This window comes from Semicossyphus pulcher, unplaced genomic scaffold, assembly GCF_022749685.1.
Source record: "Semicossyphus pulcher isolate SPU_LCO1_2020_fin unplaced genomic scaffold, fSemPul1.0.p SCAF_19, whole genome shotgun sequence".
Classification (NCBI taxonomy): Eukaryota; Metazoa; Chordata; class Actinopteri; order Labriformes; family Labridae; genus Semicossyphus; species Semicossyphus pulcher.
In genome coordinates this window covers 5,482,241-6,022,674 of record NW_027211692.1, presented here as the reverse complement: position 1 = coordinate 6,022,674, position 540,434 = coordinate 5,482,241, and the positions used below count along the sequence as shown (strand labels likewise).

The window sequence follows — 540,434 nt, the reverse complement described above, 5'->3', positions numbered from 1 at the left end:
GTGGTTAACATTTCAGCTTCATGTGTAACTACAGCTTCAGTCCTTTCAATCAGGACAAATATCATTTGTATGAGTGTAGTCCTCCGTGACCTTTTCAGATCGTATTATGATAGCGAACACAGTGAGAAGGTCAACCAGTGTCTGCTATGTACCGGGGAGGACGGCACAGTGTGGCTGCTCTGATGTAGACATTACAGGAAGGGTAGACGAACGAGTTGATGAAGAAAGGCCCGTTAACAAAGAACATAAAAGTGACAGCGTACAGCAGCATCAGTTTGTTATCTAAAACTGCACTTTTGACCTATACACCCTCATTTAAGTTGTTATCTAAAAGATGTCAGTTTCGTTCTCTTTAGCGGCACCTATGGCAGTAAATGGTAATTGTGGGAGCACTCTTCCCAAATATCCAGACAGTGTTGCACGTGTGACGTCCACGGTTGGCTCCGGTTGTAACTCTTGATTTTCCTCGCTTTCGTTTGTAGACTGTTTGCTTCATCTGAGCGTCGAATTTGTTTATTTTTCTTTGCATTTTCACTTATTTTTGAAGTTGTATCTGTAGTCATCCATCTTTTCTTTGTTTGTTCAGCCATTGTAGATTACTGTTTCCTCGCAACACTTGCAGAGATCCGCCTGCCCTCCCTGGCAGACCAACCACTGCTGGCTGATGGAACACTTACTGGGCGCCGCTTTCATCAGTGGGCCATAGGCTCAATCACCATTGTGTTACCTCATTCGGCGACAGATAGTGACTGAACAGACATTTATTTAAATGAGAATCTTCGAGATTATCGCTTTAAACTGTTGTGAATGTCTACTGTTTTGATTTATATCTTGAATCCATGCAAAAAAAACAATCATATGAATAAGTCATTAGTCTTATTCATGACCTAATCTTTTCATTATATATATACATATATATATATAAGGGTAATGAGAAATAAAAATGTTATATTTCTGAAGTAAAAATAATAGTACCTAATTCTTGCGTATCCTGCTGAAGTCACACATTTGAATTCCCATGGTTCAGTGTCAGGGCCGCACAGGTAAAATGTTCTCATTGACAGTTTGTTTTCCTGCTTGTTTGGAAGAGATAACTTTGAATAACTCATTAACAGGCTAAAAACTTGCTGTGACTCACCATCTAAGCTCCGAAACCAGACTTTCAGCTTCTTTGGCCCCATAAAAATACCTTTATGTTCGCCTGCAGCAGCTCTATCAAGCTGAAAGCTCTGACTCACCACTTAATTCTGGTCAGGTAAGGCTGAACTCGAAACAACCCCAGCTTTGACCTTATTAATTAATTTCTTTGGGATTTTCTATTGATTGCAACACACTGGCTGAATATGCTGCTGCTGTATATTTGGGGAAATAGAATAGAAATATGTAAAGAAGAGCCTGAGGCTGATGATACGAATTTGAATTTGCCTGTTTACTCCAAAAACCAAAATGTACAACAGCCATATGAGTTTGAAATAAAAAGAGGAGCACTGACATTGTTTCTCAACTGTTGCTAAGCGTTTAAAGTCCAACTTTTCAGGATCATTTCAGCCTAAACTACACATAAAGTATTTCCTGTATAAATCTACTAAGATAATCTGTAACTTATGATTGACAGTAACAATGTTTCTATATCTGAAGCTCTACTTTGCTCATTCCTGCTCAGCTAAGAAAAGCAATGACAGAGCTACTAAAAATGAACCATAGATGAAAACCTTTCTACTATCCTGTCATCTGTTGGCCGGTAGTTAGTTAACAGTTTCCGTGACACATTTTCATGACCTCAGGGGTGTGTCACATTCACAACACCTGCAATTTCCTTTCGTGACAGCGTGAGTCACTTTTTGTGTCACCATTCGCAGGGTGTGAATGTAAAACTCTATGTGTGAATGCTCCACAATAACACCCAGGTGAAAAATGCTATATTCGTGCAGCCTTTAATTAATGAACTTGCAATAAAAGCACATTAGGAAGCTGACATACATGACAAAAGGGATTAAGTGTGCTGTGATGGCTGCACGGTCAAAGGTGTTACGCGAGTATATTATCCCGCTATTAATTTTATTTTGTGCACTTCTGCCTGAGCCTCAGATTGCTTTTTACACTAAACTAACCGTTCCGCCTGTGTGTAGAATAATTTGGAGATAAATTGCATCATTTTGGTAAAATGTCAACCTCATAAAAAAAGAGTATTTTCCTAATGATAACGCCGGGGAAGCCTTTGTGGTGGCGTGTCCCGTGCTTGAAAATGTGATGATGTGATATTTGCACATTGACTCTTCACCTATTGTGTAGGTGTTATCATGACATTTAATGTCTCCAGAAACAATCAAAGTTCAGGCCCAGATAACAGAACAGCACTTGAGGTTTTTTGGCCCATTTGCTTACCTACCATTTAATTTTGTAATTAACATACATGAATCTTAAGCTCATCTTAATTGAATTGCGTTGATTTTAATTAAGAGCTATTTTAAAACTGTAATGGGATGCACCCCATTCACTCTTTGTCTGATAAATGCAGGGGGCAGGGCAGAGGAGCATGCCTCTCCTTTAATGAAAATCGAGAGATTGTTCATTTATAATGTCTGAAGTGTGCTACACACTCTAAAAAAAGAAACTCATTAAACAGACAGTGTGTTTCTGTGATGTGTTGCACTGCAGGTGATGTTTGACATGTAATGGCTTAAAGGAACTAGATAAAAACCAATAAACATGCCTTTGTCCTCCCAGGATTTGCCCTGATCCCTCTCGCTCATATCATTTTGCTTCACTTGACACTCCCTCTATCATGATTGATAGAAATTATACAGGTCTAGCAGACAGACAACAATTCCACTGCACATTTCTAGAAAAGGTAATAAGAGGAAAGGTGCTTTTGTCACACAGATTTAAATCAGAGTAACGGACCATTAGTGTTCTCGCGCAAACCTCTGCTCCAGGAGGTGAAGACAATATCAAAGGTCGACAGTTTCCCTTCAAAGAATAGTCCAGATACATATGAAATGACTATTTAATGAGCCACATATCTCTCAGTGATACCCATGCTGTGCAGGCTATATTAGATGCACTGTAATGCATTGGCGCTGTGGTGCTTCGCTGTAGAGGCTTTGGCAATGTGCAAGCGTGGAACACACTGTGTAATATCATCTCAATGTCATCCCAGAGATTATCGTGAAATAGCTTTGGAGTTTCTGATGAAACTGAAAGCGTGAACTAATAATAGCATGAAGAAAATAATGCTTAATCAACTCAGCCGATGAAAATGAATGATCAAGGGAACAGGCTCTGAGTGCTGGTTTAAATGGGAAAAAAACATCCACCCTCAGATACTCTTAGGTTGTTTGATATCAGCAGTTTGCGTAGTCCGGTGTATTATTAAAATGATGCATTGTTGATGAAGTGAAGTGTTTTTAGTGAACCCGTTTCCCTCAACATGTCTGGTCCACTACGGCTTCAGCTGGCAATTTATGTTTCTTGCAGAACTTAAAACAACCTCTGCAGTGAACTTGTTACATCCAATCAAACATGTTTGCATGGGCTCACAGTATAAATAAAGCTAGCCAGTGTGTGATTGCAGCCACACCCCCACTCAAAATACAGGGACTTGTGGCAGCATTGCACTCTGATCTGCTGATACTGTAAGTGGAGAAATTGGAATCTTGTTTGAGGTGCACAATGTTTAAAACAGAGCCTCTTATGCTTCCTTATTATGAGTCTGTGGCATCAAAACCTTCTGTTTGCATTTATGTTTATGTCTTTTTAATCAAAACAAAAGGAAGTGTTACACTTCACATATTCAGCACCACCAAAATGAAGTGTTAAAGCATAATTGGCAATAGTTGTGTTTAGAATAGCGTTACAGTTCTGTAAGGTTTCCATTATTATTATTATTTAGATGCTGGGCTTCCTCTGGTCAGAGGTGCCCTTGTATTCTGAACAGCAGCGAGACAGTGGGAGGAATCGTGGTCTGCTGATCTTCCCATGCCCTGCTGCTTCCCTGCTGCAGCGACTGAAAGATGCTTTGGCATGATGATGATGATGTCTTCGCCGTGGTTACTGACTGGTTGGAAAACAAATATGTTATTTTCCCCCACAAGACCAGCTCTAATCCATCCCTATTTGCTAAGAAAAAATGTTTGTTTTTAAAGCCAGGAATAAAAGCTGCAGGCAAACAATTGGGCATTTTGGAAGGTTGGGACACCCAATGACTCGACTGTGCATCTATTTTATCTCACTCGTTTTATTTCAGAGGATTAACCTGCTGGTGAACTTTTAACAAAATCCATTTTAGGTGTTTCCAAGCTGTGGAATACTGCACATCGAGCGAATGCTTGTTTACTTACTTTAAGTTTACCGTAAGAAATGGAAGTAGACCGTAGATTTACACATTGTGGATACCTTTATGAAGCAGATGTGATACTAAAGCTCCCCAAAAGAAGAACTTGGAAAATATGCATAACATCATAAACGTGTCTTTATAGCAAGTGTATCTTACCAAAAAGTCTACTACTACAACTTGCTTTGTTTTTGTCTGAGCTGTAGCTGTAAAAGCAGTGGCCTGTTTTACATACACATATATATATATATGTATATGAAGAGCAAAAAGATAACTCAAAGACTAGCACCGTACATTATTTAAAAGACACAGTTTCCTGCCCTAATTTGAACTGTAGCATGACATTTTCTTCATGTGCATTAGTCCTAGTTGTAAATTAATCACACACAGCACACATAGTCCACATATTCTACTTCAGCTCAGCCCAAATGTGTGTAATCCCGCACGAATCATGTTCCTGCTGTGTGTCCCAATTAGCATAATTGCAGGGCGCAGCCTGGTGCGATGTAGCCACGTCACCCGGGCTTTATTGTTGGCTAAGAAATTTCAATTCACCCTTCTGTAAGATCTAGTACCTCTAAGAAATCATCTATTTCTTACTTTCTCTTTCACAAACATTCCAAAACAAAAGTTGTCTTTAATTCAACATATTGTTCTCGTATGGTTGTGACTTCCAAAAGGATAACGGCAAACAAAACTTGGCTCACCAACACACCAGAGAGTACGATGTTTGCACAGTCTGAGCGAGAGAGTGTGCGCGTGTGTGTCCATCTGTCATAACTTGTTCACAGCAGTTCTTTTGCTTATTGATTTTCTCAACGTATCTCTTGAGTTTCATGTTCTGTCTCTTTTCAACTCCCTCGCCACTGATCGAACTGATGTCCCTCCTGACCTCTCCTCGGCTGCTCTTTTTAGACACTAACACGCCGCGCTGTTTGTTTTGTGTTTGTACGGGCCGAATGATCTCAGATCTGGAACATTAAGAAACACCACATATGCCAGCTGTATTTTACGCTGAAACTTTTCATCTCAAAATGTAACATGTAAGATCATATTCTGCTTTTTTATCAATGCACTGGGTGGCTCATACTTCACAGACTACACCTGCTTTAGTAAACAAATGCACCTGAAGCAGACACTTTCTTACGTAACTGATTTATAGTCTGCTCTTAAATTTCCCGCTCTAAGTAAATGATTCACTGGCATTCTCCCTAAACAATGTGATGAGTCTAATTACAACTCAATTATCTGAATTATCAATGTAGAAAATGTGACAATCTTATGTAAGCTTTAAACACCCCTCTCAGAGCTTGGCATTTCTGTCACGATCACACGCTTCGTAATTAAATGGGTTTTGTCTGCTCATGGATCATTGCTTTCAGCTGATTAAGGAATGATAGGAAAGACTACATAAATCAAAGACAACCAACCCAACTAATTAGCTATCCTAACCATTACATCCACTAACAACCGCTGGAGGTGGTTTCTCTTACATAATCAACTTCATCATTAAACTGTGTCACTGCAGCTTGTAATGGATCGCATCTGATAGCAATCCAGCAAAGCATCATGGAAGAAAGGGGGCACATTTTATCATCATATCCTCTGTAATGCCATATTTGAATGGGATACTGATACAGGAAGCTTATCGGCGCTGCTTCAGGTGAAAACAAACATACAGCTATTTTTTAGGCACGTGTTCTCAAGGGCAAACACGGGGCCGGTTCATTTCAATTACCGAGTCCTGTGAAACACTTGGCTGGCTCGATTCTAATTTGTCTTTATATCAATTAATAAACCTTGACAGCAACATTACATCAAGGTACAAACTAAAAGTATGAAGGACATGCCGTTGCTTACTGGTTAAATTCTACTTTAACATTATGTGAATGCAAAACAACTCCACCCCCACCCCCTGTGTGAGCTGCACTCAGGACACAAAGCCCAGGAGATAATCCACTAACCTCAAAAAATCTGTAGCATTTGTCTGCACTGAGTAAAGATTGTGCCCTCAAAAGGTTCACCTTCAGACTGCGGCTATTATGCTCTCCTGATATGGGCCTGATGCTAATCAGTGTGGATTGTATTTTATGCCTTAAGGCAGGAAAATGTGCTGATGAGAGCTCCACAATAAATGAACCTTATCACCTAATGGCATCTCGGCCCACCCTTTGACTTACTGAAAAAGCCCTTGCTAAATGTCACGGTCAGGCAGAATGCACATGTGAGATAATTAGAGAAATGAATGATCCACAGATGGATCGGTCACTCATCATTATAGCAAACTCACGGGTCTCCAGACGCAGATTTCAAACCAGACGCAGATTTCAAACACCGGATTATTTTTAAGCACAGAACGTATTTTGGTTGACTCAAGAAATGTAAAACTAATGGCACTGACTTCAACAGAGGGGACACCTGAGAAGGCCATCTATGTTAACAATCATTTATCCTGCATATGTCTTACACCTGGAGCTCTAAATCCACTGCTTAGATCACACAGCAGAGCCCTCAAGGCAATAAAAGCCGGCAGTTTTTTACCTGCAGCAGTTTGGCCGTGTTGTGTGAGGTAACTTCAAAATATGACCACATTTGTTTTTATTCAAACAATAAAAATGTAACTGAACTGTTTTGTTTTTTTACATGCTAACAAGGCAAAGTAGTCGCATTGTGCTAATATTAAAGAGCTTGTGGTGACATTAATTAACACGGTGAAGTGTTTAATGTTGTTGTTTTCATTCTTGTGACGTTATGCAGATGCAGAGTAGCACTCAGTCTTTATGAATGCGTTTAACATGTAAAACTTTCTCTTAATAATCACTGATTATGAAGGTGATAAGTGGGTAATTTGGTAAACTGGAAATATAGGGTTTGACAGTAATTGCCTTCTAATTAACCCTCCAGGGAGAGCACAAATCTTGACATGTAAAATGAAGCACTTCCTGGCCCTATATGCATCCCGTAATGGAGTTCATCTCTACCTTGTGAGGTTGAGATTATCACTCCAACCAAAGTGAGTGTATGTGTTTTTAGGATGGAAACGCCCCGTAGAGCAGGGCTAAGTAGGCAATCGCTCATTCTGAGTAACGGCAGAGGTGAAATGTAAGTAAACTCCGTGAATGTGCATGGCCACCCAAGTGCCAGATGCTGGGAGCTGGTGCCAACATGGCATGTGAGTGACTCATTAAATCAGAAGAGAGGAATCCATTGGCCTTTCTCTGATGGGTCTGTCGCTCATTCAAACCAGCAGTGCTTCTGCCAGAGACTTTCTTCGATCAGGGAAAGCAGCCAGCTGGGACAGTTCCCGATTCATTATAGGCATGAAAAAAGAGAAAGAAGGAACTTTTAAAAATAGCATTGAGAATAGGACCATGGGGAGGCAGCTATGGTATTAGAGAAAGGAAAACAGTTTCCTGTAAGCAGCAGATTATGAAAACATTAAGCAACAATTACCGTAATGAGAGTTATTGAAGCGGCAAGGTAGCAGACAAGCTGTGTGCATCTGGTTGCTGCATCTGGCTGCAGGAGAAGAGCATCCAAAGGGGCAGGCAGGAAGGCATTCATTTGTTATAGCCATTCCTTCCCCGTGGATGGAGAAATGGCATGTCAGTAATTGTCATGTACTGAAAATGATCTCACAGACTGCGTGTTGATGCATGCACTGCTATGGATACCAAGTGCTCTGTCAGAAATGTTCAAGATGTCATTTGAGGTAAATTGAAGGAATGGCTTTCAGCGGGCAAGTCGTGTCCCTCCCTCCGTGTTAAGAGATGAGCACAAAATAGATATTATCCACTGCTGATAGGACTCGAGTCTTCATCTTTTGTTTTGGTGAAAACGGCCACAGAAAGCAGCCAAACTCTGCTCTGCGCTAAACCAGATACACGCAGATAACCAAATAAACAAAAATCTAATACTAAAACTAATGCAATCTAACTTTAATTGGCTCATGCTGCTTCAAAACCCTTTTGATTGGGATGATGTCATCTTCAACAATTAGACAGCTTATGCTTAACAATATAACAATGTATTTGAGTAACTGGCTGACTGACTTGCATGCTGCCTGGAAATAAAATAAGATAAAACAAGCTCTTTCTGTTCTGACCATGCCTCCTGTAAATTTGATTATCTGAGTGTAATGTCCTCATTCCCACCAGAGGACACTACAGCCTAGGCACGGCTCTCGTCATGCCTTGCCGATATCTCTAAATGGATGAAAGAACACCACCTTCAGCTCAACCTATCCAAGACTGAGCTCCTTGTCATCCCAGCCAGTCCCTCTATGCAACCACAGATCAACATCCAGCTTGGACAAACTGAGCTCACACCCACTAAGTCTGCCCAGAACCTGGGCGTCATAACTGAGGTTCAAGTGGACTCACTTGCTCGGTCATGTCGATTTGCCCTGTGCAACATCAGGACGATCAGACCCTACCTTTAAGAGCATGCAGCCCAACTGCTGGTACAGGCTCTCGTGATATCACGCATTGACTACTGCAACTCCCTGGCGGGCCTTCCTGCATGCACATTCAAACCTCTGCAGATGATCCAGAACTCAGCAGCGCGCGACTGGTCTTCAATCAAACCAAAACGGCACATGTCACTCCACTGTTCATATCCCTTCACTGGCTCCCAGTCGCCGCTCGCATCAAATTCAAAACCCTGTTGCTTGCTTACAAAAAAGCAACAAAAAACGGCTCCTGCCTACCTGAACGCCCTCATCCAGGTCTACAACACTCCGTCACACCCACAACACTCTGCCAATGATAGGCGCCTGGTACTCCTATCACAACAGGGCCCTAAGTCGCTAACTAGACTCTTCTCCTCGGTGGTCTCCAGGTGGTGGAACGAGCTACCAAACTCCATTTGGTCCCTTTACAGCTTTAAGAAAAAAAACACCTTTGCACTTAATGATATTGATGCTGTTGATGATGATGACATTGAGAATGTTGTTGATGTTGATTAGGATATTCATGATGATGATGATGACTGTACTGACCTTGTTGATGCTGCTGCTGATTATTAAAAAAACAAACAAACAAAGAAACGCCCTGTGTACTTCCTGTCCAATCACACTTGAAGCTGTTTGTTGGCACTTCCTGACTTCGTTCCCTCCTGTATCGATCGTTGCTTGTGTTGTATTAAATCTCAGACGTCGCTTTGGACAAAAGCGTCTGCTAAATGAAATTGTAATATTGTAATGTGGATCACTGCTATTCTCAGTAAACATAGACACCATCCTCATGGTCACAGCATGTTTTTGCCCCTAATTCCATCTTCACCATTGAGTACCTCGCGCTCCATTCAATTTAGCTCAGATTGTATTTTTCTGTAAATATATCCTGTCCCGATGCCGTATTGTGTGCTCGATTGTACCCTTTCAGTTGCAGATTTCCACATGCAGGTGAGAGTCAAATACACATTTCTTTTTTTGCAAGCGACAAATAAACTATAAAGTGTTTTCTTCTCGCTCATCATCCTCTCCTCTTGGTACAATGAATTGAATGTTGAATATGATGATCACAATAAACTGACATTTTGTGTTTTATTCATTTTGTGTTGCATTCTTCCCACTTACAGGTTTTGTCACTGGCAATTTAGCGTACAATATTGAATCCTGCTCTCACTGCACCCAGCGGCCCATTTAATCAGGGAGTGGGATTAAGGCTGAGCAGCCCAGCCCCAGCCGAGACGTACAGTAACGTGACTCTCTACTAGGGACTCAAGATGGATGGGCTGGGCTATAGCCGGGATGGAACGCCTCCATTGGGCCGTTTGGCCTGGTGGAGCCCATCAATCAGGGCGGCACCAGAGGTCTAGGCTGAGGCTGTGTAATGATGCGAACAGCATGTGGCCAAGCCATCCCTGGCTGCTCAGGTGTAAGGGTCTGCCCTGTCCACCGGTCCTCTCAGCTCCTTCACCACTATCATCCATCATGTGCCGGCCGGATTCATGGCATGCAACAGATTTCAGAAGGTTACATTTGATAAGATAACTTCGGATCAAACTCCCTGCAAACAGTAAATGGAGTTCAGAATTAAATATGTTCTGATGATAGTTCGGTCAGCTGTCCTTATTGACAGCTGATGACATGTGGTAGGGGTAAAAAATTAACTTATCCCCAACATAACCCCCTGGTACCCTTTACAGTTGCTTGTTCTGCTAAAATAATCCATAGGCTTTGATTACTTAGTCCTTGACAAGCATTGTGTTTACATTTCTATTGTTGCAAATGTAATGCAGTACACAGGTGAAGACCAGACAAATCACTTTCCCTAAAAGCAATCGTAGAGGAAGTTGCCATTAGCCATTTTTATGTGCCCCATACTTACGACAGTTTGGACGCTTCAATCTTTCAATAAGTTCATTAAAGGACATATTTTATTGCACATTATGTGCTTTATACCCCTCACACAAACATATTATGCTCCTGGATGAAGGTGGCCTTATGAGTCCCATAAAGCAGGCCTCATGAATATGATTGTAAAAGCTGCTGCTCAGTATGGACTCAGTGTGAGGGGAAGGTCATTTGGTAGAAAGCATACACGGCAAAAATGTATGCTTATAAAGATGTCTTTGGTGGAGTTTCCAAGCTGCTGAAATACATCTGCTGCAGCCTAATGGACTTCTTTCCCCCACTGGAGGCGATAGCCGGGTTGGATTTCAGCATGTTATGGGACTGAATTAAAGCAAACTCATTCTTTGGTCAAGGATTTGTTTCATGCTGTCCTGAGGTAGGCAACACTCTTCCCCCGACGGCCCTGAAATTCCATTATAAGAGCAATACTGAAATTATTTTTGGTTTCATTGCCATCATAAATTGAGTGTGCATGTGAACCCACATGTAAGTGTCAAGTAGCGAGTGTCATGCATCCACCTCGTGTCTCCTGCTTGTTCGTTCAGCTGCTTGCAAGATCTTTTGGTATTTTTTATCTTCATGGATCTGGTAATGAAGGATGTTGAATCAACTAAGCATTTTCCAATTTTCTTAATGTAAAACGATTTGAAAGGCAGCTAAATGTATAGCTGAAATGTGCGTTTTGTTCTTGTGATGATAACTAGGTTATGGAGGCCTAGCAATTTCTGATTAAAACCTCAAATTGGATTTGAAACTGGGATTTGAGGTGAAGAGAAGGGCTTTTCCCAATGCGTTTCTTTCTCCTGAATTACAGGAAATCATTAAGAAGTATGCTGTTAAAAGGTTTATTAATTTGATATTGATTGTTTCATTTACATGAAGAGGGATTTCACACTCTTCTAAAATTGAATGAGTAATATCCTCTCAAATCCGTGTAAGCCTATAAACCCCAGAGAAAGAATATTTCCTGATAGAGTTGCAGCACCTCCACTGCCTATTTTTTCTTTGTCACATCTTGTTAATCTCATCCATATTTGGCCATCTAATCAGTGAGACCTTTCCGAGTGAACTTCATAATTAAAGAATGTGTTATTATTCCGACTTTAATTACATAACCACGTAACTTTGTTTTAATTAAAAAAACCATCCCCCAATGGGAGCTTAGTTTGACTTGCTTTTTTGTGCAAGCTATTTCTTAGCTTGCACAAGCCTTAATATTCTAAAGTTCACCCACCCAGATTTCAGGAAGTACTCCATGACCTTGAAAAGTAGTGAATGGCAATAATGGTCTTGTCTCTATACCCATCACGGCATGCAAATTGCAAAATTGTATGCTCCATTACTGCTTGTAGTTGGTTCCAGTCTCCTTACAGCATTTCACATTTCCTGTACAATGTAAAGGTGTAAAAAGAGCTCATGGCCTCTGTAATCCGGGGGTTAATAGCAGCCTTTTATAAAGGGTGGTGAGGGTGAACGTCCTTTTTGCAAAGAGAGGGTCAACGTCCAGAAATTATTAAGATGTGTTTCCAAGACATAATGGGGTTCCAGCACATTACGTACACCTCTCTATGTCATTAGGTTTTGTCAGGCATAAAAACACTCATTTTACTAATATGGACAAACCATTCTTCATTGGCATGGTAATGATTAGGGAACTGTGTGCAGTCCAATCAAGTCATCACCGTGTCACGGCTGACCAGACTCATTTGCTACACCACCATAGATGGCACTGTTGCACTGCTGACAGGCTGACTGACAGCACACTGATATGCCAGTCATGGAGCACAGATTGTGGTGTCACTCCAGATCTGTGCATTTGCTGAAAAGCTGGGGCTCCAGATTAGCAGTGAAACAATCAATATTGTAAAGCTATCAAATAAATAAAGCTCTCTGCTCATTTAATGCTTTGTACACAAAACCAAATGTATCTAATTTTGTTTCATTAAGTTGCTTAAAAAATATCTAAGTTTTGATATGACCTAATAAGAAGGCACACTATTTTTTTGTGATGTGTCTGGCCAATGTGGGAAAAGAAAATATATCTAAATTTCAAATGAGAAAGCATTTTATCTTCATTTTCAGTGACGCTTCAGGTGCTTATTTGCAGTGAATTATACATAGAAATATGAGGTGTCATTCACCTTGACAAGCCTATTTTCTGCCCTGTCATTCCATCTGTGCGAGTTATATGCATGTATTTATTATAGTTTGCAGCATGTGTTGATTGTCAATTCAATCCCCTTTCCTAGGATTTCAATTGTTGCATGTACCAATTACTGGGGTTTTGAATAAAAGGTAAATCAAGAAATGTAATTAAAAACATTAGCCGGCTCTGTCATGAGTGTGTCTGTCTGAGTTCCCATTAATACCAGATAAAGCATATCAATGATGTCTTATAGTGAAATCAACATTTTTCCATGGTATTTTATAAACCTAATAGGCTGAAGATTACGGGTACTTGTAAAATGTATCAAGGCAGTAATTTCCGTTAAATGAAGGCCTTCAGTTTTGACCTTGATGTGTTCGGTAACCGATTATTCCAAAATGGTTTTGAGCCATCACAGGTACATACTCTGTGTCCTCTTGTGGGTGTAAGGCTGCATTACTTTACTGTGGGGATAAGAATCAGAGCTCAGTTTTTGAAATGATATAAAAGAACTTCAGCAAGCCACGAACAGCCTACACATGGCATGCCACACCGGCCTTCACCAGGCTGTGGGTCTGTCTGGTGGCTCTCCAATTTAACAAAGTGATGTTTTAATGAGCCTAGCTCCAAGGGACAGAAATACTATTCCCATTTGAGTGCCTTGTGGGGGGAAAAAAGAACCAGAACACCTGGTACTGAATAAATGCACAGTAATGGCATACCAGCATACTATAGCCTGCTGACAGAAAAAACATCTTATTATCACCAACAGTTTGTTCCAGCTAAATGTAGCAGTTATTGTATTTCACAATTACATGCAAAAATTGCAACATTGGCTTTTCAGTCAGTAAACAAAATAAGAATTGCACATTAAATTCGGATGTAATTAAATTCTAAATTATGCAATCCAAACATCGAGCTACATTCCCTCACAGTTTGGGTGTTAAGGATTACCTCCTTACCCCAGCCGTAACAAGCATGTCAAGCAGGCGACTTTGCTCCAGTGCTTTGACTCCTCTTAGGGTATCTCTCCTCTCAGATGTGCACGATCACACAGGAGTGTGATGTGTTCAGAGATCAAGGACACTTATAGTTATACGCTGTGAGACTGGCCTCATTAAGGCCAAAAAGTTCTAGTTTGGAGACTTTATCCCTGCCACAAAGGGTCTATGATTCCCTTCCATTCCCTGGATCATATTTGTCAGGCGGAAACACCACCTTGTAAGCAGTGTGGGGTGTTTATGATTGAGACAATGACCCAAGGTACCATCATAGAATACATATCAAACAATCGCCAGTGAAGAGACAGTCATCTTTTGGTCAATAGTATTTTCAAAGGTAGGTTTATCTGTGATAACTTTTGGCTTACTGTAGACGTTTAATATTTGCCTTCAAACTTTACATGTAATGCAACTAGTAAGGCTAAAGTATTTTTAGCAGTCTATACAGCATAGTGAATAAAAGTCACATTCATCACTGGGCTACCCTAGAAAACAACATAACTGTCATGTAGAAAACAACATAATGTACATGGAAATAAGAGTGAGATTTTAATCTTATAGCCTATTCCTAAAATATCATTAACAACTCATTACTGAACTGAATTGTCTTCAAGTTCAGTTAGACGTCACATTGTTTTTACTGTCTTAATGCTTTCATGTAGAATGAATTGCAAATTTCTCCCATAGCCAGTCCGTAAAGATAAAGATAATTGTTCATCAATAAAAAATTTAAAAAGTAAATAGGCCTCGGTTCACAGCCAGGAGTTTGACACAGCAAATACAATAGATTAAATCTTTTATTTATGCAAATATGAATCAATTGTAAAGGGGAATGTTGTTTTTCCCCCACAAGTAGCCAAGGCCTAATTAAAATATTCTTTATTTCTATTTCTTCGATTTCTGAATCAAAAGGGCTGGGCATCTCCTGCTCATATCATAAGACTCAAGTACAATACATGTTATTCAATTCCATAATAATAATAAGATTAGTCGGCCAAAATGAAAACGTACTTGATAATTAATAAAAAAAAAAAAAATCTTCACGCAAAAGTTTACGGAGCTACGTCACTTCCGGATACCATTGTGTTCTAATTAAAAGGAAAGCGTCGCAATTTAGTAAACGGGTAAACAATCATATTCATGGTTCAGTGCATTTAATCCATGTTGCTGACAGAATATTTGAAGATCCCGGATGTACCTCCAAAACAGCGGTAAGTGTTGTCAAAGTGTTACATCCATGTTTTTTGAAGATAGTTGGGAGTCTTTCTGGTGGTAACAGATGCGTGTTGGTACAGTTTAAGCTAACGTAAAGTCTGCTGTCTGTGACTGCACATGATAATGCACGCGCGGCAAACAGTGGGTAGCTTAACTGTTACGTGGACCTTGTTACACGGAGAATTATAACGTTAACTGAGCTTTTATTTCATTGCTAACTTCCTGAAACAACAAATTAATTTGTTCCACTGTAGTCTTGGTCATACTTGATAATTCAGTGTATTATGTGGCAGTGCAATTTTCAACCTTTTCAGTTGTTGCTTTAATCATTCAGCTCTTATTATCGAAATGTAGCTTTGTTATGTGGCTTTCAAATACTTTTCTTTGTGGGAAATCAGTTTATACAATTGAGCTTAATGGCATACTAACAAAGTAATTGGCCTTTATCCTAATGTTTGTTTTCTGGTCGTGACTTCATGATTAATTTCTAGTTCTGGACGCTGCCAGCTGAAAGAGGATGAGCCAGGTGAATAATATAATATTTTATGGTGAGCTCTGGTATGCAAATGCATATGCTATCCCCTATAGCTCCTTATAGGAGATACCTATCCCTAACAGCTGTTTCCCTCATCTTATAGGCTACTCTGCTTTCCTGGCATAGCCTACGTGTTTACATAGCTTTGTGAATTAATTTGAAAATCATAGCTGTGTGTAATTGAATAATCAATATCTGCTCTGTTGTTAAATTCTATTAATTATATTTGTCAGACTATAATTGTCTTTAATTGGAACTAATAGATATATTTTAAATGCAATGTCAATTTTAGATTAGATTTGGATCAGCTATGATCATGTTAATCACAATGCTTATCCTTTTATTGCAGCCTGTTTACACCTATCAATCTTCTTCCCAAAATGGGGTTCCAAGTAACTTAACTTTGCTTCAAGTTACAGCAGCAGACAAGACCAGATCCAAATATATTTTCATCCAGTATCTTTTGATATTACAGATGATATTACCATTTCAGATTCCTTTATGTTTGCAATTTTAACATCACGTGGCTTCCTGGACTGGAGCAAAATGTTGCCAGTTGACTTGTGAAGTGTAATATGTGTTGTTATACAACTTCTTTAGGATTAAGCAATTGTTTAACATAAAAGAAACAACTTTACCAAGGAATAGAATCATATTTCTAAATCTTTGCAATCGAGCAAACATAAGACTGACAAAATTAAGAAACCCTGACTGGGTGTTTTCTACTCTTATTGGGACGCTCTTACCTATCACATTAATATGATACAATGACACATCACAAGATGACCCTTGTAATTTCAATACGTCACAGAATCAATCAAATGTTTCCTTTTTGTAAATTTGGGGAGATCTCAACTGTCTGTCTCTAAACTGGAAACGGAAGCTAATCAAATAAAGTGGGATTGAGCATATCAATCATCGGGTCCCTTTGAAGGTCCACGTTGACCGGCAGAGCACTTGTCATCATCCATTTTCAGCCAATGCACTTGATAAATAAACAGGCGGGCAGAGTGTTTGGCACCCATTTTGTATTTACATAAATCTAATTTCAGGTGAAATAGTCAAAGCTCACCTTTACCTTAGGACAGTCTTCAGTACTTATGTTGAGACTTGAACAACAAGCCAGGCAGGTTGGCAGGTTTGATTTGACTGCTTGCATAGGCCGTTGCATTTAGAGTGTAATATTAATTGCTTAACACCAAGGAATGTTAAAACTACTTTGACAAGATCTGAGACAGATTGTGGTTCATACTCGCAGTGATTTGCATGATTTACTTAGACAAGCCCTAATTTCTCAGTCATTTTTGACAATGCTGATTATGTATGTTTTTCAAATGACTAATAAATTAATGTAACAGCCTACATAGTTTGCTTCTGAGATTCACAAATACTTCTAGTAAAGGTTCGGAGGAGTATGATTAAATGTAGGTAATGTTATTTGGTTAAGCATTGGATCACTCTGGTTATGGTTTAATTTGTTGTAAATAAATGGCTGCCATTTTCAGTAAGTACATTATGGATAATTATGGTGATATTCCCAGGCCTACATTTCAGCACCACATGAGGCTATTGTGGTTTGCTCAAGTTCATCAGCTGACCTGACATTGGCCGACCTTAACAATGATTTATAGGCAGTTTTGAGTAACACATTTCTAACTCTCAGTTAATAGGAGAAAATGTAAAACAATAGAAAGCAGTCAAGAGAGAGTCAGACGTGATGTAGAGTGGGAGCTAAAGTGTGTTCTGTTCACAAAAATAAGACCACTCATAAAAGCAAGCGCAGGGTTGTAGTAGGTGGTAGAAATGACACCCACTGCATTTTCTCTGCATAACTGTGTGCAATATGGACACCAGCTGCTTCAGAAATATTACACAAAGTACATGTAGGTGGGGGGCAGGGGTAAAGCCAGAGATCTGAATTTCAGACCGAGGCAGGCGAAGGGAGACGACAGTAAAGCCCGCCGTCAGGTCCTCTTTTTGTTTATATACTACTGATGGAAAATAAAAGAAAGCGAGCTTAACAATCTGACTTCAATTGGTTGTAAAGGACTCTAGCTTTTATTGCAACATCAGCTCATTAACACCTATTTGATAAAATAGGTGTCAGACGATCAAACTGTGCCACCAGACAATTGCACATTTCTTCATGATGTGTTTAAATCTCTCCTCCTCTCTGTGAAACTGTCTATTTATTTTGACTTAAACGTATGTGCTAGCAGCAGTGCTTGGAATATTTACAAGTTATGATGACAATCATAGGGCGTGGAAAACTAAAAGCGACAAATTGACTTTCTTACGTGATTGATATGGTACTCATAGGATGGCTTCAACAGTAATTGTCACAATGAGACCTGCCTTGTGACTTGCTTTGCATCACATAAAATAGTATATGTCTTCAATTTGTGCATTAACACTACTGAGGCTCTATATTCATCTTAGATTGCTTATATTACATGGCTGATTGACCATGACAGATCCTCTCGCTTTTTAGATTATTTTCTGACATTTCGTCACGCTGTCCAATAAGCTTCCACACAGATTCTCAGTCTTCGGATTCAACTTTGCATTAGTGCTTCTGATAAATGAAAAAGGAATTTCCTCCATCTCAAAGTCACCTCTGAGCTCTAATATGGTCAGTTTTGTAGATTGCATGCAAGGCTGTGCTTTCAGATTGGCTGGCTTTATTTTTAGTACTTGTTTTGAGGTAGCGAGCGGCTGTGAGGCACAAACTGGTAGCAGACTTGCCTGAGACTCAAATTGTCATTTCGCAAGTGACAAGGTGCTGATTTGCCCGCCTGGCACTGAGCGATTGGACATCACTGTTGACAAATGGGCAGTCGAACAAAACTGGCAGGATGCTAGGGAAGACAAAATGCCTTCAGCCAGAGTGTTTTTCCCTATCTGTTATCACAGCTGGACCACAGCTAGTTAAAATTCCTGAATTTACTGATAGTATAATCATTCTGCCGGTAACTGCTTCTGTGTCAAGCACACCTCCTGTAAATATTTATCTACTGTGCTGTTATTCTATTTTCAGTCTGTGGTCATTGTCAGTCTTTTGTATGATGTTGAATGTGGATTGTTTGGACTCCTGAGGACTCATGTAGAATAAAAACTTAATTAAACAGGATGCTCTGACCACTTTGCCTCAACAAACCCACCTTTTTTAAATTGAATTGTTACTTTGTTAATTACATCTTGGATTAAAACTAGGGATGCACGATATTATCGGCACGTTATCGGTATCGGCCGATATCGGCTTAAAAATGAACTATCAGATATCGGCCAACACGCCGATATCCGCCGATATAATTAACCAATAAAATAATGGGCTGCTGCATACTTGATTAAATGCCTGACCTCGGCGCAATGTCCCCGGCGTGAAGAAGACCTGCGCGGCGCAGCGTGATGACGTCACGTGTGTCTACCTGCAGCATGAGAGAGTTAAAAGCCAAAATGTCCGTGGTGTGGAAGTTTTTCAAAGTGTCCGAAATAGATAGCAAAACTGCTATTTGCAATGACGAGGAGGAGCCAAGGCAAAGTCTTTCAACACTACAAACTTGATTAACCATCTCAAGACCCGTCACCCCGACCGTTGTTACAAATGTGATTAAAGTATCACCATTATACTGTACGCTAATTCCAATACAGAGAGAGTTAATGATCCCTGCAATTAGGTGTGCGGGAAAAAAATATCGGTATCGGTATCGGTAATCGGCTAAATGAGTTATAAAATATCGGCATATCGGATATCGGCAAAAAATCCAATATCGTGCATCCCTAATTAAAACATGTATTTTGGAATTTGCAGATAGAGAATATACACTATCAGGCCCCTTCATGTACACTTGCTATTGTTGATGATGATGACATTGAGGATGTAGTTTATGCTGACAAAAAATAACAACGCCCTATACACAGCCTGTTGGCACCAGTGTCAGATCGCACTTGAAGCTGTTTGTTGGCTCTTACTGACTTCGTTCCCTCCTGTCTTGATCGTTGCTTGTGTTGTATTAACTCTCAGATGTACGTCGCTTTGGACAAAAGCGTCTGCTAAATTAAATTGTAACATTGTAACTTGTACAATCTAATGTGATTTTATAAAATAGCTCTGCCATTAATGTTTTTTGCAAAGCAGATATTTTTTTGAATAGTTGATGAAGTCATAAAAGTAATTATTGTCCTTTATGTTTATTATGAAGGTTGTAGTTGTTGTTGGTGGTGCACTGGAGTGCTTTATATTTTGGTTAGATTTCATTGATTGTTGTATTCTGGCCTCAAATTTAAGAGACTTGTTGTTTGATGTTATTGTGTTACAATACCTGTTGCAAACATTTTACAAACCATCTTTTATATCATTACTTCTCGTACTCCCCTCTGTGCTGGCAACTAGTGACATTAACCATCAGACGGGAAGCCTACCAGACGCGACTTTGGCAGAATGTGGTTTCTATCATATCATCCTGTTGAGAGCTCATGCATTATTCAATCCCTGCATTGCTCGAGAGCCAGAATAAGAGTAGAACACCCATTCACACCCATTCGACAAAGGTCTGAACCTGGTGCCTACCCCGAATTTTCAGCAGATAGAACGTGACTAGGTATTCCTCCCAGGAAACACTCACTGGATATATTTTGAAGACTCATCTTGCAGTGGTATTGCATTCCCCCTGTCTCACTGCCCGTCTCGGCACTTGCAAAAAAGCAATCTAATGAAAAAGGAAAGGAAAAACATATGTTGAATTTCTGCTGCCTCTGGATCAAAACCAATCCCAGCTATTGCTACAGATAAGACTGAACTTATAATTTAATTAAAAGTAGCAGCTTGAACTCATTCAACTGCAGAACTGTGGCATGAAATTCCTTTATTTTTCTTTGTATGCGGAATTGTAATGGATTTGTTGATTGTTCAATGATTGAATGCTGTAACAAAGACTGTGATTTTCCCGGGGACATTTTGTATTATTAGTATTAATCTTAGTAGGTGTATTGGTATTATTTATTAGTAGGGGAAGAAGATTATAAAAATGCACACACACAGTTCAGAATCCAGATATTTTGATTATAAAATGGAATAACTATCAGTCTCATCAGTGGCTGTCACACATTTTTTGTCATTAAGCAGCTAGACCCCCTGCTTAAAGTCTGAGGACATTAGGTTCTCCTGACCCAAAGCAGCTCACCTTAAACTTGAGCATGTGCTGGCAGAACAGCTCACACCTCCCATTAGGTGAGAGGTGAGGAACCAATTACCTGGAGATGTGTCTTGGGGCCAAAAATATCATTGTCAGCTTGTCACAATGTGAGAAATGGGGGGAAAAAGAGAATTGTGACAAGTCGCAAGGTAACATGACAGATTGTGTTATCTGTTAGTTTCCTCCGCAGATCTAATAGAACTGACAGCAGGACCCATAAGCACAGCGTATAGGGTACTGTAACATCATTCAAGACATTGGTGAAAACTTGTTGATCACTGAATGTTTGTTTATTTCCATTCAGGACCATCACTTCACTGCAAAGTGGACGATGGTTAGAAGGGATGCTGCTTTTAGCCCAAGAGACCTACAGAAGGGTGGATGCTTTACAACAAGATGAAACGAAGGTACTTCACTCTCTTTACACCACATTATCATCATCCCCTTACAGCTTATAATGGATAATTATGTAATGGATAATTGTTGTATTTGACATTGATATGTCATGCTATGACATTGCTATAGCTAGCTGGCTAGCCTCTTTAGGGCAGTGAAAACGACTTGAAAACACCTCACTGACCGATTATCCCCCTCCAACCTCTGTTTAGTCAAACAGTTGCTAATTTAAACACAACACTTCCAATACTAATTTGGAATATTTCCTTCATCTCTGTTTTTGTTCCCATAAGCTCCTCAGAGGATTGATTGATATTTGATTCCTGACAGTAGTTCACCGGTTCAGTTACCAACTTTGTCTGCAGTTTTGTGCTGAGAAGTTCATGTACATTGAATTTTAAGAACTCAACTGCTTGAAAACAGCTGCCTGTTGCAGCCGAAAATGCCACCAATAATAAATGTCAGATTTAATAAAAAAGCGAGGGCTTCTCTCTAGTTTCACTATTTTGTTTAGCTATCATTCAGGAAGGAAATCTATGGCAGAAGAGGCAGAGGTACCTTTCTCTCCTGACAATAGCTTCAATAGACCATAATGCAATACAGACAGAAGATGCGATACAGTGTGAGAAGGGATATGTCTCTTACTTATTCTCCACTAGAAAATCTTGCTCCCACTATCGCTGTCGCTATCGTTATCACTATCGCTCTCCCCACCTACACATAACACCCACAGCTGAAAGCAGAAAGTTCACAGGAGGTCGTCAATAGTCTGTGAAATGTACTAAATCACTCACTGAGAAAGATAAGGCAGGATGAGGGAAAAGTGGGTACACCAAGGGAAAAGTAAATTACAACATTTGAAGACAAAATACCTCCTGGAGCTCTGGCACTGAACATCTCATATTGCTGATATAATAGTGTAAGAGAATCTTAGCATGGAATTATTTTTGTACAGGGATGGCAAAGGAAACGGGTCAGCATGATATGGTTGATAAATCAGTCTCCATTGAGTCTATTAATTCTTCTAGCTGAGTCTAACACACATCCAATGATTTATTTTGTTCTATACTACTAAACAAATATCTGAAAAATATAAATATTGCAAGCTTGGCTGTGGAAACCAAAGAGCAATGTCAGTAACAGTCCTACGCTGTACAGCAGGTAAAAGCTATAAAGTCAAGAGCCTGTGTGGCCTTGGTGAATACTGAAAATGCTTCTAGTCCCGCAGGCCATCTTTTATTTCTGTCAGTGTATGTAAAAATGCCCTGCAGTGAGAGAAAGAAATGACTCCCCTGCTTAACAGTGTGTACAATCAGTGTAAGTGGTGGTGATCTGCTCAGGTAACCATTTCCTTCTTGCAGGACATAAACTGATAGCAACAGCTGAGACTGACAGCAGGATTTATATCCTGACACTGATATGTACATCACTCTGTATCAGCTTCCCTTGAAATGGAACAGACGGATATGTGTCTGCAGCTGTGGAAAATCCACAAGAGGGGCACGTGTATTCTTGAATAGAGGATTGTACTCTCTTTCAAAGGCAGTAAATTTCATAGTTCACATCTTTATGGCACCTGAGATGAAGCAAGAGGACACGGCTCTTACCGACTGAAAGGACATTGAGATGTAGAAATAAAAACGCTGGGTCCATCTGTCTTGTTTCAAATGGACAAGACAGCTGATCAGACAGTAATTATCCTCTACCATGTTTTAATAATAGTGTCACTATAATGACGAAACTTACCGTGCACTGATACTTTGCATCAGAAAGGAGCTTTTAAAACTATGTAATAGATGTTTTTTATAACTCTATACATCTGTCTTGACTGTCACTTCTTGTGTGCAATAATCTTAGTATTAAAAGCTCAATGAAGGTTTAGCACTGTTAAATACTGAATTATTATTTTAATTTAGATACATCTCTAGCACTACAGGCAACAATTGCAACACTTAGAGGATCAGCCTCCTTTACTTAAAGGGCCAGTTCGCCGATTTTCAACCTCAGTCCTATCATGGGGAGCTAATGCTATGATGGTAGGGAAAAAAAAGCTATTTCGCTCTGTGCCTTTGGAGGACGCTATCCGCTTCTCCGATGGGCCCTGGAAAACCTCTGCCAGACTACGTAAAAAGCATCATCTGGTGGAGGCCAGGGAGCTCGCTAAACTACACTTCCTCAATCTCGGACGCCCGCCTGCGATGTCTGCAATGTTTAGTTGAAAAAAACACATGCTGTAAAATGTAATAATTTGTTCCGTGAGGTGCCTTCAAAAGCTGCCTGCTCTCCTGTTCCCCCCCAGACATTCCACATTTATAACTGAGTCATGTGTCGTTCAAAATCGGCAGGTTTGAAATGTAGATTGCAGACCCAAAGTTTTTTAGATGGCCCACCGGTATATTCTCGTCGTATTTCGGATCCTGTATTCTCTGAGCGAAAAATGGTAGTATTTCACTCTAGCTCTCTCGCTGGGCCATTCCTTTCAGAGGGAGGCGTGCAATGCATGCTGGGTGTTGTGGGAATGTAGAATGGGCGAAACCACGAGCTGTTTGTACAACTTTCTCCACAGCTATGGCGCCAATTTCAAATATTATTGCTTCTATCGATTACAGAGAACACCAGCTTTGTCTGACAGTGGCTTTTTCTGGGGACGAACTGCTCCTGTTAGATTTCAGAAAATCTGCAGGATGGAATTATACCTGCTAAGGTTAAGTTAGTGTTAGTTTTTATATATCATGCCCGTTGGTAGTCAGTGGCTTGGCAGTTTGTCCTTTTTCTTCTTTTCCTCTTCACTTTATTAATAAGCTTCGCTCTAAATTTGTAAGATGTTTTTAATTAGCTTTCTCTTATTAAGTGCAGAGATTTCAAATATGGTAAAACTATTCATGCAATTTAATTTTATTGAACACTATGTATGAATGCCATAACTCTTTGTTACTTATAAACAGTAACTTATATTTTGTAAGCCCATTGCAAAAGCTGTATTGTACTCTACATATAGCTCACATCCAAAGATACAGAGAAAGTGACTGCAACATTATTCGTGTGTTTTCATTTTAAGGAAATAGCAGAGAAACATGCAAAACAACTGAAATAAGATACGGTTTATCAGTTGTTTTTTCTCTTGGCCATTATACCAAGGTACAGCAATCAATTTAAATGCTGTAGGATATTGCAGAGCAGGAGAACACATCTGAGTCCGATCTCTCCTCAGCCAAATTGATGATTAGAACCCAAGCTCCTGCACTGGGCTAATGCTAATGTAATGGGTTTTTAAACTCTCGCTGATATTGATGTAGGATTATTCTTTAACTAAAATCTTTTATTATGTTAATCTATGAAATAATTATGAGGGCACAAATATGCAGATTTTTGTAATGCAGGGACCAAGGCAGAAAGATTTTCCATGTTTTTTCTGTTTGCTTTTACCGAGAACAGAAAAGCTACTCACATGATTAATATTAACCGTAGAGATGGAGAAACTGCACTTATTCAAGTAGTCATCTGCATTTGCTGAAAGTGCTGCTTTGTATTAAGCAGTATTTCCTGCTTTTAAAACAGCTTCTTATACAGGGCAGAGCACATCCCTTCACTGGCTGTATTAAATAGGCTTTGGGTGGTTGTGCAAAAGGATGTATTAGAAGCAGGCATTTCTTATAATGACCCAGAAGACATCAAGATGTTACTTAAATGTTCTGTTAGTTTTGGTCAGTGTCCTGTCACAGTTTTTTTGGTTTTGCCTACACTGTCTGTTGGGGATCGTGCGACTTTGCTGACATGGTCTTTGTTCCATGGACTCCTACATCAAAAGGAGCAGGAGGTAGAGTAAAGCAGCTCCCTTTATAGGTGAGCCTTTTAACCTCAGCACAATAAAGTGAGGCATCACAATTCAAAGGGCTGCTCTACAGTCTGTACACAGTAATCTGTTCAGTCATGCGTCACTGTCACCCACATTCTCTGTGCCATCACATTTCTGCCTTGTCGTAAATACTTCAATCACAGCATGTTTCCCCTCGAGGACTCACTTTCTTGAACCAAAGCGGAGGCCGGGGCGGTTTCACATTCCAGCCAACAGCTCATCCATCAGATTGAGCAATAATGGCACCTTCTGTGTCCTTATTAAGAACAGTTTTTAAAAGGCACCGAGGACTTGACTTTGTTTGAACAGCAACAGTGTCTCAAGAGGTTCGGAGCCATTCATGGCATGCTTCATGTGTGTCTTTAAATTCTATGTCAAATAAAGGACAGTTTAAAAATATTATTTTAAGAGCAGCTACTGCTGACCACAGACTGCAAAAAGATAGATGTAGCCTGTAGTTACTTCATTCATTGGTTTGCACTGGAGCTGGTTTAAGGCACAGAGTTTTAGCTGATGGTCGGCTCCATCTTTCCCGTTAAGGCCAGGCTTTTTCACAAAAGGAGTGAAGGAGTATTTTTTCCTCTTACGCTCCATAATGAGGCCTGCTACCTCGGACCTGAGCATGGGCTAGCATACTGACAACACCCTACCCACAGCTAGCTTCTTCTCTCAGTTGCATCATACCCCACAGTGCAGGAAAAGTAAAATTAATTTTGCCACAGACTAAATATCAGTGAATTAATGTAAGCTTGTAGCAGTAGTTTATGAATTAAGTCGGTTAATTATATTTGGCCTTACATCCTGTACTTGCAAAAACTTAAAGTGAGTATAATTATGGCGATTTGCTCTGTGTTAGTCCCAGTCAGCCAACAACACAGACATGGTCTCAGTTTGTTTCAAGAAATGATTCAAGTACCCCTGATATTGCCTAATTAAATAATTTCTATTCAATGCCCCTTAGCTTGAGTCATGGCTTTGAAAGCACGTTCTGCACAGTTCTGCACTGATCAAAAGCAGCTCGGTCTAACAGTCTATTAATATCATGTGTATAAGGAGTAAGCATGGGAGGAAATAAAACATCATCATGCTCAGCAAATGTGAGTTTGACATACTTCAGCACTGACGCTTGTTGCCACTTACTGTTGACTTTTTTCTGACATAATTTGGGAACATTGTTATGAGCAGTATCATTGCGTTCACGTTTTTGTAACTCGAAATATTTGGACCCGTGAATCATCACTGCGCTGTGGCTCAGCTTTATAATAAAAGGTTCTGCTTGACAGTATCGATGCATTATCATTCAGCGCTCATGTCAGAGTCGTTCCCCAGATGAATGGCTTTACATACACCAAAAGGTCATTTCCTCTGAAAAAGGATAGGACAACACTAGGCAAAACTGCACTTTCAAAAAAAGACAAATATAAATTTGTGCGTAGTCACACTTAACAGATATAGGAAGAAATCTTTGTTGACCCTAAGTTGTCAAGATGAAGAATGTACACAGTATTAATCGAGTGAAGATAAAGGTTATGGCTTCTATTCTATCAGTGCAATCAGCTGTCCTGGTCTCATTACTCGGAGTCCAAGACAAAAATGCTGCCCACACATCACTGCTTTATTCAAGAGACATAAAACTGAAATGATGTCTTAAGAGGAGAGTAGGAGATACTTGATAGGGGGTTGAGTCTGTGTCAGACGCAGAGGAGAGGAGTTTGCATCTCAGTCACTCCACACTTTTTTTTTTCAGACTGCGCCTCTGCAGAGTAGCCTCGAAACAAAAGGAGAGGGATAAATCTCAAAGTGAGCGTGTGACTCATTGCCGTGGTAGCTCCGCTATTAGATCACAGCATGAGATATGTCTGACCACACTCAGAAAGAATTTATCCACGATGTGTTATAGTAAGCAGTCAAACCAATCAGTTCACTGCAAGTGTGGTCATGTCTGCTGTTGACACGGAAATCATTTCAGATTGAGATGGTATGAAATAATTAAAATTGCAAAATTCAATTTTTTACACAATGTTTGCTGTAAAAGGGTCTTTCATTGGGGCTGTAATCAAACCCAATGGGAGGTCTGTGTGCTCAAGGACACTGGTGTAAGGACCTTGTCTTCTAAGCCTCTCCTTTGAGAATCAGTACATTCATAAGTTTAACCGCACACCGTGATAAATTACTACTTGTATTAAACAAACTCCTAATCAGAAGATTTAAATAAGGGATTTTCTAATTTATTACAATAACATTAAGTGATCGTTTCCATTGCAAACCTGATAATTCATCCGCATAAATAATAGAACCTATCCCCAGGCCAATAATACATTTCCTCATCCACACCTGATAAACATGCATAGTCACAACTTGGGCGCCAATTTTCCCTCCCCCTCAGCCGTTAAGTCACTTTTCATTTTCTTTTGGGATTAAGTGGTTGGCAGCTTTATTTACATTAAATATTCTGGTCCACTGCACCGTAGCCTTCAAAACCCACATTTTCTGTTTTTGCATGCTGTTGGTCTTTACTAGGTAAACAACAAAGTCTTTGACTTCCCTTGTGGCCTTTCTGAAATTGAGTTAATTAAAGTAAGTAGTCTGTACTTTCTGTTGGAAAATTAGTTATTGTTGGCTTGTTTACATGCTTGTTTTACTAAAGGATGCAGTTCTGAATCTACAGAGACGTCAGAGCTCTAATATAAGGAAGGAGAAAAAGCTGTCTACTGTAAAAGGCCTGTTTTTCTCCTTAATTGAAAAACAGGCATTATGGTACCAGGAAGACCGTTATATCGGAGTGAATTTATATACATTTACGTTTTTATCTTTCTTTTCAGGAGATCTGTTAATCATTTTATACATGCACTTGTCAAAATTAATTCCCAATAAATTGGGATAAGGATATTATAAAAGTTTGAGCCAAAGATAGCAGATGATCTTAGTTGAGTTTTGTTGGACACAATTTGATTAAAGAGGTTCCCCATGCTCTGTTAATATCCTCTTTGACTGATAGCTTGCACAGCAGACAGCAGCTTAGTAAAGCAAAGCCTCTTATTTTCCTGTGAATTGCTTGCTCCAGAATTGATAACCTGCATTAAAATTCATTAGACCGCTAACAACGTGAACATTTGCATAAATTAGTTGTTTTCCTTTCATTAATGTTTGACCAGCAGTGCCTGGAATGCGAGAGCATAGAGCAGAAAACATTTGCATTTTAGTTTTAGGATGCCTCGCACACAACATTGGCTATAGGCTAACTGAGAGGGCATGAAGCTGAAAAGTTGGACTAAAGGACCAGCAGTATGCAAGACACATTTCATAGGTACATTAAAGGTAAGGCTATTGGCTATGTGCGTACACTTGTGTTGGTTACATGCCATTCTCAGTATTTGAAGATGACTAAGTAGTTCCCGTAGTTTATTGCAATCTTGTTTAAGTATGAAGCAGACAGGCAGCAGAGAAAATATCATTTCAGTGAATCAGCTATAAAGTATATCTTTGTTCCACCTGCATACATTCAAAGTGTGGGTGTAGTGTTGGTGTACTGTTGATGACACTGCCGTTCCTCGACTGGATGCACGACAGAAATGAGGGAGAAACTTCGAGTCGGAAAGAAGTGGCAAGATTGTGGTTGATGAGTTGTGGAACACTTTGGAAACAAACAACCTAAATAAATCCTTGTAAATACAAAATGGCCCACTAGTTAATTTCAAATTAGAAAACAGCAGCTCTGTGTAAAGTAACAAATTGATGGCACATGCCTTGTTTCATTTCTGTTAGTAGGAGTTTTATCAGGGGAGCTTGCCCCTCGACAGCGCTCGTTAAAATTTCACATTAGTCTTTGACTCAGCTCTGCACCCTTGGATGTAAAAAGTCGATATGCATGGATTCAGCTGAAAATGTTGCTGTGACCTGGTCCACCCTCAGATCCGGTTCATCCTATTATTTTGATGTAAATATTAATCTTTTGCTGATATTAAGATTAGATAAGATATTAATCCTCTAATAACTATAATACGTCCCTCCACATGCTCTGTGTAATAGCTACATTCCAGTCTTTAAGCTGTGTTATAGCATTCACTCTTCTAAGTGTTTTAAAGCAAAGCTGAAGTTCAAACGTTGCTTTATTCTTTTTTCTGCTGATCATGTGATCATGTAATATCCTGAGTGGTCAACCTGCCACATCCTCCGACTCTGTGCAGTCCACAGCTGCACAAACGTCCACCGAGATGTTACTGCTCAAAGATCAGTGTGACCCCCCCTAACTCCCCATTATCTTTATCTAGGGATGCAGGATATTATCGGCACATTATCTGTATCGGCCGATATTGGCTTAAAAAAATCGGATATCGGCCAACACGCCGATATCTGCCGATATTATTAACCGATAAAATAATGGGCTGCTGCATACTTGATTAAATGCCCGGCCTCAGCGCAATGTCCCCGGTGCGAAGAAGACCTGCGCGGCGCAGCGTGATGACGTCACGTGTGTCTACCTGCAGCGTGAGAGAGTTAGAAGCCAAAATGTCCGTGGTGAAGAAGTTTTTCAAAGTGTCCGAAATAGATGCAAAACTGCTCTTTGCAATGACTGCTCAGCTTCGGTGATGCGAGGAGGAGCCAAGGCAAAGTCTTTCAACACTACAAACTTGATTAACCATCTCAAGACCCGTCACCCCGACCGTTGTAACAAATGTGATAAGAGTATCACCGTTATACTGTACGCTAATTCCAATACAGAGAGATCTGATGATCTCTGCAATTAGGTGTGCAGGAAAAAAATATCGGTATCGGTATCTGTAATCGGCTAAATGAGTTGTAAAATATCTGCATATCGGATATCGGCAAAAAATCCAATATCGTGCATCCCTATCTTTATCCTCTGTATCCTCCATTTTACTCCTCTGTAAACATATTCCAACATGTCAATATAGTGATAACTCCCATATTCCAAAATATAGGATATCCTTTTTTTTGAATGTTTGGTTCTGCTCTCCACAGGTGCCAATAATCAGTCCTACATTTAAGAAAGGCATAATCTGATCTAGAATTTACATCATTGCGCTGTGAAAAATACCCAGATTGTTAGATTAAGTATGTATTGTGATGGGACTTTATAATAGGTTGCAGTGAAATGATGTCTTCTACTTCAGAACACTGAGAGATTACTCACACATACTTTAGTCCACCTGAGAGAAGCCAGTGTATAAATAGCTTAGGACATCTTACGGTACATTATGTTCTGTAAAGTTGAAACCCTTGTTTTCTCCCACATATAATCATGTCCATGCTTATGAAACGGTCACTTTTCACTATACAGTCAATTTTCTTAATTCACTTCCTTTGTGTTAAATAACCTGCAGCTTAAAGATAGCCTTATCCATCAATAGTGTCATTGCAGTGTCAAAGCATGTTTCCTTTAAGTGCATCAAATGATTGACACAGTTAAATCCATGCTTAACCATCTCATACACGCCCACTACTGCTGGCAGGAGCTTCAGAGCAAAGCTCTCACATGAGAATTGAAAATGCATATGTTACAAATATAGTTTTGGACATCATTATGTCTGTGAACAATGAGCGTGAACATCTTATTTGCCTCTTTGCTTTTGTTTATACATCTATTCCCAGAGTGTAAACTCACTGAATAAATTCAATTAAATTATCTTATTAAAAAAGTAAGTCATTTTTCATTCTCACCCTACAGTGCATAGAACCAAAATTAAACAGAGTGCTTTTGATTACGTTTGTTAATGGCACTTCAGCTCTAATTGAAACAAGTAGTACTGCTGTTAACTTTGGGCCGGGCTGTTAATGTTATTTGAGGGGAGTAAAGTGAAGGACACACACAATCTTGTTATTAGCTTTCATTTCTCTAAAAGCCTACGTAAACGCTGTGATGAACTACTCACTCAAGTCTTTCTTGTTATGCAAATGTCTCTGTAATATTGCATTCTGTTAATTCCCTTTATTTATTCTACGCTCTGGCTCCTGCAAATATTTATTTGCATTACCAGGTACGTTTTAAACATTCAGCTGCCACGGTTCCATTATTGAAATGACTGCAACTGTGGAAGTTGATGGATATTGATTTCACTGCTCCTCTTTACATGCCTATGTAAAAACTATCAGCACTCAATGCAATGTAATGACATTTTATTCTGCAACTTGTAAGGTTTTTTTTGTTTCTTTTCTTTGGTAACTCATATCTCTAAATTTCATATTTGGACTCGAGCTTGCTTGGAGATGGTGTCAACATTTTCTCTATGCCTTTTCACTGGCTGCCATTAGACGCACTATGTAATGTAAATTCATTGCAACAGCCTCTTTAGGTCGCTCAAGCAGCTGTTTATGAAAAGCATAAAGGACCCTGCTGATGCAATAAGTATTTACTGAAGCACAGAACCACTAACTAAATTTGCTCTCTGCTGGAAATGCAATATGTAACAGTTGTCATTTCCAATTACTCAGACTGAGTAGGTGGCAGGTGATTGACCCTGTAAACATATTTTGTGGCTGAAGACGTGTGAAACCAGCCAAAAACAATGATAATGGACAGCCTGCAGAGGTCTGCCTCTGTCTCTGATGCTTCTGCATTGGAATGAACGACTATCTGTGGCACATTGTTGTTCTTGTTCTGATCAAACTGGAATGGGGGTGATTTTCCCGGTAAATAATAGTCAATCACGTGTCTGAAATGGAGGGAATCCCTTCTTACTCCACAGTTATAATAGCACCAAGAGTAATCATTTTAGTTAGTGTGAAAATGTTTGTGCAAGCAGACATTAATAACATATGGTGAGGATGAATCACAGTACTAAAAACAGTGTGTCTTTGGCAATTATAAACAGTGTCTCTTCTGCCAATGAATCACAAGGTTTTGTTTTGTGCTTTTTGAAATTGGGAAATGCTGTTTGTTTTCATAATGCTGTCGCTCACAGAGTGTACTGTATTCATGAAACATCGCATTTAAAATGAATAGCATACAGTAACCCCACTCATCGTGATGCTGAAATATGGCAGTGATTGTGCAATCTGTGACCTACTGCATCAGATAATGTGCGGGAACTATTTTGTCCCACCTTAAAGATAACTTCTCTTTTCAAGTGCTTCGGCATCAGCCAAGAGTTGTGTCTATGTTTACCCAAGTAAATGAGCGCATTCTAGGATACTATTGGCTTTCACACTCTGAAGTTTCCTGATGGCTATCAGGAAACTTGGTGCTCTAATTGATTTGGATCAATTACAGCTGACTCCTGGATGTCGTCAAGGAGAAAAGATCAATATTCTAACTCATGCCAAGAGAGGGTAGAAGCATTTGCATGTAAACTGCAGATGTGGAATGTGTTTGCTTGTGACTTAACAGGCAGCAACTTAAAACATTACCTATTATAGGCCGGGTAGATAGATATGAGAACACAGAAGCCGAATGTGCTGGATGTGACCTTGAGTGGAGGATGTTGTAATGGATCACTCTCTGTAAGCAGTCGTGTGTGCTCTGAAGATAACCATTAACCACAAAACTGCGCCATTAAATACTGTACCATGCAAGAGATGACTACCCGACAACGCATTTGATCCTTACTGCAGGGATCAAAGCGGTTGAAGAGCCAAATTGTTGCCTTTTTATATTTTGCATCATGCCTTATACCGGAACACAGCGTCACATTAGTTCAAACAGTACTTTGAAGTCGTATGCTCCATGTCACCTGGCTATCAGAATCAAATACAGCCTTTTAAACGGGGCCCTCCCTTTGATTTAACCTGTTGGTCCTCATGTGTGCAATCATAGTTTACACAATTAGAGGTCAAACGTTGGTGTTAAAGGAACACTCCTACACTGGGGAAATGTTCTGCCCACTAAGCAAAAAAACATACGCATGAGAAAATCAGCAGGGGTTACATTGATCACGTACCTTCTTTTTGTGTGTAACACATGTAGAAATTGAAATTTAGACACTGTGGATGTAAGAACAATTATCATGTAAATTGAAGCTTCGGATTTTTCAGCTGTGACCAAAAAGAGCTTTTAATAAGTCGCACACCTCACAGTGACGCTGCAGCTTCTCAGACGTTAATGACCAAAATAAAGTTAACGTTATGGTGACTAGCTTTAATATATGATATGTAAACAAAACATTTTCTATCATTTCACTAAAGCTACGCCCAGCTGATATAAGCTAAGCGTTTCAACTGTGCAATGGTCTTTATCTGGTCTAATTACAAACATAGCTCTGAAAGCAATAAACGGTGAGGAGGACTATCACAAAGGGGAAGTAACCAGCAGTGAATTGGCTTTTCAATATGTGAGTGATAATTATTGTTGCACTGTTTCCCAATTGGTCTCTTTACTGTGTGGCACATGCAACAGATGGGAGAAAAAACAGACAACAGGGGATTAATTAAGTCTAATTATTTATCATGGTATATACACAAAAAAATATCTCATACTATTTCCCTGGTGACATTACTATGCATCTAAACATATTCAAAGGAGGGAATGAAGGACCCTGATGCTAAGAATAATTTCCTGATAACAGGATCAGTGATATCCACCCACCTTCCCAAATGTTGTGTACCATAGATAAAGCAGTATATCTCAGCCTTTTGAAAACAAGGTTTGGTTGCACACAAAAGAGGGTAATTTTCATACTTACACGCGGTGATACAGAAAAGTCACACATACCAACACCCCAACCTTTACCTGGATTTATTTTTTTCTCCCTCGGCATCAACCTTAGGGCGGTGATGTTTAGCCCCCAGCCAACAGCGCGCAGGATGTGAGGTCAGGTCCAAAAAAAAAAACCAGAGCGACCAGCTTACACAGCTGTCTCCATCTCTCTCCTCCGCTCTCTGTCTGTCTGCCACAGATGCTAAAGGGTACCTTGTGCGTCTGTGTGAGATGGCAGAAGGCCGTGACAAAGCGTTGGTATCTGAGGACCCGGGAATAAGAAATGTGCTGCTCTGTTGTGGATGTATAAAGATCTGTGGGTGTGACCGAGGGCAGGGCCGAGAGGCCACACACAGCAGGCAGGATGAAGCCTGAGCCTGTGCTGCATTCAGACAAAATCCGACACCTCGTGCTTTGGCTGTGTGACAGTGTTTATTTGTGCTTAAGACTGTAACTGCCATGAAAATAGCATTTTCTGTCTTTGATTCACTGCATTGTCCTCATTGTTGTCGTTGCATCCCTCCTTTATTTTCACCTTTTGTGGGAAGCTCAACTAACTTTATTTATGTCTTTATGAATGTTATTTGCATTATTTGTTTGGTTAAGCACTTTATAATGCTCGAGGATTTGCTATATAAATAAAAGTATTTCCTGACTTAGTTTCCTCATAGTGGAAAGGAGGAACAGCTGAAGCCTAAAAGGCTTTTTGACATTAAATTGTTCAGCTGTGACGACTTGTCTGGGCCAGAAATGATCAAATTGTTCCACAAAGTTCCACAAAAGAGTTGACTTGATCTTGTTGCTCCAGTGCGAATACATGGAAAGACTCCATTGCAAGGCCAATCATATACAGTATATATATGTACTATATTTTTTGTAATAGTTTTCATCCTAACAAGTAAGTCATGTATTTGAGTGAAGTTTTGGATCACACAGACAAAGGGCCTCTTAAATTTTATGCTTCAGCTTTAAGATTCATGCATTGAGAAACATTAAAATAGGTACATACATTCCTTAAATGAAAAGCTTTGCTGACGTGCTGTTGACAAATTTGTATCTTGCAGCACTGTTAGTAGCCATTTTGAATGTCAAGGTGGTACTCCATAATTTGTGTCACCTTTTCAATTCTTAGTAATTAGCTATTTGGTGTATTTATAACTACTTTACCAACAGCAAATATAATGTTGCCACCTTCTCTGATCTCCTACAGCAACTTGATGCATCAAATAATGTGCATTATGTGGTCCTGTGTGCTCTGATGTGAGGGCTTCCTATTAATATATCAATTTAAAGATGCAATAAATTAATTATGGGATTTAACCAGAGGTCTACGGCTGGCTCCCTTTGTCGTTCTAACGCTTGATTTACCGCACTTTCGTTTCGACTGACTTCATCTTCATCGTTTACTCGCAACACTTACAGAAACCGGGAGTGCAGCCACTTAGCTCCGCCTACCCTCTCTGGCAGACCAACCACTGCTGGGTGATGGAAAACGCATCACTAACTGGGCACCGATTTTTTCCGCTAATGTCGCCACAGACATCCAGTCCAGAGTAATACTATATGCTGCAAATGCAAAGGCTTTCATCAGTGGGCCACAGACTCAGTCATCATTGTGTTATTTCATTCGATGATAGATAGTGACTTAACAGACATTTATTTAAATGAAAAAGTTTGATATTATACCTTTAAGTACATCCGCTAAAAGGTGTGTGTCTGACACATGACTGTATATATAGATAGACGATGCGTCTCCATCTGCTCCCATTGTACGAAAGTGATGCCAAAATAGCCCCCGTGATAGGTGCTGCCATCTTCCGATGGTGACGTCAATTGGAGCCAGAGCTGCGTGTGGAGCGGCCGTAGCCACTTCGGCTAACCAAGACACACACTTAACTTACCGAAAAAACCAGCAAGGGTCCCGCTCGCCGGCGTGTTTAACAGAACAGCTTCTTTGTGTTGGTCTGAGGTTAACGTTCACAGGTATGGAAACTTCAATGACTGTAGGGATTGTTTTTGTTACGTTTCGTCTCGCCGATTGTCCTCCACTCTGCTAATCCGAAACTGATTGGCTGCAGGAGCCTGTTAACATGGAGGAGGCGGGCTTTATGACCCATACTGCAGCCAGTCAGCAGGGGGCGCTCGAAAGGTTTTGGCTTCACTTTTTGGGAGCTGTCATGTCGTCCACCTTTTTATACATGGTGACTAAAGGTTTACATACTGTCTATGTTCAGAACTTGTATTTCAGATATTACTTTCTTTATCATAGCATAGTTATTGCTGTGCTTATAGTTACAGAAACACTGAACAATTCCATACATGGCAGGGCTTTGAGGGAGCTGAAGGGACCATGACGGTGTTCTTGACCTGTAAGCAGATTTATCCCCAAAAATACACGCCAAAAAAAAAAAAAGAAAAGAATTATGAAAATACAAATTATCCTCCTGTCAACCCAGTCACTGAAAGTTGTTTCATATTACCTCAACAAATTACAATGGGCCCGTTTCACCATTGATCTTTACAAAAGATGAACATACTGAATAGTGGATGTTCAAAGCATGGAAGAGCAAATTTTTGTTTGTTTCTGTTTGTTCTAATTAGTTCTCAGCACACTGTGGATGCATTGTCTTTAATCTAACTGGGAAACATGAATTAAATGAGTAAATGTTATCTTAACAGGATTGCTTGTAAGGACAAACCCACAGAAAGTAATCCTGCTGTTTCAATCATTTCTATGTAGACTGCCAAATTTAGCAACTACGAGTTTAACATTGTGTCTCATTTAACAGCTAGCGTACAGGTAGATGGCCAGAAACCAGATCAGTCAGAATCAGAGAGCGTGGTAAAATCTGTGCTAATTTTTTCCCTTTCTGTTGGAGCTTGTTAACACTGCCACCAAGGGGCCTAAAAAGGTGACAGTTTGTAATAGTCGTCTTAAATACACTGATCCTTCTCAGATTCAGTAGCAAGTGTCTGCATGTAAAACACGGTGATCAATTACACATGTATAGTGTAAATTGCTTTCAAAGAATCGCCTTATACCCTAATGAGCTTTCTCAACATGACAGGCCCCCTAAACGGGTATGCATGTGTCAGAGTGCAAATGCAGGATATGACGAAGTTGCAATTAAAAGGCGTTGAAACGTTTGACTCCCTTCACAGAGACTCATAAGTACAAAAAGCAGAGTGTTTATTCTAAGCAGTGTTACAGAAAGTTTTTCAGCAAGCAAAATATGTCACAGCAAATTTTAGCAGAAAATATGACTTAAACATATGAGCAATAAAATGTAACAAAGTACGGTACACGTCTATGCAAAGGGCATAAACTCCAGAGTAAAGCCATTACTGTGGGAGGATCAATTAAACATTTGAACGGAGAGATTGCTAAACATGTTTAGTAAGGATTCCAGATATTGGTATCTGCAGATTATGGTTTGAAAATTATATATCGGCAGATATGTCATTTTTCTGCCGATATTTTCCGCCGATAAAACAACGCTTTAATTCTGCCTAAATGCGCGATGATTCCCTAAAATAAGAAAAGAAAATGTTACATACAAATAAATATGGCGTTTTGTACATTTTAAAAAGGAAATTATGTTATTTCTGCATCTGCCAGTGGGCCACTACAATAAGAGTAGGCATGATGTCACTTCCCCTACAGGGGAGACTTGATGTTCTCTGCACTTAGGTGGAAAACAACATGTGCCTAATATATCGGTATCAAAATCGGCAATCAGCAAAAAGGGTTGGAAAATATCGGCATATCAGATATCAGCAAAAAAATTCCAATATCATGCATCCCTGTGGTTCAGCCATTATTTACTTGAAATACTTTTGAGCATTTGATGGTAGATTATTAAAAATGCAGATTTCTAGAAATGCCACAGACTGTAACATTTGGTGGAGAAGATGTCTGAGAGGAGGAGGAGAGATATGTTTGTTTATCTGTGGAGCGGAGAGATATTTTTAGTGTAAACTGAAAGATAAGCACTCCCTCTTAGTGTTGATAGAGACGGAGGATTCAAATGTTATGAGAGAACTGTGAGTCATCAGAACAGTCAAAGAGATGTGATCAGTGTTCAGTGGCTGTGAACTGCAGGTCACAACACAGGTGGTTTAGAGTTTTGAGATTTCAATTTGTTCTGCTCTCCTGAACTAACTAAAAGAATGGCATAATGTAGCTTTTTAAATACATCTGCATATCCACGCTGATACTTTTAGCCACCTGCTAATGCAACAGCGATGAATGGCTTGTGGAATGGGATTTTTTGGTGCTTGAGGAGCAGTTATTTCTGACCACATTGAGGACAGTTAGGGCCTGATCAGACAGAAGACAGACGTTTTACGCCTACAAAACGCGAGGCCGCACTGCCTTTTTGTGAAAGTAAAACCCCGATCAGACAGAGCGCGTTTTAGCAGCTGGGGGCGGCTTTTTTTCCTACTGTTGTTAAGGCAACCACCGAATCATTAGCTGTCATTAACCTAACCGTTATATTGTAAACTGACAGAAGGCCCGCCTCTCCTTTCATCCGATTGGACGATGAGAAAAAACGCCCAGGACGTCGGGCGCTTTTCTGCTTTGAGTTGAAGTTTTTTCAACTCGAGGCGCTCGGAGCGTTTCCTCAAAAATGCGAGGCGCACAGAGCGGAAAAAAGTAAGGCGCTGTGCAAACCAAAAGCAGAGCGCAAAAAGCGCCCCTCTCCTTGAAAACAATGACAAAAAAGCCGCCCCCAGCTGCTAAAACACGTCCTGTCTGATCGGGCCCTTATCCCTTATTTTTACAGTAGGTCACATGCTCCACATTGATTATATTTTAAACTCTTCTTCATCTTATTGTGCTTGGTGGACAGTGTATACCTCTCCGACAACCCAAACCTGTGTACAATGAGAGACATTTTGAAAAGACAGGTGTGCCGAGTAACCGTGACAAAATGCTAATTTCCTTTACATGCTGTGAGTGTGGACTGCTTTTAAGTTCTTTCCTTTGTGCTCCTGCTGGTTTAGTCGAGCTGCATGCACACCTTATATGCTTCCTAGTCTATAGTAGAGGCAGCAATATTGGAACTATCCATATTATAGTTAACAAATGTAATCTTACTGTTTTGCTGTTGGCAGGAATTAGAAACACCAGGGCTTCTAATATGAAGGCAGACATTTTTACTCTTTATTTACAGCACATTTGGTGGCTTCTTCTGGCTCTGCAAGACACAGAATGCTGGACTTATTAAAAGCAAACAGCTTTGGCTGACTGGTAAATGGACAACCCACCAAACTGTAAGGCCAGACACTTACTTGATGATGGGCCAGCCAACTTGGCTGTCAGAGGATTTTTCAGGATTGGCACCATGGTAGGGTCATTATGGAGCCTAATTGCCCGTTGTTGTAAGAGGGTTTGTGCCCCCCTGTTTAACTGCCATCTTGAGCTCCATGCCGTGTTTCTGACATCCTGATTGTTGTCAGATATGTTCAGAACATTAGAATAAGAACTTTCTGTAGGCAGTTTTACTGTGAAAAAGGCCATCTGTCACTTTGGGAAATGGAAGACATAATTCAGGGTTGGGTGATTCAAACTGTCTGCTCAACAACAAATGTCTTAACCCTCAAATGAATATTACAGGTCCCTCGTTGGTGCTAAATTCCTTGGGTTTAAAAATGACCTTTTTTGTCCTGTTGTCCTTTAAATTAAGTTGATATATGAAGGTAAACACATTGTGCCTTTTCTTGTTTAGTAGAATTTTTTTTTGTATTTTAAAGGAGTTTTTGAAATGTATTTTATCAAGTCGTATTCCTTCTAAATATGTTATAGTTTAACTTCAATCTCTCTGTAGGTTATCATAACTTTTGTATCACATGACGTTTGCTGTATAATCTCCAGAATCATAGAAGAATAGGGTTAGGTATTTAGGCCCCTCTTCGTGTCAGACAACAAGATTGACTTGGATTCTATGAACAAAGCTTCAGGTGAACAATTTGACACCATTCACATCATCTGCAACCCTGAGGGACTTCAGTCCACCCACTCAATGCCACGTTTCAGCCCCAGGAATTATGTCCATGATCTAAAATGCTCATAATTTCTTTCATGTGTCACTTTTTATTCAGTATAACTACCTCATGATTCGCTGGCCTCGTGGGCCACTGGACAGTCACTACATCTCATCTACTGTTGCAATCATGGTGTCTGTCATGCTGCCTGAATGCACTCGGTGATTGAATGTTGAATTTATAATTGTAGAATGATTTGAAACTGTCTCCCTCGCATAAATCTTGCAAGACAGTTGCGTGTTACAGGATATGAGAAGGCTTGTAGTCCTTGTAACAGGGATGCATGTATGAGTTTAATGCACAACTGTGGGTTGTTTCTACATAAATGCAGATGAGACACATTCTTCTACATTAACGCCTTCATTAAAACTGTGTTACTCTAGCATGTCGTATACCTGCTGGGTATTCTTATATATATTTTAGATAAATAACCTTAATTAAAATCATAATAAAAGTGCAGAACATCCTGTAGATTTATTTAAAGCATTGGAAGTTTTAGCCACTTTTATGTTTATTTTCTGTGTAACACGAGTTATTTAAAAGAGCTTTGTAGTGCCTGCATAATGCGAGATATGCTGGGGGTCCACTGTAATAAATCTGCAGGAAGATAAATAATATGAAAAGTTAATAAATATTTATTAATGTAAAACTAGGATCAGTGTAAACTACCTTTTATCCCTCAGATAAATTGTTGGACATCTTTATATCTTTATTTCTAAGACTCCTCATGATACTAATAATAAGTGGTATTTCCCCGTCTATGTAACATAATATAAATGATATGTTTTGTGTCAGTATCACATGGCTTCTCTCCTCTGGTACTGCATGCATAATCATTGCAGTTGATAGCTCATGAATAAATATAAGTTCAATTTAACAGTTCAGTGATTGTTTTCGGGAACTTTAGCATCATTAAGTGAATGATGCTATTGATGGACTAGCTTGTGCAATTGATAAGTATTTTCCATTATTGCATACGTGACTGTTCTGTATCAGGAACTCTCAGAATAGTGCACTGTGCTCACACCTGCATGTGGAAACTTATGCTTGTGAATATTCTTAGTCCGGGCACTGTTCGCTTTGGCACCTCAGGGATCATTTATCTTTGGAAGCATACCCTTTTTGTATTGCTGGAGCCTTGAATGCCCTTCATCTTGCCACTGTTGTTCTGGTGGAAGAGGCTGAGTGATGGGGAACATTTGTTGAGTTCAACCTCTTTATCTGTAACGGCTCAGAATAAACCTACATGTAACATTAGCACCAACAAGGTCACAGCCACGAGTATAGAGGGGAAATTTCTCGTCATCTATTATATGTACACGCGGGTGCAGCTGAACCATTTCCTGCCATGCTGTCACACTCACTCCTAACAGCTGGTGGAAGCTGTGAGAGGCGAGAAAATACAAAGATCTTGTCTTCGGAAAATATTTATTTATTTTTATTTTCACATGTTGGGTATATGTGTCTGTTTCTAGTGCAGGCATGTTTTATTTCACTTGGTATAATGCAGAGATAAATGTAATGAAACAGCATCTCAGAAATGTACCAGGTTTCATAACTGTTCACTTGTTCAGATAAAAGTTCTGAAGTATCTTCAATGCTAGAGAAGCTGGCTCTCGCTGTCAGTTAAAATGTCAAGTATACTGTATTTATTTTTGTATTTAAAATAATCATTTAAAAGGTCACAGGACAAAGGCATACAAACTACTAATTTATGTAAGTGAGATAAGGGACTCAGACAGAGATGAGCAAACAATGAATACAAATACAAACAGAATCAAAATGGCTACACAACCATGTGCTGAACAGAATCACAATGACAAACAGAGCACTCAAGTTTACTTTGACACCTGTATTGTTTTTTTCTCCGGCAAAAGACTCAAAAACTCTGCAGTAATTTTCAATTCTATGCATGATTTGTATTTTCAATTTTCACTTATATTTGAGTTGTTTTTTGTCTTTCTCTAATTTTGTACTGTATTTTCTATCTCTTGTGCATACAACTGATTCACAACCATATTTATCTCTGCACCTTTGCACTCTCTATTGCACCATAGCATATTGTCTCCTGACTATAAGTGTTTCTTTAAATAATGTATATATATATTTATTATATATATTATACATTTGTAAAATATATTTGTATCCATAGGTCTGTATATAGTAGTTTTAGATCTAGATTTTTAGTGTCAAAGTGTTTGTTACCTTGTTTAAACTGTCCTTGTTTTTAAGTTTAGTATGTCTGTTAGTACATGTGTCTTTACATTGAGAGCAAAGAAAACCCGGAGTCAAATTCCTTACCATTTTCTCATTTTCTGATACAAGTGTGTCCAAACTTTTGACTGGTAGTGTATGTGCCCACATACTTGGCCATTAAATCTGACTCTGATTCTATCCGGCACTATAATTTCCTTCGGGATTACTAAAGTTCCTTCTTATCTTATCCTGTCTCACGAGGTTGTTGCCTGTGATCACTTAGATGTTTGTTAACCTGTAAACCTTTAAAAGTAGATACTTGCTCTGATTGTAGCAGAAAGCAGTTCCTGTAACATAGCATGTTGAATTTGTCTGCAATCTCCACTCTAATATCTGTTGCCCGCCATAAACATCAGTTTAAAACATTTGTCCTTCCCGAAAGCCTTTTTTTTCTTTTTTCTTTCCTTGGGTTCATTTAGCTTGGTTGGGTTACGTTACTATTCCTGACAAACCAGTTTCCCTGGAGGACTTCTGGCTTTACTTAAGTTAAAATGCCATTCATGCTCACACTCATAGAACTAAATTAAAGGATTTAGACGATAAATAAACCACTCAAATCATCATACCTGATGTAAACACAGCAAGAGAGGGAAAACTGCTCTTTTGTCTTTGGTGAGAATAAAAACATCCAGCAGTCTGGGTCATCGAATGGTGTGCAGAGTTAAAGTACTATTTACACAGTACCAACAGTAAAAACATACTTTGTTAACAGTCTTGCCCTCGTCATGCCACAAAGTTTACCTCTGTGTGCTATTGTGAAATAATATACTGCGCATGGTTTTCTGTTAGCCGATATGTTCATGGAAGTAATTACAGAGGTAATCATCACTCAAAGGCAGACCATAGGCAGCGACATGAAAACAATTCTTCTGGTTTTATGTTACACTGCCTGTTTAAACCCTCTGGTAGGTCATATGAACGGACTACTAATAGCCGTATACACTCTTGCAGAGTGATTCATCTTGAGGTTATCAGCGATCTGAGTTAGACTAAGGAACATGAGAATCTATGAATAAACATTTCCAGACGGTCTCATTGGCTGGAAGAATTATTGATTAACAGTTCAAAACAATATTCCCTGTTATGAAAGAAAGAACATTGTTACACAGTTACCAAAGTCTTGTATGTTGTGGTTACACATAATGACTGGGATAAACTTTGCAGCAGTGGCTTTGTTTCATGTAAAGCTAGCCTCAATTGTTTCTGCAGTGCTGGCTAAGAGGCCACAAATATGAGAGCACATACAGCTGGAAAAAAAAAGACACATTGCAACACAGCTATGACACTGATGTCGACAACATTGAAGGCAGACATGTAGCATCAGAGGACCGTGAGATATCAAGGGTAAACACCGCATTTTCTGCTTTAATAATTCATGAGCCAAACTGTAAACAAACCGCTCAAAGCAAAATGGTGATGCATGTTTAAATTCCCCAATGAAGTAAATTTTTACTTTGCATTGTACATGGAGGACGGAGAGAGCTACTAGCTAATACATGACTTTATTACTTGGGGGATGGAATATTTATTGACCCATCAGTGAATTCAATTGTGTTTGAGGTGTAGAGAAGTCGCAGCGATATTGTTTTGTATCTCCAGTCCCTGTCTGACAGTGCGTAAACAGTAGAAGTGCTGCAAAATTAAATGCCCTGCCAGCCAGAACCAACCAGGTCTATTCTCATTTTTGTCAGAAGAAGCGGCTCGTAATGAGATTAGATACCTCGGCTTCGGAAGACATCTTCAGTTTCATTTTTATTTATCAATCATGCATGAGGTCGCTGAGATAAGACCAAGGTCAGCGAGGATCCCTGGCAGAGGGACTCCCATTAATACAACCTCACTCATCTGTCTTTCACACTCACGCAGCCGTGCACCACTTCATTGCAGTGGCTACACAGTGAGAGGCTGAGACTGTAACAACAACAGTAATCATACCATTACATCGGGGCAGGCATATCCATTAACAGTGAGTTTCAAATAACATAACTATTAAAATATTTTCTCACCCTAAAAAGAAAAGAAAAAAATATTGTAGGATGCCAGTTTAAACAAAACCTCATTCAACTCATATTTGGTTTATTTGTAAGTCTGGCCAGTTCTTTGTAACCAATAGAAAGAGGCAGGCACTTTCCTCAGGTGGCCCAGTCAAATGTATTTCAAGATAGTTTGTAAACACTGTGTAATGTGTCATTGCATTATGGACTCAGATGTAGCCCAACAGTGACCAACATATGGGTGTGTGACATGAGTCTCAGATAGGGTTTTACTTTCCTCAAAGTTAGTAACACTAACGGGACAAACTGATCAAGGACAGCTCACTGGCTGGATCGGTGTACAGAATGGGGGACAGTTGGCCTGGCCCGAATGTCGACAGGTTTTAACCTTCTGCAGCAGGAGGAAGCCCACTTTCCATGCGACAGACAGCCAGCCTGTCTGAACAGACGGTAATGTGTGCATACATTTAGAATTTGCAATTACTTGCAGATTAATCTCACAAGAGTGGCAGCAAAGATTACAAGTGTAATATAAACTCTGATGATTTTCTCAGTGAGTTTTAGCCTCAACACAATGCACGGAGATCACCTGTCTGTGGAATTGAAGTATGCCACATGCACAGATGCTAAATAACTCTGACTATTCGTGCAAAACAAGATATGCTTAAGGCAACGCTGCCTGACTTGAGAAGTAGGACAGTCTTGACTACATTATAATTGAACATAGATGGCAGTCATTTGATTTGTTTGTCTAGTGGGTTTGTGCTTTGTTTTGAAACTGCCAATTGGAATTATGTCATAAATCTCACCGTGCAGAGGGCTCTTGATGTAGGTCATGAAAAACTGAAATGATAAAAGCACACGTCTCCATTGTTTGTTTTATATAAGGAAAACTTGTTGAGGTATTTCTGTAATGCATAATGCTGGTTTTCCACTGGCCTTTGAGTCTCACACAGCGAGAGCGACTCCATCAGAGGTGAATAAAGTTTCAGAGGAGAGGGGCCTCAATTCTGAGCAGGCCCTGTCTCTGCCTTTACCCAAGCAATTTCACCAGCCGATTGAAGATACCTCTTCACTTTTCCTGAAGGCTAGAAGGTTTTTTACCACCATCTATTTCCAAGCCTCGAACACTGTCAATACCTCCGCAATTCCTCTTCCCTTCCTCATGTTCACTGTTTTTCTCTGTATCTCTCCCTCGCCCTCTCTGCCCCTCCACCCTCCTTTCCTTCTTATATTGGCGCTTGGAAAATCACTGATGTGTCCACAACCAATCAAACACACGGCTGCTGATTATCCTAAACCACTGGAAACAGAAAATCCTAAAATGGATTTTTGTTTCACATAAGATTAAGCATTACATGGGTCCAGGCCTAAGAAAATCCCACCCAGTAGCCGGTCGTGATGCCACAGCAAAGTATCTCTAAGATGAACACAATTATAAACACATAATGGTATTACGCAACGCTCTTTGTGGTGCTGTCTAAATGAAGACAAAGCAGCATTAAAAGTGGATGGAGCGTAATGCAGGGATTCAACGACGGACACACCACAGTTTCTAATGTAGTTTTACTCACGTGGAAAAATGGATTTGACATCCCAGCCTGTAACAACCCATGTTGTCTGAACAACCTTAAACCTTGGTCTCACAAACCAAACTTCTGTCATACAATCACATTTGACACAATGATCCTCATTTCACTTTGACACGCATTTTCATGGACGTCCCATTTGCTCCTGGCCCTTGAACATGCAGTGCAAATGGAAATCCTTAAATATGTGCAAACGGTAGATCATCAAGACAAAGGTTGAAAAATCCATTTTCCGTCCCTTAATTACATTTAGCCTCTAGTCTCATATATTTATTTCTCCTTCTTTGCTCTGTGTATGTCTGTTTGGTCAGTTTAATAACCATGGACTCTGCATGACCTGCAAGAACGCGAAGCACTGAATATAATCCCAATCATCTACTTTGCATGGAAAATAATTAAAAACTACTGCTCCCTTTTTCCACATTTAATTTGCTTTTTAAATCTCTGAAGTGTTCTGTAATGCACTTACCAAAAAGAGCACTTAATTCCTTGATTTTCACAGACAAGTACATAGTGTAGTATTTGTCGTTTCTGTTGATCAGAGGAGAGTTAAAAGGTTTGCAGCACTTGATATGAGCATCTTGGTGAAGATGAACTTGATGTGTGAGTAATTTTCTGTATCAAGGGACCCAATGACACTTTTCCATTCGCTCTCCCTCTGGGCCATCAGTCTGCTTTCCATGTCCATTTTCCAGCTGGCTAATGTGGTCTTTTAATTTGTGGATTCAGAACTTGTCCTCTGATAACTGATCAGTTTGGACGGCTTGCTGTATTTTAGGTAATATCGCTATTGGACGATACATGGGACGATCATGATGCTACACCAGGAAACAGTTTATAGGCGTATTATTTACACTATAGTGTTATTTGGTAACTTACCCTCAATGCAGAGTCTCTGATAAAATGCAGATCGTATTGGAATAGATTATCCTTAAAACGTTTTAAGGGTCACATGCTCTCCATAATTTAACCACCACTCACATCACACATTGCTGTGGCTGTTTTTCCTTCTGATGTTTGCTTGATAAAAATGTGGGCTGCTGATCTGATGAAGTGATGAATTTGGACCTTTCCTGTGGGTGTGAAAAAAGATATTGATGCCAGTCACCGCATATTATAGTGTAAATCTGCTGTACATTAAAATGACTTAACTGCCTCCATTATGAGAGTCTTACTTTCCAATGTCATCCTTCCACACAAGCACGCAATGTCCTTGCTTTCCTGACAGCTGCTGGCTCCTGTTGTTTTAAATAAATATACGGGTGAATAAAGGGCAGAATAGTTAGCATGAGATAAACAGAAAGCCTAGCTGAAAAGAAAACAGAAACGGTGCCACCCGTAAAAGCTTAAATTTCAGAAATAAAAGGCGAGATGTCAGCAGCACCGATGATTCATCATCAACGATGTGGCCGAAAGCAGATTTTTATACATTTCCTCTTTAGGTTATAGTGTGCTTTTTCTATTTTAATGTCTTCTACATAAAACTGCCTCTGGTGTTGCATGATTTAGAGAGCTGATACATAACATGGGCTTCACTCCACCGACATATTCCCTATAGTCTAAGATTATTTGTGTTACTCAGAGGTAGATTTAAACCATCTTAAATCAGAGCATTTATTATTCCAGCTGTTGTGAGAGGGCAGGTTGGTACTGCCTGTCACCGCTGAAATGTTTTCTCAGCTGCTCTGGCTGCATTACATACACCTCCCCAGGCAGTGGACAAGAAGCAGGACCTACCCCCTCTGTCAGGACGAGCCCCCAGTTTTCCACCCGCGGGAAACACACGGATTCAGAAGGCTTATTAAACTGGTTTAAAGGACGTTGTATTTTCCGCTTGAGGCTAAAATAGTCCTGCACTCTCCTTGTCAGTTTGGCAACCTCACGACTGACACAATTTCTTGGGCATAGCCACCCTTCTGATGAGAGTTTGACATTATCACACCTTTCCCCCCATCTATTTCAGGGAGGAAATGTGTTGGTAGCACTATATGTCCTCAGGAGGGATAACCTCTCCACCAAAAGTGCTCATATTTTGGGTTAAGTTTTGTTTTCCTCCATTTGGAGTTCCTCCAAATTCCTTTCAGAGGTTGTCAGTAAAAATACTTCTTCAGTCACTGTTCTTTGCTGAATGCAAGAATATGGTGATTGATCCTAGAGCCCACTGATGAAAGCTTTTGCATTTGCTGTAAAACCAAACAACTGACAGCGAGTTGAATCGTGTTAAACATGTTTAATGGTGTGTAACACTGGCATTACCTTTTTATGTGTGTGTTTTTACTGTCCTAGTCCCAATATAAAAGTTTCATTCACTGTTCAGTATGGCAGATATTTCAGAAGACAGTAAAATGAAACATCATCCATGTCTGCTGCCAGTATATTATTTGTATCATCTTAAGTTTTGCAGTTATTCAGGGACAGTCTTAATTCTTCACTCAACAACATTTAAAAAATGAGCACAAGCTGTTATCATAGGGAGACTATTACAGGACTTGAAATGGTTACAGCTGGAACACGTTCTTGAAGGTAATGTTTGAAGCTTATTTTAAGGGGAAGTAATTTACACCTTAAAGAAAAACTTGACCCTCTTTTCAAATGATACTCGAATGCTTTCATTAATATCACAAGACGTTGTTGTTTGCAGAATCTAAGAGAGGTTTGAAAACAATTTCTAGAGACAAATAAATGGGACGCCTTGGAACGGCTGTAATCATGTCACGACACGTGGAGAGACCCTGTCTGTGAGAGGATGGCATGCAAAGGCATCATTTTGGACAGTGAAGTGGATTACCTGATCATCCTCACTGTCGTTTAAATTAAGGTATTGAAACTAAAGACAAGACTGAAAATCTTATAACCCAATGAATGAACAACTTTAGTTTCAGTTGCTATCTGTAACAAGGTAAATCTGATCAAATTCTTGATGTATAGAAAATAAGTCAAAATGCACTTTGCTCTCTCTGTGTACAAAATGAGAAAACTGGCAGATTGCTGTATTTTAAATGGATAATGATGGTTAAATATGACATGTGGGCATTGGATGGGGGTGTCATTGACATACCTCTTTTGTTTTTCTGTCTTTGACAGTTACGTTTTAGTCGTGAGATGAACAGTAGACAAGTAGAACAGTGTCTCCTCCACATACATGCAATTCTGTGTACTTTAAAATCTGAATATTAACAATCACAGGCTGCTTTCTCCTTAAGTTAACTTTCTCTATGAGGCTTTTATAGCATCTTTTTTAGGATAGGCAGCCTCATGTGGGATGTCTGAATTCATCTGTGGGATCATTTTGTGACAGGATCATTGCATGAGCTAAACAATAAAGCACAAACCCCCTCTATTATAAATGGGGTTTTACTCGCAGTGATTTTCCAAAAATCAATACATGTAAGCTAAGCTTGAGATATCTGTAGTTATTATGTTACATTTATATTCTCAGCGTTTCAACAGAAATCCACATTTTACTGCCTGGATAACCATGATTTCTAACAAGCAATCATAATAAGAGCAGAGGTCAGAGACATTTAATATTTCTATTATGGCAAGAAATGGAGGTTTGAAGAGGTGAAGAGGAGGATGTAAATGTAGTGCAGTTCAATGAGCGACCTAACCTTTAATCCAGTAAGTTTATAGCTATGGCGGTCTCAGGGCATGACACAAAGGGGTCATTACCCTGTTTTATTCTGGTAGCATTGATCCCTATTTTTTGTGTCATTATAGTAGCAGGTTAATAAAGGTAGAAAACCATTGGGAGGCACTTCAGTTGAGAGTTATTAGGCCATTGCATTTGTATTTCAACACACTGCAAACAAAAAGTAATCAGATCTTTTCCATGAGGTCCTTGTGGCTTTGGAAGAACCTGCCGAAGGAGATCTCACTGGGCCGATTAATATCTTTGGTAGCATTAGGAGCTTCGGTTCATGCAAATAGAGTTAGTATGAGGAACAGGGTCTCAAGTAGTTACAGTTGTAGCTTTGACTGTAGTGATAAGGTAGGGAGTAACACTCTCAGAACTACAGCACATTCGCTAGTGTTGATTAGTAGTCGTATCAGTTGGTTTCAGAATTTTGATAGATATATTATATAGGTTCTATTTTATAAAATAGTATAAGGGTATGCCAATAGAGAAATTAGAGGAGGAGAAAAATCTTCCTTTGTTGTCATAGTTTTCTGCATGACTTGGCCTTCATTAGGTGCAACAACATTATTGCTCAGTTAGACTGAAAGATGCTGGTGTAATCTACCTGAAAGACTCTGCAGTATATGAACAACAAATTCCTTGCATGCCATCTTTCACAAGGTCTCTGTCAGGAATATAATGGCCTCCTTTACAGATGGAGTCTGAGTTTCTTGAACTACTTTCGGGGGATAGTTCACCATGGATTTGACACACAATGGCCATGCTGTATTACCAGCAGTGCGGACTCCTGGTGTGATTGATCAGAAGTGTGGTTCCATTGCCGGGACAGCCTCTATAACAAGGTGGTGTGCATGGTCTGTCATGTAAGCTCCCAGCCATTATCTCCCGGCCAGTACAGAGGACCTCGCTGTAACCCAAGCGGCTCTTTTGACCTGAGGCACTCGACTTGCCAGTGCCCAGCTCCCACTTGTGAATTAGTCACTCTCTGACAGGTGGGGATGGATGCCAGTGATCCTGGCCAGATTCATACGCTTCTTCACCCCCATCTATCATCACCCACGGCTCCTTTTGTCTCAAACTCGCTCCTCCACCACTTCATATCTGCTACGGACTGTTTACTCTCGGGACATGGTTTGATAACAATGGTTTTGGCACAAGAAGAAATGAACAAAAGAATGTTCTTGTGCATCGAGACCATTCATCCTCATGCATACATACATGTGCTCTTCTGACTTATTTACTTAGATCATGCCCAAACCTTTCACAAGACTTGCAAGAAATCAAAGTATTTAACTTTGCACTTTCTCACAATACTATAGCAGCATACTGTATTTTTCTCAGTGTCTTCACCCTTTAACTGTGAAGCTGTGTGGGAGACAGATTGTCAGAATCTGAGAGAACTGCTGCAGCATATAAGCCCAGCATGTTCTGAACTCGATAGTATGATGCAAACAATCTGTTTTACTTTGTGGTCATCACTCTAAGTACACTTATGGTGTTTGTGTGGGTGCACCTGTGTGCATGCAACTGTGAATGCGTGGGGGGGTTAAAATGAACCAAGTGCAATGTGAGTAATCAGTCATTTTTGCTTTTTATTAATGAGATGTGTTTTTAAGTAGCTGAGATGGATCTGTCATTTTCTGGCTTAGCACTCTGCACAGTGTTCAGGGTGCGTTTTATCTCCCACCTATGGCAGTATTGCTCTTTTGAGACTCACAGTGTGTGGGCTGATTGTGTAGAATTGAGTGTTTCACTCCCTCTGATATGACTTTTTCCTCTTGTTCTCGATCTGTGTTTACTAATAATGCTCAAAACACTTATAAAGGATGTGCATAAGAGAAGACCTAAGCTATCCAAAAAAGACACCAATTACTATCATATCAGAATTTTACAATCACTTTATTCACATTGAATACACCATTTTATTATTTATTTCTTAAGATTACCAAAATGACATATCAGCATTCAAGTATCCTCCCAACTCAACATTCGCATCCTTAAAAAGTGTTTTAAATATGTAGTTTTCTTTTTTTGTAAATATGTTTATTGGTTTTTGCATTGACAAATTATGTATAAAATGTTTTCAGGATATAAAACCAAATAACAAACCCATCCCTAACCGAACATATGGCAGTGTACAAAAAAATAAATACATAAATCAAATAAAACAATACATATAAACACACACATACTTGCAGATAAAACAGGTGCCTAAGTTGAGAGGACATAGACGATTAAATTGGTTACAGTTATAATTTACAGTCTTCAATATGACATACAAAATAATTAAAATAAAACATAAATATATAGACAACTTGACATTTTCTCACACTGACAAACTTGTTTATGTTAGCATCTTTTGTTTAGCCTCACTCTTCCAAAGCTTCCTCAATAAAATGTCTCCCAAATATTAGCAAACTCTGCAGGCTTCTTTCTCACTATATAGGTCAATTTTTCAAGAGCTAAACTTGCTGTTAATTCCTTCAACCAGCGGCCAAGAGAGGGGCCACACACATTTTTCCAACAGAGTGCAATTGAACGTCTTGCCTGTAACAAACATTTGCAATTATCAGGGAGAACACCCAGCAAGCACAGCTTGGGGCTTAAAATTATTGGGGATGAGGTGATCTGAGACAGAAAACCTAACACTGACCTCCAAAACTTTTGGATCTTAACACATTCCCACAAACAGTGATATAGAGTCCCTTTGTGTGTTCTGCACTTATAACATTGATCAGGAGTATTAATATGTAGTTTTCTAATGTACTTCAAAGATAATTGAGGCAGTGGTAAGTGTGATTCTATCGCCTTTCTTATGTATTCCAACAGTCCAAAAACAAACCACTCCCTCAGCATCATGCACTTCTTCACCATCCATCAAAATGATCAAAATGTTACAGTCGACCATATTTTTTGCCAACCATGTCAAAAAGTTTTTCTCTCAATCCTCAGGCACAACCCTGTCGAGCTTGTGAGAAGGCGCATGCATTGGTTCCGGCATGTTAGAGTGCCTGCTCTTCCATTGGACAGCAGTTCAGCTGGTAAGTGTTTCAGTCTCAAAAGATACATTTTGTTTGGAGAATCGCTTAAGGGCATACATATAACACATCTGAGCCAGTGAAGTCATGCATTGGGATATGACTGCAAAGCTTAGCTTAAGATCAAATGCTAATGAACTGTGGCACCATTAACAGAGAGCAGATTCCTTCTTTTTCACCAAAGGGCATATAGAAAAAGCACTTTTTGTTTAATTCACTCGCAAGAGAAATGACCTGAAATCTTACTTTTGTAGCACAGAGAATAAACTCTGGAGCTGCCTGTTTTTAATCACCTGGTGTGGTGAGGCAGATGTTGCGAAAAAACAGAGTGGAGGAATCTAACCCCTTGACTTAAAGACACTAATGCAAAAATCTTCCTCTCCCCTCTGTCCTTTTGGTGCTAGGTTCCCTGCATCTTCAACCAATATTAACTTGATCAAAAGACAGTGGCTGGCCTTGGAGCAGACTAATATGCTCATTAGCATTGACGAGGGTGCCTGGGAGCAGTTCATGTGCATTAATGAAGTAAAGAACTGAGCCAAACAATCGTACCCAGCTAGCTTTGGAATGCGCAGCCAACCACACGCGGGGCTCCCTAATGACCTGAGGATCTGAACTTGGGCAGAATTCAATAGGCCGTTGTAAAATGGCTTTGTTCAACAGCTCTGTACTGTTATCATGTATAGCTTATGGTGATTTTGTAAATCCTGTGAATAATGTTCAACTGCCCCGAGTCGGATTTTATTTTCAAATGCAAACAAATGAAAATAGAGCGGCCCCCCCTAACTACATGGTGTTCCACTTGCAACACGAGAAAACACTGAAAGAAAAAGAGAAAACAATTTTCCCTGCATATTTAGATATGTTACCCCAGGGATATGTTTAATTTCCATGGATGAATTGCCCCTCACATTTTCCCTCCCTAAAACTGACTCACTGAAGCAAATGAGTTTTCACTCTTTTTCTTGGGGACAAAGGGTCATTTCATTACATTTCCTATCAACACCATGGATACGCTGTGCTTTATGTTCTACAGCCAAGATTGTCTGAATTGATTGACCACTGACATTTGGCAGTTATTTCCTGTGATGCAAATTCTAACTGCAGGAGATGGCAAAGGGCATTATTTTCAAAGTAGTCACACCTGCCTCCTCCGTATAGGAGCCAGTGTGGGGTGCAGACTGGCTACGGGGCCATGGCTTGCCACATGACCATTTGAAAGATGACATTTTATCAAGGCCATCTTCAGTTGTGAGTATGGGTGAGTGCAGACAGCGTTCAGGTCAATTGTCCCCTGTGTCCATATGTGCTGCAAGGTGTCTGTACTGCCATACAAATTACACCTTCAATCTCTTTTTCACCCAGGCCTCTTCCTGCATCTCTCTCTTTCTCTCTGGGGTTTTTCTATTCATGCACATACAAACAATGTATACAGAGAGAGAGGCTTACTAACATATCTGTGCATCTAAGTGGAAAGAAAAAAAGCAAATTATTATTTTCCTCTATAAAGATATTCTGTGCTGAAGAGCTCTGTTCTGCTCAGAAATTAAAGGCTTTTTGATATCACACTCTATTTTAAAGAATGCTTCTCAGCTGTGTTGAAGTGGTGATACTTAATGGGCGCATGGAAGTGAAAAGTAATATATGTCAAGAAACGCAAATCCTCTGCATGCTTCCAGCATCTATTACTACCAACCACCCTGCGGGGCCTTGTTAGTCAGTAGCTACACCTAAGTGCAAGCAGCATGCAACCTAATTTAGCAGACACACAGTGCACTAAATGAGATGCCTTCCTCCTTTTAAACCAGTGTTGCTTCAACCAACAAGTTGCATTTTAGCTCAAGCTAATAGAAAAGGTAGAGTCTGAACCAAGTGATGGATTTCGGTTCCACAAGGCTGACCTTTGGCCAAGGTTATCAAGCATTTGCAAAAGGTGGTGTTGGTCCAAATTGAAATGAGAGAGCAGAATGGAGCTTCCCCAAGCATCATGACCTTTGCTGGCCACTCCATCAGCTGCTCGTCACTGCAGACTCATTTATCAGACACGGCGCCCTCTGAGGAAGCTCACAGGTGCTGACCTGGATGGGAGTCGTATGACATGTCGGGTCATCTCACACGATCTTTGCTGTAGGCAATAAGCAGGTGGGTGGAAACACAGTCTTCACCGGCCAATGCTTAATAGGATAGAGCTCTTCTGCATCGGTGCTAATTTGGTACAAAAGTCATATGACGGTAGAGGCTCTTCGGTGTGTGTAGTTTCTGCCAATCTCTGACTAGTTGTCAGCACAAGGACCTTACAATTGTTCATGATTTGAACTTGATGCAGGGAAACTGATTGAAGAGTGAGAAGTCAATACTCTTTCTGTCAATCTTTAAGGCTTTCTGAAAGTACAAATAAGGACACTGTTTCTGCCGCAGACCTTGTTATAACAAATTCATTAAACTGCAGCCAGTGTGGAACAATGTGTTTGTTATCTTAAGAATTGTGTTTCAGGTTGCATTTAATCTTTAATAAAAACACTCTGCATACAACAGTTCAAACTAACCAGTCTTCTTGTTCCACAGTGTGTGCAGCTGAATTGTACATTAGAAAATCTATTATGCTGGATTATAGGGGTGAGAACGGACCACTACAGTATTGAATACCCGTACATATTGTTCGTAGTATTGTTCACATATTACCCGTTACCTATTCTATGCTATAATAAACTTAGAGAGAAAATCAACCGTTCCTGGATAATCAAAGGTTAAACTAAAGTATTTCATAAACTACTTATTGACTATAACTAAGATATCAACACGTTCTCATTATTGCTTGAGGAAGGCAGAAAACTACGGAAGAGCCACTGAATCATTACAAAAAGCTGATCCTTGAATCGATTGATAATAGTCGATCAATGATTCAAAGCAAATCTGTACTTGTGAAAACAAAGCTGATTTTACTGAAGGCTTCAAAATGATAATATGTCCTTCAGAATTTTTTCTTTTCTTTGAATTATCTTAAACTAAGTCATCAATAGAGTTCTTACATCATCCACTTATGTCAAACTCCCTATTAAGCTCGGACAATAAAGAACCGCTCGGCGATCAGCAGGGAGGACAGAGCTCCTATATGGGTAATTTAGCTGTAATGTAAGGGATTACTGACAGGAATGACAATCAGCAGTGACCCCTCACAGTTTCACAGTATCGGGATATAAGAAGTGAACATGGCTCTGAGTTTAAGGGTTTATTTGTGACACTGTATATAAACGCACACAGTGAAAACCACAACCAAACACTTTGTGAATCACTTTGTCTTGAGTGTAAGTAGCCGAAAAAGCAACAAACACAATGAGGCAACCTCGAACTCCACTAAACCCCTCTTTATACTGCATTATACGCTTACTGTGACATCAATAAGGATGTTAATATCAGGGCTAGTACTCAGTTAATTACCCCAAAAAGTGTAGAAGCTCGCTCATTAAAGTATGGCAAGGACGACACATGGCTTGGGAGAACATCTTCAAAGGCTGAACTTTGAAATTACTCTACAGGTGACTGGATCACATTCTAATTACTGAGAGATTATTAAGGGTTGCTCATCTTTGCCAAACGTTAACGTTAATGCCTCCTGCACCAGAACTGCAGCTGCCGTTGGGTTGCCTGTGGGTTGTGATTCAGGTTTTTAAGCTGAAAACACTTGGGCGGCTGCTTTTGAAATATTATGCACTTTAATTAAAAACGTGGCTTTTTCTCTAACATTGTACAAGGAAATGCAAATGGTAACTTTGGATAACTATGCATCTGCAATGCATATTTGATGTAGCTGCTCGTGCGTTTGCAGTGTTCGAATCAAAGGGTTGGTGTTTAGCTTTAATTCAAAATGCAATCCTGGTATTTGTCGTCACAATCAAGCAACTTCTCAGCTTGCTGATTGGACTGGATTCAACTGCCACGCTCGGTTGAATCTCAGGAGTTGTTTCTGAGCTAATACTTCATGAGAATAACTGAACCTGCAAGATTTAGGCAGGCTCTGTGAGGCTATGTTCAAGCTGCTTTAGGCAGGAATAACATTGTCTTGCCAGCCTAAGCCACCAAGTAGAACTGCATTAGAGCTAAGCATCCCACCTCTACTGACTGAGACAGATTTGAGCTACTGTGGATGCCTAAATGAAGCTCTGCCAGCAGGTATTAACAATTCTCCGCCCACCAAGTGCGGCATACAGTTTGTATCAAATCCCAATCATAACTAACAGTTACGTTAAGTGAGCAGAGAAAGCTGGAGTCACGCGAGATTTTCTGCCTTCGTCATGCAAATAGGCTGATCTGAGTTGTGCATTATGATTATTGATAGCGTGTTAGATCATTTCAGATCATAAAACTATTTATTTTCCTTCTGCTGCTTGTTTGAGTCAAGGTTAAAGTATGAAGCATTTTAAATGGTTATATTATAGTGACACTGTATCTTCAGATCTGCTGTGATTATGCTGTGTTAATCTTAGAAGACTGAAATATAAGAATTTGAAACGATAAACAAAGACATATTTACATTGAGTACTGCATTACCACCTAAAGCAAAGTTATTGAATATATAAGATTCAGAATACAAACTTGAATAATAATGTCCAACTGATTTATATGTTAATGATCAGTATGTGAATGTGAACTTGAAGCAATTCTCTTTCCTGCCAATTAAGCCTCAAGTGATGTGTCACAAACTCATTAATCTCGCTTATATTGTAATTAAAGCTTAAAACAAAGAACGATGCAGTCATATTAAAAACTGTGACATGTGACATAGTCTGTGATATGCATGATGGAGTGAGTCACAGCAATATCAAAAAGATACATCAGATTAGTTAAATAGAAATGTATGAAAGTTTTATTGTGCTGCTGCCCTGGAGTCGTGTCCTGCCTCTTTATATTGCACAAACTTGATTTAGTATAATGTTTTTGGACTACATCAGTTCTTCTAATACATATTGTGTCCACATTCTGAGGCATCATAACCCATATGTTAGGCTGTGACTCAAATCAACCCCTGTAAAAGTAATGACGGGCAGTTCGTGACATGCATGAAGACGGTTACGCATCACACTCATTTACAAGAGGGCGGCTCACCGCTCCCCTCTCTGCCCATCATAACTCAGCCATTTTGTGAGGGACGGTGCAGAGGATGAGGTCAGACCACAGACGCCGCTCACTGGCTGATAATAGCTGATGGCTTTGAGTGGTCTTTAGAGTGGGATCTGAGAAAAAAAAATCCTGATTACATTCATATTCAGACCATACACCAGGAACTGATCAAGGGCTTTCTCTCTGCCTCTGAATGGGGCAGCACTCTGCTTGGAGATTGTCTCTTTCAATTGTCTCTATCAATTGCAGATGACTCAACAAGCATCTAGTCTGTCTCCTGCAATTGAAAGAAATTGGATGAGGGAAAAAAGTATTGTTGTTGCACTACTTGCACTTTAGGATGATGTAACTGTAAGTGTCCAGCCCTTTATGAGTGTATCTAATTTATTATAAGTTAAGCATGCCTTATAGTTCATCTCATCTGTGTAGCATTCTATATATTTGCATGCATCAGTGCATAAGCTGCTGCACTTTTCCAATAGCTTTCTTCTCAAGGTGTCTCTGGTAACATGTTACAGCTATTTTCTGCTTAGGGACACATATTAATAAATGTCAGTAGTGTTGAGCTGGCTTAGGCACCGACTTAATGCACTGCTGAATCGGTGAATTGACCTTAGACCCTGACACCGCACATCAGCTCATATTAAGACAACACAACCAGGGTGCTGAGCTGCAACTTGGATTTGACGGACATGCAGTCGTTATCTCCGTTGGTTGCCACTAATCATATGCCTCCACAGAGTAATGGCTCGGGTCACAAGGATGACAGAATTTCAAGGGTGAACCTCGCACAGCATCTCTGTTTCTGACAAATAAGTCAGCTGTTGTGCTAGCCTTCATACAAAGCCTCCGCAATGTCACAAAGAGCGATATGCTGCAGCTTTATAAAGACAATACATTAACAAAGTGGTTCGATCAACGGAATCATTCCTATGGCAGAGAGTGGATGACACTATGAGGCACTTAATTTATGTTATTTGTGTCCCTAATGATTGCATGACACAAGTTAGAACATCAGCCCTACAAAAATAAGCTACCACGTCATTCTTTATTTAGCAGTGTGACCTCTAATTAAAGGATTCCTGCACATTCAACTTGACACTGATACCCTGCAGGAGAACAGAACTGACAGCTGAGCACACACGATTTCTATGTAAGAGAGAAAATTCCTTTTAGGCCAAATTCTTCCACCTTTATCATAATGAAAAAATATATATATAAAAAATATATATATAAAAAAATATATATATCTACATTTAAGTTTTGACTGTTAAAAACGTAGAAATCAAACCAAAACTTATGAGATCATTCTACACTGCATAATGTAAAGCCGACCTAAATGTTCTTGTGCATGAGCTCTTGCTTCTTCTTTGTCTTCAATAAAAAAACCCAGATGTTACCTGAGAGGTTAAATAAGTACAAGGCCACTAACAGCTGTAATCAGCACTATTATCTCATGAATTCACAGGGGTTTAAAAGCTCAAGTTTTTTTCTTTTCCTCTGCAGTCTTATTTTCCCCCGCACCTCCATGAGCGTTACCGGCACCAGTTCTCCTGAGGAAAGAGAATAGCATGATTTGAAATGGTTACCTTCTTGTCCTTGTTGCCATGTCTCGTAGACTTTCTTACAACCATTTCACATTATCGTCATTCACTGCAGCGATCTTCTCATCTGCATGGTGGCAGCCCTTCTGCAAGCACAAGGACAAGAAATTGGACCTCTGCAGGGAGTTAAATGTGCCTTCAGTCTCAACAATCCTTTTAATCTTTCATCAATCATGTGGAAGCAGCTCGGAGCCCTGATCCTATTACAGTTTGAGGGGAATAGTTTAGAATTGACAAGCATGAGAACTGCAGGGAAAGTTTGCCATGCAAGAAAGTTGTGATGGAAGCCTTGTTCGGCTCGGCAATTTGATGAGAAAATCCTAAAACTGGATTGCTAAAATTGAAAGCAAACAAACAATTGGAAGTGGTATTACAATTGCTGTCAACTCAAGGATCTTGAGAGAACATAAAAAAATGGAGAAGGTTCTTAAAATTGTTTTCTTCAGCTGCATCGAAAGAGGCAATCACCGAGGCAGCAAGGCTAAATGAAATGCGAAGCCTAAACGGCCTGAATTTACAAAGTCTGCTCAGTCCAAGTTGCTCTTAAGTGGCCAATTTAGAAATAAAGCTGAGGAATAATGAGCGGTTTATCTCAGCTCAAAGTTTCTCTAGTAATTTACCAAACATTTTAGGTCCAAAGGTGCTCCCAAACCAAGACCAATGAGGTGGAACGGTGATTTAAAGTAAATAAGGTTCTTTTATCACAGAGATGGGGGAGCTATACGGCAGTGAGCACAACATCACATACTTGTTGCCTCAGGTTTGTAGAGTGTAATTTAGATAATGGCGGTTCTAAGGGATTTATATTATTGGTTCAGTATCAGAAACCATCTAAATGAATCACTCTTAAGTGGAAATTGTGAGTAGTAAAACATTCATAAGTATAATTTCATTATTCTTAGGTACCAAGTGGTCACACGCTAATAATTGTGTCCTTTCATTGAGCAGTATGTTCGGTTGTAGTGACTCACAGTTTCAACAAAAAACTGTAGAACAAATTTGGTCTAATGCTGGGCAGCCTGCTAATTTATTAATTGAAGGCATCCTCTTATGAAAGAGTACTTCTTTAATATTGGATGTTTTGTGCAGTTGTAGGCCTCCATTATTTTTTAATGCCTCCTGACTGTGTGCACTCTGAGTTTCCTATATTAAATAAGTACAGTTGCGATGAAACTGACAAATCATTTTAAAAATCCATATCATTATATAAAATGGCCGATGTCAAATTGGATTTCTGGGTCAAATATAAAATAATTATTGCAGATCTGTTGCAGTAATGATACATTGTGGTAATTGCTGTCCTTATACTGTTATTAGCATTATTGTTCACAAACACTAGCAGGCATCGACTCTGATGCACTGAATGTGACTCATGAAGATGCTAAAAGCTAAAAAAGCAATAAGTCATGTAATTTATAACAATACAATATCCATGTGTACATATGGCTCTAATGATTGGATGATACAATTGAAGCTAATGTGTAGAGCAAACATTTTAGTGGCTCCAAATGGTAAAAACATTAAAATAATGTAAAGCTAAATATTCAGAAAAGGTAAGGTGGGTTGAGTATGGAAGTTTATTGTATTCTGCCTGCTGTTCAGGATTAAAATAATCACATCATTTAATCTACACAGCCTCACTTATGGTTTTTTTTTCTCTATATATATATATGAACCTACATTTTCATTCAGGCCAATAAGACATTTGGAAGCTATTTTATACAGAAATACCTCCAATGTAATTTTAAGTCCAGTGTAAGATATAGTTTGACAGTACTTATCCCTCTCTATATACGCTTCGTTGCCAGATCACATGTTACACAAGAAAATGTCACCCATTACACAAGCATTACACACATCCAGAGTAGAGAATCCCGCATACAGTATGCTGGTGTTTCCTAATGATTCCCTCTGTTCTTTAACAAAGAAATAGGAATGTGAAAGGAAAAAATAAGACAGGGAGAGGGGTACAGCATAGCCAAGCATTCCCTAATTAGGAGTTTTATGGGGCATATAATTTGAGTTACAGCGCTAAGCCTCCATTCAGAAGCAAACATTTTTTTTCTCCGGATATTAAAAGAGCACAGCACTGCAGCCTGAAAACTCACAAGTTCATCACTGAGTAAGATATCCACAAACAGACTGAAATCTTCTCTGTGCTATTGATTAACTACAACGTGTTGTACGGCCTGAAATAGTTTATAATTTGTAGTGTTCCCAGACGTCAAATAACTCTGCCAACAGTTTGAATGTAATTGATCTGATATTTGATACGTCCACTATCGAATGACAAAGTGCAGAGCTGTGGATCTTTCATAGCACAGTGTTTTTTTTCTTTCTCATTCATATATCCAGCATGTTCTAATTATACCAGTGATTATGAGAGCAGACAGCCATGCACATTCACGTTCCATAATTGTCACTCCTCCGAACAGGTACTGTACTCCCATCTGGAGTTTTGATGAGGAGAACAGCTGTACAGCTGTGATGTAAATACATATGTGGATGTGTTCTTCCTTGTACTTTCTTTTGTTAATTAGCTTTATTTTGGAGGGTACTGTATTTCACAGAGCACTTATCTTATATGTGTAATGGCATAATATACATTTTTCATTCATCGTAGTCGCAAGTTTCCACTGCCTCAGGTGTTTCAACTCCGTGAGCGCTGTAGTTCTAACTGTTCTAACAGCAGGACAGTCTCAGGTCCAGGTGTAGGACTTCCTAAAGACAGTATATTTTGTGGCCATAACGACTTAACTACACAAACTAATGGAGTTATGGACTTAATTTGAGATCCCTAAGGGGATAGTGAAAAGATAAATTAAAAATGAAGTGACAGGAATAATGTTCAGTGTTGGCAGGAGTTTGCTCTCTTTAAGTGCCTTCTAGTTTCTGCTGCAGATATTTTATACCTCTTATGCTGTATGGCTTTTCCATGGCAGTGTCTGCCATTGTTACTGTTTTAAGTGTATTCACATTTTCAAATTGTATTAGTATTTATTTCCTCTACTTGTTCTTACGATGGAGATCATTAATCCATCCTTCTAACCTTCAATAACAGAGTTTTGTGTCGTTTTGGAGGCAGTGGTAACAAGTTGTAGACACAACACAAGTTGATATCACCAACTTGTTGCAAGCAGTTCATAAAATAATTATTTTCATTCATTTGGAGACAAATTTCTAGCCACAAGGCAAATTTCATTCAATCAGCAATATTCTTTTTTGGTTCTGGTTTTGGTCTCAGCCAACTCCTGAGAGAAGTATCTGCCTTTTCAGCAGCTCAGTGCAGCACTGTTCTCACCACCAAACAGTCGCTAACTGTTTGTCTTTTGTCTGTTAAAGCGCTGGGCAGTAGTGCACATGGGTTTTTGGGATTTTTAGCTTAAATAAATCTGCCGGCTGTGCTTTGAGAGCAGGGAGAGTGACAAAACAAAACAGTAAAGTTGCTGTCCGTACTGCTGAACAATGAGCTTAAACTCGCTTTAAAGTGTAAAGCCAGAAAAAATTCTGAGCTAATATTCATTTGTCATCATTACCAAAAACCCAGAATAGTAAAGACTGTAACCGCTGTAATGATAATCCCACTAGGAAAAGGTCTTAAGTGAGTTGAGATGGCAAATGGCTTTGATCAGCTATCTGATTGTTGCTGGCTGGATTGAAGGGCACAGCTGGTGAATCATGCAGGTCATGTTACAGAACTCTTTAAAGCTGTAAAATATATGGATTTCTATACTGTATAATGAACCACATAGCACCAATTCTGTTTGACGCCTGAGCTCTGACTACCTCTGTGAGCAAGATATGACCTGCATCAATTTATTTTTCACACTTGGGGTCACATGAAAAGTGGTGCATAACCAGTGAGCTATAGCGCACCACCTGCAAACACGAGCCTGAAAGCAGCCTCTTAAACTGGCCCCTCTTCTCCGGTTGCCTGGGTTAACAGAAAATCTCACATTCCCACAATGACACGACCACACCAGGCCAGTCTTCAGTTTTACATTTGAAAGCATATTTAACTTTTCACTCCTCCATTCACAGCCCGTGAGCAGAAAGACTCTGAGCCTGGCCAAGATTAGCTTTTGGCAGACAATGCAGTGAATTAAAGGCCACACATGGCCCCTCTCTTGTTCTCAGGGTGACCAAACACACTTCCAGGGCCAGGAACTCTTGACCAGTCTTTTTAACCCACACAGAGAAACTAGGAGTTGGAGATAAGTATATGGCAATGGATTTAGGATCAGAACTTGGTGAGACAAAAGTGTTGTCAGATGGAACAAGACAGATGGTCTTTTTCCTCGTTAACCTACCAAACTTTAGTGTCAGAGGTTTCAGATAAGGGTTAGGAGAAATATTAAGTTGTATGCTCGCACATTTTAGTTCTCTGTTAAGACACAAACAGGCTGGTTAATATCTCAGCCCTAAAACGCGTTCATTGAGACTATTCAACTAAAACCTCTACAGTTTAAATATAGAATAAACATCACTGTTCATACTCAGCAGGTGATGCTGTTCCTTCTGAAATATTTATCATCAAGAATTTACACACTTACACTTACAGCTGATTAGATGTTTACACTTACATTTAGTTATTGATGAAGCAAAAGCATTCAATAATTTAAACAATGACTACATAAGAACGTCCCTGCCTGGTTAATACATAGACTAAATGGTAAACATTTTAAAATGCGCAAACATGCTGTCCACGATCGCAGTACTTATATCTCACAAAATGCAACACTAAGACTGAATTACGATTGATCATAACTTAATAATTAGTAATGTCATGTATTAATTAAGAAACTTAAAATAAATGGCACTTCTGGTAACACTTAGGACTTCCTGTACACATTAAAGATATGATTTTAAGTTAATGCTATAGGCAAAAATACAGCATGCAACACTAAGTCCTTATGTTCTGATTTATTATGACTATAATAATAAATAAGATGCAATAGTTTGTATTTATAGTCGTGATAGCAGTACACCAGCAGGCTAATTATCCTCCAATTGTCTTATATATTTGTATATTTTCGTGGGCAGGAAAGCTTGCTATATTTGAAGTACGGCATGAAATAATAAAATGTGCTGAAGGTTAGTATAAAGGCAAACTCTTTGCATAATTCCCAACGGGATCATTATCATCGATTTCTGGAGGAGATAAACGGCCAGGAAAAGTAGAAACAGGCGGATATTTGGAGGGACTATAGCGTAGTACCGAAGGGGGCGACCACGCACAGTCACACACTCATCCCTGCTCCAAACTCGTAATTGTAAATCGTGAGGGAGCACGCAGCCTGTCATTCCCAGCATATCTGCTGCTGTGTCACCTTATCTTCCACTGTGTGTCCGGGGACTATTTCACATATTTCTCCCGAAGGATTTTTCACAGCGTTCATTTAGGTGTGTGCATGTTAATGGGCTCCTTCTCATCCATGTGAGCCTCTGTGAGAGCGCTGGAAGCAGCAGCAGCAGCAGCACCTTGGCAGAGCAGCAGGAGGAGGAGGAGGATTTTTCTCTGCCGTACCGTGTCGTGCACAGTGGAAATACACTCGCCTGCTCCGGGTACTATCAAAGCGAAAGGGAGGGAAGAAGAAGAAGGAGACGAAGTAGAAGCATAAGGGCTTTTTGGGGGCTCCCAGACTCTATCTGTGAATTGTCATCGGGACAGGCCTGCTGCGTTGGATGTGTCTTCAGAATGGTAAGGTTAATTTCTGGAAGATTTTTGTCAGTGTTGCCGAAAAAAGGAGACAACTGCATACACGCATCATGCCGTAGCGGAGCAAATACGGATAACTAACGTAGTGAGTCGCGATCAGTTTATCTACAATGTGGATTTCTGTGCATTTTTACCGCTTGTTTCTGCTGTCTTTTATGACTCTACCCCTTTACCCGCATGTTATTCCTCGGACAGGGAGAGATTAACGGTGCTTCGTGAACGGCGCAGCACGGTCGGCTCTCTGCTCCTCGTCTTTTTAAGGAATCTTAAGGCTCTGTAGATTGTCTTAACATCGCACTGTGTGAATGTGATGGCTATTAAAGCATCGGAAAGTCTACAGTTGTCTTTCCTAGCAGGCTCAGAGATAGGAATGGCTGCAGCGCGTCCTAAATGATGTGAGATAGGTACATAAATAACGGATGAAGGCGGACAAGGACTTGCTTTCTGAATTTAGAGGTAGGTTGAAGTGCCCTGCTGTATGAGCACTACATATGTGCACTAACCTTGTCCTCTACGGCTGTCTGAAGACAGTAATCGCTGTTTGTATTTAAAGACGTAGAATCGGAAACGTAGATGTGTTATGTTTGCGATTTGGTCTATGGCCCCCCCTTATGTTTTACAGGTGAGTCCATATTCAACTTTGTAGTAGCCTCTGTACGGTGGTGTGGTAGCAGTGTCGGTGGATTGTGTCTGTGTCAGGTAGTTGTTATAAGTGGGACGAGGCTTGGTAGAGCTAAAGGGAAAATGCATAGCGGACAGTTTTTACAGCATAGAGACAGTATGATACAAGTGAATCAAGGAAAAACATTTTTAAATATCAGAACAAATAAGTCATTAACCAACTACCTAACTATAGTCCTATTATTGACGTGTCATCAAATTACAAATTCAGTTAACCCCAACTGCTGTATTTTTTGGAGCGATCTGGCACTGTTATTTCCTTTGGGATTAATAAAGTTTTATCTTATCTTATCTCATAAGGCTTCTTTTAATGTTTCTGTCTTGTAAAAGTAATGACACAACGCCGTAAAAATTGCCTTGTCACTTAGTGTCACAATTAAACCAATAACATTACGCGTGACACATTAAGAAACCTCAATTTGAATGTTCTGCAGTTCACAAACATTTGATGCCGGAGGAGTAAAAGCGTGAGTAGGACCCCTGGGAGTCATTGTTGGGGCCCTACACACAGCTTAGAACAGCTCTGCACTCTTAGAGCTACCCCCCCCCACCACCACCACCACACACACACACACACACACACACACACACACACAGACACACAGTACTCATGCCGGTAGCAGAAGTTGGGCTTTTGCTATGACACACACATTGTGGTAGTTTAAAATTTATGGAACATTTCTCATTTCTGCAGTAACAAACAATTATATCCAATTTGTGAGAACATTACAACATTAAAGATTTTTTTTAATTCTATTTTAAATTAAAATAGTTGCCATTAAAAAGTGCAACTGCCCCATGATGAAAAATTCAGGGATATTTTGCATTCTTTATAGTAGTCAGTTAACCAAACATGCTGCAGAAATTCACAGCGTAAAGAAAGTCTGTGTGTAGAGAGATTTTTTTTTTGCATATAATTGAGACACAAGTGGCACCATTGGCTGTTGCAGGATGCATGACCTCAGATATTAGAGGTTAAATCCAAGGGAATCCAGGGGCCCTCCATCCTCCATGGCAAGTGTTTCGTGGAGGCTTCAAATGAGAAGTCTGAAGTTGTTAGGTCCCGCCGAGGTTAACCTTTGTAGAACAAGACTGCATTCCCCCGGTTGTCTTTGTCGTGCTGATGAGCTCTGAGAAGCAGCCTCAGCACTAGTTCTCTGCATGATAAGAGGGGAAACAACCCCCCCTTTGTGATCACAAATGAAAAATCTGTTGCTTGTTTTTCGCCTTTGTTGTGTTTCGTTGTGAACTGAACGCACAGCTATTCTCTAACGGACAGATTGCTGAAAGAGAGATGACATGTAACTTGCAATTGGACCTTGTTATATTCCATAAACGATTGTTGTGTTTGAACTAACGTTGGCAGTGTTCGGGGGCAGAACCGTAACAGAGAGGAAACAATGAAATGCCTCCGTCCCTCTGGAGTTTTCCGGGGGGGATATCGTGTATTTCAACTAATAATTGTTGTGAGAACTGTACGGTCATCTAGGGAGGGAATGGTTGAATTCGAGGGAAACGGACGCTGTGATGGTAAAGAGTCTGTTCTCCAGGATCTTGTTTGGCTCAGTGGGTAGAGCATGACAATAGAATTATGTTAATTGAAAATAAAAGGCAATTAGCAAAGCAGCGTTTACAGGCTTTACATCACAGGAAAGCTTTGTTTTCTTGGTAAGTGAAAACTATATATATATCATATTAACACAAATATTATTATCAGTTGTTCATGTTTGTTGTACTGTCAGTGATCCTTACATACCTGCTTTTTCAACATAGCAGCATTGAGTGCAACAAAGGGAGAGGTGAATTTTGTAGCCTGGAGCACTAGATTTAGTTGTAGCTGCACTCTGTCATCTTGTGATTTATCACACATAGAACTAATGGGTAGCTGTCACAATTACACCACTTTATTGGACATGAAAGCCGGGCACTTCACCCCCTCCTATCCGCCTCACACACTCATACACACACGCTCACACACACACACACACACGCTCACACAAACAAACTCCTCTTTTTTTCAGACGTTGACAGGACAGCTCCAGACTTTGTGTGGTAAGTTGAGGACACAGCAGAAATCAAAAGCATGTGCTGTCACCAAGTGACCAACTGATTGTTGCAGAGCAGATTTTCTTTGTGGTTAGTCACAGTTTTCCTCCTTTGTACAGGCGTCTCTGGAAGCCCTTACATATGAATATTATGTGACAAAATATTTAATCTCTAGTTGTGTTTTATATGCTGCATAATTTGGATTTGACAAGCACAGAATTGAAGTGAAAGATATTTTTGTGGCCCTGTTAACGTGACCTCCGTTTAAAAATAGAAATCAATTGTTTGTTTGAGGCAGTGTGTGTAATTTGTGTGTTTGCGCGATGTCAGAAGCTTCATGGTTTCCTTGTGAGATGAGAGGTGACTTAAATTTTGACAGGCACCTTCAGAACATTTCAGAAGCTGAGGGTTTTTAAATTACGAAGGGGCATTCAAATTATAATGCTGAGCAGCTCCCGGTTAAATTCACCTTGGAGTTGTTCCAAAATACATTTAAAAAATAATATATTTATACTTTAACACTGCTGTAATAACTTCTATGCATTGGTACCCATATAATTGCCATTTAATTTGATTCACTTGCAGATTATGTAGTAAAAAGCCAACAGGGAAATATGTGGTGTCACATCTGTGTGTGCTGAAACCCCAAACCTCCCGAAGAATCGTCTGCGTTTTGATCACACCTTATAATAACAGCATTAAACATTATATTTATTTGTGTGGATGTGTTAGGTGTGTTCACACTTTCTGTGTTATCCCGGGGCCTCGCAGTGTTCACCGTTTCCTCTAAAACTATCAGATCCATTTTTCAAAGAACACGAGTCCTACACCTGTTTGGTGCTCCGAAAGTCGGAATCGCTCAAACAAAGCACGTTAGGAGTGAGGTTAGGGTTGAAATCATGTGCTCGAGCCCCCAGACACAGGGTAGTATTTCTCTTCCTGGGCACACAGCAGCAGACTCCCCTTTGTGTCCGACATTTCATACTACGCATGTAGCAATTTTTAGGATGACTCTCATTGCTGTGGAAGCTAACGACAATCCCCAGGTGTTGTACTTATTATCCTTACATACTCTCCTTTGATATATTCTCGTCTGCTCAAAGCCACAGCAGAGCATAATCCTGTTCAAGTTTTTCCCAAAATCAGCCGGCCTAACCGAATATTTCAGCTCACTTTAGAGTATTTCACTGGCAGAAACATCATCCACAGATCAGACTGCAGGAGAGTCCAAGTAAGAGTCTTGTTTTAAATCTCACTTCTGACGTGATTCATACCTTTGTGAATGAAAAAATCTCAGCAGGCGCCACTGGCTACTTACAGGTCTTTTGCCCGCTTCTGTAGGTGTCACATGAAGATGTCCAATTCCTGATACATTTACTTTAAAAATGTTCACAATAAGGACTTGGATTAAATGGATTTGTGAAATGTAAGTTCTCACAAAAAAGCACAAGATAAGGGTTCCAAAAGAGACATCTTAGTAGGAACACATGGCGTGAATTTCAGATGTAGGTTGCGAGAGGGGCAGCTGTGAAAATGAAAGCTGAACAGTGTTTAAAGAAGCTGTAGATGCACTTAACAAGGCAGTTGCTCTACAGCCTTACAATTACTCCATAATTAAATCAAATCCTCGTCTACGTTGCTTTAAAAGCTGCATCTTTGAAAATTCACAAAGCTGCTGCTTTCCACATGGTTGCAAAAATACATAAACAATACATTGCCTGTTGTGCTTTACGGTGTTTACATCTGAGCAGCCAAGTCAGGTCCGTATGGCCCGGTTAGTTGTCTTTAAATCTTTTTTATAAGTTAGAGAAGGTTAGGAGAAGAAAAGTGCCTTCAACTTACATCTCATTCTCACTTTTAATAGTGTTTCTGGACCAGTAATGGGATGGGCAGCCATCTCTGAAGGGTCATTATATGTGATGGTTGCTTTGCATGGTTGTTAACAGCCAAATAGGATGAGGCCGTTTCACAGGATAAGGTGCGCCTAGTGTTGCTAACACTGTTCTCCTAGCATATTCTCATATTCTCATTTTATAATTATCCAGTTTAGCACATTCAGCAGTGTTACCTGTACACTAGGATGTTGTCCAATAGTTTTCTTGATAGGAATTAAAGAATGTCCAACTTGACAGTCAGAGGCATAAAAGATGTGTTCCACACTATGCAAATGCAAATACACTTTTACTGTGTGTTCTGTCTTTCTAAAAAAGTTTCCAGATGCAGAATAAGAATAAGAAGGAAGTGTTAAAACAGAAATCTACAGCGACGAGATCAGTTGTTGAAGGCTAGCTAGAGCATAATGGAATGTGTGTAAGTGATGAAAAAAAAAAAGTTGACCAAAGTCCAAATAAAATGGAAGTAAATAAAGATAACAGAAAAATTCCAGAGCCAAAAAAGGCTTCAGAAAAGAATTGTCAAAGTAAGCGTCATCAAACAATTTGCTCTAATAGAGCAGATTTGGCATTGCTGGCCCTAAAACCTTTATGTCTGATTGCCCATCATGCACTAAAAAACTCTCCACTGATGGAGAGAAATTGAGGCTGACCATTTCAAACTGCTCCCAACTACTGCTCACAGACTGACTCGGCCCAACTGTCGGGTCAATGTGTTTTACACCACTAGAGTTAAATGCACTGCAACAAATTGCCCCACTCTTGTTGTTGTGAGTTTACTGTGGCCCTCTGTGGCCTGCTGCAGCTAAGGACAACAGATAAAAAAGCCAATAATTTGATAACAAATTTGCGCTCATGTTGAACTTGAGTAAAGTGACAGGAATAATAAGATGTCCTTACAGTGTTTGAAGGTCACATTATGAGGGTGATTTAGCTGACAGGCATCAGAATCCTCGCAGCCATCAGGCTAAGTGGCATCTTATATTTTCTACATCTTGGAGTCCTCCCTTCAGAACAGCCTCCCTCGTGGCATTTCATCATGACCAGGATAATCTTATGCAAGATAGTGAAACGGCAGTTAATTTGCAGGTAATTAAACCCTAGTGGTTTACAGCTGGAAAGCAACATATACAGTAAGTCTGCAGCCAGTCTGGCTGTGTAAGGTTTTGAATAATAATGTGGATAATACAGCCAATGAATGGCAATGCAAGCTTTCTTATATCTAAAAACAGTACAAGGATTTTTGGGGGAATGGTGGCAGCTCATGGAAATGTATCTCTACTGTTCTATATCTACTGAGCTGTGTCACATTTCCCCCTATTAAAGCAGCGAGTGGTTAGTTTAATAAACACCCATCATGTCTTTGTTTTCAGCAGTTACGTGCATACTGTTAACACATCACATGAACATGAGATTTTATGAGCTGTTATTCTCTTTGCTTCATTGAGGGACTGGTTTCTACTGCAGTTTGTATTTAGTGCAGTTTGTAGTTGCAGGTTGCTTGGAGGTCTGTGTCTTGCAGGTCTATTGATATGGTAAAGGTATTCAGTCATTTTAAGATGGGGTAATGCATGGGTGTCTATAGTGTTCTTACTACCCTGACGTGAAAAGCCAAAGTGCTATAGCTTTGTCTTGGAGTCCATGCTGGATCAAACATGGCTGATATCTGGGCAAAGCGGACGTGATCTGTTGCTTTTCTTTTTTACTCATTACCCCTGGATAAGATAAAGTCCTTGGATACATTACTTAAACTGTGTGTAGGTTTTGACATAATTTAGGTTGTTCTTGATGAGAAAAATCAGCTAATGAATGTTTGGATAATAATCATGGAATATATTGCGGCTATTCCAGTCTTTGTAACACGCTGTTCACAGGACCCGTTTAATCGGTTGTGGCAGTGTTTGCTTTAGGTAGACAAAACAACATGCAATTTTCATACAATCATAACACATTAATGACAGTGGATGTGTTGGATTCTTTGCATAACAAATTAAGCTGTTGTACACGAGATTGCTCTTGAGAACGAGCCTTTCAGCAGGTCAGCGCATGTGTCATGAAAATGTTCCTGCTGTTTATTGCAGGTATGACTGGGTACGGCCTACAATAATTTTTCTCTGCAGTATTGCAGACCCTTTGTGTGGTTAAACTTCATAGCGCTTGGCTTTACTGCTGAATTCCTGTCAGATCGCATGCTAATTTGTTGCTGTGAGCTTAAGCTGTGATTGCTATGACAGAGGCTTTTAATGGATACAAATGAGGGCGACATTAAAGCGAAGGTGCAGGACTTTTAGAAGCTTATATACTCCTCAATGACAAAGCCCCCTCTTAAGACATTAAAGCATTTTTAGGTCAGAGCTGTTATTTTTAAAAGGTTGGCACCAGCTTCCTGTCAGCAGCTGTTTGTACCTTCACTTCCAAATCGCACAGTAGTAATTATGTATGCTTCTAAATCTGTAGTGAAAGTTAATAAGTAATATGATTACGCAACATGATTAAAGGGGTAAGTTTGGGAGAAGTCATTTCTCTTCCTTCCCTCATACCCAGTTAGAAGATCACATGTTTTTAATTTCATCTGGATGTGCAGCTTGATTGTATGCTAATTCAGCTCATGGATGTCTACAAGGAAAAGTAGCAGCTACTTTCAAAGGCGAGGAAATACGCTTTGACATACGAAGGACAGGGACTAGAAATATCCCAATCTGTATGTCCTTTTAAAGACTGCAAGGCTAAAACATGAATCAAAGTACGCTTGGTGAACATGCTACGGTAACAAACCTAACGGGGTAGCATAACCTGCCTGAAGTCACAAGGATGGCTCTGGAACCATTTATTTGGAGAAAACAGTGATGAAATAATTTAGCGGTCTGTATTCTGTTGGTCTCACTAATCCAAGCAATCAGATAGCTTCTCATGAAGGAGACCATCTCGCTTTGATTAAGTCCATGTGCATGTCACATCGAGTCAAGGGTCGGCTTTACAGTCCTAATGTCTGACAAGAGACGAGTGACATGAGAACCTTCTTTCTGTACTGGGCCAAACGTCTTGCTGAAAACTGGCTCAAACTGGCCGGCTGTACTCTGAGACATCAGAGTGCTGCCAACAGGGCTTCTTTTTTTCATCCAACCAGACACCAGCGTGACATCCACGACATGACATCATGACTGTTCCTGTTTTTAACATTTCTTTATTCAGTATCAAAACTTTTCAATCCCAGTTATAAAAATTTCACTTTCAAGTCCTTTATAAATTGACTCCAGCTTCCCCAATTGTGCAAGCTATTAAATCAAATTGGAGTGAAAAAAGCCTCTCCTGCAGAAAACTGTCATATTTTAAAAACCTGCTGCACACCTGCATAGGAAGGTTTCCAGGGGCAGGGAGAGCTGAAAAGGACTTGTCAATATATTTTGCAAGTGTTAGGCAGCAAAAAGGAGTGATAGCTCTCAAGGGGGCTGGCCTTAAGCTGTTATTCTATAAATATTAATAAAGCCCACAAGCCTGCCTGGGAGGAAGCTAACAGTTTGCTCATGTCACAGACCGGGCCTCACTTTGACAAGTTGTGAAAAGAGTGATGAGATGACAAAGAGGCAGTAAGATGACATTTAGTGACAGGCCTCATTTTTCATACATGAAAGGCCATCACTGAAAATGGAAGCTGAGTCCGCTGACCTCACCCTTACGAAATTGCCCTTATGCTACCTACCTTCTGTGTATTGTCACCACAATAACAGGATATAGTCAGATCAATTATTGGAAGTTTGATAAACTGATGGATCAATTTTGGAACCATTTGGTAACAAATCTAGAGAAGAGTGAGATTACAGATTAGCAAGTTTGTAAAATCTGTTTAACTTTAACAGGTAAGCCAGATCATGTCGCTGACCTTGTTGAGCTCTTTTCTGATTGTTTTGTGTTACTTTGGGAAGTTGTTGTCACTGGCCTCCCTGAGCTGTGCACCCTAGCCCTGTCTTGACATCAGCAGCCCAGCCCACACGTTGCCTGCACATAAACTTTAATCCAAAAAGGCCCATAAAACGTTGAAAAGCTCATTTAAGGCCAATAGGGGAACCAACCGATTTAATTATTTTTTTGGTTTGATTTTTATTTGTTTGTTTGGTTAAAAGATGTCCTTGGCGTTCCTCAGATCTTTAAAGCCTGAAATGAACTTCCAAAAGGTAAAATGCCACATTTATTTATAAACAACAAAAAAGCAAAACATAAGCTGTGTCCCAATCCTGGGGCTGCAGCCTTCGAAGGAGGCGGTCCACAGAGGATGCTCCATTCATAGCCTGTGTAGACCGTTTAAGCCGAAGTGAAATGAGACGGACTGGTCTACCCTTGCGCCACCAAATGCCGCTCCTGTCGCCTAGCAACAGGTAGCTAGCGGGCTAACTAGCTAGCATAATTAAAATCCAGTAAGTGAACCTATTATTTTAAATATAATTGGCGCGCAATGCATCTGGCGAAGGATCCATCGGGTGCATCAGGCCCGGGAAACGGAGGACGCATTTGTCGGCCGTGTCTGAAGGAGCCATCGAATTGAGACAGCCTTCGACGCAGAGCTGTGACGCAATTGGCCTTCAAATACGGCCTTTCGAAGGCTGCAGCCCCTGGATTGGGACACAGCTGTACTCTTCAGTTCTCTAGCTAACAATGTATTTAATCCTTTATTTTTTATTTCCAGGAGACCATTGTGTCAGTTCATTAGGCTTTCGAGTAGTATATATACAATCTAACTTATAGCAGCCTTAACAAAGCCTGTCTTTATAACATCAGTTTGTTTCCAACAAAGAAGAATTTTTCTAATTCCGACCAAACAACAAATACAAAGTTAACATTTATAAACCAAACTGCAGAACACTGTAGTATAATTTCTCTCTACAGTCATGTATCATTTCTTTTCACATTACTATCTCACATTAGTATTACTGAACCAAATGAAGTGTCTTTAATGGTCTATAAGGGCCTATCTAGTTATTCCCCCAGCATTACCACTAAATTTGCATGCAGACATGATTGATTCGCCGTTATCCAAAGATTAAACCGTTGCATTTACAGAGATGACTACAATATGGCAGCCAGCATGCAGAAGCCTTGTTATCAGGGCTTATGGTATCCAAAGCATTTGTATTAAAGGAATTTCACAGCAGTGAGGAGATAATTCCTGTGTGGTAAGGTGTAAAATTGAGCAGCTTTGAAGTTAAGCAGTCTATTTAAGATTCGAGATGAGGGTGTTAATTAGTTGACAAAAATCTTTTTGCTTCTAAGAGTTTTTTCCTTAATCCCTCTGGCCCCAGATCAGGTTGCTACATTTCAGTTCAAAGAAAACAGATAAGAAAAACCACACAGTTAACACATGTTGCAGTGTACCTGTGTACGTTTGTATCAATATTTAAATCACAAAAGCGTCTCATGAATCACGTTTTATCCATTTAAGAAGTCCTTTTGCTAACGTGGCTTTGATGTTTTAGAAAATAATTTACACGACTCTGAAACCATTTTCATGATAACGTAAAATTTGTAGCATACTTAAATAATTTGCTGTAATCTTCCTTGTGAGTGGCAAAACTTGACCAGACCAACTATTTATTGTCCTTTTGTGGATGGTGAATAACCTCATTAAATCACGACAGCTAAATGCACAGCAGGTCGAGCTGTAATATTTCAGAGCTCAGGGAATATTTACTTTGACAAGTTGTCCAGACAAGTAATTCCAGTTGTGCTATACAGGAGCACATACACTACACACTGCAAATACAACAGGTGGGAAGAGTATTTCCAAATGTTACAGTTTTATATTATTTTATTTTATCTATTATATAAAGGAAGGTGTACATCAATCATGTGTCAAGATATGAATGTCAGTAGTAGCAACCTGTACATTATCAGTAAAATGTAATCAATGTCTTTTCATAGTATTTTTATGGAGTCCTAGGCAAAATATAAACGCAATCCCCGGGTCCCACATACTGTATGTAGTTAGGACACAAAGCCCATTTATATGTGCAGAGCAAAGAAGCTAATTAGGAAATAATTGCCTCGTTGAATGTGAAGCCCGTTTTGTAGTCCACCCTCTCTCCCTTCTACAAATTCTTGTGGACGCTCTAATGGCAGATATTCATCAGGCTGGGCTCCTGTGCTGATCACAGTGTGGACACAGCACTGCCATTGTTTTCACAAAATAGGCACGACACTCTTTACTTCAGTGATTTAATGGAGATTGGGTTTGTCCAAACTATCATAAGTACCTGCACTTCTTTCTCTGACAGCGGTAGTTGTACTTGTTTTTTTCTTTCATTCATTCATTCCGTGTTTTTATTCATCCACCAAAAAACAAGTGCTAGAATATCCAAATATAGATGTTTCTAACAAACAGGGAGTCAGTTTTCTAACTCCAGAACTCAACATACTGTGTTATGCAACAGCCTCACAATAGAAGCTTTCTAGTGTTCTCCAGTAGAGGACTTTTTTTTAAGCATTTGCACTTCATAACAGCTCCAATAAGTAGCAGGAAGCAAATCAGAAGTGATAGTGATACCAGAAATGTAAGACAAAAGTCACAACTGGAAACTTATGAGTTGAACAAAACTCCAAAAAATAGCGACTCTCAGATTATGTTGCAAAAAAAAAAAATCCCAAAGGAACTACTGAAATCTAAATATACACAGCCATTTGACCACGCCTACTGCTCCACATGTTGTGCCAGTCAGGTCGCCATGACGTCCGCAGAGTTCGGTTGATGGCAGGAACCCATCATGGCTTGGCCCTTCTCCCATGCAGGGCCGTTTAGTTGTGCGTCAGCGTGCTTACCCCCTGCTGTGAGGATGTAGTGCAAAGGGAATTTAATGTGGTGCCGAAGCGTGCAATATCATCAGCCACTTTTCAAACCTCAACTGCCAAGTTGTTATGTGGGTTGTGCATGTATGCCCAGTGAGCAATAGCAATAGCAGAGCCAGAAAGTCAAAAGTGAGAGGCTCGCTTCTTACCTAAAACACATAGCGTCTATAGCGTTCTGCTCCATTCAGATTTACCGCTTATGAGTTCACTTCGTACAGCTGCAAGAATAAGAAAAACAACAACAAAAAACACGGTCTCCAGAGCGGTGGTTCTTTAGAGATGTCAATCATAGATTTTCTTTACAAATACCAACAAACACATCTAAACTACTAACACTATTGCTTCCAGTGCATTCAGTTATCCAGCTATCTAAAAACAGTACTATCCCACATACAGTATCATGACTATCAGTGATAAGGTAAGTTCCCAGTTCTTGTTTAAAGTACAACAAGTCCATTCTGTTCTGTTCAAACAGCACAGATGCATATTTTGAAAAACAACCAGCTGTTCACAGCAACAGTCTCGCTGCAGTGTTTGCACATCACATTGCTTTTGTGTGTGCTTCAGTCTTTCTCTCTCTCTCTCTGTGTCTATGTGTGTGTGTACAACTGACTTTAAAAAAGCAATGAAGAGAGAGAGCAGGAGAAACAGAAAGGGCAGTTTATAAACTGTTGATGTCTAATTTGGAACACTGCTTCCTGACAAAGACACGACATAGCTGAAGCAGAGGGCCGTTCAAACAGGCCCTAATGCTCCTAACCAGCATGTTTTATCTGGTCCAAGTAAATGAAAACACTGGTCCCTACAGTCGGTGTTGTTTTACCTCGATAAGTCAGTGAATGCATCTAAATGACTGAGTTTAGGAATTGCATTTTATTAACTCCAGCCTTAGGCCAACATCCTTAATCTATGTTGTATGTATGCATTGATGGAAAAATATGGCTTACCAAAGTACTTGGTATAAACTTAGTTTAAAGTGCAGTCGTGATCTCGAGCATGTATTAAAAAACACATTAGAAAGTGCTGAAATTAATTTGCAATGTGCTTTTTTCACTGAGCTGCACAGTGCCATAATGCATGAGGTGATGACAGATTATTTTATGTCTGTCGAGTTAAACTTGGACCAACTGCTTCAATATTAGTTTTGTTTTTATCAGTCACATAGAAAGACATGTCTACACCCTGTGTTCCTACACTGCATTATAGTGCAGTGCTACAGTACAGTTGGATGTGGTCATAGACAGAAGCAGTCCCTCCTATGATGGTTGTTGTGGTCAGAAATCTTAAACGTTCCTTCCCACAGATGTCAGTGTGGTGATGTGCATCCTTCATACACGATTCAGCGCAGAGTTGCCTTTTAAACATCCTGATGATGTCCAGACAACGGCCTTCATGGAAATAATCTGCTGAGTATTTCACATCTAACTGTGCATCATTTATTATTTTACAAGTGGTGTTAAAATAGTTAACATCGTGCACACACTATTTTCAATGCTTTGATTAATTGACTGACCTCTGGGAAGAAAACACTAATAAGCTGAGCTTTGCTGCTCAAAGAAGTAACTGAGCATAGAAACCGTTTGATGGTCCTCCGCACAGGCCTGTGACCTTTTACTCAATAATGCAATGTATTCTTGGATCAGAGAGCATACTCTTAATTTCACAGCCAGCTTGCATTTTCAGATATCTAACTTGCAAGTATTTTGCCGCGGTTTGATATGCAGTACATGTGCACTGTTGAATAAATAATAGGACTGCATGCATGCACTTACAATGCAGATCAACAGAGGTGCTCGTTGCACTTCAAACCCATCGACTCGCCCAAGTGTCCTTACAGCCCACTTGGAATCATCAGCTCTAAAGCTGCACAAAGAAGTTATATAAAATATATGTGGAGTAAATCCCCACACAGTCAGGTCAAGTTCCCCCCAATCTTCCATTGTGATTCATGGTCATATGTAAATTTAACTTAACCCTTATGAGCTGTTTGGAGTTTATAAATGTAACTTTATGGATGTTCATGTTCAACACTTTTAAAGTGAATGTTAATCTCGCTGCCTTTAGTCCTACTTACCTTCAAATCAATCAGTGCACTTTATTTTTGCTTTAGTGTTTTTAATCTAACTGTAGTACGTGCTTTACTGGTGATGCCAGTTATTCAAATGCTTCAGTGTAACATGGTGGATACCATTATGAGCAAGCCTCTTGATCTCAGTTGACTCTCATGTTGCATCATTTTTATATTGAATCTATTGTTAAAGTCGCTCCATATTCAGCCGCTGCTGGTTTGAGGTTTTCCTGCAGAATGACTTCAAAAGGTTTTCTGCTCCCAGAACACGTCCAATAGAAGCTGATTTGAGAAGCATGTTGTCAAAGTGTCACATACATTGCAGGTAGAAGTGTAAACATTTACCAGTGAGCTATTTGGATCCCTTGAAATGCGTCCTTGTGAAGGCTCAACATAAGGTTAGGAAAGTAAATCAAGTGACAGTTTCCTTCATTTTGTCCCTTAATTTCTGAGCGTGTTATAAAATGAACTGTTTTAATCAGGAGGTTTAAACAGCTCTGGCTCATCTCTGTCTCTCCCTCTTACCCACTGTGCCACCCACACACTTCATGTCTCTATTTCTCCGTGTCTCATTGTTCAGTGTAGTGTTGTGTAAAATGAACAACTTGGTGGAAATGCTTTCTTGCTTTCTGGGCTCTGTCTAAAACAGGGATTTTGCGTTCCTCCAGTTTTTTTCTTGGCTCCGTTTGGATTTTGCAGTGATTAGAAGCGAACATGGAAGTTATTAGTTATTGCACATGGGCCAATTAGGCTGATAGCACGACGCGTTTGCTATCCCTAGGAAAAAACACTCTTACTTTTTATCAGAATAGAAAAAGGGCTATCACTGTGTCACGGTAATTACTTGTATTGACATGTAATGTATATAGTGAATGATTGCATTGTTTTAATTTTGTCACCCATAGGTATGTTTTTCACTTAGAATAAAAAAAGGTCTTAAACATTAACATAACATTTTATATAGGTCAGCCAGTGATATGTAGTTATTAAGTATCAGACTATGACCTTATTCTGACCTACAGAAGTAAGTAAGATGCATACACATGCTGTATTGCATTTTTATGTTCTTTTAGCTTTGATTTCTTCATTGGGGCTGAGATATAAATAGACTTTTTGCATCTTTTTGAGTTTGTCTATTGCAATAAGCCAAGGTCAGTGTATTCCATGAGACTGAAAAATGTGGCACATTTCCAGAAACAATAAAGACCAGATGGTGCTATAACATGTAAATATCTGATGATGTTGTTCGTGACACTGTGTAGATACTTGCTCAAGACTGTGGCGCTTGAATCATTTTTAATGAAATGTATTTGAACAAATATAAACTTTTCTTAACAATGTTACAAATTGCTCGTAACGGTAAAAACAGATGGGGCGATAAAGGAGGAAAGACCATAAAGTGAAGATATCAATGAAACAGGATTAAGAACAGAGTAAATAAAAACTTATATGAAACAGAGTGTGAGACAGGAGAAGGTACGAGAAGCCTCTGCAGAGGGTGAAAGTTCTGTGTGGACTGAAATACTGCTGTCATGACTCAAAGCCATATGTTACCTGTTTCTTCCTTTGTAGCTTTTAGTATTCAGCCCAGCTCCTTTATGGCTGTAAGTGGAGCTCTGTATGTGCCTGAAATGATTCTTTTGTGTGCCTGAACACAAGCAGAAACACTGAAGGAGCTTATGTGATTTAGATCATGGCTGGCAAGGCTGCTGTTCTGCTGAGTTTGAAGAATATTATGGTAAAGGAAACTGCTGTGCTATAGTACACAGCTTGACCCATAGCAGGGATTATTTATTGCTGTCAGCTGTAAAGCTCATAACTCCTGTTTTAGTTATTTATTTTTATATGTTAACGTCAGGTCAAGGACTCCATGTTGCTCGGAGAACAGTGTCTGTCTATGGAAGATTTTCAGTATGATTAACTGACCTGAAACAACGTGCAGGGAAAAATCGAATAATAAAAATCAGGTTATAAAATATATAAAGTTTTAACCAACATCTGTGATACAGGTGTACCAAAAACAATACTATAAAGGTAATCTGATCAGTTTTGGGTACAACAGATGAGAGCTCAGCTGAATTCACTCATATATTACTGAGAGCATGTGAAGACACTGAGCTGTCCAAGTGTTTTTTATCTGTTTAACAGATCTTAAGACCCATGCAGCATGCAGAAAAGGTAAAAATATAAGCGCAGTAGGAAAACAGAAATTACAATTACACAGTTTTCTGTGAACAAAGTATTGTCTGGTTTTCAGTGGAGCGCCTGTATATAAAATAAGGAGCTTTAATAAAGACACGCCTATAAAATCTGTGCTGATAAAATCAAATGTATAATTTAACAGAGATTGCTCTTCTGTTTCTTAATTGTAAAGTATAATACATCATAAATCAACAGAAGTGCTTAAACATGCTTCATCTTCTAAATATGAACCAAAAACTCCATAACAGTCGTGTTAGATTTTACCACAGTGCTCCGGTAATACCTCAAACCAGAGAAAAGGAAACAACTCATTTGTTTGCAAAGACTTTCAGAAGAATATTAAAATGTCTCCGACACAAAGCTCAGGCTTTGATACACGGTGAATTCAGACTTTCCTCAACAAAATGTGATTCTTACACTGTCACTGCTGCAGTATCTCCCCTTCAAGGTCAGCTATTACACTTTATGCTGACAATAATGGATTAATGCTAAATTGTTGGAAGTATATGTACTGAGTTATATGTATGTTTATGTGAATATAGCCCCATTCAGACGATTTATCTCCCAAAACCCTGATTTGGTATAAGTGTGTAATGATGATCTGCCCGAGGTCATCTTGTACGTTTAATTTATCAGACATGTCAGCCAGGACTCAAAAAATCTGGATTGGTAAACATCATTTTCTTTCCATTTATTCTGTTGAAGGTCGGAGAGCAAATGACCCAGCAAGGTAAAAGATTCTTGACAATGTTAGGCTACATTAAGGTGGCAGAGATGGTGCCGAATGACAGCAACAGGTTCTGAGGGGGTCACTGTAAATGCTGTAAAACTCGTGAATAACAAATTAAATCTAGAAAAGGTTCAACTCTAATGTGCCATTAAAATAAGTCTTTGCAGACAGTACTGAGAGGACTTTCAATTCAAACTTCCAGCCTTTGAAAAATTACATGTCCTCCCTGATGCTCAATCCATTTCCTAACAACTCTCTTTAATACAACAAAGTTGAGGGAAGATTTTGTTGCATCTCAAAATGTTTTCATGCTTAGTTTTGATCAGATATCATCATTTTGTTTCCCACTGAAATATGAAGGAAGGGGAGAAGGTTACATTCTGAATGTAAATTAGTGTCTAATTACATTTTTTTAGTCAAAACAAATTAGGCAGGTGAAAGAAAACACCTACATTTGGGTAAGACACAAAGCTAATGGATTTCAAATGTACTTCTGTTTTAACACAACACGGGAAACACTGCAAGAATAGACTGGCTTTTAAGTTGATTCAAAGAAGCACTTATTGATCAATGTGTTTCTTCCTTATTTTGAGAGGAATTAGCAATGAGAGGTATTGACATGAACCCTTTCTCTGACATGAGGATGACAGGAGGAGTGTGTTTCAGTCAGTTTAACGTGAAGCCGCACAGGAAAGAAGGACGAGCAGAGACTGTAGGATTCTCTGCTGTTGTCAAGGAGAGCTGAAACGCCGTCCAATGAGGATTTGAAGGAAACCCCTGCTTGTTTCTAAACTTGTTAAACACAGAGTTGGTGTTAACATGCTTTGTTCCAACACCAGTGCACAACCCCCACCACACACACACCCATCCTCCACAGCCATATCCAAACACTCCCCCTTTCGAAGTTGAGTAAACCTGCCGAGTAGCAGCGGCGGGAGCTTGGCCCTGATTTCAGTGCAGTGGAGGAGCCAGGGGGCCCAAGGGACACTCAGGTTACCAGCATTGAATCCTGCAGTATTAGCAGGGCACAGTGAAATAACAGCCTGCCATCTGGAACCTATGTTAAAGCCATCTTAGCCTTGCAGCGTTCAATCACAGTGACCTCAATTAAGTGTTATTTGTTCAGTATTTTTATTCACTTCTTCCTTTGCCTCCAGATCTTCATGTCTGGTGTAGTAATGTATGCCCTAACACACTGTGTCAGGTCCAGAGCCATGGCGGGAGTTTAGGTTTACTTACCATGTCCTCTTCTCTGGATGAGCTTTCCTATTAAACTTTAAGCGAGCCCGCCTCATAAGAGGTTTGAGGAGAGAGCACCTTAAGTGCAGGGGGATAAAGCTCGTCTTTGTGCTGGAGAGATGCTGCATGGTATGCCGGGTTAAGAGTGGCTGCTGTTTGGTGAGGCTTCATGCTCATGACTCAATGTGGTCTTTCTTGACCCCACTTGGACAGAAGACAATGAGCACACATGAGGAGGTCTTCCCTTTTTTGAACCTCAATCCTCAACACTTTTCAGTTGTAGAGAAAATTTGAAGTTTCAATTACAAAAGATACAGTTTGTTAGGGATGCACGGTATTATGCATTGGTAGCTGCAGATAATGGCTTGAAAATTGACATATTGGCATCGGCAGATATGTAATTTTTCTGCCAATATTTTACGCTGATAAAACGCTTTAATTCTGCCTAAATGCTCAATTATTCCCTAAAAAAGCTTGATGTAACTGCACTGCCTGCGCAAAGTTATCAACAATATACAATATACAAATAAGGACTAAAAAGTCAGAAACTCTAGCCAATGAATAGAAGTTTAACTATTTTCACAACTCTTAACTAGCTCACATTCCCGTCACTTTACTGGACTTAACAACATCAAACACGCTGAAAATACACTGGCCAAAGCCTACGCTAACAGAGAGTAACATAAACGTCAGTGCAAAACTAACTTACATATTCATGAACGCACATATGATAAAAAGAGTCTGTCTGCGATCACTGATGTCTCCGTAGTAGGTGCACTTAACAAGTCTGGGCATGGCTCCCTCACTGCTGTGTTTCGGGGGGGATGCTGCATTCAGGTGCGCTCAGAAACGTGAGTGATCAGACACGTGTTTGTACAATGCCTCTTCCATCAAGCGTGAAGAAGGGTGCAAGATGTCTGCAGTATGGCAGTTTTTGGCCACTACAATAAGAGTAGGCATGATATCAATTCCACCACAGGGGAGACGTGATGTTCTCTGCAATTAGGTGGGAAAAAACATGCCTAATATATCGGTATCGAAATCGGCAAGAAGGCTTGCAAAATGTTGGCATGTCGGATATCTAATTAATAAAAAGATTAAGTGCCCATGATCATTATTCCACAGGTTGCAAGACAATTAAAGTGAAAGTTTACTGATTTTGCTCTTCAAAAGTTGTGTATGCAGGGAGAAAAACTAGTGAGCAGGATATGTTATGCACAAGGACACATTTAACAGTGCTTTGGCTGATTCGGATACTACCCTAATAATCCAGCTATCCGTATCCATTCTACATATGAACTTGGTACTTGTACTTTACAACATGACTTGGAACTAAAGCAAAGATGATCACTGCTCGGATAGGAATTGAAAACGTTGTTGCCCTGGGTACTCACACTCTGAAGGTCCCAGGGGCGACATTAAGCCTGCAGTTATTACACTTTCAAAAAAAGTCAATTTTAATGGCAGTTCCTTCCCACTTAACTTCTCACAAATTGGATGTGGTCTTGTGTGGCAGCCTTCTTTCAGCATTGGTTGGAGTCTTTTCAAGCAAGGCAGAGCTTTGCAGCGATTTAAGAAACATGCCCACAGGAACGCTTCCATCCTGCAGATTTCATCTTGTGATAATGTGGATGCAGTTGAGAGCATAATCTCTTAATCGGGTCCATAATTGTGACTGTTCAGCGTGTGGTGTTTTATTTAAGAAAAGTCCAACTGTTAGACCTCTGTTTGAAAGATTTGATGTCAAATGTTCTTAACAACGTAAAAGAACGAGGAGGCAAAACTGTGGTGTATTTCTATCTTTAAGACAGTGGTTTATATTTACAGAGACACTTTCCCATCCTGTTTTCTTCCCTCCATTTTCCCTTTGTTTCTAACTGATAAGTCTAATTTGTGTCTCAAATTTCATGGAGGTTGAGTCGGAGAACAGGCTGAACCAAAGGAAAGCAGGAGCTAGATAATAAGGACAAAATATGTGTTACCTATATATGCACAGAAATGAATAGAATGTCTAATGAAAGCCTGAAGTCACAATCCATGGTGCATGTAAAATGTGTCCAATTCAGAGACAATCCGGAAGCAATGTGTTTTGCAGGACACTCTGCAGTACATAATGTAACTGCAGCCAAGGTTAGCTTTTGACTGGTTCCTTCCACTTTGTTCACAGAGCATTGTCCAAAAAATATGATTTTTTTTTTTACTTTGCAGCAACTACCAACATTATGAATAACTTTTCAGAAAGGTTTTATCATTCAGATTTTACAGTTTTATGCTTTTCAGGTTTCATGCTTCCTCACGTATAAAAATTTCATACAGGCTACAGAGGTCTAGTTTTCGTGCAGACGATGTGCAGGAAGTGGAGGGAAAAAAAGGAAAGATGAAGCTTGGGGGAAGAAATAATGCTGCTATCCTAATGGATGGGAGATAAAGTACAGGGGATTATTGGTGTTTGAGTCCATTCCAGTTTTAGCCTATGAGAAAAATTGAGTTTTTTAAGTCGCACATGAAATACACTTTTTATTATATACTGTATATATATTTTTTGTGTGTGCACTGAACAGTGTCTATCACCTGCACCTCAGTCCAAACGTTTCAGCTAAGTCCAAAAGAAATGAGAGACTGCATGAGCCTCTCTCTTATCTGTATTTACCTTTTGTGATGAGTGAGCACTGGTCAAAAATTGCCTGGTGCTCTGTGCCACACAGTCAGCAAGTCACAGTTCTGGTTGGGTGCCAAAGATGCAGAGAAGATACGGGCTGCACAACTGAGTCCTCTCCAAAATATCTCCTGCTATCAGTGACAGGCATCAACAGGAGAGTATGCCTTTAATGGCTATAGAGACACGTCTCTGAGGAATTCACAAACAGGTGACATGAGGAGCGCAGCGGGGGGGCCTCTGAGCATGTCACTTCATGGTACTTTCTGTTTGCCCAGATGTTCTGTCTGAGGCACAGGTTATCATAACTACGCCAGCACAGATTTTGTCTTTAAAAACTCAATGAATTAACACTGCCTGCTCTAAATCACAAATGCATTTTGATATTCAGAATGCAGTCTGCATTGGTCCCGCATGAAAACCTCCCTCCCTCCATTTTTCATACTTATGCAATAACTTAATATCAGATTGAATAGCAAATCCATCTCAGCCTGTGTTGTTAGCATATACCAAACAAGTATTTTAGCTCTGAAAGCAGTTTACCCCCGTTTCCATTTGGTTAATAGATCCATTAAGCAGCATGGCATGAGTAGAGTGCGGCTGCTGTGTGGAGCGCAGGATGACGTGTTAATCCTGGGTAATTTATTACCCTGGGTGTCGCTGGGCAAGGAGCTCCTGATAGATCCCGTCTCACTGGGATGGTCCTCAGCCAGGCTTCCATGGGCATTGCCTGCTTAGCAGCGACTCCAGCATGCAGTGCTCACATCCGCTGATGCAAGTATGATGTAAAAGCCTTAGTGCAGGAAAACAACAGTGAGGTTACACATAGTGTTGCATTATATGAGACCAGCAGTCTTTGAAGGTAGGAGGCTAAAAGCACACCTGTGGAGAGGGAGAGGGTAATCAAATTTCCCCCCAGTGTTATGGGCACTTGCTGGCTCTCATATGGTTTTTATTTATGGAAGTATCCTTTTCTGTCTAGGGTCGGGCCCTGATTAGATCATGGATGCTGATTGTGGCCTAGAGCTGTGGTGATCAATCCTAATTTACTTGGAGAATTAAATTTATATATAGGAGGATGCAGTGCCCTGCCCTGATAGATGAAAGGGCATTTCCCTCTTCTGCATCAACAATCAAGATGACAGAAAAAAAAAAGACATGACACATATCTTTTATTTTGTTTGCTTGTATTCTTTATCGCATGTAACATGGGGCTTTCACTGGGGAATAAAAGCTGCATTAGAGGCTGATAGAAGATAAGCCAAAAAAAGAAATTGCAGAGGCAATCGTGCATAAGGGTTTTTACGAGCCTCAGCACTGTCTAATGTGCAGCCATTGGGATCACAGAGTGCAGACCTCTGGTGCCTTAGAGGCAGAGGAAGGGGATTGTGCAGGTCAACACAGCTCTGCCAAGCGCTACCCGTCAGCCATTTCATGTCATAATCAGTTAGGGGCAAATCAGCATACACCAACTCTCAGTGCCCCGGGAAAATCCTCTCAGGATTCGTGTCTCACTGTAGCACTGAAAGGATGGCAAAATGAATTTCACTCTTTGTGCTCTACTAAAGGGGCCTTCTTTTTTCAGATGTGATGTTGTGATTCTCTTTTTTCAGCTCTAGAAAACAAGCACAGTGTGTTTACAGTAGTCCACTGCAGCAGCCACGCCTTCTAGACATAGCATCTTTACAGCCAGTGCTGCTGTCATCCAGCCGATGATGAAGCTACGGAGTGATTAGCCCCACCCAGAGGCTGCTGAGATGGGAGATGTGGGAGGTGTGTGGTTGTCAGAGCAGTGCTTGCGGAGATGACTCAGTTAGGCACTTAGAGTAAGATCATTACCATGCAGGAACCCTCTGTCTTTCTTTGCTGTGTCTGCTGATTTTTTACTGTTGATATTGAACAGCCGCCGGTTTTATTGCCTCCAACAACACAGTAGTGCTGCCTGTTGTGCATACGGCTATCACATGGTGCATATCTTCTCTCACTCACCATGTTGTAAAGGCCAGCTAAGATCCATGTTATTGCTGTTTTGAGGAAACCTAGTTAATCCAGTTTTTGTTATTGATTGACACTTTTACTTCAAGCGAATAAACTGCTTCCTACTGTTTGGTAGTTTACTTTGATGAGTCCATCGTAAGCGCAACAGATAAGATACAATGTCAAGTGATAGTTGCCAGATGTTTCAAGAAAATCCAGGAAGGATAGTGTATCTAAGGACAGGAGCGTTTAGCGACAGTGGTGACTGGTGATCGAAAGACCTCACTAAGTCTGTGATCTTCGCAGTGCACTTCCTTACTCTGGGCCTGTACAAGGTAGGTATCTAGAGGAAATCTCAGGACCCCCTTTGTGAGTGGATTGTAATTGGTATCCAGCAGTACTGCAGTACTCTCGTACTCTCACAGTCTCTTTGAGGGGAGTTCTTCCACTCAGGGGTGCTCCTTAAGGGCAACACAGTAGCCATTTATCGGCCTTGTCTTCATAACCATGCACAGAGAAAAGAAGCAGAGTGGGAGATTTCCATCCCAGCCTGTGTTGTCACACCTTCAGGAAAAGCATTTATAAGGTGATATGATTATTAAGATGTCAGCACTAAATGCAGGTGTGAATGTAGCTAACATGCTTTAAGGGTAAATTCACATCCAACAAGCTGCAGCCAATTTTGGAGCAATTTAAAGACGTGACAACGTCCTGTATGTTGCGTACTTCATCTGTAGTCGCTTCTTTTTGGCCTACAGAAATAGAAGCACTTCACATGGGTATTTGCATATTGGGCAGGGAAGTGAAAACCAAACACAAGTGGTCACTTGAGACACATTTGAGACAAATTCTGATTCCACGAGTCAACTGGAAATTGGCTCAGTCCAGACACAGTCTAAAATTACTGCTCTGTATCTGTATGATTAGGTTGGGTGTTTTTATTTTTCCTCGACTTTCTTTTTATTTCATGTCCTCTGTGTTGTCAGGTTTGCAGGACCGCTGCAATAATAAAATAGAGAGTTTTACGGTTACATCAGAATGTTACCCTTCATAACATACTTCATGCATGTTTGGATCCGGTTATCTGCAGGATCATTAATGGCATTGTGGAGTGATAACATCTAAAGTCTGTAAAGCCTTTTCAATGATCCTGGCGGCCTACTCTCTGGGTTGAATGGAAAACTAATAAAGCGCTGGGAAAAACAATAAGCATTAGCTTTCACTTCATTTGCATCCTCTGGTAAGTGGCGTGTACAAAATTGGTCTGCACAGTGCAACCAGTTATTTTATAATTAGACCAAGGCAAGAGACATTGATAAAGCTGTTTGTATACTAAACATTAGAGAAGATAATGGACTTTTCCTGACATGCTAAGCCAAATGGAAGTGGCAAAATTCAAGTGGAATATAAAGTGAATCAGAAATGTAGGAATCCCATTTGGTGCCATCATGAATTTTGGAGAATTATCTGTGCAAAATCCTGACTAAAATGTCAGTTACAGTACGAGGAAAGATATCGGTGGATCCATTCAGAAACACAAAGAAAACAGTAAAGCACAAGACACAGGTTTTAGCTCAAACCTGACAGCAGGTCTATGTAGTAAAAAAAGAATAAAGAAACTAACTATGTGCTGAAATGTAAAACCTCCAGTTTACAAATCCAATTATGGTTGTTTGCCATTGAAATTAAAAATTCTTAGGTTGAGGTCCAGAGTTAATCCGGGAAAAGGGTCAGAGGTCGAGTGGGTCGCTATCAATCGGAAGGTTGGTGGTTCAATTCCCAACTACTCCAGTCTACACGTCCAAGTATCCTTGGCCAAGATACTGAACCCTAAATTGCTCCTGGAGGCATAGCCTACGGTGTGTGAAAGCGTGTGAATGATTAGATTAACAGCTGCCCTGTTAATGGCATTGAATTAGTGCATGAATGCGTGTATTAGGGTGAATGTGACATGCAGCGTGAAAGCACCTTGTGGGTTTGGAAGACACTACAGTACAACTACAAAATCACAGGATTTTCATTAATGGTCATAAAGGATAATCTCTTAGTTAAAAAGGTTAAGGCGAATATTACAAAAAGTTTTGATTTTTCAGCAAGACTAACAGGAACATATGAGTTGTGTCTGAAATCTCAAGAGCAGATATCTGAAAACCTGGCATATGAAACTGACACAAGTGACATGCAGTGAACCCACCCTACCCTTTAGTTCAGAGGACCATTTGTTTGTAGAATCTAAGTCCCATATATCGTCCTCAGGCTACAGCTGCAGACCTCAAACATTTGTAACAGCAAGTTTGACAGTAGCAAGTTTACATTAAGTTCATTATTGCTTAGCTGGTATTAGGTTTGGTTTGACTGCAGGCCACACTATAAATCAAACTCAGGTCTAGCCTTTGCAGGATAATGAGCATTAATCGTAGACTAATGAGAGACAGGTCACCACCAGGCTGACCTCTGCTCTCACAAGCGATGCTTGGGAACAGAGGCACTTCAGCCGAGTGGAGAGGCCCTCATTTAGACCTGCATGAATTTTGTCTCAGTTGTTCCTGAGCACTATGGTTAACCTAAGAGTTTCCTTTAAATCATATAACTTTGGGTACATTTTCACTTGCTAGCCTTTATCTGCACCAACACTGCAGTGGCAAGCTTACAAAACACAATCATCTTTTATTATAGTTTAGCAGCATTATGGATAAGTGGACGTTTCTGCCTGACATAGCTCTGCTAACATTTTGCTGTATTTGGCCAAGGTCAGGGGCGTATATCAATGCAGAAGGTGAATAAACAGACTGCTTCTCCCTGTTATTTACCAGGCGGGTTTAATAGCATTATTCCGTTGCCTGCTCTCTCTGTCAGGAGTAAACCTTGAATTGCTTCGAGTGATTAGTAGCGTGGAGCGTGCTGCAGCAGTGGTCCCAGGCTACTTTTGTTTATGTTAAGGCTTTTACGCATTCTGTTTTATTCGCTGTCGGGCCTCGCTTTTGATCCCGGAAGGAGGCGGCTGCTGAGATGCCCCACCACCACCGTGCCCCCCACCCCAGCCTGTATTATAACCACGGAATTCAGATCTGTTTGGCAAGCCATTGAGCCCACCACCCCATCTACCCAAGTCTTTTTTCCCCCCTATTGAAAACACACCTTTCTGTTGACCGAGGAGGCTTTTCTATAGAGCTCAGGCATGTGAAAGATTTCCAGAATAGAAGTAAGTGGTGCCTGTGTGAAGCTTTCCTTGCTCTCAATAGACCTGGTAGACAATGTTCTTGATATCTGCCCAAATTTCCTCTCTGTTGCACTACAGGCTGCTTTTGTGTGTATATGTTTGTCTGCAGTGTTGTGAGTTAACTGTCACTAATCCCTTGACTACGTGAGCAGGTTGGGTAATAAAAAAACACAAATATAAATGTATTTTGAAAGGTTTCATCTTACTTTAACTTTACAAACAGAGGTAGAGATACGTGTGGTTATATAATTTGTTATGCATAGATTTTAAATAGGGGTTTGGGTTGACATTTAGATGCTTCTTAACTTTGATGGTACAACAAAATCTTCGATTGGTCTCCCTGACGTAAAAAGCTTTAGTTCTCAAACAGCTTGTGCACTGTGTTTCAGTAATTTGTCTAAAAATGTCACTCATCAGTTACACATTATGTCTCACACTTGGTGACAGTAATTAGTAATAATAGTAAGTGATTAAGTAATTTCACAGACAAGTAATCTGTAATCATGCCATATTATACTCTGAGGGATTTGCCAAACCCTGTGCACGCGTGTTACTTTGTCTTCCTAAGAATGTTAGTTTGCGTTTAGTCTCGGGTTCTGCATGGAAAATCTATGACATGTTAAGAGCAGCAAGCGGTTAATTATAATGGAAAACAGGATTGTGTGCCGAGTGAAGGCTAGATTTATATGCAGCAGCACTGAATAGCAATTCTCAGCACACTGCTAATTGTTTGATGGATAGTACAGAGCCATTTGCATTTATATTGTACCCCAAACGCCTCCCACCTATTTAGATCCCATATTTAACTAACTCCTGACACTGAAGCAATGGTCACAACGATCTGCCCAACAAAAACCTCAACTAGTGTTTTAACAGGGCCGTCTTACCAGCTGTTCACACTGTGGGGGATTTTCTTACGGGCTGGTCTGACTGATTTTTGTGAGGCCGCCATCTCACTGAGGAACACTAAAAGTTTCAGCCTCCTCACAAATCCGCCTTCTTAAGAGTTACCTGGTTTTGGTGACTTAGGAATTATCCCATATAACAGGAACCCAAACAGAAAATTACTTCTGCTGTAAAACTTGGTAGTGATTTGTTTGTTCATTTTTGGCTACTGCAACATGTTGGACTCTTCTGCAGACACTGAGACACTTTAGAAAACATGTTTATGAATGTTATATCCCTTGCTGCTAATAACTCAAAAGCTGGATCTAAAACTCTTGAATAAATCCAAAACTAGTGCTGATGGACAATGAAGATAATCTTTTGTTGCGGCACCATTTAGGGTTTAACTTTTGTAAATCCTTTGAGTGCATTTTCAAGAGCCGTGTCACTGGTGAACTGGAGTACAAAAAGTTATACACTGTAAATCCTAACAAGAAGTTTACTAAAAAAAAAAAAAAAAACTGATTACCTTGGGAAAAGTAAGTAAAATAACTATCAAGTCATGTGAAATGATTCTGTTTAGAATAAACAAGCGTTATTTGAGTAAGCTGTACTTTTTTAAAGATGTGAGCACTTAATGTATCCAAGTACACTGTACAACCTGATAAGTTAGTTCAACTCAAACCATTTGAGGAAACCAACTCTTTTATTAATTGTTAAGGTAACTAAATTAACAGTACCCATTCCATTCAGTGCATTGAACTTAAAATGAGTGAGTATTTTGAACTTATCAATTAAGTAAGATGAACTTAATTAAGTAGTTTATCTCAACTTAAAACTCTCCTGTGTCGACTCATTTCAACTGAGGAATCCGATGACCTTAAACTTTTAAAGTTGCATTAATACAAAACAGTAAAATTCATTATATAAGACGCTCTTTCAATACATTTTTTTCATCTATTTGTAGAATCAAATCAATGTCAGATGTTAATACTCACTTGGACAAATAAGACACACCTCATTACATTGGATTTAATTGCTGCTATTAAAATATTTATGTAGAATTTTGTTTTGTTTTTTTTTCATTTTTTTCAACAGACATGCACAATCACAATCGCCATTGCAGCCGCCACCCTTACAACAATCAACATTATCGTAGGCTGCCAGCAACCACACCATGAACATTAGTTACTGCTAATTTATTGGATTGAGTTACATCAAATTTCTTTGAGGATTGAGTTAAGTTAACTTACTTCTTTTATTAAGATAGACTGTGAGGTTTTACAGTGTAGTTAAGACGTGTAAAATTACAAAAAATAACATGACAGAATTTTCATGACTGTAGAAAATGTGACCTTTGTGAAAATAAACACAACCCTTTTACACGCTGACAGAGCAGGTCAGCCTGCGCGTTAAGAACTTTAATCCAAATGGTGTTTAAGTGTGTGTTTGGTTGATGGCTGAGGAGGTTTCCTTCTCACATTGGCAGCGCTTTTAGCATACGAGCTGCTCTCTGTTCTATGTATTTAACTGGTTTTAATCTTTCATTCAATGGAAAGAATTCGTAAACAGTGTGAAAAAGGAATTGTCAGCATCAGCCAGAGGATATGCTTACACTACCGATCATGCCGATATGGTATTTTGTATGTTCTGCACATCCACTTCCCTCAAGTGTCAATTTAAATCATTTTTGATTAAACTCTTTTTTCGCAGCTTAAATGGTCATGACCTTAAATATGATGACCTGTTCAGAACATTACATTAAAGATCTTATGTAACATAACCGTATCTGATGATCACAGTTGGCACAATTCATTGTCCATCGCTCCCTTCATCATTAGTCTGCTTACAGCGGCTTTACGCAGACAGACAAACCTGGCTCTACCCTGGCCAGTTGTAGACAATGCAATTGAAAAATGTAGAGTTTGCAGTTGTTTTAAAGAGAAAAACAGACCATCCATCATTTCTTTTGTCTATCCAGAAAAGACCTCAATTGATTTTGGATCATTGCATAGATCTGCAGTTAGCTTCTTTCTGGCACTGCTCAGGCTCTGCGGCCCCGGCTTTAGAGGAACTTTGAAATAAAGACGTCTGATTGTTATCTTTTCCTTTCAGTGATTTCCATCTATAGCAGCCATTTTTCACTGGTCTTTGTAAATAACTTTTCTAACTGAGTCTTTGTGAATGTACCCTCATTAACCTTCCCCATCAGTGTTTAGAGCTACTTCTCCCAGTCCCTTGTGTCTTACTATGAGATGATAATAGTTTAAAAATAGTCCTCTTATCACTTCTTACTTCTGTCTCTTATGAAGTGTTGAGGCATCATGGTTAAATATAACCTTCTGTTTATTATCTCCATGTACCAGTACATTCAATTAATAAAACGATGGCATTTTCTTAGTTTTGGCTCCTTTTCCCAGGATTGAGACCCAGACAGATGAATGAGAACAACAGCTTTGCTTTCTGGCACTAAAACTACACGATAATGCCAGATGTAGCCTATTTATGAAGAACAGTGCTGTGTAGTTTTACACTTTGCTTTGTGTGAAATTTCTAACAGCTGTACTCTAGATAAATACGTTTTCGGGACCTACATTTGCATCCCATATCATCTGTCATTGTGTATGGCCTGTTGCTTCGCTGAAAACGTCCTCTGGGTTTCCCATGGTCTCAAAGGTGCATCTCATTGCGTACCAGCCGATTAATAATGAGGAGGAAGGGCTGTACAGAAGAGAGATGGACAAATCGGCCTGCCCAGCTCTTTGGAAACAAAAACAATGCACTTTACAGAACATTCTTGAAACTTTAGAAGGCTGCTTGTTCTTCACCCTCTCACATTTGCATAGCATCGAGGATCTTGAGCAAAAAGGTAAAAAATTAGCAACCCCTACGAGCTGCGTCTGAAATCTTGGGAGCAGCTGAAGTGCTCTTGCGGCTGCAGAGTGGGAGCGTTTTCTTCCCCCCCATGTGGCGGAGGTCCTGCTATTGAGGCCCCAAGTCATTAATCACCAGGATCTTTTCAGCTGTCAATACATACAAAAAGAAACCCCCAAACCCAACAATGGCGTCTTCAATAGAAAGTTTTTTTTTTGATGCTGGGGCAAATATAGTTCACAAGGGATTATTGTTTACTGTTCAGTCCAGCACAAATCTCATACAGTATTCATAAAGAGCTTATCTTGTGGAAAAATCCTTGTCTGAACAACACAGGCATATTGTCAATATAAACTCCCAGATTTGCCAGGAGTAGTCTTTATCTCTTTTCCAGAGAGCTGTGTTCTCTTATCCACTGACTTGCTTCCCATTTTTGCTTTTGGAAAATATATTTTCAAGTGCAGGAACACGTAGCATCCTGTAGCACGAATTAATGTTGTCAGCTCATGACATATCACCGTGATGACGTTTTATTTTGAAGAACAGGAAAATAATAAACTAAACAGCTGTAATATCTGGCTCACGTACTCTCTCTGTTCAGTCATTGAGCTTCAAAGTAAACAGTGACCAAGCCTTTAATCAACTTTATATCCACATTGACAAATGTTAATCCGACTCAATATCTTAAACCATGTGCTCTCTTGGAATGAACTGCTTGCAGAGCATCATCTTGTTGCTACAAAAAGGCAAAGTCTTATTTAGTCTTTTTATCTTTTCTATGTTTAAAAAAGAAAAGAAAAACCAACAACAATTATTTCTGAATATATTAGAATTATTTAGAAGCATGTGTCTTTCTTTGACTTTAATATTTTGTCCTTCAAGGCAGGAAAATGAAATGCTGCACATCACCAAATGCTAAAATTCCCCCTCTCTATTGATCTTGTAGTCGGTGTGATATTTGACAGTTGGGGTTTTATGTTTCAGATTTTAATCATCTCTGCTGGTTCAGTGTGGTCCTGGATTTGTTTGGCTCCTCAGTTTTCAACCGGTGATGATTTGTAACGTATAAACAACACAATTCATGGAAGGACACCTGCCACTTTTACAGATGCTGGGGGCCCAGCATTTCTATACGACACATAAAACAGAATATTTGTGGGAGACTCTCACCGTAAACTTTATAGGTGCAAGATTTGTTGTGCCATATTTTATTAAATCCAATCCGGGAGGTTTTTCATGCTCTGCCTGTGTGCGCTGAGCCGTGCATACACTGCTGTTTGGAAACATGCATTTGCATTTCATTTATTTCCACAGTTGCTTGGTTAACTTTGTGCTCGTGTGTGTGTGAATGGTTAGTGTCAGTGAATCTTCTCACAAATGATCTACGTAGTTATCTTGTTTATAATCATACTTGTTAAAATAATAGATCATGTTTAATCGAGGTTGCTATTGGTTTTATGTTTCGAACGGATGCAGACTTTCATTCATCACCTTTCCTTTTTTTCTGTGTTTTTCTTCTACAGAGGCACTCAAATTAAACTGGACTTATTACCCACATTTGCTGTTGAAAAAAGTGTGGAGGCAGCTATGGAAGTGAAAGAACGTAGACCCTACCGCTCACTCACTGCCCGGCAGGACACAGAGCGCCGTTACACCAGCTCCTCGGCAGACAGCGAGGACGGAAAACCCAACCCCAAATCCTACAGCTCCAGCGAAACACTCAAGGCCTTCGACCATGACTCAAGGATGGCCTACGGGAGCCGTGTCAAGGAAATGGTTCATCACGAAGTGGACGAGTTCAGCCGGCAAGGTTAGCCTTGGCTGTTCTAATATTAGAAATATTATGCTATAATGTCAACAGAAGAGAGGGTCACTGATATCACTCCAGTTAATCTATAAGTATATTAGCAGTGATAACTGACATGAAAGTGCTGGTTATTAAGTTAAAGGGACATAACTGCCTGGTCTCAATATATGCATCATTGCTTTTTAATGAGAAATCTGATTGACATTCAGTCGCTGTAGAGGTCACTCCACTTTGTTTGACTATTAACAGAGGTGGCCATGGATTGAACTTACCACGCATGTGTTAAAAACTGCATGGGAGACGAGCATACACTTACCTGCTTGTTCAAATATATTATTCAACATCAAAGTTCAAATCAGATGTGATGGCACTGTCAAGGTAGCCTTAGATCTAGCTGAAGTGTGGCATATCAATATAACTTAACAATGTAAATGTGTCATAATGATGACACAGGCCATGTCCTGTAGGTGGTGCACTGAAGGAAAGAAACACCAACCTTTTCGTGTCTTTGTTTATTCATTTATTTTCAGCATGCACAGAATGTACTGAGATGCTCTCATCAAGGACTGCTTAAGTCTCCTGACTCATGGTGGTTATTCTAATTCCCTTGGTAAAAAACTTGAGACAGAGAAAATAAGGAGACAAATGTCCCACTTTACAAATGCAGCACTTTCAGATTTAAAAGTTGTGTAAATGGTCTTTTAAATCTGCTGTTGCTTATGAATAGAAGACGAAAAGTAATGCAAAACAGCAATTGTATAAACTTTAAAACCCCCAATGTAGGATTTAAAAATGTCTCACTGTGGATACTCCTCTAAAGAACAAGATGCACATATGTAATGAAAAGCAACACACAAGTATGCTATAATCACGCACCTGTGTAGTACCTAGGAGATTCAAATACTACTTATACCTGCGTTTTCATCTGATTCCAAAACTATGATTATGAAACATTTCCTTTAAACTTACTGAACCCCTTAAAGCCATGATATTGCAGTCTTGTGATGCTGTTAGTGACGCATTTAATTACCAGAGCTTTGTATTCATGGCTTTGCTGTAGGTGCAGACTTTTCCCTCCGAAACCTTGGCTTTGGAGAGGCCGTCCCCTCCCACGTGGCCACGTACAGATCTGAAATGGGGATGCCACACCGCGACTACTCAGTCAGTGTGGGCTCGGATGCAGACACGGAGACAGATGGCATCATGTCACCAGAGCATGCGGTCAGATTATGGGGCCGCAGCAACACCAAGTCAGGCCGCAGCTCGTGCCTCTCCAGCAGGGCAAACTCCAATCTTACCCTCACTGACACTGAACACGAGAACACGGAAAACGGTGAGGCTCTTTTCTCTTTTCTCTGCTCGTACTCATTATGCAAGCGGAGTCTTTGTCGATGTGGATTTGATTTAGATGTTGAAATGCATTTTGTGAAGCATTTTTCTTTGAAACGGCAGAAAACAAAACCTAGACTGCTCTGCATGGTACAGTCTAAGACTAAGATCGTATTGTTGGTTTGGGTTTAGTTTTGACAATGTAAAACAGAGAAGCAGAAAATATGTTGCATCTTTTCTGTGTGAGACGAACATGTTTAAGATTGGGGCTCTTGAAACTGACAATAGCCAGTTTTCCAGCCCATTCAGAGGTTTGTGCTGTTCATTATTCACAGATTATTTTATTCGTCTTTTCTTATTTTTGTTACAGTTTGTGAGTCATTGTATATGTTTGGACCTTTTTGGTTTGGCAGGGTTTTTGTGCGAAGAAAGTGGGATGCCATAAATGTTGAATTAATCTTCTGGCTTGGTGTTTCTCCCAAGGGCCAGATGAGCCTGTCTGCTTGCTCAGAAGGTTGCTTGAGCGCCGGGAATATATAACCATGAGCCATGTCAAGTGCTGGAAAATGCCAGAAGATAGTAAACAGTTCTGCTGAGGATGCTGTTATTCAAATTGTAGATTAGTGAGCTGTAAATTCATGAGATTACAGAATTCTGTTTGGGAACCGAATTGCGATTGGGATACTCAGCTCAGTCCCTAAGCACTTATTTGTTGGTAGATTTGGTTACAACTTTGTGATTGCTGTGATACAAGTGTATACAAGGAAAGAAAAAGCAGTAAATTCAGCGCAGTGTGGAGGCAGCACCTGGCAGACAGGTTTCCTTTAGCCCTTTTGTGTCTGTAATGCCCACTCCTGTCTGCATTTGTTTACCTGAGTTTCTGCCTCAATAGATTTTCTACTTTTTTTTTATGCATATTTTCTGTGCACTAAATTTTCTATTCTGTTTCACACTATGCAAAGTTGAACACAAACTTAAATCATGCATATTAACTGGCAGATTTATGATATAGTTCCCAGGATATTTCAGAGATGGAGGAACTCATCAAGGGCCTAGCGGCAAAATTCTAATTGCCCCTGCACAGCCTTCCACAGAACCTTGTGAATAGTTTTGCATTTCAGAGTGTGTCATATTATGTATTAGCTTCTTATTATAACTGACAGAAATGACTCTTGGAAGTGGAATCCATTTGCCCGAATGACTCAGGGAGAGAACGTGGCATCCCTCTGCTTGATCATCTGAGATGCCAGGGGACTTGAATTTGGCTGTATTGTACATAATTAAAGAGAATCTCCTCGGATGGCTGTTAAGGGGTTGGTTGTGCTGGAATTTATTCACAGCACCCGTAGCTGCAGCATCATGCTACATCTGTAAGACCCAACCGAGATTCTAAGTGGCTTTTTATTCAACTCACCCAAGCAGAAAGAGCACTTGTATTCAGCATTTAATTCAGTAATGCCTGATAACATGCAATTTATATATGGCAAGTTAATTAAAATCCATCGAGCAGGCCTGCTTGTGTGTGCTTTAATCTCTTTAAATCAACAAACCATTTACTCTGCTTTAATGTATTCAAGCTGCCGGGCAGTTCTCCCCCTCTTCACATGTGACTTACTTGACCCTGGTTTTAATGCATGCAAATAAGCGATAGTGATTTGGAACAATTTTCTTGACGCTCAAGTGAATCCAAGACACCCAATAAATTCTGTAAGTAGAAACCTCTGCTGCTGATGCATGCTATACTCTATGAAAAAATCAGTCGCTACCTTTATATTCGTTATAACCTGCTGCATGATGGTAGACCAGTAACAATCAAAAACACAAGTAATTATGTACGCTGATTGTTTCCCTATAGACTAATAAACTCAGACTCTCAATCACTCGGGAGAATTGGATAAGTAATTACATTGAGCACCAATTGTAGGAGTGTGTGTGTGTGTGTTGTGTCCACATGCACATGCATCCCCTTGTGCATGTGTTTGGGTTGGTTAGTATTTAAAATGCATTCATGCAGTGTGTACAGGTATGTGTGTGTCTCCTACCCAGCATGCCTCTGGTCCCTAGGGAACGCCTTGAGGACACCTCCAGCAGCTAGCGACTGCTGAGTCATTGCACATCCTACAGAGGCTGAACAGCAAGGAGGCCAGCCCGACCTGCTGGGTTTGGGAGAGGGCTGCTGTTCGTGGGCTTTCACCCATTACAGCTTATCCAGATATGTGCTTTAATCCCAACTGCCCCCACTGTCATGGCTAGACTGTTGTGTTTCTGTCACCATAAGAAACCAGCAGTGGCGATGGCCACAACAGCCTGCCCGGGGACTGTTGTTGTTCATGTGTTTCATAACCTTTAAAGCCGACACAGTTCTTGTTAGAAAAATGCTTGTTTGAATGACACTGGTACTTTTGTTCAAACAAATCGTCATTAGTTCCAGTGGGTGCGCAGTTGTCTACTGGTTTGGCAATTATGATGTAGCAGTGCAGTTTGTCCCTCTACATGGAGTTATTATTCAGAGCAAAGCTGCTTTATTTAAATATTGTTTTTTTTAAGTGTGGGTTATTTTGGCAGAAAATACCACAGTGTGACACAACTGTATGATGTTTAGTTTTTATAGAAAGATTATTTTTTATTATTGCTCATTACTCAAATCCTGGTTGCTGTTGGCGCCGCCTCAGGGCAGAGCCTCAAGGAACTCCAGCAAGAATCTTTCTGTGAGTGTCCCTCCACAACCTTTATAGCTGCATCTTAATCTTCGGCAGCCAGTCAAGGTTGCTGTCGAGAAATCAACACACTTCTGAAATCATAAAATTAACTTCAAGTTTATTTGGCTCCTTTTGGAACAGTGCCTTGTTTTTGCACAAAGAAAACAAAAACTTTATAAAATACTTTCTTTGATAGAGATACTAACACACACTTCTCTACTGCTGCTTCTACCCCCACTACTCATCATGATATAATGATATAAGAGTTGTAGCCTTATTATCATTACTATTATTTATATTATGTAATTGTTAATACTAGAATAATTTTGATACTTAAAACAATACTACTAATAAGAAGCAGCAGTGACCTGACTTGGCACAAAGTGATTTAAAACAGTGAGGCACAAAAACAGGAAGTGATACAACATTAGCCCTGATGGCAGACGTTACATTTGCAGCCGTCACGGCAGAGGTATTAGGGTGTACACAGCCAGCACGGTGTCTTCTATTGATTGATGTATCCAGATCCATCTGTGCTTTAAAGTACTCCGAATTTCTCGCAGGTATCCGGAGGAATGATGCCGGGATTTGTGTGATATGTTCTCGTGTTTAGCGCCAGCTGAATTTCTGGCTGTCGCTATCTGGATGCACTTAAGAGTGGGTTTATGATAGCCTGAAGGGAATTGCATTAAAGTTGACGAAGCAAAAGGTAAATGACAAATTCTAAATTCTAGTTTCAGGAAAGAACCAGTTTAATCTTGCATTTTCTGCTCAACTAAGAGAATCAGGTTTGTAGAAAACATAATTTAAGGATTGCTTTTGAAAATATATTTTTTATGAGCCTGCTATAGACTGCAGGCGAAGTTTCACATATTCTCTTTTATCCACACTTTATCTGGCACTTAACATAGCTATGTCTTTATCATGTCATACAAGTATGGGAACAAAACACGTTCGCGGCTCCCTCGCTCACTAATGATTTGAAGTTGCAAGCAAAAAAAAGGGACTTGAAGATGAATGATGGTCGGCTTTCTTAATTCAATTCTGTTTTTTGTTCTGCATGATTAAATACAAGTCATCAATCAGCATTTTTACCTTCAAAGCACATCGTGGCTAATGTGCTGATGTGATCACCCTTTTAGCTGGGGTACGAGCAGTATTTATTGATGTTCAGTTGTCAGATGAAAAGTGGCCGGCCCTTTCATGTGGATTTACCGGGCGCAGGCTATTTTCTGCATTTTCATACAGATTTGTTTACAGCTGTTCAGATAAGATGTTCCCTGCCTCGATATCTGCTGATAACGTTATATTTTCAATAAGATATATAGAGCCTTACTATACTATTGAGCTTATATAGTGTTAATAGAACTGGTTTGTTATGTATGTGTTCAATAAATCCTAATTAGCTAAGAATTACTTTTATTAATACTCCACTAAAACAAATACAAATTCTGCAATTACTTCTTGTTTTACTCATCTTAGTTAGAACTTGTACCACTGATAGAACTAATTGTAAGAAAATGCAATACATATTATAGTATAGTTATAAAAACTAAACTTTCTCCAGTAAGTACAAACTCCACTGACGATGATTTCTTCCCGTGCTACCTGTATGAGGTACTCGTTGGAGGGCTCAAGACTCTGAAGAAACTGTGAATAGTTGAAAGATTGAGGTTAAGAGCTCCAGGGTGGTGCTCAGTTTCTGAATCTGTGAACAGAGCATGACTGTGTGTGAGGGACAGGTGTTCCTCGTAGAAACATGTCAAAGCCCCAAAAGACTGACGGGCTTTGAAAAGCAAATCTGTCGTAGATTAGAACTTGAACATTTAGCACAGCAGCCTGTCCCCTTACCATGTTGATCGCGATGAAAGAACGCTTGTTCACTTCTATTCACTCTTGTTCTTCTTCGCCCGGGCCACATTTCCTTTATGTAGAAAACTACCCACTGAGCTTGAGGGTGATTGTATTCATTGTATTTATTATAAGGAATTAAATTCTCTGAAAGGTTTTTTCTCTTAAATGCAGATTTTTTATTTTTCTAATAATCCCAGGCAAAGAGAAAATCAGAGAAAATCACAGAAAACATTAGTGATGCAATGTCTAAATTAACATTGCTTTGTGATACCAGTACGAGTAACACAGCTAAATGTTTTTGAGTCGGTAATTCTTTGATCATCATATCTGGACAGAACTAGAGTAACAACAGATACAAACGAGGAATCACAACAGAAATGCATCCTCTGCATAATGAAAGATTTCACTTCAGAAGAAGCAGCATCTGAACACTTTGATACAAGAACCGCACATCCTAATCTTTTACCTCTGAGTCTGTGCATGCTGACAGTGCTGATGGCCACGCCCTCCTGTGGTGAATAAGCACATTTCTTTGATGCAGACTCTCTACAGTTTACATTTGTTTTATCTTTAAACTGATTCCCAGGAGCTTTACCTCAGTGCCAGGAGCCTGTGGGGTGGAGAGAAATCAGACTTCCATTTAGACCAGACGTCCTGAAATACAGGCCTGGATTCATTAGGGCATGTTTTACAGCAGTGTGGTAGGACCACAGGGATGGGGTTTCTTAGTGTGACCTTGGAGTGGCAGTAATATATGAGAGCATACATGCACACACACACACTCACATGCATACACACATTTGACAAGGCACGTGTCCAGACAAAATAAGGAAATATACCTTTTTACATGAATACTCTTACATGAAATTAATAACATATGGGACAGCAAAACGTTTATCAGTCCTTAGTTTTTGTTTGGAAAAAAAAGAGTGGTTTTTAAAGCGTCACATTTAATGGTTAACATTTAATTTTTTTATTTGATGATCTTATTTTAGTAAATGAAAGGATTATATATTTGTAATGGTATGGCATAAAAATCCACGCTGACTGTAACTGCATGCATAAGGAAATTGCTTTTATTTTGAGTGCACTGGTTTTGGGTTTCACTTAACAGACTTTGTGGGGTGATTCTCTTTACATTTTACCGATGCAAGAAAGGATTTTACTTTTAAACCTGGCTTTCACTTCTTTGTGTGGTACAGAATACTACAAAATAGTCAGGTACCATACGGTAAAATCTCTTTCTAAATAGTCAGTAAGATAAACCTTAATCTTAATGAATCTTTTATTACTTTCCATGAATTATTATTAATCCCTCTGGACTTGTTTTCCATCAGAATTAACTGCCATTTGCAAACATTTCAGTCACCGGCTTGTATAAAGAATCAATCTGAGCCATTAAAGCAAACATTAATGCCTCTCTTTGACGGACACGTTTTGTTTCTGCTGAGCAAGTTACAGACATGTTTATAGAACTGTTCTTCAGAGAACCACAGAAACAACTATACAATTTGCACAGTGATGATGGTAATCATATTGGTTTTCGTGTTGGGACAAATTTTAACACTTTTGTAAAACAGTGGTGTTTTGATGCATCATTGCCTTTTGGCTTCTGTGATGGAGACACAGACTGTGATCATCTGCCGCTCGCGGACAGTGCTTCCTGTAATACTGGGATCTGTAATTTCACTGCATCCACATCGAGCGCAACATGGAAGCTTGTTCTGAAATGGTCACAGGCATCGTAACAGCAGAATATCAGGCGAAATGATGCTTCAAAGAAATCACTAGTGGTTTCCCAGCTCACAGCCGCGGCTATTTCCACCCCCAGTACTTCTTGTGAAGTTATTTATTTGTTTACTTTTTTGGCAGCGTCTCTGCTCAGATCATGGATTAATAGAGATATTCTCTGGCTCATTTGCAGGCTAATTTGTTGGGTTTTAGAGGCCCTTGTGGACAGTTTTGGTCTGTTATCTGTGGAGTTGCATGCCCGCTCCCTGCCAGAGCCTCTGACTGTCTAAACCAACAGCACATCAGGGCCCATCTTACCACCAAGGCTCAGGGGTCTCACTATAGCTCAAAGCACGACATGGAGCAGGATGAGCTCTCCTCCATGGAGGATCATCCTTACCCAGTCTCACAGCTTCTGTCCCTCTCTTAGCAAACCCATTTAACATGCAGTCAATTATCTATTTTTGTGTTGTAGGAATGTTTCAGCGAATGCTCTCCCTTCTTGAAGTGCAAGCAAGGCACTCATTTAATATTCTGGGTTTCAACACATAAGCTGACCTTGTTAAACGGATCAGGTATCAGCCACATTCAACCACCGATATGTTAGTATAATTTATAAGTTGTTTTTATATACAATAGGAAAAATGTATTTAGACTACAGCTGTTATAATTTAGATAATGTAAAACTTTGTGTGAAGTTATGTGTAGTTTTTTACCCAGTGATAAAAGGAGCCCTGGTAACAGATCAGTTCAGGCCTGTGCCCTGACCACAAACGTGAGATTGGTGGCAAGATGCAAGTTAGTTTCAATCATGTGAACTTTTTGTTGCATTTTTCCCCCCATACCCACTCCATTTAGCATACAGGGGAAAATAGCAATATATCTATCTAATATTATCCTGTCATATCTCATTTTTTCATAACTTAATTACTATATTTTCCCCTATTTTTAATGTTCATAAACTTTGTATACCTGTCTCTTGCAGTAAAATTCCAGATAGCTCTGATCGACCAGTTATCTCTTGTGAAAGCAATTAGCAGTTGTTATTGAGGCCGAGGAAGCAGAGATCACAACGTGCTGTTGCCCTAGTATGAGATAGAAATAATTGAACCTCCACGCTGAGATTTCTCTCATTAGTGCTCACCTCTGATATGTCTGAGTGTCTGATACAAATCCAGGTACAGAACCTTTAGTGTTCTTGATTTACAAAATATTCCCCGGTTAGAAATGTGGTCGAGTAGACATTCAAACTTCTATCGGTCACTTTTTCGTCCAAAACTGTTAAATAATTATGCATTAAGATACAATATCAGATGCTTTGGTGTGTACACGTCATATTCATATGCTTAAAGTCCATGACCTGAATAGGAAACACTACACACATAAGTGTCTGACATCAAAGCACCTTTGAGTATGCCAAAACAACACAAATGAATAGCACATTTGCAGAAGGCAAGTGTCAATGCCAGCAACTGCACGACAGTTGTGCTTTTGTTCTTGTTTTTATCTTTAGCTTTGAACCACGTTGAAAAGATCGTCTGTGTGATAACTTAGATGATCGTCTGTGAACTGTTTGATTAATTATTTGCAACGTCTTCTTTTTTTATTCTCAGGGTTTGTCAGGGTTTGCTGCTTCAAAATAAGATAAGCATGCTTAAATATAGAGCACACATACGATTTTATACACAAAGACTGTGCAATTGTAAAACCTTGTTGTGCTGGACAGCTCCGGATTATTTCTCCTTCACTGAAAGTTACTAGTCTCAGTGAAATTTCACAGCCTGTGCATGTTGAAGAATATAGCTCAGGACATAGTGCATTTTTTCCCCTCTGCCTTTATTAGTACCTTTTTAAAGTCCTGCTGTCACAGTGGAAACACTAGTCTTATCTCAGCTGTATGGATTGCCATCTCCTGCAGCAGGTCACTACAGAGCTGCTCTCTCTGTCTTTAATGATCGTACTGTGTGAATTACCAGACTTTGGCAAAGACACTCTCTGAGCTATTTAGACGATTTAAACTGACTTATGACTGGCTGAGCGCTGATAGTGGGTTACAGTAGGTGGGATGTGTGATATTTTTTAGCATTTCATTAAGTGCTGGTGGGAAGTGTAGTCAAGGACAGCCAGAAAACATTTCCATATTGACTTGAGGATTGGATGGCCACCTGAGGCTGCTGTTGTTAAAATGTCAGTTTGGAAAACTTAATTTGGAAAATAGAGAATAAACTGACTTCTGTCAAGTATGCTGTCACATAAACAGATGTCTTAGAAACATTCTTTGGTCATGTGACACTATAGAATATGACGGGAAAGGCTGAGGTACTAATATAGTGGCTTTAGTAGACATAAAGCAAGAAAGTGAGGAGAAAAAAGTTAATGTAAATTAGTTTATATATTTAAGTGGTATTCAAACAATTGGTTTTCAAGCCTGAGCGATGACCCTGGTGAACCTGATTTCCCTAAAGTCTACAAGTAATTTTGACTTTGTGAAAGTTTGAAAGAATTATATGTGTATATTTCACCTAGCAGGAGCTGCTGTGCACAGCTTGTTAGTGTACATCACTAATTGGATGCGTGGTGCTTTCGATCTTGGGTCAGACTTTAATTGTTGTGGTATTTTAATTGTATTCAGTTGCCACCTTTGTAATGGATTGCATCGTCTTTTTTAAGTCAATATTGCCAGAAAGACAGTGAAGATGCAGCATTGAAGAAGGCGAAGGAGAAGGGCCTTCGAGCCAAATGCAATCTCGGAGTCAGGGATGATTTACTTTTCGTTAAAATTCATCACAACTGCACAGCTATTAAAAGTGATTTGATTAAGGGTCACAAAATGCTGCCAGGCCAGGATTTTTCCATTAGTTCGGTCAACTTATACGGGGTGGTCTAGGGAGAGTTGTTGATGCCCTGTGCGCACAGGACTATAAAGAAGAGATATTGCATGTTGCATTTATGAGTGCAAACAAGATCAGAAAACCAGGTAGTAAAACAAGTCTACGCTGCTCACAGAGAAGTGTCAAGACAAGACACCAGTTTAATCAGTTTCTGATAGTCAGCCTGCTACAGTTGTCAGTAATTATAAAAACAGCCTTATGAATATGCATTTGATTATAATATAAATGTCAGCGTGTTGTATAAGAGATTGCAGTATGACCCACAGCTGGAGTGCAGTAAACAAAGCACTGAAAATGTGTCACGCTCATACATCTGCAACTGATCAATTAAACATTGATCGGCCTCAATCCCGGTCCTGCACATGAGCTCAGGACGTCCAAACATGACGACAAAATACATATTCAGTAATAACTCCACACATATTTAGAAACTGAAGTGGAGCTACAGCAGTGAGATTAGCAGTGAGTTTAAAAGTCTTCTAAACATGCCACATAAAAAAGGCTTTATACGGATTATTAGTCTTCCTCACTACAGTTGTTATTATTAAATTTAGCGTGTAGTTAATGTTCAGCGATGGTAAAATATATTTTTAATTCACATCGTGATCTACCCGTGCTGGGAGGTTTAAAACATAATTCATGTTGTTTCCCATCCCCACTTGTTAGGACATCTACCCCGGGCTACTTCATTTTTATTCATCGCCTCAGTGGAAATTTGGAATTGAAATTGGCTTGCCTCGCTCCGACCAAAGTCTCCACAATTACACTCTGGAAAAGGTGTTTTCTGTCTGCAAGTTATCTTTTTTTTAAACATTCTTGCTACTACCGCTGAGATGGATATTTGGAATTTATTTCATGAAGAGAATTAAGAGATGCACCTAAAAGGTTTCCAAATGCTGACAATATATCAGGATACTTTTTCTATCCAAGTGATGCAGCCAGCCTATTATTCCTGTAACTACTTTTATCGTAAACAAACCTTATTTGCAATGCTGCAAACTGTCTCTGCTTTAGTTTCACCATGGCCTGAATTATATAAGCTCTTAGAAACACAAGCCTCTTGACAGAACGTGTTTTAGATAGCCTTTTGAACTGTCACGCACTCAGTGGGAGCTGGGAGGCAAACACAAATCAACTCTTTAACACTGACAAAGTGTCTAAAATGAAAAACAGATGTTTTTATGTAAGATATCTGGAGAGCATGATGAGAGGAGGAAATAATGCTTTGAAAGAGGTATGCTCCTTTAGCATGAAAGCATTAATGTCACTCTAATGTTTATTCACAGCAAAGCAAAGCTGCACGAATCAAGCAAAGGTGGCCTTCTCGGTGCTTAGAGAATTCCCACTCAGTCGAATAAAACTTTAATCCAGAATAAAGTTCGGAAGATGTAACGGTTTTTTAAGGTTTTTAAGGCACCGCTTAAGCTCTTTACTGTCTTTTATTGGGAATGTAGCTTTTTCTTAAGGGTATACTTTAGAATTTTATTAGGCCAGGCCTAGAGTGTGCTGAGGAATGACAGGATGGGGATGGTGCCATCTTTGTTCAGCGAGGCCCCAGGCAAGCCACATGTAGCCCTAATGAGTCGCTTACAATTTCAGGCTCCGCTTGCTCTCAAACACCAAAAGTAAACTTTTGTCTTTTTTCCCCTCACCATTCGGGGACCTTAAGAGGATTGTGGGGTCATTATTTATTCATGCCATTGTGTTTATTCACCAGCTCTGTGTGCGATGGGAGAGGGAGTAGAACAGCTAGAGCAGACGGAGTAAAAGCTGATAATTATCCACTATTAGCATTGTTTTTTCAGCCATGGTTTAAGTCGGCTCAGTCGATGATCAAGCTATGATAAAGGCCCAGAAACATCCCCATAAAGCAGATTACTCTGTGCACATCTTTGAAGTCTGGAACCCTCCGCAGACGACTTGCTGAATTGGCGTGGATTCATTTATTAGCCTGTTTATAAGCTACTTTTCTGTGCTGTTAGAGAAAATGTCTTGTTCCGATGTCAGTTACAAACACTGGTGTTGACCAGGTGATCCTTTACAACAGCCATCACATGCCTGCAGGACGTTGTTAACAGAGAGAGGTGAAGAGATTGGAACCTTTACTTTTTATCCTAGAACAAAGAAAGCCCCAGGGATGCTTGAATGGAGCTGCATGGAGGGATTTAGCAATGTCAGAGCTCATCAGAACTAACGTTGATTTAAAAGACTAGTGAAGTAACAAGTAAAACATTTTGGGCTCCGGTCTGAAAGACTAAGCGGTCTTAAAAATGGATAAATTGATTACTCATGGTTCAGCATTCCTGCACGTTGTTTTTCCATATTTATTATACGTGTCAAATAAACATTTCTTCTGGTTAACACTAAAAGCTAGACTAAGTTATGAAGGTGGCAGTGCACCCCTAGTAAGCTTTCTCCATAAACAGAAGAAATATCTGTTCAGTTAATCTTAGATTCCATTTTCACATTTCCAGCCTGAGTCACTCTTCTGTTTGTCAGAAGAGAAGTTGAAACAGATGGTGTCTTTCGGCTGGATTGCAGGGCACACTGTCTCTCCAGCACAGAGAAATAGAGTGGACTGAATGGATGAGAGTGGCAGAAGCCAGAAGGGGATGTGGGTAGAGGACGACCGAGGAAGGAGTCTGTCTTATAATCACCCAGAGACGAAATGTCATCTTCAGTCTCAGCCTCTCTGGCCTACTTTTCATATAGGTGATACTAGGGCTGGGCAATATGACAATATATCTCATATATCTCGTTAAAACAATATGAAAATGTCTCTCGTATGTGTTTTTCTATATTTTCTCTATCGTGATGTCATAAAACCAGCAGCTGATCTGCTTTACGGAAATGTTTACGCAATTTTGACAACGCTTAATCCTTACATGTGGGAGTGAACCTGCAGCGACCGATAGAGGGAGGACGAGCGAAAACCGGAAACCCAATACTTTTTATTTGTCAAGTATTTAATTCACAGAGGATTATCCAAAAATAGTCTTTACCATGTGGTTAGTTCATATAGACTAATTATTTGTTACATTACCATAAAACATATTTCCCAGCCCTAGGTGATGCTCTCTAAAGCCACTGACATCAATGCAGTGCCGTGTGCTAAAGCTTATGTCCTACTGTGTTTTTCAAAAAATCTTTGTTGGGTATTTTCTACCCTCCACATTTAGATGAACAGATAAGCACTGATAAAATCAGCCTTAAATTTGTAGCTAATTAAATCTTAATAACCCGACTCTGACTGTTTCTTGTGTCCAAACTGTTCTAAAGCACCTCATTATCTGTAATCACTGAGAGACTTTTTTCTTTTCTTCTGGATTTATTCTAGCCATCCATTTATAATTTGGCATTCAACCTGTCTTAAGGAGCGTACAGGAGTTGTAAGTAATGGATGCTGGGTTTAAAGTGCTGATAGAAATGTTGTGGGTCAGCCTTAAATGGAATTGTGCCTTCTGTGGTAATGCTTTTTTATTACACACAAATATAATTTCCATTTTGTCAGTAATGGTGGTGTTATAAAAAAACATTTATGGGTATTTACAATTTGTTTTCAAGCCTATCGTACATTATGTTCACTCTCTGTTATTATGTTATTGATTCCTCGCAGGGAAACGGCACCGTCAGAGAAAGTTTTATCATATTTCCAATGTTGGCTCATAAAAACTCATTTCCCACTTCCTTTGAAAGTGTGTCTGTCAGTGTTTTGGTTGTCTGAGTGTTGTTGAGTGCAATGTTCTGAGTTACACTTTAGGCCAAATTTTTTAAAATTCTTGTCATCCTGCACCAAGCATCGCTTCAGCAAAACCTTTGGTAGAAGGTTACAAATCAGCGTAAAGCTTGATTTTTCTTTAATACAAAAGTGTGTAATGAACATTTTAAAAAGATGACGTGAGGTTTGTTTACAAGGCACAGCGTGTCACTCGCATGTGCAGAATTAGGCTCATGACTTTTTCAATACTGTCCCTTCGAGCTGCTCGCTGTCTCATTTGTTCTCGTTTTGTTCCTGAGACAAGATCACCGATCAAGTATTAATTTCATAAAAGCCTAGTTATGGCCTTCAGCTGTGCAGTTGAAAACAATTATCTCAATTTTGGAATCCTAATAATGCAAAGACCAGAATTAAGCCATCGTGTTTGAATTGCCTGGAGAGGTCTGAGAAAGGTAATTATTACCTGAGCACACACATCAATAACCTACACATCAGAGTGTTTCCAAAACAAAGAAGTAAACAGTAATCAGGTGCCATTTTAAATGTAGCTAATTTTATTGCATCGTATTTTATATTTTTTTCATTATGATTACACCTTTTAATTTTTCTTTTTAATGTGTATTTTAGTGTTTAGGATTTATAATATTAACTTTAATTGTCCCATTGTGGAGTGAATTGCTCTGATTGATCAAAGCCCAAAAGAAATGTTCTGCAAAATATGTAAAAGCCTCAAGCCAAATTTACAGAGAGAATAGAAATTTAAAATATATATTCATGCTGAAGGAAATCCTTTCTAACCCCGAGGAGACGATCAGCCTTCATGTCACAGTGTTTGAATGCAGTTGTGGCAAAATTGCTAACAGGATTTTTTTATTTATCATTTGTCATATCTTCATTTGTTTTGTATAATGTTGTTATTATATAGCTTAAATACCAGCTCCAGTCATGGTTTAAAACATAAAATGCTCTGCTTGTTTTTCCTGCAATAAGTGTTTAATTACCTTGTAAAAATGCTCCCAAGGCATCTCCTCCTTCTCCCTCATTAAAAATTCCTGACTCTGCGTAGTCCCCGCCCACTATGCAAATTTCCAGCCTCCCCTCCATCGTGAAAACAAAACAGGTCTCTGCCATCGTTTAGTGTCAACTTTTTGAAACTTAGCTAGCTTGAAATGCAACGTTAACGTAAGAAGTCCATAGTGAGTTTGCAAAAATTACGACGACAGTTACAGCTGGCTCACGTATCGCCAAAGTGGTTGCCATAGGTTACACATAATGATATGCATAGCATCACCCCGTCCATTAACGGGATTGGCTCCTTAGGTTTGTGACGTCTCGAACCTGCTAATCTGAAAACGTGTTGTTCAGCCTGTCCTTGGTACACTGCCGTTAAAAAGCAGACAGGCCCAGCCATGGAGATGACTGCTCATGTTGTCCCTGATGTGTCTCGTAGAACACCACATGGAGATGTTTACAAGGTTTAACACTTGATTTTCACTGGAGGGGGTCTTCAAAATTGAAATGAATAGTAAATAAGATTAAAGTGAAAATTGGTTTTAACTAAATCTGATAGGGTTTATGCGAGTCACAAATCAAATGCTCACAGGCAAAAACAATGTAAGCAAAACAAATCAGTCCAAATACCTGAAAGTCATGGTGCTAAATATTCTGTCAATCCAATATCACCAGAGAATAGTTTTGCTTATTGATTTGTAACATTACCCACAGTGTCCAAATACAGTGAAAAATATTAAACAGCAAAATCCTTAATGTGTTACTGGTTTAATTTCACAGTATACTTTACTATATATAGGTAAGGTACGAAACCTAAGCCCTTCTGTTGGTGTGTAAGACCAGATGAACCCCATATTTCATCATGTTACATTGCAAAAACTCCCCTACAGGCCTTTATTTCCTTCAGTCACAAAGAAGCAGAATTTTTAAGACTGTCAGCGACACAAAGGCAGGACTAACACTTTTCACCGTCTTTGAAGTTCAATCCAAACCAAGAGCAGCGATGTGGTAGGCAAGAGGGCAAATTTAATCAGTAATAGCAGAGCTCAAATGCTGTCAATCAGTTCAGGGCATCAGAAGCCTGACGAGTAGACATCTGTGTCGCACACTGTAAACATGACCAACACAGGTACAGGTACAGAAAAGGACATTATTATAGGGGGCAACTTGAAATGCTGAAAAGGGAATCAATGATGCTCAGGCTGTTCAAAAGCTACAATTAAGCTACCTTGTCCAACAAACTACCTTGTATGCAAATACAAGTCAATTAATACACCATTAACTCTATTAGGTTGTGCATAATAGGCTATTTTTTTTTCTTTTTTCCATTGTACCATAGTTACAATGCATTCTTAATGTGTCAGAGCAATACTAACACGACTGTATAAATTAGTTATAATGAATAAGGCTTCTAGTCTAGGAAACATGAACACTGATTCATTATGATCACTTTCCCTGTAAAAAATTCTGTTGTTGCAAAAAGGATTGTAACAATAGGCGTATTTATAACAAGGTCCTAAGGAAGTCACAGTTTCTGACACATTTTTTGTTCCATAAACTGCTTCAAAATGTCAAGAACACAGAGATACACCTGGCCAGTTTAATGTGCAAGGGAACGCAGAAGCTTGAGTGTTGACTTTTCATTAGTCTAGTGCTGTATGTGCAAAAATTAGTCATGGTTACTCGAGGATCTGGTGTGCATAATCACATACCTGACACCTTCCGATGGCCGCAAACATACTTCATCAACTGAAAGGAAAGATGTTTTCTTGGATTTAGTGGTTTGCTATCTAAAAAGCCAGCTAATGAATGCGCCTTGGGATTAGACTGGATGGCCTTGCTAATTTATATCTCACCTCTTGTCCAAATATGTTCACTTCAGGCTCCAAAAAAACAACATTTGGATGGCCATGATGCAGAACTCTTACATGCAGTCCATGATCCTGACTCTTTAATGGCAATGTGTTACCAGATTGCAAGTGACACTAGGAGTAATATCACTGGCAAACAGCAGCACATTGGTGATCTGCGCTGCAGAATACACAGCAGAGAAAAAACACAGCAGGTACAGGCCAGAAACAAAACCCACTGCGCTTTAGGAAATACCACTTTGTGTCTTGTACAATGAGCCCACGCAAAAATAGCTGTCCATTTCAATGTGACCTCCACATGCAAATACAGTAAAAACATTTTAACAGCAGGAAGGATTTGAGTGAATGTTAACAATCTGGCCCTTGATGGTGGCAGGAGCAGTCGGTACAGAATTCAACAGAGTCAAACAGCTGAATATATGACAAATGCTCTAAATTTGCCATCACATTTTGAAGTGAATCCCACTCCACCCACACTGGATGACAAAATTGGTGCCAGGAGCAAATTACGCAACGTTTTACTGATCTGCCAAACACAACCTTTCACACTGCCCGGTATGAATGATACTCCAAACTGTGGTCACACATACTTACACAGATTTTTTTGTATGCGTTGCACTGGCTTCACTGTAGAATATTAAGATGGGAATTTAGCTTTAGCATTGAATAGAAATGCTGGTATCCTGACTACATTAATCCTGCATGCAGGCCAGCGTGCAGCATGGTAGAAAGGAGAGTCAACACAATCTGCGTGTAACAATAAGAGTAGCAGTGTTATGATGACACTCTGAGTCATTCCTCTGCATCCTGTATGCTTTGTATGCCACATGGCATCAGTTGATGGTACAGGACAGGAGCTGAGATGTTTGTTTTTTTCTTCACTGTTCATCCGTAAATATATTGCGTTTTTTTATTTATATATATATGGTGCCCGCAGCTCTAGTCTTTGAGCAAACAGATAACTTCTGTTGTCACCATGGAGTCGCACATCTGCTTCACCTTCCTCTGTATTCTCGTTGTGAAAAATCAAAAGAGAGCAATAACTTGAGATCATAACACTCCTGGTGAAAGATGTTGATTCTTCTTACTCAATTTTCTTCCCCCTTGATTAAACCCTCCCTCTCAATCGTATTCTCTATTTACCTGATTTAATTATCCTCCCTTACAGAGAAGCCTTCTAAGATAAAGAATTTTGTTTAACATAAATTTTCACGTGTATATTCAGAGTGATATCGCCTGATTCTGCTCTTTCCATCACTGTGATAGTTTATAATGCATGACTCTGCATTACAGTCTCCACATAAACGACTGCAGGTACCGTGGGTGTGTACATCTTTAACAATTGTGCTGATGTTTCCTCCTGCCTCCACTCATTAGTCAACACAAATACACAACCAGAAGCGCAGAGCCAAGATTGATCACATTAGCATAACATGCAGAGGTTGAGCAATGTCTTTGGGGCACAAGGTGTATCCAGGAATCCTTTTGAGCTTTGTAATTATTTATTGGCTTCAGGGCCGGAGCAATTAGTTGATACATTGATAAGTTGATTGACAGAAAATAAATACAAAACAATTTAGACCATTTATCAATTATTATGGGAATTTGTGAAGGTGGATCAAGCTTTTTTTTTTTGGTTTTCAATGATTTTAGATTGAATATTTATTAAGAAATACGCAGTTTATACCAATTACAAATAACCTTGTGTCGCATTAAAATTTTAATGGTGTTTTTTCTTTATTTTGTGACATTTTGCGGAACAAATGATTAATCAATTAATAGAATATAATACAATACAAAAAGGTATTGCAATATGTAACTGAGACACCAACAATTTGTGAAGATGTATAGATTTTTTTGTGCTTCCTGTAAAGCTTCTGAATAAGCTGTACCTTTTAATAGCTACAAGTGTAACAGGCACGTGTAGTGACTGATGCAAACCATTAAACAGGAAGGTTTTGTGTTGATTTTTAGGCTTTTAGTTGAAAACTAAATATTGATATTATCTGTTTCTATTACTATATTTTATGTATATCATAATATGCATTGCTTTTTGATTGCAATGCATTGTTTTAAACTTGTCATTAAATGTATATTTTTAATATTTCCCACCACCATTTATGTTTATTGTACTTAATGTGTTTTTGCAGACACTGCCAAGTATCAGGGTGGGCTCATAGCAGGAGAAAACATGGTACCAAAGATTCCTCTTCTCTCTCTGCTAAAGCTGATGCTTCCTCACCAACATTCATGTGTCCTCTCAAAGTTTTAGAGTACAACATGGAACACCTACTTGCTTATTTATTGTAAGCTGTAAGGCTGTAAAAAAAATACTGATGCCTAGCAGCCCACATTCGAATGCCTCTGCTGCTGTCAGTTTCTGTCTCTCATACTAGCACCACATACTGTTATCATTTCTCCCCTGAAAATAAATGTCATTTTTTTGAAGCAGGGCTTTGATGCAGAGTTTACATCTCTTGAATTTTGTTGTCTGGAACTTTTTTAAGCCTTAAAACTTACAGTGTGGAGCTATTCTACTATTCTAAGTATTTTTATGAATTAATTTGATCCAATCCAATGTTCTTTAATAATTTGTAGAATGTCACATTTCAGAATCATTGAATATAACTGATCTTGTAAATGTAATCACAGTTGGGTTAAATTGTTGAACCTGTACCAAGTTTAATTTGTCAGTTCATTCCAATTTTTCTCCATGACATGTATTTGGCATTTTGTCTGGCTGTAGAAGAAGCACTGCACACTGCGATATCATTAGCTGTTTTCTTACCTACAGATCAGTCTCCCGTTTGTATGTCCTTCTTGTAATTGGTCTGCTAATGAGTTAATTAAATCCTTTAATGCAGTTGGTGGTCGACTGTGTTTGCAGTCAGGCCGAACCAGGCAGTAACTGGCACCTCCCGAGGCTGTCAGGAACTAAAGCAGTCGAGCATGGTCCAGGGGCTCCTAAGTAAAGGTACCCTTTTGCAGCTGGAATACAGTGAGTGAAGGCAAAGGGAATAAACTGTGGCAGCAAGAGAAACTTCTCAGACCATCTCAAGCTGCGGCTTCTCGCCTGCAGATCCCTTTCTGTGACTGTAGGTGCATGCTGCAGGGCCGTGAACGACTCAAGCCAGTATTAATTAAATCAGTGAGGGAGTAAAAACTCAGTGAGCAAGACTAATGGCTGCTGAGCATGACTACCTGGACCTCATTTAGGATGTGACTTTGACCATTTTTGGAGGACTTTAATCTTTTCCTGTCTCACTGATTAATTCTGTCTTTAAGGAAAATGCTGTTATATTCAGTCCAAGACCTGGTGACGATCATTTTTGTCTTTCATGTCAAGGATTTCAGACCCTAAAGAACAATCTTCTGTAGAGGCAGATATCGGCTCAGTAAGTGGTGCTGCAGCAGCAAGTGTTGTTGTTTTGACACAAGCTAAATGTCTAAGATGTATCAGAGGGCTTCTGGGAAAGACTTATAATGATGCTCTTTTCAACAACTCTTCCCCTCCCGTTTGTACTTTGTGCTCTATATTCAAGCACAACATTGTCACGGTCATTAACCCACAGCATGGCCACTGTGCCTCTGCAGCCATTACCTGCGCAGGCATAAGAGGATTGAGAGAGAAATGAAGTGTGTGGTGTGAAGTATATATAAGGCACTAACTGTGACTCTCTGGGGCAGTGGACATTTGCTGCTGGTGGAGGGCTGTGGCTGATATGTTAGTATCGCTAATTGTTTCCTAATTAGATGCGAGTCAGTGAGTCGTATTTTAATACTCTTCAGGGATCATTAGAGAGCAAGAGGAAATTTATCTCTCCTGATGGATGACAGAAGAGTCAGCAGGAATTTCAACATCAAGAGCGACAGACTGATGGGAAGATGGGGAGAGCACCAAACTGATGGCTTCGTTCACTGCAGTCGCGTTACTTAAGTACTCCATTTGCAGCGTGCACAGAGCTGCATCAGAAGTTAATCACACATTAATAGGAGCTCTGTGGAGATTTAACATTCCATAACAGCAGGGCGAGGGGAGCCAATAAGCCTTGAAAGAAGAAATTGTGTTATTCTTGTGTAAGAATTAGGGTTTGCGTATTGGTATATAACAAGACGCTATAAATAATCACAACTGTAAATTATTCATACTGTGCTGTTAAGGTGAGTGGCCGGTCTAATCCCTGTGGTATTTTATATTACTGACAAGTAGGAAAGCTGAGATGGACACAGAGTACAGAAGAAATAGGCAGGATTGGTTCAGGTTGGATTCACTTCTTGGCTGGCAGGGGTTATATGCGTTTCCACTGGAGGGGGTATTAACAGCCAGGCCATAGTCAGGAAGAATTTATTTGTGCGCTTGCTGCACAGCACATAGATTTGAATCTGCCACTGTAATTTTTGTGGTTCGGGGAAGTGCACTTATACTCAACGGTGTTATTTTGAAAGAAATTCAAAACTGAGAGTGTCTAGACTTTGAATTGTTTTTGCAATTCAGTTGACGTGTCTGACTTATATCATCTTATACTTTATAAAGGAAATGCAAACACCCTAATTGGTGGGCACACTCTTTTTATTGAAATAGGTTTCAGCATTCAAACCTGTTCTTCTTTTTTGCGTTTAACATCATAAAAAGGTGTGTTGTTGTTTGTATTTCCCCTAAACCAGTGCCAGGCATTTGCCTTTTCTATTATCTCAAAGTCATTTCGGTTGTTTGTATTGTTCCTCCCAGCTGGGGTGAGGCGGCAGAGACAAAGGCAGATGTGTCCCTGTTTGTTTTTGAAGTATCAGAGTTAAGACTTGCCTGTGTGTGTGTGTGTGTGTGCTTTTGTATGTGTGTGGGTGGGTGTTTTCTGCTCCTATGTGATGTTGCCTGTGTTTGGGTGTGTTTCATTTCCCCCCCATGTGTTGTCTCTGTTTGTGGTCCACAGGTCCTCCGCTGCATTGTTCATCCGCCTCCTCCTCCCCTGTTGAGCAGCTCCCATACCCTCCCCCTTCCATTGCAGCCAATGAGAGCCAGGGAGGGTTGCTAGGTAACTGTGCGGCTCAGCCAGCCCAGGACTCTGACTCTGAGGATGAGTTTGGCCCCAATTCATTCTTAGTTAAAACTGGCTCAGGGAACCTGTATGCTCCAGCCACTGCAACTGCTGATGGTGAGTTGGTTTTCAAACTACTGTTGCTTTCTGGAGGTTAGCTTCCCCTGCTCCTGGATATGTTGTGTGATAGGTCATGCAGATGGCTATGGGCAAGAATATGTCCCTTTTTTCTGAGCACCACGAGAGAGAGTTGAAACTTTGAGTCGATATGTAGCCTCAGGAAATGCACAGAACTCTCTGAAGCAAGGTCTGCAGAGTTCAGAGCCTCACTCAAAGAGATGGACGATTTTGGTTAGTGGGAGATATTTGTCACAGTTATTTCTTTTCAGTTACAATGCATGCTGGTGGGAGTAACCAACTACAGTCCCTCTATAGAATGTTCTCATACAACAGCCTGCATGCATCCTCCGCACCAATGAAAGGCAATCAGCAAGAAATAAAGGCAGTTAGTGTAATATAGTCCCTGCTGTATCATCATATAGCACGACCAGGACTGACTCCTTATATTGAAAACGGTGTTTGCCCCACGAACGACATCCTGAAGTCTCGTATTTTGATGTAATCTTAAAGTCAAACAGTGCTTCTTGAGTGAGATTAGGTTTGAAAATTCCTGATGTGGTTTCTCATTAATAAATGTCAGCTTCTCATTCCTCAGGAAACACTCTGTCTCCTGCTGTTGACTTAACACTCATTCAGACTGACAGAATGACATTTAGGCTCAAACTGCAAACATGGTGTTGACAGTTGACAGAAATTCAATGACTGTAAACCATGTACAGTAGATTCACTAAGTAGCAGTCCAACTGTGTTACTCATTGTATAAGCGGTTAACTTACTCCCTAACACATTGTTGTTTGTTTATAACACCACAAACACTCTCTGCATGCCAGATAAAATGTGCATGGGCATAAGAACATTTCTTCCTTTCAGGTAACTTCAGGAAAGCAGATTTATTATTATGGTTATAAATATCACATTTGGAAGTGAAGCAGGCTATATGCTCTTGTATAGGATCCATTTACATAAAAATGTAACAAGTTGTCATTCAAACTCAGCGATTTATGCCTCATTTCTCCCATAAGTCATCAATTTGCATGCTGAAAAGGGAATTTTTGATATTTGAATGTTGATGTCTTTCAACTACAGCAGCTCCTTTCTTGTCCCACTGGCACAGCAAACACAAAACAAAATAAAATGGTCTAAATAATTGATCAAGCTTCCGAGTTAACTACCCAAAGGGTTGAATCACATCAAACTCCATAGTGCCCCAGCTGCCTGCTCAGAAAGCCTGCAGAATGAGTTATTAATCCCGTTGCAAATCTCCCCCCTAATTCCACGGTAGCAACTCTCTGGTCACCCAGCAGTGACATGGCTGTGCTCAGGGGGACACGGGTGGGGGGGGATGGCCTTTACCGCAGCAGATTTGTCTCATAACAATGACACTGATTTGCATAGGTACAGCATTTAGGTTGGCCTCAGGCTGTCAGGAAGGGTGAGAGAGGACTGAGAAGGAATATCCTCAGCTCGAGTTGCTACCACAGTTCTCCACAAGCTTTTTTAGAGTCTTTTAAGTTCCAGAGTTCAGCATGTTTCTTTGTGTCTCTTTTTGATGGATGCAAATCTCTACCCTATTTTTAATAATCAATACCACAAAGCTAGATGCTCTTGTCTATTCTGAGGACCTTTCAGTATTTTTCTAGTCACATATGAATTAGTAGTGAATTATGCAAAATAAGCTTTTCTTTTCTTCTTCTTTGATTCTTTTTTGAGGTTCTTTGAGGTTTGATTACAAAAATCTGAAAAAGCACAGAAGAGAGCCTCCCCTGTGTGTTCATTTAAACCACCTAGTGAGCTCTGTAAGCCGCTTTCCCACTGGTCAAAACACCCGCTAACACCTGGCTTTTTTTCTTATTGGCTACAATTGGCATTCAGACTTGGGTCAAATGACTCTGCTGTAGACCCGGGTAATTATCACCTCGGCTCTGATCGGCAATGGTAAGAACACAAAACCTGGGTCGTCACTAATCTCTGCCCCCTTTCCAGCACGATGCTATGCTCCGTCTGCAACTTCTGCGACTCCTTGTCATCTCAGCTACAAATTCCGCCCGTCTCCGTCAGAGCAGAGCTCGGACATCGTTCCAAATATGTCGGCGCCGAGTTTGATAAATAGACTGAATGAGTAATAGATACAATAACGACCTAACCCCCGTAACATCTTCACTGTTTACACTGTGACGCAGCAGAACAGAGACTGAAAGAAGTATACTTCACTGGCAAAGGGAGACAACTGGCATTTATAAGCTGGTCTTCCCGGGTCTGAAAACCCTGTATCAACATGCTAATTTCGATGGGAAAGGGGTTTTTGTGTCTCTGTCTTTTGGATGCAAATCTTTATCCCATTTTCATAATCAATACCACAAAACCAAGACTCGTGATATTGATGCTCTTGTCTTTTCTGAGGACCTCTCACCATTTTTAGAGTCACACATGAATGAGTAGTGAATTATGCAAAATAAGCTTTTATTTCTTCTTCTTTGATTCTTCTTTGAGGTTCGATCACAGAAATCTGAAACAGAACAGAAGAGAGCCTCCTGTGTGTTCACTTAAGCCACCTAGTGAGCTCTGTAAGCTTGCTCTATGCCTTCTTGTGCATTTTCCACATAACTTCTAATTAATTTTTAGGCTTGCAGATTTAGTTTTTTTCAAACTTACATTTTGGGTTAAACTTTATTTCACTCCAGTGAGCACACAATGTACTCCCACCGGCTGTTCTTTGAAGCAGCCGCTTGAATTTGAGTTGATTTCTAACATAGTTGACTTGTAAAAAGTGACCATTTTTCATTAGATTTTGTCTTGTATCTGTAGTATTTGCCTTGCTTCTTTCTGTGTGTATATTTTCACTAAAGAAAGATATCTAATCTGATATAGTTCCTGCCCCTAAAGCTTTTGTGGCCAGTAATATATGTGACTAAATCCACCAAGTGCAGCTGGTTTCACCATTTCAGGGAAAGAAATGACTTCATTAAAACTTGTTCAATTTTGTAGTGACACCATTCCCTTCAGCTACATAAACCTCATCTTCTCAAGGTGACAGGATGAGGGCGAGCCATAGAGGTTGTCCTGTAGATCTGCCATACAGAACAGGTTAATAGACACACAACTGCACAGCCTGTAAGATTAAACAAAACAAATCACACGTTTTCTGAATTGTGTGATCAAATGTGTGGAAAATGAATAGTTATCTGTTTTATGCAAAGGTTGATTTCTTTGGGTGACAAAAAAAGACTTCATGTTGCTAAAGTAATTTGCAGTGTTATAATATAATCTGGAATTAAGTATGCATCTCAGGTTTTCAGTGGGAATTACATGTGCAAAGAAAGTAATTTAAAAGCCACCATGGAAAAATGACTGGAATATCAAATCAGATCACTTTGACTCACAGGTCAGTTATTGAAGAAATATTCAAATTCAAGGATAACAGGTTGTAGGAATTATTTACGTGTGTACTGTCAGTATAAACAACACAAAAACAACTATGTATGCCTAAAATAATTGGCTCGGTGTATCTGTTGCACTGGAAAACAGGTGGCTTTTTATCACTACAGATTACATTTGCTCAAGGTCATCTTTTAGCCCACATACAGGACTTACAATGTTCTGCTGGATTTTGAACAAGTAAACGCTCTCAGCAGCATATCGTTATTCACATTAGTAGCCTCCAAGGCTGCAGTGTTTATTTATTTTTTTTCCGGATCCTGTTTTCTTTTGGAAGCACACTGAGCCAGGGTTTCTGTTAGGCTGACGATGCTGCTCGCTGAAGCCTGCAGTTCTTTTGTGAAGCATGTGTTTCACTGTGGCCCTCGGCTTTCTCTGAGGGGCTTCTTCCTGGGGAGACTGCCAGTGGGAGCCCGCTGCCATGCTGAGCTGCAAGATCTAAGACGCTGCAACCTCCCCGTATTAGCATCTCTTAATGCAAAACCGCATGGGGTCGGCCAGTGTTGGCTTCAGTGCAGCCGGGCTCCCTGGTGAAAGGGCCAGCACACCACCACCTCACAGCTGACCAAGCAGGAATGCTGAGCCTGGGAGAAGGCTTGGGGACGTGATTGTGTGTGAATTCAAATAAGACTTCATTTGAACTGCTTTATCATCTTCCCCCGTGTCTGCGAGGACGGGGGAAGTGTGGTTAAAAGAGGTCAGCCCAGAGAGTGATTCATCCGCAGACACCAAGAGGAACCAAACTATCTGAGGCTAAATAATAATTTAATGAGGAGCACATGGCACCAACATGCCATGCCCTTGTTTTTCTCAATATGTGAGATTCCAGTCAAGAGTTTACATATCAAAAGGAAAAGGTTTCTCTTGATGTTGAGTTATCGATAAAGTGGAGCCAACAGGCAATTTGTCCAGTTCCATTTAGCTTACTGTTCGTCAACCTACAGAGACCAGGGATAATGCATTTGCATACCTACATATCTTCTTTTCATTGACATAAATTGAGACGCATTACGTTCATTCCATGATAATTGCAGACCATCTGTGCCCTCTAACAAAATCTTCAACCTCTTGATGGATAAGCGGCAGAATGACATACAGAACAGAACATACGCAACCACTTGTCTTGTTCTTGCTAAGGCAGCTCAAAGAATGACAGAAAATCCATTTGATCTCAGAAAGGCAAGGGGAAGCATATGCCAGGACAAGTCCTAATGGATTAGGTTGCAAACTGTGGTAAACCTCAGCTTGAACTTTTTTTTTTGCTTTATAAATAGACATTGTTAATGTTTTTATTTGAGTTTATTTTTTTGTCTCAAATTAAACTTGTTTTTTCTTCATTTACATTCCTCATCGGGTGTTTTCCGTAGGAGCTGCTGACAGGATGCTATAGATTTGCACAACAGCAGCATTTTTCTCCTCCAGTTAGTAATGAATGTGAGCTTATGTTCAGGCTCCAGAAGGTCTTTTCCCCCTTATTCCCATAGAGAGAGCCAGTGGAGAGATGAGATGTTATACCCACCATGTGTTGTTTGTGGTACCTGTTACCTCTCAAATGAGTCCAGGAAAGACAGCTAGTATTCCCGCATGGCTCTTCCCTTCAGACTTTTCTAATGGTGTAGGAAACAGCAGGGCCAGCAGAGAGAACCAGCTTCAGGGAGCCAGGAGAGAGTGCAGCTTCACTGCCTTCATGACAAATTCTATTTGTATTTTTATAGACAAATGCTACTCAGCTGGAAATTCTGCTCCTGTGATTAGCCAAAGGGGCTGTAGCAGTAAGCAAGATTTAATGATTTATCTGGGCGCTGGATAGCTTTTGATTAATTCTGTATCGAATGGCTCACACCTCAGTGCGTTGAACGAGTGTCCCGGGCATGTCATATCACTTTATTTCATCAGGTGTGACCATTCGTGTTGTGGATTTCATCCTCTGTCCTTGTTCAGAGAAAGACCTTCTCCGTGGACGCTCCTTTCTCGCTCCATATGGAAGAAAATGGTGGTGCATCTGAAATATGTGTGGACATCAGCCTCCATGTTTTTTTAGAGGTTTAAATATTGCTCTGTGTTGAAATTTATACATTTCTAGGAATTTATTTATAGTTTGAATTTAACATTGGTTGGTGCTAGACTGCATACAGAATGTTTGACATAGCGTGTTTATTGCTCCTAACAACAAGTGAGGCTTACTTTACATTCGCTACAATCTGAGAGGATATGTATCCTCTGAAATATTCCTCCAGTGAAATAAAGTCAGGGCTTTTACATAAACATTAACTGCTGTAATGTATTGCAGTGTATTGAATAGTTTCCATGACTACTGTGGCAGGATTTAGTCAGGCAGGACATAAGCCAGCTGATGTGGAGGGTGAGATTTGCAGGAAAACTTAACAGTTGTAGAGAGGCATCATTACTGACAAGTGAATGTTAGTGTGCTGCAAAAATGTAGTCCAAGAAACAGGATTTTCTTTTTCACACACTAAATCATTATAAACTTTATTTTCAGCAGTTGTTGTTCACTAAAATCCCTGACTTAGATTTTGGCTTCAACAAACCCGAACTGTCAATTTTACTATTCAATTGAAAGAGCTGTATTGCATTAAAACAACAGGGCTATTGGAGAACCACATACCTGTAGACATGAGCATGGCAATCCCTCTTTGGATATAAGTCAATACAGTCTGCATGTAATAAATGCACTTAATAAGTTCAACAACTTTTTAAGAGATAGCAAGCACTCAGAACAAACAGAACATCTACCATCTAAGGCTTTACATTTGTTACTTTGATGATAGAAACATTAAAAGTGATTCATAATGATGAGATACATTAGCCATGCTTTTTTATCATCATTAAGTAAGTAACTTAAAGAAGGAACAGATGTCATTTAAATATTTTAATTACTAAAATAGTGCAGTTAAAAAACGTTCATATTCGTTCATTGTAAGACTGGAAAATCCAGCACCACAATCCAAACAGAAAACATCATTGAACTTAAAATTTTACTTTCATGGTCGAGCAGGTGTTGTAAAAATGTTCCTTTAATTATTTTGAGCACTATACTTGTTAAAATCCTGGACTCCAAATCCTCAACCAAAATACAGAAGCTTGTTCCTCGATCCATTACCGACCTATTTTAAGGTGCTGAATTATTCTGGTTGTGTTTTTTCATGAAATCTCTGGAAAGTTCCCATTAGTTTTAATTTTATAATGTAGCTCTTTGATACCTCACAAGTCGGACAGTTGTCTCCCGGCCATTATAACATCTCTCCATTAGGCAGACATTCCTGTTATCTCGCAGGCTGGGGTGACGTCCAAGCTAATGAAGTGGATTTGCCTTAATTACTTGTCTAGAATAGCGTCAGGAGGCCTTAACCGGTGCCTACATCTGTTAGGAAGAAAAATGAAAAAGCCACATTCCCAGACTCAATGGATATCTTTAGACTTCTATTTTGAATGCCATGTGAACGTTTGGCTATTGTCGCAAAGTCTCCCTTCTCTGTCCCTCTGATAACAAATGAATCTCCTTTTCTTGCCAATTTCGTTGTGCAAAGCAGGTCAATAGAAAACCATTTATTTTTCCTGTCCTTTAGAAAGTAGTGAATAATTGTAGCTGAATCACCACATCTGTGGGGGTCGAGTCGCCCTGCGCTTTTCCTCCTGTTTCTCATCTCTGTTTATTTCCACAAAAACAACAGCGACTACTTACCTGGCTGTTAAAGGGTTTTTGGTTGGACAAGGGCAGACATGCATCCAGTCAGGTACTGAATTTACATCATGATGCAGAGCTTATCTTGGTCTCTTTCTGTAGAGTGTGTTCTAGAAGGCTAAAGGGTATATGCAAACAAGTAGGGAGGGGGAGTAGGTGCACACTGCATTGTAGTGTCAAATTAGAAAACATCAGTATTCTTGTTTTAGCTACCAAATGTTAATATATTGTAGCTCAGAAATGTAATCATTTGAATTCCCAGCAGCAGCACACCTTACATTATTTATTTTAGAATTGACTTGATACAGGTACATGGGAAGCTTGATTTAAATGTGAATTCCATTTTCTTTAAATATTCATGATTATCATGTTATATCTGAATAAACCTGCTTAAGATTTTTACTTATGTGTTAAAATAAACACTAAAAAGTCCTCCACCAATAATTATTTTCCTACTTTTCCAGTAAGTAACACAACTTTCAAACAACTTCAAGTTTAATTATGAGGTCTAATTTAGAGTTAAAACAACCTTATATACCTATATCTGTATATATAGATGAATTTCTGGGGTAAATGTTGAGGCCGTAGCATGACTCCTAAAATGTATTACAAGGAAGGTCCTCAGAAAATAATGTGTTGCCCCACATTTGCCGGATCGTCACAGGACGTAAAGTATTTGTTTGCCTAGCAGTAAATGCATTCCAGAGCAGTGATGCATTTGTCCTCGTGATATATTTCTCTGCGTGTATCTGTGCTGTCCCTGTATCGAATTAGCATAACCTTATTAATGGCTTAAGGGATCAGGTACATTACTGAGCAGGAGGGAGGTCATCAACAACTTTGTGGTTTTACCGCGCACCAGTCTATCGTTCATCAGGACAGTGGTGTGCCTCTCTCTGTGGCTCAGCTAATTATGAGGGCAGCATTGTGCAACAGAGTGCTCAGCATGGAAGCATCTGTCAGTGCGTCAAATGCACAATATAGCATTCTCACCAACATGATGAATAAGAAAAATGTTTCTGCCAAAAGCTTCATCCTGTAAAATATGTGATCTCAGTGGCAGGGAGCCAGGTTCAAAATGGAGCCTGAAAGTGAAAAAGAGTGTTCTTTCCTTTCATTGATTTCTAAAGAATTACACAAAATATAATAATAAAGCATTTAATACGTTTCCTGTTAAAGCTTTGCAGGAAAAGGCTTAAGCAGGTTTTTCATGATTTGCAGCGCACCACATTTTAGCCTTGTTTTTCTTTGGTGAGTCATTAGCATGTTACCTGTGAACACTTTCCTGAAATGCCGTAAGCACTGAAGCCGAATGCTACTTTGTTCTCAGCACAGTCACATTTGCACCTCGACAGTTTGTTTATCAATCTGTCTTGATTGACACATGTTGATATGGTGGTTTCTTGTTCCTGACCCCTAAAAAAAAAAAGTCTGAAATGACTGCAGGCTTTCTGGCTGGTGTGGGTGTTTCTTAAATGAAGGAGCTGATTCTCTAAAATAAGCTTTCTGTGTGTCTATATTCCACTCTCTGTGTTGTAAATTGGCAATTTAGTATTGCGGATATCTGTGAAATAAAGGAGGCTTGCTGTTATAAAGAGAAGCAGCTCTTTCACTCTGTGTAAAGCCAGGCGCTCATTGATTGATGAATGGCTTAGCAGATGTGGAAATAGATGGCTACACAGTGCACAAGGACATTGGTCCCCTATCATGTGAAACGCCATGTGTATGAGAAAGTCCATAAACAGTAGGACCACAGGAAGAAATCTGTTGTTCTACTCTCCATGTGTAACACTTTCCAATCATCGGATGTAAAGTGAAAGCAGAGCTACTGAACGATCGCATAAAAAGAAGCAAAGCTTTAAGCTGCTGAAATATCTGGACTTGTGCTAGACCGCTGGAATCACTTCTTATAACGCAAGTTGTTAGCAAATCAGAATAGTTAGTTTCAATAAATTAATGTTCCAAATTGTACGTTTGCCTCTGTTGAGCTGTGACACAAGCCAGAGTGAAACAGGCTATTGTTTATAGAACAAATATCCTTCATTGGCTAAGTGAATGTCCAAAAGGTCTAAAGAGTTGGTCACTTTCCAGAGTCCAGCTTTATGTTTACACATGAGCCCGTGCCCGGTCTCAGTAAACAGTCCCAAGTCTCTGTGGGAGGCGGAGTGCACACTCTGATAGAGACCAATCGGGAGAAATAATGAGCGGAAGGGGGACTTTTTTAAGAGTGGTTCACTTAAGGGCTTTGGGGCTCTTCAGAGAAATTAGTCTTTAGTTTAGGAGTTAATTTATGGGCTGCCGGAGAAACTATGACTAATTGTTCATCAATCAGAGTGTTAAGGCTAGGGGAGTTAAAATATAACATAAGGCTCTTCTTACCCTGCTGAAACACACAAGAAAGGGACACAGACACACACTAGCAAAGCCTGTGAAACTTTGATGGTCTTTGATGGTGCCTCCAAAGGTAGCCAGGTTCCTAAAAAACAAACAATAATAGAGATGAATTGTTTTTCTTCTACATTTTTTGTAACATGTTTTATTTCTTCTCTCTTTTGCTTCAGACGGCGCTTTTCAAAACCACTCTCGGCTGCGGACGCCTCCTCTACCCCTCTCCCACTCCCACTCGCCAAATCATCAGCACCATGCCGCCTCCATTAATTCTCTGAACAGAGGCAACTACACGCCTAGGAGCAACCCAAGCCCCGCGCCCACAGACAGCTCTGTTCCCCCTGAGGGTCCAGCCAGTGGTCCAGACACTGGTAGCGCTCAGGACAACTGGCTGCTAAACAGTAACATCCCCCTGGAAACAAGGTACTGTGTAACTTGTCTCCCCGACAATGCACAGATTTGTTGTCATTTGTTAGACTGGGCTTGAGCTGGCGCCATTAAACACAGGTTTTCATGCTGTCTGCTCCATATTAAATTACTGCGGTGCTAACAAGAAGCAAAGCAATAAAAAGGAAACTATTCTGCTGGGGGCAAAGGCCTATATTTGTGAACTACATGATTTTGTGGCAAACAACAGAAAAGTCCTGCTTTTGGTTCTTTGTTTAATGTTAGCAATCCTAACGGCGCAAGATATTGAGTTAAACAGCAGAGTAATTATAATCATTTTGGATATGAAACAGTTCTTGCAAAATTACATTCAGGCTCCTTTGAGCCGGCTTCACCGCTCCTCCACTTCAGCCTTGAGTTTTATTTATTTCATATTAATCAGTATTCAGTTCTCCTGCACATTTCTCAATAGGAGGCCCTTGTGTGAAGTAGATCTGTCAAGTGTTATTGTAACAAAGGGAATATCTGTGGCTAGTCTTATTGCAAGGCAATATAAAATCAAGAATAGCAAGGCAAATTATCTCAAAGCTCGCACTGATGAAATTACTCTGAAAAACACCCAAAACAAAACATGGCCTTCACAGTGGGACTAGGTCACCTGCTGAGCATATATGAATAAAAAGCCATTGTTTCCTTGATTTCTGAGGAAGTTGTCACAGATAAACAACATATTTCTCTTTATTAAGATGATTTATTATTAGGGTCTACTCAATGCATTCCACTGAAAAACTCCAGACCTCACTATTGTCTATAGTCTGAATGGTACGTTGCAATAAATGAAAGTACTGTTTACAACAAAATAGCTTATAGCTAATTTGGCATGGCGAAACAACCAACCATGAAAAGAATTACTGTCTCTTCTCCAATTTTTGTGCAACGGTTCAGTCAACAGGAAAATGAGCATCAATTTCAGCTGGTAGAAGGACGGTTAGCGGTATAATGAATGATTACACGTCATCCGGCTCCAAAGTGAATCCTGCACAGGTATTCCCTGTGGAGCAGAAAACAGATGGTGAGGAAACTGGATCTGCAACAGGCAAGAATGATGCTCAAACCATTTAAGTAGTTTTTATGATCTATTCCCTTAAAGACAGCCCGACGCCTTAGGTTCCAATAATGCCAGTGAAACCATTAGTAATATTCACACGGACGCAGAAGTATTATCTGTCACCTTTACTTTGTTAAAAGCATAACAATGGCACTGTCTTATCATTTTTGTGAAATTTAATGGCCCCGATCAATTCTGCACCACTAGGTCTTATTATGCTCTGCCATTGGAGAGGTGCCAGCAGTTGGATGCCCCTATAAAGCCTCACAATTTTCTTTAGAGTTTCTGCCAAGCATCTCTCTCTTCATTAAAAGTTGCATTCTACTCCAAAACAAAAGCTTCAGAGACCATGAGCTGACTTCACTACTGGCCTCAAAGATGCCAGGAACAAAAACAAGGCTTTTCTCTTGTACCACTGAACGTGTTCAGCCTGCCCATTGCATGTGGACAGCTCATTTCTCCATTGCATTTCTGCAGTATTTACACATGGAACAGAGCTCTTTAAGTGCGGAGTGCATTGCGGGAAACATGAAACTGAAATTGTGTTTTATGGAGAGTTAAATAAGGATACCATCCAGCGTGAAAGCTATGAAACTTCAGTGACAAATTAATTTGTATCTAGAAATTAAATTAAGATTTAAGTGTTTTGTCTGAATAAAGTGTTAAAAAACGTAAGGTTATTATTTGTAAGTGATGCATTGTTTTCTTCCAACCACAACCTTAAAGGAGCCAGAATACTCTAATGTTTATCAGAGAGGAGCAAGACGCTTGCAGAGAAGGGCAGGGCTCGTACAAAACAAGGTATGGCAGAGCCCAAATCAGGGGAACAAGAGAGATAGATGTTATTTGTCTCACACCTTCGTAGAAATAGTTCCATCAGGGCCTTGGTTTCTTTGTCCCACGCTGTCTGTCTTGATCTCCATTTGTCAGTTGTTCTTGTTGTTGTTGTTGTTGTTTTTGATGTTGCTTGGTGATCACTTACTGTATTGGCATTTCTGTGTTTATTGCACGCACATCTCACACCAGCTTCATATCCATCTTTTCACCTGTGTGTAGAAACTTAGCAAAGCAGACATTCCTAGAGACTTTGCAGGACAACCTCATTGAGATGGACATTCTGGCATCAGCACGCCATGATGCTACGTACAACGACGGGTATGTTGCATGTTTGCTATCTGGCTCACACTGCTGTCAGAGTCTGCTTTGCCATGAAAACGATAGTGATGCCTGTGCTATTTTTCCATCAACATCCTCTGTTTTGAAATGCTGTCAACCATCAGTACGTCTCCTGCAGTGCTAGAATCTTTGCTGTATCCGTCCCTTTCCTGTTTAGTACAACTACAACAGCTTGCATTAAGTCACATTGTTGGCTTGTATAACCTTTGATTAATGTTAAGCATGACCGCTTTATGAAACACAGTTGCCCATGTTGTCTCCTATTGCAAGAATAGGAATAGGACACGTCCGAGATTTGTCCTGGTATTTGTAAATGAAATATGGTCTCAGTGACTTTCCACATCATACATCGTAATGTGACATTCAATCACATTCATGTCACTGTCGCTCAGGAGCTTCTTGTAAACTTGTCAGTAAAACAGCCTTGACAACAGTGCCGCTGCCAGTGACTCCGATGGGCTTCTCATACGCCTCTCGGAAACGCAGCTCTACACATGTTTTCTGAGATAGCCAACCATGTTCTCCAAGTACGAATAAATCTGTTCAACTTCAATCTGCAACCTTATATTCTGTGTCTCTCCTCTGGACAGCCTTGACACATAGTTACTGGGAATTACTCTTCACCACGCTGGCATGAATACATAAACAAGAGCCAGCTGCGGTCACTAGTCCTTTAAATTAGATTTAATATTGATTCACAGTTTCGACTGAGCAAAACCCACTATGCCTTAGTATTCTGACTAATCTAGCAGAAGCGTGACTATGGTAACAGTATTGAATGTGCTTGGAAAAAAGAATTACCAGTGGAAGGGGCTGCAGTTGGATTGTAACATTCAGCATTATGATGATAGACATCCCTGAGAAATGAGTGTTGCTGTTAAGGCTAACAGGAAAATGCATTTTTTCCAGGCACTTCTTGTTCAAACCAGGAGGAACATCTCCAATGTATTGCACAACATCACCAGGATACCCTTTGACCTCCAGCACGGTGTACTCGCCTCCCCCACGCCCTCTGCCTCGAAACACCTTCTCTCGACCTGCCTTCAGCCTGAAGAAACCCTATAAACACTGCAACTGGAAATGTGCTGCTCTCAGTGCCATCCTCATCTCAGTAACACTGCTGTTCCTGTTGGCCTACTTCATCGGTGAGTCACCTCTACTGCTTTTACACACCAGGGTGGGCGCCTCTACCTATCCACCCACAGCCCCACCCCCTACTAACCTGCAGACATAGTATGAGTCCATGCTCTATTGTGTTCCCTTTATCACCCCTTTTAATAGTGTTGAATCTGCACTCCGTGCCGCATATGAGCGTTGTTATATAGGAGCTCATAGATTGACTCCTCGCCCACACACCTCGTCTGAAATAACATTATCACCCATTGATTGGGATGAGTGAATCTGTACGGACGGGCAATGCCGTTTCTTGCTCTTGTGAATAGGTCAATGGGGAATGAATTAAAAAGACATCAGCCATCACATAAGAGAGGACTTTAGATTTAGCATATTCATCTGATTTTGTTTTAAATTCACTGACCGGCAGACCGAGGATCCAGCTGGGTAAAGCAAACCTGCTGTGCTATCTGAGTTATGCTATTAAATCTCTTCTGCTCTTCTTGATTTCTTTAGTCTCATAAGGGAATCTTATCCATATCTAATTATGAAGTCTCTTATTTATCTGTGTGATCTATATACAAGACTGTTTACTCAAGTACTCAAGAAGAAGTAGAACAACAACAAAGGAAAGTTAATATATGTGGAAGTTTATTCTTCAAGCAATATGTGATTTAGTTTTCACAGATCACATACTAATCTGTGACCCCAGCTCTTTGTTCTTACTCGAATCTCATCATATTCTTTCTGATCTTTTCAACAAAATGTAACTCTTAATCAGGAGCAGAGATTTTTCAAACTTTCTGTACAAAGAGCATTCCCAAATATGTATGTGTTCCCAACATTTTAACTTGCTGGAGGTTTAATTACTGTGTTTGATCATCAATCAGCAAATTCATTACACGACAATTTGTTTTTATAACTTAGAGAGAGTTATAAATAGACTTTAATTGAGCTTATAGGTTCTCAGCAATCAACCATAACAGCAGCCTCCCCTGCAACAGATTGGCTAGGTATGGAAGGAATATTAAACAGCGAGGATTGTGGGTAGATCAGTGATCTTGTGAAGATGTGAGTTTGGTTTCTTCCAGTGGAAGGGCTTTGGGGACTGTCAATGTTGCCTTGATTGGCATATAGCTCCAAGGAAGAGGTGATCGACATGAAAAAAAACAGCAGTACCTTTTGATAAATAACAAAACTACGGCCTCTTCAGTTGTTACAAATTCCAATGAGGAGATGACACACACTTCTTTTTAATATGTTTCACCATCTAAAATAAATCTGCATACCTGTTTAACATATAAATGGTCACACTGTTGAATTCAGTCTCGCTCAGGAAAAGAAATGGTTTTTCAAATTGAAGGCTGCTGAGATCATCGTAGTTCATATGCAAGAATTCAATGAAAGAGCAGCCAGATCCTTCTGCATGGCCCTCATCAATGAGATAAATGAATTCTTCATTGGGGACATTTGTTATAGATATGCATTATGCTGTAACAATCATTAAAAGCTATCATTTCCTTGAGGCCACACGAACTAAAATCTGATTATTCATTTCATGTCATCAGAGCTATTTAAATTGTTTCATTTGAAATTCAGAACAGGCTCGATTAAAAAGGGATTCAGCTGGTTGCTGTTCATGGAATTTATCTACGTATCAAGGAATTTCAAATCAATGTCAGCGGGTGTGCGCAAGTTGGTGTTCGGCTTGTTTTTGGCATCAGCGGTTTGTTTTGGCTGTAGACGTAGAGATACTGTATGTGTCTACAGTTTACTGCTTGTGACTAAGCCAAAAGCCACAGAGCCCCATCAGCCTGATAGTGCTTAATCAGACTGTGTAATTATACCCTGCAAAACTCACACAATCTCCTGATGCACCAAGAGTAAACATGTTGGAGACCAAACCTCACCCGAAGATCCGAATTTCCAATCAAGAACGAGGGCCATGTTTAATTAAAGGCTGATGAGAAAATACATTTAATTTCAAGTGCAATTAATTATTGGGGCCTGTAATTGGGAACTCTGGTGAGATGTCTAATGAACCCAATTATGCTTCATGACAGATGTTTTGACTTACGGCATGCTTTTATTTTTTTCACAGCGTTGAAAATTGGCACATTTTAAAGTGCAAAAAGGTCGGGGGTGTAAGATGGCACTATTTTCTCTGCGGCGGCTCGCTCATTAGCACATTTGTTATATGTTCCTCATTTTAAGGTCATCAGTATCCTCCTGTGTTCACTTCCATTCACCCTGGGTATCCAGCCAAGGACGAAGAGAATGGCCCCAGAAAATTGTTCACTGCATGATCATCCAATCTGCAACACAGATTCCACCTGTTTGTCCGTCTTTAAGTACTTCAGAACATAACGGCTTGGTTTGATTTGGCTTTTCAAAATGCCAGAGTATCTAGATTTGTAAATACTGGGGGAAAAAAATTGTTTATCAGTCAGCTTAATTATAATTTTAAGGAAATATCAACATTCATTAAGATTTCCATCGCTTTATATGGATGGAAAACTAAAAAATTACTTTAATGTAACTGGAAAACATTGCTTAAAAAAAAGAACATCCACATTCAATTGCTGCTAATTAAAAATTAAGAAGTGTGTTAGTTACATACAGCTGCTAAGCATGCAGCATTTCACTGCTTTTTGGAGGGTTGTATAGCATTGATAAGCAGTCTTCATTTATACGTTGATGAAGGGGATAGACGTAGTTTACATATGGTCAGCGGTCAGCACACAGAAAATATGCATCTACATTTGCTGCAATAGAGTTGTTCATATTCAGTAGATGCTATAGCCCACTCTGTGGCAGTTATATTTAAGCTGCTCTGACGTAATTCTCAATATATACAGGCAAATCAAAAGGAGATTAAAACTGTCACTCACCTATAATTCTATCTGTTGTAGTTTGTGTTGTTCATTTTTATTACGATTATTATCAGTAGCAGCAGGAGTTTTAAATCCGTCATTCCTCACTACAGGAATCAATCAATCAATCAATCAAATTTTATTTTAACCAGAGTTATCTCAAGACACTTTACAAAAAGAGCAGGTCTAGACCGACTCTTTGTTAAGTTATTTAAAGAGAGGCCCAACATGAATCACCATGAGTAGCACTCAGCAATATTCGGCACATTGGCAAGGAAAAACTTCCTTTGAACAGGCAGAAACCTCGAGCAGAACCAGACTCATGTTGAACAGCCGTCTGCCTCAACTGGAGGGGCAGAATACCAGAAGAAATACATCATTATTGAATTGTAGTGTTTTGTTTTGAGAAGTAGAGCATGGGAATGCTGCTCCGACTCGTAGCCAGAAACTGGTTAACTTTGTACAACTATTTAAATGGAGTTTACAAAGTTAGATTCTCACTAACATGGAAATTTCACAGATTCATTAATGGCAAGACTTCTATTAGTTTGTGTTATTCCTTCACGTTTGCTTTTCACAGTGTTTTGGGGTTTTTTGGCACAGCATGTCCGTGGTAGAATGATGAGTTCCTAGAAAGATGTGTGGCTTTATCAGAATCAGAATCAGAATCGGCGTTTATTGCCAAGTAGGTTTACACATACTAGGAATTTGTTTTGGTGATTTTGGTGCAGAACAATTAACACAGAACTAGAATAAAATTAAGTTAAAGACTTAAATAGAATAAGATAAAACATAGGAATAAGAATAAAAATATAAAAGCAATACGTATAATACAAATAGTACAAAATATATACAACAGGTGTGATTAAAAACTGTACAGGTGTGCAGGATATTGAACAGTGCAAAGTTTACAGTATTAGTGATTTGGTTCAACTTTAAATCGTGTGAAAATAACCCTCACAGAGAACAGATTTCACACAATAAGCAGCCATGGCAAGAGGGGTCTAAATGCAGATAGCTAAGAAATGAGCAGCGATGTTTAACACCTATCCAAGTCTTTATTTGTAGCAACTAATTAACCATATGGTTTTAACACTTTTCAGTCCAAGGCAAACATACGACTGTATAATATGCAGGCTTTTTTTAAAACACACCATAGATCGCCTTTTTAGATGCTCACAGGATTTTAAGATTTTGACAAGTAAAATGAGAAAAAGGCTTCTTCTCATCATAGTTTCCCTTGAAGTGTGCACTAGTTGGACAGAGTTCCTTAGATCAGAGGATAAGGAGCTCAAGAATGCTGGCAGATGACCCACAGCAATAAGCACTGACTTCCTCAGATTGGCTGAGAAGTCTTCACTACAGTACAGTTCTACAGTACCTCCGTTCCCTAATTGGCACATGGTGTGACCCAACTTCCTGCCAAGAGATAAGCGAAAAGAGGGCACAACATGTGCTCAGGAAAAAAGGGGCGATGCTACGAAGTGTAGTCCTCTTGACAGGTCAGTGGCATTGCTGGAACGCAGACACAGCTTGTCTGCGCCTGTAGCTATCTCATTAGAAGTACCTTGTTATTCCTACAACCTGTCTTCATTCTGCAACCAATTGCAGCAGGCTCGTGCGTGTCATTGCAGTGTTTGCAAAGTTTGAAAGCGAGCAAAACAAAATCAGGAGGCTTCGCTGGCTCAGATCCAAAGCTCTGCATATCATAGATACCAAGAAGGCGTTCAAGTAATTCTTTGAGGATGGGAGGCCTCATCAACCAATTTCCATTAGAGGCCTCGGGGACGGATGGGATGAGGAACAGAGCTCACAGAGACAAGATTACCAGGACACTTGGAATGACACCCTGCCTGGTGACTTTGCAGTGGTTCTGCCAGCAACATGCGCTGACGCTCTTTCCATTTCGCAAGTCAATGTAGAGCCACAAATCACAAGGAATGCCTTTCTGCAGCTTACAAAATGACAAATAAAGCCATCTGTCTCCTCTATGTTGTCCTCCACTGACACAGTCACTTCCACACTGGACAGACACAGAACAGATGCTGGTATTGCAGTTGAACTTTCAATATCTTGGAAGGGAATGTTGCAATGCATTTTTTTCCTGATAGCCGCACTGTTGCTGCGTATTCCTTTTATTCTTTGGGGTTTACGTACAAGTCTGATGATACAGATTTGATATGAATCATTGGATAATGAAGCAACTACAGTCTTAAATTTTATATTTATTGAGGATGATGGTCATTATGTTGAAGACACTGTAGTGATGAAACATTGGTCTGCTGTGGCAAATCAACCATCGAAAGTGTCTTGTTGTTGCTCTAAGAAGGTTCTGCTGCACACTGCTGGAAAATACACTGAGAACCCCTTTTTGACTACATGTGTCCATGAAGAAGTGACCAACAATTGTTTACAACACATTCTAATTATAAAAAAGAATTGTTTTATATGCCATCATAATAAATATGACTTCATGTGAGTTATGAGTTCTTGTATGCTGCCGTACAGAAGGCGAGGAAGACGTTTCAGTGTAGTTTTGAAGAAATAAAAAACTTTGATTACCAGAGATGAGACTGCAAAAAGTGCATGATATAAGATGGTGTGTTTACATCAAGCGTGGATGTTTAGGATTCCTCTCATGGTGAGTGTGTTCTCAACACATTCAACAAAATGTCACAAGGCAAAAACACAACAATGGTCCACTGTGTTTTTGTTGCACATATTGCCTGCTGTAATGTACCGTAATACATCAAATACAAATTGGAAACAACAAAGCTTCAGAGATAAGCTGAAGGTGTGAAAAAGTTCTCTATTCATGTATAAAGCCTTCACTTATCGTAAGGTGTCATAATTTATGCATGTTTTAAAGTGGTGTTAAAAAAAGGCACTTTGATCTGAAAGTCCTCTAACAGAAGTATTTTTGTCCATATATTCAAGTAATGACAGACAATGTCATTTTCTCCATTGTCTGAACTGTCACTGAAAGGCTTACTGGTGACACGAAGCATTTCTTCTCTTATAGAAGATAAAAAATGAAAACGCATTTAAAGAAAACAACAGTGACAGGACTGGAGAGGTCTTACTCCCAGCGTCAGTCTAAAACTGTCAGATAAGTCCACTCTTTATAATTGAATTGTGTGCTTATTTACTTGAGGAGCTTAAGAGAACCAACAAACCAATAAAATAGCTATATTGAGTTTCTGGGCCTTTTCTGCTGACTGTTGACTTCCAAGGTAGTTTTTGCCTTGCTAAGCTGGTCTTGTCCATTCTCTTATTGGTGATCTGTCATGGTCAGCCCCTCCTCCTCGGTCCTGCACTCTACTGCCATTGTTCCAAAGGACATTTCTTTTGTCGACCTTGTGAAATATCAGCATGCTTCATCCACTGTGTTCACATTGAAACACCCCTGGTGTCTCCCTGCTGATGTGTTTTTCCTTTTGTCCCCTGGTTTAGCAGGGGACTGGAGAGGTAATGGGGTTGGAATGGGGTGGGGATGGTCCATGCCGATGTTGGTGCGTTGAGACAGATGTTGTCCCATGAAGTCAGGAGAGCATTCATCTTCTGATCTTACTGCTCAGCACTTTTGAAAAATTTCCATTAACCATTAAACCAAAGCATATTGTTCTTTATTCTAAAGAGTCAACTTCCTGTGCCTCCCAGCTTACAGCTGTCACCTTTGGATAGTTACCCCAAAGAAGTTCCTTCAGAGTTCTGCCGATTACTTTGTACTAAATAAAGTTTTTTTTATTATACATAAAACATTTTTTACATAATATTAACATAAATCAATTCTGAGTTTGTCTTATGTTTAAAATTTCAGCCATGCACCTTTTTGGATTAAACTGGCACCTGCAACCCATGCAGAGACAGATGTACCAGCTGTCAGAGGACAACACAAGTGGCCTACCTTTTCCTACTGATCTGAGCTTGCCACCACTCGGCAACACAGGCTTGGAAATACCTGACCGCAAGGGGAAAGATGACAGTAAGTGCAAGTTTTATACGGATAACCGAATTTAATAAAATACACTTCACAAGACTTTTTTCAGCACTTGTAGTTGAATGTAGCACACTGTTGCACGCCCATCAGTGAAGAAAAAACATTGCACGAGCAAAAAAGTTTTTCAAATCTTAAAGTTTACAGATGACATTTTGAGGAGCTCAAGCAAGTTTGTTATTATTTTGTCATCCGGTTTCACATTGTGTTCACTGGTCTCCATGGTATGCAAAGAGATCTGCATTGTAATCCTATGAAAGTTGTTGTAAGTGGGAAAGTGTTATTTGTTCCTGGAGGGAGAGAATGGGACAGCTTAAGGGACGGAGTATCCAGGGGCTGGAGGGGGATTAGCCACTCTGTCCTCTTCAGAACGGATGTGATCCTTTCATCTCCAAGTCTGGGCTGCCTTTCCTGGCAGCCAAAGAAAGCATGTGCTCACCCCACGGTAGCAACTGCTCGACTCGAGGAAAGTTTGCTCTCTTCCATTCTTGAACAAATGGGCCCAGATTTAACCATGTGATTTGCCAGAGGCAGACTACAATAGGTAGAAGATGGGGTCATTACCATATAGATGAATCCAGGAGTTGTCTTTTTCATTTACCAGACAGCAGAAAGTGTGTTCAGCTAACAACAAGCATGACAACAGCTGAGCTTAGACCCTGCATGGCAGCTGTTGCTGATAGGAAATCAATAGCCATAGCTTTCTAAATAAGTCTCATGCTGCAGTGCTGTCACCAGAAACAATGATGAGCTCTCTAATGTTTATCAAGGTGATGCAGATGTGTACCGGTTGAAATTCAGTGTAGATCTCTCTTTCTCAGTCCTCTCCCCCATCAAAGCATTATGCTGTAGTTTAGTCTGCAGAACACCATTTATTTAACCATGAGGCCCATTATCACTGGCCTTGTCTTATGATTTATTTAAACAGCCTGATGAGTACACCATTAATGTGCGGCATAAATACAAACACACCCCAACATGTGGAGAATGAGCCCGCGTGTTGTAGCATTATGTGATGCTCAGATCCGGGAAACGGGGAGTCTGTCGTGTCTGATAAAACTCGTCGCCACTGATGGACTTCTGAGAAGACTGCCATCTGCCGTGCCACGTGTAACCGAAAGCCGTGTCTGCCACCAAGTCCTGGGGGTAGTTTGTATGGACGTCTGCTTTAGTAGACATCACTGCTGAAATTAGCTCATCTACATGGGCAAACAGATGTTGCCATTTCCACAGAGTCCAATATAAGGTGTATTGTGGACCATATGGACAATTTTTGGCATAAGAAGTGCTCGTACTTGAGCGGGTGCTTGCATTAGAGATCCGTGTCTTCTATAATTACGGTTTTTACTTTATGACTTTGACTTTAATTGTATTTTATCGCCGTATTGAAGCAGTTATATCTTCTCATATTTTTCTACCATTTCCACTCGCTACGTTCAACCTTTTAAATTTCATCACTTTGATTAACGAGATTTATGAAATGTGAAATTTGAGGCACCAATCCTTCATGTGAGCGCGGGGTGTCGGTGCTTTTACAAACTGAATGCCACCAGGTTATGAAAAATATTTCATCATTTCATTTTAATGAGGATTCTTTTATTCCATTTTCAGACAATCAACAGAAAGCACTCCGGGTCACAAATAGAGTTTTGTTGGAGGATATTATTGATGTTCCATCACATTTTTGTTACTTGTGTATTCTCTCCTTCTCTGGAATTGGGACTGGAATCGCTGGCGAGGGTCATCCATAACATTTTTTTCCCCTGCCTGTCAGGGATGTGATTGAATATCTGTGATATGGTCAGACTATCAGGCTACAGCAGAGTGACTCCCTCTGCCCTCCACCCTCCACATTCTGGATTAATGATGTGATCTCTTTGACCGATTCACTTTGTGTGCAATGCAGGCAAATTGGACAGCTTGTTCCCAGATGACAGCTATATAGATATGGGCGAGATTGACGTGGGGCGCAAGGTCGCACAGCAGATTCCTCCTGGTATCTTCTGGAGGTCCCAGGTCTTCATTGATCATCCCATGTACCTGAAGTTTAATGTGTCCCTCAGCAAAGATGCCTTAGTGGGAATCTATGGAAGGAGAGGCCTACCTCCGTCACACACACAGGTGGGAAATATTTGAATGTCACCGACATCCTTTCATGTAATGCTTGATATTCTGATGTTTTCTGTTTTTGCTTATTCATCTGGAGACAATAGTTAAATGTAAACACGCAGCTTAGTGAAACAGTTTACAATCATGTCTGCATAGTATAAACATTCTGCTTTTCTTCCACAGAATATAAATTGGAATATTGTTTGTAAAAAAAAAACTCGATCTAACCATGTAGGAGCGTGTCATGAATACAAACCAATTCATAAATCTCTCTATTGTATTATGAATCACTTTCTTTGTTGCAAAAAAGGATTTATAGGAAATTTCTTCAGGTTCAATATAATCAATGAATCACATGAAGATACAGGGCTCAGAGGCCAAGACAGGGAGATCTTTCTTTCCACTAATTTCCCATCTATGTGCAGCACAGCATCAGATGTACCATGTTATTAATCATATCTGACTGCTGGTTTCACAGAGTTTAAATTTCTGCTTTAATGTAAATCTAGTTCAGCATCTTGTTTATTGCATGATTTTTGTTTGCATTACTGTCCGGAGCGATTTATTTTTCAGTCAAAAGATCATGTAGTGATGTTGATGTTTCTCTTTCCTCTATTTGTACTTCAAAAGAAATAATCTAGAGTGGAGTTTTCCTGCTGTGACTGATTACACGTAGAATGACAGATGAGTCAAGATTCCCTTCCTTATGTAGATGAAAAGGAAATACCGTCTCATTGGTATTCATCGAGTCACTCCTGATATGAAGCAAATCGTTGCAGATGTTATTTGGTAAACACTGGCTTTAATTTTTCCCCCCAGCTTCCCTTTTCTCACTTTAACAGTTTTAAACAAGGCTTTCGTATAAGATATGTGGTGGACTATGAAATTATCACAGCCCATCCAGCCACGATGTGCGTAGACTTACTCAAGCTCCTCTGGAATGATGAGTTATTCATGCAGACCAAATGATGCTCTGCTATAAAGAGAGCTGAAAGCACTCTAGTCTCATGTGTCACTCTAATGGGGTGTCTGCGGTCCATCTATCAGTCTTTCTCACTTTCTGCGTGTCTGTCTGCAGTTTGACTTTGTGGAGCTTTTGGATGGGCGGCGGCTCCTCGCCCAGGACATCCGTGGTCTGGAAGGCCCCGTGGCTATGCAGCGGAGCCTGGTACCCATCACTACACACGACACAGGTTTTATCCAGTACATGGACTCGGGAATCTGGCACCTGGCCATCTACAACGATGGAAAAGAAACTGAAACTGTCTCCTTCCTCACCACCGCCATAGGTGAGTGCCCTGGGCATGACCTGCTGCTGAAACCTGTAATAGCAATCCACATAATCCCTATAATACCAACTAGAAGCACTACAGCAAACATCCCAGACAGGGGTATGAGTCAGAGACAGATTTTGGCAGATTTCAATAGCCAAGGAAACTGCAGGTTAATCAAGGTGAAGTTGAATCTGACAAAAATCAGGACATCAGTGCTATCCTGCCATGCCCCTGAGTAGGGCATTGAGAGATCATAATATCCTCATTAGCCTGAGTGTCTTCTGAGCGAATCAGGGGTCCAGCTTCTGGGAATCATTTGCATACAATTCAAAGTGTGATTGTACCCTCCTGCTAGTGCCATTTTTGATCATGATTTGCTCCAATTTCCATGTACTTACCATATATCAAAGCAGAAGATATTTCTCTCCTCTGACTAACTCTGCATGTCACACAGCTGTGTTTCAGACATACGTCCTTCTTTGTGGAGGTGATTTCATTTTGTACGCTCCTCTTTGTTCTCCCTTAAGCACCTTTGATTAGCGCTGCTGTATCAAGCAAGGTGTGAGAGGGCCCGAGGTGTCGACTTTCACAGGGATGGCAGCTGGGAGCTGTTCTCACATGCTCTTTAATTAAAAGCTCCTGGGCCAGAGTCCATCTGTGACAGGGGCTGTGCCAGGCAGCAGATCGATGAGAAGCTGTCCTCAACACCAATGTAACACTGAGTCAAGACAGGCAAGAGATGCCCCCCTTAGTTTGCCAGCAACAGCTGTAATTCGATACTCAATATATGGTATGACACAAGGATGAGGAGTCAAGGCAGTGTGTTTATTTTTGCTTATTGTTGACCGGGTGTGCATGAAGGCCTCCTGTGGTTTGCATCAGAGAAAACACAACTGCATAAGGTATTCTGTGCAGCGGACAGGAATGGGGATAGGACGGGGTGGGGCAGAGTTAGTCAGAGCTGGAATTCTGCCTCTGTTCATTTGTATCAGAGCCGATCTGCCCACAGGAGCTCAGAGGGAGGCATAGGGGCCCTTTCTAAAATGGGTCACCGGTTAAGTGCCCTTCAGCAGAAATTGAATCTCACCAACTGCCTGAATTGTATTGAGCCGTGGAGGGATAGAGTTGACCTTCAAATACAGCAGCCTAAGCATAGAAATATATGTGAACAATATCCAGAACAGGCAGTCTGAAAGACACAAGCAGCATTGTTTATAAGACACTCAAAGTGCGTTTGTTTTCTATTTCTGACAGTCTGACAAAAATCGTGTTTTAACTTGAGGGAAGCACGTTATGCTCTCTACATGTATACAATCAAAGGTTTGATTGTTGCACATAGCTCTGTTATGATACATCTGGGGGGATGGAGTGTCCCTGTCTTTAATCTGGGCTGCTCCTCATTACTTGGCTGTGGCTCCATGGCAATGTGAAATGTGTCCTACTGAATGTTTTGTATCTCAGCCCTCTGGAGCATGAAGCCATTTGTCCCTGCTGCCTGGTGCCAGACATGCTTCAGCCCAGACACTGCTTCCTATACAGGGGAGCAAAGCAAAGGGAAGCAGAGACCCAGCACCAATGTCTTACTCTTTATCCTGTCTCACTTTATAGCAGAGGCTTTCTCTGTACACAAACGCCCATCATTCAAAGGTGTTGAGCATCCTCGGAGAGCATGGCGAGGCGCTGATTAAACCTGCCTACTGCATGCTACTCTGTCCTCACCGAGTGGAGAGACTCACACAATAGTTAGCTCCCCTGATATGAAGGGTAATGAATTTCAATGAAGCTCTGCTTGAATCCATGATTTATGCGTTGGCCTATGTCGAGTGTGTGGCTAAGAGATATTCATGGCCTCCCCTGCCTGCTCTCCCAGGAAACACAGGCAATAGACATGGGGAGTGCGTAGTCTGCTGAACTGCGTCACGAGTCGGAATTGGAGCACTGTAGTTCAAGATTACTCAATTAAATATGTCCGATTTGATGGTTTGTCATTCACCAAAGAAATACCCATGGCAGTTAAAGATAAGGTAAACTTAATTAGAGGCACTGTAATGTAGAATACTTGCCTGCTTAATAAGTCAGTAGGTAGTTACAGCACATAAGCGGAACGGCGCAGGTTCAAGACCACAAACTTTGACGACCTCTGTTGCATATTGTACCCGTCTCCCTCCCCCCATTGCCAGTCTGCCTCTTCCCTCTCCCTCTTTCCAATAATGCAAAAATAAATGCCCCAAAAAATCCTTATAAAAAGGTCAGGAGATTACAGCATAAGTTATAACTTTCAGCGACTTACTTGGTGAACAAGAAATTATAACCCTGCTTACTTTCTTTCCTCCCTGTAAAAATGAGCTGCTATATTCACGCCAGGAATCTCTCCTTCATAATTGTACTTCTGGGACGAGTTTCTAATGGCTGCACACCACACCCACACACAATGCTGGTTTCACTAGCTTTGAGCAAAAAATAAGCCAGGCCTCCTACTTTAGGTTGATGTTCTTGTTGGAAGCCATCAAATCCCCACCAAAATGCTGATTTGCCTCCACCACCCCAGAGGATAGTCTCCCATGCATCCCCTCACTAACCCAACATGGCAAAGGCAAGCCTGCAGCACTCAGAACATCAGCAGCGTCTCTCTGCAGACTGCCTATCCCTCTCTTTTTTCTCTGTATCTCTTTCTCCCTCTCTCTGTCTTTCTCTCTGTCTTGCGTTGCATCCTCGGTGATGATTGACTCTCCAGAGTAAAGGGAAGCTGAATCCATGGCTCACATTTCTAGCCCTTTGTGGAGCACAAGAGATTCTTTGTTCAGTAAGTTTTGCCTCAGAGCTTCTGCTGCCTGAAGGCAATGAACAAGATTGAATATTTTTCAGCACCATTTCAGGCTTAATTCAGTGAGCATCATGTTTCTGCTGCTCTTGAGCGCCTCAGAGTTCAGTGGTCAGCCTTATTTCTAATAAGTCACAGAACATGGTCGTAGAAATTGCCAATTTGTTAAATTTAGGTGGAGGGATCATTAGAGGAAATAATTAGGAATGTTTTGCTCATTGTTAAGATCGCCCAAAAAATGAAACAAAAAAGAACAATATAAAGACATAAAGCCACACTCTTAAAATAGCATCGGATATTCATGAAACTCACTAAAAGTTAAAGGGAAAGAGGCGACTCAGGGAAATGTTGGAGCTTGGTTATTTCTATCAGATCTATTTTAGGTTTAAAATCTTATTTAAAGTGTTATTTAATACAAACATTTAGCTCACATGATACAATTTTTGTGTCTCAAAAAATGCTAAAAGAAAACACAATGCCTGTTCTCTGCACGTGGTGATGTTTCTATTTACACCTGTTACAATGTCCCAATATACATTCATAATATCCCAGTGCCAATTTGTTATTATTGTTTACCCAACCTGTACACCAGTCTATTTTAAGATCCTGTTGATACCATAATCAAAGAACACATTATAGCCCAGCTGCGACCGATTGCCCACAAAATGGCATTAAACACTATAAATCACGGTGTTCACAAGCCTTACTAGACTGCTGGTAATTCAGCTTGTGGCATTGTGATGACTTGACAAAACAGTAACACAAAGTAATCCGCCCGGCCCGCTCATTGCTTCTGCAAACACATAAAGCAGACTGAAAATGAGACCATAGAAGAAAATATGATACAGTAACATTTCCCATGGCAGCAGGGAAGTGCAGGTTCCAGTGCTGCTGATGCTTTCAAATTGTCTGGTTGCAGCGTGCCATAAAAATGATGAATTGGGTTTGTTAAATGATGCATGTCTCTTATCACATCCAGTAGATTCAGAACTTCCACGAATTTGCTTTGTGACTTTTGGTAGAAGCCCAAATGATCAGAACGTGTTTACTCTTTTAATAAAGTCTCCCGTTTGTATGAAACATTAGTAACACTCAAATATGTTTTTCAGTGAAACAGAAATGTTGACAGGATTTGAGCCTGTGCTTATCACTGTCATTAGCAAAGGGATAATAATCAAACGAGTGGGAGGAAAATTGTTTTTCAAACCACATCACTCAGAAATACTCCTGATTGCTCTCTTGCAGAATCTATTGATGACTGTCCCAGTAACTGCTTTGGGAACGGTGACTGTGTTGCTGGAACATGCCACTGCTTTTTGGGATTCAAAGGACCTGACTGTGGGCGAGGTGAGTCACACCCTCAGTCATTAAGTCTCTATTGATCTAAAATCATTTATACACATAACATTTTAGGGTGCGGGCCAGATTTCATTCAATGCATGACCAGAACAAAGCAATTATAATCATACTTTTCATTGTATTAAATATTACTTATTAAATTAGGCACTTCTTCTCCAGATGATTCATTTTTACCTCCAGCACTCCGAATGGTGTCTTGTGTTATACAGTAAATAAAAGAGCTCCTGAATAACTGTATACAGAGAAGAGTTTGAGATTGTAGGGGGGTTGACTTATTCTTTCAGTTACTAGCAACAAGGCTGTATTAATTTTTCACCAAATTAAAATAACATCCAAAAAAAACTTGTGGTAGTTTGCTTTGGTTACATCTGTCGTTTGTAATCCTTGTGTTGATCAGCATGCTTTCCACTTTTTATCAACTATATCTTCTTTTTCATCAGTCACACAACAGCCAATTTGTAGATATTACACATATGTTGCATTTCCCGTTAGAATTTAAGTCCGCATGTGATGCCAAAGTGCACTAATTTCTGCTGCATATTGGAAAGGAAATTTCAATTTGGTCAGAAGCTCATTGTCTGATAATGGCTTTAAAAAACATTCTCACAATTCTTTGAAGCCATGGTTGGAAGGGTCCATTCAAATGGATGTATGCTGTCTGCTCTTTTCAAAGCCGCCTGTCCAGTGCTATGCAGTGGGAATGGTCAATACCTTAAAGGTCGCTGCATGTGTCACAGCGGCTGGAAGGGCTCCGAGTGTGACGTTCCCACCAACCAGTGCATCGACATCACTTGCAGCAGCCACGGGACCTGTATCGTGGGAACTTGTATCTGCAACCCAGGCTACAAAGGAGAAAACTGTGAAGAAGGTGAATGTTTTAATAAGTCATGGTTATGTGTGCTTTACATAAAGTCCTGCATAATATGGCTGCTGTAACCACCTCATTGTTAGTGCTTGACATTTAAAAGAAAACTCATAATGGGAACAGCTATTAAGTTTGTATGGCTTATTTAACGGCCTATCTAGTAAAGGCAGGACATCGTTTATGGAGAGCATTGTGATCATAATACTTCACAGTATGTATCCTAGGTGACTTTTCCTGTTTAAGCCTGTAATATAAGGCTTTACCTTAATCGAAGCGGCCCATTTATTGTCTGAAATTCAGACACCGAGTCTGATGTTAATCCATTAGGAACTCACATTCACGATGCTGGATAAGGCTTGACCAGATAAGATTGAAGGAGCCATTGTGTTTGTCAGCTCTTGAAGGCTCTCATTTCAGGATGAAAAATGGACCCTGAGAGTTTGATAAATGGGGGTTTGTGACATCCATAGGCTCCCATTCTATTTTGGGTGGAGTGTTGGCCATAAGGAGTGGAGGGGAATGTGGACGAGGGCCCTTTAACATTTTTACCTTTCTTCCGTGCGACCTTCAGGCACAATGATTAATTGCCAGGAGAGACTTTCTTGTCAGTTAGCCTCTGATCTTTGTGCCTTGTGCCCAAACCATCTGCTAAAAGGCGAGAGATCCTGTTTGTCTCACTATAACGGCCTTTATAGCCATTTATGTCGTGGTAAAGGGGAGCTGCCATGGCGCGGCCTGCTGCTCTCAGTGGCTAGACATTGTTCCTGCTTGGCGGCTGTTTACCATCTGTGTGTACCGTGCAGATATTGTCTGGTAAAAGAATGTTATTATTGTGATTGTTGGCTTCCACAACTGCTGTCCCAAACAAAGTAGGGACACATTAAACAATATGTAAAGAGAAGAGATGCAGTTTGATTTTTGCATACTAATTGAACTGATAACATGTACAATAACATGTAAAAAACATGCAGCTAAGGGGAGCAGGTGATCTACAGTTTAGCGTGCTCTCTTCTTGGAAGTTTTAACTGTTGCCCAAGGCTTTTCCTCACATTAACCCCTTTTCTCCTCTTAATTCAGTCAGCGTGGGTGTTGGTTTTCCGAGCTTTGAACTACTCATCATCATAGCTTTCATTTTAGACTCATAACGCTCATATTAAGGCACCTTTCTTCTTAAGGATGGATTTTCATAATGAGATGATGGGAAAATGCCAGCCGGAGCGTGGGCAGTACCTGTAGGTTGGTGCCATAAGCCCCAGTGTGATAACAGACATTTAATTTGCTTGTTTGTAAGTCTTTGTCCTGTTTTAGAAATATAGGCCACCTCACATCCTTTTCCGTGTGTTCTCTCTGTACATTTATTATATGTGTGTTAAGCCGGTTGCAGCTGTAGCTGAGCTGCTGTGGCCCACTTCAGTTGTCATTCTAATCAGGTCCAATAGAGACGCCAGGTTGTCTCTGAAAGAGGGAAACAGCAGGTGACTGGTGTGTCTGACACCATCTCTTTGAAACCCTTTCAGTGGACTGTCTGGACCCGACATGCTCAGGCCGAGGGGTATGTGTGCAGGGAGAGTGCCACTGCTTTGTGGGATGGGGCGGGCCAGGATGCGAGAGCCCCAGGGCCTCCTGCATGGACCAGTGCTCTGGACACGGCGCTTTCCTGGCAGACGTAGGAACCTGTAGCTGTGATCCCAACTGGACAGGCCACGACTGCTCTACAGGTGAGTGCCTCCCACATATGAGAGTAAACATTGGCAGAATTCCCTTCACAGACCAGTGCTGATTTAGCTCTCATTACCAAGCAGGAAAAGTCACACAATACGTTGCGTAGGTTCAATGAAATTAGAAAAGATGTTTTGCATGATCTTTGGATCGTTGTCTTATGGCTTATGAATATAGCTGCTTCTTAAAGATGGATGGTCACTGTACCTGTTTAATGGTTGGAATCACAACTTTCATAAAACCTCCTTAAACCATTTGTAGTTATACATTTCTCAGTTAAATAACTCCTCATCTCAACAATTAATGGTTACGTGAGGGTAAGTAGTGAAATGTCCTATTTTTCAGCATTTGCTTTAGTTTCATTCCCCAAAACTGAACATGTAATAGCCTTGACATATTTGTTACATTTTGAGAGCATCCTGGAATGTATTTCAGTGCTTTATTCCGTATAACTCTCGTGGATCCTCGCAGAAGTTGATATTTCTGAAAATGTAAGAAGGAAATGGCTCACAAAAATACTCAATTATTCAAATCAATGGTTAGTCGGAGGTCCACAGCAAGCAATCAAACTCTGTTGATTTTGCTCACAAGCTCTTTCCGCTACGAATGCTTTCATCCTCTATCTCCACATGGTAGCTGGCAGTAACGGAAAAGAGGGAAACCAGCATAGCATGGATATTGTCAGAGGCATGATCTGATGCAAGATGATGCTCTTTCTTCAATTCTGGCTTTCCTCACTTTGGCACAAGGCTCACAGCTGTATGTAGCTTTTTTTCTGCTCCGGAGGATTGTTCCGATTGTGTTCATTTTGTCCATGGGGAATGTTTTCTCTCGGTAGGCAATAATAGGTTGAGCATAAGTTACAGTTTTACAGCTAGGATGTACCTTTGTGAGGATGTAAGTCTGAAAAAAGTCCTGTACAACTTAGGTTCAGCTCCGACAGCAGCCTTCCTCCTCTAACTTCACAAAGAAGTGTTTAACTGAAAACGCTCAGTGTTTTAGTGACAGATAGTTAAAGAGCTGTCAGACGCAGGGATCTCACTTCACTGACATGCGATGTTGGCACATGCAAAAAAAAAAGCTGTGAACCAGCTGAAGATTTTAAAATGTTCAACTCGAATAAATCCTCATATGAGTTCATGTTTCATGGATGCTGCGTGTTGCTTCAGAAGGCTTCGTTTGGAAAAGCCTCTGATGTGTTGATAATCAGTACATCAGCTCTGTTTTTGTAGAGGGTGATACATGTGCAACATTCAGCCGCTTTCATTTTGACAACATCATTTGTATTCTCACAGAAATATTTCTGAAAAGAGAGTTTAAGTCGAGCAGTCACTTGGATTCACGAATCCCTTTTATATTCCAAGCAGACACAATGACCTATTAGGTAATCCCAGGGATTTTGAGGGAAATGGGCAGTTAGTCTGAGTTTGCCTCGCAGACAAAGAGCTCTGTAAATGATGATGAGTTGGCTCTTTATCCGCCTTTATCCTGTCCATTGTAGAGCTTTCTGTGGTCTAATACAACACTAAGCTTGATGGTAGGGTAGCACAGCTAGCAGCCTTTAATATAACCTTGCAGACTGGGGGAAAGAAAAGATGGAAAGCATTCAATATATCCTTCAAGACTCTTTAATCCCTCCTCCCCGATACTTTAAAGTCACAAACTCATTTTCTCATGTGGCTTTACAATAGTACAACCTGGGTTTACACAGTTGGTAGTTCTACTGTTACAAGCCATAAAACAATGCCTGAGGTTTTATGTCCTTTAATATGTGTGTTTTTATGCCATTTTTGCCATTCTCCCACCCAGAGGAAAGTTTGTTTACACGGCCCTTTAGTGCAAATGGTAACGGCCATCAGGGGGATGGGGGTATTTCTCACAGTGGGCCCCTCCGGCCATAGATAATGAGGGTTTGCCTGCGGGCTGTAATTGCATCTTTATCACGTTAAAGCTTTCTCCTGTGTTCCAACTGAACAGTTGTGTCAGTCAGCTTTAGTCTGCTCTCTCTCACCTGTATGTGTTCTGCGAATAGTTTTCAGAAAGAAATAGTCAGTTTTGCATTTTGTAACTAATGTGCTTTTGGGATCACTCAAGACGTTCATTATGATAATTAGCACGTCCTGTTTATTGGCGTTAATTTCCTCCTTGGGCGTCGAGGAAGGCATAGATCCGCAATAAGGATTGTGTAAGCTCTGAATCCCGTTTCCATACACAATGTTTGCACGTGTGAAGGTTTTTGTATGTGTGTTTTAGCAGTCATAACACTGATAGAAATGTCTACTGTACGTCTAAATCAAAAGTCAGATGTACAATTAACATTTTCATAGTTTAACAAAGTGCCAGGCTGTAATTAGCAGGGCAGTGATTTTTCAGAAAAGCTTTTTAAGCTGGTAATGTCATGTTATGGTTTGTGGCGGAAAAAAAACACTGAAATTAAATTTGTAGCAGTGACAAAATAGACACTGTAAAGGCAGTAATTGACTAATTAAAAGATTTCACCTCCAGTTTGATCCCCTGTGGTCATATTTGAATTGGCTTGACTAATAAGCCAGGAATACATGGCTATTGTTCCCCGATGCCCATACTGCTCAGCCTTTTTTGAACGGAATAGTTAATAAAGAGGTTAACATTTCAATGAGATTCATAATAAATCTGTCAGTGTTTAATTTCCTTGAGCTTTCGTCTTGTCATACATTCCCTCGAGTTCATGAGACGTGGGTAATGTCCCGAGCTCTATCACAGCCTGTCAGGGAGGTCTTTCAGCTGCCACACAAAAGCGTCAGCAGGGTTTACTGTGGCTCTGTCTTCTTATTCCCGTACTTGTTCCTGCAGTACGCTGCAGACGGTAGATTTAAAACGTTAGGTAGACGTCGACATCCTATGCCTTGAATCAGCTTTAAATGTGTGCCTGTAGCCCACACTAAAACATATGGAAAGCAACGTGCACAACACGTACAACAAAGAAAATACTGTAACATTCACAGTTTGTCGATATGGTGGCACTGATGTTGTTGCAATTCCTATGAGTATTCCAACTCTGTCATTTTTTCCTCTTTACCCCCTTTGTGGCAAAAAGAGGTGAATTTGCAAAGAGAAGAAGAAGAGGCGAGGAGAAGAAAAAGTCTGCTCAGGCCGCCACAATCCATGTCTTTTCTTTGTAATGGACTTATTAGATTTGTATTGTCAAAAAGGATTGCCCCTTATGAGGTGCAGGAATTTCTTTTCAGCTGCCATCAGACAAGGTAGTGGAGCGTGGCCGCCTTTCCTTGACAATAACTCCTGGATTTGTCTTTTCTTCACCCTTGTTGCCTTGTCCCGTCACCGCCTTGTCTTCCCTTTCCATCCCACTTCCCCCCTCCCTTCCTTCCTCTCTGTCTGTCTTCCCCCACTTTCTTTTTTGTCTCTTTCTATGTCCCTGTCTCCCACAGAGATTTGTGCAGCGGACTGTGGTGGCCATGGCATTTGTGTGTCAGGCACCTGCCGCTGTGACGACGGCTGGATGGGCACTGGGTGTGACCAGAGGGCGTGTCACCCTCGCTGCAACGAACATGGCACTTGCAAGGACGGCAGATGTGAATGCAGTCCGGGATGGAACGGAGAACACTGCACTATTGGTAGGATGGGAAGAGGTTTGGGTCAGGGTGGGGGACTCTGTACGTGTGTGTATGTCTGTGTGTTTGGGGGCCAACAAAGGCGTAGGCTGTCTGTCTGCCTGTGTGTGTATGGAGCGCTGAGTGTGAGGGGAAGGGTCCAGTTGCAGAAGAGAGGGAAAAGCATGCTTAATTGAATTTGTGCAACTCGGTAAAGCATGAACAGGTTTACTCAAGGATCTGAGGCTTGCCTTCATGCATTTTAATGTGGGAATGTGCTAAGGTGTCCTTTCATTTTACTCATCCTCTTCCTCATCTCTTTCTTTGCTCCCTTTCCATTTACTATTAATTTCAAATGCTGACATGTGAGTCATTGTGAGCAGGTCAACCACCACTTTGAGCTCCATGGTAATACTAACAATTGTTCTTCTTTAAACTCTTGAAGTTAAGTTTCCAAGACCTTGACTGAATGTCAAGAGTTGTCTTGAAACACTTGGGTCTCTTTATTGTGAAAAAGATTGTTTTTTGAGTTGCCCGAGAGAAAAGTGCTCCTCAAGTGTTTTTACTTAGTATACCAGTAGCGGTTCATGGGCTGTTTTTTGTTTAAATCCTTTAATATTTGAGACAAAATACTTAATATTGAAAATAATTTTTTGACATAATTGCTGTTTTGGAGTTCTTGAAGAGGTGTTATTCCCATTCTAAGCCCTTGTTCATAAAGCAGGTTATATGTAAATAGTAGCAACAATAGGTACAACCAAGCAGTTATCGTAAGCAGTATGTTGATGGGTGTTCTGAGGTTTGAAAGTTTTGTGCATATCAAGTGTAGTTGAGCTCTTTAAGACGAGTGTTTAAATATAGTTAGCTTCGTGGTATTTGATGTCCGGACTGTCTAACCTCCTTAATGTTGGAGAACATGCTATGTGCTGCCTGCTTTCAAGACTGCAACTTTACCATTCTGTTACTGTGTTGCATATATTCTTCTCTCCACTCTCTCGTCTTCTCTTCTCTTCTCTACTTTTATTTATTTTTCTTAATCTTATTGGTTAAAAATAACTGAATACGTGCACTCAAGTGGAGTACATTTTTAGATCATTCACGAAAATTCATTTGTTTTCTATAAATCTACTTTAATCTATTTTTAAAAAAGGAAGTTGACTTTAATGTTGTGGTAGGGAGATACTGATGAAGATTTAACACGCAATAGACATCATATTTAATATCATGAATTCTTACTCTTGGTTTTCATGTGTAATAGATCCACTGCTGCTTTGCTGACAGTTGCCGGCGAACATGGTAGCTGACTCATTATCATTCTATGATCCAGCCACTCATGCATCAGAGAGGAAATGGGAACACAAAGGCCATCTCTTCCCCCTCTGCCACAGCCTCTCAGTGAACAGAAATGTGCAAATCCCACACATTTGACTCAATAGGGAGACGGCACAATAGTTGAGAATCTAGCCTAATAGGTAAATGCTCTCTTCCGTATTCAAGTAGATGAAGATAATTTTTCTTGCAGTATTCTCATGCATATCTTGGAGCAGAGCAGCCTGAGCACAGGGCTTGACTGAGTCTGTGAATGTTTTATATGCTGGCCTTACATTATTGATGGGCCTTTTATAAGTGCCATATTGAGATCCCCACTCCCTCGACAAGAATATTCCTCAGTGTCATCCATTAAGAAGCCAAAGATCTCAATTTAAATCAATTTTCATTATTGAGAGCTCTGCGCCAGCCTCAAACCCCATGCTGGGGAGAGCAGGAGTTCCAATTTGGTCTCACCATTGGCGAAGCCTCTGGTGACCTCATCGTCTATAGAGGTGTTTCAAGATTAAAAGTACTTTTTGTTGAACATCCTGACCTCCTGTAGGATATTGCTTGAGAGATTTAAGGGTGGTAATATGTGCATCAATCACGTTGCTTTTGAAATACTCCCCTGAGATATTCTGCCGATCCCAGCGGTTGATAAATGGGGACGGATTGAAATGTTCTTTCTGAACATATCACTTTTTTTATCCCCTCTCTAACACTTTCTTTATTCTCTCTCTCTCTTGCTCTCTCTCTCGTTCTCTGTGTTCCACACACCCCCCTCTCTTTTTTCCGTCTCCATCCCTCTCCCTCTGTGTTGGGTTGTATTTGTTGTGTTGCTTGTAATGCACGATTTTGCTTCATGACTGCACTTTTTCTTTTCTTTTATTTACCTTTTGTAATGTAAACTAACACCTTGCCTTGCTGTCTTGTCATAGAAGTGGCACTGTTCAAACCTCCCTTATATGTCCTGTCTTTTATCTCCCAAGCTCACTATCTGGATAAGGTAGTGAAAGGTATGGCATTCCTCCTTCCTTCTATTTTGCCCTCCTCCCATTGTAACTCAAGCCAGCATTAACAAATCATGCACACACACCATGCTCTCCCTCTACATTGACATATGCAAACACTTTGCACTTCTTGCTGCCCCAAACAACTCATTCTAAAGATCCTCACCTCCCATCAACTTTTTGCCATACTGTCACACAGTAATCTCCTCTTAGCACTTTCACACCTGGTGAGTCAAGTTGTGCTGCTTTTTTCCTGTGTTGAATATTTGGTTTGTGTGCGGCCTTGGTTTTTCAATAGGTGGGGTGTTGGGAAAGGGGGTTCATAACTTGTGCCATGCATTATGGATGAGTGTGCAGCTGTGAGTAAGGCCTGATAGGTGCTGAGGCCGCATCCTCTCTAATTAAAAGAGTTCATGGTCTGGTTGGTGCAGGGCAAGCAGGGGGTGGAGGCTCTGCAGCAACCCTGCCTCTCTGCCTCCAGCACCCTCGCTCCCTCTCACTGTGTCCTTGGTAATGGACCACCTGGCACGAGGGCGACTGCCAGAGGAGTCCTTCGAACACTTGCAGCCTCACGTTTGGAGCCGTTTCAGGCAGGCTTGAGCAGGGCTCAGCAGGGGCTCCAGCCTGAAAGGGCTGCCAATTAAGTTGAACTTGTGCCAACGGAGAGCGGATCTTTATTTATCCTTGTAATAAACATTCGGAGCTTACTAATCATCTGTCTCCACTGGTCTAACGAGAGTTGCTTTGTCCATTTGTTCAATAAAAGGAAGGCTAATGCCCAAATGTGTCTAAGAGGCAAGACGTGCGTTCATGGCATTAGCCTTCAAAAGTGTCTCCCTTTCTTCAGGGAAACAAGAAGAAAAAGGGGAGGGGATTAGCCATTTTTCTTACAGCTTTGAATGTGCCATACTTTATCCACATTATTCAATAGTCTGCTTGCTGGTTGGTCCTTTTTTATTTACAAGTTGAAAACTAGAAAACTGAAAAAGGTTCTCAGGAGACAAAACATATATACATATATCCATATCTATGTACTCTACTCTGTAAGTGTAAATGTGGCCAGATTTGCAGTTTGTTTTTCACATGAATATAATATATAATAATATAATACATTACATTATAATATATATTAATATAATATAACATAATATGGCTACAATTATTTTTATTTAAAACTTGTTCAAGGTTATAATACTATTAGTATTAGTATTATTATTATTATAATACTATCTGTATTAGATGAAGAGGACAGACCAGAATCACAAAAAGGCTGGGGATATTGTTTGTCAATATCTTTTATCCAAGTTGTTTCAGTAAATCATAAATAAATAATACATACATTTATTTTTAAGTCTTCTTCAGAGGCTTTTATTTTTCAAATCTCCATTTTTCAGCCTTGTGTGTGTGATCATGTGTATTTACTTAGCTGGTCAATTGATCCATGGTTGTACTATGACTCATGTCTCGATACTCCTGACCATGTGACGTAAAAACACACATCTATTCTTGGTGTTGCTTCTACCCTCTACCTTCCTAAATACCTATGTCTGATTCTGTCTCATCACATTTCCTTCCTTTAACTGATCTTCCTGCCTTTAATACATGTCTCCCATTCAACGCACCGGCCTCTCGTTTTGCTCCCACACTTATTCTGCCCGTGTGATGTAAGAGCATCGAGGCAGCTGCCCCAGTCTTTTTAGTTGATAAAATGGGTCAGCTTAACATTCTCTCTATCAAGGCAGCTTGCTAACAACACAAACTGTGACAGACTTGTGCGTTTGATATCTTTAGATGTTACCCTCTGCCTCTGCCTCAGCAAGGGGATAAGAATCATAAGGTACCAGATAACTGCCAAACAGCCCTTGAAAAATAGGTGAGACAATCCTCTGATCTATGCCCTTGTGAAGACTTTTCCAGAGAGAGACGGAGGAGTGTTTCACCTGTCGTTTGGCTCCAGCCTGCTTTTGGCTCCCCTGGGGTCACATGCCCAGGAACAGTTAGTGCAAGCAAAGTCCTCTCTTGCATAATGCTATAAAGCTCAGCCTTACTCACTTCTTACTTTTTTGGGGGGGGCTTTCTGCTTCTCTTAATGTCAGGACACGTGCTCTCACTGAAGGAATAATCTTATTGATTGAAGAGTCTGGAGACTATATATCAAAAAAGAGGGCAAATGATGATATAGAGCTTTTCACAGTTTTGTTGCAGCTTGTTCTTTTTCTGCAGATGACTGCAGTGTAAATGCTATGATCATAATGATGGTCACATTCGAATACCACATAAAAACAGGTCCAATTATGTGCAGGAAAGCCAGCACATCCACAACTGCTCTCATTACCCAGCTGTAGTAGCAAAGATACTGGAGGCCAATCTACTGTAGTAATGAGTGAATATTGATTTAGAAGATCCCTCTTATCTGATTTTACTGCAATGGGATATTAGAAGCTTCACATAAGGTGTATCAAATTAATCAACTTCATCTGAGGGCCATTATAGCCACCCTCACTTATTTTAAATCTTAAAATGTCTTGTGTCTGTTGCAACCACAAAAAAGCAATGAACCATTCTTATCAAGACGCCCACATGACAAAAAAAAAATAGTATTGTTAGTGTTCAGTCTGTATCTGTTACCTTTCACCTCCTTTGTTCTAATGTTGTGTGCCGACCTCAGTCTTTGTGCTCTTTTGTTACACAGAGGGCTGTCCTGGTTTGTGCAATGGAAATGGTAGGTGCACTCTGGGTAACAATGGCTGGTACTGTGTGTGCCAGCTGGGCTGGAGGGGCACTGGCTGTGACACCTCTATGGAAACTGCCTGCAGTGATGTCAAGGACAACGATGGAGGTAAATTCACAAACAACACACCGCAATGGCCTTTGTTACTGGAGAGAATGAACAGGGACTCTTAAGTAGACATGATTGGACTACAAAATTACCACCTCTGTTCGTCAGGATTTACTGTACCTGTTATTTGTTTTCCTGGCGCCGTGATACTCTTAAAAAGATGAGGATGAGAACTGGCTTCCAGTCGCTCACCTGGGCAACAGGTTTTTATTAAAAAGCATAGTAGCTGGCCTGAGGTCTTGAGCATGTGTGGCCCCAGGAGGAAGTCCCTGCTATGCCCTCTAACTCGCCCCGAGCAGAGCCAGGCACACACACAGAGCCAGCCAGGGGGCTGCACCACTCTTGGGGCCAAGTGGAAGACGTGACTTCCTTTCTTCCAGGCCTTATTCTGGGCCATGAGCTATGCACTTGCATCCCTTATTTATGCAGGGGCTGTTTGTCTCCCCATCACTGTGCAGGGACACCGTGGCTCTCACTGGCAAAGACAGGGTTCTGCTGGGGATTTGACTGACTCCTGACAGCAGGGTTTATTTTTATCACCCATCTGGCCATATAGGCCTGTGAAAGCAAAGGGTAGGGAGTCCAATGACCCACTTCTGTAAAGTAAAGTGCATCGCACAGCAGCCCTTACTGTCTTGTGTTATTTCATCTAAATAACAGAAGCACGAACGAGGCTCCAATCATTTAGTTAAACAGTATTTGAATTTAAAAATGCCCCGACGACTCAAAAATATCTTTTAGTTTCTTTTATGCTGTTGTTCAACGACAGAGTGTGTGTTGTGTGACTTGTGTGACCTTGTCAGATGGCCTGGTCGACTGCATGGATCCAGACTGCTGTCTGCAGGCAACCTGTCACACCACCTCGCTGTGTGTGGGCTCCCCGGACCCCCTGGACATCATCCAGGAGACACAGATGTCCTCTACACAGAGCAACCTGCAGACTTTCTATGACCGCGTGCACTTCCTGGTGGGCAGGGACAGCACCCACATCATCCCTGGAGCCAACCCCTTCGATGGAAAGTGAGTAACTAGTACATAACTCCCACCAGAAACCACCTAGTGCATCTTTTGTTCTCATACAACAATTTATTTTGAGATCATAATCAGTCAGTGTCTGTTGAATTAGTAATAGCTGGATGTATTAATTTTACATTTGAATTCAGCTTCTCCGGGTGCTTTCTTTTTGCATCATTTATGGAGGCCAGTGTAATAACAATGCGTTTGGTTATTTTGCATATCTTAGCGGAGTTAAAACATTTGCTTTTTTTAAACTAAGGCTAGAATGTCTGTGCGAGGGAGGTGAGGCAGCTATAGGCAGCGGAGGCTGTAATGGGCAGGGACTGGTTGCGTGCATAGCTTGAAGGATGATGGACAGATGATGATGGACAAACATAGAATGTGGCAAAAAGCAGGGAGCAGTCCCTGGCATGAAAGACATCTCATATTCATGTATTGTGATTACTTGTACTGTAATCCATCTGCGGCCCACTCCCAGAGGCAGAGCTCACGACACCCCAGCCCTGGAATCTGAGATGCTTTTATATCAGGCAGGATGACTGTCAAAGTCCCATAAGATTCCCCTGCCTCTCTTTCCCTTTGTCTCCTTCTCTTTTCATCTTTAAATGCTTGTGAGGCTGTGTCACCTTATTTGCATCCTACTTGCGTGTGGATCCCTCTTATCTTGGCTCATTATACTCCTGTGAAACAAACAGACAACAGTGAAAAATAAAAAATGGGAATATTTCAATTTCAATTCATTTTTGTCTCTGGTGAGTAAAATTTTATAAAATAGTGTCAGCAACTAAATCAAACAAACTTCCCACCATGGAGGGGTTATTTGACAGGTTTTTTTAAATGATGGCAGAAGGTTTTAGTTTCAGACATCCCTATTTTTATTCTGTTTGTGAAGGGAACAACCATTCAATAGTGTTGCTGCTCAAGGATAATTTCCTGGAGTATAATTTGCAACTTATCTTTGTACCGGTTGCTTGATATGTGAATAATGTGCCACCTGCGAATCTAACGCAGTCCATCTTACCTCGTTGTATAAACTCTGCCATACTCTGCTACCTGTGTTTAATTCCTTAGTGTCTTAATTGAATACTAACAGAAATGAGTAGCTGCTCTGTTGGCAGTAAGAAAAAATAAAATCTATATGAATTACTTTAACTGTCAGCGAACTCCGCCTGTCTTTGAACTTTTCATGGTAGTGTCAGCTGATACTCGAGGAAAGCCCTTGTTACACACTGTGACATTTTGCATCATTGACATTTTTCTGGCTTTCAAGAACCACTCAACATTTTGCAGTTCTTTACTGGACAGAGTAAGAGGCGTAGAGGGTTGAGTAATACTCTTGTCTCTCACACAAGAAGATGCAGCCATAAATAAGTAAAATAAAGAATCAAGAGATGAGCTGCAAGATTGGAGGCTTGGCTCACCTAAAAATATCAGTGATAATCTATTATTCATGCCTGGTATTCATTCCCCACCCACTGACAGATATGAGCGGTTAGGACAGGGGGCTCGGGCTTTAGATGAGCCTTACAGGCACAGTCTCAGCATCTTCCTGATATGCTGGGTCCGGTCACCTGATCATCTCTGTATTGATCCATTAACCACTTCCTCATGCTGGTAGACATGTTGGACTGCTATTTCTGATGTTTCCCACCACAAAATGCTGCAAAGGTGCCACTGAATAAAGCATCTGCCACTGCATCAAACGTCTCGACTCTCCACCATGACACATAATACAAGAGACTGCCGAGGACCAGCAGCGGAAGCTGACTGGAATAGTAAACAGGGACTTTGTCCATGGAACAATTTGGGCAAAGATTGATAGCTGACTTATAATAGCGAGGCAGAAGCCATTCGCTTCAGTTAAAGGGCTACACTTTTATTATTTTATTTATAACTCCTTTATAAGCACTAAGCCATTAGTGTCAGAAAATCTGTTGTTTATTTTGCTTTCAGTGTGCTTTATCCCTTTTTGCAGCTTTATATTTTTGCCGAGCGAAAAATTTACATTGATGTCTCCTCATTCTGCGTCCTGATACAAACAGGCAGGAAATAAGAGGGTTTGCTCCAGGGTTTACCCTATAATAAAGTACTTTGGGTAATGTTTTTTTAAGTCGCTTCTTTGGTGATGGTCGTATTTACTAACCTCACTTACTGAATGTTCTTGTACTTAATTCTGGCAAACTACAACACAATGTAGTTTTTCTTACAGTTACATGCTGCTTGAGGGAGGTATTTTATAATTGTATTTAATTATATTCTGTCACAGCTTTGTCAATTTAATTTAAATGTATTTGTTTTTCAGAGCTGCCCAACCACCTTGGCTGAAACATGCAGTTTGTGGTTAATCAATATAACCACATTAATGTTCAGCTGTAGTTTATAAAGAACTGGTACAATTAGCTGTATAACCTTACCTCCTCATATTCCATGTATTACAGCAAACACTGGTCAATAAGAAAAGTTAAATATAAACCATCTATTTATGACATCAGTTTGAGAATGGCTTCTTCAAATGGTGCAAGTATACCAGTTAAGTTATATGGCCTTATGTGTTAATATACTATAACTACCATCAGGAGTGAAATCCACCTCAGGACTTGACTTGGAAAAACTCAAGTCATTAATAATCCTCAACCTCTGAACGTCAACCAGAGATGATGTCTGTCAGAGTCCAGGGGCCTCAGTGGTTTATTTTTCACAGGTCCTCACTTGACCATTTAAGGTGATGAACGATAAACCGGAGGTTGGAGATTTGAGGTCCTTTTGACTTTGTGAATCCTCTAAGCCTGGTTAAACCTCATGAGGAGGGGGGAGTTTCTGCAGCAAAAGCCTCACGCTTCCTTTGCTGCTCTTTTTGTTGTATTTGATGTCAATATTTAAATCATTTGTCTTGGCAGCAAAGAATCATCTCCCCATGTGGTTTCATGGAGGCAGGAAGGAGATAGTTCCACTTTCTCAGCTCCATCTGAAGAAAACGTGGATGATTGCCTCTTCAAACAAGACTGTAAAATAAACTGTCGGCATGAATGATTAATCGCTGACAGCCAGGCCAGCGCTGGGTTAACTTTAGTAGTATTTCTTTATTAATGCACACAGATAGATCTTTGGGTGTGAGCCCCAGGATTCAGAGCAGTATCTCCTTGCTTGTTTACTGTGCAGTGGTGGACAGCCAAGGTCTTCTGAAGGGGACCTGGCCTAATTAACATAAAACTAGGTTCCTAGGGACCAGGATAGTTTGGGGTGAATGATCTTGCCTCTGGTAAGGACATGTTGAGGGCAGCTACTAACACACTAGTGTTAATTGTTTCCAGTTGTGGCAGTGTTTAAGACCCAAATGTATTAAAAATAGCCGTGGTCTAATGAAGATGTGGCTGTAAGGCATTTGTTAGGGTATGTTTTTGCAAACGACTACAGAAACGACAGCTGACCATGAATTTGGCCTCGCTAATGACCAGGGCAGAACTCGACAAAGGAGACATGATACAGCAAGGTCTAAACTCATCGGTTCTGTAAGATTAGGAGGTGAATTTGGATGACTTCCCACTATTGATTGGTGGGGACTGATGATCAGATCTAATTTATGCAGCTTCTGGAGATCTAATGTCAGTCTGGAAATCTGTCGAGGACTTGATAACCAGCCAAGCAAGTCTTCTTGCAGTCCTATTTCCCTCTCTTGTATTCAATAATGGAAAAGATAAATCCTCCTTTTTTAATTAGAGCAAAAGCAAAGTAAACCTTCCTTATCTCATTAGCCCTCCATTCTGGTTAAAAAACCCCTCCGAGACTTCCTCGGAGATGTAAGGTTTTGTTTCTGCTGTTGCTGCTTTTAATGTGTACAGTATTTTTGTTTTGATTACTTACTCTATAACCGGTTTCCAATTTACAGCCTATATGTAGTGTTATGCTTTCATTTTTATTATTGTTGTGTACACAGGTTACCAGTAACTACACCTGTACGAGACAGTGATGTTTAATAACCAGTTTATATTAAATCCCCCTCTTGTGAAACCGTTTTCAGAGAGATATTGATGCTAATTGTTTAATGTTTTAGACCAAACTTCATTGTATTTTGTTTTTGTATATTTTAGCTACCCCATTTGCATTTATGAGTTGGACAGGTGACATTTGAAACTCCAAAAAGTCTAATGCCATGAATACGTTAAAGGATTTACTGCAGGTTTAATGTTTGTATTCTGTCTTTACTGGTGTACCTACACACAGGAAGTCTGGCTTTGAAGTATTTCTTTGTAACTGTGTTGGTCTTTCTCACTTCCATGCAGCCATGCTTGTGTAATTCGTGGACAAGTAGTGACCTCGGATGGAACACCTCTGGTGGGAGTCAACATCAGTTTCATCAACAACCCATCCTTCGGTTACACAATCACCCGGCAAGATGGAAGGTAAGAGCCCCCATCTTTATATTGTCCCAGACACACAGGATCAAAGATGCAGTACAAATGCCACCAACCTCAATCTAAATACCCTGCGCAGAGATGTGACAATTATATTTATATTATTATCAAATAGTGTTGTTTAGCTGTGCTGAATTCTAATGATTAAAGAAGAAGACAGTTGCCACTGCAAACTGCGCTGCCATTGATCTGCTTCTTGCTTTCATTTGGTCCAATTTTGGAGTTCTCGGCTCAATTCCCAGAGAAATCAAACAAAGCCCTTCTGGTACACTCATAAGTTATGCTTCAGTAGCAGCAGGGAGGGGAAAGAATAAAATATGCCAATTCAAAGCAGCTCACTGGGGCAATGAAACATACTGCAGATGGACATTATTTATTTGACAAAGGAAGATTTACAGAATCAAGTGAGACATTTAAGTTTCGGCACAGGCCTGCAATTAATTTGCTTTTCCTCTGTCTCCCTTCATGTTGTAGCTCAAGAAGGATTTTTATCTCCCTTTTAAGTCATGGGTGATAAAATGATCTTAACCCTAAACTCAATTAGTTGTGTAGGTGTTTTAAATCTATGTCCATAAAATAATACATGCAGTCACTGTCCTCCTCCTTTTACATATCTTTTGCTTCTGCAACGAACAGGAAAACTTGTCAGTTAATTCATTGCCTATCGTCTTGGTGCTGCACTGCAGTACCACAAGAACCCCTTTGGAGGGAGACAATAGTTGTGAGTGTTCAAATACCAAAAGTGGAAAAAGTCTGAGCTTTCTGTCTGGGCTTTCTTTGAGCGACTCCAAAGCCAGCTGCTTTGGCACCGAGAGATTTTCTCTGTGAAATCCAGACAAAAATCTCAAAGTGGTTTAGATGTGTTTCTTGGAGTGAGAGAGGATGGACAGAGACAAAAGAAAGCTCAATATTTTCTCTGATATCTGTATTTGATCAGATTGTAAGTTGCACATTTAAAACCTCCAACCGCCCTGTTTCTATCAAAGTAGTTCATATTAGTAAGGCATTCGGGCAAACAAATCCCCTTTATCACAGCACAGCATGGATTGGTGTTTGCTCTCCAAGCCCCACTTCCTCCTGACACTTTTATCAGTTACTGACACTCTAACGGCATACATCTCTGCTGCAAGTTTGATCTAGATCAGCATTACTGCTCCTCATTCCCTCCATCTTCTTGTCAGTTTCCTTTTCTTCCTAGTTTTACAGAAATCTCTACCTCATCATCTTCACCTTCCTCACTTATTTCATCGGCTCTCTATCCCTTCACGCTCCTCCTCCTCCAATCTCCCACTGCCCTTAAGCCTTTCCTTACTGGGCATTACTCTTTCACTTATTTCCTCTTTTTTCCTGAGCCCAGGTCTCATGTCCTTTCCACTGCACTGGCTTCCCTCATCTTTATCCTTTTTCCACTTGTGTGTGTCCCATTTTTCATATGCATCACTCCGTTTTCCTTTCGCAAAGCCCTATACTCTTTTCTTCCTTCTAGCATATGTGTAAACACTACTCCATCTCCCAGGTTCCCCTGTAAACATGCCCAGTCTCCTGCAACTCCCCTGCAATCACTGTAAACTGGCTCAGTGCAGCGTGAAATCAGAAATGCACCTGTTCAGCCACTTAGAAATGGGAGAGCTGTCTCAACTCATTTTTTATGATGTGTTCTTTATTGTCGAAGGGCTTGCTTTTTGAAATTACCTTTTCACCATCTTGAAAAGTTTTCTGACCTAAACAAAAGAGGTTTGTTTAGTTTCTTCCAGCTGTGTCGTCATTTTCTGACTGGCTGAGCATTTGGACACACCTGTTCCCTCTGTTCCCAAATCAATGATTGATACATTAGGTGCTTGTGTCTCCTTTGTAACCTTTGTTACTATTATTCGAATCACTATAATTTATTTTTTAACATGTTTTTGGTGAGAGTGGTGAACTTAAATCATCAGATGATGATCGCAGAATAAGGACCAAACTAAGGTCCTAATTAGTGAGGAACTATTACAAGTTCAGTCCTCCTGTTACCTGGGCATCTATACCACGTTATTCATTCTTACTAGCTTTTTACTGTGTCCTTCATTCACTTTAACCTCAGCTATATACCATCCAGTTCATTACGAGGATGCACTGGCTGAGAAATGATTGCGTATAATTTGTATGTGGCACGCCAAGTTCATTGGCAGGGTTAACTCTTTGAGCTTGATGCATTCCTTGAGGGCATAAGCAAGCAAGGCTGTTTCAGGTAGCTTAATAAGTTTTGTCACATGGCTTAAGGCTGTTGTCGTGATTGATAACAGCCAGTGAATCCCTTCATCGATTTGCCACGCTGGCCATGAGTACCTGTCCAGAAGTGTTTTGAGCGTGCGTAGTCTCATCCTGCCAGGTGTCACGCAGACTGACCCGCTGCCGCTGTATGGCTACTGATGAATCATGGCAGTGCAAGGGTACCACTATCACAGCTCCCATCAGCTCTGCAGCCTCCGTAACTGCTGGACGAACTCACTCGATTCACACCCAGCCAAGGGCAAAACACCAAGGGCGGAACAAACCTTTGTTTATCGCTGGAGCCAATCAAATGTTTACCCTCAAGGGAAGTTAGGCTAAGCAGATTCTTTTTATAGTCGCTCAAACCAAGAGGGACTTTACCGGGTTTAAAGACCGCTATTTGGACCCACTTTTTTTACATGTAATTTGGAAAAGATGCTTCCCATGTGAGGAATAGGCCCTGTCCCCGGGGCATGTAGGTGACCAGGTGCTAATTGGCTCGTAAAGAGAAGCGACAAGAGCTGCACAAGCCCCGTGCAGGTGCAGGCGTGCTGTTGTCACCATTCAGTGGTTAGAGATGACAAAATCGGCAGAGTACAGCCTGTTTACTGAGACCCACTCAGGACAGAGCAAATGCAGAGGCCCTAAAATGCAACAGTAGATGGGATTGCTTTGCAGGGCTTTTAGACTGATGTTAGAGTGGACAGCCTTCATCTAAGGGATCGATAGAGAAGTGGCTGCTGCCTCCATCCTGCGGCACACATCTCTCTCTCACACATATAAATGTGAACACCGGAGCAGTGCATTACACACACATATGGAGGCTGCAACAGTCAAGCCTGGATTTACAGTTTGCGTCTATTATTTTCCATTCTTCAAAACAAATCTTCATATTATGACATTAATTAAGAGATGTGCTTTTAACGTTGTGATTATTCATTGTGTTGTATGACTCGCCCGTGAGTGCCTGAAAGATATGCTTAATAACAAAAACTAGAATCCTTCCTCCACAGTCTGTGTAAAACATTAATTTATTTCTGTTTGATATGTTATTACTACAATTAATTGGAAAATAGTCATTATATTCATGGTAGATTGTGGCATGGTTTAATGCCAAACGCGCAATACATTAAATGCACTGCTAATGAGATTTGTGACATTTATTATTTTTCAATCATCACTTCACGTGAATCACTTTTCATCCTCTCTGACATTGTGAATGTCTGTGTTCCAGTTTTGACTTGGTGACCAATGGGGGCATCGCCGTAGCCTTGCACTTTGAGCGCGCTCCATTCATCACGCAGGAGCACACTCTCTGGTTGCCATGGGGACGCTTCTTTGTCATGGATACCATCGTCATGCGGCATGAGGAGAATGACATCCCGAGCTGTGACCTCAGCAGCTTTACACGGCCAAGTCCTGTGGTGTCCCCGGCTCCGCTCACCGCATTTGCTGGCTCTTGCTCTGAGAGGCGGACCGTCGTACCCGAGATCCAGGTGACTATTCTGCTCCCCACCCTCCACTGCCCTGCGGGTTGTGATCTGCATGGGGCTCCCCCGCAAATGATTTATTTCACACATCTGTGTGAGACTCTGAAGACTATTCATCACGTACAAGTATAATAGTGACTCTGTGTCATGGCAGTGCTGTGATTTTATCCTTCTTGTGTAATTGGTCTGTGGAACCATGATGACTTACAATGTACATTGAGTTTCACTGCAAAATGATGATGATCACCTCGCACGCAGGAAACAGCATTTTTTATTTCCCCTGGGTTCTAGTCGCCTCAGTTAAGCACACCACTGGAAGGGATTTGTTTTTATACTTCCTGTCTATGTTTTGGTATCTGTCTACATGTGTATGTGTCTTGTTGGTGCCTGCACACTCTTACATCAGCTTATGTTTGCAGGTGAATGTGTGGTCGCTGTGTGTCTAGCAGGCATCTCTGTGCCCTTCTCTAATTACTTGTCTCACACTTTGCTTCGGAAGATTTATGACACATAGGAAATTTAGCGCGAGGTCCCGTCTATTTATAGAGCCTTGTCTTTTGCTATTTTTTTGTGTTGAAAGAGAATCATAAGGGACATCATCCAAATTACACTTGTCCTTATAAAAGGGAATTTAGATCAGTTATACTCAGTGAATATTTCAAAAGACACACATCATAACTGACATGTCCTCTGACCGGTGCTGCTTTGTTTTAATTGTTATCTTGTTCTAGTGAGACAGGCGACGAGAGGTGACTCAATTAGAGCAGAGAGGAGTTGGTCGACCAAACCAGTGGTGTCAGCCCTTGATCCTTAATACTGTACAATGTCCAAGTGCTCACCTTCTGTTGTATCATCAAGAGGTTACAGAGCTAACCTCCGTGGAAACTTCCTAAGGCCACAATGTTGTCACTATCTTTTATTACTCGGTATATTATCGGACTGTGCGAGCTCTGAGCCCAAGGGCACTGCTTTGATGCCATTGTCATATGGATTGCAGGGAGGAGTGTTGTCCTAATGAAGGACTTGCTATTATTAAATCAATTATGAAACATACTCGCTGGAGTACATAATGAAGAAATCTTTCATCAGCTTCCCTGTAATACATTAATAGAATTGTCCTCTAATTGATGTTTCTAATCTTTCCATGGGTCCATATATTTGGTTTGAGGGAAGGTAATAAAAAATGTGACAAAGGTTGTAGTGGCCACTAACCAAAGAAGAGACAAATTGACAAGCTACATGAATAAAGGGCATGCAGAAGCATACACTACCTTAAACACTGCAGAAAATACATTTCAGTTTAATATTTACAGTCCCTGTCAGCTTGCTCTGTGATTTATGTTTGCTCTCTGTCATTGATGAGTTTGTTTTTTGGTCTCCAGTCTCTGCAGGAGGAAGTGCCTATACCAGGGACAGAAATGAAACTCGGCTATTTAAGCAGTAGGACCCCAGGTTACAAGTCAATATTGAGGGTGACCCTCACCCACCCCACGATTCCTTTCAACTTGATGAAGGTTCACCTCATGGTCGCTGTGGAAGGCAGGCTGTTTAGAAAGTGGTTTCCTGCAGCCCCAAACCTCGCCTATGACTTTGTGTGGGACAAGGCTGATGTCTACAGCCAGAAGGTCTATGGCCTATCTGAAGCGTTTGGTAGGTGATCAACTATATATTGCCTTATGCATATTTTTGCTTTATTTCCACAACACACAAAGTTAACATATTCTTGTTTTCTCTTTTCTTTGTGTCCTAGTATCTGTGGGTTTTGAGTACGAGTCGTGTCCAGACCTAATTCTATGGGAGAAGAGGACTGCTGTTCTACAGGGCCACGAAACCACTGCCTCCAAACTGGGAGGCTGGACTATAGACAAGCACCATGCTTTAAATATCCAGAGCGGTGAGTCAACTAGTAATCCCTTTTTTAAATTCCTATTCTCAGCCATTTGTTCATTTTAACACCTACTCAAAAGATAAATTAAACTCCAAGACATCTTAATTATAACACGATTATCTGTTGCTGGGTTTATAATTATCACAAAGATGTAAATACACTTGTTCGCGAGTGCAGTTGTCCTTTTTTTGTAATTTTACAACACGCATGATAAAAAAGAATACAGGATAATGCTGATCATTTCTGTTCATTCATAACAGGAAAAGTAAAATTGTAAAGACAGTTATTTGATTTAATTTACATTTAAAAGCAGCGTAATTTATTTTTTTAGTTTAACCCCCTCAGGACTCTCTGATTGTTAAGAACTTTTTGGTTCAAGTCTTATGTTTGTCATCCCTGTGTGCATGTTATACACGTCATTCTGAATGTGCCCAAGAGTGCAGATAAGTACCAGTGCCTTAGATGATGCTTTAAGTCTAACAATGAGTTGTCTCTTTGAGGCTCTTTCAATTCTGCGGTCTCATGTAGCACCAGATAGACTTTTAATACAGCTGTCCATTTTTAGGTGAGAGGGGACAATTTTCTTATTGCCAGCAAATTACTCCTGAAAGGCAGTAGTAGGAATGAAGAGATAAAAAAACTTTAGGCAGCACCTGTCACTAGCTGGGATTCAGTCTGATGTTGTCTGGAAGGGCTCATCAAAGGAGATGAGGCGCACTTATGAAATGAAAAGTGCTCAGGAAGGTGGCACTTTGATCTGTCACACTAAACCTGCTCAGTCCGACTGTGCGGTCCAGAGGAGGGAGAGCTGCTCCTGGCCCCCTCGCCATCTCTACTGCCAGTCCCTTCGCCTCCTTTGGCAACTCCACGTCTTGTTCATGCCCAGCATTTTTTAAATCATCACTAATTTAATTGCTGTCAGTCTGCTACTCCCAGCAGCAGCAGCCCCTAAGATTAAATCACGTCCCAGGAAGGCGATGCTTGGCTGATCTTTTCTGATAGACCAAATGTTGTGCTGCTCAGAGAACTCAGATCACCAAGTACCGTCAGAAGCAGCAAAACTACAGCAGACATGCAGATGCTGAATTTCAAATATGATTAAATTGATTGGGCAGCGGAAACATCTTTAAATTTACATATTTGGAAATTTTCCAGGAGAAGATTGGCAAAACTAATGGAAACATAGTGTGCACGGATGTGTGGGTGTATGCCTGAATGTCTGCACATACACTATTCTCATACAGCTAAATCTTTGTTCATGTGCCTAACTGGTGGTGGTAAAAAAGGCAAGCACAATGCCATTTTTAATCATGGTGAGTCCGTTTTTGTGATTGTGCATGTGTGGTAATTTTCTAGCTCCAAGAGATTCCACTTTTGCCAAGGGCTTTTTGGTTCCCATTCTGGCATAAAATTGTGCCTGTGTTTCTGTCCGCTTACACCACCTCTTATTGCAAACACGGATTGCACACGGAGCAATTTAATGGTTTTATTTGGCAGAGGTGCACAGACAGACTGACTGTATTCACAAGTACATCAGTTTCCTATATGTGCATTGACTTTCACTCTCTGCCAAAATATTTATCTTGTGTAAAAGTTGAATAATATGTTTTCTTGAACCAGAAAGAGGCACTGGATTATTTTCCCCTTAAAAAGTTCCCGTTATTCGTTGCAGTAAACAGTTGCCCATCAGAAACAGCTAAACATGTGCATCTCTTTTGCAAGCCACTTGTAAACTGCAATACACATCATTACGCACACATCAGGCAGCATCTGTAATCTTAATTAATTTATTTAATCTTTTGACAAGGAGTTTGCAAATTTATACAGCCCTCTACGAATCTCTCCACATCAGACTGGAATGCTTTTCTCTACAGACACAAGTTTATATGCAAATTACTGCCAGTGAAGATGGCAGCATCAGGACGTGTGTTGAGCAGAAATGTAGGAACAGTTTTTATTGAAGGAAAACTCAAACAGGAAGTTCTGTTGTTTAAACAGGACTAATTGGGAGCTGTTGGAATAATATAAAGTGCATTAACAATTTACTGTATGCATGTAAACTTACCTAAATATAAATAATTGGGTAAAAACATTTCATATTTTTGTAATCGTATTCTAACTGTGGTTTAATGTTCTTGTAAAGTAGGTTTGAGTACATAATTAATAATGGACATCATTTTGTGTGCTTTCTAAAATGTAAAACCAGCATAACATGTCATAAAACCAGCATAACATGACATAAAACCAGCATAACATGACATAAAACCAGCATAACATGTCATAAAACCTGCATAAAATATCATAAAACCAGCATAACATGTCATAAAACACGCATTACATGTCATAAAACCAGCAAAATATGTCATTAAACCTGCATAAAATGTCATGAAACCAGCATAAAATATCATAAAACCAGCATAACATGTCATAAAACCAGCATAACATGTCATAAAACCAGCATAACATGACATAAAACCAGCATAACATGACATAAAACCAGCATAACATGTCATAAAACCTGCATAAAATATCATAAAACCAGCATAACATGTCATAAAACACGCATTACATGTCATAAAACCAGCAAAATATGTCATTAAACCTGCATAAAATGTCATGAAACCAGCATAAAATATCATAAAACCAGCATAACATGTCATAAAACCAGCATAACATGTCATAAAACCAGCATAACATGTCATAAAACCTGCATAAAATATCATAAAACCAGCATAACATGTCATAAAACACGCATTACATGTCATAAAACCAGCAAAATATGTCATTAAACCTGCATAAAATGTCATGAAACCAGCATAAAATATCATAAAACCAGCATAACATGTCATAAAACCAGCATAACATGACATAAAACCAGCATAACATGACATAAAACCAGCATAACATGTCATAAAACCTGCATAAAATATCATAAAACCAGCATAACATGTCATAAAACACGCATAACATGTCATAAAATCAGCATAACATGTCATAAAACCAGCTTAAAATGACATCATCTGCCACCGGTAACATGTTCTTCTTACATATACCTCTCCAAGATTTTTTTTTCTTCTTCCTTCTGGCCTGGATGCACTTCTCAGTTTGATTGGAAACACTCCAGTGCTTTCAAAGATTAGAATCTAATTACCTGCCTATTGTTGTAGCTTACCCCTGTCACCAAAGTCCTCAAATTAGCAACCAGTCCTACACACCCATTTTCACTTGCATTTTTCTTTCATCCTATATTAGGAGGATCGTAGAGCCAAATCCTAAAACTGTGCTCAGCCTTAACAGGTTGCAGGTGTTACTTGTTTCTTTCCTGTGCCCTCATCAGGTATTCTTCATATGGGAAATGGGGAGAACGTCTTCATCTCCCAGCAGCCTCCTGTAATTGGCAGTGTGATGGGGAATGGGCGCAGGCGCAGCATCTCCTGCCCCAGCTGTAATGGTCTTGCTGACGGAAACAAGCTGCTGGCCCCTGTGGCTCTGGCTTGTGGCTCAGATGGAAGTCTGTATGTGGGCGACTTCAACTATGTGAGGAGGATTTTCACCACGGGGAACGTCACCAGCGTCCTGGAGCTCAGGTAACGGAGGAGTAGCCAACTAACATTCAATCAGGACCCTGAGCTCAGATGGGCTCGCACACAGGTCATAAACCACAGAGGTGGATTGAGATAGACAGAAATGCCCTAAAGGCCCAGGATTGATGACCCTTCTGCTCTCCTTCACCTATATCAGCTGGAGTTTGTCCGTGATACGGGCTGAAGAGGATGTAATGAGGTTAACACTCGACAAAAGACGTAGCAGGAAAAGATAAATTTAGTTAGTTTCAGCACAGCCGGGGGGTTAAGTAGATAAGGAACATAATTTAATCGAATTATAGAACATACTTTTTAATGTTTCTATATTAATTCTGTCCACTAACAACTATTTTTTTCTCCTATCGACTAACAACTAACATTTCCCTTTTCTTTCTCTGTCATTTTCTGCTGCTTTTGGCAAACTTTGAAAGAAATAAAGACTTCAGGCATAGGTAAGCATCCAGTATTTGCTTGAATTAATATAGAAAGGGTACAATTCATACACTTGATGCTGGAGTGACCTTTTGAGCTCATTTCAGATATGTAATTGTGAGCAACTAGAAGATCATATCCTCAGATACTGACTGCCGCTGTAATTTTCATTCTCATAAAGCTGTAGATTTAGAGGTTTAACTATGTCCCCTGAGCTTATTTAATCTCTCAATTCAATGCCGGGTGCACTGCTGTGTGTTTGCGTCTGCATGTGTGATGGCAAAGAGAGGATGTAGCTGATTTTTGGCTCAGTAGAGGCTGCCTTTTTCATCAAGATTCATAATGGGGGTCAAATTACATTGCTCAAATTACATTGTCCACTAGTTACTGAGTACACGTTGCTACATCACTGCAATCCAACACAATCTCACCGCAAGAAATGAAATCTATTGTGATGTCAGAGAAGTGTTAATACAATTCTTTATAGTGTTTATGGTGCTTATGAACTGAATGATATTGAAAAGTAGACGGTGGCCTAAACATTATGTTAAAAAAACTACAAGTTCCAAAATAATAAGAAAATTCAATTCATTACCTTACTGAAGGTGTCAGTGGAAAGAGTGAAACATTAAGTTCCATTAATGTTTTATGCACATAGATGGGTGACCTAAAAAACTGGCATCTCAGAGATGTTAATCGGTGGCTTAATACGCTAAGACTTAATTTTCCATGACAGGTAAATATCAGGGAAATCTCCATGTGCTGTATTTATATACGTTGGCTGTGTTCAAAATGCCATGCTATACTAGCAGTACGAACTGATTTGGCCTAAATGTAGTATGTAGTATTCAAACAAAGAAGAAATGTGCAATATGCCAAAAATACCCAGATGTCGTACTGATTTGGAAAAAATCTCCAGTAAGCATCCGACCAGTCTAACTCCGCTACTGTATCCCACAATGCAAAGCGCTGAAACGTCACAACGGCATTTGAAATGGCAGACGGCAGCAGAAGGGGGCGCTATAGCTAAAGAAGCTGCTTTTTGCTTTTGGTGGGCAATTGTTTGCTTCCGCTTTCCGAAACCAGAAACTGACGCCTGGCGTTGCATACTGCAGAATCAATCTGAACAGCTCCGTACTACATACTACCACCGAACGCAGTATGTAGTATGTAGTATACAGTATATAGTATATAGTATGGCATTTCGAAAACAGCCCATGTCTCAGGCAAAGGGCTATTAATTGATTTTCTATCAAAGGGTCGTGACTTCAGCAAGGATATTTGTATGTAAGTCATGTGATGATGATGTCACTGGCCTCTGATTCAGGAATGACCACATTAATCGAACATGTGGAAGCCCCTGTTTTTCTGTCTCCTTCTATTAAACCGACTCAATTCAGACGTTAGAATGCGCACACACACTAATATATACATGCTATACACACTGAACAGTATTTGCAGTAAAAGCTCTGTTGGTCTCAGAGCTCCAAACACATTTGCATATTCAAAGGCGATTTATCAAGGAAAGCACAGCATGTGTCTGTATGTAACGGGTGGCTGCCTCCTCTTCATGTGGGAGCCAGCGATAGGACTAGGAGGTGGATGATCTCACTACAATGTGCATTGACCCCCTACTAAGGATGTCCCTCATCCACTCCAACCACGCTCCCTCCATTGCCGCGCCAGCATGCAGCAAAATCCAATTATCTTCTACAAACTAGATGTTGTCAGTGAATATAGATGGAGTACATGGCCATAGCTCAAGGTCAGGGAATAACGCCTCATAGTTCCATACACTGTGGGGGACCAACACTGTTCTACATGCTACTGGGAGCTGATAAGTTATCAGCTGATTGCACATGGCAGATAGAATGCAAAGGAGAATCCAGTTATTGAGGCTTGCCACTGACCTACTCTAAGACAGCAGTTGTCTTTCGACGCCAGCCGGTTGTACCTGGATTGTTCTGTAGACCAACATATCACTCAACTTGGTCAGTGGGCTGATTGTGACATGTGCGCCTGAGGTGTGCTGCAGTGTCCTGTCATCACTGATTCATTGAAGGTCAATTGTCATTTAAAATTATGTATCAGAGTTGACAATTCCACCGACCCACTGGTCTTTCTTCTTGTTGTATTCTAAAAATATAAGCTTTGGCGCTGTCATGCTGACCATAAGCCCCCCGAAGAACCCTCAAGGTTAGAGTTGAAATTCTGTCTTAATCCACTTTGAATGACACCCTGCTGACAGGTTTCTCTGTAATGCTTATCAGATCTGGCAGAACTGTGCTGTATCTTGCTCTGACAACTCTGGTCTTTAAGGATGCGCTCTCCACTGCAGTCAAAATCCCAAAGATCTTCAATTTAAAATGATGCAATTCCATTTATAACTGGGGAAGCAGCAAATTATCACATCTGTAGAGACAGAGTCTGCATTTTTCCTTGATAAAAGTTTGAATGATTTATCGCTTTGATAGATATGCCACATTGATGTTTATACATCTTCAGACCATCAAGTAATCGATAGAACCAGTTGTTCAGAGAAAGGACCTCTTACTCAGGTACCATTTATGCCAGGTGCTGTATGTTTGGGAACAAAGACAAGTCAAATCTGTCAAACAAATCTTCAACATATGATTAGGCCTGTCTAGTCCCTACCATCCATTAGTGTATAGTGCTGTTGTCAGCTTCTTCTATGGTTTGATTTTTCTGCAGAGTGTTTTAGCACAAGCAGGTGCAGATTTTTAATGTAGTCCTTCCTGTCACTTTATTTACTACTATGGACTCATGTACAGTCATCTTTGTGTCTGTGTTTTCTGACACTTACTCTGTCTGGAGTATGCCAATATATTGCATATGTCCCCCCACAGCAGGATCTGTTATATTTTGTTCTGTTGTGTGTCTGTCAGGTTGGGAATCTCCTGTGGTTATGAAAGATTACTTTGTTGACTTGGTTGGGAGTTTAATAGAATATTTTTTTCCAGTGCTAGAATCTCAGCTTGATAGATGCATAGTGTGTTTGTATTGCTGCTTCAGCTATGCATTTGTGTTGTTCGAAAAAAAGAGAGGTCCCACGGGAAACGGAAAACATACTTGTTTGTACTCTTCCAGCAATAACCAGACGACTGCTGCTGCTGCTGCACACACACTGGGGTTTCGTTCGTTGTTTTCAGATGATATCACAGAAATGTCTTGGATCAGGGATAAGGAAGAAATTAGGGTTTCTGTGAAAGGATCCACTGTACCACCAGACACTCATTTTTCTTTGTCTTACTAACTCTGCTCTCCAGCATTAACCGTATTTCTATAAAAATAATAATAAGTATTTTCAAATATCTCTATACGCGCATATATTCAGACGGGAGTTTCCACCCTTTTCACAATTGGGGATTTCTAACTAAGCTGACTGTACTGTAGATGAGTTGTAAGCTCCACCATTATGTCATGTTTAATCTCTTTCTATTTTGCCACATTTAATCTCATTCTATTTTTCTTTTTTCATGTCCTTGGTTTAACTGTAATTGTGCCCAATTGACTCCCTAAATGGCTTTTGAATCCATTTTAATTGTATTACACAATGTTTCTTATTAAAGCACTGTAGCCCTGCCAGCTTTATTGACTTGGGCGTCTTCCTCTCTTTTCCCCTCTCTCAGCAACAGCCCTGCTCATAAGTACTACCTGGCCACCAGTCCGGTGAACGGTGCTGTGTACCTTTCGGACACCAGCAGCAGGAAGGTGTTCAAGGTGAAATCCCTGAATGTTGTGAAAGATGTGGCCAAGAATCTGGAGCTGGTGGCGGGCACCGGAGACCAGTGTCTCCCATATGATGACAGTCGCTGCGGGGATGGAGGAAAGGCCGTTGAGGCCACTCTCACTAACCCCAGAGGTATTGTCCGGGATGTTATTATAATCCATGTACTGTGTGGTTTGAAGTTTTCTGAGGGGGGTCTTGTTTTGTGTAATCTTTTCAAGTAGACCAGAAAACATAGTTGAAAAGAGTATTCCCAGAGGCCAGATCAATACCCTTCAGTTTTCATGCATTAAATTCTCTTCTCTGACCTCCATCTCTCGGTACATACATGTAGCCCACAGGCTTCAGTTATTTCTGAGCTCTGTTTATTTCTCACTGCATTCCTCTCGCGTTTTCAAGGGTCTTTTTATTCTTGTTGCTTCCATATTTGGATGATGCATTAGTCATTAAATCACATGCTTACTGTTTGTCCTCCATTGGGATGACATTGTGAATCATAAGTACTGAAATAACCCTCAAGTCCCACTGAAAAGTCCAACATGCGTTGCATAGTCCAGCTTTACATTGAAAATAGAACATTTAGCTCAACTAGATGCTCATAGCCGCTTAGTTATTGTTTGACAGACCCTGAAGTACCAGAACAATGCAGAGATAGCTGAGGATAATGTTCTCAGATTCATGGTTGTTTGAGGCTCAGAGAGCAAATGAGAAAGAGACCGTATTGATGAAATTTTAGATGTAATTGAATCAATATGTACAGTGCTCTTCATCTGTTTGATGTTTCTATTGTTCCCCATTATTGATTTTAAAATCAATCCTCGCATTAGCTGCCATTGCAGTGATCAGTCTTTAATTTTTATTACTATGAATAGACCTTAATTGTCATATAATGGTGCTTTGTCCTCACTTTCAGCTACAGATAAACAAAATAACTGATGAATATTTTCCTCTGACCACCGGTTCCTTTTATCTGCAGGCATTACGGTGGATAAGTACGGTGTAATCTTCTTTGTGGATGGGACAATGATTCGCAGGATTGATCAGAACGGTATCATCTCTACTCTTCTGGGCTTCAATGACCTGACCTCTGCCCGACCTCTCAGCTGCGATTCAGTGATGGACATCTCTCAGGTACGACCTCTCTGACCTGGGCAGCCGCCATGTGTCTTCCTGTCTCTCAGCCTACACCATTCTCCTTGGCTGACCCTGGCTCCAGGTTGCTTTCATCCCCATGTGGGCTTTTGTTTCTGTAGCTAGAAGCTCATAGCCTGGATCCAGTTGCCTTTGATCTGGATTTGATCCACATTTGTTTATCGGCGGCATCATAGGGGTTTTTACAGTCCCAGGACTTGCAAAGGATACTGATGTAGAGGAGGGCAGTCAGAGCCTTCAGGCAATCAGCACTGTGTCAGGATTTCACTGTCAGTTTTAGGAATTAATACTGTTTTTCAGACTTCACTTCAGCTCATGTCATTGAGATTTCTGTAACTGTTTTGTTTGCCACAAAAGAGGGCTCCTAGATAGTTGAGGTCAGGCCATGTCTCTATTACTTGACAAGAGAAAATTAGTTATGCAGATTGGCAGGAAAAAAACACAGAAGGAAAATTGAATAATTTCTAAATAAATTACTGATAAAATTATGAAAATGTGATAAAATGCTGTAAAATAAATGAAAGATTTTGTGCTTTTCTTTTAAACCCAGAAGATTATGATTTCAGGACAGCATCCCAAACTCTGCTGTGCCAGCATGGTGAATAAAACAAAGTATAAATCGTCTTGTGGTTATCAAGTAAATACAAATAAAGAATCTAAATAATCAGTAAGTGGGAGTCTAGACTGGAGGAACCAACAGGAACTGGAATAAAAATAGCACTGGAGGAGTATAGAGCCATGCTGAGACCAAAGGTCCACCACTGTGTCAAGTGGTCACACAGCCCAAAGTGCAGAAGGCCTTCAACCAATAGCTGTAAGGGGATGATCAAGATGACCTATAACCTCACTGGCTCTCAATTCAATCAAACATGTTCACTGATGCATGCAATCACACGTACAAACACACACTCATGCCCACATATGTACCAGACCACTAGACAGACAGAGCACATCCCCCAGGCAAGGGTACTGCACCGAGGTCACATCACTCTCTCTCTCTCGCTCAGTGATTTCCCCTCAGAGGTGACGACACAGACTTTTTTGATTCTAAGCAGCCTTTGCATGCCCGATGTTTCCCAACATCATTTATTTCTTTCTAAGGAGCCTGGAAGGTGTCAATGAAGACAAATTCATGCTCTCAATTTAATAATTTGTGCTTTTGATTTAGTAATTTGTGGTCTCTTCTTAATAATTACTTCCTCTTGAATTACGCCAGCTCTCAATTTAAGAGTCCATTATTTTGTTGTTTGCCCCCCACATAATAAAACACACAAAGCCACCCCTTTATTGAAGAACAGTATATCATTAACTAGGCTACGTCCTCACACAGAATCGTGTCTGAACGTCTTCCTTTTCTTTCTCACTCTGCTTTAGAGGGAAAAAAACGACACAATTTGTGTGGCTTGACTTGGCAGAGGCACACACACAGACATCTACCTAATTCACTCAAGATTTTTTGTATTTGGGAAGTTTAGCCTCTTTCTTGTTCTACAATCTTACATGAAATGTGTTACCAGCTTCCATTTGGAGCTCCAAATCACAACTGCTGCCCTGGTACCATATTTTTCCAGAAATGTGGGCTTGATACAGTATTATGGTGTTCAAGCCCCACAGAAGCTACATGCTTTACCTGAGCATAGACCTCTGCTATTCAGGGGGCAAAAAATGTTTAAAAAAATAATCAAATTAAGGGAATTACTTTTTCTAATTTGGCACAAGAGTCCAGTATTTTATACTATTTTATACTATTTTTTATTGTTAGGAACTTATTGTTAGGGACCCATCAAAACAAAACCTAACAAACAGTCATATTCAATTTGTTAGAGAGGAATTTAGTGAGCGAGTTATTTTCAATCATCCCATTTTAACAAATTCATGAATATAACTTCTTAATATACACTTAATTACTGTCCTTCTAAATGTTAAGGCTCCAACAAAGCTGGCTTTCATTCATTCAGACGTATATACATTTGTAAATGACATTCAGACACATGATGTCGTATTGTATCAGGCGACAATAATTTTGTCTACATAACATTTGTTTTGTTTAAATCCAGAGTCAGGCAACAAAACTTGCTCATGTGAAATATGATGTTTGTAATTTATTTGTATTTCAAGGCCATACCTTCCTTAGCAGTGTAAGATAAATGCAGCAATGCATTGTGTGTGTTGTGTGTTATCTAGAGCATCTATTCTTCAGTTTCGCTCTATAGAGGAGCGCATTCCTGGACCTTAATTATAAGATTTGATTGATGTATCAGCTTTGCTCCATGTGTATGCACTAGTCTGTTTCTTGCTCCATCGTGTATGTTATCGAGCAGGGCTAGCAAACTGGTCCTGTGGGGGCCTGTCATGCCAGCGGAGAGAAGCCTTCTGAGTGTATGAAATGATGAATTCGGTGGAGGGGGCAAAGCCTCCAGCTGCACATTCCCAGCCCCGGGGGAACTCCCTCCCCCTCATGACCTGTGCTCGCTGCCCCCTTACCCCGCCTATAGTTGCTCACCATCCCAGCTCCAAGACAGGGAGGACACAGGCAGACTGACTGCGGCTCTACAACGATGACAAATCGCACAAGCACAGCCAGAGACACTCAGACAGTAAAAAGCATCCATTAAAAATTCATCCAGGGCACATAGCTTCCTACTTCAAACACTCCCCAACCCCTCACTTAGGACGAGCGTTCCTCTGGAGAAGGCTTATCACAGTGGTCATTACTTTTGGTGTACCTCACCTGTTCTAGGTAAAAAAAAAAGAAAGAAAGTAATGTCAGATTTCTCTCTCCTCTGATGAGGTCATTGTTATCTTGCATTGCCATCTGTGCAGTGAGCATACTGCAGCAGAGTCCACTCTTAATTTGATATGCAGCGTTCATCTCTATAACTGCTCTTTCTTTTAACTTTTCATTACCATGCAAAAGGACAAGAGTTTGACCTCTTTCGAGAATGCATTAATTTGTTTATACCGAGGCCTTGGAAGCCCTCGCTGTTTCAGAAATCTGTTCCATTTTCTGTCTCAAGACTTGAAAATCTCCTCTGCATCTCCTGCTGAGTTCAAACTCAAGAAGAGGGAAGCCATGTCTTAAAACAAGATCACTTGAACATATTTCAAGGGTGTTAGCAGCTTCAGAAAGCTGTATCGCGTCTCTGACTGTGACATTCAATTCAAATCTGAGAGGGACTTCAAATAATGACATATTACTCTTCTTCAGACAGGCATCATGCTGGTATGAGCAAAGAGTGAAGCCATTGCTAATGGAAGTTGGCATTATAGTTCTCACACAAGTTCAGATATATTTAAAAATAGATATGTGTCGTGTTATTGCAAATCCACGGCTCGCTCAGTTGGCTGGTGGATGCATTTTTGGTTTTGTGCTGGTGGCGACCGTGTCAGGCAGGCACAACTGACAGCTGCCCCACTGTATAAAGGGGAGGGTATGATCGGGTTACAGCATATGGGACAGCAGCTCGGGAAATATCCCCTCATCAGTCAGAGTGGCGTGAAAACCTCCTTACAGGCAGCTCCCCCGAGCCACTCCACACTCTGGCTCATGAAATATTTAACCACCAGTGTTGACAAGAAATAGGTTTTAAGAAATTGAAAGTCTCCCCTTCATTTCCCAAGTAAATGCATTTTCTGCGAACTGAAAGACGACATGTATCCACTCCCAGTCTACTGTTGTTGTATGTGGCCCAAGATATGTACTATTATATAAACCTCCTCTGTACGGTGGGGGATGGTGGGAGGTTTATGTGAGGTGAGCTTTGTGTGATGCTCAAATCTGTTTTCAATCAAAGCAGGACAAGTGCTCGGCTTGAAAAGAGTGGCAGGGATTTAAGAACATGACCAACGCAGAGTTTAGACACATTTCATTAATCATCTCTATAAGGCCCCCTGTCAGTTTATCTTTGTGTCAGCATTACCAACATTATAAATCTGTGACAATAGATAAATAAAAGAACAAAGAAGGCTCTTGGCTATAGACGGAAACAATGAACTCAAGATGTTGCATTGGTTTATTTCTTGTAGCTTTCTACTAACTATTGTTCCTCTGTCTGAACTCAATAATAGTCAAACATAGTAAATGCATCCACAAAATAATTCTCCTTCCATTTCCAAGTTGTAGGACGGAGTTTCCTAAACAATGTTAAGGCTGCTCTCATCTTATGCTTCACCTCAAATCTGAACCCGTCTTTGTATTTTGTCCAGATTTTAATCAGTCAGTTGATGCTCCATGGCCTCTATTGAAATATGGCACTTCATATTATGTTCCTAAGAGATCCCCATGGGATCTTAAGTGAGAGGGAGACCGGTAAATTGGATGAATCCAATCTTTCCAATTTGTTAAAAGCCTGATACATTGTTAGCAGAACAATAAGTCATAATTTAGGAGGCCAGAGGCAGGCTAGACTTTCATTTGGTAAGTGTGCTCCAGTTTCTTTTCAAGGACTCGAGTAATCTCTTGTCATTACAAAATTAATAACTCAAAGCAAGGAGAAAAAACAGTGGCTCAGCAGAGGTGAAGGATGCGGATGCCCAGTCCTTGGGTGTCCAGGGTTCTCATGATCAATTGCTGTGTGCTTTTTTCAGTTAATCTGATGATTTGAATCATCTCTCCTTGTTCTGCCCTTCATCACTACCCTTGCTATCATCTTTGATCTTAAAAATCATGTTTTTTGCGTTTCCCTTTTTAACAGTACACCGGCGGCTATATTCATCCTTATCAGATAATAAACCGTTTCAAAAGGTTTTTTTGCCCTCAGCCTAAACTATGAGATAGTCAACCTTTTCACAGCAGCCTGTATGTTTTCCGTAAGCAGTTCTCAATGATTTTTACCTTAAGGGACTGTTTCCCTCTGATAAAGTGAAAAATGTGTGGATCAATAAGAGTATGGTCTGTTTTTGTGACCTGAGGCTGATATTCTTTGTGGCTTTTTTTCTTCCAGGTGCGTCTTGAGTGGCCCACAGACCTGGCAGTGAGTCCCATGGACAACTCCCTGTACGTCTTGGACAACAACGTTGTCCTCCAGATTTCAGAAAACCATCAGGTCCGTATCGTTGCAGGCCGGCCCATGCACTGCCAAGTGCCCGGGATTGACCACTTCCTTATGAGCAAAGTAGCAATCCATGCCACCCTGGAGTCTGCCAACGCCCTGGCTGTGTCCCACAATGGCATTTTGTATATCGCTGAGTCAGACGAAAAGAAAATAAACAGAGTACGACAGGTGTCCACCAATGGAGAGATCTCCCTGGTTGCAGGAGCACCAAGTGGCTGTGACTGCAAGAATGATGCCAACTGTGATTGTTACTCTGGCGATGAAGGCTATGCAAAAGATGCCAAGCTGAATGCACCCTCTTCTCTGGCAGTGTGTCCGGACGGAGAGCTTTATATTGCAGATCTGGGAAACATTCGTATCCGCTTTGTGCGAAGAAACAAGCCTTATCTGAATCCTCTCAGCATGTATGAGGTGTCCTCTCCCATTAATGATGAACTCTATCTATTTGACTCCAACGGAAGCCACATTTTCACACAAAGTTTGACTACAGGAGACCACCTTTACAACCTGACCTACACAGGAGCTGGAGATCTGAGCAGCATTACTGATAAGAACAAAAACATAGTGAACATCCGACGAGACACGACAGGGCTGCCACTGTGGCTGATGGTCCCCGATGGACAGACATTCTGGTTCACCATTGGTACCAACAATGCCTTGAAAACTGTCGCAGCCCAGGGTCAAGAACTCGCGGTTATGACCTACCACGGAAGCTCAGGACTTCTAGCTACTAAGACGAATGAAAACGGATGGACAACCTTCTTTGAGTAAGTCATGTTAAGAAACATTTCCTACACACCTTTTTAATCCTTACACTCAGAGTCTGGATCCCAGTTGAGCTGATTATAGATTTCTGGCTCACACCAGAGAGTAAATAAGTGTATCTATTAAATCTCTTAAATCCAAAATCATTTCTGGAGGTTCTGAAATGGAAGCTTTAAATTCTCGGTAGCACTAAATGCTGAGGTGCTTTAGTGAGAGAAGGTTTTCAGTTCAGGATATCTTTGATATCTGAGTTTAGTATGTGGGCTCATGCGCTACATTCTTACACCTTGATGTCTATGTCACTCAGAATACGAGACCTGTTGAAGTATCAGTGTAATCCTATTTGGTGTTATCATACCAAATAGGATAACTGGATGATTTGTTCCTCATCTACACCCATGCTTGCAGTGACAGGCTGCAGACCATCACTTGTTTGGATGCAAGAGTATTAGGAATAAGGTATATCTGATAGTAAGCACACTTAACCCGTAGGGCTGTGACAAGGCAAAGCAATATAAGCATAATAGAAACGCAAGAGGTGATGGCTGATTCAGGCAAACCACACATTAAGAGGGGACAATTGAAAACACCCCCACATGCTGCAGCGCTGGTGTTTAGGATTTCATGTTCATGTGACTCCTATGAAGCAATCTGTCGCTTTGCTTAATGTGCTGTACCAAGGGATACAGTGCTAAATGGATGTCACTCCAAAAAGTGTGATTAAGCAGATTGGCTGGTCAGACATCTGTTACACCTCGCTGGAGGAATATAACACTCTGACACATAATCAGACGCTCTGTTTAATCTGAGCAGACATTTATCACCTGTGTTTGATTTGGTCGTCACCTGAGACGGTTGCATAGACATTTCTCAAGGTAGAGTGAATTGCCTACGGCTTCAACAAATCCAGTGGGTGGTAGGAAGTCTGAATTATTTCTCTTTGACTTTCTCTGAAATGGCTGCTTTTAGTGTTCTCCATTATGTAAAGAGAAGAGAGAACTATTATATCACCAGTGACCCAAAGGGCTTGTTTTAAGAAGAAATAAAAACAATGGATGTTCATTATATGCTGAATTTCTCTAAAGACTCGCCACTTAAGAGCATAAAATATAAGTACAGAAACCAGGATGTTTGAATTATACAAGTTAATGTGGAAGAAATGGGATACTATGGCTTGTACACATGTTAGTCTGGATTTGGATTGGATCCTCAGCTTTAGTGTCAATGAATGCGAACAGTGATGTTCAACATAATGAACTGTTCATCAGTGGAGCCCTTAAAGTAATAATCTCGAAGATTTTCATCTAAATAAATGTCTGTTAAGTCAATGGTGACTGAGCCTATGGCCCACTGATAAAAGCCTTTTGCATTTACAGTATATAGTAGAACTACAGACTGGGTGTCTGGTGTGCGACATTTGCGGGAAAAAATCATAAGCGGCGCCCAGTTAGTGACGCGTTTTCCATCAGCCAGCAGTGGTCGGTCTGCCAGAGAGGGTAGGCGGAGCTAAGCGGCTGCTTTTCCGGTCTCTGCAAGTGTTGCGAGTAAACAGTAATCTACTATGGCTGAACAAACAAAGAAAAGATGGATGACTACAGATACAACTTCAAAAATAAGTGAAAATCCAAAGAAAAAGAAACAAACTCGACGCTCAGATGAAGCAAACAGTCTGAAAAGGAAAGCGACCGTCAGCGAGGAAAATCAAGAGTTACAACCGTAACAAAGAGAGCCAGCTGTAGACGTTAATTAAATTAGGAAGTTTAGGCGCCCAAGAGAACGAAAACCGAGATCTTGGAGATTGTCAGTTTAAGACAAAACTCATGTCACTTGTAAAACTAAGAAATTAACACTTTATTTTGTTCTTTATTATAATCACAACACGTATTATTAAAGTAATTTATTTGTAAAAGGATATTAAATTATATGATTATATAATCATGAAATTCCACTAATGTGGAAAACAAAAACAGTTGTTTACAATACTGGAACTGGATGTCCACAGTGCAGTATAACAATATAATGCATCCTGCCGTTTCTCATCATTTACAACTGGAAATAGTAAATAAACTATAAAAAGAACTGAGTGGTGGAAACATCGCCTGTTCAATTCCATTTTATAACATGCATGTTGGCAGAGCTTACAAAATGCTCTCCTTCCTTTTTCACAGCATTATCGCATTCAAAGCAAACATCTGATAATTCATCGCAAATATGTTAATGATAAGACAGAAAATGAATAATTCCATTTCCTGTTTTCTCATTTAAATTAAACAGTGACTTCATATTTACCTACAAGCAAGTCAGATCACCCATGTTTCATTAAGAGCCAATAAAGAGTGTTTGTTTTTCTTGAATACGGTAATTAGCTTTGAAGGTCACTCCACCGCTCGAGGGTTAAAACCATAATTTACCAACAGAATTGAAAAAGGAGCCTCTATTTATCTCTGCACAACAAAGAGCACGCAAAACATTTTATTCATTTTAATTAGTCTGTACTTACTTCCTGTAGACATTCATGCATTTATATTTATTTGATAAATGCATTAACAAAACAGGAAGGAACAAAAGACATCTGCTCCAGTCTCTCTGTTGTAACCCTTGGCAACCTTATCTGCTTTGACATTTACCTTAATACACAGATGCTGTGCTAACCCCCCAATGTTTTTGTTGTAATGATAAGTGCTTATGCTCAAGGGTTACTGTAAATCTATTTAATCATGTGGCATTTTAGAGGATGCTTCATTGTGGTCTTAGCCTCCAATTAACAGGGCAGCTTCTGTACAGTAACAGATGGGCTTTAGTCACTGGGGTCAAGCAAATGTTATTAGGTTTATTTAATAGATCAATGGTAACAGCTTAGTTATGTAAAAGAAACTGATAATGGAGTCAGAACATTGACATGGCTTTTGCCTTTATACCATCTTCACAGTCATCAGTCAAATGTGATCTGAAAGTCTCAGGCAGCAAGAGGAGGTGAAAATATGAGAATAACTCCTGAAACTGAGGTTAGGTATGCTGGAGGGGGATGCTGATATGAAGTGTCCGGCCTATTGTTGGGTCCCAGCGTGAAAGGTCAGAGAGCTCGCATGTGACACAGAGGTGATGCGATCCGAATGGACTTTTGGCCATCCAGGGGGAAAGCGGTCCTCTCCTTCTGCTGAGCACCCTGCCCCCGCATGCCCCTCTTGTCCGCAGAAAGCAAGCTAATAGGCGGCTGAGCAGAAGCAGGCAAGAGCCATTACAGCTCAGCGGTGAAGCCCGAGGAAAGGCTCCGGCTCAAGGCCTTAATTGAGAAAGCGAGAGTTTGGGTCAGTGATCAAGCTGGGGCATGCAGCGTCGCTCTAGAATGAGATTTCAGTCTTGTGGAGTCTTTTGTGAGGGGTTGAAGACAAACAGGAAAATTCTCTTTGTCTTATGAATTGTGGAGCAGAGAACTGTTAGTGCTTACACTGTAAAAATAGGACAGTATGAGGAAAACATGATGATAAAATATATGCAGTATCAAAAGAAATCTAAAAGCCTCACATATTAATTACTCTGCCATTTAGTGTTACTGAAGTGGAAGACTTGAGTTGAAATGCATCTTGAATCCCAGCCCCTAGTATAGCTGAGATCATATAACATTTATCTCTGGAAGATGATTCCTCTCCTACTCTTCCTTTCCATATTGGATATTTGAGATGGCAGCGCTGAGGAAATATCCGTAAACCAGCACCGCCATCTCATTTATTAGAGGCTTTATTATGGCAGGCAGCAACATTGAGGAGAGCTTTCCAATCTGTATTCACCGCGCAGATAAAAGTCTTCATTCTGAGTAATGTACCGTTCACTCACTCCAATTGTGGAACACAGGCAATCTGAAAGATTTCAAATTGTTCTATGCTGATGTGCTCTCCAAGCGAAATGAAACAATCTGGCCACTCATGTTCCTGTTTGTGATGAACTGACTGATTTGTAGGCCAGGGAGATGCTGCATATCTCTAAGGAGCTGCACCTCACTGCTCCTATTTCATAGACTGTATAATGAGATTAGCTGATATCGCTAATCCTTTAAGCTAATAAGCAGTTTTCCAAATGTGTTAAGGTGTGTGATTTCTCGTTTTGCCCATAATAGTTCTCCTTGTCAACAGTTGTGTTTAATGTGCTTAGCAACTTACAAACTTAGTAGCATAAATGTCACATTCACATCCTATTTGAAGAGATGGAAGTCTTTTAACTCGTTGGTGTCCCCTCTCTCTCTTCATGAGCGACTGCAGCAGACAACACTGCACACTTTTCAGAAGTTGTGTTGGCTATGCTTCGGTGATCAAAGCTGATAGTTTTGAGGTTTATTTCCTCAGGCTGCCAACTGAGATGGATTTGCTGCTGTGTTTAGTGCTTGTGTTGAAAGATTTCCACAATTTGGGGCACCAGAGGGAAATATCAAGCTAATCCCAATTCCTTCTTGTAATTATCACTAAAACAGTTTATCCTAGATAGCAGCTCGTAATCACAGAGAATCCAAGATGACAGTGCAACTCATTAGTCACATTTATTTACTGACATACATTTATGCATACCTGACCTGCATGTATGATTATGACTGCTTCTTCATGATTTAACAAACCTGAACATGCCCCAGCACTGTTTATGATTCTGCTATAGTTCCTCTTTCAGATGGCATGTCCCTCTTTGCCTTCTTTGGCTCACATCAATGTATTTCTTTGTAGGTATGACAGTTACGGGCGCCTGACTAACGTCACTTACCCCACGGGCCGAGTGAGCAGCTACCGCACAGATGCTGACAGCTCAGTACGCATCCAAACAGAGGGCTCCAACAAAGAGGATATCACCGTCACCACCAACCTGTCAGCCTCTGGCACCTTCTACACACTCATGCAGGGTGAGTTTCTTTTAATGTGGCTCACAAGTGAAGCGTGCAATTTTGAAGGCTTTATGTGGCAATGGAAGTTCCAGAAGCTCTAAGTTTGCTTCAGCAACACAACATTTATGTTTCTTGTCTTTAGCTTTGGATATCTTTTTGCTTTGATTTGTTTTAAAAAATCGTTTCATGGGCTAACAGATACTGCAGATAACGGTATATGAGCAGAGTTTGTATTAATGATTGATAGATACAGCAGATAAACAAGAGCAGTTTTCACAGCATATTGTGTTTAATGATTTTGTTTTTGGCCTTTTGATCAGGAAACTGTGTTGAAGGGGCCAAAAGCTTCTTTTAGGATGTTCCAAGACAAACTGTTCCAGGAGGTAGTTAAGTCCTTCCAAAATATCAGTGACATTGTTTCTGGACGGACACAACGCTGTTGACAAATTCCCTCTTAACTTATTGCACAGCTATATCTCTGGGTGCATTAGAGAATGTGTTGTTTCTTTATTGGGGAAAGCTGTCCTACAAATGAAGATGTCTCACTACTTATTAATTACAGCGCTTACTCACAGCTGTGCTCCTCTTTGTTTTAATAAAATGTGTAGTGAGCATTCCATTTAGCAGAATGGAAACATATATTGACTTCCTGTCACAAAAAACAATTTATTAAGCCCAGTGTTGGTGGCTACAAGAGGTAAATTTAGGAGATTTAATCAGAGCGATGCAGGCAGAGGGCGGACTGATGTTGTGGCTTAGTCCCCCTGATTTGTCTTACACACTTAGGCATCCTGATAACCTGTTTTGTACCTGACACGTTGCTTCATTGATTACTCTTTGAAAGCTTTAAACTTTCTGGACCTACTTCAATTTTTAAAACACGGTCCGGCCCCTGGCCCTTCCTCCTCCTAACACTTTTCCTTTGATTTGTACGTGTCCTTCGCCCTCCGGCCCTACCGACTCACTATGAAGCTGTGACTGAAACAGAAGATGACAATCTCCGGTTTCTGTTGCCGTTACTCACTGGACTGGTCACCTCTGCGTTGTGACCTTGTCTTAGACATGTGCTTGCGAGAAGAGCGGCGCCAGGAACTCTCCTGTTAATTAATTCACTATTGTCTGCTTTGTAAGCTGGCACCTGGCTGATCACATAACACAGGAATGCAACGCTTTCAAGATTCATTTCTGGTAATCTTGTTTTGCGTTTGAGCTTCAAGAGTCGAGGAAGCTTTATTGTAACTGTCTGACTGACTGAAAAATCATCTAAATAAACTGGTAAACATAATCCACTTACTCATTGCACCTATTAGCCAACATGTAGATTAGAAACAAGCTTAAATCATGTATGAGTGAGCAAATCACAGGAATATGAATGTAACTGCGTTTACTAACTAGGCTCCTTTCTTGAAATTGAACGGTGAGCCTCAGGATGATTGACAGGTGTACTGTTCCATTCTATGCTTCGTTTTAAGCAGACTACAGCCCCTTTAAAGGTCAGGGCACAACAGATAAATCCCCTGCTGAACTGTATGCATGCATTATCCTGAACGCTGCAGTATTTCCATCTTCTTCTGGTCTCAGCGGCCTTCTTTAGGTCGGGTCTGTCCCAGAGACCTTTGGTCAACCCCTGGAGTGTCTGTATGATGGAGAGAGGTAAGGGCCAGTGCAAGGTCAGCCCTGCCTCCTCTGCCTGTTTCTGTCGTCTCAGCAGCACAACAAGACAACAGAAATGGGCGATAGAAAAAGATACCAAACATCGTCTCATGTTCTTTTCACAGCGCTTAAACATGACAAGGCAACACGTGTGAATTACAGTTTATGTTTTGATTTTTTTTTCTGTGAAATTAGGTCAACTAATTAATGTAGTGTTTGACGAGCCATTAATTTTCCACAGTTCTTAATGAGAATAAAATTCATCCTTGTCTTTGTCAGCCTCCTGGCAGGAGGCAAGAAGGAGGCATTCTCTGATGAATGTACATGAGATGCTCAGTGGAAACATTAGTCACTGGTCTGGAGCAGGAACACAGGCTGTCGTCACCTAGGGACAGTAACAGACAGGCTCAGATTTATCCCTTGTGAATGTGTGTGAGTGAGTGAGTGTATGTTCACCATGCCTTCTCTGTGGCCACAGGCAAGCTAGCTGCTTTGATAGTTTTCATTCCCCCATATCCTGGAGGCTGCTGCAACAGCTGTAAAACTTTACTTTACTGGCGCTGTGAAGCCTCTGACTATTGATCTTTGTTGTCACAGACTCAACATTATCGCAGGGGTTCAGTTAAATACTGCTGCTAAAGGCTTTCTTTTTGCTGAGCAGCCATTTTAGGTCATTATGTTTGCATCTTACTGTGATGAATATTAGATTTAGTCCTCTTACAGCAGCTACAAGAAACTGATTGTTATTCTTCTTCTAATGCTAATCATGAGCGTTTTTTTCCCTGTGCCCCAGATCAAGTTCGGAACAGCTATTTCATTGGTCTGGATGGCTCTCTGCGGCTGGTGTTGGCCAATGGCATGGAGGTGTCCCTGCACACTGAGCCCCACCTGCTGGCTGGCACCACCAACCCCACAGTCAGCAAGAGGAACGTAACGCTGGCTATCGACAATGGCCTCAACCTGGTGGAGTGGAGACAGAGGAAGGAGCAGGCTCGTGGCCAGGTCACTGTGTATGGACGCAGATTAAGGGTAAGCATGCAGCATTGTTTAAAGCAACTGATGCTAATGCACAATTAAAATGGCATTAAATTCTAGCTCGCTCCTTTACATGACTGCACTTACTGTGTTCATTAGCTTTGCCTGAAAGATGTCTGCACTGTCTGAGGTGTGAGCTAACAGATAGCTGCACTTTTCTCTGGAAGACTGTTAGAGACTTGAAGAATATCTTGCAACATGAACGTGTGATGCTGTTCTTTATCTTTTACACTGTATCCTGTTACACTTTAATAACTCTACAGAGTTGAACAATTTTGCCTTGCAGCTATAAGCTGCTGCGCTTCTTTGCAGTGTTTTAGGATTTGATAGGCCTTCAGCCCTGCGGATGTTTTTAATGGTGTACCTGAACTATGTGATCTTTTCACTCCTACCTGTAGCAGCTAGCCAAACCAAATACAACCTTTTCTATTCTTTAATGGATGTCTATTTATATTAGTTATAGTAGACTAAAATCATTCGACTCAGTGTTGTGCATAATTTTAAGTATTTTGATAAGAAATATTTAAGGATAAAATCTAAATTCAGAGAGATATGTGACTGGATGAATAACTCCAGTGAGCTGATCTTGCAACAGTTAGTTATACAACATCAACGTGTCCCTTTTCATAAAGAGATAAACATCCATGTGACCCGTTGGAAATAACACTGAACACAGAGGGAACCTTTAAGAAATGTTTCCACATTGATTGGCTTGCATTGTTTTTCTTGTTTTTGTAAGGCAAATACCAACTTTGGTTAAGTTGTCTTCCACATTGTCTGGGAGGCGACACAGCTAATGGGGAGGTGCCACTTTGTCTGTCATTGGCTGTTCATTTAATGGCCCTGTCGTCCCTTTGGGAGCGAAAGCTTCTAATGTATGTTTCAGACAATGGCCCCAGGGGTGGGATAGGAAATGGGAGCAGCCTAATGGCAAGAACAGAGGGGATGGACTGAGCTGGAATCATTGAGCGACCTTGAGCGGCATGTCAAGTGATATTACGTGGGTGGCTGGATGAGTGTGTGGCAGTGGACAGGGAGGTGGGGGTCTCGAATACAGAACAGAGGAATGCATGAAAAACGAAGCATGAGAGACAACTGTGAGGCTCTTACTTCACATGTCTTTCCAGCGCAGGGAACGAGCAAAGACGAGGAGAAAAGCGGAAGGGCTGGGTTGTTGACGGCTGTGTTCCAGTTGTTTGTCACACTGAGGAAGTACACGTGCATGTGGTTGTTGCATTGTGCTTTTCATGGCCTGAGGCTAAACAGGTCACTGATGGTCCTCAGTTTACCCCATCCACAGCGACACGTGCCTCTCGGGCTCGCCCCTCCCAGTCGTCCACAACATTCATGATTTGTGCTGCCGGGAACAGTGACTCTGTTTCCCTCCATGGAAGCAAACCTCTGGATTGAGTAGTTTGTAAATATATCTTGTGTCTTATAATGTAGGGCTGTTTGTTCAAAAGAGATACGTGTCGGCAGCGAGTAAAAGGATACAATAGGTTTTCTTTGATTGCAGTGTCAGAACAAACATGACTGAAGTTATTGAAGAAAACGGAGTAAATGTTGAATTAATCATGAGACTGCTAAAAGGCATTTTCACTCGTAAAATGACAGATTGGGATTGTCATTTGACACAGAAGTCATTGATATTGATTGAGAGATCAGATGGTGCTGCAATGTTTTATGATGAAGGCAGTTTAATATTTAACATTGTAGATGTAGCGTTCTGTGATAGTCTCTGTTTTTACACATCCATGTTCTTTGAGAATTTTCTTAGAGGGAATTTTCTATTTAAAATAACTCCTATTGAGTGGTTTTCTATTCTCACGGGATCGTCGGGATCTCGGCTGCAAGAGGGTTTTTTTCCACCCTGTTGAATCTTTAGAAAACCAGACCTCTGCTGCCTATGAATGAGTCAGGAGTTGCAGTAGCAGGAATGATCTCAGCCTTTGATATGCAGTTGCTTTTCTGTAGTTTAAAAAATGTTTTTCTGACACTTGTTATGACAGTGGATGAAAGTAAAGAGCACTTGACTAATGTGGACCCCATCCCACGTTTTTATTCCTGCATCCATTGGACCCCCCTCCTTCTTCGTAATCCTCTCAATTAGGTATTGGTGACATTAATTGCCTCTGGTGTAATTGTCCCTTCACAGATGAGAGACCTAAGCATGCTTTCTCAATGTGAGATTGAAAAAGTGAGGCTTCTCAGCGAGCCCCCCTGCGACCTGCTCTGTGGCATGTGTCTGGAAAGTAGCCAGAAGCATCTCTCTGAGCTGAAATGTTTTTAAGCCGTGCCAAGCATTTTATAAAGCCAGACAGAAGCACATCTGAAGGGGAACTATGTATATTAATAAAAGAAAATGTAACTAATACAGATACACGGGTGGATTTGCAGTTGATGCCAGATACCTCGACAACCGCATTTTCTCAAATCTTCAAGGTGGTATTTGAAGTGGTCGTTTGTCTGAAGCTACGCTCTGACCTCTCACCTCAGGGCATTTTCTCCTCCTCATTTGATTTCTCTTCCTCTGTTGTTTTGCTTACAAAGGCTGCTCACTGAGAAATGTAGCGTTCTTGGAGGGCTGTTGGTTGATCTTTTTCGGCTGCAGCACAGGAGCTGCCTCCTATATAAAGCCTGCCAGTGTTCTGACTCTCCTGACCTAAACGTAGCCGTAAGGATTACACTCTTCAGAGCAATGTGTTTCTGCTCTGATCACAGCGAAGCCAAGGGTCACTTTGCGCAGCCTCATGCATTCAAAAGAGGCAGAAATGTGAAGTGTCATTTAAACAATGTTCTGAGTCACACAGGAGAAGACTTATTTTTTTTTCTCCTCATTTCCAATTTACGGAAATGGCTAAATAAAATGAGAGTCATCTGCGCCTGGTAATTCCTTTCAGTAAGCAGTGAAAATGAATTTAATGATCAATGTGGCTCTAATGTTTCTTGCATGAATAGGCATACTCCCACTAAGACTGCAGAATTTTTACACAAACAAAGAAATATGGTAATTCTTATAATTTCATCACTTCAATGGCTCCTGCAGTCCTGAGATACAGTGCCTCTCTTGTAATTAAAAGCTGAGAAAAAGAAGAGTATAAAATAATCAGTGTGTGATTAAAGCTCTCCTCATAAGAGTCCCACCTCAGAAGAGCAGTGCACCCACTCACCTCAATCATTTCAAACCTCCTTACGTGTTATTTCCTCTAGGTGGCTCTGCTTTGGTCAAATTAAATGTTTCTAACTCCCTTCTTTCTCCTCTATAGGTCCATAACAGGAACTTGTTGTCACTGGACTTTGATCGAATCACCAGGACCGAAAAGGTGTACGATGATCACAGGAAGTTTACGTTACGGATACACTATGACCAGGCTGGGCGGCCCACTCTGTGGGCGCCAAGCAGCCGCCTGAATGGAGTCAATGTCACCTATTCCCCAGGAGGGCATGTGGCAGGTATCCAAAGAGGTACCATGTCCGTGCGCATGGAGTACGACCAGAATGGCAGAATCACCTCCCAAATATTTGCTGATGGTAAATCGTGGAGCTACACTTACCTTGAGAAGGTAAGAATGGTGTGGTGTTGTGACGATGAAACTGTTAAGGTATTAAAGAAAAGGAAAAGGAGCTGAATATAAAATGTGAGGAACATAATGTACAGATATATTGTGGGGGTAATTTGTGAAAGAACCTTGACAGGTGATTTTCAGCTGAAGTTAAAAGTTAACTTGTAAAACTGCAGCGGTGTTTGCGCTGCTTTATCAGACTCCAGTACGGATATCAGCAGAAACGTAATTAAAACCTGTCTGGTGCGCTGCAGACGTTAGACTCTGTAACCACAGTCTGACAGCAGGGCTCAACCTGAAATAGCTCTGATGAGAAGAACAGAGTGAAATGTCACTTTCTACTCACTAATTGAAGGCAAGATTGTTGAGCAGAAGGTGAACAGCAGCGATTCTCCAGGTTAGACATTTAATATGAAATTGGCAGCCAGTCGTGTTGTATCTGTAGTCCTCTTCAGCGATCTCCAAGTGCTGAGATGCTGGCAGCTGGTTGTGACAGCCTTAGAACTGATTTAAAGACAACATTTAGTAGTGCAAGAAGGCCATAAATAGAAACTTTCAAATGCACAACTTTCGAGTTATGAAAATTCAGTTCTCTGATAATATTTAGATTAGAAGATCCCACAAGAGAGAAACAATAAGTCACATAAGGAGATCTTCATGTCAGAAGACTATCAACAGCTCCACTTTCAATATGGCATTTATTATAGAGCAAATAAATTATTTTCAAAGTGACTATTTTAAGTATAATGAACCCTCACTCTGTTTCCTTTTCTCTTACAGTCCATGGTCCTGCTTCTCTACAGCCAGAGGCAGTACATCTTTGAATTTGACAAAAATGACCGACTTTCCTCTGTGACCATGCCTAATGTGGCCCGGCAGACCCTCGAGACCTCCCGCTCCATTGGCTACTACAGAAACACCTACCGGCCCCCTGAAGGTAACGCTTCAGTGCTCCAGGACTACAGCGAGGAAGGCCAGCTGCTGCAGACCACCTACCTGGGCACAGGTCGTAGAGTCATGTACAAATACGGCAAGCTTGCCAAGCTGCTGGAGATCCTCTACGACACCACACGCATCGGTTTCTCCTATGATGAGGTGGCAGGCATGCTGAAGACAGTCAACCTGCAGAGTGAGGGGTTCACCTGCACCATCCGCTACCGTCAGATTGGTCCACTGATTGACAGACAGATTTTCAGATTCAGTGAGGAGGGCATGGTCAATGCCAGATTTGACTACGTCTACGACAACAGCTTTAGAGTCACGAGCATGCAGGCCGTCATCAATGAAACGCCACTGCCAATCGACTTGTATCGCTATGATGACGTGTCCGGCAAAACAGAGCAGTTTGGCAAATTTGGAGTCATCTATTATGACATAAATCAAATAATCACCACAGCAGTGATGACCCACACCAAACACTTTGATGCTTATGGCCGGGTGAAGGAGGTCCAATATGAGATCTTCCGCTCGCTCATGTACTGGATGATGGTGCAATACGACAACATGGGGCGAGTGGTGGCCAAAGAGCTGAAGGTTGGGCCTTATGCCAACACCACGCGCTACACGTATGAGTACGACGCAGATGGGCAACTCCAGGTTGTCTCCATCAACGACAAGACTCTGTGGAGGTATAGCTATGACCTCAACGGCAACTTGCACCTCCTCAGCCCAGGAAACAGTGGCCGCCTAACACCACTACGCTACGATATTAGAGACCACATCACTCGCCTTGGAGATGTCCAGTACAGGATGGATGAGGACGGCTTCCTTAGGCAGCGAGGGAATGAGTACTTTGAGTACAACTCAGCGGGCTTGCTGGTTAAGGTGTACAACAAAGCCAGCGGTTGGAGCATTAAATACCGTTATGACGGTCTGGGCAGGAGGGTGTCCAGCAGAACAAGCACAGGCCACCACCTGCAGTTCTTCTATGCCGACTTGTCCAGCCCCACGCGGGTCACCCACATGTACAATCACTCCAGCTCTGAGATCACTTCTCTGTACTATGACCTGCAGGGTCACCTGTTCGCCATGGAGCTGAGCAGCGGGGACGAGTTTTACGTGGCCTGTGATAACATAGGCACCCCTCTGGCTGTGTTCAGCGGCTCAGGCCTCATGATCAAGCAGGTCCTCCATACAGCATTTGGAGAGGTTTACCTCGATACCAACCCCAGCTTCCAGCTCATAATCGGCTATCAGGGGGGCCTGTATGAGCCTCTCAGCAGACTGGTCCACATGGGCCGACGGGACTATGATGTCCTTGCTGGCCGCTGGACAACGCCCAACCATGATATCTGGAAACGTCTCAACAGCAACCACATGGTGCCATTCAACTTGTACATGTTCAAGAACAACAATCCTCTCAGCAACAACGAAGAGATAAAGTGCTACATGACCGGTACGTTTGCTCCACAGACCTGCAGTATGTTTAACAGAGGTGAGAGGATTGCCTTATGCAGGGAAGGATAGGACTCCATATTTTAACAGTCATTCCTTATGATTAACTGCAGTCGCTTGCAGTTCAGCAAACAATACTCATTTGAGGTTTTTTGTTAAATCTGGTGTGTTTTAATTCTAAACAACGAGCCACAAATGAAAGAAAATACCCTGCCAAAATTAAATTGAAAAGCAGTGTGCTATGGAGGGTTTTAAGAGCTTCCTCACTGGGAAACTGAGATTGTTTTTCTGCTCTACTGTGTTTCTATGTGTGTGTGTGCGTGCGCGTGCATGCATGTGGGTACACATGTGTTAGTGCGTGTGCCCAGTGGCTATCGTTTGAAAGTGCTCAAAGGGAACAATGCCGTACGGCAAAGCCCCCTCTGTTGTTGAACACTCAGGTCCCTTCCCAGAAATATCACATCGTTCGGTGCTGCTTTGTGGTGGGGAGGAGGTAAATGGCAGTGAAAGCACCCCAGCGGAGAAGGAGAGCACAATGGATCCATAGAAACCTTAGCCATGGCCCGTTGTATCAAGCTTTTTGGCTGGAAGGGAAACAACATTGTTAAGGACACTCAATGAAAACACTGATTAAACCAATCGGCTGCAGCCACATTTCATTCACAATTTGGAGATTTAATTCTCTATGTTCATTCTGCATTACATTCACTGGATTATGCCTATGTTCCCTATCAAATAACCCATTTTTCCTGTATTCATTGATGCATGGGGAATCCTGGGAGTAAATAGTCACATTTTGTTCAGGTGGAGTCTAGAATTCGACTTCTTTCAGCCCAACAAAGCCATTCAGCCACCTGCCAAACAGAATGGTGTTCAGCTTCACAGTCCACCATTAGTGGCTGACTGGCGTTTGAATGCTAAGCAGACTGTTAGATATACTGTAGTGGGCCTGTCTCAATTGTGATTGATGGCTCTGACATTTCCATTCCTTTCGCTAGATTATCGGGGTCCTTGCATTGTCCTCGGACAAATTTCTTGTTTAAAAAAGCTTTGTCAGATGCCGCAATGTGGCCGTGCCAATCAGTTACAAACTTCCCCACAAGTGTCCCAGCAATGACTCTGCTCTCCGTAACAAACTCTGCTTCAGACTCTGCTTCCAGTCATGTCTGTAGCCTTCTCCGTGATATTCAGAATTAATGACAACTTATCACAGGGGATGGCAGCGGCACCTATAACCGCAGTGCTGGTGGCTGCTATTAGGTGAAACACATTAACATGATTGCATGGATTTGAATCCCAGACACGCCGCTCTCCTCTTTTTTAAGCATGTCATTAGAAAAAAATAAATTATTGCATTAGAACCTGCTGAGTCTTCAAAATATCTTGCCTTGAAATGTTGGCTGCTCTGAGATGACATGAAATTACAGCTTGTAAGTATCAGCACAGCAGACACTCAGTTATAACTTGGCGTTTCTGGGACCCAGCTGTGTGTCATTAGTGAGGCACCTGCAGAAGTGGACATGAATCATTGCCACCATCTCGAGTGTTTATTATAGCTTGTCCACTTTTGCAAACAAATCAAGTGCTCACACCGATTGAAGAGTATTTCAAGGAGACAGCCACTTGACCACCGACTGTCATCTGTTAAAATTCAACAACTCAGTTCAGTTGTTTATGGTTTCCCTGGACCCAGAAATGAGTGTGTTTATTAAAATGATGGAAAAAAACCAACTCTTTAAATGTTTTGGTCCTTCTCTGCAGATGTAAACAGCTGGTTGGTGACCTTTGGCTTCCAATTGTACAACGTCATCCCTGGCTACCGCAAACCGAACACAGAATCCATGGAGCCATCCTACGAGTTAGTCCGAACACAGATCAAGACACAAGAGTGGGATAGCACCAAGGTAAACCAGTCACTGTCACCTGTCCCACCTCTCACCTTACCACAGATCGCCTTCTTTTACCTCTGCTCCCCTCCTTTCCAACATCATTAGCAAATAGACATGCTCTGTGTAGCCAGGCTCCCAGAGGACCTGCCAGTTATCTGGCCAGAACACAGCCCGGTGAGCCAGGTCCCTGCTCCTCGTCCCAATCTTGGGGAATGGGGTCAGTCTAAACAGCTCTTGTAATTGTCCTGCCATTAGGGAAATTCACTCTCCATTCCCTCCACCACTGGCCATTGATTTCATCTCATTCTTTCACCGTTAGCCAAGGTCTGAGAAGAAGTAGACATGCTCTGATTCCCACGTTTATCAGCCCTTTTAAGTTGCCTCCAACTCACCTGAATTATTGAAGAGGCCACTGTTGTCTTGGGTTTGGTTACAGCCAGACTACTAAATGGCACCCATCAGGAGGCCAGACTCATGTTGACTGACACTCTGGCTGGCACCTAAACACAGTCGGTATTTGTTGTCAACATTTGTAAGCCTAACAGCTAATCCGAAGACAAAATACAGCCTAATATAAACCTGTGACCTCTGACCTGATCAACTTACAAAAATAAGCACTTATGTCAACCTGGCTTAATTACCAATAAAAGCAGTGATGGTCAACATATACTCAATACTTCATTCAGTTTCTTTTGAAATGCTTAGGAAGATAATGTATTTCAAAACATATATTTATCACTTTATATTTTCCATTCTCTATCCTCAGTATTTAAGGAACTTTTTCTGCCCGGGGGCTTCGGATATAAATCAAATTTAGCTGACGGTAAACCAAGTTATGTCCTCTTCTAGCATAAACTGCTTCAGGAAGTCTGCTGTCAAAGCCCCCTGAGACTGACTCATTCATGCTGCTTGTCCCTGACACACCACGTAGAACCAGAGGAGGAATGATCGAACTGATTCCAGAGACACTCCAGTTATTTCCCTTTTAAATATCTGAGAGTAAATGTGCTGGAATAGTCTTGATAAAAACAGTAAACACTACGCTCCTTAGTACAGACGTGCAGATGCTGACTAAATCAGTCATCACCTCAGACTTCACCAGTTAGTCAACATTTTCAAATGCCAGAGAACCATTTCTCACCATATTTTCAGGCATATTTTAGCTTTTTTAAGAGCGACTTGAGAAGGAAATGACTCTGTAGCGTTGTTGATAATGGGTAAGAGTGACACGGTAACCACCAAACTACGAGATTTCACTTTATTTTTGTTTCTTGGAATCACTTCCATTGTGATTAAAGTTAAAGTTATTCATGGATCAAACTAAGTTTACTTATATTTATTTTGTTTCGAGGCACTGAATAGAGGTAGGTATGTTTGAGTAATAATTGTCAAACATTTCATCAACAATTTCAGCTTTTCTAGTATATTTTCAAGAGCACCCATTATGCCCCAAAAAATTATGTAACTGAGGCTTTAAATAGCAAAGTTAGCCTAGTTTTCAGGATTTTACTCATGTTTGTGCGGGAGCTTTTCCCACAGCACACCTCTGAAGTATGTTCTGTAAACGATATGTAAGGGAAGATTGAGATAATTAGTCTTTATCCTGTGTATGAGACCAGGCAATAACATTCTCATCCTGCTTCAAAAATGCTCCTCTGAGCTGGTAAATGCCGTGTTGATCCACGCTGCAGATGGCCAGACCAGCTAATTAAATGTAGTGTTCTTTGAAGCATAAATATAGCTTTAAAGCTACATGTGGTATATCCTGTGTACTTGGCTTTTTATTTTATTTGATACAGGCGACAAGTGCGCCTGCCTTTCCATCTCTTTTCATTTAAGCTCCTACTTTGTCAAGCTGCTGAATCCGCAGTCAGATTGAAAAATGCCGTGAGGGGCCAGACAGATGAGGTTTGTGCTGCATGAGGCTTGATCTCTCACTCTGGGTGCTGCTAGAGGCTGATTGCACCCCATGCTATGTGAATGATGCCTCTCTGGGAGTGTCCTGGGAGGCTGTTTCAGTAGAGTGCAGGACATTGCCCCTTTACCCCCCCCCTACTACCCCAGGGACATATGACCGGGTCACACTGTTGGCACGGTAAACAAACATGTAGTGGCATAGTGTGAAGTGTCCCCCCAGGCCATCTCTCCCGAGGGGCCACAGAGCACAGCTGCCCCCTCCCCCTCATATGTTTCCTCTTCATGCTGGATCTGATGCAGTGTCATGTCAGAGAGTGGGCTGATATGCTGGTCACTTCAGCCTGCTCCTACTCTCAGCCCCACCCGCCCGTCCCCCCCGCCCGTAGCCACTCTGCAACAGAAGCACAGACAGACAAAATTAGAAACTGTCAGGAGAACTTTGGATGTGATGGCTGAAAAAACCTTCTGAGGACGCTTGCAGCCTCTTTTCTTCGGCGATGGAAAGAAGGCGCAGTGTTGAGTGCCTTTTTGCTACTGGTTAGGCGTGTTCATGCAACCGCCTCGCTGTGTGTTGGCCAGCTTCCATTTCATATCACTCTCCTCGTTTTAACATCTCTCTTTCCTCCTGAGGAGTGTCTCATGTCAAGCAGTATTAGGACAAAGCATTGGTTGTGGCTGAAGGGAATGTGGAATCTATACAAAGCTTTTATCCCTTTAGCAATCGTATGTATATATATATACACTAGTTACCAGCGGGTCCCTGTTTTTTACTTGGCACAGCGTGGCTGTCAGAAGACAGTAATTTCACCCTGTTTTCAAAATATCACGCCTGTCACAAACGATCAGAGAGATTTGCATTCGCTGACAAACACCTCTGCCCCTACCTTGTGTGATACATTCACAGCTTCTAAAAAATCAGGGATTTGCTGTTTGCCATTAATAATGGATATTAAGATATTACATCATTTAATGCATAATGTTTTATCAATTAAGAATTTGGGGTCAAAGGAATATTTCATATTTTCTTTGCCACCTGTATGCTTTTATTCTTATGCATTTGTTTTTTGTGAATATGGATTGATTACACGACTGGTGTTTTATTTCAAGAACAGCACAACAGACATGGAGGAGTAATTCAGGAAATCTGCTTTTAGCAGTGAATGCTTATAGATTTTTGTGACTCCATTTCCTCGTTCCTTTTGGTGATTCTGTTCAAAGGAATCCAAGAGGAGTATCGGTAATGCATTATGTTCACTGGCTCACTCTGCTAGATTTTTGTTGTGTTTTTTTCCTTCCTGCAGGTTTTTCAGCTCATGTTAGAACCAGATCATGTTTTTTAGGCTTTATTTCCATCACATTGATGCATGAACACTTGTCAAATTATCCCAATTCAGCCATAGGTATTAACATAATACAAGAATAGCTGTGGTCGTTGCATGGAGTTTGAAATGTTTGCTAATGAAGCAGGAGGAATCTTATTTTTTAAAATAAACGGGAGCATCTGGAAGCAGCCGGTGCTCCTTAACCCCCGTGCACAGAAGGACAAAGGTTACAAGCCAAAGTAGGAGGGAGTCAGAAGTTTGGAAAATATGTAGAAAAATCGTCAACAAGCCAGTTGAGTGATATCGTGTCAATGTATTTTATTTCTCAGAGAAGAAAACAGAAAATATATTTTGCTGCCTACATAAAAGCTGCGGGGGCTGGGTGACTAAACACTATTGTCTTTGTTTTGCAGTCTTTGCTGGGCGTTCAGTGTGAAGTTCAGAGGCAGCTGAAGGCCTTTGTGAAGCTCGAGCGTTTTGGCCAGATCTACAGAGCCAAAAGTGCCGGATGTCCTCAGACAGAGGACAATAAGATCTTTGCGTCTGCCGGCTCCATCTTCGGGAAGGGGGTTAAATTTGCTATCCGAGACGGCCGCATCAGCACCGACATCGTCAGCTTAGCCAATGAGGATGGGCGCCGCATGGCTGCAGTTCTGAACGACGCATTCTACCTTGAAGACCTTCACTTCACTATCGCTGGAATGGACACCCACTACTTTGTCAAACTGGGCTCAGTGGAGGGAGACCTGTCCCTCATTGGCATGACGGTGGGCCACCGCACACTAGAGACCGGCGTCAATGTGACGGTGTCTCAGGTCAACACTGTTCTCAATGGCAGGACTAGGCGCATTACTGACATCCAGCTGCAATACGGCGCTCTGTGTCTGAATACGCGTTACGGAGGCAGCGTGGACGAGGAGAAAGCTCGTGTGTTGGAGCTGGCCCGGCAGAGAGCTGTTGCCCAGGCATGGGCCCGGGAACGCCAGAGACTGAGGGACGGAGAGGAGGGCTCGCGGACCTGGACTGAGGGAGAGAAGCAGCAGCTCCTGGGCTCGGGGAAGGTGCAGGGCTACGACGGATACTACGTGGTTTCAGTTGACCAGTACCCTGAGCTGGCAGACAGTGTCAACAACATTCATTTTATGAGACAGAGCGAAATGGGCCGAAGGTGACATGAACACGAGGCTCTGGAGTGACAGACTCACATGTCGGACATGGGACTACTTGCCAAAGACAGTTGTGTACATGACCACTTTTGTTTTCTTTGACTGTGCTCAACTTGGTTTTTAATATACTGTAAAAAAGAAAAAAACATGGTTGCAATCAGTTGCACTGTATTAATAGAAGAGTGCCCTTCTCCTTTTGAAGATTCTTTAACAGTCTTTGCCCTCCAAGTGCGGCTGCTAGAGGATGAAAATTTGCGATGTCTGTGACTTATTTTTGTGACTCCATTTCCTCGTTCCTTTTGGTGATTCTGTTCAAAGGAATCCAAGAGGAGTATTGGTAATGCATTATGTTCACTGGCTCACTCTGCTGCCAGACTTGCAGATTGTTATTCACAAGCTTGCTCCATTCTGCCTTTTCTGCGCCTCAGCCAAGGAGATTCCTTCTCTTTTAATCACTTCTTTTTTATACTTGAAACCCTCATAGCCCCAGTCATCCATAAATAATGAGTAAGATTTCTGTTGGCGGTAGAGCCCTTCATCAAATCCCCAGCTGAACTTGTCAAAGCACCTTCATTTGTGTGATGTCTTGTAATTTTCTAAGAGGAGGATTGATACTCATCTGTGGTCTTAGCTTGGAAGGCTTCAGTGCACCCTGACTGTGCATGTTGACGGCCTTCTTTATGAACTACAAATTAGCTTCATTAAGATTCAATTGTTTGGTAAAGCCAACCAGAGGATATTCATTTTTTATTTTGTGTGCTTTTTATTTTGAATCTGGATTTTTTTTTCCAAGAAAGAAAATGAAAATAAATTGTTCTCTGCTCCGTTTTATTTGACTGTGGTCAAACACCTCAATTATAAAAATAGTGAAGAGCCAACCCTGTGAGAAAATACTGTGGAATTCTTGTCTGTATTAAATAACAAAAGGTGTTTTACAGGAATGGTTTTGAAATACATTTTAGTTTTGTTTTATAAATAGCTATATGAATTAACAGTATAACAAATGTGAATTTAAAAAAATGTGAACTATTGTCCCTTTTATTGTTAATTGTTGTACTTGAACAATACATAAGGGTGTTTCAACACATGGAATAAACTATGAAAGGTTGTTTAGTTAAAATCAATTACTGTGTTTTTCATTAGACTGACTACAATTATTGATCACATATGGAAGGCAGTGTTTGTTTATCAATGAGCTCACGTCAGTATTCCTCACCACAATGTTCGATGAAATTACGCTTCTGATGATAATATTTTTAAGACTGCAAAGATGGTTAAAGAAACAATCTCATCTGTGATACATATTAAACATCTGAGCTGCTGAGCGGAAAGGCGTGGTGTTGTGTTGTGGGTGAGATGAAAGATACAAATTGCCTTTGCCCTCCGGGCTGCCCGCAGGTCAGCATCAAAAGTGCTTTCATTGTACAGAATAGGGCTCCACTTGGTCCCGTGGCTGGCTGAAATGAATTAGACCTGCAGGTGTACTACTGCCCGTTTACAGACTAAAGGTCGTCTATACACGCCAACCTTGGAAGTGACCATGTGGACACATTATAGCTCCCATAAGTCCATGCTGTCCTCAGTGGAGACTGCAAAGAACAATTCTGCCCATTCTAACGTCATTATGTGAAACAACAGAGGAGTCAGGATTATTTTGGAAATTGCGGCATTGATTTGACTTCTGATACATCTGAACTATGCCGGACCGCTGCACACTCTTGACTTCTCATCATTCTCCATCAAACTATGAACTCGTTTGTGTGTGTAGGGTCGCTGGGAGCATGGTTGAGTGTCTCGATCTGTACAAACGTTAAAGCAAACAGGACACGGTTATTTTCTTTTCTGCTGTTGGTTGATTCAGTGACGTTTTGTTTCCAAAATATATGTATGTTCAACATTATATGAATGAAGGATATTTGCATTGTGGAATATTGCACTGAGAACTGTTGCTTCATAAGACTGTATCTTTTTCTAAAGTTTTGGACTCATTTTGAGTTTCGGTTTGTTCTCAACACTGTGTTTTTAGCGCTTCTCTTTGACCGTGTAAATATGGAGACTTCAAAGTAAGCTGTACATAAATTGCAAATGTAGATACCTCTTAGAGCTACATCAGTGACCCTGTGTAGTCTTAAGGTAGAAAAAAATAAAGGGAATATTTTGTGTTTATTTAATGTGTTTTCTTATGTGTACATATTATACAGACAGGTGTTTTCTATTGCTGTTTTCTGTATGGAAATATATCAGATGCATTTCCTTTTACTCACTTCACCACCACATTACATATTACAGGACATTTTACCCTTCCTCCATATATCTGGTATATTATACGTACATTAATTCTCACCCGACACATTTCATAAGGCTTAAATGAGGTTAATTTAATGCAGTATGATAATGTAAAATTGCACCATGTGCCTTTATTTAGTTAAACACGCATTACCACCTGGAATGTATTAAATTCTCACATGCAGTGAACATGTGGCTGGATCAGCTGCACATACATGTAGACTGGTTATATGAACATTTCTACAGTGAATGTATTTTACTGTCACAAGAAAGGCAAGCCTTCAGGGACACTGAGCAAAACCTGACTATTAATTAACCTGTCAGAGTTGAGGACCAGTCCTTTGACGTTCGAAAGCTACCAGGAGACTGTGTTTTAAACTTGATAACTTTGTTGAAACAAGTGGAGCTTAGGGGCTAATCCTGTTAGCAGGCAGTGTGGCTCGGGACTTAGCTGCCAGTATGTGGTGGCGGCAAGGGAGCCTGGAACATTTACACTCACTGCAGGCAGAGCTGAGCTCAGTGCCCAGAAGAACGTGTGATGTCCTGCTTCAGCTAAGCAGGCGGTACTCTCATTTGTTCCTCTCCACTCTGCATTAATGTGGGAGGAATAAACCGCTGATTTATCCGTGTGATAGGCAAGCATCATAGGAATGATCACACCCTTATGTTTGCTTTAGCTGGATTGACTACACAAGGTTTTTGCAAAGTAAATTTCAAATCTGGGGCTCTCGTCTTCCTTGAGACAGCCTGAGCCTGGAGCCTCAAATGCCTCCTGTAAAGAGGATTTCTTTACAGGGAACAGAAAGTCCTGCTCGCAGAGAGCCTGTGCAGAATGAATTCTGCTGCAGAGAGGCAAAATGTCCTCTAGCCTGGAGGACTGTGCTCTTTTGCTAGAATCATAATGGCAATAACTTCACCTCAGCCCCCATTGCAGCGAGTCGCCACAGAGCACTCTGATGATGAAAGAGGGAATTTTATTTCTATATATAACTGAATTAATCATTAGAATCAGGTCTAATTAAGCACAAGCACGTGGTATAACTTTTGATCTATTTTGGGAACAATGGAGCCTCGACATCGATTAACATAACTCATAAAGCCAAATGTAAGACACAAATAAGCTCCCCTCTTCATTAGATCCAGATGACACGTTATTCATGGCTAAATACTTCTAAATATAAATACTACTAAATAAAAATACAATCATTTTTACCTTGAGACCAAGCTGTGATAGTTTCAGACAGTGCTCCATAACACAGTAGGGAAAAACAGTATGTAACACAGTATTAAAGTAATATCACTGGTAATGATGAACGACCTCATCACAACCTCACACATTTGCCGCAGTCATTTGAGCTGTGGGGTTGTTAAAATCTTTCTAATTGCATTTTTAATAGATTATAGCAACACATTGTGATGGCCACAAATATCAAGTGATCTTTTGATCCTCACACGGTTCAACAGACCAGCTTTAAAATAATAACATGATGATGATTTATGTCACATAAATCAGACAAAGCTAAAGAAAAATCTTATTTTTTCTGTTGTTTTTTTTAGCTGGGCTGCTACAGTATTTCTGGTGCATGCAGCAGGACTCTGAATTTTATCCTAGTTTAGTCACTTGGCACCTAACAACATATTTGACTAACAGGCTCCAGATAGTTATGAAAGAGGAAGAAAGAAAATCCGTCTTTTCATAACTACAACAGAGCATGGACGGTGAAAGTTTTCTTTTTAAACCATGCTTGAACTATTTCCTATTACCTGCACTGAGTCTGCTGTGGATAGATATCTTCTCTTCGCTTTCACACTCCATCTGTTTCCCCTCACTGATAATTTGAACACTCTGAGCCCAGGTGTTTGATAAACACTGGCAAAGGTGTTTGCTGTTAAAATCAGCAAAAGGTTGATTCCCGCTGAGCCCCAGCCATCCATTTCCTCGATGTATCCTGTAGGTAGTCCGTAAATAGGCCCTGAAATGAAACACCTGTTGTCTTTTATTTCCTGTCTTTCAATCTCAGGTGCTGTAATGACATGACGCTCAGCTACATTTATGTTCCTGAAGATCAGCAGTGTTGACAGAAAGCACCACAGTGATACACAATTCTTCAGTTGGTAAGGATTCTTATCATCCGACTCCAGCTACACTTGTTCAAGTTTTCCCAACAGCCATTAAAGAAGTGGGGGATGATAACTGGACGAGGGTTCACATCTGCTGTGCAGCCTGATAACACCATATGCCTGAATGGATAGGACAGCCTCAGATCTGTCTATAATCATTCAGGTCCACATTCCCCACTCTACCGGTTATGCAAATGGGGGACCAATCATAAAAGCTAATGGGGCAAGGAATGGTAAACCAACTGGCCATAGAGAGCTGAATTTCCTCAAGGTTCAGGTCTCATTTGGATGCCCACCGTGATGACAAAACACAGCAGCGACAGAAGCACTCGGTAAAGTGCAAGCCTCGGGAATGAAACTAAGGTGATGGTTTGCAAAGTGTCATATTTCCGTGGGTCACGCAGAGGCCAGCGGCGCCTCTCATACAACTGACCTGTGAGGGAACAGGGGGAAATTTGCAGCAACAGCACCGTAAGCAGTACAATGCTGCATGCTCGTAAAATATGAGAGGCTTTATTTTCAAAAAATATGACTTAAGATCCTCATGAGAGAGCTTGTACCCCCTATTGTAGAGCAACATAACAGTCACTGACAGTCTTGACCTCTGTGATAGCGACTCATTACATGGCGCTCTGTGTTGAAGTGATTTTCTCTGAGATAAACATCACCGAGATAATCAATAATCTGTGAAGTGGAGCCACATCAAAGCCGGCCTCAAGAATTCAGTCTGTAGTTTTTCACTGAAAGGAATATTTTCTGCAGCTGCACCCGTGAACTGGAGGGTCACGTTTTGTTTAGCTTTTCACCGCACAAAAACATATTGTGAAGAAATTGAATTGCATTTCCTTGGAAACACTTTCATGTCACAAAAAAAAACAACTTTTGGGAGATTTACGTGAATGTACGAGAGTTGTGTTTTTCTCTTTTTCCTCTTCAGCTTGTGCAACAGAGAAAAGTAACAACACAGTCCTATCTCACTCTGATCTCCATGGATTATGTTGGAATTGAGGCCATAAGGATCCAAACCCTTTGAGCAGAAGGTGAAATTCTTTTCTTCCTGTTTCAAACATGCATACTGTGAGTGCGTGTATGCGTGTGGCTGATGTGTACCGGACTCCAGCAGCGTCCTGGTGGTCTTGGTGGACTCTCTGGAGGCTGAAGCCGCAGCTGCAGCTGCCGTCTCCCATCACATTTCCCCTGACAGGTGTGAACAAAGGACCCAGAGAAATGTCACTGCAGCATTTTGAAGTCACTCGGACACCGCTTGCATTCAGGAATGAGTCTGCCTTTGCACATTATGCAAATCATATTGACAGCGTATCTAATGCTTTTATTAGGCTAATTATGCCGAAGGTCAAATCTATCCATAGCAAATGATCAGCAGCCATTCAAACCAACTGTCCTGGAGCATTGGGGTAGGCTGAAAGGTTAGCTAAAGCTTAATTTCTTTGGACAGATTATCATGTTGCACTTTATGTCCATGAAAAAATAGGTGTTATTGATTTCAGTGTATGACGTGAGCTCCAGTCGTGATCCGTCAGGGGCTGTCTTCAAAGTTTAGCACGACATCGGTGATGAATAGCAAAGAAGTGAAAAGATCTGTTATGGAAACAAAAGATCCCACAAAACAAGACATTTTGAAACATCAGCAGAGGCACTTCCACCATCATCTGAAGGTGTAATCAGAGACAGAAGACATTAATCATAGGCCGAAGCAGAGAGGAAACAGGAAGGCAGCGTTCGCCCTCAGAGGAGATACTCTGTTGTCAGGGTAGAAACAAGGCAGATGTATATTTAATAAACTTAAGCTGCTGCAAAGTAGTTAGCATCAGGCCATTTTCCGAATATGTAAAGCAGTGGAAAAGGTTAAGGATTCTTTAAATTAGTCAGCCCTCATCAGGTCAAAGGTTGAATTGATGTAAGGATGTTCAAAGGCCTCCTTACCCTGAAGGCTCGAAGCTCTCTTTGAGCTTTCGCCCTTTCTGGCTGGTTCGAATGAGCTTCATGTGATGTTCAATTGAGGCTATTTAAGCCTTTAAGTCTGCGATTGATCGAGCAATCGGTTTCAAACCTTAGCAGAAACAGTAGTTGGGATCAATTTGCACAAGCTTGACTCAATTTGCCATTTTTAGTTTTACATGTAGTGGAAGCAGAAAGTCAAACCCTAAATGAGGGCGAGGTGAGGTCTCAAACTGCACAGATCTGTCATGTTACCTGTCTTTTTGACTTATGACGTTGCTTGTTCTCCATGTGATACAGGCTGAACAAAACTTTCTTTAAAGGGCATCTTTACACTCATGACAAAAACAGACAAGGGTGGTCACCTGCTCCAAGTGCAGGGCAAAGCTCCCGAAGTGCTCCCTGCAACAAGCAGATTTTAGACGCAATATGTTTGTGTCGTCAGTCTGCTGTTTAACAGTTGCTTTGCCAACCTGAGAGCCACTTTTGTGAGCTATATAGATTGCAGTGCAACCACCCAAGGACATGTTGTACTAACTCAAAATAGAATTCAATCAATAAAATAATAAAACAAACGTTCTTCTGAGTCTCCCAGGTCAAGGAAGAGGAAGTGTTTCGATAAATAGTGTACGGTTTATGTTGTTTTACTCTTTCACCTAGACAATAGGAATCTGTTATTGAGTGTGAATGATGCCTCACTTATAAAGACCACACAAGTATAGCAGAGACTTTGTTTCCTTTGTCCTCCTTTGAATGTGCTGCAGCGTGTCTTCCTTTTCAAATACAAAGCCTGAAGTCAGTCTGACAGAATTATTTTGGTTGCAGAACCTTTGGGCCCATTACGAATACTATTATGTAGATCAGCCTCTGGGAATTTGTTTCCACGTTGTGCATTTGGATTGTGACACGCATGGCCTCTCATTTCATTTACACATACAAATAAGCCTGCCAGTCCTAATGTTTCTAACTTCAGGAGAAATGTTTCGCAGAATCCACCGACACTTTGTTTTCCTACATCTTCTTTAAAGATAGCTGATAAAATTACCACACCGCCGTCATCAACGCCCCTCTTCCACAGGCAGACTCACTCACTGACACACACCAGCACACCTCTGGCAGAGCATGAAAACACAACGACTATCACTGCCAGGGACGGCATATTTTAACCCAAGGTTTTTAACAGTGGCTTCCTATTTAAAAGATGATTTAGAAGCATGAATGCTGCTGTTGTGTGACACACTGAACATCATTTAGATCTTAAACAGTCAGGCGAAGACAGACACAAACAAAACCCTTTTATTGGATGACTCAGACTTCTAAAATCCCTCCTGGCTTATGTGGAGGTTTTAAACACTGTTGTTCTACATGTGCAAATTCATTGTTTATTGGCAAGGAACCTCAGACCAGTACATGTGCGTGCAGCAGAGCAGAATGAGATTATAATTCTGCTGCACACTCCTCAGCTTTCACTGCTACCCTCGGTGTGGCTACTGCACTTGGAAACATGAAAAACACTATATTTATCTTTCTAAGGCGCTGTTTTACAATTTGCACTCAAGCCATGGAACAGAAATCAGCACCGGCTCTCAGTTCTGATAAGTGATGTCCCGGTGCTGCAAAAAAATAGCTTTTATTGGGACAGGGGGAAGCTGTCACAAATAATCAAATCTGCATAATACAATTCTATGTGGAGGGAGGAAGGCAACTTTAAGAGCAGAATGCCATCCCTGGTTCTGTTTGTTTTACCTCCCGTGAATGATGAACAGTCTCACAGACAGAAGGGAAATATTGTGAAATAAATGCATATATATAAAAAGTTGGCGCGCAAAGATACATTTTGCTCTAGAAAGAGGCCGACAGTGTTTGCTGAGCACACAAGACAGCGGCTCTTTTCATCATGATATAATGTTTCAGGAGTTACAGTGCCAACTCCCCGGCTACGCTGCATGTGTTTTGTTTTATCAAATAAGAAAATGGTGATATTTCAGTCTCTCTGTTTACAACAAAGGTGCTTGCATGGGATTTGACTGCATGAATAAATCAGATGCACAAATCAGATGCAGCTGGAGGACAGTTATGTGCTCTAACAATGAAGGGAGTTTCAGAGAAATGTATTAAAATTATTCTCCTCTCTGGGTGTGCTTAACAGGGATTCTTTTTCATTATTATTTTTTCCTCTCAATAGCATTCATACCTCCTTTTTAGCTGGCGATGTGAAAAGGCAGCCTTTTAGTTTTGAGGGATAGTTCAGGCGGGTCCTAATTGTTCTATAATTAACACAAGAACATATGGGCACAGGCCTTTGTTTTCATAAGTACACTGAAAAATAGAAAATACTTTGGTTGAATACCCACATCTTCAGTTTGATGCAGTGAGTGAGAGTAACTCAAAAGCCCACATGGATACCCAAGACATTACCATTCATTGTTTGGCTAATTAGAGGGTAGTTGGTGTGTGTGGATAAACTAAAGTAATTAGTCATAGATTTATGGTTGGACATCTGCTGAGACGGCAGTTTGTAATGTCTACTGAAAGGGATTACTGCATTTGTAAGGAAGCAGAAGAACAGAGGACTGCTTCCTATTGTGATCCTTTAAAACACATGATTCCAGAAGTCTTTACAGCAGGACATTATCGGACACAACAAGGACAGACGGATGCTCTCCAGTGGGAGGAGTGTCAGAACGTTGTCTAACTTTTCAGACTGCCCTTGAAAAAAAGACAGTGAACTGGCCCGGGGGTATCACACCAGTTACCTTTATGATTAAATGTACATGTCTCAGACGTTCAAACGGAACCTGGTGACATTTTCTAGTTCAATTAACGCTGTGTGTCAGTGTCTGGGAGTTATTTCTGTTCTACTGCAATAATGTTTTGTTATCAGGGATGAAACCAGTTATCATTCACTTATCATCAGATCGCTCCTGCTTCAGCGGGGAGGTAAATGAAATAAATCAGCGGGGGAAGGACACTAATGATAGGTTTGTGGAGGAATGCCCGCACACAAATAGAAAAGAACAGCTCTGTCTGTTCATTTGTAGTTTGCAGTTAGTGAATTGTTGATCATTTTACTTGTAACAGAACACAGTGAGTGCCCTGCAAACAGAGACGGCACTAAGTATAGAGATCTGCTAAAAGGCTAAATAATGCCCTGAGTTAGCTGCTAATTACAAAACAGTGTAAAGTGACAGACACAAAGACAAGCAATCACACCAACAGGAGGATATTCATATACCAATACAGACCCTTTCTGGAGCTTGTAGTAACTATGTGCAGATAAGGTTTGCAGAATTGTGAGGAATATGTTCAAATAGAGTTGTGAAATCTTCAAGGGGAGCTGCAGATCATAAAAATCTCACAGCAGGCATTTTTATTTTAAAAGCCGTCTAAAAAAAGTGACATGAGGAAGTTTTTTAAATCAGAAAACTATCATGTGCTCTGATAAAGTCATCTAAGTGGTTGCCGAGACCCAGACTATCTTTTCATACAGACAGTTGCTGTGATTTTAAATTATAATTATCACAACATGTTATCATGCATGCACTGCTTGATGTACTTTGTGAGTGTCTCCACACAGGCTTGAACTGAAAACAGATTCTAGACTTACCTCGGGTGACGGAGATGTAACTAAGAATTCCCGCATCACAAGTGAGAGTTAACATTTAGAATCATTTGTGCAAATGATCCTGTAAATGAGGAAACGAGAGCTTTATCCTCATTGGAGGTTAAATGAAAGAACCTGGGGAAATGAAGCAGAGCCCACACTGAATCCTGCTCAAGCCGACACTGACGAGTGATGCTGCCGGAAAGAGCAAAGTGTGGATGAGAAAGGATAGTTTCATTTGACTGTGGCCTGCGTGTGCGGATGAGAATAACACCCTGTGATGAGGTACAATATTATGCTATTAGCTGCCTGCTTTTCTGTTTTTCATCATCTATTCTTAGCTGTCGGAGGAGTCTTGTCTTTGACTATCTCCTGTGGAAGAAAGTTTCAAGCAGTAAACTGTGGTGATATTTATCCAGCTAGAGCTTTGATAATGATGATGCTCTGAATGACAAGACCATGAGTTGTGGTCAAGATGTTTGCTAAGCTGATATGCAGTAAACAACAGCCTCGTTACAGGAGGATTGTGGCTTTCTTGAATATCCATCCATCCACTATTTATACCCCTTATTCTGTTCAGGGTCGGGGGGGGTGGAGCCTATCCCAGCTGTCATTGGACGACTCATTTCCAGTCAATCACAGGGCTGACACAAAGAGACAGACAACCTTTCATGCTCTCACTCACAGCTGGTTTTAGATTCACCAATGAACCTAACGAGCATGTCTTTGGACTGTGGGAGGAAGCCGGAGTACCTGGAGGGCGCCCACGCATGCATGGGGAGAACATGCAGACTCCACACAGAAAAGCCCCCTATCTGTCCGATTAAAAACCTTCTAGTTGTGAGGCAACAGTGCTAACCGCTGCACCTCCGTGCAGCCTTTCTTGAATATACACACAGAAAATGAATGTTTAGTGCAGATTTGATGATTCCACTGTGAGTCAGTTTAACGTTAATATCTCAAAGAGGTATATGTCACACTGCAGCGTGTGAAAAATGTTGTAATATAAGATTTAACTAAATGTTCTTTTTTGCCAACCTCAAGCCAGAGAGTGAATCATGGGTTCAAGTGCAGGGTGAAGATTCATCTCAGCCCCACGCATCAACTTTTAACTTTAAAGAAGTCCTCATGGAGCAGAACGTTTACTTTAAATAATTTAAGTTGTGTGCCAAAATGAATTAAAGTGGTAGCATCTGGAACTATTCCATCTCAATCTCAAGGTCCAAGGTGATAGAAATCTTGTCTTTGTGGCTCATGAATAAAAACACACACTGTACATGTTAAACAGTCAGTAAGCCTAAAGTTAATATATGAAATAATTGAGAGTAAAAGAAAGAGAGAAATATGGTCGTCATGTCTTTACACCAAGGGACTATGCCACTAACATTCACTGTTGAGATATCCCAGAGCCCAACATTTCACCACTGCTTAAAAACAAAATATATTCAGTTTACTATAATATAATACAGAACACATTTCCTGATGATTGTCTGCTTAATTAATCATATGATCATTGCAGCACCAGCATAAATACACTCATTTGATTTTTAAAAATTCAGGCCTACAGTATGAAACTGATTACCCTGTGATAGTGGAACATCATTATTTCCAAACAGTGAGTGTCTTGAGCACTGTTAATGGATATTTTTTCTAAACTGCAGACCTTTGAAGCTGCTCCATTAGATACAAACCAACACAAACTCAGTATTCTGGTAGTAACCGGAGAGTTGGAGGTGAAGCAGTGCAGTAGCCCAAATCTCTCCCTGTAAGGGTTGTTAGTTTCTTTTGATTTGTGCTTGGCCGCCTGTCACCCAAACCCATTCCCTGAAATCACATCACTATAATGGTCTAATCAGCACTTAACGAGCCATGTTACATAAAATCAATGCCCCCCTCCATTTGAGAATGCAGAATATTTGGAGGAGCTGATGAAGGCTCGTGGAAGGGACAGGAGATGCTGTCGATACGGTTGCTGCAGTCAGTGGACAGACAGGCCTGCTGAGAGCACATGATGCTCTTCCCCTTCAGTTCAGTGATCCTCTGAGATCCAAGCTTTTACAGCAAAATCCTTTGTTTTGCTGACTAATCGTGTATTGATTTTCACAAGTTGTTAAGCCCAAATAAGGTTGTCAGGCCACTGCCAAACAGCTCGTCTACCTGTAGAGGCTCCAAGAACAGAGAGCAGTGCATCTCCCATTAGGAGTACCATTTGACTCCTCTTCTGGATTTATCTTATGGGGACTGTTAACAGCATCAGTGTGCTGTTTTTCTCGGATGTGCAGTGCTTTTCTTGAGAGCAGAGCATGCTGTTTCCCACACGTTCCATCCATACATTGCCTTATGGTTTGTGTGGGAGGATGTGTGTCTTTGGCAGTATAAATACATACAACACGCAATCAAGATCACTCCCACGTACAAGTTGTCACAGTTTCATGTGTCATCCTCCAAAAAAGGGGAAATCACAAATCAAGTTACAGCTGAAAACTGGGGGAGTCTCAACCATGCTGGTGGCAGCGTTGCCCTGGATGCAAACTGAATTCACTTTTGCTCTGGACCATCACCTGCCAATGAAAACCAGCGGGTTCTTTGCATTATTCTTGATAGAACCACAGGAACACAGCAATGCTAGCTTGTTTCCATTTCTCTAGATCTTGAAGCTGCAAATGAATAATATATTGCAGGGAAGTCAGGCGTAAATGAATGAATCTACATTAAGTGGGGATTTGGAGGGAGGGGAAAGTGTCATGGAGCTACAGCACTACCCTGTGGTAGAGTAAGATATTGCACTTGATGATACACCGGCAGAGAACACAGGTTCAGGGCAAAATTACTTTAAAAATACACCTGATACATTTTTTTTGCTTTACAAAAAAGTGACTCTTTTGTTTATTTGTTCGTTTTAAATTGTCAGATTTCGGTATTTTGCCTGCAGCAAATTACAGATAGACTTCTCTGAATTCGTAGCTTCAACACGTCTGATAGTTACCATGTTTCAGCTTTGCTCTAAACACACAAAAACAATATACAGACATACATGACCTGTGCAATTATCCGATTACATGTGGCACTCTTTGTCAATGATTCGGAAAATACAATTGTTCTGGTCCCCATTAAGATGAGGCCATGTGCATAATTGCCCCATCCATGCTGGAGATAATTAATATCAATGACCCTGCTGACTTTTCAAATGCATCATGTTGGCTTTAATGATGATGTGTCATAAGCAGCCGGAGGTGGAGACACCCAGCTCGGTGTTTGCTGGCAGACTCAGGCCAGGGGCTCCAGAGCTGACAGGCGAGACCAGGTGAATAATTGTCAGTGGCATCTTATTACATTGCTGGCATGATCTGATTTACTCCAGCAGCAAATGGTGGGAATAGACCCGGTTTCGTTGTGGGTATTGGATTAACGAGTTTTACGCACAAATGGAGCCCACACTGACGGCAGATACATCATGCAAGATTAAAGAGGATTTCCATGTGGTTGTGATAGCTGTCCTGCCTGCTTCATTACACTATTGAATCACTCCACACCGACTGTGCTTCTCTGCTGAAAATACGTTTTGCACTTTGTCGGCATCGAAATTTCTTTGGTTGATGACATATTGTATGAAAAATCAAGGCCACATTTTCTGAAGGGTTTTGTATTTACAAAATCTTCACACTGCGCTGCTAAATCACTTTTTACTAACTGCAGATAGACAGTGACTGGAACATTAAGATTTAATGCTTCAAACAGAGCAGAGAACAGGTATAGGTAACACTTTCAATTTTGTGATTTTTCCCTGTATATTTCCTCTAATTGTATTATTGTAAGTGTTTTTCTGTTTTTTTATAGCCTAATATGATGGCATAATCAGCATACTGCTCTTCCCTCGATAATTCTTATAATAGTTTTACTTTTATTAAATATTGTCTTAAGCTAAAATTCAATTTCATTAGAAATATAAGATAATTGCAAAATAAAAGCCCCTGAAACTTCTGACTGTTTAATAAAATGGAAGTCTTGCTCCTCAGGAAAACTACATCTCCCTAAAGTGATTAAAGCGCTGCTGTGAGACACCGACACTTGATTGGTTTATCGTAATCCACGTGACTGAATTGGACGAATGGTCAGAGACCCAAACAGGAAGTGTTAATGTCATACAAGTGGATACAACGTGAAAGTCAAGTCAAAGCTAAACCTGATTTTCTATGAAGAAAATACGAGTAAACATGTCGTTTTTTGTATCTTGAAGTTGTCGCAGCATGTTGTGCTTTTAGCGGTTTATGTGTCTCGATGTGCAGCGTGTGCAACGATGTTTCTGGCTGCAGCTAAAACGCTTTCGGTTACATCAACCACTTCTCGGGAAATATTGTTAAGTATTCGACATTATTGTAAAAAGACACCAACAAAGTTACGAGTATCCGAAGTAGTTTCAGGTGCTGATTTGGGAGCAAAAACCACAGTCCAGGTAACGTAGACGCTACCTTTCGTATCAATAAATGTTATGGCAATATATGTAATATTTTTAGTTTAGCTAACTTCTTAAATGTTTAGCTAAGCCACAGTCCTGTACTTTGTTATTGAGGCTTTGATACATACTCTACATCAGTTGCCTTTCATTAATCCCTAAAACGCTTATTATCTCTACATTATTTCATCATTACATTAAGCCATACTTGATCTTTTTTAGTTAAATTACCTCAGTGGATTTGCTGCAAACAACTTAACAAGCTTTAGGCTTGACTCTTTCTAGCATCTGGCACTAAAAAGGGTTACTGTACATGTATTATACCTTGCATGTATGTCATTTACTTGGGTTTAACAAATGTCCCTCATAGATCTGATATCATTAATAAAAAATAAAAAAACAACAGTATATGTATATAATTTCTGTATAACCAGAGGGAACAGATAACTGTTTAATTTGTTTCTCTGCTGTAGGGATGGGTTCGCTCTGTGAGACCTCAGAAGGCGAATCTCTTTCTCCATGTGAATGATGGGAGCTCTTTGCAGCCATTGCAGATTGTTGCCAGTCCAGAGCTAAATAATCCGTAAGCACCTCAGCTTTTTTCCCCCTGTACACAATCCTACAGCATTCTGTTTTATGCCTGGCACAAACTTAAATGATCTGTTTTACTCTTTTTTCAAATTAAGGTTGGTCACATTTGGAAGTGCTGTTGAAGTCACAGGTATTCTCAAAAAAAGTCTGCACCAAAAACAGCCAGTTGAACTGGAAGCAGACCAAGTCCATGTAATCGGAGAATGTAACCCTGTGGTAAGGACAATAGTCTCCTCAAACATCCCACACACACACTTTACTGACTCCCTGCACTAGCTCATATATACTTTAACTGTAAAAAAGTATATTCTAAAATTTTTGCTTTGCTTTCATGTTTCAGGATTTTCCCTTTAAAATCAAAGAGAGACACAGCCTTGAGTATCTTCGCCAGTTTCCTCATCTCCGGTGTAGAACGAATGCCTTTAGCTCCCTGTTGAGAATACGAAGTGAGGCAACTTCAGCAATTCACTCATATTTCAAGGTGAGAATGTCAGTGGAGGACTTTTAACACTGTGCACAGGAAAGCTTTTTGTGTTTGTTATTTTACTTATTTAATCTATTTTATTCTTTTTTAGGAAAATGGCTTTATTCAGATTCACACTCCAATCATCACCTCAAATGACTGTGAAGGGGCAGGGGAGCTCTTTCAGGTTGAGGTAAGTATCTACAGATGGGTTTACAAACTTTCTTTAAGGTAAGGCAGTGATTCTCAAACTGTGGGGCACGGTGGCATTACAGGGGGGGTGCGTCACCGCTCCTGTGTGTTTTTTTTTCGTTTGGAAAATGTAGCAGGCGGAACTATGTTTTGACGTTGGACAACCCGGACTCATTTTCGGGTGGCACAGTACACAAACGCGTTGCCGTGGTGATCTCCATGACAGATTTCACATTCAGTCACACACAGAGAAAAAGTCTAGCATTGCCAATGGACAAATATATTACAGGGGCGAAAACAAAAACAGCTTACGCGTCGGCCGACATTAAAGCTGACCAACCACCAAAATCCAAGAAGTCAAGAAAATATGACGACGCTTAACTTGCTCTTGGATTTACAGCGAATATGGTAGGAGATGAGGAGAGACCTGTCAGTGTTATATGTCTGAAAAGTCTGGCAGCTGCAACAAAAATCAGTTTGTTGTTTTTCTTAGCACAGACTGAACTTCATTGTTATTGTTCTGAAAAAGGTATTGCACATTTATATATATATATTTCTATTTGAAAAAGTCTGATGGAGCAATTGAAATAGGGTTTTTTTTTGCACAGCAAATTACTCAGAGAAAAGTGAAAAGAATGCTCGCAATCTTAACTTTCTTTAAAAAAGAAACTTAACCCATTTGTGACTATTTTGTTGGGGCGGGGGGGCCTGGAAATGTTTCTTTCTCCAAAGGGGGGCATGACAGAAAAAGTTTGAGAACCACTGAGTTAAGGTTTTACGCTTCAAACAAAACAGTTTATCAGCTTTAAGTGAATGACAGTGGTTGGTCTATATGTGATTTCACCTCCAGTGTGCTAGTGTTAACCAAAGCTGTGAACAGAGGGACTATTGATATTTATTGAACCATCAAAACCTCTGCTTTCACCACAGCCATCGGGCCCAGAGTATAATGAAGATGAGCACTTTTTCTCTGTCCCAGCCTTCCTGACCGTCTCTGGTCAGCTTCATCTGGAAGTAATGTCAGGGTGAGATAAACTATGAATTTATGTTCCAGTGATCATCTGCACATTTTGTGAATTCACACCTCCTCCTTCAGCCTCAGAGAGTAAAAGTCGCATACACTGAAGTACATTTCTAACTATGCCTGTCACTCATACTCTTCCAGGGCTTTTTCCAAAGTCTACACATTTGGGCCAACTTTTCGTGCTGAGAACTCCCAAAGCAGGCGGCACCTGGCTGAGTTTTACATGGTGGAGGCCGAGGTCTCCTTCACACAGTCCTTAGAGGATCTCACTAAGGTACAGAACAGCTAGAAATTTAATCAAAAGTGCCACATAGTTTTAATACCTTTAGCATGTTACATACTTTTCACTCAATAGTTTAATTTCTAACCTTTCTGTAAGCATTTGGTCTTTATTCATTTTAAGTCTTGAAAATGAATATAAAGGATTTAAATTTTGTGCTGTACTACATAAACAGATTTTTTTCTCTCTCCACGTTGATTAACATCACTGTGTGGGGATCACTGTGTCCAGTGAAGGAGAGACAAAGTGGAATGAAATCTGTTTGGTAATCTGTGATTGAGTGCAGTCCTCTCGCAATTCTTTAATCATGAGCTTTGTGGATAAAAGGACCAATGTCACCTCACATCCAGATCTGTGTAATGAAGTTCAAATCTTACACTAACCTTATGTGACTTTTAAAGTTGCCCTTGTGCACAGTTACCCAGAAAGGCTTTAATAATTAAACTGGGCCCACTCTTTAGGTCATGGAGGACATGTTCAGGTCTGCCACGGAGCACGTCTTGGCTCACTGTGCAGAGGATGTGGATTTGTTTCACAAGCATGTGACTCCTGGACACAGGGTGAGTCCTGAAGGACACTTACTTAACCTGGGTCATGACACCAACCAGTAACAACTGCCTCTGACTTCATTGTAATCTCAATATACATTTTTTTATTGCATCCATTCCCTCTCAGGATGTTGTAGAATCTATGCTGAAGAAGAGATTCCCTGCGTAAGTCTCTATTTTTCTAAACATTGCAAATAGATTTAAATTAGATACATTTTTGAAACCTTAAATAAATTGTACTATCTATCTACTTTTAGGATCACCTACAGTGAGGCTATAGACATCCTAAACCGCAGCTCTGAGGAATTCGCCTTCCCAACAGATGTAAGTGCAGATGGTTTATTATGTTTTGATTGAGCAGACTTGATATCTGCCTCGACTGTATGTTTGAAGCTAACACTATCAAGACGCAGAGCTCCACATTGACCTTAGCTCTTCTTTTCTACAGTGGGGCTGTGACCTTCAGACAGAACATGAGAAGTACCTGGTGAAACATTGTGGCAACATTCCAGTCTTTGTCACTGATTATCCTTATAATCTTAAGCCTTTTTATGCAAGAGACAACCAGGACCATCCTGAGCATACAGTAAGACGTAGTCACACTGTTAAAAAATGCAGAGTGAATCAATGATTTAACCACTCTGTTCCTTCCTTGTAATGTCAGTTGGGTTATCGCAGCGATTTGCATATCCGAGCTGACTCTGGCTGTCATTTGTGTGCAGGCAGCTGCAGTGGACCTTCTTGTGCCAGGAGTTGGAGAGCTCTGTGGGGGCTCACTGAGAGAGGAGAGGCTTGATCTGCTGAGGGCTCGGCTGGAAGAGTAAGAACAAATACTCAAGTGGTATCGGAAGGGCCCTGCTCATAAATTTAAACTACTGATGTAAATTGCTAATTTTTTAAACAATCTTCCAGAACATATTTTCTGTACTCTTGACACTAAAAAGGGAAACAATGTGCAGAAAGTTCAGAAGTCAGCTGTAAAATCCCAGTGCCAGGGGTGTTTGAGGTTTTGAAGGCCCCTGACTCCACACATGATTCAATGATGAAAAGCATTAGGAAAAGATTGACTTCTTTATTACAGATAGAGTGATATTAAGGTATTTGTATCCCTATTTTATTTATTAAAGAACACAACTGGACAATAAACATGACAGAAAATAAGATAAATTTGCAGAACTGTGGGCAGAACTGTCAGCTGTTTGAAGTACTGTTTTAATGTCTGCGCATGAATTGATTAGATATGAAAATGTTGGGAGAGGATTTATAATTCATCTGATGTTTATGGAAAGATTAAATGCTCATAATAATTATGATACTTTTCCAGGGCCGGTTTAGAAGACACCTACAGCTGGTAAAAAAACATTTTTTAAAACAACATTTTAAAAGAAACATCCTCACGTGCCAACAGAGTTTTACTGAGATTTGTATTTATTTGCAGGTATCTGGATTTAAGGCGTTTTGGCTCTGTTCCTCATGGTGGCTTTGGACTGGGATTTGAGCGATATTTGCAGTGCGTTCTTGGTGTTGACAACATAAAAGATGTGATTCCATTTCCTAGATTTTCCCATTCATGTCCTCTTTAAGCACAGTTAAAGCCAAACAAACTTGAAGTCTGTCTTTTTTCTGCCTGACAAACATCAAATAAACATTATACTTAACATTAATTTATATTGGTTTCATGTGTTACATTTAATCTGTTCTTTTTTTAGTTTCACTGCACCTTTTTGATTAAATAAAGATAAAACTGTATCTCTCGTATGTTGTTCAGGGCTTTATTACAAACCTATATAATATTTAATTTAATGGATCTATTTCTATCGCTTCTCCCATACTAGAAGCAAAGTCAAGTATTTCAACTATCCACAAGATGGTGCTTTTTCCCCAGAATAAAATGAAAAAAAATTACTCATTTGATAACAGCAACTATTGACTATTTGTTTAGTCCTTTTTTCAGACAACAAGATATATTTTCAATATTCTTGTTTGCTGTGACTGACACTTACCGGTAGGCTAATTGTTGATGTATGCACCGACAGCTTCCGATAGATTTCATAATGAGAAATCAGATGCGTTTCCGTGTTGACATAAGAATTACTTTAACCTCTTTTTTATGATTACGTTGACTATTAAATGTATCAAAACAACGAGTTCCTTGATTATTTAAACTGGTTTGGGGATCTTAAAGCTACTTTGCGACGGGCAGTTTTCCCATCCTGTTCATCCCAGCGCAGCCCATCCCTCTCTTTGCTCGGTGGGCGTGGTATGAGTTGGGAAAACAAACTGCAGACACCCTACGGTACTTCCTCACCCTGCATCAGTTGAGTTTCCCCGCGGCTCCTCGTCAGTTCGCCGTGCGTAATTACCCATAAGTCGTGTTGAGCCTCATTTTGTCCAACTGTAGGATTGTGCGCTGGTTGTTGCGCACAGTGCCACCAGGAGCTACTGGCAACATCTCCGACCAGCACTACTCTGATTTTTATCAAATGGGGGGAGCAGACTGCACCAGTGAGAGCCAAACGCCGACAGCACTTTGAACAGGCAAGCCTTCAGGAGCCGTCATGTTCTAGTGACAGACGGCAGCAGCAGAGCAAGAAGAGACTGCACACAGTGACAACCATGAGCGGCGGAGAAATCCTCTTCCAAGGCTGGCTGAGAAAGTCACCGCCGGAGAAAAAACTGAGAAGATATGTAAGTGAATTACACTTTCGCTTAGTTTTTCAAAGTTGACAAGTGTAACTGAACTTGTGTCGTTTCTTTCTCTGTCAAAGTGCTGCTCTGTGTTTTGTTTATTAGCCTCAAACTTGAGTGGTGTCAAACTCAGATATTTAAAGTCCAGTTGTAGCAGGTGCATCCCACTACTACCATCAGGACCTCTCCTGTCTATTTATGCCCTACAGGAAGTACTGTCTCAGTCAATTAGAGTCTAGAAGTATATGTTTTTTTAAATCATATTCAGTTTCTGGGTTTTACAACGTTGGCCTCCGACTGTGGGGTCCTATGACAACATGGAGGTAAGCCTTTGTAATTCCCAACAGCTGTCTACAGTTTGACTAAATAGCCCCCAGACTCAAACACAAACTGCCATTTTGCTTTATCTCATCATGATGAGGTAATGTCTAATCAGGTTTTGATTTGAGCAGTTTTCATCTCGCCCCAGCCGACTCATGTCACACACAATAGTGATGAGTCTAAAGCATTTGAGAGCCTTGATAAGGCTTCATAAGCTAAAGCTGCTATAGTCTCTAGTTGGGCGCTGGGCAGGGGATGGCTGCAAATCAGATAATAGGATTTATGGAGGCAGATAGAACCATGAGACAATCTCCTATAAATACAGCTGTCCACTGTTTATGTGTGGTGTTGCATTACCAGGCTTCTCCATGTTCCTACTAGCTGACTTTGCCATGATGTCATCCCTGTGTTTCATCTGGAAATCCATCCTTGAATGTCTTCAAATGAACCCCCCCTTTGTCCTGTCATTTCCTCATTGTCTTCCACTTAAAGCTGGCTAATGTTTACACAGAGACCACCATGGTCAGTATGGAACAGCAGCTGCAATGGTACAGGGGAAAAACTAGCGTGGTTCATAGCCGTACTGTATAAACAACAAGAGAAAAAACCCTCGCAAGGCATAATGGAGCTAACATAATGGCCTTCCTCAGGCAGCAGAGCAGGGAGCAGCCTCTCAGCCCTTCTCACCCTGCTTCTCACCCTGAGCAATAACCTGTAAACAAGTGCTCACACACAGTCTCAGCCAGAAAGCAGTGTCATGAGATGGAGTGTCCAGAACAGGCAGACTTGTTAATGCGATAATCTGTCCATCTGAAATTCCTTCCACTTAAAGCCAGGCTATGGACAATCAGGGCCATTTACTCACCAGTCTTGCTGTCATCTGACATAGTTGACGTCCTGATGTAGAGGGATATTTTCAGGTACTACTTTCACATACTCTCAAACATTCCAGCCTGAAGGTGTGTTGTGTGTCTCAATCGTGGTGGCAAGCTTGATCGGTCATTAAATTGGAATGAGTTGAGGAGGTGTTTAAGGAATGTATTCGAACAGAGCTGTGACTGACACGTTACGCTGCAATAGTTCCCACTGTTGTGTCTCTTTTAGGTGATAATTTGCGACAGAGAAATGTGTTTCAATCTTTAACGACGCTACAACAACACACCCTGTCAATATTCCACCCTCTCTACCACAAAGTCCTCCCTAAACCAGATGAAGCCTGTCTTTGTTAATCATAGTTGGTTGTTGAAATGATTGGTCATTGTATTAAAAAAAAAGTCTCCTCTGACCTTTCACAGATGTTTTCTGTTTCTCAGCTCTGCATGTCACATGGAGTGTGTGATCCAGCAGAGGAGTAGGAGAGTGTAAAACTGGAACTACCACCACAGCTCTGGCATGCAAATCATATGCAAAATCAGGGAGCAAAACACTTGTGGCAGTTAAAGCCTGGATTCAAGACAGGAGCAAACTTGTTTCCTCTGTAACAAGCAGGACTTGTATTGGTTAAATGTTTGTTAATTGTTTACAAATGCATTTAACTCTCAGCTGTGACTCACTCTTTCTACAACAGCTACTCGCTGCCCAAACACATGATGAGCGTAAACTTTTTGTGTTCCCCCCACAGACATGTGACAGCAGCACTGCAGGCATGCATAGTCACTTTTCACACACGCTGCATCTCCACAAGGAAAAACAGCTACGCTCTGAAGTCTCAGAGCTTCTAAATGAGTCACTTGGTTGGCTTTATCTCTTCTCGGGGGCCGATCGAGGCTCCAGAGGTGGGCAGTGGTTTAAGGGTATGTGGGAGTGGCCTGGAAGCTTTTGTTGAACAATGTCCAGAATAAGCAGAAAGGAACATGAAAACAACTGAGTAATCCAGCTCTTACCCAGCACCTCTTGCATAGATCTGTTGGGGTTATTTTACTCATCAGTGGTTAGACAAAATGCTTCATCATGTCTGATACATTCCCCCCAAACAGTCTTATATTTGTATCTGCTGCTTAGGCAACAACCTGTCACCATTTGTTGACCATCTCTTTTCTATATCCTCTGACCTTTCCTTGCCCAGTTTTTCCAAGCTAGGTACGTCACTTTGTGACTTCCAATGTTGACATACGTCATCTAAATTAATCATACACGTATGAATCCTACTTTGCATGCACAATACGAATCTGACGTGTGACGTGTTGTACTGTTAACAATTTAATCCCTGGTCTCAGGTTGAGATCAAGCTGCTGTTGGCAAAACCCTCCCAACTACCCGTTGTTTTATGTGACATCACAAACGTGTCTGTTCACATACAGTAAAGCATTGCCACATTCCAGACAGATCATATCGGCAAGGTGATAGCTGCCGCTTCTGCCTTCTCCCGCTGCCAGCGTCTTAGGGCCTCAGTGTGTTGCCCTTGTGGATGGTACACAAAGAGGAAGAGAGGTCGGAGGGAGTCAGTGAGCATTAAGGCAGGCATAGCAGAGCGGCAGCCGCCTGTGTCCCACTGTCAGCTGCAGGGTCTGCTGTTGTTTTGCAGAGGGGCTTTGGGAAGTCCTTGCCCTCAGAGGTCAACGGAGAACGCCTCCAAGTTCCTGCTTTGACAGACACCCAGCGCTCACACAGACATTTTCCTTGTTCCACTTTATCTGAGGGCGCTCAGACCGACCTTTCCCCAGAAGCCACAGAACTGGGGTGGCTTTATGTGACTTGAGTATCAAAGTCAGATTACTTTATCATTTTAAGATTTCACTTAAAGGCATGCTTGTGATTGGCATAACATACGATCCTTTTTTCAATAGTTAATCTGCTAATTATTTTTTACTTCAGTGCTGAGGTTATGCTGAGATTACATTTGAATGTGATCAACTGATTATTCCTCAGTATTAAACGTATTAGAAAGTAATTAAGAATGACCCTTCTTTATGTCCCAGAGCCCTCATTCTTTCTTTTGTGAAACCAACAGTCTAAAACCTGAACATGCACATAGACAGGATTAAGAATCTTAAACAGGGATCTTTTAACTTAATCTTAACTAATACTCTCGAATTAAAATTGCTGTTGATGAACTTCTACAGACAGATGTAGTATTGTTGCAGCACACTATTGTTAGAAAGGAAGACATAAAGGTCACAATTGTTTGTCACAAAATTGTATAATTGTAAGTTTTCTTCCCCGACCCGTAGATCATTGATTCTCTCATACTCATTGTGGAAATCCCATGCTGGCCTTGTTTGAACCTTTGTCATAATATCCTGTCCTTTGCCATGAACTCTGGTTAAGCGTGTGTTTCAGTCCAAAACTTAATTACTGCACCAATAGCAGATGCTGGACTTCCTTTGGACCGTACCTACAGGAAGTGTTGTGACAGAGCTCCCATGACAGGGAAAGAAATTAAATTGGATTGTTTAGTTTAGTTTATTTCGGTCATTATCTGACTTATGATAGAACAATGCACTGGTAGATAAATAATAAATAGACTAAACAAAATAAAGGAGTTGATGCTCCGAGCATTGACAACATACAATAAACAAAAAACAGGACCCAAAAGGTTAAAGCCTTAGCTTATTACACCTACACTTTTAACGCTCCCTTTAAATTATACAAAGTAATAAAAAAAGGTTAAATTATGTAATCCTATTGTCTACCCAAGATCCCAAACACATTTCATATGCACTCTGATCATCATACTTTTTATCTTTTGTGTCTATTACACACTTTCATTTCCATTTCTAAGCCATTCCACAAATTAACTCCATGTAGTGAAACACATCTTTGTTTTACATTTGTTCTGGTCTTTGTTTTTGTGAACATACAGTTCCCTCTCAGTTCATACTGACATTCTCTTATTTAGAACAGCCTCTGGTTACAGTCTGGTAACATGTTATTGAATGCTTTGTACGTGAGTGATGCTATTTTAAAGCCACTAGTTCTCTGAATTTAAGAGCCTGTGAATTTATTTGCTGTCTGTCGATAATCAGCTCTTTTTATAACTCTGATCACTCTCTTCTGTAGCAAGGAAAATCAGATTTATGATTGTCTTGTGTTTTTCCCCAAACCTCCACACAATATATAATGTATGGAAGTATAAAAGAGCGATACAATATATGTAATGAATTTAAGTTGAGAAAGTCTTTTGTCTTATTTAATATTGCAATGGACTTTCATATTTTGGTTTTAATATTTCCAGCGTAGTTTGTGGTCTATGACAACTCCCAAGAATTTGTTTTCATGTGCTCTTTCTATTTCAATATTATCTATCATAATTTATAGTTGATTATGAAAGTATCCAATTCTGTTACCAGTGTATCCAGATTGTGGATATATAAAAGTATTTAAATATATTAACGCTCTTTCAGCTGAGCTAACAATGCTGCTGTTCTGAGGGATTTTAGAGCCCTTTGATTTTTCTCTTGCAGAAACTATCACGGGACGGATGTTTTTTTGTTTTAGTGGTGCTTACAATAAAAATAAATGAGTCATAGCACAACAACAAAGACCATAAACAGCCGGACACAACATCGTCTGGGATCAGTCCATTTTTTTTAGCCCCCTCTGCAGATCCAGAGATCATAAATGATTACAGTTAAGCGTCTATTTTACTACCATGACCATCGACAAATCGAGGACGGAGAAAGTTAAAAGGAAAAGAGAAATCACAGTCATACACAGGAAACGTGCTACTAGTTCTAACATGGGCTAGTGGCTAACATGTCATATGACTGTCATTAGATTGGCCTTCTGAAGCAAAAGGGCTTCGCAGTCATGATGACGTGAGTCAGTAGAAATGTCTTTTGTCCCTCTCTAAGCCACATGCAAAGACATACAGATAGAAGATGATGCAAACAGTATTCATTGTTACAAGTAAATGTATCCTCTCCTTACCAGAGCTGACATCTGAGGTGTAAGTGTGCGTTACTCACTTATGTGTTGTGATATTGCACACGTGGTCTTTATGAACAGTGCCCTGCTTTAGCTCTCACCTGACGCCCCCTGAGCAGCTCTGAGCAGGACCGGCGTAGACCAGAGTTATTATTGTTTTGAAACTTCCATTAGTTTTTATTTTAATTAACTCTTTCTGTTTGGTTTTTGATCTCAGTTTAGTATTAGTTAGTTTTATGAGTTCAGAAGTAGTTCCAGTTTTATTTTTATATATAGAAGAGAACTAGTTTTAGTTTTGATTTAGTTTTAGTTTTTCAGGTATTATGAGGAGTATTTCCTTACGGGACTGTCCCGTTCCATGCCTGCTACTTTAGCAATTTTGAGAAAGTCTAGTTTGCACATAAAGTATCATCCTCTTTGAAGTTTCTATTGGAGCCGCCTGCCACTTGCCACCTTCTGAAACTAGTTTGTGGCTGTGTCATCTTCATTCTAGGTTCTTTTTATTAGGTCAGTGTCTCTCGTCAAACAGAATAGGACAAAGCGGTTTCGCAACGAAAACGAAGCTGATTTTACCTGCAATTCTATTTAGTTTTAGTTCGTGTTGCACTGTGCATTGTAGTTTTATTTTCTTTTTTTAAAACAGATGTTATTCCAGTTAACAAAATTATTTTTTCACTGCTAGTTTTAGTCTTAGTTTTCGTTAACTACACTAACCCTGGCTTAGACGTACCATGATAGTAAAAGGTGGGACACATTTCCAGAGGTTCAAACTTGTCACTTTCCTGCTTATTTTGAGGAATTTTACATACAGGCATTTTAATTTCTTGATACTACTACAAGATCATCAGTTGTTCAGTCTTATTAGTTTTTAAACTATGCATTTTCTTAGCTCACATATACTTAAAAATACACTCTGTGAACATAATTTTAGCTAGGAAACAGGTTTATATAACACTATTATCACTAACACTCCTATGCAAATGAACTACATGTAAGTGGAAATACCGACAACATGATTACAAATATCTTAGGTAGTAGGAAGTAGAATGTGTTATTTCTTCATCACAGCATATTTGTAGGTAGAGAGGATATTTATACACATATTTAAGCCTGCAGAACTATAAGTGGTGGCTTTTATCATCCTGGCAACATTTTTATATTTCTGTAAAGTAGACTTTTATAAAACCTGAACATTGTGTTGTTGTTGTACTCTTTGTTAATTCCATTACACATCTGAGCAGTGATGAGCCTTCGAAGGTGTTCCTCATGAGGAGGTAGACTATTTGTGGAGTGATAGCCTGTGAAAATATGCTGTAAATCTAACAGCTCAGAAATCTGTACACCAACGATACGCACACAGATTTAGCACCTTATGGGTTAGCTTGTTGGTAAGCTTGAGTGTTATTAGTAATAATCCAGTTAAAATAAGAAAATAACCAGCCTTTTTATTTTTGATTAAGTGTATTTCAAACTAACAGCTGAAATGTGCTGAAATAAGTGTGAAATGATGTGTTTCTGTTTCGTGTGAAACACTTTCCCTCGCTGGAAGGATTTGTAGGAGTTGAAGGCGTGCAAACGTGGTGCCTTTGGGCTGAGGTTATGGTGCAGGTGGTTGTATAGTTAAAATGAAAGCAGCTACAAACACACACACATTTCTCCATGATGATAAACTATTTGATCTGAGAAAATGATGCAGTGGAAAATGCAATGTATCTATTTTATCTGTGATTATTGTTACATGTTTTACACAGTATTTTGTTATTGATCATTTAAACACAGGTGTGTCATGAAAAGTCTCAAATTCTAAATCCAGTGGCTCATGAAATATTTTAAACACATCTATCAATGATTGATTACAGTTAACCATTGAACTGTGAGCTTATATATCAAGTGAATTTATTCAGGTGGCAGATTAGAGTACGGTCGACTACATTAGCATTGTGTGCATGTAGACAATACTGACAGTAACTACTGTTTCTGCTGTATGAGCTTGTGTATGCTGCTGCATGAAATATTTTACAATGTGTTTACTGATGTCATACATGCAGGATCCTAAATGCAGCATCAGTGTCAGTAATGATGCACTCATGTGGGTGAGGTGCAGACTCACAGGCACCATGATGTTTGAGGTCGAGTGATGGAACAGCAAAGGTGCTCCCCTTTTATGTAAATGTAGTTCAGAAGAGACCCTGTGAGAGAGTCGCCTCCTGATTTAATGTTTGTGTTTTATCCACCGTCGTGCATCTAAAACCACTTTGGAAGGAGTCAGAGAGAGCAGGAGATGCACATGGCACGCCCTCCAAATGCAGACATGTATGAGCCGCTGCAGATGGCAGAGGCAGGGGAAGTGACACAAAGAGTTCTGATTGAAGATAATGCTCCCCGTTTGTCAAACTGTCAGGGCGGGCTCTCGCTAAATAAGCACAGCCTTTTGCTGATACCGAGACATGACGAGAGATTACTCATTTTCCTAATGATGGAAGTGTTCAGCTGTAAATTGAGGCTGATTATATCTACTGAGGGCTTTTGAGAGGTTGTTTTTCATAGGATGTGCTGCAGATTTCGCGGATCATTTCTCCCGTGAAGAGAGTGAATGAGGACTGTAGGTACCAAATGCAGCATCCCTCTTCATCATCATCACACCTGTAGGATAGATCTTTCCATCAAAGTCATGTGACGGCATTGTATGTGGAATAATTTTGTCCTATAATGTCATTAAAGCTGAATCGCATTAGACTCTGCTTCACGTGCAGAAAATTGGGTTCAAAGCGTACGTCTTACCTAAAAGGAGAATGTGAACTTGGCAATTCCACACACGAGGGAAACATCAGAAGTTAAGTGTTTCTGCCCTCGAGAGAACCCTGTCTGTCTTGGCGCACCATGGCTAACCTCCCACCTTCTTTATTAACACACAGGAATTTATGGGCCTGTTTGGGTCTTATCTGCATGTGTTAAGTCTTGCAGCTGCCGGCCATCCAAGGTCAGTGTTTTGACTATTGGGAAACCTGACCCGTTTGATTTAAATTGCAGCGGTGCTCTAATGCATCCGCTGGACTTGCATGGCCGACGTCTTATATTCTCAGTAATTCTGTTCAACATCTTTTCATGTTTACCTCTCCGGGTACACGGATGAGACAGAGTCATGTCCGACCCAGGAGCATCTGGATCTCTTCAACGCTCGAGACAGATAATGGGCTCTAGCTGCTGAAAATGCAAAATGGTCACACACTGCTGGCACACTGTTGGACTCCTGTTTTGTTTGTGACCTGAATTTATGGGAAATGCTCCAGAAATGTGTTTTATAAACTTAGTCTGGGACGGCTGTCTGCTTAACTTCTCGCTCATAGCTGAGACTCAGAGCCCTGTGTAAACTGTCGGACGTCCAAGGAACTTCCCTGCGCTCTCTTAAGTCCATCCGTGGTTTATTTTAGCTCACTGTAACATAAACTCATGTCATAAAGGTAAATACAGATACATGACACCTGCCAAGCAAATAAATGAAGACAAACATATTCTTTGCAGATTACATGAATGGTTAAAACATTGAGCGTCGTCATGTTCTGCTTTTGAGGATTTTCAGGGAAAGCATTGAAAGCACTACAGTTAGTTTTTTGTGCTGCGTGTGTGGAGATATTCTTAAAATGTTATTGCATTCCCTGACTTCCTTAAACTCCCATGTGTTCCTGGAATGTGACGTGTGACCCGCTATTGATTAGGACCACATAATCAGTACTCTGTCGTCATTGTCTGCTGCAGCCTGTCCAGCCTTCCTCCCTCTCTCCCCCATTAACCAGAATCACAAGTGTTTCGGCATTCACTCGTACAATCATGGCCATTATGTTGGTCCCACCTTTTAATTCATACATTCCAAAATGGCCCTCACTGCTGTTCTTTTGTTTTGAGGTGTTTTCTGGAAATTTGAGCCTCATTCGAGCACCAGAAGGGACAAGAAGTGAAACTACTTGTGTGCTAAATATTCCTCTTTGTTCTTTACTAACTTTGAAAAGCTAGGAAACGCCACCCACGCAGAATGGATGTGGGAAGAGTGCATTACAGGATATTTATGTGGGAGGGCTGCTGTGTCTGTTCTCCTTCTTTAGAAACGTTTACGATTCAGTGAGACTGACATGAAAAGCTTGTTAACATATGAGCAGCAGAAGTCTAGAATTGTTCATGATGAAGTTTTGTTTGTAACCTTTGAAAACAAGGTTGGACGCTGCTTCACATGGAGAGGTCAGGATAAAAACCTCCTGGGTGTCTGTGCCGACATTTGCGATCACAAGCGGCGCACAGTTAGGGACGTGTTTCCCATCAGCCAGCAGTGGTTGGTTTGCCAGAGAGGGTAGGCGAAGCTAAGCTGATGCATTTCCGGTTTCTGTAAATGTTGCGAGTAAACTGTAATCTTCTATGGCTGAACAAACAAAGAAAAGATGGGTGACTACAGATACAACTTCAAAAATAAGTGAAAATCCAAAGAAAAAGAAACAAACTCGACGCTCAGATGAAACAGGAAAGTGACCGCGTCAGTGAGGAAAATCAAGAGTTACAACCGTTACAAAAGGAGCCAACCGTAGACGTCTGGTTAGATTGTGTCCTCCTAAAGTTACTTCATTAAGCTTGAAGAACCAGAGGATGAAGAAGACTCAGGAGACTCAGATGTCACACGGAGCATCACTGTAAAGCCAAGTCAATTCTAACACACCAGTTCTCATGCTTAGTGTTTAACCTTCTCATTGTCTTCATCAGCACACAGTAGGATTTACGATCACTAATGTTACTCCACTGTGCCTCAGTGTAACACATCTCTTCTTGCTCTAAGACCTGAATCAGGACAATTCTACCACAATTACCATATATCAGCATTAGTTGGCGCCCAAGAGAACTGAAGTGAAATCTTCGAGATTGTCAGTTTAAGCAAAAAAACAAACTACCTGAGCCGTGGTACCGTTACCAAAGTAATCCCTTTTATCCACACCTTACCATGAGGAACACTAATGTTTTTCCTCAAAGCCTTTTTCATGTGATATAGGACGCCAACCCTCCTTGATAATAGAATAGCCATACAAAAAACTTTACATAAAGCCTTCAGATATGTGAAACATCATACTGCCATCTTGTACCTATTGACTGAAATAGGACACTAAAGATCTCAGCGACCACTCCCCCCTCTTAATTCTCTTCATTCTCTGCAGCATCGTTTAGAAGCCCACCAGTGGGACCTCTGAGAACGCTGATGGGATCCTCTCAACTCACCTTTTACTAGCAGTAATGGCGCAGGGCCAGTGCATTTTCAGCCTCATCACAGTGTTGTTAGTGTGTGTGTGTGTGTGAGCACTCGCTCGCTCGGTGCAAACGAGAGACATGTTGCCTGAGGCTTCCAGTCTGACAGTAGTAAAGTATTCAGAGTCACAAGAGGTAAATCACCCTGCCACAACACACGACCTTTACAAAAGCTGCTGATAGATAAGAAAATGTACACAAGCAAGGTGTAGCTATATGAGGCTGTGTGCAGCTCCACAGTGCTGGTGTTTGTGCAGCTGTACAGTGTGTGTACTGCAGCAGGTAACGCAGAGGAGGCAGAGTCAGAGACAACAACCTGCTGTCTCCTCCTCGCCTGCTTTAATAGGAGGAGAGGTAAACACAACCATGCTAACCTTTAACATGGATAACATACGTGTTTAGTTTGGATGTTTGCTCACACACATTTAAAAACATGTGGACTGATGCTTATCAGCCGGCCTGTTGACACAGCCTACTGCGACACACAGGCTGTCTATTGCTGTATGTAGGCACACCATGGATTATTGTTTAGGCCACAACCAAGAGTTCATTAGTGTGTGTTACCAGGACAGCAGAGTGATGAGTTCAAAGACAGGAGGCTGAGCTTGTATTTACGGAGCTGGTTTAGATATGTGCAAATACAGTAAATGATTGCTGTAACTTATCATCTCCTGCTGTTTTTTTTTCTAAAATGTGGGAGAGTGATAGAGAACTATCAACACATCCCAGACAATGGTTTCCCTTTTATATCTGTAAACTGGGAGCTTTTGTATGAATGTGTTTGTTTTCCCACAGTATCCTTGTTTTGCAGTCGGCCGAAAATAGAGCCAAACATGTCTACTTATCAACATACAAAGAAACAAAAGGAGTCGGCGAGAAAAAAACAGTTTTGATCCTATTTTTAGAGCAAAACTCACTCAAAAGATTGTTTTGTGCGGTTTTGTTATTAGATGTTTTCCTTCCCCATCATCTAAAATAGATGCAAACAGGTTATCCTTTGTACTCCACTGGAGTCTCTCTCTATATATGTAACTGGCTGCCACCAGCACAGGACGAATGAGATGTTGGAACAAGGTAGGATCAAGCCTTAATGGGATGATTGAATAAGACTGAAAGGACTGAACGTACTGCATTCATAGATACGGATGACTGCCCCTCTTCTTGGAGAGCTTCAAGCGCTGGCAGGCTATTTTTCTTTTTACATTGTGGAGTTGTGACTTTTCTAATCCAGATAGCAGAGGTGTTTGAAGTTTAGTTGTAAGTGAATTCAGTCTTTACTGTTTTCTCATCAGCTGTAGAATGTTTGTTGTGTTTAACCAGATGTGGTGTTTATCCTGCTCACATCTGACCTTTCTTTGACTTATGTTAAGCGGAAAAGAACAGTTAGGAGTTACAACATGTCCAGTCTGGTTTGTAAACTGATCAGATAATAATGTAACTCTGTGATATTGTCTAAGTTTAGGGTTTGATTAGTGGCCTCAGCTCTCTCAGTGGTCCAGCCGACTGTCCAGTCCAGTTGTTAACAAGGGCAGTGTATCTCGGCTAAGCCCTGTTGTTCCCCGAACAGTGATGTAGCTTAAACCAAATCCACGAGGGGGAGGGGAAAGTTGGAGAGCTAAGAGAGTTCAGCCTAGTTTTACAGCTTCAGCCCTTACTTCCCAGCGCTCGGACAGTGATCGATGGGCTTAGACATGCTCTGTAGGACAGGCGGTGGGTGGGTTAGCTCATTTTGTTGTGTCCTCCTCCCCCATGATTTACTTCACCATGGAAGTAAACTCACATTTTGAAGAGTGCGTGAGAGCGAGGAAGAGGCTGCATCGCCGCTTGTGTTGTTGAAAAAAGCTATTTTAAAACTGGATGCACTTGAGACGTTTTCATTCATTTTCCATGCAAGATATCTGTGAGTCGCTAAGCAGTAAGTGTGACAGAGGAAAAAACATCATTCAAACCTCTCATTCAGACCAAGCTGTGCATATTTTTTTTTTCTGGAATTAGACAGAAACTGCTTTTCCTGTGGAAAATACTCATTCTATTTTTAGTATGATAAGGCCTCCTAAATGAGTTGCATTTCCTCCATGGTTGAGAGCTGTTGCTGTCCTGGGTTAATATGCTGTCCGCAGCTGAAGGATGCCAGGAATAACCCAGCTGGGTCGCACTGACCTCTTGAAACTGGGCAGCGCTCCAGGTCTCAATTAAGTGATGCTCTCTCCTTCCAGAAAAGGCAATAATATTTAAATGGGGCTTGCAAGAGTTATAGCGATTTCTCTTTGAATGGTGTAATGGCACTGAACCAAAGAGCCCTGTGGGACTGAAAAAAGAGAAAAATGTCTGCAGTAGTGTTTGTTCTCATGGAGTAGTGTTATGACTGTACATTACATCTATGAAATAAAGAAGTTCACACTTCAGCAGAATCCATCAGAAGGAAACTAAGGAAGTAATAGTGTCGACTTCTTGGTATCTGCGTTCCCACACCCTTTATCAGCACGATGATGTAAGTGAACATTCATAATAAACTCCCAAAGTGTAAAATGAGCTAATACGTAGAATTTTAATAAGGTCTCTTCATGAGATAGGGATGATATCATCTAGTATGGCTTTCACACTTTTTTTTCTGCTTCCTGAGACAGGGGAAATTTGTTAGATGCACCGAGAAGAGCAGCTCTACTATCAGCACCTTTAAGGTCGCACTGCCTCCAGCTGTTATCAGTTTAACAGAAAATAAATGAAAAAGTGTTATTCCTCAATACCTCAGGAGGACGTCAGCTACACACCAAAGATAAGAGATCACAATCTGCACTTTCTTAAAAAAAAACTGAGAGAATATGTGTTGCTGCCTTTCCTGTTGTTAGCATTAGCCGTGACAACAAGCCTGACTTGCATAACAAAAATGAAAACAAATCTCTTACACTGCTTGTCCCCACACACTCATTAGTTGAATTTATTGATGCAGACACACATAGGAGGACAACTGAGATGCAGATGCAACCTGTGTAGCCTAAAGAAATGCCTTTTTATACAGCGTTCATTTTGACTTAGTAAAAGCACAGGTGTAACATTTACACTGACTCTGTCATGACTTACTGGGAGACAAAGAAACAGTGTGACCGACAGCCAGTGTGCACAACACAGAGAAGCTGAAGCTAAAGAGGCTAATTCAGAGGCCTATTAAGAACTTTCATGCATATATCCAGTAAAAAAATGGGATACCTCTCTGAGAAGCACATGAGGGATGCAGTTCAATCAATTTATGTGCCTCTGTGTGTGTTTGTGTGTCTGTATGGTGTCAGTCTGTTGGAGGGGGGTGTGGGGCAGTTAGCCTTGCGGCAGTGTCTGTGTTGATGGAGAGAGAGGGGGCCTGCAGGATCCTGTGTGTCAGCAGCCTGTGTGTAAGAGACATTGCCTGGCGGAAGTGCATCACTGGCAGATGTCCAAAAGCCCCCACTCTGCCCCCCTTTACTCCCCCTTTCCCTTCCTGGTCTATCTTCCTCTTTTGTCTCTGAGCACAGAGAACACAGAGGCCCTTTAAGACTGCCACTGGAAAAAAAACATATGGGGCTGTTGTAACCAAGGCCACTGTTCTTCCTTCATGCTTTTCCAGCTGACAACTACAACAATGGAGTCATTGGTGTGAAATCAACACGTTATATTGTAGGTTTCTTGCTCTTGCATCATAGCTGCTTTCACTGTTGGAGCATGCACCACTGCTGCCTATCATGTAGTCATGAAGAGAGATGTTAAATTACACTCTCAGAAGAAGCTCATGCTCCAGTGACACGACCATGTGCAGATGTTGGCTTAAAGAAGCGTTACTTTCCAGTTCTTGAAGTCAGCAGACTTCTCTGAAGTTGTTGTGAAGTTCTGCTTCTGCCTCAGCTCAGAGAGGGATATCAGCACAGGAAATACGTTGGGAGGGAGTAAACACCTGCTGCCTCCCCCCCCACAGCCTCGAACGTACACGCAAACCACTCACAACCACATGTGTGCTAGAACACAGAACCTGTTGAAGTAAGCAGACTTTAGTTTCTCTGTAGTTTGTTTCATGAGCAGTTAAGATCACAGTCTGTTGCCAAGGCGACAGTGTGCATCTCATGTAGTAAGAAATCAATCTGAATGTGTAAAATAGATTATTTTAGATACAGTTTGCTTCTGTGTAGCTTACTTTATTTATTCTAAATGTGAATTATAAGGAACCTCTATCAACACTCTGATCTGGCTTACAGGGTAAGTGCTTTCGTTTGAATTACTGACGTCATGTTCTCACTTTTTCCCAGGCATGGAAGAAACGCTGGTTTATACTTCGCAGCGGCCGCATGAGTGGTGACCCTGATGTTCTTGAGTACTACAAGAACGACCACTCCAAGAAACCCATCCGGGTCATCGACCTGCACTGCTGCGAGCAGGTGGACGCCGGCCTGACCTTTAAGAGGAAGGAGTTCCAGGACAGCTTTGTGTTTGACATCAAGACCTCAGACCGCACTTTTTATCTGGTAGCTGAGACTGAGGAGGAGATGAACAAGTGGGTCCGCTCCATCTGCCAGCTGTGTGGGTTCAACCAGTCAGACGACAACCACGGTAGGCAACCCTGAGCTGTACTTGCCTCTCTGTCCTTCCCTCTATTCATCTGTCTGACATCTTTGTATAAAGCTTTACCAGCGTTAGTTTATTAGGCCAAGCTGATTTAAAACTATTAGCAACAATCTAAGAAATAAAAATTGTTATAGTAGAAAATCAGGCTTAACTTTTAATAAGCACTGAAACGATAAGTCAATTAGTTGATCTGCCAATCAAGAGAAAACAATCAACAAGTAAGATAATCGATTGATTATTCAAGTCATTTATAAAGCAAAACTTGCCAAACACCACCTGGATTTTCCTCTCAAATAGGAATGTTTTTTGAATTTGTATGTTTTATATCATTGAAAGAGAGAAAACAAATTGAAGACACTTACATTTTGGTTAATATTTAAAGTGATATTAATTAGTTTTACAGAACTAATTTACATTTTATTGACTAAACACACCATCAAACATATGCAGTAGGCTACGTGCAACTATCATGCTGCTGAGTTAATATAATGCTTTTGGATATTTCGGACATTTAAGCAATACAAAACAAAATACAATAACACATCCTTTTTATTTGTCTCCCACTGAGCATTCTGGTGTTATGTGGAACAGTTTGCATCCACGTTTTTGCAGAAATTCAGCAGCATAGCTCCAGACACATATTATCACTGGCCATTGTGTTATTTTTTTTTCATCATTTTTATTTAACGGAGTGGATTAGGAACATCCTTGCCAAATAAATGGACACAGTGTCTGAGAGTGTTATGGATTTTTTTCTTCATTTTCCTTTGTTAAAGATTTCTGCCTCGTGTAATCATGGTGAAGAAATTCTTACTTTGGAAATGAGCCATGTTAAAAGTTAGTAACAGATTTGTGTTTTTACTGCAGATAGCATTTTCTGCTGGCACCATAAAGCACGCTGTATAAAGGCGCCTTGTAGACAAGATATGTTCATGATAACACTTTTATTCACTAATGTCCTCGTGTAAAATGGCTTTAGTCTGGAACAGAGAAAAGCAGTTTCATAAATTAGCTTTAATTAGCTAAATGACACTCTGCTGTGATGTCTTGTAATTAAAAACAAAATTACAGAGAGTAATACAAACTCCCTTTACCTCTTCTCCTCACCAGCAGTGAGTGAGGTCATTACGCAGTATGGATGAAATCACTAACGTCGAATGATGTTTCTTATTATGTGATCATAGACCTCCTGTAATCGTAAGTGTGGTTGTAGACGCTGACGTTTGAGTTGGCGGTTGAAACACATATATATACATGTATATCAAGTGCATTGTATACTCTTAATATATAATATTAGTTGAGTTGGGGAAAAATATTGTCGTATTCTTACTGCTGTCCTTCCAGCTTGCACTCATGCTGTTGTTTTCCCGCCATCTGGCAGCTGTTGGACGTTAATCTCTGAGCACATGGCTGATCATCTGTAACATGCAACATGTCCAGGTGTGGAATAAGAAACAGCTGTGCAGAGTGTAATAATGCTCACATCATGAGGGAATCCTACGGGGGCCAAGTTCAATAATGAGTGAGGTCCTGTTATGAAACTCAAACTGTATCAAGTGCAGCCAGCGGGGTGTGGCTGGGAAAATGGACTGAGTGAGAGAGAGTTTATGTCATGACAGCTGCATCAGCGATTGCAATCCCTTTAGTGTAAACATCACATCAGGCTTTTTGGGTCGCGTAACTCTGTTTTCGCTGAAAAGTTTAGTTCCTCTCCACGTCATTACAAACTGCTAGCTCTCTGTGCTCCTCCAAATGCATTTTTCATACTCTATTTTAGGTGACAAATTATGATTAGAATGTCTTTGCACCGCTCTGTGTGCTAGCCTGTTCTCCGAAAAACCACTTGCTGCTTCTTCCGCGACAAATCCTGATTCTCAGCAGTATTTATGCCAGAGGGTTGTAATTTTCATAGAAACAGTGTCAGATTTTGACGTGTTACAAAGCAAGTGTGAAAATTTTATGTAACTCTTACTTCTGAAAGGATATAAGATACAAGCGTCCCTTGTCCCCAAAGCAATTTGAAATGCTTCAGATGTAGTAGTTTTAACATTTCTAGGTATTCATGTTAAACTGAGAAAGAAAGAGAAATCATAGATGTAGTTCTTTCAATTTGTCTTTTCCTTGAGGGCATAGCTGCTCCATTCACCACTGGTCTCATATTATGTCATTTCTGCTGTCTGGTATCTTAGTATGTGGATTAAAGACGTTCATTTGAAGGGATGTACCAGTTCATTGAATCCAGTACTGAAATGATAGACCCATCAGCTGATCAAACGTCTTCCTCTTGGTGTCCATTTCATTTTCAGCACTCCATCACTGTCTTTAACAGACACGCAAGCATACATCTTCGGATTAGTTATCACAACACGGAGCTTCCCTAGAAAACCAACTTTGCACGTCAGTATCTATTCTAAGGAATACGCTGTTGACTTTTAAGCAGATCTATCCCTCCTTTACTCAGAATAACTCCTGCCTGCTTCCTCGTGTGTTATTAGGTTGTTGTTAGCGAGGCTGTGGAAATAGTAACTCGCCTCCTCTTGAGTGTTTTTATAACACTAGCCTGTGTAGAGTTGGCTAATGTTTGATACGGTTTTCTTTGCACAATTAGAAAACTGTTGTGTAAGATTGCAAAAATATATTGTGGTCGAGTCTGTTTTAATCAAGCTTAAAATCACCAAACACAAAAAAGGGTTTTGCGATCTATTCAGCACACCCTCTTTTAAGACTCACTTTAGATAAGGATTAGCTATAGGATCTATTATAGATACTATAATAGAGCTTATAGCATAGAGCTACTTGGGTACCAACAGAGGTAATCTACCTGTGATAACAGTTAAAGGGCCAGATTTTCATCCTAAATCCTGTCATGTAATTATGCGGAGCTAATGCCGTTATGGTAGAAGCAGTTCGCTCTGTGCCTTTGGATGACGCTATCCGCTTCTCCATTGGGCCCTGGAAAACCTCCGCCAGACTATGTAAAACGTGTCATCAGGCGGAGGCCAGGGAGCTTGCTAAACTACACTTCCTCAATCTAGGACGCCCGCCTGCGATATCTGCAGTGTGTAGTTGAAAAATGTAATCTGTGAGGTGCCTTGAAATGCTGCCTGCTCTCCTGTTTTCACTCCCATTCCATACTAGACATTCTAAGGTGTAGTACCGAAACGTTGCAATAAATATCATTTCTGCAAGTTAGACAGTGTGCGGGAGTTCACACTTTTTTTGTTGTGTGACCTGTTCCTCTCCTACGCACCTTTTTGAAACGGATGTGCGAAGCGTTTTTTCAACATTGTACTCCCAGACATTCCACATTTATAACTGAGTCATGTCTCGTACAAAATCGTCAGCTTTGAAATGTAGACCGCAGACCCTGCAGAGTGACGATCCACCGGTATGTTCTCGTCGTGTTTCGGATTCTGTACCACTCTGAGCCATTGCCTGCAGCGAAAACAGTAGTATTTCACTCCAGCGCCTCTCACTGGGCTGTTCCTTTCAGAGGGTGCAATGCACTCTGGGTGTTGTAGGAATGTAGAATAGATGAAACCACAAGCTGTTTGTTCAACTTTCTCCACAGCTATGGCGTCAATTTCAAATATTATTGCTTCTATTGATTACAGAGAACACCAGCTTTGACTGACAGTGGCTTTTTCCAGGAGCCAATTGCTCCTTTAAGAAAAGATGTACTTGTCTTGAATTTTAAGAAAAGTTGTGAAAGGGACTGCTTATTTTTTTCATTTTTATAGCTGAATACGAAGTCATAATACTTTATTACCAAAGTTCAGTTTAGAGAGTAACTGACTGCTACTTGTCAGCACTACTCGTGGGTTGCTGCCCTAAGAGAATCTATGAAAGCAGTGTACATATGTGAGAAAAGCAAAGACAGCTTGTGGGTTTATACAGTGAGAGGAGCGAACTCCCTGCCTGAATCACTATTCCTCGCGCAAAAAATCTCTGATCTTAATCTCTGAGCCTGTGAACACATAGCGCTCATGCAGCTGAGCCACAGTGTCACGAGCAACACATTAACTGTTGTTTAACAAGCTGAGCTTTTATGACATCTTGTACTTGTGGGTTCTGTGATTATAGTTTGATGAAGTGACTCAGACATGCGAAGGGTAATTTGTCCTAACAAACGATAACAGTTCACAAACATCCTTTAGCAGTAAAGACATTTAGTGGCTTGTCCTCCTGGCAGACAGCTGCAGGTCTGAGCCAGTGTGTCACTAAACAGACTGGGAATTCCCTCTCTGAAAGAAAACAAACCAGGTTTGGGAAAAAAAACCCTGAGAAGTTAGTTCCTCATCTGTAAATAACACAGGCCTACAGAGACAAACACAAGGTTTCAACCAGAATCAAGACACATGAGCCTGGGTGTCTGAAATTCATATTGATTGTGTTCTGCAGCCACAATGTTACTCACTGCACACAATGTCATATTTGTTGTTTGAATACGGCTTCTGTGCCAATGGGAAGTATGAAATATTGCGAAAGAGATTAACCCGGCTCAGACGGACAATAGTAGGTCAAACGAAGTGAAGAAGGGCTTGTGTCTCTCAGAGAACTTTAGCAGCATCAGTTATATCAGCACCTTGATCTGAACCTTTTGTCAGTCGGAGTCGGCCTCTGCAGCCAGAAGTGAGCCGCCTCTGCAACTGTAAGAAGGTTGGCGAAGGGCAGCACGTGACAGCAGCTCATTGTTACACAACTCTTCCAAGCAGCTCCCTTTCACGTCTTTCACTATATCTCATTTTGTTGTTTGTAATTTACATTATATTTGTGTGGCTTGGAACAGAGCTTTGGTGTAAAACATATTTAATACATACTCATATGCACATATAGTACATAAAAACATACACACTCCCTCTTGTTTGGTCTCTCACTCTCTCTACAAACACATGCAGCCTGCCGTTCCCCTCCCAAAGTGCCCTTCGTCTGCATTGATTTTTGTTGAAATAATGAGACTCCATGGCACTGGAAGGTCAGGTTTCTGCTTCCACAAAGCTGTCTGAGGACTGTTGCTGTTGCTGCCACTGCCGTGCACCCTGCAATACAGTTGGCAGCATCTTAAGCATTGCTGGAAACCAGGACCGTGTTGTGCACACCATCAAAACCATCAAAGAACAGGGCCGACACTTTCTGTCTGTGAAAGTGAAAGAAAAACATTCAGAATGCAGGTGTGAATCATGTTACGGTTTCGGTGATTCGTTTTTCTTTGTTAAAGTAGTTTGAACTGAACAACTACACTGATTGAAGCTGAGTTGTGTGCGTCATTTAATGGTAAATGGAACAGCAGTGAGGTCCTTTTAGCACCTATGAATCACATGTCTTCCTAGTTTTCCTAATGTGTTGTTGGGTGTTAGTGCTGTTGTTATCAGATACTGACGGCTGGGTGTGTGGCGTGTGTCTGCAGCCAGGGAGACCCACCCCCAAGCACAATCTAATGAATGGAACATCATCTCGTCAATCATGGGCTTTGTTCTGCTCCCTCCCAGCTGTTTGAACTCCGAGACGAGGATAATCTCAACTAAGGGATGAGGTTTTTACTTGTCAGCAGTCCTCTTTTTGTGCTTTTTTTGTTCCCGCTTTTGCACGACAGCTCTGTTTTGTTTTCCTCCTCTTCATTCTGCCTGTTCCCCCGGCTGTCCCTTGGAAAAAAATAAAAAGTCAGATTGTTTTTCAGTGTAACTCTTGCCCTTAAGACAGTGAGAGATGGGGGAAAAAATACGTATAACTACTAAATCAGCATTTCCAACAGCAGCCTCAGCAGTTCTTGTCAAATAAGCACTGAAGATAAATTTTATTTATTCAAACAAAAGGTGTACATTAACCCTGTGTGACTCCATATTGATGGTTTGTTGACAGCACATGTATATCCCCGTCACTTAAAAATGTGTCTTGATTAAATAAATGAGCTTCATGCTGATCAAGGCCTTTTTATCTCATAGAGGATGCCAGTTTCCTAAACAGAAATATTGTAATCTCCTCGAAACGTCCCCATTTTCTCTTTCTTACTTCAGAAACACAGATTTATATTTTTTACGTAACTTGAAATCTGGACACAAACAATGATTAAATAGGAACCTATGTGACGAACAGTTTCGGTTGTTTGTTTTTCCTTTCAGTTGTAGCTTTGCCAAAGAAGTGTTTAAAAGTAACTCATGTTGGTAAAACGTAAGCTATTCTTGACAAGGCAGGAATTTCAGGAAATGCCAGAAATCCAATGCAGCCAACAAGTTGTGTAATGTAATAAAATCTAACTACATTAAAGCATTTTTATTTTTCATCTGGATAAAGATGGTGCTCTAATGGTGTTTACTGCTGAGGCCAGAGTTAAAGGTGGTGTTGTACTGAACTAAATTATATTGAGAGGTGTCTCTAATTTTTTGTCCTCCCTGTTTTCATACATGAGGGGGCCAGAGTATTAGAAACACCGCTGAATATAAAGCAGCTCAGTACAGCCCCACCACCACCTTGATGCTGAAGTATCATTGAAGTAACAGCTCTATGACAGCTTAGAACAAAGCCTGTACAATACATGCAACATGAAAGCAAATCTTATGGCTGAGCTGGTGTATTGAGTTACATTAGATTGTTCAGGTGAACCTAATGAAGTGGCTGTTGAGTATTTTGTTTCTCTACATAGTGGATCATCCTTACTTCTGGTCTCCACTGTCCATTCAGGTAATAATCTTTGTGGATTTATAGGCCCAGATTCTGTCTGTGTGTGTCGCCATTTTTCATCTTTAAGTTGGCATCAGCTCAGTTGTTTAAATGACAGGTTTAGCACCGGCCTGTGGCAAAGCCAATCACTGTAATTGGCCACTGCCACCCAGGCTACAGCGACATGAAAACTGTAAATGGACTGTTTGGCCAACTGTTGTTATACAATCCAGCTGGTGTAGGTAGATGTTTAAACCTGTCTTTATCTTTCTATCAGCAGTTTGGAATATAATCGGCTTTCTGTCCCGCAGGTAGGGCGGCCTCTTCTGTCACACTATAATACAGTCACTGTTATTGGAAGGCTTGTAGTGTCAGTGCAGATAAAAGTGAAATGACAGGGCTGCCTCCTGTGTTTACAGGACTGCTCAGACACTCCATGCAACTGTTTGGATGCAAAGGGGCAGAAGTTTACACGTCTGCACGTCTACCACTCTCAAAGCAGAGGACATGCTGCTTTTTTATCATTGAAGAGAAAACTGCTGCTGCCCTCAGTGATAATGAAGCTGCAGAATCTGATCCATCCACCTCTGATGCATTTAAGTTTATTTGATTGATCGTGTAGATCATCCTCACTAAATTATTACAGGGTATCATTTTCTCAGGTCATTATGACTTATGATTTTTCATACCAAGTACGCTCCCATTCTGTAAAGAATCCTTCCCAGGTGAGTTTTGCATTTTTCCAATGAGAGAATAAAAACACTCTTCCTCCACCACAAATTGTCTCCACCCTTCATCTCTGTCCACCCCGCTGTTGCACAGCTACAGTATTTATCCACCCGTCGCCCTGCAGAAATGAGGTCAGAGTGTTGAAAATGAGCTGCTGCCGTAGACTTAAGCCAAACTCTGTAATTCATAGGCCCCAACGAGCCGGAGCCTTTTAGGTGATTGATCAGTGCAGTGTTTTGAGACAAATTGATGTGTGGTCGAGGGGCGGTGCTCACATGATGCTGTGGAGCGGGCAGGCACACGGGAGTAATGTGATCAGGGAATGCTCCTGTGTGTCTGCTCTGCTTAATATTCTTCTGAGCTGGTTTCAAGGGAGAATAAAACGACCATGTTGCTTTGTTCCCTTCAGAAGAAGTAGCAGAGCAAAGACGCCATTTTCCCTCCACCTGGTCACTGTGCATAACTATCTGCTGCGGCAATTGTCTTCTTTATCCAGTTATGTTATTCACATGGAAAGCTCCCAACCCCCTGCTAACCACACACATGCAAATGGACCCCACTGTGTGGCCTCCTGGGACACAGTGCAGCTGTAAAGAGCCACTGGACCAGCAGCTCTATGCAAGACAATTATGTAGCTACATAAGCAGTGAAAAGGGAAAAAGGTGATGCTCTTTTTCAGGCTGACTTACGCTGAGTGGGCAGGTGGAGGCCTTTTTCAAGGGCACATTGACAGGACCCGTGATGGGATCAAACTCATTGGCTGACCTTTGTGTCACAAGATGGCCTTCCCCACCAACAGGCCACCCTGCAGAGCCCTGACATATCTGAGGTTAATTTGCAACGCTCAATGTAGCTGACACTCCTGAGGCTATATTTTGAAGTGCAATCTCATATGAAACCATTAAGGAAATTGCATTTTTATTTTACCTAAATTGAAGGCAGGTGGGACAGCACGTACCTTAGATTATTATCTTTTATGGGATATTGAGAAATATCAAAGGCATCCTCTTCCTGTTTCCATTGGCCTCCCTTTCAATTCAATGGGTCAGTGGTATGTTCTATTTTTATATCTCATTTTAGATTAGATTATCATCTGTCCTCGTCTAATTCTGGCTGGACTGAGAGGAAATGAGCACCTTACAAAGACGTTCTTGTCCGTAGTGATCCTGCGGGGTTCTAATTTTGGCCCCATGAGACAAGCAGCCAGCTTCTATTAGATTATAGCCACAGAGCAGATGAGACAGTAGGTGATGTATTATAGAGCATAATTGGAAAATTGCTCATGAACTTAGGAGCTCTTTGACCCAGAATAGCCATGTGTCATTCACCAACCAAAAGGAGCTTTTGATGCATTGCTGTTGATAGTCTGATGTTTGTTACAAGCTGTCCTGTCTCTTGTTCTTGTTTGATGTTAAGGTGCGTCTCTGTTAATGACATCAGGCACGTAACTCTGAAAGTGAAACTAGCCTTCATTTTACTTGTGCCAGTCTTTTTAAGTTTAATTACTTTTCTTTGTAAAATGAAGTTTAATACGTGACTTCTCATTTTAGTTAATAAACATTAAGCACTCCACACTGAGTGTCACAGCACATCAGCGAGTGGAGGGAATATTACCAGAAGCACCTAGGGGGAGATTTCAGTGTTTTTATTTTCTGCTCTTTTCTCTATTTCTGTGTTGCGGTTCTACTGACTTGATGGAATTGCTTCCCAGTGGTAACATACATCATCAGATCCATTAGTGTCAGTGATGAGCCATGTAGGCTATTCCATCAGCAGGCCGGACCACTCGTCCTTCTCCTCCTTCTGTTTCTGACACTCACGTGCCGCGGTAAATCAAAAATCCTTTATGTAGGGCACCCAGAAAATCATGCTCTTGTCTACACATTCCACGAAAATAAACAAGATTACATTTACTTTTGAAGTTTTGACCTATCCTCAGTATTTATGTCATCAATCCTGCATGTGTTTTTCCATGCATCTCTCCACTCTGGCAGGGGGGAGGGACTGTCTTTCTACAACAAATCAATATATCTACCCATGTTAGTGGGCCTAGTACTCACCGCACTGGATGAAAGCTTTTACAAAGCTTTTTGTGGAGAAAGGAGATGATGCCTAACCAGCCTAGGGAGAGTGGAATCACTCAGAACAATGGTGTAATTGAGGATCATTGGGGGGAGTCCCTGCCTGTGTGGCTGTGGGCCCGGGTGTCTCACTGATGTCCACTGGCCTGTAGACCCCACAGCAGAGGCCTTTTTCCCCCTCAGGCATGGATGTGACCTCATTCGACTAACTGTGCTCCAGAATACCCCCGCCCTCCCACCATCCCGCATGCATACACACATGCTCACACACCACATTTATGTGTGTTCTGTTTTTCACAGTCGCTGTGGTCCCTCTGTATGGTCAGCTCACATCATGACTCACAGAGCGTTGCCCTTTCCTTAAAGGGCAGTTTGACCCAAAGCATGCTTTGTAAAGGTCTGACAGAGGAGGAGAAGGGTGGAGGAGAGGCAAAAAGCAAGTGAAGGATGGAGGCTAGTTTTCAGATTCAATAAACAGCTTAAGTAGTTCATATATAAGTTGTAAGGAGTAATAGAGAAGTTGGTTGACAGAAAATTAGAGCTTAAACATTCACTGGTTCCATCGTCAGAATTTAGAAGATTTATTCTTTATCTCTCTTTTATTTCCATACTTTTTGCTCGTCTGTCCACTTTTTTTCCCCCCAACATTTTGAGTTCATGGACAAAACATATATTTGATTTGTCAGACACTAATCAGTAAATTAGTTAAGGCCTATAAATGCCAATACTCGTATAATTCCTTGTACGAATAAGCCAAACCAAAACCTTGAATTTACTCTCCAGTGAAAGAGAGATTACTATCAGCACAAGATGATTGGTGGTGTTTTTTTTCCCTCTCTCCCATCAGCTGTTGCACACAGCACCATGGGTCGATGGATCAGTGAGCCGCCCACTCTCTACTCCTACATCTCAGTGTGTACCTCCTCATTTTGGCCTCCTGCCCAATCTATTTGAAGCATCCCTATCTCAGATTTGTGTCTTCTTTGTAGCCTTTTAATGCAGATAACAGAGATGTCACACAGAAACAATAAGACTGTAAGACTATTCCGTGCATACAGTCCCTCTGTGCAAAACAATGCCTATCTGAATAAAATCAAACAATGCACATTGACCCTGGTAAAAGCAGATAACGTGTATCATGTGCTGTCGAACCACTCACAGCCTGCAGCCCAAAAAGGCAGAGGGATACTGTTTTGTCTCCTCCCTTGATACAGATCCCTCTTCTCTATTGATTAGAGAGCAGACTGAAAGCTACTGAGTACAAGGCTCCATGCAAGGCAAGGTCATGTTAAGACTCAAACCTCAAATGAATAACACACTGACCTTTAACCTCAAGGATGTTGACAACAAAAGAAAAACACTAAGGGGATTATTATTACTTCTCTACCATAAGATTGCCCGTTAGGTCAAATCTGCAGAAAAACACTGTTTTTAGATTCTGTCTGTTTTTTTAAAGTAAATGTTTTGTTGCAAAAAGGATCAATAACTTCACTTTCTCTGTCTGCAGATGGCAGGTTACACCATATGCCCCGTTCTGTCGGAGCAGATGTCACAGGCTCAATGGCTCCTCTAACCGGAGATCGCAAGTCCTCTGCCCCCATCCACTCCAGCCAACCAGTCCTCTTCACCTTTGATGTGCCTGTACGCCACTCACACCATGGCTCCCTGTCCAACAGTGCACCCCAGGACTACCTCCTCCTCCACCAGTGCATGAGCAGGAAGACAGAGAGTGCACGGTAAAGGTCACGACCCTCAGGCGTCCTGTGTCAGTTTCCTGTTATCCGTTAATGCAGGTCAACATACAGGTTTACGGCGCTTCCTCAGTTCAGAAGCCCCTCAGGGGCAGAACTTGTGTTATGGGGGGAAATTATCTGCTTTGTGTACGGCTGTGTTTATGTGTGTGTGATAGGTATTTTGTAAAGATGCTAATGTATTTAAAGTGTTCTGAATGAGGAATTGGCAATAATTATTAATGATATTAAATTTGATTACATTTTTTAGAATTAAAACAGAGTAAAGTAAGTATTGTTTCAGCAGCAAAGAGCCTGATATTATCTATTAAGAATTTATGTTATTTACTGAATTTGATTTAATTTAAAATGGTCATATTCCATAAAGATAAGTCAGGATAGGTGACGTGAAAACACATTTCTAACACAGAATATGTAATTTTATTTTGCAATATTGCTAATTATTTAAAGACAAACATATCACATGGAATAGTCTGCTTTTGGTTATGCTTGTGTATTTAATACTATATCAGATTTTGATCAAACTAATGGGAAAATCCTGTAAATCCAATATTGCCATGAAGCCGACCGGTCGCAAAACAAATCATCAATCAATCATTTAAAGAAATTAAACAACCAAATATGTGCAAGTCAGGAGATTTGTTGAGTAACAACCATGCATGCCTTTAAACGCCCAGCGGGAGAACAAAGGGACCAAGTGTTTATGTTAAATGCAGTCCAGAGATTTCTATTAACATTCACCTCACCTCCTGCCGCCATCATACCCGCTTGCAAGAATCAAAAGGCAGCTTTAATAATGATGCCATTCAGCAGATAGCCGGCACAGTAGATGATCAATGAGGGTGAGGCTGCAATTCATCACTTCTATAGGTTTAGACTCACACGGGGTAGAACTGCCCTCTCAGCCGCACGATTTGCACATAAATCTGCTGTGTTGGACCTCTGCGAAACCCAGGAAATCAAACCTCACAATCCATCTCATCAGCTTTATGCAGATATTTGTGTCAGTCCTTTACTAGCTGCTGCTCAGTGGGTCTGCTAATTAAGACGGGCATCTGGTGATGGAGTACGATTAATTTTAGGATAAAAATCCACTGGTCTGATGACCTAATGTATGAATTAATCAATGCAAAAAGCCCCCATGCAGCCACAATGATGGGAGGCAGGGCGATTAACATAATTATTGATTGATGATTGAAATCCTAAGGAGGCAGAAGAAGAAGAATGAAACCCAGTGCGGCATTTGACATGAAAAAGAAATGAAGTCAGAGAGAGCAAAATGTTATGTCAATATTAATTGTCTTACTTTGATGAATTACTCATTTAAATTGTTAGATTTATATTAAGATTGAACATAACCATTAGAAAACTGCTGTGTGGCTAAAACATCTGCAAAGAAAAGGACCCATTGAGCATATCTTATATTTACACGGGCTAACTGAGTCAGGTGATTGGTCAGCTAACTGGCTAGAAATGACTAAGTTGTATGGTTGCTCCAGTTGGCAGTCAAGGTCAAGCTGTACAAAGGAGCCAGAATAAATGAGTCACGTCCCTTGGGTTCCTAATCAAGGCTGAGAAACTATAGGAAAGTCATTGTCTTCTCTCTCTTACGTGGATGTCTCCCCCTGTAAACATGCTTTGAACAAATCAGCTTTTCTGTGAAGTTTTAGGCGTATCTAAAAAGTTTTTGTAAATATAAAGCTACATTAAGGTGCTCTGGCACTGATGACGAGGTATGTTTTTTAAATGAGTGCTGTGACCTTTAGTGCTAAAGATTCCTCTGAAGTGCTACAGTGCCATCTAGAGGCTATTTGGGTTATTACATTGGAATTTGCATTAAATGCTTCTGTAAAAGAGATGCGTTTAAGCCATTTGTTGCCGTTTTTAGATGAAGGAATGGTGTCTGTCTTCTAGGTGGCATTTAGGTTTTTCAGAAAATGGGCACAATAAAAACTTAATGTCTTTCTGTGTATGTCCTTGTCAATGTCACAGGAGTGCCAGCTTTTCCCAGGCCACACGAAGCAATCTTTTCATGGGGAGCGACTCTGCAGTGCAGAAACTCTCGCATGGCTTTTCCCACTGTCTGAATGGCATGGGTGCTCAGTTGCACGGCTTCTACAGCCTGCCCAAGCCGGGAAAACACCAGTTACCGGGACATGATGACTCTTCCGAGGAAGCGTGTTATGTGCTTCCACGGGGCTACAGCTCTGAGGCACCTGCTCACAGTGGGCTAGGTGAACCTGAGCTGGAGAACGAAGAGCTTTACACCTTCAAAACGCCCTGCAACACCCTCGCCACCATGCACAGCAATGAGCGACCAACTGACAATTACGACCTTCCTACGCCGCCTGGCTCCTTCTACCAGATCCCTCGGACGTTTGATAAGAATCATAATGCCTTAACACCTTCCAGCTCCGAGTCTTCCTGCGCTCCTCCTCCAAGGCCCCCTAAACCCAGTCAGGGGTCAGAGGGGCAATGGGGGAGTCCCCAATCAGTAGGGAGCCAGAACGGAGATATGACGCCTGCAGTGTCGGTTATCCCTCGCAGGAATACTCTCCCAGCTGTTGAGAACATCAGGCTGCACAGAGGTACACTGAATGCAATTTGTGCTTTGTCTGCTTTCCTTATACATTCCTCCTGAATGCCGCGTGTTTGTTTTGTTTAACACAACCTCGGCTCACTTATTTGAGAATGAGCATTTTACCTGTTTCCTGTTTTCAAATGCAAGTCTGACTCAATCAGTCGGTTCTTTTGTGGTATTGCAGAAAATGTTTGCTTCCTGTTCCTCCCCCCTCTTTCTCTCACTCTTTCCTTCTATCTCTCATTTTACTGATTTAACGCTAGCAGCTGAGCAGAAACAAACAGGCCAGTCCAGCAGACACTGTTCTGTTTGAGACGCTAATGAAATTCAAGCCATGCAGCCTGCTCCAGAATGCCTCGTTCCAGGCTGATAAGCAATGAAAAAAAACTTGCAGACACAATGCATGGCCTCTTATTATCCTGTGTTCTCTGCTCTGCTGAGCCCTTGCGCAGGTCTCGTATAGACTGTGACAAGAACTGACCTGTGACCCTTGTTAGTAAGGCTACAGGCTGTTCACACACCTGTACAGCAAAGACTAATTATAAGCCATTGAAGCATTTAATGAAATATGACGTGTTTTGTTTCTTTTTATTAGAAAGATAAGTTTAATTGCTGAAATGTCAGGCATTCTGTCTAAATCGTCCTTCATTGGAGGATTATTGTACAATATTTGACCCAGTTAGGTTTACTCTTTTACACTTCTTTTCCTTTTTGAGTTTATGGCAGTGTTAAACATTGATTTCTGTCTTTGTCTGTCTCCACAGGCTCCTCCTTTGAAACTAACAGCCACCACCGTCCCATCCATTTCAATAACTCAGGCCAGTCTGTGGAGTCTGTCAATGATGGGTTCAGCTCCTACCTGGTGAGTCACTCTCTCCTTTAACTGCACTCCCTCCTCAGACAGACAGTGTCAGCACTAAATCATGAACTGCAGATAAAAAATGGTATTCTACTATATTTACTCCAACTGCTGCGGTTTGCCTGCAATACTGAGCCCAGAGAGTTTAAGAGAGTCATGTGCCCTTTGTCTCTTTTGACATCAGAGAACCAAAGCCCCTCTGACACGCTCAGACAGCGGCAACTCGGATGACAACTATGTGCCCATGAATCCTGGCTCCTCGCCACTCAGCGCCGCCCAGGCTGACAGTCCTAAGAATATCTACATCCCAATGAGCCCCGGGCCACATCACTTTGATTTCCCAGGATTCTCTGCAACATTACCTGCCCGCAAGGGGAGCAGCGCCTCGCTCTGTCACCGGCCCAGCCGTCTCAGTGATGTCACACCACCACCTATCAACCGCAACCTCAAACCAAACAGGAAATGTGAGTGTTTTAAAACTAAGTTCTCACACATCTAATCAATGCTTCTTTAAATTTCTGTTTAAAACCTCAAATCAGCTCTAAAGTCTGAATCGCTGTTTGTTTTAACAAAGACATTGTGTTTTGTTGACAGTGTCTGCTCTTGTTTTTCACAGCAAAGCCAACACCTCTTGATTTGAAGAACAATGGGATCATTGATGAGCTGCCATTTAAGAGTCCAGTCACCATGTCCTGGACACGGCCCATGTGAGTCTCATATCAATCATTTAAGCAAGGTCACCAAAGGCCACACACACACACACACACACACACACACACACATGCTCAGTGTGATGGTACAGATACGTTCTGTATTACGTTTGTGCCTGATATCAGACGATAGCAGCACTTACAGCTCTGTCTGCTTTACTTCAGGCCTGCTATGAACTCCATGTCCTCCCAACATTGTCGACCCATCTCGACACAAAGCATCACCAGCACTGACTCTGCAGACAGTGAAGAGAATTATGTGGCTATGGTGAGTCCCTGTAGCTGGAGGGGAGATTGGGAGAGCACATTGTGTTCTTTGTTTTAATGATCTATTTGTTTGCATGCTACGCTTACTCACTGCACCCTGTGTGAGTAAAAACCTCCCTCTTGTCCCTATTAGCAGAACCCAGCGTCTACCTCCCCAGCCGTGAGTGGCACCAGCAGCCCGGCCCCTAGGAAATGTGGCAACGTGGACTACCTAGCATTGGACTTCCAGCCTGGGTCCCCCAGCCCACACAGAAAAGTATACAGATGATTTCACAGAGTTAAATTGTAAAAGCATTTGTTTTAATTTTTATCACAGTGCAGTCCACTCTAAGGTCAGTTTTTCACTCCTGCCTTATCTGTCCACAGCCCTCTACATCCTCAGTGACCTCTGACGAGAAGGTGGACTATGTGCAAGTTGACAAGGAGAAGACCCAGGCCCTGCAGAGCACCATGCAGGAGTGGACCGATGTGCGGCAGTCTACTGAACCGGCCAAGGGGGTCAAGTCCTGACACTGACCCGTAGAAAAAAAATAGAAAACAAATGAGACTCATAAGTGCAGCATCTCCGGTATCATGTTTCTATCATTACTATGAATATTGGTTGGCCTTGTTTAAGACTGAAATATTTGGACACAAAGCCATAACCTATTCTGCGCCGGTTCTCTGTGATGATTTTTTGATGCAGTACCCTGCGAGCATGCAGGATATCAGGCCATGCAGGTGAAGTGCTCTGCAAAGCTCTTCATGCAGACTGTTATAACAGTGTATGGATAATTGAACAATTGTGTGTGAAAATATCATCCTTACTCATCATTCCATTCTTTAATACCAAGTGTGCTGTCCCACCAGCTCGGTAACAGTCAAACATTTTTTGTATCTAGCAGGTAATGTACCCCACTGCTGCCATTTAAAAGAGTAGCAGAGGCTAACTGGTCGATAACCATATTAATATACTGTAAGAGTACGCTTACTGGGTCTCAGGAATGCCAAGATGCACTCCAATTTTGGCATGCAGGCAGACTCTCTCTTCTCACTTCAATCTATCATTTGTGCTGAGTCTTGCAGAAGCAGTGAAGAGATTATTTTCACTGCGGGCAATAATTTCAGCTTAGCAGTGCATGTCTGGCAAGAGAAGGGGGGGAAGGGGAGGGGGCGGGGGGTGCTGCCTTACAAATACGTTAAAGCCCGTGTCAGAAGCCCTAATGATTACGTTACATGGATCCTGCCTCTGTTTCAATTAAGTATGAGCCCAAACCATGTTTAAAAGCTGTCAGGTTGGATGGCAGGCCAATAATTCTGGTGCAGGTACAGAGTCAGTAACGTTTAGCTGTTCCAAATGAAGAAAATTAAGACGGAAGAGAAGAAGAAGCATCTTGTATCTTTGTAGGTTTGACTAGAGCGGTCAATTCACTTCAGGTGATATTTGAAAACATTTCATTTTAAATGTGCACTGACTAAGAAAATGGAGTAAAATAAAGCAGGAGGTGTACTTTCCAGGAGTTCAGTTATCCTCTCTCTGATTCTCTCGGTCTATCCCCCAGAGAACATCGACACAAGCTAAGGAGAAGCAGAATAACATATTTATGTTTTCTGGAATTCAACCACTCACTGATGTATGTCTTTGGTCTTTGATATGCCTCACACTACAGCTATGTCTCTGAAGAATAATTGTTTCCTGTATGTAAATTATTAATAGAATGACATATTTGCAGCGCATCTTGTTGACTGTTAGAAATTTGATGCACTTGTCTGAGACAAAAAGTGCACTGCAGTAATGTACAACTGTGCTTTTCTCGCAAAGGCAGCCTACCACAATGAAGATTTGCCAGTGATCATAGTCACTTAAAATTAGTTGAGGATGGAATGTTTTCTTAATTTCCTGAACTCTTCTATTTGTTTAATTTGCCTTATATTTTCATTTCAGTGGAGACTGTAAATTTTGCCTTGGAGATATTATTATTCACAATATATTTCAAGTAAGAGCCATATTGTATTTAGACAACTGAATGATCAGTTTCTAGTTCAACATAAGTCCAGTATTTCATTGTGGGCTGGAACCACTGAAGGGTGAATCCCTCTTTAATCTTAATATGAATAGTGTGGCCATACAGTGCTTGATGGTATTATTGATTATTCCATTAAGATTTACTTCTTAATGTTTTTTCTACCATTTTTACTGCTTTTTGTATTCTTTTTATCATTATTTTCTACTGATTAGTGTAAGGAAGTGATATTCACAAGGGTCGGGTCAGACTAGATTAAGCTAAGTTTGTTACAGCGTGAATTTTGTTTCTTCTCAAATTTCCAGATTAAATTTTATGATCTGTACATGACATGCGGAGGCTGGCAGTTTGAGTTGCACTGGCAAAGCCTTCCCGGGTGAACTGTGATTCACAAAGAGGGAGCAGGAAAGCAAAGACTGAAAAAAAGCCTGTCTCTCTGTCAGTCTCTGAAGTGAAATGGATGTGTAATTTATTATCTAGAGAGACCCGTTGTAAGCAGAAGAGCTGTGTATGTGTTGTGGTAGATTGTGAGTTTTAGTATGTTAAGTGACAGCCTGACTGGGCCAGATTGAAAACACTGCTCAGATCTACTGTCAGACTGTCACTGAGTTGACGTACTGTACTAGTAGAGATCATTTTTTTATACCACTGTTATTGCTACTACTGAAAAGCATTTTCAGATTGCTTGTGTGTTAATTTATTAATTTATTGTGCATTTTGCAATTGATAATGTAAAAAGGAAAAAAACAAAAACCCACCAACCAAGGAAACCTTCTCTCTACTAACATTGATGTATGCAAAGTGTCTTGATTTAGTGAAGCAATATTACAAAAGATGCCAGTGTGGTGGTAATGTGGTACAGTTCATTTGGGATACACAAGAATACAATACTTTGTTATTCCTGTATAAAGGTAGACTTAAACTGTGGTCATAGAATAAATCAAGAAGTGAAAGACTTGTGTTAAGGTTCCTCTTTAAATATAAACCACAACACTGTTTTCTGGCAGCCACGACACCATTACTCATCTCTGACCCACACATTCTTAATTGATGCTGTAATGCTCAGAAGTGTAACGTCTGCTGCCCTCTGTTGTGAGCGACAGCAGCTGCATCCGTTGGAATCGATAGATAACAAGTTGCTGTAATTGAGGGTTTAATCCATTCAGGTTTTATCTGTAAACATGCCAACAGTTTGACTGTATTCATGCCTGTATATTGAAAAGTAATTTAATACAGTTTGACAGTGCCTCAGCTTTATGTGCATTCTTTAAACACAGGAAACTGTGTAATTATTTAAATCACAAAATGATATCTCTAAAATATCATGACAATAATTATACCTAGAAGTAACACTTAACCTCAAGTAAATGTTGAATAAAATGAATAAAAATGTAATTAAATAGTTGTTAAATAAACATGATTATGCTTCATGATTTGATCATGAAGCACCATAACATTTCCAGTAATGAGCAATGACTAGTAGGCCTACAATGTTTCCCTATAAGGAAAATAAAAATGACTAGCTTGCGAAAAAATGTCTCAGTAAACCATGGTCCTAATGACAGATCACTTGACTAACTGTTTAAGAACGGCAGCGTAAAAAAAAAGGCAATGAAAAGAATTTTCCTTTAATCCCACTCCTTCAAACTGACCTTTTCTCCTGCATATCAGTGATACTGTCTCTGCTAAAGGTCAGAATTGGCCCTCATGAATTAGTCTGCTACTGCAATAGGCAGAAAAACCCCCAAACATTTTCTGCACTATTTATATTATTATGGACTCTCTCTCTCTCTTCTTTCTTTGGCCCCATGTAGCCCGGTGTTGCTAGCTGTTATCAGGAGAATCAGCTGTTAGCCAAACCGCTGTTAGCCCAGCCGGCTTAGCAGCTAGTTCGCTAGTCGGCAACTAGCTCTGCTTCTTTCTTTAGTCCTTTATCCAGATCAGCGTCGTAAACCAGGCAGGGTTTCAGCGGTCAGTCCAATGTCCTTGCTCCAAAATCAGTGGTCGTGAAGTTCAGAAAAATAGTCAAAAGCCAATTACCAACACACAAACACAACAAACTGACTGACAGGAAGCTGACTGACAACGGGACAGGAAGGTGACTGACAACGTCACTGACTGAAATGCTCACGTAATCAATCCCGTCTTTGCTCGCTGGCCCTTTTTGAGTGGACTTCAGGGTTCTTCTGTTTCCTTCTTTACAAAAACATGCACCCTGTCTCTGAGATCGTCGGCCTGCAACGGTTACTGATTCCTAAGTAGCCTCGATTTTATCTACCTTGTTAGGCGTTGATGAACAACACATTAAGCAGGCAGTATACTGCTTCGTTAAATAGATATCAATTAAAAGAGAAGCGTTAGATAGGCTTGCAGATTTGAGCCCAATCAGCTCCATAAAATTAGGGACCTCATTTGGACAGCGTACACGCAGATGTGGAGAGCCAATCAGATCTTTTTATTGGTTAATTGGTAAACTGGCCCATTTAGTCTGTCTGCGTGTTCACTTTAGAGAGGTCGATGGATGCGTCTCAAGTATAAATCATCTTTCTGCCTGCATAGGACCATATATGCTTCAGCTGATGTGTAAGTATGCTTTCATTTGTGCCCTTATTATTAATAAGTTAAGGTGCTTTTCGACAGCAGGAACTTTCCCAAGGAACTTGGAACCTTTTGAGGAACTCTGTGCGTTTCGATAGCAGGAACCAGGGTATAAATTTAGTTCTGGGGTAATTGATTTACCCCCTGAAAAGTCCCTGCTCTCCAAAAGGTCCAGGAACTTTCAGGGCGGGGCCTGCAGTGCTGATTGATTCTGATTGGTTGAGTACTTGCACTGTTTTATTTCACCCGCCATGTTTAAAAGACTGCAGCTCTAAGCTCACTCTTATCATTGTGCTTCGAGATTGTTTATCACCATCCTTTGAGATGGAGTCAGAGAAGAAACGACACATGGACCGACGACGAGGTGCAGGCTGTATTGAGCTGTTCCTTGAAGAGAAGTTCCTGGAACTAAAAGTTCCTGGTACTTTTGGTCGAAAAGCACCTTTAGTGATCTGTGTTTTACTGTAACTTTACTTATATGCTGCTAACGAGACAGTAACATGTGTAACATGATTTTAGTACAACCAAATTGAAGCTTTGTTTGACAGTTTGGCTTCTTTGGGATTAATTGCATGATGTATATCTTATGTGGTACTAACACCCTGTGATACGACTTTAAACGATACTGATCAAGTTTAAAGGTCAAATTCTAGTCAGTTATTGTGATGTTTCTGTTATTCTAGAATCCACAGCCAAAGTAAACCTGTCATGCCTCTTAGTTTAGTAAAATACACTGCAAGCAGTGTTATCTAAAAGAAATCTCCAACGCCATTAAAATATGTTGTTTTGAATCATAACTATTCTATGAAAGCTGCCACTGCTTTATCTTGGTTCTTCTATATGCAATAATCTGTAGCATTGGTGTCACATTTAACAAACACTAAGACCTCCCTCCCTCTCCTGTTACAGTCCAAGCCTTGCAGGACAGTTCACCTTTCACACCACTAGAGTGTGCTTTCGGACCCCGCAACATCCATATGAGTGCATCATGTCAAAAGAGGAATGTTCGTACAATGAGGGTCTGTGTATTGTAGTTCCGCTATTGCCTCGGTGCACCACACGGACAAACGATTGTCAATGGACTATGTGAGACGGATCTCAATCGGTTTATGAAACGGCTCCCTGTGCTTCGCCTGCGTGCTTTTTGACTTGTAATTTGCAGCCAGATTCTTCTTATCCGGATGTTAAGAGAGAGACTGAGTGAAAGGACTCATTTCCAAACAAAAATGCCGTGAGTCTTGAAGTTTAGTGTGTTTGTGTGTTTGTAGATTCTCCTATTCTGCGACCAGTCGCTCACTTTACATTTATAGTTAGTCTTTTTTGACTGTTTAATAAATGTGGCACGTTTTTGATAAAGTAAGCTGACAATGTGCCAGGGATGTAGCCTCCGTTGAAACTGAAGTTGTGCGTGCTATGATTTTGAATCATCCCAGGGATTCATATTGAATATAATTTATCTGTGAGCAGAGGTCGAGTCGTTAAGCAAGAGCGGATTCATTCCAGCTGTGAGTCCATGAGCCTCTTGTGTTTGTAAATCATTTCAGTTTTAATTATAAGCTGACACAGAAACACCCCTGAGGAGGAAATCACTAATAACGTTCTGTAACATTTAGACTTTTTAATGCCTCTGGTGGAACATAGAGTTCATGTGGATCTTATCTTACTTTATAGACTAGTGTTTTTTAATCTTTGATATCACCATAACATTTCCTATCAGTTTGACCAGATAATTGTGGACACGTTTCTTAAACAAATATCAAAGGCTACATCGTTTCTCTCTCGAGTGACTGTGCGTGCAGTGTAGTATTTTTCTTTCCACATGGGATCCTAGCCGAGTCCATACGTCTTGTTTCCTTCCATGCCCGTACTGTGGTCCATTATAAGCTCAGTGGACCTCAGTCTCAATAAAGTTGTTAGGGACCTGCGGGCATGGGAGAAGCGACCCCTGCTCAGGCTGCTGCAGGGGCATTCGTACCCATGTTGGGTGTCGGTTTAGGAACTATGCCCGGTGGGGTGGGCACCGGGCCGGTGGTCGCCACCTCAAGAGGCTCCGCGGTGCCACAGCTGCACAACGCCATCGTGGAGCGTTTACGCGCCCGCATAGAGCTGTGCAGGAGGCACCACTCAACCTGCGAGAACAGATACCAGAGAGGTCAGGCTGAGAACTCGGACCGGGAGCACGAGAGCACGCTTCACCTGCTCAACATAGTCCAACAAGGTCCTGGGAACCGAAAGACAAAGGGCAGCCGGGGATCGAACCAGCAACCTCCAGAGTACAACAGGGCCAACGGAGAGCAGAAGGGCACTGAGGGCGAGCAGAAGATCTCCACGCGCATAGCGGTGAGTTCTTGGGGGGCACTGGTTGGTGATGGTGACAGTCAAAGATCATCTGAATGGTAGTGATGATGCGGATGGTGATGATGATGCTGGTAAAGCTTATGGTAACAGTGACACAACGATGAGGATGGTGGTGATACAGCTGCTGTCACTTGTAAGGGAGTGTTGTGTGACAGTCTGCTGGTTTGGCTTCAGTGATGTTTTTATTCGTGTTTGTCCACAAAAATACTCTTCTGTGACGAACATCCAGACCAAATGGCTCCATAGTCAGGAACTGCTTTAAAATGAGAGAAGGAAACTCTTTATTTCTAATGTTGTTGATTAGAGGAGCCTGTGAAGTAGATGGGATAACACAGGATTGTTTGCAAAGCATATTTTTTTTTCAGAGGAAATTGTTTTGGGGTCATTGGGCCGTGGGGATGTTTTGCGTTTACTGCAAACCATGTCAGCAGCTCTACTACGCAGCTGATCCAAACACAGGGATGCAGATGCTTTCTGTGGCTTGTTTAACCCATTTTATGTGCATGTTATCTCATTTTGCAGTGCAGATAATTGTGTTTCCTTTATGTGTCAAATGAAGTAACAAATACTCAAGAGGATGCTACCTGTTATTTGCAAAGAGGTTCTTAACAAAAGGACTGTTTGTTTCCAAGGGCTCCTGTATTTAAAGCAGGGTGTGCAATTCTCGTTCAGTATACTATTTGTCTAATTCAGCAACTTACACCTCAGCTGTCTGCACTGTGTGTGCGCTGACAAACAACGTGATGTTTGTACACAGCCCTGGCTTTTAATATGGACAACAAACAAAGTAGCTTTGTACAAAACATCCATCCAGTTTTCAACAGGTAGTGTTCAAGCACTGAACTCAAACCTCTGCTGGCTAATCTCTCTGTTCCTGGTCCCTGTTAATGAAGACCAGACCATGATGCAATAAAAAATGCTTCTTGTTTTAAGGCTAACTTACTGTAGGGTTGCAGCCAACAGATTTCACTATATTACTTATAAGTCAGTTGATAGAGTTGTTTCCCTGACAAAGTTTCCAGGCTCAGTATGTAAATTTGAAGAATCCTTAAAGTTAAGGATATGAGGATACTATAGGGACAGTATAGTTTACATGTTCCCTGAACAACAGAGCCTTGCAAAGAACACAGCGTAGGGAAACTAAGCTGTGAAACACAGCAGGACTTTCTGTGTGCCTGCTAGTGCTGATAGGACCGACTTCCTGCACGGCATCTGTTAAGGGCACAGCCAGTGAGATATGAGATTATTTTGTTGTTTTCTTTCATTGGGCATGAGGGAGTTCAGCATCGAGACTGTGAATTATTTCCCAAGCTGCGTTTTAATATAAAGTCAACATGGTGAAAGCTTGCAGATGTCCCTGCTCTAGACTTGCTTGAGATGTCGGATGGAAAAATAAACAATGTAATATTTTTTTCCAGTAAAGCCATAAAAGGGCAGCGATGATTGTTCTGTCAGTTCATTTATTGTCATCGCTGGGATTGGGCACGGGACAGCCTCTACATGTCATGCAACTGTATTAGCCTCGCCTTCATCATGACTCTCACATACAAGAAAAGTAGATTTTCCATGATTTATTGTGACAATATAAAGCTCAGTTCAGCCTTTTATTTTCTACATAGTGAGTTTTCATGCTCAGCTCAAGTTCATCTGTGAAACATGATGAGAGGTAAGACGCAACAACACCATGGATTATATTGACTGTCTAAACGAGGTCAGGGAACATCATTATCATGTTCTGTTTCATTTTTACTGATGTTGACTCTGGAGTTGCGTGTTCTACATAAAACTGATGAGAGCAGCAAGATGGTGAGAAGGAAATGAAGTCCTGGCGCACATGTTTGTATCAACCCTGAGGTTAATATGTTTCTCACAACTCATGATGATTGGGTGAAGCAGAACAGCAGCCGTTGCAGAAATTCCCCTCAGTGCGTTTAAACCGCTTCTATCCAGCATTAGCACTGCAGGGAGGTCTTTCTCAAATGTATTCAAATTGAGTAAAATGTAGAATAACTTACAAACGTATATTCTCTGGTTATAAGAATAATACATCTTGTGTTTCAAATATTTCCTGGAGTGCAGTAGTAGTTCACCATTCTGCTAAATGAAGAAGTAAGGCTTCTACAATGGCCACATGTGTGCATGTTATTGACTGTTCACATTGGAATTTGCTATGGAAATGTACACCAAGTGAGGGGCAAACAACACAATGGATTATGACTAGCTGGGAGTGCAGAGTGAGCAGCACTTAACAACGGTGCTCATTGAGACCAGATTAACAAAGGATATTCTTTTAGATGAAATTGGAGAAACCGGGAAGAAGAGATGAGAGCTTACTTATCCGAGGACTCAGAAAATGATTTCTGAAAAGCGTGTTTGAACTCGTCGAAACCTTTTAGACATTCATATTGTAGATTGTTTTTTTCAACACTACTTTTCCGATCTTTTCTTTCATACCTGTGTCAGTTCTCAGCACAGAAATAGGTCAGAGTAGAGCTTAACACGAGTCCTGTATTACAATGTAGACATTCAGTTTATCAGATCGGGATACAGCAACCATCTTACAATGTCTGTCAACAATACAGACAGTGAGTATGCAAACTACAGGCTTAACAAACAGTGATACACCCTCGCCATGCATTGTCATGCCCTATTATCATGTGTTTAACAAATGGCTCACGAGGCACCTTCTTGAAAGATTTGCTGACCATGAAACAGTTTGAAGCACAAGGCCCCCATATAAATGTTTAGAGCCACTGAATACATTTCCTGCGTGTGTTTACTTTAAGTCAAACAGGCCTTGAAAAAGCAGTAGACGAGGGATGCCTGGTGATTAACAGTCCTGTGTGCACGGGGAGAATTTTGTTATTTCCCGGTCTCGTTGCTGTGACAGATCTGGGAACTCCAGGCCAAAAGCAGCATGCGCTCGGAGAGAAAGTGCTCTGTGGGCTGATATGTTTGCCCGTTGTGTTTGCCCACTTGCGACTCTACGTGCACCACACGGCAGCAGCTCTTTAAAAGGCAAAGCAATGAGGAATATTGGTCATCTAATGGTCTTAAAAACAAAAGGACAGAACCCCGCTGTCGCCAGCTTAAATCTCACCTTCATGTCATCCTCCTGTCGGTTTAACTTTGTATTGATTAGACCACCACATAAGGGGCACAAGATTTTTACCAGGGTTGGAAAGCTTTGCTCCAAATTTAGCCTTTTTTCCTTTGATATTTTTATCTTACATAAATGATGATAATAAAACAAGGATTGAAAATAACTCTCTGCATGTATTGAATAGGAAGACAATGAAATGATAATGATGGGTCTCAGTGTAACAGTGCCTAGTTTTAAATGGTCCAACACAAAAGGGCATCTGTTGCAGATTATAGTCAGTTAAGACAAATGTGTAGAAAGACCATTTTTATTTAACATTAATTAATTATTAAAAAGAAACAACACGTTCTGCACGGCCAGTTTACTATCTGGCACACACCACTCACACCTCTTGATTCTCAGTACTGTAACTACAACCACCAGCTGACCAGTGGAGTGACGGCTTACTCAGATATCATGGAGAAAAAGAAATTCCTTGTACTCTCTTGTGGTCATGTATGATGGATGAAGAGTGTGTGAGTGTGGGGTGGGGTGTGTACTGTAAGTGCTTCCTGGCATACCCTGTTTGGCTGCTGAACTGAATCAGAGCTGCCGGTGGTCTGATCTCAGCCTGGCTCGGCTGTGATGTGAAACAATTAGCCCAGGTCCATGGGGGCCACCCACAGTGAAGCCCACAGCTTTACCCGACCCTGTAGATCCAGCGATGATCCACGTTCATCGCATACAATGCTTCCATGTCGTCACGGGAAGGCTGAAGTTTCTCTTACAGGAATAGCTGGCCTTCAGTTTGTCTGAATGCTGAATTACTGAGTGTCCCCTTTAGTGAACTCGCTGTGGGTGCCGTTTATTGACAGCACGAGTACCCTGAAAGCTGGTGATTAAGCTGCTCTCATTGTTTAGACTGTAACTGTGAGATGAGGCGAACATCTCCTACTGTTCTGATTAAAAGACATTAAGATAGGCCTGCGTGTACTGCAGGAAAGACATCGTTTAATCTCCTCCCTTTATTTGGGATTAGTGCTCATTCCAAGATATGGTTTTTAACACAGCCACAATCCAATTCTACTTAGGCATACATCATTTTGTGGCGTGGAATATGTAATGAAAATGTCCTCTATTATTTAAATCTAGCATTTATAATGTAATAAATGTCCCTGTATTCTGTTTTCAAGAATTTGTCAGATTTGCTCCATGTAGTAATATAGTTTTAAAATTAGTCACAAGGAGGTATTGATGGTTCACGATACTGGACCCTAACTGATTAAGGATGTAATACTACTTTGATTTGGTATTAATAGAGGTCAATATTGGGGTGCTGGTTTAGCTTAGTTGGAAGAGCAGGTGTCCCATATACAGAGGCTACAGTCTCTATAATAACAAGGCAAAAAGCCAACATAATAATAATACTAATAGAAATAGAAATAGAGGTCAATATAAAGTCCATATTTACATTTCTCAATTTTCCAGGCTGAATGCAACGAAATAACTGCATAAAACTCAAGTACGCTATGTTGTGTGATTTACACTGTTATTGCTGTATTTCCATATTTATTTGTTTTCAGGCAGTAACATGTTTGCAGTGTGGCTATCATGGCTTCTCCATCCATAAATTAGTCGTCTAATTGACACCACATAAACAGAAGGAAGACGAGAAACTCAGCAGCAGTTTTTTTACTGATACACATCAGCCAGATTTACTGACTTATGTAATAAAAGTTATGGCCATGTAACATCATGTTCTAGACGTTCCACAGTCGTATCTGAGGGCAGTTCATAAATTTTAAGCACCAAGTAGTTCTGCGTAAGCACAGCTTGTCTTTAAGGAAGGGGGGAGTGGTAGGTTAATATCACACACAAGGCTAATGCTGTGGCTTGTCAGTTTCCAGGAAATTAGTGCCTCTGGAGGACGTTTGTTTGGACATTATGTTGATTCTGACTTAGTTAATAGCTACTGTATCATCTTTTGGCTAAATCGTCCATGAAATGAATGTCTCTATTCCCACTGAACATAGTTTTATGATAACGTCAGCGTACGTGCATTCTAAACAACTTAGCTACACATAAATTTTATGATGGTGATTGCTGTGTCCTCGAGGGAGAGCGGGGTACAAGCTTCGACAAGCTCCTCTTTTTGTAACTTACTCAGACTGCGGATTTTTAAGTGGTACAAAACAGAGTTCACTGATGACTGACGTTTCTCAGAGGAGCTTTGCTTTTCAATCCCTTTGAGTTAATGACTAGATCTACTACATTTATTATATTCAATCTGATAAACTGCAGCGCTTAGTATTTTCCAATTTCAGAATAAATCAGGATTTTCAATAAATCATCAGTTCTAGTTTGATGCTGATCAAATGTCAAATGAATGTCTTTAGTCCTAGCAGATGTGATGTGTCTCACTGCCTCCAGAAGATCAAACTGTTCATTGCCTCCCCCCCCCCACCCCCTCTTTCCCTTGTCTATCCAGTCATGGTAGCTGTTGCTGGCTAGCATGCTCAAAACAATGTTGTAAATGCCAGAAAACATGTATCACTTCCTGTGCACCAGTGGATATTTCCCAGAAAAGACCTTCTAAGAGACTGGATGCATGTGCATTAAAAACGTTTCTGAGTGGAGCATGGAGAACATATGTCTTAACTTAAAGGCCTTGTTTAATACTTAACAAAACGGTTGTAATGTCAGATAAGCACAGTGAAGCTGAGTCTTTATTGATTGTGCAGTTTTTGTACTTCAGAAAAACATCCTTGTGTGACTCAAGCACAGAGAACGTGTCCTTATTCCTTTGTCTTAATAACATTTGTTTTACCACAGCTTTGGAAATATAATTTAATATCTAAGAGAGGTAGAAGGACTGTGATCATCTTGTTCGTGAAGATAACCCATTGCGCTGGAACAGTATATAACTATACTACAGTCAGACACATCGGATGTTTGCTAATAAAGCTGATAAGACGTAATCTGTAGTTTTTACTTTGACTACTCTGGTTAAAGAAAACAATGTAAGTTGAAAGCAATCTAGGAACATTTTAATATATTGTTTGGATGATACTCTAAATGTTCTCTCTGTAGAAATTTAAGTACAACCAGTGTGATTCCTCTCAAAAAGACAAGGCTCAGCAAATGTGGTGTCATGTGAAAGCAGCAGCATCGGTTGGAAATAGTTCTCTGTGAATCTGGGACATCGCCGTACCTGGCAAGATTTGCATCGCCTTCTCTTCCTGAAATGAGCACACTTTCATTTTTTTTTCTGGACTAATTTAGATTTGGTATCAGGTTCCATGCTAACAAAAAACACATATTGATAAAAAAACAACACGGAAACAAAAAAGAACATATGATCCAAAGAAGTCGGAAGTTTCCAGGCACCCAGCAGGGCAGTGAGGATGTGTGTCAAATCAAAGGCGTTCACGGATCATCTGTTATACAGTATCTCAAGTAGTGGTGTCTTAAAAACCCCCTCATCCTCCATCCCTCCTCTCACTCAACCACCCGTCACACACACACACACACACACACACAACCCACCCTGCCGCACACGCCTCATGTTTTATTCAGTGGCCTATGGGAAGGCTGTGTCTGTCTTTGAAGAGTGCTGCCGAAATCATGTAGTAGACCCATCTCATCCTCAGTCTTCAAGGGCTCATACAGTATAAGTGTGTACATGCTCAGAGGAACGCAGGCCTTTAGACAGTCCAGGTGGGCCAGGTCTGCTGTGCTTCTGGATGAAGCGTATAATAGCCGGCCTTTAGGGTAAATTTAGCCTCTAGTTTTACTTGAAGTACTGCCCGTCTCAGGTTAAAAGCTTTTCCCTTAGACTTCTCGTTGCTGTCCTTGGCTGCCGTCCGGAGCCTCTAGCAGAGCTTGCAAGGTAACAGCTTTACCTTCAAACAACATGTCCACATTGTTGAAAATACATTATCAGCATCAACCTTGCAACATTTCCTCCCTGGTGGCGCAGGTTGTTTCTGTGTGTCCAAGCTGCTGATTTATACCCAGCATAGTAATGAATAACAGGTCGTGCGTGTCTTTGGCATTGTTTGTCTGCAGTTTATAAACCAACAGAGCAACATGTCTAGTGCTAAAAAAAACATTCAGCTTGGAAAATATATTGATGGCAAATTTGATGATTTTTTAAAAGTCAATTATTAATTAAAAATGGCAATTTGATGCTTTGATGTATTTTGGGTTTTTGGACTGTTGGTGGAGAAAACAACATTTCTAAACAATCTGTCCAAGTGTTGGGCATTTTTAAATATTTCTGACATGCCCTACCATTGAACTTAGAGATTAGTCAATAAGAAAATATGATTTAGATTCAACCTTATCAAATGTATTGTAAGTTTCAGATAAATATCCCTAATATGTAAATGAGTTCCAAAAATGCTGCTCGTTTAAAATTGTTGAAATTTCCTTGTTGATTCTACGACTGCAAATTAGGCCCTGCAGTAGACTCCAGTGAATATGCGTGGATGGATACTTGTTTCATGTTTTGAATATGAATTACCCGCTATTCCATGTTTCATCCCAGAGAATACTTCACTGGGTTGAAATACCTTCACTCCCAAGGGGTTTGGATTAGAGAGTCCCCACTGTATCCCTTTGTTGTTGAGTTCTTCTTTCAGCATGCTTCCCGTTGTTGCCAGCACTTTGTATGAATTTCAAGCATTATGTGGACCTCAAGACAAAAAACTGCCTCTGAGCCACTGAAGTCAACAGGGGCATTTTGAGAGGACTAATATGTAGCTGTTAAGTCCATTTGACTGAGGAAACATGTTTTTTCATGGCTTTCATCATCTGGAATTTAAACATTAAAATATATGTGGAGCTCGGGGCAATCACTTAGCAAGAAAGGGCCGTGTTTATGTTCATCTATATCTTCAGAGGGGCCTTGTAGAGGTATCCATTCATGCCTGATGCGATTTCTTCTGCTGAGAGAGCTCTTTGAGGTCTGTCAGGTTTTTCCTGCTTGACTTAATTGAAGAGAGGGCCGGATTGTGTGTGAGGAAAAAGAGGGAAGGGGGTGGGGGGAGGAGGGTAGTGCCTTGGAGTGTCTTTCCACAAGTGCTTTGCTACTGAGTCCTGAAACTGGAACCCTGTGGGAACAAGCATGTTGAGGTTTATTTTATGTGCAGTGCATGGAAGGTGAATTGAGGCGACGAACTGCATACAAAATAAAACACATCGCTACTTGTCACCTTGTTTACGACAAGGCCAAGACGATAGACTGCCTATTTTTGCCGTCCGTGTTGTGATCCAACTTGTCAGCTATGACGGTTTTGTTTAGTAGCTGACAGTTGTGCGATGCTTGGATAAACAGGAGCTTATCTATAACTGTTCTCACACTTATCAGACAATCAGCTACCTGATATGTCAGAGTTTCCTGGACTTGTTGCAGCTGCGGTAGTAAACAGATCTGATTATCACAGTTGCCACTGGAGAACTGGGTGTGGATGTCCCCCTCTGTGTTACTCTGCTAACATACTGACACTGTCTTCACCTTCTTTACACCAGACTTACATGGCTTTAAAACTTCAAAACAAGAGCTATTTATCAGACAAAACCTTTTGAAGCCCAAATATAATCAGCCATCTCGCTCCTCTGCTGAGGAACAATCAGGTTCAGAGCAAAGCAGCTTTATTTGCAGGACTTCAAACAGCCTATTCTCCCCAGGGTCATTACCCCGCTCAGGAAATGAGAAAGTGGGCTCCTGATGTCACTGGCAAACCCCTTGCACAGAATGCCGGGTTAAACTGGGAGGGGGAGGGGAGGGCCATGCTAGATCAGAGTTCAGACATGTTTACATTACAGCTCAGGATATTTCTCAGAGCCCGGCCAAGCTGCTGAAGTTCCCAGGCTCCAGAGTTGCAGAGTGCTGAAAAGAGGCACAAGCATTCACTTTTTCTTCTCCTCTCTCCCTCGCTCTCCTGTGCTCTGGGGTCCAAGTCATAGTTCAACTCCATTTGCATTGTGGTAATGTTCTGTTCTTTGCTACAGTTTGACTTGAGGGAGATTATGTCTGTGAAATACTGAAGAAAGCTGAAAGTCACAAACACAGTTGACAAAGACAAAGTTTGCATATCTGAAATGATGTTCCTGGCATTGTTTTAGAATGGCAGGAACTAATAACAAATTCAGAATAAGTATACATTATTAAAGTTTTTCTCTAGTCCTTGACATCTCCTTTTCTCTTGTGTTTGATATGCAGAGTTCTTTATACGGCTCAGCAGTAACAATATGTGGCAAAATAAACCAGGTGGATGCTCTCCCATCCTCAAACACCAGTGAAATCGTTTTTTTAAATATCAGATTCAGTGATGTCGGCTCGATAAAGATTCAGTAATTGTTTTTCTTTTTGTATAACCGACTAATTAAACCATTGCTTGGCAGCGAGGCAGGTTCTATATCTCCGATGGTCACCAATGGCAATGCAATCATTGTGGTCCACAGAGGATGCTCCGTTCATAGCCTGCGTAGACCGTTAAAGCCAAACTGAAATGAGACGGTCTGCTCTACCTTTGCGTCACCAAACGCCGCTCCTGTCGCCTAGAAACAGGTAGCTAGTGGGCTAACTAGCTAGCATAACTAACATTGCATTATTTTAAAGATAATTTGTTTCACGGGCCCTTTCGTCTGTAACACTAGCTATTCAATTGAGTTGAAACCAAAAACGGTGGGCCGCGAAGGATGCACCCGATGGATCCTTCCTGCCGGGGTAATGGAGGACGCATTTGTCAGCCGCATCTGAAGGAGCCTTCTAATTGGGACAGCCTTGGACGCGCTTCTGTGATGCAATCGGCCTTCAAATGCGGCCTTCGAAGGCTGCAGCCCCTGGATTGGGACATAGCTCATGAGACTGGTTTAAAAGGAACCCCAGGATAGCCAACTTATGTGGAGGAGAAGTTAGAGACAAACACTGATGTTATAACCCAGATTTTTAGCTTTGAGCATGTTTAACTTATCCTGTTCTTGCCTTAGGAATGCATGAACAACATTATGGCTTTAACTTTTGGCTTCACTTCCCAATAAAGTGTTAAGGAATCTGTTTAGGGTTGCTAGCTGTCGGTTTATTTGACAGCTCATTTTCTCTCTGTACTTGGAGAATCACTACAGTGATTGGAGATTAGTATAATAATATTCTAATCACATATTTTGTTGTCATAAACTAAATTTTACTTTTATGGTCGTCAGTTAGAGGCTGTCCTTGTCATTTTTTTGGCAGGAACTCTGCCGCATTTGAAGTAAACCTTATAACAGTCAGCTTTCTGGTTATCAACTCAATCCGCCTTCAGAATCCCACAACTGTCAAATCCTACTTCTGTCTCAGTCTGCTGGAGCGGCCCGTCTAGAGCATCAGATACGGGTCTAGAGGAGGAACATAGATGGTCTTGTTTCTTGCCTCAGCTCTGCCAATAAGGCTGCGAAGTGGCAGCTGGAATGTTTGTGTTAGTGCTCTGCTGTGGTGAGGTGTCACGGTGCTGAGCTTTGCTCTGGCGCCTGCTCTCTCTCCACCTTGCCTTGAGGCACACAGACACTGCTGTTGCATCTACTGCACACATGGTAGGTGAAAGCAGCGGAAGATCTCTGGTCTTTATCTGCCCGGTCCAATCATCTAAAAGTTGGGTTTAACAGGAAGCTGGCCTTTGCAGGGACAGAGACGCTGCAGGGTTCGGTGGCTGCTTTAGACTACTTTCAGTTACTGGAGTTCAGTTGATTTTGAATATATTGCTCCTTTTGTATTGCTCTCGCTCTTAAAATTAATGAAAATATAAAGCCAATTCAACATTGTTTCACATGTTATGTAAGGGGTCTACTTGCTATTGTAAAATGATTATCCAACAGCAGTTTTATGTTGTTAAAATGAGGCAAACTTCCATCGGGTGAGAGCATTCGCACACTGTTTTCTCTATAAAAGGTGTATCCAAAAAGTTAGGTAGGGGAAGAAAACCTTATTCTAGAAATGGCTGATTCTAAAAGAAAATGAAACATGCATGATGCACATGTAAATGTTCTCTTTGCATAACAATTGAATCATCAAAGGATTACATAAAGGGAAATCATGTAGTCAACAATAACAGTCATGACTTATGCAATGTGTAACACTGTGATCCAGAAGTATACACTTACACAAGTTCATTTCCTCTTACTCTTTTTGTTTTAATTGTTGATTTTATAATTGTATCAGAGAGGTTTTGTTTACTATAATTTGTGAGGCTGTAGTTTATTTTGTACTGGGTTTACTGGATGACAGTGTACTGGGATTTCCGAGGTAATTTTTGTGTATTTTAAACTTATAGAAAAGAGAAAAGAGAACCATAATAAATAAAAGGAAGTTCACGAAGGGGATTCCTGTCTCTCTGTTAGAGCCTTCATTTGTACTGTCTTCCTGTCTGTGGAAGGTATCTTCACTCTCTCATGGCATTATAGAAAGAGCTCCTGATTCATGCAAATTGTTGTTTTTGCCCCTTTAAGTTTTTATCCCATTTTCTCCACCCTCAAAAAGTACAAAGTCTGTTTAATCCATCTGGTAAAGCCAGGAGGTGAATGTTCCCTCCAAAAGACGAGATGAGTCTTAAAGCAATTAAGGAGGCGAATCCAGTAACTACATGGGAGATGCTTTCAAGTAAGCTTGTGGGGTAAATCCAAATAAGCCACAATATCTTTATAAAACATGTGTAAGCATTTGGATAATTACACCGAAATGTGGATGAGATAGGACAAAAACAGATCATGTGTGTAGTCTGCTGGTTGGCCTTTAAAACGAGGGTATGTGAGGTCTGGCAACATTGATTAAATATATGCCAGGGAAGTGGACTCGTACTTGCATCATATCAGACAGAATGAGGGGAATTATGTGTAAGGTCAAGTGCTGCTGCCCAATGATCATTAATCAATTCATTATTAGACTCTTCTCCAACAATATACCTCTAAATGAATCACCAAAGAATGAAAAGAAGTATTGCTGTATGCACATAAATCCATACTAAACTAATTACTGTAATGTGAGTAAAACAAAGTAATATGATCAATGTTACTGCTGCGATATTTTCTTACCATAAGAGATGCTTTAAAACAATCAATCAAGCACTGAATGTTTACCGTCAGAAGGAATAGTTCCAGTAATAACGCCCCTTTTATCTTATTAGGGTTGACCTCTTCTTTTACATTATGAAGGGGCTAATTATAGAGGGTGTTTTATGCTGTAAAGATTGTAAAAACCCCTGTGGTAAAATTGTGATTCGGGGCTATAGAATAATGGACTTGATGGCAAACAGTCAATAAGCAAGTAGAGGCTCATTGTGCTGCCCTTCTGCTTACAGAGAAAAACTGTGATGCTAAATTCTTCTCATAGCTGTTAGTGAGAAAGTGGGGTTATTATGTGTGTGCATGCATGATAACAAGAAGGAGAAAGAGAGTGAAGAGAACATTCCTTTCTCACTCCCACTCTCCTCCACCACACCCCCATTGCTACTCGCTGCCACCCCACCCCCAGTTTCCTTCCTGTGCTTTTTTTAGAGTCTATTGGATGTTTTTCCCACATCCGGCAACAAAGCCAGCCTTTTTATGCCATAACCTAACAGCATGGTGTTCTGTGGTGCAGCTACACACACACGCATGGTCAAACGTGGTCAATTAATTGAAGCCCCCCCATTCTTTCCTTACTCCTCATTCACCCTAAAATGCCAGATTTTTCAGGTAGGCTTGGTGGGTGCAGTTTCGCCTTGAAGAGCAGAAATATCACCATGTATCATACTCACAATGTTTTCTTTGTCCTGTAACAATGACATATACCTGCTAACACATGTACTGCATACTGGTCTGTATGAACTTCAGCTTAAATAGCACTCAATACGAATTTAAGACTGCATGCCTGTTAGCTTGATGTGAATTTATGATCTTTAAAATCTTTTAACTATGTATTCTAAAATCTAAATATGTTCATACAGGAGCTGTGGATATAGCAGGAGGTCTGGATACAGTCTGCCAAGTGGATCTCTTATTTAATTACCAGAATCAATGCATATGAGGATCAGTTCTGTTGATACATAAATGTAATGGTGCTGGTGGCAGCCAATTAGCTTATCTCATCTGCCAGCTCAGGGCAGCTGATAACAATAGTTTTAGACATGAACCACTCCTAGTATTAACATTTAACAGGCTGTTATAGCAGCTGCAGCTTAGACCGAGCAAAACCTTTCATTGTTTAAGAAAATCATCATTAAATTGACTTTGCAGCTAAAGGTGTCTTGTCAACTGTTTTACAAGTGTTTTATAATGACGGCCTATTGGGAAAATTCGTTTTGGGCCACAGGGGATTTTTGTGTTGCAAAACCAGTTTTCCACTGGGACAAACTGGCAGCAAGGCTGAGTGGGAGCACCCTCTCCAGCCTAATTTGTGAAGCTGTGTCCTACAAGCAAATGTTGTTGCAATTTTAACACATGCACCGCCTAGAGGAAATGAACCTTTTGCTTTTGTCTCACCTATAGATGTGTTTTTATTAATTTAAAGTGGACCACTGAACCACATTATATACTGTATTTTTTTTCTATATATTTTTTATCCTAATGCACGTTTCAATACTTACTACTTTAGACCAGAACAACTTTTAGAAGCAGTAATTAAAATTCTGACACTTGTGTTTATCAGCGTTTGTCCTCATTGTCATTCCCAGTGAATTAATTCCCTTAGTAAGAGGGAATTTTCCCTTCTATTATGCTGCCTTGGCTGAGTTTGAATCACCAAGCTCATCTGTTTTGCCTGAAGTAGTCAAAGCAATGAAAAAAAACAGCTGTCTAGTCAGTGAAGGGATGCCTTGCCAGTTGAGCTGTGAAATCCACATAAGCAAGCAGGATAATCTCTTCCACCCAGACCTAATATCATATCCTGGGATGGAAATGCAGATAGTTCCATTTACACAACCTTGACCTAACAGGATGTAATTTAATGTGACAACAGCATAATGTATAATGTGATATCCAAATCCCATCACAGTGGCACTAAAGGTAGATGTTGCCTTTTGTTCTAATCAAATTTCAACATTAAAGCGGTCGCCTGTGTGATGCTGCGTTCAGTTTTAAACGCAGTATTTATGAGGTTACCTTGGCACAAGGTTTTCCTCTGGTGTCACAAACAAGGCAGGACAGCTGCTAACATCTTTAACATGATTCATTGTTGATTTACAAATGATAAGATTCGCTCAGCCTCCACTATACACCCTACGGTAGCTGCAGAACTTGTGTAGAGAGGACTAGAGGTGAGAGATAGATCAACTTGTATCCATTTCCCACACTGCCAGTTTATATGCTGTACGACCGTCTCTGTGGTTAGGATATTGTTGTGGTACTCCACATTCTTACAGACTGGGAAAAGGGAGTATAGCAAGGTTTGTTTATTTCCTGCTTTTGCAGATGCAGACGATGGTCACACGGCTTTGAGTTCCTCCTCAGCAGTTTTTTGTCTGCTGCATTTTAAGAATCCATTTCCACTTGGTGATGTAATACCAAGCATACACTCGTAAAGCTAGTTAAACATTTATAACCAGTTTACTAAACTGTTCTTAGGGGAACTAATCTGAAGTATTAGGACCAGATTTGTGTTTTTATTGGAGATGTTCTTTTAAAATTTCATTGTGTTTAATAAGGCATGACAAAAACGATAATTCAGAGGGTGGAGAAGATGTTTGGCAGCAGTCGAACTGGGACCATAAACCACTCTCAAAATGCTCACCATCAGGAACAGTTTGTCTATTTCCATGCAACAGACTGGATGTTTGTTTAATCAGATGTCACTATAGGTACAGAGGGCCTGCTTCTAACAGTGCTATAGGCTATTTTGGGATAAAGAAGGACGCTTATCCTTAGAGATATTTTTTTCCACAACTGTCTTCATCAGCAAATCCCCTTAATCAGTTAAAATCACAATCATTGCTGAGTGTTTCCCTTAACTTCCAGTGAACGTCGGTGATCGCAGCATGGGAAAGTTGTTTTTTTCCACTCTGACAGATTACCTGAGAGCACACTGTCTGTCTCTCACTAGCTGCGACATGTAAAAAGACCTAAAGCGTTGGTTCACAAGGCCCGCTTAGACTCACACAAGAGCTGCCTGCATGCAGAAACTTGCTCAGAGACACGAGGTTTGCTGCAACCTTGAACTCTCCCTGCCACTGTGAGAGCCACCACTTACCCAGCCAGCGCTGAGCTTAGTACCTCTATGGGAAGGTGATTCAGGCAACTCTTGGACTGTTTTTCTAATTCTAAATGTGCAGGAGAATCAACCTTTTCCTTTTTAATGAATGCTGCCCTTGTTTGCCTTCATTTTAAATTAGCAGAGCAATAAAGCAGCATGTCCTTTTGCCCTTAAATTAAACTGTAAATGCTGTTTAGTTTGTTTCACGATGTGCACAGGAAGTGACAGATCAACACTTAAAGCTTTTAGCTCTTGGGGGCAAAGTTAAAGCAACATATGTTTTAATATTTACTTGCTTACTTACACATCCAGATAAAACATTAGCATCAGGAGTTTAAATTCAACAGTCTCTTTGTAGCTCTACTTTGGTCTCCTCCTCCAAGCAAAAATTATTTTCCTCTTGAGCAGCACTATGTTTGACTTTCTTCATCAGCTAGTCCCAGTCTTTGTCGGTCTTATATTGTTACTGGGAGTGAGTGAACAGCAGGTTTATCAGAGATAGTTGAAAAACTCTGCCTGCAGGTGGATGTTGGGTTGATGAGAGCGTTGAAACAGAGCCAATCAGTAAATGTGCTATAAACAAAACAATTAGACGAATAAGGGTTAAAAAGCTCAAGAGAGCTGCATAGTTGTGTGGTTATTTTGTTCTGTTAAAATAATGAGATTTGTCTGGGTTTGTACAAATAATTAAACTAAGCAGTTAAGCAGCAGTACGTTTTACGATTGAATGGAATTCACTTTGAATTCAGGCAGTTATTTCCAACAGTCAGAGCTAGCAGTGTGCAAGGTTATCTGATGCAGGTCTTACTTTACTACTTACTTAGTGGCTGTCAAATTGATCCAAAGGCTTTTCATCAGTCACAACATCCTGACACAAGTGTTTTAAGGCCTCAGATATGTCTTAGATAGGACAACAGTTTGAAATGAACTATGTATTTTATGGAATAAATGATCTCTTAGATATATCAACATCATGTGATGTTTTGTTTTTGTCCTTCTGGGAAATGTCAGGCTGATGATAAGTTTTTAGAGGTCACATATTTTCTGCACCATGATTCCCTAATGCTCCCCCCACCATACACACTTTTTCCTTGGTTGGAGCCTGTGAGAGCTCTGCAGTGTTTTCTGTGTCCGTCTCTGCCAGCGCCGGTCTGCACAGGCCTTATTTGGAATGTCAGAACTGATAGTAGTGGGAGTCAAACAAAGCTTCCCACTCATTTATTTTTTCGTCTTACTTTCTAGCTGCAGCAGTCGCTTTTCAAATCGAACCAGCGGAGGATTGTTTCTGAGCACGAGTGCAGATTATTGTGACTGCTTGCCTGTCCTAATGCATGTGTGTGTAACTCAAGTGAAAGCTGAGAGAGATGACAAAACTCAACAAGTTTACGCTTTTCAACCAGTGGATTTTTCCAGGCTTTCTCTATTGAAGCGGTTTAAAACACTAAATGTGTTTCCCCCCTCTAAAAGCATGAGGCTTATCAAGACCTAGCTGAGTGAAGCAGCATTAGCACAGCATTAACCACTCAGCCCAGGTTTCCCACGGGATATAAAATGGATCCTTGTTTCACTGGGAAATCGCCACAGCGATGCAGCTTAAGAGCACTTTGCTGCAATCACATCATATATTGACAAACATTGTTTCCTGATTTGGAACTGCTGTAAATGACCACCGAGGAATTTATTATCCAAATAGAGAGATATAAAAAACTAAGTATGGTAAAGTTACAGATTATCTTACCAACATTTACTGGATCTTATTAAGAGTGCACACTAGTGAGATACCTCGCGTTAGCTCGTCAAAGTTGATGGTTTTCTTTCTAGAGGCCAGAGATCTGACTGGAAAGGCTCAGGACTGTGTTGCTTAACTCAGCAGTGGCACTGTTGGCTCTCACCGTGCTGCAGCTGCATGCTGAAGAGCAGCCAGATGTTTGAGATGGTGAAATGAGCCTAGCGAGCAGGAAACGGCTCTGCGTGCCATAGGAATCGTCTTTGAAAACAGGAAGGGAACTTGTTCCCTGCTTATGGGCCTTTTCCTGTGGCATGACCGGAGGCAGACCTTGTGTTTGACGGTTGCTGGGAGAAAGGTACTTGTGTTTGTATGGCAATGGCCTTTTAAGGGTACAAACATTCTAGGAGAGCTTTGGACCTGTTTAACATGGGATTTGTTACCACAGAAGCTCTTCTACCTCATGTGGCCTCACTTTCACAATAGTTCACCTCTGCACCTGATTTTTTTTTGTGTGTAACGCGATAGACTAGCGCCTGAAGGACAGACATTTTTGTACTGTTATTAACCTGATTTACCTTCTCTAATGTAATAAAAAATAATCTCAACATTTATTGCTAACTAACCATTTTTCTTTGATTTTTTCATGCTCACAGTGACCTCTGGTGTCTGCAGGGACTGATAATTTATTATTCTTAAGCCTTTGCTGTTAAGACTCCTTTAATGTTCTGATTTATGTTAACCTTCCCACACCCTAAAGAAGGTTCCCAGCCTGAAAACTGTTTCTTAACTCCTCTCTCTCTCTCATTGCTCTGAGGCAGACACAGTGCACATATACCAATTTTAAGAAACATGTTATCATGTTAAATACATCACGTCTTTACACTTATGTGGTGCACGGCATGCAGATCTTTAGATGTGGATTTAAATAGCAAGGGCCGATAGAGGGTGTTTCCAGCGCATATGGTGTTAGACCAATGAGGATTTAAGTCTGCGTTACCACTAAATTAAACACTTTGCGCTGCCCTAGCAGCTTAGCCTATACGCAGTTGGCAGGCGAGAACTGTAAGGGTATCTGTGACTAGCTCTGGGCTTGTTAAATGGTTGGAAGTTTTCTCGTCTATCCTCTTTACTAAGTGACGACAGAAGTGGCAGTTGTCTTTCATAGGAACAAATGATGCTGTGTCGATCAGTGTGAGATCAAGATGTAGCTTTTAAACCTGGAAATGATTTTTCAGTTTGCTCAGTGCACACAGGGAATGTCAACATATCCCGTTCTTTCATTTATTAAAGGGATCCCTTTTAATCTGGAAGCTACAGAGATGCGTGCTGCACAGGGTTGCTCCTGAGTCCGGGGAGCCCTGAGTCCTCCTCAGTAAATGTCTCTGTGGTTAAGAATGACATGTAGATGAGAGGCGACAGCAGTGTCAGGAGCTCTGTGAGCCACACGGCCATGGGTGATGTGATGTGACGGCTTGTCACTGCAATGTTGGTGACCTATGGTATGTCTGCAGTGGCGTGGCCTAGCTGGTGCTGCTCTGATGCCTTGTCAGAATGTGCCTACCCCCTCCAACAAACAGTCACACATCCCATATTTTTTCCCAGGATCACTTCACTGCTATCATCCTAACCATCCTTGGAAGCTGAGGGGCCAGGAACCCCAGCTCCTGAACTCTGTCATCGTACCTGACCAGAGAATATAATCAATTAACTCAATATGATTCATTCAAGCAACCTGGCCAGGTTAGGGTTAGATTTGGACAAAATTCTGCTTCAGTCGTGATTTAAACCATCCAAGAGTAGCTGTAACTATCTTGTCAACTTACCCTCAGGTCAGAACATCACTGCAATGGTTTGCAATGACCAGTGACTGCAGAGATATTAGCATTGCTTGTGCCCTTTTTTAAGCGGCCCAACATATTTTCTTCTCGGGTCAATGCATATTTTCAGAGCTGCTTCCCCCGGCCTTCTATAGCCTCGGGGATACCACATTAAACTCAAGTGCTTGACTCAGAACAAAGGGCAGGCCAAAGCAAGGACTGATTGGAATGCTGCCTCTTGGATAACGCAGAGCTGAGTTTTGAACGGGAAGTGTCTCTAACAGGATTTTTTTGTGCGCAAGCTGCCTTTTATTAAAATAGCAAGTTTCTCCATGGAATGTTGGAGCTGAGCTACAGTAACTGTTAAAAAACTGCCCTCAGTAAACATAATGGATGATTTCTCTTCAAAGGAGCTCTTATCATCTCTTTCCATTTCCCAGAGGCTGCCACAAAGCTGCTTCTCTCTTTTTTCCTGCTGCCGCTGCTGCTGCTCATCCTTCTCTCCTGCCTGCTCTCTGGAGGGCAGCCTCAATCTAATACAACTGTGTCAGGAAGTGTGGGGATGCAAAGTGCTGATGAGCCAAAAGTAGCCCACCTCTGCAGTGTGCTGCTTCGTCCCAACACGCGCCAGCCTGATTAGGGAAAGCACACCATGAACCTATGCTCACATCCCTGTGCAACCTTATGGCACATGCCCTGCAGAAACACATTAAATATGTTGCTTTTGTTAAGGGAGCATGATGACTTTTATTCCAAGTGTTTCATTTTGAAAAAAATAAATAACCCAGATTTTATGATTCACTGTATTTAAAAAAGAATCAAGCCAACCAATGTTATCATTTTGTCAGTCACTAATTCATCCGCCGAAACGCACTGAGAATTGTTTTGATTAAATTCCAGAAGTAGCTGCCAAGATTTCTAAGAGGCGAATATCTAATATTTCATCTAAATTGCTTCACTAGATATCTAGTTAAATATTTCCTGCTGGACTTTCATCTGCACAATATATGCTGATGGGGCATATTTTTTAAATGTTTGAGCAGTTACATGGCTTGTTGCTGCCTCAGGGCACCCCTAAATGTTTGATTGTTTTCTTTATTCTTACGGGGAAATGCACACTTCTTTAGATTAAATCGATGTGAGGTTTGATAGCATCTGATCATGGTTATCCTGGAAACTTTTTATTGTTTCCTAGTATCAGACAGATTGTGCACAGCTTGGTGTGACAGAAATGTGCTGACAAGACATTACTTAGTAACAAAAAGGGATACAAAGAAAGAGAACAGTTCTGAGTAAAGACGAAGCAGAATCCACATCCCTGATTTGACTGAAACTTTAAATTGCCGTGTGAATGTACAAACTGAATCCAGCAGTCTCACCCAGCTTCCTAACAATCCTTTTAATGATTAAAAATTTCAAGTTAAACTAGATGTTTTATTCAATTTCTCTGGATATAGTGTCACAGCTTACAGCTGTAGACAGCTAGTAGAAACCCTATAATTAAACTGAGCACTCCACACTTTCTCAGCATTCAGCAGGCAGATAGCTGAATGTTGTGTGACAGCTGATCATTGGCACTGGTCTTTAGGCTCTTGTTTCTTATCTGGCAATAAATGAGCTGAAATCCCCTTTTGCAACAGTATGCAACCTGCAGAGCCACATAAATATTATGTCTCCCTAGGAACACAATAGTCTTATTTATTCCTTTATTTAGGACTGTTTTTTCCATGTCAAATGCCGAGAGGAGGGTTTCTTACGCTCGCAGGAGCGGATTGCAACATGTTCAGGGCTCTGGTGAATAGATTAAAGGCTGGTGAGCTCAATCTTTTGTTGAGCCACATGCACATGCTCAGACTCAAACAGAAAAACCTTCGAACACTCTCAAACCTATACTCTTTAAGCATGCATGGCTCTGAGGGCTGTGCCACTGGACTGACAGATGGTACCAGGAGGCCTGGTGTTGCGTCCCTGTGATGGCTCACCCGGAGCCCCATCCACAGTGCTCAGCATCACCACACAGCTCGGCTTGACACACGAGCTACCAGCCCTCTAGCTCCCAGGAACAGATAGCCTCTGTTGACTTGGCCAAGGTCAGGTTCCTCACTGCCACAAAGGGCATCAATAAGCAGCATTGAACATTTTATGTTGACACTTAATCCATTAATATTTCTTGATTCTTAGAATCATTTTGTACCGAGGATGGATGGATGACACAAAAAGTTACACCAGGGACGAAATCTGTAAATTGTGTTCTTCTCTGTTTATTGAAGTTGTCAAGTTTAGATGAGAGATTTAACTTCTGGCAAAGCAACATATTTTTTAGCCTTGGTTTTATATTATAAAATTCTTAAATGAAGTTGTTCTGATTTCTAAACCAGATGTTGACAGTGGCTGAAAAACATTTTGCAAACACAGAAAACGGATTTAAACTGCGACGCTTTCATCTCTAAGATGATCGGTATATAATGCATATGTTTGAGACGCTCATGCAGCAGGAGTCACTTTCAAAGTGATTCAGAGCTTCTAAGCTCATTAAATGTTAATCAAAAAATCTATTTTCAGATCACTTGGAGATCTGTCATGAGGATTTCAGGCCAGCGTAGAGGCCACTGCTTCTCAGTACTGAGTGTTGAGTTAACAGGATAGTCCTTTATTTGTTGGAAAGGAATAAGCTTTGAGCTTGGAAATTAGTCTTTTTTTAAATTTCAGTTTAGGTTGTATCAGGATGCACACAGGACAGTGCTCACAAAATCTCAGCTTGAGCAGCATTAGCTTTTAATTCTGAGCAAAGAGCTGTGCTCAACAAGAGTCCATCTTTTATCGGCAAAGAGGCAGTAGTGAGGCAACCCTGTGTCACAATGGCTTTTTGCAACACATCCACTGTCCTTTCCATTATTCATGATGTGTTTTCTCAGACAGTGCCTTGAACCATGAGGAGCACTTCTGTCTGTCTTCTCCAGAAAGAGCTCTGTGGTGGAAGAGACAGTGTGCACACACTAGAAGGCTTGTTTCATCTGCATTTAGAGAAAAACAGATGTCCAGTAGTCTGCGGAGAGGCCCGGTGTTTAATAGTCTGTGTCTTAGTGAAGATGGCAAAGGGAGCCGGTGAATGAGACACACAGTAGATGAACTTACAGAGCATTTCCAAGCTTGAATTTATGTGTCTCCGTAGTGCCTTGGCTTCTTTCAGACAGAGTGCCATGACATCATCTGACGTCTTCAATTTCTCTCTTGTCTTTGTTCAGACTCTTGCAATGAGGTTTACTGCCCACCTCATAGTTAATTGTCGATAAAAGTATTCGTACTTCGATTCTTGCCCCCATTTTTTTGTACTCATGTCAGTATTTGTTTACTCAAAACCTTGAGTCAGGAAGTACTTACTATTAAGTATTTGTCACCTTTCGTTTGTTTGTTAAAGTTTGATCATGTAATAATTTGGTTACAAACAGAGACTGAGAGAAGATATGACATTAGAGATTTGTAGTCTTTGTATTTAAATACAAAAAAACCTCGGCTCTCCTTTTTCTTTGGCTGAATGGCTTTTTCTTCTGCCGTCACGCTGGCCGTTGTCATGGAGCTCAAGGAAGTTTCAAGTTTTCCACTTGAATATTCTTCTGCACTAAAATAAACCAAATGGTTACTTGGTTACTTGAAAATCAATATGCCCTTGCAACCTTTTAAATCATGCATAACAGTTGCTACTTACTAAGCTAAATGCAAAGCCATATGATCCTCTAAAAGTCATTGATTCTCTCTTTCTTCACTATTAACATGACCAACATCCTCCATCCACCTCTGTTCAATATGCTGAAACAAATATATGAGCTTTGATAAAGGAGGCTTGGTGAGTCACAGAGATATTTGTGCCATGATCATAATGTGAGGACGAATCGCTGCGCAATTTTTAAGACCATTAGTAGAAGTAATACTGACACGAACAGAGTAGAAATGTGGTGAACTGCAGGATTCACTCCAAAGCCTCAGGCGATGAATCATCTTAATCTAATGTGTGCCAGCAGGTGGAAATGACTCAAATTTGTTCCCACAGTGAAATATGCAACACACTGATACTCCTCTCCTGCGCCTGGGCTGGTGTACAATCAGAGCCATTTTGTTTCCATACAGGCCCCACATTAAAAGATGGTCAGATACTCACTCATTTTTATGTGTGTACAGCAGTGTGCCTGCTGCATGGACAATTTCTTTCTCAGTGAATTGTTGTAAATGACGCGCAGGCTCGTGTAAAAAGAAAAGACTGTTCCTGAAAATATAAATAATCTAGTGTTTTTTGCTGTGATAACAAGCACATTTTCTCCGGGTTTTTTATTGCCTCAGTTTTATGGAGTGTTACTGAGTGGTTAGAGTTGTGAGTCATATGCTTATTACCTTAAATAAAGAGATGGGGTAGGACAAAAGGAAGTTGGATCTCTGCACCAGCATGTTAAGCAGAATCTCAGCCACAAAGGAGAAGCTATCTAACGAAGCACAATGGAAGAAAATATAATGTATGCAAATGAGGGAAACAAAGACCCTATTCTTCTCTCTGCAGTCTGTCAGCTGTATCAGATCCTTAGCTATCTTCTCAGCCCATCCACTGCACTGAAACTATGTAATATAAAAACCTTTTTTATTGCCACCACGGCTTTTTCATAAATCTTGTATAAAATATATGTGTAAGCTTTGTTTGTGTCATCTGAATGTATCTGCATGAAGGTGACTGAATCGTTTCATTGGAGCATTTTTAACGTCATCGCAGTTTGAAAAACCAAAAGTTATCCTCTGTCTATTAATTAAATTAATCTTTATAAAACTCACAAGTTGGTTAAGTGTACAGCGTCTACATGCCCTCAAGCAAAATATGAAATTGGATTAATTTACATGGCTGTACTTTGAGCTGAATGTAGAATTTAAAGCACCCACACTCAGACCTATCACTTTCATTTAAATTGGCTCGAAAGACAGCGTTTGTGGAAGTCATGTTATTCAAATGTTTTCTTAAGCATTAGTCTTTTATTCTAATTCATACTCCTTTAACACTGAGGCCTATTTTGAAAAACACTTTCCGGTAAATGATTAATAATGGACATGAAGGTGAAGGTTGGAATGTTTTCTCTCTTTTCTCAGTATTTTAAATTATTTTCTGTTGTGTCTTTCAGCTCCAAGGATCTTTGCGAAGGAAGATCGAGGGGCATGCACCTGGACACGCACAAAAGCACAATGGAGTCTCCTGTGGTTTCTCTGCATCAGACTTTAAGCGGGTCCGTGTGGATGCTGGTGCTCTGGGACACGGGCCCTGCCACCACAACTTGTCCCAGTCCCATTCTCTGCAAGGGTCCTCAGCTATGGGTATGCAGAGGAAGAATTACATGATGCCCCATGGAGTGGGTTCTGATATATTCAACATGACCCTGAAAGAAATGAAAAAAGAGCCCACTGAGGTCCTGTCTTCCTGTCAGTCAAACGCAGAAATGATTTTTGATTTCAAAGACGAAGGTGGCGGTCAAATTGATCCTGAGCTTCAGGATCTTTTTGATGAGCTGACAAAGACAGTGCCAACGCTGAATGACTTGGAGTTCGAGAAGATTCTGAAGCAGGATGATACATTCGGTTTAGATCTGGGTCGACCGAGCTCAGCAGGAGCAGCTGCCAGCCTGTGTTCCCCAATGGAGAAGCCGATAAAGATGGAGCACTCCCCGGATTTTGGCCAGGTTCATTGTGGCTCTCCTCAGCTCCGACCAGCCTCAGCAGGACCTTCTTTCACTATGACCAGCACCTCTTCCACAACCACGTCGCAGAAAGCTAACACTCAGGCAGGACACCCCAGAGCAATGCCCTGCTGGCCGGAAATATCACACGCAGAGCAGCTGAAGCAGATGGCAGCAAACCAGCAGCAGCCAAGCTCTCTGCTCCATCACCACCACCAAACACCACCTGCAGGATTGACCAGCTGGGCTCCTGCTATGACCACCCACTCCTCCACCAGCGCCTTCCCCCAGGACAAGGTCTCCAGCCCTGCCCCGCTCAGCCAGCAGAGGATTGGCTCCCAGGGGAAAGGCATCAACTGCCTCTTCAAGTCAAATGGCCACAATGGCTCCCATCATTTGGACATGAAGGTTCTCAGCACCAAGCCCACGTTGCACTTCAGTCCCAAAGCCCCCCATTCCGCCAGCCAGCCGATGCCTATCATGGCAAGCTCAGTGAACAAGACTGCGGCCCAGCAGCAGCCGCAACAGCCGCCATCAACCGGCCTTAATCCGCCACATTCAGCGCTCCACTTCCAGAACCAGCAGATCTCCACATCGGGGGCTCTCTGTCTGCAACCCAAGCCCGCTCCCGCTGGGATACCTTTCAAACTGTCACAACAGAGACAGGTAAGAGCTCCGTCCAAAATTACTCCACACAGTGAAAACCTTGTATCCCATAATGTTAATGACAGCTTGATAACTGAGTAATTTTAACCTCTTGCCAAAGGCTTTGTTTTCTACACGGTCAAGACTCAAGCAGCATGAAATCCAACCAAACTATAAGTAATAAAATCACTAAAGTTATAGTTATAGTACATTGGACTTACAAGGTTTGCACCTGCAGTATATTATCATAATATGTGATATTACAACACAGCTAGTGCAATGAACTTATGAGATGTGTGTTATCTTTACGGTCCCACTAGTGCCATGACTTTGAACGGCTTCTGTATTTCATTGCAGCATATAGACACAGTAAACAATAGCATCCCCTGCTGAAGGTATAGTAACATGATAAACAACAGTCACTTGCTCTCTGTAGTCTCCTTCATCAGTGTGTTTCCTCAGTGTGCTTGCAGCAGCCAACCTGCTGTCTGAAGCAGCAACAATGCTCCGCTGTTTGTTTTAGGACTTTATAGTCATTGTTCTGGCTGCTGTCGGTGCCTTTGCTGCTGTGACTCCCTTGAATATGTATTTCCCCTGAAAGTGTTTTGACGATGACACAGATTGCCAGAGCATGGTAGATTAACATGCAGGACTTCTAATTTCTCTGCTTGTCATGGTGGCTCCCTGTCAGGGCACAGATATGCACAGCGGGATTTGCTAATTGGAGGTTGTTAGCTACAAGGGACAAGTGGTGGAAAATGACAGTAATCTGCTTAGCCTGGTGCCGGAGGTTGAATCACTGATTTGTTATGATTGGGGAGATTTAGACCGTCCCCTCTTTCATTTTTTTGCACTAACAGTATCTGTAGCTGTCTTTGTGTGAAATGATAATGCGAGCCACACAAGAGAGCTCTCGTAACGTCTACAGATCAAGGGAAGTGCTCGAGTGACTCTGAGAGGGTGGGAGGGAGGAGGCAGAGAGGGAGGGAGTTACACAGACTTGGAAGTAAACAAGGTAGGATGGCAAATACATCATCACGCATGGGTAAAACAGAACCAGTTCTGCCACTAGAGGGTAATTTACACTGCACGTATGGCTGTGCATGTTTGTTGTTTGTCTTAAAACCTGCTTCATGTCTCTTTGAAAGCCAACAAGCATTCTTTTTGTTTTTACTGCGAGTTAGCCGTAGTGATAACACATAATTATATTTCTGTGGTTTTATCTTAATATAGCATTTTTAATACATAAACCAGAAGCACGATTTAAAGTATTTTGTTGTCAGAAAGAAGAAAATGAAAAGAGCTGGAAATCAAATAATGAATACGCCCTAAATGGATTATGATAGATTAATAAAAACAACAACGTTTGCAAAGCTTGCGGCTAATGAAAGTAGAAGCTCAGTCACCTCGGGTCATTAAAACGCTGAGGACACGAGTCTGTTCTGCAGTTCATGAGGGGTAGCGGTTTGGTGAGACAGCTCTCCCAAGGACATTGTGTTTAGTATGTAACAAATAAAATATGAATGCATTAAAATCACAACAAAGTGAAGACAAAAGTGCCGTATTATTTTAAAAAAGGAGAGAAGTAGGTAGATAATGTTGTCTCTCTTTCGTAATTCAGCACGGACAGGGTTAAAAGTCTAGCTAATGAGGAAGGGACAGCTCACAGAGAGGGGGAAAAAACGAGCAGAGTCTCTTCCCACAGTGAATTGAATTAGTAATGGCAGAGAAATAAAGGTCCTGAAAGAGTGCCCTGATCCCCTGTGTAACACTAGCAACGAGCAGAGGACTTCCTCCCACTGAGTGAAGCCCAAGACCTTTTAAAAACAGTCACAACAGCCGGAGCTGCGAGCTTTGAAGCTCTGTACACTTTAATAATCGGTTGCTGAGTCAAATATGTCAAAATTAAAATACATCAATTTGTAACTCTCAACATGAGGTCACGCAAAAAAAAAAAACCTCAGTAGCTTTAAGTATGAATACATTCTGTGGCAGCACGCTGAGAGGACACTAATGCATTATGAAACCTGAGTTAGTGCGGTGGTGGTGGTGCTGGGCAAGGCTACTTCAAGGTCACAATTTAGTGTTTCTAGTCACATCAGAAGAAGCTGTGGTGTGTTTTTAAGCCAAAGGAAGAGAAGAATTCATTTTTGGGTTCCATAACAGCATTAATTACAAAAAGAAAGACGGTCCAGGTGTATTCAAAACGTGCACAGGTCTGTGTTATGTCTGACATAAAATGTATTCCTTATTTTGTTACGGTGGAAAGGATACTGGTTTCCTCCGGTAGCTATTTAGTTATACCTGTAAGCATCTAATGATTCTGTTCAAGTCGAGGTTAGGAGAGAGTTTTATCTTTATGTACATAACTCCTATGTAGGTTTGTATTTTTAAACACATCTAAAAATGTACATTCAGAGGAATATTTACAACATTTGGCGACAGCCGCACCGCGAGTGACTTACACGTCTGCTCCGCATAAGAAAACACTGTTAGATCAAGTGAGGATAGACATTTGGCTGCAATTTCATCATCCCAGAGAGCAGCTTCAGCTTTTACAGATTTCCTTTTGAATACTACACCAGAGCTTGTACTTTGCTTTCTGCACCGCAGAGTGCTCTCTTTACTGAAAATCAAGAAACCCTTATTACAACTGTGACTTAAGATAAGGGTCTGTATGCAGTAAAAAATGACTCTAAGGTTTAGTTGATGATCTTGTGGCACTACATCCCTCAGTGCGGATACGAGCGGGGCCGGGGGGGGTTGAGCCTACCGGGTCACTCCGGCAGTGCTGTGAAGGGAGTGCTTGTTTCCTGGGAAAGGGAGCTGCAGCCAAGTCCAGATGCCGAGGCGCTCCCCAGGGACAGCGTCATGAGTCCAGACTGGAGGAAGTGCAGTGTGAGAGCCGGCAAGGCTGGGCCTGGATCACTGTCAGCTGCCTGCACTGCCGCAGGATGGGAGACTAAATCACTCCGCTCCTTCTCTGAGGCCTTAGCCACATGTGGTATTCATTAACAACAAGCTTGTGAAGAATGAGAGGAGGGAAAAAACATGGAAAACAGCTTTATGACACATCAGGATGACAGAGAGGATTACTCAGTTGTGCTTTCTAAAACACCCCTCATTGGGTTTTGCTTACAACAAAGATAGAATAAGTGCTCTCCTGTGTACTTCTGCAGGGAAAAGGCCTGTGATGGTCACCATTTCTCACAGTCTCGATAACTAAATACAGCGAATCAAAGCCAGTAACTCTGCCTTCTAGAGTAACAGGAGAAACCAGTGTTTTGATGTTTTAGTCGCTGTGTAACCTCATTGCCATGCTTGGTTTGCTGTGTGGGTTGTACTCAGGCAGAGAAGGCGAATATTAGCTCACGAAATAGCTTGTGACTCCTGATGAGTTTCAACTTCCCTCATTCTCTGATCCGGTCTCGTTAGTTCTCCAAATTTCAGCCCCATTCATTAACATTCACGCACACACACACACACACACAGATGAACACACACGTACTTCCCTCTTTTTTTCTCTCTGGGACCACAGTCACCACCCTGTGGAGATTCATCTTGTGCAGAGAATCTGTCCTCTAAGTAATAGCTTCTGCTAAACGCACTGTTGGATTTCTAATCCATTTCACCCTGGGAAACAGTTTGAGTCAACAGAATGACTGACATTGTATACACAGCACATGTTGACTTTGATTTTGTGCACATTAACCTCCTTCATGACAAATGGTCACACTTGGTTATAGCTTGAGCATAATGAGTGTCCTTGTGTCCACACGAGAGAGACAGGTTTACTTGGAGCGCTCGGACGGTCCGCTCAGCCGCCTAAAAAAGCGCAGAAATATGCATTACGAGGACATTATACGTCTTCAACACCCAGGGTGGTTAAAGCTTATCTTCAAAAGAATACATTCAGGATGAGACTTCAAACAAAAAGCTAGTTTGGATATCTCTCTCTCTCATTTGAGTGCTGCGACTACATTTTAATCAGTGTGATAGTGTCACGAGCCAAATGGGTTTCTGGTGGATGGAAAGCCTCCTTGCCAAACACAACACAGTGATCAGTAAAGGAGAGCTTATTAAATAGAGGTAGTCATGGTGCTGGCGCTCTACTCCCCATTGGCACACATTTCCTGCTGTCTCAGGGATTCTTTCCACTCTCTTTAGACACAATTATCAAGGGAGAAGCGAGCCTTGAGGAGGGATCGCACTCCCCCTTCCAAAAAAAGCCTCCTCCAAGTCTCCCTTTTTCATCTGCAGAGGGAGTAGCCTTGACCACATTCTGGAGGTTGAATAGCATCTTTGAAACACATCTTTAATGTCTTGTAGAGTTTTGCCCTCTAGTGGTCAAATCATATTATTGCATCGTTTTAGTTTCTTGTGTTTCTACAACAGCTTTAGGGGCGCTCCAATCTCCAGACACGTATTGATAAAGGCAGAAAATAAAATATTATATCATGTAAAACTATAATATGCCTCTTCTTTTAAGGGTGTTCCTCCTGGTCCAAGGCTGCCCACCAATGGAAACTTGGGAGTCATGTCAGCCCAGTCGCAGCCACGGCCCCCAGCCCCAAACAACCAGCAGAAAGGCCCCCCCAAAACTCAGGCCATGCAGAGACAGCTTAATCAGCAGCAGCTCACCATTAACAACTCGGTAAGCTACGTCTTTCACCAAATAATGAGCACTAAGATAATGTATGACGTTGGTCAAATTAATTATTCGTAAGATCAGTTTTCACAGCTTTGTCTTTTGTTTCAGGACAAAGATAGTACACACGATCAGTTCAGTCGTCATCTCACGAGACCTCCGCCGGATTATAAGCAGACACGAAGTATGGTGGGAGTTCAGCAAGGGAGCATGTTCACAGGTACTGCGCAGTTCTCATGAGTATGAAATCTTTTAAATGCTGACAGATGAACATAATTTAAATATGTTTTATCTTGATGTCTCTGTAGGTCAAAACTCCTCCCAGTCTTCGAGTAGTGGCCCCGAGAACGACCTTCAGTCCCTGTCGTGTCACCTCCCTGGTTCAAAGATGAGTCCTTCACCATCAGATCGCAGATTCGGCATCGGGGCCGACTGTCATCCGGGTTCTTGTATCGGCCAGTTCCAGCAGCATAACAATCAGAATCGAATTGGACTAAATCAGAATAAAGCTCGGTTTCTGGGGCCAAACGCACGTGGAAATTCTTTTGGGATGAACAGTGTAGCGGGTGTTCAACATCCGAGGATGGCAGCCGAGCTGAATCCATCAGGGGCACCGGGACAGGGTCTCGGAGGCTTGATGAAAAATGTCAACATGGGCTGGGGCTCAGACAACAAGCAAGTGATACCTGGACTCGGTGTTAGGAGGCTTCCTAAATCTCTACAGTCTCAGCTGGACATGCAGAACCATCAGTACCAACAGAGGCACATCGGACCTCCCAACCAGGTAGCACCAGATATCGGGATGCTCCCTCTGAATCCTCCGTTAAGAGACACGGGGCCGAGACAGGGCCAGCCACTGATGGGATCCCCGTCGGCAGTGGGAAACCTAAACCAGGCCTCTCCTGAGCAGAGGGTACCAGCAGGAACCTTTGCAGAGGCCAGTCCCAGCTCCAGCAGCTTCCAGAACAACCGGGCCAACCGTGTGACCTTTGACTTCCTCCCTGAGGGAGACAACACAGTTCCAGGGATCAACACGGACTCAGACTTTATAGACTCTCTGCTTAAGTCCGGCTCTGGGAACGATGATTGGATAAAAGATATAAATTTGGATGAGATTTTGGGAAGTCACTCGTGAAGTTTTGTCACGGAGGTCCTGGATGTGAAGATGTAACGGGGGACATTTTTAAATAATGTTAAAAAAAGGAATTTTATAAACTCATATTATTTGTTATCCTAGTATACTGTCTTGTTTTGTATTGTATTTACTGTGAAAATGATTTGTGTTGTCCTGAGTACTCTGCATATCTGAGTCTTGGTATATTGGCAGAGAAACTGCTTTTCTTTGCAGTCACTGTTTCTGTGCTCTGTTGTCATACTCATGCTGTAGTGCTGTCTTTTAGGATGAAATACACAATTCACACTGTGAAAAGAAAACATTGCTGTGTTGCTTTCAAGTTCATCTTGATATTCCAAGTTAAGTTTTTAAATCTGCATCCACTATTTAGCATGATATGGTATTTACCTTCAGAAGTTTTTTCTACCATTCACTCAGAGAATCTTGCCACAACAAAAGTTTTCTTAATTATTGTTCAAGCTTTTTCATCTGTGGTAGTTTCTGATGCAATTTCAATAATGTAACCCTTAGTTTTTTTTCATGTAATATTTAATAATTATTGGGATAGTAATGAGACATTATAAAACATGTAATTAATCAAATTGATTTGAATAAATGAATATATAAAAGTGTTGTTTTGTGTCTGTCTTCTTTAATATATCCAAAAGCAAAGACAGAACTCGTGAACATTAACAGGTATGTTTCTGCAGTTTTCATGTAAAACGAAATGTCATACATTTCCACTTTTAACAGTAGAATGCTACTATACTATACTATACTACGATCTGCAATGACCTCAAAGAATTGCAATAAAATATGTCTTTAGATTTGTAAATGATGTGTGGCTCACTAACAGCACAGTTTGGCCTCATCAGATATCATAAAAGAATGTATTTTATTTGTTTCAATGTCATTTGTGACACAGTATTGTATGTGCCCCTCCCCTTAACAAAGAATAAGTGGATATAAAAGATCAATGAGGTAGAAAATATCTTTATTATTCCATTATTGCAACTCAGTCTTAATATACACTTACTCCTCAGATTTCAGGGCATCAAACTGTCAACACACGGTCATGGGGATCGTTGGTAAAACTGAGGTTAGAGAGAAATGTTTTGCATAAAGGCTTTTACTGTTTCAATTGAAATTGTTTATATATATATACATATGCTTTCCTTATGTTCATGCCATTTCTTTCTTTACTTTTAAGTGACTTTAGAATATTTCCTCTGTTATAAATTGTATCAGTTCTCCAGTCTGTAGTCTGTATGTGATCTTGGTGCAGCAGTTAACAGATGTTTTGAATTGGGTCTGATTACGGCTATGTCTCTAACCAAAGCGTCTATTCATTGGGTTTGCCTTCACTGCATGAAGATTGGTTACGACCAAAAAAGAGTGGGGAAAGTACGTTTTTGAGTGAGTATCCTTCCGATGAAGTATGCTATTGTTTCTGCCTTCTGCCTGTTTACCTCGAAGCTTCTAAAATACATTTGCAGTTTCTCACTACGACCGCTAGAGGGCATGAACGCTCTACTTCTTTTTTTTGTACTCTATTTAAGTTAGCCTTGCTAATGCTTTACCTAGGCGTTAGTTAACAAGGATATCCTAGTCCAGATATGGTATTATGCCAAAACAAACAGCAAAGAGAGAGGCCAACCCTTAGGGCATAAACACTGTTCTCGCTGGTAGTAGTGTTAAAGGTTAGAAAGGCTTATTACGGTACTAGAATTACCACCTCTCATCTTGTGTGATTATATCTTATTAAGTCAAGGACAATTTATAAAACTTAGATTGTTAATTGTTATTTTTTATAACAACGTACAGTAAATAAAGCAAGATTACAAGAGTTCAAAAACAACCGACTTCTACAACTAAAGTAGGCAAGTCATAATAATTTCGTCTGATCGCTTTAGTTTGGTAATTGGTAGTTCGTGAGAATATCCCAGTAACCTTGCTTCGTTAACTTGACATAAGGAACATCGTAATACCCTTCTTTGTCCAGTGAGCAGTACAGATAATTAAATAGCAAGCATACTTCTACTTTAATAAGAAGCCCTACTAACTAAATCAACGCTGACATCACAGTTGAGAAAAGTATAAAGGCTTGTTTATAAATGTATTGTGATCAGCGGAATATAAAGTATTGTCTTCCTTTCTGTTCGTTTAAAATATAAATATAATAATTTGAAAGTATTCACCGGAAATATTAGTATGCTATCAAATATGCCTTGACGTTAGCCTCAGAAACTTTATATTGCAGTTTCTCTTTTGGGCCACTGGAGGGCAGTAATTCGTCCGCTCATCTCCACCCAGCAATATTATGTTACGCTAATTATGTTCCAAACTGCCTTGTTGAATCTAGCTGACTAAAAATTGAATAATGCTCATTAGTTGTCATTCCAAATTTAATTTAATAATATTATTCAGAGATGTTATTTTAACTAGCTCATCTACGGATATAAATGAACACTGGGCTGCCAGTTAAGCTTTGAATTTCGAGTACGAATCATGTTATTGCCCTCTTGTGGCCACCGAGAAGAACTACAACACATAAGCATTTCCGGTGACAGTTTCAAAATAAAATCTAAATATTGAATTCTAAAATATTCTTGACTGTTCTGTAGTCATGATTCTAACAAAGGTAGACAAAATACTGCAATACAGATAAACTAATATTGTTATTAACTTAAAATACATTTCTGCATCTTAATGACCTGCAACCTTTTGATATGCAATATATAATTGTGTATTTTAAACGATTCTATTGAATCTGTGCCTTAAATTCAACGCATATACAAGAGCAGGCTATTTTCAGACGAAATTGCTGTTAGCACATTAAAACCTTTTACTTCTAATATCATTACTACATCAACGTTTCAATATTTATTCATTTAATATGTATTCCTATGCACTTTCTGATTCTAAATCTGATATAGAGTAGGGTACAGATTATCTGATGTATACCTATAAAATTTACCTTTGAAAATAAAAAGAAACACATTACAGCAGGAGGCAATCATTACCACAAAGTATATACTTTATTTCAGGCCAAATTACAAAGTATGATATGAAGCAAGATATAATGTAACAGAATTTATTGCTCTAAAACACATGCACATATCTATCAAAAATGAACAGATCATTACTGAATATAAATTCATTTCATGTGCATTTAGATAACTCTAAATACAAAATCCTTTAACTTGTGTGATTAGTTCTACTGCTACAATGACAGTCAACAGCTAATATGCTCTGACAATTACACACTAAGTAAGCATAAAATCAGGTTTGTGTGACAAAATGCATCATTGCATCAAAATGAAAACTCTGTAGCCGTGCAATACAAGCACTGTAGTGTACCACTCATTTTAGTTGCATTGTTCTCACCAACACTGTTTATCCACCTTAAATCCATCATTAATACATGATTTAATGATCAATAAAATCAAAACTAAAGAGGTTTCTCAAACAGAATAAAAAAAATGTTCATGATCTTTGATCTAAAAAATTGTTCCATCAAGTTAATGCTACCAATGAAGTATTGGCTGGCAACAAAATCAGTGTGACATCCTGCAAGTCTGATTATTCAACGGTTACTGCAGTAATGCAAAGATGTAGTCATGGTGTAAACATCAAAATAATGTGATTATGAGAGAATTGTCACTGTGGCTGTCGCAGTTTCTTACTCAGAGAATGTAAACATGTGAGTGTTTGTAGAAGAATCGCTTGCTTCTCGTTCTGAAACCTCCTCCTTAAATCTCAGGGTTAGTCACTCAAAACAACCATCTCGTCTAGAAAACAAAATAAAAAAAGAATCTCTCAGCTAGAACCTATTCAGACTTCTCCGTTAACACTTTAAACCTACATCATTTTCTCATTAGCTTATACAGTTTGTTCATACACAGGCTGATTTACGAATCATACCGTTTCTGGACTCTGCGAAAATGGAAGCAAAAATTAGTGTCATTACAAAAACATCTTTGGAATCCGCCACAACAATTCCTGACTGAGATTATAACTGATTGTTTCTTGATTATTTCACAACAAAATCATCAATCTGCACAACTCGCTGCCATCAGTCAAACCCTGGCCTTCTACATCCCTCGACATGACTCTCAAACCTGCTTTAACTTGTCCAAGCTGCAGTCTTTAAACCCCTAATTTCAACACCCAGCACAGTATTGAGCGGAGGGATTCATCTCCCCCCTCAGGAAGACAGTTTCAAACGTTTGACTCTTGTATATTGTACGTCGTCACAAGGTTCAATTGATCATAGAGCTATAGTTTCTGTTGAGCCAAGAGATCTGCCTTTTTTGGTTAATGTTTAGGAAAGATAGTAAAAGCTGCATGTGATCAACAAATAAACAATAACACTAAAATGTATAAAGTAAATCAGAGACAAGAAGAGAGTCAGCTAAATGGTTATAAAAGCCAGAACTGAATCAATCTGTGTCTGTGTGATGTTCTGTGATAACAGTTGACCATTTTAAAAATGTATAAATTCATCTATGAAAGAAGTTAAAAACAAGCAAAATGCCATTTGTTCTAAGCTATCATACATATGTAGTAACCTAAAAATAAAGAATACTAAAAGATAAAACAAAGAATGAATCATGAGTTAGGCTTGGGTAAGACTGAGATACAAAGAAGCTAGGGTTTAAAAATAAAACCACAAATAGAAATCCCTAAATCCCCTTATAATGTGTTTATAAAACAAAAATACAGGTTGATTATTAAACTGGAGTAAATGAACACAGCCTCATGCTTATCGCTGCATTACAGAAACTTAGTAATTGTTCGTGTCGCTCGCGTCTCAAAAATACAACTGAAGGCACTTGATCTATCAAAGGTTTAACTTAGACTTGCTGGCACAGCCAAGCAGCAATGAAGTCGGTCCCCAGGCTCCAACCCTCGACCCCCCCACACCCCCAGCAGAGCCAACGTGTCCGAACTGGGCCTCACATACCTTTACTCCAAATCAGTATTGTTCTTTATGCTTGTAATACATCATTTTTGGTTTCTCAGGCTCAATAAAACACACACAAAAAGAAAGGATAAAAACGTACAAGGCCAAATATAAAGCTACTCAAGCTAGATGCAATAGTCCCAAGTTCAGTTAAGTACTGCAGCTTCACGCTATATTGCAAGAGGAAGAGGCACCAGAGACTCCAGGCGATAGCTGATGATGGCAGTCCTTGCAAAGAGCACATGCACCCGCCCAGCTCAGCTATGAGGGGAGACAGGGGAAGATCAGGGTAAGCATGCCCTAGATTCACTGACAGACCGGTGAAAGATTTGGGGACCCTTGCGTAATTGTCTGTTCATGGGCCAGCCTTGAAGACACAGACAAAATAAAGAGATAACACACCAGTGAGAAGAACAGAAAAATACTGCCTCAAAGAGGTTGGCCTTAGACGCCGAGACAGAGACAGAAGTCCAGAGACGCTCGCTGAATTGTCTTGTAAAAGCATCAATGACTCCTTCACAGATCAGAGCAGGCAGCAGTTCAGAGTGTAGGCGGAGGAGTGACGAGCGTCCTGCTCAGATCGTCTATAACCATGTGAGGAAGCTCTCCTTGTCGATCTTGGTAGCTGCCAGCACAGACTCCATGTCGTTGAGGATGTCGGAGCTCAGGGCCTCCTGCAGGCTGGGCATCAGCTCTTCACCCTCCACCGCCATGCTCTCACCCTCCAGGGTGCCGAGGTCCACGTCTGTCCCCGGGATGGCGTCCAGGTAGTCGGGGAAGCGGCTGGGCTGTGTTGCCATGGAGGGTGGAAGAGGGTCCCCTAATGAACAGGAAGAAAACAGTAATTAGTAAACAGTAAAGTATCAAACAGCTTTCTCAACAGAATATTTGCTTGTTCTTCTTACTCAGCCATTAAGAGAACAATGTGTCTTTACACAGAACTAACACGTGATCATATTCCTCTTGTTTCCAGCCTCACCTGTGTCCATCTCATCCACACTGTTGAGGAAGTCATCCGGAGTGCGAGGGACGCTGTAGCTGCTCATACTCAGGCCGCTGTCTGTGCTCTCATCCCTGGAGTGGTAGGTCCCGCTGAAAGTACAAACATAAAGACAAACATTTGGTTTAAACTCTGCAGAATCACTCATAAATATGATTTCAATTACACAAGAGGAAAGCTTTTTGTCTCAGCCAGGTTATTCAGTGACCTTGATGACCTTCCTGCTCTAAACTGAAAGACGTGAATCTAATTAACAAAACAAACACAAGCAATTATTAAAAGCCACACAGGCTGAAAAGTAACAGCGTGGCCTTAATTCCCTCTGGGGCCTTCTGCATACGTCCACGTTTCCGCACATATATCTTTTTGAGGGACTGTGGTGACTAATCCTCAGTGACACCCAGGAAAAGGAGCTTCACTTTTATTACAGAATATAGGAAAAAGGGCAACGATGAATGGGGCAAACAGAGAGACAAAGAGGCAGAGAGAAGACATTTGACAAGCCTATACTAATTAGCAGAGGAAAAATATGTAGGCAGAGTATGGCAGAGGCAGAATGAATGAGGCCATTGTAAGAGCAGGGGAGCGGAGGCAACAGGGGGAGGAGGGGAGATTAGGTTGGCCTGTCTACTGACTGGACCACATGTTCTCATGGCCTGCTTGCTATTCAGCTCTCTCCTCACTTCGTCCGCTCGGAGAAGAGCTCGAGCTGGAAGTGCTACGAATGATTTCCCAGAACAGAGAGTTAAAAAAGATCGAGTTTCTGTCCCTCTGGTTTTCTGTCTTTGTGCTCATCACCACTTTAAAAACACACAGTGGTTTTACACTCTGTTTACCACCATTTAGTTTGTGATTGTCTTTATTACAACAGTTGTACACCAGAGGTCATCATTGTGCAGTTAACTCCACCACAGGCCTGCTGGTGTGAATGAGTCATTACCATGTGAAGAGGGTTAAGCCCAGAGACTGCCGCTGCTGTTTTTACTACTTGTGTAACTCTGGGAGCTCTCGCTGGAGCTCAGCCTCAAACAGCCGAGCACACAGTTTCCCTCCTCAAACGGCACATTAAGTCTGACAAGCTGAAGCAGAACGGGAGCCCTCGCCAACTGCTCTGACGTCAATCAGTGCACCTCAGCTTGCTCTTTGCTCTACAGATGACTCTCCGGCTTCTGTGTGAAACCAACCTGTTGAGGAATGGGTCAGAGCTGTTGGCAGTCATGGTCCGGGCATCTTGGGCCATAGGGGAGGACACAGGGTTCGTGCTGCCGTCTTGATCCATACTAGTAGGCAGCTGATTCCTTAGAGCGAGCTCCTGTGGAGGATAAAGAGCGAAACTCATGAGCAACACAATCAACCCCACCCCTAACCTCAGAGGCTAATTATACACAGCTCCAGCTTCGTGAAAACATGTCAGGACTGCCTAACACTGCTGCTGCTGTGCTGTCACTGCATAAAATGTTGAATTAAGGACCAACACACCCACAGCTGACATGCTGCTCTCCATATCCCCCCCATACTACACAGTGTCAGATTACATGAGGGGCCGGCCACAGTTGGAGACAATTGTTTTCTACACATGCTGCATCAGATAAGGCAGAGGATATGAAGTCATGTCGCTGTTTTTCACCTCCTTCCCTCCAAGTCCCTGAACGGGAGGATGAAACGACCTGACCGGTGTCACACTTTTGAGATCCCTTTAAACCTTTAGACAAATGGAGGCAGCCGATGGGATGTGACGTATTCTTTGTGAGGCCGTAAAATTGCTGCGAGACACCCAAAGAAGAAGCTTTTATTGCTTGTGGTGGAGGAGAAACGGACAGTGTTTTCTGTGGGGCAAAAACGATCAACGGAAGCCTTAATTAGTTTCTTTATTTCAGATGTATGCGCAGCCTCGCTCGTTTCCTTATCAAACATTTATCCAGGAATCTTCTGCACACACAAACAATCTGGTTCTGATTAAGCAGGATTATGAGCGCTGTGTACTGTAAACAACCGTCATGGTTTTATTGCCTCTCTATTTGTGCGTGACCGAGCAGCATCAGCACTCCATGCCATCGGCAAGTCGCATACATCGCCACCCACTTTTCATCATGCTTCTACCATGTGGAATAAATCCGGGCGTGGCAAATATTGACCCAAAGTTGAACTGCCTACATAAGCACGTAGCCTGCATGACTGCACAATTTCCGACTGTTTGCAAACACAGTAAGGCCTCTTGATCCAAACATCTTGTATCTGAATAGTTAAACAAATTACTGAAATCTAGCAGTGGCTTATAAGGCGCTCTTTAGATGTAGTCTGGCCGGCAATCACATCTCTACACTATTTTCCCTCACGCTCTTTGTTTAGCTGACAAGTGTGGATGTCTGAGGTTAGGAAAACTGATCTGCTCATGTGTTAAAATCAGGGAGAAAACCTGCAAAGATGTGTAAGAATGCAAGTTAGAAACCGTGTAAGGCATCTGCATGGCTTCGTTCTTCTGCTAACGAGGTTTCTCAAAATCTCTGACCCCATTCTGCAAACCAGTTTTGTCCCTCACATGACATTTCAGAAAGTCAACAAAAACCATATTCCTGCAGCCTGTGCTCTGAGGACGTTCAGTCGGGACAAATGTAATCTTCTTCGCTCAGCCTGGTGCATGTACACACTCAGGTCACTTCCTGCACTGCGAACTTAGCACAGTAAACAAAGTGGCCAGAGCCCTCATTCATAATCATAAAGCTCTGTTTCTGGTGTTATGACACAGCCTTGAGTAAACTGCTGGACTTGGCAGCACCGCCCCTGTGTGGGCGGCACGGTGACACATCACCGTTAGGAAGTGATAAAATTACCACATATGACTCATGAGACTTCATTGTAGGGTGGTGTAACAATAAAGACCGATCAAAGGGGCCTAAGATCCACAACTTTACATGTGAATGATGACTCATATTAAGAAGATGTACATTAAATCCAAAAACAGTTCAGGCTCAGTGTCTTGCTTCACTGCTGGACACTGAGAGTCGTGACTTTTCTTATACAGGTTAGTTGTTCCTCCTCGAGCGCACAGTAGATCTCTAAGAGGCATGTCAGTGTTCTTTTGAACTGTTTCACTCTGATGCCCGACCTGTGGTCTCTGTCGGAGCAGCTCCTGCTGCTTCAGTCTCAGCCTTTCCTTCTCGATCTGCTGCAGTCTCATCTGATTGTTGCCTCCCATGACTCCGGGATGACTTGGAGGCAGCTGGCCCTGCTTCATTGGAGCACTCTGGGAGAGCCTCTGCTGGTTCAGGGCTGCAAAAGACACAGAAGAGAGTTTTAATCACTGAACAACACATTATGCCATTTAAAGATGTGGTTCTTTGCATAAAGATACTCCAAAAGGTTCATTTAAACTGTGCTGAAATCTTCTATTACTGCTTGATACTAAAGGAGCCATGAAGGACAATGATCTTAAACTGATGAACACAGTGTTTTCTAAGTACTGCAACTAAAATAAAATACAGTTTACGTTTATTTTTTCATTTTCTTCTGCAGGGAAATCATCCTCATCCTGTGTTTGGGCTGATAAGACGACAATACATAAAGGACCTTCATCTGATTACATACACACGAATGTCTCTGTTACTACACCTGTTAAGCTCGGCTGCATTTAAACGTTGCATAACAAGACTGACAACTTGAGTGTGTTTTTTTTCTTCAAGCTGAACTTGTAAAAGAGCTGAGCCAGTGCAGCAGGTTGTGTAGGGAGGGAAGTCCCAGCACAAGGTTTCAGGCCAGTGTCTGAAACCACCACTATTCCTGTAAGACCTGATCCCCTCCCACTCACTGACTAAGACAGGCTTTGTTAGTTGTGTGTCGTGCATTGCATCAGTTATGACTTATCCTTTCATTGTGCGTTTTGTTTCCTTCTAAACAACTCACAGATTATCCCTCAGACTGACTGCCTCCTCACCCACACCTGATGGGTCCAGCTGCGTTAATGAATGCAGTGTGAGCACAGTGTGCGAATCAGACAATTTAATTAAAGCACATCGGGTTCTGTAAACACTGTACCCCTATTGAATTTACTTCCAAAGTTCTCTGACCCGACACATGTAATTGCATTGTGCACTAACAGCGTAACTGCATGTTTACATTATCAGAACAAATGTGTGTGTATTGAAAACACAGCTGTTCCCCAGTGAAATCTTTGTTATTCTTTACTCCAGCGAGGGCGGGTCTAATAAACATGAGTATAAAGCAGCACAGCAAAGCAGTAATCTATGCATGCAAAGTAGGTCACACGTTTTATCACTGAAGTAGAGAAAGAGAAGCAAATGTGCCCACGAGGGGTGTAACAGTAATGGAACCAATGAGGAGCGCTGTTTGCTTATGCGATTGTAGCACCAACCAAAACAAAGCCTTGACGGGGGAACAATTTTCATGCGGGGCCGCCTCTCTCTGTGCTGTCCTGCCCGCCCCGGCACCTTTCTCATCACCATTCAATCACTGTCTGTTTACACTATCTCAGGAGCTGAATGAACCGCGGCTCAGGGCTCTCCCTGGGAAGCTGGAGTGGCCCCGCCCTACCCTGCCTTCCGTCTCCCCCTCCCTCCCTCCCTTTCCACGCTGCCTCCCCCAACAACCCCACCCCAGCACACACACACAAACCCACACAGAGTCATGGAGCCGCCACCTCCTCGCTCCCACACACATCTACTGAAGACCTGGGAGAGCGTGTTACTTCTCTCTGCTTCTTATCTTTGGCAGATACTGAGGCCTTTTGTGCCTGGATCACTCCCCCATCAGGGCACCATCAGCTGTTCTCAAGGCAGAGGTGCTGCAGAAGGGCCTTGCACACAGCCGTAGATTTGTTAAGGCCTGAGCTTTTAAGAAGGGCAAGCACTAAAAAAGGGAGGGGAGGTATATAGAGAAAGATTCACTGATGCACATATACAAAGATTAAAGGCTTTAACTCCACTTTCTAATAGTATTTAAAACTAAATAAATAACACTCACGTTTATAAATACAACTTATTAAACAGGAACTTTCCTTAAAGGTGTGACTAAGGTGTGCGTATTGGAAGTTAGCCACTGATATACAAGACTGTTTGCAGACGATTGCACAAAGTCAAGGACTCCCTCCCAGACCAAACAGCTAACAGTAACCAATGTTACTGGAGGAAGTATGCACAAACAATGAGCATATCGAAACAGGGAATTACATCTGCGGGCGAGATAGGAGCGAAGGACAGGTTCAGTTCAGGGCCAGACAGATAGCATAAAAGCAGGCCAGCCCAGGCTGAGAAGTCTGTGTTTGTGTGTGTGTGTGTGTGTTTGGAGGGGTGGTTGAAGTTAGCAGCACATACGGGCGGTGATAGCTGGTGGGCCAGGCAGATAAGAGACAAGTTAATGCTGTCTGCCTTTTGTCTTCTTCACGCACCCCTTCAACACAACGAGCCAGCAACACAAGCCCTTATCAGGCCATCACACTGGCAGGCGTCTTACACCACCAGATCACCTGGGGCAGGTAGGGCTGAGGGTGCGCCAGCTGCGGGAAGTTCTCTCTGTGACCAGGGCACTGCACCTTTAAAGACTTTGTATATATTTGTCTGCTGTTGTTTTAATACATTTTTAAAAAAGGCCCCTTAGGTTGATGTTGTTTTTCGAGCATTGAGGTAAGAGAAAGAGTCTGGACGTGATACCAACACTGTTTTATCATATTGCACAACAGAATGGTTTGAGTAAAGTCAGTCTGTATTGACATGGCTCTGTATGGCAAGAGGATGGAAAAGCTGAGGAAATATCACGATCAGGAAATATCAAATGTTTAGGGCAGTTTACGGGGGAACTATTTTAGTTCACATTAGGTTAAAACTAGAAATTTTGTTGGATTTACCGTAAAATTCTGCGTATAAGACGCACATTTAATCTTTTTTTTTTCATCTAAAAATGTGCTGCATCCTATATACCGGTCTGACCAATCTGGTCTAGCTAAAGCCTCGTCACGGACATGATTGCCGATCAACGTTACCGTAGGCTGAGCTCAAGTCCTGCACCGGTAGCGAGCAGGGTTGCAAATTCTACATGGTGAAAACAGATGGTAGGCTGTAATTTGTGTGTTTTGAAAGTGTTTCAAATGAAAATCAATTGAAATAGTGTTGAAAAAAGTTGTATTAATAAAGTGCTATGAAAAACCTTTTTTCCCCTCTGGGATACCCCCAAAAACGAACAGTGACCTATATTCCAGATTTTACGGTACCTGTCAAATTAAAGAATTTTATTACCAAAATGAAATGCAATAAAGCAATAAAACTGTTAGCACAAAGCTAGTGTGTTAACCAGCGTAAATCTAAATGTCTTTCAGTGCGTTCTCCCAAACACAGCGGCTGCAGAAATGTTCGACGTTGCCATTTCAAACTAAGTGAGAAAATCCAAAGTGCCCCTTTAAAGTGGCTTACTAATGCCTAATCACACTATAATTATTTTATGGCGGTGACATCATTAAAAAGGTGCCAACTTCTCCGTTGAAGAACTCTGACTGCAGAGGCAGAAGAGAATCACATGACAGATGACGTAGCCACGTGTTTGGTAAACAGCTCGACTTCAACTGCCAGAGGAAATCTTTCCTTATGTGACCTTAAATATCCTCCTATGTTTTCCATGCTGTTCATTCTGAGTGTCACGTACAGAAAACATCACATCCACACAAGCCAGCCCCCCTTTTGAACCCTGCCACAGTGCACTCATGGCTTGTTTGCTGCTCGCCACCTCCTTGGATCTTTAAGAGGATGCATGCTTATCCCGTCGGCATTTTCCCTCTGTTCCTCCGTTTTTCTTTCTTCCCCTTTCGCCTTGCCTCTCCCTGCCCCCCACCTCCCCTCTCACATTGGAGTTCTTTGACTGAAAAGGTCTGGAACAGATTAAGAGTTGGACCACAGAATAAAGAGGCCTGGCAGAGATTCAAGTCTGTCTGGAGCTACAGCAGAATGGGGCTGTGCCTGCACTGGGCCTCACGCAGGGGAAAGCCAGCCGGCAACAACCCTCAGTTAAAGGCGCTCTGCTGCTTTTCTTCTCAAAGCTCAAATTAGCCTCCATTATCAAAGCAGCTGGCTTATGATTGGAGACCTACATAGCAGCAGTATAGAGCTTTCTGAAGCTGATTGCAGCAGAAGAGCCTATTTCTGTGCACAAATGATGAAAAAATTATTGTTCCTTCAAGCACAGAGCCTCTGGAAATATCAAGCAGTTGGAAGTGCATTGCATTTAGCAATCATTTTAAAATCTAAAGGATCAAAAGGTATAAGTAATATCAGAGTGAGCAACTTAAGAGATAATAAAGATATAAATGTGAGCCATTGAAATTAGCACATAAAGATATAACGGGTTGTAACAAATTGATGTTTGGTGGCACATAATGAGTTAACGTCTTCTCTTTCTCCCTCTCCCTCGCTCTCGGGGGCCCAGCAGCCTTGTGTGTTCAAGACTTATAAGTCTTCAAAGAGGTTCGCCGATCAGAGCCGCCATCTCTCCCCAGCTGCCCCACTCCCCTTACAACTCTGTTTTGAACTTTCCTGCCTGCCATCAGAGCGGCACACACAATTGCTTACAGAAAACCTGCCCTTTAAGTGCCCCTGCGCGATAAAAAAGCAACACTAAAAATTAAGCAGGATAACAGCCTGCATGCTGATTCACACATGTTGCCTTTGTGAACCGGGGTGAGCTTCCCTGCGGAATGCTGCCGTAATGAAAGGAAGGCACCTGAAGCGTAAATGAGTCAGAGTGACATAAGCGAGAAACCTTCATCTCTGGAAGTCTTCCTGGCACATGAGATTGAGCTCGTGGCCACACAGAAATCTCAACACTTGTACCTGGTCCTGTCACTAATTCACCAGGCCTGGCCACCACACACTGAAAGCCAACTGTCAAACTTTAGCTCAGCCTGGGGGATTAATGGCCAACTCAGCTGTTGCTCCAACACTAAAATGGCTGACAAAAGGTTAGGTGTGGATTTTAGGGGTGGGGGTTAGAGGAAATCTGTTTCCAACAACCAATGGTATGACCAGTCACTCTCAAACAATGTAGCTCGTTGAAATTAAATATGAATCATACAGAATTGAACAATAGCAGCGTTACAACTTTTACGGATCAGCCAGAGCTTTCTCCCGGAGGAAGTAAGTCAAACAACTCTTTCCTGCAGTTTGTGGTGTAACTCCCTTGTTTACATTTTCAATAAGTATAATTGATGTTGCAACAATGACTTTGGGGCACAGTGCCTCACTTTAACAAACACAACATGCATGATGTTTAACTTTAATTTAATACCAAGCTGAAATAAATCCATGTCTGTAGCAAGCTCACCAAAGCGTGGGTCAAGTCGTGGGTCAAGCCAGGATGTGGTCTTGTTCTTGTGGTTGATGTAGTAAATTTCTCCCTCTGATGTAATAGCTTGTTCCCAGCCGTCAGGGAGAGGACCTGAGGGATGAAAAGAAAAAAATATGTTGGAGAGATGCTGGTGGTTATTGCCATAATTGCACAACTTATAGCCAATACTTAACTTTAGTACATAATTGGGCATAATTACAGCACATTGTAGTTATAGACACTCTTAAAGTAGGACAAGCAGTAATATCATATATCTTTACGGCCTAAAATGCAGCTGCTCGGAAAAAATAAAAAAGGATAGATCGGAAAAAGACTGAACAGAAAGCAGCACATCATGTTTTATCATCGAGAGTAATAAATCCGCTGTCAAAGACAACAAACGTTTTTTTATTATGTGCTTCCATCTTGTCTGACAGGACATGATGACTTGAGAATACAGAGATACCTCATCTGTAAACTGTAATCTGTGAGTCACAGAGCTCCCAAACATGTCAGACAGGACCTGTCACGTTCTACCTCTGTCTTACCTCACCTAGGGCAAATTCCAACTGCACGGACAGAAGTGAGGTGCACAGAGTCTTAGTGACATGTAAGAACTAGACTCAGCTGCTCCTGACTTCTGCTGTATGTTGGAGGAAAGTAAGAAAACGCACAGAAATAACCTCAAGGAAATATGCATGCGTGTCATGCACTGCGTATGTAGTTAAAAACTTCAACATACCACTGGCTGGATTCATAAGGTTCTGTTGCTGCACTGGCACAGAGCTGGCCGGGGCAGCCTGGTTCATCTGGAGCAGGGCCTTGCGAGGATCCTGCCAAGTGGTGGTTTGATCGATGTGGCTGTAAGGAGACAAGATATAAAACATAAGTCCCCAAAAAAAAATCCCATCAGTGTTTTCTTTCCAGCAATCAGCAGTGAATAGCAGGAGCCATATCAATGCAGGATAGGAGGTCATGTACAGGAACAGATGACTCAGAGGAGTTTCAACAACCTCTTTGATGAAAACACTGGATCTAACTCCTGCTTTCTGTAAACGATGACTGATACAGGAAGCCAAACTCAGCTGTGTCTGCTTGGACTCAGTCTGAACCCACAATTCAATACAAAAGACTTTGATTGTCATGTGGATTAAGTGGGATATTTTTTCCTATAATTCACTGGAGGTTGTATGTCATGAATCAGAACGGAGAAACGGAGCCTTGTTGTAAATAACTGAGACAAAACGAGAGTATAAAACGTCATATAAACCAAGTCGGGCTCCTGTTGTCTGTCATCCGCAAGCTGAACACTTCTTCTTAAAAATGTCTAAGAGGCTATGATTGGTTTCAAAACAACTATTGTAACGTCAGACAATGTTGCTCCATCTATTTTATGGCTCGTCTGTCCCGGGACAGGAGTGGGGACTGGGGGGAGGGGGCATTGTGTTGCATTCTGTGAAGGCATTGATAATTAGTGCTTTGTTGGTACTTGTTGCTTGATTAAGATGGAAAGCTAATACAGGAAGCCCTCCTCTCCCGAGCAGGACCCTCTCTATTGAGGGAGGGTCAGTCCCAGGGCTCAACGCAGGGGGTCCTTTTTCCTGGAAGTGGCTCGGACACTGTGGAGTGTCAGGGGCTTTAACAATCTGGCGCCACATTTACAAAGCTTTCACCTGCTTGACAAAGGCACAGACTGAGCTACGACCTAAAACCCCGCTATTCACTTGTTCTTTTTTTGTTTTTGGAAACATCCCCTTTAAGGGACCCCCCTCACCTCAAACAAACAGGCACCAAAATCTGGCTTGTTTATGCGACACCACAACTCTTGTGTTTACACTGTAGCTGTGGCTGGATTGTTTCAATACACATGCAGAAATAAAGCCTCAGCTCATAATAGCATTAATTATTAACCTCAGAAATCTATTTACTGCACCCTGCATTAATCATGTTCTGGATGTGTTCTTCCGGCGACCGCGATTCTTTACATCTCCTCTGTTAATTTGATCCCACAGCACCATTAGCCCAGATTTTGGAACAGCTGTCTGAAGTGAGAGATTCAGAGTTTCTCTTGGCCTCTGCGGTAATCCCAGCCTGCCTGTCTGCGCTCTGTCCCAGGCCAGAGAGCGAGAGGGCCTGACTCAGCACTCCTCCCCCCCACACAATGCAACCCATTTTGAAGCCCCCTCTTGTTTATGCTTTACTGATCAAAGGAGCTGCCAAATCCCCTACCGAACCCTCCCCCAGCCCTCACACACACACACACACATGCACACACACAAACACCACAAACCAAGCAAAATAGCTGGAACTGCTCAGATTGGAGGGGCCCCTTGAGAAAGAGGGGTCACAGGGAGCGGGGAGAGACAACTAAAGAAAAGGGGGAAAAGAGAGTGAAAGAGGAAAAAAACATCCACGGAAGCAATCCCTCTGAATTCCATTGGCTGCATGAGTTGCTGTGGTCTTGTTACACTCGGAGCGCCCGCCCTCCCCCCTTTGCTGCCTCCTTCCCACTCTGGAAACTATGACATTTATTATAGAGGGGAGGGCAGAACTGTGGAGGAGACTGGGAGAGGAGCACTGGGATAAGGGAAGGGAGGGCTTATCGTAAATGAGAGGCCTGCACATCCTGGTACACCGATGCCAAACACAAATGCTACAACTGGAAAACACTGATGGAAATATACAACCTCAAAGCCTCCAAGATCTCCGCTCATAAAACGTGTCGGCCCTTTAACTCCTCTTAGCACAGATGAAAGAACAAATATTGAATTTTCTATCACGCCCGAGCTTTGGAGGCTCACTTTTTTTTTAGCCTCAAATCAATCAAAACAGATGTAAACAAAGCTCCAGTTGAAAACAGAGGTGAGCATGTGATAAAATCCACACAATTTGAAAGCTTCCAAGTCAGCACTGCACTGTATTCAAAGAGCCTGCATGTGGGACCTCAGAGAACTGGTAAATAAGTTACCAAGAGCCAGTAATGTATCACCAGGTTTAAAACTAAAAGATAATCCATTCACTCAACCTGCCCCGAACCCTATATGGTCAGGGCTATACACCGCTTCCTGTAGGCGAAACATAAAACAAAACAATGTCATGGCAACTGTTGGGACGGCTGGAGGCCACCAGTTGCTGTTAGGAATTGCTGATGATCTGCAACCTCGACAGTCACAACTGCTCGGTGTTGTCTTTACATGTCTCTGACACCACAGCGAGCTCAGCAGGACGGTCACCGCACCCTCCCCCAATCCCCCGGGCAGGGTCGTGGACATGCAGCAAACTGGTTGTGCGTTCAGGCCTCATGCACACTAACGCAGTGACATTTAAAAATATTGTTCAGGTGTTAAATGTTTTCCGAATCCTGCCACTATTTTTTTAAAATATTTTTCTAAAGAGTTGCAAAACATTGACATGAGTTTTAAAGTTTTTAACAATTTTTTGAGTCTCTTTTAAAGATATGCGGCAGAAGATACCGAGCACATGGATGGATAGCGGAGATGTCGTCGGAGTCGTTACATTACTTAAAAATCTGCACCATTAGTTTTAAGTGATTTTAATTAAAACTAGCCAGTATGTTCATGAAGCAACTAACTTTTTTAAGCCTTAAGAATAGAGACCTATGGATGATGTCCTAAATCAGTGTCCCTGCTTTATTGTGGACTTGGCTTCAACGTATTTGCTGTCCTGTCGTGTATCATCAAAGACAAAATATGACCCATCATTAGCCTCCTCGGGGGAAACTTACTTCTACAAATGGCCAGGTATTAAAGCGAAGGCGATGCGGTTCAAACACGACCCATTATCAAGTGGGTTGCCTGTAGTGCGGTGCTTTACTTGCTAATTTTTGCTAAAGCTGTCATCATTGGCGACTGTGGCTTAGCTGAGCGCAGAGTAGGACTCTTGATCCACCCAGGCACTTGACATCTCCTTGACTGATGGCCCAATTATCAAGGTGGCGTTTATTGTGCCAGCGTTATTTATAATGTGTCTTGCTGAGAAAGAGAGGAGGGGGACCTCTCGCATAAAGGCTAAACTTGACTTTGCTTTAAGGATTTGCTGTTCGACTTCACTGTTCGGCCCAATCACGTGGAAGCTGTATCTCATCCACGGTCACCGTTTAAGACAGAACGTCTCTGTATAACATGTTTATCTAAAAGACAACTGAATCAAAGTGTTTATTGGATTCAGCTTGAAAAAGCAACTTGGAAAAGGTCCGTCATTGTAATCGTGAAGCAAGGGAAGAAGACTGAATGCTGCACTTGTTTCACAGGACTCATCTGATTACAGTATGACAAACTTCCTCACGCACAGATGGCTTTTCACTACCATTAAAAACAATGCTGTTTACATCTGGCTTTGAGGAAAATAATTCTGTCCAAAAGGAAGTTGCTCTGTGTTAAGTGTCTCCAAGTAAGCTCTGCTACCTGCCAAAACAGCAGATCAAAGCTGGATTTAAAGCAACTGGTTTGACTGACTTTTTATTCCACTGAAATGGTCCCAGATGTCAAAAGTTGAATCTCACTTCTGTAAAACAGGGAAGTGGAGCTACAGGGAGTGCAGCGATGATGAAACACGCCCCACAGCTGAGTTGTCAAATGTTAAAAATGGGATCCTCAGGCCGCAGTGGCTCCACCCAGGGAGTATATGCTTGGAAGGTGGTTGAGGGAGATGACTAAAGAGCACACTGAGGGAGGCCAGATGTAATCAGGCCTCTAAGATGAGGATGACCACCTCCACTCTGGTTGAGTGAGGATGCCTGGCTGCCTCTCTATCAGCAGGACATCATCAAGAGAGATTATTGGGGCAACCTCTGTGACCCTATTGTGGCTTTAAGTTTCCCTTTGAAGGAGGGTTTGTATCATCATACTTCCTAATGAAGCAACTAATTCACAGAGCACCAGAACTGAGTGTGATTCTGACGGTTAATTTACTGTTGTTTACTTTCGGACGCTAGTTGAAAAATCTAATTTATTAAAGTGTAATTTTAGGGAGAACTGTGCAAGATTAATTAGTCACTGATGAAAGCAATCTTTTTTTTTTTTTACAAAAACTTTGGCTAACCAACTGTTCACTGCAAAACAGAAATATAGATTACATTTGTTAGACTCAATATCACGCTAACTACTGAGGATTACTAAATTTGTATCAGTTAATCACACGATTTTTGAACTACAGTTGGTTTACTTTTTTAACTCATACATTTAACGTTTACACCTTCATGCAACAACCGACAACATATTTACAAATGTTTCTTTATTATGTTATTCCACCCTTTTCAATCCCCCAAGGTGCTATGGTTTGAGTCATTTTGGGAACTGTAAACCCCACCTAAGAGGGAGCACTTCTCAGATACTACATCTCTGTGGAGATGCCCTCAGTGACAGTGGAGGCATTGATGTCTGGAACAGAGGTGTTACATCAAGACTTTGGTAAACACTAGCCTGACTTTCTCACAGTCCCATTTGTGTACCGAGCTGACAGGCCACAGTTGAACAGGAAGGGCCTTGTCTGTGTGTGGTCAATAAACCAAAAGTTTGTCAAACACAAAGTTGCTCCAAATGAGGGCTTCACGCAGGCTTACAGCCCAGTCTTCCCAGCACCATTTGGGGCTGACCAAGAGGCGTCAGTTCATAACAGCTTAGTTTGAAATCCAATTTGCGAGTTCATCCCCTCAAGCTGAAGCAAATTGGGTAACAGTTGATACATCCAATATTCAGGTATTTCTTTGTATGTTTAAGCAAGGTGTTGAGTATGAGATCAGTGTTCATTTCAGCCAATAAACAGTCAACAATGCTGTGATGTTTGCAACATGTGATGCAAATTTAAAAAGCAGGTAACTATGGATAGTCTTAATCTCACAACGTTTAAAGCAACCATGACAGAGACTGCAGCGGTAGCCTTAATACTAAATAAGAAATTGTTTGTGATTTTATAAAAAGAACTAATCATTTGACTCTTACACAAGTAGGGAGGTACAATCGTTTGCTGGAAATCCCCACATAATCTCATTGCCCAAATCAGCACTAACACAGATATCCATTGCATACAACAAGAGCATAAGGTCCAAGTAAACGCTTTGATGTTTCCTGCTCTAAGAGCCGGTGTCTTTGACTTGTACTTAGAGCAACAGATGTTCAGGAAACCCCAGATAGCATACGCTGAAGCTTGACTAGATATCAGTCTGTTTAATGTTCCCAGGACTGTTTCAGAGTTAAAACACAGAGGAAACAAAGTCATTTATACAGCATGAAATGTGAAAATAACAAAACTATTGAAAGAGAGAAATCAGACACTCTGGTCGTGGGAAACCAGGCTCATCAAAACAGTTTAAAATCCAATTGAGAAAAGACAAAAGTGTCCATCAGCACACAGCTCTACCTGCCCCTGAGGGCAGACAATAGCTGCTCCCCCAAAGCTTTCCTCTGCTTAAGGCTGACTTCCCACGGACTAAAAGCTCATTGAAAGCTGCATTTAATAAGCGCCCGGAAACAGTGATTACCCCTCCTAGTTCACCGGTGTGTCTAAATTAGAAACCTTCATTAGTTTATGACCCAGCCCTAGAGACCGGCCCTGCCCCCGTCTCAGCACCAAGCAAGGTGACCCCACCTCCCTGCCCCTGCTGTCATAAATCAAAGGCCACAGCAAACTGCTGGAAGAAAGAGGAGGAAGGGTCAACAGACTTTGTTGACATTCTCCCCGTCCTCTCCCAGCCTCAGGTTTTTGTTTTTTAATGTAACAACCAAAACAATGTATACATTATACAACAGATGGCTCACATCTGACTCCTATTTCCTTCAAACTCGGCTTCAACTATCACATTTTTCACTTACTATTAAAGTGTTTATTCTGTTTTGTGACATCCTGGAAGTTTAAAACTTTCTGTTCATCTATATTAAAATAAGGAGCAGCTGAAAGTCTTCTTCCTGATATTTTGATGATTAAGTATGTTGGCAGCTAATTTTCAGGGGACTGTAATCACTGTATAATGAAGTGGTCTCATTATTTCAGCACTTTTCACTGTTCAAAAGAAAAGGGGTCAAACTTCAGCTGTCAGCACAGTTACACTCAAACAATCATTTATTTTCACCGATTAATATTTACACTAAACTCTTCCGACTATCCGACAAGAGCATAACACTTCAGTTGTGAAGAACACGGTGTAACAAAAAAAGCTGCTGCCTCTCTCGCCGCCATCTTTAAACTTCATGTCAACCATTTGTCTATTTTGGGAAGGCTCACATGAGTCTCAACAGGCCTGTGGTCTGAATAAAGATCACTGTTTCACTGCTGGGACAAAGGGAGGGCCGGAGTTTCTCTTGGCCCCTCTTCTAGTCATCTCCACATGGCTGCCATTTAACTCCATTGACACAAAAGAGGCACCATCACAGCGCCACGGCTCCATTCATACCGAACGGAGCCTGGCTTTTACAGGGAGTGGGACATCGGCATCCGCAGGCCCACTGTGACTAACAGAGGCCGATCATGCAAAACTGTATGATCCTAAAGCGTACGGGACGGGGAAGGAAACACGTAAACTTTCATCCTCACTTGATTTATCTCTAAGGACAACAGCGGTCACCTGAGTGAAATGTGAGCCCCCACTCTCTGCTCGGCTCTGCTGGCTGGTGACCGACTCCCCACCCCCACCCGTCCACCCACACACACTCTCTCGCTCTGCTTGACTCCTCCTGCTACATGTCTTGCTCAGACTACTCCTGTTTATAAATAGGGGAGTGTCTTTTCCAGCAGCTCTGCTAAGGCCGGCTGTACTCCAGATCAAATATCTGCACTTTGATGTGCGCTGTATGAAGATGTCTCCTTGAGCTTTCCTTACTTGAACACAAACACTGTGTACTACTCCTACTCCAGTTGTACAACATTCTGTTAAAGCACATTTCCTTACAGAGCTACGCAACTATTTTTCAAATTACATAAGTTAATATCAGGTTTACTATTTTGCAGAAAGCAAGCTGTTGTGACTTTTTAACACATATGAGATTTGCTATTACAAAAAGTACATATGTACATACATATATGTTGTTTTAAATTTGTGCCTTTAGAAGGATATAAAGACTACTGTAAACGCTTTAGTGAAATGTTTTCAGTCTCTGCAGATTTCTTCTGGTTAGGTTAAGTCTCATCCCACTGCAGAAAATTGTTATTCATTTATGCATTTGTTACAAAACCAGGAAGACAATAACAATAACAACTGACTTATTCTTACAAACCTAATAGTGCAACAAACATGTTAAATAAGGGTCGTACAAGGTTAAAGTTAAGTTTGAGAAACCTAATTTAGTGATCAGAATTGCTTCATTGTATGCAAAGGCATTAGCTCAGTCCGTTTCTAAACAACTGCACTGATCATGGGAGAGTCAAGGAGAATAGTGTTTTCTGTCTCCACCCCCCCCAGCCAAGTACAAGTACAATTTTAGAAGAGCCTCCTCAAAAGTGGGCCAGATGTTCTCCAGATGTGAGGCCTTAAAACATCTGGTCCTGAAAGCTCCTATTTGATGCAAGTTGATTTGAGGCTATCTTGTTTGTCAGAGAGTAATACTTCCTAGAACTGACAACATTTTGCCATAAATAGGAATACGAATAAAGACTTTAAAGTCAAATCCATCTAACACGAGCTGCTGAGTATTTCATAAACCCTGGAATATTTCACAATGAACAGATTGTCTTAACATAAATTGTTGACAATGATGTCACCTTTATGAAAACTGCAGAGAATTGAGTCATTAAAATACTAATAAATACGTAAGAAAGTGCTCAAGAATGAAAAGAAAACCCTCACAACCCCTGAAGTAACTGTGACAGGCCCAAAGTGCTCTGCTCAACCTGCTACCTGTTTGAAACAGTTTACTTTGGAACATTAATGTGGAAGAGATCTGCTGGTTGGCAGATGAGTTTTGCAGAGCTGTCTGTCCTTTGCTGTCTGGGGAGCTACAAAGGTCCATTGTTTCTACTGAAACCTGAGCCCAAGAAAAGGAGCACTACATACAGCAGCAGTCCTAAAAAGACTTCTCTTGTTTGCAGAGGCCACCGAATTTAATAACCTACAATTTAACGATTGCAATTGTCTCTTTTTCAGCATACTGACCACCATTGTGTACCGCAGGAGCAGATTTGCAAATTATTGTCAGTATAATGTACGCTGAACAGAGCTGTAGTATGACAGTCCCATCTGTAGACCACTTCTCTGGGATCTTGGACCTGTCTTGGCCATTACTAAAAGCTTCAAATTTACATCTTCTCAAAAAAAAGGTGAATTAGTGTTCAGTTACATCACTCAGGAATCTTAAAAATACTCTTTGTATACAATGTATGTCAATGACCATCATTTTTTGCCATCCAGTCATTTTCAACACATTAAAGCTGCAAAGCCGTCGTTTTGCCATGGACTGCAAATCATTTGTTGCCAGTGCACTTACTTGAGAAAGTATCTCTGGCCAGAGGCAGTCTTGGCCATCTCCCACCCTGGGGGCAGGGGCACGTCATCAGGAATCTCGTAAGAAGATTGACGGAGATGTTGAGGGGAGGCACCTGCTGGGGGCATGCCAGACAGAGAGCCACCAGAAACAGCTCCCAACTGCAGGGAGGCTGGGGATGAGTGAGCTCGGACATGGTGGGGTGTGAGTGCTCCTCCGCTCCCGGCATCAGTGCTGGCCTGTGTTGGGGTTGGAAGAGAAGCAAAACAATGAGATTTCCCAGGGGAACCTCTTGATGTCACTAGGTTTCATCTTATATTGCTATTTTAGTTACTATTATAGTGATGAACTTCAAACTTTAAAAACTGTATTGATCCCCAAGGAGGGTAAATATGCTTGTTAGAACAGCCCAAGATTCAAAGTAAAGGAAAAAGTGAAACCAAGTGATAAACACAAATAATAATAAGATAATAATAACAAAATAACAACAACAACAACAACAATAATAATAATAATGATAATAAAAGGTATGTACACATTTCAGTTACCCGAGTAAAAATATATAAAATGTTGAATTTGAGGTGGTTTTAAACTAGTCCTGTTGGGACATTTGTAAAATAAATATTTTCATTTTGAGACCACAGACATGGTTGTAACGATTGTTACCCTGGTCTAACATTAAAGTCACTTCTTATGCGTTGTAATCACTCTAAGCGTAAGTTGTAAAGTTGTTTTTCTTCCTTTATTTTACATGTGTTTGGAAGTTTGAGTGATCACGTCTGGGGATGAAGGGGGATCCAGGGCCTGTGTGGAACAGAGGAGAGCGCAGACTCGCTGCACAGCAACGCATGCGCAATGATGAGCAAACTCTACAGAGACCAAAAGCAACAGTTGTGGGGGACGTTGGGTGGAGAGAGGGGGGAGGGGGGTAAATAGGACTAATTCAACCATCATATGATTTCTGATTGCAAGTCGTTTCTTTAGAAAACAACTTAGTTTTAGGGACTTTGCTTATTTCTATGAAATTACTCTTCTAAGATTTCAGTACAGTGTATCTAACCAAAACAGTAACACACAGTCTATGTGCAAGTTAACTTCTGCCGATTTGACAACTCACTTTATGTGTTTTAATAATCTCCTTTCTTAGGCAGATACATTTATTGCACAATTATGGCAAACTGCTGTGGCCAGACAAACTTCTGTCAGGATATTTCAGTTACTTCGTAACTTCATAGGCCCCACGGGCCCTTTTTCAGAATGTTTATTATATTTCAGTCCGGTATTTTAACTTATATCGTATTCTAATTTCATGAGAAGTTTGGATCAAAAGTAGCCTATTGTATGCAAATGAAATGTGTTCTCGTGGGGTTTAAATACACAGTTTATAAGAGCGAATAACCCCATGGAATAACCCATAAATAGTGGAGAAAAAAAAGTATCCTCAATTTGAGGGTTTGTCTACGAATAGCCTGTCAAAACCTCTGGTGTTACCTAAAGACGACGTCAAAGTAAGACCAAGACTTTGCCAGTTCTGTACTTTAGGCCTGAGCCCCCACAGGATGGGCCTTGCTTTAATCGTGATTTCTGGGAAGGGGCAGAAGAGAGACAGGGCGGGCTTACTTGTCTGGAATGGGACTTTGGTTCAGGAGGTTTGAAGAAGGAGTCTGGCAGCTTCCTCATCCTCATGGGTACGGAAGGGGGGATGATAGTGTTTTTCGGGTTCATCACGGCGTTGAAAAGCGCCTCCAGGTCGGTCTCAGAGTCGCCCCGTACGTGGACGATCTGGTGTCCGGCAGGAGGGTTGTGCTGGCTCGGATCCATTGTCCCAAAACTGTCTGCAAACTCTATGTGTCCGAGATATCGCCTTCAAAAACTCACAAAAAGAAGTTTGAGCCAATCCCAAACTTTTTTTTCTTTACACAGCAGGAAATCTGGAAATATCGACGACACTCAGTAAAAGTTATCCCGAGTCATTCTAAAGTTGAACAGTGGAGGACTTGAGATTCTTCCAAAGTGTGTTAGCTGTCGAAATCTGCAGTGAAAGACAGCGCTTTCCTGTTGTTTTTTGCTGGCATACTTGTCAAAGTAACAAAGCGCATATCTACTCCACACTGGAATCTGTGTTGTCGTCCGGCCCCAACTTTTCCCAAAAAAAAAGTGGCAGGCGCAGCCACAAAAGACGACAAAACACAACAACCGCTCCGCTGGAAAGTCAAACTTATTTTTGTTTCGGCTGAGTTGACTCTGTTAGAGAAAATCCTTACAGAATAGATTCATAGTTCGTACAACAAATCTCCGCAGCTCACTCTCTAGAAAAAAACTTTTGCTCCAGTCGGATCTAAACTTTGGGTAGGACATCAAACTTTATGACTCATGGGATGTCTGCTCGAGAGGCGGGGCTTGGCTTTAATTGGGACAAGAGTCTTTAAAGGTACAGGCCGTGTAGCCCAGGGGCCCGGGACGGTCCAGGGGCCTCTAAACTTATTTACTTAGTACTTAGTACTAAGTTAACCACGTTTATATTAAAACATATACTTATGTAAACAGAACTACTCTAAATAGATAAGATACTGTTTTTTTTTTATTTGAAAAATCCCATGACCTCAAACCTCCATTTGACTTGTTATGACAGTTTCTATTAGAGATAGTGACTTTTTTTATTGCATGCCAAAAAATCTATGGGGCACAGTCATTATTACACATTAATTACAGAATGTCAGAAACAATTGCTTAATTAAATTATGCCTAATTATTTAGGCAGTCTCTGGAACACAACAAAGAGCCTTGCTGATACCTGATTTTCCAGCTGATGAATTATGTCTCATTTGCAACCCAAAATGTGTGTTAAATGAACAAAAAACAGCCTAACTCACTTTTGGACCACCCCAAAATGCACATGTAAGCTACATCAAAACCTCTCCTGAACATTAAATTGAAACAGTTTTTTTATTTTGATATGTCAGTAAAGACATGTAAGTAAACAAGTATGTGAGTTTCTAGGTTACTAAAAAAAAAACCTGGAGGATTTACTGTCTTTCAACTGGGTCTATTTCTTAAATGCATTTATTATATAATTAAGTCTTTAGGCTTCTCAGTGTTAAAGTATGAGATATGGATGACGGTACAACATTTTCACAACTCAGCGATTTTAATAATCATTCAAAACCACACTTTCCCTCATCAGTATGTATGGTACTATTTTTTCTCTCTCTCTCTCTCTCCTTTTTACAGTGCTCATGAAAAGTAGATCCATGCAGTTCCCACAATTGTTATGCTAATGAGGCCCCTCTTCCATTGAGAAATCATTTTGTCAAGATCCACTCTCTTTGGATACAGAGGCTCTGTTTCAACTCTTTTCCCATACATCCCCTGAATGAATGATTATGAAGCCCTATTTAATACCCGCAGACACTGTAAAGCCCTGATGGACAGATTAAAGCGCTTCCCTCTGCCAGTCAAATACTCAGCTCATGTGTCTCAACAGATGCACTTGATTAGTTATTTCTAATTTTAATTTAATGTCTAACGTTAGCAACTTTGAAACATCCAAGATTAGTACAATAAAATAGAAATTGTTTAATATTTGCAGCATGCAACATGTTTAACACAGAACTTCCTATATCATAGCATTCATTGCTGTGTATTTTTTCAGCTGTAGTTGCCCTATATGAATTTATGATTAACCTGTTACTTTGTTTTAATGATTCCCCTTCAGTTTGAGTCTGTAATTAACACCAGTTGTTTGTATTTTATGTTTTTTATGTTTATGTGCAGTACTTTATGATCAAGACTGAATGACATTTGCTGTGCACACATGCTGCCAGTCAAGAGATGTTCATTGTTAGGGCGAAAGTGGTCATTTTCACATCATTGTAACACACTCAGACACATTAAAGAGATGGACTGCAGTGTCCCCGCAGCCCTGACGGGACCACCCACTTGGCAGAGTTTGGTCCCGTTTGGTCAACATCTCTTCACCCCTCCACAGCGACTCAGTCTCACTGCTGTTTGGTTCCTCGATTTCCTAGGCTCTGTTTCATTGAATCAATCTGAGGTTCCGAAACACAGGGCTGCTGTATCAGCCCTCCATGTTTAAAACGCTTGGTCTGGTGTTATTATCGGACATGGTGACGTACAGTGTTGCTACAGGTCGACAGGCAGATGAGAGCATTAGTGCCCCCTACGGTCTTTAATGGGTATACACAGAGTATAATAATAATAATAATAATAATAATAACAATAATAATAATAAAAGCAATAAAAAATAGTATTACAAAACAAACACACACACGTTTTTTTTGCCTGCTTTCTTTTAAAATGAATTTATAAAATGTTATAATTTTTAATTTTTATGAAAAATATCTTAATCATTTGTTCATCCATGTTGTATCTCTACTCTGTTTAACCTGTGTTCTTAGCATAATCTGAATTTTTGCATGTATGAAATGTGTTTATAATGTGTTTTTTCATTCATTCATTATTCAAAATTTTGTTTTTGTTTGCAATTTTGTGAAACATATCTGTACTATCCTGGCAGCTTTATATTTCTGCATGCTTCCAACTAATTATTCAGTTTTGCAGAAACAGAGCCAGACCAGACACTCAGTCATTGCATGTTCAATGGACTGTAACAAAACATGACAAAGTGCTCGTGAGATAAGGCTTCACAACGGACCAAAACACAAGCTTGAACTTGCATCTTTGGAAACGTCTTCCACTATTCTCAGCTCTCTTGCCCTTTCTTGTTGAGTTTCTGGGTGTTGTGCTGTTTAAGGCTTAAATGTCATTAAGCTTACCATTGCTTGGCACAATGACTGAAAATAAACAGTAGTAGGCCAAAGGGAACAGATTTCAGAGACAATGTGCAGTCGAGTATTCTGACCTATTTGGTTGATGCTGTGCAGATAGTTTGCACCAATGTACAAAATGTATCTGGGTTTTTTTTTATTTTTACTTTGCATGTGTACTGGAGTACATTTACTTACTGATACAAGCACAGGGCATAAAATAAACATGATGTTCTTAAACTTTACTGTTGTTATTTCAAATAAATACAAGCATTCTCCTGAAATTCAGTTGATTAAAAGACAGTATGGCTTACATAAATAACACTTAAATAAGTTAAATATACAGTATCAGTGGCTTGAAGTGCCTCCTCAAATAACCACAGTGGACATCTTTTGTCTTTTCCTATATTCAGCATGTCAAGAGGCTTCTGCTCCTGCAGGTATCGTCATACATCAAAGCTGAGCATATTTTCTCTCTTCTCTCAGTTTTGGTGTAAGATAACAAGGAGATGATGCATGACTCTACATGGCAGTGAGACACCACAGTCAGATCATTGTTTTAAAGCTCCTTTTTGAAACACTCAAGAATGTATGCACGCACAGAACCAGAAACCTGCACTTAAGCAAAAAAAGTGTCATCGTAGATGAGAGCCTCAGTCTTCAAATTAGTTTGGGCTTCCTCCACGTCTTGGAGCAAGTCCTAGCAGGCTGACTGACTGGGCAAAACCAGACATGCTGGTGAAGGAGGGGCAACTGAACTCACAGGAATAATCCCTGCAGCGTTTGCACCTATTTTTTGGCATGCAGATGAGAAACATCTAATTAATAACCCCCTTATTTGACAGAGAAAAAAGAAGGAGCTATATTTTTAAAATGAAATAAATATAGGCTTTAGCCATGATCTCATTATTGCTAAGGGCATTATTAAATGAGTTAGACCTAAAGCAAGAGTAAAGTTCAGGGTAGATGCTATTGCAGCAGAAGGCTGGAAGCCCTCTGGTAGAGGCTCACCTTGTTAAGCCAGTAGGTTGAGTCTACTGCAAAAGACATAATCGTCCTTTCTACAGCCATCAAAGAAAAACAAACACACCTTCTCCTTCCAGCATTGCAACACTTCTCTCTATAAACCGTTTCCAGTCCTCAGTCCATTAATGCATCTCTGAGTTAACACTGCCAAACACACTGCACACAGTCAGGTGATTAGTACGTTGACAACAATCTTTATTCAGTGCAACTTTGATATGGTCTCAGAATAGTTCTCAAATTCTAGATTTAGTATATTTAATAAATACAGTTTACAACAGTGAAAAAATGAAAAAAAAAATCTTACACCAGTCTGAATATTTTACAATTCGGGTCATGTGTCAGTTTTAAGAAGGGCCTTTTGAAATAAAAACTGAAGTCAGTATAATTTTCATAGGCACTTAGAATTTAATTGTGACAATATTTTCTAATCCAAACAAATGGGAAACATACTCTCTTCAACTCACCAACTTCCTTAGATCTTGAAGTTACTACGTTAGGTAAATGTGGTTGTAAAGTAGACAAAACCTACTTAACAGGGTAATAAAGTGCTTGGTTATGATGCAGGACAGAGAGAATGCACTGATGGGAGAGTGGACCACACATGCTTTAAGTCAGAATTTCTTCTGGTATCGAGAACGGTTGTTAGCTGAGGATGCACGACGCTTGTGATGGTTTGTGACTTTCACTTCCCTTGTCTGAAAACAGTGGAAGAAGGTAAGTCATACAACAAGTAAAAATGACCGTATCAGCTGCGGCAATAAATCACTTACAAATTCATACTTACAGAGGGTGAATCAATAACAACAAGGCCATGAATGCCGGAATTAGCCCCCACATGTTCTCGCACACCTGCAAACAGTAACAGGTAGGATTGGCTATTTTGCACTGAGACGACAACACATTATTGCTTTCGTGTTAAACATGGGTCACAACAAGTTAGTCGATCAGTTCTGACCGAATACAAACAGCCTTTACAAATTACTCACAGTACAGCTGGTGGTTGAGTCTATCCAGAGAGAGGAGGATTCTCTGCTCTTCCAGGGAAATGGTGGTGAGTCCCTGCTGTTGGCTGCGCTGCTGTGCTCTTCCAGGCGTCTGTGTTTGGGCTGTTTCCATAACAGCCACATTACCCCTCTCTGCCAGTGGGCCTTCAGCTTGTACTTCACCAGTGTGTAACTGGGCCGCACACTCCAAACCTGAGGGAACAGTCAAATACACACTTAAGTCACACATTCCCAACTGCTTTCACTTTATTTTTGTTGTGTAAAATACCGCTGTGAAGTTTTCTTTCTAAATTTCTGAGGTCTGATGAGAATACTGTTTGCTCAGAATATCCATTTTGTTTTCATATGATCCAAAGAAAAACTCAGTTATATATTAGATTATATGCATGACAGAAGTCTTGTGAAATGTTGAACTTAAAAGGAGTCAGAAATTCTTGTACTGCTGACGAAAGACGCAACAAGTTTGATTGAACTCTTATAGAAACCTTAACACAGTCAACACAATACCTTCATCAGGAAATGCAACGCTGTGAGCACTGCAAGACGGTCTGACGGGCTCTGCTGTCTGTTTTGCTGGCTACACAAAACAAAATAAAAACAGGTCAGGTCATTTAAGTCTTACCTTAAGCTTACATAATATCGATCAAGCCCAAAGCACACTGCAAAACTTTTAGGTGAGAGACATAAAGCACAATAACGGGTCGAGCGAGTTGAAAACAAAAACATTATGCCTCAACGCTTTTCATGTAAAACACTGACAACTCAAGTCCTTCTGGAAAGTCTTGTCTTGAGAAGCATAAATTGTGGCGTGTAGGCAGTTTTACCGACACTAAGGACAGCATGAAAGGGACTGCAAAACTGATTCAACAAGTTCAAACACACCCATTTACTGATCTTTAGCAATTATTCTCACTCCCCCCCCTTCCCACAGGGCAACTGCATGCATGTACCTGAGAGGGCTGAGGAAACCTTCTGTTCCCTGAGCCAGGAGGCTGTCTGCTCTGCTCCACACACGGTTTCCTCACACCCCGCCCACTCTCCAGGGCCTGTCTTCTTAACATGTGTTTGGCTAAAGGAAGATGCATTTGCAGGAATCATCAAAATAACATAATAACCAGATCAGAAAAAATAATAATGCTGACTAGGATGTGGTGAGCCCGGGCCTCTGTGGTCCTCTTAGGAGGATACACAACAAAATAGTTTCCATCTTTAGCCTAAAATAAAAATCCTTCTTTAGCCTGCAATAAGAATAAGGTGAAATTCACAACAGATTATCTTAATTTTGAGAATAAGAACAGTAGAACAAATGGAGCAAAACAAACACATTGAATGATAGGGGTAATACTGAAGAGACACACACAACTTTCTCCAAGGTCAGCAGATTAGTTTGTGGCCTAAATGACAACAAATGATACCACTTAACATAACATTGTACCATAATTGCTGTTGTTCTCTGTTTTTCAGGCTAATTATTAGGAGCAGAACTGAATATTTGTCTGTAATGTGGAGCTCAGGCTTGAGCTGTTAGACTTTGTTATTTACACATGATAGTCTGCAAATTTATGCTAAGCTTAGATGACTTTAACGTCACTGATTTATGAATGAAAAGACATGGGGCGATGCAAAAAGAACAGCATGTCACATGGATCAATTTCAATAAATTAGTAAAACATACATAGTGGTAAATTAAAAGATAAAGCATATTGATGCTAAAGATCAAAAATAGCTCTTTAGAGAAAAATTATTTATTGGGAATCTTCAAAACCTTGCAAACTGTCAGTCACACAAATCTAACGCAGCTCATTCACTGCATTTTCATTTCAGAATTATGTGAATTGGGCTGCGTTTCCGCTCTCTGCAAGTGTTGCGAGTAAACAGTAATCCACTATGGCTGAACAAACAAAGAAAAGATGGATGACTACAGATACAACTTCAAAAATAAGAGAAAATCCAAAGAAAAAGAAACAAATTTGACGCTCAGATGAAGGCAAACAGTCTAAAAAGGAAAGCGACTGTCAATGAGGAAAATCAAGAGTTATAACCGGAGCCAACCGTGGACGTCTGGTTAAATTGGGAAGTGTCCTGACATTTACCTTTTATCGCCAAAGGTGCCGCCAAAGAGAATGCATTTGAAATCTTCGAGATTAGACCGTTAAAGAGTTTAGAATATAGCGCTGTAGCCCATACTCACTTGGTAACTTGAATTTAAACTTTGTGCACAACTGCTAGAAACAATTAAGCTCAAGAGAAGTACAATGAAAGCCCAAATGAGCCTAGTGAGAGAATGTCAGGCAAAAAAATACATTACCATCCTTGGCGGTTAAGGCGCTGCGGACACCGTGCCAGAGCTGTGAGATCTCTTCATCTGTGGGAGTGCAATCTAAACGGAGGCCTTTCTCATTGTGCACCATCCCTCTTCCTCTTCTGTAGCCTTGAGTTTCCTGATGACCTGAGCTGGGCGTGCCCTTGGTGTTGCCCTCCGAAACATGGCATGTATACGAGGGTTGCAGTGGTTTATACACAACAGTGCTATCTGTTCTTACATGATGCGTGCAAGGTGAGAAAAAGCCTTCAGAGTTGTCCTTGTGAAGCGCTTGCTCCACTCTTAAAGCCAGTTTACTGTTGACACTTGTATGATCCATGCCATATGGAGTTTTATTGACGTATGGCGGCTTTTCCTCCACTGACTCCATCCTGGGAGGTGGGCGGGGCATCATGATCTTCCCTTGGGTTTTGGCAATCTGACTCACCTCGGTGGCAGATTGAGGTCGTATGACGGTGCCCTTTCTAGCCCGCGAGGAAACAGGACCCGCTCCAGCTCTGGCAGAGCGCTCTCTCCGAGGGACCTTAAGGCCACCAGTCCTGGTGCTGCTCCACGACACCTTGACCTCGTCTGCTCGTTCGTGGGGCAAGCTGACTTGAACCCCAACATCTGCCCACGCTTGCTTTGTAAAGTGATAACCAGTGGAGGCTGGAGGGGTCATGCTTGGTCCAGGCTTGGAAGCCCCTGAGACTATGGTGAGACTTAGCTGGTGGTCTTCTGAGTTGTTTTTTGACTGAGAAAGATGGGAAGACTGGCCTTTTGTCTGTTTCACTATGTCTTGTTTTTTGTCCTCTTTTCCCACATGCACCTCATCAAACCAACGCAGCTTCTTTTTGACTGTGTTGTTTCCCGCCACATCGTTAGCTTTTGCCCTTGTCAATTCAACGCTATCTCTGATTGCTAAAGCTACTTGCTTTGCGAATATCAAATGTCCTGTGCCATACACACATGTGTTATCGCCCGACGTATATTTAGACTGCTTTTTAAGGATTCCTTTAATGAATCTGACTGAATGAGATGTGCCCACTGATACGGGCATATTTTGTACTTCCTCCTTAGGACACTTAAGACAATTCAGTGTGTTGGACTGAATGTTAGTCAAGCATGCATGTTGCAGCAATGCTGTATTAATGGACTTTCCCGTTTTGGGCTCAGAGTTTAAAACCTTATTCAGGTTGTTGATGGAAGCACTGCGCTCAATCCTGGATGAAAGATAGTGGTTTTCTCTTTCTGTCTGCAGCAGAGTTCCTTCTCCTGATGCATTATTTGCAGGGCTATCATTTAAAAAAATATTTTGCTTTGGGGGATCCTCAAACAAAAAGTCTTTGCTATTGCCATTTTTGGCAGGCAAAAGAATCTCAGTGGCTGACGGATGCTTTAATTGTGTCTCATCATGGACCCTCTGCTGCCTGTCATCCAACAGAGCCTCTTGTTTAGGACATGAAGACTTAAGTGCTGTGTCGCTGGGAGCACCTCTATTTGTAACAATAATGTTGTCATTGGGACTGTTTTGTAGGAAGTGCTCTGGGCCTGCACTCATAATTTCACTGAGAGCGAATAAGTTGCAGTTGTTCAGGGCAGGCCGGCTCTCGGTTTTAGGTGATGAGAACCCCCAAGAAGCTTTAGAAAGGTGCCTCCTGTTGTTCAGCGCTTCAGAGTCCTCTTGTTTTTGCTCCTTAGGTTCATGCTGTTTTCGTGATTGGTTATCACCAAGAAGAGTCATCGCTGAAAAAGGAGTTAGGTCTGATGTTGGACACAAATCCTTTTGCTTTCTCAGGTCTGGAGTGGGCTTCTCTGTGTCAGGCAATAATGAGGAAAAGGAACACTGCAGATTTTTTGTGTGGTTGGAGTCCTCATTCTCCAAACTGTCCTTACTTGAAAGGCTTTCAGAGTAACAGCCATCGGACAGGTGGCTGTCCTGTAGTATGGAAGCATAAGAGAGGCGATGAGTAGAAAACAATTGTAAATAATCACAGATTGTAAATACTGTTGTTTGTGTTGAAAGAGAAACAGTGATTATGTAATAATGAGGACATGAGAACTAAACGGTTGACAGATCAGTCTTTCTAAAAGGGAACCTGTGTGCTCTGGTGATGCTACATTATGTTGGGACATTTCCAGGCTTTATTTTTTAAATGTATACATTTCTGACAGCAACACTCCGGTCCCACAGAAATCCAGCTGTTTAACTCTTAAAGGTGACAAAGACTCCATCATATTAAATATTTGCCTTTGATTCTCCCCCCTTGTCTGTGACAAAAACACTGTTCCTTGTTGGTTAGCACTCCTAAACTTTGCAACATCGTTTAAGCTTATTATGAAAATCATCTAAAACACACAACAGCTCACATAATGATTACATTAGGTGTGTGTAGAGCCAAATTCACTGTCTTTGTCTTTTAAATACATTTGTTTAGAAATCTGAGACAGTACAGCAGCGACAAGAGACTTTGTTTTTAAAATGTTAGAGGTGACACCTCGTTAGCCACAATGGACATGGACTGTAAGTTTTTACCATAATGCTAACATAATGAAACAACCCAGTGTAAATGATAACTAACATAAACTACAACTATCTGTGAACGTGGGTTGATGTTTCTTTTTTTAAAACAACAATTCACACACACACATTTCAGAAGAGGATGTTGAATTGTTTGGCAGACAAGAGGGGTATTCCTGCAGGAAACAGCTCATGTCACACTGCTGCTCTCTAGGGGTGTACTGGTTAAGGCTGAGATACAAAAGCAGGCAGTTTGAACTGGCTGATATCCCAATTACTACTGAAAATAAACCAGCTAATGCTATTATGTTCAATAATAGAGAAACCATACACATATTCTATCAATATACTTTTCATGTTGACATGCTAACCAATATAAATTAACCTGTAGTTGCGATTCATAGTGAATTATACAGTTTTTATGTAGATAACAGATAAAGCAGAATAAGTGTAGAGAACAGGATGGGCAGAGGGATGATTAGAGCAGCTTTTTTAAATCATTACCGTGTATCAGACAACAATGTAAAACCAGTGTGGAGCTGCTCTACAGTGTTTCAAGTCACTGTTTAGCTGCTCAGCACCAAACAGCAAACACAATTGGCAACAAACAGAGTCGACTACTTTGTAACTATGGAGCCTTAAATGTCCTTCAAACACGACTTCAAATTTATAGTGTTGCTCCGTAACTGCTTGATGCGCAAATAAGAAACAGTTTGATATGTTTCCCACATCAACTTACTTTAGAACTTGTTTCCACTGCCTCCCGGTGGATAAAAAAGTTATTGCTTGTAGACATGGTACAGTCAATGTTAATTTAAACTCACAGTATGGAGAGGTAACACCAGAGGTCCTCTTTGGTAAACTGTTTTCATGTAGATGCATCGTTAGTGGACTGTATATATTTTGGAATAAAGATTCTAAGTAACAGTGGTTGAAATTACACGTCTTTGTGAGAATACCAGCAAAATGATGATCATTTCATGTCATTATTTTGTCATTTAAGCAGTATCACATGAGAGGGAGTGATGTTGTACTGAATATCTTCACGGCTGTGATTCAGTCGTAGGCATGAGGCCACAGGCCGTTGCTTTTATTCAACAGTTAAACAAGCAGCAAATAGGAGTAAACAGTAATAATCAACAACAGATCGATTTTTGCTCCACTAACTCAACTTGTTCCACAACTTAACTGAACTGGACTGTTGGTGCCGAGCAACCCAAACATTCTCCTGCACTCTGTGTCTACAGGTTCCCACAGATCAGCTACTTTGTATGATGTACATGTGTCTGTTTGATTTAATTTATAAAGCAACCAGTGAAATAAGAGAGTGCTGTGTGATTCACAGTTACCAGCTTATCAACATCTGCAGCAAACTGCTGCGGATGTTTTACCAGTCTGTGGTTGCCAGTGTCCTCTTTTACACTGTAGTGTGCTGGGGAGGCAGCACATCCAAGAAGGACACATCCAGACTGGATAAACTGATCAGGCGAGCCGGCTCTGTGATCGGCATGAAGCTGGACCCTCTGGTGACGGTGGCAGAGACAAGGACACTAAACAAACTGTTGGACATTATGGACAATGCCAGCCACCCTCTGCACACCGTCATCAGCAACCAGAGGAGCCTGTTCAGTGAGAGACTGCTCCTTCCAAAGTGCAGGACTAACCGACTGAAGAACTCCTTTGTCCCTCATGCCATCAGGCTGTACAACTCCTCACTTAGGGGGAGGAGGTAACAGGGACAGACTCTCTCACAAGCGGTAGCCACTAATTCAGCTCACAAAGTTAATAGTAGTTAACTTCTTTTATTCAATAGTAATATTTATTTATTTCTCAAAGGGTCATATGTGCAATAAAAATCTGTCAATGTGCAATAATCTCTCACCACAGTGCAATAACCTAATACCACAGTGCAATAACCTAATTTAGTTTAATTGAACTATTACCCACTGTTTACTTGTACATTTTCTAAGAGTGTATATTTTATATATTTTGTTATCTAATTTTGTACTTTTTTATATATATATATATATATCGATAGATATATATATTTTGATCTTTATTTTTTACCCTCTGTGTGCTGATTCTTTCCTATTGTATTGTACTGTATAAGCTGCTGGAGACTGAATTTCCCAGAGGGAGTCATCCCAAAGGGATCAATAAAGTTGAGTCTAAGTCTAAGTCTAAGTCTAAGTCTATCAATGTGGACATACACAGGCTGTGTTAGAAATGCCGTACTATATACTACATACTACATGCTTTATACTGCATACTGTGTTCGGTGGTAGTATGTAGTATGGAGGAGCTTTTCAAATTAATTTTCCAGTATGCTATGCTAGGCAGAAGTAAACAATAACCACCGCTTCTTTAGCTATAGCGCCCCCTTCTGCTGGAATGCTGCTGCTGTCCGTCATTTCAACTGTCGCTGTGACGTTCCAGCGCTTTGCATTGTGGGATACAGTAGGTGAGGTATACTGGTCCTGGTATTTTTGGCATACTTTGTTTGCATACTACATACTACATTTTGGCCAAATCAGTTCGTACTGCTAGTATAGCATGGCATTTCGAATACAGCAACGGTCTGCTGTCGTGTTAATTAACAGTATTCAGAACACCTGGCTGAGGCGGAGTGCTTCTTGTCCAATCAGAAAACTTGGTCAGAACTAACGGTTGTATAAACGGAAATAGTATGCCTGCCACAACAGGCTTACAAGACACCATTATTGAGAATAAAAGAGCAGAAACCAAAGTTGAATCATAAATTAAAATACTGGTGGACACATGCATCATAGAGCTGCTGGTAAAGTAAGATATGCAAGATCTCATATTTTAAACTTGTTGACAACCGGCCCGGATGCTCCTCCACCTGAACCTGCCATTTTGATTCTGACACTGTGAATCATAAACATGTTTGGTTTTCTGCACTTTCAGACAAAATAACCAACATACCCGTGGACTGTGATCCTGTTGCTTTTCTGGAGTCTTTTCAGTTTGTTGACCGTTCGTCAAGCAAGTCAAGCTCTGCTCCTGAAGCAGTTTAGTGTAGGCCTCCACAGCAGAGAGTGCTTGGCGCTGAGTGTATTTAGAAAGTGTGGGAGGCTTAGGGGAGGGAGTGCAGCTTCTTCAAGAGAAAACAGAAACATATGACTTTTCACGCCTTTGATAATGGTTACATATTAAACCAATTATAAATCAAAATGTATAAACACAATCATTTGAGTAACAGTATCAGGTTTCAATCCAACAGCAGTGATAGGCCTATTTCTAGCATGCATTTGAATGATATAAATATTAATCAGACTTTTTTTTTTTACCTGCACATGTTAGAGTTGCTAGACAAGAAAGAGGACTGGTGTGTGTATGAACTCAAGGTGCCTTGAATTTGATTGAGTGCATCTTCAATATTTGGGACATTTCTTCTCACAGCTGCAAAACCATAAAGAAAAACATACAAACAAACTTTTATGCATTAAAAATGTTGCATACTATGTCTCCATTCTAAGAGGCACATAAGATAGATCACTAACATTGTCTGCGTCTCTGAGAAGGAGGTAGATGGGCCCTTTGGAATCGCTCAGTAGCATCCTGTACTCTCTGCCTGCGCTGCTGCAGGACGTTCTCCCTCAGCCGTTGCTCCTGCTTGTCCCACTGCTTCTGTCTTTCCTCCAGAGCCCTGAGCCACAGAAGAGATCAGAGCATTAACCCAAGAGACATTTTAACTGATTGCATTTTGACTGGCAATGTTTTAGATAAAGAAACCTGAGTCCTTTCTACGAGATATGTTTTCAACACAGTCATTAATAAATTAAAGCTACCGCTATCTACTGGACTGACAGAGGAAACCCATAATAACATCAACAAGGTCAATCAAGTTCAGGATCAGTTTCTTTAAGAGGTTAAAACTGTGAACAATGTAAACAAATAGTTTTGAGAACCAAAACAAAGCTGCTATAGCTTTGAGTTAACACATAATTGTTAAATTAAACATAAACTGTCTAAAAATCTTTATCAATAAATGCATCGTATTGGAGCTCCTACATTTTGAAAAACACAGAATTGAGACTAACAAATCAAAGTGAATTTTGCATGATGAAGAGCTGTTATTAGTCTTTATACTTTACAGTCTTGTACCTTATTACTCTATCTTGTTAACATTATAATTTCAAGAATAGAGCAAAATTGCTTTACAATCCAAACATCTTTTTGTTATGGTGCAGGGATTGATCTTGCTTATCTGATGGTTTTTAATTTAAATATTGTGTAAAAATTTGAAAAAAAAAAAGCAATTATACTGACCCAGTATTATTATCATTATTTTTTTTGGTATAGAACAAAAATTTTTTCTTGTAGAGACATTTGTAAAACTGGCAATCTGTGGACTTAATTATGTTTAAGGGTTAAAGGGTTAAAAATCAACTACCTCATTAATACCAAAATTTGTCTCTGATATAACACGCAATATATCTGACCTCCACATGCTCTTTCAAGCTCTTGGTTACTTTTAGCCGCTTTTGATCAATAAGGAAACACCAATTTAGAAGGTTATTAATATCTGTAAGGGATTTGAGCCTCGTACAGTGCTGGACTTTGCAGCCTTAGGCTTCAGAGAGGTGACACTTGAGTCACTGATCTGGCCAACAGTTACCCACTGGGCCAATAGATCTATTTCCAGGTCTAGACTGCAAAATCCTGTCAACACCATCCATGCCGCAAAGGTGTTAAGCTGCGAAAAGAAGCATAAGCTGTCCATCCAGGAGGCGCACACCCAGTGTTCACCAGCAAAGCGGCATGTACTTCCAGGAAGATGCTGGATTTCAGTTGCAAAGAACTGTCTCTAAGAATGCAGACAGTAGTTTGAACTGAGACAACACATGATATAAAAGTTAAGATTAAAAAAACAAAATTGATAAATACTAAAACTGACTTCCTGCGTCTGTTTGTTTCCAGGGAGAACTTGCGAGCTCGGGCTCGGCATAACTTCTGTTCTTCAACCAAGAGTTGTCGCTCATTTTCCAGGCCTCCATCAGCTCCCAACCTTGAATTTCTGGAATTCAGAAGCTAAGGAGAATGGTTATGACAATTTATAGATATCTGCCACCTGCATGTAACCCTGGACTTGAGTGAATAAAAACTGATTGTTATTAAGTTCTCATGAATAATACAGGCTAACTGTATAGGCTACAGGTTTTGTCATTATAGTGTTTCACAGTCTTAATGGTTAATACAACAACTTATTTACAAATAATACACAACTTTACAGTATAAATTACTATATCTAAGCTGTAGTTTATCGGATACGAGTGGAAGAAGAAGTTGTCTTGAAGAACTTGCATCCTCCGAGGCTGCTGCTTCTTGCAGACGCAGGGCAGACATACAGGTTCAGGTTCCAGCAGAGCTGCTAGCTAGCGGCTAACTTTGCTTGTCTGCTTCCTTTAGCTAACGTCAGCCTTACTCCGCTGTAAGTCATTCAACCATTTTCAGAGCGAACATAAACTTGCAGAGGCAATGTTCGACTCCACATCGCAGTAACTTCTCCTGAACGATGAAAGTATCTTTCGTCGAAGAAGAAGTGAAAAACGCTGCGGCTAAGTTGTCACTTTTCTAGCTGCTTCACCTGAGTCTGTCTGTGTACACTTCCTCCATGATAGCAACCGAGGACGCAGTTCCTTGACGACGGGAACCGTGGTGGTAATACCCGGCATGTCCAGCAGAGGGCTCACTACAGGCATGTAGCCTTCAGGTACACCTGGAATTGTCGAAATATATAACTATTCACAAAAGAGTGGTACGAGATGAAAACAAGGGAAATTCAAAGCGTAATGCTATTAGGCTCAGACGATGTATGACGTGCATTTCATTGAACGGTTAAAATAAAGACTGAGAAAAGTGTTAGTGAAAGCACATTATAACGTTTAATATCCAAGCGATGTTTTGCAGTTGCATGATGAGTTATTATTAAGTCAGCAATTTTTTTTTGGTGAGCAATGACAAAAAATAATTTTATCATTACACAGTTACCCGTCATCTTACACATAAACCGACAAATAGAGACTTAAAATATACTATAAAATAGCCCTTGTATAATATAATATAGGCTAATAATATAACAAATCAACATAAGTAATCAACCTAATCTAGGAGATTTACAGCCTAAACCTATTTATTTTTACATTACCATCCATTTTCTCTATAACCCAAACACATATTTGGAAGATATTTAGATCTACACCCTCATTTTAAAATGATACCTAAAATTGTTTTGGCAAAGCATTAATCCGCTCGGGAATGATGCCTGCTTTATGGCACAAAGGTGCGTTGCTATTATCTGTTACATTTGATGGCACCTTAGGTTAAGAGGATTTAGAAAATCTGCTTTTTCCAGATTGTTTATGCTGCCCTATGGACCAAGGCCACTGCATCAAATCTATTTCCAGCGCGTCAGACACCGTATAGAGTATTAATGGTTATTTCTCCTGCAGCCTGCAACACTGACAAATACAAATAGTCCCAAGAAAATAATCCCTTAGCCCTTTCCCTCCGTTTATGGCACAACCAGTTCGGTCAGTGGAGCTCTGCTGGGCTAAAATCCTCTATTAGTTTGACAAAGTGCTTTAATATCTTGATCTTTGGGCTTACCGGTCAAAGCCTTGGGAAATCAAGGAAATTAAACACGATATAAACAGTTGTATAATCTCCAACCAATATTCAACCAATGTGCTAATATCCTATGTTACAAAACACACCTTAAAAGCTGCTAGAAAACCGCCCACTGGGCGTGCAGAGGCAGCATCGTCAGCAGCAAGACCCAAGGTGGGACTCAGGGTGAGAGTCAGTTTGACAGGTGCTCAAGAGGCTCTCACCAGTCGGGTTACATGAGTTGCGGTCAGGTACTTATGGATGTTGTTTTCGATCGTTACGACCTAATGATGTGATAATGAAGTCATTTGGGACATCAGTCTTCTCTGAGGTGAGTGAAACATCCGTGAGATTTACTGTAATGTTGCCTTGGACTCTGTTAAATTGCCTACATGTTGAAGTAGTGTAGACTTTTGTGCCTTATTTACAAAAAGCAATCGACATAGGCTATTTCCGTGCAGGGTAGGACTTTAGGCCCATTATATTATAGTATGAGGACCTAAGGCATGAAACTACTCAGTTTCCCTTATTTCGAATCTCCTTTAACACCTCTTCTTAGTATGATCTCTTCGTCTTAACATGCCGAGTGAGGATATTTGACGGATTACACTTTTTTAATTATTACAAATATAGAGTTTTAATATCACTTGTGCACATGCACACAGCTAACCTAATTGCAATAATTGCAGCAGCATTTTGACTCTTCTGTGATGTATGACTTTAAAATACTTTATTTTAATTGACCCTCAGAACAGCTGAAGAACCTAACAGCAAAGCTTTCTCCACCTAAGCCATTTCAAAGGCCAAAAATGACAGAAAGCTTCGTTTTAATGTCATATTCATCATCTCAACTAATGTTACTTTTTTTGGTCAGATTTTTGCATGTTATCTGGCTAAACAGCATAACACCATGTATCAAAAAAAAAAACAGACAACAAACATGAATTTTGCCATCAATGTTAAAACAAGTTCTGTGTATACTGCATGCGCTCATTAGATTGTTCAGTTTTGTAAAATCTGATTAGTACAAATCATGATTGAATGTAGGGACATTGTTATCTATCATCATCCGTGGTGAAGCAATTACGCTTCAAGATAACCAAGTTATTTAAATGTAATTACTGGACAGAGTAGATTTACTATTTGGACAATAAAGCAAAATATAATTACTATTAAATAGAGTCCCTGTCATATAGTGTTACAGTCATAGTCTGATGGGTGGAGTTAACATTATACTTGTGATAGTTGAGTAAAGTTTACCACTGGATCAACCATCAAACATAAATTACATTGTGCAATAATCCAGAAATGTAGATTACATCGGGCCAACTATCAGGCACAAGCTGCGTGGAGGGACAGTGCCAGGCCATGAAATGAGGGCGCGCAGATGATGAGTCCGTGGGTGGTGTCACACATGTAGGTGTAATTCATCTGAGACCAGCTGTCCTTTGAATACTGGTTTCCATTCGCTTCACTACCGTCTCTTTTCCCTGGCACGGTTTGAAATATACAGTATATGTGGCTAACCTAAACCATGTGTCAGACACATTTACAGATAAGGTAATCCATCAATGTTAATCATAATATATAATTTCAAATATGTTTGTGTTTAGGTTGAGCAATGAAGGGAGAGACATGATGCTGCGACAGATTGCGGCCAAACCCCGGAGACAAGCTTTACGGGGAGCTGGTTATCTGCTACATGCTGAGTCCTCCTCCTGCCTTTCCATGACAGAGGAACTTTTCTTAGAAGCTGCTGAATATGGAAACATTCCTGAAGTGAGGCGGATGCTTGAGGAGCTGCCAGAACTCAACGTGAACTGTGTGAACTACATGGGCCAGAATGCATTGCAGCTTTCAGTTGCCAATGAGCATTTAGAGGTGACTAAGCTCCTGCTTAGGAAGAAAGACCTGGCCAGGATAGGAGATGCTTTGCTGTTAGCCATCAGTAAAGGCTACATCCGTATAGTGGAGGCCATACTGAGCCATCAGGCCTTCGCAGACAGTCAGAGGCTGACTAACAGTCCCAGCCAGGCGGGGACACATGATGACTTCTTTGCCTATGACGAGGATGGCACACGCTTCTCTCACGACATCACTCCCATCATCCTGGCCTCCCAGTGCCATGACTATGAAATCGTACACATACTTCTTATAAAGGGGGCCCGAATAGAGCGGCCCCATGATTACTTCTGTCAGTGCAGGATCTGCAGCGAGCAGCAGAGGCATGACTCATTTAGCCATTCACAATCCCGCATTAATGCATATAAAGGTCTGGCCAGTCCGGCGTATCTCTCCCTCTCTAATGAAGACCCTGTCATGGCAGCTCTGGAGCTCGGAAATGAGCTTGCAGTTCTGGCCAACATTGAGAAGGAGTTCAAGGTACTGTGTTGAAGTTAAATGCACCTTTTTTTGTGCTGGATTAATGAAAGTTTAAGAATAAGGTACTATAGATGTTGCCTTTGTCTGTTACAGAACGAGTACCAGAAACTGTCCATGCAGTGTAAAGACTTTGTAGTGGGACTGCTGGATTTGTGTCGAAACACAGAGGAAGTAAAAGCCATCTTAAACGGGGATACTGAGTCATGTCAAAGCTCTGAAACCTGCAGACAAAACCTCATCAGGTTAAAACTTGCATTAAAATATGAAGTTAAAAAGGTAAGCGTTTGAGGAAAGCCATTCCATTTTTAGGATAAGAACTAATGGACTTGTTTTCATTTTCAACCTTATTCTTCTTTTCTTTTTTTGTCTCTACAAAAAATCCTTCTCCCTTACCCCTTTCCCTCTAACTCTCTCTTTCACAAACACACTCACCAAATAACCCACGATGCAGTTTGTGGCACATCCAAACTGCCAACAGCAACTCCTCTCCATCTGGTACGAGAACTTGTCCGGACTGCGGCAGCAAACCACAGCAGTTAAAATCCTTCTTGTCCTTGGTGTAGCTGCTGGGTTGCCTGTCCTGGCCTTCATCTACTGGATTGCACCATCAAGTAAGGTTAGTACAAAAAGTCATACGTTGTTTTTGCTAAATAGTTAGATATCATTTTAGCATTTTGTTCTTCTTTATTGATTAATCCCTTACTATGTGTAAAGCTGACCTCTGTCAGACGCTGTGCTTATAACATTTTCATCAATCAAGTTGCTCTGTTTGCAATTCTGTGTCTCGTTTCAGTTGGGGAAACTCATGTGTGCACCTTTCCTGAAGTTTGTGGCCCATGCAGCTTCCTTTATGATATTTCTTTGCCTACTGGTCCTGAATGCAGCAGACCGGTTTGGGGGAACAACACTGCTGCCTAACATGACCACCCAGGATGACCCCTCGCAACTGTTTCGTATGAAGACCACCCCCTTCACCTGGATGGAGATTCTTATCATATCCTGGGTCATAGGTCAGGAGTATATAAACACACTTTACCCCCATTCTTCTTTATACAGTCACAATTAGCTTAAACCACATTTTATACTTCTCTCATATTTGTGTAAATAAAGATCCTACTCTTTTATAATAGCTCTCTCTGCTGTGCATACAGGGTCAAAGATACTACAAGTCATTAAGGAGTTATAAAACTTCCCAAATCTATCACGCCAGGAAATTGCCTGCATATGTTTATATTTATTCTTATTACACGTACCATAATAAATCAGACCGGCAATGACTTTCTGTATCCTGAAAAAGGCAAGGTGACTAAGCTGACCTCACAGCATAATTAAGTCTCATGTGATTTGACAAACAATCGAGCCTTATCTATGATGTTTAAACATGAAAGAAATCATAGGAGAAATTATTTTGAAACAGTGTACTTATTAACCAAATGTATATCTTTTTTTTCTACAGGGAAGATCTGGAAAGAATGTACAGATATTTGGTTGCAGGACATCCGGGAATACATCTCCGAACCCTGGAACCTCCTTGACTTCAGTATTCTGGCCATCTTTATGACCTCTTTCATTGCCAGGTTAATGGCTTTCTGGCATGCATACTCTGCTCAGTGTTATGTTGACAAGCACTATACTGGCCTGCCGAACATGAGCTTGCCCTTTGAGATACAGTATTTCCAGCTGGGTAAGTGTGGACGTAAGAATAAATATTGTTATTAAAGAGGATATTGTGGCTCTGATTTAAATGTTAAGGTTGTGTGGTACACTGGAGAAAGACCTTACATGTGTGATCTGCAGCTTTTTAAAGATTTTATTTCTCCTTGATAACATTTGAGACCGAGGACAGGAAATCCTTAAAAATAAAGGAACGATTTTTCCACCAAGTTGCATCTTCATAGCTTTTTTGAATACATGTTCTTCTGTCTAATTCATTATCAGAACATCCAGGCTATATACACTTCTCTGTATGACCTCCATACGTATGTACTAGAGATCTAAATTGCACAATTGTCACATACAGCTTGTGTTTCCTTTCAGCTCGAATCAACTGGATGCCCTCAGACCCACAGCTTATTTCCGAAGGCCTCTATGCAGTGGCAGTCGTGCTGAGTTTCTCACGCATTGCATACATCCTCCCTGCCAATGAGAGCTTCGGGCCTTTGCAGATCTCTCTGGGAAGAACGGTCAAGGACATCTTTAAGTTCATGGTGATTTTTATCACAGTTTTTGTGGCTTTCATGGTGGGGATGTTCAATCTGTACTCTTACTACCTGGGAGCCAAGTACAACGATGCCTTTACAACGTGAGTGTCAACTTTTCTCTTAACCTTAAAATAGCTGAATTCTTTCCTATAATAAGACTTAAACATTTTTGCACTACACTAATTAAATTCTCATTTCTTCATTCCTCCAGGCTCGAGGAGAGTTTTAAGACACTATTTTGGGCCATCTTTGGCCTGTCAGAGGTGAAATCTGTGGTCATTAACATTGACCATAAGTTCATTGAGAATATTGGCTATGTTCTGTACGGCGTGTACAACATCATCATGGTGATCGTCCTGCTGAATATGCTCATTGCCATGTTTAACAGCTCCTTCCAAGAAATTGAGGTACGTCTCATAAATCGACATTTCTACATTGTGAGTATTTGCTGTGTGTCTCGTATACTTTGACTGATGATAGTGATCAATTTGTTGTGATAATACTAATTTAATGTTTTGTTATGATTTACTGCTAATTGATTCCAAAGTGGTTCTGTTTCAAAATGATACATCCGCTTTAATAAAGAAATGGAGATAGATGGAAGTTGCACAATAGAAATGCAAAAGGATTTACTTTCTGAAATTCACCCGTCGGTCATCGAATGTTTCCCCTTATTCTTACGGTTTCTTCTGTGTTGTTGCAGGACGACGCGGACGTCGAGTGGAAGTTTGCCAGAGCTAAGCTGTGGTTCTCGTACTTTGAGCAGGGCGGGACACTGCCCGTGCCCTTCAACCTCGTACCCAACCCCATGTCTGTTGTTTCCCTCTGGCTGGGGATAAGGGAGTTTCTCTGGGATGTACCTCAAGACAAAAGCAAAGAAAAGTCACATGATGAGATGGAGCTTGACAAGGTGAGGCATCAGCTGCTGACACAAATTATATATTTAGCAAAGAAAATACCAAATTAAGTGGCTACAGCCATCTCTCACCCTTCTACAAAAGTTAACCTTTATCTAGTGATGCAGGTCTACAGTGCCCTCTAGTGTCACATGTAGAAAATACAAGTCTAAGTATGTTTCTTTTCTTTTGCTGTTTTTAATCCCAGTTGAGGCAACAGGAAGATCTGAATAGTGAGGCGTCACTTTGTCCCACCCATCACCAGGTAAAGCATTTTTTTAAGTGTATAAATTGTTATAAATTGTTGAGTTGACAGCAAATTGTAATTCCTCATTCCTCATATCTAGAGGACACATTAAGGTACTCAAAAGGAGACATGCTGTTTATACAGCAGGCAAATAATGTAATCACTCTAGACTTTATAATCAAACATTTCCCTTGAAACAAGCTGGCAGCTTCTCTTCCTTTTCCTAAACAATCTCTGTATTTTTGATAACAATAATCTTTGTTTTTCTTACAGAAGATAATGAACCGCCTCGTCAAAAGATTCATCTTAAAGGCACAGAGAGATAAAGATAACGATGAAGTGAATGAGGGTCAGTTTTCCTGTAACAGTGCTTTTAATGTCTGTATCAAGGGATTCAAAAGACTAATATGACCCTGTTCCACTTACTGTTTCACAGGTGAACTGAAAGAGATCAAACAGGACATCTCCAGTCTCCGTTATGAGCTGCTGGAGAGAGGAGACCAGGACATGGAGACACTGGCAAAGCTCATCAGGCAACTAGGAGAAGTCTTACACGTCAAGCAAAAGAATGAGATGGCAATACTTTCTTAAAAAGTGTGAATATTAGAGATGTATTTATTCAACACACGGCACTGTACATATAAAAAAGGGCCCTTAGGCAGTTTTAACACCCCCTCCTTTTGTGTACATGTATCACTTTCTGTATCTGCACAGTTTATTACACGGTGGCACTAATGAAACTCTGTCTTGCACAGGCTCTGTTACACTAATGTGCACTTCTATGACGGTACTGCCTGTTAGCAGCTGTTTACAGGGACTGAGGTTTATTTAGAGGCTATTTTCCCATCAGCAGTAGAACAGTAGTTAAGAAATAAACAGCATATGTTGAGATGTAGAAGTGGCAGGCTACTAAAGTCAGATATAAAACAAATGATAGAGCTGTCTGTGAATCACAGGATATTTTGTCTGTAATGTAACCTCAAAATTAATCAACAAATCTGTTTAAATTTCATACAAGACATGAACTTTTGAATTTATGGATGCTATGTTTCATTAAATTGTTGATCACATAATAATGTTTAATGAATACATTTGGTTTTCTTCACCTCATCGACTTCAGAGGGTTTATCGTTTTTAAAAACCATTGCAGCAGATGCTGTTGTGCTCTTTCAGGCTTGCTTTGGAGCACGACAATTGTCTGAGAACAGTCTGACCTGTCAGGTAGACAAACAGCTCACCTCCATCTGCCGTCAGGCCAGGAGAGTAAAAGCTCTGTCAAGTGCCCGAACAAAGCTGCTGTCAAGCATTTATACTGAGAAAACTAAGGAACACACATGGGAGTTATTACAGGAGCAACAAAAGGTTTTGTCCATAAGACGAAAATCAAGTGGTCCTGTGTGCATCTGCAATATTAGAACTTGTATTTAAAAACTACCAAAGGATTGGATTATTTAAGAATCAAAGGCTGTTGGGGGTCACCGGGAGTGTCACTTATACAGAACACAGCCTTGTTTGGAAATGAAGCCATTACGGCATTTGAACAACGCATCATGTAGATCTGTGTGTGTGAAACTGTTATCCAAGAATTATGTAGGCCACAGCATGAGAATCCCCTTTTGATCTGATAGGGACAAACAGATGACGCATGACAGAGGGCCAAGGCCTGTGTGTGCATCATAACTACATGCACCAGAGACGCCCATACTCCACTGATTAACTCGAATGTGAAATCACCCGTGTAATCTAACTTGGATAACAGACATGTACATTTGATGATTAGAGGTGGGGATGCTGTCATAACCCAAACTACATAGGAAATATAGATGAAAACCACACAGAAGATGCATCTGAAATACATGCAAACAGCAAAAAAAAAAAGAAAAGGGGGGGACTCTTTGAAGGAATAAAAGAAGTCAGATCAAATCTTCACTTTTTAAAAAGTCTCCTTTATAACTGTTATGACTGTCTGGCAGACCACACCTGACGTAGAAGTAGAAAATAAAAGTAGAACATAAAACTTAAAATCACACATGGGACAGAAATTACTTTCACTTTCATATTTTCCAGACAAACAGGTACCTTGCAACAATATTCTCATGACCGCGAGATACAGAACCTATTCATAATAAAACTATAAAATCATTAACTAAGTGAAAGAATTGTGGCATCAAAGTAACATCCTCCAAAAGGACCTTGTTTCATGAGCTGTAGGATGGAGACTGACGGCCCTTGACATTGAAGTGTTTCATCATCGATTCTCCTCATTGGCTGGCTATTTTACCTTAAAGATAGTGCTACTCTAGACGTTCTCATAACGTAGCTCTGCATTGATTCTTCTCTGGCATCTGTTGGATGATTCATCCTTAAATCTGAATAAGGAAAGTTTTGTCAGTGAAAAAAAGGAAAAGAAAATCCACTTCACTTTGAAACATGACACATACTTGTACTTTATTTAAACATGCCAGCTTTGTTTTCTGATATAACTCACAATCACACGCTTTAAATCCCTAATCATCAACACTGTTGCATGATACAGACTCTTATGTGAATGAAAGACTAAGTCACAGCCTTCCTCGACGGGGAGGAGGATTACAGGAAAGTCTCTGAGCAAAGACTTCATACTCCATCCAGCCTTCAGGCGCACACCACTCTCTGCTGTGCGCTCCACGATGCACAGAATGGAGAATAAATTAAGCGAAAGGATGAGCAGCATCAGTTCTTCGATCGCTGATTCCACAGGAACACGAGTAAGTGACTTGATTGAAGCTGTGTACAGTAATACTAAATTATCCAACGATTCACAGTCTCTAACGTGCCTGTCCTCCTCTGTGCGTAATTTTGGAAACGCTGGCACACTGCTCCACGGTGCAAATTCAACAGGCGAAGACGCAGTTTTCAAAGACTGTACCATACTCGATGGATCACTTGCTGAAAAGCATTTTTATGATCGTAGCAGTGAATATCTGAAGTGTGACAGCGTGCAGTGGGAAGATTTGTTAACTGTTCAGAGGACGAATGTGGCCACATCCGAAAGTTTGCCGTGCGCAAGTTTGAGCCTCTCCTCAACAACCGGAACTTGTAAGTTCATCAAAGATGAACAGGAGCCTTCTGTGATTATGGGAACCCCCTCTCCCAACTTCAATCCATCAGCAGAGATACCTGCCATGGACACACCATCCGCCGTGGGTCCTCGACCGGGGCTGGAGGGATCTCCTAACTTTCTGATCGACCTGAACCAGTCAGGTAATCTTCCGGCGCTGACCCAGGGGAGGACTGACTCCAGGTGCGGTTTGCCCGGGAAGGCTGTCATCAACTTTGACGCCAACACGCACACATCCCAGCAACTAACAATGTTCAAGAGCGAGGTTCCCCGTTGGCAGATTCAGGCGTCTCCTCCTGAGCCTCAGTACTGGTTCCAGTCTGCAGCGGTGACCGAGGACCAGTTCTCACACAACGGCTACGATGGGGTCCAGGCCTTGTCTCAGAGGAACCAATTATCCTTCTCTGCATTCCCCGGGTAAGTAGTTCAGGATCTTAATTTAATGTCGAGATGCAAAGTTCCACCTGAAATCAGTCATCAATGAACTTTTCATGTAGGTTTTCTATGCCAGTGTGACTGTTCAGTTAAACGATAGAAGTAGTCAGTTGTTTTACCAGATCACAGGCCTACAGTATAGCCTGCGTAACTGACGATCAGAAAGTAATTTTGCTTAAATGACTAAAGTTATTTGCACTGCACAACAATGACACGTTTACGAGCCAGTTCTGCTTTTCTAAAGTGATAAGGAGTAAACTCTGCTCACTCTCTTTATTTACTGTAATCCGTCTCAACTGGAAATGTTCAGTTACAATGTGGTAGTTTGGGGTTTAGTCACCTCTGGGCAGCGTTAGCCTTAAAAACAGTTTTCAATCATCTCTGACACCCTTTCACATAATCTCTGGGTGTTTGGGGGGCTCTACAAGTAAAAAGAGGCCTTTTAAAAAGTATTTAAATTCACTAAAACAAGGCGATCATCACTGTAAGGACTGCTTAATTAAAGCCATCTTTAATTCTTGTCTTTGATAAATTAAGGAAAAAATGCAGACGTTTTACCCCTCAATATTAGCTACTCATTCCATTACAGTACATTTTCAATGACATGTAAAAGTGGGATTAAGATCTTTAATCACTGTTTCTTGTTTACGACAGAACAGCTCTGTCTTCAGTTATTAAATGAGTTCAGCTTTATAAAGGAGTTATCTTTGATTGTTTTTTTATTCAGTATGCCACCTCAGAGAATGTGTGTGATCTGTGGAGATGAAGCATCTGGTTGCCACTATGGAGTGTTGACCTGCGGGAGCTGTAAAGTCTTTTTTAAAAGAGCAGTTGAAGGTAAGCAAAGAAATCATTTCACCTCCTTTTGGAAAAAGTTTGTCCAAATATAATGTAATGTATGAGCTCTTTTTTTTAAATTTTGCACATGCATTTAATTACAAAATACTGAATAAGTTATGAAAGATAAAAGTTATCAGTGACAGCAGACAGTTTAACAGCTTTTCCTCTGATTTTATTCTGTTACAAGATGCCTTTTAACATCTGGCCAGTGACAGCTGGTCAAACATGCATGACTGTTTTACAAGCCCTCCTACTTTTGTTTTTCATCTCCCTACTGCATGTGCAGTTTCATATCCACTGTTACTTTTAGTTAAAACATGCTGTATGACATATATACTTAAATGTTTGGTGCCTGCTGCTGTAAATAGCAAAAACTGGCCTCCTGGCCCTACTTATTTGGTTTTTCTGATAATTTATGGACAAACTAGATAAAGAGAGATAAAATAAACAGAAACTAAAAGAAAGTGGTTTGAGGCTGTATCCAAATGTTGTTCTGTACAATCAGTTATCAGAGGTATAAAGTGAATGTGGTGATACATTGAGGGGGAGTTACCACCTCAAATTTGACTGACCTTCTATGGTAGTTGTTAAAGATCATTAGCAACAGTATCACATTGACCAGTGTTCACCGTGTTCTTCATCTCGGACTTGTTTTTCTTGTTATCTGGCAACGCGAGATACATAAGAGCCACTATGTCTAACCATGGCCATGTCACTCTGTCCTCACAGCCTTGCCTCTATCTCATTTTCTTCTTTAGATCTCCTCAGAACTCTGCCTTAGTAAGGATGGAGTAGCCATGTAAATAGTCAAGAGCCCTCCAGCTCTTTTTATCCTCATTATGTGCCTCTCCTCCTCCCTCTCGTCCTCCCTACATCTTTGAAAATCGAGTGCTGTTAAAATTGTGTGCATTGTCTGAACGCTTTCACACAACAGGCCATCATAGCTACCTCTGTGCTGGGCGCAATGACTGCATTGTGGACAAAATCCGGAGAAAAAACTGCCCTGCCTGTCGCCTTCGAAAGTGCTATCAAGCGGGAATGATGCTTGGAGGTACCGTTTGCTTCCATTTCTTTTAACACAGAGCTAATGTGTCTGCATAAGCCTCAAAGTAATTTGTACAGTACTTACATACAGTTAATATGTGAGTTTAATTTGTATAGACAGTAAAAGACTGAAGGTCTGTGATGTGTTGGGGTCCCAAGTTGTGCTCTTTGTGTTCAGATCTAACCGACCTTTGTATTCCTGTCACAGGTAGGAAGCTGAAGCGTTTCGGGGCCTTGAAAGCGTTGGGTTTGCCCCCCTCCCTGATGTTCCAATCTCACTTGGCCATGTCCAGCGACAATCAGGCCTTGACCTCGATGTCTTGCATACCAGGCGTCCGTGAGGTGCATCTATCCCAACAAATCCTCAATATCCTGGAAAACATCGAACCAGAGGTCGTGTACTCTGGTTATGACAACTCCCAGACGGATGTTCCCCATCTTCTGCTCAACAGCCTCAACAGGCTGTGTGAGAAACAGCTGCTGTGGATTGTCAAATGGTCCAAGAGTCTGCCAGGTAACGGCTCTCTGCAGCTCAGGGTCATCACACATGTTTCCATGGGGATCTAAAGGCAGGCCTCGCTGAAGGCCTCAGACTTAAACCCTGACTTAGATACAAGGCTTTGTAATGCCATGAGTATTGGATATGAGAGAAGGGTCTTAATCATTTGATCCATGCAGTAAATGTTAAATTATTTAGAGAGGAGCTGACGATTTATATTCTCTTTAATATGGTATTTGATTTTCTTTCTCAGGGTTTCGTAATCTCCACATCAGTGATCAGATGACCCTCATCCAGTACTCGTGGATGAATCTGATGGTGTTCTCTCTGGGTTGGCGCTCCTTTCAGAACGTCACCAGTGAATATTTATACTTCGCACCTGATCTGGTTCTCAGTCAGTAAGTAACCTTCATACAGACGATTTGAGCTGGGCTCGAATCACAATGATTTATATCTGAGAGTTATAGACACGACGCTGATGCATTTATTCATGAAGCCATGAATTCAGATGAAAGAGAGGCTCTCTGCAGTTCAGAAACATTAACCATTTTACATTTTTGTCTGACAGAGAGCAAATGAGGAGATCTCCAATTTATGACCTCTGCCTGGCGATACAGTTCATCCCTCAGGAGTTTGCAAATCTTCAAGTTACCCGCGAGGAGTTTCTCTGCATGAAAGCCATCATTTTACTCAACACAGGTAAAGACAGAGGAGTTGCTGTATCAGATGACTTGTGTTAATTTACTACACTCAGTAAACAGTAGGGATGCACGATATTGGATTTTTTGCCGATATCCGATATGCCGATATTTTACAACTCATTTAGCAGATTACCGATACTGATACCGATATTTTTTTCCCCGCACACCTAATTGCAGAGATCATCAACTCTCTTCTGTATTGGAATTAGCGTACAGTATAATGGTGATACTCTTATCACATTTGTTACAACAGTCGGGGTGACGCGTCTTGAGATGGTTAATCAAGTTTGTAGTGTTGAAAGACTTTGCCTTGGCTCCTCCTCGCATCACCGAAGCTGAGCAGTCATTGCAAATAGCGGTTTTGCTTTCTATTTCGGACACTTTGAAAAACTTCCACACCACGGACATTTTGGCTTCTAACTCTCTCAGGCTGCAGGTAGACACACGTCATCACGCTGCGCCGCGCAGGTCCTCTTCGCGCCGGGGACATTGCGCCGAGGTCGGGCATTTAATCGAGTATGCAGCAGGCCATTATTTTATCGGTTAATTATATCGGCGGGTATTGGCGTGTTGGCCGATATCCGATAGTTAAATTTTAAGCCAACATCGGCCGATACCAATAACGTGCCGATAATATCGTGCATCCCTAGTAAACACTGTTACAAATACAGATGTGAAGCTTTGATGACTGTCTACTGTAGAGCCACACAACACAGGGAGTGTTCACATGGTGACCGGACTTTGACAAGATTTATGTAGCAGCTGCTATCAAGTTCTGGTTTTACACTTACTGAAAAACATTGTTTTTAACAGTGCCATGCTACTTGTTACATGTACGTAGTGTTTTAAAACTGTTTGGAGAAATTATTGTGCCATTCTCTAAGCATCCTGTCTGCTTTTAGTGCCCCTTGAAGGACTCAAAAGTCAGGCAGCATTTGAAGAGATGAGGCAGACCTACGTCCGGGAGCTGACAAAGGCCATCCACATGAGGGAGAAGGGCTTGGTAGCTAGCTCGCAGCGATTCTACCACCTCACCAAACTGATGGATGCCATGCATGATGTACGCTCTCTTCTCGATTTAATTACAGAAGCATTTCTTATCGTGCAAATATAAATGCTATATTAGTGAGTACTAAAACAGGAATGAATGTTTCTTATCTGACAGATAGTGAAGAAGGTCAACCTGTACTGTCTGAGCACCTTCATCCAGGCAGACGCCATGAAAGTGGAGTTTCCAGAGATGATGTCAGAGGTCATTGCCTCCCAGCTTCCCAAGGTCCTGGCAGGCATGGTGAGGCCTCTCTTATTCCACTCCAAGTGATGATACCAGCACAGACATCACAACTCTGCCGAGACATCTTGTTACTGGATTATTGACCTTTCAATTACTGGAGTCCTCATAGCCTTCACCAATGTAGTCTGTCATCTATAGTTCACCAAACTGCCAAACTCATGGCCTTTAGTCGCTTTTCTTTAAACACATAAACCTTTTTTGTACAGAACTATGTAGAATTTTATAAATTCAGAGGCATAAATCAATAAAAACTCCTCTTTCTGGTGTAGCCACCCTTACCCGTCCTACAGCTGGTGTGCAGATGGTACTTACTAGCTGATAAACAACAGGTTTTGAGAACCTCTAGAGAAACAGATATTTTTGTACTGAAGCTCCAAAAAGTAGCTACTAACAAAAAATCTGATATTCAGTGTGTTCCACCAAGAGTTTTTTTCTTGGCATAGGAGACAGGAAGGAGACGCTGAAACCGGCAAGTTAATTTATTGAAATTCTCTTCGGGTCAGCAGAGTGACTCACTGCACCTACTTCAGGGAGTAGAAGCAGGAAACATACCTAGCTTTAACAAACACAAATAAACCTACCGTGTGCTTTGGTGACTTTGAAATAATTCCTTTGCAGAAGCTGCCCAATGGCTTAAATATTTTATTTTCCTAGTGCAACATTTTTAAGGAAATGTAATCTGTATCCAAACACACACAACGACGGACATTAACGGGATATATGGAACAGACCTGATGAAAAAGTAGAAAACATCTTTTAAAAAGTCTCATATCAAAATTAAAAGCACAGTTTTCTAATCAAGTTGAATGACAATCAGTTACCGTGTTTTTCAGCAGGTTAGTAACATAGAAAGAAAGAAATGTGGTGACATGATGTTGGTGAATGAAGTAAAAACTTATTTCTATTAAGCTACGGATAGGAAGAAAATATTAGTAACACTACAGGAGAATTGTGTTATCTTAGTGTAACAAAGAATTTGGACCACAGGTCTTATAAATCACGCTGTTTATTAATAGACATGTTTATGCACTGCTAAGACACAGTAGCTGATCGCAAGGAAACAAGCTTGCCATATAATAAAAAAAAGGATGCCAAATGTTACATATTCAGGTTATAGATATAATTTCTGTGATAAGCCCCTGCAAAGTCAGACTGTAAGGGAGTATTATTCCAGCATTAATGTTCAAGGCCACCTCGCATTCTAAAAAATGAAAATGGAAAGAACAACGTGATCTTGGCAAAGGCCAGATCATAAATAACCTCCCAAAAAACATTTACTTCAAACCAAGAAAGCTCCAGTTTACTTTCAGTTTGTGATATCTAAAGAGTGAAAGGGTTGCTGATTATTTTGCTTCTCTTGTCTTTTTCTGATATAGTATCACCTTTTAGATAATAAGGGTTTTTTCTTTGGAAATGTTGTGACAGTGATAGAAAATTAAATATTAAATGGCATCTAGTTTTCACTACTAGTACACCAGTGTACCAGTGAGTACAGTACCACAGCCGGCACTCAAGGTGAAGGCTCCACCTCATTAACAGCATTCATGGCATTATAAAAAACACATTATACGTACTGCATATATTTTATGTGATCATTTATAGTAACAACAGTTACAAGAAGTAAATACTTTTGATTAGCAACTACAGAAAAACTCACGAGCATTACTCTTCAGTACAGTACCGTGTAGCTAAATAGAAAGTGCACTGCAGCAGTGAGCAGGTTCAGTGGATGAACAATGTTCACAGGCCATAAACATAGAAGTTAAGGTGCAAACCATTATGCTTTTTCTAATAGACTAGATTCTATCCTTATTTTAAATCACAGTTTGTTTAATTACAGTTGATACAAAATGTTTATGAAGCTGAAGATTTCCATTAACGACTTGATGAAAGTGTTATGTTGATATACTGGGAAGTTAATAGATAATATATTTCTGACAATAAATCTTGTGACATGTGATGTGACTGTTTTGTGATTCTGAGGGCTAATTCTGTGACTAAAAACATCAGTGCAGTCGACGGGTATAATATTTACATATAATATTATTGTCTACTTCTGCTGGATCTGTGCTGAACATAAAATATTTCACAATGAAGTCATTACATAAAAGGAGGAGCATTTCTGCACTTTGGACTTCTAGCAATGTCAGAGCAAGCAGCTGTCCAGATGATATCTGCATTAGCTGCAGAAATGTCAGTTACCAGCAATAATAGGACGATTACAACAAGCAGTCACATTGTGTATTAGTTTTCCATGGATACCATGACAACGAGGCAATGTTTACCAGCTTGTTAGAGGAAGACGACATAATTCTCAGGGATTAATCCTGTTTTTCCCTCGTATGTTGCTTGGAGCCAGCCTGGTTCGACAGAGGGGTAGACTAAAGGACACAAAGAGAGAAATATACTTAAAGGAGACAAGCCAGCTCTTCATATAATATAACCTGAATAGAAGCACTAAGCCTGTATTTGATTTAATTATTTCCCCCACTGTGTGAATAGCAGCAGAAACAAGCTATTAGGCAGAGAAATAAACATTTATAGCAGATTGAGGAAGACTCTGGGTCAGACTGCTCTCTTAAGACCATCCCTGTGGAGCATTTTAGCAGATTTGAGAGCAGGATCTCTCTGCTTAATCAACCACAAACCACAATAAAACAATATGATTGATCATTGCTCAAATGCAACAACATTAAGGGGAATCGCTTTAAAACATAATCATCTAAAAACAATCTGGCAGAGGAATTCTGAATACAGATGTAGAGAGAAATAGCCTGTTAATGTGGAGGGCAATAAAAGTACTCTGCCTGCTGCTAAGTGCTGGGGAGCGTTTGTTGACGTTTTTGCGTTTGGCTGCTGGCTCTGCTGGCTGTGTTAACAGGGAACAGGCGCTGGTGCCTTCCATCACTAGGTTACAGTGACCTGCCTGCACTGGTTCAGGGCCAAGTCAGCTCTACATGGAAAAGGCAAGAGGCAATAAAAAATCCTGGGGCTGTTTGGATTTCAGTTTTGCATATGGGGGTGTCACGCTAAGAGCAAAATTGTTTTATGCTTCTACATAACGTTGGGAATTAGCCAAGTCACTGCTGTGTGCTGCCAGTACACACCAGACTGTCTGTGTACACTGTTCAAACTGCCAATCAGCTTTGCAAGGAGGTGTGTGTGCTTGTGAGCACTTCTGCTGCAAGGTATCGGTCAGCTGATGCATACAATGTTTTATAGGTCTTATAATGGCTCTGCTTACCATTTGAGAAGTGCGCCCCCTGGGGGAAGCTGAGCTCATGGCTGTGCTCTGCCTCACAGGAATACATCGCCTTGGCATCTCTATAAAGACATCAAAAACATTTTCCAAGGCAGATTAGAGCAGACGAGAGGGGGATTAAAAAGGTGAAATATTGTAGCATGGTTCATGTTTTACAGCACCTTCCTACTGGAACAGACTGTGGGGAAGAGGCATTTTCAAAAAGCAGTGCTCTGGCAGCAACCCTGAAACAACATGAAAAACAAAAGGTCACGGCTTGATTATATAAAGGATAAAAAAAGCTGTTGAAAGTGTTCGGTAAGTGATGTCACGCATAGAGAAATGTGTGCTGCAATCACATAATCAAAGTAAGAATTACTAGTCTAATACAATTTGAAATCTCAATGTCTATAAATCATCAGGGCTGCTTCAGGGAGAAAGTCTCCACTAAATCTGGACAAAGACAAGTCTGTCCACTTTCTCACTTCATTGTTTAGAATGAGGTGAAATGCGTAACGACACAATACGGGAGGTTTCCTTCCTCTGGGCGGACTCGGCTCCAGCGCGGTGCTGAATTGAGTTAAACTTTATAACAAGGTCGCACTTGACCCTGCACACAACAACCCCAGAGTCAAGGGGACAACAGAGCCTGAGGCAAACTGGGTGCTATACAAGGAAACTACTTGCGAGACCGTGTGACTGGTTTCTCAGACATGACAAGTCAAACAATCTATTCGTCCCGAGAGAACGAGTGCAGACTGCTGCTGGGTCACATCAACCCCAGAGCAGGCTGAGCGCAATTAAATCCAGCTCTCCCACCAGAGAGGAAAAGACATAAATCTACTAACACATACTCATCTGATCTTAGAGACCTCTCAATGCTCAGCACTCATACGCAGGCGAGGGAGGAGGAGATGACTCAGAGGGGAGAGACAGAGAGAGGGAGGAAGACTGAGAGAAATGTTGCTGAACTATTGTCCTCAGGGCCTTTTGACCTGGAGTTACTTTGATAGGGGTCGTAAAACTGGCCACATACAGTACACATTCCCCTTTCTTGAGCAATAACCAATGATTAATTTCATTTTAAATGAATCAGCTTGTTGTTTTTGAATCATTTTGTCCATAAAACACACAATTTATAAAAAACTGCCTGTCGCATTTTCCCAGAGCCAGGGTAACAACTTTAAATCACTTAAACTGTCTAAAACATTAAAATATTTGGTTTAAAATGATGAGAATAGAAAATAAAAATATAATTCTGTTTATTATTTGTCAGTTGTTCATTAAATTATTCAACTTATCATATAATAAATGGGTTTTAGGAGAGTGATAATGAATAAAGTATCCACAAGACACGATTTTATAGATGGCATTACACTACAGTTAATATTATCAATAGTATTAGTTGTGGTGGATATTAAAGGAGAAATTCTCCCCTGGAAAAGCCACTGTCAGTCAAAGCTGGTGTTATCTGTAATCGATAGAAGCAATAATATTTGAAATTGGCAGCATAGCTGTGGAGAAAGCTCGTGGTTTCGCCTTACATTCCTACAACACCCAGCATGCACTGCACCCCTCCCTTTGAAAGGAACGGCCCTGCGAGAGACGCTGGAGTGAAATAATACAGTTTCGCTGCAGGCAACAGCTCAGAGCGGAACAGAATCTGAAATACGATGAGAATATACTGGTGTATCGTCTAAAAAATCTTCAGGTCTGCAGTCTACATTTCAAACCTGACGATTTTGAACGAGACATGACATCAGAGGCGGGCGTCCTAGATTGAGGAAGTGTAGTTTAGCAAGCCAGTAGTTTTATGTAGTCTGGTGGAGGTTTTCCAGGGCCCACTGGAGAGGTGGATAGCGTCCTCTAAAGGCACAGAGCGAAATTGCATTTTTCCATTTTACCATGATGGCATTAGCTCCCCATAATAGCATGATAGGACGGATCAAACTGGCCCTTTAATGAGCTTAATTATTAGCTATTAAAACTCATTACACTGATCCAGGCCTTTGGTAGCCGTTGCTGGGCGAGGTGGCGGTCCTACGGTGGATCACTTGTTTTGGTGGCAGGTCTGGGTGCCCAGCAGGCTTTGAACTCTCTTTGGGCTCCAGTGTTGACAGACTGTGGACAGATCCTGAAAAGCTCCTGTGGCCTGGAGAGAGACAAGCAAATCATAACTCCTGACTGTGTAAATGACACAAAGACACTAAATGTTATTACTAAAACAGCTCACACTACGCGCCAAGTGACTCAAGAAATGAGTCTCTGTAAATTATATTTTAACACAGCTGTTTATATCACGCTTCAGTCTACAGGGTGCTGTCATCTCTGAGAGTATTAAGTTCTGGAGGAATAAATTATGGGAATAAAACTATCCAGTTTATGAATTCTGTCCTGAAAATGACATTTTCATGAGGTCGATTTCTACTTAATTTGTGCAAGGGAAACAAAATCAATAAACTAACGACAGAAAAGTTTAAAGTGGCTTTACTTAATGTTTATCTAACCTTCAGATATATGCAGTGATTTCAGAGAGGGAGCAGCTGAACGGTACAGCAGTGCTGGCCTGAGGTCAGTGCGACAGTGGGGAGCTTTTTTGGGGGCAGGAGACAGCCTGGGTGTGGTGCTAACGGAGGACAGGCTTTGAGCGTCCTCTGACTCTCCATCTGTACGCCCCGCATCCTCCCTGGAGCTGGACTCTGGGCTGCTGACACATACAGCGCTCCTGGGGCCATTTGAGAGCTGTGATGGCGTCCGGCGGAGGTCCAGGAGCGACTTGTCCTTGACCTGAGCAGAGGAAGCTGTTTTGGAGGAGCTATTCTGCTCAGAGGAGTGGGAGGACAAAGACTCCATGCTGCCCATGGGGGTGCTGCCTGGACTGCTGCTGAAAGTGTCACCTATGCAGGGACCAGAGAAGAGGCATACAAGGCCCTCATTAAAACCTGCTGAGTGACAAAGTCAAAGCAGTTCATTTATGGCATAAAGGAAATATCATTCTCTCAAAAGTCTCATTAAAAACAGCTAATGTAAGGTGAATTTTCAGTTACATTTTCAGTCCACGTGTGCAGATGTCTAGTGGATATAAAAAGCCGCCCACAGATTAAGGAGACTGTAGTGTGATGACCTGTGGCGGTAATCACTGCTGTGGTACTCACTTTCTGCATCTGCCAGGCACAGTGTTGGCGTGTAGATGCTGCGAGGCTTCCTGGACCCCGTGGACATACACATGGCTCTGCTCCTCCGAGATTCAGGCCGGCTCTGGGGTTGGGGCAGGGGCACATTGGGGTCTGGAGGCTGGTGAAAGATCTGGAGGTCCAGAAAGGCACGCTGAGCAAGAGCAAGAACTTAGTGTGCAATGAATTGGTGAACTAGAGCAGGTAAAATAAAAGCATGCTACACCTCAACAACAACTCACCTTGTTGAAGTTCTCGATAAGTATTTCCACCACAATGTTCTGGAACTTTATGTTCATCATGGCCGCCACAGTTTCCTCTTGTGAGCGCATGAGGGTGGGCCCGAAGATGACACCCAGGTTGGACACAGTCATCAGGTTGGACTGGCTTTGTGTGGAAACTCTGCAGGTGGAGGACATGGGAGTGACGTAGGTGAATGCATAAATACATGATGTAGTGACAGTTTTATTCTTTACTGGATCCTGACAGCTTTAGAGACACCTGAAAATGCATTAACGTCTCACTGAACTGTGAACACAATTTAATCAGTCACAGCAATTTTTATCTCCTCTCATAGGGCCGTCCTTTTTATAAAAGGCTGCAGTGTAACTGATTCATTACGGCAACACGTACGTGACGAGGTGTTTTATTAGGAGCTCCAGCATTTCCTTGTGCCTCTCGGGCAGCTTGTGGACCAAAGCGTGGACAGCACACACCCTGTAGTTCTGGTCATCTGACTCTGAGGAAAGGCAAAAGGATTTCAAATAATCAAGAGGCAAAAAATCTGAAACATAACATGCCAAGTTGGTAATTTTTGACACTATATCCGGGGGTGCAGAATTTCTAATTTGGCATGATATGCGATCTACATGTTGCACATTACATATGTGCATTTTCTGAGATGGAAACTTTTTAATTGGTTCATTCCTTGCTCATTTGATTAACCATTCTGTCGGGGGCAGGGTGAAGTGCCCACGAAGATATCCAGTTACAAAAAAATGCCTTTAAAAACAAGTTCCAACTCAAATACAATAACCTACAGACATCCTTAATTAAAAACATTACTGCAGTAAATAAATGTGCATGCTGCATTAGTGGTGTACGTTAATTCAACCAGGCTCTGCCCACTTTAGAAAGTCTCTTTCATGTATAATAATAAAGGTGAATCGATCAGCTAACAAATAAATGATATCAAAGCTGCAACTTTTCTTAACTTACTGACGGCCATGATAAAATCCTTGTGGAGCTTGAAGGTCATTAGAGGCTCAGAGAGACACCTGGTGAATAGAGAGAGCAGTTGTCGTTTATTTCCTTAGTGGCATTGGTCTTTCAAATGCAGCCACCAGCCTCTGTGAGTCACTGGCAGCGCTGAATGCATGACTAACACCGGGGAGGTTTCAAAGAGGCATAATGGAGGTAATGATGACTCCTGACAGCTAAAGACACACAGCTGGTGGGGCGAGCTGACCTGAGGTAATTCTTCAGTCCGCTGGTGATAGTTTTGTTGTCCCACGTCTCTGGATCCAGGTCCATATGCACTGGTGCCTTGGATGCTATTGGAAACACATTTTCTTTTTTACATCACCACAATGCGTAAGCTGTAAACTGTCTGGAAAAAACCCAATACAACCTGACATGACCTGACAGGGTGTTTAAAGAGGCATAAAAAATACAGACTGCCTTTTTGTGTAAATAGACTCGTGTACGTGCACAATAGTACATGTGTGCTGTCTCACAGAGACGGAGGTCAGGCTTTAGAGAGACTTCAATACATCATTCAGATGTTTGCTCAAATGTATGTAATGAATGCAAACAGGGTTACCTTAGGTAATCTAATAAGGTAATGACAAATGAACATGAGTCCAGACGGCTGTTACACTGTCCCACCACAGGGAGGACCTCTTCCCTCACTCTGCAGGGCCACACTATGTTTGCTGAATCTCTAGATTCAACTTGAATATGATTGTTAAAAACTAGCTATTCATTCACTGGAGCTTTTAAAACTATAAAAAGAGAAAATTAATACTCAGGGATTTTTAAATTTCAAATGTAACCAATTATGTTTTGTGCTACATGCAAGGATGTCATTAAATACTGAAGTGCAAAAAAATGACTGTAATGAAAGGAAAGGCATTTTAATTTGGAGCTCAGTAAAATAGAACCTAAAATCTTCATTACCTTCAAACACACATCACATTAGCAGTTTCTATTCTACTGAGCTGTCAGTGGAAAAATATGTAATTTTTTTAAGTTTGAAGGCTACTTACAAAACACAGTGGTCATCAGCTTCTGTACTTTGGAGTTGACTCCTCCAATTCTGTACAGTCCCATCGTATTGATACCTGTGTGGTCATGAAAAAGCACATGAAAGAAATGGAACGAGGAAGATGCGTATCTGTTGGTTAGGAATTATGTGGACACAACATAAGTTGTCCTATCCCTAATGAATGAAGCACATCGTTAATCAGAAATACAGCCAGGCTGCACTCAAGTCGTTTGACAGATGAAAGCTGAGAGATTTAAAAGCCTCACCTCTCATCTCCACCAGGTCAATGCATTTCCTTACAAAGTTAAAGCCGGCCTCATTAAGAAATGCTGTAATACAACAGGAGAATAGGATTGACATGTCAATTACTACCAGGGTTAACCACGCATCGTGCAGGAATAATAAGACGTCCCCTATGCTTGTGCTCCGACTAATAAGATGCAACCTCTGCGCTGGAAGGCTCTGCTATGTCAGCTGAGTGGGCGGATGTCAAGTAATTGTGTTAATGAACAGAGATAGCTCCTAGTAACAGAGTGTTTGCAGTTTCTTACAATACTGATTGTATTTGAGATGTGAAGGGTTTGGAAACATAGAAAGACATACTTACTCTCTTCCTTTTTGCTCAATATGGCCGGCAGGTTGTAAATCTAGAGAAAGTTTAAACATTCATTATAAAGTTTAGGAATCCGTTGTTGTTGTTTTAACAAACCCCAGAAAGAGAAAATGTTTCCTAGAGTTCATATGCTCAAAGCCTACTGTCCTATTATTAGCACAAGTGGGTGGTGAGGTCATGGTTTTTAAAAAAAGACTTAACCTGAGCCCACCAGAAGAGGGTGCCAGTGAAACACAATTCAGTTCTGGCTTTGTTTTCTTGCCAAAAAGGCAACTAAAAAACCTTGTGGCCAAACAGCAGCCAGCACAAAAATGAATATTTCAAAGACAAACAGGCAAAGTTCCTCACCGGCTCCTTGCCATCCATGGCCTCCAGCCACAATCTTCTGTTGGACTCTGACAGTGCCTGCAGTGTCATAACGCCATGCCTGGAAAGATTTCAAAGAAAAGCTGGTCTCAGTCTGATCTCATTGCCTTGGGGCCCCTGGACAGGCCTTGTTTACACTGGCTAAGACCACTATAAAAGGACTAGTGTGACTAAAATAGCTCATGTGCAAATGCTTGACTTCAAACTGTGCCCTCGGTTGGCTCAGTGCCTCACATTCCACTCCCGATTAAATGCTACATGTGCTTTAATATTACAGTGATTCAGTTTTTCTGCACCCAACATGCATACACCTTCATCTCATCGTGTTCTACAGCGCAGCAGATCTCCCGTCTCATGTCTCACCTCACTGCGGGCAATAGTTTAAAACTGCTCTGAGCTTTATCTGCAGTCGATACGCAGCACGGTTACTGTTCTGTAATGACAACGCCGTGTGATGATACTGGCAAACTAAACGCAGCCCACCCAGTGGTGACAGTTAGTACTAGCATGGAGCGATGTAATCTGTCTAGTGCAATAACCGAGTAATAACAACCACATGAATAAACACGTTTACTTCCTGGGGTATCTGGTCATGCAGAGAGTTTTGGATTTATTTTAGAGCATTTTATTTCTGTCTTAGATACTAAAGCCTTCACCTGAGTGTAAAGGTGAAAGGAGTTTCATTTGTGATGCTCACAACACTGAAAACAGTTTAAATATCCAACAATGACATTTCTGCGGCGGTCCCCATGGGCATTCTTTCCAGAAAGACGCACTGATGTTGGACATTTTTAAATGATATCTTTCATTGCTTTTTTATTTCACTGCACCAACAATAAAATTCTACTCGTTGGGTTGGAGGAAGACGTTTCAGAGGTGGATGTAAGTTTTTGCATGGTTGAATACCCCTGTAGTAATCTGTGCAATAATATGTGGTTGAGAGATGGTCGGCCTGATTGTGGCCGGGCTATAGAGGTAACAGCATGTTTATTATAATGAGGATGAATGCATGAGCTTGAAGCTGACTGGAGCTCGGCCCTCATTGTCCTTGTGGTTGGAACAAGCACCTTGGGGCTTCGCCGTTTATGATAAATGAGTTGTCCGGCAAATAAACTGCAGTTATTGTCCGTGCTCAGCAACACTCAGCAAGGGTGAGCGGGGCTGGCCCTGTGCAACAAAAATGCACATTGATGAGCTAACGCTATATTCTGAAATACACGTCACAATAATGATATAATCAATTCGGCCACTGTTAATCACCAGGTGTTGAATGTGTTTGATCTTTGACCAATACCTCTACCTATCCCCCAGTGCAACATTAAACATCAATCAGTTATGAATGTTCCCACACAGCTGAGAGATTTCAACCTTCTGACGAGAGACAAAGTGATTAAGTGACTTCAGAATAACATGAATCAGTGTATTACTTGAGTTATTGAAGACAAGTATAAATAATTGAAGAATGTGTCTGTGTCCTGAAGCCATATTGACCACAGGCTGTCTGATTCTGTGAAGTGGTAAGAAGGCGACAGTATTTCATTAGAAGGCTTGGATTTGAGACTGAGTGAATGAGACGATTAGCAGCACACATGCAGCACATGCAACTGCTCTGAGAGGGCAGCACTGGTCAGTTCACATACCGGACTTTACAGAAAAACTGAAGCGGTCTGAAAAGAGTTCCACGATAGATGTCATTTCTACATTGACATGAACACAGAGAGAAGACGGAATGGGTTCACAAATAGAGTAAATGTCGATGTTGTGGACATTCAACAAACAAGAGCTTGGGAGGGAGAGGAACATGCAGGACAAAACAGAGCTGAAAACATCCAACACTGGTAAACACGGAGTCCTAGAAGATGTTAATCAAACCTGAACATTTCCTGCAATGCTGAGTTCTCCCATGATAATCTGAGTTAATTGCCAGTATCAATTGGGTTCAATAAAACACAAGATGCATGAGAACAAAACATCCCACACGCGCTTCATCAGTCTTAAAATGTTAGTGGTAAAATAAAGATTCTGTTTAACCAAATGTGTGTCTTAAATGATTCAAACACGACTCTCATGTTGGTACATTTTGGACAGCTTAAATGTTGGGAACTTTTTCAGACTAAAATACTTGCTGCAAAATGTCACCATGTAAAATGTCTTGAGTAGTGTAATGGTATTATTTCCAGTCTTTTTCCAGAAGCCAATGTAAGCTTCACAGTATAGTAACATCAAACTGTTGTTGGATAAGTATTTGTTGATCTGTAGCTTTCCCCACCCAAGTTATCTTCATAAGCACTGTCCTAAATAGTGATGGAAAACAGATCTCAACATGCTAGAGGAGGTGGTAGTAGTATTAAATATCAGGTTTTGTGTGTATATGTTTTCAGTCCATGTAAGTGACAAGACATTATTTGGGTAAATGTAGATGATTCACACAGTCACAGACCTCTCCACCACTTCGATATCAAAGCAGAAGCGTTTGTCGATGGAGTCCGTTTTCCTCCGGATGCAGGACTTCAGCTTGAACATCTCTGCTTGGTTCAGGACAAGCCCATTCTGAAAAACAAACAAACAATTCATTGATAAATATAAATTGAAATGAATAATGACTAATGAATTCTTCCCTTGGAATATTAACAAAAGTCTTAACTCTTTTTTTTCATCCTATTAAGTCCTTAAAGATAAAATCGTGAAGATTTCAATTCTTGTGCGCTTCAGCACCTCCCACTTCCAATAGTCAGTAATTACTAGGGCACTTTTCCCACGTTAACCAGACGTGTACAGCTCGCTCCCTTTGTCATGGTTCTAAGTCTTGCTTTTCCTCACTTTCATTTGTAGACTGTTTCCATTCTTCTGAGCATCGAGTTTGTTTCTTTTTCTTTGGATTTTCACTTATTTTTGAAGTTGTATCTGTAGTCATCTTCAATCTTTTCTTTGTTTGTTCAGCCATAGTAGATTACTGTTTCCTCACAATGCTTACAGAAACCTGAAGTGCAGCCGCTTAGCTCCGCCTACCCTCTCTGACAGACCAACCACTGCTGGCTGACGGAAAACGCGTCACTAACTGGGCTCCGCTTGTGATTTTTCTGCGAAAGTCGCCACAGACAGCCAGTCCATAGAAATCCGATGTACGGCAAATGCAAAGACTTTCATCAGTGGGCCATCAACATTGTGTTACCTCATTCAGCGATAGATAGAGCATAAACATACATTCAAATGAAGTAGATCTGTACAGTGGCTTGTGTACAAAAGAAAAAAAACCTAACTTTCTCTGTTGAGGTATTTTTATGACTTTCACTTTCTTGTTATTTGTGGATTTAGTTATCTTTGAAGCGTTTTGGTCCTCTTTGAGTTAACGAGTCTTTTGTTTTCTGTTCCCAATTCGCACTTCTGTCATCTTGACTTTTTTTCCCTTTTTTCCCCCCCGGGTGAAACATTCTGAAAGCCTCAAAGGGGTTCTTTGTGTTACCCACAAAGATTATACTTGCTCTGTGTTTTTCAGCTTTTATCATTTGTTTGTGCAGCTCATCTAAAATACCTGTTTAGCTGCTGACTTATTTTCTGTGGTGCTCATGGTGAAGGTCTTGCTGCCTTTCTCATATGTGCAGTAGTGACGTGTCCAAGTGCATCCCAGAGGACCTAGGACAGGATAAAAAAAGAACAAGATAGTGGTTGAGCCAAAATATTTTTCTCTGAATTGCAGGCTTCTGGAAAGACTTCTGAAAATCAATTTGCAATTAAAGTGTGATAAATCAAAAGTTGTTTATCACTGCTGATAAAAATCTACCACTCGAGTATCTCCCCCCTTGTTTGAGAGCACATCAAAGTGAATCAGTAAACAGGATGAATTATGAGCACTGTGTGAGAGAATCTCTTCTGCAGAGGCCTGGGAGAACTCTAGACATGTTCATGATGATGGATGTAAAACATGCACTTATAAGTGGGCTGGGGGGTCTGGCTGGCTGGGAGCCTGGCTGGAAAGACTCACGTTTCTCCTGGACGTACAGGAAGCCTTCCATCGTCCACTGGCCGGGGGGTTTATAGTCCTGATCTGCAGACCTTATCCTCTTCATCAGCTTCTCCACTTCCTGCTTGGTGCTCTCAAAATTGTTCCGTGTCTGCTCAGAAAATAAAAATATAGGATTGTAAGTGCACTAAGAGAGGAAGACTTGTGTACCAGCATTTCTTCTTCAATTTCTCATCTCAAAAACACCCACATTTTATCTACATCAAGGAGCAGACTCAAACAAGAAACGGCGTGAAAAATGCTTTGTATTTGTGCAGCTTTAAGATCAGCTATCATTCTGACAAACCATTTGGAAACACTGACACAGAAATGTATATAAATGACATTTATATTGGAAAACGCACTTCAGGTGATTCAAAATTAAGACTCCCGTGAATCCTCTTATTTTGTGTCAAAAGATCAGCATGAGGCTGCTTTCTTTCCCTTACTCGAGAGATGCTGAGACAGCCTCACCTTCTCAGGCTCTTATTAGAGCTCTCTGCATCTGAGGACGTGGAGAGAGGGTCAGGCAGAGAAAACTGTCAGGGCAGCGGTGCTGACATTTTGGGTCAGAGAGAAATTTGGGCCCTCGGGCTACAAGTGGTGAGGTCATGGTGGTGGAAGGAGGGGTCATGACTACAGCTGCAGTTTTACTCCCAATGCTAACTCTTTTTTTTGACGCATTACCATTAAATAGCCTGCAGTGACTGCCTGCAATACAACATTCTGACAATATTGATCCTCAGTGCAGCAAAGACTCTCATTTAATCACACAGCTATCCATTTGTGAAAACTCGGCTTGTTATGTCGGCGTGAGATAAGCTGCAGAATCTGATTACGTGGCTGGTTGCCTTTGTGTACAACCCCTAAGGTGTGGAGACTTACGTTCTGTAGGTTGAACTGGAGCTGCTGTTTGTACGGATCAAATTCATGAGCCAGCTCGTATCCTTCATGGTAGAATGTAAACAAACCCTGAAGAAAGGCCAGGAGCTGGAGAGGAAGAATATTTAGAGTTGATTTACTGAGTGAATAACAATATAGAGCTTGATTGCAGTTTCACACCAGAGAGAACACTTTATTAAGGTACATTGCAACTTAAAGTGAACATCTGAAATAATGACTTTTTAAATCACACATTTATCATAGAGAATCTCCAACACATGGGGAATGCAGTCTGTCGTGATTTTAGGTTTGCAGAAGTTCAGAAGTTGTTTTGATTCTGTGGTTTCAGTCAAAGTCACACTCTGTGTTTATATCCACTTTTGGAGTAGAGCTATTGTTATTATGCACATATTGCAGTGCCAAATGTAAAAGTGTTGATGCACTAAACATTGCACATGGGAGTAAGGCAACAACAAGGAAAGTTTCAGAAAGTTTAAATTCTATATTTCTGACACATATTGATCTTGTTTTCTGTATAACTCACAAACAAGCGTAACAATCTTAGAAAAAAAGGCACTGACAGCATTGTTTGATTCTCCAGCATCCTGAGGACATAGCCACTGAATAAATATATCCAAGATGAGACCTGGTATGTCAAATGTTCAAGGATGAAGCATCTTATTTGTGCCCATATTCATCACAGGCGAGGCCGAGCCTTGTCACTTTCCCCTCCACTACCTGGAGCCTGCACATTTACATTTCTGGTCTGGGTTCTGGGTGACCTGCCAGTCGATATAAACAAACAACAAAGCAGCCACTTTGCTCCCATCTCAGGTTCCCAGACATTTAACACCTAGAGAACTTAATGTTTCCACTAAAGATGTTAGAATTGACTCCACATATGTGAAAGGTTTGGGCTTTTACAGAGGCTTATATTTGTGCTTGCGGTTTGTCTTGTTTTGTTTGACAACAACCACTATCCAATTGAACCCACTCCCTCCCCCAAATGGATCGACCATGTCACGGAGAATTTGTGATGCAGATGAGAAATATGTAGAATACAAGCGTAGATGTATACCTGTGAGAGATGTGTAATTGTGTCTTCACTCAGGAGACGATACAAGAGACACTTAAAAAGCCACTTCCATTAGCAGTAAGTACAATTATTGTGTGCTATTTTGAGTGTGTGCCACTTAAACTATACTTGTACTTTTACAAATTAAAAGGCAATTACTGCATCTTCAAAAGGCATTCAGCACTAAGAGCAGAAACATGTAAAAAGGAGACGTCTCTTACCGGCTCGACAAACTCAAACTTCTTTTTTTCTTGCACTTCTTGTATTTTGAAAACATACTCAAGGGAGGCGTCATAAAAGAGCTGTCTCTCCTTATCAATCTGCGTGTCAGCCTGAGGAGGAGCAAACACACGGGGGTTAGAGCCATAACAATGACAGGGGTCAAACTGGGCGAGCACCGTGTGGACAAAGAGTTAATGCTTATTACCAGCACCTGGAAACAGTGTGTGCTGAAAGAGCAGTGCACAAACTCAAGCTTCATTTTTAGGAGACACTTCCCGGACCATAAAATAGCATTATTTAAAGACATGTTGAGGATAAGAAAATTAGTTTTGCTTTTACCTCCTGCAGATATGCTTCCTTCTTTTTGGATGACAAGCTGAGGTGTCTCTCAAGCGTGGAGTAGTATTTCTCTGTTTCCTTATCGAATTTCTTCTTCCCCTCCTAAAAGGTTTCACAAGACACATGAAAAGCTTAAACAGTATCCCGAGTGTGTCACACTTTCCTGGGTGTGTGTGACGTACTGCCACTAGGTGGAAGTCTCACTACATTTTCACATGGCATTCGGCAAATGCCATTTAAATTCCTATAGATTGTTACAGGTCATAAAAAAGGCATGTGCTTGATCTACTGGTGGTCAATAAGGAGTATAAATTATCAAAATAAATGTATGCTAGTGTTCTGACAGGGCCACAGTCGGTGACATAAGTTCACAGCAAAATACACTGAATAAAATGCACTGCAAATCATCAACAGCACAATGCATGTGGCACTGTTACGGACAGGACTGGCTGCACGCTGTGTGTTTTTTTCTTCCTTCTTATGCTCCACCTGCAAAGACAAGTCAAGCTCTATAGTCATGAGTCCCAGGATTCAGACAGAGTGTCCCAGAAGGCTCGGAGGAAGGAACAGGAAATGGGTTTTTCATGCCAGATGCCCATCTATAAAGCATAGACTAAGAGATCTAACATTTCACCCCGAACAAAAAAAAAAAAGATCGACTTTTTGGGCCTTAATCAAACTCTGCCCAAGCAGAGAGAACCTGTCTGTATGAGGGCATTCAAGTGTCTCATCTTCAAGGCTGACCTCTAAACCGAGCTTGCCCACTTAATGCCCATCTCACTATCCAAACATTCATAAAGTGGTTTGTGGAGAGGCAGAGCAGAGGGGGGTGGGGAAAGTGTGAGGAAACAGGCAATGTAACCAGATCCTGCTTGTTTGTTTTCATTCCCATGGCCCTGAAATTTAGCAAGTCTAATCTACTAGCTACTGATATGACCTAGAACAGTGTTCTGCCTCAGCAACCCCCACAGCAGTTAAACACAGTGGACGAATTCACCACAAGACACTGTAACCCTCCTACATAACTAAAACAAGTCCAGCACAAAAATCAATAGATAATTTCTTGTAGTAGCATCTTATTTCCATCTTTCCTGTCATGTCTGACCCAGGGATGATCTTTTCAGGAGTGGGGAGGAAAATCAATTGTGTGTGTGCCGACTATTCGGGAAAAAAAGACAACACTTATGAGTGGATGGCAAAATAAACATGTAATAAAATATGATATCTCACTGACAGGAAATAAATTTCCCTTTAGGATCATGTGTTTGCCGTTAGAGAACAAAAGTATCTTACTGCTGTCGACGTGACATTATTTAGTGTGCAGGCACACAACTGTTGCCCTGAGGAAGAAACCAACACACATACACACAAGCCCTGCACAGACACACACACACACACACACACTAGGGATCACATTAAATTAAGAGCTTTAGAGCCCTGCAGTCACAACAGGAATCTCCTAGCTCGGCTGACCAGTGTGGGCATGCCAGAAAACTCCTCTGTACGTCTGCAATGACTCTTTCACACTTACACAAAGTGGGGAGTGACTCAGAGCTGCAGCGAGTCTGTGAGGCAGAGCCACCCTGATTAAGTCACCTAAAGTGCCTTGCTTTGTTTTGATCCAGGCAGGACGTGTATAAACTGGCGTGATCGTAATGATACCCTCGAAGAAACACCAGGTGTTTGTTGGTTTGCCCATGTGGTGAGCGCACTTCCACCCCAACCCCCCCGGATATGTTTGTGCAATCAGAGTGGAATATGAGCAATTTAAATTGCAAAGACCCTCCTAGAGAAGGGGGGAGCAGTGCAGGCAAAAGGCTTTGAAGCCAGACACGTGGTGGCAGAGGACATAGATGTGAATAGATATATACCCTGAAGCACACAAGTTTCTGACACAAACTAATGCCAGCGCCCCAGAGTAATCAGCTGGCAGGGAATGGATAGAGCCGGAGCACTTCCCAACACTCTGTGGTGCACAAAACACACATGAACCTACCACTTGGGAGATTTCCTCATCTGATTGCTTTGTTCGCGCTCATGAATAAATCAGATGCAGGAAGAGAATATTCTGATGCAGATCCCTCTGTAGTGGAATTTCTAACTGGCAAGCCTCATGATGCTGTTAAAAGCACTTTGATGCCAGCTGTAGGACGGGTGAGCTTGCTAATTCTTAATGTAACATTGCAGGGAGAAAAAAAATAGGAGACAAAATGCAGCTTTTCCTCTGATCCGTTGTTCTCTGTTTGCTGTATAAAAAAAGATGCTGAGAACAGGCAGAAAGACGGCAGGAGGAATATTTGGACGCCTGCCGTACATCGCGAGTTTGACACTGGCCCTAATGAGCCTCAGGGCCCTCATTCCTGTATGTCTCATCACTATGGTAACAGCTGTAAGCGGCAAGAGAGGTCCAGTGCGTCTATGTTTTGTATGTAGAAGAGAGAAGCCCAGATATCACGCACTAGCACACTACACCTTCTCATTTCCATCCAACACCTTGGAATAATGAAAACATCAATGGCTAGCGACGTGTCACATGCAGTATTTTTCATCACACATTCATTTTAAATGGATTCTCCGAGCGGTGACATGAAAGGGGGAACTCTGCAACCTATCTCTATAAGCTCATTAGGAGACAGCTAATTGGAGCAGGGGTCCAGGACGGCGATTAAATAGCAATATCCAGGTTATTTTGATGCTCCACTACACACGAGCCGGTCTCGCTTCCACGGGGGAGAACACAAGGCTTCAGCCTGAGTTCGGTAACTTTGCTGCAAAGCCAAAAGATGTCTCCCTCTTTACCTGAAATCCCACTTCCTGAGGAGACATCACAGACAGCAAGAAGTCGGCCAATTAACACAGAGTAATTACAAACATCTGCTTCTGAGGAGTTGAAAACAAATACCCAGACTTCTAAATAAGCCGTATTTAGTGTGTGCGTGTCAGGCAAACTGCAAGGCTTTAGTCTTTGTTCTCTCTGACACATGATGCAATAAATCTGAAGTTTTCAAAATAAAAGTACAAAACTCTGCACACTGTGTTGGTGACGGTCATATCTCCTTTGAATCTGAACTGAGATACAAAGTGCGAGCACAGCTGCATGGAGAATAAAAGGGATATCTTAGGATAACCTTCAAAGGTTCCGTTATTATTATGGTGTAAAAAAGGTGTCGACAAGCTCTGCATGAATATAGGACTATACTAAACCCTATAGGGATGCCTTAGGCTTCTCCCTGTCAGGAATGCTCAACCTAAACCCTGCTCTCCTCACATAACCAGAGAGATAACGAGAGGGAAAGGACAACCTGAATCATCAGGAAGTTTGGAAGTCTTTGTTAAGATGACACATCACAGGAGTGTTTGCTTTGGACGACGTCACTGGTCAGCGTTGCCTTGACTACGCCTGTGACTAAGGAGCTCCCTCAGAATACCCTAATTATGTTTGAGGTAACAGGAAGTTATCTAATGTCAACACTGAGGCTTTCTTCTAAAGGATACAGATATTTGTAATGAGGATCAATTTAGAGTTTGTTTTTGCGTCCAGTTTACAGTTTGTGAACTTTAACTGTTGGCCGGTTTTGTGATTATCTATGAAGATCATTTCAAAACTATTCTGCTTATTACTCCCAAAGAAAGTGAAGATTTCCGGGGAAGGCTCACCACAGAGAGGGGGCAGAGATATGAACACTCAGTCCTGCGTTCAGTGTCATTTTCAGCTCCAGAGAACAGTAAATACACTGGAGGAAAATACATAAAAACTACAAGCCTTCAAAATGATCCATATATAGTCATTGTTTAATGGTAGCACAGAGCAGATACTGTCAGGGAGATAAAAGGTTAGAATAAAGATGTCCGTCAATATATGCCTGAAAAAGTCCATGAATTCTCACATTAAAAAACTTAAATGAAACACAGACTCACAACCGAACAGTGAGATGAGCTGTCGCTGACAATCAGTAACGACTTTTGTTGATTATGTGAAGAAATGTGAACATAAAATCAACAGTAAATAAAGTGTTAGAGGATTCCATTTGTTCCATTTGTTTTATATTTCATAGTGCATTGAATATTTCCAAACGTTACATAATATTACACAACAGTTCTGATTTACCCGAACTGTCAGGTCCTTTAAATTAATTCTGTTTGATGTCTCTGTTTTTGTATGAACTAATTTCATACATATTTCATTTGCAAACAGCAATAGGCCGATACATTTGCAGTGGATGGCTGCTGCTTTCAAACAGGTAGAGGCCGACCTCTCAAGGTCTACCTCGGCTGCCTTGTGAAATTCTGGTGATCAGGAGAAAAAGTAATTACTTTCTGAAAGATTCTTTAATGGTGTTTCTGCTTTATTGGGCAGCGCACTGTGACGGCACAGCCATGAGAATAATGAAAAGAAATATATTTAATGTGCATCACCTTCTTCATGCATTTGGTTGTTTGTGCAGCTAGCCTAAATCTGCAGTCTGACTGCCATCTGCAGCGCTGTCAGCTCAATTAGCTGACGATCTGTAAAGTTTATTATGCAATATGATTTGCATATCTGCAGTACATCAATTTCTTCTTTGATCATCTGTGTTCAGAGTTTGGACTTGTGCCGGGTTTGAAGTGCAGATGGTAACATTGTGCTGTATACTGGGCAATACACTGGGCAACAGTGGTCACGACGTTTGATATAGAGACAGTGTGAAGAGTTTAACGGTCAAATCATAAGTTACAAAGGGTTAGGCTAGTTTGTTGACAAAAAAAGGGATAAATTACAATTTTAACTTTCAATTTCAACACTATATAGAAGACTATTCTGATTCACAACCATATTTGTCTCAGCACCTTTGCACTCTCTATTGCACCAGTGCACTGTTGTCTCCCGTCTATAAATGTTGTTGTGTTGTCTTTAAATAATGTATATATTAAAGTCGAACTGAAACGGCATTTGGAGAGTATCTAGCTTCCGTATCGTGACGTATTTCCGAGTGAAACAGGACGTGCAGGCGGGACATATCATTAGAGGAATTTGATTTGATCGTTGAGAAGTGGGCGTAGACAGACGTTCTTCACAGCGCAGTAGCTAGCTTACTGACCGAGCGTTCTTGGTGCTCTGCGGCTAAATGTTGCAGATTGATTGGTTGAAATTGTTTGGTGCTGACTTACGTAAGCACGCACGAAATTTAGTTTTACCGGAAGAAAAAATGATCGGATTTTGACATAAGAATATGAAGAAACTGATTTTCTTTTGGCCTATATTGTCAAATAGATGCACAATATTACCGAAGATGTGATCTAAAAGGATTAAAATTACATTTTTCATTTCACCTCGACTTTAATAACTTGTAAAATACATGTATATCCATAGGTCTGTATATAGTAGTTTTAGTGTCTAAGTGTCTGTGTTACCTTGTCTAACCTGTCCTTGTTGTTAAGTTTAGTCTGTTTAGTATGTGTGTCTGCACATTGAGAGCAAAGAAAACCCGGAGTCAATTCCTTCTATGTCCCCACATACTGGGCCAATGAAGCTGATTCTGATCCTGATGTCAGTAACATTCTGTAAAGAAATATGTAGAGGAGTATGTGCTTGAAATGGGTACATTTATTAATTTATTTATTCGAACAGGTTAAAAGAAAACAAAATAAAAACCGAGGACTATTGACTTACCAACATCCCAAAGTAAGTTACAGAATATAAACTGTTCACACTTGTATGATGGAAAAGTAGCCCACAGCTGGTGTACATCTCCTAATTGACGCCCTTTACTCCTCAGCGCCCTGGTTAGCATATTTTGGGATTTCATTGCATGAAAGCAAATGTCATTCGAGCCTCTAGAGACGAAAACTAGCCTAGAACCATCTGAGTGATGTCTCTGCACTCTTCGTCGGAAGAGGACAGCTCAAATTATCGGTGGCCATCTGACTCCCATCTGGGCCTGTTAGCACTAATTCTACACACGCAGCTAGTGGGGGACCCCTATGGTGCCCCTAATGCTGCAGATCTTTGAACGGGAATATAATGTTGTCAATATTTCAGAGAGCAGGACTGCCACCCACCAGTTTGACACCCCCTGGTACTTTCTTGACAAAGTGTCCCTGAGGTGTGTTTAAATTTCATGGCCTTAAAAAACTGACAGCCAACAAACACATATAGAAATAGTGTGGGCCCAGCTTCAGGCAGTTTACCTCGAATGGTTCAGAAAATCAACGAGCACAGCCCAGAGCAGGAGGTCTGTGTGAGAGTTCAGACTGAAGGTTTACGTCTAAGTTGCAGGAAAAGTTTGCACATAGTGAAGAAATAGAAGAGCTGACGCAGTGACGGCAAACAGCAGACATGCATTGAAACCAGGACATATTTCCATTCCTTATTTCAGTTCTGAAAGTATTGTTCTTTTTTACCTGGGAATTTACCAACTTTCAGCTCACACAAACCTGTCTGAAACTGAAAGAAGTGTGACAATAATTTCACTTCTACATCTGGGTTTGGCAGCCAGCACATATGGTGAGTGAATGTTCCAGTGAAAAACATGATTGTTTGAATTCTCGTGGCTCTCCTGATGTGTATTTGTTATACGCTTAAAAGTTTTATTCCAAAACATTTGGTTCAGTTTTGTGCGAAGCAGACTGAGCCTAATATGTATCTGCAGCCAATCTGCTGGCGTGTTATGGCCATGGAAGTGTTGTGCTTGTGCCTAGGAAGCTGATACACTGGTACGTAACCTCAGTGGGATTACTCGCAGTATACCCAAATAAGGCAAGAGCTCCCCGTTTGTCCATCTGACGTTCACAGACACGAAGCGCAGTAACTGGAAGGGTCAGACAGCCTGCAGATCTCTCTCAGATTCTCGGAACAGTGGAAAGTTGCTCAGCCACTCGTGATGTCTGCCTTTTATCTCACTCTAGTTGGGCTAATGTTTAGCGGGGGGATGGGCCGCAGGAGCAGAGAGCCATTAGGAGGAAGTGGTCGGAGGAAATAAGAGGTAGTGGGAGTGAAGGGGGCTGTGGCTTTTAAGAAACCATTTTATAAACATAGAGAGTCGATGCAATAACACGGAGCAATGTGATGGGAGGGGGAGTGAGGAAGAGATGGCAGGAAAATGTGCCATTTCATTACAGTAGATGCTTGTGATGTTGAGACATGGAGCGACAATGGTTATTTAGTCTGGCCGGTGAAAAGGAGTGATTGATGTTCACACCTCAGCGCTGAGAGGAAAAATAGCTCCTTTACATTGCCGGCTTGAAGAAGGAAGACACCGATAGAGCAAAGTAAAATGACTTCTTTTGAAGACCAGTGGCTGTCAAGTCATGTAAAATAAATCAAGACGAGAGGGAGTGTGACTTTGAGGCTGTAATGTTCCACCCAGTGGTTAGAGCTATGTAAAGATGTGCAAATGATTCACAGAGTGGAGAGGAGAGTTTGCAGTGGACTCAGTGGGAGATCGGTGTAAAGGCTCGAGTTCTACCAGCTCGCTCATGTGTGATCTCACCATGGGAATGACCACAAACAAGCTGCTCTACTTTCATTTTATGCCTTTGCGTTGGCCAGGAATGAAAGCATGGCTTGTAGCAACAAGCCCACACTGTTCTTTGCAGTCAACGCAGACTTCAACAACGTAGCCACTGTGGAACCAGGATGCCTGCAAGCAACACTCTGCAGAACCCATACTGATGTCAATCCTCTATGTGCAATAGGTTATGTAGGAATGCATTACATGTAACAGGAATACAGCTATCGGATTACAAACATTGTGAATGCTGTGACTTAAGATAATGTACAGATATCAGATTATTAAGACTTTCAGAAAGTCCTGAGTGCTTGAACATGCAGCATCTCTGAAAAAAGAAACTGTGATGCTGAAGAGAGTCACACACTGATTTTGCATATTTTCAAGTTGGCTATTTGCATAGAAATACATGAAATGGAATATTTTTTTAAATGCAGTGAGCCATTTATTAATGTGATTTTTCCAATATGTCACTTGTAAAATATAATTTATTTTTGAAAATAAAAACCCAAAGCGATTTGTGAGTGTGTGTCTGCCGTAGAGAGATAATTATTGAGTTCTTTCTGCAACCTTCAACCAAACATAAACTCGCTACCCTGTCAACCTACATGTCTTAGTGTCTTTTAATATCACCCTCGCGAACTGACAGCTTTGTTTATACCCACTATCCGTCTGATTAAGTCACTTGTCTTGGCAGTGTCACATTTTGCTTTTAATTAACGATTTACATACCGTAGGGGAGATGAAGGGGGTGAGGACGAGGATGTCAGAACACACGAAATACCCTCTGCTGTTCAACTGCTAATTGCGCGTGTAGGTGGTCTCTTACCTTCGCGGCACCGATTTGCTCCTTCCGAAATTTTTCCAAGGGAGTAATCAACACATCATCTGCATTCTGAATCTGGAATGAAAAATAAAGAGAAATACAGAGGGGGGCAGGTGTCAGGCTGAAAGGTGTGATGTGACCTATTGTAACCTCCTGAATAATTCAAAACGACTATCAGAAGGAATAATATCACAAAAACTTTTAATCTAATACTCATTCAGTTCTATTACAATGGTCCTGCCATGACACACAGGAAATTATAGCGCCGAGAATCATCAAGTCAAATACATTTGCATTGAGCCCAAACACAAGGAGGATAGAGCAATCATATTCATTAGTATCTCTTAAGCCCGTGACAATGAACAATGTGCGACGGTGAGGTTCCCCAAATGAGTGCAGCAGAGATAAGAGATAGAGCACTCAACAATGGCTCTGCTAGATGGAAGAAAATGGAGCCTTTTTACGGGAGCTGCGAAGCACCAGCATTGTCAAATCTCGCTGAAATATGACACAGGGCAGCAGATGAGGGAGCTTAACAACTGCAGCTGCAATGCATTTAAATGCTTGAGGTATGTCTCCACATAACGGTGACCTCTCCTGCGTCACGTCGGAGTAAAAGGTCTCTCTCATGGGGCCCTCTGCCTCCTCGCCCCCGACAGAAACAGATCAGGCGAGACGTATTGTACCAATTACCGTCCAAGCTCAATTGTCGCGATTGAGCGTTTCAGAAAGGTGCCATTAAGGTGCTTCTGAATTTCCTGTGGATGGGCTTCCATCAGCTGAGATCAGATGACATCAGACTGGTGGGGCCGCTCTACAGGAGGCGCTGTCACACATAACCTGGCTCTTAGGCTGATTTAAGGTGTTATTCTGTGTGGTGAGCGTGTGATATAAAACGAAGGCTGGGCTCTATAATACACCTATGATACCAACACTAATTTAGAGGTGTGGGCTCAGATGGACTATCAGCTCCACAGATACAGTACTCTCGCCACACACCGTCTCGGGATAGTGTTTTTGTTGCGAACCATTAATCACAGTATTTTCATTGTCCCAAAATAACCCTCTCAGCTCCGTCACCCAAGCAGAACGAGCGACTTCAAAAGGAAGCAACAATTTCTCTGAGCCTGAAATGTTTCCTTATCCTTTTACATGCAGCGCTGTGAGATGTCGTAAGCCTGGAGAGTACATTTGTAGCTTTGTTGTAATAATGCACTTTAATTACACAGTGATATTTGTGGTCCTTTAAATATAGACAGACGTTTCACACGGGAAACCATAATCTTGTTCAGCTGTTATGGTGGTTACACTTTATTATGGTTTCAAATATTTACTAAATAATACTGCAATCACTGTTTCCTTCATAATATGCATTCTTTGTTTACTCTATAGGGAGCAGTAAAGTGAGATTTCATCATTTTGCTGGTGCAGTTTTGCATAATTATGCTACTTTTAGAAGTTGTAATGTTTTGCAAGGAAGAAGTAGAGTACATAACACAGACTGTTTTTGTTCCATTTTCTTAATTATTACTATAGAGTGCATACATTTTTTGATCATTATAGGCTAAATAATCATTTAATTGATTGGAAAAAACACAGTGGATTATGTAGTCGGAGCAAAAACCTGCAGACTGGATCTGTGATGCTACCGAGGTTGACACTCTGTTCTCACTATAGAATTACCATTTCAGCAAAGGTCATCACTTTCATCACACGTGTGCTGCATCTTATTATTAAAGCTAGCAATGAAATTAGAAACAGTACCTCTTGTAATAAATTTGACTGTATGTATACATCCCGTCACACGCAACACAACCATTCAGAGCCTGTATCACAAGCTGCCACCAGATGGGATTTAAAGGCATTTCAGAAGCACATCAAGGAGAGTACTCCTGTAAGATAAACCAAGGCAATTTGGTTAAAAGTGACACTCCATTAGGAGCGCAGAGGACATTTAGCGGTCATCAAATGTAGCTGTTAAAATCCTCCAGTCATCCTGTTATCTACTGTGTCAACAGCAAGAGCCACACTACTCTGCCATTGTAATAATGCTATTTCCTCTGTCTTATCTCCCATGCTTTCAGTATAATGGAGCCTACAGTATCCCCATGCTTTAAATGTAAATTTCTAATACCATTAGCTTTTGTCGTTTTCAGTTAAATGGACAGGACAATTGAATTTACTGCACTATAAGCTTTTGAGATTATGGTCTAATATTTGGAACTGAATAAAAGCAATTTTTATTCTTTCTTGAATTTCATTGGCCTGGTTGTTGAGTTTACTGGAAACTGACTTATCTAAAACCTCACTGTGCACAACACATTTAATGTTTTAAACCCACAATCAATCTTAAAATGACACAAGTGTTTTTTTAGTGGCATTGAGCATGCATCATATGCAATGCAGAACACAGACAAAATAGACTGTAATCATCTTGTCATGAGTTGGAATTCTCATTATTTCCGATCACTTTGGATTATTAATTTCCAATAAGCTGATTTAGATATTTATACTTGAGAGAGGCCAACTTATTTAAGACTCAATGGATTACTTTCAAACTGGCATTGTGCCGAATGCCGTCAGCAACAGCTTCTCTAAACAGGATTAAATCCATATGAGCGAGCACAGTGTGATGCTTGAAAGGATGCAATAGCGCTAAGCAATTTCATTACCAGATAGGGGGAGGAATGTCAATGTGCTGCATTTCCCTCGCTCCCGCTTATAGCAGCCCAAATATCAGGAGGATCAAAAGTCTTGTTCTGAGGTTAATGTGCAGAGACAAATCAGAATGCCACTGAGGTCAGACTAAATTGAATAATCAAGAGTGTACCGATTTACATTTGTCTGTGTCTTCTGTGAAAAAAAATATCTGTAAAGTAAAGCTGAAAGTTTGAAAACACAACTTCTCCTCTGTCTTATTCAAACACTGCCCATTAAAAACGCATTTGTTTCTATTGAAACAGCTTATATCGACCGCATTCAGTGCAAGGATCTGTTTGTGTTTGTTTTTATTCTATATGCCTATAGGTTATAATCACTGTGGCATTTAACAGTGTACTGCTCTGTCTCAGTGGTTACAGTACAGAAATCAGGGTGGTAACTGCTTTATAGGTTTATGCCCGTTCCATTTGGACAGTGTCCTCACAGTAAAAGAAAATATCTGCTTCTACAATGCAAAGCGTCTACATCTCAAACACACAACAGTCCTGCCGTCTTTGGAGGTCAGAGAGATGTCATAACGGCTTGCTTGGTCACCGTGATCATTCAAAAGGTTGTATTTGAGCAATTTCCCTCTCACATTCAACATCTGAGCATTGAACCAGGCAGAGAAGAGAGTTCGGGAAAAAGGCACCAGGGCTTTTACAAGTGGGTGTTTAATTGGTCTGTGCCTGCCAGTAAAAATCTGCCAACTTTGACAAGTTAGTAAAAGCCTCTCTCAGGAACAGGTCAAAAATTCACAGATAGTTTTATATCTGAAGTGGAAAATAATACGAAACACCTTATTGTGATTTATAGCACATCGTAATGATCAAAAAATATTACATTTATATTCAAAATGAAGCCAACTGATTACACACAACTGTTTCATAAAGTATGCTTTTGGCCAGTATTGATTTCTTTCCTGAAGGTGTGCTGCAACCAGGCTGAGAAAACAAAGTGATGAGGTCTTAAAGTCCCGAAACTAAAATATATAGCCTCTGTAGAGACAAATCTGGATTTTCTTAAAGCACAAGTTAGATGTTGAACAAGTTACAGATCTCCTAAAAGTACATAAAACACAGAAATAAAACACTGTTTGTTTTGAGATGTAATTCTAATCAATCGAGCATAATCTCCCAAAGGTTATCTTTAAATTTGTTTCTTTGTCTTTAGATTTTCACTTATTTTTGAAGTTGTATCTATAGTCATCCATCTTTTCTTTGTTTGTTCAGCCATACTAGATTACTGTTTACTCGCAACACTTGCAGAGAGCGGAAAAGCAGCCGCTTAGCTCCGCCTACCCTCTCTGGCAGACCAACCACTGCTGGCTGATGGAAAACACGTCAGCAACTGGGCGCCGCTTGTGATTGTTACAGTGAAAGTCGCCACAGACACCCAGTCTGTAATACTGCAAATGCAAAGTCTTTCATCAGCGGGCCATAGGCTCAATCACCATTGTGTTACCTCATTCAGTGATAGATAGAGACTTAACAGACATTTATTTACATGAAAATTTTTGAGGTTATAAAGCTTGACAGCATGAAGAGGTCTGCAGGTGAGAAAATAATAATGTATGAATTTATATACTGCATACTGAAAGTGGTCTTCGTCCTTGGAGGTGATTACATTTTCCCATCAGGTCCTCACTTAAGTTTAGCTGTCATGTGTGAATGATCAACTCGGGCCTTTACGACTGGAATGCAGCTGATTTGAAAGTACAATTTCGCCCTTTTATTAAATGTAAAAATCCAGCGGAGAGACAGCGACAGGTAAAGCTGAGGGAATATATATATATATGCCTCTTGTAGATCTGCTGAGGGGTAAACATGGCTGTGTTTTCCTCCTGTTGAAAACAACACTTACACCAGTAACCACAATGACAGCAGCAGCAACCACAAGGAATTATCCTTACTCATTAAAGTAGGTGTAAGCAAAGCTCCCACAACCTAATTATTAAAGTGTTAAATGCATAATAAACATTATTGCTATCATCATTATGACAGAATGAAACATCCCAGTGCATGCCGACGCTGTGATATGACCTTCATTAAAAGAGGGAGTGCTGTAGCTCTGTGTTCAGTCACTTCTGTCTGCAGATTGTTTTGAAGGAAGATATGAGTGTGTGTGTGATTGTGTGTGATTGTGTGTGTGTGTGATTGTGTGTGATTGTGTGTGTGTGTGATTGTGTGTGATTGTGTGTGATTGTGTGTGTAGCAGGGGGTTACAATCTCATCGCAGAGCTAAATCTTTATCTGGTGCAGGACGAGCACCTGCAACCACCTGAAAAGTCATCCTCCCCTCACTTTTATGAGCTCCGATATAAAAACAAACCCTCTGCACAGAGTCGCAGAACAGTGTGAGAGTAGATGTGACACGTTTGCCCTACACATTTCATCGGTGAGTGAGCCGTGGGTATGAGGCAGACACTGAAATGGAGACAGTAGCTGCTGTGTGGGTCCCATGAGGGTTTCCTGTTGTTTGTGTAAGGAGTGGTTTGGTTGCCTGTGATATACTGTAATGCTTGCTGATACCTGAGTTTAAGTCCTCTGTGGAGTACTTGACTCTGTGTGTTTATCACAGTTTATTAAACTGTTGATGGTTCTTAAACAGTCTATTTATATTACAACAGAGATTTAAAGTAATAACCTCGAAGATTTTCATTTAAATAAATGTCTGTTCAGTCTCTATCTATCACAGCATGAGGCAACACAATGGTGATTGAGGCTATGGCCCACTGATGAAAGCCAATGCATTCGCAGTATTACAGACTGGGTGTCTGTGGCGACATTCGCGGTAAAAATCACAAACGGCGCCCAGTTAGTGACGTGTTTCCATCAGCCGGCAGTGGTTGGTCTGCCAGAGAGGGTAGGCGGAGCTAAGCGGCTGCTTTTCTCGTCTCTGCAAGTGTTGCGAGTAAACAGTAATCTACTATGGCTGAACAAACAAAGAAAAGATGGATGACTACAGATACAACTTCAACAATAAGTGAAAATCCAAAGAAAAAGAAACAGATTGGACGCTCAGATGAATGCAAACAGTCTAAAGAGGAAAATCAACCGGAGCCAACCGTGGACGTCTGGTTAAACGAGAAGTGTCCTCCCGCAATTGCCGTTTATCGCCATTAGGTGGCGCCCAAGAGAACGAAACTGAAACCTTCAGGATCGTCAGTTTAAGGTACATTTAGAGTAAACATTTAAGTTTAGCTTTTAAGATGAAAATCCTGATTACGTTCCCATAATAGATTAATGAAAGTTGATATGAAAAGCAGCTTTTAGATTTACTGTACGTATCATTTATAAAAGACCTTCCCATAAATCACTAATATGTCACTGCTGTTTGAAATGTTAGGTTCAACAATATCTTTCATTTCTTGTGAGTGTTACCTGAAAGCTTGTGTTATTCTGAATGCTAAGCTTGAACTCAGTGGGGGGGACTGACAGCAACTTAAAAATAGTGTTATTATTTACTCATGATACCTGTGTGTCCAAACAGGAAGCGTTGCTGTCAGTCATGTGTGTGAGTGGGTCGGATTATGCGAGGAGAACCACTGCAAAAGTACAGCCGTACCTCCACTGCAGCCCTAATGCACTGAAGCTAAACATTTACAACAGCAGCCCAACTGTGGTCATAAAAAATTCAATTGGATCCTAAAAAATGTAGCTGGCCGTCAGTAAGTTAGTAAAGCTGGCACGCGGAGTTTACCTAGGACTCTGAGTGAGCAGGATAATTTGTCTGCTAAAGTTACATAGATATTTAAGCACCATATTTCATGTATTAATTAATGAGTGCCTGGTGAACCTTCAGGTTGATATATGGAAGCATAAAAAGCCTCGCCTGGGAGAGGTATTTCAGCCCGCCCGGCTCTGTGGGATCCAGTCTCTCTTTAGCGCAGACGACGACAGGAAATACATTATGTCAGCAAACAGCTCTTCTAGTGTCTGTCTAAATGCCTCCTTTGCTTTCAACACTTTCCGAAGAAACAGCTGTCTGCAGACTGTTCACATCAGCAGAGAAAAGGCTCTCTTTAAGAGGAATCTGCGACCTTGCTATGCTGTTTGCTATAAGTGACACATACGCACAAAGCAGAGAGACAACCAGGAAAAAAGAAATCGCTGCAGTGCAGCATGGACGGGCTTTAAAACAGTGACAGACATCGACTCCTGTGAGACACATGATGTGGAAATACATCCGAAAAGCACCCTGTCAATATGGTTTGCCTTGTTTAAGTAACTCAGGTTTGCCAGAAAGTCTGTAGGATGTGCAGGGTTTTGTTCTTTGTTGGATCATTTAAAAGATATTTTTGTTTAACAGACACTTTAAAGAATGAGAGCCAGGATTGTAATCGTGGTTTAAATGCTGTATAATGTATCTGTATGTGTTGAAAACAAAGCAGTCTGTGTTCTAGGAGAATATTTTGACTGTCAGTGTACACATATTTAGGATTGAGGTGAAAAAGGATACATGGTACACAGTGATATCTTTGGCTTATGCTAACTGCTGTGGTGGATAGCACAAAGGTTTGATACTGTCCGTTCCAAATACTTTCAGACTTTCATTAAACAAGCCACCCTGCATGTAGCAGAACAATGACTGCCTTTATTTCAAACTCTTGTTCCAGGGTCAACGGGACATTCCTCAGTTCACAGGCCAGCACACAAGTTACCCGCAGAGCCGAGTTACTGTACTGTTAAATCCTGAGAAAACAGCAGCAGCAAATGTCTCAGCCCACACATAGACACACATTTTTTACCATTTGGTTTCAGTTCTGTGGCATAGACAAATTACGTGTAATTGTACGTGTTTAAAGGCTGTTAAAGTAAATGTAAACCAAAGGAAAACTCTCAACGCAGGGAATAAATACAGCGCAGGGCAGAAAATCAGCACTTAAGGGACTGGTTTTGCTCATCTCGTAGAGAAGCAGGGAAATGAGAAGTGAATTACAAGATGTCTTACACATAATAAGGGAGAGAAAAATACGATGCTACAGCTTAGAGAATTCTGCCAAGCTGTCTAAGATTTGAGAGATACAACTAAAGAACAGAGAGCTTTTCATGCCAGCTTGTTTTTCTGATTCAAACCTTAAATGAGGCACAATGAGACCTGAAGCACTGACGTCATGTTACATTAGATGCATTTATGAGCTGCAAGAGCTCAAACACAAAATGTGTGTCCTGTAAGTGCAGGATGCTTGATTTCTGAACTTGCATTAAGGACTAGCTGAGGTGTCTTTGTGTGAAAGCACTCTTAACACACCGCTGCCAAAAACACCCTTTCACTGACACAAGATCCCACAACAAGAGCAGCAGACAGCAGAATAAAAAGACAAACAGCAGGTCCCATCATTCAAAATACCTACAACCTGACACTGATACATCAAATATCTGAGCATCGAGGAGTGAAACAACATCCTCACAGACGGTTTTAACTGTAGAATCTTATTTTATTTGAAGTTATTTTTCTTCTTTAGAAATTGATTATATCTTGCACCTTCTTCTCTGGCAGACCACAACTGCTGGGTGATGGACTTGACACCCAGTTTAGGAATACTGAAATTGCAAGGGCTTTTCCCAGTGGGCAACAGCCTCAATTAACATTGTGTTAACTCATTTGGCAAATGAAAGAGACTTAAAGTGGTAATCTCAAAGTTTCGTTCTCTTTGGCGGCACCTGTGGCGATAAACGGTAATTGCAGGAGCACACTTCCCAGATATCTAGACAGTGTTGCATGTGTGACGTCCACGGTCGGCTCCGGTTGTAACTCTTGATTTTCCTCGCTGACGGTCGCTTTCCTTTTTAGACTGTTTGCTTCATCTGAGCGTCGAGTTTGTTTGTTCTTCTTTGGATTTTCACTTCTTTTTGAAGTTGTATCTGTAGTCATCCATCTTTTCTTTGTTTGTTCAGCCATAGTAGATTACTGTTTACTCGCAACACTTGCAGAGAGCGGAAAAGCAGCCGCTTAGCTCTGCCTACCCTCTCTGGCAGACCAACCACTGCTGGGTGATGGAAAACACGTCACTAACTGCAGTCGCCACTTGTGATTTTTTTCAGCTAAAGTCGCCACAGACACCCAGTCTGTAATACTGAAAATGCAAAGGCTTTCATCAGTGGGCCATAGGCTCAATCACCATTGTGTTACCTCATTCAGCGATAGATAGTGACTTAACAGACATTTATTTAAATGAAAGTCTTCGAGATTATCACTTTAACATACCAAGTAAAAAGTTTTTTACTCTAAATATATTGTACAAGTTAGAGAAGAAGCTGCATCTGATCTGAACAACAGGAAAACAATCTGTTTTCCACCTCCGCCGTAAAAGGCTCCCTCCCAGGGGGTTATGATCATCACTCCAGAAGCCACAACATCAGGGCACTGCCCTTCCACTCCTAAATGCCATCCACGCTCAGCCGTGCTGAACCTTCTCAACCCATGCAGAACTCTAACCACTCTCACTCTTCTTATGCTGCCGCAGGGTTATCAGCAGGGGAATTACAGCAGAAATCTTTTTAAACAGATAGCATTTGGGAAGTCTTCACGTGGAATAGCACACTTGGGTAGCTGGTAAGCCAATCACAAAGTGCACAAGTAAAGAGATTTCAGGCCTGGCCACCCGCCAAACCAACAGACAATAAAACACGTCATGCTTGACAAGGCCAGCAGAAACTACTGGTGAGAGTCTACCCCCTGCAGCTGAGGCACCTCTGATATACAGTCTGCTGGTTAAAGGACAGTGGGTTTCATTAGAGACATTCAGCTTTCCTGTTTGTATGCTTTGACATGTCTGCGTTTCAGTGTCTCTTATCAGTCTGCATCTTCTATTTTTAGCTCTCATCCAGTCCAGATGTGGGATAAGGAGGGATGTTGAGATTCATGGGTCGTATTTTAGGATCTGCTGCTGAAAGTTTACACCCACTCAGTCTGTGTGACATGTTTCTTTTTACCGATGCATTGCAGTGACTGCCACATCTGTGTGCTGCATTCTATTAGCAGTAACAACCCCTACAAACAGAAACACCATCTGGCAGCCATTGAGTTTAGAGTATGGCAGAGAGGCAGGTCTCCACTGCTACAATGCACAGTATTTCATGTTTGAGGATGGTGTACTTCCCTTGTTAAGAGAGAGTTCATGCATGTGTTGGTTTAAGCGCTTTCATATTACACATTAAACCTTCTGGTCATCTGCACTTCCTTTCCTTTCTCACCCAATCAGAGGCACGCAGTATGGCAGCGCTGATCTGGAAGACATTTAAGGAATGTCCTCATTGCTTTCTCTCATGTGACAGTTGGTGAATTTTAAAACGAAAGCTGTTCAGTGCAAAGTGCTCTGACAATTAAGCTTTTGTCTTTCATAATCTGACACTGAACAATATTTAAGCCAATGACAGAGAGCTGAATATGCATGCTTGGCACCTCTCTCCCTGGTAATCACACACACATCAGCTCCACATTCTCATTTGTTCGCTGTCATCCCTGATTTTGTGTCTTTGGTTCACCAGAAATAGAAATCAACCAGACACCAGCATACAAAGCAGGTAACAAAACAGAAATGCCAATAGAGCCCTGCAGATGGAAAGATGCACAATTAATCTAATATTATCCAAACTGCAATATGGCTAAATGTTATATCCAAATTACAGAGACAAAAAAACTGCATTTTAATGAAGGGTTGTATAGAGGCCTGTGAACCAGATAAAACCGGATCTCATGTTTCATTTGCTTTGGCACACACGTCTGGCCCCCCTCCTCCTCCATCCGGCATGATTCAGGTCGGGCCAATCAAAACAGTTTATTTTATACTGGGGGGTTTCAGATGGTCACTGACAGAGGAGCGCCATTAAGGCACTTTTGTATACAAGCAAAATGGCTGCCGCTTCCTGGTTCTGTTTATAGTGTTATAAAGTTGTTATAACTGTTATAACTGTTAATTACTGTTAATAACACCCTTAATAAAAATATGGAGAGATTCCAGACTGATTTGTATTTGTGAATTCTTGTGAATTGTTAACTAAAGTGATAATCTGGAAGTTATTTAAATAAATGTCTGTTAAGTCACGATGTATCGTTGAATGAGGTAACACAACGGTGACTGAGCCTATGGCCCACTGATGAAGCCTTTGCATTTAGAGTTAGGGTTAATCTACTATGGCTGAACAAACAAAGAAAAGATGGATGACTACAGATACAACTTCAACAATAAGTGAAAATCCAAAGAAAAAGAAACAAACTCGACGCTCAGATGAAGCAAACAGTCTAAAAAGGAAAGTGACCGTCAGCCAGGAAAATCAAGAGTTACAACCGGAGCCAACTGTGGACGTCACACATGCGACACTGTTTGGATATCTGGGAAGTGTGCTCCTGCAATTACCGTTTATCACCATAGGTGCCGCCAAAGAGAACAAAACTTTGAGATTACCACTTTAAGTCTCTTTCATTTGCCAAATGAGTTAACACAATGTTAATTGAGTCTGTTACCCACTGAGAAAAGCCCTTGCAATTTCAGTATTCCTAAACTGGGTGTCAACGAACTGAGAGCTTCGAAACTATAACTTTAGCCCCCCTACCGTTTAAAAAGATTTAAGTTGGGCCAATCACAATGTCCATCTTGTTCCAAAACAGCAGGAAAGCTGCTTTCTTATCTCCAAAGTGATGAAAGTTTAACTCTATATATCGGGGTAAGGGCAGTTTGTGCAGTTTCCCATGCCGAGTCTGTTTTTAAGCACAGACAACATAAAAGAGCATCTTTTAAAAGAGCAGTTATTTATGACGGAGCTCATTTTATGCCAGCGTGGCAGTGTTGTGAAAACTATGAATGAGAGTCAGATTTGGAAATCAAGACAGAAATGTCTGTGGTGTAAGTCACGGCCCTGGCAGCCTGCCAAATAAAACCGAACCTGGTATAAACAGGCTGATTCTGTAAGAAAGGAGCTTGAAAATGAGCACAGCACCTACAACAGCTTATTAAGCAATGTCAGTCACAGCTCTACACCCCCGTGTGAGGCGAGTCATTAGCAGTTTACAGTTCATTTATAGGAGCAGCAGGAAAAAAAGGTTCCTTTCACTTCAAAGTAAGCACCATTCCAGTTTAATCTTCTTGGAAAACTATATCAAGAAGTTGTTTTCACTTCATGTGGATTTAAAGACATCATGTTTGTATGTGACATAAGTTATTGCTGGCACTTGTATCCCAAGGGAGTTAAAATATTGTATCTTCATGTACAGAAACCGCTTTCCTTCCAGCATCACAAACATCACAGCTCATAGAGCAGAGATCAGAGCTGTGTTACTTTCATATTCCTCTGATCTCAGGGCGGCTAGGTGAAGAGAAAACAGATGATGTAAAAAAGATCGGTTTTGAGGCAAGTAGAGAGGGGTACAGTATACGAGGGAGGGTGTCGTGTGTGCTACGAAAAGGTTTTTACTTATTCATTCTCACACAGCTGAGTGAAGCACAGCCTCCTATAGGCTCTGTGACTACAGTCATAGCTGCTTTGATTGATTAAGTTTATTTCCATTACAGTGCGATGGTGTATTTCCTTGTTGTACTACAGTTTCCCTCCTACTCAGCTGTGTAGTCATTTAATGTTTGTTATGCAGCTCAGCCGTGACTCTGCTTGTCATGTTGATTTGTGTTCGTCTCTTTGCTCCCTTTAGAATTAGATGAGTATTTTTAAAGAAAACCTGCAAACAGCTGCATTAATATGCCTTTCTTCTGTGTTTCTATAACTTGTGCATGCAAATGATGTAAACATGTCAAGGTGTAAAGTTGTGTTCCCTCTCTGTGCCATCCAGATTTGCAACTTTGATGCAAATAAAGAGGTCTTTTTACGTACCGTGCAACCTGGAGTGCCCAAATCTACTCTGATATATCTCGACAGTCATCAGATGACCACCACTTCACCAGGAAGACAGAGTCACAAACATATGCCAGAACCTAGTTTGAGGCACTCGGGACAGTGAGAGCCAACCGTTCCTGCGTCACACTGAGTTTATTTGCGAGTCTTTTCACATCAAACCCAGGATGATCTAAAAAATGTGCTTTTATTCACACCACTCTAACAGAAAGATGTGCTAAATTGCTGTTATAAAACACGAGAGTGACTTAATTCTAATCTTTGTGAACCAAACATAAATTATCAGGTACTTCAAAAATGTTGCTGCGCAGGGTGTGACTTCAGCTTCCACAGTGTGTCAGTGCGCTGAAAAAGAACTGGATACACATTCACTGCAAAGACCGAAACAGCTACACAGTGTAAAAAAAAAAAAACACCACAAAGACATTACAAACTAATTGCTTGCAAATTATTTGCTTCTCCAGGAGGAGTGGAGCCTCCACAACACACCGACTGTGTCTAACAGCATCGCATTCATAATGTCTCAGTAAGAACAAAGTCTCAGCTCTGTATGCACGGCCCGCACGGCTCCACGAGCAGGAGAACTCAGGTCTCAACACAGATTCAGCATTCACATAAAACAATGCTCAGTGCATCCAAAACACAGAACATTCCTAAATAATGCAAACCACTTCCCCACATCCTTTTACAACCACCTTTGGCTCTTTCATAGGTCAGGAGACCTTCAGGCGATCCCGATGCTACATAAAAATGAGGTAAAAAAATAAAACTAGCAATAAAAACAAACTTGCTGGTGTGCTGTATTTTATGCTGCACGCTGAACACACAATGACCAGGATTGACTAAAGTTGCAAATGGACTGACTGATCATAGTTTCAGGTGAGTTAAAAGGAGTCGCATAAAAAAGATGAAGGTATTTTAGAAACGATAAATTAAATTAAAACCATATGACATTATCCTCTTGAGGGAAATATTTTCAGGATCTGCATCACTGCTAAATTAGCCAGATATTACCAGTTGTGCCTGACACGGCTGTTACAGGCCATGCATAATCTACAGCAATTAAATCATTTACAAGAATCAGAGCTTTGGGGGGAAAAAGCACGCTCCGCCAGCTCCACAGGAGATATTAATTCATGAGCGGTGACTTTATGCTTGTCAAATTGATTAGGATGACAGGATGTCCCATAAAGCTGCATGGCCTGCACAGAGGTGACCCATGTCTTCGAAAGGGCAACTCTGTCCATCATAAAATTTAGCTGCACTTTGAATGTCAGCAGGAGATGCTCATGTTGAGTCTCTATTAACATAGCACGGACCTGTGTTTTAGCTGCTACTATTTTAAGGCACAGTATATCTGTGCATCCATATGTAAACAATCCACCATTTTAATATTCTTAGAAGCACCTAAAACTTCTGAGTGTTTGTTCTATAAGTCTCATCTGCGCTCCCCATTTAAAGTTTTATTCCAAAGTTAATCTTTTCTGCATCAAACACTCGCCCTCTTAGACTGAAAAAGTGGCTATAAAAAGTTTGTACTCTGCTCCTTCACGGAGAACGGAGTCCTAATGAAAATGTCTCAGTTAGTTACAAAGCCTATGACTGAAAACCTGCAGCTGGTCTCATTTGCATATCAGACTTGGTAAATCAGATGCACAGCTGAAGCATGTGGACTAAGGTAATTCCTGCCTTGAGGCACCTTTCACTACCACCCACTAAAGTGCCTTCTTTTACAGAACAAATGCTCAGCGCAGGTCCAGGTTTTTTCACAGCGATAAAGCTCTGCAAGTCTGGCAGTGAACTATAAAGCTGGAAAGTCAAAAGGTCAAAAGAAGTAGAAAAGGAATAACTCAGAGTCTCTTAGAGGTGAAAATATGGAACAATTACTCTGAAATAAATGCAAAACCAATAAAGTAAGAGGCATTCCATGTTTCTGATATACTGCGTACAACCAGGGCCTGATTCTATCCTTCACTTCTTATTACTGCGACTTTGTAAAACACACTTTGAGTTTTGGGGATAATTCCAACCTCATTGTATTTCAGTCGAGCACCTGGGCCTTTCCAGAGCTGAATGAGATTCCTTACTTGTGTACACACGTAGTGGCAGTAACCACGGGTGCTATCGACAGTTCTGTTTGCTTTGGAGGGGAAATGGAGGGCTGGAAACCTGCAGTCGATTCTCTTTACCAGATGACGCTAGTCCAAGTAAATACAAACACGACAGCAAACCAGTTTCTGGTGAAATGGCGATCCAGTAAAGAAAAACAAGCATGTGTTGTTCTCTCTGTCTTTTGTACAAACTTGACTATAAAAGAAAGAAATCTAAATATCAAAATGTCATTCTTACCAAGCGTCTTCTTTCTTCTTCCACCGTGTTCAACAGCTGGGAGAACTCTTTGAACGACTGTGCTGCAACACAAAGAAAGATCATTTCTACAGCACCGTATTAAAGGTAAGATACTGTTTGTTTGCTCCATAAATGCACCAACATGTATGATACATCATGCACAATATGTTCCCCATTGTGCAAGTCTACAGTGATCCACCGTGTTGTTATATTCACAAGATAAAAAAAGATATTCTCACACAGTGGCTCAGTCGTTAAACATCAGATGTTCCTGGCACCCCACAAGCTCTGTAGGATGGTGCTAAAATGTTTATTTTCACTGCAGCTTCAGAGCTTTCAGTGCAGCATATTTTAGAACCTAATAAAATCATGCAGCTGTCCAATTTAAAACCAAGACTAGCAGCAAAAAACAATACTTCAATTAAATGGAGCCCACTGATTGCTTCCCTTTAGTTTCTTGCCCTGCAAGGCTTTACAATATACTGTCACCATATAGGAGAGACTGATGTGTTCACACCATCTGGGCTGTACTTCAGTAGCTTATATCACATTCTGCAGGGCCAGCTGAATTCAGCATACAATACATTGAATCTTATCTGCCAGAAAATAGAGCCTTGATAGCTCCACGGCTTCATTAAATAGGGGTCCAGATACAGTGTGGCCCCTGTTGGTCAGCCTCCGTCACCCTGTGTCCAACCATTTAGCAGCGGTCGAGCTGCTCCGCTTGCCAACACAGCAACATCATTATCAGCCGCGACGGCCTGGCACGGAGAGCCATGCATCATCTTAGACACTTTGGTCCATTTACACACCAAAGCTTTTAAAGAGCAGGGAGCAATGATTTTGTGCCAGTGATCCTGCAGGCAGGCCGGCCTCCTATTAACGCCACCAGATCCTTTATCAACAGCACAAACCTCTCAGGGGGTAAAGGGCACAGCTGGAGCCGTTGATGGGACAAGATTAGACTCCAAAGAAAGGAAATGGGAGTCAAAGTGAGGTTACAGCTTGCATATCATTCACTGGTAAATGGAGGAAAGGCAATAGACCTGATGAATCACTGAATAAAATAAAATTTACCACCCGAGGGCGGATGAGTAAGGACGTTGAGCTTACACGAATATATTGAGACGTTTAGGGTGCATGTTCATTTTCCTGCATAGAATAAGACTTCTATATGTCCGATCATTATTATTGGTTTAATGTTGCCTTTCTGCTCGATTTTTAATGTTTCAGTTCAAGACCTTTCCTCACTTGTTCCACCTCAGAAGGCTCTGCACAGCTCTGGGAGACTAAAGGATTGACCTTCTGAGAGAAGGCCATGTAACTTTTCTAAAAATTTAAATCTCTATAGCCACATCAATCTTTCGCCCCCATTGATTCCAAGATAACTGGCTTGGAATGTGAATGTCACCGCAGGAAGTCATAGAGTAAAATCAATAAAGGTCAGGTGAACCTGTCTGGCAGCACATACAGGATCCTGACGTTATGTGGGTAAGTTAGGAGCATCAAAGTGAGCCATACCAATACTGCATCAAGATCGTGGCTGGCATTCACCAAGGGTCTAGCTATGTCACTCAGAAAGCTCAGCTTCATTGATGACTAGATTGATTCAACTGGCGGTTTCATTTTTTTCTCAAATAGTAATCATGGCCCTTTCTCTCTGGTGAGTGAACACAGGAGTGCAGCTCAGAGTGTGAGGAAGTCATGTCTCTATTAGAGAGAGATATTGAACAATAAAACTTTAGGGCACAGTTTTGTGGATGCACAACATTTGAATCTCGTGTTATATGTCGTTAACTTTCCCTATTTTCAAAATGAAGTTTTGTATATCTGTACAAACATTTACTCAAAGAAGCAGACCTGCCTCATTGCACCTTCCACATATTTTTTCAACACGGAGGTTGCGCTTACTTTGTTGTTTCATGTAACGATGGAGACTTTGATAATGTGGACACACAGATAGTAGATGGGAGGGAGAATTGCATCTGAAATTGGTGTCCAATGGCAGGCTTTTACACACAATCTACATCCCGTGATTGAGACTACTTCACTTTATTTGTTGCCTCCCATGTGAATCACATTGTCAGTATTACGCACTCAATAAAAAGCTTCCAAACGAATGGCTCCGTCATCCAAGCAGCGGGCACAGCCAAACCCCTGGCTTTTATTGGGCTGGTGGTTTGCTGTAAATATGAAGCAGGTCCAGCTACATAACAGGTGGGCAGCTTAAATATCCATTGTTCAAACACTGCTCTTGAATGAAGTCCAGGGAAGGGGGCGCTTTGCCTCAAATTAAAGTGTGCTTGATTCTAATGAGGCTTGGATTTGGGTGTGGATTTTTCCAATAAGCATAATTGGTCTCATGCACTCCTGCCCATCACACAGCCGCCGCAGCTTTAGGAGAAAAAAGGGAAGAATGACTATTCATTACGCATTCAGATGAACATTACAGCCTCATGTAGAGGAGGTCGATATCCAGTCTCGCCCTCACAGATGGACAGTAATTCAGCAGTCTGCAGCGCCATGGAGCGAAAGACTCAAGCTGGGGATAATGAGCAGTGAAAAAAAGAGAAGAGGAAGAAGAGGCCAGACTGTGAGTCCTGCCCATTAGAGCCGGAGAAGCCCTCTGCACAGCTGCTTTCATATTCCTGTTGGAGGCGAGGAGGTTCGCACCTCCATTAATCTCTGACACTGATCACAATTAGTCCCTTTGATCTCTTATAGGCTCGAAAAGATACAAGGGAAGCATAAGCAAATCAATAGCATTAATTATACATGCATCAGACAACTTTAAGATCTATACTTAAGCCAAATCCCATTCCAAGAATTCGCAGCGTAAGGCTAATTCTGTCTGAAAACAGCTCCCAGTGACGCTGACAGCTATTCACTTTTTACTACTTTAGCTGATGTTACATTTCTCAAACACAATAATATCACATTTTGAGCGCTCCCTTCTTCGCCAGAGGACATTAGCTCTTATGATACCTGTAAGTATGCCAGCCAATGTGTGTAAGTCTCTCCCAGGAGAGCCCTTACGGAAATGTCAGAAAAGGTTCTGAGCGAGTTGACAATGTGATTAATTGGGCAGAGCGGAGAGGAAAGAGGATGAAAGACTGCAAAAGGGGGAGACCCTCCTCCCTCAGCCCTCCTGGGCCCGGCTAAACTGGACTTACCGATGTTCACCTCGTCATCTGTCTCTGCATCACCTATGCACTCAAACTGGAACTCCTGCAGGGACTGGGAGAACTTCTGGACGGCAGCAGAGAGATCTGGAAAACAGAGGGTCACGACATCAGAATAAAATATCGCTCAAATTAATGAGTTACTGTACTCTATTGAACTCAGAAGACAAACGGTGCAAACAGTTTAGCTATCCAAAAACTCTTTATTAGTACCATGAAGACTGACGTTTGATTAATACCTCATGCATATACCTGATTGACAAGGTAACCTTAGCATCACAAAATGTTCGTTTGATTATTGACAAGTTGGCAGCAGAGAAGATAAAAAATAAAAGCTCAGTATTACATCACAGGTTGTCAGATACACAGTGTGCATGTTCAGTATGTTAAGATAGCTTCTCCCTATATGGACAAAGGGGTGCTACCTTTATATGAGCAGGTCTGCTGCTAAGTTTTCCATTTGGTACATTTGCAGCTGCAGCAACAAAAGTGTACAAGTTGAAATAATTTCTTGACAACTTCTGGGAGCAGAGGAGCACCAGATGCACTTTAATGAGCCGCTGACTGTCCAGCTCCATGTCCGCTGACATATACAACAGCAGTTGTGAGAGTTACTGCTATATTTACCTCATCACTTGTACATTGATCACAATACTGAGATCTGTCCAGGAAAATTAAGCCCAGCTGAGCTGCCTAACCTTTGCGTCAGAAATGATGCAGTGCCCATGAAGAATTGAAATCCTTAGAAGAATTCCACCTTCGGATCGCCTCACACCGAAACACTTCAATTTATGATGTTTATCACATTCCAGGAGTTTAGATGTGATAAACTGCTTCGGTAATCTTTTCAGAGTGACATTTGTATTCCAGCTTTCCAAGCTCAGAGGTATTTTCCGATTGTAAATTTGCATCAGACGATTTACGTTTTTTGTCCAGCATTTAGGAACATTAGATAACCCATAACCCTGAGCAGTCATTACCGTGGAGCCAGCTAAAGGTGTGGATTAGTCCAGGCATTAACAAAGCTCTAATGCTTAATTGATACCAAGTTTGATCAGAAAGAGAATCTGAAATACTATCTGTTGAATGTATTTAGCTCAAATCTCTGCATTCATCCAGGTCCCAGGTGACCTCCCTCATTAAGTTTTCATGTAAACACTGTTTTACCTTTGACTCACCAGCAATGAGCCAGAATTGGCCGAAAGCGATTACTCATTGTTTGTAGTGATGAGTCAGCCAGCGTGCTGCATGTCCATTCAGGAATAAGAGCTGCACTAAAATCCTCTCACCTTCTACTGTGTCTGTATTTTCACTTCCCGAACCCTGCTCGTCCAGCAGAAACCCTCTAACTTCACTTCTCTATTGTCTACAGTAAAAAAACAACTATAAAATGTGTCCTAGATGTGTTTACTTTTCTCTCCTTTATTATTGTGATAAAAAAAAGTATCGAATGTTCTTGTTTTCACATTTTAGACGAGGTGAGTTGTATCGGTTCTTTGTTCAAAAGAAGACGGTATACTTCAGTAATCCCCGAGGGGAAATTCAATGTTTTCGGAATCAGAAATCCTTCATTAATCCCCGATACAAACATGCTACACACACAAAGGCCTGAAATACACACACGCACAAACAGGACATGCATATATGGAGAGATGTGAGGGGGAGTGCGGGGGCTGCACATGCTTGCTCAAGGGCACCTCAACGGCGATCAGGAGTCGACACGGCACCTCTCCAGCTACCAGTCCCATTTTCCATGCTTGGTCTGTGCTTGAACCAGCCACCCTGCGGTTCCCGAGCCAAGTCCCCACAGACTGAGCTACCGTCTACCCAATTGTGTAGTATGAAAAGATTTAACTCCCCAGTTAGGCGACATCAAAGTAGATCTGTTTAATTGCTGATTTTAAAAGTAAAAAAAACAAAAGGGAAGAAAGATCTCTCTCTGTATGTTGAGGCTGACAAAGGCAGATTCTTTCTGCTACGTATTTTAAAGTCCATGGGTAACATGGTGAATAACTTACTCTACAAGCCGAGACAAAAATAAACAAATCAAATCTGGATCTTATCCGGTATGACTCATAAATTCATGGAAAGAGCTTAAAAGGGACTCAAAAAACACACCCAAGATCTGCACGATAAACATCTGGCACGCACGAGATCTGATTTCAGTCAGATTCACAGGAACATCAAAAGTGTGGGAGAAAAGAATTAAGCTGCTTTTTAACACAAAGGGACAAAATATGTGTCGACCTGCAAACAGCTGACCAGCAGCATTTTAAAACATGCAACTGATTTTAATTTGTTTCATACCTCCGTTACTTACAGGTGAGTGTGTGTGTGTCTGCTGTGGTAGCGGTGAGAGAATATTCAGGTCGAGGTGAACGTGACCTTTGTTTACAAGTACTTTACAGAGTGGGATAAAGCTTCAGCACGTAATGGAGGCTTTTAACGTTTCATAATTCTGCTGAATTTACAATTAAAAGCAAAACTAGATGGAGGTTTTAAAATACTCTGACATTCTGGTCGTCAGCCTACACAGTGTGAAACAGACATTTTTCTCATATCTATTGTTGACAATGACTCACTAATTGCTTCTCTGCTTCTTTTCTCGCCAGCAGTCATGTCTTCACATCAAAGGACCAGGAAGCTAACGCTTGCCTGTGAAGCAAGAGGACGCACACAGTGAAATATACTGCAGACACTCATAATATATGTTCATTTTATAGACGACTCCTTCATTACTGCGTATGAGACATGGATGTCCAAGTTGTTCTAATGCTTCACAGATCTGACTCAAAGCTTTCCTGTGATTGTTGACAGCTTGTTTCTGCAGATCATGTATGAAGATGTGCATTCACACATGCTTTTTATACTGTCTGTGCTTCATACTCGGGTATCATACATTTAAAAGCCTTTGCTATAGCTTCTTTAAGAGTATGCAGCAGCAGCAGAATGAAAAGCATGAAGAGGAACATTATGTCTTAAATAAAGTCGTACTTTATCAAATGCTGTGAAGGGAATTTTAATGAATAACTAAACAGAACTTATTTTTTCATTTTCTAAAATGTACTAAAACATCAATACTAATGCATAATAAAAATTGGAAGCGGTTAATAGTGCCTCAAATAAGAAACCTTAAATTTCCAGTGTTTGCTCGAACTTGTGTGTTTGATGAAAGGTTTGGTGGTCCACAGTGGATGCTGTGTTGAGACACACACAGCTCGTACTGTGACAACAATAGTTTATGTAACGGGCCTTAAAAGCCCACAAAAATCAATACTCTCATCTCTGCAGGAACATAAATTGCTCGGAAAGCCTGATACCAAAGAATCATGTGATAATTGTCAGTAAGTATCTCTTTCTTTTACATACCGGCGAGCGTTGTTGTATTGTATTTCAGTGCATTGTTGAATGTGTACGAAACAATCTAACAAGACTTTTACTCACTGAGACCACAGGCTGAAAGGCTCTTAACGACGTCTGCGCTACCTTGAATGAGTGTGCCTGACCACTTGTAAATGCTGCTGAGTGCAGCTGAGTGGAACTTTTGCAGGAGACGTATTGTGCCGGCGATGAGCTCCCATCATTTCTGCTTTCACTCGAAAGCTGCTGATTTCAGATCAATACCTGGCTGCGGATGTCTGGATGTGCTCGCGCTGGCATCAATAAACGATCTTTTAGCCCTGACATTCAGACAAGCTCCAACTTCAAAAATGAACCTATACTGCCGTCAACTGAGAGCATTGTTTCCTGTAAGCAGCCAAAAAATAAGATAATTAGTATTCATCAAGAATGTGCGGCTCCTCAATATGTCGGGAGAGGTTGTTTTTTTATTTATTATTTAATCATAAAGGTCCAGATGTTAATAGATCTTTTCTAAGTATTTACAGTGACTTAGGTTTAAGTTCTCACACGGCTGCTGGTTAAGACAAGAATTAACATTTGAGCAGCTTTGCTTCTTTCTGTTATATGAAAATAAACTTTGTTATTTACTAAGTTTAATGTGGATTTATCCTCAGCAGTAAGGGGTTTGCATCCTCACATTAACACATCTAAACATTGTAAGTACATTGTATGATTCAGTCATTGTATAACAGCTTAAAGGATAACTTTGGGATTTTTCAACCTAGACCCTATTCTCCATGTGTTTGTGTGTAAGTGACGAGTGGAGACAACAATTATTGAAATCGATCCAGTATTCAGGGAGGGAGCACCGGCCGGCAGCCGCAAAATGAGATTGAGAATGAGAATGAGACTAAACAGGGCACCGGGCATACCCCAATATACAGCCACTAAAAGCACTTGTTTTTGCAACAACACTGTACTCCAATACAACAAAGGGCACTTCTCCCTCTTCGTCTTCGTCTTCTCTCTCTCCTTCTTCCTGCAACAACTACGGTCTCACGCAAGATTTCAGCGCGAGACTCGGTTACAGACAACAACAGAGAGCATAAGGTAAAGTAGCATGGCTGCCACAGTGTTGTCAGACACGTATTATAACATGTTTTAACTAGGAATTATCTTAATCTGTTGTAGAATTCTTATTGGCTGTTTATTTTATTATCTTTCTGTCTTTTTCTTGTTTTGTTTTTACTGTATTTCTGCTTTGCTGCCTAATGTAATCTCGGCATCATTAAAAATGAGGGCCACCCCTCAATGTATTCCTGAGAAATAAATAAAGGTTGAATGAATGAATGAATGAATAACGATCTGAGACTGTCAGTAGCAAAAACATGCGCTTTTAGTGGCTGTATATTAGCGTATGCCCCGGTGCCCTGTTTAGTTATATTGTATCTCATTTGGCGGCTGCCGGCCGGTGCTCCCTCCCTGAATACTGGATCGATTTCAATAATTGTTGTCTCTACTCGTCACTTACACACAAACACATGGGAGAATAGGGTCTAGGATGAAAAATCCCAAAGTTTTCCTTTAAAGATATAAGCTGCCTTAATGATGAGACCCGCTGCTATAGCCTACGTCAATGTGAACATATACACGAAAACATTTACTACATTTTAATTACAGCAATAATCAAAAAAGACCTGAAACAACAACTGTTTGTTTTTCATGCATTATTCACTAACTTTGCCCACGAATGATTTTGGCCCTCTGCTCCTTATTGGGCGCTGCGGCAAATATTGCTCAAGCAAACACAAAGAAACCAACTCACTTCAAGTGATCACAAGACCGAGTAACAACGATAAATGGAAAGAGATTCGCTATAAAGGAAGATAAATGAATAGCTGAATTTTTTAACCTTAGGCAAGCAGTAAAAGCAGTAAAGGCATAAACAGAGCAACACGGGCCAGGCTGCACGTTCAGAAGTTTTAGAAACAACGCAAACAAACACCCTCTGCTTTCAGGACGTTGTGTCAGGTACATTTCAGGGCGCACTGTGAGATTTCACATACAAATAGGTTTGCTAATGAATTAATGTATTGCTAATCAGCTTTTTAATGGTGCTAATGTAGCTTCCAAAGCTGATTCTCATCTGAGCACTCAAAGTAATTCAGCATGCAGGCTTGTAATGTCATTGCCGGCCATATTACAATGATGCAAATAAGGCCTTACATTTGATGCAGTACAGGTGCAGCAAATGGCCAGATTACTTTGCATTTTGAAAGAAGGGGAGAGATAAAAATTAAGACAGAAAGAAGGATGAAGCTTCCTCGGGTGTACAGGGAGGGGAGACTTCATGGTTCCCCAGATATTTCATCTCACTCCTCTACATCTCCTCTGACAGAAGCAGGAATGTGGTGCGTGTGTGAGGTAACAGAGAGCGCTGCTGTGCAGGGGAGTAATAAAAGGAAAGAAGCGGAACTTTGAAAAGGTCTGAATCTGAAGATGCTGTTTACCACATGAAGTGTAACTCTGAAAGAAGAACAAAGAGCTCCTTCACCACCTTTAAATAGCACCTTCTAATTGTATTACACTGAACCATGCTTGCAGTATTCCCAACACTGTATTTGACCTGCAGTAATGGTTCCTCACACAGTAAGTGTGCACAGAGAGGTAACAGCCTGAACAATCGTCATGGTGGACTGTCCACCTGTGCAGGTTTTAATCAAAGAGCAGAGCTCTGACCACCCAGCCGAGACATCAGTGGATGGAGCTGCTACTTGAGTCAGGGCCCAGTGTGTGAGATGTGAGAGAGGACTATGGCTGTCAGTCACCACACAGCAAAGCCCCCTGGGTACACCCTTTATCTCGTCTCCAGGGCAACCACATACTACCTAATTCCATCTGCTGACAACCCCTGACAAAACACAGACAACCCTGCAGGAGACTCTGCAGGTACATGCTGACTTCATTCACTATTAGGAGGACAGGAAGCGTACCTGTGAGACCAAAATTCAGCAACAACAATTATGATTTTTACAGTTTTGATGCTGTTAACTCCGGATGTTCATGTTGTTCTGCTGTTTGTGTAACATTTGTAAAGCTGCAACAAACGGTTCATGAATCAATTCGTTAATATGCCAAACATGCAGATTTCATTATAGATTAATAAATTCAGCCACTTTTATTTTAGCATTTGTCACTTTTCTTTGTTATTTATGACGGTAAATTAAGAGTCTTTTGGTTTGGGACAGTTGATTGAACAAGTAAATACATTTGATGCTACTTTGCACTCTGAAAATTTTGATTATGATTTTTCAGAACTTTTGACATTTAATAGACTAAACAATTATGTGATACACTGATAAAGGTTCTCAGATGAATCCATAATTAAAAAACTGTATTGTAGAACATTGTTTGACCTTAAACAGGCTTGATGCAGCATGGGTAATTTCTTATGCAATGGTGTTATTATTATTAAAAATAACACTAAACCAGTGGTTCTCAAAGTGGGGTCCTAGGACCTCTGGGGGTCCACGAACCATAGCCTGGGGGTCCGCGAAATATTTATAATACATTTATAATAAATTATTAAATTGTGCTGTATTATTAAAAACTTCATGTCTACAGATGACGACCATTAGCGCCAATGAAATAAAACATATTGAGCCCGCCCACGTCAGCTTTGGACCAATAGAAACTGACATGACTGTGACATCACATTAATCTGTCATGAATCACTCGACTCACTCAGGTCGCAGCAAACCGTTCCTGCAGCTGTCTGCTGCTGCTCATTTTCTGAAAGCTTTTAAGATCAATTACTTTAAAAGTATAAATGCTGTCAAGTTGAGTTCACAAGCAGTTTGAAAAAAGTGACCTTCTGTTTTAAAGTATATAAGTGCTATTAACATGATTCAGATTGAGATGTTTATCACTATGAAACAGCTCTGATGTATTTAGGTTGATAAGTTTTATAATAGAAATAGATCCAATGGCATCTAAGAGTGCAAATGGCAGTAAGCATCTGCTCAATCGGTGTTACGATTATGAGGGGGTCTTTGGAAAATGTTCTCTGGCCCCAAAAGCTTTGCTGCTGTTTTAAACAATAGAACTGAACGTGTTTATGCCCAAAAGGACTTCAAGTATTAGAATTTCAAATATGGAGGCGTCTCACAACAACTTATATTCCAATTAGCAGCAATTGTTTTTAATTGCTTCAAGTTTAAATGTTATATCCAAGGTTATAAAGGCAGTAAATTGGAAGAGCACCTGCTAAAGTGCTAATATGAACAGCATAAATAGTCTCAGTCATCACACCACCAAAGAGGGAATAACTGCATTAAGAGCGTGATTTGTCATGTTTTCCCACATGTTGTTTTCCTCTCACAGACATATACTTAAGAGCTCATAAAATAGACAGAGAAATATTTTAAACATGTCTTGTTGACTGACATGTCAAGGCATGTTGGCTGAACTTCCAGCCCTGTGCGTTATGTGACTGACATGCTCATCACAGCAATAATTACCAAGCAGCATCCTTGTTGTGCTTTCCACTCCTCTGAACGTTCTTAGAGGTTTTAATGAAGTGCTTTAATGCAAATTAGTGCACAAAAGCTTTTAAAACCTCAACTCGCTGCAGAAATGTGCTCCATTAAGAAGCAACAATCTGCACAATAAAGCATTCAGCTTTTTATGAATAGCTACATATTTACACTTCGACTCAAACGACTCAGGATGCTCTCAAGGTAATTTCTGTTTAACGTTTACAGGCACATTCCCAGACCTAAGTATACATCTTTGTCTTTTATTGAGCTGAATAAACAAAAGAGCAGTGCGATGCTCCTCTTTCGTAGACACAGTTCACGGTCTGCCTGCACATCAACATGTTGGTGAGAACCACCGTAGCTGCTTCATCCTGTCAGACGCGGCTGATTTCAGATGAGAAGGTCTTCAAAGGGGAACGCTTCTATGCACCCAGCTTAACGAGAGATGAGGAGATCTCTTTGATGCAACAGTAGGGTGCATTGTGCCACTTTGATTCCATTTGGTGGGATTGTAACAGGGTAGTGGCCCCTCAGGTAAGGCCTCTTCCACCTGCTTGCTATAACATTTGCCTGTCAGTCGCTCAGCGGGGTAGAGAGAATAGCTGTGTGAGGAGAGCCAACCAGACGGGCCCCTGTACTCCTGCAGCATACTGAACATTTCTCAGCGCAAACCTTTGCCTGAAACAAAGCCTTATCTAATAACTCCGCACCAGCTGCTGCAGCAGCAGCCAGTAACTTTAAGTAGCAGTGGGTCAACCTATGAACTAACTTATACGTAGAGAGGTCCTAATATGGCTGAATAAAACATAAAGAAAGTGACTAGAGAACGTAGTGTGTGGGTGCAGTGATTTACAGTGTACTTACAATTAATGCATGTTGGCTTCTTTTTTAAAAAAACAAGAAAGAAAGTTTGAGGTGTCGGGTCATGTTGGGGACTTTTTAGAGGCTTCGGTATTAAAAAGAGTAAGTATGACAAAATCATTTATAATAACAGCGATCTACTATGCGAGTGCTGACTATTGGTTACGTTATGAAATCAATTTATCTTGGTATGTTTTAACAATAAACTGGTGATCAGAATAAGAGAAATGCATCTTATATACTAGGGATGCACGATACTATCAGCACGTTATCGGCATCAGCAGATATGTCATTTTTCTGACGATATTTCCCGCCGATAAAACATCGCATTAATTCTGCCTAAATGCTCGATGATTCCCTTAAAAAGCTTGATGTGAGGGGCGCTGTTTAGCTCAGTTGGTAGAGCAGGCGCCCCATGTACAGAGGCTACAGTCCTCGTCGCACTGATCGCAGGTTCGACTCCCGGTCTGCAGATCATTTGGTGCATGTCATCCCCGACTCTCTACTCCCAACATTTCCAGTCTATCTTCAGCTGTCCTATAAATAAAGCCAAAGGCCAAAAAAAGAATCTTTAAAAAAAATAAAAATAAACAAAAAAAGCTTGACGAAATGCTATGACATGAACTTGGCGCGAGTGTGCGCCCGCACTGCATGCACCACGCCTCTTCCATCTAGCGTGAAGAAGGGTGCAAAATGTCTGCGGTATGGCAGTTTTTGGCTACTATAATAAGAGTCGGCATGATATCAATTCCACTACAGGGGAGACGTGATGTTCTCTGCAATTAGGTGGAAGAAAACACGAGCCTAATAACTCAGTATCAAAATCGATATTTGGCAAAAGAAGGTTGGCAAAGATCGTCAAAAAATCCAATATTCTGCTACCCTATTATTACACATATCAGTGCAGAACATGTGGATTGGTTTGTTTCCATCTAAATTGAAGAAAACAATTGAGGAGGAAGAAACTGACCCTGGGTCTTCGATATGAGCCTGATGCAATGCTACAGCCAATTCTTAAACTCCAAAGAAAAGGATCAGAGTTATTAGCCCTGCAATTGTGTAGGAATGAAAAGAGCCAGCCAGGCCAGCCTCCACCATTTATCACCCCGTCTGCAGCCTCTAGACCGAGTTGAGAGATTTTCTCTCTGAAGACACATCTGACACAACCTCTGACAGAGATGAACTCGCCTCTGAAGGAAGAACGCCTTTAGAGAAAACAAGCAGAATTTAGCTTCAATTTGGAATAATAGCCGGCATACGACTTCACAATAAGATTTTATAAAACATCTATGTTTGTGAGCGTTGTGTTGTGGGCTTCTTGCTCTAACGACGGCACGCACAATTATCCAGAAACACATTGAAGTGAGACAATTAAAAAACAAAGAGGTGTGTGAAACTACTGAAACCCCCCCACTGTCCAACACTTTGAGAAATACTGGGGACCCATGGGGCCACGGAGGCTTTCTCATGTCTCAGATTAGACTGTGCGTAGGCTAAGACATGCTAATACATCACCTTTTACTGTCTTTGGGTTCATCACAGTCTGCATGAGCTGTTTAACATGTAACCTATACATATTAACAGCACACAAGACAATATGACTACTTTCATCTGAATGTGTGCAATAACATTTTGGATGATACAGCACATAAGTGAGTTCTTCTCAGTCTTTGGTTTTATACATCGTGTTATTGGTGACTTTAAATCTCCCATAATGCAGCATTTTTATCTACATTGAGAGAAAAGTACAAAAACACACATAGTATACTAAATAATGCAACAATAAACATATCCAGCTGAGGAGTATCAGTAAATTTTTAATGCTGCGGAGGAGAGACGATCAACGCATCACTTTATTCTTCTCCGTCTGAAGAAGCAACAAAAGCAGCAGCGAGAGATGCCAGCCGACTGTTAGCATGAGAATGGTGCGCTCGCTGTGACAATCACTTTGATTGACAGAGTAACAACGCTCACTTCAGAGCAGGCCTCAATCAGGAGTCTAACACATTTCCCCGCGCAGTCTGAAGGGAAGCAGCTTTCACGAATACAGCGTCTAATCCTTTTATCAAAATCTGTCCACAAAAACAGTCGTGTCCCCTCGCAGAGCTGCAGGAGCCGTGCTCACCGCTCCGCTCGGCATTATTGCTAAACAAGTCACATCATGTACTCCTGTATTTCATTTCCATAACACGAGTTCAAATTCATCAAAGTAGTAAAGGCGGCAGCAATACATTCTAAATGGTATAATCCTGCAACACGCAGGCTGCTTTACAGTGAGACACAGAAAACACACACACACACACACTGAAGCGGGATGATGTCCGGCCCAGTGCTATCAGAGGGAGGATGGGGGATGGTTACACAAGCATGTTTACAGGACATTTCCTGTGGCTGAGCCTTGGGAGCATCATCTGTCCTCAGACAAACAAACACTCAGAGTTCCCCCGAAGCTGAGAGGGGCTGTAAAATCTCTTTTGACAAAAAGCCTATATACTGCGTCTTCATTTAATGAAATAACACACAAATTATAGCTATATTAAATTGCATAAATACCTCAGAATTATGCAGGCACAGTTGGAACAAGTAAAGACGCTGTTTACAGACTTTCTAAATACTGTAATTTTTACAACAGCAACACCCATGCGTGTCAGCCATTCATTACTGCATGTATCCCAGGGAGAAAGCCTCACTCTGGAGCTGGTGAGCAGGCGTGGGCACGGGGTGGAGGCAGAGACACAGCCAGCCAACATAATAATGGGCTGTCTTCTACTTTAGACTGAACTAATCTGGGTGCATTTATAAAAGCTTATGAAAATTAAATGCTTGCTGGGATTTATGAATCTTCTTAAAAGGCAACAGTGTCTTAGAAATGTTCCCAAATAACCGGGAAGACAATAAGCAACTTTTAAATGGGCGATACACACTTAATTTGAGGAACATTTCCGTTCTGCAGAAACAGTAAGCTCCAGGTCTGAACAGCAGATCTCTGTTGGACGGGCAGTGATGCAAAGTCTCCCGAAATAAATGTGCAACCTGCAACTGAGAGCGGATAACAAGCAGTTGGCTCTGGAGGTGTAAGAAAATATTGATGCAGGCGAGTAATGAGATGTTATGTTTCATGATACTGTATCAATTCTAGTTAATGTGCATGCTTGTGGTTTACACTGTGTTGTGTTTAAACCCCTACTTCTTCTTCAGATTCTTGACAATATACAGCTGCAGTTGCTTCATTGTTTTACAAATTTCCACAAATAATGAGTGAAGGACAAATCCAGCACCCGAAGGCTTCCCCGAGGCTAAGCAGTTCTCTGAAGATACTTTCCCCACGCTGGGACCTCCTATGGGCCTTCAGTGCACAGCCTTCTACAATGTTTTCTTAGGGAGACAGAGATAGGGATCAATATTGTGTAAGTTCTATAGCAAAGCTGTGATATACCACTCAATTATAGTGGGTGGTACCACTTGGAGCAGCTCACAGCGATCCCTGCTTCTCTGCAGCAGCTCGGTTTTTAAAACCAGTTTGTATGTAGCATCTGCAACATCACCTGGAGGCTTGAGAAGAGACGGTAAAGATGCTCTCTGAATGTGTAGTAGCCACTCTCACAAAACAAGCTCATATAAAAACTTACTGTACCTTAGTATCTCAGTGTCAAGTTACTAAAAGCCGAGTGGTTGTTTAAGGGAAGCATCCAAAAAACCTTCATGCTGGATCGGCACACTGTTCTGATAACTACAAAGTATTTAATTTAATAGAGCAAAGTGTCTATCTAACAAAGATCTTTGTCAGACAAGGTTAAAATGGCCCTCACACAGCAAAATTAGCCACATTTAGACACATTCATCAGTCATGTGGTTCTGGTCTACGGGACAGAGAGTTAATCTACTCCCAGACTGAACCGACAACAGCAATAACAGTCTGATAAGTACCACATAGGGGACCAAGCTTTCCTACATTGAAAGGGTTAGCATCTAAACATCAATATAAGTATCATCCAGGTTGATGTTGTATCAGCTAAACAGTCTCAAAATCTGTCTGTGGGAGCTGCACCGTCAAATGAGCCTTAAGTACTTGGGCCGTAACTATGGCGACATATAACTTTGAATTTGTACAGTGTGCTTGTGACCTCTCCTTTTTTGGAAGCATGACTTCTTCCAAGCTATGTATCTAAAAGCAATGTGTCATTACAAGGGAAAATGTTTATTTGCGGTAGTTTTATTGGGTTATGTGTGAGACCATTTCTGGTCCGGCAAAGTCACTTCCTGGAGGCGTCTCATCACTGAGAGTTTGAAAGGCAGAGACTGGCCTAAAACAGAACTTCAACTAAATGTTTATTTATTTAAGTTTTACTACAGATTTAACAAAATGAGACGGACAATGTTGAGCTTTAGAGGTGCTGTTGGATGCTTTCCTTTGTTCACTGTCTTCATGCTAAGCTAAGCTAACCAGCTAATGGTTTCAAGAGTGTGGTCTCAATCTTCCACATCTAACTCTCTGCAAGAAAGAGAATAAGCATACCTCCCAGGATGTGCTAATCTCGAACATCTTAGTTTCGTTCTCTTTGGCGGCACCTTTTTTGAAGTTGTATCTGTAGTCATCGATCTTTTCTGTGTTTGTTCAGCCATCGTAGATTACTTATTACTCGCAACACTTGCAGAGAGCGGAAAAGCAGCCGCTTTACACACAAGTCTGTTTGTTGCGTTAGCTCCACCTAGCCTCTCTGGCAGACCAACCACTGCTGGCTGATGGAAAACACACCAGACAGCCAGTCTGTAATACTGCAAATACAAAGGCTTTCATCAGTAGGCCATAGGCTCAATCACCATTGTGTTACCTCATTCAGCGATAGATAGAGACTTAACAGACATTTATTTATATACAAACATTATGGTTAGCTTTTACAGCTAATCAGGTTTAGTTAAGTACAGTCAAGTGCATAAACAGACAGTTTGCACATCCAATGCACACACGCTCACATTTGAATGGTACCAGCTGGATTTCAAGTATAAAGCATCAGCCTCCAATGATGGCTGGCCTCTGCCCAGGTGCTTTGTATACAAACTCGTGAACACATCTGAAACGTATCATTGCTTGCCTCTTATCTGTGGTTTCTCCAACCCTACACTCACAAAGAGCTAATTAGTGTTTTTAGTGTATTCAATTACAGCAGCAGAGCACAGGAATTAATAAAAGTCAGCAGTTATTTACACCAGGTGTGAACAGTCGGTGCCAGGCACAGATAGCAAGGTAGAGTTATCTGCAGCATCTGCAGATAGATGTTACTCGCACCTGGAACTAATTATACTTAAAAGGAAATGAATCAGGTCAATATGTAGAGGATTTGCATTGTTAGAAAACATCATCCCATCATGGAAATTGATACATACTGTACATTAATGGAGTTAAGACTGACATGTTTGTCTTTTATTAACATGGATGTAGAAGAGGCATGGATGAAGCTTTTATTTTGAAAAAAATGACTGACTTCAAATGCAAATTCAACATGCATACAGCAAAATAATGCTGCAGCTAGACACATATTGGAAACTGATATGGGCTGATAGTTTGATCATGGTTCGGTAATGTGTAGAAACATTTCACAGATAATGTATTAACATCGAAGTCAAACCTGGCTGAACGGGCCTCATTCACACAGACACCACATGAGAAGAGTGATGAATTATGGTACAATATTCAATTTTGAAACATGAGATGATGACTATTAAAAAAGGGGCCATTAAAGGTCTTCCAGTAATGTCACCACTGATGGTGGGTCATAAAGGGTCATAAACCTCTGTGGCATCCGAAGTTAAAGACCATCAATAATTTACTTCCATCTCTTCGCTTCCCGCGCTCTCACTCCGCCCCTGACTGAAGCTGGGCTTTCCAGTCAAAAGGACGCTCTCTAGACATTACAACAAAAAGACGAATACAACCCTCCTGTAGCTGCAGTGCATGGGTTATATACGGTTATGTTTACAGGCTGAGGTTCATTACTCGTTGCTTTAAATTCATGTATTTTAAAGATAGTCTAAACCTGGTACATGGCTCTGAAAGAGCCTTAGATTTGTAGTTTCCCTGCATCCTTTAACCAATCAAAGGCGATCAAAGACTCAGCTCACTTGCCCCTTTCTTATATGCGTATTGAAACCTGGGCGTAAAGGTCTTATTTGATATTAAACCCAATGGACCTTTTGCATCTTACTACAGAGAATCCTAACTGCCATGAATAAACCAGCAGACTATTCCTGTCCACCTGTGGTGCCCTGCCCACTGACACAACCACTTTCCTGCAGAAAAGCTATGAAATAAGTTTGGCCTTCAGCTGCCCTCAGAAGTGCACCTCACTGTTTTTGTTGAGCTCAACGAGTGCCCATAGAAACGAGGAAGTGAAACTGTGGTGAAATATCCAGATACTCGCTGTAAATCTAAAGCTACACTGAATGTCACTTTAGTAAGCCAGTGTTGCTCATGAGATAACACAACGGTGACTGAGCCTCTGGCCCACTGATGAAAGCCTTTGCAGTATATAGTATTATTCTGGACTGGGTGTCCGTGGCGACAAAAATCACAAGCAGCGCCCAGTTAGTGACGCTTTTTCCATCAGCCAGCAGTGGTTGGTCTGCCAGAGAGGGTGGGCGGAGCTAAGCGGCTGCTTTTCCGGTCTCTGCAAGTGTTGTGAGTAAACAGTAATCTACTACGGCTGAACAAACTAGATCTGGATGACTACAGATACAACTTCAAAAATGAAAATCCAAAGAAAAAGAAACAAATTGGACGCTCAGATGAAGGCAAACAGCGAGGAAAATCAAGAGTTACAACCGGAGCCACACTGAAATTACGGTTTATCGCCATTAGAGGCGCCAAAGACAACGAAACTGAAATCTTTGATAAAACATTTTAGTACTTTTAGTAGAGGTACAACTTGTACTCCATATGTGGGTCCATTTGTCCATCCATCTCTATCATGCTCAAAATGTAAGATGGCCTGGATTTTGGAGAGAAATGAGGAGATATAATGCAAATCATTGACTCAACAGCTATTTTTATGAGACAAGGAGAGCTGAATAAGTTAACCTACATTTGTAAGAACCAGTAAACTGTTTTTAAATGTGCCTCTTTTGAATTACACCCAGATCCATCTTATGGCACACAGTCCATTATGACTATACTGTATATTTCTGGCACATAAGTTATGTCGATATGAACTCACAGACAGATACATACAGTGTTATAATGTGCTGCATGTTAAAACTAATCTATTATATACATCTTATACTCTCATGTGAAATTGTTTTGACACTACAACTTAAACCACTGCTGGTAACTCCTCTGTGGTGCTTCAGCTTCAATGACTCCCGCATCCACGAGAGCAACAAACAGCAAAAACATGTACAGTACATGAACTGAATGGAGATGAAGAGCCAGAGCATGAAGATGGTGCTCTCTCACAGTAAAGGTTGACAGCACCATGCTAGGATGAATCATGAAAAAGGTAATGGGTTAGTGAGTGCACTACAACACACTGCTGGGGCCTTCCCGTCCCCATTCCAAGCCAGCTATTTTCCATATTTATTGGGCCCATATTTCTAATCTCTCTCCATTTCACAGACACACTTGTGACGGTAACAGACCAAGCACCCATCCCCGCAGGGACACAGCAGAACAGGAAGTGCAACTTTAATCAGCATGGAGGAATTTGGGATTGAACTCGGAATTTGAGAGGACAGTGACCCGTGACAAAGAGCTGAGACAGTCCCACAGCGCTCATTCATGCAGTTATTAAAAGTACCCTGTGTTTTCATTCACGTGCGAGAGGTGACGTGAAAGCCTGAGGGTGAAAGCATCTTTCATTAATGGATGCAGGTTAAAGCAAATTCCAGGTCAGCACTAATGCTCTCCATATACCTGCATGTGGCTTTATTATAAGGCATTAAAGCAAAGTAAAGCCATTCATATCACATTATTTGTTTAGACTCTGAGCCTGCATGCAGTGAATCCAGGGAGGCACACACAAAAGCAAACACCTGGAATTACAACAACCCCAGAATAATGAATTATATGTGCTGTTGTTGTATTTAAAAGCTTTTCACTAGCGGTAAACGTTTCCCAGTGGCACACCACGGGGTTCTTCAGACTTCAAAGAGGGACAGGACCATTCAGACACCAACACACAGGATTTAAATAAGCTGTAATGAAGGCATCCTCTAATTACTAGTCGCCTGTGGTTTTCAGGTAGTTACAGACTATTTCTGGAGCCGTAGGAGTGAAAAGGACCTCGCTGGGCTACTTACTCCTGAGCGCGGTGATGAGCATGTTCCCGTCCTTGATGAGCTCTTTGATGAATTTATTTGTCCGCTCGAGCTCGATTTCGTGACATTTTAGTCGCTCTCTGAAGTCCGGACTGTCCAGGAAAGAGTCACTGAACTCCAAAGTGGGGAGTCCCATTGTAGCTCAACGACAAAGATGCCTGTCAAACTTTATAACACGGTATGCACACGGTTATACTTTTCATCCCGTAGCTCCGATGTAATACAACCGCCTCCAAGTTTGCCCAAAAAAGTTTTCCTGCTCCGCTTAGTTCCTCACTTCCGCTTTGATTTTCTTCACTTTCCTCGGCTACCCATCATAAAAATAGTGGTCGTGAGACTCCTGCTGGTTACTTTTGGAGGGTTTAAAACAGTTTCTCAATCTTTAGCCTAGTAGACTAAACATACAGGGACTAGATTTTTAAAGTTCTCCTTCTTCTCAGAAAGAAAACTCCACGTAAAAAGGTGAGTTTACAAATAAAAGCAGAAAAACACTTGTGTGTATGTATTAAATTTATACATGGGCAAATTATAGAGTTTTTTCACGGTGTCTTCTATTGGTTACTCATTATTATTATGGGTTCAAAAGTTAAAGCAGGGTTTGTTTAAGAGTTTTTGGGTTCCTGAGCAGAATTAGACCACCCACCTCTACTTCGATCCCCAACCTTGTAAGTAGAATTATAATAAATATATAAATAAATAAAAAAGAGATAATATAGCACATCACTCACTAATCTTATTTAAATTTAAAACTGTGGTCACAATACCCGCGGCAAAATAGCTTATTTCACAGTCCAGCTTTGAGTCCGGGCAATTCATTTTCTTCTGCATCAGTATGCCGGTGTATTGATTTGATGAAGCTTGCAAACTATTTTAAACCAGCCAAACAGAACTGGTACAATGTCATGACGAATTCTTTTCTCGCTTCACCACCAAACTGAGAGACGCAAACAAAGCAAGTAAACTCTGTAATAGGCTTTTAAAACTGAATTTAACTCTTAATCATTACTCAGTGCTCCACACTACATTACACTGTTTTATTTTATGCCTTATCTTATTATTACACCCTCTGAGCTGTGACTTAACCACTTCTTAGGCTCTTGGTTAAACTATGCCAAGAGGCTTACTTTTTAAAGTCATGAACTGTGTACTTTGCAGAAATTATGGGTGACAATGCATCATCGAGGAATTAGTGAGGGTTTGAGGAGAGGGATCTGAATTAATACCTTGGTAAATGGAAGTAATTAAACAAGTGCATAATTGGAGTCGGGGGAATTTGTCACTTTCTCTTCGAGCAACAGGGGAGGATGGTGATAATGATGTCACTCTCCAAATGAGTATTTTGGTAGGCATGAAGCCGAGGCTCTGTCACCAGTGGCACTAAGTCTTTCGGATGACTCTTTCTACTTATGGTGCTTTGCAGCATCAGGGGGCCGGGAAGAGGCTTTATCTTTGTGCAGAGTGTAAAAAACAATCTCCACGGAGAGGCAAATGTTGCAGCATGTGCTCGGAACAACACACACGAATGAAAGTACATTAATTATTAAATGCTTTGCTATCAAGAGCACACCATACGCTCAGTGGGAGGGGAGAGGCGTTTGTTCAGTGTCATTTGGAAGGTTGCCTTGTACCCTTCTTCCTTGATAACTAACTAGCAGCCTTTCCTAATAAGATACCTGCTTTGACTCCATGTAGCAGGGAGATTAATCATCAGAGACAGATAACCTTCCAGCGTCTGGTGGCTGAGTTGTTAATGTGTGTTTATGTCGTTTTCCAGCAATGGACATAAGTCCTTTGGATAAACTGCATTTCAGAACACAATACTGGATTATATGCTTTATATAATAATGTACTGTACTCATGAGCTATGTGTAAGTCACGGCAGGATGTTTCACCTGATCCAGTAAAAAAAATTAAAGCAGGGATATATTAAAAGAGATTTAACAAGCATGTCCTGCTTCACCTAGAGTAGGCACAGTGAGCTGGCCAAAACAAGGTCGCTTAAAGGTTGCTTCCTGTATGTTCTATAGATGAATGAAACAGGTTCTGATCAAACACAGGAAAAACTGGACGTTTCCTGAGATGTGAGGCTATTAATCCACAACCATAATGCCCTCGTATAAGAGATTGTATTTGAAAACCATACAAGAAAAGGATCTGAAGAAAACAATGTCTATACAATACAGTCATTTAAGGTCATAGTGGTTCCTTATGGCTGCATTCCCTGATGCAATAACCCATTACCATCTTTATTTCCTCATGTTAGTGAGTATTTCAAGCAGCTGTTTGTAGACACAGTTTTAGTCTCTCCATGTTTGATTCTGTGCCACACAAACTGCCTCAGGAGCGAGCTTCAGTCTTCTGGCCTCTGGATGCACCTCAGGTATCAGCAGCAGCAGCTGCAACTGTTTCCTTACACGCATGCTTTTGCGATGATGAAATCTCAAGTCTGCGAATGAAACCGAACGAGAAAAACCCCGAGTGATTCATTGGGAGGTGTAACACTTATTTTGGTCACCACCGCTAAAATCATATTAAAATTGCATGTGACAAAGCTGGCCAGGGAGCCCAGTTAGCCTGGGGGTATGTGATTATTGCAGCCATAATAATGCCCCTGCATGCCTTATCCATTCGGTGGAATATGACCGTGGGAACAGCAATGGTTCAGTGATGAGGTGGCTCTGTGAAAATAAAGTGAATATGATGTGCAGTCCTGCTGCATGCTGCTTCTGGAAGAATCATGCAGAACAGTAGTGTAAAATATTGGCTTGACAACGCACCAGCAGAGACTGGACGAGTGCTTAACCGTATGAAGCACATCTAATTGCAATCTAAAATAGCTGCCTGTAGAGTCTTTGAGGGAAATTTGGTTTAATTAAGTTGATACTCAGTAGAGAGCGGTGTCCCTGTACTCTCTTATAAAGGCATTCACACATTCATATTACTCATGCAAACATGAGTCGACTGAGCAGCAGTGCACACGCCTTTCTCTGCCTCTGCACCTATAGCGACCAACCATGTAACCATAGGACACACTGCCTGGGAGCATGCACACACTAAATACACACATGCCCTAACCACACACGCTAAGTGAGTGAGACATCTTTCACATATCGTACATGTGGGGGAAGAAATTAGATATGAGACATGCATCTTCCCACGTCCTCAGTCTCGCTCTCACTGCATTAAACAGAGCCACTCCGGCCTCGCCTGGCGGAGAAGCAGCAGCTCAGATGGAAAAAAATTAAAGGCTTAGATTTCACAAAAGATATCAATAATCCATGCAGAAAAAGCATCGATTAGCTCTCCAGTGACTTGTGCTCAAGTCAGGCAACTTCTGATTACACTCTCTCTGCACCACACAGTGGGGCAGTGCGTATGAGGAGATGTCCTTTCTGCTCGTGGTGGGAGAGGTGGGTGGGTGGGTGGGGGGCTGTCGGTTTCTAACATGCCCTCGTCAATTCCAGTCTTCGTGCCATCATTCTGCAGCAGCAGCCCTCGGGGGGGCAGTTTGTTACATCGACGCAGCGAGCGGAGAAAAGTGATACATTAGTGTAACTGTTGCTCCCACTTAATTGCTGTGTGCATTCTGCAGAGATGAAGTGGGTTATTGGGTGAAAGATGATGACTGAGTGATGGACTACAAAAATACGATTCTGCTCAATGCACATCGCTCTGTTCGCTCTCTGAAGGTGCGGAGATGATGGAGTTTAAGATGTCACACTTGACATGTGTATTTCTAGCCGAGAACCAGCAAACAGTTGTGACGGCGGCAGAGTAAGACATCTTATATGACATTCAGTATGAGCTCAGGCTGCACAGCAGGGAGCAGCTTCAGATATAAGTGATTTCAGTGTTGTGCTAATTATGCAATCGGGACAAACGGATGAATCAGAAAAAAGACAGGATTAGATAAGTAGACTTCTTGTGTTAGCAATTACCTCTCAATAAAATGAGCTCTTTTCCCCAATTAACAATTGACACTGCCATGCATACTCCTCATTGAAATCAGGTATTAAGGTAATTGCACAATTTCCGGGTGGCACTCAGCTCAGTTCCAGAGGAGAGCTTTTGAGAACGAGACCTGTCACTGTTTTTCCAGCTAATGATTAATGACCCTAATTTAGAAGGTTTTTTTAATCCAATCATGCTCTGACATTTCCGATCAGACGAGTCCTTCCTCATTCTTTCTGTTGTTTACCTCGTGACGGTGCAATCTGCCAAAGTGGCAAGTGCCAAGCTCTCGTTTATGACTCCCATGTCCAGATGACGTTTGAGCTGTTATGCGCGACTACCTCCTCCTTACACAAAGAGGCACCTCTGAAGCATGCGAGTGTCCACAGGGATTCCATTTATTGCTTTTCACCGCACAGTGGAAATTGGGATGGTAAGCTTTTTTAGCTTGAAATGCCACAGCCTCATATGAGTTGAGCCTGGTGTCAGGTAAAGGACAAATCCTCTGGAAAATGCGAGAGCTAGAGAGTAAATGCAAACCAGCGCACATGAAAGCTTCCGTTCTGTCTTTACTCTTTTTTTTTTTAACAAATCTTCTCAGCGCACAAAAGAAGGTTTCAGAAGTAAAGCGGCTTTAGCTTTTGCCTCATTGTCCTTCATAAGGTGATACCTGTCCAGGCAGACCCCAGGCACAAATTTAAGTCTGGGTGATAAATTACACGAGCTGCTCCAGCAGCTTTGTAAGCAAACACTTTGTGAGCTTTGCCGTGACTTTCGCTTTAATTTGGAGAGAAATAAAAGAAGGTTTCTCAACCCCAGCGCGCCCTGTCGAGCCACATAAACAACTCTTTGGCACCTTCATCTGTCGGCCCCACACTGCGAGGATGTCTCTGTACATCACCAATCATTGTACTGAATGTGGAAACCTGAAGCTGTGAGGCAGAGAACGGTGCTTAAGAGATTTAAGAGTTACTACACAAGAGGAAAGCTTTTGTTCTTATTTTTAAAACCAGATGTAGGATGCAGGTCGCCACTTCAAGTGTTGGCAGCAGCTTTTGATTTTCTCTAAATCTCTGAAAAGACTTTGATTCCATTTTAGCTCAAAGTAGAATATTTCACATCTAATACTCTGCTGAAGAACCGGTGATTCACTTTTCTGCATGACACAGAAAACTGATTTCTCCTCTTTGGCCTTTGACCAGAAAGAATAAAACTCTGTCTGGAAGAAAGAGTTGAGCCAAAATGAAATTTTACTAAATATGACATGACAGCTTTTCTTAATAGTCAACATTTTTCCTGTACCTTCCTGATGGGTTTATTTTCACCTCTTTGCTCCAAAGAGTTTCGTAATTTCACGCTCTTGTACGAGTTCTTTCTGTTGCTGTCCAACTCAAAAACATGCTGGTCCGTTCGTTTGAAAAAACTACAGTTTCAGAGAAACATGGTTAAAAACAGTCACATACGATAACTGGCGCGATTTATTGGACAATTCATTTAACCATCTGGGAGATAAAAGCAAAGGATTCAGTAGATATCCTGGTCCCAACAGAAAACAACAGATTGCATATAAAACTGGATCATTCTCTCGTACAGCTTATTCCATCTGGGCAGCATGTTTCAGAGCAGACACACTCTGGAGTGCCTTTTTGGTTAGAAGCGATGCCATGGCTTTTCTTCTTCTCTCATCAAATACTCAGCTTTAGACAATGAGAGCATTTGGTTAAGTTAAGGAATATTTCTTATCCTCCAAATACGAAAAAACGACCCACCAAGCATTTAATTTGCAACTCGGTAATATATCAAACTGTATTTAGTTTGAGCGTGGTACCTAATCACACCCAATCATTCGACGTGTCTCAAGAAGCCTCTCTAACATGTTTGTTTTTCTGATTTGCATGAACACAGCTTAGACTTCGTTCCTGCAGAGTAGAATTGATATTAAAGGGAATGTTTTTGTCTAGAAGTGGCACAAAATGTCTTTTTTGCAGAGACAAAAATATCCCGCACAGAGCCGTCACGCTTCTAAATCCTGTGTGATCAAATATTGCAGCCTTGAATGATGTTGTTTGTAACAACACGAGTCCTGCTCAGTCCTGTAGCGCCGCTGGTTTATTAGTATTCCTGAAGCAGGCCGGAGAAAGCTGTTGAGACGCTCTTGATCAGATAAATCAGTATTAAGGGTTTTCATCAGAGAGAGAATTACACAGGTCCTCCCATGCCTCCGAATCTTCCTCAGGGACGCTGAATTATAATTTCACATTCTTCAAAAAACTTTTCCAATCATCCTCCCTTCTCATGGTTAAATTTAAAGTCCATTAGTTTTATGTCACCTGAAGTTTCTCTCTCCGATAGATTTTCTCCTGCTGACAGAGAGAGAGAGGCCAACGAGATTAACTTCCACAGAGCATGCAAAAGGAGAAATCAAGCCAACAATTCTCCCCAAATTCAAAACATCACCGCTGTGATTTCATGATTTCCCAGAGGCAAAGAAACTGCATTATGCTTCTAAGTGAGGCAATATAGAGCCATGCAGGAAATGAGCTGTAACGTGCTGTAACTCGGGGCGGGCTGCTGAAACGTCCTATAGCTGATCTGCTCCTGTAACGGTATAGAAAAACCTTCTCTTCTCTGAGTTTTGTATGAATGTCGGTGGCACGTCGTAGGTATGTGTCACATTGGGTAACTGTCACGAAGGACATCTCTGGTGATGAAACATGAAGTACTTTGCGGCTCAGGCTGAATCACAGTCATTGGGTCTATTTCAGGTTTGAAGAAATATCTTTGAGTTGAGCAAAGCTCCTTCAGAAGTGATCCGTTTTTCTCGCAGAGGAATGTGCGGCGCAGAAAAGGCTTAATAAATGTGTAGCTTTCAGGCTTAAAAGGCACCCAAGAACATGTCTCCATTGCTGGTGATTGACTGATAAAAGCTTTGTTTGCTCCGTCTATAGCTTTGAGTCAGGTAATTTAAAAAGGAAAAAACAGTCATTGTGCAGGTCAGACCTACAAAAGAGCCCACACAACTAAGAGCAGTATGTGGCTGAAAGGAACAGGTCACAGCAGACACCTCGATGCTTATAATGCATTTAAATTAACTTGTGATTTTCACCATCAATCAGCGGCGTGCAGAGAATATCATCCGACAGGTTAAATGCTGCCACAGAGCAGAAAGAAAGGCTAAATCCTGAGCATGGGCGCAGGCGAGAGACAACAAATCCATAACACACCGGCCTCATCAGCACTTACATAATCATGGACGTCTCTATAGACGGATTCCTCACAGACTACATTCAAGGTGCCATAATGCATCACAGCTGCGCCTTTCAATCAAGCTGCACCGGACAGTTTATAATGAGACCAGGAAACAAGGAGTTTAATGCTGAGTAGTCACGCTGGCTGAGAGGCTATTTGGACTAATGCAAAAGCAACAGCAGCTTCTACCATTGATAGGAGGGCAAAAACAAACATATAACTTTGCATTCAATAACTAAATATATTAATAACATTATGACCACCGACAGGTCGAGTGAATAACATTGATTATCTTGTTACAATGACAGCTGTCAGTGGGTGGGATATGTTAGGCAGCAAGTGAACATTTTGTCCTCAAAGTTGACGTGTTGGAAGCCGGAAAAATGTGTAAGTGTAAGGATGTGAGCGACTTTGACAAGAGCCAAATTGTGATGGCTAGACAACTAGGTCACAGCATCTCCAAAGCTGCAGCTCTTGTGGGGCTCCCTGATGGCAGGATAACGTCACCTGCCACACGGAAATGGTTCAGGAATGTTTTGAGGAACACAACAATGAGTTGGTCCCCAAATTTCCCACAACTCAATCAAATCGAGCGTCTGTGGGATGTGCTGCACAAACCAGTCCGATCCATGGAGGCACCACCTCGTTACTTACAGGACGTGGTGATGGCGGTGAGATGTTACCTGAACAGGACGGTGGAAACGTGAGTTAGAGTTTGAGAGAGGATTTGTTTAAGTAGAGGACTGCCAGCAAGAATATATTTCAAAAGCCATGGCTGAATATTTACCCGATTGCATTTAAATTCAATGGTCATCCCTATTTATTTGAGCCAGAGTTTACGGACAAAGAGCTTATAGAAATTGAAGTGAGAATGAGGAGAGAAGGGGGGGAGCGGCAGCAGGTAGAGGAGGATAAAACAAATACACAAACCTATGCTTTCTGGACACCAACACAACCATCTCTACCAAAATCTCTCTCCAGCTCTAACTCGCGTTTCCACCATCCTGTTCAGATAACATCTCACCACCCACGAGATTTCAGAGCGAGACTTCTCCTTGAGCGAGACTTCTGTTTCTGGTTACAAAAAAAGGATCTTACTCTTTAAAAAAAGGACGATCTTTGTAGGGATCATTTCTGTAATGTTGTCGGACACCTGGAGTAACAATCTGAGCCTAAACACTTTTAGTGGACGTACTTTGAGCGGGCGCAATTGCCCTGGATCATGATGCAGCCATTGTGGCTGTATCACGGCTACAGCGGAGGACATCTACAGGACCGATTCCAAAAGTTTCCTATGAGTCATTTCAACACCCATATTTGTAAAAATAGGGCCCAGGTTTAAAAATACTGAACTTCTCCTTTAAAATACAGATACATCTTAATTATCTTTCGATTCTTACAACCAAGTGAGACATACATGATAACTTTGCTCATTTGTGGCCACTATAGCCAAAAGTGGCGTTTACAGGGTAAATGTGCAAAGGAGAAAGTCCCAGGATGATGATCACCTGGAAACAGTTCACCTCACATTACACATTATAAGCACTTTGTATTTCCCTATTCTAGTGAGTCCATTGTTTCAAAGGATGGGTGTCACACGTATAATGCGTGAAGTAAAGCATCAAGTACTGTTCTTCTGGAGTTGTAACTATATCTGTTTTCACGTTACAGCTCTACTCTTAGAGGCAAACATTGTGGTTTTCTTCCTGGTAAACTGAAGGATTAAGCGTTCCTTTGATTGAGAACATTCTCACACTTCTTGAGCTTTAATAAAGACATGCCTGGATGAGAGGCTGCTGTCACAAAGCTGAAGACAGGGCTGTGTCATGAAATGGGACTTTTTGAGTAGGTTGTTCTGACAGCACAGCCCAACTATCAACATGGAGTCTATAATAGCACAGACAGTAGTTGAAATAAGCACAACCTAGCATTAATAATAATAACTCCAGAACATCGTATATAAGAGAAAACTGACTGAGACCATTTTCTGTGCAATGAGCTCAAGGGGCGGGAATTGCAGGGTAACTTACGATACGATAACGATAGTATCACGATACAGCGATTCTGCGATAATTGATATTTCTGTTCACATAGCCCTCATTCATGTCAAGTACCACCGCGAGCAGTCATGAAGTAGTGACGTCAAATCCGATTAGAGGCGCTGTATATTTATAAATTATAGTATCGATATTCGGCGCAGAGTCAGGATTTGTCCCACCCCGAATGAGCACCTTACACAGACCGGGAAGCAGACCTACTAAATCAAAAATTAACAAACATGCTTCATTTTTTATTAATGTCTCTTTAGAAAATTCTAATCGCAACAAAAAAGGCACAAACTATTCCCCCAGGAAACTATTCCTCTGTGAATGCGTCCCGGAACAGCTGCAGACTATAAATAGGCTGCTCAGAGAGGGATGTGACTCAGCTGATACAAAAACTAATTATAGAACTCAGATTTTAAAAACATGACATGACCGTGGCAGCAGACTGTTATGAAAGGCCACTGTGCATCAACCTTTGATTACACACTAACTTCATATGTTTTTTTAAATTAAGTCCATCCACTGTTTAATATCAGGAGATGAAGGGCTTTCTAATGCGTTGGAAATGAACAGGCAGCTGCTGCAAACCAAAAATTCATGAGCACATAGCTGTGATTTGGTACATTAATTAAATCACTTTGGTATCCAAGCAGGCACAACTCGAGTAAACTAGGCATAGTGACATTTGGACTCAGCCATTTCTCAACATGTCCAAAATATTTTAAAGAGCCACGGACAAAATCCCATTCCCACATTTCTCATCACCGTCCTCACTGTGCGGCAGATGTTGCTCCCAAATGTCAAGTTATTATTTCCCTCACAAACATTATGCACGACATCGTAAAATAGTTCTCCCAGCTCGCGTCTCAGTGCCAGGTGAGGTCAAGACTAATGACTGTCTTGAGCGTCTGTGAAGACGGCATCAAACTCGTCATCCCTCTCATCACCACGATGTCCTTACACGAGCTGGTAAATAAGCGACGGGGAGTGCAGGCTGCAGCTGACAGAAGCTCAATAATCCAAGGTCGAGGCATTTAACAGACAAAGACAAAGGGCTTATCGGGCCACTTTTCGTTTGCCTCCCATCACCAGTAATGCCAGTCAAACCAAATGAGTGACAGCTTCCACTTTAAAGATTTATGCTAATCTAAGAGGTTGTGTTGAGCTCGCCAGGTCGGCTAATGTTATCGGTCAGGCTCCGTGTGCACGTCGAGACAAAGACACCAAAAAAACGCCTTGTCTTTATGTTATTGGATGTAGCTTCATTCTACTGACAAAGGTTTGATGTCACATTCAACATTTTCCTACAGACAACAAATCAGAGCAGCCATACTATCAAAACCTCACTTTCGACCCCCGTGCGCCTGGATTCCCCGTTTTCTTCAAAGCAGATTAAACCCTCAGCTTTCATGTGTCATGTGATTTGATGTGCAGCGTTGCCATAACATCTCTCGCTGCTGAATGTGAGGTATTGTAGGAAGGAGGGGAGAGGAGACATCTGATATTCTGATGCTCACATGTGACAGATCCCCCTGTGAATTTGCCCTAAAACAGCTGCAGAGTTTAAACATGCCGCTCAGAGGGCGAGCGACACAGCTGAACGATACAATCAAGTTATGTGATTCTAAATGATATTTTTTACGCCTTCTGGAAATCATGATATGTGTTACTTTCAACAGATTAAACACTGAGATGTATAACGCTTCAATTTAATGAAGCAGATTTAGTCTGACAGCTGCTCTAAAGTGGTAAAAATCTAAATATAAGAATAGTGTAATTGCTGCTAATCATCCATTCTAACGCGCTCTCATGAATGTCTTTATCATAACTATAATGGAGCTTTATTTATTATACAGTTCAGTTCGATAGCACATGATGCACATAGATCATGAAGACATTTGCAAGCATGCAACGTGTTGCTACAGTCGTTGAATATTTTCATAGCTAATCTAAAGTCTCATTATCACCTTTATTTAAACATGTACATCTTAGATAGGGATGCACGATATTCGACTTTTTATATCCGATATGCCGATATTTTCTAACCCTTTTTGCTGATTTCAATACCGATATATTAGGCACGTGTTTTTTCCACCTAACTGCAGAGAACATCAAGTCTCCCCTGTAGTGGAATTGATATCATGCTTACTCTCATTGTAGTGGCCAAAAACTGCCATACCGCAGACATCTTGCACCCTTCTTCACGCTTGACGGAAGAGGCGTGGTGCAAGCAGTGCGCGTGCACACTCACGGCGAGTTAAGGTCGTAGCATTACGTCAAGCTTTTTTAGGGAATCATTGAGCATTTAGGCAGAATTAAAGCAATGTTTTATCTGCGGAAAATATTGTCAGAAAAATGACATATCTGCAGATGCTAATATGTCATTTTCAAGTCATAATCTGCAGATACCAATAACGTGCCGATAATATTGTGAATCGCTAATAGATACATGTTGCATTCTGAAACAATTAATATCAGACATGAGTATTTATTACAGAGGAAGAGGAGACTATTTTGTGTAGACAGACAGATTGACCTGCTGGTGCACTTCTGCAGACACCTGAGGACTGATACAGAGAGGATGATGTGGAAAAGTTACCAGGCCAGAGTCAACATCTAGTCGAACCCTTGAGCCAAACAACACTGTGTTTTTTTGCATAAGAAAAACTAAATCTTTAATGTGTTGTTTTCCATTCATTTTTCAGTGCTGTCTTTTTTTCTTGGATAAGAAGTCTGCATGTTTAGTTCACTTTGAACCTCCCAGCTTTTAACGGTGATCCCAGCGAAAGTTATAAATAGCCGGGTGAGCTCAGGATTTGTCAGTTAGCACAGAGTTCATTAGTATGCACGGCATGAATGATAACCCAAGTGTGGATTTCAACAGGACCCAGTGGAAATGCTAAGCATGTTATAACATTCTGGGAGAACTGCTCGTTGCAAGTTGCTGCACAGTTTTTCATCTCTGCCCGTAGACGTCTGTCACGTCTGAGACTTTTCGCCTGTTTGAGTGCCTGGAGTGAAAACACGGTGAGGTGATCAAACCTCTGCAGTGAGTAAACTCTGGAGTGACATGGCTGAAGATTCATCATCATCTGAACAAATGAAAAACTTTCCTGCATCTTCGCTCAGTTATTAACTTGTCTGACCTCGCTGACCTCCGTGTTGCTCTCCTGTTCCTGCTTTGATTGCTTTAAATTTATTTCCTGTTTCTGCCACTTCACATGAACTCTCTGTCATTTGAAGCATGTATTGAATAAAACTGTATGTAGATATATAGCTGTCACTGCTGCCTGCACAAAATGACTCATAAACATGTCCGTGTTCCTGCCAAAGCATCAGCGCCTCAGGGACAGTCCGGTGGGAGACCCTTCGAGCGGCGGCTTACATGTACAAACCGCCGTTTTGGAAAGATTGAAACTGAGGGCTACAGGCCATTGTTTTCACAAACAGCCTCATCTGAGGCTTCTAGTAGTCGTCTATTGTTTGACTAACCACAAAGACTTTTGTATGGAAATGCTAAACTGAGATTAGCTCCAGCAGCCGAGCAGGCTACACGGCGCCTCAGAAGAGCGCACAGTAATCACACAGTTGCTCCGATGGTTTGGAAAGCCCTGAAACTGAACCACTTAAAGCAAACTGTACAGCTGCTCCGAAAGCAACCCAAAGGGAATCTCTGAAGATTATCCAGCAATTGCACAAGTTAAGACATCCAGCAGGATATTCTGAAAACAGTATTATATTGATTTTGTGCCAGTGTCCAATACGGTAAACAAATCAGCGCCTCTACTGATTTAAGCTGCTCTGTTTTTGGAGGATAAATGGCCGTCGACATATCAAGTACGTTCATGCAAAATCTCCGTTTTATTGGTGACCTCCAGGATCGTCAATGTGAAATGCCACACTGAGGCTGCACTTTATTACAGCCATCTATCAGAACATGAGGCTGACGTTGGTGCTGCCATGCATTGCCTTTACGATAACTTCAATTTCACTGTTGCATCAGATCATTTAGATTTTAACAACATAAAGAGGATATCCATAAATCACTTTTCTTCGCACAGTCAAAATGTTTCCCCCACCCTGATAAGCTCCTCGGTTGTTAAAATGGATAAATGTTCTCTCAACAATATGCTTATCTTCTCATGTGCAGCATCAAACATGTGTGCATGGCCATTTCAAATTGAGAGGCATCTCATTTACTGTGAGGAGCTCGCATGCTGTGATGTGTGCAGACGATAGCTCAGACAGAAGCCACTATTATTTGATGATTTATTGTAATTCTCTCGGTATGGGCATCTGCTTTGTTCTCAGATCTTTACTTTGCAGCTCCCTGTGGCTCTTTCCTGTCGTGTATTTTTGCCTTCGCTTTGTCACGACCATAAAGGAGCTGTCTAAGGTGCTGATTTGTCTCCCAGACAACGTTAATCAAGACGCCCTCTCTGTAAAGACGTGGATGTCCGGTCCGCCTGAACAGACAGCGCTGCCGCCTGTGTACTATCGCAGCTGTTTGTAGTGCACGTTTAAATGAATTTGGCCTCTGTTTTCCTCTGCACAGGAAAATTGGTCTGCCTAATCTGCCATCCAGGGAAACACGATCCACACATTTGACATACAGGTCTGAACGAGGGTAAAGTGCACCGCTCCTGAGAGCAATTTCCTCATTTGAGCCATAAGTCAATAAGGTCAAGCATAGGACATTAATCACCAGGTTTAAAAAAAGGGAAAACCTCCACATCTCCGCACAAAGACATTGCCTCTCTGCTCAACCTATGAGCGTAAACCTAGATTTCCAGCCTACAGCTCATTAAATCTGAATTGAATTTCTTTTCAGTTGCCTGTGTTGCAGATCTGTATTCACCTCGGGTGATGAACCTCTTCTGGCTACCAATTAAGGGAAAACATTGCATACATGCGCAGCCCAATTTAAATGCGGCACCATCAGAGCAGACATGCTCAATCACCTGCAAGTCTATCTCATTCATCATGCTCTTACTTACAGCACCAATCTCCCTCTGTATTGATCGTGCAGCACGTGTGCGTACCTGTTTTCTCTTCTCGGCGTTGGAGGACACAGTGGCTCGACTGGGACAACACCTGAGGTTGCTGTTTGGCTTTGATGGCGAGCGACTGTCATACAGGGAAGACTCACGGACAGCACCTTGTGTAAGACATCAAAGGCGAATGATTTCAGCCTTGAGCGTATCGGCAGTCTGTACGGTAACGACGCTGCCATTGATTCCACAAGTATCATTGTTGGATCCCCTCTTTAGATGTTGCTTGCCTGCTGGGCATTGGAGGTGTACACCAACATGATCTGCTGTGGCCAGTAATTTATACAGGGACAAAGTCTTTTGGTCAAAGAGGATTGGATGCACAGTTTTAGACTTTTAGAAGGTTTGTTCACCAAAAATTCAATTTGTACTCTCTCCTAGCTCTGTAATGTTTTTGTTCCTTCATGCAGGAGTTTTAGATTTGAATTTTTGAGTCTTTAGTTGCCATTAATTCAATATTTTATTTATGCTCCTGTGATCATTGAAAAATGACATCAGTCGTTCCCAATATCAGTGCATCTTCCCAGAAACCGTGTCCAACAAACCAAACCAACTGACAGTGTTGGAAAGAAAACAAAAATGTTGTTGTTGATGCAAATACTTGGAGATACTTTTCAAAGCATCAGAAGACGAATGTAAAATAATGTTTAGATGTATTCTGTTTTGTATCGACTAAATCAGTCTTGTTTTACAGTGAGATAATTAATCTTGATTTCAATTTACATTTTAACTTTTAATTGCCTGATTTTTATCTAATGACGTGTGTGTCTATTTGTGATCTACGCAAAACACAGGCTCCTGCATGAGAAGAAGCTTAAACGAGCCGTTAAACAACATGTAAACAGCAAGCAGTAAATTAGATGTGAGATGTTAATAATTCAGCTGCTTATCATAGAGAACAAAGCACATAATAATGAGCTCACAGAGTAACTGTGAAAACCACCTCACAACAGGTGGAGTCACAGTTTCACCTGAGTATGCTTTATATAAAACATAATGAGCATGGGCAGAACAATGTTTTCTTTACATTTTTTAACCATTTAAGGCCCATACTCTAAGACTTTATATGTGTGTGCATACGTTCCTTTCTTTCATCTGTCTTCCAGCTTGTTAGCGTTTACAGACCCTTTGAAAATATAACACAATAAGCTCATTCTTCTTTTCACAATAAATCCTAGCTCCAAGGAAGCCAGCAGCTAATTGAAGGCACTGTGAATGGAGTGAATAAGCAATGTAGCTGTTCCTTCTTCAACCAAGATCAGATTTAATGAGCGGCTTATGCTCCATACGTTACATGCAGCGTGTCAGATAATACCTGAAATCATCTTCATGAAACAGAGGGGTGTCACTGAAGGATCTGAAATGCTATTTCAGCAACATGCTCACCAAAACACTTAGTGTGTACTCAGTGTCAGAAAGTTGAGTTTTAAGGAATCATTACTGAAATGGCACAGCTGTTGTTACTTTGCACATCGGGGTTTCCATTTAAAAAACATTTGCATTTCTGTCAGCTAAAGTAAGAGCATCTCTGCCATGTTGCCAGTTTGAAAGGGCTTCAACTCCAGTCATGGAAACTCTCAGATCTCGCCTGCAGTGCCTGACATGAGCAAATATGGGGCTTTCTGATAATCCAGCCAATTTAAACTTGGAGAAGAACAGCAAAAAGAAGACAGAAAATGAGGCGAGTGTGGCCTCTTTACTGTTTTATTACTTAGTTTCACTTTGAAGGAACCCTCTGATTGCCTCAACTGATCCCGGTTTTACTGTGGCCTGCCACCCAGGGAATCTTTAAATCAGGTAATATGTCAGCCCCATGAAAGGTTCGCTGCACCTGGCTTTACTGTAAAGTAGGCAATGAAGCTGTAAAAGGCCAAGCGATGAACTGGATGCTCCCTTGCACAGCCGGGCTCCAGACCGAGGATAAAGCCAGCATTTACCTTTTCTCTCCTCCCTCCTCCGTGGAGAATGGAGGGTGGGGGCTGCAGCAGGGTCTTAGCGACAGGTCAGGACGGTTCAATCCAGGAAGAAGCCAGTGCATTAAGGAACTGATGAGACTTTGATTCATCGGAATTTAAAAGCAATGAATAAAACATTGGGTATTATCCTCAGATCCACTTGTTATTAAGATCTTAAAATACTGAATATATGCAAGACGGGGGAAGCTATGAAGCTGGACGGGCTCAGAGCGAGTCATAGAGAAGAAGCCTCTGAGAAATGTCTGCAGGCATGTCAACATGCACCACACAGCAAGGTGTACAAGATCACAGGTGCACCATTAGGAAGGACAGAGTGAGTCTCAATTTGAGTAGGAAAATGTAACCTTTTAAAAAAAAGGAGAGCGCCCACACCAGCATCTTCTTCTGTTGTGAGACAGCAGATTTATCCACCAGGAAACCCAGACACAATTAGTTGTGACCATCTGCAGACACTCTGCACTCCCTCGCATCCAGATTGGTGACAAATGTCACAAACTGATGCATGTGGCATTCTGGTTATTTCCTTGTTTTCCCCGCAGATGCTTAACTTTCTCACACTCGGTGTTCAAAATGGAAAAAGTTTTATTTCTTTCCAGTTTGAGCAAATAAGTTAGTCAGTTATGAGATTGCAGCTAAAAACTAGAAATGGTTAAAAAACGTTTGCCTCTGTTTGTAGAAACATTTTAACATCACATGTTCTTAAGTTAGTCTGAGTCTCAGAAGGTAAAGCTGCTCAGTCCATCTCTTCCACCACTCTTGGATGCCCTACTCTAAAATATGGTATGGTACACATATTATTGTTATTATTATTGTTCTGACATAATTGGCAGGTCCAAATGTCCACGTGTGCCCTGTCATGTTTAGACACATCATGTGTGTCCTTGAGTTCAAACCAATGACTGTATAAAAAGAAGGCTGACATGACAGCTCCCTAAAAGTGAAGCCAAACCCTCTCTATCGCCCCCTGCTGACTGGCTGCAGTATAGGTCATAAAGCCCGCCTCCTCCATGTTAACAGATGGGACATGAGTCAAACTATAAAATCAAAATACACGTCAAATACATTTTTCTCAAACATGGTTTCTGTCATTATAGTTAGTTCTTATCATGCTGATTTATGTCCAAGTGTTCATTTTACTTACAACTTTATTTTTTATTTAATGCTTTAAAAAGGATGATTGACAGCTCTGTTGACAAATCAGGCTCCTGCAGCCAATCTGTTAGCAGAGTAGAGGAGGAACGTCGAGAGGAGACGTAAATAAAACAATTACTACAGTCACTGCTTCAGACCAACACAAGAAGCTGTTCTGCTGACGTGTGGGATCTTTGCCGGGTTTTTTGGTTTAAGTTTAGTGTGTGTTTTGGTTAGTGAAAGTGGCTATGCCGGCTCCATCCGCCGATCTCTACTGCTCAACTCTGGTTCCAAATTAGGTCATCAGTACAAGAAGGCTTCAATTTTGTACAATGAGAGCAGATGGAGATGCATCGCCTATCTTTATGTACAGTCATTGGTCAAGCATAAGAAATGCACTCCTCATAAAACATTTGCAAAGACACTTACATTATAAATCTTGTAATGTTTACTAGCTTGCAGTCTTCCTCCTTAGCATTGCACCATGGTAACCTATCAAGGCATATCTAACTGGCCAGATATCTATCTCTATCTATTCATCTCTCCATCACTGTATCTCTCTCTCTGTCTGCATATGATTGAATGAGACAAACACAAAAGGATCCAGCTCATAAAAAGCTCAATGGGCTACCCATTCAAAAACCCAACAGGTTCCCTTTAATGTCATTTCAAAATACCTCTAAAAGGTTGAAATGCCATGTGCACCAGCTGTTATCTCCTACTGATGTGAACTATTTAATGTCAGACTTCAATACCAGCCCGTCAGGCCGGACCATTTTTAGAGTCAAACCCTGTAATGGAGCAAACCCTTGATTCCCTGCTAAAGTATTCTAACCACAGCCAGAGCGAAGCGGCAGCAGAACACACAACACACATCAGCTGTAAAGTATCTGAAGTCTGAGCAGTTCCCCAAAGTTTGGTGGATCAACTTTTTAAAGCTTAAGTCGTTTCCTCAGACGCAGGAGTTTAAAGTGTGCAATGATACGACTAACACAACCTGACATGGGGCTAGCTTGAACACCATCACCCAGTAAAACAGAGCAGTTACCTTCACCTGTAGATGCAGCGCAGTCAGCTCCATATGATGCACATCTCCCTGTTTGTCAGTGCTTTGATGATGGTTGGACATGATGTTCAGCTCTGTGGGATGAGGTCTTCAACATGAGGGCTTTGGCACCACAAGTGGATGTGAGGCTAGCTTGAACAGGCCTCCCAGGTGAGCAGTGTTCAGGTTTGCCTTCTTCTTCTTCTTCTTTTAGTTTTAATAGCAGTGAAACAGTAAATAAGGTGCATTACTGCCACCTACAGGACTGGAGTGTGGAGCAGGACATTGGCAAAAACACAACAAAAACTATCAGTACATGTTGCCCTCTTGCTCTCCCGTATGGCGTGTTTGATTTAAACCTGTGTGGCCTGCTCTGTTTTATTTAAATACAGTGAAGATATTCCTGTCTCCTTTAATTCCAAATTCTCGCACCAGATTTTGCACATATTATCTTTTATAATAGCTTTAACCTCGGCCATACTTGCTTAACGGTACTTGTGTGTCAACGAAATGTCCTTTTAATGATGGTTAGGTAAGAATGTTTACCCTCTCATTTCCCTCAGTCCCTTCAGTGGCAGACACCAACACAGCAAGAGCTCTCTTAAAGTGGTAGATCCTAACAATGGCCGTATGACAGACAGCATGCATGTTGCAAGCTAAAAAGGATTAGGATTTGCTTTCATGCAAAAAAAACAACCCTCAGGCCAAATTATGTGTGTGCATCACATTTTTAAACAGGATTCCCTTTTACATACATGTTGGATAGATGCTTGTTACACATACAAGAAACTAAGCCCAGAAAAAAAACACCACATGTCTGTGTAACAAAAAAATAGCATGAACCTTTTCAAGCGTATAACTGCCCCATAAAATATGCCCGACATGAGGTTCAAATGTTATTTACTGAAGTCCTACACAGATATATCATCTATATTGAACATTTATGCTTCCATCAGATAGAAACTCTTTATTTATGTGACCTCATGACCTTTTCTTTGGTGCTTTCATCAGCTGAAATTTCGCTCACCTTCACTGAACTGTTGAGATATCTACCTGGTCCAACCCTGACCGTGAAAGAAACCGTTAACTGTGGAGATTAAAAGGGCCTGGCAGAGGTGTGCACTGGGCTGGCTGCTGTCTAGCTTGACCTTTAAATCTCCCCTCGCCACCCTCCTCCTCCTCCTTTGTACACTTAGATTATCCTCAGATTTACACATCCATCCCATTATAATTCCTCACACAATGGGTCTGCAGAAAAGTAGCTCAGATCTCCAAATTGAATCACCACCTTCACCAGTCGGCAGGGATTTGGCTGACTTCCAGGATTTGTACAAACAAGGCACCATGTGTGACTTTTACTTCCTGCAAGGATTTACACCTGCAGAGGAAGTACAGGTAAATGTTGATTTCTTTGAGCAGCATGACAGACAACAGCATGAGGGAATTATTTGTCGTTCGACAGGTGGATCAGCAAAGGCTGACACATTTTGGTTAACCAGGTCATTTATCATATGGACACCAGGAGCACCTTGTAATGCATCTAATCCCACATCATCGCAACAACTATAAGCATTGTGAGGCTTTAAGTATGCAGCTAGTTTAGGGTATGTCAGAGTGTTGTTGTGTAAATAGAGACAGAGAGCACTTGTAGAAGATGAGAGCAGTGTAATGCTCTCCTTAATGGCGTTCACCAATATACATGGCAAATGTTAGGAGGAGAAAGAACACCAGGTCTGAACTTCAAGGGGTGGAAAGTTTAATCAACAGACTTTACTCTTAAATGTGCCTCTCTAATGATTCCTCTCAGCAGGGCACTTTCACTTTAATTCCTTGTGAGGGAGGGCTCACAGTAGATCAAATTAGCTGCTGTAAGTGAAGCTGAGCTGAAGTTTCCCTCTAATAGTGCACCATCTGCCATCACACTGGCAAGTATATTTGTTCAGTAAAAATATAATGTAATTCTGCAACTAGTGGATCTTTAGTTTAGCTTGAAATGCCGTACACTCTTAGAGATTATGTTCAGCTTCTGGCTCTAATAAAACCAACCTAACCTGTATGTCTGCTTTTTATATCATATAGTTTTATCATATTGACAGTAGATAAAATGGTGGTAAAAACAATATAGAGAGATGGCCTCAGAAGTGCAGCTAAACTGTGCAGTCACGGGCTCAATACAATTAAAAGAGTTTATCCCCAAAGTGTACAGCGGCACCTCAATCCGGTGCTGGTAAATGCTGTGGCTACATGAACGGACAGTTCGGATGTGCGTGGAGTGTTTAGCGGTTACACCCACAGCACACACACTGCGTGAGGTTGTGTGTGCCAACAGGAAGTAGGAGACGCAAGCTTTCGTGATCAATGAATCCACTGGCAATGCAGTACAGCATGATCGAAAACAGCACATGTTGAATCTCCTACATGCTAACAGGCTAACTGTAGTGTCGCACAATTGATGATACTCATCGCGTTTTGTGGTGTCATCTTCGTTGTATGGCCTTCATCTTCTTCTTACCGCCACCAACTGGACTGGCGGTGTAGTGCAGGTACTTTTATTGCTTCTCCATACGTCATTGGCCTGATTTTATAATGTTCCCGGGACTTTAGGCCGCTGTGGAAACGCTAATGGGCCACAGGAACCATTTAGTTCCTTGAAGAGAAGTTCCTGGAACTAAAAGTTTTGGTACTCCTGGTCGAAAAGCACCTTTAGTGTTGCCAGCAGATTTCTCCTGTTCACTTGCTACATGATGACAAATCGTGTGTGTTATATGCCTGAGGTTAGAGCTAGATTTAAGGTCCAGTTCTGAAGTGGCTGAAATTGAACAAATGTATCCTCTAGGGAGCTTCAATTAACTCAGTAATATACAGTATATTGTTTAAAAGCTCATTTGATTTGTATATTTCTTGAGTCGAGCTACAACTTCTTTTCCTCGGTGTGATGCAAAATAAAAAGGATCACCAAAGATATTAGGATTTGGGACGAGGAGTATTCAAGCTTTTATTTTGATTTTCTTTTGCAAAATTGAACTCGTTAAAATATCTGAAGCAAGCTACCTTGAACTCTTAACCAACCAACTGATATTGTTGTCTGGACACTAGTGGGTCAAAAGGTCAGGATAGCAGATGAATAAGTTGCACAATTCAAACTAGATGTTCGAAACATGCACAATTATTTCAAACCTGCAAAGCGTGACAAAAACAAAACACTGTGCAAGATCCGTCCCGACAGTACATCTGGTTTTAGAGGTCACACGACAACTTCAATTATAACTTCAATAATTACTGGGCTGGTGCAATACAATGCTGGATGTTGACTCTCTCTGCAAAGCTGCTCCTTTAATCCCTCTGTTCACAGTCTTCAACAGAACATGGCACACTTCCCTAATTCTCATTCTCTGCCATCCCTGCCACAGCCGGGAGGGACCAACGGGCCGAAAATCCAAACATTACACAAACCTCCAACAGCAAACACAAATTAGCCGGCTGTGTCAGAAGTCCCAGTTTGAGTTTTACATTTCCTTACCAAAAAAGACAGAACGTCTTGTACTACAGCAGAGATAGGAGATAACACCGCTGATATCTCACTCCTCAGAAATAGAAATCATCTCATCTGGAGAGTTTTTCATTACCACAGAAGGCTTCACATCACACTAAAGATTCTTATTCCACTATAACAGTATTAACCAGACATACAATGGTGGGAAATTATGAATTGAGAACACTTAATTAAAGTGTATTGAGAGAAATTGCAGACAAAATTGAATTAGGTGGAACCGCAATTATGGTTTTTAATTCGGCTGAATCCGTGAGTGGTCCTGAAATTTCTGGAACTGACACACCGACACTCTGCATTATTACAACGCTCCACCTCAGTCTCTGAGAAATACTGTCTCTCACTGAGTGGGAATTACTGGCGTCGACACATTAACTGCGCCGCATAACTTTTTACATTACATTTTAACAACCTTCGCGATCATACAGTTGACAAGTTTTTCCGACAGCTGATACCGAAAATGACACTAAAGAGTGTGATGTAACAGCTTTGTGAATGCAAGATCAAAAGCATGACAGAGAATTACCATTGCACTGAAAGTCTCTTCCAGTATGATATTACAGTTTACTGTAGCAGCAGCGGCGTCTGTTGGAGGGCTCTACGCTTCCAGCAATTTCAGGATGAGTGTTAAACTGTGACCCGCCTGGAAAGCAAAGTCACAGCTCAGCTCTCAATCACTGAGCAAATACTCCGACGACGACACCACCGAGACGATTTAATACTCGACTTTGTGCGTTTTAGAAGGCTAAAGGACATTTAGGCAGAGATGAAGACAGAGTGGTATAAACTAATACTTGCTGGAATATTATAACTGAAGGGTGTTTATTTGGTGCAGATTAGTCTCCATGTTTATGTGGTTCAGGATTCAGAGAGAGACGATTAACTTTACATACCATGTGCCAATGGTGCCTCCTGCATAAACCATCTGTTGAAAAATGAACTCGAAATATATTTACTGCAACAGCATTAGATGGAACATAAAGTAATGCACAAGTCCTTCATCTTAAAGTATCTCCCATTCTAATCACCTCTCCAGTCGAGGTGTCCTTGCAGCAGAGCTGTTGAATCTGTCAGCTTCAGGGTTGCTGTTAGATTATTGGTGTATGTATGTGCATTGCCGAAACCTATCAAGGAAAGATGTTTATTACTTTCGCTAAAACTCATACTGATCATTTTCCCTTCAAAAGCACAAAGAAGGAAGTGATATTAATCTGAAAAAAGTCGCTGAAAAGATATTTATCTTTTACAAAATGTGATTGCAAGTACGGTCATTTAAACATTCATCCTAAAATCACCCACAGAAACATGGTAAAAAGTACAGTACATCCCAGCACACGCACACACACATGTACTGACACTAACTTAGGGGGGAGTTCATGCTTTAATTGCTGACACTATAGCTTCTGGCTCTCTGAACCAAATGGGTCCCCTTGCAGGATACATAATCCATTATCATAAATCAGAAGCGCCAACACAGACAGGTGCTGCATGAATAATTAAAGGTCGGTACATTAGCACTTGTGTGGAGGTATGTGTTTGAGCCGACGTCATTGAACAGGCTAAAAGCACCACAAAAACCCTCCATCCACATTAAACAGCTTAATGCTTTGCACTACACACAGAAATGATGTACAAGTCAGAGAGAGGAGGCCGACCTCCCCGTCCTCCCCCCTACGATTTAACCAAAACAGAGCGGTCTGACAGAGGAGGAGTGTCCCTGGGATAGACAGCGCTTGGAGCAGCGTTCGTCCTCTGCGTAGCTGTGTGGTCCCATCTCTCGTGGTTCAGCTGGTACCCTTGTCTGAACCTGAGCGGGCGAGCCAGGTTGCTCTGAATGTGTAATAGAGAGTCCAGGGAGCTGCAGGCAGACCAGGCAAAAGGTCTGCTCCAGCAAGCAGGCTTTAGGACGTCAGATCTCCATTCTAACATTAATTACACTTGAGGCAAATTCATTTGGATTCTTGCCCAGAGAGAGATAAGCTCTTACTGCAGACAAGGCAGGAGAGGAGCAGGAGAGGAAGGAGAGATACTCCTGATGCTGCCCTGTTCGGCTCTGCAGTGGCTCCTTTATCACAGAAAGTTCTGTGGCCTCTAACGCCACGTGTGTGGAATTCAATCAACCCAGAATTTACATAACACAAAGTGCAGAACTGTCCGATAGAGCAGCGGCATTCAAAAAAATCACAGTACAATCTAGGATGGAAGTTTAATGGCGTTTATACTGTACTGATTTACAACTTAAGGAAGAAATGTTCCTTCTTTTATTACCAAAAGAACAGTGTGTAGAGTTGTAGGCCCATTTCTTCAGCGTACGACAGGAGACATTAATATTAACATTAACTAACCGCACAAAATCTGACTCGTATGGTGGACCAGGAATGCCATTGTAAAAATGTGTTCCTTTATTTATTTAAGGTAGCACACCTTAGGTGCAAAGTTTGTAATGGATCATTATTTATTTTCATTAATGGTTTGTTATGAAGCAAAAGCACCCGCTCACACGTGGGAATCAGAAGCTGTTTTTGATTGTAAATTGAATAATTTTGGATTCTGAATTGTTGGAAAGACAAATAAAGCCATTAAAAGATTTCCCCTGGGCTTTGTAAATCTTTGTAAATGATTCATTAGTTCGTTTAAAAAACAGCAACCGACTGATCAATAATGAAAGTAATTGTTATTTTCCCCTCTAGTACCTCGTCATAACGCTCGTTCTCTAAAAGTCAAAAATTACAAACAACAATCGATTAAAAAATATACATCACATTTATTTGTACTGATACCAAGAGTCCGTACAGAGTCTTTGTCTATTGATGTGTTTGGGCACTACAGGTCAGGCCCTGTTTCCTACTTCCATACATCCAACAGTCAACAAACTGTATCACCAAGCATTGCTTAACCACTACCAAAAAACAGAGAGTTTGACATAGCACAGCACTGTGTTTGTTCTCTAAAGGTAACACAATGTACAAAAGCAAGTCTGGAAATAGTAAGATTCTTGTTTCCATATAAAACTTTTTTTCTCCTCAATGTGTGAATAAGAAAACAATGCACTTATCTCTACTGAGCTTCTGCTGCATTGCTTGTTAGGCGGCCAAGGGGTAAATTGATGCAGATAAGTAATGAAAAGAAACAGGCCGGCTGATCCCTGTATTACTACCACAGCAGCTTTCCAGGAATTGTTCATGCTCTGCAGAGCCGCAGAGCTGTAGCAGCCGTCTGGAAGTGGTTAGATGCCAGTCAATGAGGGCAACACATGATGTTAGTATGAATGATTAAACAAATCTTTCCACACAATGTACACTACAGTACAACACTACCGTCATGTCGGAAAGAACTGTGCAAATCAAATGTCCAGGGCCTCAGAAGAAACAGGGAACTAAAAAGGATGACCTCTGAAGAGCCGCGTGTTAACTGGCAGACTGGAACCCCTTTGGCAGACCTCGGCCCTCTGGGATGGGTAAGGCCAAAGCAATCAGGCAGTCAGAGGGAACGAGGGAGCGGAAGACTGGTGGCTCCCTCCATGGAAATGAGGATGGCTCAGTGGCCTCACCAGGAAGCTGAAGGCACCAGAAGAACCAGGAGCAGTGCTGTCCATGTTAGGCTCTGTGGCGGGCAGTGCACCGAGCACTGCTTGTTTTTTGCTCGAACACCTGAGACAAGGAGGAGGGGGAGACAGAGAGTCAATACTGATGAATACAAAGATGCTAAACTAAATCCTGGATATGCATTCATTTTTTAAGGCTTGATAACTCCATTGATCTTTGGAATTAATTATAATAGAGGATTCTTTTTCTGCTGGGGATGAAATAGTGAAATAGTCTTTGCTGAAGGAAGAAAAAAGGAGAGTGAAGGATAACAGAGCTGAGGAGGGAAACAGAAATCCATTGCCCTAAAAAAACCTGGCTTCCACGTCACACACAGGGCTGCAAACTTTCTTCTCGTCCTGTTGCTTAGAAGTTAATTGGCTGTGCAGGAGTAGGAAGGCTTGTGTGGGCGATGTAATTAAAACAGTATTAGCCAAAGAAAACTTGGCTCGCACAACAGCTGTGGCGACTCAATTAAGGGCAGAACATAAGATTAGCACAAAGAGAAATGAGGCTGTGCATAGAGATGGGATTTCAGAGGTCATGTAATGTGGTGTGCGGCTGAGAGGGAGGAGACTAACCAGCTTCTAGCTTACCGGAGGAGGTGACCAGCGGAACTTGGGAGCTGACCGTTCCCTCTCCCCCTTCGCTGAGAGCGCGCACCTCGATGGTGTAGGTGCCTCCCTCTGGCAGTGAGAGCACGGTGGAAGGGTTAATGGTTCTTGTCACCTGGTTGTGGCCTCTGCCCTCCTGTTTGAGTAACACCTGCAGCACAGCATCACACCGTATACACAGTTTAAACTCATTAAAAGTTACTTTCATACTCTGGGTCATTGTAAATGAGAGTTTCTGAGTTCGCTGAAGTTTTGTTTGAGACTCATCATCGGAAAACCAAGGCTCTTATCGTACACTCTTAACTTACTTAAAAAAACATAAAAGATCCCGCACGTCTGTGTGTTTAACAGCAGAACAGCTTCTTGTGTTGGTCTGAAGCAGACGTTCACAGATATGTAAACTTCAGTGACTGTAGTGATTGTTTGAGTTACGTCTCTCACCGTTCCTCCTCTACTCTGCTAATCCGGAACAGATCGGCTGCAGGAGCCGGATTTGTCAACAGAGCTGCCAATCATCCTTTTAACAGCATCAAATAACTAATTAAAAGTAAACTTGTCAGAAAAATAAACACTTGGACTTAAGTCAGCATGATAAGAACTAACTATAATGACAGAAACCATGTTTGAGAAAAATTTGGCTTGTATTTTGATTTTATAGTTTGACTCATGTCCCGTCTGTTAACATGGAGGAGGCGGGCTTTATGACCTATACTGCAGCCAGTCAGCAGGGGGCGCTCGCAATGTTTTGGCTTCACTTTCAGGCAGCTGTCACAACGTCCATCTTTTATACAGTCTATGGTTTGAAAAAGGTCTCTATAAATAAAAATAATGATTACTATAATAAACATTTCACTCAGATTGTACCTTACATGTTTATATGTGACAAATAAACCTAATTGATTGTATAGAGCAGTATGCAGTTAGTTCCTCTGTTCCTGTTATTACTGGTAAAATACTTGTTTAATTAGTGGCTCCTCTAAATTAACACATTTATGAATATCTTCTTTTTGCATTTTCATGTTATCAAACTGAACAAACGGATCATTACCATGTACCCGATGACGTCAGACTCATTGTCTTTGGCCTTCACTGGGTCCCAGCTCAGAGTCACGTTGTTGCCCTCCTGGATCCACATGAGGTTGGATGGAGGCTGAGCAGGAGCTGGGGACAGAACGCAAAACTCTGGGTGCAAATTCAAACAGACTTTTAAATAGAGTTTCAACCAACTGGGTCAATTACTACACTTTTTACAGGGGGATTTGGAGCAAACTTAACAGGTAGCCTCTATTCCATATATAGCATTAAGTGATTAGTGTCAGTGCTGTACTCACGGGCTTTCCTGGTCTTGGCTGTGACAGCAGCAGTGGCAGGACCCTGGCCGATGCTGTTGAATCCTTTCACTGTGATGAGATACATACTGTTGCCCTCCAGCCCTGTCAGCACCATGGATGTTTCGTTCTTCACAGTTCTTTGTTTCTTGCCCGACTCTTCCTGCTCTGCGTCTTTCCAGTAGCTGACCTGTTAGAAGAAATCAATTTACCTTGAAAAAAATGCCCCAATAAAAACTCATTTATGGATGCTTGTGTAAAATATCAGGTACTGTGAGTAAATCTATGACATGCAAAACAATTCACACACCTCATATCCTCGTGGTTTTCCGGGCCCGGGATTGGGCGGTTTCCAGGTGACCCTGATTTCCGTTGAAGAGATGCTGTAAGCTTTCACATCGGATGGCGCTTCCCTCGGCTCTGTGGATTTAAAACAAAACGGTGATAAAAGTTTAAACTATTTCCTCTGCACTTTTTATTCCATGCAACAACAAATATTAACTTACCCCCCTCAGCAGAGTGGATGACGACGACTTTGCTGAACGGGCCGTCTCCCTTATTGTTGTACACGCCGACCTTCACTTCAAACGGAGTAAGAGGAGGGAAAGTCTCGTCTCTGTATTTGTACGTCGTGGAGTCTGCTGATGTCACCATCTTCTCCTTCCAGCCTCTGGTTCCGTTGGCACGAAATGCAACGATGTACCCAAAGCCCTCTCCATTTTGGAACTCCTCAGATACAGGCTGAAAATATGGAAATGACACAAACAATTATACAAAAGTGTCTTTCAGTAAGATTAAGCGCAAACCTGCTTCAGCAGCACTTTAACTCTGCACATTTTCATAGTCAAAGAGCTTCTTCTGCAAGCAAGCGCATGACTTTTTCCTCTGTGCTCGTCCCATACAACCAGCTTTCAATTTCCCTGTGACTGTCTGCCAGTGTTAATAAAGATGCAGTCAGTCTCCAGTAATGGAAACAAATTATATCTGGCTCAGTTGTAGCGATTATGTAGCTATTTATCTTTCCATGTGTGACAGCAGGATTTTTGGGACACAGGTTTTGTGTGCTGGCTCCCATGCTTATCTGTGGTTTTCATGAAAGTGGTGAAACTGGGAGCCGTGTTCCACAGCTGCTCCGTGTTTAATCAAATCAAATGCCAATTTATTAAGTGAGCGAGAATTTAATTAAAATATGAGCTGCAGGGATTCAATCTTTGGCTATTTTTAATAAATGACAAACACCTGTACACCTGTTCCTGGCTACAAAAGCAGCTCCTGCTGTAAACTGTTGATTTGCATAGGCTTCAAAGTGATATTGTCCCCTGAAGGCATCATCTAAATTAGCCATCGAGCCCACAGAGGGTTTGTTGCTAGATGGAGATGTAGTTCACATTTCATTCAACAAGCACCAATCACAATGACTGCCTAATTACAGGGATGATCAGTGAAAATGAATTAGCTTCTATCAAAGTTATTACGGGAGCTGGCAATACTTTTAAAGAGACGCAGAGTCTTTAAAAAACAGCATGAACAAATTAGCTAGTTAAGTGTAGAAAGACGAAGGGGTTTGGGGATTGAAATAGTGACAGCAAAGTGCGGACACAGTGAGAGCGCTGCTACACCTGAGGTGGGTCTTTTGGATGAAATTGTGGGGCCTGCTGGGCTCTGCGACGCTGACTGTGGGGGCATCACTAATGGTCCTCCCAATGGCTCCCCGAGAAAAAGCTCTCTCTTACCGTCGACTCTAATGAGACGGCTGAATGAAGCTGCAGAGACTGTTTAGTCATTCATCCTGCTTAATAACCCTGCCCACCATGGCCGTCCAGACTCTGACAACTCTCCACAGATGATTGGAGAGGCAGAACTGCCATGCGCTCACATGCCTCGACTGCCAAAAAGGGCCGACATTCCTGCTCCGTCTCCTTTAATATCCATCTCCATTGATCACTGACAAAGTCCTGATTTATTTCCAAAAGCATTTAGCAGGAACGAGAAGAAATAGGGCAGAGCTTAGAGCGACTTAAAATGCCAAGCACCAACAGGAGGATGCTGCACTAAGTGGAGCGTCTCACATTGTCCTGTTGTACTCTTGAAAACTGGCAAATTTATCAGTGTGCGACCAATTATTCGTACCACACAACAGGGCGAGAGGAAACATCATTTTTCTGGTAGAGCTTAAATTTCGCAGACTTGTTCGCTCTGTACTTTCGACGTGAAATGATCTGATTGCACAAACTTGGGAATAAAAGCAAATGAGCAGACAAAGTAACGAGCAGACTTTCATGCCGACGCACTTGTTGGAGACAAAATGTTTAATCACATCTGAGATGAAGACAGTTTCTTGAGTCTGTAAGAAACAGTTTCACTAAGAAAAACATTTTGTAATAACAAATTACTTTTGAAAGGATTGTGTCTGTAAATCTTACGTATCCCATGGTTCTCCTGCCAACACAGGGTCCTGTATGTATTTATAAGAGGTCGTCATTGTGTTATACTAGCCTCTCTAATGACACTCTTGAGTTATAAATAGGAAATGGTGTAGTAGCAAACACCACCCCATCTGGAATGGACATTATCCCCCATAATGTGCCACCGAGGGGCACTTCTCCTCATGTGAAGGTTATCCTCCCAGTGGCAGTTGGGCTCCCATACTTAATAACTACAAGAATAACTGTCAGTTGCTTCCACATCTGTTCCCTGTTCCCTCGGTAATATATCCTTCAACTAATCTCCATTGCAAATTCTCAGCTTTGCTCATAGTAATTCTGTACATGAGGTGCCCTGAACCTGGCCGGGAGCCAAGGTGTCCACTTGGAAAGAGTTCATACTAATTTCCTCTTTACTCGGTGTGTGAGATTTATTACCTTTTGTACAATCATTGTCAAGCCCGAGATTGCAAACAGATAGTCATAAACATCTCTGGATTTATTGGGAACGACTCTGAGATTCAAGGTTAATCACGATCGCGCCTCTCTGGTGGGACCAAATTAAAAATTCACAACATCTTAATCACTCGGCCGGCTGATGCAGCTCTGTGTAAAACACGGCCCAGCTGGCCTTTCTTTCAGCGCGGTCAGCACATTCTGCAATTGTGACCAAGTTGTGCCCTCAAACTCTGAGACCCTGGATGGTTAAACAAATTTCCGGCAGGTTTAAAGAGGGACCCTTTTAAAATGCAATGTGCTGCGTGTCAGTGATAAAGCCTGGGCTTCTGCCCTGCTTGTAATGAATCTACAAATGGAACAACACTTGGACAAAAGCTCTTTAAATGGAGGAGAATGAAAGAGTAAGAAACATGCACATATGCTGGAGTTTGTATTAGTAAGATAATCAACATATTGTTTTTGTTTTATTCACTTAAAAACTAAAGCTTGTTTTGTATTCTATACAACTACCATGGATTATTTCCCTTGGGACCAATACAGTTAAATCTTTATCTCACACACATGCTTCCTCTTTACAATAACCACTTCAACCTCTGATCTGGTGGAACAGCATCCTGCCCTGTAGACTGAAGCAATTTCCCGTTTGGTTTGTTCCTTTGATGGAACAGTTGAAGCCTTTCTTCCAGGCTCAACCTGCTCAAACCCTCCGACGTAGACTCACGATCCAGAGAAATAGACTAGCGGCGCAGATGGGACGACTCTGTCTTCCTCTTCTAATGGAAAAAAAGGTCACTTTGGTCTAATGATGGGCGCTCATCTGAACCCCCCTCACAACTCACGAGAGCCTTTCTCTCCTGGTAGAGATAACTGTCAGCTCTACAACCTCCACCTTTGTGTTATCCCTCTGGATCCAATGCGGATCTCTGTTGTGGTCTTTCTCTATCAGAGGGGTCACAGCTTCCTGGGAGTTCAGTGCATCCACACCTGGGTTGTTTGACCTTTGCCTCTGCGGCTCTGGTGTTGCCCTGTTTGTCTGCTGCACACACGTGCTGTTACGGAATTAAACAACTGAGTGTGTGTGCTCCCTGTCTTAGCTGGAAACCGTCACACCTGAGTAAGTAAGTGCCATGTGACATGTTAAGAGCAGTCATTCAGCAACAAATTTAGACAAAGGGAACGCTGACTCGCGCCAAATTCAGTCTCAGCCTAGAGAAACCACTTTAATTAGACCGATTAGTATCTCACTCACCAGTCTGTGTTAAATGCAACCATTGCTATTTTAACATTTCTCTGTTTGAACTTGATCTCCTTAACTTCTGCCTAGTTTACTTCTTATGGACGATTATTTACAGACTCGTCTACACCACGATACGTTTTGTTAGGAGGTGCTTTTGGTTGTTTTTTGTGGCTTTGTCTGGCACCATGCTGATAAGACATCAGATATATGAGCTGAGATCAGTGTTTAAAACTGTAGAATACAAAGAGAAAATCAGAGTCGAGAAAAGTTTCTTCTGAATGTTAAGCTTCAACTCTTCTTTTTCTACCCAATCAAAATAAACTGTGCACCTTCAGGGATAATCTGAAGATTTTCATTGAAATAAAAGTCTGTTAAGTCACAGAATGAGGTAACACAATGGTGATTGTTGCGAGTAAACAGTAATCTACTATGGCTGAACAAACAGAAAAGATGGATGACTACAGATACAACTTCAACAATAAGTGAAAATCCAAAGAAAAAGAAACAAACTCGACGCTCAGATGAAGCAAACAGTCTGAAAAGGAAAGCGACCGTCAGCGAGGAAAATCAAGAGTTACAACCGGAGCCAACCGTGGACGTCACACATGCGACACTGTCTGGATATCTGGGAAGTGTGCTCCCGCAATCACTGTTTATCGCCATAGGTGCCACCAAAGACAACAAAACTGACATCTTCAGGGTTACCACTTTAAGAATGTCCCTCAGAAAAGAGCTTTCCCACACTGCGAGCTTAGAAAAGAAACTGTACAACAACAGGGTAAAAGCAGTCCGAGCCCAGATGCTAAACTCTGTTCTTTAAATACTCCAGCAAATCCCTCAATGCATCTGTCTCCCTACATTTTGAGAACATCCCCACACTCCTCCCGTCATTTTCTTCTCTGAGCAGCTGAAACTTTCCTCCATGTTTTAATTAGATCCCACTTTGATGGTTCAGGGAATAGGACAGCAAGCAAACGCAGGTCCCTGGCACGCAGTGCGCAAAAGTGCAGCTACTTATCAAACCTCACCTCAAGTGAATGCAACTGACTGTAAACTAATGCAATAATCTGTATATCTTAAAATCATTAGACCGTTCCCTTCAAGCTTAGGAACCACAAGGACTCACGTCGTCCATCAACCGTGCTTTATCCCCCCGTAATAATGTCTGACAAGTATTCCCAGGCAACAGAAAGTGAAGGTTTTTAATGAATGGCACATGCAGTAGCTACCTCGACATGATTATTAAGTCACATTCACATGCAGGATTTATTACTTAGTGACAGTTAATTCCTCGGGGAACAATGGCAGAGCTGTAGTTTGAGTACAGATGTATTAAGTGAGGCTTTTTCAGCGCGCTTGTTTTCACTCTTGGATTACAACGCTGACTCTCAGCCTGCGGGGCCACAATGTTCTGAGCAGCAGATGGTGAAGATAAATTCTCTTACATACACATCTATTATCACATTTTATAATATGGCGGATAATACTTTCTCACGTTATTTACATCTTATAGGTTCTTTCCATATTTAATCATGTAAAAATCCTAAAAATAGTCACCACTCTGTCCGCCTGTGATACCGCAGGCACTGCTTTGTTTCAGAGCGGCAGAGGCAGGGAGGGACGAGAACCTCGCTGGCTTACAGAAACAAGACGATGAGTTCATTAAAATAAACTCATTATGGAGTGCCTCTGTGACAATAAGGCCTGCAAGACTTCAGCATGCATCTTTTCCCATGTAATACTGCAGATACTACACTTTAAATCTTCTTTAAGGGTGGCTGCACTTGATTTGTTGATCCTTGTTCTGAAAACATTTCACACTTTGAATGTCATGTTGCTGAAATCCCAGGAATTGTAAAAATGATGTTTAACTGAGAGAGGTTAAATAAAAGAGTCCATAAACTTCTCATTCAACACAAATCTGAGTTCGCTGAACTGAAACAGAAGACCCAATGTGACATTTGTGTTTTTTCACATAGGTTGTCACGCTGGTGCTACAGAGGGAGTTTGGCAAAGGACCTACCTCCCACGAGATGACCAGTTCATGCCTGCGGCCATTTCCTCCGCTGACGTTTGCTGGTGCCACTGACGGGACTGTGTGAAACAGAAAGGTTAACTCTGCATCACTGCCCCCACACGACAAACTCACTTCAACATGTTTCTGAAAAGTTAACAGAGGATGAAAATACGGGAAAATACTTTCAGACAGTAGGACATGTTCTGTAAGGTCAAACACTCATTTTAACCACATACATTTTGGTATAGTTAAAGCTCCTGTGAGGAGTTTTTCACTGGTTGTAAAACAGACTGAAATGAATGCTGATGACTCTATATGACCTACAAAGCAAACCAGACTATCAGCGACGAGATTGATTATTTCTATAGAGTTATTTTTAATGCCTGAAACTGCTGCCGGGGGGGTAGGTGTCAGACAAAGTGATTAACTGCACGCTGCCTTTGCTTACATTTTCTACTGCAAAGATTCACAGTGAGTGATATATGACTGTTGAAGAAAGCAGGAGATTTTTTGATAAAAACCACCACTTAAGCATGTGGAGGACAAAATCAGCAAAGAGATAAGAGGCACGGCTTTGTCCACAGGGGGCGCCAAAATCAACACAAACCAAAAGTTCCTCACAGGAGCTTTAAAGTAACAATCTCAAACTTTTTCATGTAAATAAATGTCTGTTAAGTCATCTATTGCCAAATGAGGTAACACAATGGTGACTGAGCCTATGGCCCACTGATGAAAGCCTTAACATTTGCAGTATATAGCTTTATTACAGACTGGGTGTCTGTGGCGACATTTGCGGAAAAAATAACAAGAAGCGCCCAGTTAGTGACGCGTTTCCATCACCCAGCAGCAATTGGTCTGTCAGACAGTGTAGGCGGAGCTAAGCGGCTGCACTTCCGGTCTCTGTAAGTATTGCGAGTAAACACTAATCTACTATGGCTGAACAAACAAAGAAAAGATGGATGACGACAGATACAACTTCAAAAATAAGTGAAAATCCAAAGAAAAAGAAACAAAGTCGACGCTCAGATGAAGGCAAACAGTCTAAAAAGGAAAGCGTGGAAAATCAAGAGTTATAACCATGACAACGGGAGCCAGCTGTAGACGTCTGGTTAAATCGGGACGTGTGATCCTGTAATTACCAATTAACGCCAGTGGGAGGCGCTCAAGAGCACACAAATAGAAATCTTTGCGATTGTATCTTTAAGATTTCTTTTTAATTTAAAAGTCCTTCATTCTGGTTTAAACAGCAATTTTTGTGAATCAACTGATCACAACTGGAAATGAAACTGTTTTAAAAAAACAATCTGGAAACATTAAAAACTCATTGTTTGTTTTTGTTTGTGCCTCCATTAAAATACCCGTCAATAAATTGAGAGTGACAAAAGTGCTGCGTTTTGATTTTTGCACCCTTTTGTTGATATCTGGATCATCGATTAAATCTCTAAGGATGGATTAGCACAACTGTGTGTAGATCCAGTAATTAGTGTGTTAATTATGCTGAAGAGAAAGGACCGATTAAATAGGCTACTTCATATGACCACTGACCTTTGTAATTATTACATTTTAGAGATGAGAAACGAGCAGTTAGTGAAGCGGCACGCCTGATCCAGTCTGTCTCAGTTAATTTTAGCCCGCCATAAATAGTGTCTGCTGCTGCGTCTTTGCCTCGAGGCATTAAATGACTGGCTGCTTTAGCAGAAACACATAACTTGTTGAAATTCATGTAAGCAGCTTATTTTCAACTTCTTGCCCAATTAAAATGGAGTATATCAACAATGGGAACACAATGTGGTCATGAAGTGAGGTGTGAGGGCACAAGCTAATGTGAGCTCTCCAGCTGCAATGAATCAGCAGCTGGATTTGCGCTCAGAGTGTTATATAACAAGTTCCTATGTCTGTCATAATGTGACTTGAATATAGTTTGTATCCCGCGTTGATTGCTGAGAGGATTTACCCGCTTCTTTAGTCCTTACGCCTCTCGAGGGAGCGCTGGGATCTCCGGTCCCGATGGCGTTGCTGGCCACTACCCTGAACTCATACTCCACCCACGGGTTGAGCTGCACAGCCATCGCTGACTCCATGTCCCCTGTCACCGGGTCTGGGTCTGCAGGCGAGAGTGATTCTGTTATGCATTATCAGAAGCAGACATCTCCTGTACTTTTGTTCACATTATGTACAGTTTGCGAGACACACACTGCAGGGCTTTGAGAGTGTTTGGATCCATATTCAGTGAAGAGTGAAGGAATCATTACAAAACAAATAAAAATGCAGCCAAAGCTGCAGGTACATCCCCTCCTTTTCATTCTGACTGATAACATAACGACCGTTGTTTTCACGAGATATGAACTAATACAGTCTGGTGTTTACATGCGCCACAGCAACATTTAATTACAACAGCTGTGTGACGTGTAAAAGTGATTAACACCTTCCTCAAGGACTACCTTAAAGCAATATCTCTTTCCTCCAATCAGTGCAATAGTTGCCAATAATGTGTTGCTCTAAATCAAACATCAGCTTACAACAACGCACATATCCAACATGTACATATACATACAAGCCTTAACATGAAGACAGAGGAGGAGTGAAGCATTAAAGTATTCCTCTGCAAACGTATAAAACGTCATTCAGTTTGGGTCTGTTTATTGTATCCGGTGTTTGCAGGGAGCATTTTTATCCTGTTTTGTTTCAGAAAAATAATAAAACCGCCATGTCAATAGGCTTTATGTAACTGTAATGATGCTGAGCACAAAGACGAGGCAATCAGGGAGTTTTTATGGTTGATTATTTGTGAGGAAGTTGTGCGGCGGCCAAGGCAGTCAACTGACCTCCACCCACCGACTGGGCAGGTGTTTTATTGCTAAAGGCCAGACGAGAGACAGCTGGCAGAGCATCAACAAGGAGGCAGCAAGTGTCTGCTGACGGCTGCGTAGCAAACAGGCAGTTACAAGAATTATATATCTGATTCAAACTCCTTTTCTGTGATGACTTTAATCTGTGTCTGCTTCTCTAATTACTTTCTGTTCCCTCAAACTGGGGGATAATTCCTTCAATTTCTACACCTGTAAGTCAGAGCTGCGAGTTGACACGTTAAACCTCTTAGCCATTGTTTCCTTTCAAATCCAGTTTGCTGGAATAAAGAGCCAAAGAAGAAGAAAAACCTGCTATTGTCTTAGTTCTTATGGACTTCACAGTTTTGCACCTTCCCTTCAGATTCGCTGTGACTCTGCATATCTTTACACCAGGTGGTGACAATACTCAATTTACCTGAAACCTGGCATGTGATGCTTTGATGTCTGAACAACAGCTTACTAGCAGCTACAGCACATCGGGAAGAACAACTAATTACATAGACAGATGCTGATTTAAATCAAGTCTTCCACAGAAGACCTGGAGAGCTGCGTAATTATAAAACACGACCAGAGACGGAAAAAAGTCAAGTTTTATGAATGTACTTTGAACGGAATTACAAGCAGGTAACACAACTAATCTAGTTTCTTCAGAGCTTCCATAATCAGGCTACGTCAATATTGATCCTGCAACAACAAACAAACATTGACTGAGAGCATATCCGTGTCACAAATGAACCAGAGGTCTCCCTGTGCTAACTAAGACAACATCCAGCGAAGCAGCCGAGCTCACACTCTTATCATCCAAAGCAGCTCACAATGAGGCCGCTCTGTCAGGCAGGCTGCTCTTCAAACATGAGCTGATAACTGTGTTTGCAAGGAGTGGGAGCTAAAAGCCCAATCCCCTTTATGCTAATCTTAACAAGTTCAACACTGACAATACATCACAGAGTCCTAATTGTGCTTTATCGAATTAAATGTGGTTGAACAGACGTGATGTGAGAGGAGTGTATACAAAGTATGATTTATATATCTGTGGGGATGAATCATTATCACACCTTAAACTCTGCTATTATTATCACACGGCATATTAAGATGGATTACACACGAAGCCTAGCTAGCCGTCATCCTTTAAAGCTAAGTGATGGTAATTGATAGCTTTTCTGTCAGGGTGAAGAAAAAAGAAGCCAATACATTTTTAAGCAGCGAAAGTGCATTTAGATTAAATGAACGCGGATAAGTCTTTCATTTCAAGCCCAAAAGGTTAATTTCCCACTTATCACCGATATGACACTAAATAAAATCCAAAGCAATGACATTTAATTTGGGCTCAAATTGCTTTTTGTTAAGTTCTTCTGAACAACAGCCAAGTTCAGACATAAAAAGAAGAAAGTCCTGGTCACAGTTTAGTCAGAGCAACAGCACAAGGCACTTAATCCATTACTACGATATAAGATTGAAAAATCTGACTGCGTGGAAAGGATTGTTCGCAGGTTTCAACCGAATCTCTGTCTACCTGAGTTTGGTATATAGTATGAAAAACATCTGAGGCTAATTCTGATGTTCTCTGAGTGCTGCAAAATCTCTTGTTCTTCTGGCCACCAGCTCCGTCACTGGACATAATCGTCGGGGAAGTCTCCAGGCTATTTTATTCTGGATTCGTAGTCTTCGGGCCTTTCCCAAACTGGACCCTCCGTCACGGGCTGTACTCTGTTTGACGTCACACTCACAGCTGAACGGAGCACCCTTCGTTAGGTGGAGGGATTAAATACAGCGCCGAGCTTTGAGATAAACTCCCTCACTCTTGTTTCATGTCATACAAGTAATAAAAGGTACGTGAATACCAGTGAGGCAGAGTCATTAAAATCCCTCCACATCATGAACACGAGCTTCCTTGGTGGCTTTTCTTATCTGTAAATATATTTTTCAAACTCATGTTAATGACCTGAGTTTTTACAGCCGTCCCTGTTAATATAAAACACAATTTCTCACTTGTATCGTCTCTAGACAAGAAAACGATTCATTAGATCCTGAATATAACGCTAACTTTAAGACACTGACGTCCGTATATTATTTCATGTTGATCTTATTTAAAGCAGTTCTCGTCTGTACGAATAATAACAGAGAACTTTATTGTACGTCTTTCATCTCATGACGATCATAACACAGCGTTGCACCTGGTCAGTAAGTCATTGGTGCAGACTTGCTGGTGGAGGGTTTAACAACCCACTCCCACTCCACACTCAGAGGTTTTGGACGGCACTCACTGTGGCGGTGCCTCCACACGGGCGTGCAAACGGAGTGGAAGTGCGTACGGAGAGGGCGTAGGGAGCGGTTTGAGAAAGGCCCTTCGCCTCGCTTGTATTGCAAACTACTTTTCAAAAGCAAAAATGGTTCCCAAAATATGAGTGGAGAGGATTTTATGGATGAGGATACATTGGCTCGGATATATAGCCGTATTAATTGGAGCCAAAGATCGCTGCTAAAGAGATACAGAGCGGGAGGCTGAGGCTTCTCGGGCACAGTGCATCCTGGTACATGTAGGCACTGCTGCCAGGGCCCCTGCAGCAGGAATACTCACCTTCCTGTATCAATATAGCAAAATAGCTCCTCATGAGGAATTTATTGCTCTGATTGATTACATTCTTCCGCAGCACTGATTGGATATCCACATAAAACGTGGTGAAAATTCCCTTTAATATAGAAAAAGTAATTATGTGTCTTTAAAGCAGTAACCTTGCTCTGGTCTGGCTTCTTCCTCGTCCCCCTACATGACTTTGGGCAGGATTAAGGCCTCACATTAACCTCACTGATCTAGATGCTGCAATTTGCTCCTTATTGATTACCTGTTTTGACAGTTTGCCAGCCTAATGAAAATGGGCTGCGGGCCTGTAAATTATAGGTGCTGATAGGGCTGTGGTTGTCCAGGCCACGAGTCCAGGAGAGGGTAGCTGTGGTATCTGTGATCTCCTCCACTATCACTACTCCAGGGGGTCCTGGAGGGCCTGTTGGAAAGACAGAGATTAAATTACAGGTTTGAACGGCAGAACCGCAGATGCTTCACAAATGTCAAAACACAAGGGAAGAGAAAAAGCTCTGCTGTTGTTTGAAAGCTGGCCCACGTTGGGATGTCTTCATTATGCATTGTTGCTATTAGATACACTAATGAAGGCAACCATGCATGCATTAAGAATGATGTGCACCTGTTTGCATATGGTGACATCAATTCTGTTGTAATCTCCGCGCAAGCAAACAACAGACAAGAAAACGACACACTAAACCCAACCAGCATTTGTGCTGTCACAGATCTTCTGCTGAGGACTGTGCAGATTACAGGATATTAGAGCTTTCTTTTGTGGGGGTTTCTGAGTCAGTTCTCTAGTTCTGCTGAGCATGGCTGTGTGGTAGACCTTCCTGTGTTTCAATACAGCTGAACATATGTTTACCTCAGTCTTCAGAAGTGAATGTAATCTGCAAGTGCAGCAAACGTCTACGGACTCTGGGGGTAACAGCTGTAAACAGAAAGCTGGCAGCTGGCACGCTCGATGAAAACCAATGTACTGTGTCCCAAAAAGTGCCCATTAGACGGTTCCACTGAAAGGTGCATTTGCATTTCAGGACATTAAGATGCATTTTGTGTCACTATAGGTACAGCATCCTCATTTCACTGCGCCCTATCCCGAGGCTTAAATCCTCCCCTGTATTAGCGCTTAATGTTAAGTAACAATTAAATGCATCACACACTACACTGAAGACAGTCACAATATATCATTATGAATATTCCTGTGCTGAAGAAACATAATGATTTGGACGTGTGTTCTGCTGCTGTTAATTAAGCGTAAAAACCCTGAATAATTAACTTTGTATCGAACTTTAATCCTTTAATCATATAAAACTATTTTAGTCAAAAGATTCAGAAGGCAGTAAGAACAGAAAGGAGCTGCATGCACAATAATGGCTGTGATACATTATTAGCAACAATCAGAAACAGCATCAGAGTCTCTAATCAGGGAACATTTGTTTTACAGCACATATTAAACTTGTTCATGCAGACAGACCGTCTGTCCAGCCATACTCAGAGTGACCATAAAAACTAGTCCTGACGCTCAAAAGGGGGCAATAAAGTGGAGACAGTCATTGTTCCTTAGTCTCCTCCAGGAGCACATTTCTAATGTCTGATGTAATTAACAAACTTCCCCCAACTCTGCTGCACTTGTGGGTCTAAAGATGCAGACTCACAGAAAACATGATTCACCATTAAACAAACAGTGATTATTACAGTGTCCATGTCCACTGGATGGACGTTTCCAATAGTTATTCAGTAAGAGAATAACATGAAAGTGATCATCTTTCATTTAAATGAATGTCTGTTAAGTCTCTATCTGTCGCCGAATGAGGTAACGCAATGGTGATTGAGCCTATGGCCCACTGATGAAAGCCTTTGCATTTGCAGTATTACAGACTGGGTGTCTGTGGCGACATTCGTGGAAAGAAATCCCAAGCAGCGCCCAGTTAGTGACGCATTTTCCATCAGCCAGCAGTGGTTGGTCTGCCAGAGAGGGTAGGCGGAGCTAAGCGGCTGCTTTTCCGGTCTGTGCAAGTGTTGCGAGTAAACAGTAATCTACTATGGCTGAACAAACAAAGAAAAGATGGATGACTACAGATACAACTTCAACAAGAAGTGAAAATACAAAGAAAAAGAAACAAACTCGACGCTCAAATGAAGCAAACAGTCTGAAAAGGAAAGCGACCGTCAGCCAGGAAAATCAAGAGTTACAACCGGAGCCAACCGTGGACGTCACACATGCAACACTGTCTGGATATCTGGGAAGTGTGCTCCTGCAATTACCGTTTATCGCAACAGGTGCCGCTAAGGAGAATGAAACTGAGATCTTTGAGATTACAGCTTTAAGTAACAAGTGTGAAAAACATTGCAGGATACGAGTGAATGGACAGAAAACTCACCTCGAACAAGAAGTTCAGCCTCTGCAAACACAGTGTCAGCACTGGTCTGGGCCCGGCACCCGTACTTCCCAGCATGCTTCAGCAAAATGCTCCTAATCATCAGATCCACTGTGGAAGACTGCTGCAAATAGGAAAGAAAAGTAACAAAAAAAGTTAAGTATTAAACAAGCTATAATGTGCTTGACAGGAAACTGTGTGTTTCCTTTACATCTTGTAGAGGCTCATGCGGCTTGAGAGATTCTGTTTAATTCAGGTGCTTGCTTGCTGCTACATTCTTCAGCTCCTAGTATTTTCTGTGTTGAAATGAGAAATGCCTAAGGCGAGACTGGGAATAATTCAAGGTCTACAGGCAGCTGTTTAGCTTGAAACCTGATTAAAATTACAAACCATGCATCAGCCAGGAATCTGTTGGGCCTGTAAAGGAATGTCACTGCAAATACTTTCTCTCCAGAGCTTGGCTAGTAGCAGAGGACACATCAGGACAGATGTGATTTTAACATCCACTGTTGATAAAGGAATAGAGACATAAACAAGACTCCCCAATCTCTAGCAAATGTGCTTTTTAACTTCATTTTATAGTGCAGACACTAATGTTCCTTTTTTATATTACGGAGAGGGGAAATGGAAGATGCTACTTTGTAAAAACAATAAAACTAAATTAGTCTTGTTGAAACTTTAAGCAGGAAAAAGACATTCAAACTATTTAATGCCCAACAGAACAGAAGGAATATCTGAGTCCTACTTGATGTTAAATTTACTTCTTGTGTTTCAAAATGACCCTTCTGAAAGGGAAACATCACAAAGAGCAAATTGACCATCACAGCTCAATTATACACATAACGATTTATGTGTACAAGTGACATTTAGTATTGCTGTTCTGCAGAAAATGTTTCTTCTCTAATGCTTTCTGTGGTTGATTATCATAAACTGTTTTTCAAAGCCAACTCACATAAACCAACTATAGTAGTATAATAGTTGTATGTCCATATGGAGGGTTTAATTTGCACATATTGTGCTGAACATAACACCCTACACCGGTGGTTTTCAAACAGTCTCTCCTCAGGACCCACCACCTCCTCATTAATGACAAATCACAACCCGAGTTTCAGATGTATTCAACCGCTCAAATGTATTTCATGAAAAATGGTGCAGCTTGGACCCGAGACGGAACGAAACGTCACTGTATGTCAACTGAACAAAAGACAATAGCACAATAGTCAGCCAAAATGGTGGCAGTGCATGGTGGGAAAATATTCCCTCTACAGAAATATGCTAAAAACATAAATGCAACTGCTGTAGGGCTCGTCAAGTTTCTTAAATTTGGTGTATAAGACTCACTTTGAATAAAAAAAATGTCATCTAAAAAGTGGGCTGCATCCTAAATACCGGTGTGACCAATATACCAGTGCAAAATGCAGACAGAGGTACTACAGTATGTTATTGTGTTAAGGTATTTTACCCAGACGATGGCGCGATAATCCAGCTAATCTAGCTTCGTCCTGGACATGCACTGTCATGATCGCCATAGCAGCCGCCACCCTCACAACAATTAACGTTACCGTAGGCGGAGCTCAGCTACCGCACCGGTAGCTAGCAGGATTACAAACTCGACATGGCGAAAACAGATGGTAGGCTGTGTGATGTGTTTCAAATGAAAATAAATTTAAATAGTGTTAATAAATATAACTTGTCTACACGCTTTTATTAATAAAATGGTTATAGAAACCCTTGTCCCCTGTGGGATACGCCCAAAAAAGAGGCTGCTTCTTATATTCCAGAGGGATTTATATTCCGGATTTTATGGTAACTGCAGCTGGGATTACCCAATCAGTGACTAAATGAGGTGTGACTAAACTACACTACTACTGCACGCACGTCATGGGAAACCCAAGTCCTTCAAAATAAAAGCCATCATCAACTTTTTTTCCCTAAGCAAACATCCCACTGAAAACAGCTCTGCGACCCACTTTTGGGTTCCGACCCACCCGATGACAACCTCGGCCCGACACCATACATGGTCAACAAGGGAAAACATAACGTGATAACGAGGAACAAGTCAGAAGAGGTCCACAGCAAAAACAGGTTAAAAGGTGACTCGAAACGGTTTAAAATGAGGCGACCTTGATGCTGAAGGGAGGCATACGGAGGCTCTTTGTCTGTGTATGTTTTGTTATCACAGGGAGAATTTATATGACATCTTTCTCAGAGGATCCTTGACCCTGTATCCCTTGACCTCTTCTACATGACTAATGTCAAACAGACAGAAGCCTTCATTATTTTCCGTCCTGTTTCTCATTCAGCATCGTGGCTGACTTTGTTTCCACCCATATAACCTTTCACAGCCACGAGTCCGTCTGCTTTTCACAGAAACATCCAATTTTACGAGTGCAAGTGGAAATATTAAATAGCCTCGATATACATAATTATTTGACACCCATTCAGTCCTTTGATGATACATGAGGTTGTCCGATTCTTTTGCAGGTATAATAACTGCTTGTAAATTACTACTTACTACTAAAAAGCATTATATAACAAGTGCAAATTAGTCAATTAAAGGCAATTAAATGAAACAGACATTTGTTTACTCTTATAGATGAACAATTAGATAGTCAAACAGACCTACAATAGATGACGGACGGAGACAGAGAGCCTGATAGACGGGCTGGTAGAGAGATAGGAGCATGACCAATATAATGAATGAACTCTTAGTATTACTTTTGCTCTTACTCTCGCTCTTACTGTTTGGATGTATTCAAAGTGGCCGCCGTCCTGTTGAAAGTTGATTGGTTTCTGGTTGAAGAACCACTGGAAAGCCACATCCAGCGACGTGTCGTGCGTCGCCTTGCAGCTCAGCACCACGCTCTCCCCCACGGTCACTTCCACTCTGCTCGGGCTCAGCTCCACACGCATGGCCTCTGGAAGCACAAAGCTGCTACACTGTCACCTCAGGCTAACCAAAAGCTAGCGTCAAGCAGCTGCATTAGACTGTGACATCACTGCCAGAGCAATCATGAGAAGTCAACCCTAACTCGGGCAAAAACACTCACCTTTGTCAGACAAATATCCTGCTTGGCTCTGATCTAGACTGTGTACATTGCATCTCTGAGACAGAAGCCTTTACGCTGTTAGAGTGTGCCCTTGTAATATGATTCTTGAATGTGAGAGCCTTTCGTTCACGGTTGAGCAGGCACAATAAATTTCCTGGCATCCGAGCAAAGGTGGTGGTAGTGGGGGGGTGACATTGGGGACTGTTTACTGGTTGCAGACTTGTGCTAATTTGGCAGAAAATAAAGGTCCCCAGGGCCTCACTTACCTTTTACCCACAGTATGGCAGTCATCTCTGCAGAGCCCAGCTGATTCTCTGCCCGGCACACATAGTGCCCCTCATCCGCTCGGCTGGAGTTAACAATTCTCAGAGTGTTGTTCCGTAACAACATAATCCTGCGAGAAAGGACACAAAAATCAATACTGCTATGAGACACAAATTCGCGTATGAACAGTTGCACTACAAGTGCAGGCATGAGGTTATATGTCTGCAGTCGTGTCAGGAAACACGAATAGCAATATTCACGAGGGATGAGAGTAGAAAAGTTAGAACAAACTGCTCGTATACTCTTGAAATAATCATCCACTGGAGATTTCAGGGGAAAATATAAACCACAATTGTGTTTACAGCTAGCGAGTTATTATCTGTGAACTGAAGGACAGAAAGTTGTTTGTGTTCCGAAAAAGCTCAGAGGACCCGGGGATGTGAAGTCAAGTGCAGTGTTTGTGTTTGCTGCGTAACCTTCAACAAGGGAACACCGAAATAAACCCTATTCAGTTAAGATCAATCAATAATTTAAATGTGTTAATGAATCCGATCTAAAGATACCACTAAGTAGACCCATCTTGAACAGGATTAGACACAGATGCTTTCAGAGATACTGAGAATGGTAATGGGGACACATTTTCAGTGGAAGAAAAAAAAGTGACACAAAGGTATTGATGTGAACAACAAAGAAACTGTTCAGCTCTGACTTTCCATTTGAGTACAATGATGCACTTCATCTGATGTTGTGCCTTTGAAAGAAAACAATGGCTGCTTTTGGAGTAATTGCAGTGTAATTCAAAATTCATTAGTGTCGTTTTTCAGAACAGAAATTGTGGCGAGAACTGCATCATGTGAAGAAAATAGATGTTGTGATTCCTTGTTCCCTTGCATCAAATAAAAATAAATGGTGCATTCATACTGCAGAGGGCTCATGAATCCACCTGACAAACCCTAAACATTGCTGCATTCAATAAATCTAAAGCAAAAGCTGTCAAACAGAGATGTGCATATCGCGGTGCCGTCCTCCTGGGAAACACAAGTGTAATAGAGTGAAAAAATAAAAGTGAGCCTGCATTCATAAGCAGCCCCTTATCAGGCTGAAGACGCAAGCAATATGGTTTTAACGTTTCGCTCTGCCTTGTAAATAACAGCTTGAAAATTAAGTACTTGACAGCAGATAGGAGAGGATGTAACAAGCATGCGTGTAAACAGATGGCATCAGGGCAGGAATCATGTGAAAGTATAGAATTTGGATGTGATTTATGTTGAGCTTCTGCTTCCTCCTCCAGTGTCCAGTGCAAACCCCTTGTCTTCAGAATATAAATATACATATATCACAGGTGATTTCAGCTGAGCTGCAGAGGTGGGAATGAATATTTACAAAGTTATTCTTTATTAGAAAATCAGTTTCATCCCAAATCAAACAATCGAAATGAAGGGGGTGTGAGGTATTCCTGTCTTTCAATTTAATTCTTACTGTTTGGAATTTATATTTACAACACTGAGCTCTTTCATCATGGGCAAGGTGATTGAAATTGGCAAAGAGACACTCATGAAGGCGTGACGAAATCTCGCCACACATAGAAAATTCAGAGGCAATCTGCAGCACGGAGACATTTTTCAAATTAGGGAGGAAATTCATATCCGACAAGGACAGTGAGGCAGAAAGGACAGGAGACTGGAAGGTATACACTGTATGCAGATCCATTCAAGCTTACATCATTCAAAGGAAACATTAGAACATTAAAGCAAACCTTCTGAGTATGTGTATACATATACATCTAAAGAGATTAAATTAAGTGGATTGCTTTAATGTACCCATTATTTACATGGGAAATCAGTGACCGATTACACATAATTAAATATTTCTTAATTTCATTTTAAAAAGCCAAATTATGCACCAACTTTTTCAACAAAGAGTCTGTGGGTTTCAATGGAGTCTGCCACGTACTTTCAAACTAATGGGATTAATACTCTGTATTTAAGAGACAAAAGCCCGGAACATTAGCGGAAATCCATGTTAATTACAAACCTTCATTAAGTCAGCACAGCTGTCAATGCCAGATAAACGTGAAGCTGTTTCGATTCCTCCCCTGTTATTCCAAGAATAGAACGTCTTTCCGTCCATAAACTCTTTACTTTACTACAGGTAGTGGCAGAAAATCCTTACAGGAGTCACCCTGGCTGAGACCCGCGAACACACGGCTCCTCTTGTTTATTTCACCTTTTTCAGATAGAAGTCGCCCTTTCACGAAGGTGATCTCCAGATGAGCAGTGACAAAAACACTTGCTCCCCTTCAACATTTATTCACTGGATCAAAAAGCGCTGTTAAGTTGCAACCAACTTCCTATAAGAGTGTCAAACACTAATTGGATGTGTGTTTTAAAAATGCACAGTGGATAGCAGCATAAGCAGCAAAATCATTCACATCATACCAGCACGAACAGTGAACGATGAACTGCTCCGAGGAGGTAAACTAACTGCTCTGCCAATATCTTTTTGACAACATTTTTCTGCTCTTTTACGAAACCACTTTATCTGAAGTCGTATAAAAACAAGATCAAGGTGTTCGGACGCGTATGAATCCTCTGCTTGTGCGCCAACAACACCGAAAAACAGATTTGCAAGGGTTTGACAAATACCTCAAAAGCTTTATCAGATCCAGACAAGCCAGTGTCATCAATCACCATTTTAGGGCAGCACACTCACTTACTTATCCCCATCCATCAGCCCCACTGAAGCCAGCTCTTTTAAAGAAGACATCCAAAATAACATCTGAGGATCGTTTTTCTTTTAAGCGGAATTAAATATTTTTGCAGATTCACACCAACCTCTGTGTTTAACTGACTCCTGAATGCTGTTACTCCATCCACCTGTTAAAGGCCTCAACATTAGTGGCTGCCTGTTTGAAGGAGCAGCGCACTGAGGATCTGATTATCAACTGGCTGCCCTTGCTGTCGAGCAGACTGCTGAATCTTGGCTGATAAATAAAAGGTCTTCTTCTCTCACTCAAAACCAGGGATGCTCAGCGGTGACTGATAATTTCAATGGTGTCGCTCCGTTTGATTGATGGACCCTCGCTCTGCTCGGCCCCCTCTAGGTGCAACAGAAAGATGTTTCTCATAAAAGATGATGCATCAAACTGAATGTGAATTCCAAATGCAATTGTACGCTCTAAATTGTCAGCATCCCTGAGCAGGAGGTGGGGCTGAAGAAGAGTCTCCCGAGCTTTGCCAGTACCTAAGGTGTTTGTATTTTAGTAGTGACACTTAATTTCAGTTACAGTAATGAAAGTGTGATGTGTTACAACAAGACATGCATGCAATTCCTCACGGGCCTGAGCCGGAATGATAACGCTTACATTCATGACATGAAACTGAGAGGAAAAAAAAACAATGAGAAGACAAACTTTCAAGAGCTCATACATATTTTACAGGGCAATTAACTTTCTCTCATAATATTCTATTCTCTAAATTGTGCACAGGAAGAAATACTGGTACTATTTATAAAACAGAGCTCCAGCAAATCTCCCACAGTCTGCAAAGGAAATGTAAAAACACCATCTATCCCAATGATAACAGCTAAAATAATGTCCCCCACTGAAAAACATCCTCCCAGATTGTTTTGCTCTTTAGGATGCACAGTAAAGAGCTCAACGCAGATCATCACTTCAGTTTTATCTTATTGTACAAATTGATTTCATCTGAGTTTTATATATTTCTCTTACTTTTCAATTCCACAAATATAACCTGTACGAAGTAGGGATGCACCGATTGAGAAAATCAGGGCCGATGTTTCTTTCAATAACTGTAATTTTTGTAATTATGAATGCCCTCGTCTGGATAAGGGGCCAACATTTACTTTAATTATAAACTTTTAATTATAAACTTATTCAGGCCTTCATCACAATCTTTCAAATTCCCAACACATATTTTATTCAAACTTCTTCAACAGAAATAACTAAAAATCTCTGCACACCTGAATTGTGACAGGTGCGTTGGAGGTGAAAAACTCCCGCACACTGTCTCGCTTGTTGCTGATAATATTTATTAAATATCAACGTTTCAGTCGTACCGACCTTCATCAGGTTACGATGAACCTGAATAAGTATTATCAGCAAGAAGTGAGACAGTGTGCGGGGGTTTTTCACCGATTGTTTCAAAACTTCTTTCACATAAAAATAAGCCTTAGAATCACCTGTTTCAGAGCTTACATAGCCTAACAAAAGCCTTTCTGGAAACATACTTTATGTTACAATTAAATTTGCAGCACGATTAAAGCAGTTAAATAATAAAAACATTGGCTACTGCCATCGGTGCATGCCACCTTTTTTGCCGATGGGCCGATGTCTCTACACACGGCGGATGATCAACCGATGCATCGGTGCATCCCTAGTATGAAGGCATGGATGTAACAAGGATATACCATGCAATAATAAAGATGTGTCACACAGTAGTAGACATTTGCTTTAATATTTGTTATAGGGTACCCACTTTATCTCTGGTTGTATAAGGCCATTGTAGACAAAGTTGCAGATCGATGATCAGGAAAACTTTGTGGCTCCAAACTCCCAAAAAACAACTAAATATTGTGTTTAAAAAGTGTCATCAATTTAAAAACATAAAGTCTGCTGCCATGAATTCTACATGTGTATGAGAGTCTGCGTTAGGTTGTGCTGAGGTTTAATATGATGACCTCAGTCTGTGATCTCAGGTGCCAGCCTTTGCATAGGCAAACACCTGCGCCAGCTAAGTGTCCTTGAGCAGAGCACTGGATCACTATCAGCTTTGTGGCTCTCGCACGCTGCATGTAAATGAGAATTTTCTCGCACAGAACAAGAACCCAATGTATTTATTTATCATTTCATATAACAATGCGGCCTGACAACCAAATAAGATATTCGGTATGAAAAAGCCACTTCTATCTCCGAGTGAGGCATGATGCTTTTTAGAGTTACCTTTTATTCTGCTGTATCCTCCTGTCTCCTCTCCTCCATGTAATCCGGGGTTTGGGTGAAGCTCTGGGTTTGCATTCCAGTGATACATCTTTTCCAAGCGTGGCAATGACCCGTACGGGATTGTGGACAAAGGCAGGCGCAGACGCTGTGTAGGACACACAATGTTTAAAAAATGTGTTCGGAAAAGGAGAAAGAAAGAAAATAATGTAGTCACATCCCGGTCAACACAATAATATTCATCCTGTGTGTGATACATTATTATTATTATTATAAGTATTGTTAATGTATTTTTGAGTCCGTTAAAGCCCCTGTGAGGAGTTTTTTGCTGGACTGAACAGACTGAAATTAATGCTGATGTCTCTATATGACCTACAAAAGCAAACCAGACCATCAGCAACAAGACTGATTATGTCTATAGAGTTATTTTTAATGCCTGAAACTGCTGGCGGGGGGTCGGTGTCAGATGCCTTTGTTTACATTTTCTAGGGCAAAAATGATACAGAGTGAGTGATACACATGACTGTTAAAGAAAACAGGATGAGATTTTTGGTTGAAACCACCACTTAAAGTCGAGGTGAAATGAAAAATGTAATTTTAATCTTTTTAGATCACATCCCCGGTAATATTGTGCATCTATTTGACAATATAGGCCAAAAAAATTACAGAAAATCTATTTCTTCGTATTTTTACATCAAAATCCGATCATTTTTTCTTACGGTAAAACAAAATTTCACGCGTGCTTACGCAAGTTAGCACCAAACAATTTCAACCAATCAATCTGCAACATTTAGCCGCAGAGCACCAAGAACGCTCGGCCAGTTAGCTAGCTACTGCGCTGTGGAGAACGTCTGTCTACGTCCACTTCTCAACGAAGCCTGCATGTCCTGTTTCACTCGGAAATACGTCACGATACGGAAGCTAGATACTCTCGAAATGCTGTTTCAGCTCGACTTTAAGCATGTACAGGACAAAATCAGCAAAGAGATAAGAGGTACGGCTTTGTCCACAGGGGGCGCCAAAATCAACACAAACCGAAAGTTCCTCACAGGAGCTTTAAGATCATTATATACATGAACATATGATTATATTTTACATATGTGTTAAAGAGATAATATATTGTAAGGAATGGATCAATCACCAAATTAAATTACTTCTTATTCAGTGAAAGGGCTTACAGTGAAGATGAGTGTCCAATAATAATTAAGTAACAAATTAACAGAAAAATGGTCACCATGCTGCCTTGTGGAGAGCAAACCCTTACTGCAGTTTAAATCCTCATGTTTGCTAACAGATTCATGAACGTAGCACCAGTTACACCTCTTCAACTGTGGCATTTCAAAATAATTATTTTCAAAATGCTAGAGGGTTAAGACTGACACATCATGACTCATGACGCTTGATGCTTGATCACAATGCTAATATGTGTCAAAGTAATAACTAGATTTTCCACTTGAAGCGTTACAAAGCATGTTTACAGACATACACTGGCTTAATGTGCTTTTATGTGTGTTATCTTGTAGCATAGTTCTTAATTCTGTGCTAATTCAGTCTGCACTACAGTAAAAACATGCATTGTGTTCTGCAGCCTAATTACTAAATAAGTGCCCTAATGTTAATGATGACATGGTTGGATGATTTGCACTGCTTTTATGAAAATGTACTTAACCCATATTTAACCAGGCAGCCTTAGTGAATACTAAATACACTACACAAACATTTTAACAATCATTGCTCGCTCACAGGAATGAATTAAGCTTTAATGGTCTAAATAAGGCTCCAGGCTGGAAGTAGATGTGGTGCTGCTATGCAGCTGCATTACACATCAAGGCCATCTACAGGCTGCAAGGCCCTGTCAACTGTGATTATTCAAATCCTGAGTGATGCTTTATAGGTGACATTATACACAATGACAATTCAATCCCGTCTGTAGCTACAGGCTGACCCCTCTCCCTCTAACACTTGTGTCTTTGAGCCTGAGTAGTTGCCTGAGTGGCAGAGGTCCCTCCAGACACGGAAAGCAGCAGAAAACAGAGCAGTTGCTGTGTGTATTTGTTTTAATCAAAATAAGAGCAGGCCTGCAGCTGGTGGCAGCAGTACCCTTATTACTTCAGCCGCCACCCTCCCTGAAGAGCTGGATCTGGGACAAGATCACAGGCATGAGGGCAGCCGCTGCCCCGGCGTAGCCTCCAGTGATCGCTCATCTTCAGGCTGTTATTAGCCATGTAATCTGTCCTGATAGTGTTTGCTTGTGGACATCTCCACAGAGCACAGGTCACAGGGAAGAGATACCTTAGGGGTATAGTTATGAAAACATTCATCACCAGCTTCCACATATCATCATTGTGACTGTGACTCCAAGGAGAGCTAAAGCACCTCCCCGTCAGCTCAAATACAGCTTTTTCAAATCCAGAGTTTCTCCTTCTTGCAGAGAAAACCGTGAATTTAAATGTGCTAAACAGTGGCAATTTTACATTTCCAACTGACGATAAAACATGTTATAGATTTTCCACCAAAAAAACTTTGTCAATTTGCTGAGAGATTTTCAAAATGCCACAGATTCCCCTTCAAAAAAGGGCATGCCACACAGACAGTAAATCAAACTGTCCCTCGGGGAAACACGAAAGGGGAACGGGTGTCACCAGATGCGTCCCAGTATAGAAGATGACAAGGAGAAAATAGTGCATCAACACAGAACAGTGGACGGCCATTCAGTATGACTGTTATGTTTTCAGCCTGAAGCCTTAAATCTGAAGAGCACAGTTTCCTTGGCTTTTAATGTCCTTAAAGTTTCAGTACAAAGACAGAACGCCTGTTTACAAAAGAGGAAGAAAACACTCATTTCTAAATAATGAATATTGTAAATGTGCGAGATGACAATTATTAATAATTATAATTGATAATCAAATGATAATTACCAACACTAAATAATAAATACCCGATGAGAGCCGTGCAGGAAGTGAAGCTTTTCTAAGTAATGGGGATTGTGATGTAGGCAGTGCTTTGATGACAAACGATAGAGCACAGCTAAGATCCTAATGGAGTCATTAAACTCCATCAAACAAACCATTGATGTCTCTCTCCTAGTGTTTGCTCCCATTAGTATAAATCTATACCTACAAGTCATTGCTTTTCATTCTCCGCAGAATACTGTTCCACACTCTCCTCTACTTGATGCATGCAGTGACAATAACCATGAGGGTCCTTCTTTTATTCATGCCGTCCACTGCCGGGGTTAAATCAGGGACCATTGATTGGCAATCAGCACATCTCGCAGGTTGGCTTTCCCCTCTTGCATTTCAATCTCCCTTATCTGTCATGCGGAAGCTCGTTTACATGCCAACACTCGTCCTGACACTTTTGTTCTTTGCAGAGTCTTAACAAAAGGATTCAATGTCTTGTATTTTGTCTTCTTTCAATGATACTCCAAAAGTGGAACCCACCTAAAATCTTGAGTTCCGCGTTGGAGTAGATGGCCCCGTATTTATTTTCTGCCACACACTGGTACATTCCTGAATCAGCCTGCTGCACTTTATGAATAGTGAGTTCTCCATTTAGTGTTTCAACACGACCCTGTAACAAGAAGAAAACATCATATCTGAATAAAGACGCACTGTACATGATACTGCTGCATATAGAAGACGTGGAGTTTCACAGGAATAGTTCTGATGTCTCATGGCGCGACTGTGCAGTGAGGAAAGTACCTGGGATGTCAAGGGCAAACCATTACGGAGCCAGCGATAGGTGGGCCGGGGCCTCCCCATGGCCTTGCACTCCCATTGGAGCTTCTCTCCACTATCCATCTGAGTGTCATTAATCATTCTGACCCACTGAGGGAGGGCTGGAAGATAGAGAGAAAGAAGGATTCAAGAATAAGTAATTTATCCTTGAAACGCACACAAAGCACATCTATGGTCACTACTTATACAAGAAGAAAAAGGGCTTGCACAGAAACACTGTCAACACGTAATGTAAGAGGCTGTTAAGAGAGTAGATAGTAGTAAACTCTTTTTTGTATTCCTTTAATGCTTTGGTTCAAAAAGCAGCAAAAATATGTATAAAACAAGTTCCCTATGTGTCAACAGCCTTGACAAACCGACCGTCATTGCTCCCGTACTTTTACTAATCACTTAACAGAGATATCTTATAAATGACACAACGTCTCGGGTAATAAGCCATCTTCTCTTTCTGATCCTCAGTTATGCTCTTTAACCCTGAAGAACAGAGTGGAAATTTAAATGCTCACCTATCTTAATGAGGAGCTGGCCTCGCTGACAGAAAGGTTTAAAATGGTGTACAGTGCTAACACCCCGGGCTTCCTTCTCCGGCAATGATTAAGTTTTAAAAGAGCAACCCTTCAATAAGTTTGATGAAATTATGAATATTTGGAGGCTGTATTTTAATATGAGCAGAAAATATTGTAGAGATTTTTACTGATTTGGCCCAGAGGAGCATTTTTGTTGAGAAAGGTGAAAGCAGCCGTCTCTTCTGCGAGTGCGGATCACATTCATAGTTGTTTCTAAAATGTTTGCAAGCATGTTTTTCCTCCTCCCACTGCATCGCTGGCCCATGGCATCGCAGAACTAGGCAACTGCCTTTCCAGAGGGCTCCTTAACCATGAAGTCTTTCTTCTTTTCTTTTTTCTCCTGTAGCCTTCTTGCTTGTGTTTCCAAGGCTGCATCCACAGTTCCTGTCCAACTCCACATGCTGCAAAGAATCTCTCAGAACTCCACATCTGAGCACTGTACAGGCTGTATGTACTTTCCTTTCATCATGTAGTCTCTTTCCATCTACTGGGTCTTATGCTGCATGTGCTTCAGCATTTCTTGATTCTTGTACACTCAAGATTATAACATTTACAGGGGACTCTAAGTGGGGCTCGATCCTTCTTCCAGTCCTGTGTGAGGAATGCTAATCAGTCAGTTAGTCACTGACCGAAGCCCTTTGTCCCTTTTACTTTACTCTCCTATATTTAAGCTTTGTGCTCTGATGTTGTTGTTATGCTTTAATGAGGCATTAATAAATGCACATGCTGACCTCAACATGATCAACATAATAAAATATAAATGTCATGTTATGATACCATTGATTAAACAAGTGTTCAAAATATTAAAATAACATGTGCAACTAACACTTACTGTGGCTAAATTCCATCGGACATATTCTATAGTTATTGATAATGAAGTTATGTTACATGAATGAGGTTCAAAGCAGTAGGTGTGTAATCAAACAATGCACCCTGCTTCGTGTTGTATTTCTTAAACAGTGCATGCAGAGAGGAGGAAAACCCTCCACTGAGCTGCTTCTCCTACAGTAACATGCTGAGCACGTTCTTTGCTATTCTTTGCATACAGCACCTTCAGTGGAATACCTTTTTTTTTTCTACTTTGGTTTGATTGAATGATTATGGTCGGGAAGGTCCCCCTCACAATGGAAGTTCAAACTAGCAGCTGACCTGTGTAAATTACATTTAGCGTGAGCTTGCTACAAATTAGGCTCCCTATTCTCCTTGTGATGTCAACAGAATGGAGGTTGCCAAGAAGTGCGGGGCCTTGGAAATGTGTCCTACCAAGGCTGAGGCAGTCCATTATCTTGGTCCTGTGCACTCGGCTCAGGCAGAGAGGAATGGGGGGACATGCACCCTCACAGATAAGTTTATGATCGAGGCCAAAGGTTCAGCACACTTCTTTTGGCATTAACAAAAGTAGAAAACTAAAAAAAATCATCTTCTTGAACATAGTTCTGTCCTCAAGTCGAACTGAAATCACGAAACACACAAAAACTCAAATCTTTAATCTGTCTTCTGTTTTAGAGAAACAATGTTTTTGTAGTGACAGAAATAATAACAAACACATGTGCTCATTCAAATTCACAGAAAGCAGTGTCCACAGGCATGGTTCAGACTACTAAGAGAACAAACAGATTATTATAACATTATTGCAAATCTAAAAAACTTTTAAGAAAAACCTCAAAGCAGAGAAGCAGCTCACAATATTTGAGCTTGTAGCAAAACATACCTGACAAAAAGAAAATCTTGTTTTAGAGAACAACAACTCCATAAAAGCTGGGGTACACAACTTTGGAGGAAACAGCAGGAGTAAATTGGATTTTGTAGGTATTAAACTGGAGAAATCTCAACGCCACGTTCTCCAAAAATGTGATATTGCTCTGCCTCACAATCAGGTCCACGAGAGAGAGCAGCACATTGTTGACATCACTAAACATACTCTTGTTTTATCCTATGGCTGACCCTACCGATGCACAATGAGTCAATGGACAGAGTGCACAGGTATATAAGTAGACAGTCAGGTAAGCTATCATATCGGATGGTGTTATTACAGGCCTGCGACAGCCACAGATACAGATATTTCTTCTTTTTAAAGCATTTATTGATTGGATTAAGGATGTGAAAAAAACTGATCTCAGAAATGCTTCTAAAATCAATTTCTGAATGTCACTCTGAGTCAAAGAAACAGCTCATTAGTTGAGGCGTTCAACACTTGTTCTTGGATGGATGTATAGATGAGTCCTTGGACTGTTCACAGGGACCAGCACTGCTGCCAAGGCTTGAATTTAAGAGGTCTATGACTAATAGAATTATATCATGTATAATCCTTGAAAACTTGGCAAAATAGCACACACAGCTTACAACACATGTTGTTCTTTCATAATGCTGATGTATGTGTAATGATGGCTGAACAAAAGCCAAAGAAAGGTGTACGAGAGCATGCTCGGACTCACTGTAGACCTGCAGATGTCCTTTGAAAGCGGTGCCTCCTCTCGGATTCTCAGCTTTGCATTCATAAGTTCCCGAGTCCTCCAGCTGAATGTTGGGAATTTCCAGCACGGCCTGCGACTTCCGAAGTCTCGCTTTTTTGGGGATGTTACCATTAATCTTCCTCCATGTGATTGTTGGCACCGGACTGTGAGCAGAAGAGAGTTGGATTATAGACTAAACTGTACAAAGTATTTACACGCCGAAGAGGCTGTACGCTGCAATAATGCAACTCACGACTGAAAATGAAAAATGTCAGATTTTCTTTTCATCAAAATAAAACTATTACCAATAAAGAAGATTAATCTGTACTCATGAATGCCAGCAGCCTTGTAATGATAAATAAAAGTACTACGGATATTTTTGTGTATCAAGTCACCTTGATATGTTTTGAAAACAATAACCTTGATAGATTTTCTCTAGTTTGGCTCCCTGAAAGAACCTTTAAAAAGTCTTTGCTTTGTGCTGCATAAATTTCTCATTTGTCCGTTAAGTCCTTTATGTGCTATTGATTAGTGACACACTATAATCAGCACCTACTGTTGGTTCTTCTCTACATGTGAATCGCTGACCTTTGACCACTTGTGATACACATTAACATGCACCAGACCACGCACACATTAGATCCCAGGTTTCAGGGGAACAGAAGCGATATTCAAATCAGGCCATTACAACAGCCAGAGAGATTTCTATGATTAGTGTTCAAGCTATGTCGTCTCTCCCTGTTTATTCACGGCTTGCCCTATAGATCCTTATGATAGATGACTTGCACATGCAGAGAGAGAATGTCTCACTATGCGCTCGGTTCCAGTAGCGCTCCTTTATGACAACTAGATTTGACAGGTGTCTGAAAGATGGAAATGTGACACCATACAAACCTCCAGTGAACCCATCAATCATTTAGCCGGGATGGAAACGTTACATCCCTGAGCTTTTTTATCTGCACTAAATTCACAAGGACACTGAAGTGCTCTTCACTGCAACAGACTCAAATTAGCATTCAGGGCAGGTTTTCTATTAAACACAACATTATTTTTATTTTCAACAGGAGCTTCTTGTCACATATTTTTAGTAAACTATTTGTTTGAACATTTCCATTTACTTTGTATTATTGAATAGCTACATCATTTCCTAACAGCATGCATTTAGGCTTCCTCACATCACCGAGAGTGTGGAAGAACATAGCGAAAAATAATCAGTAGTTTCAAACGGACTTCGGTTGCTGGACCCCATCATTTCTGCACAGGAAATGACAGGACATACCCGTGCAACATTTGAATCTTTGATCTACATGTAAAAAGTGTAAAAACAGTAGTTTCTTAAAGTAATAATCTCAAAGATTTTCATGTAAATAAATGTCTGATAAGTCACTATCTGTCGCCGAATGAGGTAACACAATGGTGATTGAGCCTATGGCCCACTGATGAAAGCCTTTGCATTGCAGTATTACAGACTGGTTGTCTGGTGTGACATTCGCGGAAAACATCACAAGCAGCGCCCAGTTAGTGACGCGTTTTCCATCAGCCAGCAGTGGTTGGTCTGCCAGAGAGGGTAGGCGGAGCTAAGCGGCTGCTTTTACGGTCTCTGCAAGTGTTGCGAGTAAACAGTAATCTACTATGGCTGAACAAACAAAGATTGACGACTACAGATACAACTTCAAAAATAAGTGAAAATCCAAAGAAAAAGAAACAAACTCGACGCTCAGATAAAGGCAAACAGGCAATGTTACAGCCTGAGCCAACCGTGGACGTCACACATGCAACACTGTCTGGATATCTGAGAAGTGTGCTCCCGCAATTACCATTTATTGCCATAGGTGGCGCCAAAGAGAACAAAACTGAGATCTTCGAGCTAACAACTTTAATGCAACAATAACAGTATATTATATTATATGCTGATAGATTCATAGGTAATAACAATATCATCAGTGTATTTGATATTTATTCATCGAGTTAAGCTCTAATGATCTGAACCCATCTGAAGAAAAGCTAGCTCGGCATTAGGTGAGTATGCTGAATCAATAACAAATATCCTCTATGTTACAGTCTGGATCGGAGGGGCAGAATCTGGAGCCTGGGGTAAAATCAAATATCTGTGCTCTAATGTGGGAACATTTGTTAGTACTTGCTATTCTCATTTTAATGCCCCCCAGTGCTGCAACAACAACATAAACAAATGCCAGAAACAGGCACCGAGATTGAATCAGCGCTCATGAATATGGCATGCTGTTGTTTAGAAGCCCTTCCTTGTATGTTATTGATGGAGAATTTGCAAGAGACCTTTGCTCCAACTAAACTCTCGACCAGCCAGAGAACAGAGCAAATCTGTGGAGACCTTGAGGGGCTGAAACATGAGTGTGAATCTCCCTGAGTCCGTGGCAGGATTTCTCTTTGGAGGCTGAATAATGAGCACCAGGCCTGTACATGTCGACAGTGCTGAGGGTGGGCAGGAGGGAATTGGCTTGTAAAAATCTGCCTGTCAGTGTCTTCTGTATAAGACTGTTGGCATAAACTCCTGAACTCGGAGGCACTGGTCATATCCATTTAATCAAAGTGTACAAACTGACTGCTTTATGCCCTTACATTGTGAGCGTGTAACACACACACTGAGTTTATGCAAGAAGCTACGGTTTTCAATTTGGGAATGTGCCCATAGGCTCTGTAGATTAAATCTTAATTAGCATTCCACACAATTGCTGTGCCCTCATCTGGACTTGCTCCATAATAAAGGCTGAAAATTAAATCTAATACCAAAATATAGTGGGGAATTAGTTTGCTTCACATCATTAACATCTTGATATTATCCCACCACTTAGCTCGATTGCAAAGCTCTCAATTTCTTTGTCCCTCCTGGCAATTTATTACTATTGTTAGGGAGAATGGACTCGAAATGGAAAGCCTAATTTTACCTGCATTATCCAGGCAAAAAAACAGCTGTCTTTCAAAAGCATTAACTGTAGCAACAAGAGTATAAAATATGCTGTAGCTAAGAGGCACTTTGTGTTGCTGCTGACAATGTGGTCCTTGTGGTCCTGTGTAGCTCGACGTGGAAAGTAAGTACGAGGGTTTCGAGAGTTTGATTCCCTCTGGGGTCACTGGAACTAAAAGTATATCGTCTACTCCAAGGCAATTTGGATGAAAGCATCTGCCCCATGCCACATATTGCGTTTTAAGTGGAAGTGAGTGGGAGAATGTATAACCAATCAAATGTACAAGGCTTTTTGAACTCAAATGAACTTCATACTCTAATATCCTTTGAAATAAAAGCAGCCAACAGCACTGCACTTTCTAGAGTTTCTTGACTGTGAAGCTACGGTTCAAATTGAATTTGTGTTATTTTTAGACAGTAAAGCATCTTCTACAGCTGGCTATAATAGACTATAAAAGTCCTTATTAAAATAAGATACTGGCTGAATAATAACTGCATCAACTGGCAATAAAGATGCAGAGCAACAATATTTAACAGAACATCAAACAATACCCTTATTAACAAACTATATTTTTCTGTACACTGATAAAGACAGCTGGTTAAAGAAGTGTAAATCCAGTTTTTCCAACATCTCCATGTGGTGTTTCTCATCATCAGGGACGACATGAGCAGCCGTCTCCATGGCTGGGCCTGTCTGCTTTTAAACTGCAGTGTACCAAGGACAGGCTGAACAACACGTTTTCAGATTGGCAGGTTTGAGACGTCACAAACCTAAGGAGCCAATCCCGTTAATGGACGGGGTGACGCTATGCATATCATTATGTGTAACCTATGGCAACCACTTCAACGACACGCGGGCCAGCTGTAACCGTCATAGTCATTTTTGCAAACTACTTTGCACTACTGACTACTAACATTAAATTACTACTACTAATTACTACATTTAAAGCTAGCTAAGTTTCAACCGCTGAACGATGGCAGAGACGTGTTACGCGACAGAGGGGGCAGTTCGAAATGAGCATAGTCGGCGGGGACTGTGCAGATTCACAATTTTTAATGAGGGAGAAGGAGGAGATGCCTTGGGAGGATTTTTACAAGATAATTAAACATATTTTGCTGAAAAAAACATGTCAGACACAATTTATTATTTCAAGCAGAGCATTTTATATGTATGAAAACATGACTGGAGCTGGTGTTTAACGCTAAACGTCCAGAAAACATTGGCTGAAAGCTGTAAGCTAGAAAAGACCACTAGTGCTTCAGATGATGACAATGTGCCATATTGTGTTGGTTTGTAATTCTGACTGCTTAGACAATGAGCCCAACAACTTTGGTATGTTTACTGACAGCCTTCATGTAATCCAGTTAAAAGCCTGTTGAGCCTCGTAAGGCCATAAATAATGTGTCTGATTACAAGTCACATAAAAGAGATGATGAGCCTATTAGAAGAGTGCTATTAGTACTCATCTTTTTATGTATATGAAGTAACTTGAAACAGAAACACTGTGTTGCTCCACAATAGAAAACAATTGTTGCCATTCTTGACAGAATCCACCAGAATTAAAAAATCATAACGCATAAGTCTTACAGACACTGCTAAAAATAATATTACAAAAGGTGACTACAACTCTTGAATCTTAAAAAACTATTTATATTGTTCTCGTTCTCATTCTCATCATCTCATTCAATCCCTTCGCCCTTGACTGCGACCTACAGAATACTATCACTGGTTAATATCCCAACAGACAATCACTTCAAGGAGCTTTGGCATTTACACACAAAGAGCTCTCCTGTCCCGTCTTAGCTTGTGGTGCCATCATAAATATTGATCAACAGCAGAACAAAACCCATTTTAACTTCATTTTCAGTGCTATATAAAGACTGGCATTTCTTAATAGGGTGCATTGATAAATCATTCATCTCTACGTAAAAGGGTAAGTCACTGGGATCAGTGTCTGAATGAAAGCCATCACGCACAAATTACTTCATTGAGGGAAGCACAGGGGCGAAGACTCAAGCTGTTCTACAAGCGTCTTAAAAACTCCTGCTCAGCTTGATAGGGAAAACAAAGGCCTGCGATGTTATAATGCAGTGTCTATATATTTAGGAAATGACTTAGCATAATGTGGATAATTAATTGAAATCAAGGTAAACAATTATGAGGTCCTTAGTCATCTGTAGATTAGAGAATGTTTGCACTTAACATAGGAGTCAGCTATGAATAATTCATGCTGAATAATTACAAACAAAATGGAGTAGGGATCATAAAAGATTATGTTGCACGATGAAATTATTTTGTGTAATATCAAACAACACTTCAAAGCTGTTGTGGAGAAAAAAATCTGTATGTTTTTATTTAAATGTCTTACATTTCCACAGTTTAGCTACGACAATTATTTAGATAAAAAAACTCAATTCAAACTGTTTCCTGTTGAAAAGGCAGCAGTTGTGTCAACCATACAGCTGCCGAGGCTAACTTTAGTAACTGTGGTAAGTGGTTTGGATTTTAGTCTCTGTGGACAAAAGTCTGTTTTCCCTCCTGGCAGACAACTATTACCAATTTCATTTTTTTCACAGACATAACCTTGGCTCTCTACATTCATAACAGAGCCTGAAAGCACCCAGGAAACACAGATACATTAGGGCTCTCAATTATGTGAACACATGGGTCCCTAGGGCTGAATTCCCCATTCAGTCTTCCCCCCGTGCACTAACATGCCATCTAACAGCCGAGCTACGATGCAGCACTTCCCTACACTCACTTAACATCCTGCCTGAAGACAAGATATGCCTGGTTCCCATTCAGGTAATGGAGTAATGTAATTTAAAGAGGAGAGAAAAACACAAGGAGTATTATCTAAAGGATCTCTTAGCAACAGAGCAGTGTTATGCTGTAGTTTACTGTTCCTGTGGATTAATATAATAGTGCTGTAATAAACAACTACCCATATTTGTGCAATATGTCCTTGTTTACTTACTTCCCCAGAGCAAAGCACTCCAGCCTGACAGTGACTCCCTTGGCAGCCAGAACAGATGTAGGAAAATGCACTTCAATTTTGGGCTCATATTCACCCATGACACCTGGAAAAGGTTAAGAAAGAGGGATTGCAGACATTAGGACAAAGCAGATTGAAACAGCTACTTACCCCCCATTTCCCAACATTCTCGTCTTTTCTTGTGTGCTACACCGAGACTGGGTACAGTGATTTAAACATAATAGGGATGCTCACTTCCTATTGCCCTGGTACCTGCTTTATGAGCATGCAAGCAACATAGCAACTGAACAAAACAAGATAATGAAACAGAAAATCTTAATGTCCTGAGGATACCTGATGTATGGGCCGCTCGATATGAACATGAAGCTTTGAATCATGCAGCGTACAGGTCTGGGACTTCACATTATGCACACCATCTGGCATAACTTCAGACCATCCACCTTTACTTCATTAACTGTGTGAAAATAGGGTGACTGATGCTGGTTTGGAACAGAAACAAAGCAAAATTATATTTTTGATCTTACAGAAAATAACGGGGGCCCATATTGAATTTAAGTTGGCAAGGATTAGCTACGTTAAACTCTTGGTATATTACATTTTAATATAGATATTTTTATTAATATGTAGTTTTATTTATATTATATGTTAAATATGTTTTTTTGACTGGTTAACCAACACTGTTAACAGTTAATAACTGGTTAACTGACAAGATTAAAGTGTACTCTTTGGATTGGATGAAAGTCTGGGACCCTTTAAAAGACCAATACAACATGTTTATGTCCTTTCTCCATAAGAAAGGGTTTATTTTACATGTGTGATAGCGTATACAGAGAGAGAACATGAGGATTTAGCCTATACTTCTGTATTTTACACATCAAGCCCTGTGTGAACTAAACAGACTGCAAGAAAAATGTTAATTATGCCAAAAGGGTTTTGGGCGTTAAAGCGTGCAGGATACTGGCAATTTCTGACTTTGAAGATAAAGTTAGGCTATGTGAATATAAACAGATTGCTTTGCATGTGGTATTGCAATGTGCTTGTATCACCGCTGTATTTAAGTCCTGCTTTGCACAACTTTTAACATTGTTGTCGTCGTCGTCGTCTTGGGTGAAAGACGATCTGCTGCTCGTTTCATTTTGCTCTCCTCTCAGGCTCAGCTCAGCTAACGACAGCAAATCACGTGTTTCCCAAATATATATGTATATTTAAAAAAAAAAGACAATTTTTTATTTAACTGGGAGTATTAACCAGTTAAAATTCTTAATGGTCGGTTAACAGTTAACCGGTTAAAGTGCACATCTCTAATATGTAGTCAAAGTCAGTAGAAAAAGGCGGGTTGTGAGCAACATTAGTACCATATTGCCATCGACGCATGACCACAAAGTCTAATGTGTAAGCAATGGTAGAAAAGCTCACAAGCCATGATATCTAAAATATATACATTAGATATAAATTACATACTAAGACATATGATCAAAAAAAGAGTAATGCATTGGTCTAAATAGTTATCCACACTATAATTCCCAAACAGCGGAGAACACAGGTGAACGTGTTATCAGTCTTGCCACGATGACTCACACCTCCACGCTAAGTCACAGCCAGAGGACATGTTTCCTTTTGTTTATTCATCTGTAAGTTAGTGTGGTCATTAATATCATTTACCTCAACGATATGTCAGGTGGCATTGAGCAGATTCAGAGTAACAAAGGAAAACACCTTCACCTGGGATCTAATTACTATCATGTGCCTTATTAAACTGGAGTTGGTGAAATGAATAAAACATGAGCATTTAACTCTTTTGAAGAATGCACACACAATCGTTACATGAGAGAATTATTATTATTGTATGGACACACCTTTAACCCCCGCACCTTCCCGTGTTCCCAGCAAAACATATTAGACCATATGCAGCGCTGCCGCACGTGCACCCTAACGTTCATGATCAGTAAGACAAACGACCAACGTGACATTTGAGAAACCATAATTACACCTCCTACGTGTACCTGACACTTTTTATGTGATAAAATGAATGCTGCAAAGAAGGAGGGCCGTTATTGAATTGTGGCTCACTATGTATGGAAAAGGAGTTTTATGATATTTGTTCCAAAGAACTTTTCAATTTCAATCTCATTCTCAACATTTATGGCTCCGAAGCAGCCCTTCACATATAATGAATTTGCAATATTTCATTGGCTCATGCCACAGTATATTCAATATCATATTCAGTCTCAGTGACTAGGCCTGATAGAATTGAAAGAAATAAAGTCTAGGCTGGCGTAATAAAACATTGCCCAACCTCATTTGTTGCATAGCTTTATATTTTATGTTTCACTTTCATTTATTAATCACTAGAAAATTACATTTTTTTGTGTTGTGCTTTGTTCTTTTGCGAATCCATTTCAAAGTATGATGCCTATCCTAAAATGTACAGGGGCTTCAGGCTTATAGCAATGAAAAAAGAGTGTTTTATATCTCTGATCCAGCAGTAGATGGGCATTTTAAGTGTCTCTCAGAGGCAATAAGGCAGCAGAAGTTCTGTAACTTTGATAAGAAAAAGACCAAATGTAAGATCTAATACATCACCTCAAACTTCAAAAAGTCTGTATGTTTTCACTAAGTCTTTTCAAATATATAAAGGAAGAAGATTTAAATATTTACATATGTAAACATTTGATTCTAATTTTGACATTTACTTTAAATTTGGGAGAATAATCATGTCCGATTTTCCCATGCAGTGGTAAAATGTCGTTTCACTATCTCCGTACACTTGATTAGGTCTGACCAATTCGTGCACAGCTTGATTGCTCTCCCTGATTGTTATTGGATGGTCACACCCCTGCTGTCGCAATCACTGAGGGAGGTGCCCTTAAGGTATTGATCCTCCATTTGTACCGCACAACCAAGGCAGCCATGTTTTACACTTGCCGCATGGTTACAATTGCACAACATGTTGTAATAGACCAAATCATCTCTAATAATGGGACTTTAAATATAGATTTTTCATGGTTAAATTTCAAACATGTCTCCCTGCAGCTGAGGCAGCAATTTAAAATGCATCTAAAATCATTTTTTCAAAGCTTTTGAAGAGTAAATGCTTTCCTTTGCTCTAACACTGTTAAGTTGATGTGCTACTGATAGCACCATGTGTGCATTCAGGAGGTAAAGAGTAATCACTTTGTTTTGACAACACCACTGAAAATATGCTGCTTAGTAAAAAATCATGCTGACATCCAATATGCCTGTGGGCCAAAGGTCTTCCATAACAATTTACAGTGTAGTATAGAAAACATGTCCGGATGACATGTGTCTGCAAACGTTAGGTTTCCTCTATATGACTGTGAGGGCGGAGAGAGAAAACCTCATGTGAGAACAACAAGTAGTGCCGTCCAACTGGGAGCTTAACCGTGGAAAAAGGGCCAGTCTGACATTTTTTCACACTACATTGTTTTTGAGGTATTTTCACATACATTTAGAAATGGAAGACTTTTAGTTATAAACTGATTATTCAAATATTCTGCAGGTGTAAACAGATCTGATTCATAAGATTCACTCACATTCAATTATAGTTAGTTGTTACTTCATTCAGTACATGACCTGTCAATCACTTTGAGGATGAGGGGAATTTCTAAACACGGACAAATGCTGTTAAAATAAATGTTTTAAACAACTGATTTAGACACAGTCTCAAATTTAAAATGATCCAACATTTACAAGTCAGATAATGTAAACGTGAGCTGCACATCATTATAATAACTCCATGTGAACACCAAGTAAACAGCGTCTCTTCTACATGAAACATATGATTTTTAAATATACAACTGACAGAAAATGGCAAAAGACAGATTATAGCTGATGGCAAATACTGCAGTTGAGTTTTTTATACATCATAATTTAATCAAGCTGAAGTGTATTCATGTTTATATGCAAACAAATGCTAAACATGTATTATGGTCAGGAGCCATTTTCAAGTTCCAGGTGCCCATGGTTAAATTATGCAGTCCTGCTTCTATTAAGAGCAAGCAGATAAATCAAAGGCCGTGTGTTTCTGAGCCGTACGTCTGTTTAAAAACAGTGCATTAGTCCAGAGCTCAGTGCTTAGCCCCGCGCAGCTCAAGGTGGGCTGTGAATTGACGATCAATGGCTTCCAGCTGAGTATAATGGAGCCCAGATGCTTGTTTTGATTAAGAGAGTGATGGTTGGAGCTGACAGTGGTGAGCCGCACACACATGCAGCTTGAACTGTCTGCTGTGTACTAATCGCTCACTTTTACTGAGGCACAGATTGCGGTATCTGATTGGTCTGAATCCAATGACTGAAGGGTGCACACAGCACAGGGGCATTTGGGTGTCTGCTGCGAGGGGTGCCAATGCAATTTTCAGCATTTTAGATCCAAATTCACAATACAGAAGGCTGCTGAACACCACGAGATTTGTTGAACAAGAGGTGCCAAGACATTCTTTGGCACAATGGGCCTACAGCTGTAGAGATTTGATTTGGCCATGTTGGGTTGCAGGTGAGAGTGCTGTCCTTCAGCCTGTATCAGAGCCATATATCCCCCTGTGGATGCTGCAAAGGTCATTTCTCTTCCATCACCCATTGAGGGAAGGGTAAAAGGCAAACTTTTCAGTCATGGTATATGTTATTTATATGCCAGTACGGTATATATAATGTTAAAGATATTGTTCTGTGAATTAAAAAGCTTACATTGGCCATACTGTGCTTATCGGAGGTCATTATTTTCTTCCTTTATTTGGACAAACCTGTGCCTCACATGGGAGAACACTTCCTGAGAAAGACAATTTAAGGTGTTGATGTTTACCGGTGGCATGCCTCTATCTTTTTATTAACAACTTATTTATCTTCCTCCATGTCTGCCAAAATGGTACTGCAAGACACGGGGAATCGTGAAATCACAACAGAATCACAAGATGAGGGGAGAATAGCTCCAGCAGGGGAAATGATGGTGCTAAAACTGTAGTAGTGGACACATTTTTACTGTTGCACAGTTTATACCTTCATATAGCTAAGCCATACACTTAACAAGAATATAATAAATATGTTTTTTCTTTTTTTATCCACTGTGTGAGAAAGCCGTTAGCAGACTGACCACATGCCCTTCTGAGTGGATCTCGGTTAATGAGAGCCACAAACCAATTTAGCATGGTTGTGTGCTAAGTATTATGTATGTCCCTCAGGGCCATTTCATACAAGGTTATGCAAATACAGAGTAGTAATCTTGCTGGAAGGGATGTAATCCTAAAGAGGTAAATCTGTGTTGCAACGTTTGGAGCAAACCTGGTTCCGAGGCACAGAGGCCCTTTCACAGCTTCACCGGGGACGTAATCTCAGTGGCTGTTTGAAACCTTGACAATGACAGGCACCTGTGTGAAGTGACGGACGTTTCCCTGTGTAGTCAGATGTAAAAAGCCTGTAGGTGAAATCCACACCTGAACCCAACAAACGGCTTCACAGCATGGCTCCTGAGAGGCCAGTATAAAAGAGCGAAATCTCATCCACAGCAAGGGCCATTGATTCAGTTAATTTTATGCTGGAAAATGATTTCCCTGATGGCCAGTTTCACCAAAGCACATTGTGAGCGAAGAAGACTCCCCACACTAATGTTAAAGCATTGCTCACTATCTATTTACGGTGTGTATGGAATTCATAACGCCCCCCCACCAACAGGAGGCCCAGCTGAAAGCAGAACTATTATTAACCTATCCGATCCGGAAAGGTTTCTCCAAATGCATTATTATAAAACTAAAATGTACCAGTGGAATATAAAATATGCTTTCAGATTTTCATGCGTGCTAAACAACTTCAGAGGGAGGAAGCACTGCTGATCTGAAAATAATGAAAAAACTAAATATTTTCATGCTTTTAAATGAACAGAGAGAGCCTCACCGTCGGTTTTCAGTGTTAGAGGTGTTGGAGGGCTCAGCACCCTTGCGTTTGTAACCGTGTTCTTCACCAGACAGATGTAGCTTCCTACGTCAGAGGGTTGCACTTTGGAGATGTACAGGTTTCCTGTATCCTGGGAGATGAAGCGCCGACTGTCCTCAGCAACGAAGGAGGGGAACTCGTTAAACACCCAGCTGTAGATGATCTCTGGAAAAGCAAACAGAGAACTGTAAAATATAGAAAGTCTGGACTTCAGATAAAAAGGTAATCATTACAAAGAGCCTTACTGAGCTAGGGTAAGTGATGATACCATCAGAGAGGTCAAACTGGTCCTTAAAGGGGTAATATTTTAGCTATGCAATACATTTTTCTATTATTTTAATGTGTTTTTGAATCATGTTGGTAAAGTTTGTTTTGTATTAAAAATTGTTCACATATATTAATGTAATAATTTTCGGAGCCTCTTCTTCCTTCTGAAGCTGTTTTGCCATTCAAAGGTCAAACCTTAGCCCTGATTGGCTGACAGTATTTAATTCCAAAGTCATTCCAAAGTTGTAGAAAACATGGCCGCTCTAGGATCGGTTATTCGACTTATATGTACGAGCCAGAATCGCCAGGAGGTATCAGAATGGTAAGTTGAAATCTTGACAAAGACTTGACTACAAGCTCGTGCAAGAAGGCAGCCTGAGGTGAATGACAGTGAATGACGATTGGTCGATTTCAGTGACAGCAAGGTTCTACGTAGAAACCTGCAGCTGTTCTGAACCGCCCATTTCAGAGGCGAGGTTTTAAAAAGTAATTCTGGAAAAACAGAATTATGCAGTTTTCACTTTTTCACTGTGAACAATAAACACCCAAAAATGTGAAACCCATGAAAATAGATAGAATATCCATCCAAAAGATGTGGCCCCTTTAAAAACTGAGATTCCAGGGTGGACTGATTCCAGTGAGCTTTGTTGTGCGTGTGCATGTGTGTGAAGGCTGATTAAACAACAGGAGCAGTTCTCCCTCTGACTCATATATAATCTAGTAAAGAAAAAAGGCACTGCACAGAAAAGGATTTGACAGCTTATAATCATTTAAAGATAATTAATCTACTTCCATATCCATATCGAGGCTTATATTTTAGTCATGAACAATGTGTGTTAGTGTGTAGGATCTAAACTCCTGATCCCTGGCACACTTGGCAGCACAGATGTTCTTCAGTGTTTAGTATTCTTACGACATTTGCTGATATACCAATTAAATTGCTCCAAAAGAAGGTTACACAATGCTTTAAACAAAATATGTGGGTTTGCAGAAAAAAAGAGCGAGAAACAGTCATCAAAGTGACCCTGGATAGAAATAAGTGGGTGATAAAACGGACGGGTGGATAGATGGATGATGACGAACATAGAGCAGACTTTGACACCATGCTGTTTGCTATTGTGCTCAACACAGTTCTACAAAACCATTCATCAAAATTTGAAAAAAAAGATGACTGTCAAACCCTGTGACAAATTAATCCATTACATTTTCCTAACAATGTTTCACAACTCTTTGATTCTGCATCCGTAATCTGTCTGTTCTGAAAAGACTTCTTTAAACTATTAATGTCCTCTCGGTAAATAATGAATAACTGCTGTTTCAAAGACGCTCAGATCACTCTGTCCAACACTGATGTAAGCTCAAAGCTGGTGACTGCAACGAGGAAAAAAACAAACAAATGCAGAACACTTGTCAAATAATATATGTCAATAAATCAATTTGCAAAGTCAGCATCTCTTTAACGACAGGACTACTTTAAAGGAAGAATGAGAGGGGGGAGGGATGGAGGAACCGGCGTGGGGCACACAGCTGTAATCCAGACTGTGAGCTACAACATTAACTAGACCGACTGTACTTAATAAAACGTAACACAGCATTAAGGACAATATTATTTTCAACAAAGACTTTCTTTTTGCAAAGACACCACAGTTCCAGTAGGTTTCATTCAAAGGTCATCACACACCAGCTTCATAAAAGTAAAACTATTTACCAAAGACGCATAAAAACTGAGCGCTCAAAGCCATGAAATGGAAAATAATAAACTTTTCACATCTCAGTGACTCCAAATTATTTTCACTCATGAGACCTATCTAATTTAAGTGTCATTTTAATGTCTTTGAGCCCTCCCACAACCAATTTAACCCAAACATCGTTGAACACTCCCCATACAGTATGAATCTCATTTATGACACGCTCTGACTCACCGAGGCATTCATCACACAGGCAAATTCTACATCTGTGGCATTTTCAAAAAACGTTTTAGTTGTTGGAGATCATTTTTCATTTCATGGCAGCGACGTTAAAGAAATAAATTATAATCTACCTGTAATATGTGTTTGAGTTTATTCTGTGGCCGTGAGAAATAGGCATCGAAATAAAGGCTGAACAGCCTCTTTAGGCTGGCCGGCCATTAACCAGTCTCTGAGACGTAAATGTTCTCACTATGTTATAATCTGCTGTATATCTGACAGGTGGCCTAAAAACTGCTAGCTTTCTGAGTGGAGTGTGGTATTATGAGACTGTTTGTATATAAATATACTCAAAATTTAGATTTTCTTTTTGCAAGGTTTTTATCAATAGCAGGTTCGAGTTTGTTAACTAGATTCTAAGATTAATCCAGAAGGCAACTGGACTTGTTTGAAGTAATTGAACCAAGTCCAGTTGCCTTTTGGATTATGCTTAGAATTACAATGACCTGGATGACTGAGATCCTTCATAGACATCTTGTTCTGTTCATCTAGTTCAAAGCAGGAACTTTGTGTCTTGCTTTGGTTATCAGTTTAATGCGTTTTACAACATAAACACAGTGACAAGTACAGGAAACCTTTAAAAACCTTAGGTTGTAATTTCTTTAAAGCCCCCCCTCCACTGAAAATCAAGTGTTTAACCTTGTAAAGATCTCCATGTGGTGTTCTTCATGTGCTACAAGACACATAAGGGACAAAATGTCTGCTTTTAAACTGTAGTGTACCAAGGACAGGCTGAACAACACGTTTTCAGATTGGCAGGTTTGAGACATCACAAACCTAAGGAGCCAATCCGACTAATGGACGGGGCGACGCTATGCATATCATTATGTGTAACCTATGGCAACCACTTCGGCGATGTGCAAGCCAGCTATAACCGTCATTGTCATTTTTGCAAACTCACTACTGACTGCTAACGTTAACGTTACTACTACTAATAACTACATTTCAAGCTAGCTAGTTTCAACAAGTTGCCGCTAAACGATGGCAGAGACGTGTTTTGTTTTCGGCTGTGACTTTACCAAAGGAGAAACACAGTGCATAGTGGGTGGGGCCTATGCAGATTCAGGAATAGTTAATGAGGGAGAAGGAGGAGATTATTTCAAGCAGAGCGTTTCATATGTCCGAAAACATGACTGGAGCTGCTCTTTATTGTTGCGATGCTGCTACACGGCAGAAATTTCTACTCTGAGTTTAGTTTGTTGATCTGATCTTTCATGTCTTTTCTCATTTGTTTACCATCTTTGGCTCATAAAATGCTGATTCCACAGTCCGTCACAGTTAATCTACTGACTCCATTCAGACAAAAGAAAAAAGAAAGCACTGATTAAAGTATTAAAAATGACTCCAGCGTTCTGCCACACCAGAGTTTTAATAGAGGGTATGCGATGATATCTGATGTTAAATCTCATTGTTGTAAATTGCACTTTTAACGGATGGCTGATTATTTATATAACATATTCAGTATTGATCCAGTGGGTCAATCTAATACAAGCTACACAGGGGTCTTACAGAATGTCATCATGAATGAAACCTTGGTCAATTTTACAGCTTACAGCAGAAAGACTGTAACAAACCCTAAATGACAGAAAATCACTATTTCTATTACACAGATCTCACTCCATAACATCACATCCACTGTTTGACTCTAATTTTATGTCAGTCACACTTTGAACCATCCAAGAGAAAGGCTTGGTTAGGCTGCAGAAATAAAGGCATGTGTGTACTGTGGTTAGACCTGTAAATGCAGCATATAAAAACCTGCATACACCTGGAGCAAAGGCAACAGCTGTGCTGTGATTGATGGAGAACTTGGAGGATGACAATCGTCTGCACTACACTTTAATCTGTCAATCATTAGGCATCATTAATCATTAATCGTCTCTTTGTTTTATCTGCTTCTCTGTCACTGACTCTCTGGCTGCTATCATGTCATTCAAAAAGGCATCCAGAAATGGAAGCGGGTGCTGAAGAGCACTTGGCAAACACTCCCATGGGTGCAGTGCAGCTGATGCAAACAGAAAGCCGGGATGATTCATGGCTCACATAAGAGCTTACATTAGAGGACAACTGCAGAGAGGGATATTCAAAATATGCCATTAAAGAGCGGTGCCTATGCTCTGCCTATGGGAAATAATTGGCTGTGTAACATTTCTTTCCAATTCTAATGATCCAGCAAATTTGATCTCTGAGAATCTGTGCTCGGGCTCTGTTGTCGCTATGACTTATCGCACTCATCATTCACTAGCTTGAATGGATGGAGAGGAGAACAAACGGGTACAAAAACAACCATCAAAACACAATGCTATAAATAAATAATGGGAACATCATTCACCTTGGCACTTCAAACAGTAATAAAAACATTATGTCATAGAAATCCAGATGTACTGTGATGGCTTACAGACAATCCCAAATGTGGTGAAGAAAGGAAAATATGTTATTGTGTCTGTGTCTCTTACCTGGTGAGTGAGGAGGAGGGGTACACATGAGCACCACACCCTGGCCTTCACGCACAGAAACCCCACCTCTGGTCTTCCCACTGAACGCACCCAGATCTGGAACAACACGGAGAGAGAAGCTTAACAGTACAGAAATCATAACAGATATGAGGAGTCATTTGGAAGGAGGAAGAAAGTTTATTCCCTGCAGTTAACTTCTATATATGGTTTATATAATGTAATGCATTAACGCACTTACAAGGTACAAGGACAAAGTTTCTGTCCATTGTTTGATTCCTCATGGCCGTACCTTTAGTTCAGTCGTGTGTTCACAAACAATCGATTGCACTCAGGCTTCTCGTCCTTGTAGCAGCACTAAACTCCCACTGGTTGCCTGCACAGTGATTAACCTTAACAATGGTTATACAATGGTTGAGGTTAAGCACCTAAAGGTAGTTGATTAAGCTTTGGCTCCTGGATAAAAAAAAGTCAACATTAATAATGGGTTTATGGCATCAAATGGTTTACATGCCCATCCAACACCTCGAAATTGAATTAACCTGAAGAAGCCTGGGCGAGATGGAAGAGACAGGGAAGCCCTGACAGCTGTTGTCATGTAGAATAAGCGCTGTGATGCTGTGGTGCTGTATTATGAACAGAGTAGATTATCGTTTCCACTTGCACGTCTTTTTTAGTTTTAGTTGACATGTTGTAAAAAGGTTTTTAAGAAATGTTACAAATAAGTTAACAATATATAATGTTAATGGTTGACACCTTTCTTTAGAGGACATGAATTGGGATTATCATGAAGATTTTATTTTACGTTCTGCATTTTCTGGACTCTCCTTATCTTTACTATCTGTTCATTTCTGGGGATTTGATTGTAAGGGGCAGACAGCATGTATGTAAGAGAAAGCCCTGTGAATGTTTTGTGTCTTCATAACAACAGAGGCTGTTGCTAGTGGTTGAAGGACAAATGACTTTATACACAACAAAACACTGAGTCAGAGTCAGTACTTAAACATACTCAGCTGCTCTTGTTTGACTTTATGATAACAGTCTTTTTTTTTAACTGGCGTCGAACTGCAGACTGAGTTAAAGTGATAATCTCAAAGATTTTCATTTAAATAAATGTCTGTCAAGTCTCTATCTATCGCTGAATGAGGAAACACAATGGTGATTGAGCCTATGGCCCACCGATGAAAGCCTTTGTATTTGCAGTATTACAGACCGGGTGTCTGTGGCGACTTTCGTGGAAGAATATCGAAAAGCTTTGCAATTGTTGCGAGTAAACAGTAATCTACTATGGCTGAACAAACAAAGAAAAGGTCGATGCCTGCAGATACAACTTCAAAAATAAGTGAGAATCCAAAGAAAAAGAAACAAACTCGATGCTCAGATGAAGGCAAACAGTCTAAAAAGGAAAGCGACCGTCAGCCAGGAAAATCAAGAGTTACAACCGGAGCCAACCGTGGACATCACACATGCAGCACTGCCTGGATATCTGGGAAGTGTGCTCCTGCAATTACTGTTTATCACCATAGGTGTCGCCAAAGAGATCTTCGAGATTACAACTTTAAGGTTAGATGTTTTTCTCAGTTAACATCAGAGCTGTCCTGCTGTTTGTAAGAATCAATAAGACCACTGAATCTATGCTCTACAATTTAAATTACTTGTTAGAATAAATAAACTGTAATATTATTTTAATGAGCTTCTTTACTGATTATTCTGGATGAATTAATGTGGCAGGTTTTGTTTTCACCTCGTTGTTTTTCAGTGGAAGTAGAACAAAGCAGACTTAATTTGGATCCCAGAGCTGCAGCCTTCCCCGTCCTAATGCTGCATGTTTAATTTCTAGTTGAAGCGATGCCAAAGCATGGAAAACAAGCGACAGGCTGCTGACCCAGGGCGGGTCCCCGTGTCTCCACCACTTCCATTTCATCACTTTGAGGGGCAGTGTTTACCATCACCCTGGAACTGTTGGATAATTATGCCTCCGAGTGACTTGTGAAACCTGCGTTTCTTTTAAATTTCTGGCACATTTAATAACGATCGCGGCTCATGGCCTTCATCTTAAAATGTAACACCCGGTCAATTTCCTGTCAAAGTGTATTTCTTTATTTTTCTGAACATCACTCTCTTTTTCTCCTCATTAAAGCACTGAGGAGCAACGTTTTATATTCTGGTCACGCAACTTTTTAAAACATTCACGAGGAAAAAAGACGATAACATGAATTAAAAAAGGGAGCAAACAGAAGGTAAATCTGAGGCATTTAAAACTGCTAAGAATAAGCTCAACTATGTCCAAACGAATAGGAGGAAGAGTAAATATTTAATGTGGTATGCTGCAGATTTTCTGCAAAATCAACCAGAGGAGCGGCCTGTCATACAACCTGGATTCAATTCACAGCACAATCTGCCACGCCGACCCCTGCCTGAGTTAAAACAAGACAGATCCTGAATAACCCGAACAGCTCAGCTCTGCAGAACAATACACAGAGCTTAAATTAGTAAGATAACGCTGACTGTGGATACTTTCTCTCAGCTCCCAATGTAATTCAGATGAACTATGATCGACTGAACCTTTTACCTTACATTGATTACCAACAGATTGGACTGTCAATACAATGTTTGGTTCCAACATTCAAGCTAGGGGCTTACGAGCTGGTTCTTTAATTCTAGTTGTGTTGCACTGCTATCCTGGCGACACTGGATCACATCATCTCGGCTTATTTGCTATGTTTGACAAGTGCGGATTTATTTGTGCTAACAACCTGCCACAGGGAAAGAGAGCTGCTGATATTCACCATGTTAATTATTAATTCAACAGAAGCTGTCAGTGGCCTGACATGTTTGACAGAGAAGCCTCCTTCTACCTCTTTTTCCTTCTGAATTCAAAGATCACTTATGAGTTATCATGGATAAATGTTTTCTACTGCAGCTTAAATTATCAACTAGACGATGGCAGCATAAATACATCTTCAATCTACTGACATAGAAGGTAAAGACTTATCTAAGCAATGTAAATAATGAAGATGTCTGAGATCAATACTTTACATTTTCATATTGAAGGCTAGGGCTATATGTTATATATTTTTCATGCTTAAATTTGCACTAAAGTTCTCAATAAAATAAGAAAATACTTTTTATTTGTCAGGTGTTTAATTCACACAGGATATAATCTATATCATGATATAGGAGTTTTTCCATATCGCCCAGCTCTAGTACTGTGTATGTGTTTCTGTAGATGTTCCCTCTGCTTCAATTATTCAGCCAGGCTAGATAATCTGGAAACAAAAGTCACTTTAATTCTAATCTTTATGTATGACAATTTTGCTACTGAAAACCACCAACTGCCATAGCATGGTAACACTTCAACCTAGGTTACAGTACATCCAGTTTAAGAGACCCATTACGCTGTTTCTGCTCACGACCAGTAATGGGGGCCTCTCCAGGAAAACATCTCCAGGCCCAGAAGAAATTACACATTTCACATTTCAGGCAGCAGCAACACTGCTTGTTCTGGAATAAATAAGTCATGGTTAGCAGTAATAGCCACCCGAACAGAGAAAAACAGGGACAAAAAAAATCACAAACATAAACCAATAATACTGTTTGATTGCAGAGAGAAGTGCATTATGGAGGCACCACAGGAAACGATCACTTAATATGTAAATATAAATAAACAAATGAAGACCGAGCAGGTGTTCCAGTCATTCCCAAATAACACATCAATATTTGAAGCATTCATATGTAATGGAACCAGGAGATGAGGCTCAGATTAAACTCTCACTGACCTATCATGTCCCCTGCAAACTACAGCTCTGTAAGTGAATCAATATTAAAGACATTTTAATAATGTAAAAACAGCACGGTCATTAAAGCATCCTCAAAAATTACAAGTCAACATATGTCCATATAAATGTTTAAAATCCTGAAATGCAGTGATGAAATTTGCAGCAAGCACGGGAGCAGGTGCTCAATGCTCATTATGTATTTCAAAATGAGCTTCAATTCAATCAATGGGCATTAACTACAGATCATTTCAGGTTTGTGGAACATTTCAGAGAGGGGCGTGTGTGTGGGTCTTCCAGTGCTCAAGTCAAAGCATCCCGTTAATTTCATTACTACTGTACAGCTCAGAGTGGCTCGATACCTGAGCCGCAGCCAGACTCACGTCTGCAGAGAGAGGAGAAGTCTTTGGGGAGAAAGATCAGAGGCCTCCTTTCTGCCTGCTGCCTTCAAAGTCACGGCTGAAAAACAGCCCGAGTGTGAGTTCAGCAGCTCAGAATTTCAAAACAAAGAGAGAGAGAAAAAAAGCATCCTAGTGAAACATCTTTGGAGCGGAGTACACGACCAGTGGACAGAATATAAGTCCTGACTGAACATTTCCTTATTCACTCTATCTTGTCCACTGTACCTCTCCCCTGATTCCCTGCATCAGGGCAGCGTTCAGGCTGCCTGCTTGACTTAACAACCTCCTGGACTACAGGGTACAAAGGAGTGCTGCACAGGCATTCAATGTCAACCTCTGCCAAACCCTGCAAAATCATTCAGGCCAGCCAGCTAATTTATTTAGCCCTCTCAAGCTAAAAAAATAAACAATGTTATTTTTAACCACGTCTATTTGAGAGGATAATTGTCCCCATCTAAATAAAGACTAACGAGGAGCCTGCTGACTGACTGATGTAGCGGATTGTGACACGAGTCAAATAAGTTTACCATTTCATTTCAAGTCTTAACATAAAAAAGGCATGTAATAACGCCTTTAAAATACAGAGTTTATGTGGAACAGAATTGCTCATGTGTATCTGAGCTAGTTAAAGCAGTGGACAACTGTGTGAAAGCTTGAAAATGTGCAGTGCCAACATGAAAAGGGAACAAAAAAGTTGAGCTCCACGCTGAGTGATAAATACCCACCATTTGTTATGCTGAAAGAGAGAGGGAAGGTTCTGCATCTAAATGTGTGCTGCAGGGCACCGCTCTTTGTTTCTGTGGCTAGCCTTTGAAGGGTCGCATTTTGAAGAAATGTAGACTGAGTATGAGACTATTACACAGTGATGCCGCTGAATATTTGTACTGCATGAAGCCACAATAGACACAATAATGTGTCATACGCTAAACAGCCATGGATACAATTAAAGGAAATATAGATTTAATGGGATGAAACGGGACAGGTTAACTGAATACAGTTTATTAAAGTTGAGTGGGCAGCAACATTTATTGAGCCAAGTTAAGCTAACTAAAGGAAACAATAAAACTGCTGGCTTTGGTCCTCATATACAGCAGAAAACTGTCAGTGTTTCTTGAACTGTATGATGACGCTATGCGCCAACATTACACACAGAGATTTCAGGTTTCACCACAACAGGTGGTGAGATGAAAGATCTGTTGCTGACTCAGTAGTACAACTGAGACAGCTCCACATGTTTATTCAGTGAGTGATATTTTAGGACCGTGGCTCTGAACCCCGAGGCCACACAAAAGTTGCTGCACTGCAAGTAAATGATGTGATTTGTCAAAAGGTGTTGAATAGTAATGATGGAATTTTAGAGGCGATTAGAGGCTATTTTGCTGTGATACCGTTTACCTGGCCCCGTCTGTCTGTGCTGCAGCTTTCCACATTACGCTCTGTCACGCCCCCAACGACAGGAGACCCACTGACCACTCTGTTATTGGGAGAAGAAAATCCAATTTTGTGCAAAGGTGGCTCGGGTGAATGTCATGTGTGACGGACAAGTGGCCATCCTCTCAGCTGATACACCTGCCAATCAACCAAACCTGACCCAAGACGCACCAACGCACCACATGCTGGAGCATAAAAAGCTCTAAGACTCAAAAATGTCTGTCAAGGCACACATCAAAATAATGCAATGACTCTAAATAACTGGATGCAAATTGCATTGATTTTGAATGAAATGTATATTATCTCAATTCATTAAGAATTATTTTAGGTGCTAGGATGTGATGCATCTTAAAGTAATAATCTCGAAGATCTGTTATATCACTATCTATCACTGCATGAGGTAACACAATGGTGACTGAGCCTATGGCCCACTGATGAAAGCCTTTGCATTTGCAGTATTACAGACTACAAAAATCCCAAGCGGCGCCCAGTTAGTGACACGTTTTCCATTAGCCAGCAGTGGTTGGTCTGCCAGAGAGGGTAGGCGGAGCTAAGCGGCTGCTTTTCCGCTCTCTGTAAGTCTTGCGAGTAAACAGTAATCTACTATGGCTGAACAAACAAAGAAAAGATGGATGACTACAGATACAACTTCAACAACAAGTGAAAATCCAAAGAAAAAGAAACAAACTCGACGCTCAGATGAAGGCAAACAGTCTGAAAAGGAAAGCGACCGTCAGCCAGGAAAATATAGAGTTACAACCGGAGCCAACCGTGGACGTCACACATGCAGCACTGTCTGGATATCTCGGAAGTGTGCTCCTGCAATTATCGTTTATCACCATGGGTGCCGCCAAAGAGCCAAACTAAGATACTTGAAATGTCATGTTGGCTGCTGCTCGGTTGCTGTTGTTGAAATGAGGGTACTTTATTTCACTGTGACGTCATTCTTTATCAGCATTAGCTTTAGGCGTTAATCATTTAAATGCAACTAAACAGTAAACAACAAATGCTCCATTTGCATTAATGACTCATGTGTGGTTACCGTAGCTTTTTTCCCTAATTGCACAGAATAAGCAACAGTTTCATCTGATTCAGCTGCAGAAATGAAAGGTACCTGCAGAAACTCAAACCTATGCAGCTGAAATGCGCAGTGGTGAAGGTGCACTGTAAAACAGCACAGTGATCCCATAGAAATATTACCATACTTGAATCTTGCAGTTCAGCACTATGAATCTGATGGATAACATAGTGTCAAGCAAATGTACAGTATTTATGCCAAACTAAAAATAGATCCCCATATCTCAGCTTGAAGCTTGGACGAATAAATGAGTGCCTACATGTTACATTGCTCATTCTCAGGCTAAGTTCAATTTGTCATAAAGACTGTCTCAGGCTCACATTTTTATAGGCTGATTTGACACTGAAGTGAAGAGAGGGGGAGGAACAGATCTGACTGGTTAAGAGGACAGATGAAGGTACATGTTGAGGTGCAGCTTCTGTCCCTCTGAAACTAGCAGCACTCTTTTTGAAGCGTGTGTCTGTGCTTTACCATCTGGGCATGTCTGCCTGCCAACACAGTCTGGCTTATATTTAATTTAGGACAGGTCTTCTACTGATTTATCTTCACTTTTTTGATTTTGCTGATAAACATGAAACTTTCTGAGAGAAAAAAACACAAGCGAGTTCATGAATGCCTTTACTTTAAATCGTGCTATGAAACAAGTTTGCATTCCTTTTTACATAGTTTCAGGCTAATCAAGCCTTTTGTTCCCCAAGTCGTTCCTGTAACTACTGTAAGCCCCCATAACAACACATAAGACCATGTACTATACTTTCTATCAACAGCTCGGTGAGAGAGGCCGGTAATCTCCCTGTGGAGATGCCAATAAGGCGGTTCTGGTCATTGCTCTTGAGGAAAACTGAAGAGAAAACCAACAACACATTTTCCTCTGAGCGCAGAGCCCCTGGTCTCTCCGTGTGCTGCCTCAGCCAGTGATGATGTTTTGGAGTTAGGCCAGGGGATTACTGGGAGAAGAAATGTGCTTTTTGCTCTCATTTACCATTGAGACATGGCATTTGAGGGCACATACCCTGTTAGCAGTGAAACCCAACAGTATCAGATGGAGCCGCTGGGAGCTAAACTCAGCAGCAAACCCTTACAGTAGATAGTGTGGTGTTTATTTACCCCTGCAACCAAACATGTTTATTTTGACTCACTGAGAGACAAAGACCGCAGAGCTAATTATATGTGTCACACGAGAGTCGCGTTCTTCAGGGTAAAAAGTTCATCTTATATATCATTAGATCTTGTGTTCTTAAATAAATAGAATAGTAAATAAAAAGTCCACTCACATGCAAACTGTAGAAGAGCGTCTCGACTTAGCACCGTCCCAAAGCTGTTCTCTGCCTTGCACTGGTACTTCCCAAAGTCATTGATCTCGCTTGCATTGTTAATAATCAAATTTCCATCAATGAAGCTGTAGCGATAATCTGCCTCCGCGTCTACTTCTGTCCGATTGATGTACCAACTGAAAAACAGGAGGAGAAAAGGAGATTTAAATACATTTCTGATGAATGACAGGCAAATGAGCGGTAAATGTAGGACTGCAATCAGGAGACCAAAAAATGTCACACCTGTATGTGGGTGGTGGATTCCCCCGCGCTTCACAGTGCATCACTACTTTCTTTTCATCGGAATCCAAAGGAAAAATAACATCGTCTGGCTCCTGGGTAAAAACAGGTCCAAACTCTTCACTCTCTGTGAGAGAAAAAAGAGAAAGACAAGAGCGGTTGCAATTATCACAACAGGAGTGCCACTCAGTTTTAACATCCAATTACCTTTTCTATTATTCCCCAGGTTGGTTATCGCTAGTGCATATTTCCTGCCCACATCCATTCTAGCAAACAAGAGATAAGGAAATGTACAGCTCCAAAGTGCGATGGAATTATAATAGACAACATAGACTGTTAGAATAACCAGCACAGCGTTCTGCAGCTGACCACAGGTGATGACACTAGTGCGATGTGCTGTATAACTAGTAACCCTTAAAGCCTGGAGGTTAAAGGAGAAATAATGTGTTGCAGAGTTAAAAATGATGTCACAGTTTACCTGTTTGGACATGAGTCATATGATGACAGAAATATCACACCTTCATGTTTGACCTTTAAGCTAGCAGCTAATTACTTTCACGTGTGTTGGACTCAGTGTTGTTTCGCTGCAGGGCAAAACTCTGAGCCAACAACCCTGTGACATAAGCCTCGACACACTGGGGCCTAACAAACAGGGATATAAGCCAGAACAATGAAGCTTGTTTGCCACTTCATATTTCAAATTAAAGGCACGTTTCCTTTATTATTACAGCTTAATTTAAACGGACGAAATGAAATCATGTGATTTTATGATCAAACAGCGTATCCAGTGTAACACATCTGTATAAAACAAATGTCTCCTTGCTGATGTATTTCAGTCCGTTCACATAATCATTTCACCACTCCACCACTGAACAAAGGAAATCTGTTATTTGTCAGAAAGGAAATAAAGAAACACAGTTTTTCCTTTTTCTGTCAGACTTCGTCGTCTGACAGAAATTGTCTACTTTGTTTACTTTCCTCCTAATCATCTGTGGCAGGCCTCTATTTTTACCTTCTCTACTGGCAAAATGTCATTGGTAATTTAAACGTAAAGTAAACAGATACCCTCTGGAAGTAGCTCTTACCTTTGGGCATTAATGCGATATAACTTAATGATACAGTGTACAAATGAACCAAATATTATATGCAAAACATATAGAATTTGACATGGGGAGCATTATTTAAGGCAACATCAAGTGCACCACCAACTGTGGTTTGCAACAGGAGTGCTGCTAAACTTTGGTGTTTTTGTAGCTGGAAGGGCGCGATGCAGCCGGGACACGCAGGGAAACAGGAGTCAGAGCTCCCTCATTCAATGGACCGAGCATGGTTAATCTCTATCAAAACATCACCATCATATACTCAGACGACCAGAGAGACAGAGAGATTTGTATAAAACACTGATCAACCAGTTTCAAAACATGTATTAGAACATCATTGTCAGAACTGCAGATTAAATGTTTTTCAGTGGCAGTAAACAATGACGTTGGGATAATCCTGACTTCTAGCAGAAATGACAACTGCAGTTAGGGCTGGGCGATGTGGCCAAAATCCTATATCACAATATAGGATTTTTCATATCTCAATAACGATATACATCCCGATATAGGAGGTTTTCTGGAAATTTAACAATAATTAGTCTATATGAAATAACCACATTGTAAAGCCGATTTTTTGGGTAATCCTGTGTGAACTAAATACTGAGTCCTTTTCTGTCCATGTTAATAAACAGCGCCTCCCTCTATGGTTCGCTCCAGGTTCACTCCCAGTGTAAGGATTAGACTGTATAGTGTTGTCAAAATGACGTAAAAAATTGCCGCGAAGCAGTTCAGCTGCTTGTTTTGTGACATCACGAGAGAGACGATATAAAAAAACATTTTTCATATATATATGATATATATTGTCATATTGCCAAGCCCTAATCCAAACCTGAATTAAAAATGCTCATGAAGAAATTTTGAGAAATGCTATTTAATACCTTTGAGCATGCCTACACTTAAACCACATTGTTTCCTGATCTAAGGTACACACGCGGCCGCATACTGATATGTTTGCAGTTCCACTATTTTCTGCTCGACGATCCTTATTGCAATTCTATCCACTTTCTTGTGAGTGCTCTACTCTTTGATCTAGTCTTCTGTTAACACACAAGTGATGCACTTATTGTCGAAGGTTTTCGAGGAATATTGCATCTCAGACTCAGAGAAAGACAACTGCATCTTTTCTTCAGGAGACTTGTTCTCCACGATACAATGAAAGCACGGCGGATGTAAAGCCCAGTGAACAGATAGCGATGTGCTCTTTGTGTTAACATGTGACAGCCCGATACAGCACTCTAATCTCTTACGATATTCATGCTGTTTTAAACACAAGTCATTATAATAAGCATTTACATAAGTTGGCATTTCATTACGCTGCATACATACATTTTATGTGGTACATAAAGTACACAACAATGCAAGTTAGCAGCCTTGAGTTCTTACCACTGTTTAGGAGTGATGACAAAAAGAGAATAATGTTTTTTTTTCTCAGTAGAATCACACCAACCCTTTGTCAGCAATTTACTGCTCCGCAGGGAAATAAAAGCTTTTGAAATAATACCCTAATCAGTGGAGGAAGATGAATCGATATTAAGCTGGAAACCTTGCTGTGCATATAAAGCAAAGCTATTCGGCGGTTGTAGTGCTACGAGTCCTAAACAGCAGCACCAGATCTCTATAGTTCTTTACACAGCCCCGTCTATACATCCATCCAGACGCTGAACAACACCAGCGTGCTCCACCTACCGCTCTCTACTGTAGCTTGTGGTGTAGTTAATGATGTGTGGTTAACTCATTTCTATTCCGGAAGGTTTCTCCTGATTTTCTTGAATTTCTTTTTCAACAAGGAAGAAGTGATAATACTCTCAAGGTCCAGCAGAGCATCACAAGAGACAGCACCGAGTGTCTGCTGATGTCTGTGGGTCACAGGAATCAACTACCTGCAGAGATGTATCTGTTATTTTTGTATCATTAAAACCACCAATTCCAGTTTGTTAAATTGGATTTTTTTCCCTCATAAATCTGGGGATGAGGCACAAAAAGGACTACAATGCCCACCATGCTCATCTGTACGGAAGCCCTTAGCGGACATGCATCCATACATTTTATTTACTCAGTTTTCCCGTGATAACGAGTTATTTCTGTATGTCTTTTTGAGATCTATTTTTCTCATTATCTCGGGAAAACAAAGCTGGTTTTCACTTGATAACGGGATAATTTTCCGACGATCTAGAAAACAAAAGAGCGATGTTACAGACCAGGACATGCCCACGCCAATGAGGTCAGTTAAGCCTAAGTTTGTTTTGTGCTTTTACAACTCTGGGCAGACGAGTTATGATCATCTGACGTTAAGGTGGTGCTGCGTCGTTATTCGTGATAACGAGATAAATAAGTCGAGATCTCGAGAAAACGAACAAGAATAACTCGTTATCACGGGAAAACTGAGTAAATAAAATGTATGGATGCATGTCTCCTAAGGGCTTCCGTACATCTGATGTGGATGTAAAAATCCTAAAACCAAAGCTCTCAAAAGTTTGGCACTATTACTTCAAAGTAAGTGTTTCATTTTGTATCCAGAGAGCTGGAGCACGAAGCCAAAACAACAACAAGAAAGTCAAAGTCCTTCCTGACCGGTGGTCCTGCTTCACAGCTAAACAAGCTCTAAATGAACACATGATAAACACTGCAGAAAGGCTGAAAGGCTGCTTTGTGCTGCAACTAATTGCTTCAGTTTTGCTAAATGAATGGAGCTGTGCCCCCCATAATACATTTTTGTGGCCATTTGAAAACATTAAAGAGTTGGATTTAAAACAGGTTTCTGGGCTTAAGGACATATGGTCTGTGTGTCTGTGTGTGTGTGTGTGTGTGTAAAATCCAAACACATACACAAGCATGAAAGTTGTTTAAATCATTCAGCTTCAAGTGCCACGGCCATCTGTCAGTCACAGAGCCAAAAAAGCAATATCCCCTTTAAGCCACCAAAGGTGCATTACTTTTTGGCATGCATTTCCTCCACTGAACATCAATCCAGTGCAATGGTATAATGCTCATGTCACCACTGACAATGGAGAGACATTACTCTCACCTTGGTGATAGTGATGTAACTCATTTTATGGCTACATAGTGATAATGCTGTCTGAAAGTAAAAGAGACAGAAAGGCAGAGGGGCTGCAGAAAGACAGCAAAGACTAAAAGAGTATCACAGTTCCCGCTCTGTGTCGGCTTCATGTCGGGCTAACTCATTACTCCCAATGTGTGCTGAGATCATATTTGCAAATTCAGCAGCCACTTCAGATTTTCATTAATTAAGCTCTTCATAAGCAATAAGCATGATGTGATTAATCACATATTAAAGCGTCAATGTGTCATTATGTCCTGTAGAATTACTCATACTGTAAGACGGGAGGTAAGCAAGTGACCCATGTAGATTTATGGCGGTGTGTTTCCATGCTGGGTTTGGAGTATTAAATCTTCCCTTTTGACAAAGATATCCATCATATCTATAGCCTCCATACTGACAGGAACACAGAGAGAGCTGGATATTGCCATGATCCCTCTTCAATTTCACAAAGGGCGCGACCCCGGCCACTGCAGACCGTGCACAGCCATGATGGATAGGTGAGATTCATTTCCAGAGCAAATCTAAACGAGCAGGAAGCCTTCACACTCAAAGTGCGAGCAGAGACTGTTGGTGGAGTGCAGAGACAGCAGACTGCATTCACACCAATCATGTTTGGAGAGCTTTATTCAAACTCTGGAGGGTCAGACGGTTTAGTTTGGTTCACTTCAGCAGGTGAGAACAATGGCATTTGAACTCGTGTGGCACCTCCAGGTGACACTAGGACTGACAATTCAGGTTTCAGTCCAGCATGCTGTGAATACAAGGCAGTTAGTCGGAGCAGAGAATGGAAATGACACAAGAATGAAGCGCTCGCTCGGAAGAGACGGGAAGATGCTGACATTTGATCGCCAACAATAACGCCGAACAAAACAACCTGATATTCATTATCTGCTGTCTCCTGACGTTTTTCTTTTTAGATAATGAACACCACAGTGCTTAAATCATACTACGAGTGTTCATTATCCCTGACGTCTGCTTCACAAGAAATGTATGCAGGAAGACAAGTATCTATATGTTCCTGTTAACGAGCTAGTTTTGACGTTATTGTTGTACAATTTGTTTGCAAGACAGAATATGAACTTTAACAAACTAAAAGCAAAACTTTTCCATTTTGGCTCAGACAAGTGCAAACAAACTGCAGGTGTGAGCGCACCATTAGCTTTACCTTCACTCCTGTAGTCCTCCTGAGAGCCCGGCAGATTCACGGCTGACAGGGGGTGACTGGAGAAAGCAGGCCAGTCAGGAGTCACCAGCCCACCACTGTGGTGTTGTCGAGGTCTGCTGCGCGAGTTCAGCACTGACGAGCTGTCTGGTTTCATTCGTAATACTGCTGCATATGATATCGGCCGTGCTGCGACCGCTCTTGCAAAGTCTGGAAAAAAAGGTGAGACATAGCAGGGAGTTACATATCAGTGAAATTATTCTGCTTCTTAGAGGTGACAAACATTTGGCCTGAAAAATGCTGTTGTGGATGAATGCTCGGAAACCTATCTTGAATCAGAGTCCATATGGAGAGAAAGCATTCTGCAAATGCTAACTGGATGTTTTAAAATGTCAAATCTGTCATTTCAGATCCTGCAACTCTCTCCTGCCCTGCGGTCACCGCTGTGTTTCTGCCATTTCCCATAACCTGACCTCCGCCGTCCACCTCTTCCCCACAAGCCCCGCAGCATTTATACCGGCCCATTTCCATTTATTCTCTGCCACATCGTCTTATGCGCTTTTAAGTTAGCGTTGAACTCCTGCCTACCTTTTGGACTTCTGCTCATTTGCCTGATCCCTAACTGAATAATTTTACCTTATCTTCATTGACTGTCTGCTGTTACACAAGTCGAAGCGAACTTTTAACTTCACCTGGTTTCCGCCTCGTGCTTTTGAGTCGAACCGCCAATACTGAGCCATTAAAGTATAATATTGTGACCTCTGTAATCTATCGTACTTCTTGTACTATCCTCATCCTATATAAAACTGATGAGCTCCCATGCTACTGTATCAATAGAAGTAAAAAAACAACCAAAAAAATGTTTTCCTGGCCAGAAATGTTGCTGAACTCGAGCAAAGAAAAGAGTGGAGACAGCAGTAAAAGGGGGTGTCACGATTCAGAGACAGCTCTGACTGAAATGCTTGAAAAAATAACCTCGAAAGATTTTCCAGCAGTCTGCAGAAAAAACACGTATTGTTGAAAAACAGACATAGTATCTGTGATGCAATAGATCCCTGCAGAAAATCCGGTGTGGAGGCAACAAGGTGTAGATTCGGAGGTTTAAAGCCTCAGTGAGCATAAATGTATCCGTCTTTTAGCCTAAATATCACCACAACAGAACAACAATTTCATCACCATGAAGAAATCCATTCTTAAAAACCATTCTTAATCTGGATATCTTTTATTCTCTATTTCTAGAAAGACAAGTCTCTCCTGTTTAGCTTTCAGTCTTATTCTGTAGCATCTAACATAATGTTGCCATCATGTAGAGACACCTATAACGCCTCGGGCGAAAGATGCACTTCTTTCAAGGTACAACATTTTCTCTGTATTGTGGAAATCACTGTCATCAAAGGCTCAAATTGAATAAAATGGAAAGTTTAACAGAGCGGGAGAGAAAACGCTTCCTTTAAAGTAAAAGAGTCCACGATAAGATTCTCTCTGAAATGTAAACTAGCGTTGAGGCTGTCACTATTCATATTATTCTCCCGCTTACTTTTGAGGAATTCGGTCCACTTTATGTCGGGTGATGTGCCAATGTGTTGTCTTTTATGCTGCTATGAATGTAACAACTCCAGATGACAAACACAATTATTTCACCCGTGACGGCTGATCATCAGAACATATTTTTCCACAGCAGCCGAAACAAAAAAGCTGAAATTAGCGCTGATATGGAACCATTTCTGCTTGGATATAATACTTAAAGAAAATGCAAAAGACGAGAAGCTCGACGCACAGCGAGAGTCTAATCAGAGCTCTGCAAAGAGGGGGGGTGAGAGTGTTTTGCTCTACATGATAAAGTGCTATGAAAGAACCGAACAAAACTGAGAAATAATTATGTGCCCTCTGGGACTTGTCAGCTGCAGAAATACTCCTATCTACAAATGGAGAACGGGCAATTACTGAGTTACACATTACGGAGAGAAGCAGGAAATGGAACTCCATTTGAAATTAAAGGTATTGTGAGTTTGAAAATTGATAAGCAAAGCAATTAGTAGCTGGTTAGTAGTCAGTTAGATGATCTACCTGGCTGAGAATCAGCTTTAGTGAGGCGTAGAGCATGTTATCACTGCTGAGGCTCTGAGGTGGCCATATGAACCACATGAGCTTCAGGAAGCAGGACAATCTGTGACAGGAAGTCTTGCATACATATTCTTTCATTTGAAGTGATCATCTCCAAGATCTTCATTTGAATAAATGTCTGTTAAGTCTCTATCTATCGCTGCATGAGGTAACGCAATGATGATTGAGCCTATGGCCCACTGATGGAAGCCTTTGCATTTGCAGTATTACAGACCGGGTGTCTGTGGCGACTTTCACAGAAAAGAAATCACAAGTGGCGCCCAGTTAGTGACACGTTTTCCATCAGCCAGCAGTGGTTGGTCTGCCAGAGAGGGTAGGCGGAGCTAAGCGGCTGCTTTTCCAGTGTTGCGAGTAAACAGTATTCTACTATGGCTGAACAAACAAAGAAAAGATGGATGACTACAGATACAACTTCAACAAGAAGTGAAAATCCAAAGAAAAAGAAACAAACTCGACGCTCAAATGAAGGCAAACAGTCTGAAAAGGAAAGCGACCGTCAGCCAGGAAAATCAAGAGTTACAACCGGAGCCAACCGTGGACGTCACACATGCAGCACTGTCTATGATATCTGGGAAGTGTGCTCCCGCAATTAAGAGATCTTGGAGATTACCACTATACGCACATCAGTATGAATGTCATCTTAAACATAACATGTATTTATAAGAGTACTTTTTGTCATGTCTAAAATACATTTAGCATACAATAACGACTATCTCAAAACGCTGAAATAGTGGTTTTGTTGGTCCTCACATCTAATTGTGCTCAGAAAACACTGAAAACACTGAAAACACTGCACTCAATGATTTTATGTCACTTCTCAAAGCCACGTTTTTAAAAGAGCATTATTTACCAGCAATAACTGGCTTGATGCCCTAAACAGTATTTTATCGACTGTTCGCCTTTGGTTATGTTTTTTGATTTATCAGGATGTCATTTTTCCTTTTTTAATTTTTCTGCAAAGTGTTCGGCTTTGTGAAAGACTTCCTGAGGAAGATTACACTGATCCACTGTCTGGGCTTTCACAAATTCACACAAACTCTGAAGCCATATTTGTTAAACTAGTTTTGTCTCTGCCACAGCATTAAGATCCCCTATTTGAGGTCATTTTCAGATTCTTATAAATGTCACAATTCCCCCTTTGATCAATTAAGCACCGGTCCAAAGTATATGCAGCCTCTGTGACTGTGGTGACATTTCCAGGACATGTAGGAGGTTATAGGGACATTAACAAAATCGTACTTTAACGTGATATCGTTAAAGTTGTAATCTCGAATATCTCAGTTTCATTGTCTTTAGCGGCTTCTACGGCAATAAATAATGTCAGGAGCACACTTCCCAGATATCCAGACAGTGTTGCATGTGCGACGTCCACTGTTGGCTCCGGTTGTAACTCTTGATTTTCCTCGCTGACGGACACTTTGTTTATTCGACTGTGTGATGTGTGAAAAAGTGATGCTAAATTCTGGTGTTGTCTTATATATTTGAAACGAATGTCTTACTAGGGCTTTAGTCGGATATCTGCATACATGTACAGTATATATGACTTGGGATACCCAATCATCTCTCTTCCTGACAGCTGTGCTCTGACAGTTGCAGTGTGGTTTAGAGAAGCAGCCAGTGATGACAAGGAAAGAGCTCTTTATGAAATAAGTGAGAGGCTGTTTAAATGTGACAGCTGCACTGACTGATCTGTCAGGTTTCAAAATACTGTCAGGACAAACGGCTGATTTCTTTTACTAAGCAGGAGATGTAAACATGTCATATCACCTCAAAGCCAGTTGGTACACTAATAATTTAATGGAATATAATGGTAATAACTTATTCTTCAGTGTGTGCGTGTGACAGAGCAGTAGAGAGAGCTGGCTTTTAGCATTGTAATCAAAGCGCTCGAGCCGAGCTATTACATTCTTTAATATGAACATGGCTTTGAGGTTAGGTTGACACTCTGACATATTCAGTTTGGTTCGCCTCAGAGTTACAGAGGTGGAGATTGGACTCAAACATCATTTTGAAGGCTGTGTTTTTGCAGTGCTACTGAATTGTGCAGCGTAACAGTTTCCCTCTCGGTGTCTGAGGGGGTGGAAGGTGTTACATTGGATGGTAAGAGAAGGTGCCGAGTGTCCCTTCAGTAATGAATTGGTTAGAGAGTAACAAATCTTCAAAGTCGACTCAGACTAGAGAAACTGGAAACTGTGGCTATCTCGAGAGATGTTTTTTACTTTACTCATTCAGTTGTTTTCTCATAAATTAGCAGAGGAAATTAACAACATAATTCTCGTGTTTCTATGATACACATTCATACACTGATGGCAGAGGCTGCTATACAAAGCTGTGGGGTTCAGTGTCCACTTCCACATGTGGACACAGGGACTGAACAGCCAATCTATTGATTAAATGACTAACTACTCTACCACTGAGCCACAGCCGCCCCTGCTCAGTGTGCACCAATGACTGTATAGATGGACGACGCGTCTCCATCTCCTCTCATTGTACGAAATTGAAGCCAAAATACACCCCGTGATAGGCGCTCGAGATCGGCGGGTGGAGCCGCCGTAGCCACTTCCGCTTACCAAAACACACACACTTAACTTACCAAAAAAACAGCAAAGATCCCGCACGTCGGCGTGTTTAACAGCAGAACAGCTTCTTGTGTTGGTCTGAAGCAGACGTTCACAGATATGAAACTTCAATGACTGTAGTGATAGTTTCAGTTACGTTACCTCTAGCCAATCCTCCTCTCTGCTAATCCAGAACAGATCGGCTGCAGGAGCCAGACTGGTCAACAGAGCTGTCAATCATCCTTTTGACAGCATCAAATAACTAATTAAAAACAAACTTGGAACGAACACTTGGATGTATCCCTTATTCATTAGCGGTGGCTTATACATCAGTTTCTATTACCACTCATGTAGTGTTACAGGGATGTCCAGTCAATAAAAGACTTTACATTTTGCATACTGTTCTGTGTACTCCATGTTCCCTTTCCCCAGAAAGTCGCATTTAAACTGGAGCGAAATCCTGACAAATGCAAAAAAGACTTTTGTTTGACTCCTGCAGTCAACAGGCACTTGCTGTTGTCAGCTGTCACCTTCATCAGATAAGAGCAATGACCCTTGCAGATCCTGCTGATCCCAATCTTTCAGAGGGTGCAAAATCAGAAACACTCATTGTTGTTGAAAAGGCTGCACCTGCTGCCTTTCAGGGAACTCCAGTGCAATGCCATCGGAGATTCTGTCAGGTCTTAACACCCCCCCGTCATGATAACATCTGCAAGGGAGACAATGGGAGTTTTAGACTTAAGAACAAGGCGCACAATGTTCCTTTACCTTGTCCTTTTTATCGCAGACTGTGGGCTGCCTTTAATGGAGATCACATTTCTGTGTAAAACACAGCATTTAATAAAGTCCCCGTATAAAAAACTGCAGAGACTACGCGACATGCTAACACACCAACAACAGAGGAGGAGGTGAGGCTAAAGGAAGATGACATGCTTTAAGGCCGTACAGAGGAGACAAACTCATCTACGTGTGCTGGGTCATTGGGCTGCCACAGCACAGGAGCCAGCGTGCGAGTCTCAGGTTTGTCTGCAGCCTCTTGACGATGGGGTGAAAATTAATTTGAATAACATACAGTAAGTAGGTGAGACGCTCATGGGACCTCAAGTAGACGGACATGATTAGCCATAGCCTGTAAGATTAATGAAGACCTTCACGGGGAGATTATATTGACTGAAGCTGATTATGCTTGAGACCATTTATTCAGCTGAATATCATTACAGATAGAACAATCCATGCATCATATGCAACCTCAGCTCACCTCCTATCACAGCGGACTACTTGCTAAAACCCCGGTCTTTTTTCTGATCCTCAGTGTACTTTGGTGATTGTGTGAGTCGCTTCAACCTTGTGGAAATGAAACCGCGGTGGTGATGTGTGATGTGTGGGATTATGTTGTCGTGCCTGTTAATGGAAAGTATGAAGTCTCTGTCCAGCATGTTCTGTGACTTTAGTGTTATAACGTTAGATTGCATGGATGGAACATGACAGGAGTGTCACATATGGTGAAAACTGAAACACAGGGGATAGGACCTAAACACAGACTGAGACGACAGAGCTTCTGCAGCTCAAATATGCATATTGAAGAAAGGATCACATTCAAACAGAAGGATCAAATTGGAAATCAGTCCAGTGCAGAAAATCAAAAGTCGAAAAACAGGCAGAGATCATGAAAACCAGGAACACAAAGACTCAAATAAAATGCGAGGACGCCTGACATTAAAGGAGCAATTTGCCCCGGGAAAAAGCCACTGTCAGTTAAAGCCGGTGTTCTCTGTAATCGAGAGAAGCAATAATATTTTAAATTGGTGCCATAGCTGTGGGGTAAGTTGCTATGGTGCCAACAGCTTGTGCTTTTCACCCATTCTACATTCCTACAACACCCAGCATGCATTGCGCCCCTCCCTCCAAAAGGAACGGCCCAGCGAGAGACGCTGGAGTGAAATACTACAGTTTTCCAGTCATAGACATTGATCGCTGCAGGCAACGGCTCAGAGCGATACAAAGCTGAAATACGACAAGAATATACCGTTGGATCATAAAAAAATCTCTAGGTCTGCAGTCTACATTTCCAACCTGATGATTTTGAACGAGACATGACATCGGAGGCGGGCGTACTAGATTGAGGAAGTGTAGTTTAGCGAGCTCCCCAGGTTTTCAAGGGACGGTTGGAGAAGCGGCTAGCGTCCTCCAAAGGCACACAGTGAAATTGCATTTTTTTCTATCATAATGGCATTAGCTCCCCATGATAGCATAATAGGACTGAGGTTGAAAATCGGTGAACTGGCCCTTTAAGGGAAAGATGAGACACATGAAGGCGACTTAATCTCGCTGTCATACATATTCTGGATCTAAAATATTGATAATAAAATGACAACAAACTTTTCTAATTGGCAAATCAGGCAATGTGGTAAATGTAACACTGTTTAACAAACTTTGGCATCAGCACACAGGCTCATTGTATGTTCTCATGTTCTCTGAAACGCCACTTTCAAAATCCCCGGGTACTGATTATAGTGTTGATCACTGTACCCACGGAAAAAGCTCGACTGCCAACACTCGAATGTCGTGTCCAACGTTTCATGCTAACAGGAATCAACAATGACTTCTTTTTTCTTCTTTGTATTTCATTTCCTGGGCTCAAGTTGTGAGTGTAACAGAGGCTGTCAAAGCTCAGGTCCTCCAGCCAGTTGGAGACAGTCCATTAGTCCCTGACGGCGAGACCATAAATAGATCCCACAGTTTGTGTATTTGTATGTAGAATGTTGATAACCTGCAGAGCTGCAACTAATCTTTATCGTTTTCGGCTTTTACTCTGGTTTTCGCATGTGAAAAACTGACTTTAAACAAAGCTCTGTATGTTACATGTATCTTTTAAAGGTATACAATCACAGCAATGTATTCACTGCATGGTCCAGCCTTATGGAGTGCATGCAAATACTCATCCATTTTCCCCACATGCAGCCATATTTCTGGTGCATGGCTCTTTTGCCCTTGGTGAAGATGACTTCATGCATCACTTATACGGCACCACACATCTATATTCCCTGCAACCCTCTTTTAATATTGAAGTACCTGAGAGTAAGCTGAGGAACCGTTGAATTACTATTCCACACTTAACACTCCAAGCAACATTGTATTTCAATCAGAGGCGGAATGGGGGGAGGAAAGAAATAGCACCAGACTACATGCCAGCCCAGCCCACTTTAAAGATGAGAGAAATCTAATAGTGTTGGCCTCTCTGTTTCTGTCTCATATTAATATCTATGGAATGAAAAAGGACTGTGCAGCGAAGAGAGGGGCAAAGGATAACAGGAAGGAACATGGGAACTATTGTCTTCAAAGTAGACGTTTTTTTTTTTTAGCATATTCAGACAGAACAGTGGGTCAAAAATCCATTACAGAAGCCATCATGTCAAAAGTATCATAACAGACAAAGACTACTTCACACCCCTGGGAGTGGCTGCCATCGCTCCTGCTGCTGATAATATTGAAAACCAGTTTGAAGTGCAGCACTTTTACTAAAATGTGACAAATCTGTGACTGTAGAACGCTCATCTCTCAGCGCTGTATTGAGTCGAGTGGGAAACCACTACTTAATCTATGTTCTTTGTTACCTTTGGGCCAAAATAGGGAAAGTAATTCTTGGACAAACAGAATACCTTAAACCCTGCAGACACATTCAACATCATGTTCTCTTAAACATTTGTTTTTCACAGTTTAAAATCAATAACCTAATGGTTGACCGATTTGATTGCAGTTATTGATTAGGTCATGTGTAGCTGTTAGTGAGTGGCTGGATGATGACAAGAACTACAAGTTCAGAATGTGTGAGAAAAGACCTCAGAGAGTCATTCTTATAAAATAACTAAACAGAGGTGAGCTTAGAGGATTTCTCCAAAGGCTGAAGTCGTTGTAAGAAACAATATGCCTGAGCACAATAAGGATGTATGGTGTGTATATTTAAGATGCTGCCCACTGATGTCATTCGTCTACACTGTGCTAAACGCAGGGCAGGACTGGAACAAAGGAATCAGCCCTGGCATTTGGCCAAGACCAGTCCACAACAATTGATCACACACCCATCCCTGCGCTCGCGTGCGTCAGTGTCTAACGTGATCAAATGTAGAGGAAAATAATATAATTGAGATTTGATAAATTAGTCACATTGTTTGTTTAATGGAAACTGTCCAGCCTGCAGAAGTGCTACTATGTGACCTGGGGAGTACAGGTAAACTCCATTAATCTTGTTATGGTGTCTGTAGAACTCGAGTAGTCAGTAGTAAAGTTAAAATATTAAATAATTTACTCAATAATGCTGTCTGAATCTTGACAGCTCCAATATGGCTACAGTGCAGATTAGGGGTGGGAATTGCAGGGTAAGTCACGATACGATCCGCAATACAGGACCCAAGATAACGATAATATCACGATACAGCGATAATTGATATATTGCAAGATAATCATATAATGATACATCAGGATATCTGATTAACTGAAGAACAAAAAATGCCCCTAAAAAGGTGAAGTGCAGAATTGATGTATTATTCACTGCAATTGTCAGTTTCACAGATTTTGACACATCTTGAGATAAAAAATGATGTGGTGACTCAAATTGGCAGAGATATCTGTTCAGAGCGCTGAATTTTTTTAATTTCAAATATCGATATTTGGCGCCTGCAATACGATAATTATATCACACCAGTCAGGACGACAGTATATTGCGATAATGATGTTTTGTGCCACCCCGAGTGCAGATGCATAGAAGCTTTATAAAGCAGCCAATTAGGTCTCTACATTTCTATACCTATGAGCACTGATCCCAGAGACGGGGAGGGGTTTGATGATGTGATTGGGCAAACCCAAGTATCACGGATATCAATTTCAAGTTTTGCTAACCAAAAAGGCCCAAGAGCCCATTCTGACATATGGACTGGTTATATCTCCTGGTTCATTTCATTACATCACAGAGGAAAAAATGCATTTAAGACTTGTAAGAATGGAAAAAATGTGCAGGAAATAAAGTGATCACCAGTATGAGCGAGTTTAGAATGCGAGTGGAAAAACTAACCCTTATATATAATATTGTACTGTATTTGTTTTATTTCTAATTAAATTACCAAATAATTTGAACATCAAATTGGTTAGATCTATTAAAACTCCACACCCTTGTGCATCAGGTGGCCTTAAAAGCTCAATCGATTGTCTCATCTGGATTTGAGGAGAGTGAAAACAGCCACTGATAGGAAACAGGCTGATCTGTGACATGCTTCTACAGTGTGCTAATATGAATAAAGGGGGAAAATAATTTAATGTTCATCCAATGGAAATTATTTTGAGACATAATGATTGCTGAAAGGTTAATGACTTGCAGTTTTTATATTAGCATATTATCATATTTGATTGACAGTAAGAGCACGAACGGAACTCCCCAAAGACTTGTTGCTTTCCTGTAATGCCGTTCAGATACAGTGTTTAAATGAGGGACTTAATTCACAAGCTTCTATTAAGTTTGTCAGAAACTTGCGATGTTTTGTTTGTGCTCCAGAAAGTATGTTTACCCTTTCCCTGTGAAATGAAAACTTTGGTTAAAACAAAAGCAGACAGTCACATACAGTATTTCTCTGCACATGTGTGTTGAATGCGAAGGTGGAAAAATCAATCACATAGTAAAACCTATAAGTCCTGAGAGAGGGACCAATTTTTTCTGGGAGGCAATTATTTGGCAAAGCAGTAAGACAACAGGAGTGAGTGAGGTAACACGCGGCTGAGATACGTATAATGAACAAGTAGAGCAGATTCTGTCAACTACCCGCACCCAAGGTACCACAGAACCAACTCCTGAGACTAAAAATCAATCGACAGAATCGCCTCAACTGAAACAAATTAACTGCACAAGCCACTAAAGTCCTGTTTATTAACGTGAAGTCTTGATTTAAATTACCCTGCTTTTCTACAACGGCTTCTTTTCTAATGAAACGCTTTAACAATGTGGTGCGCGTGTTAAACGTTACACATTAACCTGAAGTTTTTGTTTGTCCGATGGTCCAGCGATGGCTGTAAGTTATTCCAAGAGACATGGGGGAGAGGTCTTCCATACAGACATCTTCAAACACCAACACAAAAACCGTCCACTAGAAGCTAACAGCTGCATTATATACCCTCCCTGCTGCAGGTAATTAGGTGGACAGGACCACTTAGGTGGGACCACAATCATATGAAATAATATATATTTACACAAAATCAACCTCACACAAATATAGAGAATAAAGAATGATTTTCTACATAGATAAAACATTTAATATATAACACATGCACTTAAAATAATCACGTAAATCTACATGATCTGTTCCCTGTACTCCCCCCTCCTTCATCGTAATGGTTTATTCCTGCAGCTCTTAAGCAGACGCTTAGGCCTGCCCACTCTTTTGACTCCGCCCCCTGCTGAGGAGACAACCAGGAAGAGGTGAGTGCTGCCTTTGTTTGAATAAACTGAGTTTGCTGGATAACTGCAGGTAAAACAAGATTAAAACACACAAACTAGTAAAGAAAAATACATAATGTTTAACTAAATAAAGACTACAAAACGTATACATTTAAAGCCTGAATGAACAAAAGAGCTATTCCCATACTGTTACCAATTACGCAAACACTATAATACATCAAGTTATGAAATACTGATCATAACGTTTATACTTCACGGCGCTGTGGGGCTTTTTCATTGTCCAGGCTCACATTAGACCTTGGCATCCCGGAGTCTGTTGATTTTCCATTAACTATTCAGTTTTCTTTATTCAGTTTGCGTCAACACCAGCACCTGCTGTAGTATCTGTGGCCTTTGCTATTATCTCACATAAAGCAGAGAGACACCCACAGCTGATGAGACCTTTTCAGAGAACTCTAAAGTGCTTGTGTTGGTCTGAAAAGCTTTCAACAGTCATTGCACTCGGCGTTGAGTTGCATTTTCTCTTTCTATTATCGACGAATGTGTACCATTCTGAGTCCTTCTTCAGTGTGATTGACTGAGACTGACAAAATATTTTACACTTAGTGCGGTCTTAACCATGCTATCTTTTTTTTTTTATCTAAAAGCTGAAGAACCTAAAGAAAAGTTTCTTTATACTCAGAACCCTGAGAGGGTGGCAGCACAGAATGTGACAACCAGATAATGAAGGTGTCTTTCATTTTCCCTTGAGAAAACTCATTTACTCCATCATGCCTTTATCTGCTTTAAGAACTGCACTAGACCATGGAGCTGAGCTGTCAGTACTGCAATTTACTTAAGTGTGCAAATATCCACCTCACTGTTTTATCGACTGCCGTAGCACTGGAGCAGCTGGACTTTAAATGGGTGTAAATTTGAGACTGAATATTGAACCAGTGATTGAACAGTATGACTCAAGTATGTGGGGTTGACTAACGCAAGAAATGACACCACAGACCAGCAGACTAGATGGAGAAGAGTTCAACAGAGTGAGCTGAGCTGATACAGGAAGCTCTTTGGTGTATTTTCTTGCTTTATTTGTAAGGTCACTTGTGGTGAAGGTGTCCTGTTGTGGTTTTTGTTGTATATGAACAGATATTTGTCCGTGGTTTGAGTACTTCACCGAGCAGCTGTTGTGGAGTTGATTCTTAGTTTGATTTTCTGAATGTGACTGTGTTCAGTAAATGTTCCTTATATTGCATGTATACTTTATTTGGAGATTTTATTTAATTATTTTTTTTTATACTTTATTGCAATAATTACAGTTTCATCATTCCAGACAGCTGTTTCTTTAGTACATTGCAGTTTTTATATTAAATTTAAGTAATATATGAATGGGGAAGAAAAGGGGGAAAAAAAGAATAAAGAAATATAGGACAAAAACGGGCAACACTATAAACAACAACAACAACGGAAAATACAAAAATACAAAAATAAAAATTTAAAAATAAAATAAAAAAAATAAATTTACATAAATTTAAAATAAATAAATAAAAAGGTAAAAAAGGAAGAATAAGGAGTGTAGGGGGGTGGGGGGGGAGTTAGTGCCTATTCATTGCAGATCTTAGTTTAAATTTATATAATTAGACAGTCTACCAAGTCTATCTTTAGGATACATCTTATTTAATTTTTGTATGTCATCTCTAATTGTGTACGTTAAGAGATTTTATTTAATTATGATACAGCTTGATTATAATTTGCCACACAGATTATGGTTTGAATAAATTGTGAGCTGGTAGCCACCATTTCTCCTAATTTGCCTTCCCTGCACCTACGCCTCTTAAATCCTCCACAAACTCCATGTGGAGGCAAGATTTACACTTTAAAGAAAACTGCTTAAAATGCTTATTAGACGACAACAGCTCTCAAAGTGCACGCAAAAAAAACCACAGGCCGGTCTTCCTTTTGGACTACACATACATACATGCATCTATACACTACACTACCATTTCCACTATGTTTGATTGGCTGTGACGCTGTCTGCCTTCATATTAGTGCCTAACTTTCTCTCTCTATAGAGGCTTTGCACTGCTTGTTTCTCCGGAACAAAGATGTGACATCCTGAAACAGCTTTGCTGCTTGTTTATACTATACTATTGTTGCTTGTTATCTCGAACATGCACGCACATAGTGTTTCTACCCAGTGGTGCCGGCTGCAGCAGTGTACAACAAATTGGGTATCTAGGAGGTGAATAAAAACACCTATTTCCACTATCTGGAATATAAAACCCTTTATGGACTACAATTGAAGGAATAAATCTTGTTAAAACATTTGCCTTTCTTGGGAAAATTAATTACTTTTAAAATCTCACTGAAATTCAGGAGACTTGTATGAAACTGAATCATTGCAATGTGCACAATAGACCTAGTCCTGTGAATGCCAGCTGTTGTCTAACACAAAGCCAACATGCTGAAAGTTAGTGACTCCAAGAGCAGCAGTGTGATAGTGTAAGAAGTAACATAGAGTCAGGGTCACAATGAATAACCTTCATTCTCCTGCTTTTGCCCTTTTAAAGTCTGATGCTAGCCATGACATAAAGCCAACACAGCAGGCCGTAAACCAGTGGCATATGAAATGTCACCTTTCAAATGTCCTCCATGTTAGGTATGGGAGGGTAAGACATCCTTGAATTTGTACTACTTTTGATCCAGGTTTGCTAAAAAGGGGCATACCTAATATAAAAACAGTCATTCTTCTCTAAATGACCACCATTTATTCAAAGCCTCCGGAACAAGGCTAAGTTAAGAAACGGTTGTTTCCGTTTAATGGTACAGTTTAACGAGCAGACGAGTGAGGTCAGCGTGTGTGTCTGACTCACAGAGAAACGGAGCTCAGAGAGAGACGCAGAGAGCATGAACCCTGCTCCGGTGGGTTGAAAGAACCATTAAAAGGGCAGAATCCATTAGACCGGCAAGCACATGCTCAGGACTGACCGAGGGAGATACTTGATCTGGAACTTCAAATTGTGCAGTAACTGATAATCATACCAGGGAAGATATGCTGTCAGAAAACTCAACTGGGTGTAAGGAGCAGAGCCCTGATGTCAGGGTTTTGATTCCTGCTGGATTACAAAGGAAAACACTTAACATGTGATTTTTATAAGCATGAATGTGAATAATTAGAGTTTTATTTCTCTTTATATAAAGTAGGAAAGTGTTTATGAGGTAATGTTTGTCATGCCAACCACCCCTGCTATTCAAATTGTGTTGACACAAAGAGGGCTATTAAACCACAGTAGTTATGCAGCCTTATCACAGGCTGCTGCTTCTTCTGAGACGTCGTGCTGTTTACAGCCACCACAGACCTTTTCTGAGAGGTGTGAGACTCTGTCAAAAATCTGAGACTCAAAAGCCAAACAGAATAGGAATGCTCAATGAGCCATGGTGTCTTCACTTCTACTCAGATTTAAGTGCAGAATTCATCATTTCAAAGATTCGGCTTCATCCTCCGAGTGTGAAAAGACAAGCCTCCTCTCACATCTATAAATGATGATTCTCCCGCCTGAACCGCATTTACAACTGCCACGCACACAGAACGTTTCAATGTGCACGGTACAGTTTCTTCTAATATCAGTGCTCCAGAAGACTACACCGCACAACTATTTCCTACTATTATCTCTGAACACTACCTTTTGAATTTCTTACCTGAAAGGCCACTGATGACAGACAGGAGGAGAAATGGTTTCCATGGTGACCCCATACTTGTTGAAGAGGGTCCCTTCGGTGAGAATGTTAGCAGGTCGGCTTCTTCATTAAAGCTGCGCCTACAAGCAGAGAGAAAAACATCAACATAGCTCTCGTTATATCATCCGTCCAGGATACCATGCATCTTTAATCTCACTAACATATCTTTGCATTTTGGATTATGAGAGGACGGATAATGAAGGGAACGGGCATTCCACTTTATTATGCAAAATAATTTAGCTTCGCATGAAACAGACGATTTTGTTATTCTGCAGCAAAGAGAGAGAGAGCCTGTGTTTCTTATTTATAGAGCATACTGTGTGTGTGTGGTACAAAAGCATTAATATGATCAGAACATAATTTTGAAGTACGTGATACGGGGCAGAGTGTTGTGGCTGCATGTTGTCAGTTCCTATCCCTCCCTGGTTTCTCCACGCTTTCTAATTGCCTGCAGTCTATTGCAGCTTTTCAAAGTTCCCCTCTTACACAAGACTGAAAAATCGCACGTTTCATGTTATCAGTCAGACTGTGACTGGCACCTGCAGCACTAATTAGACGTGTTATCAGTCATTTGTCACTGTCACTAAATTTAAATGTATTGGTATATTTTGTACAGAAAAAGTCTTCAGTGCATGGCTGATTTCCAGACTTTGTAAAAGAAATGTTTCCAACCTTCAAAGCAAATGAAAACTAAAAGCTCTTGATAGATGTTTGATGTTATTTAAATTTGTTCCCGACAAACAAACACTCAGGTTCTCTCACATCACTCCAAATAGAGTGAAGAGTCATTGGGCTAGCAGTCTGAGGAGTGTGTTGCTGCTGCTCTTAATTAATTACTCTCTGAACAAAAGTTACATGTACCTTATGATTAATACTAGATGGTTCACAAATGAATAGAGTAATCTACATAAGCATTTAGACAGGACACTGTCCCGAAGCTTCGTCTTCTTCTTAATCATTTTTTTAAATTCTAAGTTTACCTGTGGTTGTATTCCTTTCACAAGCGAGTTAAAGCATTGTGTTTTTAATATGTTTAGCTGCATTTTTATTAAAGAGCAGCTCCAGTCAGGTTTTCAGACATATAAAATGCTCTGCTTGAAATAATAAAAGGTGTCTGACATGTTTTTTTTCTGCAAAATACGTTTAATTACCTTGTATAAATCCTCCCAAGGCATCTCCTCCTTCTCCCTCATTAAAAATTCCTGAATCTGCATAGGCCCCGCCCACTATGCAAATTTACAACCGCCCCCTCCGTCACGAAAACAAAACACGTCTCTGCCATCGTTTAGTGGCAACTTGTTGAAACTTAGCTAGCTTGAACTGTAGTAATTAGTAGTAGTAACGTTAACGTTAGCAGTCAGTAGTGAGTTTGCAAAAATGACAATGACGGTTACAGCTGGCTGGTGCATTGCTGAAGTGGTTGCCATAGGTTACACATAATGATATGCATAGTGTCACCCTGTACATTAACGGGATTGGCTCCTTAAGTTTGTGACGTCTGAAACCTGCCAATCTGAAAACGTGTTGTTCATCCTGTCCTTGGTTCACTGCAGTTTAAAAGCAGACAGGCCCAGCCATGGAGATGACTGCTCATGTTGTCCCTGATATGTCTTGTAGCACATGAAGAACACCACATGGAGATGTTTACAAGGTTAAACACTTGATTCTCACTGGAGGGGGTCTTTAAATTCTAGTATAACCTGTTGTATTCCTTTCACGGGTGAGCTAAAGCATTGTGTTTTGATATGTTTAGCTGCATTTTTATGTAAGTTCTGTTTACCTACAACTCAGTGGAAGGGGCGTGATGCACATAGCATTCATCTATGCCCATCATCCTATAAAACGGCCCTTACCAAATGCCCTTTTGTAATAATCCATTGCATTAAAACAGTCTTTCTCTGTACGAGCACCAACAAGTAACATTTTAACACCACTGAAAGGAATGAATGCTACACTTCAATTCATTTAAATGCACACCCCCGTGTGCGTGGCTATCATATTTTACTGCTATATTCTTCAATAGCAAGGTTATAATTTTTGACTCTGAACACAATAACAAACACTGCTATTCAGGGAAAGATATGTGTAAAACATTGCACCTGTACTTATGGATGCAATATAATTTGCAAACAATGCTAATGGGATACATTTCAGTATAATGAGAGCCAGACCTGCTGACCTTGTTGTTCTCCCTCGTTGCCATTCAGTCAGGCACAAAAAAGCAGAACTATCTGTGTGAAGTGTTCAGTCTCTCCGTCTCATCTTTGAATGTACGCTCGCCCCTCCTTGTTTCTCTCTCCCTCGTATCTCATTTGCAGGCTCTCTCATCTTCATTTACGGTGTCTGTCATTTAGCTCATTAATGCAGCTGCACAGACAGCTCTGAGGGTTGAGGGAAGCATGTCCAGATCCAGCAGGAGTCGTCTCACATCCATCATTTATGCCTCCTTGTCTTTTGCCTCACCTCATTTGCTCCCTGTCCTCCCAGAATGCATCAGCAGTAGTATTAGTGGGTTAAACAATCACAGACTTAGCAATCAGGCTGCCTGTTATTTAGAGAGAAAACAAACACCGTGATTCATTTCCTTCTGACATAAAAGCTGTTTTTGCCGTGTTTTTGCAAGTAGTTCGCCATATGTAATCAGCCACTGTTCTCTGTACGTTTAAGCCCTTTCTCTACAGCTGGAAATAAATGAACTAACTAAAAATGGGGGGTGGCACTTTATATCACTTCTTCTCAGTTTTTACTGTCTATGCCCACTGATGCAAAGAATTAAATAGCTGAAGGTCTGCTGTCTAGACAGCTGCCTGCAAAGACTGGTGAAAACATTTCTCCATTTTGGAAAGAGGTTCTCACCCTCTTCACCTCACTGTGAACCTGTGTTACATCTCACTTGCAAACAGCAGCATAAAAATAGAGCACACCATCGCGGTGTGATAGCACATGAGCAAGAGCCGACTGCATACATTAAAACACACAAATCCCCAGAGTATAGGAAGCCTTCTCCGTCCCTGTCTCCACTGTATTCTTGGCTACGTAGGTCAGCTTGTTGTCGTTCAAACCCCTGGCTACGTGTTGGAAGCACAGCTCTTCCTGCAGAAGCCACCCAGCAGCAACGCACACTGGAAAAGTGAGTAGGCAGAATAGAGGACAAAGTAAGACGCTAGTTTAATTGTATTTAATTTTAAGAGATTTTTAACTGTAAGACTCTACATTTGTACAATTTACTGCCATGCACATCCTCATGTTACGACGTATTACATGTCAACAATGTCTGTCACACAAACATTAACGATTCAGTTATCCTGCTGCAGCTGTCAGTGACAGACAGTACAATGGATAGCTTGATGTCTCCTCTTACAGAAAGAACACCACCAAGCTAAGATCCTTCATGGCTCACACATAACCAAGCTGCATATGAACAGCTCAACAGCTTATGTACAGCTTAGGGAAAAGGATATACAATACAGTGTGCTGGTATCAACATAAATTCACTGCAAACCACTTGTAAGCCATAAGTCATTATACAGTAAATGCAGATACAATGACAAAATAGCTGGAGAACATTATTATTGTGAAAACACTCCTCTAGTATCCTGGACTTACAGTAACTGGGTTTGGGATGTGAATCTCTTAACTGTCAAGTATTTATCATTGTGAGGGAACATGGCTCTCTTGTGTATATCACATAAAGCTGGTCTGCACTCAGACAACCTAAAGTTCACCCCACTTGACTGCTCAGTGTCTCGCAGAGCTCTGCCAGACATGTCATTTGTGGACTCAGCTTTCACTTTCCAGTCATCCATACACTTCTTTGAGATGCAACAAAAATATGGTGGAATCTTTTCTGTGAGACGAGGTTGCACAAAGTATATGGGCTTCAGAGCATCACAAATATACCCCCTATAGATAGTAAGGTCTGCCAATGGCTCATGAAATAAACGACAGGAAATGAAAAGCAAAGCATAAACATAACAGATAAATAATCCACAGTTAAACAAGCATACTCATCTTAATCTAAATATCCTCTTAAAGATATCATATGGCCACTCTTCTGCCATTTTCACTTATGCACACAGACTGTTACAGACGCTTTAAAGTGGTAATCTCAAAGATTTCAGTTTTGCTGTCTTTGGCGGCACCTATGGCGATAAACGGTAATTGCGGGAGCACACTTCCCAGATATCCAGACAGTGTTGCATGTGTGACGTCCACAGTTGGCTCCGGTTGTAACTCTTGATTTTCCTCGCTGACGGTCGCTTTTTTAGACTGTTTGCTTCATCTGAGCGTCGTGTTTGTTTCTTTTTCTTTGGTTTTCACTTATTTTTGAAGTTGTATCTGTAGTCATCCATCTTTTCTTTGTTTGTTCAGCCAGAGTAGATTACTGTTTACTCGCAACACTTGCAGAGAGCGGAAAAGCAGCCGCTTGGCTCCGCCTACCCTCTCTGGCAGACCAACCACTGCTGGCTGATGGAAAAGGCGTCACTAACTGGGCGCCGCTTGTGACAGATACCCAGTCTGTAATACTGCAAATGCAAAGGCTTTCATCAGTGGGCCATAGGCTCAATCACCATTGTGTTACCTCATTCAGGAACAGAGAGTGACTTAACAGACATTTATTTGAATGAAAATCTTTGAGATTATCACTTATCACTGTAACTATGTCTGCATTTCCCTGAAAGAGGACTCTGCTCTCTTTGGTCTTTACAGCAGTCTAGAAAAACAGCACAATGCTTTTCACCTCCCCACACTACCAACCAGTTTCCAGGTGTGTCCTATATAGATCAGGGGGCGGGGGAGCTGGATTCTGACACACTTCTGTCCAGGCGATCACAATGCAGCCAGATGGTTATTAATGAGGTAGTGCACAGGGTGCAACAAGGTGCACTGACAGTTCTTAATGTGATGCTCCTGCCTGGTCTCATGTCTGTGTGTCTACATGGCGTGTTAACACCAGAATCTAATGCAGACAGTGTTTGCCGGCTGTGGTTGGACAAAACAAGCATTGCATGATAACATTTGGCAGTTCTGTCATCAACCACTTGTAGCTGTGTCATTGTGTAATTGCGATAAATGTAGTTGTAGTTTCTATTCAACAACTACCCTGTTTTTCTATCCATACTTTAACCCAAAGACGTTGTGAATTTAGCGGTTTAAAACAAAGGTATTAGAGCAACAAAGGTTGAGTCATAAAGGCAAGCGGAGGCATTGATGACTTATGTAAAACCAGATAAATCCGGATCCTGATTGTAATTATCGTCTTCTCAACCCCTCGTCTCACCTTGTCACAGATTCCAATTAGCATACATATTGTGCATCAAGGAAGTGCCATCCTAGTCGAGTACAGCACTTGCTACCGACAGCACACGTATCCTGTTGTTTCTCCTTCACAAGACTTTAATTGTGTGTCGTATTATTTTAGATCTGATCATATTTCTCTGCCTCTCTCTTATGTTGTTAGTATGCATGGAAATTTGGGTACCTCTAAAGTAAATGAAAAAGATCAGATGAGGGGTAACGTGCTTTCAGACGTCGGCCCTTATTTAGGTTTGTTAAAGTGCTTTCAAGTAAACCGTACAGTGTAATATACCTTTATAAAAATAAGGGTCTGGCATCTATAATTCTGTAATGCAGTTTGTATCTGCTCTCTCACTAATGATTTGAATATAATATGTGTAAGAGGCAGAGTGTGAATGACACTTCACTGCTCTTTAAGCTACTTTTCTCTGCTGCTTATTGATTTATGCATATTGTAGCATGAACCCTTGCATACAGGGGTGTATATTACAGATGTTTTGTACAAGACAAATCCATGTTAGCATTCGCTGTACTAATGTAAATAGGCAACATATATATTTTTTGCAGAGGTGTGATGTATTGTAATTCTCCCAACTTCCCAACTGGCCAGGGACTGCAGATGAAATATTACCCTTCTGGCTAATCCTTGCATATTCACAGCTATGTTTATTTATATGCACTGTCCCTGTGAAATAAACTGAATAATTGCAGTAAATTATTTAAATTGTATTGCTAATGTGGACCACAACATCTTGCAATACGATAATTCCATCTACAATCTAGGTGTACGGAGGCCTGGAACAAAGCAGACGCAGGAGCACCACATGTCAGAGTAGTGTTGGAGTTCATTTGAAGAACCACCCGCGAGCATACTTTGACCTACTTCAAAAGCTTCATTTTACAGTGACACTTTGGCCTGGACAATAGTTGCTCTCTCTAACCCCTTCCACACATTCACTTTCATCTGTAAGTGTTCAGGCAATTGTACATGTCATCATGTTCAAACAAGAGCAGGAGTGTTTTTTACCCTTAAGTTACTCTGCCAACTCCCGACGTGGTTAAAGCTGCGAGACTCTCTTTCAATTGCTGCGGTTTGAATAGAAGAAGAAACATTCTGGGGTAAAGCACATGAAGTTGCGTCTTTGTTATACATCAACAGCTTCCTCAGGGATCCCGACAAATGTATACAATAACTTTAAATTATTATTTGTCACAGTTGCAAGTTATGACTGCAGGAGATTATTTAGTTTCTGTGTGTAAATCTTGAAATGAAAATGTCCATTAAACAACAAGCTCAATATTTAGAGTGAATTTATGTCTAAATATGTTTCAACAATATGTTTCAAAAGGTGCAACTAAATAATATTTTGCATCTTAATAGTGACATACAATTATGGAAAGTGTTTTCAGTGTGTCATTAAAGAGGACAGCAAACATTGCCATGAGATTTCGGTATTTCATCCTATACAAGCTACTAAGCTCTTTAAAATGAGTCTCATTACACACACAGGAGGTTTTAATCCCAGTGCAAGGGGATGAGGTTAAAACTTGATAATACGGGGATTATCTCACCACAGTTTCACTCCTTTGACCAAAACATCCCCTCTGTTTAAAGGACATCTCCTCCAGATTAGCTTTTAGCTTAGTCATGTTAAATCAAACTCCAAAAAACAATAATGGGGACCAGCTGCCGGAGGGGATAATGGTGAATGTTGGAGAGGAGCGCTTTCGATTGGAATTTCACCATTTTCCGACCCCGGACTGGCAAAGAAAATATGGCTTAAGTAAACACCGGCTGACTAACTTCCATCAAGCTGATTCCCTTCAGCAAATACCACCGAGCATGCCCTTGAGCACTTTACCTCCATTTGTGCACATGGAGCTTCGCAGTGGCCAGCAGTCAAACTTCACTGGGAAACTACTAAGCAGCTGTGTGAGTGAAAGGAAAGGAAGTGCAGGAAAAGGTTTCAAAAGGGTTTCAAATAGCATCGCGACGATAATATGCAACTTTTGCTTAGAGGCGGATAGTGTGTCATTTGTCCCACTATCAACCCCCTCAGTTGGTCAAGTTCCCACTTCTTCACTTGTCACTCATGCTGATGAGCTGTCTGCTTAGAAATGGCATGCAGCCTGAGGCTGAGGTAAACACCATCTATAAAGCCATCAAAGGTGTTGTAGAAGCAGCTGGCGAATGCAGCAAACGCAGACAATCTGCGAGAAATGTCAATGTTCACCTTAAGAACGGGTCCTGTCTGCTACACGAAAATACATGCTGCTCTTTTATGTCTTTTAGATTTCCACCAGTGTTTCCTAAACTGTGGCCAATAGACTCCTCGACTAATCCAGTATCTGAAACACGCCCACAGAAGATGAAACACAAGCAGAATCATTTTGAAGCCAATCTCAGGCAAACAGCAGGATGAGAAATGCATTTTGATTGCGTAACTCCTTTGTTGAGAATGTCACATATTGTAATTTCTATGGTATTATCTAATGGATTTAAAAGCCTTTTAAGGATTTTAGCTTTGTCTGTTATATTTAACAACGGTCCTGCTTATCTTTTATGTATCCCACTATCTCCATGTCAACAGCTTTCATCATTTTTTCATTACACACACGGCAATGTTACAGCTTTAAAAACATACCTACACCACTCAAACCCGCAGCTGGGCCAGACGGACCTGTGGGAGTCCTGCATTAATGCAAACCTCCACTACAGAGCATACATTACTGAAAGCAGAAAGATTTTCCTGGAACTGCCGTGTACTGTACACGAAGCAGTGCAGTGGGCATGACTCATTCAACATTTAATGCCATGTTTACAAGTGGCTATTCTTAGAATTACGTCTGAGTGTGAATAATAAATTAGCCTATAGAAATGTTGCTTCTTTAATGTAAGGAAAGAATATGTGGAAACCAGGTTAGTATAAAGTAGTACAGCAATGTACAGTAGTGCACTCTGCATATTAAGATCTGTTGGTCCTTTCTCTGCCTGGATGCTTCATCATCTCAGTGAGCTATCAAGTACAAGTCCTTAAGACTGTGTGAAAATAAATGCTAAATTTCCCAGTATAAAATCTACTTCTTTAAAGTAATAAGATAAGATTTTCATTTAAATAAATGTCTGTTAAGTCACCATCTATAGACGAACGAGGTAACACAACGGTGTTTGAGCCTATGGCCCACGTGTTTTCCATCACCCAGCATTGGTTGGTCTGCCAGAGAGGGTAGGCGGAGCTAAGCGGCTGCTTTTCAAGTGTTGCGAGTAAACGGTAATCTACTATGGCTGAACAAACAAAGAAAAGATGGATGACTACAGATACAACTTCAAAAATAAGTGAAAATCCAAAGAAAAAGAAACAAATTTGACGCTCAGATGAAGCAAACAGTCTAAAAAGGAAAGCGACCGTCAGCGAGTTACAACCGGAGCCAACCGTGGACGTCACACATGTAACACTGTCTGGATATCTGGGAAGTGTGCTCCTTATAATAGAAATGTAATAGAAATGTATGAGAAAAAGGCAGTTTAACAAAGTTACTGCAAGTTTCAAATGGTAAAAACTAGGGATATAATCGGCACATATCGACACACATATCGGTATCTGCAGATTATGGCTTGAAAATGACATATCGGCATCGGCAGATATGTCATTTTCCTGCCGATATTTTCCGTCGATAAAACAACGCTGTAATTTTGCCTAAATGCTCGATGATTCACTAAAAAAGCTTTACGTAATGCTACGACATTAACTCGGTGCGAGTGTGTGCAGGCAGTGCGTGCAGAAGGGTGAAGAAGGGTGCAAGATGTCTGCAGTATAGCAGTTTTTTCAAAGTTTCCAAAACGGACAGCAAGGTTGATTTAATTTTATGTATTTGTTCTCATTTTATGTATTTGTTCTGTGCAACAGGTCAAATTTGCCCTGGTTGTGGCTATTGTCAGGATTGTCTCAGGGAGTGCATCATCCAAGCCTGTCTGAGTCGTATGAATTTTACAGTTTTATTTGAAAGAAAATGTTACATACAGATAAATATGGCATTTTGTACATAACCAAGTCCTTTTCTTATATTGCCCAGTGAATGTGTACATTTTAAAAGCACTGTATTATGTTGTTTCTGCACCTGTCAGTGGGCCACTACAATAAGAGTAGGCATGATATCAAGGGGAGACTTGATGTTCTCTGTAATTAGGTGGAAAAAAACATGTGCCTAATATATCGAAATCGGCAGAAAGGGTTGGAAAATATCGGCATATATGCAAAAAATCCAATATCCTGCCTCCCTAGTACTAACATGAAATGATCAAACCTGGTGTAACATGAATCAATTACATTCACTTATTTTCCTTCTTCTCTGACACGGCTCGATAAACACTATTGAATACAATTGAATTGCATCTACCTGAGAAGGACTCTCACGCACTTGTTTGTGGGAGTATAAAAGCTGATACAGTTTGACAGGTGACCGTTTTATGTCATTACCACAACAAACATCTTGGGCGTATGCATTATGCATCCTACATGCATCACTTCTATGCTTTGAGAATGTACTCTACAAGTCATCTTCTCTATCTCCAGCAAAGCCATTAAAAATGTATAAATGCTATATGCTGCACATGTCGGTTGTGTTTTTCTCTTATTGGAAAACGGAACAGGAAAAATGAATCATACGGCTGGTGGTGGCTTCGTGTCCAAGTAAAAAAAAAACTAACAGGTAGAAGAACTTGACTATTATATGAATCTAATTTACTGACCACTAAAGAGACATGATGTTATTTTTGTATTATTGAACTCGCAGTTTAAGAGTGAGTATGAACAGTGTCTCCTTGAAAAGCAGAGAGTCAGACTGTACTGATGATGTCATTTACAGACGAATCCTGGAGCTGCTTCATAGACAGTGAATAATGACACAACTCCCGGGACAGTGTGACAGCAGCCATGGAGATTTCACGGGGACGCGGAGACATTTTCTGATTCACAGCTGAAAGCCCTACATTCAAATAAAACTCATTTGGATGCAATATTTAACACGAAAATCCTCTGAGCCCACAGCGTCATTCATTAATTCAGATTCACTGGATCAGCTCCAAAAAGGTCACCTGATGACATCACCATTCAAGTCTTCAAGCTCAGATTTATGGCTTAGGGAGGCGCTGTGTTTGGTAGATACTGCATTCACTGAAATCATTTGAATAACAGAATGTTAGTTCTGCCTGGAGATTAATTCCTCTTTGAAAATGTTTTTTAGTAACTAAGCTATAAATAATTATTATTTAAAGCTGCAGTCAAAATGTTTTTCTTAAAATAGTTTTGCTTTTTCTCCTAATATTTAAAATATAAGATAAGATTTCCTTTATTGATCCCCAGGGGGGAAATTCGAGTGTTACAGCAGTACCAAGACAAAGCAAGTCAGTGACTACAGTATAAAAAATACAAGGGATACATATAAAAATACAAGGTATATACAAGTGTTATACAACTAGAATACTGAATGCTGTCTAGAATATCTGAATACTTTTGCTGTTTTTTGATATGTAGACTTTTAGATACATCTTATCATTGTATTAATGTATCCTGCTTTTTGTAATGTTTAGTCTCTTTTTATATATTAGCATGGACTCCTTTTGATATACAGTATCGCCCAGAGATGGGGACTACATTGTGACTTGAGACTTGCCCCTCAAAGACTTGCGACTCGATTCGGACTTGAGATTTGGGACTTATGCCCAATCTTTTTATTTGATTTTGTGGTGCATTAACATTATGTGCTGAATGTCATTCCCTCCCATCATGTGTAACCTTCCTTTTGGCTTAATAACTATATTCAAAGCCAAAACAAAAGAATCGCCAAATGCAACGTCTGTGGCAACAAAACGGACCCAGATAGGTCATTCAAGTTAGCAAACATGTTTAGCTCCGCTGCATCAGCTATTTGACGTTAGCCTGCTACTTATGTTAGATTTGTGGGAGGTTAACTTTTGGATTGGCCGTCTCTGAATTATATATTTTTGAAAAGATGAGCGTTGGTTTGCCAGTGCTGGATTGGCTTTATGACAATAAAGGGGACATACTTTGATGGGGCGCAGTTGCCCAAGGGGATTATGCTGCAGCCATTGCAGCCGTATCATGGCGACGGTGGAGACATCTACTGGACCGATTCCAAAGCTTTTTGTTGCTTTGAGGTTTGCCAAGGTTTAACAATACAGAACTTCTCCTTTAACCGTTGTTATGGACGCAGCTCTCACTATGATTGTAACAGACTATTTTTAAACAGAAAGATAATCATTTTTAAATTGATAAAATAATTTCCAAATAAATATATTGTGTCAAATAATTGATTTTGTGAGTAAAAAGCTGTGTAACAAGCGGGATGATGTATAGTGCAGGTTGTTATTGCGGAGGAGCCCCGTCAGAGTAAGAAGAGACCTGCTCATCCTGTCGGGGTTCCATTCCACGATGACAACCTGCTCACTGTCCATTATACTTTACTTAATGTCTGTTAGACGCAGAGTCTCTATTTACCCTGAAGAAGACATCGGTAAATTATTTAAACTGGTGGCCAGTAGTGTCCAACAATTTTTCTCTGCATCAGCTGCATTTTGACACTGATTAAAACATATAAAATACAACCTACAAGTCTAATAATAGGAAAATGAATGTGGCTGATCAGTGTGTTATTGTCTTTGATGAGGCTCACTTGCATGCAATCTATGAATGGAACAATAACGCCACCAGCGTTCCCACGAGAGATGACATCTTCCTGTTAGAGGCCATTAAGTCATTTACAACAATTGTCCATTGATTGTTAAGACACACCGACCATTTCAAACTGTATTCAATCCAACTGAATACAGGGCCATTGATGGCTATCTAAATGGATAATGAAAATCTAATTGGGGTAAACAATGCAAGCATCAGTGCCATGTCCTAAAGCCTCAGTGAGCTGCTTCCAATTGGTCTTTTCATGTATCTGCTCACTGCCGCTTCTGATGCTTAACCGTCCATTCAGCTGGAAAGATCGTCTCAAAGTTTGCGTCAAATATGCCCCAAAACCTCGAAGATGGAGTGAAAGTGTAAGCTGGACGATTGCTGCTACAAGACACAATTAAAGCTATTTTTAGCCGTGCAATAAGTGATCACCACATGAAAAGGACAAAGCTTCATCCCAGGAAATGTTACTCATACCCTCTTTGTTGTGTATTGGTACAAATCCACCAGCATCTCCCACACGGAGAGAGAAAAGACAACTTTGTTCGGCCCACGCTTCATTGGTGCACATTCACACAGGATGGCTGGTGTAGATAAAAAAACTAAAATATGATTGTCACACAATACATGAGGAATTCCTGGAGATGAGGGCATATTCTCTAACTCATACCTGACATTCACAGACTGTTGCAGAAGAAGCAAACCATGTGTGAAGGCACGGAACTGTTTCCTATTCATTATTTCAACAGTTTATCCGTCTCTATCTCCTTCGTCACAAGCGACATCCCAGAAACTACTGACCCGATTTTGACAAAACTTGGCTGAATGATGTGTCTTATTTTAAGAAGCAGCATTTCACAAAATTACAGTGATTTTTCTAAGGGGACCCACAGCAAATAAGTGGAATCATTTCTCCAGTCGTGTTTGACAAACCATCATGAATTTTTGTGGCGATGTAAATCATCTGGAGAAATGTCCCCCATACTGACACATTTAATTGGTTTCTCCCGGCTTTACAAACAAAGTGGATGTCGCCATGCTGGGTGACAGCGTTGGTGAGTTTTTGTTTTTGTCAACAGAGCAGCTCCATGTTTTCTGTTAGAGAAACACCACAGATTAAACGTTTTAACAGCAATTAATCATAAAAAGTGCATTCAGTCTGAGATCTAAGTTGATTCATGCTTAATAACTGGTTATAAAAGGAGGTTTAAGCTTCTCAAACCACATATGACACCATATTATCTTCAATAGAACGTAAAACACAGAAGGCATGGTTAACACCAGGATAAAGTACAGTACTGTAGTACAGCATAAAGCCATACTCCAGTGTCCTATCCTGACATCACCGGGCCTCCTGACGTGCAATTATCTCTTCTGTACGTTCTTTTCATCCTTTCTACCACATGGTATAGCTGTCTCAACTCTCCTGCTGCCACTTTTCACCCCTCAATGGTTTTAATTGTCCTGATGACCTCAATCAAAAGACAATTACCAAAGGGAAGAGCAGCACAGGCAATTATTGTCTTCGCGGCGAGATAGAGCACACCTGAATGGAGCGAGCACCTTTCACAGTGGTAAAATTACATGTGCAGCCAGTGACGGCTGTCGCGACCGAGTAGTGAACATGAAGTATGTGCCTGAACTGCTTATGTGTCCTCAGAGGAGACCGAATATGAGACGACAGAGACACTTCAAAGCCAAACGAACAAGGTGCTGCGGTTTGAAGTAGCACACATACGTGAAGCCATGTGGAGGAATTCAGGGCAAGCTCAGATGACTTGAAATAGGTTAAGAAGGAATGCAAGAACAGAGACATTCTTACTTCAATATTTATCTTCTTCTAAGTAACTGAAACGAATTTCCTCCAACTTACGAAATTATCTCATACTGGCCTCGCCGGCTGCAAATTATTGATCCTGCAGATTGTCACTGCAGTAAAAATGAGGCGTGTTCCATAAACGCTATACACAAACAAAACGCATTGTCGGACATTAAAATCAATCATTGTTTGAAGAATCAATGCGGCGATGCCCAGTGAGCTGATGAAATGACCGAGGGAGGAGTGAGACATTAAAGTGTTTATCATCTCTGCAGCTGATGGGGATCATGGGAAGGGCAAACGGTTATTCTGTGTGTTTATGTAGAGATGGACGAATCCACGAGACAAACACAAGCAAACATGTCATATTTTGTAAATGCTGGATATTATATTTCAGACTGTGCATATTTAAACTTAAAGCTCTGGCCTCACATGATACATCATCACAATGCATTGTATTACAGAGTTGTCCCAAATCAAACAGTGAGTCAGCACATAAAACAACGACAGAAGAAAGAAGAACTCCCTGCTGAGTTGGGGAAATTTCAAAATGCCAATTTTAAATGTCATCCATCTCGTTATCATACCTGAGCACACGCGGGGTCATCTCACTAATATCAAATGTAGCTGGCAACACTCGTAATATCCTAAAAATAGGTAATTGATTTATTCTTAATGACACACCCTACCAGCGTTTTCCCACAAACCCCTCTCCTCCTAACAATGAACTACCTTATTTTCTTGAAATAACAAGGATGTCAGGTCATTTTAATGTTGGAGCTCCCCCTGGGACTTACACAGACCTGACGCAGAGATGGTTGCCAGGGGAGCACACCATCATGAAGCCTCTAAAAGGTCGAAAAGTGGATTTATGAGCCATTGTGAAATAAATCATTTTTAGGCCAAGTTTTCTTCACAATGTAGAGAAAGGTAAGCAGGTGAACAATTTGTATTCTTTTACATAAATGTAATACATGTGCTTATGAGTGTTTGAGCCCAAACTGTTTGCTTCATCTGAGCATCGACTTTGTTTCTTTTTCTTTGGATTTTCACTTCTTTTTGAAGTTGTATCTGTAGTCATCCATCTTTTCTTTGTTTGTTCTCAATCTCAATCTAGGCTCAATCACCATTGTGTTACCTCATTCGGCGATATAGTGACTTAACAGACATTTATTCACATGAAAATCTTCAACATTATTACCTTAACAAGGTAAAGCTATTTCAAAAATAAAATTCAAGCTAACTACGTTCTTGATGTTGAATGCAAAGTGCAGTGCAACTGTCGCGTTAGGGATCGGATTTTCAACATGAGATAATAGTTGCATGAACTTTTCCATTTTTTTAAAATGACTATTCGAATCCTGGAAAATCCTGACCCATCCATAAGATGCATTTTTCTCTTCTGCAGTCGAATTGAGTTTTTGAGGGGACCGTGAACGAGGAGACCCGGCCTTTAAAGACATTTGGAAATGACACAGATTTGTTTGATTCATTTAACGCCTAAAACATAACTATGAATAATTAAGGGACTGAATACAACCCTTTGTGACGGCCCCATACCTTGAGCCCAGATAATGTGCAGTTAAAAAGAGGGTTTGGACCTGCCCTAAATGTACTTGTGCAGACCTTGTCCTATAGATTGTTTAAATATGGCCCCTCGTCTTTATCTTAACTCCAAGCGCACAAAAAGAATCCTGAAAGCGATCAATAAGCCTCAGATGAAAAGTTTCTCTGGAACTTTCCGTGGCTGAGTCATGCTGGTACACCCAACCCACTCCATTTTGTTGTGGCAGGGCAACAACATGCATTTTCCTCTGTTATCTCCTCTTAAAAAGCAGACACTAGATAACAGCATTCCCTCCTATTATCAGGGCTCACTGTGTTATTGTAGACATTTGTCATTAAAGGAAGGAGGGGTTTTTTTCCTGCTACAGAACTCACAGAAACACGAGAGGAGAAACGGCTTCTCGTGTGCATGATGTGCAGTCATTTGACAAACTGTTTCCTAACAAAAAGCATTTGTCTGAAAAGGGTTGTTTCTTTCTCTAGAAACATCTTAAGTATAAGACCAAATTGGTCAGCAGACATCAGCCATGGTTTTTAGTTCGTCCTTTGGCCAACTTACACAATTAAAATGAATTAGCTACACATGAAAATACGTCTTAATACAATTACAAAGAGAGCAAACACACTGAAAACTTGTGAACTTCCTAAATAATTAACCACAGCTGTGATTAAAATCTCTATAAGGTCCATGACCTCGCTGAAAGCTCAGAGAAAGCTACACAAGAGGAAAGGCCATGCTCTTACAAAATCATTTCCCCAAGGAGCCGCACAGAGCACAAACACCTGCCCTATCTCTGAGAGAAGTAGTAGTACAGCTCAAAAGCAGGACAGGAAAACTGTGTTACCTCCAACCCCAGTTGTCTAGCTTCCCTTAAAGCCTGCCTGGCTGATGTACACTGTTTGATATCCCAGAACTTCATTCAACTAAACACAGATAAATCAGAGCGTCTCCTCTTCAGCTCTCTCCCTTCCAGATCCAGAGTGTGAGATACTCTCAGCTCAGCCGATGTGAAACGGCCTGCACAAGTCCTTGGTGTTCTATTCGACTGTGAGCTTTGTTTTGATGCTCTTTCTTCGCGCACATGAGAAACACTCCCAAAATAAGATCCTTCTTATCTAGTCAAGATCTCAATAGAGTTGTAAATACCCTTGTCTCTTCTCGCTCAGACTATTGCAACGCTCTTTACGGCTGCCTCAGCAAAAGCTCCCTTCATGGCCTGCAGCTGCTGAATGTGGCGGGTAGACTTATTACTGCTACGAGGAGGTTTGCACACATCACTCCGGTTTTAAGATACACTTCACTGACCACCAGTTAAATTAAGAATTGATTTTAAGACTTTATTTACAACTTTCAAAAATATTTATAGTCCGCCACCAAGTTACCTTACTGAGCTCCTAATACCATGTATGCCAGGTCCTTTGCACTACCCAGAATTCATCCAAGCTGACACGTGTGAGGCAGGTGAACAAATGCAGTCAACAGAAGAGGTGTCACAGGTGATACACTGATAAAAGGATTACATAGACAGTCTTAAGAATGAACAAGTGATAAGCAGGAGTCCATCTGAAGTGGACTTACTTCTTTTGAGATGTCATTCTGGTGGATCACTATCAGCGACACTGCAATAACACGACTCCAGCCACAGCCTGATTACCCGCAGCTTGGAGTCACCTTCAGTCTGAGGTGGAATGAGTTTTACTTGTATGTTCAAAACTAAATCTGTTGTAGGTACCTTTCGACAAAACATTTATCATTTTAAAATATATTCATGATTCTTTTCTATTCTGAGTATTCATCAACAAACATTTTCTTAAATGGCCATTGCTTTGTTAAATGTTCATTCTTTGCAAATCCTTTGAGGTCAGACTGCCATTGAATTTTCCTCACCAGCATCACAGCACCTTTAACAATCTGTGTGTTTAAATCAACACTCTCATAGAGCTCAGACAGGGATGTGTAAACAATCTGACCACAACTTTCATTCAGTTTCATTGGGGCAGGTTAAACCTTCCTTAGTTTAGTGGACAGAAATTTCTGCCATGTAAATGTTTTTTAAAAGAATTTCAACTCTGTATGTGTGCATACTCGGGCTCTTGATAGGTTGCACAACCTGCTCTTCTAACGTTTGTCACTTACTCGCTCTGTCTTGTACTCCTAGAGGTGCATCTTTACGAAGGGCTCCTTGAACATGTAACATGTTATCTGTACAAGCTTCAGAAAGATAAACAGAAGCTGCTTCTTCTGTTTGAACTCCAACAGAACTATATTCTGATAAATCCAATGCGTCCAATGAAACGGCAGACTCAAGTGTGCTTATTGGACAAGCTGTGCACCATTTGTTGTTTGGCTTCATACAAAGTATTGTTAAAAAAAAACATATTTGGTACAAGTCAATATTTTTGTCAGTATTATTGATCTGACTGATTACATTTGCGGCTTTGTGACCCTAGTGTGTAACCTATTGATATTACTGAAGTGAATATTACCTTTGCATATCTAAATTCTATTTTTTGTAACTAATGAAACACACACACACACACACACACACACACACACACACACAAACACAAGGCACCCTGTGGGCAAAGAGCTGCTAAATTACAGAAGTAGCAGGAAACGGTTGTAAGAAAGCAGGTGTCTGCAGAAAACTAGCGTGTGAAGGCTGCTGGAGCTAATGTCTTACCCACTGTGCTGTTAATACGCTGTTACTAGAGACTACTACATTAACAGTCCTGCACCTGTTTCGCAGGAAAAGCCAGACTCATTCTTATCTCCACATGAATGCGTGGCTATACTATTTGTTGTTCTCAACAACAGGTGCTACATCTTTACAGGGTAGTTATTTTTTTGAGGAAGTCTCCGGCTGTAAAAGAACACTGCACAAACTGCTGGTTAAACAAATACTGCGTCACCCAAGACCTGAACCATCCGTCTAGAGCAATAAAGTAATAGGAAAGCTGACACTTCTCCAGAAATGCCTCAAAACATCCGAGACCACACGTAGCTCTGAATATCTGTCCAGTCAGCTGTTTAGAGGTGTGACATTACAGAAAACAAAGGGCAGCACACTTGTCTGGAGTGAAACAGCTCACACAGCAAAGGGCTAAAAAAAAACCTTTCTTGAACAAACCATGTCAGATTAAATTCACAGTTCACTTGTTTATGCATTCATTCATAATAAGCATGTCAATTGGTAATAGCCTGAGACAAAAACAGCTCCAAAAAGCTCACACAATGGTTAGCCGCAGATGATCAGCAATGGCCCAATTAAGCTATCGGCTGTGTGATTCAGGATCCTAATCCTTCAAACAGCTGACTGAACTTCCTTTCAAGGTTCACTTTTATTCCAGGTCTCAAATCAGACGACTGGGGCAGACGGGTCACGCAATAAGGTGAATTTACTGGATCTCAAATGGCTTCTGGGGCTACATTTGCTCATGCTCAATAAAATTCTAAGCCTAATTTGTGGATTATGCAGCATAGCATGATATATAAAACATTTCAGAATCACTTAATTGTAACGTAATTAATATCCTCCTTCCGCCACAGATGACACACATTTACTGTGTGACATTTAAGTCTGCCAAAGGGCACAGCCCCTAAAAGCATCTGGTTATTTTAAGGTCTTACACAGTTTCTTTCCTTGGAGAATATATATGAATTAATCAAATCACTCTGACTTTAAAACACGACAAAACACAGCCTTGCTACAGGCAGACACTAAATAACCCATCAGCAAAGAAATATACCTGTAATGTGGACAGAGATATCTACTTGGATCCCCACAAGCACAAATAGATCGCACCTGAAGTATCATGTAGATCACAGTGACATATAAACTGTGTCCAATCCAGGGGCGGCAGCATTCGAAGGAGGCGGTCTACGGCGGAAGCGCCGTTCATAGCCTGCATAGCCCTTAAAGCCGAACTGTAATGAGACGGTCTGATCTATGGAGGATGCATCACCAGCTGTTCCCGCCCTTACCCTTGTGTCACCAAACGCTGCTCCTGTCACCTAGCAACAGGTAGCAAGTGGGCTAACTAGCTAGCATAACTAACGTCACGTAACACCTATTATTTTAAAAACAGGCTAATTTGTTTCAAGGGCCCTTTTGTGTTTTAAAACGTGTAACGCCCGCTTTTACTTTTGTTAAGCTTTTTTAGCAATTGAGTTGAAACCACAGACTTGTACATTTAAAGCGTATTCCTCAGCCGCATTAAAGTCCACCGTCTCGCTTGAAATGAAACTCGGCATGCAATGAATCCTGGGATACGTTGGATCCATCGGGTGCATCCTTCGCGGCCCGGGAAAAGGAGGACGCACTTGTGGGTCGCATCTGATGGAGCCTTCGAATTGGGACGGCCTTCGACGCACTTTTGTGACAATCGGCCTTCAAATATGTCCTTGGAAGGCTGCAGCTCCTAGATTGGGACACAGCCATGGGGTATTTCATTCATCCATTTAAAATCCATGCACACTTTGAATGCAGTTTTACAGAATCATAAGGTTGGCCATCCTCAGCTGCTGCAGACACACACACACACAGCGAGACACCGCACATACACAAACACACCGGTTTAGAGCACCTGAAGCACCGCACTTGAATTTGTCCCCATTCACAGGAAACGACAGGACGCAGCTTGTGTGTGTGTCACACAATTGTGCTTTAAATGAGCTCTGCTGAAATTGAGATTTAATGAGTATGTGATCTGGCACATGAGGGGAACTGTTTCTCTCCAGGCTCTTTGTCGGATCTATACAGCTCAGGTCAGAACAGTTAACACGCATGAATGTTACCCTGTTAACAACAAAAAACCACTGGCTACTTAATATGAATTCATCCGTATCCAGACAAGTGAAATAAGGTACCGGTGATGTTTATTTTGATATGTGGATGGTGCAGAACAAACTGGATGTGTCAGGATGGGAACAAAACCAAAGAACAACATGTAAAAGAATAATGTAATGGAAGATCGGACAGCTGCGAAGCACAACTCAATGGTATGTCCCACACAACAAAAAAACGCCTTTGTTCCCCACTCTGCTTTTCTCCTAACAGCAAGTAGGAATAACAGATGATTTCACACAACAAATAATTACATAGCAACACTGTCAGCTTCGCACGTCAGCCACAAGTTCAGAAATCTATCTGCTGGAAAAACAAGTTGCTTCTCAGAACCTATCTCTCCTGCCTGTGACAGAATCGTACAACATATCTGAGATGAGTTATTAGAGTAACCTGATGGACAGTCTATGTTTATAACAGCAGAGGGGGAAACTGACATATCTCCTGATGACAAGCAGAAGACAAAGAGAAGAAAAAAAGCACAGATGGGCTTTTGATGGTCTTCTGCTTTAAAGGTACAATTCCCGTCAATTAGCCGAGATGCTTTTAATGCTGATAAAAATTCATGCATTCATTTGCGCTGATATGTGACTGGACGCAGGTAATTAAGGAAGGAAGCAGAGATGCACACTGTGCGGCACGCTGAAGAGAGAAAACTAACTAATGTCGTGTTGAAGTAAAGGTCGTATCCAACATAGCCTTAATGTGACCTGATTTCTCCTGCTCAAATCAAGTGGCACAAGTTGCTATGGTAACTATAGCATGGTCCATAGACTCAACGCTGGCAGTAAAGGTGCTTTTGGAAAACCCTGCAATCTCCCTTTATCCTGTAAAAATTGCTTTCATAGAAATGTGTGTGTTGTAGTGTAGTGGCATTTTGACGCGCGGTCACTTTTGAGGAGTCGCAGCTGAAAGTGGAGCACAGCAGACGCTGAAAGGTAGCGATGGTCGACGTCCATGTCACAGCGAGAAGCTGCCCATCTGTGCCAATGATATATAGATGTCATTAAATCTCAATCTATTTGAATGTGATCCCCCTGTCTGTTTCCCTAGGTGATCAAGCACCTTCATCTCTTCTAAGGACGATATAGGATTGGATTACATTAGCCACCGCACTGGGACTTAAATGTAACATAATTTCTTTAATCCATGATCGTTAATTGTAATGAACAAATTATGAATAACTGATAAGGCAAATTTGATTATGGTCCATCATTAAAAAGGGACACAATGAAAAGAGAAAATTAAGATTGAACACTCGGTTTGACTCACGTCATTCAAAATGCAGTAGACCAACACGTGACGCTGATCACATGAGTGGCAACATACTGAATTAAGCCTGGCTTTAAGGAGCATGACAAAAACATTTAAAAACACAACAGAAGCTCACAATGCCTCGCCTTAGTGTGACTTTAAATCATCTATTAAAACAGCACATAGCCAACGGATTCATTGTGTGTGTGTGCTTTAATAAATGTAAGACATTTCATCTCAGTCGACTCACAGCTAGAAGGTTCCTGGTTCGAATCCCTGTAGAGTGTGCATGTTCTCCCCGTGCATGCATGGGCTCCCTCCGGGTACTCTGTACTTCGGTATGCTCGTTAGGTTAATTGGTGACTCTAAACTGCCCGTAGGTGTGAGTGTGAAAGGTTGTCTGTCTCTATGTGTCAGCCCTGTGAACCCTGAGCAGGATGAGCGGTATATATATATTTTAATACATTTACCAAATTTAAGAAACACAAACACACGTGATAATTAGTTAACTGTGTTACAGTAAACATAACATCAGTGCTACAAACAATGTTCCTTCTTTTTATGCAGATGATTAGATTTAGATTAGATTAGTGGTACTTTGAATAGTCATGAATAAATAAATAAATATAGTCCCCTATACCTCAAGAAGCCATTTTTTTTCCTTATCGTCTTCTCACACGACTCATACGACGTCTTCAGATAAGAGAATCAATCATGTTTACAATCAATGGTCATTGTATATTCTTATGTGTATAGATTGAGTCAAGTGAGATCGGTGGTGAAGTGGTTGAGAAAACATGCACTCTAAGCTTCCCTGTGGAGCTGTAGAGCGCTAGTAGCACTACAGAGATGTGTTTCTATGAGTGGGTCACCGTTTGCTTTATCTTGTGCTCATGCATGAGGACACACAGTCCTGCCGATGGTTTTCAGTATTCCAATAATCAACAGTAGCAGCAGTAATACGCCGGAGAGTGATGTGGCAGTTTAAACATGAGGAAGACTACAACATAGTAAACATGGATGTAAACAAAGCTGGATTTAAAAAACTTGTTGTTGAGAGAGAGGAAAAACACATTTGGTTCACCTCAAAGACACACATAAGTTTGGTGAGTCACTCTGAATGTAAACTCTGCAGGGAAGCTGTAAAGCTGTCAACTGTCAAGACTCTTCAATCTCGACCCCCATTTTATTTTCATACGCTGTGAAAATATATAAATACTGAAACTCGTGGCTCACTGGTTGGTGAGTAAACTCTCAAGTATATAAACAACAAAGAAAATTCATGTGTGGTTGACAGCTATTTATGCACAGTTTGAAAATAGTATAAGACTGTAGTAGTATATTTCTCTTTTGCTGCACCTATGGCGATAAATGGGAATTGCAGGAGCACACTTCCCACATATACAGACAATGTTGCATGTGTGACGTCCACGGTTGGCTCCGGTTGTTACTCTTGATTTTCCTGGCTGACGGTCGCTTTCCTTTTCAGACTGTTTGCTTCATCTGAGCGTCGAGTTTGTTTCTTTTTCTTTGGAATTTCACTTATTGTTGAAGTTGTATCTGTAGTCATCCATCTTGTCTTTGTTTGTTCAGCCATAGTAGATTACTGTTTACTCGCAACACTTGCAGAGACCGGAAAAGCAGCCGCTTAGCTCCGCCTACCCTCTCTGGCAGACCAACCACTGCTGGCTGATGGGAAAACGCGTCACTAACTGGGCGCTGCTTGTGATTTTTTTTCTAGGAAAGTCGCCACAGACACTCAGTCTGTAATACTGCAAATGCAAAGGCTTTCATCAGTGTGCCATAGGCTCAATCACCATTGTGTTACCTCATTCGTCAATAGATACAGACATTTCCGACAGACATGAAATCTTTACCATTAATTTAAAGTAGCTGATTGATTGCAAACCTCAAATCTTCCATTTGTTGACCAACTGGAAGCTGAAAACCAAGATTATAATGCCTCAAACAGCTTAATAACTTTACTGTTTTATTATTCTGTAATTTTTTCTAAGGGATTATCTGAAAGCTTAAGGCTGCATTTCAATATTTCACTTTACATATCTGCTAACAATATTGTTCTGTCATGCTGCTGCTACTTCTTCCATTAACCTCCCATTATATTAGATATTACATTTATTGATCTGCCAGACTGCTGGCAAAATGAAACCATTCGGGAGCGTCTCACTCGTTGCTCGCAGGTTGCTTATCGCATCGTTCTGTGAGGAGCTAATCATTTCGAGAGACGTTACAAGGCAGGTTGAACTTTGACACGTGAATTAAAAAGTCAACCATGTGAATAAATCACTGCACATATTGAACTAATGGCAGAGCAACCATGAAATGCAGAGCTGAAATAATTAAGAGACATAAACACTGCCCTGTGTTTTTATCTTATGTGTAATATAATCACCCCAGCCATGATGCTACCCACAGCGAGGGGACGGCTGATAGCATGAGATGGTGTAAAACTAAACATCAGTATTCACCACTCAGTAGTAGCTTTGAATAAAAGCTTCAATGAATGAACGCTCTTTCCTTTATTTCCTTTAAAATGCATCAGTGCTTCTGTCTTTTCCCCAATGCCTAATGATGCTTCACATAATCCTAATATCTTGGGGACATTTTGCTGGTATTAAGCCCAACATTTGTTAAAGCATGCACTCTGTACACTGATGTTTTTCTGCAGAATAAGATGGTTAATGTTGCTAGTTTATATTCAAGTTGCTCATTTACTGTGTGTATAGTTAATGTATCAGATCAAGATTTTCATCAGAAAGTCACTGGTAGGAAAGATGAAATCACTAAACATCAATCATTTCATACGAGCAGCGTTATGTCAGAGTATACAGAGGAAATTATTCTACATCTACCTCACGTGGGCAGAATAAATCCAGTGTTTGTCACAGGACAATGAACAGGGAAGTGCTGCACAGGCACAGCTAAGCAGAGCAGCCCTGTTAGTTGTATTCTGACAGATACCTCCATACACATCTCATCTCTCGGGAGAAAGGAGGCATGAGAGTGGAACGCAGCAACTCATCATGAGCCTGCAGGATGCATGACTTAGTAGTGTAAGAAAGGTGACCCTAAAACACTCCTCCTCCTCTTTTAATGTGTTTTCAGAAATGCCCACTGGCTTGTCGAGACATCACAGAGCATCTTAACCAGGAGTTGGTGGACACTAAGAAAGCTTTGACTGAAAGACATCTGAGAGCTACCGAACGGCATGGTGACCTCAGGGGCTACTTTTATGGATTCAAAAACTCCTTTTGGTTCTGAAAGGCCGAGCATTTCACTCTCAATGGCATGTATGATCAAAACTAAAAAAAACATTTTAACAGTCTGTCGCACGAGCCAAACAAAATCCTCAGGCTGCTTCAATACTTACATTATATAAGAGTTTATCCCAAATTAGAGATGTTCTGAAACCATTTCTTCCTGACAGACCTGAGTATTGGCCGATACCGAGTACCCCTCCATCACCAGTGCAATTTAAAAAACATACGTTATATACTGATGGAAAAAACACAGATTGCAAACATTGTGCAAGCTTTGACTAACATGACACCCTCTGCTGAAATCAATGTTGTTGTTTGTTATGGTCGCAAGATGATTTACCTGTAACAAGATGATTTCTTCGGGGGCCAAACTGTTACGGTATCATCTAAAAAGTGGGCTGCATCCTAAATACGGTGTGACCAATATACCAGGACACAATGCAGAGAGAAGTATGTTATTGTGTTAAGGTAATTTACCCAGACGATGGCGCTATGCCTAAGTGGTGTTGTCACATCTCCACATAAAACTGTTTCTGGGTCCAAGTCGCTCTCCTATTTACAATATGCTGCAGTGCTACTTGATTGTTGCTAACGCTTCGTCACAGACATGCACCGTCATGATCGCCCCTGCAGCCACCACCCTCACAACAATCAACGTCACTGTAGGCTGCCAGCTACCTCTAGCTACAGCACCGTTAGCTAGCAAGATTGCAAACTCGACATGGTGAAAACAGATGGTAGGCTGTAATCTGTGTGTTTTGAATGTGTTGACATAGTGTTGAAATGTGTAGTGAAAAAGTGTTGAAATAACTTGTATACATGTTTTTATTAATAAATAACTATAGAAAACCTTTTTATGTTACCTGCCATTATCTGTACCGCATTTTAGGCAGTAGTTGCATCATTCTGTCGATTTATTTGTGTTACAGTCAGAAAGTGAGGAACATCTGATGAAAATGAAACATGCTTTTCAAGTCTTTATGAGAACTGTAATGATATTATTAAGTACTCATATTGGTACTCGGTATCGCCAAGTACCCAAATGTAAGTACTTGGTCTGAAAAAAAGTGGATGGGTGCATCCCTACAGAAAACAGTAGGCGATCATGTTGTTTGTCCAGGAGCATGGGTTACAAAAATCTCAGCACTGTCTCCGCAGATGATCACAGCTAAGCCCACTGTGATCTGCACGAGATCAATAGACAATGTATCATCATGAAATATTCTTCAATTCTTCAATTTGTTTAAGAAATCAGCCTTCTCAGTACCTTGTTATTCCCCATATCGATGATCTTATTATTATTATTTCCCCACTTAAATTGCTCTATTCATCGGCTCCCATGAAACTCCCAATAAAAAAGTATGAATGAAGGAAGAGCACATAAATTAAGATTCAATGAATTATTGAAAACATAATCTGCGAGGATGCTGCATGTTATTTGTTTTAGGACTTGCTTTTACAAGAAGCTGAGAAGCTATTTCGCATTAATGAGCGAGCAAACAGGACTGTTAAGCAACGGGGCCTGAAGGCATTTTCATTAGGGTTAGAGACCAAAATGTGAAAAGGTATTTCTACATAATAAGGCATAATAACAAATGCTTACTAGAAAATTCATTGATCTCTGGAGGTGCCTTTGATTTATGTCGACACTGTTGATGATTGCCCAGAGTTACTCTCTAAGCCTTTGGAGGTTTGACTTATTAAGATAGCACAGAAATCCAGGAAGACTTGTAAAGAAAGGTTTGGGCTCCAATGAATTTTAAGCGGGGTAAAGAAACATCCCCGACTTATTCTTGGGGGATCAATGTGATGTCTGAAGTAATGAGGAACAGAAATAAATACAGAGTAGAGAAGAGACTGCAAGTTAGCTGCTGTTAAGCTGAAAAAAAGCAAACTGATTTTTAAATAGACTGACTGGTCATAGATTAGAGGACAAACACATGCTGCTTATACAAGTTCAGCTTAAGACACCCATGAACAAACCATGCATGTCATCCCCTTTCACTCCCATTCACTGTGTGCCACACATGGTATTGTTTACTAATGCACAAATAATCAAATCGTGCCATAAGACGAATCATATTTTTTGACTTTGTTGAACCTGAGGGTCAAAAGTACCTCCGTAATTTCAGCTAATCTTTGGTTTGGTACTATCAGCATGATGCAGATATCGCCTTAGACCCCGTACTCGGCTGTATTTGACTCCCCTGGAACCGCAAAGCTCGTTTTTTACACCTTCTTCTCCCTAATCTTTCTCGAGCATGAGATTGTTAGACGTTTGGAAGATAAAAAATCAAAGAGTGTTGTGCTTCATCATGGCCCTGGAAGATAAGGCCCTTTACTGTCACATAAAATCAGGAGCTGCCTACTGAAAAACACTCCATCCTCGGGCCATTCCCCACCATCACCATCATCACTCCTCTCTCCGTACCATCTCTACAAATACTTGATGTTCACTTCACTGACAAACTATTTCCAAAGACGCATCAAACCTACTGGCACCTATTTCAGCACATGAGTGATGTAACTTAAGTCGAAATCCTGTGTGACTAAAGAAGAGATGGGTGCTACTGTACAGATAATAGTATCACCTGTGAGCCAGTTTGTCTTGTTTCCCCAAACACTGCCAACATCAGGAGTGTGCTTTGTTTTTCTTATTTCACATTCTACTTAAAAGCCTCGTTTCAAACATGTAATTAATAACCTTAAATATTTAAGCCGTGGCACCGAGGAGGCCTGTGGGTATCTGCAGGTGACTTGCTTAAAATGAACACAATGAGGACAGCACACAGAGAAACAGATTAGGGGTCTGCATAATTAACCGACCCGAGGCTGTGGGACATATTAGCTAACCAAAACAAGTTATTTCTGCCATTTAGATCAGCCGCTAACTACCAAAGGAACTGTAGGCTGCAGGAACCAAAGGAGTGTGGCGCTGTGGTGTCACTCATGTTAATTACATTACTGCTTCACATTTGTTCGCATTTGTCATGGTGCATAGATTTATTGTACAATCTGCCGGCTGCATCACAAGAGACACTTCAGAGCACAGAGACAGCGATATGAGCCGAAACTGTTTTGTATAGAAGGATGCTTCACTGTAATCAAATTAACAACTGTGTTACTTTTATCGTTCACATATGCTTTAGCATGACAACATCTGGGTGACTTAAAACTGTCTGTTTGACTCATTGGACATCAAATCCGAGTCATTCATAACAGTGACAAGTGGAGGAGGGTGCCGAGAGTCGGTCTTTCTTACGCAGATGCTTCCAAGCAATTACATAAATTAAGTTGTCAGATGAGTCCTGAGGGATGTTTGTCTTCCAGGCTCTGAAAGACCAGGCTCTGTGGGTCTCCCTCGCAAACAAAGTGCGAGATAGGAAGGCAGCCAAGGACGGGTCTGCCACTGTCAAGATCACCGACATTTCTTAAAAACACTTTCTGTAATCTAACAAATGCATGTCATCTCCGATCTTAGCAGAGAAGCATGCCCAGGACTACATTCTTAGTCACTGTGGTGTTTTGAGAACAAGATTACACCCTTGCATTCTCCGGACACTGAAAAACATGTTGTTTACAGATTTCAGGACGCCCAGACATTTTCTCTTCCTTTTGTGACTCTATAGCAAACACACACAATGCTCTATATACTATACAGGCTGCGCAGTGTGATATCATATCCCTGTGTTTGAATATCTTTGCTCACATCCTATAAAAAAACAGACAACAGGGACATGTTGAGCACCAAGTGGGATCTGCAAGAGATTTTGGTCCCTTTTCTCGTTATTAGTCTCAGATTTGTCGCTGAATATAGGACTCCCTTGGGTGCCATTGTCTCAGTGAGACAGTTTCTATCCCTGGCCTCTCTGTTGTCACTACTGGAATGCATTTTTTTTCCCAAAAGTCCCAAGGGCTCGCCTTCACCAGAGTTGTCATTTTCAATTAGCTATACCCTAAATGCTTGTCTGTTCCCTATGTCAATAACTACTTCCTCTAAGAGGATGGGACAGCTGTGACTTCAAGACAAATTCCGTTTCCATCAAGGTTAGTCAATCTTCTAATTTGCATTTCATCTTACACCTGCCCCCAAGTGGATATACAAACATTTTAAGCATGTATTGCAAGCAAATAGCTGATTTACATCGGATAAGGATATGGGTAACCTCTAATTCGTGCCAAGTGCGACAGACACAGCTGTTCGTTCCCTCCATCTATTCCCCTGATATGCAGGTGAAGCTCCTTTTGATTAGGTCTGTGTCTGGTGACTCTGACTGTGCATCCCTCAGCGAAATAAACCATTTTCAAATGATCTCAGGAAATTAAACTAAGCGGTGGAGTGGGCTGATATGACAATCGTTTAAGCACATTAGGTCTCATGAAATATATATCTAGATTAACATTATGGCAAATTATGGCCCATTTGAAATCACAAGCATGCCTTCAAGTTAGGCTTCCATCATTAACTCTTAATGGATGCTGTATAACTCTAACAGGAAACCATGGCGGCGTTAGACTATAATGCAGGTTACATGGTTTTAGCTCTGATTTACAGGCATGCAGGTAACAACCAATGACATTTAGTATTTTTTGCATTTAATAAAAGCATCCTTCAAACGGACTTAAACTTAAACACACTGACAGTAAACTAAAAAAGAAAATTTTCAGCTGTTTTTCTGTAAGAAAACAAAAGCCAAATGATTTTGCTGAATCAGCTGGAACTCTTTACATCGTTGCAAAATTGAATATTGATTGTGTCCATGTTCAAACGATAAATGTCACATTAACTGTAGTTCTGCTACAGTACAGTATATGTGACATAACAGTCGAAAATAGATGTACTCAACTCACAATCCCTCAAAGAACATGAACCAAATTGTGCTCGAAGCAAAAAAAGACTGAGTAGGCTTCTTTTCTCCGTGCATATCCCACTCTCACTTACGCACACACACCATATAGTGTGTAACTCAACCTGGGGGTCAGATCCCTACAGTGCGTCACAAGACAATTTCATTATAAAGATGTGAAAACACATTTATTTTAAACAGAATATTATTAGCACATTTATTTCACTCATTGTTGAATCTTTCCATTGTGTTTGTGAAATTTCAGCCCTTCAGCCACATGTTGTTATTTTCATTTGTCATGATGTGTAATGCTGTTTACATCAGTAATTCAATTCAATTCAATTATTGTCATTACAGCAGTCCGGTATAACAAATAGTCCTGTTCAACATCCTCTCTGGTCTGGTGCAACATAAACAGAGTAAAGACCCTGACACAGACAGAGACACACTGTCTAGACCTTTTTTAGAAACACAAGAAGTATACAACAAGTGTACAGGTCAAAGGCAGCTGATGTTTCTGCATATCCAGCACCACTATACCTGAATATAATTTAAGTCAAATGTTGAGTTGGTGGAACTTGCAAAAAACTAGTTTCTGTATCTTTTAAACAGGGAAACGAGAACGCTCTAAAGGCTTGTGGTTAAAATCTTCAGGAGTCTTAAATATTGTAATGCTGAACTAAGTGACTTCAAATTAGAAACTAGCTTTAAATAGTATGAGGATGTTTCTTAGCGACTGCATTAGTAATGAAAAAAGCCAAAGCAGCAGCGGGATTTTCTAAGAGCACACTTCAGAAGGTTTTATTCTCATACTGCAGACTTCTTCAGGCTATCTATCTGCCATCACCTGGCTAACTGCTGTCAGTGTGAAGAGAGTCACACAAACTTCAAGAAAATACTGGACATAATATTTCTTATTAAATAACAGCTTAATAATACCCCTCTGAAACAGAGCCCTGAAAAAGCCAAATCAATAAGATCAAACAAGAGTCTTTGTGCCCCGAGCCACAATGCACAGCCCCTCCGTCACCAGCAGAGTCAGAAGATAGTATTAAACTAAACACTGAACCGCAGCGAAGCCGCAGAATTAGAGTTTGGGAAATTTGCATATCTCTGATTAGATGATTCCTGTGGGTCTACTTGTGTGGTAAGTGGTGTGTTAGAAGCCCCCTGCTCTGCTAACCTAAAGATGCACTCCCAAAAAACAGAAAGGGACCTGCCTCTTCTCCTGCAGGAGAGCTCTCCTCTTTCACTAAATATTTCCACGGGTGTCTTTGAGCTCCAATCAAAAGCAGCAACACCTCAAACCCACTTGACTGTAAATACATTTCAAAGCGTCTCTTTTCCCTTTCAAGGCTGCTGAAGGATCTGTGTAGGAATCCTTTAATTTGAGCTTATATCCAAAAGATTTAAACTTCCTTAAGGCATAAAAAATAGATGCAATGTCTCATTTGATGTGACACTTCGTAGTGTGTTTGAGCATCTTGACACTCATCAGCTCCATCGCCCTGATGCTTAATTCTGACTCCTTTCACTCTTTAGGAAAAGGGAGAAGTTAGTGAAGCATGGGAAGGATTGACACCAGACTAAAGAGAAAAGGGTCAGTAACTTAATCCTTTGATTAGCAAAAGGACAACATCCAGAAGTATTCAGCTCCTCTGAGGTGGTTTTATCAGGATTATTTTTACCAGTACTGTCAGCAGAACTCTTTGAACAACATGCGTTCACCCATACAGCTGTAGCTACAATACAACCCGAGCAAAAACGTACGCAAACGATAAAGTAAAATAGTTTACTTACGGATATACAAAAAAGTAGTCCCTCGCTTCACTTTTTCTTTTCTCTCCCAGATGATTTCGGTTGTGTTGACCGCCGTGGTGTCTCTCCCTCCTGACCCAAACGGCGGAATGGCAGCGGTATTGAGAATATCAAGTCCAGGTCCTCCTCTCTGTCGCTTTATCTGGATAGCCAGCGTAAACAGTACATCCTCAAGTGAAAAAATGATAATTAACAGATATTATTTATTTTTGTATCCAGCTTTCCCCCCTCGAGCGCCAAACCTTTTCTCCCACTTCAGGGAGCTGTGTGCCGCCGCTGTGCGTCGTGGTGGACGGAGGTTTGATCTCCTCTCAGTCTGTCAGCCTCACCGCTGCAGCCGGCTGAGGCTCTCTGCAGCGCAGCATCCCAGCTCACTGGAGCTGAGGAAAAAAAGGTGGCTCTCAGTTAGTTACAAGGAGTGGCATCGCATCAGTTTCTGCCTCTGAGTAGCATTACCCTGGTTTAAATCAGTTCTGATGTTTATTTGCTGGTTTATTCCTTTACTAAAAAACAAATACAATTTTTAGTTTGTGAATTGAAAGGATTAAAAACAGCAGATACCTGTGCAGTGTGCAAAGAGCAGCATGGGTGCAGATATTAAGGATGATTCGGATTATTTTGAGAGTAAAATCAATTTTGAAACAATATAACGTTACCTTAAGTTAGCAAAGGGGGAGTCATGCGCAATTTATTTCATTATCTAACACCCAGACTTGTGCCGATTTCTCCCGTTTTA

At 41.0% G+C, this 540,434-nt stretch overlaps 10 protein-coding genes across 17 annotated transcripts; 6 read left to right on the top strand and 4 right to left on the bottom strand.

The window, feature by feature from the left end:
- The first annotated feature begins 64,492 nt into the window (after positions 1-64,492).
- On the top strand, positions 64,493-204,900 carry tenm4 (teneurin transmembrane protein 4). The gene is made up of 33 exons (XM_069668102.1): positions 64,493-64,676; positions 95,522-95,808; positions 96,866-97,138; positions 117,838-118,059; positions 127,762-128,011; positions 129,810-129,884; positions 130,140-130,238; positions 131,169-131,404; positions 138,066-138,230; positions 140,149-140,363; positions 141,430-141,640; positions 145,692-145,793; positions 146,479-146,673; positions 148,188-148,388; positions 151,818-152,003; positions 154,280-154,306; positions 156,993-157,139; positions 157,943-158,159; positions 162,437-162,556; positions 166,053-166,314; positions 167,691-167,958; positions 168,059-168,202; positions 171,534-171,783; positions 172,212-172,232; positions 175,863-176,095; positions 176,937-177,091; positions 182,056-182,933; positions 187,641-187,813; positions 190,242-190,477; positions 193,750-194,046; positions 194,827-196,441; positions 198,202-198,344; positions 201,982-204,900. The coding sequence occupies exons 2-33, from the start codon at positions 95,586-95,588 to the stop codon at positions 202,738-202,740; spliced, it is 8,598 nt and encodes a 2,865-aa protein (XP_069524203.1). The 5' UTR covers positions 64,493-64,676; positions 95,522-95,585; the 3' UTR covers positions 202,741-204,900.
- An 11,961-nt stretch (positions 204,901-216,861) lies between these two features.
- On the top strand, positions 216,862-221,908 carry nars2 (asparaginyl-tRNA synthetase 2, mitochondrial). The gene is made up of 14 exons (XM_069668402.1): positions 216,862-217,157; positions 217,631-217,740; positions 217,844-217,964; positions 218,089-218,229; positions 218,324-218,404; positions 219,334-219,428; positions 219,569-219,701; positions 220,169-220,267; positions 220,383-220,420; positions 220,513-220,579; positions 220,704-220,841; positions 220,978-221,075; positions 221,580-221,606; positions 221,694-221,908. The coding sequence occupies exons 1-14, from the start codon at positions 217,002-217,004 to the stop codon at positions 221,836-221,838; spliced, it is 1,449 nt and encodes a 482-aa protein (XP_069524503.1). The 5' UTR covers positions 216,862-217,001; the 3' UTR covers positions 221,839-221,908.
- Positions 221,909-222,618: 710 nt separating this feature from the next.
- On the top strand, positions 222,619-254,660 carry gab2 (GRB2-associated binding protein 2). 2 transcript variants are annotated; one of them, XM_069668397.1, is made up of 10 exons: positions 222,619-222,943; positions 237,682-237,982; positions 248,972-249,200; positions 251,208-251,803; positions 252,561-252,658; positions 252,840-253,119; positions 253,272-253,362; positions 253,531-253,633; positions 253,769-253,888; positions 253,999-254,660. In XM_069668397.1, the coding sequence occupies exons 1-10, from the start codon at positions 222,872-222,874 to the stop codon at positions 254,140-254,142; spliced, it is 2,034 nt and encodes a 677-aa protein (XP_069524498.1). In that variant the 5' UTR covers positions 222,619-222,871; the 3' UTR covers positions 254,143-254,660. The 2 variants fall into 2 exon arrangements, with proteins under 2 accessions (XP_069524498.1, XP_069524497.1); XM_069668396.1 differs by having other exon boundaries at positions 253,766-253,888.
- A 4,637-nt stretch (positions 254,661-259,297) lies between these two features.
- maml2 (mastermind like transcriptional coactivator 2) lies at positions 259,298-292,120 on the top strand. Its single transcript, XM_069669144.1, has 5 exons — positions 259,298-260,573; positions 284,581-285,795; positions 290,264-290,428; positions 290,534-290,642; positions 290,731-292,120. Exons 1-5 carry the CDS (start codon positions 260,163-260,165, stop codon positions 291,555-291,557), a joined length of 2,727 nt encoding a protein of 908 aa, XP_069525245.1. The 5' UTR covers positions 259,298-260,162; the 3' UTR covers positions 291,558-292,120.
- A 2,445-nt stretch (positions 292,121-294,565) lies between these two features.
- yap1 (Yes1 associated transcriptional regulator) lies at positions 294,566-317,585 on the bottom strand. The gene is made up of 8 exons (XM_069668761.1): positions 316,876-317,585; positions 315,259-315,494; positions 306,567-306,685; positions 305,822-305,935; positions 300,609-300,772; positions 298,687-298,814; positions 297,482-297,594; positions 294,566-297,322 (listed from the first exon to the last, which is right to left on the bottom strand). Exons 1-8 carry the CDS (start codon positions 317,074-317,076, stop codon positions 297,087-297,089), a joined length of 1,311 nt encoding a protein of 436 aa, XP_069524862.1. The 5' UTR covers positions 317,077-317,585; the 3' UTR covers positions 294,566-297,086.
- Positions 317,586-321,339: 3,754 nt separating this feature from the next.
- On the bottom strand, positions 321,340-332,225 carry cep126 (centrosomal protein 126). Its single transcript, XM_069668320.1, has 11 exons — positions 332,191-332,225; positions 331,817-331,936; positions 330,420-330,565; positions 330,207-330,318; positions 329,842-330,013; positions 324,381-326,313; positions 323,023-323,141; positions 322,580-322,649; positions 322,055-322,264; positions 321,853-321,917; positions 321,340-321,763 (listed from the first exon to the last, which is right to left on the bottom strand). The coding sequence occupies exons 1-11, from the start codon at positions 332,223-332,225 to the stop codon at positions 321,680-321,682; spliced, it is 3,066 nt and encodes a 1,021-aa protein (XP_069524421.1). The 3' UTR covers positions 321,340-321,679.
- Positions 332,226-335,163: 2,938 nt separating this feature from the next.
- On the top strand, positions 335,164-340,291 carry trpc6b (transient receptor potential cation channel, subfamily C, member 6b). Of its 4 annotated transcripts, none has more exons than XM_069668321.1 (11): positions 335,164-335,910; positions 336,004-336,186; positions 336,362-336,526; positions 336,704-336,920; positions 337,367-337,594; positions 337,948-338,212; positions 338,323-338,518; positions 338,815-339,021; positions 339,216-339,272; positions 339,528-339,603; positions 339,691-340,291. In XM_069668321.1, exons 1-11 carry the CDS (start codon positions 335,164-335,166, stop codon positions 339,843-339,845), a joined length of 2,496 nt encoding a protein of 831 aa, XP_069524422.1. In that variant the 3' UTR covers positions 339,846-340,291. The 4 variants fall into 4 exon arrangements, with proteins under 4 accessions (XP_069524422.1, XP_069524423.1, XP_069524425.1 ...); XM_069668322.1 differs by having other exon boundaries at positions 335,167-335,910; positions 338,815-339,031; positions 339,208-339,272; XM_069668324.1 differs by lacking the exon at positions 339,216-339,272 and having other exon boundaries at positions 335,167-335,910; positions 338,815-338,998; positions 339,526-339,603.
- A 1,641-nt stretch (positions 340,292-341,932) lies between these two features.
- pgr (progesterone receptor) lies at positions 341,933-349,120 on the top strand. Of its 3 annotated transcripts, none has more exons than XM_069668400.1 (9): positions 341,933-342,020; positions 342,387-342,771; positions 343,517-343,626; positions 344,564-344,680; positions 344,882-345,187; positions 345,426-345,570; positions 345,741-345,871; positions 346,776-346,933; positions 347,039-349,120. In XM_069668400.1, the coding sequence occupies exons 1-9, from the start codon at positions 341,933-341,935 to the stop codon at positions 347,192-347,194; spliced, it is 1,596 nt and encodes a 531-aa protein (XP_069524501.1). In that variant the 3' UTR covers positions 347,195-349,120. The 3 variants fall into 3 exon arrangements, with proteins under 3 accessions (XP_069524501.1, XP_069524500.1, XP_069524499.1); XM_069668399.1 differs by having other exon boundaries at positions 341,933-342,436; positions 342,521-342,771; XM_069668398.1 differs by having other exon boundaries at positions 341,933-342,771.
- On the bottom strand, positions 348,083-407,018 carry LOC138596926 (rho GTPase-activating protein 42). Its single transcript, XM_069668403.1, has 24 exons — positions 406,770-407,018; positions 389,728-389,823; positions 386,555-386,616; positions 371,661-371,732; positions 363,345-363,446; positions 363,005-363,115; positions 361,712-361,816; positions 360,809-360,938; positions 360,359-360,459; positions 359,267-359,376; positions 356,809-356,887; positions 356,455-356,494; positions 356,114-356,176; positions 355,849-355,923; positions 355,050-355,134; positions 354,800-354,858; positions 354,215-354,320; positions 353,824-353,983; positions 353,564-353,714; positions 352,916-353,305; positions 352,404-352,560; positions 350,591-350,653; positions 350,412-350,491; positions 348,083-349,548 (listed from the first exon to the last, which is right to left on the bottom strand). The coding sequence occupies exons 1-24, from the start codon at positions 406,921-406,923 to the stop codon at positions 349,460-349,462; spliced, it is 2,640 nt and encodes an 879-aa protein (XP_069524504.1). The 5' UTR covers positions 406,924-407,018; the 3' UTR covers positions 348,083-349,459.
- Positions 407,019-431,529: 24,511 nt separating this feature from the next.
- On the bottom strand, positions 431,530-540,004 carry cntn5 (contactin 5). Of its 2 annotated transcripts, XM_069668104.1 has the most exons (25): positions 539,941-540,004; positions 539,681-539,840; positions 508,226-508,344; positions 493,421-493,627; positions 488,098-488,221; positions 487,816-487,991; positions 479,859-479,954; positions 475,130-475,333; positions 469,208-469,310; positions 463,268-463,449; positions 460,231-460,367; positions 459,970-460,099; positions 456,530-456,674; positions 451,572-451,699; positions 450,986-451,173; positions 448,259-448,379; positions 446,140-446,298; positions 442,402-442,551; positions 440,454-440,524; positions 434,818-435,052; positions 434,622-434,731; positions 434,315-434,501; positions 434,032-434,144; positions 432,966-433,134; positions 431,530-432,435 (listed from the first exon to the last, which is right to left on the bottom strand). In XM_069668104.1, exons 3-25 carry the CDS (start codon positions 508,278-508,280, stop codon positions 432,332-432,334), a joined length of 3,294 nt encoding a protein of 1,097 aa, XP_069524205.1. In that variant the 5' UTR covers positions 508,281-508,344; positions 539,681-539,840; positions 539,941-540,004; the 3' UTR covers positions 431,530-432,331. The 2 variants fall into 2 exon arrangements, with proteins under 2 accessions (XP_069524205.1, XP_069524206.1); XM_069668105.1 differs by having other exon boundaries at positions 450,998-451,173; positions 539,681-540,001.
- Between the last annotated feature and the right edge of the window lie 430 nt (positions 540,005-540,434).

Excerpts from the sequence above, each read along its gene's own strand:
- cntn5 (XM_069668104.1), bottom strand. The coding sequence starts at position 508,280 with ATGGGGTCACCATGGAAACCATTTCTCCTCCTGTCTGTCATCAGTGGC. Across the intron at positions 487,992-488,097 it reads AATCCACCACCCACATACAG|TTGGTACATCAATCGGACAG; the intron begins GTGTGACATTTT and ends CCTGTTTTTCAG. Across the intron at positions 448,380-450,985 it reads TCCAAACAGTAAGAGCGAGA|CAGTCTTCCACAGTGGATCT; the intron begins GTAAGAGCAAAA and ends TCCTATTTGCAG.
- maml2 (XM_069669144.1), top strand. The coding sequence starts at position 260,163 with ATGGGAGAAGCGACCCCTGCTCAGGCTGCTGCAGGGGCATTCGTACCC. Across the intron at positions 290,429-290,533 it reads AGCTCACCATTAACAACTCG|GACAAAGATAGTACACACGA; the intron begins GTAAGCTACGTC and ends CTTTTGTTTCAG. Across the intron at positions 290,643-290,730 it reads GCAAGGGAGCATGTTCACAG|GTCAAAACTCCTCCCAGTCT; the intron begins GTACTGCGCAGT and ends ATGTCTCTGTAG.
- trpc6b (XM_069668322.1), top strand. The coding sequence starts at position 335,167 with ATGCTGCGACAGATTGCGGCCAAACCCCGGAGACAAGCTTTACGGGGA. Across the intron at positions 336,921-337,366 it reads TATCATATCCTGGGTCATAG|GGAAGATCTGGAAAGAATGT; the intron begins GTCAGGAGTATA and ends TTTTTTCTACAG. Across the intron at positions 337,595-337,947 it reads GATACAGTATTTCCAGCTGG|CTCGAATCAACTGGATGCCC; the intron begins GTAAGTGTGGAC and ends GTTTCCTTTCAG.
- gab2 (XM_069668396.1), top strand. The coding sequence starts at position 222,872 with ATGAGCGGCGGAGAAATCCTCTTCCAAGGCTGGCTGAGAAAGTCACCG. Across the intron at positions 222,944-237,681 it reads AGAAAAAACTGAGAAGATAT|GCATGGAAGAAACGCTGGTT; the intron begins GTAAGTGAATTA and ends ACTTTTTCCCAG. Across the intron at positions 237,983-248,971 it reads CCAGTCAGACGACAACCACG|ATGGCAGGTTACACCATATG; the intron begins GTAGGCAACCCT and ends CTCTGTCTGCAG.
- tenm4 (XM_069668102.1), top strand. The coding sequence starts at position 95,586 with ATGGAAGTGAAAGAACGTAGACCCTACCGCTCACTCACTGCCCGGCAG. Across the intron at positions 158,160-162,436 it reads GCCAACCCCTTCGATGGAAA|CCATGCTTGTGTAATTCGTG; the intron begins GTGAGTAACTAG and ends ACTTCCATGCAG. Across the intron at positions 196,442-198,201 it reads GATAAAGTGCTACATGACCG|ATGTAAACAGCTGGTTGGTG; the intron begins GTACGTTTGCTC and ends CCTTCTCTGCAG.
- pgr (XM_069668398.1), top strand. The coding sequence starts at position 341,933 with ATGGAGAATAAATTAAGCGAAAGGATGAGCAGCATCAGTTCTTCGATC. Across the intron at positions 344,681-344,881 it reads AGCGGGAATGATGCTTGGAG|GTAGGAAGCTGAAGCGTTTC; the intron begins GTACCGTTTGCT and ends TTCCTGTCACAG. Across the intron at positions 345,188-345,425 it reads ATGGTCCAAGAGTCTGCCAG|GGTTTCGTAATCTCCACATC; the intron begins GTAACGGCTCTC and ends TTTCTTTCTCAG.
- cep126 (XM_069668320.1), bottom strand. The coding sequence starts at position 332,225 with ATGCAAGTTCTTCAAGACAACTTCTTCTTCCACTC. Across the intron at positions 326,314-329,841 it reads AACAGGATCACAGTCCACGG|GACAGCCACCTGTCCGATGG; the intron begins GTATGTTGGTTA and ends TCCATACTACAG. Across the intron at positions 321,764-321,852 it reads TTGTTATTGATTCACCCTCT|ACAAGGGAAGTGAAAGTCAC; the intron begins GTAAGTATGAAT and ends CACTGTTTTCAG.
- LOC138596926 (XM_069668403.1), bottom strand. The coding sequence starts at position 406,923 with ATGGGACTCCCCACTTTGGAGTTCAGTGACTCTTTCCTGGACAGTCCG. Across the intron at positions 389,824-406,769 it reads GCTCATCACCGCGCTCAGGA|ATCTCTCTGCTGCCGTCCAG; the intron begins GTAAGTAGCCCA and ends TCTGTTTTCCAG. Across the intron at positions 352,561-352,915 it reads ATCACTGCATATATCTGAAG|GCCACAGGAGCTTTTCAGGA; the intron begins GTTAGATAAACA and ends GTCTCTCTCCAG.
- yap1 (XM_069668761.1), bottom strand. The coding sequence starts at position 317,076 with ATGGATCCGAGCCAGCACAACCCTCCTGCCGGACACCAGATCGTCCAC. Across the intron at positions 306,686-315,258 it reads GGCCAGAGATACTTTCTCAA|CCACATCGATCAAACCACCA; the intron begins GTAAGTGCACTG and ends GTCTCCTTACAG. Across the intron at positions 298,815-300,608 it reads TGCTCCGACAGAGACCACAG|GAGCTCGCTCTAAGGAATCA; the intron begins GTCGGGCATCAG and ends TATCCTCCACAG.
- nars2 (XM_069668402.1), top strand. The coding sequence starts at position 217,002 with ATGTTTCTGGCTGCAGCTAAAACGCTTTCGGTTACATCAACCACTTCT. Across the intron at positions 217,965-218,088 it reads TCGGAGAATGTAACCCTGTG|GATTTTCCCTTTAAAATCAA; the intron begins GTAAGGACAATA and ends TTCATGTTTCAG. Across the intron at positions 218,230-218,323 it reads CAATTCACTCATATTTCAAG|GAAAATGGCTTTATTCAGAT; the intron begins GTGAGAATGTCA and ends ATTCTTTTTTAG.